At 45.7% G+C, this 533,499-nt stretch overlaps 2 protein-coding genes, 2 long non-coding RNA genes and 1 other non-coding gene across 27 annotated transcripts; 2 read left to right on the plus strand and 3 right to left on the minus strand.

The window, feature by feature from the left end:
* The first annotated feature begins 34,395 nt into the window (after positions 1-34,395).
* Positions 34,396-445,750, plus strand: Atxn1 (ataxin 1). 19 transcript variants are annotated; one of them, XM_039095353.2, is made up of 11 exons: positions 34,396-34,960; positions 43,695-43,823; positions 76,898-76,991; positions 116,572-116,784; positions 122,320-122,387; positions 147,348-147,476; positions 203,324-203,452; positions 260,285-260,348; positions 299,199-299,319; positions 424,302-426,303; positions 437,672-445,750. In XM_039095353.2, exons 10-11 carry the CDS (start codon positions 424,465-424,467, stop codon positions 438,200-438,202), a joined length of 2,370 nt encoding a protein of 789 aa, XP_038951281.1. In that variant the 5' UTR covers positions 34,396-34,960; positions 43,695-43,823; positions 76,898-76,991; positions 116,572-116,784; positions 122,320-122,387; positions 147,348-147,476; positions 203,324-203,452; positions 260,285-260,348; positions 299,199-299,319; positions 424,302-424,464; the 3' UTR covers positions 438,203-445,750. The 19 variants fall into 19 exon arrangements, with proteins under 19 accessions (XP_038951281.1, XP_038951282.1, XP_038951279.1 ...); XM_039095354.2 differs by lacking the exon at positions 122,320-122,387; XM_039095351.2 differs by lacking the exon at positions 116,572-116,784.
* Positions 240,115-247,079, minus strand: LOC120097815 (uncharacterized). Its single transcript, XR_005495599.2, has 4 exons — positions 246,655-247,079; positions 243,691-243,874; positions 242,851-242,962; positions 240,115-241,276 (listed from the first exon to the last, which is right to left on the minus strand). It is a non-coding gene; the product is annotated as an uncharacterized LOC120097815 (long non-coding RNA).
* Positions 400,021-412,898, minus strand: LOC120097816 (uncharacterized). 4 transcript variants are annotated; one of them, XR_010059116.1, is made up of 3 exons: positions 411,634-412,894; positions 407,568-407,684; positions 400,021-400,229 (listed from the first exon to the last, which is right to left on the minus strand). It is a non-coding gene; the product is annotated as an uncharacterized LOC120097816 (long non-coding RNA). The 4 variants fall into 4 exon arrangements; XR_005495601.2 differs by lacking the exon at positions 400,021-400,229 and having other exon boundaries at positions 407,120-407,684; positions 411,634-411,967; positions 412,169-412,888; XR_010059115.1 differs by lacking the exon at positions 400,021-400,229 and having other exon boundaries at positions 407,120-407,684; positions 411,634-412,898.
* Positions 445,751-448,990: 3,240 nt separating the features above from the next.
* On the minus strand, positions 448,991-486,806 carry Gmpr (guanosine monophosphate reductase). Of its 2 annotated transcripts, NM_057188.2 has the most exons (9): positions 486,483-486,646; positions 480,078-480,197; positions 477,441-477,524; positions 473,376-473,549; positions 465,957-466,038; positions 463,291-463,397; positions 455,839-455,881; positions 452,335-452,494; positions 448,991-449,489 (listed from the first exon to the last, which is right to left on the minus strand). In NM_057188.2, the coding sequence occupies exons 1-9, from the start codon at positions 486,567-486,569 to the stop codon at positions 449,309-449,311; spliced, it is 1,038 nt and encodes a 345-aa protein (NP_476536.2). In that variant the 5' UTR covers positions 486,570-486,646; the 3' UTR covers positions 448,991-449,308. The 2 variants fall into 2 exon arrangements, 1 of the variants encoding a protein (NP_476536.2); XR_010058805.1 differs by lacking the exons at positions 448,991-449,489; positions 452,335-452,494 and adding an exon at positions 459,420-459,523 and having other exon boundaries at positions 455,850-455,881; positions 486,483-486,806.
* Positions 486,807-508,674: 21,868 nt separating this feature from the next.
* LOC120098056 (U6 spliceosomal RNA) lies at positions 508,675-508,783 on the plus strand. The gene has a single exon (XR_005495983.1). It is a non-coding gene; the product is annotated as a U6 spliceosomal RNA (small nuclear RNA).
* Positions 508,784-533,499: the final 24,716 nt, after the last annotated feature.

A 533,499-nucleotide genomic window follows, 5' to 3' on the forward strand; every position in this document is an offset into this window, starting at 1 on the left:
TTCCTGTTCAACGCTGGTGAACTCTCCCTCTCTCAAGGGCTCTCCTGTGATGTCACCACATGTTAGATCTTTGCCAAAGGCTGATGTTGGACTTTCCATCTACAGAGTAATGAGACGTGGGTTTGTACACCTCTCCAACCCTCAGAAGAAGAGAAGATGTGGCTTTAGCTTGGGAAAATGAGTGGATATCCTAGTGGGATACCTAAGGCACTTGTAAGGTCAGCAAAGGGTTATCTTCAGTTTTAAGATGCACATGTTACTAGTCTGTAACCCTATCTCTTCAAGCCCTTTAATAACATGGGTACCCAAGAGAGCTCGCATCATTTGGTCTTAATGGAAACAAGGATGCCTGGTTTCAGGGAAGGAAGTGAATAAGTGGAGGGTGTAAGAGAGGTAATGACAACTGCAGGGCCAGATAACATGTGAACCATGGTTCTCTCAACTTTCCTAATGTTGAGACCCTTTCAGACAGTTCCTCATGTGATGACATTCAACCATAAAATTATTTCATTGCTACTTCATAGCTATAGTTTTGCTACTGTTCTAAACTATAACATAAATATCTGATAGGCAGGATAACAGGAAGCTAGAGCCTTTTGAAAATGTGTCATTTCACAGATAAAAACTGCAGCCACAGATTTACTCAAGCATACGTGACTAAGGAGGAGGTCGCACATGTATGTATCATGTGTTACTTGTAGAGGTCAGAGGGTAATTTCTGGGAGTTGGTTCTCTCCTTCCAGCATGTGGGTCCCAGGGTTTGACTCATGTCCTCGGACTTGGCAGTGGGCCCTTATCTAATGAACCATCCTGAGGACCCTGGTGCTTCATGGTCTACTGTGTTTTATCACACTGTGGGGATGGTAGTAATCAAGAAACTGCAATGGGAAAAGACAGTTATGCAAGTAAATCTTAATTGTCAACTTGCTGGGACTCGGAATCACCCAAGAAACAAACTTGTCGGCATATCTTTGATGGTGTTTCCATGGACCTCTGGCTGAAGTGATAAAACGTACCTGAAGGTGAGTGGCACTACCTGATGGTGGAGGTTAGAAAAGGGGGAAGCCAGATAAGTACCAGCATCCATTGCTCTCTGCCTTTTGACTATGGACACAATGTGACCAGCCACCCCATTCCCACAGGAGCTTTCCTTAGCTACCATGATATCTTGTGTAACTGTGGTCCAAATAAGCCCCTCCTTCCTTAAGTTGCTTTAATCTGGTATTTTGTGTGGGGACAGTAACTAGTTCAGCAAAGTGTCACAGCAAATGTGGTTAGGAAAGACATAGGACCGGCGAGTACTTATCCACTGAGATGTGCGGAGGAAAGATGGTGCCTTTACTCCCTTACACAAGCTTATATGTCAAAGTTTACCTCTCTTCAGTGTGGAGTGACCTAGACTCCACAGACAAACTTGAGTCATGTAGCCAGCACATCATCTTCTCAAAGCAGGGGAGAGCAAGCCTCTCTGGGCCATCAAAAGTCTTCTTCCAGAACTTGGTAAACCAAGAAGCCTATGTCTATTAGCAGCCACCAAGGTTGTACTGAATTCAACCTTGCTTTTGGGAGGGTGTATGGAGCCCATCCTTGGAGGATATGACACTGGTCACCATCTGTCCTCGGCCTTGATGATTCTCCGGTGTCATAATTGGTCATCATGCAGTACTAGGAATCTCTAGCCATAAGGGCCTCTTTGTCTCAGACTTCAGCTATGGGAACCTTAGAGATAGCTATAAACAATCACAAAGGGCCTCGGGATCAAATGTGAAATTCCTTGGGTCAGGGTGTCACGGTGACTGTTGGTATTTTTGAGAATATCATCCTCGGGATTGGCAGGCCATCTGCATTTGGAAAGTAGTGACAGCTTGCAGATGGTGACCAGAAGTGTGCCACAGATAATCTCAAGTTCTCCTGGCATCTCAGTATTCAGTAGACATTGGGATAATCTATCAAGCCTCTTTCCTTTTACTTTTGGTTCAATTTTTCTACTTTAATATATATATTTTTTATTTTCGTAGAGTACAATGAATAATGTGTTGTTTTGCCTGTGTCCATAAGTGATGATATTTTGCAAAACAATAGCATATTATCAAAACCAAGACATTCTTTACAATTAAAATAGGGACCCGGGATCTCTCATGTTAGCCTTTCTATAGAAGGCCAGCTTCTCCCCCTTCTACAAACTCTCTGTCAATATTGATTGTCAACCTAAAATGATCAAGAATCAGCTAAGAAACAAACCTTTATGAAGGTCCATGAGCGATTGTATTGATTTTATTAATTGAAGTGGGGATACCCACCCTAAATATAGATGGTTCATCCTGTGAACTAGGGTCCTGACCTGCATTTTAAAAGGTGAAAGCAGCCAAACAGTGGTATTTATTTTTCTTTGCTTCTTACTGCAGATGTCAGGTGACCTGTAGCCCCATCAAGTTCCTGTTACCAGGACTTCCCTACCAGGATAGACTGTAAGCCAAACTAAGTTACTCCCTTAAGTTACTCAAGAGAGGGAATTTTTTTTTCACAGCAACAGGAAACGTAACTAAGACTTAAAATGGGTACCAGAAATGGAGATTTTATTGTGATCAACTTGAACGTGTGGTTATTAGGTTTTTGGAAGTATTTGCAGCCAAAGTGTAGAAGAGTTTGGTATGTTGGACTAGAAAAGCCAGCACGATGGGAATTGAGATTAATGGGCCTTTCTGGATGGGAGCTGTATTGTGGAGGACTGAGTCACAAGATCTCAGAGGGGAGTAAGGACTCAATCAGGAATGGAGTGAGGGACCATTCATGTGATATTTTGCCTAAGAATCTGGTTTCATACTGCCCATGTCCTGAAATTTTGAGTGAAGTCGAATTTAAAAGTAAGTATTCCAGCTGTTCCACGTCTAACTGTATTGCAGTTTATCCAGGTCTATGTTGAAAAATAGTGAATAAGCAGATAAATTGAGCAGAAAGATTAAAAAAAAAAAAGGATGTGCAGTTATTGAGAAAGAGAACTGCCTAGGCACCCAATGCATGAGCTAAAAAGAGGCTGCAGTTGTGAAAGGGAAACATCCCACTCCATAATGGGGCAATAGGAGATATATCTCACAGCAAATCCCTCTCCATTCGAGTCTTCAGCTTGTGAGAAATGCAAACTTATTTGATGAGTCAAGAATTCAACTGAAGAGACTCTTGGCCATTTGTAATTTTCTTTATTCCAAGCTCTACGTTATCTATTATACTATTTCTCCTTTCATTTGATTAATGTTCCAATTTTTTACTTTCATTTTGAAGTGAGTTTCTTATGGGTAGCATATAGTTGAGTTATGGTTTCAATCTACTATATCAATTGGTATTTAGTCCATTTACGTTTAGTGTAATTACCGATGTGTTAGGCCCTTGTTTTACTTTGCTTTCTGATTGACCTGCCTATTAATTTTCTTTTTTGACCTTTTGTTATGTGATGTTGTTTTAGAATTATTCTTTTAGTCATTTGTAGTATTTTTGTAAATATCTGTCTATAACTTTTTTTTTTTTTTGGTTCTTTTTTTCGGAGCTGGGGACCGAACCCAGGACCTTGCGCTTCCTAGGTAAGAGCTCTACCACTGAGCTAAATCCCCAGCCCCTGTCTATAACTTTTGTAGTGATTATTGTATTTTCATAATTTTTCATAGTCCTTAGTGCAATTGTTTTGTCGGTTCAATTACAGTGGACAGCTGTATACTGCTAATTTCATGTCAACTAAACACAAACTAGAGATATTTGATAAGAGGAACCCTCAATTGATTGAGGAAATTGTCCTATTACCTTGGATTTTGGCAAAATCTGTAGTATTTCTTCTTGATTAATAATGGATGGGAAAAGACCCAGCTCAATGTACCAGTGATGGGCAATTCTGTGCTATAAGAAAGGAGGCTGAGATATCCATGAAGAGCAAGTCAGTAAACTGTGTTCCTCCACAGCATGGCCTCTCTATCAGTTCCTGCCTCCAGGTTCTTACCTTGAGTTCCTGCCCTGACTTCCCTGGATGATAGACTACGAGTTGTCAGATGAAATATCCCTTTCCTCTTTACGGTGCTTTAAGTCATGGTGTTTTATCACAGCAATTGAAACCCTGAGACAAAGCCCTTCTCTACCTCCCCATTTCAAAATATAAGTGTCTTAGTTATTTCCTCTATGTTGTCTAGAACCATATCAGGCCATGCTATGATTTTTGCTTTCATTGTCAAACATAATTTAGGAAACCCAGAAAAGAGGAAGAGTCTATTATACCTATCCAAGTTTTTATATACCATTTTTTCTTCATTTAAAGAACATTTTTTTCCCTCAGAAATTTCTGCTTTGTTGGTGACAAACTCTTAGTTGTAGTTCATCTACGAATGTCTATGGATCAAATTCAAAGAGTCAGGTTTGCAGAACAAGCACTTTTAGTGGCCCTCATTAAATATGTTTTTATTCCAATGGCCCTCATCAAAGTGTTTTTATTATACCTTGAAATTTTGGTCAAGCACTTTCTTTTCCTGACATATGTCAGTTATCTTTTGTCTTGATTGTTGTCTTTCATTCTGTTTGAGATGGGGTTGACTATGGGGTTAGTTTTCAGTTGAAAGCAATCTAGACTCACCTGTGGAGAGTGTCAGGAATGAGGAATTGCCTAGCTCCATTGGCTTGTGGGCATGTTTGTGGCAGAGTATCCCGATTACACGGATGGATGTGGGAAGACCCAGCCCGTTATGGGTGGCAGCATTTCCGACTGAGTCATAGACTAAGAGTAGGAAAGGTGAGCTGAGAAGTACATGTGGGTTCATTCATTCTCTCTGCTCTTGACCATGGGTGTGATTAGGTGCTTCAAGCTTCTGCCCCTGTCATTTTCCTTCCAGGGTACACTGTAACTTGGAACTGTGAGCTGAAATTAACTTCCCTATGTGGCTTCTCTCACAGTCTTCTGTCTGTCATAGTATTTGGAACGGAAACTGGGGCATGACTGAACAGTATCCCTGACTAATCCACTTTGATTCTCATCCAAACCATGATTCCTCTTTCAGTTGATTCCCTATCTAATAGACACTATATTTCTACTCCACTTTCACTGTTTATTAATTTATGCTTCTATAACAAAACGCCACAGTTAGCTAGTTTAAAAACTACTCACTTCCTTGTGCCAGAACACAAGGAGAAAGACCCAGAATGGTTGGTCTGTGGTGTGGGTTTTCTTCCTGGCTTGTAGCTAGATGACTTGTGGGCATACCCTCATGTGACAAAAAAAACAAAGGGATGGTTCAATTTTGTTGTTTGTTGCCCAGACAAAAGCAACTTGAGAAAGAATTCATCATGTTACAGGCCATTGTTGTGGAGAATTATAGGTTCCAGGAACCTGAAGCAACTGGTTACATCACAGCCACAGTTATGAGTAGAGAGGAATGAGTTAATGAATTCACATTAGTGTTTGTTTCACTTTCTACATACTTATACAATCCAAGATCTCCTTCCTAGGGAATGATGCCACCCACAGTTCCACAGGCCTCAGGTCTTCCCACCTCAATGGAAGATAATTCCCACAAGCATACCTGTAGGGACCTCCTACTCTACACAATTCTTCACTGGGACTTTTAGTAGGTGATTCTAGATTGTGTCAAGTTCACAAACTTTCAGAGCTTGTCTGACCCTTCTTCTTAGAACAATATTGCTATCATGAGAGAATTCACTCTCATCGAAATCTAATCATCTCCAAAGGCCTATTGGAAACATATTCAGTACCAGGACTTGAATATATGAGTCTGAAGTGTGAAATAATTCAATAGTCTATAATACACACCTCTGAAGTTCTTAGGCCCTTCTCATGCCCACTGTCATTTTTCTTACATGAATTTGATCCTTTGCCAACTGGACTCTTTACCTATAATGCCCCAAGCACAACCATTACCCAAACTGTAATGGGACTTACTGTCACTATGTTGCAGAACACACTTCAGTAGCTTCTGACCACTGAACTAAATCCCTAGTCTGTATTCTGACTGACTATATTAAGTCCAGATGCTTGAGCACACCATCAAAGCTCATGCTTGCCCCAGCATCTAGACTTCAAGAGTTCATCCTTCCATGGGATGGAGTTCTAGATAAATAAAAAAGGAACATGAGCTGAGGACCGCCGTTCACTGTTGTCTTTCCTCTGAATGTGACCTACCTCCTCAGTTGCTGCTGTGCCTTCCCACCCCATTGGGTGACAATGCTCACCCAAACCATGAGCCCAAATAAACCCATTCTTAAGGTAACTTTTGTCAGAGATTTTGTTACAGCAGCAATAAATCATGAATACAGTCTTCGTAGATAAAATTAAGGGATTGTTCAAAATCACTCCCTCAGTATCCGATTACTAAGATTTCATAGTTTGATATGAGTAGAGGGTGTGGCAGGAATAGCTCAGAAATCACAAACATGGGGTATTTCTTATTTTGGCAGAGAATGATCTGGGTACAGCCAGGTTTATAATGAGCCTCTGAAATCTGTATTTCGTTAACCGATCACTTTTTTTGCTCATTAGTTCAACAATTATTGGTCCTCGGATGGGCAGCAAGCACCAGATGGGGTTCATTTTAGATGTTTTGTAAGTGTTGTTAAACAGGAAGCGAAGGCACAAAATTCTCTATAATTTGACATGATTTTTCAGAGTTCAGACAGAAACAGTGTGTTCATAAAGAAAAATGTATAGAAGGGATGAAGAACTGCTCCCTCCAACTGCATTCAGACGTAGTTATGTAACTGCTCCATTGAAGGAGTGTGAGTCATAGGATGTAATCCATCATAAAGCAAACCATCAGATTTATTCTATGGGCTCAACATTTGCGCAGCTCTTAAAGAAAACTTAGCATAAATTTCGTTTTCCTGGTCACTTCCAGGTAATAAGATGTCATAAGCATAATGCGAGAAACTAAGGTGCAAAGCTCTGTGTAACAATGCAGCCTCAGCTTGGTTTTGAAGAGCAATGGCTTCTCTCCCCTCCCTTTCTCTTGTTCTTTAGCTCTTAGGGGTATGGGGGCTTCATACTCCCCAGGGATGGGAAAGCTGGGGGAAAGATGGGGAAGAGAGCAGGGCACTTGTCGCTTACCCGGTGTGCCTGTGAGATATTCTGGCCTTGGTTGATATTTAAAGGCACCTCCATCGTTGCTGTTGTAGGTGATCATTGGGAGCTCTTGAGGGTGGGGCATCCATCGTCTGTGTCTTCCTATGAGGGAATGAAAATCTCAACGCTGGTCATTTGCTTTTTCCTCGGCTTTCAGGAATCTCTACCACCTCCAACTTCTGCCTTTTGAGTTCTGTTCCCTCTGCCCAGGTGACCCTTGTGTGATCCAAGTGGTTCCCTCGTGTTCTCGTTGCCCCTGATTATCTTGAGAAGAGAGAGGAGAAATACCCCCCACCCCAAATATGTGCTATTTCTAGAAAACAGCCTTTCTCTCTCATCTCTAGTTCCCACATTTTACTGCATGTTCGATTTATGTAAGGGCTGTAAATGCCACGGAATCAGATTCTTGACAACCTCCTTTGCATTTGCTGGGGCGTGCGGGAGATTAAACCTGGGAACTCGCGCATGCTAAGCACACACTCTACCACTAAGCTACACTTCAAGCCCCAGCTTTCTCCTCTGTAAATCTTGTACGGTGAGGGTCTCCTGTGTCACTTTAAAATGGGATAGCTAGGACCAGGTAAGATGTTGCATGCCTACTGCCCCAGCACCTGAGATGCCTTAGACCAAAAGAGCATGAATCCAGGACAGCCTGGGTTACACAGCGAGACCCCCAACTCAGTCTAAGGAATAAAAGAAGAGCCAAATCACAGGAGAGGTGATTATTTAGTGACGCTTTCCTCTTTGTACCTGCCCTCTCAGGGTAGAGAGACCTACTTCTAGCCAGCTTTGGCACATGATTGACAGGTCATGGTGATGAGTAGGCTCTTCCTTCTTGCGTTATAAGTCTAGGGAAAGGATAAGATTGTGTTTCTGCATTGTTTTGCTTGTTACCAGTGCTGGCAGCTGAATCTAGGATCTTTCATACGTTCGGCTCCTCCACTGAGCTGGATGCCCAATATTCTTTTTACTTTTGAGTTGAGACAGGGTTCCACTGTCTTGACGTGACTCTGTAACACAGTCTGGTCTTGAGCTTGCTATCTTCCTGCCTCAGTCTTCCAAGGAGCTCTCATTCCTGGCCTGCACCACACCATCAGCCCTGCTGTATTTACTTTCATGTCTGCCTACCAGATGTTGCATTTGTTTTCAGGACTGGTATAACATACTGCAAAACAGCAAGCTGAAGATAACGGGAATACATTTCTTTTTTCAAATTCTAGGAACAGGAGTCTGGAATTAGGGCCACGCTTTTTCAGTGGGAGCCAAATTAACATCCGTTTCACACTACCCTAGTCTCGGGTAAGGATACTGCCACAGAATCCGATGGACCAGATGGCTTAAACAACAGTTTCTCAAGGTTCTGGAAGCTAGAAGCTCAGGGCCCAAAGGCTAACCAGCCGGATATCTGTTGAATGCAACTGGGTCACCTCCCTGTATCATTATATGATAAAGATAAAAAATAATCACTCTTAGATCACTTCTAACAGGGGGACTGGTTTTATTCATGAGGTCCACCCTCCCGTGATGTAAATATCTCCCAATGGCTTCACATCCTAATATCATTCCACTGGGGAGGTTAGGGTTTTTAACATAAGAATTTGAGGGAAGCACTAACAGAGGCTATGGACCTTCTCAATGATCATCCATTGAATTGCTTGCGGTTGTTATCAGTGGTGTGTGTGTGTGTGTGTGTGTGTGTGTGTGTGTGTGTGTGTAAATGTTCACATGTTCACACAAGTACAGGCACATGTATGAAGAGGCCAGAGGTCAACATCTGTAATTTCTCCAATCGCCCACCATCTTATTGTTTTGAGAGAGGGTCCCTCTTTGAACCTAGAGCTCCGTGATATGCCTAGGCTAGCGGGCCAGCAAGGTCTAACAGTCCATCTTTCATGGCCTCCCAAGTGCTGGGATTATAGGCACACACTACCACATGTCTTACAAAAAACAAAAAATAAAAAAAAAAACAACTAAATATTGGTTATCCAATCTCAGGCCCTCTTCCTACTTACATAGCCCTTAATCAATCATTTCTCAGGCATTATGCCACTCCAATTTCTGTTTGTTTGGCTTTTTGTTTTTGTTTTTTTTAAACGTGCCCATCTTCTCTCGTATGTCTCTACAGGGTCCCATTATAAACGTATTTGGCTTTAAGTCTTGCCCTAATGCAGTGTGATATTACCTTAACTACACTTGTGCAAAGGCCCTCTGTACAAATAAGGTGAGAGGTGCAGGTTCTTGGTTGTAATGGATTTGGGTGGTGTGAGGGAGGAGGGGGAACACTGTTTAATCCAGTGTAGGTGCATTGTAACAGTTTCTGTAGAGGTTTGACGTCTTTACAACTATGACAGTGCACATCATTTTACCCAAATAATGTTTAAAAGGCCTCTGTCACTTTAATTTCGTCCAGGTTTATGGCAGGCACCTGCTGGATTCCCTGGAACACGTTACACATTCATGGATGGGTGTCACGAAGGGAACACAAAGTATAGTAAGCAGAGCTATGCAGTCTGAGAAGACATCGGAGGCAGCTAACGATAGCTGCTCTTGAGATGAGCAAGCTGATGCCCCCCCCCCCCACACACACACACAAGTGAATCCTCAGAGAGGTGATGTGCTAATTGTATCACATGACTTGAGGTGGTGGTTTGAATATGCTTGGCCCACGGGAAGTGGCACTACTAGGAGGTATGGCCTTGTTGGAGGAAGTTCATTGTTCAAGGGGCGGGCTTTGAGGTCGTATGTTCAGGTTCTGCCCAGTGTGGAATGAGATCCTCTTCCTAATCTACTCCTGGCTGCCTTTGGATCAAGATGTAGAACTCTTGGCTCTCTGAGAGTCTCTTCACAGCAATAAAACCCTAGCTAAGACACTCATGAAACAAAGACACATACATCATAATTTTGAGTATTCTGACTATTCTTTTGCGTGTGGTTTTATTCCGGATTATTATAATGTTTTAAGCTTCGGTAGCATTTTTGTTTTTCTCCTGGAAGCATCTCATAGTACGAGTCCCTTTTCCTAAAAGCCCAAATAGTCAGATGCAAGTTTATTCAAGTGGAGATGTAGGGGACCACTTAGGACTGAAGAAAGCAAGGGGAGCCTCCATGATAACCCCTCAAACCAGAATTTATACACAGACTTCTCATGGGGTTTCTTTTAATGTAACAGCTACTGACTGTCCAGAATTCTGACCCCAAAAGCAGTGCAACAAGAATGATAAACAAATAAAGACAAGGTACTAGCTTTCCATTTTCTCCTTCTAGTCTGGGACTAATCACTGTATGGTTTTTGATTTTGCTGAGCCAAGGGTGTCAGATATATGCACCTGCATGCACACATGTGCGCGCGCACACACACACACACACACACACACACACACACACGTGCATACATACACACAGACACAAACACACCCACATACAAACACATGCACACACACACACTCACACACATGCATCTACACACACAGGCAGGCACACACACACACACACACACACACACACACACACACATTCACACATATACCCATCTTTGCTGCTCTACTAATTCAGCGAGGTTTTCTGCGACTTTGGCAACTGAAGTGCCATCATAACCAAGCATGTATCTCTTGTTCAGAGATTTTTTAGACATGGATAATTTAGTTACTATACCTTACCTCTGTCTTGACATCATAATCATTCTTCGGTATCACTGGGGCATTGGTTCTAAGACCTTGCCCACAGCCAAGTCTGCAGGTGTGCAATGTCCCATGTAACACTCTTTAGCACTTGTGTGGAACCATGCACTTCCTCCGAGATACGCTAAACCATCTCTTGAGTTGAGTCGCACGGCCCCCACACAATGTAAATACTACGCAAGCTGTTCTACTGTGTTGTTTAAGGAGTAACACGAAGACAAAAGTCTGAACGCGTTCAACACAGGTGCAACGTTAGCTCTGTTTGGTTGACTACAGGAATGGAACCCACAGCTCCCGAGGGCCAGCCAACTGTACTTCTTTTCCAAACGCACCAGTGCTGCCCCGTGTGACTACATCTGGACATGCAGACTGAGCCTGTGCATACTTACCCATTCTTTCTATGTAAACGATTTCTACCAGATTTACATTTCCTTGGGTAATTGTTGTCTTTGTAGCGCTCTGTGTTGTGGCATCTCTATCGGAATTTGTGTTGTGCTTCCTTTTGTAAGACATTTGGATTCTGTGAGAAGCGTTATGTATGTAAGTAATAGAAACAACACCCACACCATTGCTTTGCTACTGGGGTGCCGCCACACTTCTGTTTGCTTTCTCTTCCTCTTTTTTTTTTTCCGAATCACCAGAATAGTTCCTAGGAATGGAAATGATAAAACATTCTTAAAGACACAGTTAATTCAGACTTGGGAGATGGCTCAGTAGTAAAAGTGTTCCTTGTACAAGCAGAAGGATGGGAGTTCGGATCTCTAGAACCTGTATAAATGCCAGGTCATCACGCTGGCCCATAATTCTAGCCTTGAAAGGCAGAAGCAGAGGCTCCCTGGAGCAAGATGACCAGATCATCAAGCTCTGAGTTTGATTGAGAGACTCTGCCTCAAAGAGTAAGGAGGAAGAGCATCGAGGCTCAGGGGAGACACTCGATGCCTCTGCAGACAGTTGCACACACTATACGCATACCCACATACACGGGAACACGCATACATACATGCCCACATACAATAAAAGGAGGAAAAAAAGAAAGAGAACAACACGGTGAGTTCATTAGTAGTCATTAGGAGGGAGTAATAGTCACTTGAAAGGACCCTTCCTTAACTGTCAGCCTTGTTGAGCCTTCCATGCCGTTTTATCCTGGCTTAAACCCCAGTAGCAGATGCACTCTGTACTTGATGTAATTTACGAACTGCTATAAATTGAGCATGGCGGGAGGTAAATATCAGCAGTCAGAATGAACTAGGTGTGTAGCAACCGGAGAAATTATGAAGCTTCTGCGGGAATTGGACTGTTTTTATAAAATATATCAGACAGCAAAGTCCTCAGTAGGGAAGGCAGGGGGGACAATACAGCAGCTATGCAAAATGGTTGGGCTGGTTTTATACCCTCTTTTATTCTTAAGCTGCTTTTAACTTAAAGGGCAGAAAAGACCATCTTTGGAATTGCATGGTCTTGCAGAACAGGTACGTGGGATCCTGGACTCGCTAAGAGCGAGAAGGTGCTGTGATATGTTTCTATTGGCCTCTCCTGGCCTCTGCCCCTTTGGTAGGGGGTGCTGAGTCCAGAGCCCGCAGGGTCAAGGGAAGCACCTGTCAATGGAAAGGGGACAAACCTAATAGTCAGCGGTGTTGAATGAAATCTGGGTGACAAAAGTCAGAATCAGTCATGGCTTCCGGTTATCAATCCAGACATGGCTGTCCTTCCCCTAGAGGGGGGCGGGGTGCAGAGTCACATCCACTTTCTACCGGAAGCTCAGCAGTTTGGAGAGGCACAAGACCCAAGCCAAGATTGCAGAGGTCCATGGGCTCTCTGCGGAGATCAGAGAACAGAGAAACCCAGACAGAGTGAAACTACCGGCTTTGGTCACGGTGCTAAAGAGAATATTGAAAGTGGAAGTCATCCTGGAGCAATGGAAATGCCAGATCCCTCCATAGACAAAACAGTCCCCTCTGCTAATATGCCCAAGGCCAGTGGTACCAATCAGATCTGGTACTGGTACAACCACGTACAGAAATTCCTGGAACTCTTGTTAAAAGGCAGATTCCGATTGGGTATGCGTCCTGGTTCCGGAAGTTCTCACAGGCTTCCCCACCGATGCGGATTCTGGTTATTTTCTAAAGCAGCGGGGTTCTGAGCCTCACTCCTAATTCTCACCGCCCAGGCCCACACACCTTTGTTCTCTGCCCAGTTTTACCTGTCCGATTCCATAGGCATCACGTCCGACCACCATCGCCTTCTGTTCCTTTTCTCCTCTTCCGGTGCTTTTGTATGACGGCCTTTTGTTTTCCTTCCAGACTGAGCACCAAGAAGAAGAGCTTAGATTCAGATCGAGCAAGATGGCAAAACCCAAATGTGCGCTCCTTTGTCACGTGACTTGACCTATTAAGGGCAGAAGGACACAAGATGGTGCCATCTGGAGGCCAAGGAAAAGCCATAGAATTACATTAGGATTACACTGATTACTGGTTTTATTGTTGTTGTTGTTGTTGTTGTTGTTGTTGTTGTTGTTGTTGTTACTTTTTTCGTTGGGATAAAATACTTGACAAAAGTAACTTAAGGGAGGCAGGATTTGTATTGGCTCACAGTTTGAGAAACGCAGTTTATCATCCTGGGGAAGCCGGGGCAACAGGAATATGAGATAGCTGGCCACACTGTGTCCACAGTCGATGCGTTAAACAGTGATGGTTGGTCCTCCGCGGGCTTTGTCCTTTTTAAGTTCTTTTTTTTTTTTTTTTTTCCAGAGCTGGGGACCGAACCCAGGGCCTTGCGCTTGCTAGGCAAGTGCTCTACCACTGAGCTAAATCCCCAACCCTGGCTTTGTCCTTTTTAAACAATCCCTGATACCAGCCCATGAATCGGTACTGTCCACATTCAGGGAGAGTCTCCCCAACTCCAGTTAACCCAATCTGGAAACCCCCTCACAGCCACGCCCGGAAGTTTTTCTCCTATCAGGTTAACGATCAATATTAATCATCACTGGATTTTTTTTTAATCTCTAAATCAGTTTAGAAACCTGCTCCGTGATGTTTTGCTGGAAGCAAAATGGCTGGACCTGAGATCAACGTGGCGTGAACTGGGCAGGTGGGGACATCACTCTGAGCTCTGCCATGGGTCTCAAGCCACGTCCCCTTCCCCACCTCTGCTACCCACCCTGGCAGCCTCCCTCACTCACTCCCTGGTCTTTGATTTTGAAGCTACAGCACCTGATGAGGTGGAAAGGAACCCCCTCTCCTCCTTTTTTATCTTTAAGCAGCTGCATTATTAATGGAGAAGGAAACGTCTCCCATGAGCTATGGCAAAATCCTCCAGATTGGTTTGTGAATCAATGTAGCTTAGGCTAAAGAAACCTAATTTCCTGGAAGCTATTCTATGGCTTTGGGTTTCCAGAGAGGCATAAAGTTTGCATGGTATTTACTCTTAGTTAAAATTAAATGGAAATGGGGAAGGGAAAAAAAACTCAAAGAGGAAGTCTTTTGTGAGGAAATGTCATTAGCGGGGGGTGGGGGGGTTTGGAGGAGGGATGAAAGGCTAGAAAGAAATGTGGACGGAATCTACATACTACATTATAGGAGGCTTGGCAGTATGGATATAGCAATAGGTTACAACGACAACTGTCTTCATGCTGTTAGGTATCAAGTGAGATTTTTACATACATTTTTGTTGTGAAATGCACACAGAAAGTCCAACCTAATAAATTAATAATAATAATTAATAGATTGTATAAATACCATACATTCAGGTGATTACGGAGTAAGTGAAAGGAAACTTACCCCCATGACTTTCACCTTCTCTATTTTTAAGCTAATCTTCCTGCCTCATTCTTCTTTTTACATTATATAGTTTTACTCATTAAGTATGCATTGATGAAGAATACGTTTTCGTATTTTTTTTGATAAATTATGTGTGTATACATGTGTGTGCATGCCGGTCCTCACGTGTAGGAGTCAGAGGGCGGACCCAGCTATCACTCCTCCCTCACCTTCCTCCTTGTCTCAAACAGGCTCTCTCCCATTCCTCCACTGCACTGTGTATACTGAACCAGTTGTCTGTGAGCTTCTTGGAATTCTCTTGTTCCCTCCCCCTGCCCCGCCTCCTGTCTCTGCCCGGCTTCCTGCCCCGCCCCGCCCCGTCTGCCTTCCTTCTCCCAGCAGGAATGTGATGATAGCAGATGCATATACTAAGCATCTAGGATTTATATGCATTCTGGGGATTTGAACTCAGGTCCTCATGACTGAGTGTCGCAAGTGCTGTAACCTACTGAACTTTTTTTTCTTTCTTTTCTTTCCTTTTTCTTTCTCTTTCTCTTCCATGCACTTACAGTGCTGTGTGATATTCCTCAGCTGGATAAACGACATTTTATAGTATCTACTGCTGGGGGATGTTTTCACTTGTCTCCAGTGTTTGGCTGTTTTTATGAATGGAAGCACAATTTCCATGGTGTATTTGTGCTCTGGCGTATACATCTCGGGCACTGGATATGGGTGTCTTTCCTTTTAGTCCACGACACATAACAGTTCACCAAACACATAGTAGCAATCCCCGTGCCGCTGCTTTGTAATGGGGATGGGCGTCACCTTTCTCTTGTCTTCTTTTTTCTTTTTAATCCAAGTTTTCTATTTCCCTCTTTAATAAATATCAATTTATTTAATTAAGAAAATACTACTCCAACATCTTTTAAGAATTATATTGCCCATTGGGAGATATTCTTTTTAAACCTTTTAATTGAAACAACCCAGTCTTGTGGAAAACACATAGGAAGCACACATTCACGGCTTAATGGGCTATCATACCGTGGGCGCCCCTGGGTGACCACCTGTAGATCAAAACAGAACTTCTGAGCATTTCAAAAGCCTTCAGTCACAAATTACTTTGTAAACAAAGGAAAATGGCTATACTTCATTGTACGGCCATTCCTTTTAAACCGAAACACTCCCCTTCAAAGGAGAAGGAACAGTGGCATGTAATCCCCAGAAGACTATAGACACTTACAGAGGCTTGGGGAAAGGTCTAAGATCCACACACCCCTCCCAGTGCTCATGAGAGCCTTTGAGTGTGGGCAGCATCACTGGAGGAAGAGAGATTCTCCTGGAGGGACCCAAATGCAAATTGTACAAGGAGTTCTGGGGGTACAGGAGTTCTGGGGGTGCAGGTTTGTGAGCTGTCACTGAGGCTGGGGTGGGATTTGTAAGGTAACGTGGCTGCCTTTGAGTCACCCATGCTCCCGTAAGCAACCCAAAGAAACTTCCCAAGTTCTACAATCTAGACTTGAGGACCATTGTCTCTGGTGTGCCTTGCTGCCATTTAGGTGAACAGGTGTTGTGTTTGCTAGGTCTCCCCAGGGAAATGCACACAGCATGAGAGTTTCGGATGCTTTTGGACTTGTTACCTATGGGAGCCACACAGCCTACAGTACCTTACATCTAGTCACCCGTCTTCCAACACTGGGCGGGGCATCCGTACACTCAGGCTGAGGTAGTCTGTTTGCTTTCTTGAAGCAAAGCATGGGTGTTGGAGTAATTCTTTAATCTCGGGTTTCTACCCTGCCTTTGATCATTCAGTTCCCAGATAAAAGATGCACGACTCTCTTATTTATAATAAGCTTTAAAAACACTACAGCTGGGTAGATGTCTGCTCTCTACGCTATTAGTATCTACTTCCCTATCAGCAATCCCGAGTTATAACTTGGCATGGTCCATGTGGGCCACCTTTAATTCCAATTGACTCAGTCTTCATTGCCAGAGTTTCATGACTCACCTACCCCATAGCGTCCTCTCCTTTCTCCACCTTCTCCTTTTCCCTATTGGTCCTCCTCTAACCCCAAGCCTGGGAACTGAAACCCCATCAACCTCTCTTCTGCCCAGCTATTGGCTGCCAACCAGCAGGGTTTTTTTTTCTTTTTAATTGGATATATCTTTTTAAATTTACATTTCAAATGTTGTCCCATTTCCCAGTTTCCCCTCCAGAAACCCCCTATTCCATCCTCCTTCCCCCCACTTCTATGAGGGTGCTCCCCCACCCCCACCCACTCCCTCCTGCTTCCCTGCCCTGGTATTCCCCTACACTGGGGCATCGAGCCTCTCCTCCCACTGATGCCTGACAAGGGCATCCTCGGCTACATATGTGGCTAGAGCCATGGGTCCCTCCATGTGTACTCTTTGGTTGGTGGTTTAGTCCCTGGGAGCTCTGGGGGTTCTGGTTGGCTGATATTGTTGTTCCTATGGAATTGCAAACCCCTTCATCTCCTTTAGTCCTTTCTCTAACTCCTCCTTTGGGGACCCCGTTCTCAGTCTGATGGTTTTTAAATTAAGGAGCAATGTCAATTAGCATCACCTAGTGTATCTGAAGATTTTCTCATCTCTGAGGCAACCAGGACCAGCATTTAGCATTTCAATATACAGCAACAGACCAAACCTCAACACATGGGTGTTGGCCTCAGGAAACTCATTGACTCCTTTCTTCAACCCACAAACTGTGGTGCCCATCTTTCACACAGAGAGCCTGTGTGGGACCCCAAGGCAGAGACTACCTATCATGATGTGGGTCTGTAATAACCCCCAAGTCTCTCTCTGACAGTGAGTTAACTATGACTCCACTCAAGTTTTCTCTTCCCCTTAGCTACCCAGAATGCTTAGCAGTATCACGTCCTCAGACCATCTTCTTTTATGTAAGTTGGAGCTGTTGCAGGATTTCTGTTTTTCCGGGAGGTTGATTTGTTTCTGAGGATCATGGGAATCGAAGGATATTTATGGAATCTGGCCCATGTGACGAGCCCTTGGCCTACAGTGCAAAGCAACTTCAATACTGCATTGTCTCATAATGGAGCCTGCAATGGGAGTAAGAAGTCTAGCCTCAGGTCTTCATGAGGGAATAGTTCTAAAGCAGTCGTCCACAAGGAAAGGTGAAGCCAACAGCCTGTGCTCTTTACTCAGGTAAGAATCGTGTCACCCTTCTACAAGAAACAATAGTTTATAGCTAGCTTTTATTTTATTTGAAATGGCATCAACCGAACGGGATCTCAGGTAGTCAGGTTCTCAGACAGTAAGTCTGCCAGGCTGTATGTGAATGAATGTCCTAGACACAGTTTTCTTTTCTTCTTCAAGACCTTGAGTGTAATTATTAAAGCTTCAATTGTCCCCAGTGATACTAGCTAGATAATCAAATTTGGATCACAGACAGGGAATAATTTAAAGTGTGCCTTCATTATTGTTCAATGGAAAATAACTCAGTCAAAAATGGTTCTTACACTCCTCCAGCCTCAGGTCTCTCACGTGCTTTCGGTCCTAACCAATAAACTTAGTAGGACTACTCAAAGGATCGCATTGACTTTCTACCTGCAAAGAATACACTATGTAGACAAGACTGGTTAAAAGGTTTTTACCGGGGCTGGGGATTTAGCTCAGTGGTAGAGCGCTTACCTAGGAAGCGCAAGGCCCTGGGTTCGGTCCCCAGCTCCGAAAAAAAGAACCAAAAAAAAAAAAAGGTTTTTCCCACAAAAACCAGGAGAAAGCATTGCTGATATCATTTGCTGAAAAAGGCAAAATCGGGATTCAGGATAGAGCTGCGACATTTGGAAGAACTCCGCTGATGGTGTTGATTAACTTGCATGGAAACGGAGAGCACATTTTGAAGCATCATTGATTAAGAAGAGGCATTCCCTAGGAACTAGGAGGAAGTAAGTTGTCTGTATGATAACCTGTTTAGACGCTGGGAAACTTATACTTTGTGGACCAAGATTTCCTTTGATCGAGCAGGACTAGGATGGTCTTGCTCTGCTTTCTGTGACTAAGACAGTAAGCGTCTGTCACTCCTGCCCCTGACAGGAGTCGGCAAAAGTTCTCCCACCAACCAAATCCTGCCTTTAAATCTAGTCATATTTCTGATACTTCATGGAAAGAGGGGCCCGCGCTGTGCCCAATGGTGTAGTAGCTATATAACCCAGACACAATCCACAGGGGCCCAGGGCAGAAATTAACAAGTATATTTTAGCTTGAAACCTTACGGACGAAGAGTATCAGCCAGTTTCTCCTGAGTAGTCCCAGACTGGTCACAGACCCCGTCATCCCGATTTACAAGAACCCATCTACAAAGGTTGCTGTGACAAAGATCACTGAGCCTCAGATGTAGGGTGTCACAGCGAAACCAACCTTCCTTGAGTGCTGGAGTGGATGAAAATAGGATGGGGAGACAGAAGTGTCCTGGGTTCCACTGATGAATTCATCACTGAGTCACTAACTGCATGATCTTTCCCATCTCTTCGGTCCAGATTTATGTCTACTAAATGAAAAGACTAACCAAACTAGGTTTCCTAGGGATACAGTCCTAATTGTATAGTACTGTGTTCTGTCCCTTAGACTGTGATCAAGTTGTAAACCATGCTTCCTTGCTCCACCTCCAATGGGGTTCATCAACTCATTTTCCTTTCCACTGATAAACCCTGATCAATAACGTCAGGGTTGGGAGTCTAATGCACTCCTGGTGATGGTCTCCCAGAGCCTCTTAGAACCCAGTGTCCACAGAAAGTAGGTTGGAACACTACCATTTTAGGTTCCTTGACCGACAACTCATGACCAAATTGCTCCCTTTTCTGGAACTGAAATGTCTACCGTGTTCCATGGGAACATGCTGTCCAGCTACAATTTGGAAGAGGATGAGGTGAAGAAGTCTGGATTACCGTGGGTATTGGTGACACTCCTTTGAGGACTTAGGACCTGTCAGCCTATGGTCCTTGGTCCCTGGAACTTTTGGAACCATGAACTAAATAGTGCCAATAGGTAACGATTGCAAGCAGAGACGCCTGGAAAAGAGCTTGAAGTAGTATGTTTTGACACATCACCCATGAAACTCGACGTAGGAGAGGATGTTCCTGCACTGAGAAAGACAGCAGGCACCTTGAGGAGGAGCAGACGACTGGGAGCAAAGCCACCATGTTCTGTTAACCCTTCTGGTTTGTCAGCTCTCGTGTCTGAGTCTCCGATTGTTGTGGCATTCTTCTGCAGGTCCATGGTGGCTATTTCAGGAGCCCAACGCAGCAAGACAAATGTGCACAAGTCCACACAGTATGACAGAAGAATTAAAAATGTATTTACCATCTGCTGGTAGTTTCCTTGTGGGCTCTTTTCTTTTCCTCCCTTGCAGCTACAAATAGGGTCTTTGCATTTCCTTCCGATTTAAGAGAAATTGGAGAGCTCCCCCTCCTCTTCCTGCCCCTCCTCCTCCCCATCTCCCTTCTCTCTGTCCTCTTGCCCAATACTGTTAAACTCTGGAATGATTCCAGCATGGATGATCATTCCTCTTAAGTATAAATTGAAGAGTCTACAAAAAGTGTCTAGTGTTTTATACTCAGGTGATTTCTAGACCCTTTGCTTAGGTTCTGGTACCCAAAGACTCTGAAAAGCGTAGGACAGAGCAAGAAGAAAGGGGTAGAACAAAATCCACTTAAATGGGATTGTATATTGAAATGAAGCTTGGAAATTCACACTGGCCCCTTACCATGAACTCAGTCCTCATCACGAAGACTGCTGTGGTAAAACACCCCATTTACATTGGGAGAGAGTCCTGGAGACGAAAGTAGGGTGCCTTAAGTGTGACCCATTTCTAGCCATGCATTCCACGGGCAAAAATCAAAAGCTGAAATTTAGTTTTGTTAGTCTGGACACAATGTAGGATTTATCTGGGCAAATATTTCCATCCTCACTGGGAGCCTCTAGTTTTCTTTTCTGGGATACACGTGTTAGTAACCTAAAATGAGCCCGACTCAGTGTCCTGGAGGGCCACACCTTGGAATCTCAGCAGGAGATGAAGGCGTGAGAATCACTGTGAGCTCAAAGTCAGTTTAGGCTACAGTCTGAGTCCTGGTTTGAAAGATAAACAAAAGAAACATTGTATTAGATTCTTTTCTCATTGTTGTGGCAAATCAAGTCCGGAGGGGAGTCTTTCTTTGCCCATGAGTGTTTAGTCTGCCATGGAATAGAAGGCCAGGCACTTAGGGTGGTACTGAATGTAGTGGAGGGAACTATCTGTCTCACATCTCAGAGGATCAGGAAGCAAAGAACAGACAGGTACTAGATTGAGCTGTAAGATTTCAAGACTCACCCACCCTCAGAGACCCACTTCCTCTGTGGACGCTCCACCTCCGGAAGGTTCCACAACCTTCCAAGCAGTGTTCTCAGTTGGAGCAGATTGTTCAAACAAATGATCCTACAGGTGGGACAATCCATAGTCAAAGCAGGGAGCGAAATGATGCCTTGGCTAAAATAGCACACAGCACAGTATCTGTATCATTCTGACTACCCTGGTCCATTCAGGTACTGGTGTGTTAAAATTTCCTAAGATCTAATAATGCTTAACTTTACCCTGAAAACATTGAGTCTGGAGTGGGTCTCTTGAACTCTAGAAAATAAGGACTATGAAACCACTGAATTCTTGGGAGATTAACACAACATCTGCAAAGCCTTTTAGTATGGAGTCTGTCCCATTCAAGGGCTGGGTCAATAGAAATGTTGACAGTTCTAATTGTATATTGTCTTGGACCTTTGATTTGCTTTATTTTGAGACAGGTCTCGTGTATCCAGATCTGGCCTCAAATTCATTATGTAGCTGAGGATATCCTTGAATTCCTCATTCTCTTGTCTCCATGTTTTGATATCAGGATTGCAGGGAATTTTAACCCCTATGCTTGGCTTCCTGGGTGCTCAGGATAGAAGACAAGGATTTTGAATGTCAGATAAACACTGAGATATATACCCTTGCCCAGATCCTCAATTGGAATTTTGGTGTGTGTGTGTGTGTGTGTGTGTGTGTGTGTGTGTGTGTGTGTGTTTAGACAGGGCTTCTTTAAATTCACTCTGTACACCAGGCTGGTCTTAAACTCACAGCGATCCACCTGCTTCTCCCTCCCAAGTACTGGGATTAAAAGCATTGGATTTTGACTTTCTTTAAATGTCTTTATAAACTGGATCCTGAGGGCAGGCCAATCTCAGCATAACTCAGCTTTAATGGTCATCCTTAGTATAATTGAGTCAAAGAGCAAACAAGTGGCTTAGACAGTAGTGGATTTGTTTTTGTTTTACTTTTCAATGTTTGGGTGGAACTGGATATTGAGCACAGGATATCACACATGCCAGGAAAGAGCTCTACCATTGAGCTATACATCTAGTCCTGGATTAGCTTCTGATGACGCAATCATTAGACATTAGGTAATTGCTCACGGTAGGTCCTGGAAATATAATTTACTGATCCGTGAACTCGTTTAAGAGCTGGTGAATATTTAGTGTGAGTCCGCCATCAGAATGCTCTACTAAGAACAACCCCAGCTGATACTAAGAACCTTTGCTTCCTGAGAGTAAACAAATAGCAAACACCTCACAGTGTAGGACATCATGGGACAATACATTCATGCAATAAATGAGGAAGGCGGAAGGACACAACCAGAGCATAGCATCCTGGTTTTAGCTTCTTGGCAAAAAAAAAAAAAAAAAAAAAAAAAAAAAGATGGCAGAAGGCGGGGCCATGGCAGAAGGCGGGGCCATGGCAGAAGGCGGGGCCATGGCAGAAGGCGGGGCTGGGGCAGGTATAGCTGTCTAAGGGAAAAACATTTCCCGAGCCAGTTACAGCAGCAGAAAGCCTGGTCCCAAGGCAGAACAAGCCTGGTGTCTTTGAAGACTAGCGAGTCTGAATATATTGGGGCAATGATGGTGACAGAGGAGGTCAGAAGAGCTGAGACCATGGGGAGTCTGGTAGAAATGGAAGGACTGTGACCTAGTCTGGTTATAGAAAGCTGGGAGGTTTTCTAGCAGCACAGATTCACCAGTTTCGAGCAATGGTCCAAGACGTGGGCTGCTTGTAGCAGAGACATCAAAGATACACTCGGAGGCTACTGCAATGCTTCCAGTGACGGTTAGCTCTGATGGTGGCAATCCCAGTGCTCAGAAATGGCTAGCCTCTGGATGTATTGCGAAGATCTAGCCAGCTCGATCCAATGGATAGCAGGGATGCAAGGTACCAAATGAGAAAGCAGCTGAGATAACACCAGTAGCCTGTATGTCCTAATTCCTCTTCTCCGATGCTGTCGATGTCTGCCATTATGAAAAGGTTCCCTCACCCCTGGGGTTGATTGATTGTATGCCTAACTGATATATTGTTTGTCTGCTGTCCACTGTTAGCCACCATGATGCTTCCGTGGAGGACAGCTGCTATGTGTGTTGGTGTCCAACAGAGGGAGCTGAGAAGCTCTGTGGAGGACCTGGCCACTGACCTGGCTGGATCATACTTGTATTCCTTGAGACCCCTTGTGGTAGCCTGTGTTTCAGGACAGAGTCAACAAATACCTCTTCTGGAAAGAGGAGCAGGTGACTCCAGAGCTCTCTGGCTAATTGTTCTGTCTCCTGTGGTTGTTTACTGATGTTGTCATGGATGCCAGATCAAATACACACTCAAGATAGATTATCAATGACTATCTAAAGAGGAAAGAGATAGGGTATAAACACAAATAACAAGACAGAAGCAACAGTCCTAAAACCTCAGATCCAGAAGGATGGATTCCCTATCTAGCCTAGTCTAACAAGTGACCAGACAGGTTTGCTTAAAGCCTAAGAGGTTTTGTTTCTCTCAGCTATGGAGGTCAGAAGTCTGGAATTAGGTGTCATGGGGTCAGCCTCAGTTTGAAATCTATGAGGAAGAAGACTTTCTTCCCCTGCAGCTTCTGGTGTTTGTTGGAAAAGACATTGTACCTTTGGCATGTAACAGTGTCTTTCCCACCTCTGTCTCCATCTTCTCAGGGTTTTTGGCCTGAGCTGACACCTTGTGTTCTTATGAAGGTGACCTTTATGTTGGGTTTAGGGTTCAATCTCAAACAGGAAAACCTCCTAAGAAAATATGCAAACCCTATTTCCAAATCAGGTCACATGCTACTGGGATCCCGACTTCAATATACTTGTGTGAGCAGACTGAGTTCAACTTCCAACAGAGAGGGACAGGAAATGCCAGGGATAGCACACATGAAGGAGGGGGAGTCCCTTAACCAGACCAATGAACAAAGAGAAACACTCTCAGGCTGAATATGTTTGAATGCAATAGGAAGCTTCCTCCTCCTCCTCCTCCTCCTCCTCCTCCTCTTCCTCTTCCTCCTCCTCCTCTTCCTCCTCCTCCTCCTCCCCTCCTCCTCTTCCTCCTTCTTCATCTTCTTCTTCTCCTCCCCCTTCTCCTCTTCCTCCTTCTCCTCCTCCCCCTCCCCATCCTCCTCCTCCCGTTAGTGGTTTAAAAATATTGTATAAATAAAAAGAATAAGAAGATACCATGACTCACACGTTGGGCAAAGCTGCAGATTCTTGGGATCATCAATAAAGACTTCACTGAAGTGTTGATGCCCAAGCCAAACCTTAAAGGATGGGGAGTAAGTCTCTTGGCGAAGGAGGTGGGGCTGGGGAGAGGACCAAAAAAGGTAGGTAGGTAGGGCTTGGCTTAATAAGGAAGTGTTCACCAGAATGAAGTTAGTTTGCTTATACACTGACTACCTCCTTTAAGAGCGTGTCACATCTCAAGGTCCATATTGTCAACTTTATCTGCAGTGCTTCAATGCTGTCTTCAAATATAAAGAAAAGGGAGGAGGGGGAGGAGGAGTGGAAGGAGGAGGGGCAAGGCTGGAGGCTGGAGGTAGAGCCCAGTGGTTGAACACCTGCCTAGAGATCACAGGGCCCAGGGTTTTTTCCATTCCATCACTGCAGTGGGAGGGAAGGAAGGTCAAACATGTTTCCGGTTTTAATGAATACACAAATAAGAAACCGATAGCACTAGGAATACATATCAGGAGGAGTCAGTTATTGGATGCATTTGCCAAAGCACAAATATGGAAACCCCACTCTCAGCGAGATCTGCAGAAATCACAGAACCGAATGTGGTAGAAATTCTTCTGCCCTGACTGCAGAAAGAGATCTGCCAGCATCTCCCCCCTCTGATATGGTTCATTCTGCACAAAGGCCCTGACTGGATTCTTAGGAACCCGATTGTGAACCAAGATACGGGATTCAGAATCATCTCTACAGTGCGGTAAAATTAACTCCTTGTTCTTCGTCCCAGAGAAGCAACTTTGACTCTTGCTTCTGACCTGATTCAGGCTCTGACCAGGTTTCTGTCCCAGAACAACTCCCCGGTTTTTTTGGCTTACAGATATACAGGATGCCAGCAAAGTTCACTCTGGGTCATCATAGTCTCTTTAAAGGCAAGATGATTCATGGCTGGGTGGGGGAGAGACGGTATCTAGGGAAAGGAAGCTCAGAGCAGGAGGGGGTGGAGTCGCGCAATTATGAAATTGACTTCAGGAAAAGCTAGCCCCAGGAGTGATCGGACCCGATGCTGCTTCTACTATTGATATTTAAGTTCCAGCTTTAAAAGCAGAGAGAGAGAGTTGGGATGAGAAGCAGATCTCACAACTTGGTTGCCTATCGCAGGAAAATGGATTCCACGCCCATATTACAATCACAATGTATTAATTCCTCTTAATACCTGGGGGGGAAAAAAGAAGCGAAGCTCTCCCTACTCGCTCCCCCTCCCCCCCGCATAGCTGGCACAATACTATTTTGGCTACAGGGGGATGAGTGAGTAATTTGTCTTATTCTGCTTGACGGGCTGGCATTCTGGCGAACGGGGGTCTTCTCTTCTGCGTGTTCATTCTGTAGTTTAGAAGAGAGTGTTTGTAATTTACAGTTCTAGTCCGAGTGCCATTATCCCGGAAGGTAATCTGTGGCAGGGTGGACAAAACAGAACCAGAACTTCCAGAAGCAAGTCTCCAGAGAATAGGCTCCTCCCACTCCTGGCCCCTGCTGCCCGCCTCAATTCCAGCCCTTTGTAAAGGCCTCAAAGCACCTGACAATCCCTCTCTGAAACCCCGAGGCTGATGGTTTCTTCTATGAACTCTGGCTTTTTATGTCAAAAAAAAAAAAAAAAAAAAAAAAAAAAAGGGAAATCTTGCCAATGCACTTTTCTGCAACGCTTCCTCTTTGGGGGCAAGCTTGGTAAATTCCTCACAAAAGGATGTTCTTAAACTCTGACCTTCTTTCTGATCAGCCTGTCCTGGCCAATGTTTACTGAAGAAAAATAAAGTAGCTAAGCGAGCTTGCAGCCACGTATCCTCAGTGTCATGAAGTTCAGAAGGACAAAGAACTCTGCTGTACCTTCCCTAAGGAACGGATATTTATTTCTGCAGCCTGACGCGGTCCCCTGTTCGCTTTGGATGAGCCCTGTTTCACAAGTATAATCCATCACGCGCCACTGTCTTAAGTTCAAATGATGGTGCCTCTGGCTTGGATTTTAATTTAGAAAATGGATTTCTTTTGAGGAAAGAAAAAAAAAAAGCTAAGTTGTTAATGAAACACTAAAAATAGAGTCCCAAAAGTTCCCAGCCAATGGCAAGCAAGGTTTAATCCATGTGTTCTCCGTCTCTTTTCATATGAAAAGAGTTGTACTCATTAGATGATTATGGTCACAAGCTCTGATAGTTAACGGCCCGTTCCCTCGCATCCAATCTTGTTCCGAGTGGCACTGATGTCCTTGATCTCCAGCTTGCTGACGAAGTAATAATGGCTTAAATAAAAAAGCATCTCATTTCCTTTAGAAGGATCTCAGTGGGTTAGATTTATTATACATTAAAAAACAGATTTTCTTTTGATAGACTTGGTGCGTCTTCCAGTTAGAAAACAATTGTGTAATTTTCGTATGTGTGCATGCATGTGTGCATATGTGCATGTGTAGCTGTGTATTTGTGTAGGTCATGGGTCAATGTTTGGTATTTCCCATAGTCACTCTGCACCTTTTTAAAAATAACATTCATTCATCCTTTCTTTGCTTCTTTCTTTCTTCCTTTCTTTCTTTCTCTTTCTCTTGCTGTAGGCAAATCAGTGTCAGGTGTTTTCCTTCACATTCTCTATCATGCAACATTGTTTTAAATTGTTTTTGTTGTTGGTGGTGGTGGTGGTGGTGGTGGTCGTGGTGGTGGTGGTAGGGTGTGTGTGTATGTTCCAATGTACCATTAGCGAGTGCCTGTGTGGACAAGAAGTAATTTTGTGGTTCTTCCTTTCTACTGTGTAGGTCTCAGGAATCGAGCATGTCATCAGGTTTGGTATCAGACACCTTTATTAGCTGATCCATCCCTCTGGCCCACAACCTGATTTTTGAGACTGCATTTTTTTTTTTCAGAGCTGGGGACCGAACCCAGGGCCTGCGCTTGCTAGGCAAGCACTCTACCACTGAGCTAAATCCCCAACCCCGAGACGGCATCTTTTTACTGAACCTAGAACTCATGAGTTTGGTGACACTGGCTGACCAACAAATCCCAGGGATCCTCCTGTCTTCGCCTCCCCAACACTGGGACTACTGGTGCCCACCATCACACTCTTTTTTTTCTTTTAACTTATAATAATATAATTTTCATTATTAGTCCCCAACTCCAGGGGCCTCTAGGAGGAAGGTATTGATCCAAAACCATTTAACCACCAATAACAATAAACCCCCACCCCAGCTGTAACACAAGAGTGGTTCTGCTTCCTAGCACACAATATAAGTTTTCCACCAGGTCTGAGGACCCTTCACAAAGACTGAGTCACAGACGCACCTCATAACTTGCTTTACAGGCCCACAGTAGATCTGCCAAGGAGACAATGTATTCAGACAGATGACTCTTAGAGAACAGGAGTTAAAGTCCATGTCCCATGGAGAAGGAGGGCACTTGGATGAAGGGAGAACATCAGCTAACACCTACTGCATAATTGCAGAAAGCCACCGGGATCCTGAGTTGTCCCAGTGTGGCCTGTTTTAGACTAAGCTCATGGTTCATCAGCTCCGCTGTCTATGCTGTTGGTAGCTGGCTATGGAAAACATTCAACTGTGGGGCTGAATGAGTAGAGAATTTGCCTGGCATGCTGAAACTCTGGACTCCATTTCTTTATACAGTAAGCAACAAAGAAAAAGATATATCTATATATGCTTATGTAAATACACACATGTAAGTGTGGTTATATGTATATGACTGCTTATACATATGTATACACTCATATATATATGCATATATATTTATATATTTCTATGTATATATATTTGCATACATGTTTATATGTTATCAATACATTTCATTTATCCCAATGCAGGGTCAATATACATATTTTCATCTCAACATTTAATCAATACAATAACTATTGAAGTACTGCATATACGTACACTCACACACATCTATCATACACAGAGATATCTAACTAAGCCTTTGAATTCTGAAGTATATTTCATACTTAGAGTATTTAACCTAGGCAAGTTCCAAGAGCTCAAAGGCTGTGCTGGACAGTGTGGCTCTGTATTAAAGCATTCCGTTTGGTTGTTTATAAAATTTCTGGTTTGTTTAGTGTGTACAATTGAATGATAAACCGACAGCAGATACTGAAAGTCAATGGCTTTTGACCGACCCTTTTACTGTGTCCCTGGGGAACTGAACCCAGGGCCTTGCTGATGTTAAGCGAGGGTAACGGCATGGAGCTGTATTCCATACATTCATTCCCTTTTTCTATTAGTGTTAATTTACTTACTCAGTTTACACCCCAATTACAGACCAACCCCCTTCTTCCAGTCCCCACCCCCCCGTCACAAGCCCCTCCCCCAACCCGCACCTTCAACTCTGTGTCACTCCATTCTTGAGCATTGGTGATGTCGTTTCACCACCAGGAAGCCTGTGCTGCTGCAGTTGGGTAGACCGAGCCCGTGGTCCTGAAGCAGGTCTGTGTCTGTATGCTGTACACAGAGCCTCGGGACTTCAGCTAGGGTGTGGCCCACTGACCCCAGAGTCTATTGTGTGGACGGCTTTCACTTTTGTTTCTACGTTGCTTTATCATTCTGGTTCATTTCTCCCCAGGCTTATTGAGAAGCCCAATCTTGGCCAAGTGTATTTGTTCCGTAACCACCCCAGCTTGCTCAGCTTTTAAAAGGACATATAGGATAACACCCTTTCTGTAGGAGCGCATGGTTCACGGTCTGGCGTCAGGATTTCCATTAAAAATTCAAACTTTCCAGGATTATCGCATAGCCATAACAAATTGTTCCAAGCAGAAACTTGGCACGCACTTCCCTACCGTGGGAGGCAAGACTTTTTAACAATTCTAAAGAGACCAAAATAAATAAATGTTTACCACTCCAACTTTGATGGTCTTTGGTAGGCGGGGCACTGAGCTGAGGCATATTTTGTCTTCAGATCTGGTCTGGTTTACAAAGGTGAAAGGCTAACAGAAGCTTGCAAGACTAACCTTGCTCAAGAGTTATACAACTGCCCTCTTACCTCTCAGCCATCGCAACCAGTGTAGTCTGTGGCTCTCAGTGTCATGGCATTTCAGGGTGCGTTTCTGAGAGGTACTGGTGGGCCAGCCATGAGCATCTGGACCAAACCCTGGCGAAAATTCACATTTTCAGAAGATTAAGAATGGTAATACTCTTGGTAGACCGGTGTTTTCCTCACTGTGTATTCTTGGGGCCTAAGTATTGTATACTAGATGTTAACAGACAGCTGCTAAAGCCTGGCAAGGACGTAAACAGGAGCCCGAGAGCTAAGACACAGTTTCTAACTAGAAGGTTCTATGTGGCCTCTGACTCACTGTGTAGCTAAGGTTGGTTTCAACTCCAGGTCCCTCTGTGGTCACTTCCCAAGTACTGGGACTACAGGCTCCAGGCCTAGTGCTCTATTCGTAATCTCTTACCGAGAAGCCCACTTATCAGCTGGAGATTGATGACCTATGGCTGTCATCCCATAATTCCTCAGGCTCTGATAGGAGGATTGGAAGTTCTAGGCCAGCCCGGGCTATGTAATGAAATCTTCCCTCAACTGATAGAAACTTACTCAATATCAACCAGGCCTCACTCAGTGTGTAGCTTCCAAATTTCAGTGTTGGCTTTGACATGTGTCTGAACCCACCATAAGGAAGTATTTAAGGATATATATAGATACACACACACACACACACACACACACACATATACATATATATATATATATATATGACCAGTATGGAATACTGCATAAGTATAATCAAGACATAGATGGCTATCATGACAAGGCAATATAGTAAGACAGTTTTGAAAGTGTGACAAAATGTGTTAGCTTTTTAACCAATGTGTTTGACTGGAAACCAGTTTACTGAGTCTACTGTCGATGAACCAACTCCCTTTCTAGCTTATGCATTAGTTCCCCTCAGGCAGGGTTGTCTCATTCTGAAGTATCATCCTGATTTTTGACAAGAGAAAACTCACACCTCCCTGCCTTTTTATTAACAACGTCATATCCCGTTCATTTATTTACTGCGTGGATGTCCGTGAGAGGGGGCACTCTGGGGGTCAGAGGACAACTTGCTGGAGTTGGGTTTGTTCTTTACAATTCTGGAGTTGAGCTTGGTGCCTCGTTCTTGGTTTACAAGCTCTTTTAACTTCTGAGGGATATCACCAGGCCAGGAAGTCCTTTGATGTGGGGGTGGGGGGGATTTTTAACTAATTAAGACAACATCTCCTGTATCTTAGGCTGAACCTGAACTCCTAAGTAGTTCAGGAAAGATGCCTTGGACTTTCCCATCCTCACGGGGGATTACAGGTGTGTGCCAACATGCCCAGTGCGGTGTTGGGCATCAAAATGGCTTTTGTGCATTCCAGGCAATAAGGCGTCTTTTCCAAGCAGGACTTCTGAAGTCCACTGGAAGAATGCAAGCCTAGAACTCGAAATGACTGTATCTCTTATTTTATGTAATTTGCAATCTGTTCAATTATTTAGTTGCTGTAATCTAGTAGGCAGTGAATGTTTGTAAGCTTTTTTGTTTTGTTTTGTTTTGTTTCCTTGTGTTCTGAATGACATAACGGGCTACTTCCAGTGCAAACATATACTATAATTTAAAATCTGTCACAGTGGACCCTGTGTACACTGGTTGTATTAAGTACTCTTGTGCTCCCTCTACTGCCTCAGAGAAAACATTTATAGCCAAGACCCCAGTTCACTCACTCCTGGGACGTTTCTACAATTGGTGACACAGGGCTCTTCAAGGATGGAGTGCTATTTTCTTCATGTGTATACATGGTCACCCCTGAAATATGAGGGCGAGCTTTAGGGTCTCTCTGAGTGAGACACCCAAATCTTAGACTGCATAAGCATAGTGTTTGGATACTGTGCACTCACGTGCTCTTATGTGCTTTGCGAGCTTTACATGCTAAGTCATTTAAGTTTACAGTATAACTAAGTTATCAGCAGTCTCTAGTACAGTGGAAACACTCCTCACTCTGCTCTGTGCCTGGAACAACCATGAGGGAAAAGTCTACAGGTATTCAGTACAGATGACTTTTAAAAATATTTTCTTCTACCGGAAGCTGATTAAATTTGAGGATGTAGAGGTCCAAGTGCAATGTGAGGGTTTTTTTTTTCCCTATTGGTAAAATTAATTAGCATAAAGGTAATTCATTGGGGAATTAAGTTCTGTATGTGGGGCCAAATGTGCCCAGGCAGAGTCCTGAAGGACAGAGCAGTGTTCTTCATGCTGGGATGGGTCTGTCCTCAGCAGCTAGTTCAAAGGCAGACTTGGCCTGCCTAGTGTGCGGTAGGATCCTGGACTCTGAAAGTCTAAAATTCCCTTGGTGCTGCTGCAGCTGCTGCTACATTAACTATGTTGCTTTTAAATGCAGAAGTGTGACTTAAGAGTCTTGTGACTTAGTACACAGTTGCTAGACCATTTTAACCTTTCAAGAGCAGACAGGATAAGACCAGTAAAACAGAGAAGGTGGGGTAGAGACATGGCTTGAGACTTGAGAGCACTTGTTGTAGGACGGGGGTGGGGGGGAGTGTGGGGCATCCCACATACCTGTAGCCTCAACTTGGAGGGGGAAGAGACAGGAGGTAAAGACTAGGTTTGTTGATTTCCGGCTTAGTCTAGAAAATAGGACCCTTAAGTTCAGGTAGAGACCTTGTCTCAAAGGAATAATCAGAAAGTGATAAGAGGAAAGGAATAATCAGAAAGTGATAAGAGAGAGAGGGGTGGGAGAGATAGAGGAAGAGGGAGAGGGAGAGGGAGAGGGAGAGAGAGATAGAGAGAGAGAGAGAGAGAGAGAGAGAGAGAGATTGGTACCTTCTATGTATTTTCTATTTATTTTAAAATATATTAATATATTAATATATCTTATGTGTTAATGTATTTAAGATATATATCTTTAAAAATAAATAGAAGGTACTAAAATTTCTTTTTACATTAAAATATATGTAACACCGATTAAGAGTAAAGCACAGGGGGGCCTCTTCCTCAGTTTTACTTCACTACACAGCTTGACTGATAGTTGTACAAATATAATTTCAGATTTGGGTTTAAGAGCTGGTGCTACACACCTGCCACCTTGAAAACCCTGTTCTCTTTCCATCGAGGTTTTATTCACACAAGAACTTTTGCTTTTAAAGAACCGCTCTTGTTACTTCTGGGATGATGTATTTGACATTTTGTCTTCGGGAAACAAAACAGCTCAGTATTCAAGTAATGAAATTGCTTCATGATTATTATGTCTCTGTTGGACCTTGCAGGAAGCAATAACTGTAGGTAGTGTGTGTGTGTGTGTGTGTGTGTGTGTGTGTGTGTGTGACAGTTTATGGCTTTAATCTTAATGGCTAGGAAAGTAAACAACACATTTCTTATTAATTATTTTTACTGTGTGGATTATGTACATATTTAGCTTTCTTCAGGGAACATTTAAATTAATTGACTAAGTCTAATATGAATTATGTGTTTTAATATGTTTAAGGTTGTTAAAATAACGCAAATTAACCGCTTGCATCAACGTAATAATTACAATATTAGTTATTTCCCTTGAAAATTTTCTAAATCTAAGATGTCTAAAAATAGAGTGGAGGTGGATTGGACAGTTTGCAAATTATGAGCTGGAATAAAAACATCTCAGTTACGCCAAAAACATGGCAACCAATATTTTCTGTTATAAAAATATTTTAGATTAAATTTATTTTTTTTATGAAAGCTGTCTGCAACTGAAGCGAATTAACAGAAGCTTTGTCGATTTCACAGGCCAGCAGAAACAATACCTGTAGCACAAAGCAGACGCCTCTCTTCCACACGCAGCCAACAAGCTTCTGTTCAGTTTCAAAGACAGCTTTACCAAGAGGGAGTGAAAGATAGCAGTCAGTTAAGCTCTGAACTATTAACCTTCACCTGGAGAAAGTGCAGAAGGGAAAACAAAACTAGACAGAGCCTCCACAGGAAACTCACTTTAACCGTCCACTAGAGGCTGTAAGGAGACCAGTAATGTCACTTTAGCATATGAAGTCTAACAATCATGGATCTTTAAGTGAACAACACAGTTACGGGGGAGAGGGGCGGTGGGGGCGGGGAGGGGGAAGAGAACAGTTGTAGTTCTATTTAAACAACCGTGGATGTGTGCACGGTGTTTCAAAACCTGAGAATAGATTTGTATCCTACACACACACACACACACACACACACACACACACACACACACACACACACACACACACGGCATTTCTTTTTTAACTTCTGAAGTGCGGGCTCCACAATACAGTAGTTTAAAAGCTCACACGTTTCTCTCGGTGACTCTGTACGCTGCTTCAGATAGTGACTAACTGTTAGGTCCTACGTAAACTGAGCCAAAAGGTCTCTCAAATCCAGCTACAGTCAATAGTAGTGGCTTCCAGCGAGACCAAGGGATCAAGTTTCCAGACTCTTAGTTTTAAGCACCTGAAAGAGGTCAGATGCTGGCCTGACACCTACTGGTCTTCAAGAATTATCTGCAGCAAAGAGATCGCCACACCGAGCGACCCTCCTGGGGAGGTGCGGGCTCTTCCTTCGGATGCCACACCTGTTGGCAAGGTGCACTCCTCCGGAGAAGATTCCTTCCCACGGAGCTCACACCCGGCTGAGGTGTAGCCGGAGGGGGCGGGTGGGGACTCCGCGTCTGCGTTTAGCCACCGGGCCAAGGTGGGAAGTTCTTTCGCCTTGGATTCCCGAGAACCACCATCCACTGCTCAGTGCACGGGTTACCTCACTTGAGATGAGATGAATGGTCCACAGTTAGCTGTGAGGAGTGAGCAGCAGTTCGGTTACCAGGGCTAGAGCTGAGACGTTCGATGCTCATAGCAGATTTCTAGACCAGCAGAATTTGAAAGGAGGCCCAGGAGGTCGCCAGCTTGTCCAGGCAGGAAAGGTGAGGGTGCCGGTGCAAGCTGGGGAAGCCTGAGAACTTTCCGGAGTTGCAAGCCAAGGCAGAAGGCACCGGCCTAGCATCGGGTGGCTCAGGACTGGCGGGCTGGCTAGTTAACCGCGGGGATACAAAGAGTCCTCTTAGATGCTCACCAGGGGCACCCTGGGTGCTTCGTAATTAGAATCAGCCGACTTCCCCGCCCCCTTGGGTATTTTACCAGGTGGGAGTCAAAGCCTGACACCCGTTGCTCTGAGTCTCCCAGGTTGCCTGAGTTGCACCCTGCACTCACCCTGTCCCCCTCCAACTAGGTTGCAGGGAGCCGGGGAGGCGCGCGAGCACCGATCGGTCACCACTCCAATGACCTCATCGCCCCAACTTCCCCGCCCCTTTCTCAAACCTGGAAGGCACAGTTCCCTCCGGTCGGTGTCCGGGATCTGGAGTCGCAGTTGCGGAGAGACACCCGGCCTCCCCTGGAGCGAGCGCTGCCCCAGCCCGGGTGCATAGAAGGGTTAAGGGCGCGGGCCGGCAGCCGCGCCGTGCGCTCGCCGTGCTCTGTGCGGCTCGCCGGGCCGCCTGCCAGAGGGTGCCTCTCCCCCCCCCCCCCCCCATGAAGTCGGATCCTTGAGCTGCGGCGGCGGCAGCCAACTGCTCCATATTTGGCTTCTATTACACATTTACATACTGGAGCGAGCGAGCGAGCGCGAGAGAGAGCGCGAGGGAGGGAGGGCGGGCGGAGGGAGGAGGGAGGGGAGGGGGGAGGAGGAGGAGGAGGAGAGAGCAGAGTATACCGCAGACATCATTTCTACTACAGTGGAGGAGCCGTACAGGACCTGTTTCACTGCAGGGGGATCCAAAACAAGCCCCGTGGAGCCGCAGCTAGAGCTACAACAGCCGCAGGACACTGTGTCTCTCCCTCTGTTCCCCCTTCCCCACGCAACCCCAGATCCATTTACACTTTACAGTAAGTGGCTATTTTTTTTCCTCCTCTGATTCTTTCTCTCCCCCCTCCCCCTCCCCCCGATTTAGATTAAAATCACCTCCTCCCGCACCCCAATCCGCTCTCTCCGGAGAGGGGGCCAAAGAAACATCCAGCATAAAACCCCCCTCCCCCAGTCTCAATGGGCTGCACGGAAAACAGCTGGAAGAGGAGCGAAGGAAACCGACGCGTCGTGGTGTGTGTGTGTGTGTGTGTGTGTGTGTGTGTGTGTGTGTGTGTGTGTGTGTGTGTGTGTGGTGTGTGTGCAGGCGCGCGCGAGTGTATGTGTGACTGTGTACATACACCAGTGCCCGGCTCCTGCCTCCCGGCTCGGGACCCCCACTGGGAGCAGGAGCGGCTAGCAAGGGGAGCAGCTAGGGGCTGGGTGGGCGGCCGCCAGGAGAGGGGGCGCGCCCGGGCGGGGGGCGCGGGTGGGGAGAACGGCGGCGCCCCGCTCCGGCTGCTGCTGGTCCGGCGGCGGCGAGCGCATAGAGCCCCGTCCTCCTCCTTCCGTGTGGCGTAGGGGGAGGCGGCAGCCGCGGAGGGTCGCGCTGCCCTCTTCACTCCTCAACAGCCCCCCTCCCGAGTGGGGGCGGCGAGCGCTGCGGGGGCTCGAGGGAGGGCTGGGCTTCCCCGCCCGGGGTCGCCTAGCTTGAGAGAGGCAACCCCGAGCTTGGGGTCTCCCCGCCCAGGCCAGCGTCTCGGGGCCAGGAGGGGACCTAGAGGGGACTTGCAGGAGGCTCGGGGGCGCGGAGAGGTGGCGGCTCAGGGGGCAAGGGCACGCGGGCCATCGCAGCGCAGTGGGAGAGGCGACAGGGACCGGCCCTAGCTGCAGCCGCCACCGCCGCCCTGTTGGTGCGGCCGCTTCCTGATCCAAAGCAGCAGCAGCAGCAGCGGCAGCCGCCGCCACCGGAGCTGGAGCCGGGAGCCGGGAGCCGGGAGCCCGCGAGCGCCCCAGCTCGGCCCGGCGTCCCTGCCGGCGCCCGCGGCAGTAGCGGAGGAGCTGCGGGCGCTGCCCTGCGCCGGGACTGCTCTCCTGCGCGGCGGCAGGGAGGGTGAATGAAGACGGGAGGAGGGGAAGGAGGAGGCGGCGGCGGAGGAGGCGCTGCGGGGATTGGGATGTGCCCCGGAGCCCCGCGGCTCGTTCACTCGGGGCCCGAGACGCCGCCACTGCCCGGGCTGCCGCCGCCGCCGCCGCCTCCTACGTGGTTGCAGCCGAGCGCGCAGGCCAGTCCCGCAGGGGGTAGGGAAGGGGCCGGACGGGCGGAGCGAGAGGTGAGGCGGGGTCGGAGAGCAGGGAGTAAGTGCGTGTGAGTGTGTAGGTGCGTGTGTGTGTGTGTGTGTGTGTGTGTGTGTGTGTGTGTGTGTGTGTGTGTGTGTGCGTGCGCGTGTGTTCGCGCGCCGGGCGGGGGGCCAGGACCATCGCGATGGGGAGTGGGGTCCACAGTGGTCCCTTAGCTGACTCTGCAGCCCTTCGACCTCTCTTTAGCCACCTCCTTCAACTCTGTGGCTTGTGAGCTTTCATTTTATTTCAGACCACGTAGAGAGCTGACTGCAAGCGGTGAAACAATTCAGGTTTTCTAGAGAGATTGAGCAAGGACCTTAGTGGTGGGGGGTGGAAGTAGGGTGCTGGTCTAGACTCTACCAGGGGCGCCGGGTGGGGGTGGGGGGCGGGGTGGGAGAATCAGGGTTCTAAGACGAAAGGGTTTAGTTCGATCCCGTGGCTGTCCTGTTTTGTTTTTGCTTTCTTGCTGTATAATCCTACAGATAAGAGGGTAATATAAATACTTGGGAAGGTTGGGAAATTGTTGAAGAGTAGTAAGGGCGGAAAAAAAAAGAGCCAGTCGGAAGCTGGTTATATAATGCGCTATGTGGCTAACAAGAAAGGCAAGCTATTTTTATTTTGTTTACCGTATGTTGTGCAGTAGGAACTCCTCCAAACTGGTTCTGTCCCCGAAGAGATTTCTTAGTTTGTCAGAGAGAGAGTCACAGGATACAATTAGTAAAATTAGAAGACCCCACACCACCTACAGAAGAAAAAGTAATGCTTTAGAGCTCTCACCTCACATCCTGCCTGGCATGCAGGGGAATGTGTGTATGTCCTATGTTTCCCTGTAGCAATCTAGTGGTGTCATCTCAGTGACATTTCTGTTTTATAATGCGAGCTCTTCTTAATATTTAAACAGCATTGCTATAGATCGTAGGCAACAAGGTAGTTACAGGCTGGGTATTTTTAGGTACAGCTGGTTACTTTTTGCAAGAGTGTTTGCTAAACCATTTCTGTGTGGCTTTTTGAAGAGCCCTGTCATTCCTAGAAGCCCTCGTTAAGCCTAAACCTCTGGTTTATTGATGGTGGGTGGGTAGCTGAGACAGTTTGATAGCCGAGGGTTTTATTTTTATTTTTATTTTATTTTTGAATGAAGCTTATGCCAGCGGAAGCTAGAGGTAGCCACCAGAGAGAGGAAAAACATGCACAAGCCCTCTTGGAAAGGGATTGCACCATAACAGCTTAACTGTGGCATTTAATCTCCTCTGATTGTCCTCTAACTGGCCACGCATCAGTCAATATTTTAGCAGCTTTGCAAATAAGTGGGCTTGAATGCCACCTTCCACATAAAGCCGAGGCTGAGAAACCTCCTGCCCGCCTGCCTCTCTCATCATAGATACTGTCTGTGGTGTTAGTTTTCTGTACACTTACTCCAGCCCAGATCACTCATGTAATTAGATCAGGCTGCCATGGCAACAGACAGTGTTCCTTGGCCCATTCAGGTGGGTTTGCCTGAACTACTCCAAGTGTTTTATGCACGGTATTTGAACTGCCCGAATCCGAGGGGAGAGACTTCACTGTTTCAATTGCATCTTCTTTCAAGTCATCTGAACGGGAGACACTGAATGAGGCTCCTAGCTACTTAGCTTTTCTAAAGGAAACCAACACGCTGTTCCTACTGGGTACAATATGTAAATGCCTCTCCCCAGACAGAGAAAGGAGCCGGACAATCCTGCTGGTGTTTATTGTGAGCAGATCAACAAGTATTTGATACTTGCTAGAAACCTTTCAGAGCTGACTAAAGCAACATTTCTTTTGCAGTCTAGAGCCTTTGGCCTTGCAGGCACTTAACCCTTTCAAGTGTGAGAGAAGAGCACAACCCCTGCTTTATAGTCAAAATTGCTGACAGTGCTGGCTGGCTTTCTAGATGGTTTACGGAAAGGAGATGGTTTATTTGGAAAGCCTATCCCCACTGTTACGTTTTAAAACTTGACGGTCTCCATTATAAAAAATGGATACTGACAGTAGGCAGGCATTCTGAATATTATCTTCCTTAATTTGGATCTGTTGCTCCTGACCTTTGATGATCTTCAGAAGTAATTGAAAGTTTTTTTTGTTTTTGTTTTTGTTTTTTTTTGTTTTGTTTTTGCAGCTAAGTTAGAGAGGATACAAGCCAGCTTAATGCACAGAACTTTGCACAGTAAACAGTTTGTACAGTACCTTAGGGTATAATTTAATGAACATCTAGAGCACTGCAGTCCAGTGTTTACATTTGGGCACTACCTTAAGCCTACTGAGGCCAGAAAGATTATATTATGACCGAAGAGATAACAAAATGGCAGCTTTAGTTGCTGGAGCCCAACAGTGTTCAGACAGTCCAGATGAAGGGGAATGTTTTAGGAACTTTGAATGTGACATGATTTAGTTGTGACCCTGCCCGTCAGTTTATAGTTTTAAGGCCAAGCAGCTAAATTGGTTAAACGAGAAGAGAGGGAAAGACAACTAGAGAAACACCTCTCCCACAAACATGAATCTCTCACCTCTCTAGTGCCAAGACTGAAAAAGTTGCCCAATTTTCCTCCCAGGGGGTTTATGAGTTTCCCCTGGTTACTGAGTTTATGTGGTGGGTACGTTATTGTGGCCTGTTCCAGTAAGGTATCATTGTGGTTAAAACAAGCTATTATTTCTGAGAGGTAAGTTCATGTGAAACCAGGATCTAAACTAAGAAGACAGACGTTTTAAGTTTTATACACACCTTGGAGGGCCTCGATTCTATTCTGCAACAGATAGAGAACAGCTTTATTTGTGGCTAAAGGTGTACCTGTATTTTTTTTCAGTGTGCAAATAAGCCCTTGCCAAAATAAATACAAGAAGTGTCCGTTCTTGATGGAGAACTGGGAAAGGTACCATATCCCTCTCCCCCCATTTCGTTTTAAGAGGGTTTGGCAAGCAGTGCTATTTTGTTAGAAATAGCACAAGGAGACTTCAGGCCTCTCAGTTGCCTTTGAGAGAGAGATTAGACAAAGATTCTTGAGCCATCAGATTACATATGAAATACAAAAAAAAAAAAAAAAAAAAAAAAGTCCCAAAATTTCCAATGCCCAGAGTCCCAAGAACCAGGAACAGCCGGTATGAAGAAAACACTACAGCACCCTTGTGGCTCCCAGGTCTGGTTGTCCTTAGAGTTCAAGGATTCACATTCCTTTTGTATAATGTGACTTTGTTTTCTCTTCTGTGTTGAAATGTCAAGTGGATTTTGCTCCTGCACATACCTTGTAAGACAGCTTCTCCTGCCAAATAGACTGTAGCAGTTCTCTCTGCTTCCTATGGGGAGTCAGTCAATAAATGTACTTTACTAAAACCCTGCGCTCATGTAAGCAGCTGAGTGTAGGAGTGAATGTTAATTTCTCTGAACTGTAGTCATCTGAAGACTCCCCGAAAAGCTTAAATACTTGCATATGAGAAGAGCCTTCTCAGGAGACAGTCTGTCATTTTTTTAGGGGCTTGGGGTTGACTGACTTACAGGCTTTGTATTTCTTCAGAGAGGGCAAGTAAGTCTGAATGACTGGCTTCTGAGACAGAGACAGAGACAGAGAGAGAGAGAGAGAGAGAGAGAGAGAGAGAGAGAGAGAGAGAGAGAGAGAGAGGTTTGTGCAACTTAATTTGCTTCAAAGAACAGATTTTGATCCTGGTCCTCGTCTTTCCAACCTGAGCAGAGAAGCAGGCACTTTTCTTATTTTGTTAAATGTCTGTTAAAAACAGAAAATCGTACAAACGGCAGTGGGGGCCACGATCTCTACCTCAGGACTCCCATGCAGTTTTTCTTGGGCTTGTTGCTTAAGATCTGAATTTCTGAGTCATCCGTAATACTATGTCAGTTGCGTTCAATTTTGTTTAGTGCAATAAATCCACTCATTGCAATTCGGTGAGTAGTGACATGAGGTTGCGCACATAGAATGCTAACTTTCCATAATTGAAAAAAATATTGGCTGTAAGAATTGTAATTGGATTGAGTTCTTTTTGTAAAAACAAAAAATACTTAACATTATGGAAGAAACAGCATTTTTATTTTTTTCTCTCCTAATTTTATTTTTATGTATTTTTTTTACTCTCATCGGCATAATGGCATATTTTATAGTCCTTATTACCTTAACCCTTTAGTGTAGTTTAGTATAAATGTTTACACTTCCTGTTATTACGATCCCACGAGAACTGCAGCATGTTCCGAGCTATAATAGACAAACACAGCAACTGACGTTCTCTTTGGTTTGGGATGTTTGACGTTAGCAGGCATGTTTCATTGATTTTTCTCTAACTCTTAATGCCTACCATGTGTGGGCTAATGAAAATGCAGAGATTATCACCATTATTGTGCAAACGGAAATGGTGTTCTACTTGAAAATCCCTTTTCAGAAAACTGGAGGTGTAAGAAGACCTCAGGGTTTAGAGGATAGGTGTTCCCATGATTTCAGGGCTTCATTTGATCTGAGAAGGACTCAGCCTGCTTCCACCGAAATGCCCTTTAAGTGTGACAGGTTTAGAATGATTTATTTATCAGGTATTTTTAGTGGTGATTACAGCTGCCAACCTGTAAGCATGCGTGTGCTTCTTACAGAAAGAGAAGGCATTTCCTTGCCACCGTGGATGGCACACTTTCTCTCTTCGTGCCCTTGCCCCCCATCCTGACTCCTGGTGTTCCCTCCTGGTTTTTATACAGTTTCAGTTACTTGAGCCGTCTTGCGTGGTAGTCTTTCACTATTAATACCATTGTGTTTCTCTGCTTTGTGCTTTTGAAATATTAAAGATTCCAATTTTGGTGCGCATCGCTGTAGGCGATGTCTTATAGTTTATTGTCTTCTTATTGTTTCTGTGTTTTCACAGTGAGTTCATGTGGCCTTGCCTCCACCTCGATTCTCATGTTTCTTCTTCTTCTTCTTCTTCTTCTTCTTCTTCTTCTTCTTCTTCTTCTTCTTCTTCTTCTTCTTCTTCTTCTTCTTCTTCTTCTTCTTCTTCTTCTCCTCCTCCTCCTCCTCCTCCTCCTCCTCCTCCTCCTCCTCTTCCTCCTCCTCCTCCTCCCCCTCTTCCTCCCCCTCTTCCTCCTCTTCTTCCTCCCCCTCTTCCCCCTCCTCCTCCTGTCCCACCTTCTTTTTCTTTTGATGGGAGACAGTAAGTAAATAACTATTACTCTGGCTAGGGTAGCAGGACAAATGCTTTTTGAAAGAAGGAGGCATGCCAGTGCTAGAGTAAATTAATATTTTACAGCATTTGCACCACATATGCCTGTTCTGTGTACTTCAGCAGAATGGGAGGAGACTGTAATTTGGACTCCATCGAGCCTTATCTGCCAGGCGATGTGTAAACAGGGCCTTGTGTACACACAAATCCATATACAAGCGAACCCAAGTAAGTCCCCAGTACTCGCAGCTTCTGGGAAAGTGATTATTAAGTATTTTGAAGCTTCTTTGGAAACGTGACCAGATAAAAATCAAAACTTCCCTTGCCCTTAAAATAAATGCTGCGTTACGATGAAATAGAATTTTGTGAACTCCCATTGAACTCGGCCACTGTTTGTAAACCGACAGCCCTTTGTGGTGGAAAGACGGCGACTTATTTTCTTTTTGTAAGGGTGTGATAGTCCACTTAGCTTTTTCTCTCTGCACACGGATTACACACAGGGAAAACAAAGACTGATAAAAACCACTTCTTTCTCAGAGCAGACCCAAGCACGTAATAGACGCTTAAATACCTTGGTGGTGAATGGATTCGTTAGAAGGAAGAATACTTTGGCTACTATTCATTACTTTGCAAAGTGCTGGAAAGAAATGGAAGTGATTTTCCTTTCCAGCTGGGCTGTGCTCTTAAAAATAGCGAGTGTGTATGGTTGAAAATAATTATGACTACTGAGATGAGTTGCCATGTACCCAAGTCTAATTGGCTTCCTTACCTGTTTACAGATTATTCACGTTGGAGGTCATATTCAGATTCCAGAATAGTTTCTTTCTGACACCCAATATAATTCTGGGCCTTCTCCTTCCTACTGTTACCTGGCGAGGGCCTAGGAAACCCAAACTAAATTTAAAATCAGTCTAAACACATATGCAGCTCGGCTCCAGTGGATCTGACTGAAAACCAGTTCAGCATTCACTTAGTTGACTGATTTTTGTTTTTTGTTTTTTTTTTTAAATCCCAATAGCATGGCTGATTCTTTTGGTGTAATCCGATGGCTAATTGGGTATCACCAGCACTTAAGTGAATAATTTTAATGACGAAGGCTAGAAAAGTGTGCTAGCAGAGATCAAGCCCTCCGCTTCTCCTGCTTCTGTGCACACATCTTTAATTCACAAAAGTGTCTCCCAAGCACCAAGAGGTCATTCATTTCTTCTTTTGTTTATCCATTCATTCATTCATTCATCATGTAGTGAGTGACTTAGATTGACTATTGGGGCGAAAATGAAAGTGAAGACAATGTCTGGTCAACAATTAACTCATTTAAAATTTAGGTCTGGGGCTGGGGATTTAGCTCAGTGGTAGAGCGCTTACCTAGGAAGCGCAAGGCCCTGGGTTCGGTCCCCAGCTCAGAAAAAAAGAACCAAAAAAAAAAAATTTAGGTCTGGGCATGTACCTCAGTTGGTAAGAGCGCTTGTCTACCATGTACAAAATGTATTGCCCCGGCACTGCATAAACTGGATATGCTACCATATGCTTGTATTCCCAGCACTTGGGAGTTGGAGGCAGGAAGATCTGAAATTCAGGGTCATCCTCTGCTCCACAGCAGATTTGAGATCAGCCCGAGCTACATGAGGTCCTGACTCCGAATTGGACCTCTTCTCCTCCTTCATTTGATCTCCCACTCACCTTTGCATTAGTACGCTAAGTAGCTACGTTCTGTCATGATTGCCTTTCAAGTTGCATGGGGGATAGATCGTGTGCACACTAGATTAAAATTAGGCTTTCAGCCCAATTGCTGTCCAGTCCATATTCCCATCCCTCCTTGGTGCTCTTTGTGATGACTGGCCCGTGGTTACTCGTGGATGCCCGAGAAAAATGCCAGTAGCTATCTCAAACATGGAGACCAGGGTTTTCATTTGACTGAAAGGCTGGCCTAGATTTCATATGTTGGTCCTCCTGAGCCCTGTGGAATAAAACCAGACCTGTTCCGCTCAGCTGATTGCTGTCTGTGTAACTCTTTTTTTTTTTTTTTTTTTTTGGTTCTTTTTTTCGGAGCTGGGGACCAAACCCAGGGCCTTGTGCTTCCTAGGTAAGCGCTCTACCACTGAGCTAAATCCCCAGCCCTGTGTAACTCTTCTTACAACAAAATTCAAAACGTGATGGTTTTGAGATTTGTATTCAAGGCCAGCATCCTAAGATAGACCTTAAAGCAGTTTATTCTTTCTTTCTTTGTTTCTCTGCTTTTGATCTCTCATCTTGGATTTCTTCTGCACTTCTTGGCAGTCCGTAGACGTATCCTGCACCGTTCAACGAGTCACCAGGGTGGTCCCTTCACGCTACGAATCTGTCTGCCATCCTGATCCAACAGTCTCTTCCTCCACTCCCTCTGCAGAGAAGGGCATCACATGTCAGGTGAGAGTTTTACGATGTTTTCTGTTTTCCATCCAAGGATAAAGTCTGACTTGGGATGGTTTACTCACCAGCTGTGTACTCTGTTAACTGTGAAATATAATTTTCTTTGCAACTACGGTGTATGGGAATTTGACCAGGGGTGTGTGTGTGTGTGTGTGTGTGTGTGTGTGTGTGTGCGTGCGCGCGTGCGCGCGCGCGCACGCTTCTGTGTTGTTAAACTTGGATGAAACCACCTATAGTTGTGGTCTTTTTGGTTCAGGAAGAAATCTGCATTGAATTTGTGAGGATCGATGATGGCTGCCTGAAGCTTGTCCTTGGTCATTTTAGGTGTCTCTTTTCCTTGAGTCAGTTAAGAACACTAAGCTGCCAGCTACCCTGAGTGTCAGTTCTCACGTTTTCGGTTCTTGCTATAGTAAGCTACGTTTTCAGGGAAACAGAGAACTGTTTGTTGGGTCAGTGGCAACCAAGAGTTGTTGAGTCTTGATTTTTTTTTTTTTTTTGTCTGTTTGGATTTTACAACTTCCTGATTTCCTCACATACAGTAAATTTTTCTGGCTGAGAGAGTCTTGAAGCTGTGTGTAAGCAGGGACGGTTGACTCATGGTTCTCTGTTAAAGAGCAGACAGGAGGCCACTGCCCTTCTGTGAAATCTGGAGAGAATGGAATTCATCTAGAACATGGGACTGGAAGGTCTTGGGGACAGTGGTGTACAGAACCAAGGGAGGTTGTGTAATAGAAAACAGGGGTTCAATTTCCTCGGCCTTGCAAGCAGTTTTGCTTGAAGTAATGAAGCCAGGCAACACCAGAAGTTCTTAAGGCTGGCTGGGTAACAGACTCACTTAGAGACTTTCAGACAGAATTTGGGGCTCCACCCTAGACCTCTTGAATCTGAATGTTCCCCGCTGATCTCCTGGAATGAAGGAAGTGTTTCTGGAATGTTCCTTTCTTGGTAAGAAGCAGAAGGTCCTCTTACCAAACCACATACCCCAAATCGAGGATTTCGAAACCCATCCATCGAAAGGTAGATACTGGAGTTACCAAAAGTGTTCATTTAAAAAAATTCATCCAGTTGAGCGGGGCCTGGTAGCTCACGTCTGTAATCAGAACACGTGATGGGGAGAGCTGAGGAAGGAGGACCTCCTGGCTGGAGGCTAACTTGACTTGCTCAGTGCGTTCCAGAGTAGCTTGGGAGATAGCCTGAGACCCTGTCTCAAGAAGTCAAACAATATAAAAGTCCCAAGAAAACTCACCGGATTTCTGTGTTGACACCCCCGGGACCAGTTTATTTTAAGCCAAGTGTGAACTCCATGGCTTCTGAGAGGACAGCCGGAAGCTCTGTCACTTGTCAGTGTGTCTGGGCTTCAATGATGTCACTCCAGTCACACACATGCTTGGATCCCGGCCATGCCTCAGTTTCTCCATACAAGTTGGGGACCACAGAGGGCTACTGTGAGGACGGGATGAAAAAAAAATGCTTGGATATGCCTAATGGCCCGTTCACATAGGTTACCATTGTTAGCTTTATCTCTAGACAGGGTGATTATAATGGCCTTGCTTTTTCATGGCTGTTCCTGGATCATACATGATTAGGAACAAGTAAATATGCCCAGACCTTGGTCTTTGGACCAACCCTGTAGGTATTTGTAGCTCTCCAAAGCCAATAAGGGTTCTATTTATTTTTTCTGAAGTTTAAATCTGAACTTACATTAACTCTTCTGTGGTTTGATGCCTTTTTTTTTTTTTTTTTTTTTTTGCATTGTAGTAAGATAGGCAGATGATGGATAGCACACATTAAGTGGAGTTATTTGCAGTTTGAACATCTTTTTTAAAAAGGCCTGGCTGACAGTTATTTTTTAAGCCTTAGGAAGTATAGTTAGAAGTCTGGCGATACAGCTCAATGAAAAGACATTTGCCTAGCATGGGGGAAGCCCTTGGTTCAATTTCCAGGACAGAGAGAAAGGAAGGAAGAATCTAAGAAACTTCTGTGGGGCCAAGCAGAAAAGGAGGGAGTTAGCATGCCACAAGCTTCATATTCTTTTGAATTATGCAAACAAGTTGTTTATATTTTATTGATTGTGTATTTTAAATCAGTGGTTTTTCAACCTGGAGTTACTGTGACCCCCTTTAGGGGGTTGAATGATCTCTTCACACGGGTGGCCTAAGACCATTGGAAAACACAGATATTTGTATTACAATTCATAATAGTAGCAAATTTTCAGTTATGAAGCAGGAACAAAGATGGTTTTAGGGGTGGAGGTCACCGCACTGTGAGGAACTGTGTTAGAGGGTTGGGGACATACGGAAGACCGAGAACCACTGTTGTAAATGGAAGCAGAGTGATGTCTAGTTACTGCAAGGTGACGCCTCTTAAGATCTGCAGGTGTCTGTCTGCTCATGGGCAGGGTGGGGTGTCTTATTGTTGCTCCCCCGCCCCGCTTCAGGGGGCCCCATTTTGCCAGGCAGAAGCTCCTCACATTGCAGTCTTAGGAGACATGGTTTTAGGTGCATATGGGGTGAAGTGTTCTTCTCTTTTCAAAACCTGTGGTATTTGAAGAGAGTCATTATCTATAACAAGGCATCTCAAGAATTTTCTTGCGAACAAGACAGGCAGTCATGAGTCTTATCTTGGGCAGCGCAACCTGCTTATTGAGGTGCAGGGGTTTCTAGCCCCATAAACAAGGTAAGTGTCCTGTGGATACTCAAGGTCCTACTGACAAAATAGTGCAGTGTCACCTTGAACATTAGGCTGTCGATATTTCCTCTGATTGCATCGAAAAGAATCGTATATGCATTACCTAAACGTCTTGCATACATAATGGCCTCATTATGGTCCGCACAGTTGATGACTGTATGTGGGCAGGGAGAGAGTATCCTGTTGCATTTTGATATATTCAGGTTATTCATTTAAATGAAGGTCTGGATTATTATTTCTGGCTCTCGTTATTTATGAATATGATACAGCTAAGCCAGTTATGACCCAAGTTATTCACAGCCACTATCTATATAAAGAAGTGATTCATTCATATATTCGCTATGTGTTTTCTTTTCAACTACTTCATGGTGCTCTGGACATGAGAGTGAGCAAATGCTACCGGAGATTATCCATTCTTCGTGACCGGTCGAGGGAAAGAAGGAACGCATTGGAATAGCTAACAAAACTCGGAGGGTTGGGCTGAACTTACTCCGGGGTACATTCTGACCCGGAAGGAATTCAGAAAGGTGGTGGGAGTTCAAGAAAGACTGTGAGGAGGAGGATCACATGGTTTGGTCTCTGAAGGCTGGATTGCACTTCTGTGGGAAGAGATGGAGAGAGGCAGAGGGAAGTCTTGCAAGTGGCTGGGACAACAAACCAATGCCTGCTTGTATGTAGGATGTAGGCCGGGCAACTGTGGCTGAAGGTGGGGGTGCTCTGAGTTTCAGAAGTCAGGGAGACTGGTGGGGGCATGGGGCTAGTGGAGAGGTCAGTTGGAAAAGCAGTTTGTAAGCGTCGCTGGCATCAAAAGGGTTTTGAACTTGGCCTTTGGGGTCTTCTGCCTGGCAGAGGGGTGCTCACACATGGGGCATGACGGAATCTAAGGACTCAGGAGCTGGTGTGGAGTGAAGAGGGAGAAGGTAAGAGGCAATGAGGAAGGGAGTTGGAATGCTTGCATGGCTCAGCCTTTGTTTGCCAGTTCTTCATAAGCTGGCAAGGGGGATTGAGTCAATGCACGGGTGAATTGTGGAGGGGGGTTTCTTCTGTTAGAGCTCCAGAACCCTAGAAATTCTGTGTTTAACTCAGTGCCATGAAATCTTGTTGAAACAGTTATTCCTTTATAAAGTAGGAACGGGAGCTAATTTTAGCCAGCTCTAATATGCGTGTGTATGAAAATGAATGCCACTTTTGACGCTCGGCCCATGTGGTGTCTCTTTTCACTTGAAACAAATACTGCTTGTACTTTCCTCTAAGCGGGTTTCCTGAAGACTTTCGAGGGTGCCCCTGTACCTATTAGCAACAATTCCAGCATTTCTTTGATCTCCCCCCGCCCCCGTTGATTGATTCTTCTCATGTGACTGGCGTGAATCTCATTGTGTCAGCCACTTAACGACTTAGGCATTGTTCACTTGTGGCCATTCAGTAACTGTACTTCTGATAAATTATATTAGTGTGGGCGTGCTTCATAACTTTTGAGGATTTCCCGGAGGCTTTCTGTAGGATCTGTTAAATGTGAGTGAGTGTGTGTGTGTGTGTGTGTGTGTGTGTGTGTGTGTATTAGATAGATAGATATACATACATATACATATACATATACATATACATATACATATACATATACATATACATATATAGACAGACATGAATCCTTATGTTTGAAAAGCCAACGGTACTAGACATGGCTCTTTAACAAATTGGCTTCTCACTTAATAATCTATAGTAGATAAAGGAATATAGAATTGAGCTGAGCGTAATTGTGTATTCCTGTAACCCTAGCACTTCGGAGCTGGAAGCAGGCAGATTGGGAGTTCAGGGCCAGCCTCAGCTACACAGGAAGCTTGAGCAAGCTTGGGCTACTTAAGATACTGTTAAAGTAAATAAATATCATTGTTAAGCCTTAGTTCTAGGGGAAAAGTTAGCCTAAGAGTCCATGACACGGGGCTGGGGATTTAGCTCAGTGGTAGAGCGCTTACCTAGGAAGCGCAAGGCCCTGGGTTTGGTCCCCAGCTCCGAAAAAAAGAACCAAAAAAAAAAAAAAAAAAAGAGTCCATGACACACAGTGCAGGGGTTCACTGAAAGTTATCTTTGTGCAAATAAGCAGTCCATTTACACGAGTTTAGGGAAAGCCTGAAGATGGTTTAATGTTTTTATTTTGTCTTGCTTTTTATTTGAGTTGTTTGCACGAACTCCTTGTATTGCCTTCAAGTGGCCAAGAATGAAAATATTACATAAAAAAATAACAATATTACAAACAAGAAGACACGCATGCGTTTATATGCGTGCTGAGGTGCACATGTATGGCTGTGTTGTGTGGAGGCTAGTTGTCAACGCCAGATGTCTTTACTTGGATGCCATCATCTTGTTCCCTGAGACAGGGACTTCCACTGATCAGTGTGGCTGGTTGGTCAATGAGCCCCAGGAATCCTTCCATTGATGCCTCCACAGTGCTGGGATTACAAGGACGTGCCACAACACCCCGCTTTTCCACACTGCTTCTGGTGACTCCACGCACTGGCAGTTGACTGCGTTCCTAACTGAACTGTCTCCTCGGCCTGCCTGGGAACCTTTAACGAGCATCCAGTGTGCAAGATGAGACCTTAAAGGGAGAACAGTGAGAAGTAGTTTACCTCTGCTTCTTCAAACATGAAGTCATTTAGGCTTCATTGCACCCTTATCTGGTAGACACCGTGGTTCCAACTTTGCCGTGGTTGTAGAAACTGTGGCACAACAGAGGGGGCAGTAACTTACCCATTTGCCAGGAGTTAAGCGACCGCAGCTTGGACAGATCCCTGAGGCTCTGAATTATGCTCAAAGCCCTGAGCCCCACCTATATTAAGAAGCTTATACTTGGGTACAGAAGGCAAAGACAGCCGAGGATGATAAACAAGCTCTGTAACCCAGGCACCGCGTGTGCTCAGAAACCAAGATCCGGGATGGTTCTGAGAGCACGTGCCTGTCCCTCGGATCAGAGACTCCCATGGGCTTCTGGTTCAGGCTGCCTGTAGCTTGCTTGCTTTCTTTTCTTCCCTGGGCGGCCCTGGGCTTCCTATGCGCTTTCGATAATTATTAATTGAAGAAAATGATGACGGTGGCACCCTGCTTATCTGCTTTGGGGATTGGCTTAAGTTGGCTCCAGATGTTGTTCAATGCGGAGTCCCAGGGAGCTGCTGAACTTTTGACTGCTCGGAGAGCTTCTCTGGGTCATTGCTCAGCTTGCACGACTTGGCAGATAGAAGCCTTTATCTCTCCGGTGTGATAGGCGGTGGGGTGTCACTCGGGGCACAGTCTAAGGACAAAACGTGCAGCCAGAGGCTGCCAGCTGCAGCCAGGTGGCCACCTGAGTGCAGGTCTCATGGCCTTTCAGGCTCTCACCTTTCTGGGTCTAGCCTATGCTCTCCTTCCCTGGAGCAGCCAGAGAATCTCTGCTAGTTTGGGTCCAGGGGATGTGTAGGCACCCCGATTGTCTTTTGAATGTTGGGTGAAATTTGCTGTGAATTTCTCTTATCTCCGGTGACATTGTCCTTCTCCCAACCCCACCCCCCTTACAAGCACACAGAGCTGGAAAGGCCTTGAGATCCACTGTGGAAGAGCCTGGCTGGGAACTCCAGCCACCACCACAGCTGTCCTCCTGCACCGTGCATTTTTATTTACAGATTACTAGGCTCTGCGTCTGACATGACTAGCTGGGAAGCTCCTCCCCAGAACAGTTGTATGTCATCTGCTTCGGAGGACTAATTGCTTGGCAAATCCCCTTCGGTAATTTCCTCTTTATTTGCTGATGAGTTACTTAACAGTGACGGGCTTGTGGAGTCGACCGTGGAGTTGACTGTGCGCTCCAGAAACACCACCACCGGAAGGGCCCCGGGGGGATATGCTTTTTGAGTTCTGTTTGGCTTTCCTGAAGAGACACTGAAACCATTATATGGCCTGTTAATATTTCACTCGATACTAGGTTAAACTCCTGGGCAGTGTTCTGTTTTCCAAGAGGAATCAAAACCAGACCCCTTTCTTCAAATATGCCCCTGTGCGTTAGAAAATTATTAAAAAGAAATTTAATATTTATAGAATGTTTAATGCTGTTTTAAAAATATGACTTGAAGTGGAATAGCTTTCCAACACACGGCGCTACGAGGAGGAGGGGCTTTGGGAGTATTCTGTTAGACTGCTAGCCTGGAGACCCAGTCTCCTTTTTGCCTTATTGCTGTATCAACAGGAAGCTTTACCTTTAAACCTTGCTGTCCCTCAGTTTACCTATCTATGAGAAACTGGAAGAAATGATATCTTGGGGTTGTTTTTTTGTTTGTTTGGTTGTTTTTTTTTTTTTTTTTTTTGCTGACATTATAGAATTCTGTGATTTTGTGTGTGCGTGGAGCCCAAAGGGTCAACATTGGGTGTCTTTTTGTCTTGCTTCCCATCTTAATTTGGGTGCCAGAGTCTCTCACCTATTAGCTAGACTGGCTGGCCAACAACCTTCAGGGATCCTCCTGTGTCAGCCACCCCACCTCCCACTCAGCTCTAGACTTAACACCATAGTGTCCAGTTTTATTTCTTTGTTTGTTTGTTTGTTTGTTTTTTAATGTGGGCGATGAAGACCCAAACTCCAGTCCCCACACTTGCCCATCAGGCGTCTTACCGCCTGGGCCATCTCCCTCCCCCACCGAGTTCCGGTGATTTTATTACAATTCTTCCCCTCACCTCCCCTAAGACCTTGGCTTCTGTCAGACATCATTTGCTGTTGTTTGACTTTGTTAGGTTTGGTATTTAATTAGAGTTTATATTTTAGCAATTATTATGCCATTATTTAGAGAGAAAGTCATAAGTGGCACCGACAATCATTTATCACCACATCTATATTCGTTTCATACTGCAATAGCTTCCTGTGTGCGTGCGTCCGTGCGTGCGTGTGTGTGTGTGTGTGTGTGTGTGTGTGTGTGTGTGTGTGTGTGTGTACAACTCACAGGAGAAGGCTTTCTCTTTTCCCCTTGTGGGTTCTAGGGATCAAATGCAGATCATAAGGCTGGCCAGCAATCATCTTTACCATTCCATGTTTTCTAGGTTTTGAAAAATTAAGATATACCTCTTTCTCTTCCTCCTCCTCCTCCACCTCCTCCTCCTCCTCCACCACCTCCTCCTCCTCTTCCTCTTCTTCATCTTCCCCTTCATCTTGTTCCTTTAAGTTTGGTTTTCCCCATTTATGGTACAGTTTCATTTGCTGCCTGGACTATAACGTTGTCATCTCCTAGACTATGTACAGTCTAGCAAATACTTACATGTGAAATCGCATATCATGGGGATGCTTGGCCTGTTTCTGTTGTTTCTCAGGATGAAGCTAGGACAGCTACCTTTGCTGGCAGAGGTAGTTTTCACTCAGGGTACAGATCTGGGTGCTGATTGCTGAGCAAGAAGGGATTCGTCCTGAATCCTTTCCAGAAAGGCCTCCTCTGATGTATGTTGCTGCTGCTGATGGAGAACTATGTCTTGCTTCAACCTGATTTGGGGTGAGAGGCATCATCTTATTTCTTTGGCGAGCTCAACTGGCCCCTGGGTTTTCAGATTAGCATTGCTTTGATCCCACTCCATATAGCACATCTCTGTGTTTACTTACTAATTGTCCTTCAAACAGTTAGCAGAGAGACTCTGTGTGTGCTAGTCTGTGAAGACAAGTCCTTCCTGTGTTCTAGATAGCACTGTGTTTTGAAAAGTTCATAGCAGTTTTATTTATGATAGCCAGAAGCTGGAAACAACCCAGATGTTCTTCAACAGAGGAATGGATACAGAAAATGTGGTACATTTACACAATGGAGTACTACTCAGCTATCAAAAACAATGACTTCATGAAATTCTTAGGCAAATGAATGGGACTTGAAAATATCATCCTGAGTGAGGTAACCCAGTCACGAAAGAACACACATGGTATGCACTCACTGATACGCTGATATTAGCCCAAAATCTCAGAATACCCAAGATACAATTCACAAATCACAAGAAGCTCAAGAAGAAGGAAGACCAAAGTGTGGATGTTTCAGTCCTTCTTAGAAAGGAACAAAATACTCACAGGAGGAAATACAGAAACAAAATTTGCACACAGACTGAAGGAAAGGCCATCTAGAGACTGCCCCACTTGGGGATCCATCCCATATACATACAGCCACCAAACCCAGACACTATTGTGGATGCCAAGAAGTGCATGCTGACAGGAGCCTGACATAGCTGTCTCCTGAGAGGCTCTGCCAGAGCATGACCAATACAGAGGCAAATGCTCTCAACCAACCATTGGGCTGAGAACAGGGCCCCTGTTGGAGGAGTTAGAGAAATGACTGAAGGAGCTGAAGGGGTTTGCAACTCCATAGGAAGAACAACAATATCAGCTAACCAGACCCCCCCAGAGCTCCCAGGGACTAAACCACCAACCAAAGAGTACACATGGGGGTATCCATGGCTCCATCCCCATATGTAGCAGAGGATGGCCTTGTCTGGCATCAATGGGAGGAGAGGCCCTTGGTCCTATGAAGGCTTGATGCCCCAATGTGGGGGAATGTCAGAGTGGGGAGGTGGGACCGAGTGGGTGGGTGGGTGGGTGAAGGAGCACCCTCATAGAAGCAGGGGGAGGGGGCATGGGAGAGCGGATTTCTGGAGGGGAAACCAGGAAAGGGGATAACATTTAAAATATAAGTGGAAAATATCCAATAAAGGGAAAAATAAATAAAAGCCAAACAAAACAACAACAACAAAAAAAAGTCATATCTGCTTTATCTATCACACACCCTGATTTTTTATTTCAGGGGAGATGTTCTTCCATGTTTATTCAAAAAGTGATTATGCATGTGTCTGGGTATGGGTGTGTGAGCGTGAGTTCAGGCAGCTCTGTGAAGAGATCTTGGCAGCCTCTGGAGCTCGAGTTACCTGTAGGTGGTTCTGTTACCTGACCTGGGTGCTGGGAACTGAACTTGGGTTCTTTCTTAGAGCCCTGAACAGTCCTAACCACTGAGCCATCCCTCCAGCCCCAACCAATCGTTTCTGTTACATGGAAGGTTCAAGGTTTTAAATGTGGTGGGATGTTCATTTCGATAGTTTCTGTAGAGGACCTGCTTGGAAGGAAGACAAGACAGAAGGGGCCCCTGGGGCACTGTTCAGGCCAGTCAGCAATCTGGCTCTCCCAGGGAAGATATATATATCCTCTCTCTCTCCCTCTCTCCCTCTCTCCCTCTCTCCCTCTCTCCCTCTCTCCCTCTCTCCCTCTCTCCCTCTCTCCCTCTCTCCCTCTCTCCCTCTCTCCCTCTCTCCCTCCCTCTCTCTCTCCCTCTCTCCCTCTCTCCCTCTCTCCCTCTCTCCCTCCCTCTCTCTCTCCCTCTCTCCCTCTCTCCCTCTCTCCCTCTCTCCCTCTCTCCCTCTCTCCCTCCCCCTTCTCCCCCCCCTCTTTCTGGCTCCTTCCCATCTCCCTCTCCCCCTTTCTCTCTCTCATTACTGCTTCTCTTGGGAATGGTTTGTTTGTTAAAGCCCCAATGCCCTGTATGTCCCTTCCCCTCCCCTTACCTCTTACTTCTCCTCACACCTGCTTGTCCATCTTGCCTCTTCCTCCCCCCAGGCCACCATCCTGGCTGCCACATTTCTTCTCCTCCACACTGGGTCTCCCTGCTCTCTGTGGTTGACCTGTGAGCTTCCTGTCTTGGGAATGTGGGTGGAAGTATGTCCGGCCTCCTCCTTCACTTGGGCCTCAAGGGATGAGGTGGGAATGTTGTCTAACAGTTGTCCACAGTGTTGGTTGATTGGAGACTTGACCTGCGCACGGTTGGGTCCAGCTCCCCGTCAGGCTGAAGGAGAGACCACTTGAGTTGACTTTCATGCGTATTGGAACTGGAGACGTGGAGGAGCTCCTCTGCCTCTCTAGGGCATAGCTGTCCCTTGTAGATGGCTCTCTAGGTGAAAAGGTCGGCAGTGGTTTCCTCAGTATCAAAATCAAGGGGAAAGTAAGTTAGATGATCTGAATTTGGGCTTATGGCTCAGCCAGGCCGGGATGCCTCTACGGGTAATGTGTCTACTGGACAGGCTTTCTGTACAGACATGAGGTATTTTTCTTTCTGTTGTTTGAGAGCTTGGGTAGATCTTGAGTATGTCGGCGGATACAGAGGGTCAAATGTATATGTGGAAATAATGAATGGCCTACAGACTAGTGCTTTCCTCCTCACTTATGTGGTTGGTTTTTTTATTTTATTTTATTTGTTTTTTTAAAACAGGCTCCTTCTGTATACTCCTGGCTGCCAACCTTTAGCTGTCAGTGCCCTTCCATTTTCAACTTCTCCAATGCTCGGGTTTCAGGCTTCTGTGTGCCAACATGTCTGACCGAGTGGTGCGTGCTGTCTATCCTTCTAGTCCATCCCATTCTGCTCTCTGAAGTCTGAGAAAACACTTCTGAATATTAGAAATCTGCTTACACCTTTGTAGTGAGTGCCCTCCCCGCCTCCTGCTCTGGGTTCTCTTAGCTGCGGGATGACATTCAGCATCTCAGCTCTGGTCCCTGGCTTTGGGATGTCCCTTATCCCTCTAGCTGGGTCAGTCATGTAGGCCTGTCTCAGTCATTTGGTGCTTTTCTCTGAGTATTGTTTTGTGTGCACACTTATTGTACCCCCTTCTTTAGGACCAGCGCCTCTTTGCTCCTGCCTGGCTAATTTTCTCTTGTTCTTAATATTTCAGCTTCCTGTCCCTTCCTGTGGGAGCCCCTGGGCTGGGCTAGCTGGAGACTACGTGAACTCTCAGCCCCTCCTTCTCCCTCTGTAGCTCTTGTTTGTATGAACTGTGTGGCTCTGCCTGGCCTTGAACTCACTTTGTAGACGAGGTTGGTTTTTGAACATGTGGCAATCCTGCCTCAGCCTCACAGACACTCAGATTATGAGTGTGAGCCACCACACCCAACCCTTTTGTAGCATTTTAAAAACTCTGCCCCAGCTCAGAGGTAAGAGGGTCTTTCTTGCTGCCTGCCCCAATGCACAACATCTGGCTTCTGTTTGCCCACTGTATGCACGGGCACAGATGATGACGTCTGTGACAGTAGCATTGGGGATCATGACAGTGGTTGACAAAAATAGTTAAGAATTTTCCAAAAGACTACGCTAAAGAGAAAGGGTGGATAAAGGAGGGCTCAGTGGGGGGAATATTCTGGAATGAAAGCTCCTCCCAATAGAACGCTGGGTTCGCTCAGTTTTGAGTCAACTACGCGTTCAACCCAGAAAAGGAACCTTTTGAATGTCTGAAACTGTCTTTGTGCTGAAAAGGAATTCCTGCTTCGTTCTGCTTCCTAACGATTCGTGAAGGCACAGCTGCCCTGTTGTGGGAGTGAGCGGACGTCAGTGAGGTTCAGGTGTCTTAACATCAGTTCCCTAGTCTTGGTTAGTCTTCCTTACGAGCTCTGAGGACTCCATTTGCCAACTCAGATGAACACTGGGGCTTATGTTTATCTGGAGGGGAAGAACGTCCACAGTTCTGGGTCAGGTTGCTCAGGTTTGGACGAAACCCATTAAAGGAGAGACAACTCAGGCATTAAAGTACAGTGGTTGTAAAAGGAGACACCACTGTCTCAATTCTTGTGGAATTGTGAGCCCGGAGCCAGAGCTGGGGACAATGAAGCAGTCCTTTGTGTATATAAACAAGTCTCATCAGGAATGAGACTGAGGGGGCAGAAGAATTATGTGAAGGTGGAGTCTGGGCCTCTTCCACTGGGTGGCTCAGGCACCTTCTCTGTCTTGTGTGCCACTTTGTCTAGATGTACGTTGTGATTGATGAAGACACCTCTGCCTGGTCTATGGCATCCATTTCTGGGGTTTGGGGTGACAGGCTGTACACCAGACCCCATGTCAGAGGGAGACGGGCTCTAAGAACCAAGAACCCACTGCACAAAACCACAGGGAACCTTACTCTGCCCTATCTTCAGGTGCCTGCAGAGGTGAGAAGATGTTGAATTCCATAGACCCGGGGTTGCAGATGGCTGTGAGCTCCTTAACCTGGGTGTTGGGAATCAAACTCCAGTCTTCTGCAAGAGTAGCAAGCATTTTAAACCACTGGCTTTCTCTCCAGCCCTGGAATATTCCTTTGTTCATTTGGATGTTAGATGTGTTGGGACTGCCCAATACTCTACTCGATGGACCAAGGGGGTGGGAGGAAGAATCTCCTTTTCCAACCGCTGTTGCTTTTATGCCTGAGCTGTTTCTCCTTTAATGTCAGCAAGGTTAGAAACACCAGGAAGTCAAATTGATCTTGTATTTGGAATTCTGAAGTCTGAGAAGTCCCTTCCTCGGTAGGTGGGGAACACAGAGTCGGGTCAACTTCCTGTCTGTAGTCTCCTACTGTGTTTCTTTCGGTCCTTACAGGAGAGGTTAGCAGAAGGGTGTCCAGCTGCCCGTGGATCTATCTGGTGCTTGCTGGCGCAAGGCGACTCTTCGGGAAACACAAATTGCTTCTGTGATGATTATGTATTGACAACATTCCGTGGTTAATCGCTGCCACTATCCGTCTCAGTAACCCTGGAGCATGCGTCATACTCAAAATTCAATTATTCCTGTCTTTTTAGAGGTCATCTGGTGACAGGCTACCATGCTGCTAAGTGCAGCATTCTCCAAATTCAAATCATTTCTGTTTGCCCACCCCCCCCATTGTCTTTCTACAGTTTTCTGTCCCCTACAGAAGTCAAGGAGATCTGTCTTGGCTGGGGAGCTTCTCTTGGTGACAGAGTAGCTAAGAATGTTTCTAACAGGTTCCAGAAAATGCTGGAGGTCGTCACTTGTTGCCCCACCCCACCCCCAAGTTCTTCTTTGGGAGTCATAGGGCCTTGGTGTCTTCCTTGAACTCTCCAGGAAGCATAATGGGTCACCATCTTTATTCTGGGCCACCCTAATGGATGACATCCAGCTTCAGACACCTCCTCTTGGACATCATCCCTGTCAGCCAATGTGTTAACCATCCCATTGTCTGGGGTTGATCTCCCACTCATTTTGAGCTAGGCTTAGTCACTGATGGCCAGACACAGCTCCAGTCACATTGCTTCCCTCGGCCTCGCCTAGGGCTTTAAGTCTCTCTTGAGCTCCTGGGGACCATTTCTGCCAACACTACCCATTCCTTTGCTGGACACAGTGCGCACAACCATTCTTTTGATGTTGGCACGTGCCCAGCAGCATAACCTGGAGCCGAGGATAAATTTGTCTTGCACAGACTTGTTCGTGCTGGTTCTGGCCTGTCTCTCACCACAAGTTGAGCTTTCAAAAACACCAGTGATTGGTTTTGCATAGACATGTGTGGACTGTTGGAAGAATTCTCTCTCTGGATTTCTGTTGTTTACATAAGCATATATGTATTTTAAAACTGTCCCATTGCCGAATTAAACAGCAGGCTTTATTTCCTCTTAAAGCCATGGATGCTTAGAGGCAGAACAGAATAAAAGCAATAGGTTTCATTTCTCTTAATGACAAGTCGCAACATATCCAAAAGGTGTCTATTTTTGTCTTGGCAGGAAAGGGTCAAAACTGGAAATCTGCAGCAGCGACAGGCTAGACTGGAGAAGTACAGACAGAAGCTGACAGCCCCATGCCCCTTGTTGGGAGTTCAGCCCATGGAATGTTCTGTAGGAAAAAGGAATGGTGGAGATATTTTAGTTACATTTTGTTCTCGGTCAAAACCTTCTGAAATATAAATCTGCTGAGTGTTGAGAATGGAGACAGCGTTCATAGAGCTTGAATGGCTTTCATTTAACTAGAGGATCCCACAGAAAAGAGGCGCTTGTTCTGACAACCATGTTTTTGGCTTCCTTTGACTTAAAGAAGAAAAAAAAAATCAAATCCCTGTTTACATATCCGAGAGGATTGTTTTATGAACAAAGACACGGGTCAAATCACATCGCAGTGGCTTCTGCGACAGCAGATAGAAACATTTCCAGAGTGACACACAAATACTTCTAAGCCTCAGCCGGAGCCCACGGCAATGGTTATGGGTTGGTGCGATGAAACCATTTGCAGTTACGATTCAATTGTGAATGTGCTTTTCCCTCTGCAGTGTAGAAGTCTTTTTTTTAAAACAGAATTCCAATCTCCTGCCAGCACACATCTTTATTCGGGCTTCACCTATTTGCATAATAGGGAACGAATATGAATATATATTCATGTATGTGTGTAATCATAGAAGTCATCTTTATCTTGGTTTCGCCGCAGCAGATTACTTTTTCCCTCATCATGGCACCGGGAATTGTTTCCAATAGTGGAAGTTTCATAGTTACCCACAAATGTGACTTTTCCATGTTGACAGATCCCACAGAGGGTTTGGAGACAGTGCTTGTGGCCAACGGGGCTGCACTTGTGAAGTGAGGGCGTTCTGAAGTTCAAGTTCTGAGCGGACCTCCACTCTGCACCCTAGGAGCAGATGGTGTGTTGTTCTGCGTTGGGTTTCGAAAGCCCAGATCCTCTGGCATTGGCCTGGGACGCAATGGAAGTGTAAATGCTCTCATTACCCACTACCGCCCTGAAAGCTCTCAGCACCCTGTGGTCTGTGGATCTTGAGACTCAGGCTTCTCAGGGAGGCTGAGCATTTAAAGAAGAGTTTAAAAACATTTAGGGCTGCTGACCAAGCCCCTTAGCAATCACCTGAGCTAGGTTTTTCTCTTCATTCTAACTCCTAGACTCTTGATTGTACGTCTTAGGTTTAATTTCCATTCTTTGCCTTGTGTTACTTTACCCTTCAGTTTGTGGACTTTCATTTTGAAAATAAAATCTTCTCCTCATTAATTACTCCTCCATGACTTTGATGTTGCTTTGAGACTTGGCCTCACAAAATCCAGGCCAGCCTGGAACTGGCGATCCTCCAGCCATCGCTTCTAGGTGGGAACCACCACACCCCTGCGTACAGAAACTTTAAAAACCAAAAGGACAAATTTGCCAAGTGTGGTTGGCGGTTCATGCTTAGAGTCCCAGCACTTGGGAGGCTGAGGCAGGAAGCGAGCACAATACAGAAAGTCCTATCCAGAGCTGGCAAGATGGCTCCGTGGCTAGCGCTGCTTCTACTCAGGCCTGGCGTCCAGTTAGGTTCCTGGGATCCACGTAAAAGCGGAAGGACGGAACCGACTCCACAAGCTGTCCTCTGACCTTCACACGGACGTGGTGGCACGTGACCTCATCCTGTGCTCACACGTCTAATAAATATAAACATTATTTAAAATTAATTCCCGTTGGAATACAGAGGTTCGATTTGCTCTTTCTTTCTACCTTCGCTAGCTCTGCTGTCTTAGCGCTAGACCATGGCTTCTCTATAATTCTGCCCCAGGATTTCCTGCGGCGCGGAGTGCGAAAGTCTGCACTTCCGGTTCAGCTTCTGTCGCCTCGGAGTCCGTTTTGTAGGTGTGAGCTGTAGGCATCCTGTTCGGTGCTCCCTGTCCAAGGGAAAGCGTCACACGGGTCCTCACGACACCACCCATCTCTCCCTCGTTCCACTATCTCCACGGAGGAAAGTCCATTTGTCACTCATTAGTTCATTTTGCTGTTGCTTCCACAGGCACACTTAGAGTTCTCCGTCCTCCTGATACACTCCTGAGCTTTGAACCGCTGCTAGGAGCAGCTCCTTAAGAAATCAGTTGTCCCTACACGTGGTTTACAATATGATGCTCGCTATTTAAAAAATGATTAAGCTTCTCTGTGTGTTCTTCGCTGTGGGTCAGGAACTTGACCTGCTTAGCCATCCAACACAGGAGTTAATCACAAACGGGTCCTCTGAACCAAATAATTAAAAATAGAATGAAGTTTCTGAACTGGGCAGTTGGCAACAGCACATCTGTGCGTGGTTAGGGAAATAGCTCGTGATATTTAAATAACATCACGTTGGATCTCTGTGGTGCAGGGGTGTCTGTGTAATTCCTTTCCCTGAATGCTCTTAGACTGTCAGCTAATGGAGTATGTGTGTGCGTGCGTGCGTGCGTGCGTGCGTGCGTGCGTGCGTGCGTGAAAGGAAACAAATCAAGCATTTTGAAATAGAATCTCAACATGTAGTCCAGGCTGGCCTCAAACTGTTGGCAAGTCTTCTCCCCCTACCTCTTGAGTGCTGGAGTTATAGGCATGAGACAGATACACCTAGATTTACTGTTTTTAATTAATTAACTAATTAATTAAATTTTTATTTTTTTCTTGGTTTTGAGACAGGGCCTCAAGCTCCTTAGATTACAAGCACGCACCATAATACCCACCATTTTTTTCCTCTTTGATTTTTTTTTTTTTAACGTGGGGTTCCAGGGACCAAACTCCGGTGCTGACACTTGCATGGCCAGCATTTCACTTGGTCCAGCCCTTTCTATGGAAGGACAGTGGTCTCGTCCCTGCTTTTCTCTTTCACTGACAGTTTTGGGGACTTCGAAATCTTTATGTCTTTGGATTTTTCCACTCACAGGTTTCCTTCGCTAATGGGTGTTTTGGAGCTGTAGTGATTGGCACGAAATACTGGTGAGCTCTTTCAATTTAGACGGCGGTAGATTAGGAGTTCCTGGTCTCTGGGAATGGGATTTGTGCGTGGGATATATGTCAGACTGAAATGCAGCGCGGCCTCAGTGTAGACATCTAAGGAGCTGGTTCAGGGAGCCTAATCCTTCAACTTGGACTTTTTGGGGGGGTTTAATCTGTATTCAGCATTGCATTTGGCCAGTTCCATACTTAGAGAATTACTTTAAAATATTTAGTAGGTCATAAGCTTTAAATTAATATATGATATAAATATCATTGCCTTGTGGTATTTTTGTTTGTTAGTGTTGGAGTGATTTCTTTGTATCCCTGGAGAAGTCTTGTTTTAAGGTTGATTTCTTTTTCCCAGAACAGTTGTATTAAGCTAATAATTAATGCTCCACAAGCAAAAGGAAGGGAGATTAAGATTTATGTGTTTATTTATTTGATGGTGCTGGGGCTCAGTGATACCAGGCAAGCAGTATTTATTTGATGGTGCTGGGGCTCAGTGATACCAGGCAAGCAGTCTACCACTGGGCTAAGTCTCAAACCTAGAGATTAGCGATTAGTACAGAAAATAAAAGCCTTATGCTTGCATCTCTGGATCTGAGAAAAACAGATATGTATTTTCTCATGTTATTGGTATTACGAGTTAATAGACTAAACATTAAAAATTAAGAGCTGTGGCTTGAACTTGTTCATAGTAATTGAAATTAATCACCAAGGAATAGCTCGGATCGGTTTGTTTGCAGCTCCTTGTGGAACTGTAAGCTAAATTAAACTTTTCTTCCTTGAGTTGCTTGGTCACAGGCTTTGTGTTTGTTTGATTGACAGAGCAGGGAAATCTCGAGGCTGAAGTGTCCATGTTAACTGTGATTATTTAGGTAGTTTTTCATCCATGATATTTCAACTCAGAAGAGCTTTCAAGCATCTCTTTGTTCAACTTTATTGACATTTGACTTTATTGTATAACTCCTCGGAATTCTTCTGAGTCCCTTGTTGGGTGAGAATGGTAATGTTGAGTACGTGTGACTTGTAGTTGCAAACAAATCAATCTTTAATTTCTTTTTCTGAGCTACTTAAGGGACAGCTTTTAACAAGAACGTGTTAGTTGTTTTCTTTTTTTTCATAGCTGTGATAAAAGCAAAATAAAACAAAAATCAATCACTCATCAATCAATCAAAAAGGCCTAGGACCAAAGCAACTTAAGGAAGAGAAGTTTAATTTAGCTTACAATTCCGAAAGGATAGGATCCACAGTGGTAGGGAGGGCCTGACAGGGCGCAGGATGCTGGATGATCTCATTTCCTTTCACACACAAGAAGCAGAGAGAGGAAGCAGGAAGTGGGCGGAGCCTACGAACCCTCAAAGCCTTCCCCCTCAGTGATGCACTTTCTCAGAGAGGCTCTGCCTCCTAAATGTTCCATGTGCTGCTGCTCTCTCAAGGCAGCATCACTGATAAGGAACCAAGTGGTCTATAGGGGCACTTCTCTTTCAAACTACCACAAAAAGATAAGTGAGCATTTCAATTTATCACCCTTTGTCCAGGTGTGTGACATTAGACGTCAAGGTATTTCCGTAAACTCTGAATAGATACGACAATAGAAGGTTTTATTTTGTTTGATTTTGATTTTGAGACACAGGTTTGCTTGTTAGTCCTGGCTGGCTTCACACTCACGTTGATAGTCCTGCCTCAGTTTCCCACACGCTGGGATTGTAGCTGTGCCCCCACCGAGTCTTGTTTAGTAATTCTCTTCATACTTTAAGTTAGGCTTATATTACGTCCTATGACATAATGCTGTTCTCTTAGACAAGCCCACTGATGTAAATGCTAAGGAGACCCCCTGACCATGCAACGGGGCACTGGCTTGCTTTTCTCACCCATTTATTATGAAGTTGTGAACTCTCTTATGGTCATGTGACTTATTCTTCAGATGTATATCTAGAATTACACTTGAAAGAGCAGAACTTGATTTTGATAATTTTCACTGAAGAAACCATTGCTAATAAATATTTGCTTTATGGATCTGGAATTGAAAACACGGGGAGAAGTGTAGAAGTATGTATGTTCAAGCCAGGCCCCAGGGCAGAGAGCCTGTTGCTTTTCTTTCTTGTTGTTGTTGTTGGTGGTTTGGTTTTGTTTTTGCTTTTTTTGTTGTTTGTTTCTAATAATGTCAGCCAGCATGCCAAGGGATTTAGGAGGAGTTAGTCACCCTACTAATCACTTAATCCTCAAGGTAAACCTATACACACTCCTCATTATCACCACTTTCAGATAAGGTCACTGGGTTAGTAGATTGCCCAAGGCCATCATGGGCTTGGGAAGTAACAGGAGTTCAGCTCACACCAACCCAACCTCAGCCCCCCAGGCTGGTAGCGAATGGTGTGTCTCTTAGCATCGCTGACAGGGAAGCACTTGCAAGCTTTTTTTTCCTTTTTTTTTTTTTAGACTAAATATTGCACATACAGAAAGGCCTTTATACAAGTCCTTTCACTCAGTAAGCACTCGTTTTGACTCTCTAGCCAGAAGTCTTAAATTACCACCAAGTCGATGCTCCTGTGTGGCACTCTCTGATTGTTGACACCTTTCCTTTTAAAGCACTACAACAGGCTAGAACTGTAGCTCAAGGGAAGACTGTTTAGTGTGCACAGGGCCCAGGGATGAATTTCCAGCACTGGGGGTGGAGTGAGATGGGTACGTAGCCATTATAGAAATATATTATTTTTCTGTAATATATTGCAATATAATATATAATGTATTTTATATATTGCAAAATAAAATTTTTGTTTGATATGCGTTGTTTGATATACATTGTTTAAATTGTTAATAATAATATATAATATATATTACACAAAAGCACAGCCTTATTGGCCATTTTCACCCTTCTGTCTTCTCTGCGTTCTGCCAGACTCTCTCTGCATTTTCCTCCTCTCCTGCACAATTATCTAACACAAAAAGAACAGTGTTAACTCTGCTTTAGAAAGTCAAGGAGAATGCCCCAGTGTCATATATTCAGGCCAAGTGCAGTGACCATTGCTGGGGATTCTGGTCCAGGCCACAGATTCTTACACTTGTCTGAAAGGCTGTGTCCACATCCATGTAAGGTGTGCAGCTGAGAAGCCTGAAGCCAAAGGGGCCAAGTGAGATGTGTTATTTAAGTAGGCTGTGCTGACAGCATTCTCACAGGCTTGTCAGGTTATAATTCGCCAACATTAGCTCTATAGATGTGCTTTTTAATAGTGTGACTTAAAATAGCGATGTATTTTTCATAAGCAGTGTAAGGGCACTGCACAGCACAATCAAAAAACCCTTGAATGGGACGCGTTAAGATAACATGGCTTTGTTGTCTCTTAACATTTCAATGCAGTCATTCAGCAAGTAGCGGTGTGTGTATGTGTGTGTGTGTGTGTGTGTGTGTGTGTGTGTGTGTGTGTACACATATGTAAACTGAAATAGATTCTGACCATGGCAAGAATAACAGAGTTCTTCCATTTGCTTCAGACAATATTTGAATAATACTCTAAGCTATTATAGAAAAAGAGATCTTTTCATTTGTTTATTTCAATTTTTAAAATAACTCTTGTCTTAATAGCTTGGCATTTAGAATTTAGAACTATGTTGCTCTTCTGTTACTCACATCTCATTATAAAAATATCTAATAGATTTTATTTCTAAGATTGTGTGTGTGAGGGTGAGAGAGGGAAAGGGAGAGGAAGAGGGGGAGAATAGGCCAATGTGGATGCCACAAGTCTGGAAGTCAGGGGACACTTTCAGGAGTCAGTTTTATCCTTATACCATATGAGTCCTAGGAGTTGAACTAAAGCACTCAAGCTTGAGGGAAGTGTCTTTACTTGCTAAGCCACCACCCTGGCCCCAGAATATGTCATGGATTTGAGAGAATGACGAAGGATATCCTAGCAGAACATTCAAGTGCTTATAAGGTCTCCTGCATATAAATATGTATGTGTACAAGACATTTTATGTACACATTTACAAATGTATGTTTGCATTGGCTTACGATTTTCTGGTGCTGTCTGCATTTCTATGCATAAATATAGTGTGTCTTTTATCAGCTGCTGTCGGAGGACACATTTATGAACCAAATATATCATTTTTTAAAAGACAGGCTCTGACGATCTAGTCCTGGTTCGTTTGCTTGGATTTGCCATGTAGGCCAGGATGGCCTTGAACTCACAGACTTCTCTGCTGAGTTCTCTGCCTACCTCTGCTCCTCAGTGCTGGGGTTAATGGAGTATGCCACTGTGCTCGGCCCCAAAGTTTGAGCTTTCAAACTTGCATGTGTTTAGCGGTCATGGTTTTGGTCTGTAATAAGTTGTAGCACACTGAGAATTCGATGTGTCTATTTCCTCTTATCTTCTAGCCTAGAGAGGAAAGAAAAATGTGTTGAGACAATGTGTCTATTAAGCTTGAAATATGAAAAAAAAAAAACCCTACAGATGACACTTTGTTGCCGCCTGTCCATTGTCTCAAAAGTACGCCATAAAAATATGGAAAGTAGGAAAATCTTGGCAGAGGCAGCCTGCGAGTGCCACTGATTTCCAAGCTGTGTGAGTGTGAGTATTCCAGGGACTGCTTCCTGACAGCTATTACTGTAGGGATTGGCACCAGTGAAGAAAATGTACAGTTTAGTACTTTAGAGCAAATAATTGCTGGGGATGTTTTAAATAGCTCAGGAAATGTGTCGGGTGTTTACTTGACATTTGCTGTATTGAACACTAATACTGAAACATTCTTTGACCACAGAGAATGCCGGGGTGGGTGGGGTGGGGGCAGACACGAGCAGAGAAGAGAGAGAGCGAAACAGCCGCCATGATTCACTCGCAGCCAAATGGTAAATGAAGTTTGTCAGAATACGGAGATGCCGGGGAAATAAATGACCGTTTGTTTGATCAAGTAGCCTTTGAGGGTGGTGGCAGCAGGCAGAAAGCAAAGCCCAAACAACTCCCTCGGATTAGGTTTCCATGGCTGGAGGCTGCCTTCACCATGGCTGTCAGAGCCTTGAGCCCTTGGCTGCTTTAGTTGGGTTTATATAAAATGCTTGTTATCTGCTTTTTCTACACATGCTTGTGTTGTGTTGAAGGACTCCAGTGACTTCATTTTTGTTTTTTAAAGCATTTATTTTACATTTACGGGTGTTTTGACATCTGTGTTTTTGTACCACTTAATGCAGTACCTGGGGCGACCAGTAGAGGGCTTCAGATCCCCGGAGACTGGAGATACAAGAGGTGGTTAGTTACCATGAAGGTACTGGGAATCAAACTTGGGGCCTCTAGAAGAACAGCAGACTTAACTCCTCTTAACTGCGGAGCCATCTCTCCAACTTCCAGTGTTCTTGATTTAAATACAGCGTAGTGATTCCTATGTTGGCCCCCCACCCCGCTCCACCTTCAGTTTATCTCCCAGTGCATATATCCCCTGGCACAGTGTATGTGGGTCCTATCCAAGAATGGGGTCTGGGGCAGGAGAGGCAGCTCTGAAAAGGAGAGTTTTCTTTTTATCCTGCTTTGTGTTTCCATTTAGCAAGGGGAGAAATCTGGTCCAATTCAGGCTAAGCCCCCTTGCTTAAATTAAGAGGGCAGTTTTGAATCGATTATGCAGTGTCTTCAAGGGAATTTTAAATGCATATGTTAAAAGCTAATTGGCACACGTTAGAAGTCCGGGAATGTGAAATTGTGTAATGTTAATAAAATTTATTTAAAAGCTTCTTACGTCTAGCTTGTCAACCCAGGCTGCTTTGAAATACCCAAGGGAACACTGAAACCAACTAGCAAAACTCAGAACTTCTCCCTAGTAGGCTGGCCGAATACTAGAAACCCCAAGCAGAGGGAAGGCTGTATTTATGGCTTTTCCACTGACTTGGGAGTTGACCTTGAATGAGTCATGTTTAGCTTCTCTGAGCTTTGTGAAATTAGCTCTGGGAAGATATGTGTGGCTGTGGACTGCCTCTGGGAGGAAAAGAACTGAGGTTCACAGCAATAGGAAAACTTTCTTACTAGATTAAAGCCCTAGGTGTGCGTGCAGTCCTCAGTGCAGGGCACTGCTCTGGGTACATGCACCCTCCTGACTGAGCCATATCCCAGTCCCTAACTATGCTTTATAGAATAAAAAAAATAGTTTTTTTTACTTATATCATTTTATATTTAATAAACGTTTTGTATTGATTGGCTAATTCCTAACCTCAGAAAGTTGTGTGATCACACATCTCTACAAAGGAGTTTCTATTTACATTATTGTCCCTTAAACTGCAGCCAGGGGAGCTGGAGAGAGAGATGGCTCTGCACTTTCTGTTCTTGTTGAAGACTGGAGTTTGGCTCCTGGCACCCACACGAGGCAACTCAAAACTCCCTATAACTCCAGCTTCTCCAGTGCTTTCCTCTGGCCTTCTTGGGCACCTGGACTTATGTTTTATTTATTGCTTATTTATACACAAATAAAACAAACGAATCTCTTAAAAATCGCAGTCAAACAGTACTGAGTTTCCATTATTATTCAGACATTTCATTTTTAATTGTGCAAAGGAAATCCCAGCGAGTCGTTTGAAAGTTTCTTTTTGATCTATCTGTTGCTACCGTTTCCAGGTCACCTAGCTGTTTTGTATTATTTGGTTTTGTTTGTTTGTTTGTTTGTTTTTCTTTTTCAATTCATTTGAAGAGAAGGGGGGTTGTAACCAATGTCTGCGGAAAACCTACTATGCGCTGGGCTAATGGTGTGCTGGACACATCTCTTACGTGATTTGTGTTTAAAGAGTCTTGTGTGTTGTGTCCCCCTCCCCCTCCCCCTTCCCCTTCTCCTCCTTCCCTCTCCCCTCCCCTAGCTTCCCTATGGCTCAGCCTCAAAGGCTGGAATACAGAAGAGGAAATATGCCTAATGCTACAGATCACTGAAGGGACGAGGGCCTTTCATTTAGCAGCACCTGAAGTGCTGCCTCATAGCTGTGGGTTTTGAGACCTTCTTGGACCAAGTGCTGGCAAGATCCCTTCAGTCTGGCAGCCTCCCCAAGTGGTACTTTGATTGCAAAACATGGCTGCACTACCACTCCCTGCTTAAGGCACTTCAGTTATTGCCTCATTGAGGTTTCCTGGTTGTGGAGAGGACATAGATGCTAGGCTGTCACACTTCCAACGTGAGCAAAAAGAACATTGGCTTTTACATAGTACGGAGTCCCGGCTGCATATAATCACAAAGCTGACCTTAGAGGTGCAAGCATTTCAGAGAAAGTTGGTGTTGAATGCAATATCCTCCATGCAAGTCTCTCTGCCCCCTCAGTCTGGTCATTACCCACTCACTGTTAAGCCGGCAGGAAGGCTCTGAGAGAAGGTCCCTTTAACTGCTCTGAATGCATACATTGGGGAAATGAGGGTAAGGAGGAAAAAAGACAGAGGTGTACACGGTGAGTTAGTATTCAGGGGAGGCCTCATCCTTCTCAGACAAGAAGGGGAGGGAAAGGGAGGAAGGGGCTGTAAGAGAGGGATTGGGAGGAGGGAGCTGCGATCAGGGTGTAAGGTGAATAAATGAATTAATGGGAAAACACAAAGGCCATTACAAACTAACTGAATAAATACAAGAAAAGAAAATCGAAGCAGAGGACACAGGCTTTGAGCCTGCTGCAGCTGATAGCAGACTCTTGGGAGCAGGTACTTTGTAAGGGGGCGGGGTGGGTGGTATTAAAACTCCATCCACAGTTGTCTGGAAGGTAGATATCATTTTGTAGAAGGCTCTGTCCCAGGGTTTCTCAGGACTGTGGGGTGGTGGAATCAGTGAGATCCAAGAACCTTCCATGGGTGTTGGCTCTAACCAGCTTTGGAAGTAAACGTGGAGGTCTGAGAATCCTTAGCAATTACGATATGGAATTACCACAGGGGCACCACTAACAGGTACATTTATTATGTGCCGATTTAAAATAAATATCTGTTGTTATTATTATTGTCATCAATGTTGTCATTGTCGTCTTCTCAGGCAGGGTCTCAGGTAGCCTAGGATGGCTTTGAACTCCCCGTGTATCTAAGGATGGCATCGAACTCCTGATGTCTGCTTCTGCCTCCCAAGTGCCGGGATTAGACATGTACCATCATACTCAGCACTGTTGCCATAACAACTGTTTTGTTATTGTTATTGTTAGTATTATTATTATGCCCAGCACTATTGTTATAAGAACTGTTTTTATTGTTATTATTATTGTTGTTGTTGTCGTTGTTGAGATAGGGTCACTCTGTGTAGCCCAGGCTGTCCTTAAGCGTTCCTGTTCTCCTCCTTCAGCCTCCCAAGTGTTGGGATTACAGGTATGCACCACCACAGACCTGGATATAGTTTTAGAGTGGGATCCTTAGCCATTAGGACTGTTTTCAGAAGAACTGAAATGAATGAAAAGCCAGACGGTGGGAAAGGGTCTCCATGCTACTCCAGAGCTGGAGAGCATCCTTGTTTCGAGGTTGCGTCTGTGTGTTCATTTGTCCTTGGGCTGTTTCAAGATTATGACATCACTTGTGTCTCTGGGAAAGGCCGTATTACTCACAATCGTGACCAAGTTATTATTAATTTCTGTGCCTTGCTGACATCTGAGGAGCAAAAATGATCACCGATGCCAGTAATCAATAAAATATTATGTGTAAGAAGAGCTGCGGTTTCTTCACGGGTATTGTTAACATGTCCTGGCTTTCTGATGTACATGGGTAGCTGTGGAAGGAGATACCATTTGTGGTGCCTTGGAGGGATAAGAGTCAGGCAGAGGGTTTTAAAGAGAAGCAGTGCCTGCTTTTTACCCTCCTTCTCAGATTCTGCCTGTACATCCTGCATTTCCTTCCAGTCGCCAGGACTGGCTGATGTAATTCCCAGACACCTCCCTTAAATTTTTTAAAAAGTATGTTCCAGATATGAGTGTCTCGCTTATAAGTATGTATGTGTATGTATGTATGTATGTATGTATGTATGTATGTATGTATGCATGAGCACTATATATATGTACAATGCTCACAGAGACCAGAAGAGGGCATCGGACACCCTGGGGACCAGAGTTACAGACAGTTATGAGCCACAGTGTGGTACTGGGGGTTGAACCCAGGTCCTCTGGGCAAGTAGCCAGTGTCTTTAACCAGTGAGCCATCATTCTAGCCTCATAATCAATCCCTCTGTTTGTCCATCTTCTTTTCTACCATTGGTGCCACCAGGAGCCTCTGCTTCTCTAGGGCACAAAGGCCAAATGAGCCTCCCTCCTCCCTTCACTCAGTTCCTAAGCTCTTGTCTACACAGCTCACGTTAGCAGGACATTCAGTGTTTCGTCCGCTCATTCACATAGCCCGGGTCCCAGGCAGACACCTCGGGACTCGGGGTCTTTGCTTTCTCTGAGTTACTGGGTAGTAGGTCCAAAAGAGCAAGTAGCAAAAGAAAATCAATGGCTTCTCTAGCTCTCTTTCTTCTTGAATAAAGCTGGAGTGCTCCAGACAGTGGATCTCGGCAAGCCCCAGAGCCTTCTTAATAAAAAGGAGAGTCAAGCCCACGTGATCACCGCACTGGTTCTCTGCAACGTCCTTATATAATAGTAGATGATATAGATGATATATAAACATGAGTTTCATGAATGAATGAATGAATGAATGAATGAATGAATGAATGGGATGATGGATAGATGGATGGATGGATGGTTTCAATTCTTTTTTATGTGATAAATGGAGAGGGAATGGTCTGAGGACGCACATACTTTGTACTTTCACTGGACAGAAAACTTAACACATTCATACCCTGAATTCTTGTTCTCATCAATATTTATAACTAATCATTGTCTGAAGATTATGTGCTAAGATGCAGTACAAACACTAGCACAGGAAAAAATAAGTAAGTACACGTGTGCACACACCAATGTGCTTTTAAGAGCAGGTTGGAGTCTCTTCATGCACCATAGTCTATGTTCTAATATTATGTAAAATAATTACACGAGTTCTTTCGGTTCATTCATTACATAATTCACTGATCATGTCGAAAGCTTTCAATAAGTACTTAATACTATTTTTCTTATTGAGGGCTGGTGAGAGGGCTCAGAGGTTAAGAGAGCTTGCTGCTTTTGTAGAGGGCTCTAGTTCAGTTCCCTGCAGCCACATGAACGACTCACACCTGCCTCTCTCTCTCTCTCCGTCTCTCTCTCTCTCTCTCTCTCTCTCTCTCTCTCTCTCTCTCTCTCACACACACACACATACACACACGTGGAAAAACTAGGTTCTTAAGACTTCTTCTCTACATTAGGTGTCTTTTTCGAACCCCATTTGCTGAGGCAACATTATCGTTTTCTTTATGGTATGTAAACTTAAAAGAAATGGTGGTTGATCATTTCAGCCTGTGTCTCACCTTGGAGTTATTTATGTATTTCATTTATTATTCTTATGATATAATTATATATAAGTATCATTGAACCCCAAGTTAATTGCTCTTTTATCATGATAAATGGAAAATTTAAACAGTTATGAAGGATTCTGAACTTACTGAGTATAATTTACTTAATTTTCTGGGGCCTGGGGAGGGGCAGACCCAAGCTACGTCTGTAGCATCTTTGTACATCAGAGTGGTGACTTTGTAATTGAGGAGGAGTTTTAATAATAAGTCACTATAATAATAATAATAATAATAATAATTAATAACAATTTTAATTCTATTCTTATTTTCTGGAGATTAAGGGCAAATGTAGCATTTATCAGTCTAGACCTAGGAGGAAGGTTCTCTAATTGTACTCCACAAGGCTCGAACTCCAGGGAAACCCATCTAAAGCGGGACTCAGTTAAGAAGTGATTCTGCACCACACAGGATTGAGTGGAAGAGGTCCTGACAGTTTGCTTTTTAAAATGATGACTGAGGGCAATACCACAGTGGGTTCAGTACCCGCCATTTAACTGTAAGGACCAGACTTTGAATTCCCCAGAACCCATTTAACCGTTGAGCAGGAAGGTATGTGCCTACAGTCTTAGCATTGGAGAAGAGACCGCCAGCTCCCGGAAGCCTTTGACCGACCAGGTTAGTACCAGGTTCAGTGAGAGACCCTGGTTCATAAATTAAAGGGGAGACGATTGAGGAGGACCCCTGGCATTGACGTTCGACCTCCATACCTGTGTGAACACGAGAACAGGGCACCCCCACACATGTTAACACACACAAGCACACGTTGGATTCTGCCTCAGAGCCATTAAGCTATATACACCATAAGCTTTCAGTATCAGTGGATTTAACTGTGATTTCTACCCACCGCCATCCAACTTTTTAACAGTCAGAGTACAAGGTACTCCTTCTTCAGGCTTCAGCTTAATACGGAACTCCGTGTTGTGACCAGAAGCAAACTGTACGTCTGTATGTCTGTATTTTGAGAAGGCTGCACTGGTCAGTTTTTAGCAACATCATACACTAGTCACCTGGGAAGAGGGAAGGAACCCCAGCTGAGAAATTGCCTCCATAGATTGGCCCCCACGCGTACGTGTGGAGCATTTCCTTAATTGCTAACTGGTGTAGGATGGCCCAGCCCCCTGTGGGCAGTGCCATCCCTAGGTGGGCGGGCCTAAGCAGTGTAAGAGGTGGAGCTAACCGAGCCAGAGGAAGCAAGCCAGTAAGCAACATTCCTCTACAGCCTCTGCTTCAGTCTCTGCCTCCAGGTTCCTTCCTTGAGCTCCTGACATGGAAGTGTAAGCCAAACCAGCCTTTTCCTCCCCGTTGCTCTGGTCGGCATTTTATCACAGCAACAGAAACCTAGCAGAGGGGACCGTGTAATGGGGCATGCGGGGAGATAGGAACTTGCTTCTTTTGCCAGTCATTCCCACCAGGTGCTGTGTTCTTGAGTTCTTGGCTCCGAGGAAATTGAAAATACCCGCATTCACCGAGTTCTTCCTTATGGAAATGCTTACATTTTACGTAAATGCTCATCTACCGCCTTTTCTGTGAAACTCTGCAGGGAGGAGTTGGAACAGAAATAGTCAACCTGTGGGGAAGACGCCTTCTCCTTACTTGGGTGTTGATGCTGTTGTAGGAGAGAATGTGGCGGTAGGTTCTAGCTAAGTGCCTACACGTGCAAGTCATTACTGATCTCAGCCACCCGAGAAAGGGAGGAAACATTGAGAACTACTTATAAGAACATTTCAACCAAGGTGACCGTCGAAATCTGGCTTCTGATGTAAACGGGATTCAGCTTCTTTTGGGCTGGTTTCATCTGTACATATTTGCCCCGACTTGAACGGGGAAAGTGGTTTCCTGAACCTCCATCTCTTTAGCAGTGAGTCATTTCCCATGTTGTTGAAGCATTTTTCTAGCCTTTATTGCTGTGTGTAGTTCAAGCTTTTCTCTGGCTGTTTTGACTCCTTAAGAAACGCACAGCAACAAATTAACAATCACACTCCTCTGGGATGCAAACGCCCTGTAGTAAGTACGATCATAATCAGCAGTTCTGGAAACCTGAGTCAACAGCTCTCAGACTTGGGAAGGCTGAGGAGGAGTCTGAGCCCAACAGGTTCAAGTAAAATACACCAAGTAAAGGACAGAGAGAAGAGGGTGAGGAGAGAAGGGAGCATCACATTTCTCTCATTGCCATGTTTCAAGTGATCGCATTGTAAAACCACACCGATAGACTCTCTCTTGGCTGTCTATCTAACCCACCTGTCCTCAATCGGACCATAATTTAGGTATCAGGTATGACATTAAAATAAGGTGTCTTGTTTTTTGGGTAATCTCATGTTAGCGTGTAATTCTGGGGTGTGTGTCTGTGTGTGTGTGTTTCTCTGGGGACACAGGGACTAACAACTAGAAGAGGCCTTGATGGGGTCCCCACAGTGCTGTTACTGCCATTCCTTCAAACCCTGAAGTCCAAGCAAGACTGGTGTTTGAACTGTTGTCTCAGAAGTCTGCATATGGCCAGGGTCTGGATGGATGTCCTGTGGAAATCTGTAAGCCAGAAGGTTGTGTGCAGAGGCCCCTGTTTTTCTACTCTGTTCAAAGGGTTGCTTGTTCTGGTTGAGTGCGTTGTCTCTGGGGAATGGATTTGATGAGAGACCACTGTCACAAATGGTGTCACTCCTTCTTCGTGGGCAATCTTGGAAGTAGGCCATTGGTCCTAATGGTTCTACTGATTAAGGACATCTGCAGGGCTGGAAAAGTGGAGGTAAAGTGCCTGCCACAGGAGGATGAGGGCCTCAGTTTGGCTCCTTAAATATATTGTTTTTTTTGTTTTTTGTTTTTTTTTAAAAAAGCTGGGCAGTGTGTGCCTGTAATGCCACTTCTAAGGAAGCAGAGACAGGAGGATTCCTGGGGGTTCGGGGCTAGCCAGTCTAGCTGAGTCAGAACTTCAGGGTCAGTGAGAGACCCTGTCTTTTAAAAAGAAGTGCAAGAGTGCAGAGCAATGTAATGGGCAGACACTGTTCCCTAGTTTTTCTGTGCACCTGAGCATGTGTACATGCTCACACATTCACTCTCATGCACACACACATTCACATGCTCTCACACACACATACACACACTCACAATGTACACATGCATATACACACACATACACACACACCACACACACTAACATACACATACACATGCACACTTTCACATACATACAAACATGCACATACATGCACACACATACCACACACACTCTCACACATATATATACACACATACACATGCACACTCTCACATACATACAACATGCATACTCTCACATACATACAACATGCACACTCTCACATACATACAACATGCACACTCATACATACACACATGAACACACATGCACACACATATCACACACACATACACATATACACTCATACACATGCACAAACACACTCACACATAAATACACTCACATACACACATGCACATACACACCCATACACACATACCACACCTACTCTCACATACACACCAGACACACATATACACATGCACACTCACATATTCTCACACACACTTACACACACTCACATATGTACACATGCATACCACACACACCATACACACACACACACACTCTCTCTCTCTCTCTCTCACACACACACACACACACACACACACACACACATGACACTGGGGGGGGGTTCATGAATTTTTTTTCTTTCAGTTTATGCTGAGGAATTGGGTGTAGTCACCGTCCCCATTTCAGCTTCTCGTGAAGTCTGTCCATATTTAGACAAACTGCCTCACTGCAGTAGAAGACAGTGGAACCCTTAGCTCACCTGTCTGGAAGAGCTGATGGAGCAAAACCTCAACTGAGCCTTGTGACTCACAGACTTAAATGCTGTTACCATGAGAAGACTCTTTTGAATATGAAGTCATCGTGCTTGAGGTTCCTTTGAACTGTCCAGGGAGGCTCTTTCATGAGCTGTACTAGAACCAACATGCTTTGGTTTGATGGGGAGAAACAAAGTTTAAAAAAAAAAAAAAACGGTCAGGAACTTGAGTTTGAACTGTGGTTAGAAGCTTTCAGAGGGTAGAAACGTTATCCTGCGGTAAATATTTAGCTAAGCTATTTGGCTCATGGGCTTTTAAGAAAAATGGCTTTTGGGTTCAGGAATTTTGAAAAGTCAGAGAGTCTTTGTAATTCAAATTTCCTTCTAAGGAAGGCAGTGCACTGTTATTAATTTTAAAAATATATACATATATACTTAGAAGTTAAAATTGTGTAATTATCTTAATGCTTTGGAGGGATTCTTTTGTGACTAAACATTGGAACTTATTCTGTTGAATGCAGGGAATTTGTCCAGAAAAGCTTAAGGGAACTTAGCCTCCGTGGCGCAGTTTGCTCGACGTCTAAGTGAAAGACTCAGCTGCAGGGGTCATAAATAACACAACTCTATTTTATCTGCGAAAGACGGGGTTTGCATTTGGTCTCTTCATTCTTCTTCTTTAAGGATTAAAGAATAATTGCACCTCACTTCTTTCTCTTGATTTATAGTATTAAGTTAGATGCAAGCTGGCTGAATGAAATTGAGCTCATTTTAACTGTACAAGGAAGGTTGTTTGAAAAAAAGATGATAACAATCATTTTTTATAGCGTGTAAATGTCTGGAGATGGAGTGTACCTGGATTCTTAAAGCAAGAGCCAAGGCGATAATACCGTATGTCACTGCCTCTGGAAAGAACTCCTGCTTCCACTTAAAAAAAATATCTGGCAGGAGCTCGGGGTCTGTAGTAGATATACTTTGTAAAGCCCAACAATGGCTCACATTCCTCAGCAGAATTCTCCCTTATTTCTAAGAATTTTGCATAAATGTTGGTAATAATGTTGCCTGAAATATTTGACGTATTACATACCAATGAATAGTGTGTGTGTATGTATGTATGTATGTCTGTCTCTGTGTGTATGTATGTGAGTCTGTGTGTGTGTATGTGTGTCTGTGTATGTATATGTGCATATGTGTGCATGCACACATGTTTATGCATGTATGTGTATCTGTGTGTGCACATGTATGCATATATGTGTGTGTCTGTGTACATGTATGTGTGTCTGTGTGCATGCACACATGTGTGTATGTGTATCTCTGTGTGTGCATGTATGTGTGTGCACACATGTGTGCATATATGTCTGTGTCTATGTGTACATGTATGTGTGTCTATATGTATGCATGCACACATGTGTGTATGTATGTGTGTCTCTGTGTGTGCATGTACGTGTGTGTGTGTGTGTGTGTGTACACAAGGAGGGCTGAAGTTTATGTAAGCTGCTTTCCTTGATGTCTTTCCACTTTACATGTTGAAAAGACAGGGTTGTTTTTTACTGAACTCAGAGTTCACTATTTCAGATAGTCTGGCTAGCCACCTGCCCTGGGGATTCCCATCTCCAGAAGGTCCCATGGTCTTTGGAAACTGCATTTCACCAATCCCTCCAATATAACATGATTTCCTAGGGAGAAGGTAGTCAGTTCGATGAGATTTTCAAAGGATTTTTCTGTCTTTCAGACAGCCTGTAAGAACCACTCACTGAGAACCAAGACGCAGAAGTGCCTGAGAAAAACCACTCAGAGGGATGCCGATTCGGACCTAATTACAGGAAGTAAGCCATCAATCAGTCTCCTTTTTATTCAATTCAAAATGACCGTGGCATGACCTTGTTCTGACTACTCAGTAGGTTGATGTTGCAGACATACCTGTGCATCCGGAAAACATACTGTTTGGAAAGAACGAATGAAACAATTTGGGGGCGCCTGTTGCCCAGCCTTTGGCGTGGTGAGATGGTGTACCTGGTAGAGGCTACTGGCTTTTATTTGCACTCGAGATTGCTCAGAACAACAGTGGGGGACCTTTAGGGAAATGTGTGGCAGGATGGCTTGGAGGGGAACCGCCCGCCCTCTTGAGTTAGGCCAAGAATAAAAAGAGGTTTATGGAGCAGGACTGACGTAGAAATGAGGAGGTGGATATTCTCTTCCACCTCCAACCTGGTCAACTTCCTGGGCGTCAGCAGAGAGTGCTGGGCAGTTTCAGAACAGCTAGAGAAGGCCTTAGTATCTGGGTCTCGCTCTGGGTCTCAGGTACACTGGCTCACAGAAAGAAGGTCCTGAGAACTAATTCCTCGAATTCCTTATCTTGGCTTGTTTTCCCAGAAGCCTTTCAGGTATCTACAAAGCAAATTGTATCATTCTCTTCTGTAGCTGCAGGGGTACAATTATTTACCTAAGGTCTCATGCCAGCAGGGGAAGGAATTCCTGTCCTCTGGGTGCCTTGGTTCCACCCAAATAACAGGAGTAGAAAAGCTAGATTTTTTAAGTGCTTCTTTGGAAATCAGGGAAGAGGTATTGCAGGGGTAGAAGAAAGAGAAGACAAGGAAACTCCTAGAGACCAGAAAAATGACCTCTGAGTGAAGGCAGAGGCTAGCCGGAGGAGAGAGCTAGATGCCTTAAAACATGCTGTTCTGTCTGAGAGATTTGAAATCTGAGTGTCAGCAGGGTAGGGCCACAGTCTCCCTGCAAGCCAAAGAGCAGGGACCCTTGTGTCTTCCTGCTTCTTGATTTTCTGGCCTGTGTCACTCTAGACTCTGCCTTTGTCTTCATGGTATCTTCCTGCGTATCTTGCCCTTGCCCTTTCAGTCTCTTATAAGGACACTGGGCTCTGGGTAAGGACCTGTGATGCTCAGCGTCCTTGTCAACTTGGCTGTACTTAGAATCCCCGTGGAGACACATCTGTGTGCGAGTGTTTACACCGAGGTTTAAGTGAGGAGGAAAGACCCACCCTGACTGTGGGTGGCCTAACCTGATGAGTACTGGACTGAATAAAAACAAAACATCTCTCTCTCTCTCTCTCTCTCTCCTTCCCCTTCCCCCTCCTCCATCCCCTCCCCCTCCCCTCATCTTCCCCACCCCCTCTCCCTCTGTCCCCTTCCCTTTCCTCCCCCTCCCCTCCCCCTCCCCCTCCTCTCACTGCTTCCTGGCTGCAGACAATAGCTTCCTTAAGATCTTCCCACCTTTCCTCACCATGATGGACCCTGTCCCCTTAGACCATGTCCCACAATACACCATCCCTTCCCTGAGTTGCCTTGGTCATGATGCCAAATTAGTAACCAATAGAGGGTACACATGGATAGCCAGAATGACCTTATCGTGCAGTCATTAGTCAACTTTGCAGAGACTCTCTTTTCAATGTATGAGCACATTCATAGCTTCTGGGATGTAGGTGTGTTTTGGGGGAAGCCACTATTTGACCTGGAGGAGTGGCAAGAGTTCTGAAGCAGGGCAAACGAGAGCATCTCTTGTGTTTTTAAAAGATGGCGCGGTGCTGTATGGAAAGAGGTGGGAGGTACACAGAGCATCAAGGATCATTTGTAGGCTGTTGTGGTGACTCTGGTGATGGAATGTGAAGAGAGATGGAGAGACGGGCAGACCACAGTTCTGTGTAGGCTTGGATGGGGTATAAATAGCAGGTAAAATATAAAACAGGAAACATGGGTGTCTGCTGGGTGGGTGACCGTGTTCTTTGGTGACAAAGAGCTGGTCAGTAGTGGTGATGTCCATGTGAACATTGGGAAGTAGAGATGTCAGGCTTGGGTTAGATGTGTGGATCTGTAAGTCAATGGGTACAGACACTTGACTGTTGTCAACTTAGAGATGCCGATGTTAAAGCCAGGAGACTGACCCTTATCTTTTGGGGGCAGGGAGAGTGAGGCAAGTAGACAGTTCTGGGCCTCTAGTGAGATGAACTAAGATTCTTTTGTCATTGTCATCTTTCTCTCCTCCCTTTTCTTCTTCCTCTTCCTCTTCTTCCTCTTCCTCTTCCTCCTCCTTTTTTTTTTTAAGATTTTATTTATTGTATATGAGTACACTGTAGCTGTCTTCAGACACACCAGAAGAGGGCATCAGATCTCATTACAGATGGTTGTGAGCCACCACGTGGTTGCTGGGATTTGAACTTAGGACCTTTGGAAGAACAGTCGGTTTTCTTAACTACTGAGCCATCTCTCCAGCCCCCCTCTTCCTCCTTCTTGTATGTGGCATTTTTACTTATTAATATACATGCCTGTCTATTCCCACGAACATGTGTGGGTGTATGTAGAGACACACGGGTCAATATTCTTTATTTTTTGAGACAGGTTTTCTAATTAAAGCCAAACTCATAGATTCAGCTAGGCTAACTAGCCAATGGACTTTAAGAATTCTCTAGTCTTTTGTTTCCTTAGTGCCTATGTTACGAATGTGCCAGGAAGACTGCCTTTTCCTATAGATTCTGTAGATCGGAACTCCACTTGTTATGCCTGCGTGGCAGTCACTTTACTGACTGAGCCAGCTTTCCAACTCCAGTTCTCCATTGCTACGAAGAGCACTGCACTGGCATCAACTGTTTCCGTCTCAGTCCTGGAACTTAGTTGGCATTTATGTCATAACCTGAAGAGGCAAGTGTATGGGAGATGTGAGCCACCAGGAGGGCTGGCCTCTGTTGTCATGGGCTATCACAGAAACCCTTGTGGGTTAATTCTTATTTCAGTACCAGCACTAGTTACCTTTCCAATCTTCTATTCTCAGCCAAGAAGCCTGACGGGCAGATCCGCTGTCTGATTCTTCTCGGTTTAGATGAGATGCTGTTTCTTCAAAGCCATCCTCATTTATTAACCTACATTCATTTTTAATTTGAACGCACCAATCAATAATTCTTTCACTTGACAGTTTTTGACAGCCTGCCGCCACATTTAGCTGTTCAGCGTGAATTCAAAAGGTGATCTCTATCAATTTGTACAAACGAAAGTAAAGTTGTTCGTGCCTTCCCACCCTGGTTTGAGGTGTCTGGAAAATACACGTTTATTTTGCCCTGGGAAAATTTTAATGTAGAGGTGCTTAACGGTTTTCTGTATAAGGGGATTCAGGACTGCAGATTGTTGCATCTTTCCTATTAGGTGGGGCTGTACTTATGCTATCAATCCACCCGAAAGGTCAGATTTATTTTAACTGAGATTAAAATCATGGAAATCAGTCATAGTTAAACATATGTTCATTGAGTCCTTGTATCCACCCGAGTGCGTTGCTAAGGGGGAAATTGAAGGAGTCAATTGGCTAGCTGATAGAGCCATCCTCAAAAGTCTGGTGGGTAGAAAAACTAGAATGAAGTGACAGTTTTATCTTGCTGTCTCTCTGCCATCGAGACACACACACACACGCACGCGCGCACACGCACGCACACAAAGTACAGGATGGTCTTTGCATGCCTCTGTGAGCACATTGCAATCAAGGCTGAATCAGGCTGAAGACCAAACAGCAAGAAATTTATGTCTCTCACTGAAAATCACAGCACTCTGATTTTGGCGATTCAGATGGCCTCCGCTGTAGCCGTTGGTTTACATTTTGATAATTTACCAGAAAGCCTCGAATAGTGAATTCCTGGCTTGATTGTGCAACTAACCCGCCATCCTCGGCGAGAAGCCGTTGTTAATGTGAATGCTGCCTTTCTCCTCAGGAACCGCAGCTCCGCTGGCTCTTGTGTGGACTCGGACTTGATGGGAACAGCGGTGCTTCCCATCCTGTTCCTCTGCAGTGGGCTTTGTTGTCCTTCCTTAGTCTGGGGAGGGTAGTGGCCCTTGTGAATCCTGGCAGAATTTAGGCAAGCAAGCCCTGACTTTCTGGAATACTCTTATTTTACCCCAAGCCTATTATCAATAGGCAGCTTTCATTGGTGTGTGTGTGTGTGTGTGTGTGTGTGTGTGTGTATAAAAGTTCTCTGATTTTTATACTGAGCCTTTGTGTAGCTCAATAGGTCAAAAGATCTGGGGTTTTCTGGATAACTCTGGCCCCTTCTCCCTTTACCCTCCCCCTCCCTCTTTTCGTTTCTTCAGGTCCTTCCACTGTTTACTGCTCTTTGTTTTGGTAACTACCGGGCACCACTACTCACTACTTGCCCTGGGTATTTGGCTCTAGCTTTTTATTTTGCTTTACTCTGGTGTTTGGGTTCCAGCTGGTACCAGCTTCCCTCCCTTCTGTGTCCACAGAGACCCCTTAAACATAGCCCCCCCAGCATCCCATCCCCTGCCTATAGAAAAGCAATGTGGATTTGAATCAAAAGTCAGTAGAGCTCGAACTGGTGTGTGCTGTGGGAACTGTGACGCCGAGGGTTGGTTGAGCCAGGCATGCCTGGTATTCATTCTCCTTCGGGCCTTGCTTTGGAGCCCAGAGGTGGTTTCAGGTCCGAGTTCGGGGTTTTCCATGCTGACTCAAAGCTAAGTGACAGAGGGGCTCTCATGGAGGCCTCGATGGCGGGGTATAGTCAGCATGGGAACGTCACCAGCAGTCTCTTGGCCTGCACTGTTCTCTCTGTGCTAAGCGACAGGGGAACGGATCTGACAGCTGGAAACTACACTACTGATTTGCTTTGCGAGACAGCTGCCTGTTGGGTGTAGAGCTCGGTGATTGTCACAGTGCCCATGTTCCCTTAGAAGTGTCCCTATGGGGTCAAGTGGTTGCCTGGGGACCAGGGGATTGGCAGGAGTGAGTCACATTAGGGTGTATTGTTGTAGCCTGCTGCTCCGTTTAGGTCAAGAGAAGGATGGTTTTTCTAACCAAACTAGGAAAGCTTTGGCCATGGGCTGCCACCCCACATATGGCCTATTGAGAAACCACCCTTCCCACTGCCCCCTTGACTCAGCCTGCTTCTGTGCTGTAGAGCCAGACCGGGACAGTCTCTGCCTGCTTTTGAAGGCACAGTCTTCTATTAAATATGTTAATATAGGCCTGGAGATGCAGCTCAACTTGTATTGGCCATACATGAAACCTTGGCGTTCTCCGTGGTGGTATGTGCCTGTACAAGCAGTTAGGAAGTGGAGGCCAGGGGTTGGGGATTTAGCTCAGTGGTAGAGCGCTTGCCTAGCAAGTGCAAGGCCCTGGGTTCGGTCCTCAGCTCCGGGGTGGGGGTGAGGTGGGGTGGTGGTGGTGGAGGAAGTGGAGGCCGGAGAATCAGAACATCCTCAGCTACACCATACATTGTGGGCTACGTGAGATTCTGATTCGAAACAAATCAAAAGAAACTTGAATGTATTTAATCGTAGCTGACTGGGGCAGGGGCGTGGTATTTATCTTTTATTAGTTAGTCTGCACGTTCATTTTCTTAAGCTTCTGTGTAATTAATATCACTTTTCAGTTTCTGGTTGAGGGCCTGTCATTCTCATCAGACCCCTGATTGGTCACCTGGAGGCTTTGGGGGTACATATATCATGGCAGTCCCCCTGCATCGAGCTATGTGACCTTCACAGCAGCAAGGAGGAAGAGCAACCAACCAAATGGTGTTGACCCAGTCCATCCTGTTGCCAGATAACAAATAAAGTTTTATTAATACACAGCTGGGCCCTCTAGATACAGCCCTCTTCATATCGCATTTGGCTGTGTTAAGTTGGCTCGTTGCAGAACAGGCTGTGGTCCAGCAAAGCCCAACGCACGCATGCACTAGCTGACCCCTGTAAAGCGTAAGTCACTGAAGCACAGGGAGAAGTCCCTTACCCACTGCCTTGATATAGTAAGCAAAGAGGGCATCCCAGAAGGAATGTGACCGTCAAGGTCTCAGAGCTGGTTAGCTGGAAAGCAGGACCTGTGTGCTAGTTCCTTTTGTGCCTCTGCCCCTTCTGTTAGCAGAGGGACATTGGGAGCCTTGTGGTTTACAGATGGCTGGCCATGACATCAGACTAAAATAAGGCTTGTTTCAGTGGCAGGAATGATTTGCAAACTGACTTTCCTAGGCCGGTTCCATGCTCACAGAATTCATCGTGTGTGTGTGTGGTGTGTGTGTGTTTGTGTGTATGTGTGGTGTGTGTGTGTGTCTTGTGAGAGTTTGTGTGTATGTGTGGTGTGGGGTGTGTGTGTGTCTTGTGTGAGTTTGTGAGTATGTGTGGTATGTGGTGTGTGTGTGTGTGTGTCTTGTGTGAGTTTGTGTGTATGTGTCGTGTGGTGTGTGTGTGTGTGTGTGTGTCTTGTGTGAGTTTGTGTGTATGTGTGGTGTGTGTGTGTGTGTCTTGTGTGAGTTTGTGTGTATGTGTGGTGTGTGTGTGTGTGTGTCTTGTGTGAGTTTGTGTGTATGTGTGGTGTGTGGTGTGTGTGTGTGTGTGACTTGTGTGAGTTTGTGTGTATGTGTGGTGTGTGTGGTGTGTATGTGTGTGTGTGTGTTTGTGTGGTGTGTGTATATGGTGTGTGTGAGTTTGTGTGTATGTGTGGTGTGTGTGGTGTGTATGTGTGTGTGTGTGTGTGTGTGTCTTGTGTGCCTGTGGGGGGGGGATCACGTGTGTCACGGCATGCCTGGGGAGATCAGCGCATATCTTCAGGTGTCCGTGTTCTCTTTCCACCTTTGTTAGAGACAGAGTCGCTTGTCGCCGGGCTAATTAGGCCCAAGAACTTCTGAGGATTCTCCTGTCTTTTCCTCATGTCTCTCCTTAGGGGTTCTGGAATCACTGAGACTCTCACCACACATCCGGCTTTTCCATGTGTTCTGGGATTCAAACCCCAGCTCTTACAATTGCACAGCAAGAGATCTACTCCAGCCCTCACTTATTCACCTTATGAACATCACCTACCCAAAGCCTGGACTGAGGACCAGGCCCTTTAGCTCAGGAAAGTTGTACTAGAGGAGCTGGTAGAGAGCTAGCCTCGTGCCACTGTCTGTGGGCTGTGCTACATGCCAGCATGTGGGTCTATCCAGAATGCAGTGATCGAACTGGATATGGTGAGATTTATCTGTAGTCTCAGCACTCGGTGGGGAGCTGCATGCAGGAGGCTAGCAACACCCTACTTCAACTCTCCCATCCCTTCCAAAGTAGCAGTCATGGTAAAGGAGGCTGGGTTAGTGCAACCCTGGTGTAGGGAGGGAGTCAGTGTCTCCACAGAGTTGGAGATGAGTGGTGACCCCAAGGAGGTTGGAGCAGCTCAGGAGAAACTGCAACACAAGGGGTTGAGGCCTCCAGCTGATGCCTTGGGAAACTCCAGCAGAGGTAGGCCAAAGGGTATGTGGTAACAGGAAACATTGCTGGACAACTGGATCTGAGCCAGGGTGTGTGCTGCTAAGAAACACAGACTGAAGTTACAGTCGGGGGTTCTGGGCTGTGGATTCCAAAGGACAGAACTTACAGGAGCAAGCCCACATGTTTGTATGCATGCTAAGCATCCTGTGTGGGTGGAATCATGAATATCACATGTATGGAGCCAGGAGATTTATTGAACCAAGGGCTTTGTGTGCGCCAGATAAATGAGCTCTGACCAAGCTATATCCCTAGTTCTTGTCAGGGGATTAGGTTGGACGGACAGGGTCTCAATGTAGCCCTGGCAGACTTTGAAGTCAGTATGGAGTTCAGACTGGTCTTGAACATCTGGCCCTCCTGTCTCTGCCTGTGGAGAGCTGGGATCACAGGCATTTGCCATTGATCCATTTTGACTGAGTAAGAGCTTTCTTTCAGGTACACAGCGAAATGACGCTGTGGTTCTTCAACCAAAACCATTTAAGGATGCTAAATTAATGGCGTCTCTGTGATCATAGTTTATCTTCTTTTATTCAATACCAGAGGTAAAATATTTATTGTCCCGAGTCTGCATCAAGTTTCAATCAAAACAAAACCCGTGAAAACTATCACTATGGATGGCAGAGACACTGTTTTTTTTTTTTTTGTTTGTTTCTTTTTTGTTTGTTTGTTTTTAAGAACACAAATGAATAACTTCTGGACTTACACTGCTCCAAGTCTTACCAGCTGCGCGAATTTGAATATGTTATTTTATGTCTCTAAGCATGAACATAAAGAAGTGGCACTTCCTCCTAAGATAGCTATAAAGATATGCTAATTTATGGAACGCATGTAGCACACATGGGCCGGGTGCCCAGTGGGGGTGTGGCACTCTAAGTGAACTTTCACTTACTTTGGCCAATGCAGGGCCGAAACCCTGAGATAGATGAGTTCCGATGGGAGAATTATACAACCTGGCATCTTCTGCGTGAGGAGTAGAGTGGCCTGCATTTGGGCAAAGAGGGAGGAGACCTTTTTAGACTTCAGGCATGCCCAGAGCTGGGAGACGGGTTGAACTTACTGAAATCTGCCTCTGTGATTTGCTTTTTCCTGGCACGGAAGACCTGGATGCTGGAAAATTACACAGCTCATCATTTTTGGAGTTAATCTAGATTAGAATGCTCTCCGCTGTCTATCATGAATTGATAATATCACTTTAAAAACACATGAAAATGGGGCTAGAGAAATGGCTGGTGGCTAAGAGCACTCGTAGAGGGTCTGAATTTGGTCCTCAGAACCCACATGGCAGCTTGCAACTGTCTGCAACTCTAGTTCTAGGGGACTCCAGTGCCTCCTAGGGCGCCAAGCATGTGGTGCACGTGCATGCAGACAGACAGGTACACATAAAATTAAAACCCACGAAAACAAGCTACAGCCTGCATATGAGTTCTCTTTCCTTTCGCTATCATGGAAACTTACTGCTGAGATTGTGCCACCATGGTACTTTAAAGAGAAGTGCCCATACAGCATTGGACAGCATTTGACGTCTCTCGGAATTTAAAAAGTTACGTAATATGCACATTACTAAATATTACTGTATCTGTGCTAAGACAGTGACTGGAGGTTGGGATACTTCTGTTTTCTATTTTAATGTATTTTTCAAAATGCACATATACAAGCATATATACACACATATGTATATGTATATATATACATATATATGTATGTATGTATGTATGTATGTATGTATGTATGTATGTATGTATATGTGTCCACATGTGTGGAGCTAAAGATTAAACCTAGGGGATTAGCACGTGATTAGTAAATGCTCTGCCCCTGAGCCTCGTCTGCAGCTCTGGATACCATTTAGAAGTCTCAGCACTAAGGAAATCACCATGTGCAGGATTGTGTTGGCATGCTGGATAAAATGTGTCCTCCTCCGGGGGAACCATGATGTGGAAGCTGATAGTAGCTCTCTGTTCCACCTCTTGAGTGACACCTCAGCCAGTCCCCTGCTCAGACTCGTGAGGTAAAGACTGGCTCATGGTCACTGGGCGAAGCGAGAAATGGTAGTTCGCTCGTATGCATGATGGTTAATATGGGGTGGGTTTTCCTAAATCTTTAACTGTTAGAGCCTGGGCTAAGACTGTGAGGAGACATTCACGTAACGTATCTTCACTCCAAATTTACACATACCTTTCTGGATTCAGGACACTCATTAGAGTTCTGCCGGCCCCTCAGGGTTCCTGTGCAAGTTGCTCATGGGTAATGAAGTGGTATCCACAGTAGGGCTGTTGTTTTAATGTCAGCTAAGGTCCTGATTGTGGGCCAGTGACACCTTTCTGGACCAGAGGGCTAGAGTGAGCAGGCAGGTGAAGCTTAACTCTTTGCTCACCCCACGTCCCTGAGGGATGAGCATTATATAACTCGAACTGGGTAAAGTTGAACATTCTGGTTTCCAGTCAGGCATGTGGAGAATTACCAGAAAGTCTTGTAGAACATGGGATGGGATGTGTGTGTGTGTGTGTGTGTGTGTGTGTGTTTCTTCATTAGTTCTTTAAGAGTTTCATACAGTATGGATGTGAGAGCTTTCATTGTGATCAACTTATCACGGACTACACTCCTAGAGAAAACTGGCCCTTTCTTTCTCATCAGGTAATTGTAGTTTCACCACTAGGGGTAGAATGATGGGCCCAACTCTCTCTCCAGTTTGAAACTGGGTCTAGCTTGAGTTTGCATGGGTTTACGGTATGGTGTTACATCCACTGTGAGTTCATAGGCACAGCTGAACTAATAATGGATCAGAAGACATTTCCTTGTTTTATCCCCTACCTTAGGTTATTTATTAAATCATTGGGTCCTCTCTTCTGATCCTTGAGCCTTGGTAGGTGGTGGTGGTGGTGGTGGTGGTGGTGTGTGTGTGTGTGTGTGTGTGTGTGTGTGTGTGTGTGTGTACACCCATACCTATTACATATAGAAGTTTCTTAAATGAGGGCTGAGGGGTGTATTGATCTGCGGGTGTAATGGTATATCATGAGATATTCATTGTTAAAACCAATTATTTGTACCTGCACCCAGCATTCTGACGTCATCAATCTTTGGGTGGATCTTGAGAATCGACCTCAGTATCTCTTTCCCTCTCTCTCTCTGTCTCCCCATCTCTCCCCGCCCACCTTCTCATTCCTATGCACATGGAGGCCAGAGGTTGATAAGCAGGTATTTGTCCAGCAGGGTTTTTTCACTGAACCTGGAGCTAGAATTCCTTGCCAGCAAGTCCCAGGGAGCTGCCTGGCACTGCTTCTCTGGCACAGTAGTTGTAGATGTACCACGGTGTCTGGCTTTTCCGTGGTTTCTGGCCATCCACGCGCATGTGCTCTGGCTTGCAGGGCAAGCACTTTACCCACCACCGAATGACAGGCTGCACTATAGCCAGACTGTCACTGAAGCCCTGAGAGCACATAGGAAGGGTTGATTGAAGACGGGGGTGGGAGTGGGGGTGGTAGGGGTAGTGAGGTGGGGGTGGGAGAACTCTAAGCAGGGTGAGGACACACCTAGCTCCACTTTCTCTTTGTACATATGTCCCATACGTTGAAATCACCAGACTGGAGCTCACATTCCACCCTTCCTCCCGCCGGATGGTTTGTCTCCAGACTTTGGCCAATAAAGACAGTCCGTTACCCTCAGACCTGAGACCATCCACACTGTCAGAGGCTGACGGTGGTTTCTGGCTTTGTTTTCCTTTAAAGAAAAAAAAAAGTGGGCGAGGAAGCTGGTTTTGTAGGAATGCCTCTCAAAGCTTTCCTGTGAACCCAGAGTTTGTAAACTAAAATAGAGGAAGCAGAGCAGATGAGCCAGCCCTATCGACACTTTACTCTGGCCTGTGCCAGTTCATGATGTGGACCAGAACTCAACTCCATTTTATGCTAAAGTTGAGCTTGGCTGTCACAGTCTCTGTCACCCCCGCAACGTGTTTGAGAGGATGTGTGTCTGGGTATGTATGTCGGTAAGAATACGTGTGTGAGAGTCTGTGTATGAGAATGTGTGTGTGTGTGTGTATGCATGTGTGTATGTGTGTGTATGCATGTGTGTATGTGTGTGTGGTGTGTGTATGCATGTGTGTGTATGTGTGTATGCATGTATACATGTGTGTGTGGTGTATGTATGCATGTGTGTGTATGTGTGTATGCATGTATGCATGCGTGTGTATACATGTGTGTATGGTGTGTGTATGCATGTGTGTGTATGCATGTATGCATGTGTGTGTTGTGTGTGTTGTGTGTGTGTTGTGTGTATGCATGTGTGTGTATGCATGTATGCATGTGTGTATGCATGTATGCATGTGTGTGTATGCATGTGTGTGTATGGTGTGTGTGTATGCATGTGTGTGTATGCATGTATGCATGTGTGTGTTGTGTGTGTGTTGTGTGTGTATGCATGTGTGTGTATATGTATGTGTGTGTGTGTTGGTTATGACTTTACATTATTTGACTTGCTTTTCTAGCTGGAGGCAGTGACTAAGAGAGGGAGAGCTGGTGTTAATTGTTTCATCAAGTTCGTGTGAGTCACATCTCCCGCTTGTCTTAGCGATTCAACTGCAAAGAGAAGTGCTAGTTCCTGAGGGCAGACTGAGCCGTGTCGACTAGGATGCCTCCTCTCAGGGGCTCCGGATTGGGTATGAATGATGCGAACTTTGGTGTGTGTGCGTGCGTGTGTGTGTGTGTGTGTGTGTGGTGTGCATGCTCGTGTAAGTATGTAAATGGCAAATTATATATAGCCTCCCATGAGATGCAGTAGTCAGGCATTAACCCTAGAAGAGGTCAATCACTAAGACATAGGTGAGGGCTTTTAACCAGTAGTAATGCACTGACTCGCCTGATAAACAGGAGAGCCTCGGTTTAGTCTCCAGTGTTGAAAACGTTGCTAACCAAAGCTTTGAATGCTAGGCACGGAAGACAGGGATGGTATTTGTTTTCCTAGCACACCCAAGGCTCTGGGTTCAGTTCTCAGCAGTTAAACATCCTTCTCACCGAATGCCCTTGTCCTGCTTCCAGCTTGATTTACAGGCGTTGAGGGAGGAAGACATTCTCCACAGGAAAACACCATCGGGCCACAGCAACATGAGCATCGTAATTTCTGGTTTCTTGTTTTCTCCCTCTCAGCGTGTGGTTCCCTCACATCTTCCTGTTTGTAGGTACCTTCCTCTTCTGACTCTCATCTCTGTTTCTCCTCACACTGATCAGGGCTACCTTTCTTCCTCTGCCTGGGGCCTTGCTCCCTTGCTGTCACCTCTGTCACTGTGCCCAGTGTGTTTACACGGATTAGGGATTGCCCCTCAGTGCCCCTCCAGGAGAAAAACCTAGTTATCACTTAATGAGTTATTTCCCTTCGGGGAGAATTCAGGAGGCAAACGCATGGCTCTTAAGCATACAGCTCTGTTTGTTTTGATGGATACACAGTGTGTACCTGGAATCCTTTCTCAAGACAGAAGGCACTTCAGGACCCCAAAGAGAGGCCTGTTCTCTCTGCCTGGCACTTCCCACCTTTCCTTAGTCAACCACTGATTGAGTTTCTTTCATCCTAAATGAGTGTTATGTGGTCTTGAATCTCACACAATTGAAATACTTAGCATGCACCTTTTGTATCTACTTCCTTATTTCAACCTTTCTCCCTTCCTTCTCTACTTTCCCCCCTACCTCACCCACTTTCCTTGTCTGGAAATATAACCTTTGGGCGTTTGTTGGTTTTTTTTTTTTTCCCCAATCAATGCTTCCTGGGATTAGAACTCAGATCCTCGGGCATTCCAGCAAACAACTTTCTCCACTGAGCCCTCTTGACAACCCATTCTTTCTATTAAAACACAAAAGTCTAAGTGTTTGCAATACTGTCTGTTACCAGCAATAGGATCTGTAGTGGCCTCTCCTCTCCATGTTGTTGTTTTATTATTATTATTATTATTATTATTATTATTATTATTATTATTATTTTATTTGCAAAAGTGGGATTGGACCTAGGACCTTGGACAAGTTAGAGGAGTGCTCTACCATTGAGCCACAATCTCAGCCACGCCCCTCTAGTTACTAATATTGGTAATTTCATTTCCTTCTTCTCACACTTGATCTTGCTAGGCGATCGTTGTATCGAGCTGTACATTAAGGCTTGCTTTTCGCTTCATTGGTTCCTGCCCCTGTCTGGATCATTTCTTCCTGTGTCCTCATTGGTGGCCTTAATCTGAGCTACACAACTTTATGCATTGAAGATTGACGTATCTATAAGTGTACTCTTTAATTATAGCAGGACCGTTCTTTGCTTCTGGTAGCTGTGTAGGTGTCCACCGCAGGGAAACTGCAGCACCACACAACCGTTTGCTGTTCAAATTTTACCCAAAGACTTGCAGTGACCCCACTCTGGCTTTATCCCATCCCCTTGCCAATTCACATACACACACACACACACACACACACACACACACACACACACACACACACACACAATTGCATGCGTCATTAATGGGCATCTTCAGTTGAAACTAGACACAATTTGTATGTAGTGTTCTCTGGGCAAAGCCAAGGGCTGGCTTGATTGGAGTGGTGCTTGTATCAAGGAAACCATCTGGTGGTCCACTGCGGCAGCTCAAGAGACTTTAGGGGTCTGTCCAGGACACTGTCGGTCAGAGCGGAACAGCAGAAGGAACAGTTAGTGATCAGGAATTTGAAAGAAAGTGAGGGCGATAGAGCTGAGCACGAATGGCAAATATATAGAATTTCTACCCTTTCTCTTAAAAAGAAAAACTAAACCTTATTGTCTCTTTCTAGATCTAATGCCCTTTTTTCTTTTTGGTCTTTTTTTTTTTCCTTCAGAGTTTTGTTTGCAGGGATCCAAAATGTATAAAATACACAGTCGTGTATCACTTTTCTCCAAGCTGAATGGCCACCCTGACTTAAGTAGTTCAGGCCTACTTGCTTGAAAAGATCATCCCACCTAGGCTTGTTGACTCCTAGATGGGCAGAGAAGGTCAGGGGTCTCTCACCTGACCATCTAAGTGCTCTGAACTACCTGCTGTATACAACGCCCCCTTAGTTGCACAAGGCCTCAGGGCCGGGCTAGAGTATATAGGCTAGAGATAGAGAGGGAGCACACAAATTCCTGTCAGTAACCCCCTAGCTAGGCTCTGTAATGAAGCACAATATACTCACTGGTTCCCTAGAATAACCTTTGGTGGAAGGGCAGCTTGGTTTGTTGTTGGGACCAGGGGTAGGCATGTCTCCCCCTGGGGAGGAATTTTAGTGACTATAATATTCATAAAATATAGATATTTTATCTCTAGTCAGGTGACTGGAGGTTGGGACCTAGGAAGAATGTGTGTGTGTGTGTGTGTGTGTGTGTGTGTGTGTGTGTGTGTGTGTGTGTGTTCATTTCTCCTTGTTTTGAATTTGAGCTGCCAGTGGGATACCTGGGTAATGATTCCCAGAGTGGAAGGCAATAGATTGAGAGTTGCTAGTGGTACCATAATTAGATCCCGACAGGACTGACAAAGTTGGAAGAGATACTTGGAACAGATTCGTTTATCTTTAATTTATTAAAAAAAAAAGTCTTGAGGTGGTCTTCCTACATAGCTTTAGCTGTCCTGGAACTTGCTATGGAGACTAAGCTGGTCTCCAATGGGTGCAGACCCTTTTACCTTTGACCCTTTGACCTTAGTTCCCCAAAGGCTGGAATTACAGGCTTGTGTCACCATGTCCCCTGCAGATGGACATGGAGGAGGACGTCCAGCAGAAATGGGAAATCTGAAGCCCAGGTCTGTCCCTCATCAGTTTAAGAAACCTTGAGTAAAGCACGTCACCATTTTAGGATCCTCTCTTTCCCCTGGGAACTCTGCATTCTTCACTCAGCAGAAGCTTTTGAACGTTGTATGTCAAATTCTACTCTCGGTATTGAGGGTGGATGACTCATTAAGAGGTGGGCATTTCTAGCATCAGGCAACCTACTGGACTGTTGCTCTCTGTGATGCTAGAATTGTGTTTTAGGTCCTCAGAGAAGGAGGCAGCTCAGACTGGGAGACCAGGGGCACACAGGAAGAGACCACTTTCAGAACACATATCCTTCAAAATGAGCCTTGGTGGGGGAGAGGGTGTACTTCAGACAAGCAAAGTTATCTACCCAGCAAAGAAAGGCCAAAGAAAAATTGCTGAGTGCTCTCTGATGGGGGAATGGTGTGGTCTGTGTATGGGCTGGAAACAGTTGACAGGGGCAGATGACAAGGGACCTTTATGCCACACCAAGGGAACTAACTGCCTTATACCCAGCATTGCAGTGCAGGCCCCTGGACAGACTTGAGGCAGGGAATGGGAAAGACCAGGTGTGGGTCTCAGACATCATTCTCTAGGGCTGTGGCCAGGGAGACCAGAGAAAAGCAGTTCTAGAAATGCAGGCGGTAAAGGAACTTTTGTTTAACAGGGCTGGAGAGCATGCCCCATGCTGATCATGCCATATCCCTTACGTATGGTTCTAATGGTGGCAAGGGAGTGACAGAGTGGGCAGATGGGAGAGAGGTTCACTAGGAAGTCTTTACTTCCTGACTAATTAGACACTGAGGTAAATGAGAAGAAAGCTTTCTGCTTAAGGCTCAGAGTGGATAAAGACCACTACGATGGGGACATCAGGAACAAAGCAAGCAGGCGTCCTGGTTTTGAGATGCTTCACCAACACCACATGAAGGGGTCTAGACCTCAGGCTTCTGTGCCGTCCTTGTCCAGTGAAAGACATGGGCTACCTGGTTTTTTCCTGTTGTACGATCCACTTTAAGTCGCTTTCTGTTGAGCTGCCTGACTGGGGAAATCACACTTGGGTGAGGTCTCTCCCCAGAGGCTCATGTCTGACTGAGCAAACCAGCGGAGTTATGACTCATTGCTAGGTAGATGTGAAAGAGATTGGTTGCTGGTTTCAGTACCTACCGGCTGGTATCTGCCCTTCCTTGGTATCTCTTTCACCCGATTCCCACCATGAGCTTACTCCCCATGTTGGCCTGCTCTCTGTATTCCTATCACGTGACCACCCAGAATGCTCCAGTTGGCAAGAAATTTGGGATCATTGGGCCAGAGCTGTACTCACAAACGACAGAAACAGACTGGGGAAGTTGTGTGGCATACTGATTGATGGTCAGTTTGGTTGAGAGCCAATCAGGTCCCCTTTACGCCACACCTCCCCCACGGACACTCATCCCACCAGCTCGCTCAGCGAGCGGGGCTGAAAATGTGTCTGTTTGTGCAAACGTTTGGAAATGACAGCCCGTGTTTGCAGCTTGGAGACTTCATACAAAGGTCAAGGTTACTGAGAAGAACGTAAACACCTTCGCTTTGATGCAGGGGCACTGGATCTCTGGGTGTCGGCCTTCAGTTGGGCTAGCCACCCCCCTCTTGAAGTGCCCTCTGAAGGTTCACTGTCAGTTTTCAATCATTTTGCCCCAGGTGGAGAATCCATTGCTCTGTGACTTCAAAGACACAGTAGCAAGCACTGAAATAGGCATGCAGTGTGGGAAGTATTTCTCCCAGTAAGGGTTTTAAGCGCTGCAAAGAAATGTGTCCTAAGGACACGTGCTTTTCATCAGCTTGGAGCATCGGGTGTGTGTTCTTTCAAGGATGCAGCCACCTCAAATTATGGCAGTCTCGGGCAGGTAAACGCTTGAGGCTTTGATCTGTACAAATTCTTCTTCAAGAAGGCAGCACGGGGCTGCTTAAAGGACTGGTTTGTAGCACTTGACTGATTTCAGAGTACCATCTGGCTTGTATGGGGGAGGGGAGAGGGACGCAGAGGAGGCTGGGAGATCCCTTTCCAACAGTACTTCACCTGTTTCCTCTCTGACCTGCACAGAAGTGGAAGCTATGCTCTCAGGAGACCATAGGCACAAAGTGAAAGTAGGTGGCAGGGCTGGGGTGGTGACTCTTTGTGTAAAGCCCTTGACTTGTAGGAACGAGGATCCAAGTGTGTTCACTAGAACACATGTAAAACGGACCAGGTGTGGCGGCATGTTTGTGCTGTAATCTTAGTGCTGGGGACAAAGAGACTGTGCCTTGATGGCTGGCCAGCCTTGCCTGCTTGGTGAGTACCAAGCTATCTGGAGACCCTTGGGCGCGCTCTATCTTACTCACACATATATACATAAAGAGACTTATAGCAAATGAAAATTAACTCCCGTGTTCATATTTTTAGCCTAAGATTTAAGGAATACTCCTTTCACCGCCTTTATAGATTTGATACTTTGTGGCAGTAGATCTCTAAAGAGTAACCAGTCGCCTAGGGGAGGTTGACCCATCTCAGCCCACTACTTAGGAGTTCCATTCCAGAGTCCCGCTCTGCTGGGCTTGTCTGTTAGTGGTTCCAAAATGCATCTTAAAAAAGTGATAGTTTATCTAGGTTAATCTTTCATTTTTCTCTTTGTTTGCATGGTTTTTAGAGATGGATTTTTTTTTTTAAATCTCTAATGGGGGTGTTTTTTTTTTTTTTTTTTTTTTTTGGTTTTGACAAGAGAGTCTCAGTGCCAAAACCGTTTCTTATTACTCATGGCTCTCACACCGACGTTCCCCCAAGCCCTGCCTCTGTTCAATTTAAGAAATTCAGTACATTGCTTTCCCCCTTTGCATCCGCTTGGAAAACCAAAGTTTAGAAGTGATGCCCATTTTCCCCAAGTGAAGGCTCAGCCAGTTTCTTTTCCTTTTTCACTTAGAAGTGAGCTGAAGACTCCCATACTCTCAGAAGCAAATGCCTGTAGCCACAAACAGCCTGTCTGTTCTGGCCTCCGCCCGCCCAGCTGCCTGGCTGGGGGCTGTCCTGCATCTTCCCTCCTGTCCTCTCCTCTGCTCAGCTTGGAGATCCCTGCAACTACACAGCTTTCACTCTTGCCAGCTTTGGGAGGTCTGTAGGTGGTGGCTGAGAAGCTGCAGGGGAGGGACGATGGGGGATCTTGTTTGGGTTAGCCATGGTAACTGGAACAGCTAAAGGAGCAAGCCTAGTTTTGGCTGCTCTGTACATGGTCGGGACTCTGCCCTGTCTCAGGATTCTTGAGCTGGTAAGTGGAACTCTCCTAGCCTTTCTCCTGCATGCAAACTATCTCCCAGGACTAGAAGCTGGCCGGGTGGGGGAATCCAGAGCTCAAGGTGCCCCCCCCCCAGCAGAAAGGGAAGGTTTCCAGAAGCAGAAGTGGCAGCATGCACTCGTATTCCCAGGAACACGCCCCAGCTACATCTTGCCAGTCACCCAGGGCTTGGGCATGGTACTTCAGAAAGCCTCCAAAATTGCCATTCTCGCTAGCAGGAAGGAACTGAGGGGAGAGGCAAATCCAAGGAGCATTTGGTGTGATAATTGCATTATTTGAAAGGTCCCCCCCCCTTCTTACTTTCTGCTTTAAAAAAGCATGAGCAACCTACCACATGCATTTCATAAAATGTCATTGAAAAACGGAGCAGGATGCAGAGTGAGACTCTGTAGCTTAATAATAGTTCATTTTGCCACTTGGAATAGCTTTTCCATTCAGGCTAGGTGTCATTCTGTTTATTTTAAGCTGTTATTTTATCCCTGGCCGATTACAGATTTTATATTCTAGAGTTCCCACTAGGGAAGGTACCTCTTTTTTTTTTTTTTTTTTTTTTTTTTCCACTCAAAGTTAAAAATCTCTTTGGTGCAAAGAAAAAAAAAAAAAAACCATTATGGGTACCGAGGTTTGAAAGTTACTCTTTCTAAGGGGCAAAGTGATTCTTCCTCAAACTCATCCGAGGCTGACATTTCATTCTGGGGAAGTCTACGGAAGTTGGTAAGGTTTTCTGTTAATAAAAAAAAAAAAAAAAACAAACCAAGTGGGCCTGTTCTTATCACCTGCCGGGGATCTGCTCTGTAAGCACATGCCTTGTGGTATGGCTGTGTCTCCCCAGGAGTCACAATGGGCCTCTGAACTCTCTTACTATGACCCACAAACAGTGTTCAGCCTTCCCTCTGGTGAGTCCAAAGTAAAACCATGAATAACAGAGGACAACAGCCCCGCTTGTCCAACCGAAGCTATCCGTGTGCCCAAAACCCACTTGGAACCTGGCTGTGAATTCAGCGAACTGTGCTGGTTCCTCTTTCCGACCCAGCTTGCTGCATTCTGCTTATCTCTGCTGGCCCTCCATCCCTCCCCCCCTTCCCAACCCCCACAGACTTCACCCCACCCCACCTCGGTCCTTGAGTGTTAAGGAGACAGGGAAATTACTCAATTTGTAAAGCCTCCTTGGTGTGGTCACAGATGCTGAGATTAGCCTGACTTTTGAAACAGTTTATGGCAAGGTTTACTCGCCTCTTTTTGAGCTTTTTTTTTTTGTGTGTGTGTTAGTTTTTGGTTGATCAATGAGTCATAGCTATTTCTGTGTTAGAGCTTGAGTCCTTGAACCCAGCAGACCAGCAGACGCAGGTGGACTTTAGTGGCTCCGAGTAGGGTTTGTTTAGTGTCACGCCAAACATGGAGGGACAGAGAACAAAAATAAGACACCCCCCCCACCCCAGCCCGTGGATAAAACACTGTTCATTTCAGAATATGCTGTTTGTTATACAAGTGAGTATTTTTCATATTCTTTTCCGAATATAAAATGTTTATGTTCCTGACACGGGAACTGCTTTCTTTCTTTCTTTTTAAAATTCTCTTTCTCTTGCCCCTCTTGCCACAAGGTCTTACGCCGTAGTCTTGGCTTGGCTTGAACTTTCTACTTTCTCTGGAGCCACCGTCCCCATCTTGGCTTCTGTCTGTTTGAAGGGTTAGCTACTTGAAAAAGCTTGAGGTATTGCACACAATTTATTTTATGGACTCGGGACAGACAGACAACCCTAAACATCAGAATTTTAGAGACCAAACACATTTAAAATGTCCTAAGTGTTCCAATTTCAAATATAGTATTTACGGTAAATTTTTTTTTGAGAATTTTGCACATGTACATTATGTATTGTTTTTACTGGATTCATCTCCCATTTAAACTTCTAACTCGGTAGTTCTCAGCCGGTGGGTCCTGACCCCTTGTAGGGGGGAGGGGTAGGAACGATTCTTGCACTGGGGTCATATGTCAGATGGCCTGCATATCAAATATTTTCATTATGATTTACGACAATGGCAAAATTGCAGTTGTGAAGTAGCAGCAAAAGTAATTTTATGGCTGGGGGACACTGCGACAGGAGGAACTGTGTTGAGGGGTCTCAGTATTAAGAAGGTTTGCAAAACACTGGTCTAACTCCTCCCACATCCATTCCCCCACTGCTTGACCCCTTTTCAACTTCCTATCCTCTCTTGGTTTTAATTGATTAATTAATTTTTTTAATATTCTGCCTTATCTGATACGTGCTACCAACATACTCATGATTGTTGGGCTATCTATCTGTTGGAGCTTGATCTACCAGGGGCCACATCTGCTAAAGACAAATGAACCCTACCTCAGTGATTAAGAGTGCTCACTGCTCTTTCTGAGGACCCACGGTTGGTTCCCGGCACCCACCTCAGGGACACAGAACTATTTGTAACTCAGCTCCAGGGAATCTGAGCCTCTTATCTCCAAGAGCACATGCAGATACACATACCTACACATAGTAAAGATAATAAAACTGAATTAAAAGGAAAAAGAAAACTTGACTCTTCGCTCTCAGAAGCCATCCACTGCCAATATGTCCTCAGTCAGGGGTAGGTGCTCCAAACACGGCCCCCACTCCGTGTTGAAATGTTGTATGGCTTGATCCTGTGTTGATGCTGAAAAGGCAGGCACAGCTGCCGGGAGTTCACTGTGGCAGCTGTCCTGTATGTCCTGAAGACATTGCCTCACTCCTGTCCAGTCTAACCTCTGGCTTTCCCCCAATGGTCCTCAGGCCTTGTGGGCAGGATGGTGATAAAGACATTCCATTTGTGGCTGAGCACGCCACCCACACTTTACCCTCTACACTTTGACAAGTCATGAGTTTCTATATTAACTGATAATCAGTTGATTAAAAAATATAGTAAGAACTACCCAAAGTAACCTCTTTAGGGCCTGAGAACTGCTAATCTACGATACCATGGAGTTGCTCTAATTTTACCGACGAGAAATCTGAGGTACAGTAAGTTACAAACCCTACAGCGCACAGGCCCCTTGTTGGGTGGATAAGGATGAACACTGGCTCTCTGGGTCCCTAATTGGATGTTTCTTTATTGGACAGATCTTTTCTTTTTCTCTCCCAACACAGTATTTCTATTAATTGTTTGGGGGTTTCCTACGATACGCCCTGATTACACTTCCCTCCCTTCCCTCCCAGGTCCACCCTCTCACCCTGTGCCCCACTGCCCCAACCCAAAGAAGAAAAAGACACCGAGTCTAATTCATGTTGTCCATATACTCATTAAAGCATGCTCTGGATGGGTCTTTAGCATTAATGAAGAGCTTTGAAAATAACCGGGATTCTGTAAGAGATCTGTATGCCTTTCAACTCGAGTTTTCTTACATCTCAAAAAGCACATAGTGGGGTTGGGGATTTAGCTCAGTGGTAGAGCGCTTGCCTAGGAAGCTCAAGGCCCTGGGTTCGGTCCCCAGCTCCGAAAAAAAAAGAACCAAAAAAAAAAAAAAAAGCACATAGAATCCCTAAGCTAAACACAACTGCTGTGTGCACCTAGTGATGCCAAGTAGGTGTCCATAGCTATTTAGATGGTCTGAGCCACTTCCTAGACAGGTTTATTTGTTGATGGAAATTCTGACACCAAGTTCGGTATGAGCTGAGAACAATGAAGCATCAGAAGATGGGCATGGGGGCAGAGGATGCGAGTGGGAGGCTTGGGGGCACTTAGACAGCACCAGGACAGCTCCTGCCCATCAGCCTCTTCCCATGCTGACAGCCAAATGAAGGTGAAGCCCTTCTTCCCCAGCATCACTAATGACAGAGTGATGTGCTGGGACTTGAAGGATCTTCAGGGGCTGCTCCCAAAGCAATAGGAAGCATGGCCCCTTGGCAGCGTAGGTGAGCAGTTAACCCCCGAGATCCAGGACTGGTTGCCAAGCTTGTCCCTGCCTAGTACCCTGTTTGCTCTGTCATCTCTTGCCATGCCACTGGTAGGTGTGACTAGAACAGACACATGCAGGCTCCTGGTGCTTCCAGTGACAGGAAAGCATCGTTGATGAGAGGTGTGTGCAGAATGGCTTCTCAGTAGTCTCAGGAGGGGCCCTCGTTCAGTGCCCTGGGGCAGAGGTTCGATTCCTGTGTGTGGGTGTGTCTGCTGCTTCAGTGGGGAAGAGGGGTGGTATAGCCCTGGATTGGTAAGAACAGTCTCTACCTCCCATTGTTTGCTGAAACTTTATTACTTGTTTGTGTTCAGATTTATTATTTAATGCTGTTTAATCTACATTTGCCTGTGGGAGAAGTATTAAGTGTGTTTGGAAGGTGGACTTGTTTGATCCTTTAGGGAAGGCATGTCGGCTCTTTAGCTAGAAAGAAGAAGACCGAATAATTGAGTGTAGAACATTTGAGCACTGAGCCTTGTGAGAGCATTGTCCCTTTTATGAGAAACCATGGGCAAATAAAACATCTCAAATAAGAATTTCAGAAAAGGGAAACCGAAGCAAGCTGTCTCTCTTTTATTTATTATTATTATTATTATTATTATTATTATTATTATTATTATTATTATTTATGTTTGTACTGAAGAGAACAGTTCTGTTAGAGCAGAATTAACTCTACATTCCAGCTTATGTATTTAGCTTCACACATTCCGGGCAAGTAATCCATCCCTAACCTGTGTCCCCAGCCCCAACACCACAGTCTAAATAGCTTCCCCCAAGAAATAGGATTTAGTGGGGAAGAAAAGACCAGAGAAAGAACTTTCATGAACTCAAGGGCAACAGCATAAACAGCAGTTTAGAGACATAGAGCTTGAGATGGGCTGGTGGTGCACACCTGCTATTCCAGCCTCCCAGAAACTGACCCAGCAGGATCTAGGACATCAAACAAACAAAATGGCAGGTAAGAGGAGACGCAAGGGGGAATCAGAGGTTGGCAACGACAATCTCACTTGCTCATATATAGAATTTTTCACCTTTACTTCAACATGCTAGTTTGCTAGGGAATTGTCCCAGTTCAAAATGAGCTCAATTTTGTGCCCTTCCTCAAATGTATTTAACCCACGGCAACAGGTGTCTTAGTTCTGTTGATACAGATACTATTGTCAATGTTAAAATACAGCTTGCACCTCATGGAAATAAGAGGATATTAATTCTGGAGCCAAAGATGGGTGCCCGTGGCCAAGGAACATAGATGTAGGTTACTCCCAATTCTATGCCCCAACAAGATACAGTTTCGTATAGTAAAATAACAAGAAAAGTTATAAGTCAAGATAATTCAAATCTTCATTCTTGAGGGCTCCTCAATGATATTTCACTCTTGTTCAACTAAGAACCCTAGGAAAGTGTTCAGTATTTAATTCTGATTATATTTGGAATTAACTGCCTTCAGAGAGTATATTTACACTTTTCCCCCAGAACTAGTGACTAGACCTCGGGTTGTGTGCAAGGTAGACAAACACTCCACCAGTCAGGTATATGCCAGGTGGTTATGTCAATTTTTTAGAACACTCAGACTTATTTTATTGAACTCCTGATCTTCCCGTCATCATCTTCCAAGTTCTGAGATTGCTCCACCAGACTTCATTTGCTCTAAATATTTAAATGCAAATAATGCCGATATTATTATAAGGGGATTTTGAAAAAACCCTCAACATGTTTGGACAGAAATAGTTGTAGAATGTGGTTTCTCCTCATCGAAGCGAAATAGAGCATGGCGTATTCTCTCACGAACAGCCACTACTGTCTCTGTGACACCTCGATGCTCATGTGTCCCAGAAATTCAATCCTTTTGCTGCCGCCACACTTTGGATTCCCACTTTCTTTGCTTTCAGGGCTCAAGGGTCCCTCTGTGCCTGTCTCGTATCTGTAAACATAAAGGAAATTAAGGCAGATAACCAAAGTTACAAACCATGGTGAGGCTGAACCCTACACTTTTTTTTAATTCCTCGTCTTCCTCACCTCTTCCCGTTGTCTGTGGCATTCATGGCCGTGCTCTGGGGGTCGGGGGGGGGGGGAAGAGAGTGAGACATTTAAGGAGGAGCTTTCCAAGGTTCATTAGCATGCTAATATAGAAAGTAAGGGCTGTCAGTGTGTAGAGCGTCTTAAAAATTAGTCATAGCCCAACTAGGCAGTCGAGAAAATAATACAAATAAGGATGGTCACTTGTTGGAGCAGCCATGCCCAGCCAATAAACCATTTTATGAATGGGATGTTGGTTTCCACACAGCAAGGAAGAGAGGAAGGTTGTTAAGAGAGTTGAAATTTCTGAACTTTCTTATTCCCAGGCTGGGCCCGGGAGTCTGGAATTGCCCCTGCATGTCTTGAGGGAGGCAGAGCCCTGTGACTGGGAAGTCAGTGGCCTTTCTCGTCTGCTCTGCCTATCCCCGGAAGCATCAGACTTGCTGATGGAGCAGAATGGGTCCTGGCTTGCTACTGCTGCTTGCTTTAGCCAAGGAAGAAGAACTGGGAGTTTTTATGCATACACCAAACACTTGGCTCTAAAGACTAGGGGAAAACAGAGTGATAAATTAGAGCTCAGTGCTGATAATAAGCGCCCCTCCATACACACACACACACACACACACACACACACACACACACACACACACACACACACACACACACATGAATGAGTGACTTGTGAATTGATTCTTTTCGGAAAGATTCTAAGTCCGACCTTTGAAACTGTGACTATACATCTCACTGAAACTACATTTTATAGTTGGGGTCCAAAAAAGTCCATCATGACCTCAGGACCATGCCTGCTTTACTGTCCTTGAAGCCAGGTCACCCGTGAACCACTTCAGCAGATAGTAGGGGGTCACTATGAAGCGCGGTCATTGCGGTTTGGGGACTAACCGTGAAACACAGGAGTGGAAACGGATTGCCGTGTAAGAAAACGAGAGACACCCGTGGAATCCTTGATGGGACATGAAGTCAGTTATAAAATTGGTCCCAGTGGACCCATTTGAGAAGGAAAGAGGAAAGCTAACTATAATTAGGGTAAGATTTCATTTGAGGAAAAAAATATTCTATCAATCAGGACTGTCTCAAAGCTGAAAAAGCTAATGATCTGTTAATGGAAGTGCTGTCACTCAGGACACATAAGCAGGGTTGGAAGGAGCCTGGCACCAGGGTCTGTCAGCTGCAGAGAACTCTGCAATGATGGCGATTCTTGTTTCTCCTAACTCTGACCGGTCCTGACTAGGATTTCTCTTGTTTCACAGTTTTTAGCTGGAAGATATCATGTAGAAGATTGGGGGAGAGGGGTCCAGTAAGTAAAACACCCCATAGAACCCAAAGCCAGACACACACGGTAGCCTGCACCTGTAACGCCAGCACCCCTACAGTAAGTTAGGAGGTAGAGGGAGGAGAATCTCTGGAGTTGGATGGGCTAGCCTGGTATACAGAGTGTGAACAAGAGATCCTGTCTCAAACAGGCAGAGGGTAAGAACAGATGTCCCCCGAACTCTTATGTCCCTCCCTGGGTGGGGGGGTGGTTTTAAAAAACCAATAAAGATAATTTAACATCTCTGAAATAATCTAAACAAAAGTAAATAGTCAAATTTTCCAGCCCTAATAGAGTGTGACTTTTTATATATATTGTATTCTTTATCTGTATGTACATAATTCTTTAAAATAGGGATGAAACTTAACTAGCAAATCCAGTGTTGGTGTTTTCCACTCTAAGGAGCAAAACATTAACATCTGTTTTTAATGCTTTCAAGTATCAGTAAGAAGGTAGTCAGCGATGTATTCAGGCTATTTCTCGTTCAAAATTCCAAGTGCATTATTGGTCAGTGTAAGAGATAATTCCTACTTGAAGTGTGTGGCCGCCTTTACATATTGCTTCTGCTTTATAGATATGAGTGGCACTAAGTAATAGCCATCCTTTCATTCCTATGCATGTATATTCCATGCTTTGATTATAATCAGCCCTCGTTCTCCTCTCTAACCCACCTCTTCCACTCCGTGATTCTTGCGTTGCTCACCGGGACGCCTTCCTTTTTTAAAATACCACCATTTTGGTTTTTTAAAAGTCATACTATATATGATATATTTCCATCATGTTCACATCCATACCCCCAACCCCGCCCAGGCCCACCCTCAACTTCCTATCCTATTTTTTTTTGTTTACATTTATTTGCTGTCTGTGGTGTACACTACCCCAAGTCTGTTGAGCTCAGAACTCAACCAGTTCTCTCTTCCAGAAAGTTCTCTCTTCCAGACAGTTCTCTCTTTCCACCATGTGAGTTCTGGGGTCCCAACTCAAGACCTTGGGTTTGAGAAGCACTTCTACCAGCTGAGCAATCTTATAGCACCCCCTTTTTAATAACCCATTAGGTCAAGGCTACTGCTGCCTGTATGCGAGTAAGTGTGGGGCCAGCCACTGGGGAGAGGGCCACCCACCACACACGGGGATCCTAATGAAATCTGTCTATCCCCGCCCTTAGCAGCTGGCCACTGTCCCTAGTTCCTCAGCTAGGGATAGGGGCTGGCGAATCATGCCAGTGCTGACTGGCTTGATCTTGTGCAGGTCTTGTGTGGGCAGCCAGAGCTCCGGTGAATGTATTGGTCCTTTTATGTTTAGAGAACACCGCTTTCCCCAGGTTCTCTGTGTGACCTCTGGCTCTTCTACTCTTTCCCTCTAATCTTTCAAGATATTTCTGACCCTTGAAGGGGAGGAGGCATGACATACATGTCTCATTTATGGTTGAGCACCTGTTATCTGTGCTTTAGTGTCCCCTCCTCTCTCTAGATTCTACATTCGAGATACGACATACAGTATTGACCCTACTGCATCTGCCTTCCTTCTATAGACGTGTCGCAGTATTGGACAATTTCATGCTCTGTTTTGACTTCATTTCTTCTCCATAAGAGTGGTCTTTAAGGGATCTGCAGGGCAAACTTCTTGACTTGTGTAACTGTAAGGTTGGATTCCCACGTCTCCTGCTCTATGGTTGGCTGTATTTTTCACTTAACTCTGACAAAGGTGACTGGGGGGGGAGGACAGTGAGACGAGGCTTCAGATTTCTAGACAGCACGTGACTTCCTCTTTGTGCTTTTCCTGGGTCACGCATTCTCAAAGAATCTCAGTATAATTAAGTATACTTCTTCATAAAACTGGGCTGAACATAATTTAATATTTCCCCGAAGGTGCTTCAGAGTCTCGGAGTGCCTCAGGGTCACGGCGAACATCAATTATCTTCCTGAGGTGGGTGTTGTGCAGGAGGATGGAGTGAACGGTGCTCCATTTGCTGGAGTCCTGAGTGACTAGATGTTCGTTCTATTGTCGCAGGGAGTTCAGCCGGGACTGAGGCTCCACGTTAAGCTGTCACACGGCAGAGACTGGCACGCAGGAAATTTCTTTGGCTTAGCGAGACTGATGATAATTCATGTGTCAGCTGTACCACGTGGCTCTCTTTAGTCTAAGAAACACTTTCCCGTACAACATTTTCTATTATTTCTTTCCTGGGGAGGAAGTGAAGCAGAAAGCTTGGGTCACTTGCCTGAGTCACATGACATGAACGACAGAGGTCATTGAACTCCAAATTGGGTGGGGTTTTGTTAGTTCGGTGTTGTAAAGTTTATTAACACACACCATGTGCTTTGGGCTGTAGCGTTAGACTCCATCCTCACAGCTGCTCTCTGAGTGAGGTGTTTTCAGTTCGTATGGCTTTGTGTGTAGGGACGGGGACTGAGGCATGCCTTAGTGAGTGACAAAGCTTAGATTTGAGCTCAGGATGTCAGGACCCAAAGCCTTCACTCTTGACGGAAGAGCACGGGGCTGCTCTGTGAACGCACACACATTAAGCAAACTGAGAAAGATGTGTCTGTAGATAGTTTCCTGTCTACAAAGGCCTTTCCGTCTGTGATCATTTTGTCTGACCCGTGCAACTCAGCTGTTTTAATTTGAGATCTTAGATCCATTACTCATCCCGCAAGCCCCAGTTTCCATATCTCTAATACGACAATACAGAGACAGAGAGAAGTTAGAGATACAGACAATGGAGACGAGGACATCTAATGTTGTGGTGAACCCCATACAAGTCACTAATAGAGTGTGATGTCACAGCCTTTAGTTTTCAAAGAAGTTGCAATCACTGCTGTTTGTATTGATTTTATGCAGTCATAATGAGTAATGTGACTAGAAAACAGTCCAACAATTAGGTGTTCACATCCACTCAATGGATGTGTGGTCACTGCATAGGCCATTCATTCATGGCATTTGCTCATGGGTCCGCCTTACACGGTGAAAGGACCTGCTGCTTCAAATTGGGAAAGTCTTATAATTGCATTTTTTAAACATTCTCAATTCTCCCTATATTCACTTGCTAAGATTTTATCTCATTAAATAGTTACCAGGTTATTGGTGAACTGAGACCAGTCATCCAAACTGTTAACTGTAGAGTAAAATTTAATTTTTTTTATTTTTCATTTTTATGCGTAAGAGTGTTTTATCTTTGTGTGATTGGTGCCTGAGGGTGCTCATTCCCCCGGAACTGGAGCTACTGATGTGAGCTGTCATGTGGGTCCTGGGAACTGAACTCAGGTCCTGTATGAGAGCACCTGAAACTGAACTGCTCAGCCATTTCTTCAGTGCTCATCCTGTTAAGTCTTAACTGTGTTGTTTCTGTTAAAATAAGGGTTTACATTTAAAAGCACAAAGACTAAGGTTGATTTCCATCAGTTCCACACTACCAGGTAAACTGCATATAGTCCGTAGGTGTTATTAGGGCTACTGTAACAAGATGCCATGCACTGGACAGCTGCCAGACAGAAATGTACTGCTTCTGTTCTGAAGGCTGAGGGCCCAGCATGAAGCAGCAGAAGTTGCAGTGTCTGGTGAGGACTCATTCTCCTTTTCATAGACTGGTCTTTCTCACAGGACTTGCTGGTGCTTCTTGTCAGGTTTCTAAATTTAATACTTGAGGACTCCACCTTATTACCTGACCAGCCCTGAAAGGTTGCCACCTCCCACGCAGTCAATCACCTTGTGAGTTCAAAGTTAAAGGCACATGTTAGAGACACAGATTTTCAGACCATAGAGTTCATAATGGCCTCTGGTATTCTGAATGCATAAAGCTTCCACTTACTCTGTCTGTCTGTCCGTCCGTCCATTTGTCTGTCTGTCTGTCTGTCTCTGTGTGTGTTGGTCTGACTATGCATATATGATCACACGTGTGCAGGTGCGTTTGAGTACATGTACAGAGACCAGGGTTCAACCTTGAGTATCGCATTCTCAGGATCCATCAGCTTCCTTTTCTGAGCCTGTGTGTCTCACTAGGACACACAGTGTATCAGTTGGTTTGGCTGACTGGCTAATGAGACCCAGCAACCCACCAGTGTCTGCCTCTCCAGTTCCGCAATTACAACCACGCACGCCCACGCGTGCCCTTTCGCACGGTGCTGAGACCCACAGGCAGGTCCTGCACAAGCACCACACCCACTGCATCATCTCTTTCCCCTCTGTGAGACCTTTTGTCTTTAACCTCTTTTCTTTATGATATCTTCCCCGTGATCCTTTATCACCGTTAAAGATAGATTCTGAACTTCATGCCTCGGGCTATAAATCTTTTATAAACTAGAAGCTCTCAGCTTAGCCAATGGCTCCTATGTGGTAGATGCCATTGATAGTAACTGTTTCCTGGGTGCTTTACATACCATCTTACATGGCTTGAAGTTATCACTTGCAATTTGTCCAAATTTTAAATAGGCCTTTTTTTTTCATTTTTATCTTATAGAAAAGTATACTGTTTATGCATTTCTTTTCGTAATTTGAAAATTACATTTGGGCGTGCAGGCATGTGTAGGGTCAGAGGACAGCTTGGTAGATAGAGTTAATGCTTTCCTACCATGAGGGTCCTGTAGGCACCCTACAGGTTGCCAGGGATCCGTCGAGCCATCCTGACTAGCGGTATAAACATTTCTAAACTACAGACATTTCCTATCCCTCCTCACCTGCAGAGTGTGCCCCGAGTTACTCCAGGGTTTGGGGACTAGGGGAACAAAGAAGTTGAGGTCCCCGAAGGGAAGGGAACCTGCCAGTGTCCTAGGATGGCATTAATGAGAGGAGTGGATGACGGGTTGGGACCTTGTTGTAAGGGAGCATTTCTTGATATCTAGAGTGAAACTCTAAGGGGAAAACCCACACTTGATAGTACAGGATCTGTGGAGACCACATCGTGTTCCTTCATACATTTCAAAGCAATGTGGGTCAGCCGGAGGTGTGACTCCTGGTAAAACACTTGGCTAGCATGAGGGGCCCTGGGCTCGAGACTGCATACGATGCAACAAATAAATAAAAATAAGTAGGTAATTGAGTAAATGGGGCAAAGGCCGAGCAGCGATTGCAGACACAGAGGTGTTTGGTGACTCTTCTTATCTATCTTCTTTTATCAGCTCCTCCCGTTACAGAATTCAGCCAGTGTTTCCCAATCCTTTTCTAGAATAATCTAAGGTCAGTGGGTCAGAGAGTGTTTGACACACACACACACACACACACATACACACACACACACACACACACACACACACACACACACACAGAGTTGGGGTATTTGAAGTACACCAACATGATTTCTGAAGGGGCTCAGAGGAGAACATGTGCCCCACTGGTGGACAGGTCTCACTTTGGGGACACTGGCTTAATTGCAGTGGGTGAATAGCTATGACTCGGCAGGTCCTTCTCTGTCTCCCTCCCTCCATCCTGTCAGTATTAGTCAAAGAAGTCGAAGTGGAGAGATTATGCCAGGGTGCTGCAGGGCTAAGGGTCTCAGATTAATATGCTCCTGAACACTTGAACGTGGGCCTTTTCTTTTTAATGGATGGAAATATACATTGCCAGGAAGCCTGGAGATGTGTTTTCGATTGTCCTCTCCCTGTGGGCTGGAACTCACTGTCAGCGTGCTGGGGCTCTAACACCGCAGCCATTCTCAGCCCTGCGAGAGCTGGATTGCCTGTGACGACTGAGAGACCACTGTGTGAGAGCTGTGAGGGCTGTGAGAGCTTTAGATCTTAAAGTTAGCTTGTTTGGTGTATAAATACCTGGCTCACCTGTAGTGAGTTTCTAAATGGAGGCAGGAAAATATGGCCACTTACATAGACTAGAGAAGGTCATGCTGCTGTGGAGTCACGTGTGAAGACCCTCATTTGCCCTCCTGACGAGGTCCTGTTCCAGTTCCTCCAGTTTTAGAGCATAAACAATATTTAGAAGGTTAAACCAAAAACAAAATGGAAACCCCCTTCTCCATAATGCTCCTTGGGACTCCCGAATAATTTTACTTGGTTTGTCTATGTGTTTGAGCTCCTTTTCCTATGGTGGGTAAAACACTAGAGGAAAAACTAGAAGAAGTTTTGCGTCAAAAACAAAAATTGGAAACAGAAACAGAAAACGAGGTGTTTGCTCACAAAACCCATCTTGGTTTGAATGAAGTCTTCAGTAGGAGGAAATGCGTTTTCAAGATCTTTCAAGCTTCCTGATTATGATGCTTCTTAGTAATCATATTTATAATAACTTAAATTGCTTTAGATGTTCTCACAATAAACAACTAGCACTCGAGGGGATGGATAACCCAACTAGCTTCAAAAAATTATTTCTCAGTATATCAATATACCTATGACTAGAGAGCATTTTATTTGTCTACTAAAAACAAACATTTAAATTAAAAGGCCCACTACCATATGGACTAAGGCCCTACCTAGGACCTACACTTTCTGGCCTTATGACTCTGGAAAATCCAGACATTATAGTTCTTATATGTGGCCTGACTCATTGGCTTTGACTTAAAGAGTGTTGTCCTGGTCTAGGATCCACCAGACCAAAAATTCCAGCTGGAATGGTAATTATGCATGAGTGCACAGGACCATTACATAAATACTTGTGGTTGTGTGCTGTATTTACAAGAACCTACACACATGCACATGTACATACAACATATATGCACACAACACATACACATAAATCCTCTATAGTAGACACACACACATACACACACACGCATACACACACACAATACTTGAGTATATTCACATAATGTATCTAAATACTCATATACATAGTGCATACATGAATAATACACAAAATGAAAAATCATGCAGTCCGAGTACACGTACACCATACAAATGTAGACATAAACCTCGTTAATGGGCAGATCTAAGCAGCTTTGGTGGTTGCTAAGGAACAACGTGTTAGAACGTTGTTGCTCATTAGGTTAGGTGTACTCCTAATACTGTAAGCAGGAAGAAAGCAGAAAGCAGACTGGGTGCCACCCAGAATTCTCTGTGTGAAAGGAAGAACCCCCTAGGTCGCTGTCACCTTGTATCATTTGCAAAGTTGCGATGAGCCGTGGCTATGTGACTATATCTCACCGGTAGGATGCTACTACTTGTGGAAAGCTGTCAAACCAGGCTGAACTTCTGTGGAGAAGGCTGAGTCAGGAGCTGTATGAGCTCCTGGGCTGGAGACCCTTGGCTAGGAACTTTGAACCCTGGAGCTGAGTGTGACTGTCTCTCTCATTTTCCTCCCGTGACCTCAGAGCTGCCAGAACTATTCCTTATTTCCTGGTAGTTAGTGTGTGCCAGTCATAGCAGGAAGTCACAGAAACATTGCGTCAGTTCCTCACTGTCTGTCCAGCTAGAAAAGTAGTAAGGAAAGCCCTTGCAAGCATCTCTCAGAGTTCTGAAAGTTCACCACGGTACCTCACTGGCCATACCCACCAGCCGTTCACATTTTTACTTGGGTACCCACCGCTTACAAGTCCCCAAAGCTTGAAGATGCCCTAACTAGTCAATGCCTATAGGAAGTCCTCAGTTTTGGTAATTCAGGAATTCAGTGATGTGTAAACCTCAGGAGCTCCCTTGAACTGTTTCCAGGGGCTGGCTCCAGGCCTTGTCCTGAGACAGAAGTGTGATGATATTAAAAGTGGCCTTCTGAGAGTGTGATTTTTCGGTAGCTTGCATTCTATTTAATGAGGCTCTCTGCAGTGTGTGTGTGTGTGTGTGTGTGTGTGTGTGTGTGTGTGTGTGTGTGTGTGTGTGTGGTCTTGGTTGCCAGGATGCCAGGACAACAGTAATCATTTCACAGAGCTTTGAGGAACTTCTGTAAGGAATAGTTAGGTATGCTAAAAGATCGCAGAGGCCATTGAAGGTTTGCATACAAACACATAGATTAACTCGTATGTATCTTGTCTTCATTCGTTACGGAGCCCATGTGTGTATGTATGAGTGTGTTTGCGTCTCTCTGTGTATACGTGTGTGTGTGTGCTTTTTTTTTTCCCCTCTTTTATTTCAGGTTGCTTGTAGAAAAAATTGATGATTCACAGGGCCGCTGTCCTTTGCTTTCTCTTCCCATGCTGTTTCTGAGTTCATTGTTTATAACCACCTTGAATTTAGTGCTGCTACATAAATCTTTACAAGGTTCCTTTTCTAAATCTATGTTGCTTTGCTTCGTGCTAATGAATATCAGGCTTGTCCTGGAAGCAATGTTAGTAATGCCATAGAACTCTCAAGTACTTTCCCCCTGAGTCTTAATATATTCTAAATTTCAGCGGTAAGTTATATAGGTACCTGTACATGGGTGCTGGAAGATGTGTGGGCGTTCCGGAGACCATCCGGATCATCTCATCACTGCCGTGTCACTCGGCGTAGAGCCTTGTGAAGATTCTCTCATTATGAAAATAGGGGCTGAGGAGGTGTGAAAATTCTCTCATTATGAAAATAGGGGTTGAGGAGGTAGAGGACAGATAGTCGAATGGATACAGTGTGCTGGCTTGGTAAGCCTGAGGAGCAGTGTTCTGACACCCAGACCCAGGTACACACTTGGTGTGTGAGCAACCTGCTGGTAATTCCAAAGTTTGGAAAGCCGGGGTTGGGGTGGGGTGTCCCTGGAGCAAGCCGGCTAGGTAGACCAGAAGTACAGGAGGTTCGACTTCCACAGCGAGACCCTAGCTGGAAGAAAAAGATGGAGAACCTTCTAGCAATTCCATGATGTCAACACCTGCACATACACACTTGATCTGTACACCTTAGAGTAAAAAAAATATGAAAATAAAGTTTAATTTTGGAGGACTGAGGAAAAGGTTGCACCACAGTGAGCTGAGATGGTTTATTCACTGAACGCTTCTCATGTAGCAGAACAGCTTCAGTTCCTCCTTGTAAGTCTATGCCAATAGCTTGGTGCTTCTCTTTTCCGGAGTTGCCTCCATCATGGATCCTCCCAGCGAGCCAGGTAGCATACCCTGATTGTTCACGTTGAGCCTGCGTCCCACCCAAGTTTCAGAGTATGGTAGCAGCTAGATGGAATCGCAGCACCGTGGACATTTTGGGAGACTGCATTATTTATCGAGACACTGTATGACGTTAAATACTTTTATAAGTAGACAGAAAGTTCATGAGACTAAGAAACTTTACCCAGGCCACACAAGAGGTTCTCAGTAACTATTTCTTGTTTATTTGAGCGGCTTTATTTATATCTTTGGAAAAAAAACTCTGTTTTTAAAAATATCTGTAGTGATTGTCTTTAACTATTTGTAGGACATTTAAAAAAATCTCCCAAACAATACAACCTTTCCTTCCTGCTTGGTGGAAAAATTGGCTCCTTAACCAAGCGTATTATTTAAACTTTTTTGTCTCTAGCTAAGAGTCTAATATTTAGTGACTCTTATGTCAAGAAACCCCACATGGTATGTTCTAGGTAATCCCTTGTGTTACTGTCTTCTCTCAGGATAACCCTGGTCATGTTTCTGTCACATGCCTTTGAGGTAGACCCCTCTGAGGTGAATAATTGCACAACCAGAACCATGGGTAATTTAGACTGTTGATGGATGCCTTTCTTATTGGTCGGAATAGGGAAGCCACTGTAGGGTGGCCCAGTAACTTGTGGTGCATTGCTAGATTTGACATGGTCTCTGTTGGGCTCAGAGAAAGCTCAGATGGAAAAGTTCCTTCCATGCAAGCATGAGGGACTGAGTTTGACCTCCAGAACCGATACAGAAGAGCCAGGTGTGGTAGTGTACACTTCAAGTTGCAGCACCTGGAGAGGCAGAGAAAGAAGGAGCTCCAAGGCCAGCTATGTGGCGAGCTCCAAGTTCAGTGACAAACCCTGTCTGACCAAGGCAAGGGGGCTGGCTTTTGAGGAGAGCCATCCAAGTTTGGCCTCTGGCGTCCACATGCAAATCTATGAGAACCCACAGAGACACCAACAGAAACCGGCTGCTTTTCTTAGACTCGCAAGTTTTAGTGTGGTTGTATATTTTCTGGGACAAGGTATTTCTGGAGATGGGTTACTCCATACCACCATTCCCTGCAAGATTAGGTATAGAGGAACAGAGTCAGTACCATTTGAGTAATTATTTTGGACTTGAACGTCTTGTGTGAATTTAAATGCATGTGTGGAGGATTGTTTTAAACATGGAAAGTTCAGGAAAAGGGAGATAGATAGCTCAGTGGTTAAGAGGAATTGTTGCTCTTGCAGAAGGCAAGGGTTTGATTCCCAGCACTCGAGGAATGGCTCCCAGCTGCCTGTGACTCTAATTCTAGGGGATCCAATACCTTCTTCTGATCTCTGTGGGTACACACATGTGATACACATACACACATGCTGGTAAATAAAACATTCATACACATAAAGGAAATTACTCAGGAAGGGCCAGAGAATTGGAGGGGGCAGAGTGAGATGGTTCTATTTCAATTAAAAACATGTTAAAAGTAAGTCAAATAAAACAAAAAATATTCAAAACAAGAACAAAGGCTAACACAAAATCCTCAAGTAAGGAAGGACCATCAGTACTGATTTTAAAGTCCCTCCAATGTCAACATTGTAACCATGGTTATGGGACCCAGAGGGCCTCCATGTATGTCTTAATTCTGCCAATCATAGCTTATATTTCACATGTAATGACTGAGTTGCTATTTTTGTCCTTGAGTTCTAGGAAATTTTACGACTTTTAAGACATTAAATTACCATTCGAACAATTTCCTCTTTCAAAAAGTAACTCAAAAAGTCTTTAAAACACCCTGATTATTTTAATAAAATAAATTTATACGTCAGGATATTTTGGATGGCCTTGCACAAAAGGGAGACAGAGTATTGGCGGAGGTGGGAGGAAGACTCTTGAGAAAGGGCGGTGGGGAGTGAGACCAGTCACAATATCCTAAACACAACCGTCCAATTTATTTATTTATTTTATTAATTTAATTAATTTATTTATTAATCTTTTAAGTATATGAAACTACACACATCACTTAGATTTTGTTTTAACTCCTTTGGTCATGGGAAATGTTCTCCCTGGTGTAGCCAGGTGCAGTGGCACATGTCTTTAATCTTAGTTCTCAGGAGGCGAAGGCCAGGAGAGCTCTGAGAGTTACAGGCCAGCATGATCTATACAGTAAATTCCCATATTCAAATCCCAGGCCCGCCCAGGCAGGGTAGTGAGACTCTATCTAAAAATGAAACAAACAAGAAGTTTACAAGAAGGATAGTAAGCGAATGTATGGTAAAAAAAAAATTAATTCTTCCTGCTTTAAAAGTCATTTGTTGAGAAATGAAATGACCGCCGCCTTGTGAATCATACTTGTCCTTGATCTGATGCTTCTGTGCTTACAGTATAAAGACTGAAGATTGGCCTGTTTTTGCTCAGGTTCTGGACCTTGGTGCCGACCTCTTTCCTATGACCTGTAAACATTAAATAAACATTAAATACAAGCTCCATAAATTCAGTTTAGCAAAGCTGTCTCCTCGATAGGTCAGGAGAGAAAAATAGTAAATGGTATCCTCTACTCAGGGAACATTACCGGGTTTTTATGTAAGAAAGATGTTCAGAGTATTGCTCTTTTGTGTGTGTGTGTGTGGGGGGGGTGTGGGCGCAATGGCAATATTGTGCGTTTCTTTCAAAATGCACAAGATGCCTCATGGTCTGTGGGTGGGGGGACCACCTAGGGTGCCCTTACAAGTTACTCATTCCCTCCCTCCTCCCCAGCAAAGGAAAACCCAGCATGCTGAGGGGGGTGTGTGTGCTCGGGGAGCTGGGAAGGTCAGTGAGTTTTTAGCAGAAACCTTGATGTGAGATCCTCAATGTCATGCGGGCACATTACTTTATATCAGTATGCATGGTGAAGCAGCATGTAAGTGGCAGTCGTGGTCAAAATGGAGTAATAGTCCCACCTCCCACCCCTACCCCAAAAATTACAGTGTACCCACAAGTTTGCCTGGTTTAAGAGGGATTGCAAATTACGGTGTTTCCCCCACAAAACCTAGCAGTCTTGGGGCCAGAAGAGTTGACCTCTGCGTGCATGTGTGTGTGTGTGCGTGTGTGTGTGTGTGTGGCTGTGTGTGCGTGTGCGTGTGTGTGTGGCTGTGTGTGTGTGTGCATGTGTGTGCACATGTGTAATTTGCAAACATTGCAGACATGTGTAATTCATTGACCATTTCTTTTCTTTTCCCAAAACAAATGTTATTCATTAATGTTTCTGGTTTATTTTCTCCTTCATCTCTGTCGCTCTTAGAATGTCAGAGGAATAGATGTGATTAAAAGATTCTGTACAAATATACCCGATTTAGGGAAAGTGCTACTTCCTCTGAGATGTGCAGGTCATATAATAAATTCATAAAGATTGAATTTCCGACTCATTAAGGAGCCATTCATCTCTGTTGTCAGAGATTAAATTATGCTCCCCCCCCCCACCGCCCCCAAAATTCTCAGTAGCAAACAAGTGGAGAAGGCTACTGGGTTGCCCCAAGGCTGTGCTAAATCACAGGACTATAGGTGGCTTTGGGCAGAAGGGCTAAGGTCTCTCAGCATCAAGAAAAGAAAGCAGGCTTTTACTAGCAAGATCTTGTCAGAAACCCCTGGAATGCTCAGTATCTTCCAACAGGTCTCCCTCGAATCAACTTAGGGCTTGAGCAGAGTGGGAGTTGGCACGCAGAACTGGAAATCAGTATAAACCGAGCCTCTCTGAACTCCAGATCCTCAAGTGTGAAATACTGCACAATCTGGAACTTTATGAGCACCAACATGACACAAGTGGAAAATTCCACCGATTAATGACACGGGGTTTTATTGTGTGACCTTCAGGTTGTCTGTGTGGCAAACCAAATGAATTTTGTCATTAGACTTGTCTCCAACCTACCTCATCATACATGTGCAAAGTAACTAGAAACTGAAAAAAAGAATCCGAAACACTCCTGGCCCCAAGCATTTGGGATTAAAGGATGCACTCAGTGTTTATCGTAATAGGAAGCTCTTAGGCATGCTTATTCCTGAGACATCCTGAAAGTCATTTCTGTACCTTAAGTTTCTTACAGAAAGTCCACTTTGGTCAGCAGGAAGTGATAAGGTAAGGGGAAAGCTCTTACATAAGGAAATCAGTTTGGAAAACTTTAAAACAGGAAGCTCAGTGGGGTGACCCTCCCCATAGGCCGCTGCTTGTCCCCAGTCAGATAAATCTGGATTGTACAAAGGAATGAACCTGAAACTTGCAAAATCAATCTTCTTTTTCTCCCTCCCTCCCTCCCCCATTCCTTCTTTCCTTCTCCCCTCTCTTCTTTCCTTTCTCCCCCTCCCTCCCCCTCCCTCCCCCTCCCTCCCTCTCCCTCCCCCTCACTCCCTCTCCCTCCCTCTCCCTCCCTCTCCCTTCCTTTCCTTTATCCCTTCCCTCCTTTCCTCCTTCCCTTTTTCCCTCCCTCCCCCTCCTTCCCTCCCTTCCCCTCCCCCTCCCCCTCCCTCCCCTTCCCCCTACCTCCTTCTCCCTTCCTCTCCCTTCCTTTCTTTATCCCTTCCCTCCTTTCCTCCTTCCCTTTTTCCCTCCCTCCCCCACCCTCCCTCCCCTCTCCCCTTCCCTCCCCCTCCCTCCCTCTCCCTCCCTCTACCTTCCTCTCCTTTATCCCTTCCCTCCTTTCCTCCTTCCCTTTTTCCCTCCCTTCCCTCCTTCCCTCCCTCCCTCCCTCCCTCCCTCCCTCCCTCCCTCTCTGGAAGAAGGACCATTTGTCATAGTCCTCACTCCTTCAAGCTATGATCTGTGGCTGGACCAACTGGCTCTGTGGCTTGCCTCTGAATACCAACCAAATGAGGAAAAGAAGTGACTTATTTTTTTTTTGTCACCAGTCAAAGGAGAGGCCTGAAGCCTGACCCTTGCCTTTGGCAGCAACATTGACAGCTCCCTGGCATCCTGAAGCTCAGCCCTTACAGCTCAGGCCCAGGTCACATCTCAGTGGAAGGAGTGGAGAACAGAGCAGAGGATGATGGGGGAGTGGCGGGACTCCTGAGCTGGTAATACCCGAGGTGGCAGCGGAGCCCGCTGCCAAGCAGCGAACACGGGTGAGCCTTTGGGCACTAATTGCTGAGCATGTTTGTACTAGAATGGGGTTCAGAGGTTCAGACAGAGCACTGCCTGTGTTCAGACCTCATGTGGGAAAGGTCGATTTCTCTCAGGCCTGCATCCAGGTATCTGTGTGTCAGGAAACACTCTTAGGTGCTTCCCCAAGCCCCTTCACTGCAGTCTCCTAAATATGGAGGACAGAGGGCCCCCGGGACTTCAGCCCTTTCAAGGGGAGTCCGATAGTTTTCTTCTGAGCATCTCTGCCTTGTGAACATGAAGAAGGGCTTTGGGCCAAAAGTTCCTGCGGGGAAGTTAACAGAGGTGGAAAGTTGAAATAACCCGAAAGGCACCCAAGCAGAGAAGCTGCTCTCTTCCTCCTTGCAGTCACAATTAGCTTTGGAAGGCAGTCAATAGAGAAAGGCTCAAGGCTAGCTGCTGTGTGGGGTATTTCTGTGTGCTGGCTGGTGGGAGAGAAGGATCTTTTTCACTCCCCCGCTCTATCCACCTTTCTCCATTGCCTTCCCTTTCCCTATTCCTTTCCTTCTCTCCTGTCCCTATACCCAGACCTACTCCAAGGTGAAGAAACGCATATCATCTCTGTGGCTGGCACAGAGGCAACCAGATCCATGTGCTTAGCCTACAGTCATAAAACAATGCTCTTCAGCAAGTAACAACTCCTCCTCCTCATCCTCCTTGTCCTCCTCCTCCTCTCCCCTCTCCTCATCCTCTTACTCCTCCTTTTCTTCTCCCCTCTCCTCATCCTCTTAGTCCTCCTCCACCTCCTCCTCCTTCACCTCCTCTTCCTCCCTCCATCTCCTTCTCTTTTTTCTCCTCCTCCTCCTCTTTTTTCTCCTCCTTTTCTTTCTCCTCCTCCTCTTCTTTCTCCTTCTCCTCTTCCTTCTTCTCTGCTTCCTCTTATTCTTCTAAGAAAGCAAAAAATGTTTTCTCTCCATGTTTTCAAAAGCTGGTCTCATTGGCTTGTTTCCTTTGTTCAAGCTCTCTGTGCCAATGCTGCTGGGAGCCGAGTTTCTGAGGCTCTCTCTTCTGACCCAGGTTGGCAACCTCCTAAACATAAATGTCACTTCAAGTTCATCTAAAACATATAACTCAAAAATAAATAATATGAAGTATGTACATGGAAGTAGGAAATGAGGATCAACAGACCAGGACGTACCATCCATGCCATGAAAAACACTTGAAAATGCTCCCCAACAGGCTTTTCCCAGGTTAACACCTTACAGTGCACAAGGAGACTTTGATGTTTTCCTGGTCAGTCATTGTTTCCCATTTCCTCTCTGGTGCTCTTGACTAACTGAATCCTTGCAAATTTTCTTAAACAAAACTACCTGTGCCTCATAGGCAGTGTGTGAGTTAGCTTAAAATTCTGATGAAAGAAATGAAAATAAAGCTCTTAAGTTCTTTTAAAACTTTTTATTAAAAAGTCTGTGTGTATGTGTGTGTACATGTGTGTATGTGTATGTATGTGCGTGTGCATGTGTATGTATGTATGTGCATGTGTGTATGTGTGTGTGCATGTATGTGTGTGCATGTGTGTATGTATGTGCATGTGTGTATGTGTGTGCATGTGTGTATATTGTGTGTATGTGTGTACATGTATGTGTGCATGTGTGTGTCTGCATGTATGTGTATGTGTGTATGCACATGTGTGTATGTGTGTGTTCATGTGTGTGTGCATGTATTTGTGCATGTGTGTATGTGTATGCACATGTGTGTATGTGTATGTACATGTGTGTGTGCATGTGTGTGTATGTGTGTATGCATGTGTGTGTGCATGTGTGCGTATGCGCATGTGTGTATATGTGTGTGTGCATGTGTGTGTGTGCATGTGTGTGTGTGTGTATGCACATGTGTGCACATGTCATAGCTTGCTCCTTTGGAGGTGAGGGAACAGCATTGTGGAGTTGGTTCTTTACTTCGCTCTTTATGTGGATTCCAGGGGTTGACCATAGGTGGTCAGGCTTGAGTGGCAAATGCTTTTACCCAGCAAGCTTTCTGAATGGCTTCCATTTATCTCCCCCTCTATTAACATTCTTTATTCCCTTGAATGGGAAACCTTCAACTACATAATACATTATTTTTCTGATCTTGGAGCTGAAAAGTGAGAGTCATGCAAAGGAAAGGGGGGGGGTGTTCATGTCAGACCCAACATGAGCTGTGTTTAGATGCAGATGTTGGCGGGTGTAAGGGATGCTTAGAAGGGTTGGGATTTACTTTGCTGCTGTTACTCGGGTTTCTGCCTTCTCCCAAGGCTCCTGCAGATGTTTCAGTGCAGGGAAAGGTGATGTGAATAGCTGGTCAATGATAGTCACTGGTTGTATAGGGGACCTTTCGTTTTTCAGATCTCTGCTCTGTTCAGATCACAATTCATATTTTGTTTTTGTCTATGTAGCCCTGGCTGGCCTGGATTTGATCATGGAACTTCCCCCCAAACTTCTGCATCCATCTACCATAGACAAACATTTCATTTGTTGCCGATAACAATCTCCCTGCATGCTTTGCCAGCAGTGGACTCTCCCTGTCAATGCTCTTTGTATGTTCTTGGAAAGTTATATAATGACAATTCCTTTAGATGACCAAGCAGTCTTTTCAGAGATTAATGTCCTAATCAGGACTTCAAAGTATACAAACAATTCAAATGCAAGCAATTGATCCACGGAGCTCCTTCTATCTTGACAAGGTTGAGCCAAGGGGAAGGAGAGGGAGATGTTCAGGAGCAGCAGCTGTGATATATGAAAACAAGTGTGTTCCCCATGCCCCATGTGTACTGATAGGCCTGTCTTCCTATACATGGAGCAGGCATGCCCAATGGCTGCCCTACTTAGCTCATACTTGGCCTTCCTTAATGCGTATGTTATATATATATTAGGATACTTTCCCTCCCTCTTCTGTATGAATGCTGACTGGAACAGCTTTGGAGAGATGACTCTTCATCTTCCCACACTGCACTGCTGTGCCATAGCTCTGGTCCTGTGTCCTGGATTCTTGGGATGGAATTCTAATAGAGCTGGGCAGTAGGGCCGACTGGCTTACTTTGGGGCATTGCTGGTGGACAGACATTCCTATGATCTCATCCGTGGCAGCACTTTTCCTTCCAAATGGTCAGGCTGAGAAGCAAAGAGGGACGCTGTGACTAGAGGGAGGGAGCATCCAGAAAAGGATCCAGGAGTCCCACCACTCGCCCTGCTCCCTGGATCAGTGCCCAGACAGGACTTACTCCTTTTATGGAATTTGTTAGAAAGCCCCTCAGCCCTGCGTCTCTTCCATTCAACCTTTTTTTCTCTTCCACAGTTTTCCATCCTTTGTCTAGATCCCTACCACTTAATCCATTTTCTAGTGGCTACAACCTCTGGTTCATGATTCTAAATTTTGTTCAAAAAACAATGATGTGCGGTGGAACATGGCACCGTCCGGGTTCGTGAAATGCACCACTCGGTTGTAAAAGAAAAAACCAAAACCCTCAAAACACATTTCCTGTCCCACATTCACTCGACTCTTGGGCTTTCTGAATGGTTGCAAATCACCGTGACTAACACTTATCCCTCTCATTTGTTTGACTGGTTTTAAGCCATTGGAACAGTGGACAGTCACCAGCTCCCAGTCCTTATTGATGCCTGGTCTCCACTGTCAGGCCTGACATCTCATTCCCCAAGCCCAAGTCTGGGTAGCGCCAGGCCCTTCTCCCTTGGAAGGAACTGGGGAGTGAAGGGCTCAGAAGCCATCTTCCAAGAACCCTGCCAGTTTTGGCAGGAGAGGCTGCAAAACGAAATGGGTGGGGATTCCTTTTGGAGCCTAGAACACCATGGAGGAAGAAAGGGGGAGAGAGGAAGAAGAGCAGGAGAGTTTTGGGAAGGGAGTTCTCCCGGGCCAGCATTCCTGGAAGCTGAGGATGTTGAAGTAGTTGTCAGGTCAAACAAGCTTTGTGCAGACAACCACAGCTGCTAGCTGTGAATCCATGATGGTAGCAGTCCCGCTGGGTCTAAAAGACACTGCCACTCTGGTCCTTCCCCAACTACTGGCTTTTACCCTCGCTGTGCCCCATCTTCCAAAATGGTCCCTGAGCCTTACGGGTGTGATGTGAATGTAGGGGTACAGCTCATTTATGGCAGGACACTCCACAATCACCTATTTTCTGCAATTTGACCAGCTGTGTTTCTTAATGATCTATCATCTACCGTACAAAGAAACTTAGCTGTTGAGGTCAGAGGGCTGCGCTGATCTGTGGGTACAGAGAGACGAGTTTAGAAGGCAGTTTGATACTATGTCCATTTAATAATAGAAGTGAGTTGACCCTCAGGTTCCTGTGAACTTCCTGGCCAGATTTTCCGTACCAGGCATAATTTTCCTCCCAGAGCGTGGGCCTTAAATCTAATCAGATAATAACCATGACATTTTTGCCCTATTGGACCCACTGGCATACGGTGCTACGCCAGTCATTAAAGGTCACAGGATTCACATCTAGGTGAAAGTACTGAGTGGTCCTCCCTAGCTGCTTTCTCAGCATCTTCTGATGCTATGATAGTTATAGCTATTAGGGAGAGAGCTTTCTGGTTGGTAACAATTGATTTCTTGAAGTCTTGGGACCATTGTATGTGGTGTGTTGAGCAATAGGTTCTTGCCATCAAGTTCTGGTCTCAACCGAGGACAATGGTGATAAGCCTGTACTGTTTGGAGGGGCGGGATCTCAGGGACATCTTTGGCTAACACTTTGAGGAGAGGTATCCCACACTCTGTCTTTTGGTTTGGCAAACCATATCTTCTTAGGCATAATCCCTCTTGCAGGATAACTCCAATAGAACTAACACAATCTCTCTCTCTCTCTCTCTCTCTCTCTCTCTCTCTCTCTCTCTCTCTCTCTTTCTCTCCCCCCACACACGTCTCTCTGTGTCTCTGTCTCAGACTCTGTTTCTTTCTCTGTCTGTCTCTCTGTCTCTGTCTCTCTCTCCGTATCTCTCTGTGTCTCTGTCTCAGACTCTGTTTTTCTCTCTGTCTCTCTTTCTCTCTGTCTCTGTCTCTCTCCCCATTTCTCTCTGTGTCTCTGATTCAGACTCTGTTTCTTTCTCTGTCTCTGTCTCTGTGTGTGTGTGTGTGTGTGTGTGTGTGTGTGTGTAGAGCTTATAAAATAGTTTCCATATGGGTTTTTACATATCCATAACATTATTCCTTTCCTAAGCTCCTCCTCTGTTCTGCCTATTCTGCCTACCTATCCTCACTTGGCCCTCCCACATCCCATCCCCACCCCCATCTCCTTTAAATCACCTGTTTTCTAGTCTCCCCTGATGATTGTCTAAACTATAACAATCTAAACTTACTCTTCACTGAAGTTTGCTTTTTTTATAAAAAGCTTTGATGGCTAGGGGTAGCTTTGATAGCTCAGGAGTCAGAGTGGTTGACTGGTTTGATCCCCAGTGTTAAAGCAAATTAATTAAATAAATGAAAACCAGCCTAATGCTAGCTAGAGAATGAGTAGAACTCACTGGTTCAGGGCACTTGACCGGCCTTTACTTATTCCCCAGGTTGAGAGCAGGGGCCCCGGAACATCACTGTAACAGGGAGAAGACTTGAGCATCTGGCACCTTTACAGGTCAGTGCCCTCTCAACTCTCTGCATAGGCTAGTAGTCCTCAGACCTTATTATGTGAAAGCTGTTGTGTTCATACAGACTCATGTTTGCAATATTTATGGGGAAACCGGGGGTGTTTCAAAATGAACTTGGATGAACTTTAGACCCCTAACTGCCTTTCTTTTCCCTCCCCCTTTCCCCTCCCCCTCCCCCTTCCTTCCTTTTCCCTCCCTCTTTTCTTCTTTCCTCCATTCTCCCTTTTCTCTTCTTTCTCCCTTCCTCCCTCATTTTCTCCCTCCCTCTTTCCCTCTCCTTCTCCCTCTCCCTTCCTCTCCTTGTTCTCTTCCCTGTTTCCTTACTCTCTCCGTACATTCTTTCCTAACTGTCTATCTTGTCTTCTGCCCTGTCCTTCCATCCATCCATCTTCCTTTCCTTTCTGGTTTCTCCCTTTTCCTTTTGGTAGATTAGCTCTGAATTTTTAATTAGCATATGCAGTGATGAGTTTCCTAGAGGCATGTTCATATGTACTTTTTGGCCCCACCCCACCTTAGCTCCCCCATTTCCTTTCCCCTCCCGCTCGCACCTTCTGCCCCCAGTATTCTCCTTTTTCATTTTCATGTCATATCTATTTGGTTAACCCACGCCCCTTCCTGAAAGCATCATCTTCTCTCTCATGGGCCTCTTTCAAGTTCCATGACCTCCGACCATGCTCGTGCCTACATAATGTACATGGAAACTAGAAGCTAAGGAGCATCTACTGGAGAGAATATGTGGCCTTCGTCTTTTTAAGCCTGGGTGATCTTGTTTAATATATTTCCTACTTCCATACATTTTTCTATAAGTTTTCTTTAATGGCTGAATAAAATTTCACTGCGTGTGTGAACTCTTTTCTTACCCACTCATTTGCTGATGGACAGCTAGGCTGAATTTACTTCCTTATTCTGAATAGAGCATCAGCAAACATGAACAGTAAGTGTCTCTATAGAAAGATGTACAGCCCTCTGGGCATAGGCTCAGGGGTGGTAGAGCCTGGTCACATGGTAGGTTCTAGGTGTAGCTTTTGGAGACATGTCCACACTGATTTCCATAATGCATTTGTTTGCACTCTCACCGCCATTTGCCAGCATTTTCAATATTTTTATTTTGTGGCAGGTCTCACTTTCTAACCCTAGTGAGCCTAGAACTGGATAAATAGAACAGGCTAGCGTTGAGTTTGTGGTCTTCCTTCTTCTGCCTCTCACGCACTGAGACTACAGGCATGACACCACCTGGCTTCTTGTGGGGTGTGTGTGTGTGTGTGTGTGTGTGTGTGTGTGTGTGTGTTCTTGTAAAATAATGGGGCCTGCTTACATTCAATAAGAAAATTGCTAGTGTGCTGACTATACATCTCTCTTTATAAAAACAATTAATCAGAGTAGCCTTCGATCTGCCTGAACTTCTTTGTTTAGGCTCCTGTTTGTTTTGCATCATTGTTTTTTTCACTTTGAGCTGGGAAAGAGCCCCCACCAAAAGACAGCCAGGTTCTCTCTGAGCACAGCCCATGCAGCCATCTGTAAGGAAGACAGAAGCATGTTTGTCTCAAAAGGCAGTCTAAGATAGAACCACAATAGCGACGGTCCTAGCAGAACACTTGGCATTGGTTGTAAGTGTTTGAAACAAGATTTCTCGGTTGCTTACAACTTCTTCGTGTTGTGTGTGTGTGTGTTTGTTTGTACGTGCGTGAGCATTCAATGTGCCTGTTGGTGTGTGAGAGTGTGGGCATGTGTAGAGCTTCCTGAAGCCAGCCTACAGTGTGAGTCTTCACCTCCCACATTGTTTGAGACTGGGTCTTTCTTGTTTGCTACTGTGTGCACCAGGCTAGCTAGCCAGCCAACAAGCTTCTGAGAATTCTCCATCCTCTGCCTCCCATCTCAGTGTGGGAGTGCAGGGACTGCAAATGCAGACCACTACGGTCGTGCAGAGACTCATGCACACTGCTGCATGTGACTCATGTTCTAAGGCACGACCTCAGGCCTTCTTACCTCTGCCGACATCACCTTATCCATCCACCGAGCTATCTAATGAGATCTAAGAGTTTCACATTGATAGAGATGTGTGCATTATCCCTAGATCGAAGACACTAAACTTCATCCCCAAGAACTGGAAAAGGAATGGGACCGAGAACTGTGACTGTGGTCGTCTCTACGGCACTATGCCCTGGGTATCTCTCTTCTAAGTTATGCTACATTTTTACTTCACAGCTTCTACACCTTTACTGAAGCCGACTGGCAAATTTAGTGATTCCATTCAGTAAAGGAAACATTGTTTTCTCTACTGTTAAAGTTAAGGGGCAAGAGTAAAATGCACCCGAGACGATGGTTAGAATTTAGGGCAGTAGAGTATAGCTAGAGGAACAGATCGTCTTGGGTACCTAGCCACTGACAAAAGGGGAAAGAAAATAAGTCTCATTCTAGTGTCCCAGATGCTTTTTAAATAACCAGTACATTTAAAAAAATGTGCAGCACATCTAAAGTGCAGAAGCAGGTGTGAAGATGAACTAAACCGGACCTGATTGAGAGCAGTAAGAAGTGGTGGAGGACTCTCTCGGAACCTCATCAACTGTATCCTGCCCACTTTACCAATCATCTACTGAGAAGCGAACACCAGCAAATACTCGGTTGCTTCAAAAGAGCTAACGGCTTGAAAGGATGACTACTCAAGCTAACATTGCATGAAGGGCAGTCTTCACCGGACTGCTTCAGAAACGACACATGTTCCCGTGAGCGAGGCGAGACCCAAGCCACACGGGCAGGGTGAACGTGATCTGGCACCCCCATTTCTCAGTGCAGAGATGATGAGAAAAGCAACATAGGACCCAAGGATGAACACAGAAAAGGAAACAGGCCAAGGACTGCAAAAACACAGCATCAGTACTGCCAAGCTAACATGGCGACCATCAAGAAGGCCTAGATGATGCTCAAGAGAGCATCATCAAACCCGATGACCTGAGTTCAGTCCCTGGGACTCCGGTGATGGAAGGAGAGAGCCTGATGCCACACACTCATTCGGAGGCATGCACAGCCCCCTGGCACACAAAGTAACTGACTAATGAACAGATGTGGCAGGATAGGGTAGTCTCTCTTTTTATTTTTATTTTTTTAGTAGCACAAACTTGATATACCTCTCCCTCTTATCTAGGTAGCGTTTGAACATTGTATTCATTCTGGAGGGGGTAGAGTGAAAACAGAAAGCCCCCCCAACCCCTGCACAGAGAAGCGAAGCCTGCTTTCCATCAAAGACCTCTCTGCCTCCAAGCTAAGTCCTATCCCTTCCTTCCTCAGTGCCAGTCCACACTGTCCTTGATTCATGAGGCTTGGTTTGTTTATTGGTGTGTCCCTGACTACGTTTAGAAAGTACTGTCAAGGACAACAGCCTCCTGTTCCTTTTAACATTTCCCATGGTGCTTTGCATACTGTGGCCATAGTCGTCATTCATTAGTACAATGTATAAAGACATGTTATTAAAATACCATAAATATTGTCATGAATGGCATATTAGATAGTCCACAGCATCATATCTAACTTGAAATTTTTCATTTAAAATTACGTGGGGACTAAAAGTGTGGTTTACTTGGTAAAGTCCTTACCTACCATGTACAAAGCCATGGGCTTGGTTCCCAGCACCACACAAAACAGGCCTCCCCCGTAATCTTACCACTTGAGCTGTAGAGCCAGGAGGACCAGGAGAACAGGGGTTCCAGCTTATCCTCCAGAATGTTACTGAGTTTGAGATCAGCCTGTTGTAATGGGACCCTGTCTCAAAAATTAAAAAAATGCTAGACAGTCAAAATAAAAGTTTAAAATAGGATAAATCTACAGACATATAAATACAAAATATTACAGAGTATATTGAACATGGGAGACTATGAACACAATGCTATTCCATATCTTGTGATGGGGTGAGATCGAATCAGTTATTGATGCTTGTGTAGAACTTCCCTTGTCAGCCAAACATTTTTTGAGTAGAGACCAGTTTTGAAGAGAGACAGCTGTCGAGGGGATGTTTTTAACCTGGAACAACCCTGGTGAAATTCTTCAGTCACCACAAATGACCAGGAACAATTTGTGAATAAGGACTCAGATTCAGAACGTTTATATTCTTCTAGAAAAGGTATTCACTTCACCATGTGCACGAGTTTCCTCTTCCATAGCACCATGGTGGTTTTATTTCTATGTTATCCCCTAGACAGAAAGTGCAGGGTTGTATTTTATTCATATTCGTCCTCTGGACCTGTGTGGGCAGTCAGCCAATAATGAAAGAAAATGGAACATACTTCAGTGTCTCTAGCCCCTAAGAAGGTATGTGTTTCATGCAGACACTATCGAGAGTTGGATTTCAATTGCTGGTGTGCTACTCCACAGGCTATCCTTATGCCAGAATGTATGCATGAGCCACATCCCAATTCAAAAGGTATAGGATATTCAGTCCACCGGAGAGGGGACGTAACTCTTGCAGTCCGTGTATGGGTATTACTCTTTTCAACCAGCCACCTACATGGGGCAAGTAGAGGCTGGTTGAGCATCAGTTAGAAACCTTAGCATGCGTGTGCCTTGACAAAGGCCTGCGCTCAGCCATGCTTGTGTCCATAGTGCCTAACGCATCGCTCTGCACAGGCCGCCTGGTTGGAGTTGGGTCTGGTGATGTGAACATACCATAGGGTGTCACTTGAGAATAGGAGACTTGCATCTGGGAGGCATGGCTAAGGATGCTATGTGTTTCTTTGTGTTCATGCTCACCCCTTCTGTCATCTCCCCTAGAAGTCCCTTGCACCCCAACTTACATTATCAAATTCACCCTACCCTTCCCTGAGAAACTCGCTTAAGACAATTTCAGTATTGCATTTTATTCATTTATCTAATGTTATTTAATGTGTGTGTGTGTGTGTGTGTGTGTGTGTGTGTGTGTGTGAGAGAGAGAGAGAGAGAGAGAGAGAGAGAGAGAGAGAGAGAGAGAGCGAGTGAGAGCGAGAGCGAGCGCGTGTTTGGGGATCTATCTCATGTCTTTGGTCACTGCAGCCAGGGTCTTTATCCATTTGCTGAGTCCCAAGAGCTTTATTCTTGTTTCTTTCACGCCCATGCATGTTATAAAAGTTGACGGCCCCAAATATCATTCTTTTCATTTTAACTGTAAATTATCTGAAGGAGATGAAAGAGAGGAGGCTCTGTAATGAGTGCCTTTGATCTGTGACCTTGGCCCTCAAGTTCTTCAGAGTCCTAGACCTCCTTTTAAGACTTTGTTTCAGTAGAGGAAAAGAAAAAAAAAACCTCTGAGCAAACATGTGGTTATCATCGCTGCATTGATCAACGTGGCCACGGTTGACTGCGGGGTAATCTCCAAAGGATGAAATACAGTTGCTGTGTTGAAAGGCCATTGGTTATTTCGAGTCACCAAGGATGTGGGCAGGCATTGCTGGAAGAACATTCTGCACAGTCACCAGTCTTTGTAACTCCCGGCCATCAAGACCCATCTCAATTCTGGTCTGTGGTAGCTCTCTCCGAGATCCATCCTGTGCCTGTACACTTCACGTCCAGCCTCGGACACTACACGTTTGCTTAAGATCTCAGTTAAAAACAGGAGCTAATGTTTCTAGTAGCTTCTTTCCTGCTTTGTCATTTTTTGAAACTGAAACTGAAAGGGAGGGCAGAATTCAGAGCTACTCAAAAGAGACTTGTTATCGTCTTCAAGTCACTTTCTTGGAGAGAACTCATTGAGGGAATTATCTGTTTCTTGAGTGGCTTTGACTTCTAACTGCAGGACGGCATCATTTCCCAGGATCAGATTCTAGGACATCTGTCTGTAACCAGAGCCAGGCTTCCAGCCCAGCTGCTGCTTCTGGGTCTGCACTGCACTGAACCTTTTGACTGAAGGAGTTTTATTAATGACATCAAGGCAAAAAAAAAAAAAAAAAAAAAAAGAAGTTGTACTGATTATAACATTAACTCCCCGGAACTGTTGACCTCTGACCCTGCCCCCAGCCCATGTCAGCAGTCTAGATGGAGAGCTACCCCAATGGGTTGAGCTGAGGGTTGCTACAGAAAACTTGTGTTTCCATTGCCTGTGGCTGGGGGTAAGCTTAGTGGGGCCTTTAAAAAAAAAAAAAGAGTCTGTGGTTGAATTTTTGACTTAAAGCTGTTTTGAAATGCCAAGCAGCCTGAATTCTTGGGAAACTCATTTGAATGAGACCAGCTGTAACTCAAGAGTGTATGTATATATGCATCCCTACTGTGAAAATCTGAAATATCCCCAAATTTGAAGCTTTTAGAACAGGCAACCTGCTGCAGTAGAAAATCCCACTGAAGCCTGTTTCATGAAGAAAATTACTCAAAATGTTATATAAAATGGCATTCGGGCTAGGTGTGCAAGTTGTGTATGAAGCCCAAATGAATTTTGCTTTTACACTCTGATCTTATCCAGCAGACAATCAATTTACTTATATGCAGGTATTTTTAAATTCTAAAAAACCCAGGAACCTGGATCACTTGTAGTTCCAAGAACTTCACATTTGGAATGGTCAGCCATTACATCCCTGCTGAAACTTTCATTCAGAGCAAGAAACCACCTGAAGATTTGGCACACATCTTAGATCTATGGATCTCAACCAAGGTATTGGAAGACATTTTCGATAGTGAGAAGGGGTATTGACTCTGGCACCAAATAGAGAACCAGAGGTACTGCGGAACACCTGCCAGTTTAAAGAACAGTCTTCCACCACCAAATTGTCTGGCCCTAAATGCCACTAAGTCTGGAGTATAGAACCCTCCCTTCAACTTTCTCCTTTCCCTCATTTCCAGTTTGTTTTAGTGGAAGATGAGCTACAGGCCTAGGAGAGGGTGGAGAAGAATAGCGTTGTGGGGCATGTTTTTCTTTTGCTTCGATCTGATTGTAATTATACCCTGCTTCTTCCATCCTGGCATAAAGTATTTAACTTGTTTCTGATTTTATAGCACGCTGTGTTAGATTTTTAAAGAGAACTTGGACTTTTAAATCATGTGACCTTTTGAAAAGGACTATGAGACTTTTAAAAGTTGCACTGTGTTTTGTATTATGATCACAGCATGAGATTTTGGGGACAAATGAGAAAGGAAAGGTTATAGTTAAACAGCCATTTGTTTGTGTGTCAACTTGACAGAGGGTGAAGTTAATCTGGCTAATCTCCATCATAAACTGGACATACCTGGGAATAGGGAACCTTGACTAAGGAACTTCCTCCATCAGATTGGCGTATGAACATACCTATGGGGACATTTTTCTTTTTCTTTTTTTTTTTTTTTTGGTTCTTTTTTTTTTTTTTTTTTTTCGGAGCTGGGGACCGAACCCAGGGCCTTGCGCTTCCTAGGTAAGCGCTCTACCACTGAGCTAAATCCCCAGCCCCGGGGACATTTTTCTTAATTGTTAGTTGATACCCTTGGGCTGGTAGTCCTGGGTTACATAAGAAAACTGGCTGAGCACAAGCAGGAAGAAAGCAGTCAGTAAACAGTATTTGTTTATGGTTTTTGCAACAGTTCTAACCTCCAGATTCCTACCTTGAGCTCTTTTTCTGAGTTCTTACCCTAACTATGCTCCTTGATGTTGGGATAGAACTAGCAAACCAAATAAACGCTTTGAGTCATTTAAAAAAAAATCACAGAAACAAAAAGGCAAACTAGAACAGGCCATACACACTTCGAACCAGTTGTTTTAGATTTTGTTTTGGTGCATTTGGGAAGAGACCAAAAGGTATAAGCGTGGGCTGCTGGACCTTGGCCCATTTGTTAGACCTGAGTCGTGTGTTTATGTTCTTCAAAGCACTTGTATCAGTTTTCTGTTGCTACTGTAACAGTTTCTTACAAACCTAGTGGCGTCAAATGATACAGTGTCTTGATTTAAGGTTCTTTAAGACCACAAAGCCAAGGCGATCAGAGCACACTGCAGCCGGGAGGGTTGAATTGATAACAAAGCTTCAGAGAAAGATTCATAACCTGTTCTAGTTCCTGGAGGCCACGTATAGTGTAAGCTGTGTGGCGTCATCCTCTGTCTTCAAAGCCTGCACTTCCACTGTACCTCTAGTTACTTCTTTTTCCTTTCTTCATTTTCAAACCTTTGTGATTGCCTTAATCCCTCCTGTGCAGTCGAGGCTACCCTTCCCCTCATGATTACTAATGCGAGATCAGCTGTGCCAGGAAAGGTATTTCTGCATTCTAGAGATTTGGGTGTGGGCATCTTTGGGAGAGGGAGATATTATTTTGAAGGGAGTCCATAGAAAAAAATATTTAAAATGTGTGTGTGTGTGTGTGTGTGTGTGTGTGTGTGTGTGTGTGTGACTGTGACTGTGACTGTGACTGTGCGTGCGCTCATGTGCACGTGTGCACATGTATGTGTGCATTTTAATGCTTCTATTTAGTGTTTCGGAAGGATATTTTATATAGTTGATGTACAAACAGAAAACACTTGGGGGATGATGAAAATAAGTGGTTTCAGTGAGGGAGAGGGAAAGAGGTGGAGAAGATACACCAGGTAGTGCTTCTCAACCTTCTGAGGTCTGTGGCCCTCTTTAATCATGTGGTGGTGACCCCCAACCATGATATTATTTTCATTGATGCCCCCACAACTGTAATTTTGCTACTGTTATAAATTGTAATGTAAATTTTTTTTGAAGCTGGCAATTTGTCAAGGGGGTCACAACGGGTAGGCTGAGAACCACTGTACTTGATCACCAGCTCCAGCCCTTAGAGAGACAGTTTCATCCTCACTTGGGGGTGAGGAAGTGGCTTGTTGAAAAGTCAGATTCCTGAACCCCAAAAGCCACATGAAGTAGGTCAAGGGTGGGGCTAGTTTTGGGGACTGATAGGACTTTGGATGTTGAACGCAAACTACCACTGGGCTGTACCTCTAGCCCTAGCATTTTATATGTCATGAGTCCTCCTCTCTCATTTGTTTTGCAGGAAAGTCTTGGTATAACATTAAAGAGAAATTGCTGTAGAAACTTAAATAGAGGTTGTTGGTTTTTTTAATTTTATTGCATTTATTTGTGTGAATGTTTAATGTATTTGCATGTATGTATTTGTGTATGTGTATGTGTGCACAACTATATGTGTTTGTATACGTGTATGTGTTTATGGATGTGGCATTAGGGCTTGGATATGCCATATAGCATGTGCAGAAGTCAGAGGATCACGTGTGGCAATTGTTTTTTTTTTTTTTTTTCAGCCGTGTGGGTCCTGGGTCAAACTTAGGTCATCATACTTGGCACCTGCTAAGCCGTCTAACTGGCTCATGAATCCCTATTTTAAAGCAGAACTGCATTTTAATAACTTACAATAAAACTGGGGTGTAACGCCAACATTAGTGTCCAAATAGACACATACACATCTGTTCTTGATAATGTCTCATAAGATTTAAGTCTCGGTAGATGCAAACCCCTATCATGCTAAGGCATGTTCACATTTAGGATCCAGTGGTTTCAACTTCTTACAGCTCATTTATAACAGTGTCCTCTCTCTGCGATTAACCCTTGTTGATGCAAAGGGGACTAATGTCCGTTAATAACTAAAGACCTGTGGGCAAGTTAATAGACTCCCTGGATCTTGTTTCAATCCGTCCTAACCAGGCAATCATTACAGGTTTGTTTGGGAGTCCAGAAAGAGCACCTGTGGACATCGTAATACAGAATACTTGCTCAATAAATGTTAATTCTAGAAACAAATTGATGAGTTTCATTTGGGGGATAGAAAGAGCTCAACATTCCCCTCTTTGTGATTCTTTGGACTCACAGCTTCTCTTTTGCTTATTCTCTGAATTATAGGAAAATCATGCCACTCTGTGTGCACTTTCTGGCTGGAGTACAGACTCATTAAAGACCCTGTTCATATCACACCCCCATTTATAGCACAGCCCCATTCATAGTATACCCACATTCATAGCACCCCTATTCATAGCACTCCCATTCATATCACACCCCATTCATAGCCCATCCCCCCATTCAAGGTTCAACCCCCATTCATAGCACACACTCCCACTCATAGCATGCTCCCCTAGTCATAGCACACCCCGTTCCTGTGGACAGTTAGCTGGTAGACTGTCTCCCCAAAGCTTTGTGTGTCGGTGAGGTGACTTGGCACTTCCCCCTTCTTAGAAACTCACAGGCGGTGTCTCACTTCCAAGGAGATGTGTAAAACTTCACAAGGACGTTTGTGACGGCCTCACTGGGGGAAGAGTTATTTACTACGCTTTCGTGAGTCATCGTGATGTCATCCCCCCCCTCAAGAATCAGCTCCAGTAAATTTACTTTAATGAGGACAGTTGGGGAGGGAGATGATACGTTCCACGTGTAACCTTGGCACAGAGCAGCGTGGAGTTGCTGGCACGTGGCCATGGTGAGCCATAGCAGTTATGCGTTGCTTGATCAAATTCATATTCATATCTTGTCGGCTTCCAACGAACCGGAGATTAAAAATAACATTTGTTTCTGTTTTCATAACTGCCTAAAAATTTATCCCAAGTCACTTTATTTTATTTAGCTTGACTTTTAGTCTTGTTTTAAATATGTGGCCTTTCAAGCAGTCAGAAAATACAGCCCAGCAGCTTGGCAATGCTGGGTGGGACATTTTTTCTTTAAGTGTTTGGGATTGAACCCCCTTTCCCATTATTTGATCATTTGAACAGCCCGCCACTGCCCCAGTGCTATCTATGGTCTCAGTTTGAGGTATACAGTTGACAATATTTATCAGCAAGGGCCACATTCCGAGACCTCCAGCAGATGCCTGAGTCAACAGAGAAAATCAAGTCTTTTATGTATCCTGACTTTTCATCTTTATTATCTGTCCAGTGAAGTTTAATTTAGAAGTTATGCACTGGAAGGCATTGGCAACTGTAGCTACTGGTAACGTAGAACGCTATAATAAAACCCTTGAAAGATGTTACATGACTCACTCTCTCAGGGTCTCTTACTATTCTGTGGATCTGAACAACCTCCACATATGCTTCCCCTTCTTTATGAGTTTGAGAAGTTTCCCCGTTCGCCACTTTTTCCTCTTTGGCTTGTCCAAATCACCAGCATCAACGGAACTGTAGTCTGTGTAGAGTGGGACAGCAGGACATTCAATCACACTCCTCGAAACGGTGTGCAAATTGAAACTTAAGAACTGCTTATTTCTGGAATTTCCCCATCGATATCTGTGGATCAGAGTTGAACTCAAGTAACTGGAAGCGTAGAAAAGGTAAAAATAAAGGGGCGGGTGTGTAGGAGTACTGTTACAGAGGTCAGACTTTTCTAGAGCCAGGTTTGGTCCTGTGGAGAGTTGACCAAGGAACAGATGAGCTGTCAGACCTCTGTCGGGAAGGGTATAATGTCAGGAGAGGCAGGGAAGGGGAAATATGGAGATGGTAAAACGGGGAAATACTGAGATGATAAAACCAGGAAATAGAGTTTATAAGATTTGGGACCTGCTCACTTGGGAGACTCAAGAGGAACAGAAGGAGTGACTCTCGTGTGTCTAGATTGCACCAGTCATTGATGTCCAGCCTGACTGGACCCGTAGACACCATGCTGCCAGGGACCCTCTTAGTGGTGGCCACTGCTCTACTAATGGTCCTATAGCCCTTCCCTTCTTGAATAGGAATTATAACCAGCTCCCCAACCCCAATTTGTCTAGGGTAGTCTGGAGTATCTAGGGCTTAGGAATGAGTTCAAGGTACCTAAATACTGGTATAAAATTGGGCATCAGAGGAACAGAGTTAGAATAGTCCTGTCCCAACAGCCCACAATGTTAATATGCTTCTCTGACCTCAGATTGCTCATCTGGAATTTTGAAAACCATGGGAGAGTTTGGTATTCACTGAGAATCAGTATACCATCCCTTCTCTGTTTAAGAACAACGGCTGGGAAAACAGTCTTTTGTGGTACTGCACACGGAGGAGGTCCACTGAGATGGAAACAGAACTGGGCCTCACAAACTATAATTACCAACGTGTTGCCACCACAAGTAAATATTTGAAGTAGACTAAAATGGCAGTGTCAGGAAGTGGGACCAAGAGGTCATCTGCACCATTCCTTTCCTCTACCTTTGTGGTGGTTGAGCATCTCCACTGAGAGTGATTCATGGAAAGAAGCGTGAGAGTGGGAAGGCAGGTATCAGAGGACAGCAGTCGTCGTGGGTGAATCCATCACCCAGGTGGTGGAGTCTCAGGTAGGAAAGTCACGAGGTGGGGGCCATTGGGACACCTCTCCTAATGTACTGGCTACATAGATGGGCAATATACTCAATGGTCTGCTCTTGGCCATGTTCCTATACAAGTGCACAAGCTTTCAACTTACTTTCTGTAAGAGAAAGGAGAGTTTTGGAGGAAGGGAAAAACGCCCATGGAAGGCAGAAGTACCCAGGAAGGACTGTTACTGCTCAGGGCATATCTCGCCAGTTAAAAGGGTGTAACATCGTCTCCAAAGAGTAATTAGGAAGCCAAGAAAGGAGGGCAGATCCTGGCTGTGTATCCTGTATGCTGCAGTCCAAATGGTAATCGTCATGAAAGCAATCCATGCTTGTTGGTGGCAGTCCTATGGGAAGCAGAATTAGATATAGAACTCTTGGACAGCCATGGGACTGCTGGCGATGGAGGCAGGAGGGAATTAAGAATGCCTGGGTATTTAGAATAGGCAAGATATAAGTAGTAGATGGCTGGACACACCCCAGATTCAGGTTCTTTTTGCCAAACATTAATGCACTGCCCTACTTTCCTTTAATGTTAGCTCACACTAGGAAAGAACTAATTCTCCTTCTGAGAATGTTCCAGAAAAGCTGGCTGGCATGGGCCACCTCACAGAATACTGCTGGCTACATGGTAGAGACTGCTAGTTTCCTTAGTCATATCTAAAACATTTGGAAGAATTACATTGCTAATCTGTTTAATCTTAGGACTAAAGGCAAGGAAGTTTCAAAAGAAAATCCACATTAAAAAAAATGTCCTCGTTTTACTCTTCTTTCTTCTGATTCTTTCAAGACTGTTTTCTTCTGCCCTCTTCCAGTTAGTCTTTCCCTGGCTTCTCTTCCTCTTCTGCTTCCCTTTCCTTCTGTCTCCCCTTCCTCTGACTTCTCCCCTACCTTTTCTTCTAACTCCTCCTCCTCCTCTTCACTGGACCCTGGATCTCACACATGCTAAGCATATACTCTACAACTTAGCTCTCCTCTTGCCCGCCATGCCTGGGTTCCTAATCACCAAATGATTAGAGAAAAAAAGGGAGCTTGTTTTCATGAGTTCACACTGTCATAAACCAAGTTATCAGAAATCACGAAGATGCTGGTTACCTACCAATGGTCTTGAGAGAGAAGCCCACACAAAGGAGGGCATGTGACACCTAGTCAGAGGGAATGCAGGTGAGCCCATACTGATGGTGTCCATGCTAGAAGCACTTTGGAGGAAAGGGAGAGAGAGCACATCTAGATAGAAAGTATCTGGAACTGGGACACTGGGCAAGAATTAAGAATAGTCCACAAGGTATCCAATATATCTTTAATGGCTCTGGGTAGTGCAAGGAAAGGCAGCTGTGGGGAGAGAAAGGCAAGGGGATAGAGGAAGCTGGTGGATAGATAACACTGAGCCAAGTGGTCTGAGAGAGCAGGAGTTTGGAAAGCACTGGAAATGGTACCTTCAAGGTGACTGACATTTCCTCTGACCTTGTTTTGTAAATGTTCTGTCAGAGGGAGAGGCAGGGATGCGGGCAGTGAGGGCACTCTGGACTGCGTTTATATAACATCCTTATCAGGGTTCTGTCCTCCTGACCTTAGAAGAATCAAAAGGTTGAGCTTCACCACATCCAGGAAATGTGGCTCTTGAATGAGACTTGGGGATAGCTCAGTGGGTAAAGTTCTTGCTGTAGAGGTGTGAGGACCAGAGTTCAGATTCCCAGAATCCGCGTAAATGCAGGGTGGGCTCCGTGGGCCGCCTGTAATTCCAGTGTTCTAGAAGCCCAGATGGAACTCTTAGATATTTATACCAAGAAGCTCTGGACTCAATTGAGAGACCCTGCTTCAAAGAATAAAGTAGAAAGCGATTGAGGAAATCTCTCAACAGGAACCTCAGCTTCTATACACACACACACACACACACACACACACACACACACACACACACACACACACACACATCGCTGCACTGGTGGAGTCTGTGCACACACGTCCAAATGTGCATACGCCCAACCACATATGCCAAACACACAAGAATGGTAGAAAGGGATTTCCAAGTGTTTTAAAATTCCCTTTGAATCTCTAATGCATTGTTGTAAACATAATCTGCCCAATCAATGGTCTTTTGAGGTCCTTGACAAACATGACAAGTATTAAAAGGACTCAGGAGCTGGGGCTGTGGTACAACCATAGGATGTTGGGTACTTACTGTGCACTCACAAGCTCACAAGCTTTATCGTGTGTGTGTGTGTGTGTGCGTGCGCGCATGTGTGTGTTTTATGTACAGATGTTTGTGTGTGTCAGTGTATGTGAGAGTATGAGTGAGTGTGTGTGTGTTTTATGTGTATGTGTGCTGAGTGTGTATGTGAGAGTGTGAGTGTGTGTGTCTGTTTTATGTGTATATGTTTGTGTGTGAGTGTGTATGTGAGAGTGTGAGTGTGTGTGTGTTTTATGTACAGATGTTTGTGTGTGTCAGTGTATGTGAGAGTGTGTGTGTGTTTTATGTATATGTGTTTGTGTGTTGAGTGTGTATGTGAGAGTGTGAGTGTGTATGTCTGTTTTATGTGTATATGTTTGTGTGTGAGTGTGTGTATGTGAGAGTGTGAGAGTGCGAGTGTGTGAGTGTGTGTTTTATGTGTATATGTTTGTGTGTGAGTTTGTATGTGAGAGTGGGAGTGTGTGTGTGTGTGTGTGTGTGTGTGTGTGTGTGTGAGCGCATGCATGTGTGCGTAGATAGGATGAATGGACTAGATTTAAGTGATGGATATTTTGAGGACTACTGCCCTATATTATTTTTTGTTTTGTCTTTTATTGAGATCAGATCTCATTTATCCCAAGCCAGCCTAGAACTTCCTATAAAGCAAGGACGATCTTGGATGGTCATCCTCCTGCCTCTGCCTCCCTAGTCCTGGAATGTCAGACTTACACCACCATGCTTGGCTCACCAGATGCTGGTGATCAAAACAACAATGCTATGTATCCAGCCTTGGCCCGGGTTATGGCTTAGTAATTTAACCTCAGAGCATCTAGCGTGTGCGGTCTTATAATTTACAGTCAACACCTCCAGGGTGCTCCCTGAATTTATCCCAGCCTTTCAAATCCCTCTCATCCCTGTCTTAGCAGCCTTCCTTAATGAATATAGCCTCCCACCAAACACTGTGGCTCAGATATGGTGCATGCTTCTCCCTGTTTTGAAAAAATAAGAAGCAATATTTATCAGGCGCTTGCCTTTAAATCCATACTTTATTTACAGGAAGGCTTATGCAAGCTTACCAGCTTGATTGACTGTCTTTAAAAAAAAAAAAAATCCAACCCTTATCCTCCATCTTATTATCCTGTCTGGCTGTTCCTCTCCGAAGCTGTTTCTACTTATGTTTCCAAACTCATATGTTTTTTTCTAACTCTGTTTTAGACATTTTTTGTGTGTTAATTAGTAGCATCTGCTCCTTATGTCAGAAGACAACGTGCTTCCCTCCTACAAAGTGTCCAAATTGCAGGTTAAGTGGAAGCAGTCTTACTGCCTAAGCTGGTGCTACTGTTTGCTATTTTTAACTGGCAACAACTTACCTTCGGTCAGGCGTTGGGACTCGGGAAAGCTTAGCTGATTTCGGTTACAGCATGATTTATAAACGGCAGTGGGGTTTGTTGCTTTTTTTTTTTTTCATGATTCTCCCCTCCCCCTTTTTCTAATTCTAGTTTCTTCTGACTATGGGTGCTACCCCAATATGAGAAGTGTGAATCCGTTCCTTGGTGTCTACAGAGATAGGTCCCAGGACCTTCAGAGATACCAAAATCCCCAAGGCCTGCGTCCTATAAATAAAGCAGCAGAGGGTTTGCATAAACCCACACAGTTCCTGTTCTGTGCTTCACGTCGTCCTGAGGTGGCTCATACTGCCTAACGCTGTGCGAACGCTCTGTTATCTGTTGTGCCGTATCGCTTAGGGAGAGTGGCAGAAAAAACAGTCTGTAAATGTTCCCTATAGAGCATTTTTTTCCTGACAGTGTGTGTGTGTGTGTGTATGTGTGTGTGTGTACATGTGCGTGCGTGCGTGCGCGCACTCATGTGCGTGTAGAAGCAGGTGTGCATATGTGTGTGTGCACCTGTGCATTGAGGCCACAGGTCATCCTTGCTGTTTGACGCAGGGTCTTTTACTGGAATGGGGCTTGTTGATTTGGCTGGGTTGGGTGACTTTTGAGCCCCAGTGATTCTGCTGACGCTGCCTCCCCAGTACTGGAGTTCTGAGAGTATGATAGCATGCTTAGGTTTTTACGTGAACCTCGTCCTTGCGCTTGCATAGGGAGCTCTTTACTAGCTGAGCTATCTATGCCCTCAGTTCCTGCCTATTTTTGGTCCTCTCTTGCTCGAACCCATGGGCTCAGAGCTCCACAGATGCAGACTTCTGCTAGTGTGGATGAAAACCATGCTCTTCATTGTTTTGTGATGGACTGTACCCTATTGAGAGTAAGAAGCTTGTGCCTTTAAACAGAAATGCTTTCCTTCCGACACAAAAACCACTCTGGATTTGAATTGAGGCAGAAGTCAGACGTGATGCCTCCCCCTTTTGTATTCTGTGCGTCTGTGTCAGCGAACAATGCCGATGTCTTCATTCACTCGTTTAAATAACTAGAGGGACAATAGGCTTTGCATTTTGTAGAATCCAAAGGCTTTGAAAACAACTTGTTCTCCCTCCTTTCTACTGAAACCATGTTGTCTGAATCCTCTATTGCCAACTAAGGATTTTTTTTCCCCCTCATTATTTTGAAAAATCCAAACAAATCATGGTGGTTGCTTCCCTTAATGTTCGTACTTTTTCTCACTGAGCATGGTAGCCCGGACCCTGCCACAATTCTGCCCTCTGTAAAAAAAAACAACAACAACAAAACCAACCAAAAAAAAAACCATTAAATGGAAAATTCCAGACGTAAACGACTCAAAGGTTCCAACAAGCTTTATCACAGCAGGCTGTTCTATTTCATTATTAGTTATTGCTAATTTCGTACTGCACCTAATTCATAAATTCAAATTATCACCCCATGCTGGCTGGTTAATTGTTCACTTGACAGAAGGTAGACTTGCCGGGGAGATGGCTCCTGAGCATCCTGGTGAGGGATTATCTTGATGGTGTTAATCGATCAGGGAAGACCCATCTTAATGATGGGAAGGACGGTTCCCTGGACAGGGATCCTGGGCTGTCACACTGAGGAGAGGCAACTCAGCTGCAGTGTGCACTCCTCACATTCTTCTCTGACTGTGGGCATGACGTGACTGTCTGCTTGGAGCTTCTGCTGACTTGACTTGCCCGAGATGGTGGGCTAGTCCCTGAACCTTGGGCTGAAGGTTTCCATTTTTCCCTTTCCTCATTAAATTATTTTTGGTCATAGTAATTAAATACGAAAGGGTGTTGTTGGCAATGTACACATTTCAGGCATCCATTGGGGGTCTTGGAACGGAGCCTTTGCAGATAAATGGGACTGTGTGTGTGTGTGTGTGTGTGTGTGTTTGTGTGTGCGTGTGCCCGTGTGCCCACATGCATGCAGATACATGTGTGTGGAGTGTGTGTGTATGTATCTGTGCCTGCATGCATACACATACATGTATGTGTGTGAGTATGTCCATATGCATGCATATACATGAGAGAGAGAGAGAGAGAGAGAGAGAGAGAGAGTGTGTGTGTGTGTGTGTGTGTGTGTGTGTGTACATGTGTGTAAAGCTGAGGACAGAACAACCTCAGCTGTCTTTCTTCCCTTGGATCACTTACCAGCTTTTTGTGTCATCAAGATCCAGGAGTTTTCATTGGCGTGGCACTTGTCAAGTAAGCTACACTATGTGACAGTGTGCCCTAAGGATCTGTTTGCCTTCCTCCCCAAGTATTGGGATTACAAGTACTTTTTTTTTTCTTTTACCCGCTTTTTGTTTGATTGGTTTGTTGCTGTTGCTTTAATAGATTCTGGGAATTGGATGGAACTCAGGCTTCCTCTTTGCAAGCCAGGTACTTTACCAGCCCAGCCAGCTCTCAGGACCAGCACTGTGGTTTAAATACCAACTTCAGCATGTAAAGGAGGACACTTAGCCTGGAGGAACACATAGCGGAGTGTTTTTGAGTATCCTATATCCCGTCCGATAAAGAAAATGGAGCCTGTCGTGCCAGGTTAAGGATTTTCTTCAACAGCAAGAAATTTCCCCTTCATCCTCTCTGACAGTTACTCAGACTGTATATGGTGTTTAGGGACGTCCAAGGAGAAATGTAGAGGTCAGGGGAAGGTTGATGGAGATGCTCACGACTGGTTCATCTTTTGTGCTAAGGGTAGGTTAACAGCACCTTGTAGTGGAAAGCCGAAACTTCAGGCATGCACTTCCTAGATAGGAAATAAGGTTATCTTCTACCTGTCTGTTAGACCCTGTGTCCTGAGGTTGCACAGCCTCCTGAAACAGTGCCACGAGCTAGCAATGAACTGTGCAGAACTGTGCAAACATTTACATCTATGGAGTCTATTTTAGACACACACCATAGCGTTCCGTCTTGGAAAGGATATTCCATGACCTTTGCCCCATCCTCCTATTGGAGCAAGTCACACTTTCTAATCATCACTCAAGTGGAGAATGTCAGCAAGGCATGAATGTCAAGACACAGGGCCACTGGAGACCCCTTGGCAGAAGCCTATGACACTACCAGTGTTGTGATTTGTGTCTCCCACCCTATGCCCATGAATATGTATAATTTCCTGATCTCCCTGTAGTCTTTCCCAGCCTGCTTAGAGGCAGCTCTGATCTCAGACATGATTAGATTAGGAACTAGGAGGAAGCCTCGATTCTTCCTCTCACACAATTTGTCAACTTGACTCTGTAAATGGGTGTAGAACTCTGCCAGTTCTGGACGCAGGACTGTGCACGAAGGAGGCCAGTGCTCTCTCACTAAGCTGCGTTGCTAATTCAACCCAGACCCTTTTTAGATAGGCTCTCATTAAGAAACCCTAGCTTTCCAAATAGTCGGCATTCTAGGTCTGCACCCCGAGACCTGGCTCTCTCATGGCTCTTGGTAATAAATGGCTCTGTGTTCAGCCTTGGGCTGTGACTGTCCTTCCCGTAAGCATCGGAGTGATCTCGAATATATAAGACCAGGCATTACACACTCTCTTCCCTCTTTAAAGTAAAACTCAATATCTTTGCAGTTGCCTGTGAGGGTTTTTATGCTTATGAAGTTATTTCTGTGCTTTTTAAATTTTGTGAAATATACTTATAGATAAGAAATACCACACGTGTGACACTGTGACAGCATGGATACATGTTTTGTGGTTCATCTAAAATTCAGGTTTTTTTTTTTTTACTTTAGTTTTTATTTTTTGTGTTTTGTATGAATGTGTACTATATATGTGGGTACCAAAGAAGGGCAGAGGAGGGCATCCGATCCGATCCCTAACAACTGGAGTTAGCAGACAGTTGTGAAAGCCACCACAAATGGGTGCTGGGAATTAGGCTCAGTCCTCTTAAAGGGCAGGAGGAACTCTTAACGGCTGAGCCATCTCTCTAGCATCTTACTTTATTTTTTGAAACACAGTCTCATTATGTAGCCCACATTGGTCTCTTTGTCCTCTTGTCTCCACTTGTCAAGTACTGGATATTATAGATCTGTGCCAGCACAGCAACCTTAAGTTTAGTTTCCATTCTGGATATAATAAAGTATTTTTGTTGTTGTTGTTCTTTCTAAGTGAACAGCTACTTTCTCCGGTAGCATTATTAAATCAACTACCTTTTCACCACTGGCTAAAGATTCCACCATGGATCTCTTTTGTTTCTTCTTGTGCCGTCTATGTGTAGTTGTTGCATTGCGAAGACACACCTAAGGGCTCAAATAAGTCACAAAGGATGCAGTTGTATTTGTAGAGATGGGGTGGCACTAGAATGTTCAAATTATCTGCAAAGCAACGTGAATTATAAATCACGGTTAATTTTAGGAAATTTTACCGGATACATTAGGATTCAATTCTGCTTAGGAGGCTAAGACTTTAGTTGAAAAATTTATCCAGCCAGATCAAGGTTGGCAAGCAAGTTTCACAGTTGGCAAGGTTTATTGCATTTGGCTTATATTGACATAGCAAGGGTGCTTATGACCCTCCAGAAAAGTATCCCCCAAATGCCTATGCAATCTGAACACCCGCTAGAGGCCGGTTTCCATCCCCATGGCTTCTCATCAAATACTCAAACATGCCCACTGATAGGCTTCTCCTCCCCTCTCCCCTCCTACCTCCCCTCTCCCCTCCTACCTCCCCTCTCCCCTCCTAGCTCCCCTCTCCCCTCCCCTTCCCTCCCCTCCCCTCCCCTCTCCCCTCCTACCCCCAATTCCGGGACTCTGACCATATTTATGTCTCATTTTATTTTGTATTATTGTTGCTTTTCTTTATTTTTTTTGAAAAAGCCTCATGTATCAGACTGGCTTCAAAATCACTTTGTAGTCAAAGATGGCCTTGAACTTTTGATCCTCCTGCCTCTACCTTCTGAGTGCTGGGATTATAAGCCTGCGCCACCATATCCAGTTTATGCACCACTGGGGATAGGACTAAGAACACCAGGCAAGCAGTGGACTAACTAGGCTTCACGCCCAGCCCCTTTATTTGTATTTACAGCGACACCAACCAGCAGACAAGAGCAATTTGTCAATGAAGTTAAACTCAAGCTTGTTTCTTTTGCTGTTGGCAGTGAAGGGTGTGGTGGGGAAAGGAAGCAGGCTGGGTTTCCTTTGTCCTCGAACTGGGGATGTGGCTCCATGGCGGAGCACTTACCAGCATGTGTAGAGCCTAGGGTTTCATCCCAAGGAAAACAAAACCGTTACCTTGTTCCTGGAGGTGCAGCGCTGAGTGTGGAAGCCAGGGCCTCCTCTGTCTATGAGCATTCACTCTACCCCTGAGCTTCCCCTCAGCCCCTGCTTAGGAAGTTTCTGCTTAAAAGGACTTTCAGGGGTTTGCCGTTGCTGCTTTAGATAAAGTGTTACTATACAGCCCTGACTGGTTCGTTGCTCACTACCTAGCCCAGGTAGAACTGAGCAGAACTCACAGTAGTCCTCCTGCCTCAGCCTCTCTATTGTTTTCTGGGATTATAAGTAAGTACTACATTGTCCAGCTTGGTGGTGCTCTTTTGTGACCCATTCCAGTGTGTATAATTGAGGATCGGCAGAGAATCATAAAATGAATCCTTTTTAATTCCATCCCCAGTGGGATGTGGAAAATGGAAACTGCTGTTCCCTTGGATGGTGTCTGTCTGTCTGTCTGTCTGTCTGTCTGTCTGTCTCTCTCTCTCTCTCTCTCTCTCTCTCTCTCTCTGTCTCTGTAAATTGAATGAGCACTGCTTCTCCTGTCTCCAGATGCATGGCGTTGGTAGCCAGCGAAAGTCCCCTTCTACCTCCCCGATCCCCCACCCCCTCTCTACATACAAATGGATTTTGCTCACAGACAGGTGACAGCAATATAATCCAGAAATGAAGTTCTTTGTTAAGGACAAAAGCAAATCTGAAAATTGAGCTCTGTGCATTAATAGAAATGTTAGGATGCCGGGTGAGCTTCTTTAGTTTAAAGCCACTCTCTATTACATTAGATGATTTTAATATCCTTTAAAAGTCAAAGAGAGCCGAAGGCAGTACTCCAGGACTATAATCCCAGTGCTTGGGCGATACACTGGGCTACACTAGGAGACAGGGGCCAGCTTGGGCTCTCAGGCAAGACTGTGTCTCAAAAGAAAATAAAAGCGAAAGAACTAAATGAGTCGATTAACGTAAAAGAGTTCAACCCAAAGTCTAGTCAGGAGCCCTGACTCACTTCCTGTGTCCTTAAGATGTGGATGGCTCTCCAGAGTGGGTGGGAGATTCATTGTAGAAGTTAAACGAAGTGACAGAGAATTCGTCTAATTCTAAAAGACCCAGAGAGAAAGTTGGTGGCCGTGAGAGCGAAAGCAGGAGCTATTTTTAGTTTCAAGAAAAAAAAAAGTTTGATGGCCCCCTAATAACTTGAGAGACCAAGGCCCTCTCCCTTTTCTCCTCCAAATTCCAAGACAGTTTTTCTTTGAACTTAGAAGCTCATCTTGATTTCTGTCAGTGTTACTACTACATACTGCCTCCCCCAACAAGGGGGTAAGTTACATTCAAGAGAACTGCCCAGAAGAAGAATGGTTCTCTTATAACCCCACCTTCTGTGGTATCCATGTCCTCTAGACATTTCTGTTTCCTGTCACATGCATTTCCAGACTGGACATGCACTGTGTGGCACTGAAGCCCGATTCACTTGGTTGAGTGTTGACCGAGAGCCCCCCCCGCCCCCACCGTTTCTGTCTCTTGGCCGTTGGAATTGGGCACATGGATCTAAGCAGATGCCCCTGGAAGTCCTCTTAGAAAATGTCGACTTTTCCATAGAGCAGTAACCTGTAAAGTCTATCAAAGAGTCAGTTGTGGACTGGGGATGTTGGGAGTGTTTGCTTGGTATGCAAGATACCCTGGGTTTGATCCTTAGCACAGCATAGATTGAAGAAGGTAATGGACAGAGGGGGATTGTCCTTAGCTCAAGGTCATCCTTAGCTCAAGGAGTACTTGAGACAAAGTTTGCAGGAGAACAAAGAGTAGTGTTAGTTATCCCAATGATCTAGGTGTACACGTGAGGATGGTAGCTTTCTTGGTCATCCCGGAAGCCCTTCTGAGATTCTTAAAGTTTATTCAGACATTGCCTTAGCTCCCTTACATTCTAAAATGGAAACTGGTAATGAAGAACAGATCCGTTTACACTATGGACAACTGCAGGGGCTGGGGAGAATCGCATTTCATCCATACTGTGCCTGGGGGGAGCCATGACACAAAGACCAAAACGTGGGAGCTGAAATAGGTTGAGAGGGATGATCTGGGGCCTGGCCCTGGGTTGCTTCCATTCTGCGTTAGAGACCATGTTTTGTTCAAATTTGAGCCAAACAAAATAGGTCATTGAGACCCTCTTGGGGGCTCTTTGTTGTTATTTTGTGTTTTTGTTGTCGTTTTGAGGTCCATTCCTATTCTCTTGTTATGTGGCCCTGGCCACCTCCCAACTTGCAAGGAAGACTACCCTAGCCTCAAATCTGTGGCGACCTTTCGACTGTAAGGACTGCAGCCGAGGTTCACTGTGCTGGGCTCTTGGGGGCTCAGCTTTAGTTCTGATGTCTGCCCACATGTTGCCTGGACACACTAAGTCTTCTTATAAAAGTTGGGAGAGGGGCAGAGTGTCTGTCTTCAGGATCTCTCCTCCAACATCCAGAACTACAGCTAGAGCACGATGTAGCCACCATCCTCAGAACTGGGTGACAGCCCTCCCGCAGGCCTTCAAAATAGACAGGGGACAATGACTGCAAAGTTGAAACAATTAAAGGGGAGGGGGCGCACCAACTCCTTTGAAGTTGACCTCCAAACTCTCAAGCTGCCACAGTCAACAAAACAGTAGTGTTTAACCATGGTTCAGGAGAAACTGGAACCGTACCTGGGGACAAAAGGATTTTAATACAGCTTATGAAGGAAAAGAACTTTCCAGAATGAGCTGTATGTTAGGCGGTTCCAGTGTAGGCCCCATCAGCTGTTGCCAGACGGGGTGAGGACTCATGAATACCTTTACTGTTCATTTCATACCTACCATGTACAGTGATTAGCGTTTCCCACCCTGGGAGGAGATGGTATTTATCAAGTTTATCAAGAGGCAGGTGGGGGAAACCCATCAACTAGCTATGCACAGCGCAAAATGGAAATTTCCTTTCTCTTGCTATCATTTTCCTGTTCTATCCTAAAAGCTCTGTATTAAAAAAAAATAATATTTGCTCATCAACCACATGAATGTTCATTCAAGCATGAGTGAGCTTGAAAGCAGGAAGGTTTTGGAGTAAGTTACCCCATTGCCATTGGTATTTACATGTCTTTAATCTCATGTGGAGTGTTTATTTGGTGTGCTGGGATCTTTTTATGAATAAGATACATGGCTATCCCCCCCATCCCCATAGCTCAAGCAGTAAGATAGTCTTGAAAATATTTTCATGACAAAGAGCCAAGAAAGTAGCCAGATTAACTTATTAGGTTCATTTCTAAACTTTTCAGGATAGCGTTTTTAAACACAGAAGCCCCCTGTGTAGCCTTTGCTGGTCTTGAACTCCTGATCTTCCTGCCTCTACCTCCTGAATGCTGGAATTCTAGGCGTACAGCATCACACACAGCAGTCTCAGACTGTAACAGCCTGGAGGAGTGATTTTAAAAAAGCAACAACAGCAGAAAATGTTCTCTACTTTCTACCCTTGATACCTAGAAGGTATTATATTTCGTTATTCAAACCTGAAGACTCTTTCCTTTACTGCATTCACTTGGTAAACTTGATAGTTTGCGAGCACAGGTCTACTGGGAATACTGTCTTGCCCAGCATGGTTCGCTTTATTCATATTCATATTCATATTCTCTCTCTCTCTCTCTCTCTCTCTCTCTCTCTCTCTCTCTCTCCCCCCCTCGCTCTCCCCCTCTCCCCTCTTCCCTCCCTTCCCCTCTCCTTTTTATCCTTTCCTTTTTCTTTTCTTTCTTTTCCTCTTCTCTCTCTTTCCCCCCCCCCCCCTCTCTCTCTCTCTTCCTTCCTTCCTTTCCAGTATTTTAGGGCACCACTGTAGAGAAGATTGTGATAGCTTTGTTCAGCTGATGGACACACTTGTTTGACATATAAGGTAGACATTGAGAACGCCCAGGGATTTCCCCTGCATAATCACCAACTGCTTGAAGTGGCATTTTCCACTCTGACTTGCTGTTTGGTTTTGTTAGATTGCAGCATCCTGGAACGGAATGAAAGGATCTGTGCAGAGACGGCAAAAGTCGGGTTACAGTAGACCCTGAGCAAAACAGAGTGGACTCCAGCCTGCGTGGATGATCTTGAAACAGGAATGGTTTGGGGTAAGTCACCCCACTGGGGTTGGCGTTTACCTGTTTTAAATTCATGTGGAGTATTTATTTGGTGTTCCGGGATCGGTTAGTGAATAAGATGCATAGCTATTTTCCCCCCATAGCTCAAGCAATACGACTTCAGGGCAAGACACATGTGGTTAGGAAAAATGAAACAAAACCAACAAATGAACCAACCAAAAAAAAAAAAAAACCCAACAAATAAGAGCAAGAACGACAGCATCAGCACCCACACAACTCTCACACAGACAGTAACTAATCCGTGTGCTCCATAGGGTCCATTTTAGCCAAATTCATAAGGGATCAACCAACCCTACAGAGGAGTGTAGCTATCTGGTGATACCTTACACAATACCATAATCAATATTGGACCAGCAAGGAGGAGCTGGCATCAGTCGTTTCCAGACCACATTCAACAAGGGCTGCCTGTGTAACCTGTAAACATGGCGTACGATAGGCTCAGTTGAAAGATGTATGTGGTATGTCATTTATGATCAGGATGGCTAGTATTTCCTTCATAGCTTTTGGTCTGTTCTTCATGTTGGCGACCTTTTGGTCCTCACTCCTGTTTTTCTCTAAAATTTATAATACGTGGTTGCGAAATATAGTGACCATCTTGGCTGTAGAACGTAGACCTTGGTCCTTTTGTTTATTGGTGCTCTTGGTCCCCTGAGTGACAGTCTTGGTCTGAGTTACAGTCCAAGAATTCTAAGCTTTAAATATGTATTTTTTTTTAAAGAAAATATCCAAACGATAGACAGAAACAATATAGGTTTCTCAGGATGCCTTTTTGGCTTCTTCCCCAGAAGTAATCCTCAGATCCCAGCCTGTTCATCTCCACCTATGGTGGAGGGTATTGGGAGAGCACAGCACCTGCTATGACTGCCCCCTAAAAGTGGGTGTGTCCTACTGATCTCCCTGGCCTCCTGCAAATTGAAAACTCAATGCCTTCTAGTACAGTTGAATAACTGTGGTCTCCCATTCTCTCCGGTGGAGTTTATTGGGTGCCTGGGGCAAACTATCATTTGCAGGGAGTTAGGGAGATCATCCTAGGAGCAATTATAGAAGAAAGGGTCCAGTCCCTAAGAGGCGCATCTCTACTGTCTTTTGGTGAAGCAGTAGACTTTCAGATTCGGTGGTTAATAATTTAACTCCCTTGTGACATTAAAAAAGGGGTGTTTCATGAATTTTGTATTAAAATAAACAAGACTAGGGTCTTTTAAATTCTTGTCCTTCCTTTTTTTGTTTTTCTTTCTATTGAGGTCCCAGATTTTTATCACTGTGTGGCTGACAGAGTATAAGCTGTTTCACTCCATGGAGCCTCAACCTTTGTTTTCCATTGAGAAGAAGGTTCTGGTTTTCTTTCTTGCTAAACATCTCCTTCCTGAAAGCTGAGCTGTGAACAGCAGTCCAAATGACGGTCACACGTCATTCTTGTTAGCAGCTGGCTGTCTGCCTTGGAGTGGCACATTTTTCGGGTTTCATAACAGCGTTTTCTCTCTCTAACAAATGCCAAGTTTTGAGGATCAGGAAACCACGTGAGTTCTGAAGAGTGACACTGTTGACTGGGTGTGATCTGGAGACACCAGGTTATGACTGCCCTGGGTAGAGCGTCCTTCCTGTCTGGTGGGGCATCCTAGCCTGTATCTTTTCCCCCATATGTCTACTGTGTGCGGTGGGCCGTAGGAAATCACAAACCTGCTGAAGAAGACATTTGCTGGGGGTTATCTGTGGACAAGGCTTGCTCTCCAGAACTCAGGCTCTTATAAGTTCTTCCTGAGATCCCAGATGGCTAATGAATAATGTCTGGGACCTCCAGGCACGACCTAGAGCTGTGTGTTTGCTGGTACCCCATTTAGGTTGCAGCCAGCTGTAGGATAGGACCCATGTCACAGGCCAGGGTTTCTCAATGGTGGTCTCATCTCAAGACCTCCTATTTCTGATTCACCAGGATGTGGTTATAAAGTCAAAGACCCAGTGACACCAGGCTGAAGCAATCAGAATTTCTGGGGGTGGGGAAGCTCAAATGGCTTGCCCCGCCTAACTCTTTGCCTACTGGAGTTTCAAACAACTGTCTAGAGACTAATGGTGAATAGTTCTCCTGTCCTCCTGCCCACAGCAGAACCTGCAGGTCTGAGTACAGTGAAGGTTCCGACGAAATGCTCCCTTATTGATCTAGGCAACCTTCACCAGAGTCACATTCACCTTTTTGATTTATCAATTTTTAATGACAAAAAACTGAGGGATCCTGTCCACCATTTTGGGGAAAGGAAGTCAGTATATATAAACTCTCGGAGACCCAGTTCCAGCTAAACATCCTCTACCCCCAAGCTAGAGGCTCTTGGACAACACTCTAGTGTCTCTTTCTTCTGTCCCTTGTAACAGCAGCTCCTGCTGAGGTCTGGTATAAGGGGACATCTGCTCGCTCTGTGCTGGGCAGCTGGAGGAGAGCCACAGAAGGGCAGCCAGCTCCCAAGGCCATATCAGCTGCCCTCAGCAGTTTATTCTGAGTTGTATCTCTTTCAGCCGTTGGGACTTTCAGGTGGTCAGACTGAGTGGCGGGAGAGCCATCCTGTTAGGGAAAGAGACCCAAGTTAAGCCCCAGTGGCCATACACCAGTGGCAGTGGCAGAGTCTGGGTTTGAATCTGACGTTAACAGACTACAGTGATGACATCTGGCTCCTCTTCCTTCTGCCCTGCCACCCGTCCCGGAACCATGGGGTAATCAACCTGGCTTTGCATGACTCCAAAGAAATCTGTGGTGGCCAAGCTTCTGGCAGAACTCCTCAGTGGTTTGCCTGCTGCCCTAGTAGAAATGATAATACCCTCCTCGTTCTATGAAGGGCTGATGGGGCCCATCAGGATGGACGAATCTATTAAGATGACCATCGCTGAACGGATAATGAGAAAGGCAAACCCGGTTTCTCCTACTGTCTATTCGGAGGCAGAACACATCGTTGTGCATGTGTGCAAGCAGAACAACTCACTCTGATGGCGTCAGGTGGGGTCAGTCCTGCAGCGCTGCCAGGGTGATGAGTTGCTTCACCAGGCTTCCGGCCCACCAGACACAAGGCAGGATTCCCTGCACCTGCCTCCTGGGTTTGAATGAGTTTGCTAGATTTGACTCGCAGATTACAAGGTAATACTTTCCTTTGCTGTGATAACACGGCTGTATGCCGCTGCTGACTGTACTGGCATGTTATAAGTGGCATTGCAAAGAAGAGGGTGGGCGCTAGGATGAAGAGCGGAGGGAGGGAGGGAGGGACGGAGGAAGAGAGGGAGAGAGAGAGAGAGCGAGGGTGTAGAGCCTCAGCATTCTCTGGGTGGGCAAAACTATAGTATCCTTAAACTCGGCCCTTTGAGTTTTATGGAGGCCTCCTTGTGTAAGTATACCTATAACCTCATTGGCCACTGACATCAACGCAGTCCCCGGCTCCTCTGAGACTAGGAGATAGGCTAAATGACCTGACCTGTAAATCTAACCTTGCTGTGTCCCACACTGAAGCTGGGGAGATATCAAGTCAATTAATCAAAGGACATTGGTTACTTCTAAGAGTTTTAAGTGTTGTAAGCCAGGAAAATGGAGACCAATAGCAAAGGCCTATTTCACGATATCGTAATTTACCAAGTGCATCTCATTTGTTTTTGATGCTGGTGTCATGCTCCCTACCCATAATCCCAGTGTCTAGGAGACCAAGACAGAGATTGCCTTGGCTATCTAGCTTAAGATCAAGTTTTAAAATAAAAACAATTTACAACCCCTTCTTCACCTATTACTTAGCCACGGTTTTGCCTGTAGAAGGCAGGCTGTTCGTGACTTAAGTTTGCTTGAGAAAACACACTCAAGGGCAGTGATGGAAAAGCAGATACTCCCAGGTGTCCATTACAGCTTTCGTTTTGGTGCTGGGATGGACTCGGGGACCGAGTACATGTTAAACAGGTATTCAGCCACTGAGCTACACCTTTTTGTCCTTTCATCCAATTTAGGAGATTAGTAAGAGAAAAGTGAAACAGGGTAGATTCTCCTCACATTCTCTAAGTACAGGCAAACGGGTGTGGGCTCCCAAAGCAAGGCCAGCAGCAGAAGAGACTCTTGAGCATGAATGTCATGGAGACCAGGCTGGATCTCTCTGTGTGGCTTTTCTCATTCATGTGGGCATAGTTGTGAGAGCTGTGATGCGAAAGGGAAGTGCCCTGGATGGCATCTGCAGGGCAGAAATGTCTAGTTTGCATACATACACTTAAGCCCTTCTTAAAAGACTCTCAGGTAGAAGAATAACCAATGAAAGGAAATGTAAAACGTGGGGTTTTGTCCTACTAGCAGGCTGTGTAGCTGGCAATGGGTGGCCTAGAAGTCATTATGTAGACCTTGCTGGCCTCAAACTTCTCTGTCTGCATCTGACTCTCAAGTGATGGAATGGCAGGTATGTACCGCCATAGCTAGCTAGCATTCCTGAGTTGGGGGGGGGGTGGGTGTCCTTTAATGGTGGATAGCATGTATCCTTTTTAGAAGCCACCTTTCTTTATAAGTGGGCAAAAGAAAAGCTGATCTTGTAAGCAGAGCATCTGCCCGGTTAGAACCCATGTGGCTTGGGCCTCTTGCCACAAAGTGTCCTTGAGAGCTGTCCAATTTCCAGAGCGGCACTCATCTGAGGTACTGCTTTGGGAAAGCAGGTGTTAGTAGGAAAAGATCCACTGGTAGCCAAACACACCTATAATCCCAGCATTTGGAAGGTTAAGGCAGAAGAATTACCATCAGTTTGGAACGAGCTTGGGCTTTCACAGTGAGTTTAAGGCCAGTATAGGCTACAGTGTAAGAAACTCAAAAGACAAAACGAGAGACAATATGCTCACCACTCTTACTACAGGCGTCCTTAGAAAGTTCTAGAAGTGTTCCAGCTTAGAGGAGATCGGTGCCACACACACCTAAGCCAGTGTTCTGGAAAGCAGGACCTAGATTCTGTCAGATGTGTTAGCACTCACTCTTCTAGCCGACGACATCACGAGCTTCTGATTGCAGAAGTCCTTCTGAGAAGCTTGCGTGGGTAAGTCTAGCTTTGAGCAAAAGCATACTACATTAGGAAATGGTATGGGTTTGCTTAGAGCAGGCATCAGTGAAGCAGGTGTTGATTGATTTGATGGGTCCTCTTCTTTACTGACAATCTGAGAGCTTTGAAGGGAGGTATTTTCTGTCCATCAAAAGAAATTAGAATTTTAACTACTGCTGCTGGCGCAGATAGTGTTGAAAGAAATTGGGAAAGCCGCATCCTGTTACTTCACATGCTTTCCTTGGTGTGTGTGTGTGTGTTTGTGTGTGTGTGTGTGTGTGTGTGCGCGTGCGTGCGTGCGTGCGCGCGCGCGCGTGTGTGTGTGTGTGTGTGTGTGTGTGTACATAAACGCATGTGTGTGCACATTGTCTGTCCATGTCTCTGTATATGGTGTGCTGTGTGGCAGGGACTTCACTCTGTGCCAGTGAATTAGACCATTAACATTCCCATCTCTTCAGACCCGGAACTCACTCACTTCCAGATCCCCTTCAGATGGCTCCAATCAGAAATCCCACGGACCCCCTTGAACTTGACCTTGAGGCTAAGTATAAAGTTGAAGCTGTCACATTCGCTTTTCCCTGGCTTCTCATTTAGAGACACAGATCAGTCGGCAGCTTGAACCCTGTCTGCTGCTGGACCCCTAGTCTTCCCATCCGCTCGCAGCACTGCGGTTTCTCCTGTGGGATGATTTGCAGTTTGCTGCCTCCTCCCCTCCCCAGCCCGTGCATCAGGCTGATCGCTTGCCCTGGGCTCCTGTGGCACCTTCCAAAAGGAGCATTCTTTGCTGCTGCTGTTGGTGCATCCTGAGATAGGAGCTCACGAAGCACAGGCTGCCCTCCATCCTGATCCGTCTGAAGCCAAGGATGACATTGAACTTGTGATCCTTCTTCTGTTTCCCAGGCACTGGGATTCTGTTTGTCTGCCTGGGTCTGGACTTTATGCAGAACTGAGGACTAAGCGCAGGGCTCCCTAACACACTAGGCAAAGCCTGGACCACCGGCCAGATCTACAGCACTTACTCCTATTTCTCAAAAACTGTGAAAAGATGTTCCTGACTAAACCGTTTTATGGAAATGCTTGGATCTAATGTTAAATTATTTAAACTAAACAACCTAGGTTAAACTTAACAACAGATGCAGCCATGTCTGCTCCCTTGTAAGCATCTTTGTGAAGTTCCTAGAAATGGCCTTTCTAGCATTTCCGTGACATCCAAGATGATAGCCCCCAAGCTGGGACCCAGGTTAATGGGACTTGCTGTACCGGCAGCATCGCGGGACTGTGTGGGATTTTTAAAGCGGATTTAAAAAGTCAAGACTGGATAACATTAAAAAGGTTGACGTAACATTTTCAGTTTTGAAAGGCTACCCTGCTCCAGGAATATGCTTGATGCTTCCCCCCCCCCCCTCTATTTCTAAGAATTCTATTTGGCTAAAATACCGAGAGAGAGAGAGAGAAAAAAAAAAAAAACTTGGCTTAAGTAAATGAAAGGTCATCTCCAAAATTAATGTCTATTCTCTGAGCATTCCTTTATAAAGGAAAGCAGGATGGATTATTTTTTTAAAAATATATTACGTTGAAAATGTCCCTCAAAAACCTCACTTTTTATATCATAATCAAGACATTTAGATTTTTTTTTTTTTTTGGCAGTGAGTCTACGAGGCATGTTATATGTCTTTAGTATTATTTCTATTTATGTGTGTGTATACCTGTATGTAGATGTCCTTGAAGCTAGCTAGAGTTACAGACAATTGGGGGAACCCTTTCCCGGGATTGAACTTGTGTCCTGTGGAAGAAGAGGAAATGTTCTTAACCACCGAACCATCTCCCCGGCCTCCAGTTGCATGTCTTTTAAGCTCTATCTTCGTATTGGGGTGGGGAGGGCTGCGCTCAATTCTCCAGGATACACAACAGATTTTTTCTATTAATTCTTTAGTTGGTGTCAGTGAGTGGGGAAGATAAATTCCACCTTGCAACTTGTCAAGTGTCGTTTTTGCATGATGCTCTGATGCAGTCTTCAGTCTCTTTGTCTATAAAATCAAGACAAAAGGTGGCCTGTTCCCGGATTCACGAAGGGGTCAGTCTTCCCGTGCTGATTATAGACTGACTCGGACACATACAATATCATTCTGTAGCATGTCATAGAATCTGACACTTGCCTGTCCTGCACAGGTAATGTACTAAAACTCAGAAGTTTCAGTTTTCTTTTTCTCAATGTTTTTATTAAAGTTTATTTACTTTGTGTGGACGCACGCACGCACGCACGCACGCACGCATGCACGCACGCACGCACGCACGCAGCACAACTCCAGAGTGCAGGTCAGAGGATAACTTGCAGGGATTAATTCTCTCCTGTCACTGTATAGGTCCCGAGGCAGGGATTAATTCTCTCCTATCACTGTATAGGTCCCGAGGCTTGAACTCAGGTCACAGGCCTTGGCAGCAAGCACTTTTACCTGCTGAGCCCTCTTGCCAGCCCCAAACATCTTACTTTTCTTCCCCCAGATTGCATTCAGTTGAACTCCAGACCTTTAACTTGGTTCAAAGATGGCTCAGGAGACCCAGCCTGACTGGGTCAATGAGCTCAGACTTGCATATTACCCCTTAGTTATTCTCTGGTGCTCTGATGCACTGTCCAGTGGCTAAGGGCTTCCGTTACCGTCCATCATGTGTGAGGAGACACTGAGTCTTACACTACCCTGTTGTGATCTTGAATGCCTCATGCTGAACACATGGGAAGCCAGCAGACTCCTGCCATTGTCGTTACAGCGTCAGCTACTTCCCACTGTAGTAGGCTCTTGTCCAGAACTGCCCTCTGTGGACTGTCTAGACCAGTCTGTATGGTGACATTGGGACTGCAGGTGATCCAAGAATGCCTGGTGTCCTTAGCATAGACGAAAGCATCTCTGAGTGGGATGAGGTCCTGACTTCCATCTCTAGTTAACTCCCTCCCTAAAATTCCTGTTGTAGTAGCTTTGATTAGAGAAGGCAAGACAGAGAAGTGAGCAGGCTCTATGCATGAGGTACTGTCCTCATGGCTGTGGTAGAGTACTTAATAAAATCAGCCTAAGGGCAGAAGGGCTTAATTTAGTGCACAGTTGAAGGGCACAACCCATTATGGTGATGAGGCCTGGCAGCCAGGTCAACTCACAGCTGAGGCAATGGGGGTCGACTGCATCCAGTCAGGAAGCTGAGGAGGTGACAATTAGCATTCCTCCCACTCCCTTTTATTTTGCTGAGGACCCCAGCCCAAGGAAGGGTGCCATCAGTGTTCCCAGAGGAGGGCTGTCTTCCCACCTCATTTAAGGTTCTCTGGAAACATCCTCATAGACATATCCAGAAGTATGTTTCCTAGGTGACTCTAGCTCCTGGCAATCTGGAAAAGGCCCTTGGCACATTGTCCTACCAGTTAGGGTTTACTGCTGTGAACAGACACCATGTCCAAGGCAGCTCTTATAAGGACAACATTTCATTGGGGCTGGCTTACAGGTTCAGAGGGTCAATCCATCAACATCATCAAGGTGGGAACATGGCAGCATCCAGGCAGGCCTGGTGCAGGAGCTGAGAGTTCTACATCTTCATCTGAAGGCTGCTAACAGAAAACTGACTTCCAGGCAGCTAGGAGGAGGGTCTTAAAACCCACACCCACCGTGACACACCTACTCCAACAGAGTCACACCTATTCCAACAGGGCCACACCTTTTAAAAGTGTCACTCCCTGGGCCAAGCATATACAAATCACCCCACTATAAGTTACTCCTGTACATGTCTCATCTCCTTTCCTCCTCACGGGATGTCTTAAAGAGATATTTACTTTACATTTAAGTTACATGTTATCATAATGGCGTGCACTACTGGGACTGGAGAGTGTGACCCTGCTTATAGATGATGAAGCTAGGATTCAAACCCTGAGTCTTAGTTTGCCTGCTATAGTCTTCACACAGTAGTTTCTTCTCCTGGCTTCAGTTCTTGTTGCTAAGCAGGCAGCCTCTTGCTCTCCACTGAAGCCCCGCAAGGACACAATCGCCTTTGCTGAGGTTGCTGGGGAAGAAATTGTTTTCTACTGGCCTCAGGACCAGCGTTAGTCTTAAGTGATGCTGCTGGCAGGTGGCCATTTGCAGGAGGCAGTCAAATTAGCCACTGGTATGAGCCCAGCATCCTAGACTGAGCCTGCAAAGTGAGTTTGCCCTTCACAATAAATAGATTTGGGAGTGAGTGCCTAGCAGGGGCCCTGGATATTTAAGGCAAGCACTTTTCTTCCTCCATCTGATTGAATCCAGATTCATTATAGCACTGAGACACATAGCAACAAGCAGTGCAGCACTGGCTTCCCAAGGCTGCCTGGTTTGTACAGAGGAAGTTTAGTTCACAGTATCAAAAGCCATGGCCAGTGAAACCACAAGAAAATTATTATGTAAACTCGACCTAATTAATATTAGATTTATATTATATTTTACAAGACACAATTTGGGTTTGCCTTTGCTCTGACAGTCTGCTCTGAGACTTGCTAAAACATCAAACCTTTCGAGTGTGTCTCTTTTGGGAGTTGTGTTTTGCAACCGTGCTGGCATGGGTACACAGGCCCTTAGCTTATCCACAGCTGTACTCACTTTGCAGGAATGCCTATGGCTACCTCCTATTACTGAGTAGTCAGAGTTGTAGCATCTCCAGCCTTACCTGGAACTTGCCTGATCTCATCTCGAGGGAGAGAGAGACAGTGAGCTTAGAGCACTGTCTAGGGAGCTAGCTGACAGCCAGATGTGCTACATTTAAACTGTCCTAAATTGGATCATTTTATTCAGCGTATCTATGTATCATCTCTGTATCTATCTAACTAATCTTCTGTGTCTATCATCTATGTATGTATGCATGTATGTATGTATATATCCTATGTCTATGTGTCTATCTATCTTGTATGCGTGTATGTATGTGGGTATGCATCTGTTATGTATTTCTGTATGTATACATATACACACCTATGTACTTTTAATTAGACAGGGAATCATACAGCCCAGTCTGTGTCAGCTTGCTATCTTGCAAAGGATTTCCTTGGACTATCTATCTATCTATCTGTCTGTCTGTCTATCTATCTATCTATCTATTATCTATCTATCTATCTATCTATCTCAATTAGGGCAATTATATTTTGTATCCTTTGATTCAGGACCCCCACCAATACCAAGGTACTCGAGTCCATTATATAAAAATCACACAGAATCTGCAGATGCTACACGCATATCCCCTCAGACCCTTTACTCCCCCTCTAGATTACTTATGACACCTGGAATAATCTCAGTCTTAAGAAGATAATTGTTATTTAGTATCGTTAAGAGAATAACAACAAAACAAAATCTCTTTGCGGAAAATACAGTTGCAATTTTTCCCTAGCAGATCTTTTCTGTTTGCTGTTGGTTGAATCTATGGAAGCAGGCTGCCTGGATACAGAGAGCCAACCACACAGACAGACAGACAGACAGACAGACAGACAGACACACACCCATTCATACTGTTGTTAAGTATATAGTTCAGTGACATTGTATACATTTCCAGTGTTGGGCATTCATCATCTGCTATCCATTCCAGAGGCTTCCATCATTCCAAACACAAACTGTACCTATTGGACCATGAATTTCCTCCTCTTTCCTCTACTAGTTCCTAGAGACCTCCTGCCTCGCCTCGCCTCGCCTCGCCTCGCCTCGCCTCACCTCGCCTCTCCTCCTCCTCCCCTTCCTCTCTCTCCTTTCTATTTTTCCATCTGTTTATTTGAAACAGGATCTCACTATGTAGGCCACACTATGCTGGAACAATATGAACCAGGCTGGCCTGGAGCTCACAGAGATCTCCCTGCCTCTGCTTCCAGGGAGCTGGGATTAACAGTATAGCTAACATACCTGTCTCCTCTCTTCAGCCTTATGTCTCTATGCACTTGGTTTTTAAAGATACCAGTCCAAATCCAACATTATATTTTTTTTATTGTCTGGCTCCTGACTTTTGTTGTTATTGTTTTTCGTTCGTTTACGTTGTTTTGTTTTGTTTATAATCTAGGGTCACATTGCATACCCTACACAAGTCTAGAACTCACAGTCTATCCCAGGTTGATCTTGAACCCAGGTTCTCTTGCCTCTGCTTCATGAGTGCTGAGATTATAACCATAGGCCACTATGCCTGACTTTTAGCTCACTTGTTTAATACAGTGCTTTTAATGTGGCATTTGAAATACGGTTTTATTTTGTAGAGCGTTTGCTGTCGATACACGGTTGTATAAATAATTACTAATACATTATGAATCTCGTTCTAATTTCAGAAACCAGGCTCTATTAGAGTCTTGGAGAAGGAAGTACCTCAACCTTTCTTCTTGTTAGCTCAAGAAAACACCACCACACAGTTTCATGTTCTTCCTGTTCTTCTTTGGCTCTGATTTCCTCTCGTTTTTTAGCTCCTATTTGGCCTGAGTTCTTCGCAGCGTTCTCCAAGCTTGCATCTCTGTAGAGCCTGGTAGAAAGGGTTCCTAGCTCTTTGGATACCACCGTCTCCGTGACACGTGAACTCCTTTTCTAACTAGTCACTCTGCCGACCTGACCTGCGTCTGTCCAGCAGTGGTCAGTGACACCGATGTTACCCCTGGAAATGGGTGACTCATAGCCTTCCCCACTGGTGCTGATGTGACTCGAGGCGGGAGTATTCTTCTCCGCCAGTGCATCTGTAGTAGAGGTGAACACTGTTTTTTCTATTTACATCTTTTATGAGCCACAGTTGAAAGGAGTGTGAGTCACTGTGTCAGAATGGGTGCGTTATTTTCAGACGTCCACGAGAGCAGTTGCTGCTTGCGACTGAGCTTCCCTCACACCGAAGCTCTAAAACCCCACAGGAAAAGAACCCAGAGGGGTCTCATCTACTTCCTGAAAGTAGATGAGGTTGGGGTGTCTTTCCACAACAACAAGGCAGAGCTTCAACTGGACTTCCCTCAGCCTGTGATCCTCCAGTGTATTTGACGTGCATGTTGTTCTTCTGGTCAAAGAGTTTGGTCTGATTTGAAGTACTTAGAGGTTGTTTTCCTCTTCCTCCTCCTCTTCCTCCTCCTCCTCCTCTTCTTCCTCCTCCTCCTCTTCCTCCTCCTCCTCCTTCTCCTTCTCCTCTTCCCCCTCCTCTCCCTCCATCTCCTCACCTCCTCCCCCTCCCCCTCCCCCCTCTCTCCCCTCACCCTTCCCTCTTCTCTTCCTCTCCTCCCCCTCCCCTCTCTCTCCCCTCCCCGTCCTCCCTCTTCTCTGTAGTCACTACTGAGATGCGTTGGAAGGCTTGGAACACAGCTCAGTGGCAGAGGACCTGCTTAGATTGCACAAGGCCCCGGGTCATTCCGTTGCTACTTCATAATTTTGCTACTCCTATAAACCATACTGTAAAGTTCTGATATGTGTCCCCTAAGGGGTCGTGACCCACATGTTGAGGACTGCTGCTCTAAATGGATTGGGTTCCAGGTGTTAGACGTAGATGCAGGAACAGAGCACTGGGGTGTCATTGAGGGCTTTCTCCTCTACATTGACCAACTTCAGGGCTTCTGTGTGCCTTCCTATCACTTCTGCTTCCCATTGTAGCCACCAACCTTAGGTGTCCCACAGCGCTCATCCAACGTACTCTCCAAGGAACCCGAAGACGGGTCTCCACACATGGCGCTTCGATGTGTAACAAATGGCAGGGGAGTTTAGGCTTTTCTTGACGGCTCGCCAAGCTACACACAGTCATTCATCAACAGCTTATCTAAAACCACATGTAAGCATTTCTATTTGTCACTCCAGGTCAACAAAAAAATGTGTCCTAAATAACTTAGGCTAACTAAGTGGTGAGGAGACAATATGGATGGACATGTGTGGATCTTGGTCAGTAGTCACAGAGATCTTTACCCCTGAGGTGTGGGCAGGACACAATCTTGAACCCACAGTTCTTCTACTTCCAAATCCTTGCACAGGCCCTTCGGAAACCCTGTGGCTGATTCTTATGATAATTTTGTAAGCTGTTGCTTCCAAAGACTGTCTCTACCCAGCATTCTTCAACCCCTTCCTGGAGTTCCTAAGTTTCAGGCCTGGTTGACTGACTGAATCCTTCCCCAATGATGAATATGCATAAGCCATGCCCACGCATATGCTAATGAGATATATTCAACTTTCTTTCATACTAGTTTGTGAAACTTAGAAAAAAAATCTTTTTCTTTGCCAGTCTGCAAAAGAGGAAAATGAAAGGCTGTGTGGCACCCCCCACTTCCCCCCACTAGGTGTTTACAAGGAAGTGTGTATCTTAGGTACTCAGCAAATAACACGGTCGGGTTTAACTCACAGCTATTGCTCTCTGAATTTTCCAAGCTGGTGAATCACATTTATGACTCATATTTTCAAGGGAATTCCCCCCATCTGACTTTCCTCTCGGTTCAAGTCGGGTATAGCCTAGCCGGCTTGCTTAGGAGGGGAGCAAACTTGATAGTTCCTTAGCTTGTCCTGCCCCACCTCAAGAAGAATTAATTTAGCTGCTATTGTGTGAGACAATGTCTCTATCCTTCCACTTGGTAACTCCAACGTGCGTTTTCCTGCTAGGAAATCCCTTGTTGGTGGTGACTGATCTGTTGTTGATGTCAAGTGTGCAGAATTGGTTTCTCCCTTTTTTTATTTTTCTTCCCAGAGTTCCTTTAATGTTTCTACTCTGTTGTTTGGTAGAAAAGATAATTTCATGTACCTAATTTTTTTTAATGCACCCAATAATCAAGCAGCAACATTTCCTGCAGGAGCAACACTGGGAGAGAAAACACTTTGAAAAATATTAAACCTGTTTTTAAAAGGTGGAATCAAGTACTTGTCTATGAAAAGGTGCTAAATGAATGAGTAGTACCATGTATCAGCCAATTAAGTGTTATGTTAGCGAACTGTAGGGATTTGATGATAATTTTGTTGTTTCGGAAGACCTCCGCCGAGATCTCTTCAACGTCTTGCCTAACTTTATGAGCATCAGGCCCAGAAGATCAAATCTTTTCCTGATGGTAAATGTGCACACACCATGCCTAGGTGGTGTTGTGGTTGTGAGGAACCTTGACTGTGTGGGCAGCAGGCCCCCGTGTGTGATGGGGAACAGGGTGACTGCCAAGGGAACTGGTCACATGACTTGTCCACCCCCAGGTAGGTCTGCCCCAGTGGCCTGCTTGGCACCAAAATGCATCTCCATGACTTAGCAGCCCTACAGGGTTGGCAAATGCAAGAAGCAGGGAAGACCAGACAGCAAAGAGTGGGAAACCTGATTGCATGGGAGGAAGGAGCTGGTTCACCATGTGGCTTTCAGTTCCTGCTTCGCTTCTAACATCGTGAGCTTGGCAAAGTTACTCATTTCTCTGGAATCCATGCCCTTCCTCATAAGAGGAAGGCTGTAGTCTCTAGGCCATGCTCGGAGGATCCCTTCAAGAAAGGAAATCCTGTGTGTCTCAGGCAGATGAGAGCAGACTCAGGGTGATGGAATCAGGGTGTAAACACGGCTGCGGTGGGATCACGGTGATGTTGAGGGTGGCCTAGATCCCAAGGTAGGACTGGGGACGTGGATGAGGTGGTAACTTGTTTGCCATGCAAGCATGGAGATGTGGGTCAGATTCCCAACACCCTTTTAGAAAGCCAGGAGTGTTGACACGTGCCCTTAAAGCCAAGTGCTAGGATGATACAGCCAGGCGTATCTCAAGGGCTTAATGCCTGGCTAGCCAAGGGAACTGGTCACATGACAATCCAGCCTCGATGAATTGATGAGTTCTGGTCTCACTGAGAGACCCTGACACCACCACTCCCAGTAAGGCCGAAGGTCCACATCCAGGTACTCGCATCCTCACCAAAGATGCTCACATTCCCCTAGACACATAGATTTTTCTTATTTTAAAGAGCACACACAAGCTATGATTTCTCTCTATGATTGGTGACTTTTACAGGGGAAGACCAGTCTGAGTTCAGGTGTACTGGCTTGCATCTTGAAAACACTTCCCTTAGAGCCATTATTTCCCATCCGTAACACTGCCCCTACTCCTTCCTCAGAGCAGAAGCCTCTGCTTTGACTCTGCCCTCCGTGTGTGATTGGTTTTCCTGCTCAATCCATCCATTCTGTTGCCCTTGTCTCTCAGATGTTTCTGGAAGCCCGGGGGCACAGTCAGTTGTAGCCTTCACTCTGAAGTCCTGTTGAGTTGAATTCTCTTTTGGATCTGGGCACAGTTGTTTATCTTGTCAAGGTCCCAGCATAAAGAGTCAGCCCTGTTTGTTTTTCCCAGGAGCTCTGCAGATCTGAATGAGGGCTGTCATCAGCTGCCGGGGCTTGGGGCTTGAGGTGAAACTCCGAGTCTTAGTCAGGACTCATTTCTTGCTGGCCTCCTTTTCTGGGCAGTACGTTAGAACAGCCCCATGTCTCTAGAGTTTAATAAGTGATGGAGACTGATGGAAACTTAAACCCAAGTGACAGACCAGCATGCTAGTGGTCAAAAAAGCACCGGGCAGTTTTTGACTGCTTATCCGTGTCCACGTATTGTGCTGAGCTCTTGATAGCAGCCGTCTTCTGCAGCCTTAATTGTGTTTCTGGGCACTGTGCTGAGTCCGTAATGTGCACTTAATACATGTATCTCACACACATACCTCCCAGATGTCTAATTCTCAAGGCAGCTCTTTGACTGCCCCACCCCAGCCCCAGCCCCATTTCCCAGATGAGTATACCCAGGCTCAGAGAAAGAAGTCATTTGCTCAAGCTTATGCAGGAGGCCTGTGCAGATTATGACCACCGCATCTACTGATGACATTGGATCCAGAACGGTGTAGGGTAGGTTTGTTAGATGGAGTTAAGGGATGAAGTGATTTTTGTAAGAAGAAAGAAGCAGGGCAGGATAAGAGAGTCCTTGTCCAGCATGCAGGAAGCTTTGGGTTCTAGCCCCAGCATAGCATAAATTGGGCATAGTGGCATATTCCTATAATCCTAGCCAGCCAGAGGTGGATGCAAGGAGATCAAAGCCAGCCTGCTTCACAAATATAATGGGGAGGGGGAGGGGAGGGGGGCAGGAAGACATGAACAGCAGCTATGTTTAGGTTGTGAGGATTAAACACTAAGAACCACCCCTCAGGTCAATCAACTCCCCCCGCCCCATCCCCCATCCCAGCCTGCAGGTTTGTTCCATGGAGCTGAGGAATGTCCCTGCCTCTCGGGATGACAACCAGGTGGCATACAAATGGAAAAATGACAAATTATCCCTTTGCTCTAGTGCAGGCACTGCTGTAATTAGTAGCAAGTTGGAACCTTAGGAGAAAAAAAAAATCTCACCCGAGTGTGAAGATGATAGTCTGCAAAGTAAATAAAGTGTCACACCAGTAGCCTGCCCTGAGGCCACTTCTCCTTGGGTTCCCTTCCCTGAGTGGCAGGAGCTTCACACTCTGTCACCAGCTTCCCTCGGGTTCCTGTTAATTAGCTCAGGGACTTGGTCTGGAGTCTGTAGAAAGAGTTCAGGACATGCATGGTGCCAGCCCTCCTCCAGCTTGGGAGATGTGCCTTTTCCTGTACTCTGCCTTGCAGTGGAAGCATGTGACCAACACATGAGGCAGCTGCCTCTGTAAGGAGCAGAGGTGATGGTGACCATTGGCAGAGCGCATGTGTAATCACCGCAGGTGGCTGACAACCATTAACAGACTCCAGTGTGGGCTAGAAGGAGACCTGGGTGTGTGGGTGTGGGATGAAAACTATCACAAGGAAGAGTAATGTAGGTAGTGGCATTTTGTTTCAAGGACCTTCCCTTCCAAACCAGGAAAAGAAAAACTAAATACCAGAAGAGGTTTCTCATGGCTCCACTGGCTATCCTCATCCTTGCTAGATAGATCAGGCTAGCCCTGAACTTCCCAGCGGTCCTCCTGCCTCAGCTACAGAAGTCATGAACTTCAGTTGTATGCTACTATGCCTGGTTCTAAATTTTATTTTAGTTTTTTGTTTGTTTGTTTGTTTGTTTGTTTTCGTATTGTATGTGTATAGGGAATGTTTTGCCTGAATGTGTGATATGTATCATATCCATGCAGTACCCGAGGAGACCAGAAGAGGGCGGCAGATGCCTTGTAGCTGGAGTTGTAGACAGTTTCCAGCTGCTGTGTGGGTGCTGGGAATCAAAGAGGGTCCTCTGCAGAAGCTGAGAGTGCCGTTAATTGCTGAGTCATTCCTCTAGCCCTAACTATTTTATATATAATATTTTGTATATAAGTCTGTCAATTGAGAACCTTACAGAACGAGGATCTTGATCTCTCTTTGGAAACACGAAGGGCTATTTGCTTTGCTGGTTGGCTGTTTTCTACTCAGCCTGAGCCCGGGTCTTTCTGTGTGTGTTATAGAACTGTACTGGCTGCATCCCAGCCCTCTGCTTAGTTTTTGAGATAAGTTTTGAGTTTGCTAAGTTGACCAGGCTAGCTTTTAGCTTATTCTGTAACCCAGGCACATTCTGAGCTTGAGAACTTCAAGTGATTCCTGCAAGCCTCCTCAGTGACTGTGGCTTTAAAAAAAAAATCAGACAGTAACAGATTTCAAAAACGAGGATTAATCATCTACTTTTCCGCTCATAAGATGTGCTTGTTTGTTAAACTTCGCACCAGCAAGCAGTTCCTTGCTTTCTAGAAGTTTCCATAGAGGTTGCTATGTGGGAAACCTTAGACATGGGATGCTGGCAGAGCAAGTCTTCTGTTCTGTTGTTTACGCTCATTGTTAAGATCCCCCCTGCCTTTGGGAGTATAGTAGTGGTAGTACAGAGACTGCCTTTTCTGTCTTGGCAACCATGACACTCGCATCTTAAGGCTCCCCATGATCTAGGCTACATGTTCGCTTGGAAGATAAGAATGGGTTCTGAGTCACTGGGAAAAATCTTGTCTGTATGAATTCAAATGAAGCCTTCAGAGAGCAATGCATCTTTTTCTTTTTTTCCTGTAAACCTTAAGCCACACACACTGCCATTACCGACTTGTAACGCACTTGACCGATGCTTACACATGATTCTTAGAGGTAGCCCTTAGAACTGCCATGTAGGGCTATCTACCAGTGAACCACAGTGTGGGCAGCCCTCCCATGAGCACATTGCTTCAGTCCCTTTCCCATTGAGGTGTCCCCAAGCACATGGGACACAGGGCCGGGGTGGGGGCTTCTTTGGGTAAAGACCAGTGAATGGGGGTGGGCAGAGATAGTACTCGGAAGCCATTGTGCATGGACCGAAAAGGTTAGGGTCCAAAGCAAGAGCCTCTCACTGGGAGCAGTCACGAACTACACTGTGGATGCAGCAAAGCCTGCACCCATTTTCAAGCATGAGCCCAGTACCAGGAGACAATCTTTGCTTTCTCGTGGTCCTTCAGAGGCTTGGCGTGTAGTTTACCTGTGAAAAACCAAACATTGCTTTCAGGAGTATATGGAGTGTAGAATGTAGGAAATCTGAGCAAAAATGGTTATTGGCTCACCATTCTGGGGATGGTGTATGGCTGGGGTGAAAGCTTGAAATCACCTTGGGATTTGGGGACACTGACTTCAACCACTTAAAACTAAAGAAAGAAAGGGCCCTGAAGTCCTGAAAGAGGAGCAGTGAGGCAGGTGTCCTGGAGACTTTAGAAATGAATAGAGGGGGGCCGGGGAGATAGATAGCTCAGTAAAGTGATTGCCGTGCAAGTTCAAGTTCAGTCCTCAGGACTGAAAGGCCTCGTGTCAGTCATGAGAAGGCTTGGGCTTATAGCCCCAGTGTGGGAACGGAGAGACAGGAAGATCTCGAGGGCTCGTTGATAACCCGGAGACTGAGGTTAGCTTACTCAGAGCACTCCAGGCTGGTGAGGAAGGCTGGGGAATGGCACTTGGATTATAGTCTGGCCTCTACACACATTGCCACTCCTGGGGGCAGGGTGTGTTGTTCATGAAACTTCACATGGATCGAGTCACTCATAATCTGTCATTGGAAGGTTATAGGAGTTAGGTTCATGACACCCATGTGATTATAAATTCCTTGCAACAGATTAAGAGCTGATCAAAGTGTGACACTTAACGTTGAAGGAACAAATGCAAATATCATTTGGTATTAAGATGTGTGCCCATAGGGGAGTTGGGAATTTAGCTCAGTGATAGAGCGCTTGCCTAGCAAGCGCAAGGCCCTGGGTTCGGTCCCCAGCTCCGGAAAAAAAGAAAAAAAAAAAAAGAAAAAAAAGATGTGTGCCCATGGATGGCTCGTAAGGATCATCATCTCCTTACGTATCCGAGTGTTTGTGATTTTGTGGCTTCTTAACTTGCTCGAAGTTGTAAACCCACTCCTACTCATAACTGCCAACTGTCTGAGACATTGTGTTCAGGGTACTAGCTAGGTTAATGCTACACTGAGAAGTAGAATAGGCTGGTGTTGAACAGACACAAGTTCAAATCCAGGTTCTGCTATCTGTGCTGTCTAAGATCCTGGGCAAGTTGATGTCACCCTTTGAGATCCCAATGGTACAGTGTGGGTAACAGTCCTGCTCCAAAGCACTGCATTGGAAATAGTCAGCACTGTGCCCGGTGCACACATGTACCTATGACTTACTTTAATGATCATCTAAGAGGGAAACTTTCCTCTCACTGCATGCTAAAAGCCACGGTGCACCCTTGTGGTCCAATGTGAGGTACCTTGAAATTTCTGCTACAGAGAAAATGCCAAGTGTTATGGATACATTTTCTGGCAGACATACGAGCCATTTGCATAATGAAACCTCTCTAAGATTCTTTCTATTAATAACCAGCCTTCGAAGTATCAATCTGACCGTTTTGTATTTAGAATCGTACTCCCTACGAACAGCTCCCTTTTTATTGCCTTAATATCTGCTGACAAGTATCATCATCTCCTTACGTATCCGAGTGTTTGTGATTTTGTGGCTTCTTAACTTGCTCATTTACAGCCTGGGAACTTCATTTTTAAAGGATGTGTCTTTTTTTTTTTTAAGTTGGGGAGGACAGGCATGTCGTATTGTATTTTCTGCTGAGTGGAGACACAGGTGTGTAGGCAGTGTGGACCTTGCAGAATTGAGTTCTCGAAAGACCGCTTGCTTTACTGGTGTCTTTTGCATGGAAAGGGTCACCTCTCTTAGCTTTCCCACAGACAGACACTGAGAAGCAACCCACTGAGTGTGTCAGCACATGGCTGTCCAAAGGTGTGAACCATGTGCTCATCCACTCAAGGGGCCTTTGGATTTCCTAAGGGACATGACTGTTGTTGGGGGGGAGGTGGCAATCACTGGTGAATGGACCTCCTGGTGTTAGCACAGCATGGTTTCTATCTTCCCTTCAGAAGAGTTCGAGCTGTTTTTTCCTGCTTATCTGGGATGTCAAGGGAATCAACCCGTGTAGAGGGGCCTGAGGGCTTTTCACATGAATGAGGAGGAGGGAATCCCCTAGGGTAAGGGAATCCCCATGGGGTGGTGGATGCTTTCATGGAAGGGTATTTTAAAAGCCATTTTAGCTCTATGAACCTGTCTATGCAGATATGACCTAGATGTCTGTGATACACACACACACACACACACACACACACACACACACAGAGGGGGGGAGAGGGAGGGAGGGAGAGAGAGAGAGAGAGAGAGAGAGAGAGAGAGAGAGAGAGAGAGTTCTGTGGAAAACTCATTACATTGTAACTTTAAATTGTTTCTTTTGTTTTTGAGATTATATTGTAATTATGTTACTTCCCCTTCCCTTTCTACCTCCAAGCCCTCCCATGCACCCCTTCTTGCTCTCTTTTAAATTCGTGGTACCTTTTTTCTTAATCGTTATTGCAAGCACATATGTATGTATGCATAACAATATAAATATGAATTCCTGAATATAACCTGTTTAATCTGCATACTGTTACTTGCACATAGTTTTTCAGGACTGACCATTAAGGTGTTGGATAAACAATTGGTGGCTCTTCCCTAGGGAAAATGATCTCTCGGGCTCTCACAGTCCTTACTCCTCAGTCCTTTGTGTAGGGCTGAGGCCTGTAGTGGCTTCCCCCAACCCACACCAGCGTGTCTCCTATGTCGATCTTACTCAGCTCCTGTTTAGGTAGTCATGTTGGTGAGTCTTTACAGATGTAGCTTCTGACCTATCTAGGAGCCACAGTCTAACAAGAAACTCCCCAATCCCCAGCCTCTCACAGTCTTTCCGCCCCCTCTTCCACAATGCTTCCTGAGCTTTGCATGCAGGAGGTGTTTTGTAGGTGCGCCCGTTGCGACTGGGCTCCACAACTCTGAATTGGTCTTCGTGGGTTCTGTAATGGTCTCCCTCCGTTGCATCCGAACTTTTATAGTATTAACTTTTAAAGATGAATGAATCTTCAAAACTTGCTCTTTCCACACGGAGATTGTACAGCCTGCCCAACTTCATCGGACAAATATAAAAATAACAGGAAAGCAAAATGTTACCTAAGCTTCATTTCATCTTGCTGGCTCTACTGGGATTGAACCAAGGGCTGAGCAGGTATTCTACCAATGAGCTCTACCTACAGTTTCATATAAGGTACCTGATGTGGCTCCAAACCCACTCCAATCCAGGCTTTGCCTCGAGCTTGTGACCCACTCAGCTGCTGCTGTCCCTGGGGCTAGAGGTCTAGGCTACCAGGCCTGGTTAAAATAATACGTAAATGAAGTAAAGACAATCTTATTATATTTCTGTTTTTGAAATAGGCTTTTACCATTAAATATGCACTTCTCTGATGTCAGTCCATGAATCCTACTAGATTAACTTCTGGGAAACTTCGGTAAGTGCCCAGGGGTGGTCCATGGATTTAAGAGAAGGGAGAAGTTGGGCCTCAGGTTATGGTTAACGAAAACAAAGCGAGCAAACAACCTCACAAATCAAATCTAAAAATGCCCAGCACCTCTGATATTGGGGTCATGTGTTAATCAGTTTTCACTATAGGGAAAAAAAATTATGAGAGCATAGGCTTCTAAAGAGGAAGGGTTGGCTCACCGTTCTGGAGGTTTTGGTCTATAACCAGTGTGTCCCCATTGCTTTTGGGACTGTGTGTCGAGGCAGGGACGTGTATGGAACAAAATCTGCTCACATCATGGCTAGTAAGGACAGAAAGGAAGAAGAGGAGGCTGCAGTTCCATAGTCTCCTTCCAGGGCATGACCCGAATGGCTCGAGGAACTCCAAACATGCCTCATCTCTTCAATATTCTGTAACTTTCCCAACGTACACATGACCAAGCCAAGATGGGGACCTTTGGGGCAACATTCTAGTTCCAGGCTGCAGCAAGCACACGGACAGGCAGTGCCCAGACTAATGGCGACTGAACGTAGTCAACTATGCATCTATCTCTACAGAGGTTGGACCAAGAGTGTGAACTGTGTTATCTTCCCTTGGGCTAGTGTTGGTGATTCTGTAATCATTAGTGCTAATATTACCGGGGAAACCACTAAGCTGCCTAACGTTTGGTGGCACTCATTTCTCTTTGCTGGACTCTGGCGTGGCCCCTTTCTAGTTGGGGGATTCTCAGACCACACCGCACCTGGAATCCATTGCCTGTTTGTTCTTGTTTGCTCTTTCCTATGCTCGGCTTGCTGCTCACAAGGTGAAGTCCCTCTGAGTGTGGCAGTCTGGTGGAGCTGAGTGGCGGGGCCTATGTCCATGTGGTAAGAGATGCTAATGGAAGATCCCATCTTCGGTAGGATGTTGGAGGGTGTTCATGGGAAACCTGGGGAACCTCCTGCGATGACTCACTGTAGCCAGAGAAAAGCAGCTATTTCCGAAGGAAGCCATGAGCTCATTATGGAGAATGATATCAAGGGCCAGGTCCCCTGGCCCTGGCCGTTCTTATGATCCAAATGTGTGTGTTTAAAGGAGAACAGGCTTAACCAAGATGTCCGATTGGGACCATGAGTGGGCACTCCGACTTTCTGTCACGAGCATTTCCCGGTCCAGACCTCAGTCCTCAATAAGGCCTTGTAGGCTTTCTGTGTCAGTTTTCTAGGGCTACTGTAACAAGATGCCCCAAGGATGGGCTGGAAAGAGAGATGTTTGTTCCCCGTGACTGTGTGGGTGAGGTGTCTGAGGTAAAAGGTCAGCGGAACCAGCTTCCTCTGGGATGTTTCTTTTTGGTTTGTGGACTGAATTCTTCTTGAGTCTTCCGGTCGTCTTCTCGGGTGTTTTAATCTCTTCATACAAAGACACCAGTCATACTGGGTAAGGGGCCACCTAGACAACCTCAGTTTACCTTAACTCCCTCTTGAAAGGTCCCAGGAGACGTGATTACCACCCTCTATGTTTTGGTCTTGCATACGCTGATTCAACCACCCGAGGCCCAAAGTTAATTTCCCATTTTAAAAAAAATAGTATTTATTTTACACGTGCGTGTGGAGATGTCTGAGTTTCTGTATGTGTGCCATATGTGTACAGGAATTCACAGAGGTCAGAAGAAGTTCCAGATCCCCTGAAGTAGAGTTACAGACAGTGGTTAGCTGCCTCGTGGGTGCTGAGAACTGAACCTGAGTTCTCTGAAAGGGCAAGGAATGCTCTGAGACACTGAGCCATCTCTCCAGCCTGGGGTGTGTGTAGGTTCTATGCCAATCCTATGTCATTTTAACAGAAAAGATTTGGAATCTACGGTTTTAGCCTCCATCCATCAAAGAGCCAGAATCTGTCTTTCCCAGATACCAAAGGAAGATGGCATGGCCTGGTGTTAAGGGACCAGGAGTTGGGTTTTTATGGGCACCATTGTTTCTTCAGATGAGCCACACCAGATTCTTCAACCGTTGACTTTTACAGTAATACACAGGTGGCTAAACCACAATTCTAATGTGGAAAATGTTTTTAACCACCTGTGCTATGCCAAGCCTTGTGCTAGGCACCGGGGTAACCTCTGCAAATGAGAGTCCCCTCTTGCAGGTCTGTGGAGCTTAGCGTATGGGTAGGCCCCAGGCCTGTGGTCGTCGATCTTTCGAGGCTTACATTCGCATCGGTGTGAGTTGGTTTCTGTCTCTTAGGGGACACTGGAACGTTTATGTGTCTGGAGTCTGTGCTAACTGGAGTTCTAAAGAGGAGAGTCTCCAAAGAGGATACCGGGCTTGTTGTAAATCTGTCCTTCCAGTGTGTAATGTTTGCTCGGGAGCTGGCTGACGAATGTGTACTCGGATTTTTTTTTTTTTTTTTTAAGGGCAAAGCTGCTATTTTTGCCACCTGGTAGTGTTCCGATGACTCCCTGAGAATGCGGTTGCTATAGGCAGCCCCAGCCGTTTCTTCCCTGGGTCCACGTCTTAGGCATATTTCTGTCCCCAGTCTCTGGCATTACGCCTGCCCGGCATTTAGTAGGTCTTCGGTAAATATTTGCTGAATTACGTGTGCTGAGGGAAAGGCTTGCTGCTGCGTGTGACTCCTTCTCATGACCAACCCCTTGCCTCTCCAAGAAGCAGCTTCTCAGCAGGAACACCGTGAATCACACTTGGCCTGGCTGAGTCCTCGTGGGCACCCCCACCCCCTGAGTCCCTCTCCCATTCAGAGCAGCCAGTTATCCTGGAACCACTGAGGATTCTCAGAGTGAAGACAGGCACTGCGGGCACAGGTTAATCCAGAGATGGGCATGGGAAAACACTAGCTCATTGAGCAAGATGGAAAAAAGGGGAATGAGTAGAATAATTGGGGTGGGCATAGATGATCCCCCAAGCCTTGCTCGGGGTTGGGGGTGGGATGGAGAGTACTCTTTGTTTCCCTCACACTGCACCTCCCCTGCCTTCATTATAGAGTCACTGAGAAGTGACTTAAGGTGAATGTGCTTTCATGATAGATGTGGGAGTGGGTGTGGGAAGGTTGTTCCAGGCATTAAAAGAAAAAAAAAAAATGCCATCCAAGAGGCTTGGCTGGTTTTCCATTTCCAGTAATCTCTGACAGTTTTTATTGTTTAACGTTTTTCAAAGTGTCCTCGGCACCTCAGGATGCTCGAAACGAGAGCATTTCATGGGAGCGGTTCTGCCAGATGATAAGAGATGAGTTCTGTGATCGGCAGCGGAAGTGGAGTTGGCAGTCCCAGTGTGATGGGAATTTAAATGTGCAGGAGTCAAAAAATTCAGGAGTTCAAGTCAAATGGTGAATGTGCCTGCCCCAGTCCCCTAGGGTACACGGCAGTAGCATGCTTCTGAATTTGTGGCAGATTGTGTTAAGTTTAAGCCCTTGTTTTTGCAGTCTTTTTGTCAAGGTCAATATGTGAGCAGTAACTTTCAGCTTTCTTGACTCTTGCAGTCTTAAAGCGTTTGTGGATTAAGGGTCAACACTGTCATGGAGATGAGAACTCTGCCCCTGCTCTGGCTGTGGTGCAGAATCTATATGATGTGAAGACAAGTCACTGCTTGAGTCTGGTTTCACACTGACACAAAACAGTGGCATCTGCATTTGGATGATATGTAAATGCCATGGACTTTACGGTTGTGTCTGGTTTTAAACCGCTCAGTGATATAAATGCTTCAGGATTGCTGTGCGGCCACAACCACCACTGTCTCCAGAACCATGGTGGCCAATCCATATGTCAGCTTGATGAGACTCATGTGAGACATAGGCTTAATGTATGCCTGTGGGGTATTATATCCATTAGGCTAATCAAATAGAGAACATTCCACTGTGGGTGGCACCATTCCCTAGGCTAGGAACTTGAGATGTATACAAAGGAGACAGTACAGTTGAGTCTTCCTTACTGTGGATCTATGTGACCAGCTACTTGATGCTCTTGCTGCCAGGAATCCCCTGCTGTGGTTGATTATACCTTGAACTGTGGCCAGACTAAGGTCTCTCTCCCATAAGTTGCTTATGGCAGTCTGTTATATCAAATTGGTAGGAGAAGAAAGTAAGATAAGAACCATTTTAATTTTGTAAAATCAGACTATATTTTAGATAACAATTCTTCTATGCCCTGCTCAGTCCCTAGCTACTACTATATAACTTTCTGCCTCTGTGATATTAACCACTTAAAAGAGCAAATCAAGTGGCCTAAGAGATAGCAGAGGGTAAAGGTGCTTGGTCTCAGGATGACAACTGGAATCCACATGGTGGAAGGAGAGAGCCCACTCTCTGCAAACTGTCCTCTTACCTACACATCTGTGCATAGACACATACACAGGAAATAACTGTAAATAAGTGTTAAAAAATGAGTGTGAATCAAATAGTTTTGTCATTTCATACTGGCTTATTTTTCTTAGCTGGTGTATTTTTGGTAATAGCTTCATTAGGAGATAACTTATAAATCACTACAAGTAAATTTTTTTTTTAGTAATTTTAGTTTCTTTTCTGTAATCTCCAAAAATATACATGCCTGTTTCTTTATTTAAACTGTTTAAAATGTGTGTGCTTGGTGCATGGTGCATCTCTCTCTCTCTCTCTCTCTCTCTCTCTCTCTCTCTCTCTCTCTGTGTGTATGTATGTGTCTGTCAGTCTTTCTGTGTGTATGTCTCTCTGTGTGTTTGTGTGTGTGTGTGTATGAGTATTTGTATACATAGTGTATGTATGTGTGGCGTGTGCCCATATTATACATATGTGTGATATGAATATGGTGATATATATGTGATGTGTTGGTATAATGTAAATGTGCACATGTATGAGATGTGTGGTATATGTGTGTGTGTGTGTTTGTGTGACATGCTTATAAATGCTGTGGTGTGTGTATTTATGTGTATGGTATGTGCGTATGTAGGGTGTGTGTGTGTATGTGTGTATGTTGTGTGTGTGTGTGTGTGTGTGTGTGTGTGTGTGTGTGTGTGTAGTGATCTCAGGCACCAGAGATGGATGCCGGGTGTCTTGCTCTATCACTCTGAATCTTTTTTTTTTTTTTTTTTGAGCTGGGGACCGAACCCAGGGTATCACTCTGAATCTTATTCCCTTCAGACAGAGTTTCTCAATGAACCTGCATGTAGGATAGTGACCAACCACCCTCGGTGATTTTATGAAGTGCCACAGTTACGGGTGTGCAGAGGACCGTATCTAACTTCTTCTGTGGATGCTGAGGATTTAACTCAAGTGCTCGTGCTGGCTCAGCAAACAGATTTACCCAGCGAGCCATCTCCCATCCCCTGTATATATGATTATTATCTGTCAGGTCTAGCTAGAAAAATTCTAGGAAATAAACAAGGTTGGGGAAAGAAATGACTAGACTATGCCCACGTTATTCTAATCAGTTCAGGGAGCCCCACAATATTTGGTTTACATGTTTCTTTCTATTTAGGTGATGACGTCATCTTCCTCCCCACAGCCAGCAGTATGTAATTGTTTCTCCTTGTTCTCGTGGCACTGTTGTGGCTCACAACTTGTTCTGATATGTATGCTAGAGAATCCACAGAAATGAATTTCCTGTAGCCTGGAGTGGCTCGGTGGTACATTTGGAGCATGTGTGGTGTGTGAGTGTGTGATATGTGCATGTGTGGTGTGTTCATGTATGATATGTGCATGTGTAGCATGTGCATGTGTGATGTGTGCATATGCCGTGGAGACCTTTGTCTAATGCCAAGTGACCTCTGCCCTGTCTGGCCAGTGAGCTCTGGGGACCCATCTGCAAGGACTGAATTTGAATTTGCAGGGGTCTCTGCAAACACCAAGGCCAGCAAATTGTTGATCATTGAGGAGCAAGAAGACAGTCAGGGTCAATGTGACTCAGTAGCTGGTATTGGTTCAAACTTCAAGATGCTGAACTCCCATAGTTTATTTCAGGCATATTTAAGCACAACACAGTTTGGGAAAATGATTTTCTGGCAATAATTAACTCAATCCCATGTACACCGCAAGGCTTAAGACCGTGACTACCTTGAAAGTCATTATAAAGTACAAGTAACATCTTCTGGGGAGGTAAGCTCTAAAGGTTAAGATAAATATGCCCCAGAGAGGCACCAGATGGAGGATCCAGCATGGCCTGGCCACACAAATAGAATAAAGGCCACCAGGCTATTAACCACGTCTGCTTCCAGCCTCGTGGGCAGAAAATAGGTTGTACCTCTCTCCCTTTGAAGTGACAGTCTGTGTGTTAACATTCCTGGTTCCCCAAGAGCTTATCTGTGAGCACAAGAACCTCTGTACCTCCTACCTGATTTGACAGACCTATTGGCCAAGCCAAGCTGGTACACAAGTTATTTGAGGTCTATAATTCCCATGAAATAAACAGACCTCTATGTGAAAAATAGCCCCGGGTGTGGTATAGGCGTGGTGACCCATGCCCGTAATTCAGAAGGTCGAGGCAGGAGGCCTGGGCTGAGAGTCCCTGCCTCAAAAATTCAAAACAGACAAACGTATATAACAGTACTCTTTGAAAAGGAAGAAAAGTGGCATCCAATGCCTCCTTGCTTCTGGGAAAGGTATCTTTGGTTCAGTTACTCAGGAACATGATCCTTTTCTAGGAAAGATTAGTGTGCACACATGCATTTTAATTATACTGTTTTCCTTGTAGGTTTCCCTTCGAAGAGCCACTGTACATGTGCGCTGCAAGTCATGTAGGGTGCTCATTACGATCTTAGCTACGTTCGTGATTTCAAAATTCAGAGCCAAACTGAGTGTTCTGCACAGTAAACAAAAGTCAATTGCGTGGCCTCGGGATGGCTCCGCAAGTGAGGTTGCAAAACTGAAGACCAGCATTCAGTATCCAGGACCCACATGGGGGAAAAAGAGAACTTATTTCCACAGGTTGTCCTCTGTGCTGTGGTTGGTATGCATGTGTCCACATACCTACATGCTTACATACATATATACATACAAAATAAAGAAACACATTACAAAGCACATCACGATATACAATCGAATAATTAGATGCTCTACCCTACCAACATTGAATAATCTGTAGCTAGCAATTCAGAAAAGTCACAAGCCAGTATTCTACCACAGGGATGTAAGTTACAGAAAAAAATCTTTTACACTGCGAATGTACATGCGTGTGACTAAACCACAAACTCTTCACCCCGAGACAGGTAAGAAAAGGCTGGAAGCTTAGAGCGGCTTCCATTAAAATTCATATCCCTCTGTTTTGAGAATATCTGTGGAAATGAAAGCTACCAGCTATTTCTGCCATTTCAGTGTTCATATGTGATTTTTTTTCCAAGTGCCCTGCACAGAAAAATCTCTAAAATATCATATGTACTCTGCTGGCAGGCAGCAAACCAACAGAAAGATGGCTGGGTAAAAAGGAACTCATGCACACAGAATATTTTTATCTTTTAAAAAAAATTACATTCATTCCTGAAATAGAATATTTGGAGAGAAGCTTTTCGTGAATGATGGTAGATTGAAGGCTGTATCTAAAAATAGAGCTGCAAGCTTTAATAAATGAAAATTAGGGTCCTAATCAGCGCCTTATGGGCTCGGCAGCGATCGTGTCGCTCATTGCTTTAGTTAGTGGGGGCCACGCCTCTTCTAGTTCCATTATTTGCCTGTTGGGTTGTGATGAGTCCATCGACACATCACCACCACCTTGACCACCAGCAAAGGAAGTACCACCACCACCATCAGCACTACTACCACCATCATCATCACCACAATTACCATCAATATCACCTCAGTCAGCATCACCCACATCAGCATCATCAGCGCATGCTTTTCTGGGTTCTGAGATAATGTCTTTATAAATACCCCACTTAATGGATGCACAGGACCATTGCCTTACTCTAACGTAACACCCTCTGCCAATCTCCATTTTTGCACCCCGTGATGGTTCGCATATGCTTGGGCCAGGAAGTGACACCATTCGGAGGTGTGGCTCTGTTGGAGGAGGTGTGGCTCTGCTGGAGGAGGTGTGGCTCTGTTGGAGGAGGTGTGGCTCTGTTGGAGGAGGTGTGGCTCTGTTGGAGGAGGTGTGGCTCTGTTGGAGGAGGTGTGGCTCTGTTGGAGGAGGTGTGGCTCTGTTGGAGGAGGTGTGGCTCTGTTGGAGGAGGTGTGGCTCTGTTGGAGGAGGTGTGGCTCTGTTGGAGGAGGTGTGGCTCTGTTGGAGGAGGTGTGGCTCTGTTGGAGGAGGTGTGGCTCTGTTGGAGGAGGTGTGGCTCTGTTGGAGGAGGTGTGGCTCTGTTGGAGGAGGTGTGGCTCTGTTGGAGGAGGTGTGGCCTTGTTGGAATAGGTGTGTCACTGTGGGAGTGGGCTTTAAGACCCTAGTTCTAGCTGCCTGGTAGTCAGTCTTCCACTAGCAGCCTTCAGATGAAGATGTAGAACTCTCAGCAACTCCTGCACCATGACTGCCTGGATGCTGCTATCTCCTGCCTTGATGATAATGGACTGAACCCCTGAACCTGTAAGCCAGCCCGATGAAATGTTGTCCTTTATAAGACTTGCACTGGTCATGGTGTCTGCTCACAGCAGTAGAACCCTAACTAAGGTATAGCCTTTCAACTGGCTGCATGTTTTCTCTGCTGCATGGACAGATACTGGTTCTTCTCCATTCATCTGAGAGAAGCTGAACAGTGTGTGTAAGCAAGGATGCGCCTGTTTCTTTTGGTCCTGTATCTTCAGAGTTCGGATCTAGACCTCATCTATCTGGAGGCACTGTAGTTAAACACTGAGAGTGTGTGTGTAATTGAGTTGGCCCGGTGACTCTGTGCTAATGTTGGTTACGTTCTACGGAGTCAAACAACAGAGGCTCAGTGTGTAAATGACGTGCTCATATTTGCTCAGCTTGTGAGTAATGGGGACTATAATTCAAAGTCGCTGTGCCTGGCATCAAGGCCATTTGCCTAACAACTCCATTTTGCTTTCTGTCATTTGCTGCTGATTCTGATGTTCTCATGTGGCCTTTTTGTTTAAAAAAAATTTTTTTTTTGCATAGAGCATCTTCTTTTCATACTATCAAATCATCATTTGCTTAACTCCTTGAATTCACCTTTATAGCACCGAATCATGTTCTGCTTAGGATCATGTCTCTTCCACATGCTCAAAGGTTCTCCCTCCTCCCCATTTCAGTCTGGGTTGCTGTCAGCCCTCTGCAGCTCACTGGAGGCTGGCTCCTGGCATTGTCTAGACTCTAAGGCTCTGGTGGTATGTGAAGGCTTCGAGTAGGAAGCGTTTCCAGGTGATCCACGGGGCAGTGTTATCCGAACAATGCATGCAGCATCGTGCTGCGTCTAATGGCATCCGATGACCTTGGGTCTGAGCGGGCGCTGACCTGTGACCCATGTTCATTCATCACTCTCCACATTGTGAGACATACCAAAATAACAGAGAAGAGGAAAAAGCAGAGGGCCTCTCCTGGATGTCTGGAAACAGTTAGAAATGCACGAAGCGTTTACTTTTGTCGTTCTCTTTTGTTTGTTCTGGGTTACAAGGGCCAGCTTTGAAGTTAAAAATAAAACAACTATTGTTAGAAGCTGGGGTGGTCACCCTTTATAGTTTTGAGCCTCAGGTCCGGATGAGTCATGGCAAAAACTCCTGCTGGAATGTTTGCACGGCTGGTCGGTGGCTGGATAAACGCTGGAGTCCTTAACTGGACTGTACCAAATCCCTTCGTGGCTCCTATTGATTTGGTGCCAGACCCAGGGGCTCACAGGAGCTATACAAATTCCAGGTCACTTAGCCCCAGCCCAGACCCAGACCCAGACTCCTCGATAGAGCCCATTCTCTTTGCTTAGCTAGTCTTCCTCTACACCAGCGGTTCTCAGCCTTCCCAATGCTGTGACCCTTTAATATAGTTCCTCATGTTGTGGTGACCCCCCAATCATAAAACTGTCATGCTGCTACCTCGTGCCAGCAATTTTGCTACTGTAATTGTAATGCAAATATCAGATATGCAGGATGTCTGATAAAAAAAAAACCAAACAAACAAAAAACAAAACCCAAGTGGCCAAGGGCCAAATGTTGAGAAACACTGCTCTGACCCTTGTTCACCTAGCAGTAGAGCTGTCTGTTCCCTGCAGGCTGAAGCTAACTCTTAGGTCCTGCATTAGCAGAGTGGTTATCAGCAGCCCATGCTCCCTTGAGTTACCTGGTTTCTCTAGCAGTCACTTCTTTGGACCTGGCTTGACTTAACAATATTCAGAGTGGCTCTGTTAAAAGCTTCAGGTTGTCTGCTGCTTTTTTCTCCTCCTCCCTCTTCTCTTCCTATATTTATGTGTATACATGTATAATGTGTGTGTGTATATGTACATATTACATATATGTGTATATGTATAATATATGTATTTATGTATGTATATGTATACAACATGTACTTATATGTTGTATGTTATGTATATGTATATAATGTGTATCTGTGTATGTTTTGCCTGCGTGACTGGGTACAACCTATATACAGTGCCTATGGGATCCGGAAGAGGATATCAGAACCCTTGAAACTAGAATCACAGACGGTTATGGGGTAGCATGTGGCTGCTGTGAGTTAAAGTTGGGTCCCTTGGAGGAGCAGCCAGTGCTCTCAGCTGCCGAGCCACCTGTTTAGCCTCCTTTATTTGCTTACAAAGCACTTCTTCACCCTGTAGCCCAGGCTGCCCTCAAACTCACTAAGTATTCCAGGTTTCTATTACATCACCCTGGCTCGTGCGTGCGTGCGTGTGATTAAAAACAAAACAAAACAAACAAACCTGTGTTTACTACTTTGTATCTTTGGCCTTTGAGTTTTCTACTTTTCATCTGACAATGAAATAAGCCATGGGCTCATTCAATTGTAAAGGTTTAAAATCCAAATAATTATCTATCTATCTATCTATCTATCTATCTATCTATCTATCTATCCATCCATCCATCCATCCATCCATCCATCCATCCATCCATCCATCCATCCTTCCCATCTCTCTATTCATCTATCTATCTATCTATCTATCTATCTATCTATCTATCTATCCATCCATCCATCTTTCTATCATCTATCTGTCTGTTTGCCTATCTATATCTATGCATCTATCCATCCATCCATCTCTCTCTAGCCATCCATCCATCATCTATCTATCCATCCATCATCTATCTATCTATCTATCTATCTATCTATCTATCTATCTATCTATCTCCATCCATCCATCCATCCATCATCTATCCACCCATCCATTTTTCTTTTATCTATCATCTAACTATAGTCCTTCTCTAAGATCTACCTATAGTTAATATTTTTGCATTATCAGTTCCAGTTATCAATAAGACCTCAGTAAATAGGAAGCAGAGCCACAGCCTTTCCCTGTGGGCTCTGTGACGATGTTGATAATTTCTGCTCTCCTCTGTTCCCTTAGCTCTTCATTGATCTCCCACATGAAGAAGGGAGAATTTTCTTTTATACTGTGTACATTATTCCTCAAGAGAGGAAACTAGAAATCCCCAGGGGAGGGCTGGAGAGATGACTCTGTTGGTAAAGTGTTTGTCATGTAAGCCCGTGTACCTGAGTTCAAGTCCCAGACTCCATGTGAAAAAGTCAGGTGCGATGGAATATTCTTAGAGTCCTGGTGCTCCAGAGGTGGAGAGAGGAGGTTCCCTGGAGCTCACTGGTCAGCCAGTATAGCCAAGTTGGTGAACTCTGGACCAGTGAGAGACCCTGTCTCAAAGTGGACTGTGCCTGAGGGAACCATATGTAAGAGTGACATAAAAACATAGACACACACACACACTACCCAAAATGATTCACAGATCCTCATAGAATAGTGAAAGACAGGATCCTGTCAAAAATACATGCTTACATCTACTGAACTTTTCCCATGACCCAGGGACTGTGCTTAATGGTCTACAATGCTGTATATAAGTTCAGGTTTAGCTACACAGTGACTATATTAACATTTCTTAAAATATAAGTAATGTGAACATATAGAATAAAACATTTGACATTTGCTCTACCTTGCAGATTGATCCAGAGGTCTATTCTACCCACTGTATACGGTTTTCCTGATAATGTGTGTGTGTTTGTATTATAAATATATAAAATTATATATATTTCACTTAGGAAAAGTGGATATACAAAAATAACAAGCAAAAAGTCACACAAGGCCCTGAGGATAGAGTTCTTGTCTCTAGTTAGTTTCAAACGGGGATGTGTCACAGGAGACCTGCCTCCATCCCTGGGTGACATGTTGTGAGTGTTATACACGGTCATCTCCAAGTCCTCACAGCATCATGGCTTATGTCTCAAATAGGTCAGGGAAGACTGCATGATTTACATAAGCCTCCCAAGTACTCTACTTGTTCAACATTTGATTCTCTTATAATTTTGCTGTAGTTCTGAATGCCATGGTAAACTTCCTTGAACATACATCAACTCTGAACATTTCTGGTTATTGTCTATGGGAAAATGTCAAGAATGAGAACTGCTGGCCTAAGAAGTAAGATCTCTCTCTCTCTCTCTCTCTCTCTCTCTCTCTCTCTGTGTGTGTGTGTGTGTGTGTGTGTGTGTGTAGAACACTTCCAGGAGGCGGTTCTTTATTTCCACCTTGTTGAAGCAGGGTTTTCCCTGTTGCTCTAGCCGTGCTGTGTGCCCAAGGCTACCTGGACCATGAACTTCTGGCTGACTTGTCTTTCTCTAGCTCTGATCTCATTGTAAGGACATCAGGATTGCAGATGTACACTAGCACTGTTTTTTTAGAGATGTGTTTATTTCTTCTCTGTGTATGTGTGTGCATGAATATATGTGCACCACTTGTATTCGCTGCCCATGGAGGCCAGAAGAGCACATTGGATCCCCGGAAGCTAGTGTTACAGGCATCACATGCAGCAGGATATGGGTGCTGGCAACAGAACCCAGGTCTTCTGAAGAGCAGCTAGTGCTCTTTGCTATTGAGCCGTTTATTCAATCCTGACATCTGTGTTTTTAACATAGATGCTGGCAATCAAATTAAAATCATCATGTTCGCACCGTAGGGCTTTTGCTCACTGGACTAGCTCACTTCAGTCACAGGGTTTCGGTACATGTTATTACATGGACGTAAATGCTCACTTATCTGCGCTCTGGACTACCATTATAAAACAGAAACAAATGCCAATGAGATACATCCAAACTTACTTTGCAGCCAGCTCAGTTGGTAAAGTGCTTGCTCTGCACGGAGTCCGATTCTAGCACCCATGGGGAAAAGCCAGGTGCCTGCAACCCCAGCTTTCCAGAGAGGTAGAGACCTCTGGGTTAATGAGAGATTCCATCTCCAATAACAAGGCTGTGGACGTGCTAAGGTCAGCAGGTAAGTGTGTCTGCTGCCAAACTTGCCAATCTGAGTCTGATCTCCAGAACCTGTGTGGCAGAAGAGGAGACCTGATTCCTGCAAGTTGACCTCTGATCTCTACACACATGTCTCAGTACACAGGCAATCCTCCGTCCCCTAAATAAGGGTTAAAAAAATTAAGAAAAAAAATAAGGTGGAGGGGGATTGAAGAGGGCACTGGACCTTGACCTCTGACCTCCACATATAACTCACATAGCCCCCACTCAGAGGCATGCGTACATGCAAGCAGAATGTATGCACCGATGTACAAATTTATACATGTTTTAATTTGCTCCCTTTGATGTGACTTTGAATGAACTTCGATAACTTCCTTTTGTTTATACTTTTATAATTCTAGACGGGCATTCATCTCATCCCAGTGAACCAAGAGGTTTCTAGTGGGGCATCAGAAGCAGCATCTTCTGGTGGACTACACAAACACTCTGAGTGTTTATTATCTAAAACACCAGGCGTAAAACTCACAGAAAAGTATCAATCCCCCCCTCCCCGAATATGTGTAAGACTGTTGCAGGGTAACTATTCACAAAACAAAATAAATTTACACCATTATCAGGAAAGGGCAATACTGCCTAAAACACAGGGACAATGAATGGATAACTTACAGAAGAAATGAAAGAGAGAATGCTCCTTTCTTCTCCCATAGCGTATGCTCGGAAGGAACTTGGGTGAATGGCCTCAGATACCAGGATACTGTGTACTTGTGCCTGGTGTGGAGTCAGTTCTCATATTATTTGTTTTATATTAATTTTCCCCCGTGACTGGCAGCTGCAAGCTTTATATTTTCTTGCTTCAGATCTGGTTTGCCATTTCATTTCTGACCTACGCTTCTCACAATTCACAACACGTGTTTGTCCTCTCACAGAGCAATCTTTTGCCAAACTTTCTGAACTACCTTTAGCCTGTCTCTTTCTCCTCGTGCACTCGCGTAGCGGAAGGCAAGTTTTCTCAGATGTTGAGGCATCTCTTAAACCCAAACCATGAAGGAGAATAAGTGGTCCATCACAGGGTTACTTGGAGAGATCCCGTAGCCTTTCCTTCCAGGATGGCAGCTTTCATCCCTGCTCAGTCTTGTTCTTATACAATGTTTACTTTTGCAGGATTCAAATAGTTCTTCCTTAGAGGGTTCACAGGGTCGGCTGTCCTCGGTAACCTTTATTTTCAGCTGGGCTGTAGGAAAGTTACTTTGTGTGTGTGTGCAACTTCGTGTGTTTGCAGGTGCACTTGAGTGCAGGCTGGAGGTCAACTTTGGATATTGTTCTTTGGTCACTGTTGCATTGTTTGTTTGTTTTTTGAGACAGGCTTTCTGTGGTCTTGAGCTTAGCAAGTAGGCTAGACTGGCTATGCAGGGAATCTTGGGGTCCGGCCTGTCTGTGCTTCCTACCCATGTGCTTACAAGCATGGCTGCTAGTGATCAGAACTTATGTCCTCGAGTTTGCAGGACAGTCACTTTACCCAGCTGACTCTCTAAGCCCCCCCCCCCCATTTCCCCTCACTAGTAACCCAGCCTAGCCTTGAACTCGTGATCCACCTCTTACAGGTCACATAGGGTATAGGTGTGTATACCTAGAGTGCTTTTATGTAGTAATTTTTCTGACCCTGGATTTTTGTTTAACATAAAATACTTCTCTTTTTCTAGAAAAATCTGACATTTTAAGTTTTGTTAACATGACATCAAGCATAGGATAGGACTTTTTTTTTTTTTTTTGCCACATGCAGTTTTCTTTCTTTTTCTTTTCTTTTCTTTGTTTTTTTTTGATTTTTTATTTATATTTCAAATGTTATTCCCTTTTCTGGTTTCCCCTCCAGAAACCTGCTATCCCCTCCCCTCCTCTCCCTGCTTCTATGAGGGTGCTGTTCCACCCACCCACACACTCCCTTCCTCCTTCCCACCCTGCCATTCCCCTATCCTGGATCATTGAGCCTTGACAGGACCAAGGGCCTCTCCTCCCATTGATGCCCAACAAAGCCATCCTCTGCTACATATGCAGCTAGAGCCATGGGTCCCTCCATGTGTACTCTTTGGTTGGTGGTTTAGTCCCTGGGAGCTCTGGGGGATCTGGTTGGCTGATGTTGTTCTTCCTATGGGGTTGCAAATCCCTTCAACTCCTTCAGTCCTTTCTCTAACCCCATTGGGGACCCCGTTCTAAAGACATTTACTTAGCATGAGTGGGGTGTGGGGTAGAGGACGTGCATGGTGCTGCAGGTATATGGAGGTCAGGGGACAGCCTGTGGGAGCTCTCCCTCCACCATGTGGGTCCTGGGTCCAACCCTGGCCATTAGGCTCAGTGGTAGCTGCCTTTACCCACTAAGCCATCTTGCCAGCCCACATATTCTTAAAACTAAAGGCTATCTTGAATATTTGTGGTTTTCTCCATTCTTCGTTTTAAATTTAATTTGGATCATAAGCCTAGCTACTTATTATGTTTGTTTGTTTGTTTTTATGTGTTTAAGGCCCATCTTTCGAAGTGTTTTCTATGTGCATTTTTGTGTTTGTCATAGTTTGCACACTTGATGTTCTTGTTTTAGTTCTTGGTTCTTTCCTAACTTCTTGAGCTCATATTTTCAATGTTTATGAGTGATTTAAAAATACATGAGGGGGCTTCTCCTAAGTTTCTCTCTCTTCCCCCTCTCTTTCCTCTCTCTCTTTCCCCTCTCTCTTCTCTCTCTCCCCCTCTCTCTTTTCTCTCCTCCCCTCTCTCTCTTCTCTATCTTTCCCCCCTCTCAAGCACACCACACACACACACACACACACACACACACACACACACACAAATTGTTTTGGTTTTTCTCAGTCTGCAAATTGTAAACCCTCATGAGACCTTACATGTGTTTTGAAGACTTTTTACATTGACCATTTGATCGCAGTAACATTTCTGATTGTTCACAGGCTGTATTCTGCAGCCATTCCTATGGCACTGGGATGTGTTAAGCTTCCCAGATGTCCCCATACACAGCTTCTGATGGTCTTGCATGAGCTCCCATGCAGAAGCTGAATACTGCCGAGATCAGGTTTCTGCCAGCACATGAGCCGTGTTTATCATGTCACCTTGTCTAGAACCTCTATAAGTTTTATCTCACTACTTTCCCAATTACTAAAAGCACATGGCAGAGAGACCTCCCTTTCCCCGAATCTGGGCTTGTTTTCCTCAGCCTGTGTCATGTCTCGCCACCTTGGCAGGTCACATATTAACTTTTCTTTATAAGACACCCTTTGTCTGTAAGAAGTTCACCCCCGTGGAATGCTTTTAGCTCTTTAATTCTGATCTTAAATGAACACTGTAGCTGTCACCTTCAAGTGCAAAGCTTCCCGGTGTCCCTTTGCCCCGGTCTTTCTTCTTTTAATTTTTATGTGTTTCTCAAAGATGCTATGAGGCCATTCTTAATTTATGACTCCATCTGGGAGTCTTTTACTTCTTAAAAGAGAATTAATACCTAGCTTCTGTGTTGATAGACGTGTGTGGACAGTCTTGCATTCTTTGTGCTTTTGTGGTTCCTTTATATTCCCTGGGTTTTCAATGTAGTGAGTGTGTGTGTGTGTGTGTGTGTATGTGTGTCTGTGTGTGTGTATGTGTGTGTGAGTGTGTGTGTATGTGTGTATGTGTGAGTGTGTGTATGTGTGTATGTGTGTGTATGTGTGTGTATGTGTGTGTATGTGTGTGTGAGTGTGTATGTGTGTGAGTGTGTGTGTATATCTGTGTATGTGTGTGTATGTGTGTGAGTGTGTGTATGTGTGTATCTGTGTATGTGTGTGTATGTGTGTGTGTGTGTCTGTGTGTCTGTGTGTGTATATGTGTGTGTGAGTGTGTGTGTATGTGTGAGTGTGTGTGTGTATGTGTGTGTATGTGTGTGTATGTGTGTGTGAGTGTGTGTGAGTGTGTATGTGTGTGTATGTGTGTGTGAGTGTGTATGTGTGTGTGAGTGTGTGTATATCTGTGTATGTGTGTATGTGTGTGAGTGTGTGTGTATGTGTGTATCTGTGTATGTGTGTGTATGTGTGTGTGTATGTGTGTGTGAGTGTGTGTGTATGTGTGTATGTGTGAGTGTGTGTATGTGTGTATGTGTGTGTATGTGTGTGTGAGTGTGTGTGAGTGTGTATGTGTGTGTGTATATCTGTGTATGTGTGTGTATGTGTGTGAGTGTGTGTGTATGTGTGTATCTGTGTATGTGTGTGTATGTGTGTGTATGTGTGTGAGAGAGATTCTATAGCAATAGTCACATTGTATGTTGTTTACATTTAATCTCGTGGCTGCCTTAGCTTGTGTAAATGGGACCCACACATCTGACATTGCTCAATGTCACAGACCTTCCAGACCTTAGCCACTCCTTGTATGGATGGGGTTAGCACAGTGTTATTCCTCCTTCAGCTTTCCCCTGTGATGATAGAGGTAGACACAGAGCGTTCCCTTTAAGAACTGGCTAGATCTTGTGCAGACTCAGCGTAGGTAGATGCGGCTGCTGCTGCTGTGACTTCACGAAGGCAATGGCCGTGCCCTCTCAGCTCCTCTCCACATCCGCCATCTCTCACATTCTTTCTTCTCCCCTCTTCCAAGATGGCCCCTGAGCCTTAGCCAGAGAGGGCTGATATATTGATGTCCGTCTATGGTTGAGCATGCATGGTTGCTAATTCTCAGCACTTTGAGCAAAATCAAGCCTGTTAAAATTCCAACATGCACGGAGTTGGGACTCCTTAGGCCTCCCTCTTAGCCAAGGAGCTCTTGGCAGCTGCTGGCTGCTGGTGTAGGGAGCCATTTTTCTTTGCAGGGGTAGCAACTGGTAGGTTTTCTATTCTCCTGAGATATATTACCCCATGTATGTATGGCTACTATAGACGCAGGGGTTTCTTTGACTTTATTTTTAAAAAAAAAAAGAAAGAAAGAAAAAGAGGGCTTGAATTTGGAAGAAAGATATGTTAAGGGCATGCGGAAAACAGGGAAGAAGTAGAGACTGAAGATACTTTATATATATATATATATATATATATATATACATATATATATTTATACATACATATATATGGAGTGAGACACATATATGTCTTTATATATTCTATCATCTGTCTATCTTTCCTTCTATCTGTCATCTATGTATGTGTGAAATTATGAAAAACTAAATTTTGTAATGTTAAAAAAAAACACTGTTGAAAATTGTCCAGATAACCTGTTATTTTTTCTATTGCTCCTTTGTATATGTCTTCACTGCATATAAAAATATTTTAAAACTCTCCCCCTTTTTCTTATAAGTTCAATCTTGTTTGATTGGAAAAGTTTTTCACATTTGTGTGTGTGTGTAAAGCTCTTTGTCTTTTAGGTCCTTTAAATCACCTGGGATTTTGATTTTATTTTGGCTTTCACACCTCAGTAGAAATGTGACCACTCTCTACCCAGCTGTGTGTCCCCAGAATACGCATTTCTTTCCTTCCCCCTGCTTTTGTCTTAGTGGCCTGTGTAGCCACACTCATGGCCTTCCTCACTGAATGCTTATGGCATTTTCTCTGAGCTCAGAATTCACATTTTTCTCAGGAAATAAGCACAGGTCATTTTCCTGTTTATTGATTATCTTGCATAAGCATAGATATCCATCTTCATATTTTTCCTTATATAGATCGAAGGTTTTTATTCATTTGTTGCAATACTGGAATACACCGCTCCTTCGCTTCAGAAAAGTTTTCTTCTATTATATCTTTAACGGCTGTTTCTTTGGTATACATTTCCATGACGTTGTGAACCACAGATACCTGTGTGCTGGCTTCCTCCTTTGTATTCTCCAGCATTGCAGCCAGCCTGATTCTCCCCCTGTGCATTTTAGAACCATTTTCCCAGTGCGTTCCACACGTCATTGAACTGACTTTCCTCCTCGTGCCTGTTTCTTCCCTTCCCACTGGTCTTCATGTCAGGGACAATCACACTTCTCACAACTGACCTTTGAACAAAACTTTTTACTAAAAGGTTAATGTGTGTGCTTTTGGTCCACTTTCACTTTAATTTAGCTAATCCGCATCATTACCCAGAGTTCTTTGGTTTTTATACACTTATTTTATATATTTAAGGCCCACCTTTTGAAATTGTCTCATGCACACTTTTATATTACCCATTATTTGTGTGAACGTTCATCTTCCTGCTCTAATTCCATAATCCGGTCAGTTGGCCTTTGTTCTCTTCCTCTGCCATTCATGTCTACGTCTGAACTTCCTTCTCCTTCAGTTTCAAAACCATGGATGATGATCTCTAGTGGTAAGGCCTTTCGTGAAATGGTTTCTTTTCTTTATTTCTTGGGAGTTTTCTTCTGTCACTGGGCCCTTACGTGTCCTCATGCTGTTGTGGGTGGGTCTCTGACTGAGTGACAAGAGGGCTTTCCTGGCATGGAATTCATTCTCAAATAATCTCAGTGCCTTCAGACAACGATTAGGCTAGACTTGATCTCAGCCTGGAGTCTTGGTTCTAAGACCAATGCCGGAGCCAAAAGGCAAACAAGCCCTGGAGGAAGCTGGAGTACTGGGCCATGTCTGCCTTTCTCTGTTGTAGATGATTTCCAGTCGGTGCTGGGTGAGATCACCACACAAGGGAGTGCCTTCTGATTTCTGAATTTCGCCTGGATCCAGACTTCTCTGTTTGCTGCCTGAGTAGCTGTGAACGGATTCCTTTGACATAGGACCCTACTGTCTAAACAGACATCCTCCATCCTACCTGATAGCCCCAGCACATAGGCTTGATTCTGAGACTTGAGCTACTCAAATGCTGGTGACCCAGACTCCCTGATGACCCAGACCCCCTCTTGCTTCCCAGCTGCCGCCCCCCTACCCCCACCCGTGCATGCACTCTTGCAGACTGGGATCACTCTGTTTACTCTCCTTCTTGAGATAGAGAATCAAGTGTCACATTTCTGGCCTTGCCTTTTCTGCGATTATTTCTCTGGGCTCTGCAGCAAAATAGCTTCAGGTTAAAAAAGCCCATTCCCTACTCTTACGTTCTTGTGGTTCTGAAGTATTCATAGAAGCTGTACCCAGAGCTCAGAGCTGGGCGTTCATAAAACGCAACGGGAGAGGCTTTCGGATTCACAAAACCATCCATCCAATTCTCTTGAACTGCCCCAGAACACTTAGTATAGAAAATGGTCTGTAGAAGGTAAGCTCATGCCCAGATCACCAGACACACACTTTTACGCACGGAAGCCACACCTGTGTCTCTGTAATGGTCCCCGGGAGTGTCGTGCCACCCGGCCCAATTAGGTGCGGAAAACACGCCAGCCAGCAGCAACCCACTCTGCCCGCAATAATGTTTACGATTCAAAGCGTGGCCTGAGCTGCCCTTTGCACTTTTCCTCATGGCCTTTGCAGCTGGCTTCTGGTTGTTCAGCAGATAATTGCTTCAGCCCTGAAGTTTCAGCAAACCTCTCAGGCCCTTCTCTTACTGGGGATAGCAGGAACGCCAACAGATTTTTTTTTTTTTTAAGGAGACAAAGAACAATAGCATCACATGTCTTTGAGTAAGAGTGAACAAAACAACTCTCTTCACGGCCCAAACACAATGCAGTCAAATGACAAAACAAGACGGAGGTCAAGTGCGTGCAGGCAGTGGGAGGGTCATAGGCTTAATGAACCCGGTCACCTCGGATTCAGTGTCTTGTGCTTCCTCCTCTAGATGGTTGAGAGGCAGTTGTTGTCAATAAAAGTGACTTGGAAGGAAGGAGAAGAGATGTTTGCACACGTGGGGGAGGGGGCACTGCTGACTTGAGTGCTTACCGGAAAGTCAAGATTGTTCTAGAGCAGAGAGACAGGGCTGCCAGGGTTCTGTGGAGCAGCCCTCCGCAGATGCTCGGTTGGGAGATGATTGTTCTGCGCATAGTAGTTTCAAATATTACTCACTCGCCTTCTAATGGAGACACACCCTGGCCAGGAGGGGTGAGACCCTGTAATCCCAGCCCTTAGGAAGTGGAGAGAGGAGATCGGAAAGAGTTTATCCTCAGATATATAGCAAGATTGAGACCAGTCTAGATTATATGAGATCCCATTTCAGAGACCCAAAGTAGAAAGAAAAATAAAATAAGAAGGGCTGGGGCAAGGGACAGATGTAGATGTCAGTAGTATTGCCGTGGGTCATGGGTTGAAGGGCTGTTGTCTACACACCGGAAGGCTGTGAGCAATTCAAGCCAATGCGCAGACGATCCAGAAACAGGTGGTGTGAGCTGGGTACTTGAGACTCACCGGAAGTGTACCTGTGATCTAACATTTAGAGGCTGGGTGTGACAAATGAGAGAAACATCCTTACAGACGAAGGGCATGGTTTGTACAAACAAGAATAGTCTTGTTCGAAGGTGCCCTTGTTCCGGACAGGTACACTACTGTACTTCAAGAGTTGGCTCCTGGCAGGTGAACAAGGTTCCTGAGGCAAGAGAGCACAGTGGTCGGTGTTTGAGGTGCTGGGTGGAAAATGGAGGGGTTCCTCTGACTCCTGTTATTCTCCAGCACTGACAGCACTTTGATGTTTGGTCTTCAGTGCTGGGATCCAACCCTGGGTGTTTCCTATGCAGGTATTTAACCACTGAGCGACACCCCTAGCCTTTGGAGGGAGTCTAGGGAACAGCTTCTATCAGGTCCCCATTGCTGCTTCCCCATGCTCAGACCTGGGCAGGAAACTTTATGAGAAGCCCCCTTTACATGTCTCTGGCCTGAGAGATTGAGTTTCTACGTCCCATGCCCCCATCCCTCCTCTCTTCCAGGGGGTATTGTATTCCCAATGCCAACCTGGAAAACCCTGGCAGAGAGGTGGGGTCTGTAGAACTCAGTCCTCTGTCTCTCATGCCACTTCCTGCCGTGATCCAAAGAGACTCTTGCGGGGTGGGGGTGGGGGAGGTGTGAAAGCAATGCTCTTAAGAATCCTATTCTTAAAAACTTAGGATGTATTTATCTTGTGTGGGAGCAGGTGAGCACATGCCATGGGGGAAGTTGTGAAAATTCTCTCCTATTACGTGGGTTCCAGGGGATCAAGCTCAGGCCATTGGGGTTAATGCCCACTGAGCCATCTTTCCAGGCCTACCTTCAGTGAATCTTGTCTCTAGGTTCCCACATTTCCTTTCCCCACCAAGCTGCCTCTTTATCCCCACTTAATATTCTGGTTTCTCTAACTTGTTCTACCTCCTAGCTGGGTGTTCGTGGCTATATCCTCACCTCCATTTTTTATTCCCCCCTGCCCTCACCCCTGCCTATCTAAACGGTTAGCCATAGCATAGTGTATTTGATGTTTTAGAGGGGTGAGGCCTTTTGAGATAGGGTCGCACTCTAGCACAGGCTGACTTGAAACTCACTATGTGGCCCAGGCCGACCCTGAACTCACATTGGTCCTCTTCCTACTTGGGCTTGCAGAGTGACCGGATCACTGAGGTGAGCCACCACTCTTGGCTCATTTATACATGGATTTTAAGAAATTCAACCTCTGAACGAATCCTGGGTCAGCAGTAGGTTTTGGCAAACTACCCCTCTTACTGTGGGGACTGAGGAAACCGTATGTTTTTCTTCCTTCTTGGTCACCTGCTTTTCTTTTTTTTTTTTTTTTTTTTTGGTTCTTTTTTTTTTTTTTTTTTTCGGAGCTGGGGACCGAACCCAGGACCTTGCGCTTCCTAGGTAAGCGCTCTACCACTGAGCTAAATCCCCAGCCGTCACCTGCTTTTCTTAACACCTGCCTTTGCTTTTATAATATTCTTTCCTTACCTACCTGGCAGGGAAGATACCATGCATGATGAAGGGAATATGTTTCCCAACACTCTCTGTTAATTAAGGCTGTGTATACTCTACCTAGGGATTGTTAGCGGTTCTGCCTTGGAAATTTGTAGCTAGCTCAAACTGGGTTCTGGGATGAGTGGATGGCACTGTATCTGCACGGTTGAGCCGTCCTTAGGCAACAGGTTGCAGGGAGAGGAGAGAGGTGGCTTTTGGGTAGGATTCAGCAGGAGCACAATACTCAGAGCTGCCTGTAGGGGGCGCACGGCTACGGGGTGGATCCAAACTCTCAGGCATTCCAGACCTGCTGTAATAGGGTAGTCCCTCCTGAACTGGATTCGATCTGGAGGTGCAGACCCTTAGCAGAAGGGATCAGTCTATCCCCTCGGCTGCTGTGATGCCCTGCACCTGAGCTCCTCTGCGTCCGGAGTCTTTTAGATGATGTGGCCGGCCAAGATGTATGGTTATTTTGTAACTGGTGCATTAACTACATCATACCACATCCGGGTCTCTTCTAATTTGTAACTGAGTAACTCGCGCTCAGGCACTGTCTGGACAGTGAACCTGGTTGGTGATTTCAAAGCACTTCCGCCCTTCTGACCGGCTTTAACACGCGCTGAAACAGGACTTTTGGAAGTAGGGAGCATGACTTTCCCTGTTTACCCATTCAGAACATCCACTGAGCCCGCCCGGTGCCAGAAAGTGAAGTAAAAGGGAAGCTTTTGATGCACTGCCTTAAAAATTAAAAGGTTTAAAAGTAGCTTTCTTTTTTCCCCCTTTTTAAGGAGACAAACAATGAGTGAAGTGTATTCCTAAGGAGACAGTAGGGTGATTCAAGACTGTTAATGGCTTCGGAGGATGGGAGGGGTGGAGAGGAATTAGGAAAGAGAGACCTCAGGGGCTTTAGGGGGCCCCTTTGGGGAAAGGGAGAAGCTCTCCAAGGTAAAGTTCACTTTCCACGTTTTAGTCTGCGTAAAACAGAGGGTTCCCATCCATCCACTGGGGCCAAACTAGACCTGTGGGAGTCACATCATACTTTGCCTTACACTGAGCACATCCACAGCATTTCTCTATGGGGGTAACAAGGCCTTGATTCCCTTGGCATGGATTGGCAAAAGCTGTAAGATGTTCAAGGAGCCTGAAATGCATGAGGATTTGCTACTCACTGAATAGATTCCACCTGCAAACAAAAACAATTTTCTACTTGCATTTCCTGAGAGTTGCAAAAAGGTAGGTGTTAAGTAACTAGCCAGCTCCCTGGTTGCATCCTGTTCTAAGGTCAGAATGAAGGTTAAAAAAAAAAAAAAAGGTGGTTTTTATCAGCATTCTTGGAAGAATAGGAAGGAATAAGTTGGAAGCCCCAGGGAGTCCTGCCCTACCTCCCATCCTGTGTCCTATAGGCACATGTCTCTCTTACAGTGATATATATCAGAAGGATTCTGAATCTTTTGCTCTCTGTTCCTCTTGGGGTGAAATATTAACATTCTGCTTAAATATTAAGGCGGGGGATTTTGCCCCTTCGTGATCTCACCAACCACCCCCACTTTGTCATGATGCTCTAATCTTCTCTCGTCGTCTGCCCTAGATTTTCAGCTTTCAGCTTTCCAAATTGTATGGAGACTGCACAGAAAGGCAAATACAGGGGCTGATAGACGCCCCCCACTCCACCCCACCCCATCCCATCCCATCCCCAAGAGGAGATGAGCAGCAAAAGGTGTGCTCCAGTCTCCAGGTCTGACTTCAGCCCTCGGAAGGATGGTTGCCATTTCTCTCCGAATGGCGTGCGCATCCAGGCTGGATAGGAGCTGTGTCCTGATTCATAGCTTAGAGGTGATTAAGCTCATGAAGTACTTCAAGGCCATTACTCTCATTCATTTATCCCAGACAAACATTTGTTGTTGAATGAATAGTGACTTTGATTTAAAAACACCACCCAAGCATAAAACACTGGCAGCTCGCAGATAGCAATTTTTTGATTTGCGCTCCTAAAGGAACTTCATTAGCAAACTCTCATGAATCTTGAACCTCCAGGAGAATAATCCCTGCCTTTGTTGGAGTTTTAAATTTAGAATAATCAGACAATAGTGAGACATTCTGTTCAAAGCATTCCTTCTAGGCTACCCATTTATTATACCCACTCTTAAGAGGAGATGGATTTGATTAGCGAGGAACATTCACTCAGGGGATTTTTGCATAGCTAATACCAGGGAGACATTTTCTAAAAGTTGTGTCTGCTGCCTAATATTATTAGACAGGCAACTTTTAATTATCTGTGTTAATGTAGCGTAATCAGTGGTGTGTATACTCTTGGATCATTTCCTTTGGTGTTGGGGAGCACCGTACGATGCTGTGGACTTTTTGTGTGGCTTTGCTGAGATATTAAAACGACACTGCACTCTTTGTGGGCGCAGTTCGCACAGGCAGAACGGAGACAGGAGAAAAAGGGTCAGCCGTCTTTCTAAAATGTATTGCAGACAGCACACAGCATGTGCCGTTCAGGGCCAGGAATGCAGGTGAGGGCGTGTCGTTAGTATGTGTGCCCATGCCTGTGTGTGTGCATATGTGTGCCCATGCCTGTGTGTGTGCATATGTGTGGAGGCCAGAGGTCAATCAACTTCAAGTGGTATCCCTCAGGATACCCTCCACTTTACTTTTTGAGACAATGTCTCTATGTGGCCTGGAAACCTGCCACTTAGTCTAGGCTGGTTAACCTTTAAGCTATCCCAGGGTTGGAGTTAGAAGAGCACCACCCCAGCTGGCTCTACAAACATTTTTTTTTTAAGCATGAGCTTTGGAGAAAGGGCTTGGAACCTTATGCTTGCAAGGCAAATATTTTACAAATTGGGCTATCTCTCCAGTCCTATTAATCTTGGCTATTGGTAGAAAATAACTATGATTCATTTCTACAGTTTCATGAGAAAAAAAAATCATACTATCACATTCAAGATTTCCATGTATATCGTGATACTCATTTTGAAGATTGTTCTGCTTTTGAGACAGCATCTCCTAGTGCCCTTAAACTCTCAGTGATCCTCCTCTCTCGGGAGGAGGGGATTACAGGCATATACTATCCCACTTCACTAAAGTTTCCTAAAAGTGAATCTGTTTATTACTCCAGTGACATTTAGCAAGAAACACTGTCATCTTAGTGATACCCAAAATCTGTCCCCCTTTGAAATGTATTGGGGAAGAGAAGGGTTCATATCTGGACATACAAATATTTATAAATAATTCTGTCTTTCAGCATGACAGTTGTTTGTGGTTATTATTAGAAGACATCGGATGTCCTTTAACAATCGAACTTGTATTTTATATGTGCGTATATGTATGTGTGTGTGTGTGTGTGTGTGTGTTATGTGTGTATGTATATGTATGTGTGTGATGTGTATGGTGTGTGTGTGTGTGTGTGTGTGTGTGTGTGTGTGTGTGCGTGCGCGAGCCTCAGGTGTTGTTCCTCAGAAGCTGTACAATTTGTATTTTGAGACAGAGTCTCTCATTGATTCCTGGAGCTCACTGACTAGGCCAGCCTGGTTGGCAAAGAGCTCTCAGGATCTCTCTGCTCAGTACCTTCTCTGCTAGCCCAGCACGTGTGCCACCATGTCCAGCTTTTTACATAGGTTCTGGAGACCAGACTCGGGTTCTCACAATTGCCTAGCAAGCAGGCTACCGCCCGGGCCAGCCCTTTAGACCCTTGGCTTGTCTTTTAATGACCTTGGGAGCTTCACATAGAAGCCTTTCAGAGTTCTGAGTCTCCTAGGTATCAGAACATATTTCTGTATCAACCAACCTTGAGGGCCTCTCACTTCTCTCTTGATCCATCCTCTCTGTGGGCCCTCCTGCTGAGGGATTGGTGAGACGGACTGCTTAGCACCTTCTGGGCAATGATGACTGACTGTTGAAAGCTAGACAAGTGTGGAGTGCTAATGTGTCACACATCATTGGCTTTCAGATTGGGTTGAACAGGGAAGGTCTTGTTAGGTGGGTGGACACCTCTGGAATCTTTGGCTTCTGATTGGGCAGGGGTGCATGGCAATGCCATCATTGCCTTCTAGTCCGAGCTTTGCCTGATCCCCCTCCTCTGCAAATGTCCCTGGGGCATGGTTCTGCCATGAATGTGCTGACACACCAGTCTACCTCCCCTTCCTCATCTGGACAGCAAACAAGGGAGAGAAGGGGTTGTGGCTCCAGAGTAGAGGCCAGTTTCTCTGCAGGACAACCTTGCAGCTAAATGGCATTTAGCAGAGCTTGTCCCCACCTGGTTTGTGAACGGATACTATCATAGGGCCCCATTTGGCTGGCCTTTCAGGAAACCATTGGCTTTGCTTTCAGATTGGCTCTGAGTAGCTAGTTGAGAGCAGAGATACCCATATGTGCTTGCTTTGTTCTGTTTTATTTTATTTTGAGGCAGGATCTCTAGGCCAGGCTACGTAGCCAAAAGGTAACGTTGAACTACCCAGGTGCCGGGATTCTTGCCGTGTGCCCACTTGCAGAGTTTACATGGTACCGGGGATGGAACCCGGGCTTTCTTGCACACAAGACAAGTACTCTGGGCCATGTACTTCTATTTATATAATTAAACCCAGCTCAATGCCTTCTCCACAGGCATCGATGTCTCATTTAATGACTAATGAACCCAAGAATCAAGCCAGCAAGCAGTTATCTCCGCTAAGGAATGCATGTATTTATTTTGAATATTCGAATGTTCTATTCTGAGGAACGAGAGGGGGGATACTGAGAGAGGAAGATCAAGGGAGATAGGAGGAAAGGAGAAGCAAAGAACGGAGAGGAGAGGAAGGACAGCAAAACAAAACGAAATGACAGTGTCTAACTGTGGAGGTCCAGGTAGATGGAGTCATCGGACGGTTGTCTTGGAAATATGCCTCAGCGATCACCAGTCCCTACGACCTGTGACGACCTTCCAGGCCATGTATTACTAGTCCTTCCTAGTTCAACGTTTCTGTTCTATCCTAGGCTTCTCAATTCTACATCTAGCACAGCTCAGAACCTCGCGGCTTCTGTTTGCTGTCCCGGCCCAGAGCCAAGCCGTGCACCCTCCCCACTTAGTCAAACTTGAAGCTGCCCTGGGAGCCCACATAGTTCCCACAGAGTCTTCTCTCCCACCTTGGATTTCACAACGCTACTGATAGCATTCAGGGACATGCTTCCTCTTGTGTTGAAAACAGCTCTGTGCAGCTTGTTGGGGACCCGCAGTGGTCTCAAAGGTGGGAAGCGTTCCTTGAGCATGTGAGGTAATATTTTCCTGGATGGGCGTTGCTGCCACAAGGGTGCCTGGGGAAATGGGCGGCCTGCGCATGCGTGGCAAGTCTAAGACCAACTGTGATTCTGTACGCGAGTTTTACTCCTTGGACAACTCGCTGCTGACTATCTTCCCTTACAAAGCCTAAACAGTTTTGTTTTTCTTTCACGTGGAGGTATTTACAAACCCCCGTTTGCTCCCCTTGCCTCTGGCGGAGAAGAACAGAAGCTCTGCTTCTGTCAGGATATTGTCCCAGAATGGCGGTGCTCTTCTGCTGTGGGAGAAGGCTGATGGGGTAGGAAGTGGGATGTCATGAGAGCATCTAGTTTGCCACTCCCGCCCCTTGTAGATGAGTGAAAGCAAAGGCAGTCAATCAGGGAGCACAGGCAGTTTGATGTCACTGAGACTTGCCTGGTTGGCCCAGCTTGTCCCAACAGCTCCCTTGCAAGAGTTCATAACAAATGTTTAGGCCTTGATGAAGAATTTTTAGACCTGTATGGTCTTTACAAAGAGATCCCCTGTTACAAAGGCTGCTGACAGGTTTGATGCAGTCTCCAAAGGGTACATTGGGTGGGAAAAGGGTTCTGACCTCATTTTCCATGAGTTCAGATTTAGAGAGGGAGGAAGCTAATTAGCCACTCATTAAACACTGCAGTGAACCCCAGTAACTCTCCCCCAAAGACAGTCTAGTCACCGGATAACAAGCCAACATACTTACATATCATATGGATGACAAAGTCATTTATCAATGGGTTTTTGTACTCGTGGAATATAGGAGTATTTAAGCAGGATCTTTATGCGACACTGTTTCTAGTCCCTTTTGCAGTGCCTTGATCTTTAACGCTCTTGCTAGCTTGTCACCTGAAGTCGCAGACCCCTCCTTCCACCACATGTTCACGGGCACTAGCACTGGACACTAAATCCCACTGTAAGGTGGTTTTCACTTCTTTTAAGACAGGGTCTCGGGGTTGGGGATTTAGCTCAGTGGTAGAGCGCTTGCCTAGCAAGCACAAGGCCCTGGGTTCGGTCCTCAGCTCCGGAAAAAAAAAAAAAAAGACAGGGTCCCAGGCAGGCTAGCCTCTGACATACTGTGTAGTTATAGATGAGCTTGGTCTTCTCATCCTCCTGCCTCCGCTTCCCAGGTGCTGGGAAACCAGGTGTATGCGCCACCGCGGCTGTTAGATGTGATGCTGGAGATTAAACCCAGACTCTGCCAAACGTGTTCCACCTGCCTCAGGGTGGCTTTTAAAATCATATTTTTTTTCAATAGAAAATAAACAAGGTAAGTAAAGCTCCCCTCACCAGGAAGGAAGAGCTCACCGGGTAATCCCTGCCCGGTCCCCAGTTTACTAACTAGTCTGAGAAGTGCTAAGGAAATAAAGGCTTGTGGTCTGTTCGGTGACTCAGCAGACAAAGGTGTCTTTAACCCAGGCATGGCTTCCTACATTTGATTCCAGCAACCCATGTAGGGGTCAGAGAGAACTGACTGCTTCAAACAGTCCTCTGTACGCCACACATACATAGGCACACTGAGATAAGCAAATAAAAAAAATGAATGAATGCATAAGTAAATACATTCGAAACAACCACAACTGTAAGATCTCTCTTAATGTAACACAATGTGAGGGCCTACACAGAGGTGAATTCACTGGTAACGACCAAGAAACGCCAAACAAGCATTCAATACCGTAACTTGCTTTTCTTAGTTTCTCTTAACACCCAGTTTGCCAGAAATATCCCCCGTTCCTGCAAAATTAATTACTCATTTCTCCCCTTACCATAATACTATGATTCAGGTGTTTTCCTGCCAGATTAGGGCTCCAGTCAAAAGGAGACCAGGATGGAGAAGGGGACTCAGAACCACAAGGAAGACCACTTAGCGTTATGACAGTATAATCAGAGGGAGGGAAGGACTGTGACATGATTTATGTTGGTTAGTGCTGCCCTGATATGAGTCGAATACTCCTGTTAAGTGAGCTTTGACTATGACTCCTGACCAGCGACTATCAGTGTGTCTTGTCTGGCTAAACCTTTAACTGCTACCTCCAACTCAGACCTAGCTAGGTCCAAAGAGTACCTGGAGGAGCTCTGTTAAAGTAGCCCACCTCAGGGGTTGCTCTTTAAACCAACATCAAGGGCTTGGGAGCCTTACCTCCTGACATTGGCCTTATGCAGAGGGAAGATTTTTCCCATGAAGCCTATGCCTTGCAAAACATAATTACAAGGCCTTTAATTTAGCGTTTCTAAAATAAAACCAAATGTGTTTTTCTCATCTAAGCTGGCTCACTGCTTAGCTTCTAATAATGAAAACATAAAGAAATGCCTCAATTTTCATCGATATATATATATGTAATATATATAATATTATATATATATAGATATATATAATAATATATATATATATCTGCCCATTGGGCAGTGTTGGCCCTAGAACTTCATGTGTCTTAGAACATTCTTTTTTTTTTTATTTTGTTATTTGTTTATTTGTTTTGACTTAGTTTGGTGGTTATCGAGATAGTATCCTATATAGCCCTGGCTGCCCTGGAACCTATGTTGTGACTCAAAATGTCCTTAACCTCTGATCTCTCTGTTTCTACCATTTGTGTGCTGGGACCCCACACCTGAACTGCCTATTAGAATATCCTGTGGCACCCCCTTAAGAACCGAATGATTGAGAAATAAAGTCACATGGGACCTTCCAAATCTCCACCCTCCTTCCAATCCAAGTCACTAATTAATGTCACTTTCCAAGGTGGTAGCATAAACCTATCCTGGCAAGTCACCCCCCCTCGCCAGTGGTGAATGGCATGTGAACTCACCACTGTGAGAAAGGAGGAGTAGTATATGTTCAAAACGTCCCCTCAGCCAGCAAATCCGCCAGCTGCAGATGGGGCCCATCTTCTTGATTCTAAAGTGACTGGTCAGTTTGAAAATGCACGCGGCTTCCTGCCAAGAGGAGTGAGAATTGATATATTCATTTTGGAAACTACTCCAATGCTATCGTGGACTAGTGTGTGCTCACACACTCCCAGGCCGAACCCCAGGGAAGTGCATGCTTATGTGTGTTGCTTCCAATAGACATAGCGTGTTTCTGACAGGGGGAAAAAATGGAAACTGAAAAAAAAATGTGAAAGTCCATCAATAGAAGAAATATATATACATATATATATATATACACACACATACATACACACACACACACACACACACACACATATATATATATATATATATATATATATATATATATATATATTCACACTGTGAAACTGTTAAAGGAAAAACTGACATGAGTTAAATTTAACCAAAGTTTACTTAAGCAAGGAAAAAAGGTTCTAGAACCGGGCAGCATTCCAGAACAAGGACGGGTTGGGAGGCCCCACCCGAGCACATTTACAGGTTATATTAATAGCCTAAGAAAAGGAAGTGACAAGCAGACAGGAGGTGATTGGCTCTAGTTGCCATTGGCCTTATGTAGACATGGTCTGATCCGTTGGCAGCCTTTGATTGGCTAGATCTTGACTCTTGTGATTGGCTGAGACGTAGACGCTTGGGTAAATGCCTATACTCTACTCTTAGAATAGATTATAGCTTGTTTATATATCAAGTTAGGGATACAGTTGTACCATGTGCAGAGGCTGTGTTGGGCCAGATTTTACCACCCTAGTGCAAAGCCAAGTTTGAGCCAAACCGATTCAGTTTAACAACACAATGGAATGCTACAGTGCGGAAGTGAGCAAACTCCAGTCACTGTAAGACAAACTGGGCGAATCTCAACAAAAATATAGTGGGGATCCAGTTATAAGATGCACATAGAGTGATAGAATGTAATTTAAGAGCAGAGGGTAACCCTCAGTTGATAGGGTTCTTGCCTAATGTTCATGAAGCCCTATAATCCAGGTAGACTGATACCTGTCAGTCATCTCGGCATACAGGTTGTAGAGCCTAGAGAATGATTCAGTGTAGGGACATTTATGTAGTAGGTTAGGGATCAGCCTGGGCTACATGAGAACCTGTACAATAAAACCCTAAAAAAAAAAAATCACATCTTCTAGGAAAACAGTAAATGGGATGAGTCCATCAGCAGGGCAATAAGGTCCCTGTCAGTCCCTTATGCTGAACTTCAAAGGTGACATATTTGTTATAGACATTCTTTTGTGGGCTTCAAATTTGGTACAGGACAAGCATTTTTAGAGCTCTAGCCTAAGTCAGAGTTTTCCCTCTGTGTTTTCCGTCCCCCGTGTGTATCTGCGCATGCATGTATGTATATGCCCATGTGAACTGGTTTGAGCACACATCCATTCATGAACCTGCGGGGGGAAGAGGTCAAACTCTGGTGTTGTCCTTCGGGAGCTATCAGCCTTGCTCTTTGAGAAAGGGTCTGTCGTTCATTGAGCACCAGCCAAGGGATCTGCTGGCCTCCGCCTCCCCTGCCCTGAGATTATAATCATACCTGACTTTGTTTTTAAGTGGTTTCTGAGGGTGGGACTTAAGTCTTCCTGGGCCTCCTCATTTCCTGTCCGTAGGCAGTGTCTCGAGATCACACAGGAGTGGAGAGAAGCTTTGATCCCACCGTGAAGTCCCTGGGTTCATTGCTAGGGAGGGAGGGGTCACAGGGAGAGGCTGACATACCAGGAGTTCTATGGAGTGGGTTGTGTAGGACAGCCATGCTGCCTTTGTTCCAGCTTAAAGCCTAGGAAATCTTGCAGGGTGAATAAAAGAGAATCTGCCGGAGCAGGCTCTGTGACCTCTCAGAAAATCTATATTTATTGTCCCAGCAGGACTTCCAATGCTTCCAAGGTGGGTCATTTGCCAAGGATGTTATTGTGAAAAGCTTTTGCCCTGGCAGCCACTGTTCTTTTTTTGAGCAACATGTAGCCTTTGGGGCCAGTGAGGCAGGAGTTGGCATGTACACAGTGATGTCACAGGTACGCAGGCAGGCATGTTGTCACAGCCTCAGCATTTTAGGCTGAGGCAAATTCAGGGTGGGTGAGAACTCAGGGTGTGTAGGGAATGCCACCCTTTCTACTCAAGCAAAATCCTCAAGAAAAGATCTCCTGGGAGGGAGGTGGTTGCTTGTGGCTTTGCACTGTGATGAGGAGGTGGGGCCAGGGCAGGAGGGTGCTGCCTGCCTGAAATGCAGACCAGCATCTGACCTGCTAGGTCACAGCAAGCTATAGTTCCTGTCTGGGGGCATCCAGCACCCTCTTCTGGCTTCTGCACACACACACACACACACACACACACACACACACACACACACAAAATGCACATGCATACATGGAGGCAAAACACTCATGCATAAAACAGAAATAAACCTGTCAAAAGTTTATAACCAAAATAAAACTTTTAATCCGAAAGTTCTAGTTCAGCATGTTTCTGATAGCTCCTGAGAGTGAGCTGACAGCCTTGTGTTTGATTCCCTGAAATCTCAGAATCACAACAGGAGAGGAGGAGCTCTCTATTAATTTAATCCTTTGGATTTAAAAATTGTTTGTGTTTAAAGATTATAATGTGTGTACACGTGTGGGAGTGTGCATGCGTGTGCGTTCATACGCGTGTGGGCAGACATGTGTGAGTTCATGTGTGTGTGCGCTCATGCATGCTTGTTGAAGAGTATTTATCTTTCCGGTGACTTCTGAGTAAGTTAATTAGGCCCGCAAAGCTGCCTAACCACCAGTCTTGGTTTTTATTTTCACAGGTTCGGGCCTCTTACACTGAATTTCCCTACTGCCACCCTTTCTACTCAAGCAAAATCTTCAAGAAAAGATCGCCTGGGAGGGAGGTAGCTGCTTGTGGCTTTGCACTGTGATGAGGGCAAATGATACAGGTGAGTAGGTCCAAAGCCTGTCGCAACTGGAAGTCCTAAGTCAGTAGTAGTTGCACAGCAGTGCTCTTCAAGAAGATGCACATGTGTGTGCGTGCTCCTGTGCAAACACGTGTGAACACTCACACACATATACACACGTACACATACACAGGCACACACACATACATACAGGAACAGTATACATCTACATTTCTAAATACTATCCCCCTACTTACTTTTCTGGAGCCTTTTAATGAAAGAACTGTTGCTTCTATGCACATGTGTACACACACACACACACACACACACACACACACACACACACACGTGGTGCGCATGCTTGCATGTAGGGCATGCTCACATGTATGTGAGTTCACACGTTTCTGTGCATGGAGAGCCCAGAGCTTGACATTGGAAGTCTCCTTCGATCACCCTTCACCTTGTACACTGAGGCACCATCTCTTGACTGAACCCAGAGCTAATGTGACTGGTATAGCTGGCCAGCTTGCTCAGGTTCCTCTCTCTCTGCCTTCAGTTGGAATTACAAGTGGCTAACCCTCCCCGTCTGCTTTACAGGTTGGTTCAGGGATCTGAGCTCTGGTTCTTTCTCCTTGCACAAAAAAATGGTTTGCCCTCGGAGTCATCTAGCTACTCTGTTGGGTCCCTCTGCTTTCTCTTTCATTTAGTATAAAAATGTATACTTTCTCTTTTATTTAGTATAAAAGTAAGTGAAAAAATATTACTTCGAGGTGACTGGTAAGATGTGTGATGATAAAATGATACATAAAGGATAATTCCGATGCGGATACTCAGCTGGGGAGGCAACTGTCAGACTGCAGGGAGTACAATATAATATACAGGCACATCTAATGTTTCTTTCTCTTGACAATCAACATCATTCAATGGCAATGTAGTTTTTACAATGTAACTTCCTCTGATTACATACTTTTTCAACAAGCAGACATTTTTACTTGATCCTGTACATCTAGAATTGAACTTTGTATGTGCTCCGAAAACTCTTGAAACTATCGTAGTTCTTATTAATGGCTTCCTTGAGACAGTTGCCAATCAGTGAACTCTCCTGGATGGGAGAGTTTTCAGATTTGAAGAATTTCGATACAGCTTTCTGAATTACTTTGTAACCAAATGGTAGCCGGTTCTGTTTTCAGAAGAGACAGGGAAGCAGTTCTCTGTTCTCAAAGTCCTGGATGCTGAGAGCTCTGGAGGCTGAAAGGGTGTTTGCTTCCTTTCATTGGTGGCAAGAAGTCCATGGTGGGTGCGCGTCCATGTGTGCTGGGGGAGGGGACCTGTGTGATGTGTGCACTCAGAGGAGGGGATTTGCTTGCAGATCATGTTGCTTTTTAGAACCCGCCTTCTGTAGACAGAAGCACACTTAGAACTTGCCAGATTTGGACATTGAGAAATAATACTAAATCAAGGAAGAGTGCGAGAGCCCTGAGGAGATGTGAGATCTTTCTTTCCAGCCAAGTATTTTTAGGTAATTGTGAAATCACTGAATAGCCGGCATTTTCCAGTGAAAAGTGAAGTTTTTCACTGCTTAAAAAGAATAAGGAGGTATTTCATAAACAGCCTCCAGGAGAAGCAAGCTGAAGTTGGACTTCTCCTTATTAAGAATGTGCATGTGATGGTAGAGCGCTTGCCTAGGAAGCGCAAGGCCCTGGGTTCAGTCCCCAGCTCCGAAAAAAAGAACCCCCCCCCAAAAAAAAAGAATGTGCATGTGACTGTCTAGCCTGTGTGCCTATGCTGTGCCCAGGATGGGGACATTGGTTGCTGTATAGGACATAGAGATCCCTCGAATCACTTCAGGGGCCCAGATGACTGCCCTGCCCTTTTCTCGGGGATGGTATTCAAAGTTCATATTTTGTAAGATGCAGATAAAAATAGTGCCGATTTCCTGAGGCGATGCTTCATGTGACTGTATGTGGTAGGATTATTCTCATTAAAGTCTCATGCTGTCCATAGGACTCTACTGATGCTAGAGAATGATTGGCCGTGGGTTAGGTGTGGGAGTCCATACCTATGATCCCAGTACCCAGGAGCAAGAGGATCAGGAATTCAAGGTTGGCTTGCCTCACATGAAACCTCTCAAGAGAGCAGAGGGAAAAACAACCATGAAAGAGAACATGGGGGCAGGAGAGGTTGGCTCAGACTTGTTCTACCACCCCGAGGACCAGAGTTCAGACCCCAGCATCCATGCAATAAACCAGTCTTTCTGGGAAATACCTATAGTTTCAGCTCTGAGGGTCAGGGTTTCAGCCTAGTCAAGAAGATGCAAACCTTAGATTTAGGGAGAGACCCTGCCTCAAAGGAGTGATGGGGAGGACACCCGATGTCCTCTGCTGGCTTCTGTGGGCACACACCCACACTTAACATGTATACATGTGTGTACTCACAGCCACACACATACACATACAAGCAAATAAGTCCTTTCAAAAGAAAAGAACTGGGATAGGAGTGAACAACTATAAAGTATGGTGCTAGCAACAGTGGGACTCTGTCTTTTGCCTCTTCTACCTCTGGCTCATCCCCTGGTGTCTGAAGGGATTTCATGGCTTATTATTATTAGCATGCACTGAGTCAGAGTGAACCAGGGGAGACTGTCTACTGAACGACTTTAAGGAAGAGATCAATTTTTCCCAGAGCTTCAGACTGTTCCTCTACCGGCTGACTAGGGCACCCAAGTATCAATCCCACCAGGTTGTCTTGGACCAACCTGTGTAATAGCTTCTCACTTTTACCCAGGTTGCCTTGCCATGGTAAAGAAAATTACTCAGTCCAGGGAGGTGTTAGGTCTTTTGTGAACCCGACAGCAAGAGTCCCTCACCTTCTGGAGTCATGCATGAGCTGATTCGCTAAGCTCTTGTCCTCCTCCCCCTATCACTAAACAAGCATCATTTCATCAACCGAATGAAGGGAAAGCCATGGCAAAGAACTTCCTCCTCCTTGGCTCTTGGCAGCATGCTGCTCTTCAGAGGACCTAAGTTCAATTCCCAGCATCTGTATGGTGGCTCAAAATACGATGTATCGCCCATCCCAGGAGATCTACCGCCCTCTTCTGGCTTCTGAGGGCACTGCACACACTTGGTGTGTGGACATACACATGCAAGCAAAACACCCATACGTATAAAATATAAATACATAAAACTTCAAACAAATAAAAAATAAAGGTGGAGACAGGGTAAGTTGGGTTCTAACTCACCCCACCCTTTGGCCACATCTTAAGATCAAAAAGTGGGAGAAAGACAGTCCAAAGTAATTTTTCACCAACTACAACTGACACAGGGCCGCTTGGACGGCTTCCACTGCTGCCCTCACTGGCCCTTTCTATGACTGGTTTGTGTTTGTATTTGCTGGGGCCCTAATTCCCAGTCTCACTCACACAGCTTTGTACTTAGCAGAAGAGAAACATTTAGATTCCCAATTAAGGCATTTTAGCTGAAGGCCACCTCTCTTTAATGGTCATAAGTGAATCTCTCTTAGGCAATAGTGAGAATGCGTAAGAAAACAAAACATGTATTTTAGGCAAGTGTGTGTACTGGGCTCAGAGGAATTACGAAGTTCCTGGGAGAGAGGACAAAGCGTAGTGCGTCTGAACAACTATACGTGATACAGAGGGTGCCCTGTGCTCTGCCAGACCCAGATGAGACACTTCATACATGTAGGTAGGAAGGCTACATGGGAACATGTAATGGGAACATGTAGTGTTTGGATAGCACCCAGCCTCCTCGTTGTCACCAAACAGGAAGAAAGGAGCCTTTAGCTGTGACTCCCAGGCTGCTGTGCAGAAATGCAGGCATGGTAGTTACCCAAGGCTTACCAGAAGCTGTTCCTCCAGGGAGGCAGGAGAGCAGGCAGCATTATCTCCGTGAAGCTGAGATCCCGCAGGTTGTTTGCTGTTCTCTGTCCGTTAGGTGATGCAAACCATTTTCTCCCCATAGCCCTATAGGAGAGTGTCTTTAAAATCAGCACGGTATTGCTGGGAAGTTAATCTTCAAAGTCTCCCCGTGGAATGTAGGGCGCCCCAGTGTGTGGCCAGTGCAGAATGAAGCCTGAGGTCTTTGTACTGTGTGAAATAAAGCCCGTATCTTCCTGTTGGAGTCTCTTGCAGTTCATCACTCATTCATTTATCTGACAAACGATTTGCTCACACAGCATCGAGCATTGTAAACACGGAAGGGATCAAGGTAGACACGGGCTGGCCCTAAGGAAGCTTTCCAAACTTAGGTTGATACTATTGAAAGTGCAGAGAGTGGATGGGAAAAAACAGGGAGACCAACTGGGGACCCAAGGGGGAGCCTGGGATGAGATTGAAGAGGCACCTGTGGGTGAGGAAGGCAGGAAGCAGAAACAAACAGAGACTAGAAGGGGACTGGAGATGGATGGAGTGCTCTTGGCAACCAGTCCAAACTGGAAAAAGATGAAGATAGGCACAGGAGTTTATACAAACATTCTCTCCAGTGGACCCATCTGGGCCACGAGTGGTGCACACTTACCCATCTCTCAATGGCAGTGATTTAAGCAGAGCATCTCTCTCACAATTTTCCAGTCTCTGGGAGGCTGGGCAGTGAATCTTCTGACTCCTGTTGAGTGTATACCATGTTAAAAGTGTAGATGTCACCCCGCATCTGTGTTGATGTGTGCTAATACATTGGAATTCCTTATCACAGGAGATGCTTCAAGATATACATTTGAAAGTGTGAATAGTTCTAAAGCCAATGAAGGCGAAGTTTTTCTATTCATGCTTATACATGACTAAAGTTATCTTTAAATTATGCACAATGACCCTGGAATGTAAGTTATGACAATATGTCATAATGAACATTGGTGCTTCCAGGCTTCGATTCAGTAAAATAGGATCCTTCAACATGAGTAACTGCGAAACCATAGCAGTGGTGGTGAAAACCAAGATGGCGGCTGAGCAACTCACAAGAGGGTAGCAGATACCACGTGCATACCCAAGACCAAGGGATGACTCCTGTCCTCAAGTAGGAAAGAGGGAGATAGCATGAGATTTCAGGATGCCCTTCAGAATTTGTCAGCTGTATGTTTCTAGAATTTTCTTTTTAGGATTTTGAAATCAGTGCTAACCTGGGTAACTAAAACAATGGAAAACAAACCTGTAAATAGTTGGAGATTGCTTTAATTTCTTTCGTTAATAGTGAAGAATTTGAGGTGATTGCTTTGTGGGGATGCAGTTATCTTACTCTTTTATGAGCTATAGTTGTGTGTGTATATGCGTGTGTATACACACACGCATATGCACACACATGCACACACAGACACACACTCACAGACACACACACATACAGAGAAACACACGCACACACAGACATACATGCACACACACATACAGAGAAACACACGCACACACAGATACACACAGACACACACACAGACACACACACAGACACAGGGGGAGGGAGGGAGGGAGGGAGGGAGAGAGAGAGGGAGAGGGAGAGGGAGAGGGAAAGAATGAATATATGTAGGGGTTAGAGGTTGGCATCCATTGTCTTCCACCACTCACTATCTTACCTTTTGAGAAAGCAACTCACACTGAATGCAGAATTCAGCAGTTCAGTCAGGTGAGCTGACCAAGCCTGGCCAGGGTTCTATCTACCTGCACCTCCCCAGCGTTGGGACTGCAGATGTTCACCACCACATCTGGATTACATGTGGGTACTGGGGATCGAAGCTCGGATCTTCATGCTTGCTCAGCAGACGACTTACTGACTGTACCATTTCCCTAGCCCCTGCTCTTTTCCTATTTTATCTACTACAATCTACCTTAAAGTATATTATAATTCATATGATTCATTCCATCACACACACACACAGTTCATATATATATATATATATATATATATATATATATGACTAATTAACAAACTTTCCAGATAAAAACGAGTTACCTTATATTGCACATCCTAGCATTGATGTCCTACTCAGCGTTTATGGGTCTATAATTCTTTTTCCCTACTTCCCTACATCCCTGGATGCTTGTAACAGTCTTTTAAGCAATTACATCCACTCAAAGATTTCTCTTCTTTGGCCTCTAATGGGCGTTAAGTAAACACTGTTCTTTTTGCTTGGGATTTACTATCATTGATGGGCACTCGTTTGCTATCATTTGTCCTCAACAACTGCTCTAACGGGGGCAAGCATACAACTTGGCATATGAAGCAAGCATGAACTAGGAACTGCCATGTTGTGTTCTCTTTTTTGAGAAGCCCAATCTGGTGAGAATAGGAGTGTACATCACACACACACACACACACACACACACACACACGTAAACACACATGTAGAGACACACTCTTACACACATACAGACACACACAGAGACACATGCACACACACACAAACACACACAGAGGCACATGCATGCATATACACACACACAGTACATTCTGGAACACAGACCCATTTTCCCTTTAGATTTATATCGCACATTTCTCAGTGAAGGAACCCATTTCTGTTATCCGTTTAATATTTAAAGTTGAGATCTCCCTCAATTTTATCCTCCGTCATAAACCTGCTCTCCCCTTTTGATTCCACACCTTTCAGTTTGGAGGTAGCATTCATAATTCACAATTCATAGAAGAAATGTGTACGGTCAGAGACTCGAGAGTACACAGTACTTTGTATGCCGATATAGCTTTTTAAGGCTATTTTGGAGCCCATTAGAATTTCTAACGTGATTTCTCAGCCCTCCTTATAAAACATTTTATTCCTAATATGTTTTATAAATAACATGACTTATGGTGTTAGTGTGGAGACTTTCACATAGGGTGGAGAAAATGCAGTGGAATATTCTGGTATCTGATGGGGGGGGAAATTATAAAAGGTTTGATTCCAAAGCTCATCCTCGTGTGTGTCCACACAGGAACCTTAAAGCTCTAGAGACCTCCTCATTCCAGCCCACTTGTGATGCTTTTCATGTTGGGAAATGGCCTATCCCAAGTGGAAACCAGCACAGGGAAGTGAAGGCAAACGTGGCATTAATTTCTACTCTTCTGCTTAGAGACTGCCGAGTAAGATGAGACGTTTAAATATGTCCTCTAAGATCTGGAGGGGGTGAGAGCATAGCTTCTGATGAGGTAGTAGAGATGGCAGGGGGCACACAGATTAGATAAGCCCTCTCTCTGATTCAGGGCCCCGCCTCAGCGGTGTCATTCGCCCCTTCCATATAGTCCTGGATGAAGTGTTCATATGTTGAAACTTTTATAAGATTTAGGAAAAACGTAAAAAGCACCTTGAGGGGGCCAGTGTGGTGGCATGGCAGCATTTGGGAGGGTGAGGCATTGCGATTACCAAGGGTTTGGGGACAGCCTGGGCTACACAGTGAACCCGGACTATCCTGGGCAACACTATGAGAGTCTATCTCAATTAAAAGCAAAACCAAAAATGGAACCAGAAGTGGGTGCATTGGGTATGGTTTGGAATTAGTAAGAAACATGTCTGTACCATGTGGTGTGTCGTCGGGGCCTCAGTGATGGGGACATTGTTGGGATTTATTTGCATTTTCAGTCAATAGTTTGTCGAAACGTGGGATGTGCTTTTGTGTGTGTGACTTGAAAGTTTCATTCTGCCCCTCATCTTCTCGGAAATAATCTTTTATTCTTTTCACAATGGAGGAAAACAAGTGACTGCATACTTTGGCCCATCTAGAGCAGTAGTTTTAGCCAGCCTGGCGCATGGCTAATGCTTCTTCAATCCTGGTTGCTACCACGTGTGCTGTGCCTTTCCCCTCTTTTCCTCTCCCTTTCTGTTTCCTGGTGTTAACTGGGTTGCATATCTAATGCAAGTAGATATAACTGAATGAAGCACACTGGTCTTGCTGGCGTCCGTGCTTGTAAAGCTGGGGCTAAATTTGGCCTCACTAGCAGAGATGTGATCTTCCCCTGCATTTGTCTGTGGGAAGAACCCACATTCAAGTGGACCGCCCTTGGACTTGAGAGCCAGGAGAGCGTTTGCCAGGGTGTTCAGTGATGCTGTGCCTCTGACTTCCCATCTGGAATATGAGTGGCTTGCCCTCTGAGGCTTCCTCCACTTCTTAAGAAAAAAAAAAATGTCACCTTAAATCCTTGGTGCTTTGAGACTTTGAAGTCCCCGTAGAAAATACATATGAAAAGCCATAGCCTCCGTTTATCCAATCCTGGTAAGTTTTAGTGGCTTTTTTGGTCTGTGTCCTCCTTGGTGCTCAGATGGAGCTAATGACCTCCCCACCACCCTGGAGATGTTGGTAAAACAGCATCAAAGGAAAGGAGGCAGTCACAGAGGCAAGGCCCTTCTAGATGCTTAACCCCTTCCACTGGTCTCCAGAGCAAGCAGAGGGGACTATTGCTTTGCTTGGCTTTGAGATGGGGCTTTCTCTGGAGTGAAATCTGGCAACTGTGTCACAGTCAAACTGCAGGGCTCATACGACAGTTTGGGGAGAAGGGGGGAGACAGAAATAGCAGATTTCAAAATAATCCAATTACCACAGCAGGCAGAGCACAGTTGGGCAACAAGAAGGCAAGAAGATCGGCCCCAGAGCCTGACTCTGCTCTGTTGATGGAGTGCAGACTCGATGCATGCACTCCTCCATGCACCCACCCACTGCACATACGCACACACACAAGTGCCAACCCATGTTATGGCTAGAAAAACAGCCCAGTCCCAACACATTCTGAGTAGGAGGCTCGTGTGGTGTCATGTTCAGATGCCGCCAGGGCTTCTCTCTCTTTCCCGTGGTCTAATATCAGGCTGTGCTGATGGACACATAGACCTATTTTTCAAAATGTGTGTGTGTGTGTGTGTATATGCATGTCCATAATTACATATGTGTTCCTGAGTATGAACACATGGATGCCACTGAGTGGATTCTCCTGTTTCTGCCTCCCATGTGGCTTCAAGAGTGCTGGCATTGCAGATGTGCTCTGCACCAGGTTTTATGTGGCTTGGGGGATCTGAACTCAGGTTCCCACACTTGTGAGACCTCTCCAGTCCTAGGCCCGTTATTTTAAAGCCTCTTTCCCGACTTCATCCCTGTACAGGAGAATGTCATAGGTAGAATGTCACCCGTAGATCACTAAGCCGAAGGTAGCACATTTGGGCCGCCTCTTCGGGGGGGGGGGGGGGCAAAAACTCTTACCCAAATCTACAGATCTTGATAATAATAATGGCAGGGAGGAAAGATTCCAGAAAAATACCCCATGACTGGGGGGTGCTGCTCAGTGGTATTTTACTGTTTAATTTATATGAGGCCCTGTGTCCAGTCCCCAGTTCCCCAACACTGCAGTGTGCAACTGCAGTCAGGTGCCTGTGGTGATGTAAAACGGAACCCGTCAGTGTGCTGGTTGTAATGAATACCAGAACAGGAGCACTGTGGATTAAAGGGGGAGGTACTAGGTGCCTAGCACAGCAAGGGTGGGGGTGGGGTTGAGGAGAGAGAGGGAGAGGGGAGGGAGGGAGAAATGAGCAGACCCTCAGAGACAGGACCTGTATTTCCTCAAAGGGAGATTCCACCAAACAGCTTTTGCAAATGCTAAAGCATCCCCGTGAGTTAGCCAGGAAAGGGAACATTACAAAGGAATTTAGGAATGGGAGTGTTTATTACATTCAGAACCATACATGTCTTTAGGTAACGAGCAAGGTCTCACATAAAATTATGAATATAGTTCTGTAATAAAATGGGAAAAAACTGAATTCGAGAAAAACGGCGGCGGGAAATGCACGGGGCGGGAAACAAATGACGCTTGGCATCGAAAATTCCAGCTTCAAATTTTAGATCTAAGGAGGGAGGCTCTAGCTCGGCGGGAGAATGCTTGCCTTGGGCCCTTAGATTTAATCCAACATTACCGAAATAGCCGTAATCATAGTAAGACTTTTCAGTTCTGTAATTTGTTAGCCCTGTGACGGTGGGGCAGCCAATTAAAATCTGGGAAGTTTTTATTATTTGTTTTATTCCTTCTCTTGACCTTAAAACAGATGCAATTATAATATCTATCTCAGGGGCGTCACGATGATTAAGCAGCGTAATGTTATTCAGATATAGTTTGTGAATTGAAGGGGCCGGTGTTTATGATAGTTCCAGAAGCCTGCCTAGGTTTTATGATATGGAGTAAGGCTTGGGTATTCACAGACAGGAGTAGGGTAGAGCATCATCCACACAGAAGACCCACCCTGCAAAAATTATAAATTACGCACAAATTACTTCTCTTTCTGCTCCTTACATTCCTGGCCCAGAAGTTGTATGCTTAGAGAGTTGGTTTTGTTGTTGTTGTTTTTGTCTTGTTTTGTTTTGTTTTCTGAAGCACTCTGGCAAGCCGCAGAGATCGTGGTCCATCCTCTACCATGCTTTAGGAGACATTACCTGATCGTAAATCCCGCCTGGGAGAGGAACAGACTAAAGAGAGGTCTTCTTCATTTAGTCACTGACTCTAACTTGGGAAGGTACTGGCAGGGGAGCAAAGAACAAGAGTGTCCCCAGTGAGACTCCGAGCCATTCCGGAAAGCAACCTCCCCAAGTGTGTGCCCCTTCTGTTCCCTTCACGCCCCAGCCCAAATAGCTTCTGCCTCCCAATCACGGGCTCTACCAAGTGTCTCCTTGGGGTTTCGTTTTCCTGAGCTTTTCATCTTGATCTCTTGAAAACCCCAAGGAGACGAGGTCAACTGGAATGATCTGCTGCTTGTACAAATTTGCGTGCAAGGCTGGGTGGAACCCACTCTATTTATAAACAGGGGTCTAGTGAGAAGGTGTAACTGTGTGCTCAGGACTGTACTTGGAGATGCGGTCATGTGTGCATGTGAGTGGGCGCCCACAGACGTGTTGTAGCCTCATTAACATGGGAAAGACACCCTGACATTAATTAGGAGGGGTGATAGGAACGATGACAGCAAAGCACTTTGGGCACTGCAAGGATGATGTAACACTGTGTGGCAGGGAGAACTTGCTCTCCCGTTCTTGGGAACAGCAGTGGGAGTTAAACATGGACACATTCAAATGTCCGGATGTGATCCTACAGCCTGTACAGGAAGCCTGCAAGTTTCTGATGCGTCCCTGCTTGCTTGCAACCTGTACCGTTCTAGGTAGAGAAGGTTGCAGAGTGTAATTTGGGGCAGAAACTGTGCCCTGTTGTTTGTTTATTATTCCCAGGTTTGCTTGTAGGGCTGAGCTCTCGCACTCAGAAGAGAACAGCTGTGTTTGGAAATTACGGCAGAAACAGCACAGGAAAATTGAATTAAGGGAAGACACCCGGAGAGTCCGTCTCTGATGGATGATATTTCTTACCTGATCTCCATCGTTCCCTGTGAAGAGATAAAAACTAGGAAATTGGATTTGAAAAAATGGATTAAGACAAATGACTGGTTACTCGGGGTTTTTTGACCTTCGCTGTTTCCAGTTTTATTAGTACCATGTAAAGAATCTGCCTTCTCACATCAAATACTTCTGAAGCGTGCCCGCAGCATTCAATTTCAATACATGGTTTTCTTTTCTTTTTAAGGATTGATTTACTTTTTAGTTTTTATAAGTACACTATTGCTATCTTCAGACACGCCAGAAGAGGGCATAGGATCCAATTATAGATGGTTGTGAGCCACCATGTGGTTGCTGGGAATTGAACTCAGGACCTCTGGAAGAGCAGTCAGTGCTCTTAACCCCTGGTAGGAGGCTGGAGGGCTGACTCAGCAGTCAAGAGAACTTATAAACAGAAGACCTGAGTTCAATTCTCAGCACCCACATGGTAGTTCACAGCCAAAACTCCAGTTCCAGGTCATCTGATGCCTTCTTCTGACCGTTGTGGGCAACAAGTGTGCATGTGGTATATGTGCATCTGTGTGGACAATAACTCACCCATAGCATAAAAGTGAGTAAGTCTAAGAATGCTTAAATTGCCTGGTATAAGGGTTGGGCAACAATGGACAGGTGGAGGAGTGTTATAGAGTCTTATTTAGGGAAATGGTACAGGGGAATGGTACTGACCTAGGTCATCGCTTTACAGTGGGGTAAACCCACTATAAACCAAATAAACCCATAGTCAGGCAAATACTGTGGAGAGTCACTTAATCCCCCTAACCTCTGGAGTGTCTTAGGTTACTAACATGATGTACTGTGGCATATGGCTTGTTACTGCTCTACTGGGAGGAGCGAGGGTAGAGTTGGAATGGGTGAGTTAGGAGTTAAGATGAGCTCCTGGCAACCTGTTCACTTGGAGTGCGGACTAAGAAAGGAAGAAGAAGCAACATACCATAAAACATTTGAAAGAAATGGACACGTAGAACTTTATGACTGGCAGTTTTGAAGGGTGAAGAGAGATCAGAGATAATTTCTGGGCCTTGAAAATTGTGTTCCATGATTAGGCTAATATGGTCAGCAGATAGTGTGAGTGTCAATATCGATGAGGAATGTAGGTTGATGATGGACATTAGCAAAATGTGTGTGTGTGTCCAATAAAAAATGGATCAGAAAGCTCATGGCTTAAGTTGGAAGAACGGTGAGGTGGACCTACAGGATCTCTGCCCCACAAAAGGCAAGGGAGGAGGTTTCTGTACTCTGCTTCTAATAGCAGCCATGAACAGTATTAGACTATCTTTCAAGTTGACACTTCTTTCTCCTGATAGAGATGTCAAATCTACTCTTGGGCTCTCCACACAAGCATAAAGCAGACACGGAAACTGTGCAATCACCGTTCTACTTAAGGAAAGCTCACTTGTCTTCTCCTAACACACTGATCTCAGTCCCAGGGCCCCGGACATACCAAACGTGCATGTTAAGATGGTGTAACTCTAGCTCTAGAAAGAGAACAAGTAAAAAAATGTGCAAGCATGGATGTGCTGACGTTTGAAGCTCCCAGTCTCTAGGCACTGTGGCAACTCTTCAGCTTGCTTTCCACAATCTTCCCCTAGAGGTAAATTCCTGATTAACAGTGTTCAGGGTGGGGTTAACTGTGTCTCGTTCTGATCACTTGGACCTATCTCTTATTCTGTGTTGTTAAGGAAGTTTCGCTGTAGCTTGGACCTCTTGCTTTTGTCAGTCATAAGTTTCAGTGCTAGCACAAGGATGACAATATTATAGTTATTTTTAATCTCTGTGACAAGCTAAAGGCAGCTCCAGCAGAAGTTATTAAACATAATTAGAGTTAGTTTGAAGGACAAATGGCTGGTTGCCGCGGGTGGCATCAGATCATGGGTAGCACCAGGGCTGTGTTGACCTTGATTTTGGGGTGACAGTGACTGGGTCTACATTTTGAGGATTCCTAATGGTGACTGAGACTTTCTATTCTGTTCCCAACATCACGTTGCACCATGACAATTAAATTCCTTTGCCTTACTTGATTTTAATTATGCTAAATAAACATTTTGTTGACAACAGGCAACTGAAAGAACATTAGCTTCTATAGTTAGCTCCTCTCTAACTAGAAATTGCTTCATAATCTTAAAAGGACAAAACTGGGGAGGGGGAACTGGATAGATAGTTGAGCTCTTAGGAGTACATACTGCTCTTGCAGAAGACTGGGGTTTGGTTCTTGGCACTTATGTCAGACAGCACACACATCAGCTCCAGGGGATCTAGCACCCTCTTTTGGCCTCCTTGGGCACCTGTATTTACATCCTGCATAATCATACACATGATTTAAAAGTAAAAAAAAAATAGTTTTTTTTTTCAAAAATTCAATTGTGAGGTCTTTCCCATGCAGTTGCTAGCATGGTCTGGCTTTACTCAGCTCTCAGGATCAGGTTCACACAGGGTGTCAAGACCATAGATAGAGCTAGAGAGGTTCTACTGCTGTTCAGAATTTGATCACTGAGAACAACCTTTACAACATGCAAACATCAACATCAAAAGAATCACCCTTTTAATGATGAGACGTCCTCACGAGCTGCAGATTGTCCGGGGTGTATTTAAAACATGGCCAGGCCAGCATTGTGCCCTATGACGTCAATTGATGTTTTTGTGAGCAAGGTAAAAAGGAATCACATCTTTTGTGGAGTTGACATGGACAATTGCAAAACGAGCCTGCGAAATGGCCTCCAGGCTTCCTGTGGAAGCAGGTACATGGAAACAGGCAGAATAAAGACCCCTTTATGTGCTTTTAAACTAACGTATTGAGTTCAGTATTTTTTCATAGGGAACATATTTTCAAGCTGTAATGGCGGTCAGAGGCTCCCTGTAAAATTTCTATTGAAAAGGCTTTGTCTAAGCGTTCTTTGCACAGTTCCCCGAAGGCTGTCAGTTTCCCTCTTGTCTCAGAGCACCTTGTAAATACAGTACATTCATCACAGTGGACATCTTGTTTATTTGGGGAGTTGCCTTGGGAGGAGAGGATGAAGCCCGTATAAGACAGGCTCTAAAGATTCAGGGAAGTGGTTTGGAGTTACTGCCGTCAACTTTACTAGTGAGAGGTTGAAGAAGCCTCACCGTGTAACCCGAAAGCCTCTGAGTCCATCCTTTACAAAAAGATGGCACCCATGGGATCAGGAGTTCAAGACCACCTTAGCCACCTTAGTTTTTCGATCAAGCTGGGGACTTCGTCTCAAGACACAAGAATTAATGAGGCTTGCAGAGCTGCGGCTTAGGAATAGGTTTGCCACTCAGTCATGAGGACCCGAGTTTCAGTCCCAAGCGTCCAGTTGGTATGGCAGTATACTCTTGAATTCTAGGTCAGGGGATGCTGGGATTGAATTCTAGGCCAGGGAATGCTGGGAATGGAGGATCAGTGGACAGCTCCTCCAGTTGAATCAGTGAGCTCCAGGTTCTCTCTCTCTAGTGGGAGACCCTGTCTCAAAAACTAAAAGGAGGAGCTTTTTTTTTTTGTTTGTTTGTTTTTTTGGGTTTTTTTTTTTTTTTTCGGAGCTGGGGACCGAACCCAGGGCCTTGCACTTGCTAGGCAAGCGCTCTACCACTGAGCTAAATCCCCAACCCCAAAGGAGGAGCTTTTGAGGAAAACACGTGACATTTACCTCTAGCGTTTATATGAGTGCAAATGCATGCACCCACATATGTACTCACACACATGGACATATTCATTAGTATATGGCACATATACAATAACAAGAACAGAGGAGAATTATAAAATCGCCAGTGTGTAGGTTTAGTGTCATTCAAAGTAGCTGAGTCCAGAGGACGCTTTCCTGTGGTGATGCTGAGAAGGGCGGGGCAGCAGCAGCCAACAGCTCAGATCTTGATGATATGACTACAAGAAAGGTTTCTTTTTTTTTTTGGTCATGTTACAGTTAACTGAGGGGAGGTGTCTCTAACCACAGTGAGCTACATATATAAGGAAGCAATTTCCAGACCCAGGAGCTTTCCTCTCATGGCTCTGCTCAGCCATTCCTGAGGCATAGGGAAAACTCAAGCATCTTTTGCATCTGGAGGAAGAGAGAGGGAATGAAGGTTTGCTAATGGAATTAGCAGAGGTTAACCACATGGATGTAGCTAGCCACAGGAAGCTGGGACATGTCAGCAGTGTGTCAAAGAAACAGGGGGAGTTGGGTGGCTGGACACCTCACGGGCATCTGTCACGACCAGGTAGCCTCCTGACCCAACACCCTTCACACCCACTGGCCAGTTTTCAGAACATCACAACTCTATTCCAGATACAACTGAGCCCTCTCTATTTCTATTGTCAGGATTCTCTGACTTTCAAGGCATCTATTCTGAATTTCTCCTCCTCAGTATCATCTATTAGGAGAGATGGGCAAGCAGTCATGACATCTCTGCACACAGAGGAGTCTTCTAAATGACACTGCTGACACATGTCCCACGATGACCACCATGGGCTTGGAGGGAAATCCTGCCTGTTACCTACCTCTCCTGTTGGTCAGGAACCTCCCCGTTCCTCTTCCTCTTCTTCTTTTCTCCCTTCCTTCCTTCCTCCCTCCCTCCTTCTCTCCCTCCCTCCCTTCCTTCCTCCCTCCCTCCCTCCCTCCTTCCCTCTCCCTTCCTTCCTTCATTTCTTTCTTCTCCTCCTATCCCTTGTTCCTCCCCTTCTTCTTCTCCATCCTCTTCCTTCTCTTCCTCCTTTTTCTCCTCTTCCCATTAAGAGCGGGCTCCTTTTCCTAGTCTCGTTTACTATATTCCAATGGAAGTCCTCCCGTTGTTCCACTCCTCACCATCCGTGATGTGTCAGCATTTGCATCCTATTCTTTAGGACTGGGCTCACCTCCAGTCTACTCTTTGTACCTGCCACCAAAACTGCAGGAAGTCTTTACCGATGTCAAGTTTCGATTAGCTTTTATTTGCCAGGCAACGGGGCACAAGATACACACCCAGAGGAGAGGGGTGGAGGAGTCACTATATAAGATTATCGCCACACATGTTTTTATATATGTCTGAGGGGAAAGCCATTTGGATCCTGTAAGAAGCAGGGTGAGACTAGTGGATGTTCTGCAAAGAGCTTCATGCTCGGACCCCTTGGTCAGCACGGGAGTAGCGTGCACAGGACCAGTGTGTTTGAGAGCTCTTGGCCCAGGGCTACACCTATACATGCATTCACTGTCTCTCGATCACCTTCTTATAGAAGGAGGCACCAGTTACAGCATGGTTTCTCTGTGAAATGAGCTTGGAGCTCCAAGTAACTGATCGACGAATGAACTTTTCGTACACGACTCATTCATAAATTGAGGCCGTCCTGTCCCGGGCATGTTACTCAGAGATAGCATTTATCTGCGCTCCATCAATATGAGCTTGTCAACCTGACTTATGTGTACTTTTCTCTGCCCTCGTTTTGATGATGGCCTTGCCTTTAAGATTTAATAGTCTCTTTCTGTTTGGAGAAACATTCCCTTTTGGAGGGCCTTCAAATGCTCTCATGAATCGGAATAGCGATTTCGCTTTATCTTGCAATTTATCTTTAGTAGGACTCACAGCTAAGAGCAGCTTTTCTATGCAGGCAAGGGAGAGACTGTAGAAAAATGGCAAACTATTTTAAAAAAAAGGAAAAGAAAAAAGGGGACATTTTTCTGGGATTATAAATGGTTAAGAAACTCTGAAGTTTATAATTCTGTGTGTGTGTGTGTGTGTGTGTGTGTGTGTGTGTGTGTGTGTTGTGTGCATGAGTTTATGGGTTCCACATGGAGAAGGGAGCAGTCTAAACCATCCAAGCAAAGTAGCTAATTAACATAGAGGTTCTGAGCGTGTTATAGTGTGTTGACACGGAGACCTAACCCACAGATCTTTGTGGGAGTCAACGACCAGGTCACACACTTTGTTCACTTCTGATCTGTGTGCACGTATAAAGCCTGCTGGGACACACCCTTGCCTGCATCCATCTACAGAGTAAAAGAGCGTTGAACCTCGTTTCTGGAGACGTTGCCCTGGGGGAACTTCCTCTCCGTGTACAGATCCAACTTTCCCACTGTCAGCAGAGCGGCCGACAGGGTACGGTCACAAATGTTGCTGACATGGCTCTGGGGAAAGGTGGAAGGAGGAGGCAAGGATGATGCCATCTCATCAAGGAACAAGACTGTCAGAGGTGGCACTTCCACATTGCAAAGAGTACTTTGTTTCTCCCCTCCTCCTGCACCCCTGCAGCAGCAAGAAACATTTTTCCCCCAGCCTGTTATTCTGACTTGCACTGGCAGAGTCAGACTATAAAGCCGCTGTAGTTAACACCTAGTGAATAGAAGTCGTCTTTAATGGCCTTTCCCTTCTGTATTTAAAACAATGCTGCAAGCCTCTGCAAGAAGCGTCTAATTTGATGTTTTGTTGTGCCTTTTGATGGCTCATTGTCACTGTCAGAACGGTGAGGATAATTTCGGTGTCGACAGCTCTCTCCCATCTCCAGTCGGAGATCATCCTCCCTGGCTCTGTCTTCATAGATTGCAAGTCACCTTCGTGTTTAATGTTCACTAATTGGCAAATACCTCGGCAAAGGGTTTGGCGGGACTTGAACCTCGAAGGTGTGGCTTAAGACAAAGAAGCATTCATATGCATGAACAGAGGTCGACTTCATGAGCTGAAGAGCGTTGCTGCTTAAAGTGGGACATGATAATGAAATACTCTTACGCTATCCTGAACACCGGATGCTAAACCATGGAAAAGGCAGTGTGTGTAGTCTTGACTACACTCAGGACGCTTTGAGAGCTGCTATAAAAGTAACCCTGGCGCATTGGTGTAAAATGCCAACAGCCTCCATTAATTAAGGGAAGACCTAGGGGGTTGGGGGAGATGGCTCAGTGGGTATGGATGTTTTTCCGCACAAGTCTGTGAGGACCTGAGTTCAAATCCCATCATCTAGTTAAAAGCAGGATGACGTCACAGTTATTATAAGCCCAGTGCCGCCAGTTGGGAGGGTTGATGGAGGTTGCCTGCTACCAGCCCAGCTCCAAGCTAGCCAACATGTCTCCAGGGGAAACGATGATAGGGCTGGGTATCCGTGTCCTCTTTGGACCGTCATGCATGTACAGGCATGTCTGGTGCACATACATGCTTATTTACCATCTGCACATAATTTAAATGAAAAAAATGCCATCACATACATCCCATGAATTGTCTTCTGACTCTTTTTAAATACAAACCGTGGCATCGTATCTTATATTTGGATAAGGAGCAACCGTGAAATATGAAGAATAACCTATAAATCATTAAGCCACATAGATTAATATTTTACAACAATCTCAAGTTTACACATTTCCAAGCCATTTTCTTCCTTTAAATTTTTTTAAATTTATGCGTATGGCTGTTTTACCTACATTTATGTCTGTGCGCTGCACGTACCCCTCGTGATCACAGAGACCATATTGGGATTCAGAGCCCCTGAGACTGGAGTTAGACAGTTGTGAACCACCATGTGGATGCTAGGAGTCAAGCCCAGGCCCCCTTCAAGTGTATCAACTACCCTTAACTGCTGAGTTAGCTCTCTAGCCCGAGGCCTTTATTATTGTGTCTTTTTTTTTTAAATTTTATTACTACTGTAATTATTTTAACATCTATTGATAGGTGGAGTCCTTGATTCCCTAGGTTTTGGAGACTTGCACTTCTCCTTCCGAAGCGTCCCCCACAAAGACTGTCTAGAGTCCTGTGGCTGTCAATGTGCTGAGGCTTCTGTTCACTCGCAGGTGACACCCATCAAATAGAGCAGATACCTCTTGATGGAAATTGGGCCCAGTGGGTTCCTTTACGGCCTCCGAATGTGCTTCGCCTCTGTTGGCATTTCCGTTTTACTGCTGACACTCTGCTGACCACCAGCATAAGCGGCTGTAAAAACACAGTGCTTTATCATCTGTTTGGGGGGTCTCCTGTGCTGAGCACTTCATGAAGAGACTTTAACGCTCAAAGAACCTTTATGAGCCCCGCGTGCTAAAATGCTTGACCTGGAAGTTCTTTGAGGAATGTTTTCATATTTAATTTCTGGAGGCTTCCAACAACAAAGGCAGGTCTTTTATTGTCCTTTCTATTTCTTGTGGTCAAGAGCCACTAGTTCATATAGTTATTAATCTGGTGATGTTTATGATCGGGGTTATAATGATTTTTGCGAATGAATTGAACTAGCAGCCCTTTTAAAACAACGTCAGCATTCCCATAAAAGTCAGCGCTGCGAGTTTTAATGAAGAAGTTAGTTCTCCTGGAACTCAACTGATAGTAGGATGTTAGAGGCACTTTGTATGCAACTATTGGCATATTTCTCAGATAAACCGAACCCCTGGTGGAGCATAAGGCATGGCTTTTCAATATGTCCCTTGTAATTTGCTTCCTAGACAATGACATTACCTGTTAGGTCGGGTTTTTCCTCCAAGAACCCTGCCCTCATCGTAAGGAAAGTGAAAAACCACTGCACCAGAAACGCCCCTCCAGGGCCCGGCTTTTCCCGGGTAGGAAAGACTCCTCCACTTTGGAGTACTTGCTTACCGTTGTCCAACTGAGATTGATCTAAGTGCTAGGCTCATGTGAGGAAAGAGGAAAAAGGAGCAAGGTCGCCGGAAGCCACAGAAAGGAAAAGATAAAATCCGAGTCCGCGTGGGGATGTCCCCAGTGGAAGATCTAACATGGCTTTTGATGTTGGCAAGTGCTGGAATCCCACACTGTACACCTCCTCTCCCGGGCCAGAGGAGTGTTTCTTCCTTCAGTAGACGGAAGCGGGAGGAGCAGGAGCAGCCAGATCATTCGAAATATATAACTTAAGTGGAAAGTACAACGCAGCACAACTCCCGACGTAAATCTTAGAACCTTCCATCGCCCTTAAAGGAAGTCCTACACCCATTAGCTGTCCCTTCTCGTTTTCTCCCAGTCTCCCCTGTTCAGCTCCTGGCAACCATGAACCTGATTCTGCCGTACGGACATTTGCTTATTGTAGTCATTTCACACCAATGGACTCTGTTCTCGGGGCACTCCTGTGACTACCTTCTTTCTCCACAGCATAACGCTCTCAAGCTGAATGCATCCGCCCTGCAGCAAGCACCCCCCTTCCTTGGTTGGCATGGAGCAGCAGGTGCTGGGCGTTTAAGTTCTCTCTGCTTCTTAACTCTTTTGCAGGAGTGAGTGTTCAGGGATTAGTTCCTTTAATTTACTTTTAAATTTATTTATTATATGACTATGAGTATTCACCTGTATGCATGTATGTGTGTATGTATGTTTGTATATACGTTTATATGTTTGTATGTATGTTTGTGTGTATGTATGTTTGTAGGTATGTGTATGTAAGTTTATATGTTTATATGTATGCATGTATGTATGTGTATGTATGTTTATATGTTTATATGTGTGCATGTATGTATGTGTATGTATGTTTGTATGCATGCATGATGTATGTGTGTATGCATGTGTGTATGTTTGTATGTATGTTTGTTTGTGTGTGTATGTTTGTATGTATGTGTGTATGTATATTTGTATATGTGTATGTATGTATATTTGTATGTGTGTATGTATGTTTAGATGTAGGTATGTATGTTTGTACATACATATGTTTGTAGGTATGTTTGTATGTATGTATGTTTGTATGCATGCATGCATGTATGTATGTATGTATGTACATACAACAAATGTGTGCCCACTTCCCCCAGAGGCCAGAAGAGTGCGTTGTATCTCCTGAAATTGGGGTTACAGATGATTATGGTGGGTGCTGAGAATGGAGCTAATGTCCTCCTCTTCGTGAGCAGCAACTGCTCTTCCCATCCCTCCAATCCCCTTGGGCTAATTTCTAATCTAGACATGTTTTCATATCTCTGTGTAGCCTACTTTTAAGCAGTTATAAATTAAGATAGTAAACGTTCCCCTCGATTTTACACATTTATTTGCTTCGCAGCTGCTTCTTCTTGCCTTTCCTATCTCCCCCAAAATACTTTCCGGTGGCTGTAGAAGAGTAATAGCATCCTCTAACTTTTACTAAGCGCCAGATGCTCTGGGAAGCATCGAGGAGCCACGTTAAGATTTCGCAGCCGGCCCACACTCCGCAGAGGCTGAGAGGCTGAGAGGCTGAGAGGCTGAGAGGCTGAGAGGCTGAGAGGCTGAGAGGCTGAGGGGCTGTGGAAAGCCTGGTATCACTTTAAGAGAAAGATGGAGTGGCTTTGTCTGGGACCCAGTTCATACTCAGCAAGGCCCGAGCTCTCTGCTGCCCCTCAAGGCGTCACGTGACCCCAGGCCGTGCGCCTGTTCGTCTCTCAGGGAATCCTCTTCTACCTATGATAATGACCCGGATTCCATGGGAAGTAAAGAATGTGATTCAGAGAATCTGTACACTGCCCTCGGGCTGGGAGCTGTCATTTGTGCTTCTCCTTCCTGGTGAGGTGATGAGGAAACATTTCCCTCTGTTCGAGGAAGGAGATCACCTGGTTGGGGTGGGGCTTATCCCAATCCTCCCGTCAGACCTACCGCCCCTCAGTCATCCCCTCCTGAGCATCCATTTTGTTTTCCTTGACAGCGTGCATGGACACCACCACGCACAGGACCTATGTGTCAATACCCTCTTAGAACTTTCAAAATCTTACCGCCATAAAACCTGCAATTCCTCTTGTGAGTCACTACTTTCTCTTTTCTCAATACACTTCCGTTTGTTTTTGCAGAGGTCTGGAGTATAATGTGACCGTTTGAGGTGTACCCAGTGGTGTCTACACAGTAGATACATGGTGTCTAAAGGATCAAATGGAGGTGGTTAATATTCCCATATCCTGAAACATTTTAAGTTTTATTGACCTGTCTGGGTGTGTGTACTAGCTTGTCTCTGTGCGTAGTATGTGCATGTAGTGCCCCCGGAGGCCATCAGATCTGAAACTGAAAAGGCAGGCAGTTGTAAACTGGTGGATGTGGGTACTGGGAGTTAAACCCAGGTCCTCTGCAGGAGCAGCGAGTGATCTTAATTACTGAGCTTCCCCCTCCTCAGGACATCTTCAAAACATGTCTGATTAACAATGGAAGACCTGGAAGGTGGGGTGTATGTAACTCTAGTGGACAACGTCCTGGTTCAGATCCCAGTACCAGATAAACCAGGCTGTATTCCCAGATCTTGGGAGGTAGAGGCAGGCTAAAGGCCATTCTCGGTTATATATTGGGTTTTAAAGCCAGCATGGACTGCATGTGACAATGTCTCAAAAACAAAGCAAAAGAAATGATGAATCGTAATAACTGTAGTTATCAGGTACAAAGAAATGATCAACCGTAATAACTGTAGTTATCAGGTACATGACATTTCAATACAAGCAAACCAACAGTGCTGGCCAAAATAAGAATGACTATATGACGACTATATGTTGTATTTGGGACCTTCGAATTCCTATCTTTTGTGTATCCTATGGGTTACTCTCCTGTTCCCGAGTCATTCTGATGGCCCCTTAGTTATTCTTCCTGACCCCTTGAGCGTTAGTCTCCCTGCTGGTCTAGATGTCACGGGAGTGAAGCCTCTCTGTTCTTTTCTGGTAATCCTGAGGCACGCCATCTTTCCTATCAGCAACACTGCAGCTGTTTGGCATTCTTACCTGTTCTCAGTAGATGTCCATCACATTTGCCCTGGGTGAAGTCCAGAGACAGTTCTGGGAGACTTACTCTCATTCCCACTGTCTGCTGAGGGACATTGTTCCTCTTGCTTTCTGACCGTCCCTGAGAACTCTGACAGAAACGCTTCACCTCTCTTCTCTTCTGGTGCTGTGTCCATTGCTTCTGCAGTGCTAGAGGTCTGTTTGTCCACTGCCCGTTCACTGCTCTCAGAGGAGCAAGAGCGTCTCCCTCCACAGGGCCATTGTCTGTGTGCCTGACGATCCGGACTCTGCCTTCTCTGCACCTGTATCATTTCTGTCATCTTCCTCTTCCCTTCTTACTGTCTTCACATTAACTTCAATATTCTCTTCAAGTTTTTAGTTCACCCACCAGCCTCCTTTTGAAAACAAAACAAAACAAAAACAAACAAACAAACAAAAAAAAAACAGTGGGCAACTTCCTTTAAATTCCTTATCCCTAAACCCCATTCCTTTCTCTGTTCCCTTTTTGTTCTGAAATCAGGCTCTCTCTCTCTCTCCCTTTACTCCAACTTAGCATCACCACTGAGGTCTGGGCCACTAAAATCTCCAGACCATCTTAAACATTTCCCAAGTATGAGCGCTTTCACTGCAGAGAGCGGTCCTGGATATGTAGGTATGGAAAAGACATATGCGAATCAAAACCCTGCTGCTAGTAAATCATAACACTTTATTTTTGAACAATCTTTTGGTGTGCATGCAATTTTGCCATTTACTGCAGCTAAAACCAAGTCTGCATGCTAATGAGTCGGACACGTTTGTTCATTTTCACATAAAGAATGAAATATTGGCTGAGCGTTCGAGGCTCCGGAGTATAGTTGATTCTTGTTGTAAGTTTATAAATTGATGCTTAGAGCCCGGCTTAGCATAAATATACTAAAAGAGTCAGAAATATGGGTAGAGCATCGCAGGCATGGCGAGGCGTTCTGACCTTGTCTCGAGCAAATAATCATCAAGTAATTTTCTTGTGAAGCTCCAGTCAGCATCCAAACAGCAGTTTTTGAAACACAATCCACCCCGAAGATGAACTAATTTCAGACTTACGTGGTGAGGCATGGCAGTGGGAAGACGGTAAGGCGACTCTGTTTTCCATAATGAAGCTACTATGTTTCTATCAGAGCAGAAGGGTTTGAGTTATAATAAAAACGTGGTAGTTCATAAGGAGCAATGGTCTCCTACCTAAGCTGTGATATGTCAGCCACCGTGTGCTGGTGTTCTAGGGCCTGACAGCCTGTGCCCTACAAAACGTGCCCTCTGGTCAAGACCAAGGCTGCGGTGAAATCCCAGGATGCAACACTGAAAGAGACACCTTGGGCTCACTAAGCCTTTGCTTTTGAATTGCATGTCCTGTCGTTGTGTGTTCAGAAACCCTTTACTCCTGTCAAACTTCCCCACCCCTACATTCACATGTGCCAGCCCACATGGATCTCAACTCGCAGTTTAAGGGTTTGTTTTCTATAGCTACTAAATTCCAGGAACCCTTCTTCCTTCCATCTGCATTGGGCTCTTGACTGGACCAAACGAGGAGGCCCCTCGTCAGCACTCGCCGAGCTTTCTGAACTGTGCTGTGGTGATTCTCAGTCTCTTGAAAGCATCGTTGCCTGTCTTCATACTCATTTCTCTCTGTCTCTTCCTCCCGCCTCGGGCTCTTCTCTTGTCTCTTTCCTACTTGCCCTGGGGAAATGCACTGGGCTCCTTACACGTTCTCTCCTCTCTTCCTGGAAGTTTCTGGTACTGAGGCTGCACTGAGAATCGACTCCAGTCTCCTTCCTCAACCTTGCTCACTGTAGCCCATGTTCCATATCCGTGACCCCTCATGCTGAAGGCTCTCCCAGCCTTCCTTGGATTTTACTGTATTCATTTCCTTTGCTTCTGAGGTTCCTTCTCCTGCCCACCCCCAGCTCTGCCTGTTTGATATGCTTAGATTCTGAAACAGCATCACATTCTCCCTTGCCTACTTGGGACAGCATTTACACCGTGTCTCAGGTCCCCAGTGCTGTAATGCAAGCCAGAGATAACCAGTGCATAAAGTAAAAAGGGTTTTATTTTTTTGATTTAAAATATAATTGTCATTTCCCCCTCACTGTTCTTTCTTCAATTCCCCCCATGCCCTTTCCTCTCACCCCCCATTCCCTCCCAAATTATGTCCATCTTTTCTTTAATTTATCTCTCTCTCTAACGTATAGATAGAGATATAGAGATATGGAGTTATAGGTAGGTAGGTAGATAGATAGATAGATAGATAGATAGATAGATAGATAGATAGATAGAGATAGAGATTAGATAAAGATGGATGGATAGATAGAGATAGAGATATAGATTAGATAAAGATGGAGAGAGAGAGAGAGAGAGAGAGAGAGAGAGAGAGAGAGAGAGATGAGGATCTATTTTGCTGAGTCCACTCAGTTTTGCTCCTGTATATATGCTTGCACAGTGACTACTTCATAACTTCATATTTCCTGACATTTAGGGGTCATCCCTAGAGAGGACTAGCTCTCCCACTACCAGCAATTGTTAGCTGCTTGTAGTACTTCTGTGTTAGCATGTCTGTTAGTGTTGCTCCTTTCCAGGTCTCGTTTAGGCAGCCATGTTGTTAGGGTACCACAGGTGAAGCTTCCCTGTGATTTCTAGGAGACACAATCTCACAGCAGACTTCTTGTTCCTCTGACTCCTATACTCCTGCTCCTCCTTCCTCCGTGTTTCCTGAGCACAGGAGTTGTGTTAAATGTGCATTCGTGGAGACTGGGTCCCCACAACCAACTGTTCTCTGCATTGTGGCCAGCTGTGTTTTTCTGTCTGCTGCAAAGAGAGACACTTCTTTGATGATGAGTGAGGGCCACACTTACCCATGGGGATAAGGTAAGCATCTCAATTATAGTTAGTTAGTAATTACACTGGTTTAATACAGTGGCTGTGGTAAGTTCTACTCCAAGATCCATGACTTCACTATCCTGGAGTAGTTAGATATGTTTCCAATACCAGGCATACCCTCCTGTTGAGTAAAACTTGAGTCTAAGAAGGTTTTTTTCCTTCTGTCAGTTGTATACAGTCCATAGTCGGTGCTGGTTAGGAGTTAGGGGACGGGAACACCAACCATCCTGGGAGTCAGTGGTAAGCAGAGCTACCCCCCCCCCCACAGTCAGAATGCAAAGGCAGATGAAGAGAAGATTCTTAGAAGCCTCAGGGCTGGTAAACACCCACAATCCTAGCACTTGGGAGGTAGAGGTAGGGAGATGCGGAATTCAAAGATGACCCCATCAACTTGGATGTTCCGGCTAGCCTGGGCTACATGTAATCAATATAGAAAGATAGAGAAAGAGAAGGCAAGGAAGGCGAGGGTCCTGCTGGCTCCCTTGAGGGGCCCCCACTGACTAGAGAAATTCTTATGAGACCCCGCCTCATAGGTTCTATCATTTTCCAATAATGTCAGCCAGGGAGATGGATGGGCTTTGGGGGACATTTGCTATCCAAACTTTGCACCCTCCAGGGACATTTACTACACAAACTAAAGCACCCCAAGAGGAACTAAGCATGTCTTTGTCTACCCATAACACTTAATAAGACCTAGTTTTAGGTTTTTCAGTTTGTTAAAAAAAAAAAATTACTGTTTTTTCCTAAGGTACATATCTATGGGTCAATATATCTAGAATTGAAAAAGTACTGTCTACATTCTTAACAAATGAACTTGTGTCGCTCTTGGCTGAGCAATACAGAAAATCAAAACACAGTTTGGCTGCGCAGTCTGAACCAAAATCCACCCCCCCTAGTTGTGAAGGTACAGCCATTGCTCTTGTGTTGAGTCAGTCAGTTTGCAGAAATTGTCAGATGGTTCTCTAGTTCCAGATGTAGAGAAGAGGAGCATGGCGGTATCCATCTCAGAAGCAAGCCATGCATCTTCCGGTTTTTCTCTCAGACAGACTATACCCAGGTGCATAGGGCATCGGGAGTCAGGGGGAAGTTTTAGAAGGTCAGCTGAGCAGGAAATCTGAGTTTCGTTTATTGTTTCTTTAAGACTGTTGTGGGTGGATGTCTGGGTGTATAGCTCATCTGGGGGGGAGTGTTTATGTAGAGCACGCAAGGCCTTGAGTTCAATCCCCAGCATGAGTGTATGCTTGTCATCCCAGCACAGGGGAGGTAGAAGCAGGAGGATCAGAAGTTCAAGGCCAACCTGGGCCATACTGCAAGTTGTAAGCCACCCTTGGGTACAGGCAGTCTGGTCTCTTTAAAAAATAAAGCTCTATTCATATTTTGGTTTTATTTTTCTTGAGACTGGGTTTTACTCTATAGCCTAGGCTGGCCTGGAACTCAATATTATAATGCTAGTCCCAACTCAGGACAATGCTCCTGCCTCAGCTTCCTGAGTATCTGGGGTTAGAGGAATTTAGCATCATGCTGGATTTGTCTTTTTCTCAGTTTTGTTATTAGTCCTTTCAGAATTTTGTAAGATGTATTTTTCTCTTATTTACCCCCTCCCGAAAGTCTTCCCAGGTCTTCCTTCCCTACCAGTCCTGCTCTGTGTCCTGTTCTGTGCTGTTTTTAACCCTTGCTATGTTCCTTTCTCCTTATTCCCAGAGGAGAAAGGAATGATCAGTTAGAGAGAAACTATCAAAGACTGAGTTCAGTGTGTGTTCCCTTCATGTTCTTGGATGTGTGGCCATGCATGAGGGTTACATCATACCAGGGTCCATGCCCTTAAAGAAAACTGAGTCTCTCTCTCCCCCATCAGCCATTGGTAGCCAATAGCTCCTTAGCTAGGAATGGAGCTCCATGCCCACCCCTGCCTCTCTGCTGAGGTTCTGGCTGGCTGGGACTTGAACAGGTCCTGTGCGTGCTGTCACAAAAGCTGTGAGTCCATATGTGCAGCTGCCTTGCTGTGTCTGGAAAACATGATACCCTTGAATTTCAGAATCCCTGTTCTCTGATCTCAGAAAAGCACTGGAAAGCCAATGAAAAATAGCTGGGAAGGTCACGGAAAGGAGGCAACTCAGGCCACCCGTTTGGTGGTGGTATCATTCAGAAGTTCCTGCTAGTAGTCCCTCCTTACGGAAGAGCTGAGGGACATGGAGGCTTTCTACAGGAATCTCTGGAAGAGCTAAAGTAGGAAGAGTCAGGGATCTTTAAGCAGCAGTGACCTCCAGCCCGGGCCATTGCCCCCCTGCCTGTCTCCAAAAGTTTCCCCTCCCCCAACTCCTCCCAGATCCTCCTCTACCCCTCATCCATCTAAATATACACTATTATTGCTGGACACTGACTGATCTCAGCACATAGGAGACAGAAACGGGAAGATCACTGTGAGTTCAAACCAGTCTGACCCACATAGCAAAGTCAGCACACACATGCTCACCCAGTCAGGTAGTGCATGCCTCTAATCCCACTTACCCAAGAGACTGAGGCAGGAGGATTTCCATGACTTTAGGGCTAGCATTCTGGGTCACAACAGTGAATTTCAAGCCAGCCTAGGCTACAGAGTAAGAGACCATCTCAAAAACAGAAGTGAGGCCCTACACAGAAAAGCTATAAACGTTCTAAACTATCCCAGTGTTAAAAGCAACAGACTATCCAAAACTAGACAGCTCACTTTGTTCATACCGCCATCTTTTTTGGTTTTGGTTTTGGTTTTGGTTTTTAAACAATTTTGACTTGAATCAATAAAATAATCCAAAAGCACATGAAATTTTTGCCAAAAAAGAAATGTTCCTGTTATTCCATTCTTAGGTAGAGGCAAGCTCTATTATTTTCCTGCAGGTGTGTTGGGTGGTATTTTATAACTATATAATCAATAATTCTGAGTTTGGGTCAGGTGAGATGGCTCAGTGGATAAAGATACTGTGGCTAAGCCTTATGAGCCAAGTTCAATCCTCGGGATCCACATGTGGAGGAGAGAACAAACTCTATTAAACCACACACACACATACACACACACACACACACATACACACACACACACAGACTCTCTCTCTGTCTCACACACACACTCATGCACAGACATGTACTCACGTATACACATATGCATATACATGCACATACACACATTCACATTTACATATACATTCACACACACACAAACACACACAAACACACACACACACACACACACACACCCAAAAAAACAAAAACCTTAACAATTCTTTTTAGCTGTCACTTAAAAAAAACCAACAAACTGTAACTCTTTGTGTGCCGCACACAATGTTCTGTTCTTTACAATGTATCAAACTTGCTTAGTCAGAACATAGCGGAGGCTTTACTTTTCCAGTGCCTAAATAATATTTTCCTATAGACTTTGTCATAATGTATTCATTCGCACATTAGTGGACCTGTTTTTAATTGTTCGAAGTCATTTGATGCTATGAACAATGCTTCAAGTGAATAACTTCTTAAAAATAGCAAGTGTGTCAGCAAGCCTCTCTAGAGGGGAAATTACCCCAGGGATATTGTTGGATCAAAAGGAATATGCAGTTTTCATCCCAACGAGCCTTGCCAAATCAGCCCCCATTTTGGCAGGCCTGGGAGCCAGGTTCCTGCTAACTCTGCGTGAGTGCGTCTGTCCTCTGTACGTGATGCCGTAAAGCTCCGGAATCTTTACCATTTTGAGAGGTGGAAATGGCTCACTTCTTGTGGTTCTACTGTGGGCTCCTCTGATTGGAGCTGCCCACTTCCCGGCTAGGTGTTGGGTTCCTCCGGCCTGTGAGTCTGGAGGGGCACTTAGCAGCACACAGAAAATTACCATCTTCGTCTTAGGATTTCTTTTTTCCACTTCACTTTTCATGTCCCTTTCACGGACTTTCTTTGAAAATTATGCTGTCAGATTCTTTTTGGCTCGATGGCTTTTGACATATTTAGGCCCTCCCCACTGGATAATTATGTATTTTTAAATTGCCTCATCTTATTAGTACCTTTAAAATAATAACTTTGTTGGGATATAACTTACTCTGAAGTCAGACTTGGTGGTTTCTTTTTTTATTTGTAGTTATACAACCATGACCACAGTCTAATGGCAGAACATTTTATTATCCCTCAAAGAAACCAAGTACCTACCCAAGCCATCGCTCGCCATGTCTTCTCCTCCAGCCTGCTGCATGCATTGATCTGCTCCGGATCTCCCGCCTGTTCTCGCTCTAGATGACTTAGACACAGAGATCCACTAGGGAGTATGTAGCATCCTGTGACTGGCTTTCCCTCCTTGATATAAAATGTTCAAGGCTCTTCCTCAAATGTTTTATTTTTTTTTAATTAATTTACTATATATAAGTACACTGTAGCTGTCTTCTGACACACCAGAAGAGGGCATCAGATCTCATTACCAATGGTTGTGAGTCACCATGTGGTTGCCAGGAATTGAACTCTGGAAGAGCAGTCAGTGCTCTTAACCACTGAGCCATCTCTCCAGCCCACCTCCAATGTTTTATGTTGTCAGTTTTTCGTTTGAGTTTTTGGTCCTCTGGCTGTTACGGTGTTGGATACAAACTAGGGATCTAACTAAATTTTTTTTTTTTCCTAGATGGTAGTCCTTTGTTGTTGAAAGCCTCTCTTTCTCTGATAAAATGCAATGCCAACTTTATTATGCACTGGTTTGCCGTTTGTTTATGGATCTACTTGGGTCGTCTTGGTTCTGATAGCCCCTCTGGCTCATGGACAATGTTCTGCTTTCAGAGACGTGGTATCTTTCAAAGTCTAGTAAGCTAACCTCTCGTTGTTTCTTTTTGACGTTATCTTTATGAGTACTCTTTCCTGTTTGTCTGTTCTGAGCCTCAGGATTAGCCTCCTTATAGGTATTTAAACATTGTGTCAAGTTTATATGCTAATCAGGGAAGAACTAACTTCTTGTTCTAGGACAGGGCAGGTTTTTGACCGTTGTTTCTGTTTTCTCTGTCCATCAACAGTGTTTAATTATATGGATTCTTACTTATTCCTCCCTAGGTATTTTGTATTTTTAATGTTATTAAAAATGGGATATGCCTTCTAACTAACTACCATTTAGAAAAGGTCATTTTTCTCATTTTTTACCCTTGTTCTCTTCCCCTGAGGAGTTCTCAGGTAAAAATGGTCCATCTCACTTGCTCAGAGTTCAGTCATTTAGTGTTTACAGGTAACTGGTCACTATGCTGCCCCTTCCCTCATTTCAAACAACAACAACAACAACAACAAAAAGATCTCTTCTTTCTTTTCCTTATGTAGTTAAGTTGGCCTGCCCCATCAGAACACTGTTGAGGAACAGGGGCATGCTCGCTTGTGTTCCCCTGGCTTTAATGGAGTCTTTTCACCTTCTGCATTAACAAGAAGGCAGCCTGTGGGGGCCAGTACATCTCTATCCAAGTGGCTTTCATGGGTTTTCTAAGGACCAGAGAACATCTTAGAAATGCCAGATCTGGTGGGATTATTTGCAGACAGATAAAACATGCTGTACTGCTTCCCCTGTGGTAAGAAAATAGTCTGAGTTTTCTTAGTTTGGTGGTCAGGGGTGTATGTATGCATGGGTCATCCATGCTGTAAAAGAATAGCCCACGCCATCCTTCGGCCAATAAAGTGAGGCTAGAAAAGTACAGGGGTGGGTGGTCCCAAGGTGTTCAGTAAAGCTCTACAAGGGGAAAATAGGGGGAGGAAAGGAGGAACATTGAGGGAAAAACAGTATATTAAAAACGTACACCACGTTCCTTCCTGACCTCCAAAGTCAAGCCATGTGACAAACTTGACTAGTTCTAGAACATTCCCGAAAACATAGCACAAGCCACTCACTGTCAGTAAATGTGTTAGAGTCTCAGAAGACGGTAAGAGGAAAACAGCGCGTGCTGTGTTACCATTTGGAAGCGAAGGGAACTAATAAAGAATTCCAAATATTAAGAAATCACTGGAGAGGAAAGAATTTTTATTGAAATGTGTTTACATGTTGATTCTGTTTGATGTTGCCATTAAAAAAAATGTTTTGATCTCTTGCGAAGAAAGCTACACTGAAGAGGTATTTTATGTGCTAAGCTGAACCTGACATTAGCCTGGTAATAATTACTAGGACAGGCTGTCCCTTGTATTAGCAAAAGTGGAGAATAAAAGGAGAGACAGTATCAACAGAGGCTTTGATGCTTGTTTAAATTGTCTACCGTAAAGATCCCGTGTGTTGTAGTTAGAAACAAAAGGCGTTTAGGCTGACTCTGTAAATTAGAGACATTGATAAAAGCTGTCGGGGAACCACTAATAACCATCTAGATGACAGACTGAAATAGGGAGAAATCCCCAGAAAGCCAACAGACCTCCCAACCTGTGCCTTCACCACCTGATCTCACGTTGCAACCTTCATGCCTGCGCGTGCATGTGTGTGTGTGTGTGTGTGTGTGTGTGTGTGTGTGTGTCACTGAGTTCTAGGAGAGTACACTGGGAGAATCTTCCTGAAGTTGAGTTTGGTATGATGTCAGAAGGTGTATTGAGGACTGCGATGATTAATCTTCATTGTCAATTTGATTGGTTAGAATGGTCATGGAGGTCAGGCGAGCGTCAGTATCCATCCCTGCTTCCTTAAGGTGAATGCGGTATGATGGGCTATCGCATCCTCTGGCCGCCACGCCTCCCAAGATGGTGGGCAGTACTTTCAAACTGGGAATCATTAGAAACCTTTCTTATGTCAAGCATTTTACCCTATTAATTAGAAAGAAAACACAAGAAGAAAACATGGCTGCACTGGCACCAGAGGCAGCTGGCTATGCCTCTTGCTGGATGTGTGAACTTGAACAACCTGCGGAAGTTTCCAGAGCTCTGGTTACTCATCTACAAGTGCTGTCTGTGAGTCAAAAGGGTTACGTGCACTCATTAGAGATACCGTAGACCAAGGGCACCTGGCATGGGGCCTCCTAGAGTCCAACAAAGTGTTCATAGATGGGCCAGCAGAAGGGACGGCAGGAAGTAGGAGGAAGACTCCCATGTCTCTTGTACAGTAGTGATATGCAAAAGAGCATCTTGTCAGGGCCCGAGATGAAGGAGTGGTCATAAGAAACGGGTCAGATGCTTGACATAGGTTGTGAAGAAACAAGTGAGCGATGTGCTCTGGAGAAGTTCGTCTAAGCAGAAAAGGATGACATTTTCAAAGGCTTGAGCTTGAAGAAAATTTTCAAACCCCAGTGTATTACTTACTTACCTCAGTGCTCTGGCAAAATACATGATAGGAGAAACTTAAGGAAGGGAGGAAGGGCTTCTTAAGGTTCCCAGTTCGAGGGTACAGCCCACCATGTTGGGGAGGGCGTGGTCACAAGAACGTGAAGAAGCTTCAACAATCAGGAAGCAGGAAGAAGTAATGGCTCCTACCCAGTTCACCCTCTACTTGCAGTCTGAAATGCCAGTCTTTGGGACAGTGTTACCCACATTCAGGGTAGGTCTTCCTTCCTAGGTAAACCCTGTCAGAGATGCCCTCACAGGCTTATACAGAGGTTTGTTACAGAGGCCATTCTAAATTCTGTCAGGTTGACAATGAAGATTACCAAATGCAGGTTAGAAGTCATAAATATGGCTGACTCTGAGCTATTGAGGCTGGAGAGAGCTTTTAGCGTTTAGTACAGGATAGCTCAACCTGCCTGGGATTGAGGAAGCCTGGTCTAGCCGCTTAGGCCGTGGTTGGATGGTGGAAAGCCAGTAACGTCTGTTAGAGTGAAAGAGGATTTTGGATAAACCATGGTGCCTGTGGGGTGTGCGCTTAGAGCCTTGTGGGAGGGAATGAGCTTTAAGCCCAGGTAATGATGTCTTCCTGATTTCCTCCAAGTATCAGTGGAACACTGAACACACAGCAGGTTTTCAGGAAAAAAAAAAATCACCAAAACCTTGATGGACTTGAACAAAAGCTATTGTTCTGAAAACTGTTTATTTCGTCCCCTGTCTTTGTCATTAGCTGATCCCTCTTGGGCAGAGTTGGTCACCCCTGGTCTCTTACTAAATTATGTTAAGTGAGTGCAGGCGTACAACATAAACACATTGTAATCTGCGAATCACTAGCTGCACCAGGCCTTTTATCTTCAAAGAGCTCTTGGTGATTTGAGCCCAGCATATCTGGAAATTCCAGCTTCACAAGGCTGCCTCGGTATCCAAGGTGGCTTCTTATGGGGGGGGAAAAATCACTCTTCGAAGCCTCAATGCTTGAGCCCCACCTGCATTTCAGAATTTTCTTGGTAATGGGTCTTTCAAGTCTCCTGCCTCTGAGAGCTCTAAAAGCTTTTAGCTCTGACTGCCTCCAAGCAGAGAAGGAAGCATTAGGGATCAGGATGCATGCCTACCGATATGGGCAGAATCAGTAGCTATGGCCCTAGGCGATCAAGAGCCAAGTGACATCTCTCATATGGGGGTGGGGTGTCAGATGGGATAAGAGACCCCTGTACCTGGCCTGGGCCAGAGAGTGATGAGCAGTTTCTTGGGACCGTGAATCAACTTTCGATCTATCAGAGGTTACTTCTGAGAGCCTACTGTGTGGGAGGCGGAGTACTACATACTTAGGTAAGCAGGACAGGAAATGGTCCTAATCCACGTGTCCTGAGTATTTTTAAAAAATTACATTTATTTTCGTTTTCTTATCTTCTGCATGTATGTTTATCTATATATGTATACATGTAGGTATATATCTAAGTACGTTTATATACATACACATAGATATGTAGATATATATAAGCATTCTTAAATGTGCATCTACATATTGCATATGCATATGTGTATCTCTCTCTGTGTGCATATGCACATGAATGCACCACAGTGTATGTATGGCAGTAAGAGGACAGCTTATAGGTGTTGAACCCTCCTTCTACCATGTAGGTCCTGGGGATGGAACTGAGGTCCTCAGGCTTGGCAGCAAGTCCCTTCTATCTACTGAGCCATGTGGCCCTCATGCACTGCATTTTAGTTACTGGGGCAGAGTTAGAGCCCAGCTATCCAGTTGTAGAGCACTGAACTAGGTCATGGAGTAGAGAAGTGCAGAAGGACAGCAGCATCTGGAGAGACACCAGACCCTTCCTTTCGAGACTTGTCTGGGCTGCCATGACCCTGACGTTTCCTAAACAAGACCAGGGGCTAATATACGTTAGACGGTTTGTACGGGGGCTGTAAAATAATCCCCAAAAGAGATGGTGATGTAATCCAAAGGAAAAATGGATTGTTGTACATCTTCGCTAAGTGATCAAAATAGCCTTTGAGTCATCTATACTCTGGAATTATATATATTTGGATGCTGGTAATTTTTTAAGACCCAAACTGTTGTTGACCTGGCATCTTGGTATTACTGACTAGGAGAAAACGGAAACTCTGCAGAATCTCCAGAAATATTTGATGTCCTGATATTCACTTGTTGTCTATACTGCTGACGCTCAGCCTCCAGGGGCTTTTAGCTTTCTGGGATTTCAGTGACTTAATATTCTGTCATCCGGCATACGTGGAGCAACCACATCCGCACACAGGAGAGCCCAGGTTGTTATCCTTGACTAGAATTCAGTATGAGGACACACGGAAGTTACACACATGTGGACACTTCAGGGAACACTTGGGAGCACCTGCAGAAACCAGCATCATGCTGGTTCTGACGTAAGTGTCCCTATGAAAGAGTCACCTACTGCAGAAAGCATCAGGGTAGCAGGAAGCCAAAGACTGAGGGGGATGAGGCCTTCCACCTCTCATTACATCACACCTCTTAAAGGCCTCGCCCCCCTCCCATGCTGCCCCACTGAGGACTTTACCTCCCAACATATCAACCCTTGTGAGGCAAGATACATCCAGACCTCAGCAAGAGCTCCCTCCAGAGAAGAGAAGAGAACTTTTCTGCTTTTGGAAGGACCCAGAAGGCACACTGTAAATGGAATTTGCAGCTTCATCTCACCTCTGCTAAAGCCAGCCATTGCAAAATCTTGTTACTTGTGAAGCAGCCAGGAAGATTTCACGCCCAAACACATTTGCTCCTTTTCTGCATGTGTGTAAGTGTGTGAAATGCCTGTGTATATGTGTGGACTCACGTGGGAGGCCTTGTGCATGCACATGTGGAGGCCAGAAGTTGACATCAGTTGTCCTTCACCATACACTCAGAAGCAGGGCCTCTCACCTTTGAACTCAAAGGTCATTGACTCAGTTTATGATTGATCCAGGCATCCACACACTGTCTCTGTCTCCGTGGGGCTAGGATTAGAGGCTGCCACACCTAGCACTTATGTGACTGCTGTGGATCCGAACTCCAGTCCTCAGGTTTTCACAGCAGGTACCACAGCCTGACCCCAGAACATACTTACTCTTGGTAAGTGGACATCTCGGTGGATCTTCCACTGTTTGAGAAGCCAGAGAACTCTCCCATTAAATAACCCCAGAAGGATTAGACCAGTCTTGTTGGATGCATATTGTGCTGTTTATAAAAGAGATGCACATAGTGGGCTGACAGTGTTGCTCAATGAATAGAGAGGGTACTTGCATGTACAAGGTCCTGGCTTCAATTCCTAGCACCACACAAACCAAGTACAATGTATATGTACTTATACTGGGCATGTACTATATGTATTCCCACTAGAGAGGTGGAGGCAGGAGCATAAGTTCAAGGTTATCTTCACAGTAACTGTAGGACCATGTGTGTGTACAGTTTGTAGTTTTTTGCTACCTAGCCTTAAGCTCCAGGAATGACCACATTACCAGCCCCCACCCAGATTCCCTTAGATCCATGGATAAAAAACAGTGTGCATATGTACACACACACACACACACACACACACACACACACACACACACACACACACATACACTGATTAATTTTAAAACGTCTTTAATCGGATAGAGTGGCCATGGCCACTCCAGCAGAAAACTCACACGACTGTTGGCTTTATCTCCTGCAGCTACTGCCTCCTTCTCCTTCCCTGGTTCTCCCTGTGTCCTCTGGCACAACTCTAAGTGCCCTCTTACCCCTGTCCTCAGTCATTGGTCACTGGTATCTTTATTGATGAATCAAGAACCAATTGGGGAACAGGACCTTAGCATCAGAACCAACCCCTACATGTATGGATCGCTTTGGACCTAGTGTTATGGGATACTGAAAACAGTAAGTTATGATTCTTGTTCTGTACTTTACTTTGTCTTTTAGAGAGAAACTCCAGGTGCAAGGTGGCAGCTTTGCGTGGCAAGAAAGCCATTCTGGTTGCCAGTGAAAGCGCATGCTCTTGAAAGCTGGTTTAGCATTACCTCCCAGGTTCCCCAACATATGCACCTCCTGCATGCACACGTGCAGCATATGATACATTCACAGATGCATTTGATTCCTTAAAATTCCTGGATACAACTAGAAAGCAATGACTGGTATAGACATAGATCGGCTTTTCCTTTGCTTTTGTTGTTGTGGTTGTTTGGGTTTTTTGTTTGCTCGTTTGTTTGTTTTTCAATTCAAAGATATTGCCTCCAGAATATTTTTTCTCAGTTCCTTGTATATTTCGGGACTTATAACATTTTCTACAACCCCAGGCCAGATCTTGAAGAGATGATAGAACTTTAATTTAGCCCCATTGGAAGTGCTATAGCAGGGGCTCCATGTAGAGATGGTGAGCAGGCATCTTAAAACAAACCAACCAGAAAATCTTGGAAAGGGAATTCAGAGCTAAACATGTTTGAGTGCCAACCACTGGACATAGTATACTTCAGAGAAGTCCACTTCTCTATGTAAGCCTTCAGAAGCACTTTAGACTTTCCCGGGTCAACTTAGAAGTTGCCTGATATCCTCTGCACATGACCTCTAACCTCTACTTGCTTTCCCACTCATCTCCTGCAGTCATTGCTCTCCAAACCCTTTGGGAACAAGTATGTGTGTTACGTTGTCTCTTGAGCTGATACTCCCCCAGCAGTAAGTAGCTCAGAGCTGCTTCCTTCTGGAAACCTTTTCCTGAACTCTGATTGTAGGATACCAGGAGACAGTGTTGGGGCCTGTAATAAAGTGGAAAATATTATTAACTGCCTTCATCAGTTGCAAGTCTTGTGAGTATTTCCTAAAACAGCCTTTTTCCTGTTCTCAGGGACATTGGAGGCCATCTTGACTGAGCCCTCCACCCTACAAATACAGGGCTCTACAGCAGCCATGACAATGGATATATGTGCTACTTTCTTTCTGGTTTTATTTGTCTGCAAGGACAGGGTGTTGCAGGTTTCTCTCTGGAAAGTCATGCCAGTTCTAGATTTAAGACAAGGTGGTTCTTTCTCTAACCCCGTTGTCATAGAATATGTATGACTGTTGAAGAGTTCCTCTTCTAGTTTACCATCCAAAAAATGGGGCTGGGGAAAAAGTCACCCTATTTTTGTAAGGGTACATAAAACCTAGACTTAAGACATTTTGAAAAATATGTTTAATTGTAAAATATAAGTGTTATACTATTTTTTATTACTTCCCTGTTGATATACAGTTTTGTTTTGTTTTTTTAAAAATGCTTTCAGCCCTGCTTGTTGATCTGACAGATTGTATCCTATTTGGCAAGTGCTCCACTCCAGCATTCCTCCCCAGCCCAGTTGTATCCTGTTTGATTTTTATTCTTTCTCCAACCCTTCCTGTTGTACTTTTTTTTTTTTTACAATCAAAACCTTAAGTGTCAGCTGTGGTGGTGCATCTCCATAATCCCAAAACTCAAAAGACTGAGGCAGGAGGATCATGAATTCCAGGTTAGCCTGGGCTACATATTGATACTGCCATAAAACAATAGTGTGGGGGCTGGGGATTTAGCTCAGTGGTAGAGCACTTACCTAGGAAGCGCAAGGTCCTGGGTTCGGTCCCCAGCTCCGAAAAAAAGAACAAAAAAAAAAAAAAAAAAAACAATAGTGTGTAGAGCTGGATGTCCAAAGAGCTACTCTGTATTCTGTGTCTGGACTTAGCAGCTGCATGGCTGAGTCTGACTTAGCTAACCTTTTTGATATTCTGTATCCTCTCCAGTATGAATTCTAAAAATTTTGAACTGCAAATGTAGCTCAGTTGGTAGGGTGCTTTGCTTAGTATGCACAAAGCTTCAGGTTTGATTTCTAACACCTCACAAACTGACCGTGGTGAGCTATGCCTGTCATCTAGCACCAGGAGGTAGAGGCAGGAGGATAGAGTTCAAGTTTACTGTCAGTTGCATAAGGATTCAGGGCTAGCCTAGGCTACACGAAGTTGTAAATCTACCTACAAATTTACCTGCTTGTGATAGCCACCATGGTTTCTTCCGTGGACTAATAATTGTCCCAAACATAGCCGTAGGTCAAAATATATTTTGATTCTTCTTTCTAAAAGAGCTTTAAAATTTTTTTCTTCCCCTAAATGCATGAGATACAAAAGCAAGAGGAACGAGATAGACTGAATATGTGATGAGGGTGTACAACCAGCAGGTGACTGTGTTCAGAAGGAACCATGTTGTCATGTAGGTTACATGATATTTACATGGCCAAAAATGAGAAGGGGTCTAGGAGGGATACAATAGAAGTAAGCTCGATGTCACAATAAAGCCAGGTGATGATGTACTAAGATGTGTCCTTACCTATGATTTGCTGTTCAACCACTGAAGTCTGATGAATCTCTTGGACACTGGTAACATGTTCCATGGGACAACATTCATCCCCATGGGAGCTGGCTTTATTTGCTTTCTATTCCTGAAATAAGTTCGAATGAACTAGGGTCACTTGCTAAACTCTGCCCCTACAAAATGTTAGATCACTAACCCTTAGCACCCCCATCATCCCTAGTACCATGTATGAGATCTTTAACCTCTAGCACCCCCATCATCCCTAGTACCATGTGTGAGGTCTTTTTGGAAGTAGAGTGTTCGAATTTGAGCAAGTAAACATGAAACCCCTGTAGTATGAGGTGCGTTCTTATGAAAGGAGACAATTTGGACACAGAGAAAGCCACTCAGAGACAGTGTTCTGTGAAGGGAGACATCAGGCTGCCCTGAGTCTCAGAACATTGGAGACGGAAGAAGACCATGGAAGTTAGGAAGAGGCCTGGAATAGCCTCCCTCCCAGTCTTCCTTGCTCCCGGGAAGTACATGGTGAGCTGACTTACTGAGACCTCATTATGGACTCCCATTTCCTAAGACAACTAAGACGATACATTTCCATTGTTGAAACCACTTAGTTTGCAGCCCTTCATTATGATCTCAAGAAATCAGCCGATGCTGGCTGGCCAATTTTCTGTACCCAACTTTGTCCCCCTGTCTCCTGGCTTTATGGGTGAGCCTGCACACGGTATGCAGGAGTTGGCAGCATGCACTGTAAGAGATGACACTTCCTATGGTTTGGCTTCTGAAAGCAAATGCATTAAAGTCTAATCTTAAGCCTTGGGGGTTATTCAGAACCGGTCTCCTTCGCGTTATAATTACCTCACTCCAAAGTCCTTTCCCCGAAGACTGACTATAGCTTTGAGTGTTTGAGGAGTGGAAGGAGGACCGTTGAGCAGCGGACTTTTAAAGCTCACTTATGCAAAGCCCTTCATCTTCTGATTCTCTCTGCAGGCTTGGGCATTTCTTGTGAAGATTTGGCATCTCTGTAGGGAGTTTGGCAAGTCTGTAAGGAAAAAGGGAATGTTTCTTTTTGCCCCCCCCCCCTCTGTGTGTGTGTGTGTGTGTGTGTGTGTGTGGTTTGCATGTTGTTTCGCTGAAGGATGCTGAGACCTCCACAGCGGGAGATGATCTTGTCTCCCTTCTCTTTGGGAATTGTTAATTTATATTATGTGAAATATTTAGATTGGTTTTTTTTTTCTAATGTAACATGTTGAGATAGTTGGTTCTAATTTACATGTGAAAAATAAACTCATCATTCAAAGTTATCGGAGAGAAGTTATGTAATTATGTGTGCCCTTGACTCACTAACATATAACATCCTATCTCATAGAAAGCATCTCACTTCTTTCTTTCTTTCTTTCTTTCTTTCTTTCTTTCTTTCTTTCTTCTCTCCCTTCTTCCCCCTCCTCTTCCTCCCCCCTCCTCTTCCTCCTCCTCCTCCTCCTTCTCCTCCTTCTTTTTATGGCTCCTAAGAACATTTTTTTGTGTGTGTGAAGTTCATGAAAACACTTTGAAAATCTGCTAGAAGATGAAAGTCAACTATTATAAGTATGTCACAAGGAATTGTGTCTTGCCCTGGGAATTCCATGTCCTTGTTTAGCAGTAGAGACAGAGAGGCCTTAAAAGGGGTAGGGGAGAATGACAAAGTTAAGATCAAAACTCAGGATTTCCAACCTCTGTAATATTTCTGAACTAATACTAAGGACTAGACGAGAGGGACGGCTGAAAGGGAAAAGAGGCATGAGGGGGTGGTTGGAGAAGAACATGGTAGACTTGGATGAGAGCCCCTAACTCATTAACAAGAGGACCTGGATCTCAGCCAGGCTTCAGCCTAGAGTCCCCTGACTTAGACCTCAGGATTCTGAGTGAGTTTACAATTGTATGCTTCCTACTGAAATGCTGAGGAATTCAGTGCTGGGCCAGGAATTCACTTGGAGGCCTAAGATCAACCATGAGTCAGCACTTCATGGATGCTGGGTAAGAGCTATTTGGCATTCCATTGTGAAGCTTTGTTTGAAATCTCACATGAACAAATGTTAGGTTTCTTAAAGTGCGTCAGCCTGAGTCTTCCCTGGCTCCTCTTCCCCTTGACTCTATTGTTCCGCCTGCTCCTTTGTCCTCCAACAGCAACTGACTCATTCCTCTGAAAGGAAGCTAGCCCTTCCCTTTTGTCTGAGCCTAATAAATAGACACCGGGAGGCCTCTTGATACCTTGGCTCATTTTTATTTCTTAACAGATCATAGGATGGATGGCTGTACTTTTATAATAAATTCAAAAGCTTCCTCTAAGTCCTCACCAGTTTGAATTGCACAAAAGAGTATGAAGATAAGAGTGCTTTAAAATAAATCTCGGCTAATTATACATACCACCGCATTCACTAAATAGGAATATTTTCAGGCCTTTCTTTGCCACCCAGTGCCACCTGCTCCCAATGTAAATGGGCATAAATTTAGTTCCATTAAACAAAACACAGCGACTCCTCTCGTAGAGCACCCAGTCCTTTAGTCCTATTTTGGAGTTGGGAAACTAACTGTTGTGTTCCCTCCTCGTCGGCTCTGGGCCTGTGTTGACCACACCACAAGGCTGTTTACTTGCATAGTTTGCAATCTTGCCTTAAAACCTAGCAGGCAAATAGGTTTGTGTCTGAGAAGGGTCCTTACAGACATGATGGCATCTGATCTCTGAGTTGCAGCAATTATGAGTCCCCATGAGTTGAGGTATACACACATTGGGTTCCTCAGCTCATTAGGGTCCTTTTTTCCCTTAGACTGGCATCTTCACTTTGCTAGGAACATAATGAGGTCACTTAGAAGGGATCCATTCATCTGTTATTGATTTCTGATGTCTGTTAGTCTAGACGGGGTGTTTCTTTGAGGCTATGAAAGTTAGAGCTACATTCAAATCAATCTCCGTTGTCAAGCTCTTTCTGTGGCTGGCCTCCTTTGCTGTCTCCAGAATAGAACTTCAGACTGGGTGTGGTAGTTCACATAAGTAATCCCACACTCAAGAAGCTGAGGCTTGGGTCTGAGGCCATCTTGGGCTACATCATGAATTCAAGACTAACCTGAGCTACCCAGTCAAACCCTGTCAAAAATGGGGAAGTTCAAACATTTAGGTGTTGTACACTGGCCGTGTTTTCAGATAAAACATTTCCTTTCTCCAATTCCTTTTTCACTTGGGTGTCTGGACCAGAAGACCTAAGCATCATGCCACACAAGTCAGGAAGCCCAGCTGGTCTCATCTGTCAAGAAAGGAGGAAGCTGCCTATCTGTCCCCAACGGACGTCTGTCTGAGTTTTTCCTGATCTTCCCACCCTGTTTCCATAGCACCCCCCACCCCACTCCCACACCCTTGCCCTGCATTCCTTTCCATTTCATCCATTCAAAAAACGCCTTCCTCCCTTAGAAAAGCTAAAAATACAAGCAGTGCTTTCCAAGGAGCCTCCCTTATTAGGATCGCATAGTTCAGCTGCTGGAGAAAGGGAACCCTTCCTTATCCTGACTGCTCAGAGCCGCGTCTTACAAGTTTCTGGTTCTCTCCTCTGAGATGGTCACCCTCTCCCAAGACCCATGATCTTCTCCATGGTAACAGAAGGTAACAAAATGCTTGGGGAAACCCGCTGTCTACCTGTTATCGGGATCTCATGGCACCCCAGAGCTCTGTGCATCATCGGATCAGAGATCTTAAAAGTCCCAGGATCTTCCAGCCGTCATTAATGGGGAAGTGTCAAATGATTATGGCTAAATACTCTAGACATGAAGCCCCCAGGATCACAGACTCACTCGTGAGTTGCCAGGAGTGTGCTGACTTGAAGAAAAAGTTCCTGGGAAGGGAGAGTCTGGAGCTGAAGTTCTCTGAGCAGAGGTCCTGTTGTGTGTGACCCTGAGCCACAACTTGGCTGGCCGGCCTGGACAGCTGGCTCTGGTTACTGTGGGAACAATGTGAGGAAGGCCATTGTCAGATTCCTCAGGGCTCAAAGGCACAGCCTTCTTAACACACTAGGTCCCTGCTGGCAAGGAAAGACAAGGAACTAAGGAGCGTGAGATGGACAGTGTGGAGAAGACAAAAGGCTGGAGCAAGCCGTTGGCTCCTGGTTTCTCCTGGCTTGGAAGCAAGGCTCAAAGCTATTCTGCGACCTTCTCAGAATGGTGTACTAAGATTTAAAGCCTCTCATACCCTCCGTGCCTCTAGTCATTTTTCCCTCTGCTTAGACTTGATAATGAAAAAAAAAATTATTGATATGGTGTTTCTGTCCCCCCACCCCCATGTCCTCCCATATCTGGACAGGGCCCTTACTAATTAGTTTTCTTGCTGCTGTGATAAAAGAGCTGACAAAGGCAGCCTCCAGAAGGAGAAGTTAGGGAGGTATATAAACCATCATGCAGCAAAGGAATGGGAGGCAAAGCACAGCCGTTGGTCAAGTTGTGTCTACAACCAGGAAGTAGGGCGCAGGGAGCAGACCGGAAGTGGGACTGAGCAATGAAATCACAAGGCCTGGCCCCATGCCCCACTTCCATCAAGGATGGAAAAAAAAATACTCTAAAAGTCTCCAAAAAGTTCCATAGCATTCCAAAACAGCATCACCTGCTTCAAACGAGTGTTTACACACATGAGCCGATGAGAGGCATTCCACACTCAAACCACAGTGTTGCCTCACTCTTCATTCAGTCTGGCTTTGAACTTGCGATCCTCCTGGCCCAGCCTCCTCAGTGCCAGGATTGCAGGCGTGAGCCACCAAGCCCAGGAAAATAGAATTTCTGTATGATTCCACATGCCACAATCAAGTCCTCTGGTTCCAAAGCTTCTTGATGCTTTGAGCACAGATCCGACTCGCTCACTAAGTCTCTATGACCTTCTGAGACGTTATTGGTGCTTACCCCCAAGCCCAGAGGTCAGCAACCAGCTTTAACCCAAGGGCAAAGCTCTAAAAGCATTCAATAGGGATGGTTGAGAAGGCATACGCTCTAGAGAGCCCTGGCTATGCCAAAATTTGGGGGTTTCAAGAAAATGGTTGAGGGCCAAAGAGGTGGCTCAGCTGATACAGGCTCCTGGCGCCAAACCTGACGACCTGAGTTCAACACTGAGAACACATATGAGGAAAAGAGAGAAGTGATTCCTACGGATTGCCCTCTGACCTCCACATGCCTGTAGAAGCATGCCTACCCCCACAGAAAACTACATGTAAAAGGTAAAAGAGAAGATTTAAAATAAAATGGGGGCTGGAGAAATGGCTTCACAGTTAAGAGGACCCAGGTTTCTGTGACCCACATGGTAGCTTACAATCTTCTATAAATCCAGTTCCAGGAGATATAGTGCCCTCTTATGGCCCCCCATCAGGCACTGTACGCAAGCAGATATTCAAAATATAAGAATCTAAAAACTAATAGTTGAAATACTGACACTCAGGACACTAACAATCAATGCCCAGATAAAGCTTACCACGGGCTGTGATTCAAGGCCCATTTAGAAGATGAACACGTAGGCAGGGTAATCCTTCTTTTGCTCCTGGCTGCTGTCCCGTGGAGCTCACAGGACTGTGATTTAGGGTGTGATATGGGACCGGACTTTTGCACTTTCATTTGAACTTTCCCCTAATGTAATCAGATGCATGATGGGTTGGCTTGTCCCATTCCAAATGAAAAGAACTGAAACATGCTTCTGCGTCCGAGCTTAGGTTTCAGTGTTGCTGTTTTTCCACATGTGGGAAAAGACACCATAAATTACTGTTCCTCAGGAAATAGGCACCAAGCCATAGCTGCCTCCCTGCTTACCTCTCCTCCTCCATTCCCTATCCTGGAATGATGTGGTAGCCTGAGGACATGGGAAGAAATGAGCAGAACCGAAGCCACAGCTCTACTCCGTGTACACTGCTTGCCCCATATTTCTAATGCCCCACCTTTTCAGTCCCAAATCCTCTGCGTTTAAATGCTTCATTCCTGTGAAGAGTGTGTAGCTCCTGGTGAACTGTGCTAGCTTTATACTTCAGAAGCGGCAAGGTGTGTGGCTTGGCATTGTTGGTGTATTTCTTTGCATGAAATAAACATGTGTGTGAATGTGTGTCTTTGTGTATGTACATGTTTATGTATTACACTACCATATGTATGTATATATATGTATACATGTATGTACATATTTGTGTATGTACATGTGTGTATATATGTATGTCTGTCTATGTGTATAAATATGTGTATATGTGTTTGCATGCATATATTTGTGTATCTATGCATATGTGTGTACATGTGTATATTGTGTTTATGTGTGCATATGTATGTGTGTGTACACGTGTGCATGTGTATACATGTGTATATGTTTATGTGTGTATGTATGTGCGTGCATGTGTGTATGTATGTATACATGTGTGTGTACATGTTCATATGTATACGCACACACATGTGTCTGTCTATGTGTGTGTCTGTGTATGCATGAATGTGATCAGAGGACAGTTTCAAGACACCCTTTAGTGTTGTTTCTCAGGATACCACCCATCTTATTTTTTGAGACTATGGACTCTTATTGGCCTGAAACCCTTGAGTGGCTAGGCTGATTGCCCAGTGAGCCCTAGGGAATCCCCTGCCATGCCTCCTCAACACTGGTGTTACAAGCACATGCCACCACACCTAGAAACATGTGTTCTAGGTTGAACTCATGCCCTCATGCTTTCAGAGCATGAGGTCATTTACCAACTGAGTGGTCCTAGGGTGTATCTATCCGCTGACAGTACACAAGGGCCCCTCCCAACACATACTTACCAGTGACCCCCTAGTGGTCCAGAGCATTGAGTACTGCATGGTGTCCGCTCTGGAGAAAGCCTGTTTACCCTGGGTCCCGGGCTGAGCTCAGTGAGGTGTGTAAGTTAAGACTGTTAAGACAAGATGACAGGGTGGAAAGCAAGATGAAAATGTAGCCTGGCTCCTAGTGCCATCGCTTCTCCTTCCCTTGCTGAAGCTTAGCACTCTCTGCTATTTGAAGAGAGCAATTTAGATTTATATTAAGGAACGCATAAATATGTTTCTGTGATGGAATCTCATCTGAAGTGAATGTGGATGGTGTATGCTAATGAGCGTGCTCAGGGCCTCCCTTCCAGAAGCAGCTCCCCCCTCCCTCACCCACTAGACATCTGAGAGGAACTCAGAACTCAATCTGTGGGGGAAAGGTTAGCCCCCTTTTCCTGTCTCTCCGTATCGCACCTCTCCTTGTAGAGCCTTAAAGTACTTGACAAGCCTTCAAGTAATTCCAGGTGACGGATTTTCCCCCCAGAGACCCGTAAGAGCTGGTTTAACACAGAAGCACATACGACTTCAGTTTCCATCAGAGTGTTTGACTACCTCACATCACTTGACATCACCAGAACCTCCTTTGGTTTCCCCCTGCAATTCACACTCTCGGTTCTTCTTCTTGGAGTTTTGGGTGTTCACTGGTAAGGTGTCAGAAAGCTTTAGTCTCAGCCATGCCAATGTCCCACCTTGGCTGAAGACTCTTAGGGGTTCGTCCCCACCTCTTCTGACATTTTGTAACCTCCATGACTTTGTGCCTGCTGAGAGTCTGCGTGAGCCTCTGGTATGCATACACCTTGCAGAACCGCTCCATCTTCCCGCTCTGCTTTTCTTACCACTCCTTGAAAGGAGCTCAGATTTGGTTCGAGGTGTCCAGTCCTGGTAAACAGGCACACAAAGCCCGTGGTCATACCTTGACTTCCATACCCAACTGCTGATGAGAATTCAGGTCACCAAAGGTGGTGGGTCTCTGGAGGTCGATAGGAAAATCACTCAGGGCTGGAAAGGAACAGACACAGAATAGATCTTGGAAAGAAGCAGAAATGCTGGAGCAGAGAGACCAGAAACAGGTGTCAGGAATGCTAGAGTCAGACCGAAAGGCTCTTGCCTATCTACCTAGGGTTAGAGGTATCTGTGGGACATCAAATCAGTTAACATCTTACCCCTCTCTTCTGGTCTCAGTGGAGTTATGGTTAAGGCCATCCTGCTATTTCTCATTTCTATGGATAAGGGGTCCTAGAGGTATCTAGGATGCTGTCACAGTCCCTAGTGACTTTATATAAATCCTTTCTGTCTCCCATAAGCCTTTAGGCTTCAGACTCCCTCGGGCTCTCTGTGAGATCGGCTGCTTATTTAGCGCTGCTGATTGTCACAGTTATATAAAGGATTTTTCCAAAGAAAAATGCCGTGGGTTTGTATCTTTGAAAACCAGAGGTACGTATGTAGCGAGAGAGGCTGTGTGCATGACCTTAGATGAGTCACATGATTTCCTCAGACCTCATCTCCTTCATCCGGAAGTGAGGCTGGTCAGGGGCTCTTGGTCTGTCTTGTGGGATGACTTAAAGGATGAATTAAAAGCAGCTCCCTGTCGAGTCATCCCGTCATCTCACATATGAGTACGCGTGGATCTCTGCAGAAGCCTCCACTGGGAGGGAGATTACACACGCAGAGTGGTTATTCCAAGTTGAAATGTAAAGCACAGACAAAAATATATAGTTTTCAAAGCTTCGAATACCTTCATCAATGAGGTTGCAACAGTGGTTCACCAGACAATTTAATAACCGTGTGTCTAGACTCTTGGGTTTAAAAACAGTTACGGTCCCTCCTCCATGCATCTCCTTCCTTTGTCCCTTGGTGTTCCTTGCTGTTGAATGGGCATTGAAAATGATTCCCTAGAATGTTGGAAACGCTAAGCCAGTTCTCACTTGTTAGTAGACTAGCGTTTTCCATACAGGAAGCACTCTACAATATACATCACCGTTGTTGATGCTTTCCCTGCTTTATGTCGGAGGTCAATGCTGTGGGGCAAGTTTTAAAATGGGGGGGTCTGTTTCTTAGGGGTCAGCATGGCAGTCATTTGTGTTTTTTTTTTCTTCTGTGACAGGGTCTCATGTGTTCTCAGATTAGCCTCAAACTCCATAGGCAGTCAGAGGGTTGATTCCCTTGAACTTCTCTGATCCTCTGGTCTTCCCCTCCCAGTGCTAGGATTGCAGAAGTACCCCAGCACACCTGACTTGTGTGGTGCTGAAGATCAAACCCCCCCCAGGCACTCACCAGAGAGAGAGAAGAGAGTTCCCCCTCCCACCACACTTCCTTCGCCTGGATTCTCTGCTCTCCCTCCCTATCCTGAGTTGGATTGGCACCCTCCTCACAGAACAAAGGATTCACTTTGCAGAAAGCATCCTTCTGTCCTGCTGTGTCACCTGCCTTTAAGGGTATAATTTGCTTTTGATCTGTGCAGGAAACTCCCTGGAGAAGGCTGGGTGGATGTTGTGCAGAGCTCCTGTATCGATCAGGGACACCGCTGTGCTATAGTGGGTGGCTGAGGTCATTCTTATCAAGTTACTCTAATTGTTGACCTTGAGGCCTATCGGGTGACAGAACCATATAGACGGATCCCTGGTTACAGAATGCCCTTGTTTAGAGGTAAGTCCGTGTGAGGGTGACTAACAGTTTTAAAGAAATGACTGTAATCACTTCACATGCCCCGGAGTGGAAGGTAGCTTGTATTAATAAGCTCAGAGAACCCCTAGGTCTTGGTGGTACTATTTGGGGCTGATGCTCAGGACTCCCTTGATCTGTGTTCCTCTCTTATCTTTTCTCATTAGATTCCAATTTTCCTCTAAATTGCCATGACTGCATAATATTGTATGAAGTTCAGAGTAAAACACTTAGACCTTGGAGCTAGTAGGGCTGTTTTCCTGCTTGCCGCCTTCTCCTCCCCTCTCCTCCCCTCTCCTCCCCTCTCCTCCCCTCCCCTCATCTCCTCTCCTCTCCCATCTCCTCCCTTCCCCTCTCTCCTCCCTTCCCCTCTCTCCTCCCCTCCCCTCTCCTCCTTTTTCTTCTTCCTTTCTTCCTCCCTCCCTCCTCTCCTCTCTCCTTTCCTTCCTCCTTCCCTCTCTCCCTCCCCTCTCCTCCTTTTTCTTCTTCCTTTCTTCCTCCCTCCCTCCTCTCCTCTCTCCTTTCCTTTCCTTCCTCCTTCCCTCTCTCCCTCCCCTTTCCCTCTCTTCCTCCCTCCCTTCCCTCCCTTCCCTCCCTTCCTTCCTTCTTTATAACTGGGCAGAACTAAAAGTGAAAAGAGAAGTAAGCAGGGAGATAAAAACTGTAGTTGCACTCTGGTTCTGAAACCCTACTAATATACAACTCGGTGTGCACTGCACCCCTTCTTGAGGCCAGCTGAGTTGGCTCTCACCCTGAATGGCATCCCATTGGCAGAATGCAGCACTTGTATCCTCTGGCAGTTGGCAAGGGCAATAATTTGCTGGGCTGAATAGCAAGGGAACAGTCAAGACAGCTTTAGCGTTTGGGGGTGCTAATAAGCTTGTCTAGCATCTCAACTTGAGGAGGATAACACCTACAAAGGCCTGAAGAGGCTTGATCTTTGGTTTGAGGTAAAGGGGACTGAACCCGGCATGTCGACATAGGAACAAGTGTCCTGCCAATGAGCTGTCTCTCATGCCCCTCTCTTTGACCTTCATAAAAGATAGCAATGGCACGATAGTGGTGTCAGAAGGGGCGTGCCTTTTCTGTGTTGTCTAATTAGATCCTAGCTCAAGAGAAGCTCGAATGGAAACTGAAAGGACCCAGCCTGCTATGATGGCACACTTCTCTGATCTCAGCACTCAGCAGCAGTTGGCGGGAGAACCAGAGCCTGGTTTACACAGTTAGTTCTAGGCCAGTCATGACTGCTTAGGGAGACCCTGTCTGAAAAAAAAAAGCTGAAACAAATGCACAAGTAAATAAATATGAAAGTAGCCAGGCACGGTGGCCTAGGCTATAATCTCAGCATCCAGGAGATGGGAGCTAAAGCATTGATGAGAGGTCGGTTAGCCTAGGCTATGTAAGTTCGAGGTCAGCCTGGGCTACAGGGTGAAACACTATATCTCATGTAGAAAGCAACAAATAAAAACTATGCTTCTCTAAGCAGTACCAATGGTATCCGCCGGTCACCACAATAACAAATAAGAAAATAAAAAAAATTTAAATAACCTCAAATGAAGAAGGGTAGCCTAAGAAAAGAAAGGGGATTGGTGGGAGGAAAAGAGGCCAAGAGAGGGTAACCATGAGATAAATATGATCGAAGTATAAGTGTACGGGTATGAAAATGTCATATTGAAACCCATTGTTATGTACAATTAATATATACTCACTAAAACATTTTAAAAAGGAATTAGCCAATTAATGACAAAACCCAGAGAGGTCCCTGGATAGCTAAGACCAGATCAGAATGTAAGTGAGCAAACATGTGGGAATAACACCAGAAGTAGGCTCTTGTAAGTGTGCCTTCAGCTGAGATGTTGATTGACCAGGGAGGTAAGGGTGTGTTGTTGATCGTGGTAAGTACAAGAGCTGGAATCCATCCACACAGCAAAGACACTTGAGGGGTTGGAATGGGGTCCCAAGCTCGACAGAGCCTAATGCATGGGTCCTAATGGCTTCTGCTAATTAATAAACATTGGCCACATGCCTCTCAACAGCCTGACAGTAACCCAGTAGCAATAGTCACTCCTTTCCCTGACAGAGGGCGAAGCTATTTGCAAAAGAGGTTAAAGATGGAGATCAAGAATATCACTTAGGTTGGACATTGTGGATAAGATCACGCAACATGTACGTGTTCATGGTGGTGTTTCATACCTGCAGTCTCAGAATCAGGAGCGAGGGCAGGAGGATCAGGAGTTAAAGACCAGCCTCTGTTACTGTAGTGAGCGTGAGGCTAGCCGAGGTTACAGGATACCCTGCCCAATCTTGTCTTTCTAAAACTCGGTCGTCAGTCAGCACATCTTCAGTAGCCTTAGCCCAGCATTCACAACACCCCAACTTCACAAGACGCCAGGAGAGGTGAATCACACGCTCGACCTCAGGCGACAGCAGGACAGCTAGGATTTCTCTTCCAGATCTTGCTAGATAGATAGTGATTTTTTTAAAACTCATTTTTCTTTAAAAATGCTCCCAAAATACCGTTTCCAGCTTGAGTTTTAAATGGCAGCATTGGAAATAGAGTGATGGTGGGAAGAAATTCTTTGAAAATAGGCTTCTGTAGTCAGTACCACAGCAAGTCTTTGTGTGTGTGTGTGTGTGTGTGTGTGTGTGTGTGTGTGTGTGTGTGTGTGAGAGAGAGAGAGAGAGAGAGAGAGAGAGACAGACAGACAGACAGACAGTCAGTCAGAGTCTTTACTCATTTTAAAGTGGGTTTCCTGTGTGAATGAATCTATTAGATGAGAAACACATAAATAGTGTTTATTTACCCAGAGGAAATCAATGAAAGAATTGAATGGACTGAAACATATCCATCCTATCCAGTGCCCACCACCACCACCACCACCACCACGGCCAGTGTTCTCGAACTGTCATGGCCAGCGCTCTCGAACTGTTGTAGTTCCTGTGCATTCTTTGTGTCTGGGTTATTAGCATCGAGTTTAGGTCAGATGAAAGTGTGCTCGTCCGCCGCGATTGGATAACCGAAGTAAAAATGCTGATGGAGACCGTTTAGGACCGTCTCTCCACCGTTGATTGCATGCTTGCGGCTCGTAATCAGAGTGATGCGCAGTAATCGTTAGACTCACTTGCAGGGCTACATTTTGTATCAGTGCAACTGTCAGCACTTCAGGCCTCGTTGTTATGCCTGAAGAGCGCTTGCCTAGCACCCACTGGGCTGCTAAGGGGAGACTCTTCGCTGAGTGCTGTGGATAAGTTCGCTCGCCACTCTCCCTTGCTTACCCTCGAAAATAATTACCTGCGAAAGGGCTGTCTGCTGCAGTGGCAGCTGGTTTCTTTTTGTGTCTGACAGAATGCTAGTGTGTAGAGACTTGACTGTTAAAGAAGAAGAGGAAGAAAAAAAAATACCCAAACATATTCGGGGGGCGGGGGCACTCAGCCCTTCCCTTTGGCGTGAAGCTGACAAACTTAGTGGCCACTTTTCCTGAGCCCCGTTTTGCCTCCCCTGTGCAATGGGACTCATAGAACTTACCAGTGGAGAGACTTGGTTCGGGCCGGAAAGGACAGCTAAACCTTGTCAGCGGGCACCAGCGCTCATTAAGTGTTAGTAGCCAACAGTAAAGAATCTGATGGCTTTTTCAGACCACACGAGGTAATATGTCAACAACGTTCTATCGATATACATTGTACACATGAGATAATCAGGTTTTAAAGAGAAAAGGGTTAGGCTGGCTCACCGTTTTGGAGGCTTCAAATCCACGATCAATCACTCCCTTCTTGTTGATCCTGTGGCAGCTCAAAAACTTCGTGGTGAGAGCTGAGCTGATCTGCTCGCCTCATAGGCAAGGCGCAAAGGGAAAAGGAAGTGGAGGGTCCTGGAGTCCTCTCCTGAGGTACAGGCCAGTGACCTAAGGACTTTTTGGATTTTTTTTTGTTTTGTTTTGTTTTTCTAATCCCTGCCTCTTCAGGCTCCATCACCTCCCTTGGCCTCACTCTGGGGATTCCATGAGTACAAGGACGTAAGACGGTGCTTCCAAAAGTCAGCAGGCCCCAAACTCACTGCAGTTGTGGAGTTCATCCAACAGCAGTTTCCAGATGAAGTCAGGGACAGAGAATTGGCTGAGCATCTTGAGCTCGAATTATAGATTTACTTGTTTGGGCCTGCAGAGACAGGGTCAGTGTATAATACACCACGGGGCCTGACCATCTGCTACTCTGTCCCTGGGAAGGTAAGCTGAGCAAAGCAAAACCCCACCCCTATTAGACGTTCACTCCTAGAGACATATTATCAGCTCCTGGATTATACCCGTCTAAGATCTGTGGCAAGTAATTCAGACCATTTTCCATGATTCAGTAAGGCCTAGTGTCTGTTGTCAGAAAAGAGGGTCTTGGAGGTTATTTCCAGTGCACAGTATCTCTTATCTCGCCATTTTGGCCAAAACAGAAGAGTGAGGGTCTCTCTGAGAAAAAGATCCACTAGCCCCAACTGTTACTCAGACTGCATTAGTTGAAACAGGGATGGAAAACCATGGACAGGCGCTCGTGTGCTGCTCAGTGTTCTCGGCTGTGGTCAAATACCCGCTGAGAAGCGACTTAAGGGAGAAGGGTTCAAATATGGGCTCACAGTTTGGGAGCTCAGCCATGGGGAGGGGCTGGTGGGGGTGGAGTGGGGGAATGGATTCTTGGGTGTGGCTACAGGAGTATGAGGTTGCTCATATGGTGTGGATCTGGAAACAGAGAGAGGGGAAATTGGGTGTTTTTTAGCTTCCCCCCCCCCTTTTATTCAATCCAGGACCCAAGTTCATAGGATAGTGAGCCACCCACATTCAGGGTGTGTCTTCTCCCCCAAGTTAACCCTTCCCAGAAATGCAGTCATAGGAATACCATGACATGACTGGTTCGTTCTTAGACCTATCCTGCAGACAATATGATCAGTCATACGTCTGTTAGAGGGAATCAGGCCATTGGTTCTCACTTGTTATCTCCTGTTGATGCTGGTTTCATAGAAAAAAAAAAGTTATTTCTTGCTAGTCTTTTTCTCCAGGTTTTTCCATACCTCAGTACACCCTATTTTTTCTGCTGTTCCCTCCAAAGCCTTCACCCCCATTTGTTGCCAACTGTTAGAAATGGTGTCAGGAATACCTTGAAAGGACTGACTTCATTTGGAGAAAACTTGTCTCCACACCCTTGGACAACTGGGGGCATTCACTTGCTCCCCCAGCCTTTCTCAAAAGTGGCCTTTATCTGAATTTTGTCTGATCATTGTTGGAGTTGTGACACATTCTTGATAACCGGGGGTGACCATGTGACCTTATGACTCATGTAACCCCCACATATTTACTTTATCAAATCAACTCTTTTAGAAACGAGACCAGAAATGCTGGCATTGTTCGAATTGTCCCACGTTTGGTACCTATCTTAATGTGGAGTGTTCCAAAGTCCTTTTCTTAGATTGGAGCTCCAAATACAGGGCCACTCAGGACTCCGCAGGATTCAGTTTGCTTCTCTCTGTATCATGAAGTTACTTTGCCCTGCTGAGCAGATAAACAGGGCCATTTGCTTAATGTTAGATGTATGATTTCCTTCTTTAGTAAGCATTCCTTTCACCTATCATCTCTAGTCCCCTTTCAACATCTTCTAGCTGCTCACCGAAAATCGTGAGCTGGGATTTCATTTCCCTTGGTACATGTGCCAGTTTGTATCTTCTGAGCTCACCCACTCAAACCCAAACAATTATTTTTTGCTGTTAAAACTCACTATATTTCAGCAATCTGCCTTTCCGATCTTGAAAAACAGGGGAGAGAAAAAAGACACATGTTCTGTGGCATGCAGTCATCGCTGATGGTGGGTGGATTCTATAGGTTCAACAAGTAAATATTTATCGCCTTCTTCTTCCAAAGCAGTGTTCACGCAATCCTTGAAGACAACAAGGCCGGGGATGTAGATCACTTAGTGGAGTGCGTGCCTGGCTTTCGTGAGGTCCTGGGGTTGATCCCTCGAACTGAATAAACTGGGTGTGGTGGTCTATTGTTATGTCACTCTAGAGGCAGTGGCAGAAGAATCTTACATTGAATGTCATTCGTATCTATATACCAAGTTCAAAGCTAGCCTGGGCTACCTGATATCCTGTTGCAAAAAAAAAAAAAATGACAGAGATGAATGCATTGATGTTAAAAGGGGGTTTTAGTGTATCAGCTATAAAACGTCGGTTATCAAAACCGCTATGGATACACTAAAAATATGTTACAAAATAATTATGTACGTATGGGGTTTATTTCTATTTCAAATGCTTGGATGTATCCATGGGCATGGGAAGGAAACTGGCGGGTAAATGAAAATATTTATACTGGTTCTTAGAGGGACATTTTCTGGTTTCTGTCACTTGCGTCCCTCCCCCCCATCTCTACCATCTAATGGCTCTACTGTGAACAGTTTTTGTTCTGTCTTCATTTGTGTCATCAGATCGGGACAGTGGGGTGACGGTCAAGGCAACTCAGGTACTCGCATCCAGACAGATTCTAAAACTGTCTGTACAGCTCTCCTCTTGTTAGAGGTACATTGGTGTGTCGAGCTGAAGGGTAAGCAAGGCTGTTCTTTCTGTTGTCTCTGCTGAATGCCTGCTGCTGCAGTAGGACTCACAGAGAGGCACACAGAGGCTGGCAGGATCATTGCCAATATGCAAATGAGGAAAACAAGCCGAGGGTTCCCCTGCCCGGAATCCCTCAGTTAGGGGTGGCCAAGCGGAGAAGCACACTGGGGCAGACTCTGAACTTGGCTTTCTCAGGCCTGTCACTCTTCCAGCAGTCCTCCTGACTGTCTTGATAACAGGGTTCTCCCTGTGTGAGTGAATTATAGCGTGTTGCTTTTAAAGATCGTGTCAGAGGTGTGCCTGGGGTGTTCCAGAGTCTACGGGTTGTACTGTCTCTGGCCATCTTTTCAGTTAGGACTTGTTCTCGGCACCCAAAACCACATTTAGATGGCATGGGCTGGGACTGATTGACAGCACTACGGGGTGGGTGCCACCTGCTCAGGCACTTCTCTCAGGCACACTGAGGCCGGCCTTCCCAAATCTGAGAACACACCGTTAAGATGGTGGGGGCCCCTCAGCAAAAACTCTCCACATGGCCTCATGACCTCATGACTTCATGGCCTCATAGCCTCATGGTTTCATGGCTTCATGGCCTCATGGCCTCATGGCCCTATGGCTTCATAGCCTCATGGCCTCATGGCCTCATCTCATGACCTCATGGCTTCACAACTTCTCTCACCATCTGTTGACTCTCAAGAAATCATCAGGAAGAGGTTACAATGGACTCAAGACTCAGGGGTGAAGTGAAACCTATTGAGATAGTTTCACTTCATATCCCCTCTAGACCCACAGAGCTCCATTCAAAGTCTCTGGAGACTTAAAGCTCCCATCTTGAACTGGGATGGAGCTGCTGCTCTTTTGCTTCCCAGGTTAACAGCTTCCACCATTCAGCCTTCCTCTGGCCAAACACTCAGGCCAGCTTGGTTCTTTGCCACAGCTTGTTGGACCAGTGAGCACTTGAGACATTGTGACCACGGCATGATGTTATTCAGTGGGCTTAGAAGGAAGCCTCCATTACCTCTTGCCCAGTTTGAGTTCCCTTGTAAGCCTAGTTACCGAGGGCCTTGGGTCAAGACTTAGGGTTGTGGCACCTGGGGGAGTGAAGGAAGAAGACAGGGAACTTTCAAAAGACACACCTACAAATATTTTCCACATACCACAATGTATGTGCCTTGTCGAAAGGGCCATATAACTCATGGTAAATAATCCGTGTATGTCGTGATTTTTCTGTACATTGATGGTTGAAAGGTGTTTAAAATACATGTTGTTTGCCCTGTATCTACTAACCCCTAACGTCCTGGCCCTCCCCAGGCCTGCCTACCTACTTCTGCCAATTTGGAAAATGGACTCCAAGCTGTTTTCTAATTCTTTGTTCCCTTTTTCTTCTTCTTTCAGTTTTCCAAAGAAAATAGACCAAAACTTTCTTCTTGACAAGAAACAAACCTGCTGTCGTCAGAGGGTGAGTGAACGTTGAAGTGTACCATCTATTGTTTTGGTGTTTGATGCAGTGAGGCCTCAAGACCAAGCATTTGATAAGTGGTCTCAAGCTTGGAGTCAAGATACTTTCTCAGACCTCTACCTCATTTGCCTGGGCCGCTCCTAGAAAAGAAAGTTTTGTGCAGAGACTTTTCTCCATGCTTCTCGCAGTCCCCACATCTCTCCTCACGAGCTGCCCTTGTGGCTGCTGTCACCTTGTGCAGATCTCAGAGAGATCAACAGCGAGAGTGTCTTTCCTTCCATGACTGGGGCACAGAGATAAGCCTGTGGGTAAAGGGAAACTCTCTGTCTAGTTCACATGGCTGTGTCTTGTGAGTGCCATGAGGAATAACAGTTGGTTATGAGCGGTCTGTGGGACCTCCCTGTCTGGGAAAGTCCCTGTGTGCAGATGTGATAGCTGGGGCCCAGTAGGCTCCAAGAGACCTGTGACATCATAGACAGAAGCAGAGCCAGGGGCCTGAGAACAGCATTTGACTCTTAGCTGGGTGGTCCCGAGGAGAGATTATTGTTTTCAATCCACAGTTTATTAGCACGGGGATAGATTCATTTATGTAATCCAAAAGAAATAAAGCTCTAGTAAGGTAGTGATTGAAGCCCATTGCCCTAAGGTGAATGCTAAATTAGTGCCATTTGGCTTCATAGTTGTTATGCTACCAAGAAGGGTTGACGGGGTAGGTGTGCTTGGAAGCCAATTGGATGTAGACTTCAATGGCAGGGGCATATGTTGCATGACTCTGCCCAGGAGTGTGCAAACAAATATCTGTTAATCTCAGAGAGGGCAGCAATGGCATAACAAAGAATTGAATGCACACATATCAAGCTTTAGTGGACCAGCGAGTTTCCTGGATTAAAGAAAGGTAGGGACCGGGATACTTCCCAGAGCATGGGGAAGTCTACAAGCTCACCAAAAAGCCATTCCAGTATGGGTAACAACCCAACGGAGTCACCCACAGAGCTCCCTGTCCAGCTTGCAGGGAGCCTAGAAGTGCCTGGGAAGTCTCTCATCACCCAGCAATTACTTAATGCTGATGCCATCTCAGAAAGGGACCCACAAATTCTGTAAGTTTAGTGAGCTTCCCGAATCCCTGAGTTTCCCTCCTCTTTGGAGAGGGGGACCTTTGAGCTCAGACTGAATAACCACACAATTGTATATTTTCTTTTACTCCCTTTCCCAACCACCGCTTTGGCAGTGCCACCTTGTCACGGGCAGAGAGTAGCCGTTGACACATGTGTTTCGCAGTGAGGAGCCAACATGAGGCAGCTGGTTAGTTCCTACTTACAGTCACTAAGCAGAGAGAGGAGTAACATTCTCACTCAACTCACTCTCTCTGTTCAGGCTGGGAACCCAGGGGATTAAACAGTGCCACCTGCATTCTAGTGGGTCTTCCCTCCTCTGTTAAACCTTTCTGGAAATACCCTCCCAGATACATTCAGAGGTGTGACTCCTAGTTGATTCGAAATCTTGTTAAGTTGAAAATCAATGCATATTCCTAGAAAATGCACACACACACACACACACACACACACACACACACGATGTAGACATGAAGGCATGTTGTCCTCCACAAGGCCCAAAGATCTTTATAGAATTCTGGATTTTGACTAGACTAAACCCAAGAGACAACTAAGAGGAAGAATGGCAAACTCTATCTACACTGCATTTTTGTATTTTCCTTTGGGTAAAGAATGAAGTTGTAGACAAGGATCTAAGGCCAAAAGTCAAACAAACAACTGTAGAAAGGCAGGCAGGATCCCCCAGAGTTCACGAAGTACAGTTGTAAATGACTTGGTCCTATGCTGGTGTCAAGTCAGTAGTTAGCTCTTGACATTCAGAGGATATTAATTATGTAAAACATCATAAGCCACTTGTTCTTTACCAATTAGATGCAAAGTAAATTCAGACAGAAGCCATAGTGGTTTTGTAGGGGTTGGGGAGGTTTTTAGCCCAAGAAGAAGCATGAGGCTATGGAGTAGCTCAGTAGTATAGTGTGTACTGGGCATTTGATATAAGACCCTAGGACCCACCCAACACAAAAAATAAATGCATAAAAAATAACAGCCCAACATAGATCGGGGACTGGACCCACTTGTAAAACACAAGTGTCTGGGTTGTGTATCCTGTGGACAGGGCTGGGGCCCTGGACCAATGCTGTTCTCAATTTATAACGACTCTTATCATGGATGGTGTCTGTCCCTTTAAGGGACATCCAGTGAGTGCTCTTACCAGCCCTGAGATTTTATTTGCTAGAGGCCAAATGGCAGAAGCATGTGTTTGGTTCCATAGCAACATGTCTGTGCAGACAAGAAAAAAATTTATATATAGATATAGATTATATAGATATATAGATATATAGATATATAGATATATAGATATATAGATATATAGATATATAGATATATAGATATATATTATTTTGCAGCAGCCAATGTATCTTGGGCAGACCCAGGATAACTTTAATGCATCCTCCATTTTCCTGCCTATCTCCCTGTGCCTTTTCCTTTCCTGGGGCCTTTGATAATGCAGGGAATCTGCACTTTGTCATTCCTGCTATCTAGCTCTGCTATTAACACTCACCTTGTTCTTACCCAGCCTGCAGCTGGCTAGGGAGGAAGGCAATACCTATGATCTCATCCCTGAGCAGAGCTGGGAACCTCCCAACCTTAGCACTTGAGAGCAAGTAGGTAATGTGTGCTTCGCCTCGCCTCTGTGGCAAGAGAGTTCTGTCATGACATGGAAAGGACTGAGACTCCTGCGTATTACCGTCAGCTCCGTCTAGCTGAAAGGGAGTCGGCAACAGGGAGCTGTGTGATATCCAGGGAGGCAGAGAGCTTGTGTCACATACTGTGGGCCTGTGTGATGGGCATTGTAGAGCTCTAGAAAGAAATAATGGTACCCATTTCTCTCCTTCCAGAAGCTCTGTCCAGAGGCAAATCCTAACTGAGATTTTACCACTGCTCTGCCCTTAAAGCTTTTGCATGTCTCTGTTCTCCTCTGTCTTTCACAGCCATTGGAAACACTCTGGATTACGCTGATGCTTGGCCCTCTAAACTCTGGAAGCAACAGGGTCTTAAACTATATAGCCCAAGCTGGCCTGGGATTTACTGTGTAACCGTCACAGTTTCTTTTCCCGTTGCAGTGACAAAGTACTCGGGCATAAAGCAACCTAGAGAAGACAGGGTTTGCTTTAGCTCACAGTTCAGGAGGAGGCAATGGACTGTGGCGGTGAAACCTAGGTGTCAAGTGCATGAGGCAGCTGATCACATTACACCTGCAATGGATACATGCAGGGATGCATTATGATGCCACGATGGCTTCCTTCACTTTTACAGTGGTTCTCAACCTGTGACCCCCTTCAGGAGGTCAAAGTACCAGTTCAGTTTCACAAGGCTTGCATATCGGATATCCTGCCCATCGGATATTTACATTACAATTCATAACAGTAGAAAAATATAGTTGTAGAGTAGCAATGACAATAATTTTCTGGTTGGGAGGGATCACTACAACCGGAGGAACTCGCTGTATTAAATTGTCACAGCATTAGGAAGGTTAAGAAACACTGACTTTATACAATCCTGGATCCCCTGCCCAAAGACTAGTCCTGTTTACAGTTGGGATGGATCTTCCCACATCAATTAATATAATCAAGACAATCCCCCCCCCCATATGTATACCCAAAGGTCTGCCTACTGGGCGATTCTAGAGTCTGTCTAGCTGACAATTAATACCATTGCAGTAGCACAGGCTGACTTTAAACTTGAGATGTCCTGTGCTAGCCTCCCAAAGGCTCGGATTACAGCTAGGTGCCACCACACCTAACCTCTGGAAGCATTTCCAAAGACTCTCTGCCATTCATTTGACATCTATCCTTTGTTTCTTCTTGTGATTAATATTTGAGGGGTAGGGGAAGTCTGGGCGTCTGTCTAGGCAGAAAGGAAGCCATTAGTGTTACAATCAGGAGTCCCCACCCCCACTACTCCCACACACCTTCTTTCTGAATCTCTCTTCGTGCCCAGAAATAAGCGTGGAGGGTAATACCTATGTCATACTATTTGTTTCTGATGATGTCACAGCCTCATCCTCGCCCCCAAGGATTATGACGTATGTGTTTAAATAGGTTCAAGTATTCTTTTTACTTTTTTTTTTTAAAGAAAGGACACATTTAAGAAATTCTCGGTGTATATTTTTAAATGTGTCTATAAAGTCACAAATGAGGGGTGTCTAAAGACTCTGCTTTTCCCTTGTCCCACTGTGGATATTGACCATGCTTCACACTAGCACAGAAATAAACTTCTGGCCCACCCCTACCTCCCCGATTCACTGTCACAGCATTTGCCTTTGGGGCCGAACCTCTCAATGTAGCAGTTGTCTTTGGAGCCATTAAATCAGAGATTTGAAGGGGTTTTTCTTTAAAGTGACAGGTTTGATAGATTAGGGTAGCGATTCCTAATTTAGTTTCGAGGTCTGTTGGGGAAGAAGGAGAAGGTTTCCATATGAAAACTTTTATCTTAAAAGGGTTGAGAGTTCTCTTTCCAAGTTCTGAGCCAATGGGGGGAAAAAAAAGGCAAGAGCACAAAGCTGGTAGAAGCCAGAATTCGTATGCTACGACAAACAGAGTGAGAGCCAAAGGGACTTACCGTTTCCCCGTGCCCTGTAGTATAGACCTTGGTAGTCATAACTGGAGCCATTTTGAGTCTGCAGAGCCCTGCCTGTGGGAAGGAGAAAGAGGTCAAAGTTTACATTGATTACTCCTACCCAGAAGAATCCACATTTCGGTCCAGGTGCAGCCAGATAGCTAGCTCACTTCCCATCTGGAAAAGAAAAGGGCAGAGCAAAGGCTCAGAGACACTTAAAAGACGTGGGTAGGTGATGCTTCTGCTCGATATACGTTTCACCCTCTGCCTCCCATTCAAGGCTGACCATCCTCCTAGCTCAGTCCTACCACCTCCGTCCAGTCCCGTAGCCCTTGTGTTTGTTGTGTTTGTTCAAGGGACTGGTTAGTCTCCTCTACTCAGTGGACACGAAAGCCTTACAAGTCTCACTGTCTCACGCACCTCAGTATTTGAAACTGTGCCAAGCCAGCAACAGGTCGTTGTGTATGTGCAAAGCTCACTCCTGAATTTGGGGAGAAATTTAGGGAAAGGAGGGGAGAAAGTTGTAGGGTGAAGAGAACTCTGAAAGTTAAAGTCAAGGTCACAGCCTCCAAGACACCCTAGACTAGCTGAAGAGGCAAGGCATGATTACAGGTAATATTAAAGAAATGAAAAGGCATGAAAGGCAGTCGGTGGCAGAAGTGACACTAGGTATTCTTCACAGACTCATTGCCAAGCAGATGACAATAGAGCGATTGGAAGCTATTGTATTAGTCAGGGAGGGATGGATGCAGTTTTGTGTCAGAAACAGTCAGTCCTAGACTGGTGGCTTCACAAAATACTTATTCCTTGCTCCTGCTGTGGCATTTGATGTGGTATCTCTCCTAGATGGTTGTCTTCCAAGCACACCTCGTAGCTCCTCTGAGCATCTACAGGCCTCTTCGTGACCGCAGGAAAGGGCAGAAAACTGGCATCTTGCTTACATGGTTAAATGCCTCAAAGGTATAGCAATGGAAGGTCCGCTTGCCACCTACTGTGTTCTGAGCATTTGAGGCTTGACTTGGAGACAGTTCACTGTGTCCCAGTCCTGTCCTCTGACACACAGTAGGTACACAAGTGATATGTGAAGGGTGACAGACTGGATAGACGGAAGAGTGAGTTGACACTCATTTCTGGAAGAATCCTATCAGTTGTGGGCTTGGTAAATGTCGTGAGCACTAATATAGATTGTAAAGCTATGATTGGTTAATTAGTGTAGTGGTTTGAATAGATTTGACCCCCATAGACTCATGCATTTGAATGCTTGGCCCACAGGGAATGACACTATTAGGAGGTGTGTCCTTGTTCGAATAGGTGTGGCCTTGTTGGAGGAAAAGGGTCACTGTGGGGTGGGCTTTGAAGTCCTATGCTTAAGGTCTGCCCAGGTAGAACTCTCAGCTTCTCCAGTACCATGTCTGCCATGAGGAGAATGGACTGAACTTCTGAAAAACTGTAAGTTGGCCTTAATTAAATGTTGACTTTCATAAAAGTTGCCTTGGTCATGGTGTCTCTTCCCAGCAATGGAAACTAGAACAAATAGTCATGATGAGTAGTTGATCCTAAGGACACAGGAAAATCAAGCACAAGTTAGTAGGAAACTGAGCTCTTTTATGAAGGACTGACCCTCTATACTCCCTACTTGGTCACATCACTGTCTAACAGGTTCAAGGCTCAACTTCTTGTGCTATGTGGTTTCAGCTTCTCTTTCTAGTCTTGTGACTTCTGAGTGAGGTAGAAATCATCCTCATTTCAGAACCTTAATCCAGTGAGGTTAAGTTGTTCTCTTGATTCCATTCACCCTGCACCATCCCCTCCATTACCAGGTCACCTGACACCTGCACATGCATCCTGGGGACCTGGGGGTAGGCAGCGTTAAGCTCCAGTTCCTTAGCGAGAACCCTCTGGAAGAGCCCGTACTTACGCAGAGCAATTCTTGAATCAGCATAGAAAATGTAAAGTTTCCAAAGAGACAGGAATACACTGTACTGGATGCAATGGGCCTGGAGGTTCTGCCAACCTCCCCATAGCTGCCTCTATACAGATCTTCGTGTAGACCTTTGTGATATTCTTCATTTATAAACAAACAAAAACAAATAAGTTACTGGCTTGAGGAAATGGTTCAGTGGAAAGAAAGTACTTAATTCACAAGCGTGAGGACCAGAGCACAGATTCCCCAGAACCAATGTGGATGTCAGGTGGGTGTGGTGGTCCGTCACTAATTCTAGCACCCTGAAGGCTGGGGCTGGAGATCCTTAAAGAAAACTAGCGGGGGTACACTAGCATTATCTATGAGTTCAATCGAGAGCTCCTGCCTCGATGAATAAAGTGGCCATCAGTGGAGGGGAACCACTAATATCAACCTCCACACCCAGGCACACAAGTCTACCCGCCCACAAGTGATGAACTAGATAGCTGTTCCTTCTAATTCTGTGAGTCACTCTATCAAGTTAATCAAACACTAGGAGGGGGCGGAGGAACCCCCACTATAGCTGGTTAGTCAGTAGCACAAGTAAACTGACCCATGGCTTATGATTGGTGTGTGAAGTGAGGGTGTGATGGTAGAGGGTAGCCTTGGGACCTGAGTTTGTGGTTTGTTTGTTTTTTTTCTTTTCCCCACAACTTTGAGACTAGGAAAACTTGCTTGTCACTGTTGCTCTGTGGGAGGTGGTGATGGAAGGATGCTGCTCCTTCTCTGCCTCCTACAGTTTGAAGGGGACAGGGCAGTGGGGGAGGCCAGACTTAAAAATCACTGGTAATGGAAGATTCTTTAGCAGGTGACATAACCAACTGCACTCAGGGAGCCCATGACCTTGAGGTGTTGGCAAAATGAGAGCCAGGGCCAGTCTGAGAAGGCTGCTCTCATCCTGACAAGTTGAGGCATTGAAAACCTCTGTGGACAGTGACATGATGCTTAGAGTTGGGGAGTGACCGCACGGTGTCCCTTGACCAAAGCAGGATATCTGTTTTTGCACAAGAAATGAGGGAAAGCCAGAAATGAGAGAGAACAATACTTTTAAATCCTTCATGGCTATCAAATGCCATCGGTTTTATTTTTGAGATTACTTTAGTAACAGTGTCATCTGTACTGAGGCTTCTCTAGAAGACTCTCTGGAAATATCCTTGGACCGAGGCAGGCCTTAGTGTTTTTATTTACACCTTCCTTCCAAACTTCCCAAGGTTTAAGATCAAACCATGTATATGGGATGAATGTGTAGGTGTGCACATGAACATACATGTGTGTACATAACTGTGTATGTGTGTGTGAACATATGCATGTTAGTGTATGTGTGTGTGTGTACATACATGTGCAAGCCTATGCATGTACATCTTTGTGGAAGACCAAAGTTCTAAGTCAGTGTCTTCTCCAACTGCTCTCCACCTTATTTTGGGGGCACAAGATCTCTTCCTCAACCTGGAACTCACTGATTTGGCTAGCCTGGGATGGGCATCAAGCCCCAGTGATTCTTCTGTTTCCATTTCCTGGGAACTGGGGTTACAGGGACACCGTGAGCAAACAGTTTACCAGCTGGGCCATTCCCAGCTCCTTAGTCCCTACACTCTAGGGCCTGGAGTCAGATTCTATGCTAGCAGCAGAATTGTCTGAAGTTCCAGCTCCAAGAAGGCTTGGATATGAGTGAGGGGTTAAAACCCCAGAGGTTGCCGGGTCTGTACACTTGTGGGAGCGGCCTCTGCCCACCACTAGGAGATCTGTCCTACCCTCAAGCCTCTTGTCAGCCGTGACCTCCCTATGGCTCTGGGGAATGAGTTGGCAGTGTCTGGCTAGTTGGTAAAATCTTACAAACCAGAGAGCTTTTCCCCTTTAGCTCCAGAAGGCATTGTGCACAACAGCCTTTTGGATTTGACAAGTTGGAGCCAGGTTTGATCAGGGGGAAGGGAGACAGAATGGCGTAATTGGAGGATGAGAAGAGGAATGGATAATATAGTCTCAGTTTCCCCCCTGAAGCTGAGTAGTTGTGTCACTGTTATATAGCTCACTCTTTCTTTCTTTTTTTTTTTTTTTTTGGTTCTTTTTTTCGGAGCTGGGGACCGAACCCAGGGCCTTGCACTTCCTAGGCAAGCGCTCTACCACTGAGCTAAATCCCAGCCCCTAGCTCACTCTTTCTTGTGGCAAAGGACAATCTGATGAGAGAGGCCAAAGGTGGATATGTCATGAAAGAGTGGAGGCAAATGCCTGGATTCCTGGGAATCCTAAGTCTGTGTGTCCCAAAGTCTCTCTACCCTGAATCCAGGAGAGAGTATGAGAGAAAGGGCCAGAAAGAGCTGTCCTTACATGCCCACCTTCCCTCCTTTTCTATGCGGGGTATGAAGAAGGTGTTTTAGTGCAACTGGGAGAGACAAACACTCTGAGATCGTCATCTCTTACCCTCTAATTCCCTTGGTGCTATCGTTGGTCAGATCCCCGCACCCCACGCTTGCTCTGTCTGCTGTTATCTGTGAAGACCGTTTTTCAAGCACGGCAAAGCACGCATCCTTCTTGATGTGGAAGAAGAGCTGTATTGTTGGTCATTTCAGTCCCTCCACATACCCATAATACCAGTTGACTGGTGTGTGTGTGTGTGTGTGTGTGTGTGTGTGTGTGCGCACATGTGCACACTGTTTTTTATCCATGGATCTAAGGGAATCTGGGCGGGGGCTGGTAGTGTGGTCATTCCTGGAACTTAAGGCTAGGTAGCAAAATCTATAAACCATACACACACGTGCACGTGTGCGTGTGTGAAATCCTTTGAAACAACAAGATGTTTGGGGTCCTCTGTCTTTTCCGGAGGAATAGGTGTATATTCGAACAGACAGGCGAAACTATGTATGGATTGTTAAGTATTGTGTGGAAGGAAGAGGTGGAAGTCAGCTTTAATGTTCTCTTCCCCTCTCCCTATAGGTTCTCGCTAGTACTAGAGACATGAGACATTTCAAATCTTGTGTGACAGCGATACCCTTTTGATGTGCTTTGCCTAGAAATGAAAGCTGAAATAGGCTTTGGAGTAAACTAACCATGATCACTTCCCATTAGCATGAACATGAATCTCTGTCCTGACAGATTTTGTTTGCAGGAACATCCCCTGTTTAATAAGGATACACGTGTTACTGGGTGTTTCGTATATCTTCTCAATTCGGGAGCTGAAGGAGTCACGTGTGGAGGAATTCCCCATTCCCCAAATGTTTTTCCAGCCATTGCCCAAACTTCAGAAAAAAAAAACTGTTCTAAGAAGAAAAGAACCCAACAGATACGTCCCAACAAGATTCTCACCCACAATTTGACCTATGTAGTCCTTGGTCAAAAGGAACTTGAATGTAAGAAGTCTCTGTCACCACAGCCACTCACAGACCCCTAGGGGATGCTCTTTTCTCTGGTCCTGATCAGAGAGTGATGGGAACAGACACAGGGTTTAATGCTGCCCCCACTGCCTTTAAAGTATAGCCTGCTGCTTCTGACTCTGCCTCACCCAGGAGGCAGGAGGAAGTGAACGACTTCTTATTGCTCTCAGCACCTCAAGATGCATCCAAATCTGTGGATTGGGCTCTTTGCAAAACCAGACTAGACGGCCAGGTACCCACAGCTCGGCCCATTCTGTTCCTTTTTTGCTTTCTGATAGGTTGGAAGTATAAGTGGCTTGCATTCCAAAACCTTCAAAGAGACTCTGCTGAGTGTCTAGGACTTAGAAACACCTGTTCGGTTTATTTGTTTTTCCTTTAGTGTTTGAAAAACTGGTATGCCGACATTACCTTGGGAGTACAGATTTCCTGGCAGGGAGGGCTCAGGAAACAGAACAATGGGCTTTGCTTTCCATTTGGAATGCATTCCTCTCTTTGAGGGGTGATCTAAGAGGCGTCTGTCTTCACATTCATTTCTGTGATTACAGTTAATCCCATGGCTCCAAGTCGTGGGAGCAAATAGTGTGTCTTCTGACAGAGTCGCTTACAGACCTTAGGCATGATGTTTTATGAGGAAGTGGGGATTTGGCTTTGGAGATCCCCCATAGTGAGGCTAAAATGAGGGCATTCAAGCTTGGCCCCTGGCTGCCTAAGGATGTCCTACCTCATTATCACTCCCCCACCCCGGAAGATGGCAAAGATTATGAGGCAGGGTAAGGGGAAATATGTGGGCAGGGCGGGATCAGAGCCTTGCCATTATCTGCTTAGGTGCAGAGGAAGCCAAGGTACCTGGCAAGTTACCTGGTTGCTAAGGCAACCGCTAAAGGAGTGTTGTGACTTTGAACTGAGCATCAGTCTCTGTGTATTGATTCTCCTCAGATGTAAATCCTGTTCTTGGTTTTTTTCAACATGGAGTCTATTTCTTCTGCTTCCTGAATCCCTTTGGAAATATCAAATACAGTCTATTTGAATGTAGGGGAACACCAGCAGGCTGTTGGGAGGAGGTTGCAGTAGCTTCAATCCTGTCGTTTCTAGCTTGATGCTAAGGGAGGAAGGATTGTGACGCTGCAGACATCTGAACGGCCGGAATTATCTTATGCGGTTGCAATCATCCCGTGTGAACCCCAGGTCTGCGTGTACCATAATGTGAGGATTCTTCCCCAAATATCTATGGTGTTAAGACATAAAGGCGCTGGTTTGTGTTTCGGCGTGAGTCGCCAGCCTGTGAGAGGTGAGGAGCACGAGGTGGTTGTCCTTTCCACTCACATGCACAGTGCCTTCTACTAGAATTACGGAGGTCAAGACCATTTTATTCACAAATTAATGTCGTCTAGTGGCCAGCTGTCTAGGGTGCCCTCTGAGGACTTTTGAACTTCTCCATATTTGCACTTAATTATGCAGCCTCTTTACGGTAGAGCGTCTCGCTTGGTGCCCATGCTGCTAGCTCAGCCTGTGAAGCGCTGGTTGTGTATGGATGGGGACTTCAGACAGAGCTCTGGGGCCTATTAAGCAATGTGGGTGAGGCGGAACAAGTGTATAACCCGGGCGGTAGGGAGGCAGAGACGGGCAGATTGCTGGAGTTTGACCTGCTTGGTAGGCTCCAGGCTTGTAAGGGAGTCTCTTTCTAAAGCGCAGAGGCAGGTGGACCTCTGTGAGTTCGAAGCCAGCCTGGTCTTCCAAGCAAGTTCAGAATATCCAGGGCTCCGTTACACAGAAACCCTATCTCAAAAAACAAAACAAAGCAACCAAAAAAAAAAAAAGGTGGGTGGGGCTAAAAAGATGCCCAATCAATTAAGAGGACCTCACACCAACCTTGGGCAGTTCACAGCTACCTGTATCTCCAGGGAATCCGATGCCCTCTCTGGTCTCCACAGATGCTTGGAGTCATGTGCATATACTTACACACACACACACACACACACACACACACACACACACACACACGATTCAGTGTTAAACTACTTAATTATATATATGTGTTTGAAACCATATGTATTCATTTTAGAAAGATCTCTTCGCTTTACTTCTGTACGAAGCAATTTAATCATGGCCTTTATCTATTAAAAACAGAATCGTTCTCATCTTTTGAGCCACTCTGAGGGTCCTCCGAACCACATTCCAGAATTTGCAAGTATATTGCACTTCCGGAGTCCGCATTTGATGCTATTAGGAGAGTTTTTCTCCCAAGCCACAAGTGGCTGTTCCTTTTATTTACTTCTAAGATTTGTTATGATTGTGTAACTGGTGGGAGCATGCGTTTCAGAGATGTGGTCCACAAGGAGACCCGTCGCTCCACAGTGTTGAGCTGAGCTGTATCGTTAAGAATTATTTCGCCATGCCTACCCTGAGTACATTTTCATGTGCCATGCAACGCGGCCACTGACTTAGTTGTTTTTGAAAGCCATCTTTAAAAATACCGTTTTATTTATAGTGGCATCTAATGCTTGTGACTGTGAAAGTCATACTCTTGAAAATAATTACTAGGTAAACGTGTTTTCTTTCTTAAAATAAGCACTGACACGCTGGGTGGCTTTTTTTTTTTTTTTTAATATGTGAGACCGAATGGAGACAGTTTCAAGGTGATATACTTCCCATAAACAGTGTTATGCTGGTCAAAGCAGAATGCATGAGAGAACAAGAAATCACAGGATAATCTCTACAAGATCTTCAAACATTAAGGAGATGTAGGCTTTTATAATGGTCGCCTGCGGGAAATAAAACCGTATGTTACCTTATCTTTGATTCGGGTATATATTAGCAAGTGAACTTGTCTTGGGAGAGAAACGTAAATAACTACCTCTGGGCAGCAAAGCCCTTTTACACGGTAACAGTAATGAGCGAATTCTCCTTGGTTGTCTGAGAACCGGGTAAAAGGGAAGTATGAGAGATTCTTCTACTCTCTAACATGATGGTAAAAGCTTTGAGTCCTAATCAGACTCACGGAAACCACAGTTGTCTGAGGAGTCTCCACAGAAACAAATGGTGCTAATGCCCATTGGGCATCTCTGACCTGGAAATCCCAAAGCGATTTACCCACAGGGACTGATCAGTTCTCCTGACGCTTCTGAGACTGACATTAATGTCTTTGAACGCATCACATAAAAGGAGTCCGTGTTTTCCAGGGAATGCAAATGTCTTGACTATGATTAAAGGTGGGGGAAAGAGAGGAGTTTAACGCAAAGATAACTTTTTTTCTGACATACTGGTCTGCCCAAAGATGTCTTCTTTTCTGGGAACTGAAAAACAGGGGGTCAAGATAGCTCCTTAACTCTGCTTACACAAGCATATTAAAAAGGACCCCACTAGAGGAGAATAATTAGGTTCCCTCCCCCCACGTGAGTCTTCTTTAAAATGCCTCATTTGATTTAGTGTGCACTAAGACAATGGGCTTGAAATAATGCCACCTGCTTTGTGTCGCCAGGGTGAGGAGTCTCAGCCTGTGGCTTTGTAGAAAACCGGTTCCCACTAGCACATCCATCTCTGATGTTGTCCTAAGGGACAGTTCATTCTGGGGGACTTCCAATGAGTGATTTCCCATTCCTGTGTAGCTCAGCTTCTGGTGAACTGCATGCCAAGATTCTCTACAAGTTCCTCGCTGAAGCCAAAATGCACTCAGCCTGGGCCTCCTCCTGAACAAATGGAAGCTGGGCGGAGAGAAAGGGCTCAGTAAAGAGAACTGTGCCCTGTGGGAGGAAAGGGGACCCCGTGACATTCGTTGTCTCAGGTATGTGGACACAGACATTTTCACAGAGGGGCCGAGGAGACGGCACAGCTAATAATGGCTTGCCTTCAAACCCAAGGACCTGAGTTTGATCCCCAGGACTGATGTGAACAGAAACTAGGTGTTATGATGTACACTTAGAACCCCGGCACCAGGGGCTGGGGATTTAGCTCAGTGGTAGAGCGCTTACCTAGGAAGCGCAAGACCCTGGGTTCGGTCCCCAGCTCCGAAAAAAAGAACAAAAAAAAAAAAAAAAAAAAAAAAAAAAAAAACCAGCACCAGGGAAGAAAAGGCAGGTTGATTCCTAAAGCTCACTGGCTGGCCAGCTAGACCCACTTGGCAAGTTCTGGGCTATAGAGACCCTATCTTTGGCCCCCAAAGTTAAGAATGTGTGCACACGTGCGCGTACACACACACACACACACACACACACACACACACTTGTGCACACATACCTGAACATATATGAATACACAAACACACAGACACACACACACTTGTGCACACACATATGCACACATACCTGAACATATATGAATACACAAACACACAGATACACACAGCTGGGCACACACATGTGTGCACACATACCTGAACATATATGAATACACACATACATAGGATAGATGGAACGGGCATGAATACCACTCCATAGTAGGGTGCTTACTGAGCATTCCTAAGGTTCTGGTTCAAGCCTCAGTACTGTAAAATAATAAATAAATTAATAAACAAACAAATAAATGTGTTAATAATAACAAACCATCATGTGTATGTTCTCAATACCTTTCTCATAGCAACCCTAAATGTCTTATTTGCACGTCTTAAGCATTCTATGGAGTAGGAACCTCCTAACCGTACCCACGTGTCACTCCCAACCCAGTATTTCAGGAAATTAATACCCTAGAAATCATCAGCTGGAGTTTTTTTTTTTTTTTTTCAGGACCAAGACCACTTTTTCAGAAAGCCTGGCTTGTGTTACTAATATATTAGCCCCCCTCCCTTTATCACAAGCAGCTACCTCATGGCTGCATTTGCCATTCCCTCTTCCTTTTTTTTTTTTTTTTTTTTTTTAAATTAATTTTTATTTATATGAGTACAGTGTAGCTGTCTTCAGACACACCAGAAGAGGGAATCAGATCTCATTACAGATGGTTGTGAGCCACCATGTGGTTGCTGGGAATTGAACTCAGGACCTTTGGAAGAGCAGTCAGTGCTCTTAACCGCTGAGCCATCTCTCCAGCCCGCCATTCCCTCTTCCTAGGCTTGCTGTGCCAGGCTTGCTCACCTCCTAAATAATGCCCATGAAGTTGTCTTTCCCACACTAACTACTTCAAGTTTAGAGTAACGACCTGACCTAACAGCCAGATCTGCAAACACAGTGCTGGCGTCAAACCTCTCTGCCAGTAGCACTTACCCAAATGTACCTTTTCATCTTAAAAAGTATGGTGTGCGGGGCGGGCTGGTTAGTTCGGAATAGTCAGAAAGACTGTAGCCTTGGGGCTACAGTCACTACGCTTGAAACAGGCGAGGCCTTAAGTGATTTTATCCCGCGTGTGAGCAGCCAAGGGGGGGGGGAAGTTTACTCAGATTTATTTACTTGCCCATATGATTTGAGATGAAGTTTCATGTAGCCCAGGCTGGACTTGAATTCCCTCTGTAACAGGAGACAAAGATCTTGAATGTCTGACCATCATGGCTTTCCCTCCAAGTTTGGGGAGTCACATGCCACCATCCCTGTTTTGCTGTGTGTGTCTGTGTTGTGGTGGTGACGGCGGTGGTTGTTGTTGTTATTAATTGTTATTCTGGTGTACAATGATGGGGATCAAACCAGGGGTTTAATGCATTCTGCCAACTGAACGACATTTTCAGCATTCAAACTCTCAATGGAGTCTGGCTAAATTTGGCCCCCTTTTCAGTGGTCGAGGTTTCTGGAGGGTGTCACATGTTGGTATGAATAGGACATGGTGATTTCAGTTGGAAAATGGAAGCAGAACTAAAGTTACAGAACTTGACGCAGGACCACTGGGCACAGGAGGAAGTAGGCTCTCCTGGTCTATTGGATGCCACCAGCCATCCCCAAATAGAAGTTCATCAACTCTTGTCTCTGAGAACTCCTGGGCTTCAGGATTACAACAATTCCGTGTTGGTCCAGGAAGGGTGTCATGAATAGCCTGGTTTGATTTTTTGCTTTTTACCACTAATTTTGAACATGGATAAGTAGTTTTGTTAACATGGGTAGTGGAGAAATTTGGGGGAACAATTCCTATTACACCCAGACCTGGTGTCCAGGGCATCTGCCTCCTTCTGCCTACGCCTTCCCTTTCTCCAGAACAATGTATGGGCCCCTTCAGTTCCTTTTCCTTCCTCGCTCTATGCTTGTCTACAGTAAGATTAAAGACACAGTCATCGTGAGCAAACTTGAACACGCTATGCAGGCTTCCTTGGTTTCTGGGGCTACCAATTTTAATAAGATACACTGAGCGTTTGACGATTAGTTTTCTACCATGGGGGTGGGGTATTACTGCTTTGTTATATATGTGTCATATGTAAAATGAATCTTAGTTTCCATAGTGCTAAAATGAGCAAATCGTGTGGCCTCCTATGCAAGCGATCTGTGTAATATCTGTTATGTGCCTTTTCCTGAGGAAACATGAACAAATGATTATGTGTCTGTCCCCTCTAGATGGGGAGCAGACCAATGATACCCTCTCACTTGAGTCTAGTTTGTTGAAGCAGCAAGTCCATTGGAGTTACTCATAGGACAGGAGTGACTCCGCCCACCCCAGCATAAGTAAAGACTCCTCAGGGCCACATCACTTCAGTCTCCCTCATAATTCATAAACAGCTTCAGCGAGGAGTCTCCTCCCATTCAAGATGATTGACTGCTCATCTGACATCATGGAGGAGGCTTCTAAGTTTCCCAAAGTCCTTGTGAGCTTCCCATCTCAATCCAGGAGGGAACAGTTTGTTTGTTTGGAAGGAAGCAGCCACATTCCAGTCAGGCTATTTCACACAGGTTTTGCTATTTAAAAGGCAGTGCTTTCTGGGAAGCCCAGGAAATCCCAGGGGTCAAGGCTGACTTCTGGGGATCCACAGGACTAGGAATCAGTGAGGGTTTTAAGAAAGTAACAACAGGGGGCTGGGGATTTAGCTCAGTGGTAGAGCACTTACCTAGGAAGCTCAAGGCCCTGGGTTCGGTCCCCAGCTCCGAAAAAAAGAACCAAAAAAAAAAAAAGAAAGTAACAACAGGAAACTCACTCTAAGTAACCCAAACTAGCAGCACACCGCTAAGCAAATGGGCAAGTTTCACTGACTCCCTCATTTCCACCACAGAAGACACAATAAACATACCAGGTGGGGACATGAGGGAAGCCGTCTGGTCACCCCTCTCTCTGACTCACTAGGAACAGCTTTTTAGATGTATGGATGTTGAAGAATTCAAATGGAGAGCTCTGGAATAGATAAGGATAAATAATGCTTGTATACAATGCGGTGAGTCTACTTAGGGCCACCGAGCTGCACACTTAAAATGGTTATGACAAAACTGGGGAGACGGCTCAGTCCATAAAGTTCTTGTCACACAGGCAGAAGGACCTGAGTTTGATCCCTCAGCACCCACACAAAAATCCAGGCACAGTAACATCCACTTGTAATTCCCAGTACTGGGGAGGCAGGATTTGGGCCAGCCAGCGTAGCCAAAACAACGCACAGGTCTTGGTGAGAGACACACACGTTTGTGTGTACATATATATCCTAAAGGTTTGCTGAAAATGCCTTCTCACACCTTCTACTTATCTACAAACATCCTCTAGTTGATAAATTTTATTCATTCATTCATTTTTGTTTATTTGTTTGTTTGTTAATGCATGTAGATGAACGTGGAGGCCAAAATTAAACCTTGGCTGTCATTTTTCAGGAGTCCTCCACCTTGTTTTTCAGGCAGAGTCTCTCTCATTGCCTAGAGCTTCCCAAGTAGACTAGGCTTGGCTGGCCAAGGAGCCTCCCAGGATCCATCCACCTTGTTTTTGCCTCTCTCACAGAGGTGTTACAAGTGTGTGCCACTACATCCAGCTGACATCACACGAGTTCTGGGAATGGAACTCAGGTCCTTTTGGTTATAAGATGAGCATTTTATCCCCTGATGTTAGCTCGGATGAAAGGCACATGAACGAGAATTACCACCCAGAAAAACAGGCTCAATTTAAATCAACATCCTATGGAATTTAGTCAGTGTCCAGCCATAAAGAAAATTGGCTGGGATACTTTGGCTTTTTTTTTTTTTAGTAGATGAGAAATAGGAAGTCTCAATTGTTGAGGAAGAGCGTGTTGCAAAGTCTGACCTATGCTACGAATGGTCACTTCTCCACTGTTGCCTGAGTGTCATGACTCTGGGGGAACATTGAACTTGGTATCGTCTGAAATAAATAATCAAGTCATAGAGGAGACTGTCATCATGTGAGGGGACTGGGTACCATGTGAGAGGACTTTGCACTAGTTAAGAAATGTGGAGTCAGGGGCTGGGGATTTAGCTCAGTGGTAGAGCGCTTACCTAGGAAGCACAAGGCCCTGGGTTCGGTCCCCAGCTCCGAAAAAAAGAACCAAAAAAAAAAAAAAAAAGAAATGTGGAGTCAGGGGCTGGAGAGATGGCTCAGCGGTTAAGAGCACCGACTGCTCTTCCAGAGGACCCGAGTTCAATTCCCAGCAACCACATGGTGGCTCACAACTATCTGTAAAGAGATCTGATGCCCTCTTCTGGTGTGTCTGAAGACAGTGACACTGTACTCACATATATAAAATAAATAAATAAATCTTTTTTTAAAAAAAGAAATGTGGAGTCAGCACAGTGGCTTAGCAGGTCCAAGTGTTTGCAGGGTGCAAGCTGAGGGCCTAAGTTCCAACCCTGGAGCTCATGGTGGAAGGAGAGAGCTGACTCCCCAAACTCCTCTTCTTACCTGTGCCATGTTATGTGTGCTACAAGACTCACATACACAACGATATACTATAAAAAGAAATGTACTGTCCACACAGGTGCAAGGTAGGCCACACTCCCTAAGGGCCTAATGGTTTCTCATCGCCTCCAGCATCAGTAAAGTTGACTTCTGAAGTACCTGGGGTATTGAGTGAGGCCGTGAGGAGACAACAGTTTAGACAGAACCAACAGCCACAATTTTACTTCCCTGAGTATCAGATTTCTAAAACGGAATTTGTTTAAAGGCAGGTTCTGGATTAAAACAACGTACATTTGAAAGTCCCTTCTGTTGACGATATGATTCTGTTCGCTCTCAATGATTACAGCAGGGGACAATCAGAGGAGTGTTTTAGACATCAGCCTCCTGGAATGGGAAGCTGGCTCGGTTGGTGTGTGCTTGCCACACAGGCACGGGGGCCTGAGTTTGGGTCCCTAGCACCGAGGTAAGAAGTCAAGCATGGTGATGGGTATACCTCTACTCTTAGCCCTGGGAAGGGGGAAACAGGAGGAGCCCTAGAGCCTGCCGGCCAAATAGTCTACCTAATGGGTGAGCCCCATGTTCTGTGAGAGACTCTGTCTCAAAATGTAAGGAGGAGAGCAATAGAGGGAGACATTTGACATTGACCTCTGGCCTCTTCATATGTGCACACACATGTAAGTGTGCATGTACCCTCTCCTTCTACCCACACACATGCACACAATCAGTGGGTCTATATTCTATGTTCAAAGCAAGGGTTACCTTTTATCTTCCAATCCTTTGCATGATAGGTCTTTGAAGAAATAAGTAGATGTGTTATAGGAATAAGACTTACAGATATTCAGAAACAAATCATCAAAGGGGTTGATTTCAGTATTATATCACCTTATAGTTCAAATAAGAAGTAGTAGATATATAAACAATATAATTTCCCTCAATCTCTCTCTCTCTCTCTCTCTCTTTACTTAAAACTGGACTAATTCTTTCTGGCTTTCTTGAGGCATGGGATTTATTAGGTGCTGTCTTGGGTTTGGCTGACAATTCTCAACTCTTTGTGCAGCATTGAAACTTTGTGGAAAATAACAGTTAATTGTACTTTTTTCAGTGTTTCAGATGATATCCTGGGCAAGTTTTGTTTCTGCGTGGCCCCTAGCCAGAACCCTACTGTTTTTCAATTTGTTTAAGTGTAATAGCTTAGACAGCATATGTGCATGTTCGGCGGAAGATAAAGGATATGACTATTTTTAGCCTATTACAAAGAAAACCACATTTTCTCTTAAATGCCTTGATATAAAGTAATTTGAACATGGTTTCTGTACAAATCATGTTCTGGAGATTGGCTGTCAAGTATGTTTTTTTTAAGTAGCACTCTTGAGGAACCGGGAGACTTTGTGAAGTTAGAGACATTCTGAGAAATGGTTGGAGATGTCAGTGTTTTAAACAGCACTTTAAGAAGTAGTTAACTTAAAAGTACGGCAATTGCGAGCCCAGTGAGAATGGCTTTGAAGTGGAAAGTCTCGATACACTAGGAAAAAAAGTTGACAGATTCTCTACAGTTAGGAGACAAACAGGTACAACTCCCACAGGTGAAAACTTTCCCCCTTCAACCAACTCCTGACCACACTCCCCCGACTCCTGCCCCACCCCCACCTCAGCTCCCATCCTTGCCGGCTGCTAATGGCTGATGCACAGAAATCTATCCAATTGCCTTCTTTGGTGAGTCACAGACAACAGCCAGTCCCATCCCTCCACTCCATTGCCGCCACGCCCCTCTGCATCAGACCCCCACCCTATCACACCTCTCTACCCTATCACACCCCTCCATTCCACACTTTCAGGAAGATGGACCTCTGAGAGGATAGAGATGTGATTGTCCCTCGACTGAGGGTAGTGTCTGTCTGTCTGTCTGTCTGTCTGTCTGTCTGTCTGTCTCTCTCTCTCTCTCTCTCTCTCTCTGTGTGTATGCATTCATGTGTAAGCATGTATATCTACACATGTTATGTCTTTCACCAGTCTGAAAGAAGAGGAACAAATGACACCTTCCCAGTGTTTAATGCCACTGTTGATGTGCTCGTCAAGTTTTAACTTTAGTAATTGGATAAAGGTTCGGTAATACATCTCCTTCTTTGTAATGCAAGATGTGACGAGTTGGAAGTTGTGCCTCATTCTATTCTAGAACCTAGGACTTTAAGTAGTGGGGCTTCTGGCTTTGTATCCTTCAGTCTTGCCACTTCTCATTAATTAAGCTAGGCATTGGGGCAATTCACAAGTAAGTATAGTGATGGCTTCCTTGGTATTTGCTATTTTTCTACCATAAGATATTTCACGATCCGCTGTCCCAATACCGTATATCAGAAAGAGTTGTCCCTCCCTTGATATTTCTGAGGACCCTACTCCAGTTAGGTTATGGGGAGTAGTGCTATGTTTCCCTGAATTCTGATATTCCCTTGAAGCTCAGTGCTAGAGGTCAGTAGTGAGCCTCAAGTTCCAGTCACCCCTGTGATAATAAGAGAGAAAGGCAGATGCTCTATAGGCTACCTCCTGCTAGGCTGGGCTGTCCTCGGTTCAGGGCACTCACTGCATTTATGGTATTCATCCATTTACAATGGGTTTCTCAGGGTGTAGCATCATTCTAGGCAAGGAAATGTCTCTATTTCCCGGCCCCTTTCCACAGAGTGGATGACGTGATGTTGCTGTTCCTGTCATGGATCCTGGTGTCAAACTGTCCGAGGACACACGGAAGGATTGTGCGTGAGTCCACGCTATGCAACGTTCAGGTTGCTCCACCCTCTCTGTTTGTTTCCTCGTCTGTTATATGAAAATCATAAGCTTGCTTTCACAAGGTGTGGGGGCTTGAGTGACGACCGATACATTAACTTCAAGTTTTGTGAGTTTTCAAAAGCGAAGAAGGTGTCCCTGTCTGTAGAGAGTGTTCAACAAAGATAGTGTCTTTGTCTAGGTGGTATTCAGGGGCAAAGGGGGATTATCTTTGAGAGACATAGCAAACTCTAGCGACTGACTTCTGCGGATGGCTAGTCTCTACCTCTCCGTACACTAGAGGCCCACCCAGAGCTTTTTCAATATCCTGTAACTTGGGCTGAACCATCTTCTCAGCCCCTTTCAGCAGACTACAAGGTGCTGGCCAGGATTGTATCCTGATGCTTTGGGAGTGTGAGGGAAACCTGGAACTCTGCAGCCTAAACTTTTGTTTTCCTAAAAGTTGAGACTTAGGCATCATGCAAAATTTATTTTATTTCTCTTGTACGTCCATGATGTTGTATGAATGTGACATTGAGTTATAATGAGAGACTGTGAATGGGAGAGTACGTGGAAGTTTCGAGACTCCCAAAGGCAGGGGAGCGCGGGAATGCGGTAAAGGGCGAAGCATGGGAGGGGGAGCAAGGGAATGGAAGGGCTAGGAAACAAAGCAAGTTCAAACTGCTTGTTGGTTTTGGAAACTGGTCCTTGTAAACAGACCACCCAAATGCTGGTTGGCTTCTCTGAAAGCTCGTGACTGGAGGGTCATGGTTCTGAAAGGTGGACTAGAGCTTAAAAATGTGAGATGATAAAAATACCATTTATATATTTACCATATGCTAAAGAGAGTCCCTTTACATCCAAACATGAGTTAAAGATAATTTTCTATCCATATGTGTGTATAAACATCTCTCTCTCTCTCTCTCTCTCTCTCTCTCTCTCTCTCTTTCTCTCTCTCTCTGTGTGTGTATGTGTGTTTGTGTGTGCACGCATGAACAAGCATATATAACACATATAAAAGTTTTTCTCAAGATCCAGGACTATAGTTACTTTCTACTCAAAATCGCTCTTACATCTCCTCATCAAATAGAACTGAGGCACTTGGAAAAGACACATGGTGTACACATGCGAAAGGGGGTCAGAGCCTTTCTTTGGTCATATACGAAAAGTTTGAAGTAGACCAAAAATTTAAATGTTGGAGCTCGAATCGCAAGGGTCCCGAGAAGGAAGCATGGATAAAATTTATGAACTCGGATTTGGCATGAGATCCTTAGGATGCTTCGCACAAGAGACAAAGTAAAAATAGAAAAAAAATACATACATTCAAAGAACATAATCAGAAGATAACCCACAGACTGGAAGAAAATACATCCAAAGCATGTTCTCCGTAAAATGTCAAGTTTGTAGAATACATGGAAAGTTCCCACAGCTCCAAAATTAATCAAGAAGTAATCTGGTGTAAAAAATGGACAAAACCCTCCATTAGACAGTTTATTTTTTTTTTTTTAGTGGATACACCCTTGGTCCAGAAGTCCACAAAAGGCCACTGAGTGTCATTAACATTTGGGCAAGTGCAAATTAAAACCAGTTTCACACTCAGTAGGGTGGTGACAGTAAGAAGGAAAAAACATAAGAAGCAAGGATGTGAACCAATTGAAATCTTTAGTCTCCTCCTCCTCCTCCTCCTCCTCCTCCTCCACCTCCTCTTCTTCTTCCCCCCTCCGCCTCCCCCTCCTCCCTCCCCCTTCCCCTTCTTCCCCTTCCCATTCTTCCCCTTCCCCTCCTCCTCCTCCTCTTCCTCCTCCTCCACCTCCTCCTCTTCTTCTTCCCCCCTCCGCCTCCCCCTCCTCCCTCCCCTTCCCCTTCCCATTCTTCCCCTTCCCCTCCTCCTCCCCCTCCTCCTCCTCCTCTTCTTCCCCTCTCCCCTCCCCTCCTCCTCCCCTCTTCCTCCCCCTCCCCCTTCCCCTTCTTCCCCTTCCCCTTCCCATTCTTCCCCTTCCCCTTCTCCTCCTCCCCTCCTCTTCCTCCTCCTCCTCCCTCGTCTTTGTTTTTGTTTTGTTTTGTTTGATATGTCATATAGGACAGTTTCAGCTCTGAACTTGCAAAGTAGCTGAAGATGGCCTTGAACTTCTTAGCCTCCTTCCTCACCCTAGCAAGTATTAATTGCAGGCACGTGCCACTACATTCAGTTTCCATGCTGGTGCAGATTGGATTCAGGGCCTTGTGCATGATGGACAAGCACTCTGCTGAGCTAACATCCTTCGTATCCCCAAACCTTCAACAGTGAGGGTAAATTTGGTGCCATAGAGCCAGTGTGAGTAACACTTTTGAAGTTCCTCACACAGCTAAATACGTCATTGCCCTGCGACGCAGGAGGTTCACTCTTATGCCTTCAAAGAACTGAAAACGGGTGACAAATAAGTGCATTTGAATGTTCATAAATATCAAAAGTAGAACCAACATAATTGTCTACTACTGATGAAGGATGCCAGAGTATGGTATATGGAAACAATAGGATATTATTCAGCCAAAACTGAAGTCAAATAGTGTTACATAATGCAGGATAGATGAACCTTGAAATACTTGCTAAGACAAAGATGACAGTTATGGGGCAGTTCACACACACACACACACACACACACACACACACACACACACACTGCCAGTCACCATTGGCCACATAGTACATGCATTCGACAGGGCTTTCTAGAGAAACAGAACCAATAGAGTGTGTCTATATTCTGAATAGATTGGCTTACAGGATAGAGACTGAGTCCAACAAGGCCTATCTGCGTATTGGAGAGACTGCAAAACTGGGAGTTGTCCAATCAACACAGATGAACGTCTGATCAGTTCCCATCTGGTAATGGAGGCCTGCAGATTCCCGGGCCATCTCTGGTCTTCTGTCCATGTTGGAGGTCGGGAGAAGCAGGAGTCGGACGTCAGCAGACAGTGCTGGCAGCAGAAACAATTGACACACTTACCCAGCAATTGACACACTCACCCAGCAAGAACCAGGCAACCCCAATTTTTTTTCTTGTGCCTCTTTCAGTCTGGGTCACCCGTTAGGAGGTGCCACACCTTCTAAGGAAGCATTGCTTGTTCTTAATTTATCTTTCCTGGAAGTACTTAGCTTCCCAGACTCACCCAGTGCCACGCCTCTTCTTTGGCTCCGGATATCACAAAATTAACCAGATGAATCGCTGCTGTGCATGACTCTGTGCGTGTGTAACTGCCACAGGCTGCTCTGTAGGTGGGAGACCAGGTTCAACATTGCCAGTGTCTGAGAAGAGCGGGAACAGAGAAGGGCTGTGTCGTGAACTTGGGGGTCTCATGGGGCATAACAAAAGTCTTGGGAAGTTAGATGGTGGTGACAGTTGCAGAACATTGCAAATGCACTGAAAAAAAAAGTGACTGAATTATATACTTTAAAAATGGTTTAAATGACCAATTTTGTGTGAGTGAACTTGACCTGTTTTACCAGTTATTTGTCTTGGGGCTGTGAGAAAAATACCTTGGTGAAAGTGATTTCAGGAAAGACAGTTTATTTTGCCTTGTAGGTTCATCCTGGTGGGGACATCTTATCTTGATGTGAGGAGGTTGAGGCAGCTGGTCACATTGTGCCCATCATCAGGAAGCAGAGAGAGAGAGAGAGATGAAGGGTGGCACTCGGCTCCGTTTGTCCTTCGTGTTGAGTCTAAGCCCCCAGCCCATGGGACGGGCTGTCCAAGTTCAGCCTGCATTTCCCCGCCCACCTAATTAGCATATTACGTGTACGCCTTCACAAACTGCTCAGTGGCTTCCTGGTGTAGCTAATCCTTCCCGGCATTCCCAGAGGCTTGTTTTCTGTGGGTCCCCAATACTGTCGAGTTGACAGTCAATATTAATCACACCTCCATTAGAAAGAGAAACCTCTTTCTTACTCCTCCACTAATGCCACGAGCTAACTTAGCCGGCTGGCCTTTGTAATTCCGTCTTCCTCCTCAGCTCTTTCTCTTCTAAGGTCAGATTTGCAGATCCTTCACACTTCGTGGACCTCTGAGTTCATCACTTCACTTTCTAACAGCCACCTAGAACACCCCATGCTTGTCAACTTGGGTGCCTTGTGGTGTCTGGTTATTGAAATTAGACGTTGGGTGTCCTGCGTGATGTTTCCACCAGGCTGGCATATCAAATGGTTACTCTTAGGCACAAATAAAGGAGCTACACGCGGCTTCCCAGCAGACCCGCCAGTCTCCTGCAAACTCTATATGGTGAGAAGGTTATAAGTACCTAGTGCGTGCGGATGGGTACGAAAAGGCTTTAGGTCGCTGCTATCAGGATGTCAGTGCTTTGAACTCGAGAGAGTCTTCGTTCTGAGCATCTTGAAGGTAGATCTCTGAGCCCTCAGCCATGTCTCAGAGCAGAAGATAACAGCACTAATCATTCTCTTCGCTTTCTTTCTCTCGCTCTTTCTCTTTTTCTGCTGGGGTCAGCAGGAATGGAAATCTCTCTCTTTTTCTTTCTAGATCAGTCTTATTATGATTACGATCATGCCAAAAGACCCGCAGGAGAGAGATGCTGCAATCGGAATTAAAAATAGCATCTTCTGTCCTCCCACACACACTTGAGTGCTTGGGATGTCTTTTCTATGCGCGCACTTTCTGCTTGGCTGCATAAAAGGAGCTGTCATTTCGTTTCCATAACGAAGCCATTCCCGGGAGAATTCCATTGTTTTAGCAATAGAATTTTTGTAAAAGGCCTCTTATTTTGCCTGAAAAGGGGTAACAAAAATGAACTTTTGAGAGCTCACTCGACAAAACAATTAGGGAGAGAGAGATTGTCTCCTTTCCTGATACGGGAAGCGTTGTAAGCGAGAGAATCCCCGGAGCCTTATACTAGGATAAACTCTTAAGCATGGGAGATGAAGACAGAGGGGGAACCCACATTAGTCACTTTTGTGATACAAGCAGGGCAATGCCCCTGCTTCAGAACGAGTTCTAGAAACATCTGGTGGTAGCAGATGTCGATCGTTTAAAATCATTTTAAATCCATACATTTGTTACATTTGCTTCTTTTGCTTTTATTATTTATTTATTTATTTATTTATTTATTTATTTTTAAGACAGGGTAGCTTATAGCTTAGGCTGCTCTCAAACTGTGCACGTAGCCAACGGCCTTGAACTCCTGGCCTCATTCATGGCTGTGCCTCCTAAGAGATGCTACAGTTGAGCCCTTCACCATCACGCTCCACTTTAAAAGGGAAGGGAGAACCCCGTAGAACGCTCATTATGTTAAAAGAAAAAAAATTCCTTGGGATTTTTAATGAACTGCGATTATCAGGTGTTTTAATTGAACTTCTTGACTCTGAAGACAAATTGCAAATGCCTCTTGTCAGGGTCCTTGACTCAGAAAACAGTGGCCTTTTATTTACATCTCGAATGCTAGAGCAAGTAGAGCTTAGCATCTCACTCCCATGGTGACTCCTAATGCAGCTCAACCTGGGCTGTGAGTGTGTGTGCTTACACCTAAAGCCCCACATTCCCTCCAGCCCTCCGCACCATGAATGTCTGCTCCAGATATGCTGTCAGGTTTTCAAGCCCACATTCGTGGGAAGGATAACTGCATCTCTTAGCACTGTACCTGGCACCCAAGGACCCACATCAAAGTCTTTCTACCTTTGATGTTTCAACGGGTTCCATGCCAAGTAGCGTTCCTATTACGTGGTGCTCACGCCTGAGCCCATTGAAATCTCAGTTCTGAAGCCAGAGTCATGTTCTTGAGCCTCTCCCAAAGGGCAAGACACTTTGAATGCTCTCTTTGTCTTGCAACACTTTATAATTTATTGCATCAGAAAGTCATAATACTGTAGCAAGGAGACAGGCTGACAAGAGGTTTAAGGGGCTAGGCTTGTAACTCTGTTCGTGGAATGCTACACTAACATGGGTTTGATCCTCGGCTTTGTATAAAACCAAGTGTAGTGCTCCATGCCTGTACACCCCATAATACTCAAGAAGTAGAAGGAAGAGGATCAAGAGTTCAAAGTCGCCCTGGGCTACATGGCAAGTTCTAGGCTGACTTGAGCTATCTGAGACCCAAAAACTTGTCAATGAAAATAAATGAATAGACTTGTTCTCCAGAGCCTGGAGCGATGGCTCAGCAGTTAGGAGCACTGACTGCTCTTTCAGAGGTCTTGAGTTCAATTCCTAGCCACCACAGGGTGGCTCACAACCATCTGTAATGGGATCCAGTGCCCTCTTCTGGTGTGTCTGAAGACAGCGACAGTGTAGTCACATCCATAAAATAAAATAAATCTAAAAAACAAACAAACAAAAAGTGCTGTTCTCCAGGGAAAAGGTGTATGTGATTCATGGCAGCTAGAAAGGGGACTAGTAACCTAGGACACATGAAACTACAGGGTGATCTCCAGACTTCTAGATCAATATTCACTGTCTCCTGGGCCACAGTACCCCCTACTGTAGGACCTAAGTGTCTCCATGAGACCAGAAGTGTAGCAGATAAACCCAAGAATAAATTGTTGGCAAGAAGCACAAGCTATCTTGTTGTTAAACTAATTCCCCATAGACTCATCTAATTGCCAATCAGGTATCCTATAAGTATCCATAGAATTTTTATCTCTTTTTTTTTATTTTTATTAGATATATTTCTTTATTTACAGAATTTTTATTTCTTATCCGCATTTTATTTCTGCCACACAGACCTAATTCCCTCTGGATGTATCATTATATTTTACCCAGATACACACACACACACACACACACACATACACACACACACGGACATGCATATGCATGTGCATATACACACACATACAAATACATGCACACACATGAAGAAAGCTTCACCCTCATGTAATGAGATTCACTAACAATAGGAAACGGTGGCATGGGTCGATATGAATGAAAGGGGTCTTAAATCTTTGACCAGAGGAATTTTTAAACATTTATTTCTCTAACTTCACCTTGTTTGAATAGATTTTAGCTAATTTCAGCTCTGAGTTCCCCCCAACACCAAGCAGTTAACAGCCCACGTATATCCAGGGGTAGCCAGTCTGGAAGGTGCTTCCTAGTCATTAATCCATGATGGTTGTTAGTCGTTGGTTACATGGGGAGCATACGGTCTGGTGAATGAACCTGGTCCTTCAGTATTTCTTAGGATTCACGCCCACCAGTCCTTCTGTGCCCTGTTCCCATTGCTCCTTGCCTACCTGTGTGAACTGGTGCAGCCTCAGGCCCACCTCTCTGAGTGTTTTCACCTCAGCTTCCCCTGACAGCTCTGCTTGATTCTTCTTCCTCAGAAGTCAGCTTTAGTCCCTCATGGGAAGGAAAGGCTCTTACAAAACGTTTCATTCATTGACTGAGCAGTTTCTTTGCTGGCTTATGTAATGGTTTTTCTCCAAGGCACCGAGAGAGAGAGAGAGAGAGAGAGAGAGAGAGAGAGAGAGAGAGAGAGAGAGAGAGGAGAGAGAGAGAGAGAGAGAGAGAGAGAGAGAGAGAGAGAGAGGGAACGAACTCTCATTTGATTACCACTAGGAAAGAGGTTAGAAGGCAGGACAAAGCAAAGCAAAATACCACACACACAAGGCAGCTTAGTCAAAAGGAATTTCTGTTTTATTTGTGTGTGATTTAAAAAAAAAACAAATTTAATTTTTAAAAACAGTGTCTTGCTACATCGCTCTGGCTGTCCTAGTGCTTGCTACATAGACCAGGCTGGCCTGGAACTCCCAGTAATCCTCCTGCTTCAGTTTCCTGAGTGCTGACGTTGCAGCTGTATGCCAGCAGGTCCAGCTAGTCAGCAGGAATTTATCAAGGGGTTTTGATTTACAAAAGCCTTCCAGAGGCTTGTGAGATGGCTCAGCCACAAAGAGTATATACCCTAGAGGACGGTGGATCAGTTCCTAGTGCTCAACTCAGGTAGTTAGCAACCATCTACAACTCTACCTTTAGGAAACCTGCTTCTGGCCTCTGCAAGCAATTCCACTCATGTCCACATAACCCCACACAGACAGAAAAATACACGATTTAAAATAAAAGGTCTTTTTTGAAAAAGACACTTGGGAGCTTATGAAAAGCAAGACGGGAATAGACTCTTGTTCGTGGTGGATGTTGCTACAAACTGCACAGGAAGGCGTCAAGTCTTTCAGGAGAAGGCACGAAGCGATGACTACCTCTGAGGGTCAGGAGTAAAATCTGCCAGAGTTCATGTGCAAAATCGTAGCACCGCACTTCCGATGGAGAAGTCACAGCCAGGAGGAGGATGGGAACTATAGGAAAGGCTGGGTGTGGGCTTGGCAGGAGGTGGGTGTCTTGTGTTCTGACATATGGAACAGTGGTGGATTCCCAGAGAGGAAGTCAGTGGCTCCGTGCGGCTGACCCAGAGTGCGTGAGCTGGACTGTAGCTGTTGCTTAGCCGCAGAGCCTCGTGTAGCTTGTGCAAGCCTCTGGGCCCTGTCTCAAGCACCACCAGGAAAACAAAACAGATAAACAAGCAAACACCCTAGAGGAGAAGTAGGAAGTGAAACTGAATGAACAGCTTGGGGAAGTCCTCAACACATTGCGTAGAATGGAGCGACTCGTAAAGGACTTTTCCAACAAGCCCGTGTCCCCAGTTACGTTCCTGGGACCCACCTGGTAGAAGATCTGACACCTGAGAGCTCTCCTCTGACACCCCCGAGTTCTATGGCACCTGCGTACTCATATACACATACGAAATGAATCATTTAAAAGTCTACTGTTAGAGACTGAGGCAGGGAAGTTGCTGTGGTATGAATTTTTGAAGCCAGAATAGGGCACAGTGTGGGAATCCGTCTTAAACTGTACCCCTCTGATAAAGGGGTTTTGGAAGATTTCCAGGAGCTGTAGGGACCTGTGGATATGGCATGTGACAGGAAGAAGCCACATTACCTAATGGCTACTCCAGGCGGTTTGGAACTGTGAGGGTAACTCATTTTGGCTAGACTGCCGAAGGCACCAGAATGATGTGAACTTCTGCCAGGAGTTGGGACTAGCATGGGGCTATGGGAACAGAGTGGGCACAGTTAGGGATTGACAGCAAACAGACCATGGGAGAAAGAGAAGACAACAGTGCCATTGGCATGGGTTGGAAACTTAATAGGAATTGGTTTGGGCAGGGAGGCGGGAAGTTTTGAAGCAAGCCGATTGGCACCATACATATCCAGTAGCTTGGGAGAGATGAATTTGCCCCACCCCCCAGGTTCATATATTTAAATGCTTAGTTTTCAGGGAGTGGCACTTATTTGGAAGGATTAGGAGGTGTGGCCTTATTGGAGGAAGTGTGTCACTGAGGGTGGGCTTTGGAATTTCAAAAGTCTACACCAGTTTCAGTCTTCCTCCCTTCTAGTGTGCTCTCTCTCTCTCTCTCTCTCTCTCTCTCTCTCGCTCGCTCGCTCGCTCGCTCGCTCGCCTATGGATCAACACGTAGCTCTCAGCTCCAGTGCCTCCCTGCATGCCGCCATGCACCTTACCATGCTGCTAATGGACTAATGGAAACTATAAACAAGCCCCCAATTAAATGCCTTCTTTTGTATGAGTTGCCTTGGTCATGGTGTCTCTTCCCAGCCATGGGACAGTGACAAAGGCATACAGAGGAGAAATACAGCTCAGGATAAAAAGGAACTGCAGGAAGGGACTGCAGGAGCTGGATGGGCATGGTGGTACATCCTTCGGGCCTAACCCTCACGAGCCTGAGGCAGAAGGATTATTGTGAGTTTTAGGCCAGACTAGGCTATGAACTGAGGACCAGACCATCAGTGCTACAGAGTAACGTGCTGTCTTTAAAGACGCAAAACAAAACTCCAGAGTGATGCCGTCTCTGAGAAATGAAAAGTATTACTTTATTTAGATTGAAGTAGAACAATAAAAGCTGGTGGAGGCATGGTGGTACATTCCTGTAACCCTAGCATTTAGAAGGTAGAGGCAGGAAGGTCAGAAGTTCAAGACCAGGCTGGGCTACTTAAGACACTGTTTCATTTAACACACACACACATGCACACACAGCAAAAACACTTCAAAGAAGACTCATAGAAAATCAGAATTCATAGTGACACGTGTATTAATTTCTACTACTGTACACACAAAGGGCAGTGACTAGAACCCGTTTCTTAGGCACCAGTTTCTCTCTTTCACTCATCCATGGCTCCCTTAGCTTCCCTGTTCCTATTCTCTCCAGAATGACATCACAAGTTACCTGAGGTTCTTTCCCGCCTGAAGCCCAGGGCCTTTCTGAAGTTCACGTGGTTATTTGTATGCATTACTTCTTGTGGTTGTTAATTCTGGGCCCCTGTTCCTTTGCTGTCTATGCAGTGCTTGTTACTTTCAGCTTCCTGTGGTCTCCTTCGTTTCATATCATGTGACTTGCCCCTGCCAACATGTCCTTTCCCGTGTTGAACACTGTCCCTTTGAAAGGTCTACCCAGTCAGGTCTGACCTACCATGTGTAATCCCTGTAGTTTAAACTTAGTGGTTTGGGGTCTGAATTAGATGTCAGATACCTTCACAACATCCGGATGTGGAAAAATATTCCCTGAATTACTTAGAGGAGATGTGTAGACACACTAGGGACAGGCCAATGGTGGGGACCCGCAGAGGGTCACGTGTGTCACACTATAACTGAAAACTCCGGGAATAAATCTAACTTGAGGTGGAAGATGGGGGTAGGGTATAGGGAGAGGGAGTGGAGGGTGGGAGTGGGGGACAGAGATGCAAACCTCTCAAACGACAGAAAACTTGAGTCAAGCTCTAGTGAACTAAGCTAGGCATTAAGACAGAAACTCATTAGGATGAAGACTTGGGAAAGGTCCCTGCATCAGGGAGGCATGTGCTGTGATGACCTTTAAATGAGGAAAACAGTTTATAAAAATCATGGTGGAACTCCAACTCCCATGCTTTAGGATATTGGTGTTGAAATGCCGACCTGAGATTTGCACTCCATTTTAACCTGTTCCTTGGTCAATCAGATCAAGGCGCTAGGCTTTTGGAAACCTTCTAGGACATTGTATTCGGGAAATAGAAAGGGTAGCATGCTTATAGGCTAGGGAAAATGTTGAGAGCTAAAAGGGAAAGAAAAGGGATGAAGGATAGAGTTGACCTTAGGAAGGTGGCGAGATGTCATAATAGACTAAGAACTTAAGTGGAGGAAGATTGCAGGTTTCCCAGGTTTCATGTACACATTTAACAGTGTATGGGTTTATTTTGCTTGGGTCATTTGGCATCTCTTTGGACTATGTTAACATCATCCATTCCAGGATATCAATCTTAGAGTGATAAGGGTCACCCACCCCCATCTGGCTGAAAGGGTGCCCCTGTAGAGGGCTGGTTCTCTGAGTGTGAACCAGAACAGTAGTGTCGTTCTCTCCTGGGAACTACAGCTTCTCCGACCCACACCTAAGCTTTCCCAATGAGCAGTTCTAGGGATGGCTTCTCTCTGAGTCTGAGGCGGGTTTCAGCTGGAGATCTCCAGGTCTACTCCACACAGGGCGAGAGTCTCAACCACAGAGGTTTTTGGAAACACACTGTGAGAATCTAGGGTCTAGATGGGCTCCTGCCGGCAAGAAGGTGGAATGAGTGTGTGAATAGTCGAGAGGGAGGAAACAGCTTTCCAGAGGCCATTAATGAACAAAAAAAAAAAAGCAATGGATTCAAAGACCAGGAAGGAGGAGGCCAAGTGTAACTGTTCCCGGTTCTGTGGGAAACTTCCATTGGAATGGCAAGCCCCTGCCACACCTCCAAGTCCTTGGATGTCAGAGAAAGGTGAAGGGGTTGGGGAGCTGGGTGGGGGGCTCATTCAGTAAAGTATCTGCCTTACAAGGATGAGGGCCCACATTTCAACCCCCATAGTCTACTCTTTAGAAAAGCAGGCATATGGTATTTATTTTAATCCCAGTACTGAGGAGGGAGAAGCATGTGAAATCTCTGTGAATTCAGGGCCAGTGTTCTCTACATAGCAAGTTCCAGGTCAGCCGGGGCCACATGTGAGACCCTATTTCAAAGGGGAAAACAATCGAGCTTGGAATTCCGGCCCCGGGATCACTGAGACAGATGGTCAGATGGTCATCCAGGCTGGCCTGCTTGCTGAGTCTCAGGCCAGTGAGAAACCCCGTTAAAAATGACACCCCATAACTTGTCCTCTGGCCTCCACACACATGTTAAAGTGTACCTGCTCAGAGAGAAAGAAGGGGAGACCCTCTGCAGGGAAGAGATTGAACTATAGCTATGAAGGACTAAGCCTTTTGCAGGTAAGGGTTAAATTCTTCTAGATGGGGCTTGGGCCTCGGATCATTTCTTTTTCATTCAAAGCTCTACCCGCTAGATGCTCTTAGGAGCTTGCATAGCAAGGCCATAGCAAGGTCTCAGTCCTCAGGAAGCTTATAAAGTCTCTGAGCCTTCACGATTTCAGTAAACCCAATGGAGGGTAAAAAGACAATACTAGAGTACCGACTTGAAAATGACCTGGGGTCAAAATGTGCAGCAGAGACTGCAAGTGCTCCGGGCAGGCAAGAGAAGGAGAAGCTGGCGTGGTGTCCCTTTGTCCTGTGAACGGAGGATGAGACTGTCAGCCTGGCATATGTCCCCAGGTCTGATGGCAAAGACATTGGACAACCAGGCTGCAAGGAATCTCGGGTTTTTGCACCCTCTCTTCTTTCCGGGTTTGCTGAGGCTTGTCATAACTGTCAGGGTGGGGTATATTCCCAGACCTGTAGGTGGAACGGTATTGATATTTGTGTTTTTCTGTGAGAAGCTATAGCGGATAAAATCATATTTTATCCTGGCTATCTTAAATGGGAAGAGACTCGGCAGGGCTCGGCCGGCCACATTTGTTCCAGACTGACTCCATTCAGAGAGAGAACATGAGTGGGCCTGCCTGCGGATTACATCAGTTTGGAGGATACAAAATACTGACTTTCTTTTTCCTTAATGAAAGAATTATGTGGAACCAGATCTGGGAGGGTGGGGAACAAGAAAGTACTGGAGACGAACAGAGCTTTCTCACTGCTTGTTTCTGTATATGCTCCTCTCCTCACTGGGGCTACATAAACTGAGTCCCAATTTACAATACAGGACAAACGTGGTAGGGACTGTTGAAGTTGAACATAAAATGTTGTTTAGGTACAGGAGAGATGATTTAAAAAAAAATCAGACAAGCGTGTGTGTGTGTGTGTGTGTGTGTGTGTGTGTGTTTGTGTGTGTGTGAATGTGTGTGTTTTTGTGTTTGTGTATGTGAGTTTGTGTTTGTGTGTGTGTTTGTGTGTGAGTCTGTGTGAGTGTGTGTTTATGTGTGTGTGTGAGTGTGTGTTTGTGTGTGAATGTGTGTTTGTGTGAGTGTGTGAGTTTGTGTGTGTGAATCTGTGTGAGTTTGTGTGTGTGTTTGTGTGTGAGTCTGTGTGAGTGTGTGTGTTTGTGTGTGAGTCTGTGTGAGTGTGTGTTTATGTGTGTGTTTGTGTGTGTGTGAATGTGTGTGTTTTTGTGTTTGTGTGAGTTTGTGTGTTTGTGTGTGCGTTTGTGTGTGAGTGTGTGTGAGTGTGTGTGAGTGTGTGTTTGTGTGAATGTGTTTATGTGAGTGTGTGTTTGTGTGTGTGTGAGTCTGTGTGTGTGTGAGTCTGTGTGTGTGGGTGGGTGTGTTAGTGTGTGTAAGTGTGTGAGTGTGTGTAAGTGTGAGTCTATGTGTGAGTGTGTGTGGTTGTGTGTGTAAGTGTGTGAGTCTGTGTGTGTGAGTGTGTGTGTGTTTGTGTGTGTAAGTGTGTGTGACTGTGTGAGTCTGTGTGTGTGAGTGTGTGAGTGTAAGTGTGTGAATGTGTGTGTGAGTGAGTATGTGTGAGTGTGTGTGTGTGTGTGTGTGTGTGTGTGTGTGTGTGTGTGTGTGTGTGTGTATGAGCGCTCGAAAGCCAGAAATTTTTGGGTTTTGTCAACCCCCGCCACCACACACACCCAGAACTTCGCACGTAACAACTGGCTTATGCTCTTTGAAATGTTTTTTATTTTTGTTGTTTCCTTTAGGGTTGGTTTTGTTTCTGAGACAGGGCCTCCCTTTATAGACCCAGCCTTACCTGCAATTCTAACATTTACCACAGAGCTCAGGCTGGCCCAGAACTCATGATCCTCCTACCATCAGCCTCCCCAGTTCTGGGTTTGCAGGCATACGCCATCATGCAGGCTAGAGCCCCCTTTGAGTGGATTCTCTTCAGCTGTGACCAACCTGTGATAAGACAGCCTTTCAGTTCACTACTATGTTGGGGTAACCTCTGGTACTTCAGGGAACCAGCACCTCCTTGCCTGTCACATGGATACAATACCTCCATGGAATGGCTCTTCCTGGCAGTGCTTCTTAACTCAGAGGGAAGAATTGCTTCCTCCGAGATCTCTGAAGGTAGTTGAAGAAATAAGTAACAAAGGACTCCATCAAAACAGTGTCAGAAATGAGTCCAACTCTAGAGGAGGCTTGCCGATGCTCAGCCTGTTTCCTTTGGCTGAAACCTGAGGCCTGTTTCTGGGCCAGGGCTCTGCCACTGAGCTGCACCTCCAGCCTTGCCTGCACTAAGCTCTCTCTGCCTTTTACTTCTCTGCAAGCCCCACCTGGGCCCCACACTCCCAATCACAGTTGTCTATTGTCCCTTCCTGATGCTTGTCTGGGTCTCTAATCTTAACATATTTTAAAAACACTCTGGTACAGTTCCCTGAAGCTGTATCCCTCTGGGTGTGAGAAGAACGTGGTCCTTGCCTCTCTTGTTCACTTTTCTGGCCCTATTTGAGTGTAGTGGCATTAAGTGAAATTCTGTCCTCTGGAGGTGCTAGTTAATAAGAAAGTGCTCCATAAGATAGATCCACTAGAAAAGCCATGATTAATTCCAGGAGAATAGATACGTCCTTCCTCCTTTTTGAACTAATTTTGTCTCTCCCTTTTAAAAAATTTATTTTGACTTCTACTAATCAGTGTTACCAGTTCCAAATCTAAGATTTGATATTATGTTACTCTTATCTTCCTCCTCCTCCTCTTTGTCTTCCTCCTCTTCCTCCTCCTCCTCTTCTTCCTCCTCCTTCTCCTCTTCCTCCTTCTCCTCTTCCTCCTCTTTTTCCTCCTCTTCTTCTTCCTCCTTCTCCTCTTCCTCCTCTTTTTTCCTCTTCTTCTTCCTCCTTCTCCTCTTCCTCCTTCTCCTCTTCCTCCTCTTTTTCCTCCTCCTCTTCTTCCTCCTCCTCTTCCTCCTCTTTTTCCTCTTCTTCTTCCTCCTTCTCCTCTTCCTCCTTCTCCTCTTCCTCCTCTTTTTCCTCCTCTTCTTCTTCCTCTTCTCCTCTTCCTCCTCTTTTTCCTCTTCTTCCTCTTCTTTCTCCTTCTCTTCTTCCTCCTTTTCCCTCTTCCTCCTCCTCCTCTTCCTCTTCCTCCTCATTGTCTTCCTCTTCCTGTCATCATCATTGCTGTTTTTATTATTATTTGAGAGAGCCACTTTTTTTTCCCCTACTAGAAATCACACTTTCCACACCCACAATGCTAAAACTTCAAGCCCCAAGTATGTTCAACTTGTGCTCATGACACTGGAAGAAACAAATCCTGACTGGAGCTAGCAACCCTACATCTCCATTGTCCCCCAAAGCCACTGGTACACAGTCATTCATGCCCTCCACTGTCGCTCCTCCCAGGGCAGACCTTTGATAATACTGGCCTCCAAGTGATTGCTCCTGTGGGTTTGCCAGAAAGGAGGGGAAACAGGAAATCCAGATGTAGAGCATTCTCTACCAGGCTGTGAGCAGCAGTTTGCATTAAAGCCACCAGCCAGCTGGATCCGGTCCTATTCTCAGGAAGAGCCTCCTCGTACCACCTTTGTGTATGTGAATGTTACAGTCACTGGGGAGATGTGGCAGAGAGGCAAGTGGAAACTTACACGGTCTTGCGGACACTGGGCACAAGAAACACCGTGAATCTGCAGTTGAAGACAGCCCTTTGCTGTGGCCCAAACCACGATCCTCCTGCCTGGCTCCGTAGTGTGCCTTGGTGCTCCTTCCAGATTTCGTTTCCTGCCCTCGACCTTTCTTTACGTTCTGAAATTTCTCCTGGAGATTTCAGGAATCTCCAGCTCTGCTCTTACCTCCCGCACCACAGCAGCACGGGGCTGTGTCAGTGTTTGAGTGTGCCCGGGAGAGCTTGGTGCTCGGCCAAAGCTGGGTTTTATACCCTGGCTCAGAGAGCTCAGTAGCAGGCTGTGACCAATAATAACACCTTCTGTTGACATAGTGTCTGTCTTCTGGGGAACGTCGAGTGCTTCTCAAGAGCACTTATTGATCTTCCCAGTCTCGCTGGGAGGTATGAAAATGGCCAAAGATTGTAGTCTTTGCTTCCTTTTCCTGAGAGTTAAGTCAAGCGACTTATTTGGGGATCCTGTTTGTTTTTCCAGTGCTGGGGAGTAGGCCCAGGAACTCAACTCAGGGGTGCTACACAAGTGCTGTGCCTGTAAACTATACCTCTAGCAATTCATTCTCTCTCTCTCTCTCTCTCTCTCTCTCTCTCTCTCTCTCCCCTCCTCCTCCTCCTCCTTCTCCCCCCCTCTCTCTCCTCCTCCTTCTTCTTCCTCTCTCTCTTTCTCCCCTCCTCTTTCTTCTCCCTCTCTCTCTCCCCCCCTCCTCCTCCTTCTTCTCCCCCCTCTCTTTCTCCCCTCCTCCTTCTTCCTTTCTCTCTCTTTCTCCCCTCCTCCTTCTTCTCCCTCTCTCTCTCTCCCCTCCTCCTCCTTCTTCTTCCTCTCTCTCTTTCTTTCTCCCCTCCTCCTCCTCCTTCTTCTTCCTCTCTCTCTCTCTTTCTCCCTCTCTCTCTCTCTCTCTCTCTCTCTCTCTCTCTCTCTTCCTCTCCCCCCTCTCTCCCTCCCTGCCTCTCCCTCTCCTTTCCCCACTTCTCTCTCTCTGACTCCCCTCCTCCCTCTCCTTGCTGGTTTTGGTGTTTTCAAAACAGGGTCTCCTATAACCCTGGCTGACTTAGCTCTCCTGCTTCTGTCTCCTCAGTGCTAGGATTACAGGTGCACACCGCACACTCCAGCAAATAGCGACTTCTTTTGAGCAAGTTTGTGTCACACCCAGGGTTAGGTTTGAAGTTTCCTAGAATTGGCTTCTCATGGGAGAGGGGAAAAAATAAGGGGGAAAAAAGTTGTTTATGTCACATAGTAAATTAAACAAACAAAAAAAAACCCAAAAACGAACGAATGAATGAACGAACAAACAAACTAAATAACTAACTAACTAACTAAAGCAGGTCCTGGAAAATGGTCTTTGGTAAATTATCACTTTGGTTGACCAGATGACCAGATTGCTGAAAAAAAAAATGATTAGATGAATGTATTTACCATATCCTTTCTTTCTGGGTTGTTCTCCTGCCAGGTATTTCTAACCTCTCTGTGAAAGAAAGACAACACCAGAGCCTGGGCGGCCCAGTTGCTGAGGGAAGTTTCCATGGTGAAGTCTCAGGGAGGCTTCCTGGGAGCAGAACATAGTGAATGCTGTAAGTGAACACTGTCTGCAGACTTTCCTTGTAAAGACCGGTGAGCCCAGTGGGAGGGGCTGTCAGTGTGAACCCTGGGTGATTGCCCAGTGTGAGTCCCTGGTGTGAGGGGCTGCTAGTGTGAGCCCTGGGTGTTCGCCCAGTTCTCAGATCTCTTGTTTCCAGAAGAGGTTCTACATTACTAACTACAAACTTGCCTTTTCCCTTGCGCCGTGGAGCAGAGCTGATGGTCTGCTTGCAGAATACAGGGTTCTGTGCTCTCGCTCCTGGCATAGTCGGTGGTATCGGATGTATAGGGGACTGTCTGCCACTGTTCTTCTAGGATAGTGAATGAGATGAGGATTAAGGCCTGGATTTCCATGTGTAACTAATAGTATTACTTATCTCTGGTCTCTTTCTCTCAACCATGATGTTTGTTGCTGGTTTCTCTGTGGCTGCTATCGCTGCTGTTGATTTGCTTTTGGATTTGTGTTGTTGTTGGGTTGGGTTGGTTTTTGTTTCTGTTGTTTTGGTTTTTGGGGTTTTTTTGTTTTGTTTTGTTTTTTGTTTTTACTTTCAAAATGGCAGACCTGTGTGGAAGAACAGTTATTGAGGGTTTTTCTCTGATTCAGAAGTGGCTGATTTAATCAGGGTGATTGTCCGTGATGTGGGGATTAGTAAACTGTACTTCATGTCAGCTGAAGCCTCTTGACAAGTTTCAATGTCTGGGGGTTGATTAAGTGGCCCACTCTGAGCCTAGAGGAGCCCTATTTGCCGTGAAATTTGAAATGGATTTGCCTAGATCTGCCATTTGATTGTGAGAAATGCTGTCTCAAAAAACAAGAGGGAGAGCAATAGAGAGAGAGAGAGATCCAACATCAACCCCTGGCCTCCACTGCATGCACAACAGTGCACATATGCACTCGCAAACACACACACACACACACACACACACACACACACACACACACACACACAGAGTCCACAAAATCTAGGAGAGTGTTAACCAGGAAAGAATATAACCACAGGAAAGTCCTAGATGGCCAGTGGACTCCTCTGAGAAAAGAAGTAATAATATCTTTGTGTTTTAGAATATAATTAGCCAACTTCAATTAGAATCTGTAAGCATTCAACTGCACATCTTATAACATATATAAGTTTTGAATTTTCTAAGTCTTTTATTTTAATTATACTTACTGATTATGTGTGTTGGGGGAGAGGTTGAATGTGGGGGTCAGAGAATAGCTTCCAGGTAGGTTCTCATTCTGTGTGGGTTTCAGTGACGTTTAAATGGTCAGGCTTAGTAGCCAGTGCCCTTACCCACTGAACTGGTGACTCAGTCACAGTTACTTTTCAGTCCTCTATCACTTATTCTTTGTGACTGCCTAAAAGATTTCATAAAGTTGAGATAGACACAGCACCTAGCGGAGAGAAAGGGTATTGATGTCAAAAGAATCTTCAAAAACATCTTGTGATATATATTAAGATGTTTATCCCTAGTTCCTAGCGGTTTAATAGTATTGTCAAAATTAACTCGTTCAATTTAAAACTTCCTGGAACTAGGGAGATGGCTCAGAGGTTAGGGTCACATGCTGCTCAGAGGTTAGGGTCACATGCTGCTCAGAGGTTAGGGTCACATGCTGCTCTTCCAGAGGCCCCGAGTTCAGTTCCCAGCACCCACATCAGAGAAATACACTACTCTGTGTGACTACACCCCAAGGAGATCCAGTGCCCTCTATTGGCCTTCACGGGAAACTGCATCTATGAAACACACATACACACACACACACACACACACACACACACACACACACACACACACTTTAAAAAAAATTTAAACCTTTAAATTCAAAACTTCCCTGTGCCTCATTGTAGCTCCCAGAAGGCACTGTTGTTTGAGTGTGTTTTCACTTGTAGGTGTGATCCTATGGATTCTAGAAGTTTGTGACATGCCTTGGCACCCATGACCAAGGCTTCTAATCTTAGTTGTACTGTTAAGATCAAGCATGTTGATGACTCTAGGCTCACCAACCCCATTACCACCAAAGAGAGTGGTATTCTATAAGTCTGTGGGTTGCTGTATGCTTCTGATACGTTAAGCAACTGACACGTTGGTTTACGGTTGCATCATGGGAGGAGAATTGTCTAAGTATTTTCTCAAAAAAGGTTTGTCATGCTCATGGACTACCCTGGGACCCTGCTGGGTTTAAGTGTTAGGACGTTTCACTGCCAACACAGCTGGTCTGGTCGCTTGCTGGCAGCATTGATGTTTTTAAGGTGCTGTTTTCCTGGGAAGCATGGGTCTCACAGAAAGTCACTTTCAAGCCTAGCTTTGGTTTAAATGAGAACAGTTGCTGTGTTCCAGGCCGGCTTTGTGACTACCACCGTGGGTTTTCCTTTTTTACTGTTGCTCTGAAGGGTTCATATCAGACCTCAGGCATTATGTGACGTTCTCAAAGGTCCCGAAGTGTAAATCTGGAGATGCCACACAGGCCAACTTTAAGGCACTTGAAAATCTCTCTGTAAACAGAGTGAGCTGAGAGGAAGAAAATGTGAAATTCCAGTGACCTCCTCAGGCGAGCCGAGAAATGTCTTTTTATCGCTTGAGAGCCTTAAGGCCTGTGCCTCTGAAGGGCGTTACAAACGAGGAAAGCCAGGGAGTGTGTATTTGCACGCAGACAGGTGTGAGTGTGGGCGTTGTAAGGTGCAAGCCATGATCACCAGCAGCATTGTCAAAGCGGCCCAGCCTCATCAGCTCTTGCGGACTACGCCTCAGACTCATTACTCAGTGTGTTTTACTCCTCTGCCTGTTTCATTAACAGCTGCCCCCATCTGTCACACTCTCCTAACAGTTGGCCTTTCCCCACGAAGGTGTCTTCACCTGGCTCTCAGAAAAGTGGAGAGGCACCAAGCCTTGCAAGGGAAGGGGAAGGCACTGAGCTGAAGGAGGAGTCAGGAGACCTGTGTTTTGTGTTTGATGTGACAAGTGGCCCTGTAAGCTGGGTCTCAGCACCCCGGGTGACACATTTCAAGATGGACAACAAGAGAAATGGAGGTTTATGACCTCTGCGGTTGTAGCTTTTGTGTCGAGTGTCACCAGGGCTTTGCTCTGCTACGAAGCAGATCAGATCCTCCTTTTTCCTCATTAACTCCTTAAAAACCAGTGATTGACTACAACCTAGTTTTCAGGTGCTTCTGGTTTAATGTACCGAATGAAGTCTTAGGATGTCAAGATGGCTTAGCACAGCAGTTCTCAACCTGTGGGTTCTGACCCCTTTGGGGGTCAACCAACCCTTTCACAGGGGTCATCTAAGACCATTAGAAGACACAGATATTTACATTATGATTCACGACGGTAGCCAAGTTACAGTTATGAAGTAGCAATGAAAATAATTTTATGGTCGGGGGCGTCACCACAACCTGAGGAACTCTATTAAAAGGCTCGCCACCTTAGTCGGGTTGAGAACCACTGGCTTAGCAGATAAAGCTACTCACAACAATTCTAACAACATAGATTCAACCCCCTAAGCCCCACATGATCGAAGGAGAGAGCCAACTCCTTCAAATTGTCCCATGATCTTCCCATACTTGCCATGGTGTTGCAGTAAAAAAGAAAAGGCGAGTGTCACAACTGGTTCCCACACATACCACTCCGCGCTTTCTCTCCCACAATCCCTCTGACCCTGGGCGGTCTGTGAGCCATTCACTCACAGTTTCCTTGGCAGGTTCTTACCATGCCAGGCATACACATCCCAATTCCGTGGCGGGCTTGGTGCGTCCCACCACTGCACGTTCTCGAACTTAATTAAGTCGCCACAAGAAAGAACACACCAGGGGTTTGGGGATTTAGCTCAGCGATAGAGCGCTTGCCTAGCAAGCACAAGGCCCTGGGTTCGGTCCCCAGCTCCGAAAAAAAGAAAAAAAAAAAAAGAAAGAACACACCAGACAGTAACCTCTGATCCAATTGATAAGATAGAATTTGCCCATCTAGACAGCACAAAATTCTGTACACACCCATCCCTTAAAAATAGTCATAACAACCTGTATCTATGCACAGAGAGGAATCTTAACATCTGCCGCCATGTTCTCCCAGCTCCTTCCTCACTCTGCCCTTCTCTCCTTTCCAAAACTTTTCTCCCACCCATCCTTCCTTCTCATCCAATGACAGGCCTCATTCTATCCTGCACCTGCCTTCACTTGCATAATGACATCAACCTACACCATGGTGTGTGCGTGCCCAACTATATACATTACATATACACATAAAAGTGAATAAATCTATTAACTTTTAAGATGTCTTTATGTACAAGGTCAGAAAAGGGTATCAAATTCCCCACAGCTGGAATTAGGCTAATAGAAGCTAGACAATGTGGGCACTGCCAGCTAGCAAGTCCAAGTGATCTTCCCATCCCCATGCTCTACCATGGCTTTGAAGTTACCTGTCCCCTCATGGCCATTTTGTGTAGGTGTTGGAGAGTCCCAGTCTTATCCACTGATCCCACTGCCATGTAGGAGTAGACGCTAAATGTCTATGATGTGTGTGAAATAAATGTGGGGAGGGAAAGCACTTAAGGGCGTCATATTGGGCTGGAGAGATAGCTCAGCGGTTAAGAGCACCCGACTGCTCTTCCAGAGGTCCTGAGTTCAATTCCCAGCAACCACATGGTGGCTCACAACCATCTGTAAAGAGATCCGATGCTCTCTTCTGGTGTGTCTGAAGACAGCTACAGTGTACATATATATATAATAAATAAATACATCTTTAAGGGCGTCATATTATATATAGTGTAACTATTAGTGAGCCTGGGGGGTTTTTGGGTATTTAAAAAGCAAAATTCTACACCACGCATTTCCTCCTCTGTTCTAACTGAGTGGTTTGTGGTTTCTTGTTCATGAGCAGCCTACAGTTGGCTGTCTATGGATGGTGACAGCCGTGTCATCTCATTGACGTTTGAGTTCCATTTTATTCCTGGTGTGGAGCTGGGCTGGGAGTGCTGTGTGACACCGGAAGTTAGCGAAGTACAAGGTCACAGCAGAGCATTTCCCTCTGGCACACCGCTTAGAGGAAAGACATGGTGGGCTGCTTCGGGTGAGGCTCAGCGTCTGCTCTGTGGTGTTTTCGGTGGGGAGAAGCCACCAGAAGCCATTTAGGAAGGCAACACACTGCCCTGCTTTTGAGGATGGCAGGAATTAAGGTGTCCCGAAGCTTGGGTGTTTTTCCAACCCTTTATCAAGATAACTGCTTAGAACATCACTCAGAGTGTGCCTAGGAAGAAGCAGGCAAAACCGAACATCACTCTGCCCGTTCAAACAGCACAGAGACAAGGGGTGTGATTTCTGGGCTGGGAGTAAGAGAACTGCGTGTGCACATTCTTCTAAGAGCACTCGAGTGACTTCCCAATGTGTCTGTCAGGTCAGAGTTTTTACATCTGAGATACCAATTTCTAGATGGTCATAAAAGCATTCTGAAATAGGTAAGGGGGGGATGAGAGGGAGCATTGTATTATTGACTGAGAGTGTGTGTGTGTGTGGAGGTGGGTTCCCTCTACATGTTCTTGTTCGAAATTTGGGATTGGCCTATGGATGTCAGGTGAGGTAGTTCCATTTCCTTGCAGGAGTGTGAGGATTTGTACAAGGATTCCCTGTCTTGCTCATTTGAATCTTTCCCCACCTTCCTCACTTACTGGTAGCGTCCTCAGTTCCAGGCCACTTCCCTTGTGTATTATCCGGAAAAGGAACCTTTTGGAGACCTGAATGTGTATGGGCTATTCTTTCTGAGAGGAGACTTAACCATTGGCTGGGTCCAGCCATTGCAGGCATAGACATTCTCCTCAGCACCTTCTTCTCCCAGTGTGCAACTTCCTCCACCCCCGGCAGTCTCACAGAAGGAAAGAGCTGTGAAAAGGAAAGAGTCCATGAACTCCTGCCATATCTATGCTCTGTGGGGGAAGGGGGGTGACAGCCTAACCAACTGTGGTGATTTCTACCGGACCTTTAGAATACTATTTCTTAAAAGAAGGTTATGAGCCACGATAAGTCCTCAGTCCAGGGTGTAGGACTGAGCCATCTCTGTTCACTGCCCTCAGGAGGTTATCTCAGAAGAGCTCTGCTGGGGACAGAGATGCCAAGGCACTCAGGTGTGCCAAGAGGGGTGCTGGGCAGAGTGACCGAGAGCCAGGTTTCCAGGAGCCTCTGCCTTAGACCTCCCAGCAGGGGAAAACCCAAGAAGTGTGCCCCAAGAAGGCAAGGGATGAGTCAAACACGGGAAGATAAGTCTTGTACAGGTAGGCGCTTTTGAAATTGAGTCAGGCTACTTAAGATCTCAGAACCAGACTGTTTTCATTAGAGGTTTGTGGGACCAGGGATCTAATGCATTACTGTATAGTAGATTATCGCTATGAAGAATCTTCACTAGAAAGAACTGATTTATCTTCTTTCATCCGGGCGAATATATTACATGATTCTGTGAGAGCGGTCTGCAGAAATACAGAACCCCTTTAGATGAGGTAGCAAACTGCATTCTTTGAAGCCTATTTTGAACCAAGTTAGTCTTTCAAGGTCTTTTTTTCTTTTCTATTTGTGCTTATGTTCCCGAAACAATTGACCTCGATCCAGTCGCCAAAATTGAAATAGGAACAGGATGTCATACAAGTGGGGATTTTTGTTCACAGTCTTTAGAGGTTTTTGTCATTGTTGTTGTTTGTTTGCTTGTCTGTTGATACAGGGTCTCCCGTAGCTCAGGTTGGCCTCAAGCTGTTCTCTAGCCAATGATGATCATGAACTCCAGATCCTCCCACATCTGCCTGCCAAGTTCTAGAAGTCTGGGCGAGTGCTAACATGTTCAGCTTTTGAGAATTTGCTTTGGGTAAACTGAGGCAAATTCTTTGGGGGCACGTTTGTTAGGTCCTTGACCAACTTCCACCTGGAAATTCTACTTCTTTCTTGAGCATATAGGAACAAGTCCCCGAGGCCGTCTCCCTTCTGTTCTTGAGCGCCTGGCAGTTGAATGTATTTGTTGATGATGCTGGCACAAGTGGCCGATAGACCCCCTAGCGCCAGTCCCGGCCCTAGGCATGCAGTATTTCAGTCAGAATGTCCACCGTCTTCTCCAACCCTGGGACACCTCATATTTACTGATCTTAAATCCCCTTGCTAAAATCATTTTCTAAAGTTTCTGTTTGGTTTCTCTTCGCTTCTGATATTTTTTTCCCCCTGCTGGAACCTTTGTCGCTTGCACAGGAGCTAAATTTTAAAAATACACTTTGCGTTCTTCATGCCTGAGGCTCTATAAGCACTGTACGACTCACTCCATACATAGAACAAAGCTTCTCTTCTCCATTTTCCAAGACAGCCCTAGATTTCTAGTCTACTTTGCCTTCTCTTTCTTCTCTAAGGAATGGGACAGTAAGAATAGGATGCTGGTTTTCTTTTCTGTTTGTTTGTTTTGTTATTGTTGTTGTTGTTGTTTTTTAAGGCCACTATTACTTGTACAAGTAGATTTTCTCCTCTTCAACCACCTCAGTTTCTCTACCTGCCTCTGGCCATCCCACTTGTACTTCTGAATAAATTTCCTCCCTGGACTCTCAGGAGACTAATAAACAAAATGTATTAATGTCAGTGGATTATTGCTTAGCTGCAACTAACACACATTATTTGGAACAGAGTCACTATGTTGGGCCTGAAAGGAGTCCCCTGTCCCTTTTTTGGTGCTTCTTTTAGGGGGTCAGAGCAGCTAGCAGTGGGGATCTTAGTGCTATCCTTGGTGTCTGTGGTTCCTGTTCCCAGCTCTCCTAGTGATCTTGTTTCTGTGCCTCAGCTGTGTTGCCGGTTGTCGTAGCAACCTGTAGGCTGGTGCTTCCCTAAAGACAACCAAAGAAGTGGCAGTGGACATGGGCAGCCTTGAGGGGGTTAGAATGGAGCTGGCACTCACGTGGCACACAGAGAGAATTACATTTCCTTCATCTGGGCCAGCCTCCAGGTGTAGGACGTCACTTACTGAGGTAGACCATGGGAGTGTCATTTACTGAAGATCAAACAGTACATGGGCTGGCATAAATACCTTCCCACAGAGAGTAGCAAGCCAACTAGTAGCAAGCCAGTTAGCGGTTCATCCAGGCAGCGTGTGGGATGTTTGGGATCTCAATGCATTTGATAGCACGGTGTGTGTGTGTGTGTGTGTGTGTGTGTGTGTGTGTTACATGCGTGTGAGTGTGTGTGTGTATGTGTGCATGTGTATGTGTGTGTGCCTGCATGCATGTGTGTGTCTGTGTGTGTGTGTATGTGTGGTACATGCGTGTGAGTGTGTGTGTGTGTATGTGTGCATGTGTATGTGTGTGTGCCTGCATGCGTGTGTGTGTCCGTGTGTGTGTGTGTGTGTGTGTGTGTGTCTGTGTGTGTGAATTGGATTAATGTTCTGTTGATGATCAGCGCTGGTGCTCAGAGTTGGCGGTGTGAGCTAGGAAGAACCAGAGGTCAGGAGATGGAGGAAGAATGAAGGGAACACCAAACCACTGATCTGGCCTCCATTTCCTGTTGACAGATCTGGCCTGAAAGCTCCCAGTGTAAGGAGAGCTTTCCTACTGGGCCCCAGTAATCCATCTCGGTGCCCAGCCCTAAGTGAGAACACTGCTCACCTTGTGTTCTGCCCTCCCAGTTCTCTCCTCCTCCCATTAGACCACAATGAACTGGCATCAAATGACTCCTGCCATTTTCTGACTTGGAACCAAACTAATAGAAAAATCCTAAAAGTCTGTGGCCTTAACTGACACTGACATCACTTTTAAAATAAAAGTGGTGTGTGTGTGTGTGTGTGTGTGTGTGTGTGTGTGTGTGTGTGATGTGTCTGCCCGTCTGCCTGTCTGCCTGTCTGTCTATCTGCCTGCCTGTCTATCTGTCTGTCTGCCTGTCTGTGTGAATGCCTGGACTTAGAGGCAGTTGTGAGCCTTCTGACGTGGGTGCTGAGAACTGTACTCTGGTCCTGTGGGAGAGCAGCAAGTGTTCTTACACACTGAGTCACTACTCCAGCCCAGACTTTGCTGACCTTTACGTCTGAAACTAATTAGTCCCCTAGCTGTGGCTGGTGAGTTTAGCTGACAATTTCCCCTAGAAATATCAAGGCACTTAAACAAAAAAAAAACAGACTGAAGGGGGGCCTTTGCAAGGGGATGGAAAACCCAGGAAACTTGAAGAGAGGGCTGTCCTAGGGCAGTTGAGATGCACAAGGGATGCAGAAAGCCCATCTCACCTGTGTCTTCGTTAAGACAGTTCCTCTGCTTTCGGGATTGTTTGCTCCTCTTAACAACCACAATTGAGGCAAGTGTGTATAACTCTGTTCACTGTGGTAATGATGCTGGTGAGGATGTAACTGGGTGAGATTAGCATCCCTCATGTACTCAGTGACTAATCAGATCCTCTTCCAGAGCCAGAAGAGAGAGAAATAATTTAATAAGACCTGCAACTTGAATTAAGAGAGATGATTTGGGTGAAAAAAAGAAACTTCAAGGAAAGGTGGACACTTTCACAGTCTGTTTAACTGTCTCCTGTGAAGTAAAATCAAGGCTGGGAGGTAGCTCAGCTGGTGGGATGCTTCTTCAGCATATAAAAGCCCCAAGGTTCATTCCCAGCACTGCTTGGCTGGGTACCGTAGCACAGGCCTGTCATCCCAGGATTTAGGAAGTAGGACCAGGAAGATCCCAAGTTCAAGGTCATCCTTGGCTGGATCGTGGGTTTAAGGCCAGACCAGGTTACATGAGATCGTGTTTCAAAAGGAGCAGGGAAGAAGTTAAGGCGAGCGGATGGTGTGTCAGACAGAGTATAGGGTCCACAGCTCGCTCATTATTCTAAGTGATTAGCATAACAGAAGACACTCTGTGTACCTGGAATAAGAATATCTCCGAAAGGGCATTCTTGTATAGGAGGAGTGGTTTTTAAAGACGATTCTGTAATTCCTAATTGAATACTTTGTGTAAGTACTTATTATCATTCATGGCTCACTAGCATAAAGACAGCTCCTTCGTGTTGACATGATCTACAATGACTGTGAGTGACATTTCAGTTAGAAGACAGCAATATCCAGATTTGATGATAGCTCCTTATTTAAATCACGTACGTGTGTGTGTGTGTGTGTGTGTGTGTGTGAGAGAGAGAGAGAGAGAGAGAGAGAGAGACAGAGAGAGACAGAGAGAGACAGAGAGAGAGACAGAGAGAGAGAGAGGCAGAGAGAGAGACAGAGACAGAGAGAGAGAGACAGAGAGAGAGAGGCAGAGAGAGAGACAGAGACAGAGAGAGACAGAGAGAGAGAGACAGAGAGAGACAGAGAGAGAGAGAGGCAGAGGGAGAGAGACAGAGAGAGAGAGACAGAGAGAGACAGAGAGAGAGAGAGAATCCATCCTCTCCTTCGATAATGTAGATTTTAGGAATTGAGCATAGGTCATACTTGTTCAGGTAACTTGGCAGCAAGCGTCTTTGCCTGCTGGGTCATTTGCTGGCCCTGATGGTTGTTTTTTTTGTTTTTTGTTTGTTTGTTTTAAAGAAATTTGGTGAGATCAGTGATAACCAACCTAAGTCTCGTGAATGTCAGTCTATACATGTCACACCCTACCTACATACACGGTAGCTGGAGGCTCCTTTCGGATAAGCCTATCAACTCTTCTTTCTCAACTCCTCCTTGTAGACCACATGGGAATATGAATTAATTAACTGAGGATGGGGTGCCCTGGATTCCATCTAACAAGAGGGATATCAGGCCAAGATCAGGTAGTTAGAGTTCCCCTTCCACCTCTTCTCTTTTCAAGACCAAGAACAAACTACCTGTGTGTCGCTTTGTTTCCCTGTCTTCCAAAGACAATCACCACTGCCATTCCACGGCATCCGAGGGCTCTCGGTGGCCCAGGAGTGAGAGCATCTGTCAGAATTATCTATGTGTATAAACTGAGGACTCTTGGAATTTTAGGTGAATTTTTAGTCCTAGTCAAACAGAAAGGTAAAGTGAAGAGATATGATGGTTTCACCTATGTAAAGCATAGGGAGATTCCCAATAACTTTCGCTATGAGTGGAACTCTGAAACGGAAGCACATGACCATACATGTGACATTGTTAACAGATCTAGGTAGCGGTATAGAAAAAAACATGTCTAAAATCGATACTCTGACATTGAAGACAGGAGAAAGCCTGAAGACAAAGATTTGTATTCTTTGGTCTTATTCTAGCAAATATTGACTGAGTGTTTGCAAAAGCTGGGCCCTCCACAACAGCTAAGAAGTTTTCTGTCACTAGGGAAGGAGATGAGAAAATAAACAACTATACCATGAGCAGAGTTCTCCCAGTGGCATCTTCAGCATCCTGTGGATGCAAACTAGTGTGGCGTCCTTTGGTATCAGGCCTTTATCCTCAGACCTGAGGTCTGAATAGGTGTCAACCAAAACACTAGGGTGTATCGGTCAGCGTATACCATGTAACAAATGATTCCAACACGTAGTGGCTTACCACAGCATACTGTATCATGATTCTGCAGGCCACTTGGGCAATTCTGTTCTGTACTAGCGAGGCTGAGGTGCATTAGCCTGGAATGGTTGTTGGAAAGTTTCACAGGCTGTAGGGACAAGGGATCTTCAGTTTGGCTGGCTCGGTTTCACTCTAGCATGTCTCTTATCCTCTGGTAAGATAGTCTCCTCCCCTCTTTATCTTGTTCCTCCTGAGTGTGCTTGTACTTATTTATTTCCTGAGACAGTGTCTTACTCTGTAGTCCAGGCTGGCCCGGAACTCATAGCAATCCTTTTGCCGCAACCACTCAAGTGCTGGGATAGCAGGTGTCAAGGCACCACACTCAGCTAAGGTTCTCCATACTGTAAGTTCTAAGAGTAGCAAAAGAGAGATCTCAGTCACGTGTTCTTTCATGTATGTTCATTTCTTTTTGGCCACAAATGGCAAATTACCTAGTAGGTTCAACTCAGGGGGTCTAGGGTTTCTGGCTCTGCTCACACAGAAAACAACATGTGCAAAGCTCATTGCTGGAGGACATGGCATGTTGAAAAGCTGAAGCAGTTCATACATGTGTACGATTGTGTGTGTGGGTGTATGTGTGTGTGTGCGTGTGTGTGTGTATGTGTGTGTGTGCGTGTGTGTGTGTACGTGTGTGTGTGTGTGTGTACGCATTTAGACAAGGTCTTGCTCTGTAGCCCTGGCTTGCCTGGAGCTCACTCATCCCCCCCCCCATGTAGACCAGGCTAGCCTAAAATTTGGTGGCAATTCTTCTGCCTTTGCCTCACAAATTCTAGTGTATCAGGCCTGAACCACCACACCTGGTTTGAAGCCTATCTCAAATACAGGCAAACAGCCACTTAAAGCTTTTATACAGGATGCTGACAGGATGGGTAGGACACCTAGCAACACGAAGCCTAAAAGCACTTAGCATCGTTCCCAGAAAGACAGCCCAAAGGTGGTTAAGGGCAAACAGGACTAGCGCAACTCAGAGGTGGTACAGCACTCGTGAGCATGTTTGAAGCTGTACAACCAGAAGAGAGGTTGGGGTTCTCAAAGCACAGCAGAGAGCAGGAAGCTCTGGACCTGCCCACAGCCTGTTACCAGGGCAAGTGCTGAGCATGGGTGAGGGGCTTGACCCAGCTCTTAACGGAATCCCACAGACCCTTGTGGACTACAGATTGTCAACAGAACCCAAGGGAGTGCTAGCTCAAAGATGCTCTTTGAATATGACTACCTGTATTATTACTGTCACAGGTCAGTCCAGCTGACTACACTTCTCCTTCCAACATACTTTTCCCTCTTCTGCTCAAAATAGGCAGTGTGCCCTAGGTGGCCAGAGGAGCTCTCTCAAAAACAAAATGCTCCCCATAAACTTGGATTTGACCAATGCTCACCCACTCCTTTCCAAATATGACCTATAATATACATTTCAGTGTTAGCTCTTAAACATACTAAAATGGAAATGAGTGTTTCACTTCACTAAATTCAAATTCAAAAGTGAGAGTGAGAATAACCTGTGGTTTCTATAAGTACAGTCTGGGACTCTGAAACTTGTGTGATGCTGGGTGGGTGGGAATCGCAGGCTCTTTCTCAGCTCTCTACGTTAGAGCTCCAGTGTTTAAAATGTGATGGGGAAAAATGGGAAGGGCCCTGGCGTGTGCGTGAAATACATAATTCACCATATTTCTTGGTGGTTTTATATTTTTTTTTCTGCTTTAAAAAGAAAAACGGAGCCCTGCAAATGGCCCATGGCCTGTACTTTGAAGCGCAGTTTCTCGTGGCGAATATTGAGACTAAGTGGAAATCGAGAGAAGCCAAGGAACCTTAGTGCCTGGACGTGGTCCTCTAGGATGGGGCAGGCTACTTGATTAGCTCAGACGTTTTACCACTTAGTTGAAAAGCCTTTTAGAAAGACCGCCTGGCAAGAGGGGTCCATCTTTATTTGTGGTCAACGGGAGTACTATCCTGCATGCTCCAGGGGTCAGGGGTGGTAGGGTGAGGGGTGGCTGGAGGCTCAGCCCCTCTCCATGCTGCTTGCTGAATGGGATGCCTCAGCGACAGCAGAGTCTGAAATAGTCCCTGGGTGCAATCCCAGCCCACAGGCATCCCTAACTGCTGAGCCACATAGCAAGCATTTTAGACGGTTTTTTATCAGAGAGTTTCAGTGAAAGCCTTATGTAGAGAACCGATAAAGAAGCGCGTGATAAGGGGGTAAATCCCTCTCCTAATTTCAAGTGCCCAAATATGGAAAGCTTCATGCTCAAGCGAACTGGAAAGGAAAACAAGGAATGGCTTGGAATGCCTGATTCTGCTCATTTGCTTTAATAGCAGGCCCGCTGCGTAAACATTGACTCACTGCCCTCTATACGGAAAGGAGGAAAGGGTTCTCCATGCTCACCTCGTTCTGGCTTTCAGAGCATGTGGAACCAGTGCCAGGGGGATAAAGGAGGTTGGCATTGGACGGGACTGGACAGAGTGCCACCTTCATGTTTCCTGTCACTGTTCAGACATGCAAACTTGTGTGACATTTCACGTGTGATGTTATGACTGGATAGGCTGTTCCGGGGGACGTGGGTCTGTGCAGAAGGGACGAGGAATCCTGTTATCAGAAGACGGCTAGTGCCAGCGAATGGAGTCCATTAACTGTGCGCTGTTGACACTGAGCCACCATTCGCTAGCTGAGCCTTCTTCCTGCCTACTTCCTTCAGTACTGGGACTGAAGTGCTGGACTGAGTGCTGCTAAGTACCTCCTGGCACTCGCCTCCTTAGAAGATGACACACGTTTTAGTCTGAGAGAGTGAGACTTTGCACAGAGCCACACTTGATTGCCTCCTTGATTGGTGAATGGGTTAGTCATCGTAATCCGACAGACGGTGTTAGGCTGACGAATACCCACTAAGTATTCTGTGTGTGTCTTCTAAAAGGAAGATGGGCTGCCCCGGGGAGAGGGTGTGGCTCTCTCACTATTTCGTTGCAAATTCTCCAGCTAGGACAACAGTGAATTCTCCCTGCTCTCATGTACACACGGGTACATACGCACATGCACCAGGCCCCAGACATTCTCTGCTGAAGCCTTCTTGGCTGCACAGAGCCGAGAGAACACCAGTAAACCAGAGAGTTTGTGTAGCGTAGGCTCCCTAGTCTTGCTCTGCAGTCCAAGAAAGACGGCGCAGATATGAGCTATGATTTTCTTTAACCTTCTGCTCTATCTGGTCTGTTTGTTTATCCTATTATATCACTAGAGAATTATATTTCCTGGGTAATTTTGTTTGCTCATCTATTTTTTTTTTTTTTTTTTAGATAATCTCATATAGCCCAGGCTAATCTCTAACTCACTGGGTAGCCAAGGATGGCCCTGAACTCTTGATCTTCTTGTTCCTGCCTTCCAAATGCTGAGACTATAGGATGTCCTGCCTTGCCTGGCTGCATTTCATTTCTTTCACCTCTGAACACAGACTCTTCAGGCACCACCATTCCTTCTGGACCTTAAGCTATTCACACAGTTCTGCTTTTAAAACCGAAAACTCAGGGCTGAAGAGATAGCTTAGGGTTACGAGCTCTTGTCTCTTCCAGATCTTGAGTTCAATCCCCAGCAACCATGTGGTAGCTCATAATCATCTACAGTGTGGTCTGATGCCCTCTTCTGGCATGTAGATGTACATGCAGATAGGGCACTCATATACATTAAATAAATAAATCTCAAAAACAAACAAACAAAAACCCCTGAAAACTCAAAATTAGTTTCTGTTGTTAAGTCGTGTTTTGTGGTTGATTTACTTAGTGGAAAATGTGCTCCTTCTCTGACAAGCCCCCTTTCAAGCCTTCAGTTATTTTTGTTGTCTTGCAAGGAGATTTCAGCGAGAAGGGAATGCTTTAGAATGAGAAAACAGAAGCAGGCTTGTACCTAGAGGTCGTCTGTGAAATGCAGAAAGTCAGAGTTCGATTTCAGGGCATCCCTTGCGACCTCTCAGTAGACATCATCTTTCTTTTCTTTTCCAGGCACATTATTAAGTCTTGATCTTATAATGTAAGAGAATGCATTTAACAAGTTTCTGTCTCTGCCATTTTTAAGTCTGCAGTGGCATTGATGGTGCTTCTTCCTTTCATCCACTCATCAATCCATCTACTCACTCACCCATCATCCATTCACTCATTCATCCATCCATCCATCCATCCACCTATTCACCCTCCATCCATCCATCCATCCATCCATCCTCCCATCCATCCATCCATCCATCTATCCATCCATCATCCATCTTCCCATCCATCCTCCCATCCATCCATCCATCCATCCTCCCATCCATCCATCCATCCATCCATTCACCCATCCATCCATCCATCCATCCATCCATCCATCCTCCCATCCATCCATCCATCCATCCATCCTCCCATCCATCCATCCATCCATCCATCCATTCATCCATCTATCCTCCCATCCATCCATCCATCTATCCTCCCATCCTCTCATCCACTCTCCCATCCATCCATCAGTCTAGATCTCTTTTCTCTTTGACAATTGAATCCGAGATCATCAAGATGGCTCAGTGGGCAAACATGCTTGCCGCCAAGTCTCATGACCTGAGCTTAATCCACATGGTAGCAGGAGAGAACTGACTCCCACATGTTATCTCTAACCGTCACACAGGCATTGTGGCACATGTGTATGCGTGCACACTCTTACACTACAAACACATAAAACAATAATCAAAAACTCACAAAACATTCTTGAATCAGGACCCACAGATCAGTAACTCCCAGCTTCCCTCTCCAAGTCCCGTGTAGCCACTTTCCACCTTTATAATTCTGCTGGCTCTAAGTCCCTCCTGTGATTAGACTCCTACAGTATTTGTCCTTCTGTGACTGGCGGTTTCATTTAGCTCAGTCTTCTCGAGCTCCACCCACATTGCACATGAGGCCAGGTTTCTTTTAAAGGTTGACTATTATTCCATTGTATAGAGAACCCACATTCAATGTTACCACATATCCACAGACGGACTCGCCCTGAGTACGTCCATCATTGGGTCATCGTGAACAATGCCGTGAACAATGTTGGGTGCGCAAGGCTCCTCCTCAACTTTCTGTCTTGTGTTTTGCAAGGCACAAATGCTGAAAGGAAGCACACACTGCTTTTAGAGAGAACAGTAGACAGATTTTCTGCCTAACTAATGTTATTTGAATTTTTTTTTTCCTCTGGAGACCTCCTGCCTGCTTCCAGAAAACCTCCGGACAGCATTCAGTCCTCAAATATAGGACAAAATTTTCAACTTGTTTTCTATAAAAATGCAAATGCTTCCAGGGCACAGGGCACAGATGTCCTATGAGCACCGTGTTGCCCGTGGACTTAGTGGAGCCTGTCTGGTTCTGTTCTGTCCCAGTTCCTGGCAGCTTGCTTCCTGTTGCCGCAAATATCACACCGCCAAGGCCTTGTTTATCTTTTGCTTCTGCTGATAGAATGGAAGCTTTCTCACAGCTGGGCATGGGGAGACACAGAAGATGTGTAGATACACTCTCGTTCTTGCTGCTTCATTCGGAAGAGGCACTGCTGAATCAGCTTGTGCCCCAAAAGAAGGTGACAAATCAGAGAACGTTCGCTGTGGCCCTGAAAGTCTCAGAATTGCTCTGTGTCAGTGCCCCAGGGTCAAGCATGGCTGTTCCGAAGTGTACAGCCATGGTCAGGCATGACCATGCACATGCTATCTTAGTTCGCTGTCTCTGGATGACCTCTTAGAAAGGGAGGATGCTTAGTCCTGGCTTACAGTTGGGTACCCGATGGTCTACTGGAAGCTCATAGCCCAGGGGTAGCAGGCTTTATCACCGGATTAGTGACTGCTCAGTAATTGCACAGTGCATGGGCTGCCTCGGAAACAGCAGTCACTCAGAGAACAATTTGATGCTAAGTCCCCCTTCTGAGTAACAACTTGTCCTGAGCTAAGTTCTTACTTGATCCTCCAGCTACAATGCTGCTGTTGTCACGGCTAAAAGCAGACAGGCTTTCACTCCTCTTGCTGTGACTTTAAGTGCCGCTCCGATGATTTTTGCTACAATCCCCTGTGTGAAGGGTGAGAAGAGGTGCAGGATGTTCACTGGACAGTTGATGGGAGCAGACACAGGATGCTTTTCACCAAGAGTCCATTCATGTTTTATATAGACAGGAAAGGCAGGGATAAGTGGACCCCTTAGACAGTCTTTTATCCCTCTTTGAGGCAATAGCTCAGCCACTTCCCCGACTAACTGGGTTCTACGGGGCTCTTAACAGGTAATAGAGTTTAAAGTTTACTGCTTTAAGTTTATCCTTCTCATATCCTGGACAAGACAGTAAAACAGAGAGTGCTGGGATGAGGCAGAAACTATGGTAAACAGCTAAAGGGAATTCATGCCAATAAAACGAGAGAATTGGAAGCAAATAGTCATGGGTGGAAGGTACATCCTGAAGTAGATTGTAAGGTGAATTTGTGTCTGAGGGAAACTGGTAGACAAGTGTTTTTCCGTTCTGTCCTGCTTTCCCGTACTCTGAGGGCCGCCATACTTCTTGTGCTGCATTTACCCAATCAGGCATCAGAACCCGGCATTGACAGTTAGACCACTCTCCCATCTAGTGTACTGGTAGGTCCTGGCTGAACAGCTATTCCAGTGCTATGTCAGCCTTTGAAGTGAATGGTCGATATCATGAGATGTTTCTGTATATCTGTGTGTTAACCGGTATTTGTAGCCTGGATATTATTATTATTTATTTTTTTTAAATAACAGACCAACCGAGAAACCTCCCTAGAAGCAGGGAGGGTGGAGGCTAGCCGCGTGTTGGGGGTTGACGTCTCTACCCAAGGCGTTTTGCGCCCGGTTGTTTTGCTTTGTTTCTGTTGCGGCCGTTACTTCAGATGACGCTAGCTGTTTGGAATTTCCATGCCTTTTTCCCCTTATGCATCAGGATGTGGCTGTTGAAGTCATTTCTGTAATGAGAGGCTGCACCGTACTGAGCTGAGAGGCAGACTTTAGCTTCTGTGTCAGGCACTAGCTGGGCCCCGTACCTAACACGGAGGACGCGCTATTGGAGACTCGAGTTATGGAAATGGAAATTGTTCTCCTGGAAAGAAATTAGCCTTTCATGTGGAGGTCTTGGAGTGGCTTGATGAGGAATTAGAGAAATACAAACCAGGACTCTAAATGAACCACCAGGTTCTCGGTGCAGTAGACAGTCGCCACTATTAGCATGGGAGTGTACTCCTTCTGGAAGGTTCCTCCTGCTTTGCTTGGTCTCTCTTGTCTCTCTTTCCTCCTCTCCCACCTTTTCCCCTCCTCCTCCTCCTTCCTTTTTATTCCTTCCCTCTCATTCCCTGTCTTGTCTCCCACCGACCTCATCCTTTCTCCCACTCTTCTCCCCCCACCCTTTTCTTGTTCTCTCTTTTTCTCTTTCTCCCTTTCTTTCTTTCCTTCATTTCTCCCTTCCCTTCTTTGTTGTGCCGGCAGGATCTCACTCTGTAGCCCAGGCTAGCCTGGAACCCTGTGCAGCCCACCTTGGCCTTGTATTCCAGGAGATCTTCCTGACTCAGCTTCCTGAGTCCCGGAGGACAGGCATGGGTCACACCAATGGGTGCAGCGTATTCTCCATGGACGAGTGAACAAATGAATTCATAGGACTTTGCGGAAATGGGATTTCACTCGCTGTATTTCCCCGAGCCTCCTCTTTCCACACTAAAGGATGTCAACTACGCTGACAAACGGAGTCTTTAAAATCTGTGTGGTGGCTCATGTCCCAGGACTTTGGATATAGAAGTGAAAGTTTTTCAACTTTGCTCATGGCGTGCGTTCCCTAACACCTTACTTTTTTTTCCCAGTGCTCTGCTGGTATCCACGGTAGGATCCCTCTCAATTGCGACTCAATCAGAAACTAGAGTGGGGCAAAACCCAGACACACTCTCTGAGAACCTGACAGTTGGATTCTCTCTTCAGACTTGTGGCTTTTAAAAAAAAATGCTATCATCTGTTACTCATATCTTATTTCTTTGCTTGTGACAGGGCCTTATGTAGCCCAGGCTGACCTTGGACTCAATACGTAGCCAATGTTAGCTTTAAGAACTTTCCTTGTCCACCTCCCAGGTGCTATAGTTACTGGTCTGTGTCACAGTGCCCAGCCCCTCATCCGGTTTCCTGGAAATGTCACTTCCTTGGAGCACCCCTGTACCTGCTGTACCTTCTCTCAATGCCGATGGCTTGCAGCATCTGCAGTTGCATCTCAGGCAGCTTGGGCACTTTGGATTCCTCTACAAACGTTCCTAGCTGTCTGGAGTGACCTCACTCACTTTTCAAGAGTCCACCTTGGATTCCTGGTCACAGCTTCCTTTATGCAAACCTGTCAGTACCTTTTGAGTCCTGAAGCTTTTGTCCAGGCCCTTGTCTGTGAACCACACTCACCGCTCCATCTGTTGCATGGCCAGTAAACCCTGGTCCTCTCGTCTTTACGCCTGGCTGGGACTCATCTTTACGGTCTTTTTCTTGATTGATTCCACTTGGCTCTGTCTTGTAGCTGGAAGGACAACTCAAGACAGCTAACAGTGCAGGTTGTTTGTCCTTTTTTATTTTTTTTAATAAGCTTTTAGAATGATTTCAGACTTAGAGGAAAGTTGATTGGAAAGGACCAAGAGTCCCCCCAGTCCGGGCTTCCCTCTCCAGGGCTTGCCGCATCCCCTCTTATTAATATCTTATAGCATATTCGTGTTGTAATGGGCGGATCGATGCTGATCTACTGTTACTAACTGGAAGCCGCAGCTTGCCTCTGTGCTTGCTTATTTTGTACTGTATGCTTTGACAGGTGTCCAAAGGCATGCCTTTTTCATTGCTGCCTCATACAGAGGAGTTGGACTACCAGAAAACTCCCTTATGGTCCTCCTGTTTGTCCTTCCCGATCTCAAAACCCATGATCCTTTCGCTGTAGCCACTGATGCTTTCTCTTGGTGTGTTCTGTATCAATGCACACCCCTAATACAGCCCTTGAGTTTCAGGCACACTTGACTGCTTTATTTTTTAAGATTTGTTTATACATATAAGCACTCTATTTGCATGTATGCTGATAGAAGAGGGCATCAGGTCCCATTACAGGTGGTTGCTGGGACTTGAACTCAGGATCTCCGGAAGTGTAGCCAGTTTTCTTAACCACTGAGCCATCTCTCCAACCCACCCCCACCCCCATGCCTAGGGGTTTTTTTTTTCATGGATGCTGGGCCTTTAAACTCGGGTCCTTTTGCAGCACTCTTAGCCACTGAGCCATCTCCCTGAGCCTGACAGAAACCTTTTGACAGGAACAGATGTTTTTAAACACTCTTGTTTGGCCAGAGCCAACCGAGATGTCTCTGTGGGGAAAGATAGCTCCCAAGACAGATGAGTTCCAGAGCCCACATGGTAAAGAGAACCGACGACCACGGGTTGTCATGGGGCTTTCGTACACACACGTTTTGACATGTGTGCATGTACATGTGCACACATGCACATACACACGCTGAATAAATAAATATAAATATGGTCGTTTTTAAATTGTATTCTAGTGGGGATAGTAGGAGGGCCAGCCGTGTTTCTTCTTTTATACCCTGTCATTTGATTTCCTGTTCAGATAGATGCCACATATCTATATACTATAGTTTACTTAAAGTTTGTTTCCTTTAATGCTGGGGATAGAAGCCAGGTCTTTGTACACACTTCACAAGCGCTGCGTTGCCAGCTATCCCTGACACTCTGACCAGAGACACAGACACCATCACGGCACATGGAATCTGCCCCAATTTAGCCTGCTGAATTTATCCTTACTCTAACAAGAAGACTGAGGAAAGCTTGCTTTCCCACAAGATACAATACTTCTGGAATAGGAGCCGTTTTGTAATCTTGACACTGCAGAGTAGTCACTACATTTATTAAGACTCCAGACACTTACTCGATGCCAGTAACACACACGGTTCCTGAAGAGAACCTCACCCTTCCCTCCGCAGGCTCAGAATCTTAACTCTGATGCTGGCCTCTTCCTCTCCCACCGAAATTTCTCTGTGTGGCTGTAATCGATGAATGTTGCTTGCTTAGGGAAGCTTCTGGTTTGTTCATTAGCCACATTACAACCTCGCGAGTGAAGGGTGAAAGGAAAGGGAATCTAAGTGGCTGGATGCTGGGGGTTTTCCTTAGGGGGGTTGTCCCAGCAATGACTTCAGAAACAGAATGCTACCCACAATGTTTCTTCTTCTTTATTTTTCTCTGCCCCTCCCTGACTCCAAGTACACTGGATTGACTCCAGGCCTTATACATGCTAGGTGAATGCTCTACCACTGGCTGCTTCTAGACAGACAGACAGACAGATGGACATACAGATGCATGGCATACTAACTCCTCTTAGTTTAATTTTGAGACAGTGTCTAAGTACCCAAATTGGCCTTGAGCTCACCCTATATCCCAGGCAGAGCTTGAAATGGCAATCCTCCTGTCTCAGCCTAAGAGCCTAGGACCACAGACCTGCTCCTTCCAGGCTGAAAATCTTCTCTGCGCACAGAGGAAGCCCATCTCTGTGTCTTGAGCATCTCAGACAGAGGAAAGAGAGGCTAAAGATAGAATATGGGAGGGGGTGACAACTTTTTGACCTTTTAAGCAGCCACATTTCAGTTCAGCTCCTTCCCGTTTGCCTGGAAGAAGGGAAGAGGGTGAAGGAGGGAGTGCGATCTCTAATTACAAACCCCATGTTTCCTTCAGCTCTACTATTTCAATCCTATATAATTTGTACAGCTGAAGTGTGACAAGTGCTCACTCCGCCATGGGAGAACGAGGTGCTCCCCCTACCCCCACCCCATTCAACACTGGGGAAAGAGTGACTGTGATTTAAACGAAAGGAAACTTCGAGAGGGTCTGATGATTTGTAACTTGCCATCAACTCAAGCACCACTTTGCTTTCCCAGGTCGGGTCTGGGTCTCTTGCAGCCCTTTCTCTCACCACTTATGTTCCCTTTATCCTCTCTGGAAGGGCCTTTGACATAGGGGTACTAACCGGGAGCTCAGAAAAGACAGGCTGGGCTTCTTGTGGTACTCGGAAAGGGGATCAGCATAAAGCCCCAAGGTGGAAGCTTGGTCCTTGGTGGGGCAACAACCTGGGCAGCGTGTCTGCAGGATAGCCAAAGAAAGGGGCACTTATTGATTAGCTATTATGGGGTGCCAGGTGAGTTTTATATGTTTGGATTTTCGACGGACTATTAAGAAATCATGACAAACTTTTCCCACCTCCATGAGGCAGATGTGTTGGCTGGAAGGGAAGTGGTTTGTTTGGTAACATGTTAGTGGTAAACACACTGAGTGGGAGCCTGTCTCTCAGAGGTAACAGTCCTATATTCTCTGTGCTGGGGAACCTTCTTCCTTCAAGGTAGAACACTAGACAGCAAGGAAGTAAGGGGCCACTGTCACAGTTCAATAAAAACTGTTCCTTGGGTCCCACTGCAGCCTGGCAACCTGTTGTCTCAATGTTGGGACTAGCTTTTGCCTACCTGACCCCCAAACACATGGAGAAAGGGGTAGAAAGCCAACTGAGCCATAAACATATAGTCTGAATTCAAAACTGGGTATTATGTGGCAGATAGTTCTGAAAGGGCAGATTTGGTTGACTGACAAACTTCCTAGCTTCCTCCCTCCCTCCCTCCCTCCCTCCCTCCCTCCCTCCCTCTCTCCCTCCCTCCCTCCCTCCCTCTCTCCCTCACTTCCTTCCTTCCTCTGTCCCTCCCTTTTCTTTCTTTTTCTAAAACAGGATCTGACCAGATAGCCCAAACTGGCTTGGCACCCACTATTTCCCCCAAGCTGTCTCCAAACTCACAGCCATCCTTCTGCCTCAGCTGGCAAGTGTTAGAATGACAGTTATGAGGAGCCATGTCCCGTCTCTTTTCTCATTTATCCCGTGTTTCCACATTATGTCACTGTAGCGGTAATCACCCACGGGTTACAAACATCATCCCTTGTCTCTCGCAGTGGTTTGCAAATATTTTTAGCATCAGCTCCTCTTACAAGCACAACCTTCTGTGTCGCTTTAGCATAACCAAATTGATAAAAGAGAGTTGTGTTAGCATAATGCATGCCAGACGTCTACCTATAATGCTGATTTATTTGTCTAGGTGGGGGGAACAATGAAGGTGTGTGATGTGTGTGATAAGCCGGAGAAACTGGAAATCAGTTTTATGGAGGCATCTGTAGTCCTTTCTAACTGCAGCCCTCAATTTCTTTCCTTTTGCTGTTATTTTAATGTTGCAAAATCTTGAGGGAAAAAAAAAAAACTTGCTTTACCAAAATGGGGAATTGCAACTAAGAACAGGGGGTTTTGATTTACTAAACTAGGGACATGTTACCTTAAGAATCTTCTCTGCTTATACCTCATACTCTTAAAACACAAGGCAGAGGAGGAAAATGTTACTCTAAAGTCAAAATGTTCCTGGGTGGTGGCAGTGCACACCTTTAATCCCAGCACTTGGGAGGCAGAGGCAGACACATCTCTGGGAGTTCAAGGCCAACCTGGTCTACAGGGTGAGTTTCATGATAGCCAGAGCTACACATAGAAACCCTGTCTCGAACCCGGATCCAGAACGAGAATTTTGACTTTTTAATTGATAAGACTATACAGTTTAGGGAACATGTCATAGCTTCCTGTAGCCTAAGTCTTCTTAGAGGTAGAAAATATTTGGTTATAACATAATCAATGAGCCCCTTGTGGGTGTCCTAAGAAAAGCTTGTGGGTTTTAGGTTTCTGCTTTTGCTTTCCTGAGCCCGGTGATCATAATTCTAACCTTGCTTCTCTCAATGATGTTTGACTGCCATTAGCAGGGCACCATTGGCAGTCCAACACCAACAGTTCAATTCAGTTATCCAATTTATGCCACAGGGAATTGCTTTTAATACACAAAAATCCACAGATGGCCAGCACAGGGGCTTGCCTCTGTCTATGATGTAGTCATGGTGGTATTGTGACATTTTGTACAAATGAACGTAAGAGTTTATAAACATGGGGAAATGAGAATAGAGCTACAGTTGTTCTGACGAGAGGATATCAGCTGTGTGCAACTAAAACCATGACTTGGAGGCTTTATGATCAGAGCAAACCTGGCTAGGCGGCCATTGCCGATCACAACAGTGTCAGGGTGGAAGCGAGCATTGACTTCTTGGATGGCTATGCAGCGAAGGAAGTAAATATTCTGAAAGACTTCTTTGATACAAGTCAGCTGCTGGGTATTAGAGAACAAGAGACTTCCCATCAGAATGCAAGAAGAAACCCATTCCATCCATGAGGGCTGCTGAAGATGCCCTGAATGGGATTGGCAGACATACAGCTGGCACAGTCCTCTTGGACTATAATCTAGCCCAGTGGTCTTCAGAGTTAAATCGTAGGATCGTCACTGCATAAGAGACCTTGACTACTATCCTTGAAGGACATTTTAGGAGACTTTTTAGTTATTCAACAGATACATAGCATGCCATCTTTGAGGGTCTCCTGTGGGCAAAAACAAAAGTCTCTTGCCTGCCTTTCTTCAAGAAGTTTCATGCTAGCATAAAAGATGTGCTTAAGAAGGGCTAGACTGGCCATGTTACCTGTGTTGGGGATCTCAAGACCATGTAAAGACAGTGGGTATGAATCAAGGTGTCAAAAGGGAAAGGAGTCTCACTAGGTAGCCCTTGCTGGTCTGGAACTCACTATGTAGACCAGGCTAACCTCAAATACATAGAGATCTTCCTGCCTCTGCCTTCCAATTGCTGGGATTAAAGGTGCCTCCCACCACACTACACAGAGGGTTGGCCAGATATGGAAAATTGCAGGAGCGGAGACCTACATGACCATGTCTTGTGCATCTCCAGGGTTAAGATTTTGAGGCAGAGATCAGACTGGACCTTGAAGGCCAAGGAAAACCTAGGACTCACTGTGCCGACTGAAAAGTCACAGGTAAATGAGAGTAAGCCAGGGGTGTGACATCAGAAAGTTGGCCTCAGACTCTCTAGGGCCTTCCAAGCCTTGATAAGAACCAGCAGTGTTTGAACACAAGCTTAGTAGGAGCTGTCACAAGCATAGTGTGAGTTCTCACAAACATAGTAGGAGCTGTCACAAGCATAGTAGGTGTTGTCACATGCGTAGTAGGAGCTGCTAAAGGGTTCAAATGGACATGGATTGGCCCTGATATCGACCTTAAAATCACAAGGATGATTTTGACCCCACATTCTACATTTGGGCAAGAACTTTCACAGTGTAACTTCTACATTAAGCGATTTTCTACCATGTGACAAACAGGGGCTTTTTAAAAATGACAGTTAGTAGTGAAAATTCAATTTAAAAATAAAATGCAGATGCTCTGAGTCTTCCGGGAGTTTTAAGCTAGTATAAAAGCTGTGTGCTTTCATAAAGATGAAATCAGAAGTCTTATACGTAAAATGTCTAAGTCCGCAGCTACCACCTTGGTAAATCTTACGCTGGGCACCAATTCTATTCATTTTCTGCTGATCGCTCTTTTTACCAGTGCCTTTATTGTTGATGCTGGACTCCTGCCAATCATCCTGATGAGTTAGACTTGCTAACCAGGGGAACTGAGTCACCTGACTTCTAATGATACACACCACCATAAGGAATAAGTATGTCTCTCTCCCTCTCCCTTCTCCCCCTCCCTCCTCCCTCTCCCCCTCCTCCCTCTTTCCCTCTTCCCTCTCCCCCTCCTCCCTTCTCCCCCTCCTCCCTTCTCCCCCTCCCTCTTCCCTCTCCCCCTCCTCCCTCTCCCCCTCCTCCCTCTCCCCCTCCTCCCTCTCCCCCTCCTCCCTCTCCCCCTCCTCCCTCTCCCCCTCTTCCCTCTCCCCCTCCCCCTCCCCCCTCCCCCTCCCTACCTTACTCTCCCTCTCTCATACACATGCACACACACTTTGAGACAGACTCGCACGTAGCCAAGGCTGAACTCAAACTGATCCCGCCTCCTCCCCTCAAGTGCTTGGGTTTTCTTGATCACTATATCTGCTTTGTGTGGTACTGGAGAGGGAACGTGCTAACTAAGCATGCAGCCAATGAGCCAGACCTCCCAGCCCCAGATGACTCATTTTAAAGATTAAGGGCTTTGGGGAAGCTGGCACATGATTCTTTCACCTTTAGAAATAAGTTATCTTTTTTTTTTTTTTTTCCCAGCACTGAGGACCGAACCCAGGGCCTTGCGTTTGCCAGGCAAGCACCCTACCATTGAGCTAAATCCCCAAATAAGGTATCAAGCTAATGTTCCAGGGGAGCCCAGGATCACTTACCATGTTCTTGGATTTTTGTATATCCGGAGCCAGGCGTGACAGGGCATGCCTGTAACCTCAGGACACAGGGAGTGGAAACAGGAAGATGGGGATTCTGAAGTCCTCCTGAGCCACATAGTGAGTTCAAGGCCAACCTGTCCTGCATGAGGCCTTTTCTTAAAGACTGAAAAAAAAAACCAACGTGCCGGGATCGTGTATACCTTCTCTAACATCAGGCTTGCCTTTCATACAGGGGGCACACTTTGTAATTTCATGCCGATGTGGTGAGCCTTGAGTGTGAGCTGCTGGTACCTAGCAAGCTTTATACTGTGTGTTTGGGTTCCCTACTCCCACAATAAAATGTTGTTACAGGGTCCCTATGTAGCTCAGTCTGGGATTACAGCTCTGTCACCACAGAACTCCCTATAAGAAACTTAGGATGGCTGCTGATACGTGACCCCGTGAAGATGCATTTTATGGAAAGGAAACAGTAACAGGTGAAGAATATTTTAGGTTATTGTAAGGGAAACCCATTTGGGGCTAAATTGTTTTAAGCATTTTGAAAAGTGGAAATTATTTACTGCAGGCCAAAGAAATCAAGACAGCACATGTAAACGCCCCACCTGTGGAGTGTGTTTAAGATAAAATGGAATTTTCTAGGCTCCATTCCCAGCAATTCTGACTCAGAAGTCCAGACTGAGAAGACTTCCAGTTTTAATAAGTATCCCAAGCAGGCTGACAATGGGAATGTGGAATTTAATAGCTACCCCACTGATGGCCAGGGGAATGAATATTTGAGAAACATCACTGAATTCCCAGAAGAGTGTGAGCCTTGGGTTCATAGCAATGTGAAATAAGTCCAGACGTAGACCTGGAAAGATGCCCTCTACAGCCCCATCACCTCGACCTAGGCAAAGGTAACCTGCCTTTGCCTTCACCCCTTGCCTTCACCAAGGCTATTTTGAATTAAATTCGAGCAGCGTGCTATCCATAGATATTTTAGTACTCGAAAGACTCAGACCTCTCTTTTATATAAATCCACAATATTTTCTTTTCATGTTAAAGAACTAATAATTAAAGGAAGAATGAGGCTGGTGTGGGGGCTGTGTTAGTAAAATGCTTATATATCACGGGTACCTGAGTTCAAGACATAGACGCCACGTTAAAAAACAAACAGACAGACAAACAAACAAAACACCTAGGCATGTTGGTGTGCATCTATAATCCCAGCCCTGAAGAGATGGATCTCAGCCCATGCTCTGATAATCACTGAGGCCAGCCAGCATAACATGCTAAGGCCAGAGCATTCCCTGCACATGCATAAGCACCTATATGCATGTATGCACACACATATGACCACATACACACACGATAAGTAAGGAAAACCTCCCTCCCTCCCTCCCTCCCTCCCTCCCTCTCTCCCTCTCTCCCTCTCTCCCTCTCTTCCTCTCTTCCTCTCTCCCTCCCTTTCTCCATCCCCTTCCTCCTCCCCCCCATACACACACACACACACACACACACACACACACACACACACACACATTTTCTTTGACTAAGGATCCAAATAAATGATTATTGTCATTTCCATCCCTCAAGCCTCTTCAGCACCTCTGTTACCTCCTTCATCCTTCTATGCCTCTTGGTTTTTCTCCCTGTGTTGAGAAACAAGACCATTTGTCTGGTGAGTTCGCCTCCGTCTGGATTTCGTTGATTGCATCCACGTGGTGTCGGTAGGCCATGTTCCTGTGGTCTCTGCACACTCTGGTGTTGACTAAGAGTTCTAGAAGCTGTGAGCTGTTTCCTTCACCTCCTCAGCCTTTGTCTGAGCAGCCGATGGTCAGCATGTCGTCTTTACCACAGGAGGGATTGCTTACCGCTGCCTTCTTTTGCACAGAGACCTTGCTCCACATTCTTAGGCTTAAGAGGATATTTCACAATGGCCGTAACCTCATTCTGCTGTTTCTTCATTTATCTGTGGGATTCATTATTCATGAAGACAAATGCCCTCACGTCTTAAATTTGGGTAGTTGCTGCTTCAGGTTTTTTTTTTTTTTTTTTTTTTTTGGTTCTTTTTTTCGGAGCTGGGGACCAAACCCAGGGCCTTGCGCTTCCTAGGTAAGCGCTCTACCACTGAGCTAAATCCCCAGCCCCGCTGCTTCAGGTTTTGAACAAGTGCTTGATGCTTTCCTGCTATTTACCATCGCTGTGGTTCATAGTGTTCTCTTGAGTCACCATGACTTAAAAGTCTTCTCTCGGACTCACAGATGGATCCCTAACTGCGACTGCTCTTTGGGTCTTGAAAACATGTCAGTTCTGGCCACTGGGAGTCTTGTCAGCTAAGCAGCTGAGATCTTTGAGTCCAATCATAGCTGTGTCTGATGATATAAAACAGAGTTTTACTTCGCCCAGGCTGGCCTTGAACTCATGATATAGTAGAGGATGGCTTTGAACTTCTGATCATGTTGCCCCCCCTCCCAAGTGCTAGAATTATAGGACCGTACCAGCACTTCACTCATGGTCTTTAATAGTCAGCTTTCCGGACCCAGAGTTTATTCCAGGCTCCCTGTTTAAGGCTCTTTTGTTTTCCTCTTCCTGACTTAAACGTTCAGGGGCTTCTCTTAAAACGTTCTTTCTCTTGCCTCTTTTCTTTTTGATCATAAAACCATTCTTCCCTTCCTCTCTCTGACTCCCCTGGGGAGTAGCTTTTGCCTTGTGTTCTCTCTTGTTTAATCTTCTTTTCTATTTTATTTTTTCCTCTTCTACTTAAAATCCTGTGCCAAGGGCTCTGCTTGCCTTGATCTAAATCTTGAGTTTCTCCAGTCACTTCCAAGCCTCCCCATCCCCTTGGCCGTTCCTTTCTCTCTCCTACTTTCCCAATCCTCCGAGCTCTTTTGAAGTATTAAGGTTTCCATCTGTGTTGTGGGCATGACTTTGTGGTGAGAATGTTGTTAGTCTAAAATTTTTTTTCCCTGCTCATAATAACAGCACTGACTTTGACCACAATCCTGGTTTGTTGTTCATTCTTTAGCTAAGTGAATTTTCCTGTATTTTTTTGGAGGGGTTGGGGCAGACGAACGAGAAAACCATTTCCAGCTCCTGGGCTCCTCCAGAGCCCCTTGCTTTGTTCCTTCCAGAGCCCCTTGCTTTGTTCCTTCCAGAGCCCCGTGCTTTGCTCGCTCCGGTGTCTCCGCGTCTCTCGCTTTGACTTACCCCCTCGCTCCCCGTGACCATAGAACTACTGTCAAGTACCATTTGATTCTCCTCTCCAAAGCTTCTCTGCGAACTTGAGGAATGGCTTAGCAGGTAAAAAACACTTGCTGCACTTGCAGAGGACCCAAATCCAGTTCCCAGCATCCACGTGGCAACTCAGAAATACCAGTTATTCCAATGGCTCTATCACGCTCTTCCAATCTCCACGGCTACTGGACATTCGCACGATACACAAGCATCCATGTCGGCACTCATGAAGACACGCTAAGTAAAACTGAATACACCTCAGAAGAAAGGTTCCTCCTTAAGAGTAGCTTTATTGTGTGTGGAAGCCTAGCTTTATCGGTTTGAGGGTTATGCGCCCCACTTACTACAGGTTTCATGAATGGGTCCCCCATAGGCCAGGCCACGTAAGCACCAATGCCTCAATGTGGAGAGGTGGGATCTTCAAGAGGTAAATCGGATATGAAGGCTCCACTCTTACAAGTAGATTTGTGCTTGTATTGCTACCTTGGTGGTTCCTATGATGAAGTACTTGACCAATGCAGCAAAAGGAAGACTTTGTTTCCACTCACAGTCCATCATGGCGGGAAGTTGGGGCAGCTGAAGCGAGAGGCAGCGGATCACATGACGTCCACTCTCAGAAAGCAGGGGCGGGGCTGGGGGTGGGAATGCTGGTCCCCTGCTCACTTTCTCCTATTTTTCCAGTCTGGACTCTAGACATGGAATGGTGCTATCCACTTTCAGGGAGAGTCGTTCTTCCTCAGCTAACCTCTCTGGCAAATACCCTCACAGACATGTCTAGAGATGTGATTCTAAATCCAGTCAGGTTGATATGAACATGAACCCACCACAATGCTGTTATTCCGGGAGCAGGTTGTTAATTGTCTTCTGATAATGCCCTCACCTCTTCCCTTCCTCCCCAAATGGGAGTTCCCTTGACATTGAACTGCCCAGAAGATCCATAATCAATACATCTCTGTTCTTTAAACATTATCTAGCATCGGCTGTTATGCTTAAAACAGTGCAGGGCAGACTAAGAGTTCACCTGGACGCTCCCATGGGTGTCGGTCCCACCCCGTCAGATGAGTTACACCACACCATTTGCCACTTCACTATCGCCGGCCTTGAAGTTGCTCATCAACCTGTCCACCAACCCCTGATACCCTCTGGGGACTCTTTGGCCACAAATCTTTCAGTACCTGCTCCCTTTCCTCACCCTGGTCTCATGATCGCATGCCTTTTTCTTGGCTGTAGCCATAGTTGCACCCGTTCCGGATGCTAGGTCACGAATTGCATGCTCACGTCTTTCTGGTTCGGTGTCATCGGTGGACCCCACGCTCACGTGACCCTGGTTTCTGTGTTCTTCCACTGTCGCCATCATATTGTCTTCAGCAGGGAGGAAGAGGAGGGGAGAGAAGATTGGGGAAGATTGGTAATCCGCCCCACCTTTGGCCAGGTACACCATCACCCCATACCCTACTTGAAGCCTTTCATGGGTTTCGGGAAGCTGTTTTTTTTTTTTTTTGTTTGTTTGTTTGTTTGTTTGTTTTTGTCCCTAAATGCCAGTCATCTGAACACAAGTGAAAACACTCGCAGATGCAAAAGGTTTGGTTTCAGGCATATATTTTTAGTATTTTATTGGGGAAAACAAAACAGGAAAAGGAGAGCAGGCTTTGAAAAACAAAGCACCCAACTGCTAGTCATCACTTCTCCATTTAAACACTTCCAGCCGAGCCCAGTGCCACATGGGTTTACTTCCAGCAGTTGGGGAGGCCATTGGAGGATCAAAACCGAGTTCCAGAAGAGCCTAGGCCATCCAGTGATCCTGTCTCAAAAAGAAAAAATCATAGCTTCTCCTTTCTAGATTAATATAGTATGAAGACAGTGAAGATGGGAGAATGTAGGCTGTGAACTCTAAATGGCAGCCCTGGTCATTCTGGTACGTGTTGTGGTAGCTTGGACAAGTTGGGCTCCTAGATCCCCACACTCTTTTCATCCTAAGCCCCGAGTTCTCTGACTCTCAGGCCATCTCTAGCGTGGAGAATTGACTTTGTAACTTATGAAATAAGAGTTGTCTGGTAGTTGTCAATGGTGTCTCTCTGTATCTCTCTCTGTGTCTCTCTCTTTGTGCCTCTCTCTGTTTCTGTCCTCCATCATCATCATCTTCTTCTTTCTTCTTCTTCTTCTTCTTCTTCTTCTTCTTCTTCTTCTTCTTCTTCTTCTTCTTCTTCTTCTTCTTCTTTCTTCCTCTTCTTCTTCTTCTGTGAGACGGAAGGGGAACTCACAACTTTTTTCTGTTGTCCTTTCACAAGCCTTTCAGGTCCCTCGCACCACAGAGGGCAGGATCAGCAGATGCACAGTTTATGGTTATTTATTTATGACCCTTTTAGCACCTCTTGCCAAAGCTCCTTGTCACGGGAGGGGAGGTTTTGAGACTCCTCCTTGGGAAGCTTTTCTTGCCAAGTGATGAGAGCGACAGACCTGATTCCCAGACTACACGAGATTCCCGACTAGAACCTCGAATCATTTCTTTCTGCTTCAGAGGCACCAATCATGCCATGTTTACCAAGTGCCTTCCATGTACAAAGAGGTAGGGGTGCAGGTACTAGACCACCAGCCTCCCCCAACTCCCACTCTGTTACTGTGTGGATTACAGGATCTCCCACTGACCCAAGAAGTCCCATTATTAAATTTCCATCTATTCCATAAGTTTCTCTTGGGTATAACCCTTACTGTATTTTTAAATACTATTTACTTTATCGTTTTGTCTTGTGTATGTATTGTCATGTATGGGTAGGGGTGGGTACGGTGTTTGTGAGTTGCCCAGTGTGACCGCTGAGATTTGAAATTCAGTCTCCTCCTCGTTGGGCAATGCGCACTCTTAGCTGCTGTCCCATCTCTCCAACTTCCTCCTCGCTAGATTTCTCAGTGTGACTCACTCTTAGATGAATTATAAGCAGTAGGTCCACTAGGCATTGAGCTCTGGGTGATGAAGGAAGGCAGTTTGCTGCCCATCTGTGGGGTTACAAAGGTGAATTGTAGAACCTTACATTGCTAACTAAAGGTGACTGTCCAAATGGGTGAGAGTGGGTGTCACCGTTAGCCTCCTCCTTGCTTACAGGACATCTGGCCCAGCAGGCTATGTGCTTGGTAACAGCATCATGAATGTGTTACACCTATAATATTAGTAAAAGAGAAAACACACCAAACGTTTATTTCCCTTTTTAAGATGGTGTGTGTGTGTGTGCCCGTAGAGGCCCTTAGAGGCCTCAGATCCTTTGAGCTGCCTAATGCCTCAGAATCCATCTCTGGTCTTCCCCAGAAGTCAGTTCTCTGAGACTCTGAGTCATCTCTCGACCCCAGAATGTTTCATCATGGTTTAAGTCCCTCAACAGGATGTCTATTTTCTTTCTTTGTTATCCAGATGGCAGACATTAGGTTTCTGGTCCCTAACCAAAGGTTATATGAACTAGTGGCATGGTCATAATTACATAGCACTCCCTGTTTTGGCTCTGGTCTATGACAACGTGTTTCAATACACAGGAAGCTTCCTGTCTCATGCCACCTGCCACCCGCTTCCTGCATTATCCTGAATTACAGCTAATTCTGTGAACACGGAGACATCTCAGTCCTTCAGGGACCAATGCCTAGAATTCATGCCATCCTAGGGGTCAGGACATAGGGGAATGCAGTGTCCTATCTCTATCTGTATTTTGTTTCCCACAGTCTCACATAAGAGTGGGGATCACTGTGCCCAAAGTTGCATCAAGACTAAAATGCAAGCTCACTGAGAGCGAGGGCCAATTTGTTTCCCTCGCTCGATCTTTAACTGTCGGCAACACAGCGCCTCACCAACAAGTCCTTGATTTAGTCGAATGAAGTGGATGACGGTCTGGAACCTGGAAGAATAAAGAATAGCTGTGTGCCAGTGAGATGACTTAGAGGGAAAGGCACTTGCAGCCAAGCCTGACAACCCGAGTTCGATCCCCAAACCCCACACGGTAGGAGGGGAGTAGCCAGTATTGCAAGTTGTCCTCTGACCTCCACGTGAACACCAGGTAGGCACATAGTAGTCAGTGTTCTCACACACACACACACACACACACCCCTGAAGCAGACTGAAAACTGTACTATGTGGTAGTGAGCCCTAATGAATGCATAGTCACAGATTCTACTCACTCATCAAAAAAAAAAAAAAAAAAAAAAAGAGGCTGGAGAGATGTCTCATCAGTTAAGAGCACAGGCTGCTCTTCTAAGGGACCCAGACTTAATTCCTAGCAGCTTACAACCTGTTGCAACTCCAGTTCTCTGTTCTAGCAAATGCATATGTGTGTGTATATGTAGGTATATGTCTATATGTGTGTATATATATATATATATATATATATATATATATATATATATATATATATATTCTGTGACAGCCGAGGAAGTGTGCAGGTAAATTAAGGAAAGGGGTACATTGTACTGCTTGTCATCCCCTTTCAGGAGCTATGGAAGACTCACCAGGGCAGCTATAAAATGGGTAACAGCAGAAGTGGGAAGCAATGAGAGTCATGGGTCATCTTTACCTGGAGAATTAACACTTACCTAGGCCTGTTTGATGTGCGCATGCGCTCCTGTACATGGAAAAGGGTGAGCCCAAAATTATCCTCAATGCCAAACTCTGAGGGCTTTTGGAATCTGTAACCTGGGACATATGTTATCGAATCAATTTGGGGCTTCACTGGTCTCTGTCTGATATGTGGATATGCTAAGTCGTGAGTCTGGCATCCGTGTTTGCTGAATGCTTTTTGAAAACTTCTGGGTCCAGAGGCCTGAGGTCTAGCAATGACCTGACTTAGCAAAAGGCGAGAGAGGCGTAGGGCCCATGGAGAGTGACTTCTCAGGGTCCTGTCGGGAATCCTCGGTAGAGCCTGAGTCCTGGGTCTGCAGACGGTCTCTGGCTTTACTATTTCTGCCCTTATTTTGAGCACCTCTCGGTTTCTTGCCCCCAAACACTCCTTGATTCATGCTGCTATGCCTCGACATTAGTCAAAGGGGGAGGGGACTTTTAGTGCAAAATGGGTTGTGCAGGCAAGGGCTATGCCACTGACTGCATCGAGACATCCATGTGCCTGTAGCCCCAGTGGTCTGAAGCCTCCAAATGCCTGTTTACCGGAAGTTGCCTGTTCTCCACATGACAAGGACATGCTTAACCTGGAGAGACACCTCTCCCTGTAGGCACAGGACTCTGGCTTTTTCCATCTCCAGAAATCTCCTAAGATCATTCTGCTTTGCTTTGCCCATATATCTTGAAGCCAACCCTGTGTGAAATTTAACGCCAAACAGTTGTTTCTCCTGGGGTCCAAGGAAATCGGTGATCAATTAATTGTTCTCTTAAAGGCATATTCAGATAGAGGGGATTGCTGGATTCTGGTTGAGCAGAGCTTGATGTCCAGTAGCCATGGAGACTGTATTGGACTGTCACCCAAGAGACAAAGTTCACATTTATTCCAGAAAGTAAGTTCATAAGGCATGGCCTGCTACTTAAATAATCAATATTTCAATGCATATGGACTTTTAAAAGGTTTCTTCCAATCTGCTGTCCCCAGGAAGTGCTTGAATCTGATACCCAGTGAGAAATGTTTTGGTACAAACCCCATCAGAGGGGCTGGGGAGTTAGCTCAGTGGTTAGAGCGCTTACCTAGCAAGCGCAAGGCCCTGGGTTCGGTCCCCAGCTCCAGAAAAAAGAACCAAAAAAAAAAAAAAAAACCATCAGAAGCTCGCATTCCATTGGAGCCATAGGCTGCACTGTGAAGTGAGTTCCTTATACATCTCTCCAGCAAAATATTGTTTGCTGTGTATTTTCTCTGAACTGAGAGGTGAGGATTGAACTTTGTAGTGCCTCCGGAAGGGGAGAAAAAAAAAAAAATCCCAAGAGTTTAAAAACATTCATTTGGAGAGAGAGAAATACATTCAAAGTTGTAGGATGCTTGAATGCCAGCCCAGACACTGGCGAGCTTCCATTCAGACTCCGTTGCAAGTGTACGCTTGGTGACTAAGTTCAGGCCCTTCATCATCTGTAAGCAAAACTCTTCCTTTCTGAGGTTGTCAAGAGGGAAGTAGGGGTGGGAACACAGCAAGAAAGAAAACAGAAATAGGTTAAGCAAATTTCGTGGCGGTACTTACGTGTGCGCAGAGACATGCACGAGCCCCAGCCCCCACCCCCTGCCTCTTTCCAAACTTGGAAAGCATATTTTAACAGCCCAAGTATGTCTGCGTGACAGATCTGCATCAGCACCCCTCTTCCCTCTTCCTCTCACGCTTCTAATTGTACGGTTTAGATGTTTCTAACTATTAAGCCTGTTTTCTCTTCAAGCTGTAAACATCCCATGAAGCTAATACCCTTTCGGAAAGAAAAAGAAATTGATATTTTAGTATCGAGGTTCCACAAAGCCAAAGAAACGCCATGCAAATGAACTATGGGAGAGACTCGGATTTGCATTTCCCTGTTGGTTTCATGATGATATTCTCAGCATGGGCCTGGCACACTGGCTCTTTTCCCTCTTGGGATGATGCGTGCACTAGTGGCAGAGCCCTACAGGGTCAATTTAGCAAGTGTGCCATGGTGATTTTCTGTGCAGTTTCTCAGAACCACGGAGCAAAAAAGTAGTAATAAATAGGAACCGAGGAAAATGACTTTTGAGGTAAATACTCTCGGAGGAGGGGAGGGAACCTTTTAGCACTGCTTCGTGTAGCCCAAATCGATGAGGTATACAGAGCTGAGCATGCAGCTCCGCGCAAGAGTTCGTGGGTTCCTTTCCCAGTGAATGAATAATCATGGCAGTGGTAAAATATACGTCCACTGTGGCCGGGGAGAGGGCGCGGCGTAGAAGTGCTAGCTGTGTGAGCATGAGGACCTGATTTGGATGCCAGCATCTTCAAGTAAGGCAGAACATAGTCGGAGCAAGCACTCATAATCCCAGCTCTGGGAAAGCCAGTTCGAGAAGATCCCCTGAGCTCGCTGGCCTGCCAGTCTAGCCAACGGGTGAGCCCCAGAACCAATGAGAGATTCGGTGTCAAAAAACAGGATGAAGATGATTGAGGACAACATGCCCATGCCGTGCGGATGCCTGGCCTCTGAATACAAGCATACATACATGAATACGCACATACATACGTACATACACACATACATGCAACATGCAACATGTGAAATAGACATGTACATGCACATCCACCGATTTCACCACCACCTTGATACCCTGATGCTGCCACCACAGCTCCTGCCTTTATTTGTAAACAACCCTTGTTCGCCCTGAGATGGCTCTTCAAAAGTGCAAGCCAAGGAACCTGCTTTTCCTCACCATGATACAATAGCAACAAACAGTAGCCTAGTGGCCGAGTTGCTTAATTAACTGTTCGTTCGTGTGTCTGACCCAGTAGACACCAACAGTCGCACAGTGGCTAAGAGGGATTTTGACCTTGGCAAGACCTAGATTTGAGCCCAAGTCTGGCAGTGGTTCCCTGCCTTACGGTCTCATCCATGAAGGAGGGTGAATAAGAAGGACTCGGTTCCTGGCCTGTAAGCAAAACTCCAGTGGAGGGTTAATGGAGTGAATGTGTCGGTTACAATGCCTGGCAGTGGTCTTCGCGCTCAGAGCCTCCTGAACTTTAACCGTGCTCCTTTTCTTTGTAACATCAAGGTCACATTCCTCAGAAGGAAAAAGGAAATGAGATTCACCCCTTGAAATTCACTTGGAGACTTTGAGAAGGGGTCCCTTTCAACTTGTAAAGATTTCTGAAGTCAATTTGCCCATTCCTGCCCACACTGGTCCTATAACATCCCAGGAATAAAATCTGCACTCAGGTTTAAAAATAAAATGGGTGGAACAAACTGAATTAGAAGTCCTTGGCAGACATCCCCCCCAGCAGAATGTTCTCCCAATTGGCGAAATTGCAATAAAAAGAGATGTATATTTTTTTCCTCTTACTCTGCTGTCTCTATCCATGTCCCTCCAGCCAGCTGTTTCTGTTCTAAAAGACCAGTTTGCTTGGGGTTTGTCTCACCAGCCCTCTGGTATCTCCCCAGATACACCCCTCCAGTCCCCACTCCACGTCCCCCAAACACCCACATCATCACAGACCCAGAAACAAAGCAAGCAGAATGCCTCCCTGCCTGTACTCAGCTGCCTCGGGGAAGGTCACAGGAGAGGGCTCGGCTGTTCTCAGTTGTAAAGATTGGCAGGAAAATAAAAGGGGAAAAAAAATCTTGAATGTATCCATTTCTCCCGCCTTTTGTTTTTCCTTCTGTAAATACTCAGCCCTTTTTTTACAGAGAAGCTTCTGATAGTGTCTTATCCCAGCAACCACCATGAGCCTTGAGTGCTCTGCTCCCAAATCCCCCAGCAATGACTCAGGAAGGAGAGTTAGAGAAAATGCACTGGGCAAGATAGGGCAGGGAGTGTCTGGCTCATACACAAGCCCCTCTTATCCCTAGCATCACCCCAGAAAGGATGAAAAGACCAGACCTTCCCTTCTCCCTTCCATAGGCAGTGCATGTTTCCCGAAAGATGGAAATGGAGAAGGGGGGGCATCCTATGGCCAAGCTATATGCAAATCTATGTAAATAAGAACACACAGCAAGACAAATTATCAGAGGGAAATGCAACGCCACCTTCAGTTCCAGGACTTGGGAAGTAGAGACAGGCAGATCTTCATGAGTTCGACGCCACATTGTTCTAAAAACTGAGTCTCAGGACATCCGGGGCTACACAGAGGAACCCAGTCTGAAGAAATGGATGGATGGATGGATGGATGGATGGATGGATGGATGGATGGATACATACATACATACATGGATGGATGGATGGATAGATACATACATACATACATACATACATGGATACATACATACATACATACATACATGGATGGATAGATAGATAGATACATACATAATACATGGATGGATGGATGGATAGATACATACATACATACATACATGGATGGATAGATAGATACATACATACATGGATGGATGGATAAATGGATACATACATACATGGATGGATGGATAGATACATACATACATGGATGGATGGATGGATAGATAGATACATACATACATGGATGGATGGATAGATAGATACATAGATAGATAGATACATACATACATACATACATACATACATGGATGGATGAATGGATAGATAGATAGATAGATAGATAGATAGATAGATAGATATTCTCACAAACACACACACACACACACACACACACACACACACATCAAAAGCTTCTGATGTCACTTTGGAACCCCTCCATGACTTCATCTACTTAGAATTACTTCCCAACGATGCCAAACATTATTACCATACAAACTTAGGGATTAAGTCCCCAGCACTTGAATTTTTATGGAACAAGAGATACACTGAGACCATAGGTCACCAGGGTGTTCATCGGGGGACCTCTGCCAGCCCTCAGCCCCATTTCTCTTCTCCGTCGACAGCCCGGGCTCTGACACACCCTGCCATCAGCCTCCCCATACTCCCAGGTTCATTTTTCACAGAGTTCTTCAACTTTCCAGACGTTTGATTAGTCTCAATCATCTGTTGCCTTAGCACTTATTGCAGACCCCTGGCGGTGAGGTTAGCTGTGTGAAAGTGTAGCGGAGGACAGGAGCGCTGTACAAGATGGTTGGGTGTTACCTGGTATATGAACGGGCTGATGTATAGATCCCTCCCTTCCCCTTCTCCTCGTCCAGTTCCTCGTGTACAATCTTGGCTAATGACAAACAAAGAGGCTTGGGGGACGTAGCTTAGTTAGCAGAGTGTCTGCCCCACATGCATGAGGTCCTAGGGTCAGCTCCCAGCACTGTCAAAAATGTCAAAGAATAGTGTCGGAGCTGAGTAAAGAGATTGCTGTTCAAACCTGAACCGGAGATTGGATCCCCAGAAACCACTTAGATGTAGGTCAATGTAGTGACTTGCCTCTGGTCCCAGTGGGTTGCAAGTGGAAACAGGAGATCCCCTGAGTAAGATGGCGAGGTGGGCTAGCTAAGTAAGCAAGCTTTGGATTCATGTGGGAGACCTAGCCTCAATAAATAAAGCAGAGAGGCACCAAAGAAAGCACCTAATGTAACCTCCAGCCACAGCCAGATGTGCACGGTACACGTTTACCCAGGCGTGCCTCCCAAAAGACATACAAACATGTATAAACACAATACAAAATACACAAAAATACATGCAAAAATGTCACCAGACAGAAACTCCAGTGAAGATTCAAAAATTGTAAAACTCCTAACAGCCATGTGAGTGCTAGCTCAGATATTCCTGGTGTAACAGGAGAAATGAGATCGTGTCTTATCCTTTTATGCCTTGTGAGTATTTTATGTATAAAAAAAGCCTAGTCCAGCATGACCTGGTATCCCTGACAGGCAGGGGATAGATACAGGAAGACTGCAAGTTCAAGGCTGTTTTGGGGTAGAGTTCAAAGCTAGCCTAGACGACTTGGCGAGACCCCGCCTCAAAATAAAAAGGAGAGAACTGCAGGTGTAGCTCGGTGCCAGAGCATTTGCCCAACAGCCACAAGGCATGGGTTGGTTAACCAATACTCCTTCACCAATATAAAAGTCCAGGTCCTTAAGCATTGTATTTCCCCATCAGATAGATTTATCGATGTAAAGACCTGTTCACTTCAGCCCATTAAATAATGGAGCACACAGCAAAGCCTCACCCTCGTCCTCATTACTGAAAGACTGAGGAATTTTCCATGTGTTTCTAAATCCCAGTGTTGCAAAACCACTCCAGCCCCGTGGAATATAATTCAATAGTCTTTCTGTGTCTGCTTTCTCTTCAGGGTACAAGAAGTTAGCTAAGCCCAGTTATACAGCGTGTATCTGGGTGTGGTATTGTTTCTCGGGAGCCCTTGCCTGAGAGTTTCAGTTCAGCTTCGGGAGTCCCAAGCCCTGGAGTTAGGATAGACTACAACATTCTGCCCAAACCCAAGAAGCGTTTGTACTAAAATGCAAGACTGTAAGTGTGAAAAACAAAATCAGGAGCAAGGGTCCCCATGGCTTGAGTTTCTAAAATAGAGTTTAGGGGAGGGTGGCAGAGTGGGAACGTGCAAGCATACCCACGTGTTTCACTTCCATGCTAGACACGCGAGGGTGGGGCTGGGGAGATTGTTCAGTCAGTAAGGAAGGGCCTGAGTTTAGATCCGCAGTGGACAGGATCACCCCAGGACACCTGTAATACCAGGACTGGGGAGGCAGGGACAAGATAGACCCCGTGGCTTGCTGGCCTGCTAGGCAAATTCAAGACCAATAACAGACCCTGTCTCAAAAACCAAACCAAAAACAACAGCAAAATATGGACAGAAACTAAGGAAGGCCAACTATGGTTGGCCTCTGGCCTCCACAAAAAAAACCCCTGTCTTTAATGAACCAATCAATCAATCAATCAATCAACATACTGTCTTTCAGGGAGGAGAAATGCTGGGGTTCTAAGTTTGTCTCTGCCATTGCTCATCCATAGAATAGACTGCATAATTTGGCAGCCAAAATGGATACAGAAGTGAACTCGGTTTTCCTCTTACTTGTACAACTTCATATGGACCACAGTTATAAAAACTCTTGAACTCAGTCCTGTGATTAAACCCATTAAACAACCATTCTTGCCCACTGACACACGAAATGTGATGAGTTAAAAAAGAGACTTACTTCATGGCTAACCCACAACTTGGTAACAAAGCATTTGCAAAGCAGCAAGCCTTGTACGTAGCTCACACACAAAGGTTCACACCCACAACACTCGAGGGCAGTTTTCCATCTGGAAACAGATAACCCAAGGTAAAATTTGCCTGGTTTTATGTCATGGGTTATGACTTGTCCATCACCCACAGTGGGCTCTTGGCAGTGCCTAAAGATGTTTTTGACTTGTCATGACTCAGGAAGAAGCAAAATGCAGGTGTCTAGTAAACAGAAATCTTGTTAAGAGCTCCCTGGGCTCACAGGAGACTCCACCCCAGACAACTGCTCTGCTCAAAGGTCAGTGTCACAAAGGTTGAAAGGTTGCTTTCTCGTGATGTAAAAAGAACTTTCTTGGTGGATAGTGACTGCCACATCTATGCTAGAGAGAGCTAGAGAGTTCTACTTCTGGATCTGTACCACTCACTTATGCAAAACTCCTGCTTTACCCTGTACAACCTAGTTCATTCCTGTCGCTGTGGACACAGAAAGGGTTGACAGGAACCCAGAAGAGCTTGCTCTGACTTAGTCTTCTGCAAGTTGGTAACTTTTGGTCCTATGTAGGTTTGATATCCACTTGGAGACCATAGTTTGACATTGAGTGTCTTCCTCATTCTGCCTTTTATTTTTTGAGGCATGGTCTCAACTGAACCTGGAGCCCAGCTAGACTATCTGGGTGTCAAGGCCCAGGGATCCTCCTCTCTCCTACTCCACAGTGCTGGGATTTCAGGCGTGTACCATCCACCATGCCTGTCTCTGTATGTGAGTGCCAAGGATCTAAATTCAGATTGTCAAGCTAGCACAGCGAGTACTTTAACAACCAAGCCATCTCCAGAGCCCCTGCTTTGGGTTACTTTGATCTGTATCCTGCCTCCTGTTGGGTAAGATATCTCTAAAAGATGGGGAATGGGTCAATGCAAAGCGGGGAGGTGTTGGGTAGAAGGAGAGAAAGGCAAGAAATAGACAAGAAGCAGAGACAGGGATCAGAAATGTGACCATGAAGTCTCCAGTGATTTAGTGGCCTTGAATTTCCAATGCAACTATTTGCTACTGATGCCTCTCTAACACACACACACACATACACACACACACACACACACACACACACACACACACAGAGGGTGGTCTGCTCCAGGTGTTGACTAGTGATTCAGAATTGCAACTGTCCCCATAGTTAATTAAGGCACCATAGGACAAGCCTCTATGTGAAAGCAGTGGTTCTCAACCTTCCTAGTGCTCTGACCCTTTAATACCTGTTGTGGTGACCCACAACCATAAAATGATTTTTGTTGCTACTTCATAACTGTAATTTTACTACTGTTACGAACCATGATGTAAATACCTGTGTTTCCCGATGGTCTTAGGCGACCCCTGTGGAAGGGTCATTTGACCTCCAAAGAGGATCACCACCCCCAGGTTGAGAACTGCTGTTCTAGAGGGTCCTGTTTCTGCCATAACTCTTCCAAATGACTCTTACTAAATCTTGACTGTGAAGACATACTTTGGGTGAGCACTTTAGCTCTATGATATGAAGTGGGGATCCCATTCTTCCCATATATGAAACTAATGTTTTCAGAAGGATTTTGAATATAAAACATTCAAGGGCATTTGTTTCACTCTGTCACACAGAACCCTGAAGCCAACATTTCCTAAAATAATTTGGAGATCCCTTACAAGTTTAGAAGGGCAAGGGAGTTCAGCTAGGAAATGGCCCCGGCATTTACTGAGTGTGTGAGCAATGGGCACCTTCTAGAACAGTCTGTAGGCTTGTCTGAAACCATTGGCCATGTGAATTCCTGGCCACAAGATGTTGCAGAGTCACCAACACAGACCTAGTGCCATCAGATGGACCTAGAAGCTCCTCGAGACTCAATAAGGCTGTTTCTAGCAGTGACCAGAGTCGTTCTGAGTTCTCCTGAAGCTTCCAAGAGAACCATTCCAGAGGCGTCCTTCAGAGTCCTGGAGCACAGCACATCTCCCTTCCCCAAGCTGTTCTCCCTTCCCTTCCTCTCAGATTCTGATTCATCCAGAGGTCACGGCAGACCCTCCTTGTGAAAGGCCTTTCTAAGTGTACCTTCCAGAAGCTTCTGCAGGTGTTTATCAAGTCAACACTCTGAACGGAAGGGTGGATGCAGTTAGCTTTGTCTCTGCTTTGGATGCTTGGTCCTCAGCTGGTGGGGCACTATTTGGGGAAGCTGTGGAAACATTGGGAGGGGGAGCCTGGCAAAAAGAAGTAGGTTAGTGGGGTAGCTCCTTGGGGCTATGTCATCCGTGCCACTTCTTATCTCAGTTTCTGCTTCCTGTTGCCACAAGAACTGACCGCCCTGTGCCTTCCCTGCCATGGCAGGAAAACCCTCTAAAACCATGAGCCAAACCCAAACACCTCCTCCTTCAAGTTGTGTCTCTCAGGTATTGCGCTCACAGAGAAACAGATGCTAACACAGGCAAGGGCAAGGCTAGAATCCCATTCTGTTTCCCATGGCAACAGCCACTGTATGGTGGACAAGAGCTTCTCTGAATGATTGTGTCCAACAGGACAAGCACTGGCATGGCCTTCAAGTAAACCGAGCAAATTCCAATATGAAATACCAAGGCCGCCACAGACCTAGTGCCACCAGACAGCCTAGGACAAACTGCGAGGGTAAGGTGGGACTCTGAGAGAGGTTTCCCATAGGAAAGCCTCTTTTCCTGTAACTTTCCAAAACGAGCCACCTTGTAGTTGCGAGCCATTGAATGTTGTGTGCTGGCACCGCCCCAGATGCATGGATACACTGGCTTTGGTAAGGCTGTCCTCCTTCCGTTCGCTACGATAGCATTTGCCACATGGACACAGTTACTATGGCGAAAGAAACCGAGAGTCGCGGTTCAGGTTTTGGGCCCTGATTTTACCCAAAGGATCAGGCAATCCCAGAGATATAAATTCACTTTCAGTAGGTATTTGGTATTTGTAAAATGAGTTCTTACAATGCTCTGTTCCGTGTGCCTAGCCAGTGGCCGTGAGAATAAGCATCTTCAGAGGCTCATCTAGATAAGGAGTCTGACTTGAGTACAATTGCATCAGTCTGTTAAGAAAAGTGCCTCAGCTGGATCTGGGGTTGCAGACTCATAACCCAAGGTACCCAGGAGACTGAGACAGGAGGATCATGGGTTCACAGAGTGAGTTTAAGGCCATCCCAGGCAACTCAGTAAGACCTTGTCTCACGGTCACTCAGAGAGCGCTTGCGTCATATGTGTGAAGCCCTGGGGTTCCATCCCCGATACTTAGAGAGAAGAAAGACAAATGATTCATGAAAACACCATTGTATATCACAGCAAGCATCTGTCCTTGAGCAGGCTTGCAGGAGGACGGGTCCCATGAGTTTGCTGATTGTAGTTTAAGCCATGTGCTCGTTTGGACTCCTCTCTACATAATGTCTGTACACTCGTAAAGCAACATCTGTCTCCTGCTCTTGAGAGCCTACAGACCAGGTGAGGCCCTGCCCGCCTTAAATCAACCCCCCTTCCATCCCTCTGATGAGCAGCTCTCCAGCCAGGAATGCAAACTTTCACATGTACCTCGAGGCCTACGTGAGGGGGAACACCGAGATTTTCTCAGGTTAGAATACCTGAGAGCCCTTGGTAGCCAGTGTGCTTGGAGCTAGCAAACCCTGAATGGTATCACTGGGCTCTGTTCTTCAACAGCATGACGGGTGGGACAGAGGAGTGGCGACAGGGAAAAAGATGAGACTTAAGACTCGGCTGTACCTTCATTCATCTCATATGTGTGTTGGGAACAGCAGGAGCCGTGACTGACAGGTGATGAAAGCTCGCTCAGTAAGAGACAGATGGGATGGTGCAGGCTGAAGTAGTGAGAGATCGCCTGATGCAAGATGACAAGATTTTCAGGACCTTTCAGCTCAGACGTGGCGCTCAGGCCCAGGCCAAATGCAGCCCTTAGGTCTTCAGAGTGAGGGGATAACAAGTGCCCTGTGATTTCTAGAGCTTGGTGTGGGGTGGCAAGCATCCCCTAATTGACTTTGTATTCAAGTACATTATAGAATTTGGTGTCCACAATTTCCCGTCAGACTCAGACCAACCATCTTGGGCAAGACACTTTTTTTTAAGCATCTTATTGAAAATACTTTTCAGTAATATATCGGCAACGTTCTTGGTTGCCTTCTGACTTGTGAAAATGGAAAACTAAAATTAGACCACATTATTTCCCCAGGTCGCCATCCTGGCTGCTGTAGGTCTCTTTGGGGGTAATATTTCCCCAACCTGCGAGGCTGTCCTGGGAGAAGGACTGGCCACGGGGGTCTTCATAGTGAGAGACAGTGCCTCTCATTGGCTGATTCCTGGGCTGTGGTGAAGTTCCTGAGCCATGGGCAGGACCTCTTCCTCTGGCTGCCAATTAAACTCTTGGAGAAGAGTTCCTGCAGAAGTGGGGTAGGATTGACCATCACAAAATTGCCAGCCTCGGCAAGTCTCCAGAGGCTTGACATCTGCGCTTGTTCAAGAAAGCACAAATTGGCCAAGAGAAACAGTAGTAAGGAGCCTAAAAATCAATTAAAGTTGCCCTGGAAATGATCGTAGTCCTCAGGCAAAGACTCTGGAAGCCACGGAGGCATCAGGATGGGAAGGCAAACACACATCATGGCAGGCAGCAAGGAGAAAGTGAGATGTGGTGTGCCAGACTTCCTTTAGGTTCCGCTCCATCACCGCCCCCCAAACCTGCGTTGCCAAAAACCTTCCCATAGTCTGTTGCTCAACTATCTGAGTGTCTGATTTTTTTTTTTTTTTGAGGCAGTCTACCCAACCATCTCTGGAACTTCAAAAGAATAGCCTTCAGCAGTACACCAGGGCTGCTGTACTCTACCTCAGAAGGGGGATAAAAAACAAAGGTGTTTCAGCCACCATTGGTTCTGCACACAAAGGTAAAACGCACACCCATGCTTACATTAGAAGTTGAAAATCCTTCTCAAGACTGTCTTTTGCCATGGGTATTAGTATATTAGGTACTGAGTCTGTGTGTTAAAAAAAAAAATAGGGCTGTGAAATGAGCTTAAATGTCTAACTCCACCCACCTGCCTTGGTTTTTTGTGCTTACTCCCACGGGGGTGGGGTGGGGTGGGGGGGACATCTGTTTGGGACTTCACTGATTTTCATTTTTCAGAGCTGACATTTTATCCTGATTACTACACACACTTAGTATTCAGGGATGTGCCTGCATGCATTCAGCTACTCTGTATGAACACAGGACCCACACTGCCCATATATGCATGGTATACACATCCATGCCCATGCCCATGTATTCTCGAGCCCTGTACTTTTGCGTGCCCACACATAAGGATACATTCAGAACGGCATAGATGTACATTCGCTCGTGTGTGCATACGTGGAGACATTCACCCCTGCATGTTAGAATGTCGCACATGCACCCCGTGCATTTGAACACATGCATGCCACAAACACACACTTTCTCTAATGATACGGAGTACCCACAAACCATACACAGGTGCGTGTACTTGTGCCCACAGGTATATATACATATGTCACATGTTTCTCATGTTTACGTGCTATATACATCTCTCTGTGCTTCCATATAATATACACACTCACACACACACACATTCGTGTGTATATGTCCTAATCCTCACATCTGCATATACACTTGCCCTCTCCTCTGTACACCTGCCTGCAATTGCACTTGCTCCCACAAGTGTGAGCGTGTGTGCATGCGTGCTATCCCACAGACAAATGCGAAGCCGTGTCCCTGTGTCTTGCCCTCACCCTTGAGCCTGAGTCTAACTCTCTGGAGTAGGAGACAGCCCAGGGTTTAATTTTACATTTAAGACATTTTTGAAAATATGCCCATTCAGAGAAACAGGAAAGACTCAAGCCTAAAATGCCAGAGTACATTCATTTCTAGCTCCCAGTCACAGAGCAGAAGCAACCCGTTATCCAAAAATTACATATTTTAGTCATCAGTTGTCCAACGTAGGAGGGGACAGATGCAAATGTTAGCAGCCAGCTCCTTGGCTCCCTACAGTGACACTGGATGGTTAAAGTGACACAGGATGGTTCAGTGGGGTTGGTGTCTTAGTTTCAGTTTGACAGCCTCAGCCTGTGATGCGTGTGAACTCCTGTCTTAGAGACAAACCTCAAACAGAAAGGCCAGGGCAGCTCGATTGGAGGGACCTGATAATCCAAGGTGGCACCTACAATGTTCCAGCTGTTAACCTTAGGGGCTCACGTGTGACTCGAAAAGGAGCGTGCTAACCCGAAACCAGCGTTTCATGCCTCGAGCCAGGAAATGTGATCACGTCACATGTCACACAGGGATGTCAGATGTGAAACTGGAGGGACTTTTGGCCTCTTAGTGGCTTAAATATTTAATTAAATTATGGGTCAGGGAGGGGTGGAGAGACAGACAGACAGAGGCGAAGTGACAGAGAGACTGACACAGATTTCATGTGTTCTGTTATGAGGTAATAGTCCTCTGTGTTATTTTTATGGGTCATTCTATCTAGCGACAACTTCGATTATAAAACTGTCTCCCAGCTCCCCCAAAGTAATGTCTGCTTTCTCACTTTCTAATAATTTCCTCAGATCTTAGAGTAAAGCCCTGTCTCAGTGAATACAAATGAGAAATGGCTTGGGGATACTCGGATACGTGGATTATTTGGTTCTGACTTTTATCCATTTTAGGCAGAGAAACCTGATTGTTTCTGAAGGTTTGGTTCTAGGCAGGCTGTGTAGACAGAAGCAGAATACCAGCATCACTTCTCAACCGATCCTTCTGGTACTCTGTATTGGAGTAGCTAAGCTATTCCTAATGAAAATATGGAAATGTTTATAGAGTTGTGCCTCATCTCCATCCTCAATATCCCTTTTTTTTTATTACAATACATCTGTCTTTCTACCTGTCTGTCTACGTGTCTGTCTGTCTGTCTATATCTGTATCTGTATCTATATCTATTGTGTGTGTGTGCATACCTGCATGCACATGCTGCGATGTGCAAGTAGAAATCTAGGGACACTGAGAGGGAATTGGTTCTCTCTTTCTACAGTGTGGGTCCTAGGGATCAGACTCAGGTTGCCAGACTTGATAGTAAGCTCCTTTACCCACTGAACCACCTCTCAGGCCCCTCCATCTTCAACTTCTTAAATGAGGCAGACAGTAGATAGGTTCTAGCTTTCATTTAAAATGCTGCCCTGTGGCTGGGGCTGGAGCTCAGTCGTGAGCATGTTTGCCTTGTATGTGCTAAGCAGTGGGTCAATGAGCCCCAATACTGCATAAACCAGGCATGGTAGCCCATGTCTGTAATCATTGCATTTATGAGGTAGGGGCAGGGGGGTCAGAAGTTCTTGGTCATCCTCCGCTACAGTGTGAGTTCAAACTCAACCTGTGTCATATGAGACCCCATTCTGGGTTACTTCTCTGTTGCTGTTATAAATTACCATGGCCAAAGAAACGTGTGGGAGAAAGAATTTGTTTGAGCTCAGGGTTCCAGAGGCTGATGCTGGGGAAGCAAGATACAGAAATGGTGGCTGGAGCAGCAGGCTGAGGGCTCACATCTTAAACTGTAAGCACGAAGAAAGGAGAACAATCTGCAAGTGAGTCCTAAAGCTGACAACCCCCCTCCCCCACGGAAAGACCATAAGAGGCAGAACACTACAAAGTCCGGTGTGAAACCATCTTCCCTAGAAATGGCTGCATGAAGAAGACCAGAATTATGGTGATCTCAATAGACATGCTGACACAGAAGGAGAACTTGGTCACAGACTCCCAGCCCTACACAATGGGCTATAGGTGGCTAATGCTTGCCGGGAGAGGGAGAAATGCCCTGTCTCTGGGATGAGAGCCCCCTTCTTCGTTATCCAACACAAAGAGGTCATCCCTGAACCATATACACACAAAGAAGAAAACTGTACTCAGCAAGTTTATCTATACATTTGTGCACACACACACACACCACACACACACACACACAACCATACCATCACATGTGTATATGTGTATAACCATAATAAAGGAAAAAGAGGCTATTGATTTGGGGAGAGGGGACAGTAGGCATTGGAGGGCAGGCACCTGGCTGGGAAGGACCAGAAGGAAGGAGAAAGTGATTATTATTCCATTTTAATTAAAATATATATATATTTAAAATTTTTAACTGAAATTAAAAGAAATCCCACCCTTGATGATATACTTTCTCCATCAAGGCCACACCCCCTAAGCCTCCCCAAACAGCTTCTAAACTAGCTAGGGTCAAAGTGTTGAAATACGGGAGTCCACATAGGACATTCTAATTCAAACCACTTCATGCTATGGTGGACACCACTGCAGGCACGCCATGAGTGAAAAGGACAGATTGCATCCGCATATGACATTTCTATCATTCATGCAGCATCTTTGGGATGCCACCATGTATCTATCTGCAGGCTGTCTCCTGTGCACCAGGTGATACACTGCATGAGTGATGTTATAACTCATCCCATACCTCTGTACAGAAAGGGTTTTCCATTGTGGCCAACCAGGCTGAAGAATAAGAGCCTATCCTTTAAAAGCTGCTCTGGTTGAACAGTCCCTCCATTCTTCACAAACTCCCTGTACCCTCTGCCGGATTGGAGAAGTGATTCCAGCACTGGACAGTGGGGAATTTGATGGTGTCCTTTAGGTGAGCATAGTCCTCTGTTGTTCTTTAGTGCCAGTCTCTATACAGAGTTCCGTTTGATGGGGAGTAATTTCCCTTGAGGGTAAGACATCGAACATCTTTTTCAAAGAGTCATTTCATTGTATTTTATGTGTATGCGTGTTTGCCAGAATATATGTATGTACACTATATTTATGGTCAGTAATCATGGAAGCCAAAAGAAGGCGTCAGATCCTCAGGAACTAGAATTACAGAGAGTTGTGGACAGCCACGTAGATGCTGGGAACTAAACCCGGCTCCTTTGCAAATGCAGTAAGTGTTCTAAACCTCGGAGCTGTTTCTGCAGCCTTGACACCAATGGTTTTTGATTAGGCTACTTTGAGAAATGTCCTGAGAACATGTTTGCTTTTGAAGCCTAGAGTTGTTTGGTAGATGGTTGTAATATTCATAAATTGCAAAGCAGAGTATCCTACAAAAACTGTGATTTCCTTTCTCTGCTCATTGGGGTAGGAATGTCATAGAATGTGGTTCCCTTTTGTTGTCTACTAAGTGCTTCCGCCTAGACTAATCCTGACATCTGCCTTGCCTTTGTGACCGAGGTCTCCCCTGAATCTTCGAAATGTCTATATTCTGGGATCCGCCTACATTATACGATCTGTCTGCATGCAGCATGGATAGAACCCCAAGTTGGTCCATAGGCTTCTGTTAGGCTAGATTAATCCAGACAAACTAGACGCCTAACAGTTTGTCCTTAAAAAAGAAGTGTATTTTACAAAAGGCTTACAAAAGGAAACACATTTATTTCAAAGAAAGATGACAAAAAGTTACGTATCATAAGAGCTGGGGGTACGGCTCAGTAATTGAGTACTTGCCTGTGAGGCCCTAGCTAGCTCTGATCGCTGGCAGCATGGTTACATGTAGATGCGCATGCGCATGCGCACGCACATGCGCACTTACCAGGTAGAGCCTGCATCTGTTGTTTCACCCGGCTGTTACACTCCTAGATATATTCCGTCATATATTTGCTTATTTACAAGTATTGCTTATATTCGTGTATTTGTCCAATAAATATTTAATAAAAGCCTGCGTTGTGTGAGGTATAAGCCACATTCTACTGGATATCCAGTGAAAATGAAAATGTACAACGGAGGAATTCCAGTGCCCTCATGCATCGCCAGACTGCAGAGTGGAAGGTGTGAGCCACCCAGGCAAAGTACAGTGAACTGGGATGGAATTAGGAGCTCAGACTGTGCGTCAGGATTGTACAGGTATCCAAGCAAACCAGGTTGAAAACTGCTTTAGGTTCATGACCAGAGAGGATTGATAATCATAATTGACATTAATGTATATTGAACATATGTCAGCCACTCTACTGAGTGGTTTTTTTTTTTTTCAGATGTTCTTCTTAGATTTCCCCCCACCACAACCCTATAAAGTACATTTTGTTCTTATATTTTATAGATTTCCCTGTTGCGTGCTCCATGGTTACAGCAAACCGTTTCTTTCAAAAGGCCCCGGGGAGAGGAGAAAGGGGAAAGGAGATGTGAGATGCAGTATTCATTATTGAGCTAGCAAAATCTCTCTAATTTAGACAGTTTAGGGAGAAGTCATTTTACATGAAACTATGGGGTCCTTCTAGAAAAGAAGCGCTGTTGCTTCAAGTCCTCGCCATAATTAAATCGATATAAACTATCGACGTATTTTTTTCAAACCACCAACATCATTTTACAGAAACGGGAAAACCAATGCTGGTTGCAGGGCACACAGCAGGCAAGATGTTACTAAAGATGAGCCGACAAAACATTGTTTCTATGGATAAATGAAATTGTGTTCCTATGACCTTTGCCCCCACCTTCCCACGGTTGGCAACTCGCATTTTAAAAGGAGGAGAAGGGGAAGTTAAATATTTCCTCTCTGTGCCCCTGCCTTGAGATCCTTTTGCCTCCAACAGAATCAGGGAGCCCTCAGGACCTCTTTGCATATGGGCCCTTCATCAGTAGAGCGAATGAGGCTGCACGTTTGCTTTTGCTTTTCCTATAACAAGCTTCCTGGTAAAAAAAAGGGGGGGGAGGAGGAGTTCCTTAATTTACTCCAGCATGTGGGCATCGGGTATGTAAAGCTGTCACATGAGCGTCCACACATTTCCCCAAGGCGGGGTGAGTGGGATCCGAGACTCACTCGTGGCTCCGTGACTCCATCGCCTTCTCGCCTTCTCGCTTCCCACCAAGTTATGTCTCCCACCTGCCTGGGGGAAACCAGCAGTTGCTCCTGAGTGAAATCAAAACCAGCACTCGTTTTACAGCATAATATTAAAACTATCTTCTCATCTAATCCCTTATGTCTTAAAATTACCGCATCTACTATAGGAACCAAGGTGTCCTGGCACAGGGTTGGTCTCATTCCTAGAAACTGGATTTGTCAGGGGTGTTGTCATAGAAACCGAATGAGGTAATGTTAAGGTTTCTTGGGCAAAGCCTGGACAGGGAGAACAGCTGTCTTTTGCTATCCTCAGGGTGGGGAGGAACTATGTCCACCTATGACTACCAAATCTGAGGTTGCATAAGTCCCTTAAATAAGAGAGATATATTCACTCAATGTAACCTATGCCTGGTCTTGAATATATTTTATATAAATTACTTACAATGCCCACTGACAGTGTTTGACATCACTCCAGCCATGTGCTTTTGACACAGTGTTCAGTTTGTAGCAAATCCACATTTTGCTTTTCAAGGGACACTCTCGGTTTGGTTTCCAAAATGATTCTGACCTGCAGTTGGTTAATCTGTGGATAGGGAGCCTACAGATACAGGATCTGTGGGTCCTTGGCTGATTGTAACTGTTGTTTGCTCTAGAATGACACAACTGTGCTTTTAGCTCACTGTGACAAGACCCAAGTCCATACATCCTTAAATTATACAACCCTGGTAACTTAATTTGAAAAGGCTGGAGAGTGGAATCCACTTAGAAAAACTCCAGCCCACCAACATAGTGAATGGAAGGAAGGGCCAAGACTTTTTCCTGGGCATGCTTCAAACAGTGTGTATTTTTAGAAAGCTGATGGCAGCTTAAGGAGCCATTATTGTGTGCGTACAGATAAACTCAGAAAGACCTGGGTGAGGAGGTCCCAGAGGGCCAGCTTGTTGTTCAGTTACGGATATCCGTCTTCAAGCTAGCGTCTGCTTCTCAAGCTGAGAAAGCAGCTAGTTACAAACTGGAGCTACTCAAAGCAGGTTTGAATAAGTCTAGACATTTGGTTATCTTCTGTCTAGCATTCATGTGTGCCGTGGGCGCCACACTCTTGGGGATCAGTGTTTCATTATGCAGATGGTGTTTTATGTTTAGCTCCCTCATAATAGCTTGCAGCAAACTCTGAGTGGTGAGTGTTAGCCCCGAAGAAGGGGCTACAGGACAGAACCAAGATGAGTCTGGGTGGGTTTAATAGTGACCAGTGAACCACACGACCTGTCTCTCCCCTGATTTATTATCTGGTATCTGAGTACCTCTGTGAGTGTGCAGGATCCCAAGGAATCCACCAGAGTCCCTGAGCAGTAAGAGATGGAAAAGCGGAAGTGCATTTCGGAAACGAGTGCTAACACTTTGTATAAATGAGAACTGGGCATGCGATTATCTGCCCATGGAGCAGGAAGGGCTTACCCAATGCCTCCCAGTGCATAATCACTGCCTGCACACTTTTTTATTAGCTCCTTTAGGCTGCAGAACGGAATTCTCTCCTTACCTCTCACATTAAGCACCTCTCCTACAAACGATCAATGCTTCAGTTTCGAAACTGAACGTCCGGCAATGCTTGCTCATTTCTGACTTTGAGAGTATTTCAGTTTTGGACCTGCAGCACAGAAACGTGAAGGAACGCTCATTGACCCAGATAAAACCCCACTCTCATATCTGTTCCTCTGAGCTGGAGCTTTCCAAAGGGAACGTGGGCTTCAGACGGAGCTCGGTTCTCAGTAGAAATCGGCATTGTCTTAGGTGGGCCGCTGCCTCCAAAGAAGCTCAGACCCACCACACACCAAGCCTGTTTCCCCATCACCAAATATCATGTCACGACTCAAAACCACGTCCTCCAGATAGATAGATAGATAGATATATTATTATTATTATTATTATTATTATTATTATTATTATTGACTTGTCAGTGTCCATATAGGTGCTGTGACTTAGAGGCGTGTCTCCCAGAGCTTCGTGTATAAAAGGCTTTAGCCCTGTGGACACAGTATTAGGAAGTGATCTTCTCTCTGGGAGGGGATAGGGAGTATCTACCCCTTCCTCATTGAGAGTTCTAGTGATAAAGCAAAGTTTGATTCCCATCAAAGGTCTCCCTGAGGAACCAATACATTTATCGGGCTTTCTTACAGATCGCGAGGGAGGGACTGAGGGTGGCCCCCTTCAGCTGCACTGAGAAGTCTTCCCCCATCATGGATGAGGGCCTCCCCAAAACTGCATAGATGGAGGGTCATGGGACCCTCCTCATTTCTCCTTCCTTGAAGGGAGCATCAGCAGTCAACAAGCCCAGCCGAGATGATCTTTGGCAAGCAGCATGACTGAAATAGTACTAAAGATGGCCGCTCTTTGGCTCAGGGGGTAGCGTTCCACAGAGAGGTTCCAGGAGCATTATGGGGATGCTCTTGATACTAGGGTATGGGGGACCCTGGTCTCGTTCTCGTCTCTGCTTGCTGGCTTGTGAGGTAAGGGGTTCTGTTACATGCTACCACCACATGCCACCGTCACCAGAGCCTAGGTTATTAAGGCTACTTGATATTTAATGAGGGCCTTCAGAACAATGACAACTAAAACATTTGCTTGCATGGAAGTCCACTTTCTCAGGTACGGGATTACAGTGATGAACTAAACCAACGTTGCTGGCTGAGTCCCTGATGAGCCTGTCAGCCTCGCCTTCATTCATTCATGCATTTATTCTCTCACACACTGACTCCGGTTCATCCGCCCATCTAGTAAGCACCCATCGAATGTGACATCAGTGATGTGGGTACCAGATAGGCCTTAGGAAATGATTGCTTTCTTATTACAGGCATGACTCAGTGCCAGAGGTTCAGACTACAGTATGTGGCATAGCCCACACCTTGAGCAGAAACACTGAATCTGAAGCCTCATCTTCAAGGTGGGCCAATCCCATCATCAGGCCTAAAAACAACATTGCCTTCTAGAAGGCATTGTGATGTGCACGCGCTAAGAACATGTTAAAAACCAGGCAGGCCCAGGTTCGAGTCCTGCATCTGCAATGTATCCTGCAATGCTTACCATTTTGAGGAAGATTTTTTTTTTTTAAGCTTCAGCTTGCTCCTAAATGAAGCAATCGTTTCTGCTTGTGGGGCAGCGTGAGAGCGAAGGAGAAAACATGCAGCAGTAGGACGGCCATGTTTACACAGAACGTTCATCAAATGCTGCTTGCCTGCCCCGCTCCTCATGCCTGCGATGGCTTGGCTGGTCTACTGTTACTGTAAATAGACCTTGTCGCCCTGATGCCAGAGAGCCACAGGACTTCCCTCCTTACAGTCCCTAGGGCAGCACCTTGAAGCCAGAATGTCTGGCTTCCTGACTCTCAACACCCCGAGACAGCAGGTAGCCGGAGTGTCACCCGCTCCCCAGAGAGTGTATTCTCCTCTGCGTTCAACCACCCTCCACTTTCAGGACGCCTTTAGCTCCCAGTGGAGAAGCTGGGCCCCACAGAATGCTGAGGCACCAACTCTAGCCGGATTGTCACTCTAGGGATGCTGTGGTGGTGTTCGATTGCCAAGCGTGTGCCTTTTGGGAACTTTGGGGAATTACGACTCAGTATGTGTGGGGGTGGGGAGACAAGATGACAGTTGAAAGCTTTCCATGCCAAGGCCTTTTGTTTTGATGGGGTTGGGCTGCGTTTAGTTTTTACACAACCATTGGACTCCCTAGGGAATAAGTGAGATTTAAGTAACGCCCTGCAAGGCGCTGAAGCTGGCCCCCTTGAGGCCTGTTTACCTCAGCTGTTCATGGAGGTAGAGGAGGCTGAGAGTGAAGTTTCCCAAAGATGAAGAATGTTGCCATAGACAGACCTGTATGGACGCTGGACATTAGTTTAGCCCTTTGGGATTTTTTGCTTTGTTTTGGTTTGGTTTGGTTTAGGATATTTCTGAGGGGGGAAAAAGGATCGTGTGCCTCCTAGCTGTGCGGGCTTCTGAGACAAGACAGCAAAGGTTTCTAGCAGTTATCCCTAAGCAGCCTAAAGCCGTGGATTAATTAATCTTAATGGACTTGCCGTTGAGAGTGTACTCATTTCTAGTCCAATTTCCTACTTTGGAGTTTGGGGATTCATCGGGCACGTCTAACCTGTGGATCAGGATTTCTACAAAGGTGACCCACTAATCTACTGATCACAGCACCCTGTCACAATGTCACAAAGGCTTGACACTCCTGCTGGAGTCTCTATTAAGCGCTGTTAAGTGCTGTCAGAATATGGGGATCATAGTCTGTAGTGTACAGTCCAAGGAATCGACATTTTTAAAAGATCTTACTTTTATGTGTATGTGTATACATAGCTACATGTGTGTAGACTCATGAGCATGTGTGTGTCTGTCTGTCTGTATTTATGTGATGACTCAAGACTAACACCAGGTATCTTTCTTTCTTTTTTTTTTTTTTTGGTTCTTTTTTTTTTTTTTTTTTTTTTTTCCGGAGCTGGGGACCGAACCCAGGGCCTTGCGCGCTTCCTAGGTAAGCGCTCTACCACTGAGCTAAATCCCCAGCCCACCAGGTATCTTTCTTGATCACTCTCTCTGCCTTTCTGCCTGAAGCATTGCTCACTTGGTAGAGATCACTGGTCGGCCAGTCTGGCTACCCCTTGTTTCTGTCTCCAACTCCAGGGCACTTAGGACTGCAGGCAGACTGTTGAGCCTTATGGCTTCTACGTGGACTCTGAGGGTCTGAACTCTGGTCTTCATCCTCACACAGCAAGAACTTTACCCACGAATGCATCTCCCCAGCCCTGGGGTCAGCATTATGTCAATCTAATTACAGGTCAATCTCATTAATCTCAGGATCGTCCTATGTGATCCTATGCAGTTTGCCACCCTGGTACAGCCAACCCCCATTTCACACATTCAATCCCGTATCCAACTAACGTAACTCAGGCGCCTTCCGTGCAAGATATCTAGAGGAATAATCTAAGGTTTTCAAGTTAACCTCGAGAACTGGCAATCGTCTGAGGGACCTGTGTAAAGACAACTTCAACACAATGGGAGAAAATGACAGTGTCACCTTGAGTGATGTGCTGGCTTACGAAGGCCTTAGCTATATCCCAGCAGAGCTCTGAGTGGCTGGGAACTTGGTCCCCTCCATACACACAAAGCCAGCAGCATGTGCATTCTGTCAGCCTTCTTCTCTTTCCCAGTTAGTTAATGGCAGAATTGTATCAGCCTTGGGCTCCATCAATGAGCTTAGACTCTCTTCTCATTCTTTCCTGTCCTTGCCCCATTCTCAAATATCTTAAATCCTGCTTTATCCCACAATATTGTTCCTACCTTCAAGAAGACATGTAGAAGATTCTAGAAAAGAGTTTTCACAGTTACGTGCAAAGTCTTGCTAGGTTAGAGCAACCGCCACGTCCCCAGAGGCTTCCACTGAGTCTTCCCTGTTAATGAGGCTCCTGACTTTCCAACCGTTTTATGCAGCGCTTACGAACTTATTAAGAACCACTGGATTTACTTCAGTATTAATAGTTAAGTAACATGTGCTGATAATAACTGTGACAGCCAATCCCTGTACTTGGTAATACATGGAAATGAGTTGTTTATTATTATTATTGATGACGTAATATCATCTTGCCATCTTCAGCAAGAGCTCGGCCAATAGCTGATCTTATCCAGCATCCCTCGAGCTTCTTCTTTCTGAATACTTCCCATCTTTATAGGCGGCCCTGCTCATTTGAAAGACACACAGTTGCATAAATAAGAGACTTCGTTCAAATTATGGCCTGAATATCTAGGACTCTAATAGACTTGCAGTTCACTGAAGATTCACTATTTGAACACCGAAAAGTTAGGGGGCAAAAAAAAAAGGAACAATTCACTGAAGGGAACTACTTACACTGTTTTAAAACAGGTCTTTGGGACCTGTTAACACCACATAAAGTAAGAAATGAGTCAGAAGCTGGCCAGTGGTGTCGCATGCCTTTAATCCCAGCACTCGGGAGGCTGAGGCAGGCAGATCTCTGAGTTTGAGGCCAAGATGGTCTACGAGCGAGTCCAAGGACAGCCAGGAAAACACAGAGTAAAAAACCAAACCAAAACAAACCAACAAACAAAACAAGTAAAGCAGAGACCATCCTCACGTAAGTTTAGACAGTTCACTGGTTAAATTGTATTTTTCAAAATATAGAAACGTGAGGGAAAGCCCAGGGTAGCTGATGAGGTAAGCATTCCTCAGAACTCCCAGTGCCAGCATCATAGGAGAATGTCCCCTCCCCTGCTGCTCCTGTCTCCACAGGTCACTTCAGTTCTTCTCCATGACTGCTTTCCGCCCCTGGACTCTCTAATTGGCTTACGGAGTTCATCTCTTATCACCAAGTAGCTTATAAATCCCCTCAGGGAAGAGATGTCAATTAAGGTCATGGCAAAGTCATAGTATTTCAAACTTGGAGGTAACGCAGTGGCAATGCCGGGCCAGTCAGGGTTGCAACTTGCACAGGGTCACTGAAAACGGTGAGAGACTAGGGCGAAGGCTAGATCCTCTGACACCAGCCACCTCCATGATTCACGTCAAGGTCTTCATGTGCTTTTAGGGCTTTGGTTCCCATATTTGGAAGCCAAACAGCGCTCCCCCGTCTCATCCCAGTCTTGAGCGTTCGTTTTTTAAATGCTAAAAGCATGCTTGACAACAGTGTAAACCTGTCCTCACTTTTACTTCCACAGTCTTGGCAGCTCAGGCAGCTTCCGTGCATGGCCAGCAGGGGGAGCAGAATTCCACAAAACTTCTGCAAAACTTCATACTGGCTTAAGAAAAAAAATAAATAAAAATAGAAAAATGTTTTAAAAGACCAATAGCATATGTGAAGTAGAGCATAAAGGACCCCCTCACCTCTCTGCATCCGAGAGCCTTTAAATTTTTCTTAAAAGCATCATAAAACTAGATACCCCAGCTTTTCACATTACATGGCTTTATATAAATCTCACAGATTAATTAGAAACCACAAGCCAAATTCCTATTAAAACTGAAAAATCAGATGCCTGTGACAATGACCATGCTTTGAGAGAGAGAGAGAGAGAGAGAGAGAGAGAGAGTGTGAGAGCGGGAGAGATTTTATTACTTTTTATTACTGCTGTACTTTTCACGGGGTGGGTGGAGGTAGCGAGATCCAAGCACCATTCGATCAATAGGGAGCCTCCTCGTGCAGATACTAAATATGAGAGTAGAGCTGCATTCCTCCTGGAAAATGTCAAAGCAAGTGACAGTCATGCATTCCTAGCAGCAAATGTCGATCCTGTTGGTTACAGTGACCATGTCCATTGTATTAAATAACAAAGAAGATATATAACCAATTCAGGTTAAAGAATCAAGCTCATTGTGAGCTCATCTGGCTGACTAAATCTCACAATATATGTGTCTACTGTAGACACTTTATTTATTTGGCTGTGTGTGTGTGTGTGTGTGTGTGTGTGTGTGTGTGTTCATGTGTGTATGTATGTGGGCTTATGTGTGTGCACATATGTGTGCATGTTCTTGCCCATGTGTGTGCACATACAATCCAGAGGTCAGGTTGGTATCAAATATCTTCTTCTATCTCCTTCTCTACCATTATTGTTGAGATAGTGTCTCTGGCTGAGTCTGGCACTCAGCCTTTCAGCTAGACTGACTGGCCAGGGGGCTTCCAGGAGCTTCCTATCCTGCTTTTCCAGTGCTGGGGTTATAGGCCCGCACTGGCTTTCTTTGTGAGTGCTTGGCCTTTGAACTCAGGTCTGCATGCTTAGACAGCAAAGGCCTTACCCACTGAGTCATCTCCCTACCCTGGCTACCAGTGTTTTTATTAACCACCTACTTATTATGTACCACTCTAAGTGCCATTGGAGTAGAGCGCATGTTAGAATTTGACATCTGGATTCATGTTCTTCTTCCTCTGCCCATCAGCTGTGAGAGTCCAGACTAGCTATCTAGCCACAATGTCTTTTATTTCCTCTTCATTAAATCCATGGGATGATTAAAAGAGTAGGTGACAAAATACACGTCCTAAACTTAAGCGTCTCTCTGTAACAAGGCCAAATTTACATATTGCTTGTGTTTCCACCATAGTTGCATTCCTTTTCTGGGCTCCTCCTCTATTGCAGGAAAGTGTTTTTAAGATGGAGTCTTATGGGGTTGGGGATTTAGCTCAGTGGTAGAGCGCTTGCCTAGGAAGCGCAAGGCCCTGGGTTCGGTCCCCAGCTCCGAAAAAAAGAACCAAAAAAAAAAAAAAAAAAAAAAAGATGGAGTCTTATTTAACATTTTTTAATAATGAACTGGATTCAGAGGTCGAGCGATTGGTTGTCAATGCAGGTTTTAGGGAAGCCATTGCTCAAAGTATAGCTAATTAGAAAGAGACTCTAAGATACTTATTTCTGTAAGTCCCCTGATCCCCTTCAGAAAGGTCATATCAGCTCCTGTTTCCACTCTGTGACACCATGAGCTTTGTTGATTGGCCTACTTTTTCTCTGTTGCTGAATACAATAAGAAAATTTGCCTCCTCCATCCCTGAGTAGTAAAAATTATTATCAGATCCCAAATGTGACAGACCTCCCAGGTACTCATGCCCTCCCAGGCCTGCCACCCAGTGGCTAGGCTACTAGATGTCACTCTCTGAAGCAGTGTAGGACAGAGAAGATGCTTCCCCTGTAAGAAGCACCTGCTGACCTTTCTTATCTGTCATTGCACTCTATGTCTATTTTCATGTCCTGGTTTCATGAGCTCTATAATGGCCATTAGCTATACTTCGCACATGGTAGTCATAAATAGCAGCCAAAACCAAGTATCAAGTCTATTGCCGGCTCGCTACAAGAAGAGTAGAAGTCCAGGGCTAAGGAGATGGCTCAGTAAGACATTTGTCCTACAAGCTTAACCACCTGAATTCAGACCCCCAGAATCCATGCAAAAGGCCAAGTACAGCAGTCTGTGTAAGCATCTATAATCCCAGCAGTCCCGTGGAAGAATGAAGGGCAAAGACAGGAGACTAGAAATTCAAGGACCTGGCTAGTCTGAGGAGTATAGATTGATTAACAAAAGAGACTTTGTTTCGAGGAGGAAGCTTCCTGTATTACCAGCCTGCCTGCCAACTCGTGCAGGAAGTTTTGCTTTGTAACATTGTAACATAGACCATGACTATCATCGGGTTTTGCATTGAAACATTGTAACCTTGATCATGGCTCTCGACAGGTGCGTAGTGAACTTCAAGGAAGTTACTGAGTGGAACCGAAGCAAGTAGATTGGAAAATTAAAGGTTTTGTCATGTATTCATTACTTTTCTTATCACCGTGACCGAATACCTGCCAAGAAGCAACTTAAGAGAGGGAAGGAGGCTTTATTCTGACTCACAGCATAAGGGAATTGAGTCCCTTGTGACCGGAGAAGCCTGGTGGCCGGGTGTTCCTAGGTAGTGGCGCTGTGGAACTAAGACACCTCACCACCTCGCTTCTGAATGGAACAGGAAGCAGGGAGACAACACTCAAGCCATAATGGCTGGCTGGAGCCAGACTCCTACAGGAGAGAGGTGAGGTAAGAAAGAGGGAAGGAACCTGTGTAGAAAACTGCCTGCCCACGTGACAGCTAGGCTGGGACCTAGCTTGAATTGAGCAAGCCTTTGCTGACAGGAAGGGAGGCTGGGCTCTGCCCAGTGCCAATGAGTTTATCCTTGAAAGTGCAGCGGAAAAGTGGGCAAAATGGTCCCTAAGAAGGTTAAAATGTCCTCTGACTCAATGTGTTACAAGGTCTCCTCATTCAGAGCTTTCTCTGCCTACTTAGAGATCTGGACTCCTGATAGATGTGACTTTGGGGCAGGAAGGATAGACTGATCCTTCCCTAAGGGCAAAGCACCTTTTAGTGTGACGTGGGGAAACCAGGCATGCCTAGAGCAAAGTTCACTTGGTCTGATTCTGTATTTTTCTTTCTTTACTGCCTCTCCAATCTTCCTGCTTAAAGAGAACCACGGTGGCTCTCCAAGGAAATCGGTCTGTTTTGAAAAGGTCATGAGAGAGCCAAGAATAATCAGCTTCCTTTGTGGGTTGAGAAACACCAAGGTCAGGATGTTTTATTTGCCCCATCAACACCACCGCGCACGGAACACTCCCCTTGATCCCCTCGGCCCTGCTATTTAGAATCCAAACTGGCCAAGAAAAGAACCAGTTCATTCCGTCATCCCCAAAGCAGTGACTTCTGTATTGGATTCTTGAATGCATAGTTTGAGCACAGTTTCTATCACTAGGTGTCTAGGGCTCCCTCCAGTGTCTCTTTACTTTATTTACTTAAGATTAAAAAGTAAATCACAAGAATTTTCCATAACAATGGCAGGGGGAAAAGTAAGAGAACTTTCCTTGCCTTTGCTAGAGCAAAAGCCATAAATACCACATGCAGCTTCATGACCTGGAGAACCCCACCTCACCCCACCCTGCCTCTCGCATTGGTTCTTCTTTTAGAACAAGGACTCAGGAAATAAAAAGGGCAGAAAAAGCAATGGGAGGGTGACACGGGGATCGGGGGTGGGATGTCAGGGAAGGCAGTTCAGTGACTTAGTGTGGAAATTGCTTAGCACGAACACAGACCTGTAATCCCAACACTTTGGAGATGGAGGTAGGAAGAGCAAGAGTTCAAGGCCAGCCTGGGCTACTTGAGACTCTGTTTTAAAACATATAAATAAATAGCTGGGTGTGGTGGTGTGTGCCTTTAATCATAGTACCAGAGAGGCAAGAGGCAGATGAACCTCTTGAGTTTGAGGCCAGCCTGTGCTAGGTAGTGAGACCATGTTTGGAAAAAAAAAAAAAGATAGATGGATGGATGGATGGATGGACGGACGGACGGACGGACGGACGGACGGACAGACAGACAGACAGACAGACAGACAGACAGATAGATAGATAGATAGATAGATAGATGTTTACCTTGAAGACATTGGCACAGAAACTGGGAGAAGCTTTCTGCTGGGCAGCCCCTAGGCAGCTATCACATGAAGGAGCATCAAAGGTCTTTTGTGGTTTTGTTCCTGGTGCTAAAGCAACCATGCACACTCAAGGTCTGAGTTACTCTGCTCCAGTTGAACTCCAGCACCAGTCTGGTTCGTGATAATCTCTCAGTCTTTTGTGGTATACATGTGTATCTGTGTATGCAATATGTATACATGCATAGGTAACATGTATGTTTAGATATGTACACACATGCACACACAGCAGTCTGCTTCATGATAGTGTCTCAGTCTTTTGTGGTATACATGTGTGTCTGTGTATGCAAGGTGTATATGCATATATAATATGTACATTTAGATATGAACACACGTGCGCACAAATAGAGGAGTGTGTATAGCACTTATCCTCATGTTCCATATCTGCAGGCCCCACATCTGGAAATTCAACCAGCTACTGTTAGAACTTTATTTTTCAAAGCTTGCACTGAGCATGCATAGACTATTTTTTGTTATTCTGTAATTAATATAATGCCTATTTACATAGCTTTTACACTGTATTAAATGTTATAAGTAATCTACAGATGACTATAATTATAGGGGGGAAAGTTGCACGGTTATACATAAGCACCTCACTACCTTCTGTAAAGGATTCGAGCACCTATGGGTTTTGATATTTGCTGCAAGAGTGCGCTAGCTCCCTTTGACGCCAGGACATGTGTGTATGATCCTCAGATACTCAAACTAACAAGGGATTACTTTAGCAGTTGGCTTTGTTTGTTCATTTTGTTTGTTTGTTTTTAAATTCTAAATTTGGATTCAGACTGGACTAAAAAACCATCTCTCCCATTTGGATGACCACAGAAATAGTATTGAAGTGCGTGAAACTTCTGGGGGAGGAAAGCTAATGTCAGATAGGCACAAAGATGACACTCTTAACCTGATTTCATTCGGCTTAGGACCCCTGAGACCCCATCCACTGTTCCTCAAGGATGTCAGTCACAGGGGAAGCTAGAGCCAGAGACAGACCATTGCAGCTCCACACTGCCCCCTGTGGTTCTTTCAGAGACCTGCACTTGGATGAAACCTGGATTCTTGACTATGCCATGCAAGCAACTTGCAAGACAGGTCAGTAGATTCTACTTGGTGCTCACAGAGAGAGGTGCATAGGAAAAGAGACCTTCACAGCCTAGTATGAGCACGGGCTTCTCAAAAGAACATTGCACTCAAATATCTTAGTAACTACCACAGAATGGTGCCGTCTATTTTCTGAGACATAATGAATCCCGGGCTGACCTTGGACTCACTGTGTAGCCAAGAATGACCTTAAACTTGTCCATGTTCTCGGATTATATATGTCTACTATCATTTGCAGTTTTTAAATGCCAGTGATCCAATCGAGGGTCTCTTGCACTCTAGTCAAGACTTCTACCAATGTTTTATAAATGGTATCATAGGCTATTTACTGGAGTGTATCAGATAGGCATACCGGCTGATAAAAACCATGGGTCATAAGCATCAAAGGGATGTCTCCATGTATGGTCTGGCTTGTAGGCAGTCTTCACAGTAAATGTTCACTGTGCTGCGCTTCTGAACTCTCGGCTGGCGAGAGACTTGAGCCAGACTCCAAGGCTTCCTTTCTTTCCCACGTCCCCATAATTGCCCTCATCTTTCCATCCTGTCTCAGTGAACAAGGGCTGTGAGCCCAGCACAAGTGGGCTGGGACATCAGACCTCCCCTGTCCCTGCAGATAGTCAGTGGGAGCTGTGATTCTCACTTGAAAGGAGAGAGAGAGCTGCCCTAATCATTCCAGCCAAGCCCTGGTGCAGTACGGGTCTGATTCTGAGCCATGGGGAGGAGCTCATACATGGTGTCTGATGCACTCTCCGCCTCACCTCTCCTGTTGTTCCTTCCCTGAGGACTGTGTGTGTTGTTAACCAGGAAATGACTAGAAGCCAGTCGTCTCTCATTTTTATCAGGGGCGGTGGGGGGTGGGGGTGGGGAGCACAAAACCACACCACTGATAATGTGCTGTCTGTGGGACATGAAACTCCATCAAAGGTTGGATGAGAAGGAAAGGGGGGGGGTGACCAATGGCTACAGAGGACAGCTCCCCGCAAGCTCACAGAGGCTCTGTCACAGAGGCTTTGGGAAATGCCAGTATGGCATCCTCAAAGCAGCCTTGTAGATGATGAGGTCTGGTATGTGAAGTGTTAAGCTCTCAGCCGAGTTCAGTCAGCAGCCTTGCCAGCTGGGAGGAAGAAAGAATGACCTTCCAAAGAACATGTTGCACAGGGCTAATAAAACAAGGATCAGCGCCTGCACACGGCAGTTTGCCGTTAATGAAGTAAGCTTCCTGCGAGCAGCCGATGGGTTTTGTGATTACGCAACAGTTGTTTTCACATCCTCGTGGTACCCAAGTTTTAGGGTTCCTAGGGTCTTGCAAAGGCTGCAGAGGGAGGGAGCTTAGAAGTCCAGGTGCGGCTTAGAGTTTCAGCCAGCACCTTTCTTTTTCACACAATGGTGTTGCCTCTTCCACATGGCTTTTTAGCTGCGCCCAGGAATGAGAGGACGGTCTGTCAACATGAGACAGTCCTAGTTTGAAAGTCAGATTTCTAGAACCAAGTTAGTTGTCCAGCAGCAATCGTGACCCCAGAAATAAGCACGGGTGTTGAGCTCCTTGACCTGGAAGACATTCCTAGGTGACCCCCTTGCTTGCACGACTTCTTCTCAGGTGGGTTGTGCCCTTCAGCCTCACTGTGGGAAATGCAGCATAGGTGTGAGATTTACACAGGTTGACATGGTCTTGGAGAGCAAGCTGCTGGATTTGGGTTTGGATGTTTCAGGACTTTGGAGACCAGGTGACCAAGGGAGAGCACCAAGGTTTGGTGACTCAGGAGCCACCAGGATGGGGACTGGTAGCTGATTGCGGGGTAAAAGGATTGATAAGGGGCAAGGACAGCTTCAAGTTTGCAAATGGGGACAGAGTACAGGTCTAATGGCTGGTGAGCTAGGAGGGTTTATCGAGGCTCCTATCAAGTGAAAAAGAGACCAAGGAACAGAAATCGAGCCTTTCTTGGACCCCTCTGACCCAAGCCTTCATTAACTTCAGCCTCCCCCGCTACCTTTATACCACAGCTTGGTATCTAAGAATTGATCTCCATCTGAAGCCAACTGGCCAGAAAAATCGTTAGAAAGACACAAACAAGGAACAGAGTCCCCAGGGAAAGCTGTCTCATTGTGCAGGGACAGGAGGATCGCCAAACAAAGGACTTCTTACACAGCCAATGTCACCACACTAGAGTTTAAGAACGACTTTTTAGGAAGCGAATAGGAATCGCTAGGGGTAGCACAGCACAAGCCTTAATCCCGGTGCATGAGAGGCTGAAGCAGGAGGATTGCCAAGACTCAAGATCAACCCATTTGGGGATTCTAGGCTGTTCTTGGTTCAGTGTGAGACCCTCTCTCGGAACAAACAAGATTCCGAATGAGCATTCGCAGATGCGGGCCTTCCCTTTGCTATCACTTTCTCAGTACTTGGAGGAATGAAGAGACAGTTTACCATGCCCAAGTGAGAATAACATATACTTGGAATTGGGGGTATATGATGTGTAAAAGTAGGAGGGGCTTACTACAACGATGTTTTTATTTTCCTTTGTGTCCATGGCTCAGTCCCAGTTCTCAGACCCACACGTGCTTACCTAACAAAAATGGCAGCCTCTAGCCCATGACTTCCCTGGGACTTTCTCTGCCCTGTGTGACTGGATGCTGGTCTCCATGGTGCCACTTCTACTGCCAAAATAAAAAACTGCCACTTTTCTAGAGGTGAAGCTCTTTGAGAACAAGGAAATATATCTATTTGGAAATCTTCAGCCTAGAACCAGGTATAAAAGAGACATTCCACTAGTGTTGGACGAATGAATGCAAGTTCTGAAGTGAGGAGAAAGCGTCTCTAGGAAAGGTTGAATGCCCAGGAGTCCTTGTGTGGAATGCCCATCTGCATGTGTTTCCACAATGGTAGGACTCAGAGCTTGGACGCTGGCAACCCTAACAAGCCAGGCCCGGCTGTCCACATTCATTGGGCCAATTAAAGGCACAACCAATAGTGAAAAGCAGACTTATTCAATGTGGCACCACTGGGAAGAGGAACAAAGAGGCCCAGTGACACCTTTCCAAGTCCAGCTTGGGGTCTTGGCAAAAGGTGTGCATAAATGCAGCTCCAGTCTCTGACCCCAACAACCTTGTAGCACATACTCACTGAGGAATTCCACTCAGAGGAGAACCGAGAGGAAGGCTACCTACCCAGACCATCTGTGAAGTCAGACAGTGGCTTGGAAATAGCATTTAAAACACCAAAAGCAAGTGGCTGTGGGGTCCAGGGATGGCCATCTTATGCCAGGAAAGGAAGGATTTGTGGAGATAGAGAAGAAAATATGGAGCCACACCCACACCTGAGAGAGAGGTGGTGAGGAAGGGCCTGTTTGCCCATCAGCTACGTAGTGTAGCACCTTGCAGTTATGATAATCAAAATCGAAGTATAGCCAAATATCCATTAAAGAATAAAACAGCACAGTCGAGCCGGTAGGCACTGAAGTGACCCCTGTCACCAGCTCTACCTCGTGTCTTCCCGAACCACGAGGCAGAATGGCAACTCACGAGTGTGTGAAGCAAGCCCCAGCATTCGTTCCGTCTTTAGAATGCAGAGAAACTATTTGCTTGGCTTTTAATTTGACAGCCTGATTACTTTAAGGTGTCCCCATGGAGACAGGCAATCAGACCCATTAATGTGAAATTTTAATAGACCGTCAGGGAACATTCTTTCCAAGAACATGTTGTCCAAGGAACCCGGCATCGATCACTCTAACTGTCACCCACACACCCACCAGAATCTCGAGGTCAACCGGAAGTACTATCCTCTAATCTGAAGATTGACAGTATTAGATAGCCACTGGTCTCCTCTAAGAACCCATCTGTAGCACTTTCACTGTCAGGGGTGTGTTTCCTTCCAGGGTCTCCAATACACTTTCCAGCTACCAGGTCAGTCCCATAACAAGCCTCAAAAGGCCTGACCATCACGGGTAACAGTTATCTCTGGTTAGCATACTGAGAAAACATCTCGAGGACTCAGTTCTAGCTGGGGTCTTGGGACTGAACTAAAGTGAACCCCTGCCACAGGGCCTAAAGGCTGGTATCGATCAATCAGTGGGAACTTCTTCTCCAGCCAAAGAAAACCAACGTCTGGGCAGGCTTTCCTCTCGAGCTCCAACAAAACTGTGTCACATTGAAAAGACGTCTCCAAGTGCTATAGGTCATAAGCAGTGCCATGTTTGTACTGGGAAAGCACGTGTCCAGCAAGCATTCTTTGCATTCTTCCTGGGGTTAAATCATAAAGTCATCATAGTCCTACTGCAAGGATAAAATGGGTCCATATTTAATAAAGAGAAATGAGGGTTTTTTTAAGCTTTTTTTTTCTGTGTGAGTCCCTGAGGAGGAGAAAAGCAATCTAATCACAAACATGAAACACATGTTCCCACATGTGTGAAGCTTACTTCCCCCCTCATGGAGAATGTGTATAAAAGAAATCACATAAACATACATGTACAATGTGTGCATGTATGTATGTGTATATATGTGTGCATACATGTTCTTTTATTTGTATATAGCTTTTTCTGCCTCCACGAAGAATGTATATATTTAAAAAACACAAAATGCTTATCTTATGTGTATGCATATGTATGTATGTATACATATTCCTATATATATGTGTGTGTAACTAGTTTTTTCCATCATGGAGAATGTATACAGCACACACACACACACACACACACACACACACACACGTACACCTATCCCTACATTTATCCTTCTGTCTTCACTAGAGTTGTGTCTATGGCCCTCAAATGGGTACTAAAACCCATGAAGACTTCAACCCTTCAGAAACAAATGACATGGAATTTACATATGACTTCCACATATCCAACCGACTCTAGCTGGTCTGTATTACCTGATCCAATATATTGCTGCATGAATGGTTGTCCCGCTGTGCTGGTTAAGGAATAATGATAAGAGGAAAGCCTGTGTAGATCCCCTGAGGGAGCTGTGCTTGGCTGAATCTGTAGATGTTCAGTCTGTAGAAGTTGAAGTCCCAGAGGCAGAGGGCGGGTCCAGCTACCACCTTCATTTCTCACTATGTCAGCTAATGTTTGCTCAACAGCTTAGATGTTTCTCTTCGGATTGGAAAGACTTAAGATCCAAAGTGCACAACGTTCTCTGTATGCCCGCACACCTACAGCATTCTTAGGGGCAGAAGTGTGGAGTTTTAGGCTCTGGTTTATTTTGGGTGCTACAGCAGCACAGACCTAATTTCTGCCTGTGGTGAGGAAAGGGCAGGAATTCCTGGGTTGGTCTCTACAAGTTGTAGATGTAGCTTTATCAGAACTGGCCACATTGCTGATCAAAGGAAGGAGAAAAACCCAGACGTGGGTCTTTAAAAACAACAAAATAAATGAGCAAACGAACACTGTAAAAACGGGTTACATAAAGCAGTAATCTGGGGTAGAAGCTAAAAGCCACTGGGCTTGGCCTTCAGCTCTCAGCCTGCCTGGACGGCTTTCTGGCCATGTGGCCTTGGACAGAGCACTTCCCCCTCCTGTCCTCATCTGTTGAATAGGAATAAGGAAATGCAGCAATGGTTACCAGAACTGAATGAGCTAATCCATCAAACTCTGTGGGCCTGGAGAAGGATGAGTGCCAAGTAATTTTTTTTCCTCCAAAGATAGTATTTTTGCTAGCATCCTCTCAGGCACACACATTTCTGAGACAGACCGATTTCAGTGGCAGATAATGGACAGGATTCAGGAATAGATGAATTTGCCACATGAGTATCACAGTACAGCTTAATGATATATGTCTGAGTTATAGTCATGGTAAGTTGACTATCTTCATAAATAAATACTACTACTATATAATAAATATTATATATAATGTATTATATATATATATATATATATATATATATATATATATAGAGAGAGAGAGAGAGAGAGAGAGAGAGAGAGAGAGAATATGAGAGATAGAGCTTTCTCTGAAGTGACTTCTCTCACTGGGACAAATTTCAGCCAGCTACTATGATATCACCAACACAGGTTTGGAAAAACATGCAGGTGCTACAGCAATACTAACTCTGTGTGTGTGTGTGTGTGTGTGTGTGTGTGTGTGTGTGTACCACTATACAAATTAATCTCCATTGAATAATAATTATAAAACAGAATAAAAGTAATCAGGAACTTATATGCTAAAATATAATTTAGTTAGAAATTTATATAGCTTAGTCTTTGGTAAAAGCCGTGTTTGCCTTCAGTTGTGAATTTAACAACACAGACCAATACAAGCCTCCTTCAGTATGCCACTGTTTCACTTTGGCACCATAAAACTACAAGATCATACCATGGATCAGCAAATTCAGGACCACCCTTGAGAGCCAGCATGGGAACCGAAGTTCCGAATGGTCTTTTATTCTGCGGAGTTTGGATGAGCTACGTACTTGAGGTTCCACATTCTCCCCTATATTTCTTTGGCTAACAAAATGATTGTTGAAAAAAATGGTTCACGGAGCCAAGTACATGAAGCCTTGTTTCATCTTTGTGAAAATCGCAAAGCTGTAGATGAAGCTGAATTTCTTAGGCTCATCCATTCTCTTTACTGGTCATTAGAAAACTCTATAAAATAATTCCTAAAAGAGAAGGTTTTATTTTCTTTCTTTCTGAAAGGTCCAAGAGAAAATGGGGAATGACAGATCGCCAAAGTAGATCATTCATGATTCAGATACTAGAAAGGAACCTGCACGTGGCCTACGGCCATCATCACAAGTGATCTATGGGCTGTCTGGACTCTGATTAACAGCCCCATTTCAGTAGCAGAGAATATCAGAGAAACAGAAACCTGTTTAGGAACTTAGACCAAAACCAAGCAACAGGCAACCCTTATAATCAACATTGTCAAAGGGTCTGAAAGCCAAAGAAAACAATATTTCTAAGTTGCCTTAAGTCAAAGAAATTCCATGATATTGGGGCCAAGCAGAGGTTAAAAGTTGAGAGGGGAGACTGTGAATTATAGGAAAAGGGATAGTTCCCTGTTATGTTAGAATGCCACATTGAAAATATGTGGCACTGTGTTAAAGAGTTTTGTTTTGTTTTGTTTTGTTTTTTGAGGCCGTTTTAAAACCCTGTCATTTTTTAGCAGTGTCTTAAGCCCATTCTGGTCATACATTGTGAATTAGGTAGAAGTATTTATAGACAGATAATTGCGTGGAATCTCATCTACAAATAAAACAACACATCATGACCTGTCACTTTATTTATAAATTATGTGTTGTTTTATATTGGAGGAATAGGTGGTCTTTTAGTTATCCTAAGAAAAGAGTCTTCATCAAGAAAGTCAGTATGAGATTGGTTGTTCGTAGACTTACTCAGATAAAATGGTTAAGATTTTAAAGGTTCTTGCTGGGGAGTGGTGACTTTGTGGGACATTAGTTTAGCATCATGAGTCATTATCCTAGCATCATGAGTCATCATCCTAGCGCCATGAGTCATCATGAGTCATCATCCTAGCACCATGAGTCATCATGAGTCATCATCCTAGCACCATGAGTCATCATGAGTCATCATACTAGCACCATGAGTCATCATGAGTCATCATCCTAGCACCATGAGTCATCATGAGTCATCATCCTAGCATTACAAGTCATCACCCTAGTATCATGGGACATCATGTGTGTTGGTTAGTTTTTTTCTCAACTTGATACAAGCGAGGGTCATCAGCAAAGAGAAGAACCTTAATCAACAAGATGACTCTGAAGATTAGCCTGTGGTCAAAACTGTGGAATTTTTTTTGATTAATAATTGGTGGGGGGCAGCCCACTGAAGGCAGTGTGCCACCCTTGGACAGGTGGTTTTGAGGAATTTAAAAAGCAAAGCAAGCAAACCATAAAAGAGCAAGCCAGGATCGACAATCCTGTTGATTTTCAGTTCTTATCTCCAGGTTTTGTCTTTGAACTCCAGCTCCGGTTTCTTCAATGATGAAATTAACCTGTGAGATATGATAAACCCTTTCCTCCTCAAGTTGCTTTTGGTCATGATGTTTATCATAGCAATATAAAGTAAACCAGAGTATTGTCCCAGGACATCATAGAATAGCCTGCCAGCATCATTAGGGGAGCTGTCGAAGCAGATTACTGGGCTCCATGCCCAATTGTCTTAATCAGGTCTGGAATGAGTGCTGAGAATCTGAATTCGTGGCCAGTTTCCATGTTGGTCTGGTCCAAGGATCACACTATGCAAACCATTAACTTATGATTTTATAGATAACTAGGTTGAAAAATGGCCTATTCAACCAGGAAGCCTAAAATGATCATTAATACCATGCCAGACCCAGGATTCTAAGGAGAAGGAAAAGTTAGGCTGGTTTAAAAATAATCTATGAGTGGAAGTCACTCAGGTCCCAAGTGCTACCAAGTTCAGTCTGGAAGGACAGGAAGAATCGTCGGGTTCATTGTGAGCATTTCAGCTTTAGGCACACAGGATGGTGGAGTGTCTGCTTCAGGGTCCATGGGCCTTGGCAAGAGAGAACATACTCTGCCTTTGTTTGTGGCAGCCCTGCCCCATGCCATACTTAAATGTCCCTGACAGTGAACAGCCCATCTGGGAAGAAGGCAGCCATTTCTATTGCTATCCAAGGATCCTTTCAGCATGCTCTTGGTCTCCTCTGTGAATAAGTTTTCCTTCAGGATAGAGGGTATTCTACTCCCAGATCCATCTCTCTGCCTCCCAGACCCTCCTACTGGAAACATTACAGAGCAATCACAGATTCTTGGAACAGTGAGGACTTCAATCATCCCTGCCTGATACCCTTTTGCCAAGCCTACAGTAAGCCTGGTTCATAGAAAACATTCATTTCCCTTAACCTTTCAGTGCCCTCCAAAGCTAACTTGCTTCCTGGAAACTTTTCTCCTCCTACAAGGTTCTAGTGGAGTTTGAAAGGCTGCAACAAACAGATCCTAGCCTCACGGATCAGATTTACCCTTAGATTTCTCCTGTCACGGAGAAATATGTTCTTTTTAAAGAATGATTCCAAAATCTAATTGAACAGAATCCCCTGGGAATATGGTTAGCTGTTGATGGTTGGTTGGTTGGTTGGTTGGTTGGATTTTAAATGCCAGTTGCTATGCATTGGTCCAGAAAATACAAAATTCCATTGGAAGTTGTGGCTATGTGGGAATCTGCCTTGCCTAAAAAGTGAATCTGATGCATGGCCCTGCCCAAGAGCAGCTGACAACGTTCATAGTGCCCGACTGGAATGGAGCTTTGGACCAGATGTGCTTCACAGAGAAGCACGTCGCTTTAACGAAAAATTGTAATCTGTAACTATAATAGCTTCAATCTGCTGATATAGTTCTTGCTTGTTTCCAAACGACCTTTGTAATAATTATTTTCCTCCCAACTCTCTTTGGAAGGGAGAGCCAGGATTTATCAGAGGCAACATGTTGTCTCTTGGATATAGAACCAGCCTACCCCTCTTTGGAAATCAGTTTCTTGTGAGTGTGATAAAATGCCTGAAGCTGTTAATGTAGAAGAAGAAAGCTTTGTCTGGGTTTTTGATTTTAGTCCATGATCATCTGACCCTCTTGTTTTAAGTCCAGGGCAGTACAGAGCATGATGGTAGGAGGAGGCCATCATCTCAAGATGGTTGGGAGCTAAGAGATGGGAAAGCCCTGGAATCCCAGTTCTCCCCTCAAGTAAATACCCCAATAGTCTTGGTCATGCCTTCTCATAATAGTGAGGTCAGGGCCAAGCATTCAACACATGAGCCTTTGGGGTCATTCAAGAAATTTCCTGCCTAGTAGTTTCCAATACTCCATTGTTGGTGTTTGTGTGTGTGTGTGTGTGTGTGTGTGTGTGTGTGTGTGTGTGTGTGTGAGAGAGAGAGAGAGAGAGACAGACAGACAGACAGACAGACAGACAGACAGACAGATATAGAAGAGAGATTTTACTCCTTCACTCTGCCATCCTTTTCAATAATGAACAATCTCCCCCACTGTGGATGATGAAGGCATGAGTGGGGGCAGATAGTGAACTTGCTCGAGGGGCTGGGACCGGTCCCAGAGGTCTAACTGAGTGAGTTCTACACTAGGCAGAAAGCCTGGATACATGTGCTTCAGAGAGAGAACAGTTGGGAGTTTTATACTAATATTATATTCCTAGCTTCCCATCACATGTAAGAAAAAGCGGCTTAGTCTATAAGAGAAAATCCCTCCCTTCTTCCGTCCCTCCCTCTTTCTCCTCCTCTCTCTCCCTCCCTCCCTCCCTTCCTCTCCCCCACCTCTTTCCCTTCCTCTCTCGAACATACGACAAGACGGAATCCTGGAAACTATACTAGACAGGAAGCTGAAGACAGGTCAGGACGGAGACTTGACAACAGATACTGAAGACAGCAACAGAAATACCACCATCCAGAGGGAAGGTCTCTCACTGCCATCAGTGCTGTGGCTGTGGGTCCAGGCATTCAAGAGTCTAGATATGGGTGACTACTAATGGAATGCCTAGAAGCCCCCACCAGGCAGACATTACGTACATGCGTACTTTACGTCACCTTGAATGAGCCTTGCCATCCTTGTCTGTAAAGAGTTAACAGGCTAATCTACATGCATGCCTTGCAGCAAGGGACTCTATCTCTGACAAATGACTAGGAAAAGGGGGCTGTGCCACTGTAGTGCAGCGGGGATGGGGGAGTTTCCAGGTGAGTGTGCACGGTCTTCAGCACCAAGTCCGTGTTAGCCATGTCACTGCAAGGGGCGCCCACTTTGGGGAGGAACAGCTTGCACACTTTGCTACAGCAGTGTGAACCCACCACCAGCCCGTGAGCTTCCTGGCCGGTCTCACTTACTGCCAACACAGCTAACAGTACCCGTCATCAGGCTCCAGAATGTTCCGTTCATGGTTCCCATTGACCCTCTTCCTGGGCCCTTTTCTTTGCCTTCTCTCCCGATGGAAAATGGACAGAAAGTATGTGACACACTTGCTTGTTATCTGTGGTGTCTTTCCTGTTATGAAAGGATTTCAGATGAGCTCAGACACCCAGATCTGCCTCTGCCTCCCCTCCATTCATGCAGGAGTCTCACCAGTCTAACAGAGACAAGAAAATTAAGGGCTCTCACAGTAGAAGGAAGTCAAGTGAGGTTGGGAAGGGAGTCTATAGAAATGCAGCACACAGCGCCTGCCATTTACAGCCAGCTCCCCCATCAGTCACTGCTGAAGCTGCGTTCTGTGGAAGCTGTCTGTACGTTTACTAAGGGATGCTGTTGTCTTTGTCATGGAGATAGGAAAGGAGAAGGGTGTGTGGTGGTTTACTAAACGGACTTAGCATTGCTGGGGTGTCAAAGGAGGGTAGAAAAAAATCTCTTGTTCTAGCTGAAAACCTTGATGAGGGGGAGCTGAGTCCAATCCGACACCCAGAGCTTCCTGGAACATGCAGTGTCATTGTATTTGCATTTGCAACAGTCCTTATGAAGGGGATGCACATGCCGTCGGATGCAGATGATCTTGAGTTTGGCATTTTTAACCCAGGGGGAGATGAACAGCACAGCAGTTACAAGCACCAGCAGTTCTCCCAAAAGTCCTAAGGTTGGTTCCCAGGACCCTTGTCATGAAACTCACAGCCACCTGTCACTCCAGTTCTAGGGGTTGAGATGCCCTCTTTAAACGTCTGTGGGTATCCACACTCAACTGTGACACACACACACACACACACACACACACACACACACACACACACACACAATTTTTAACAAAAAAGATGTAACTCTCACATAGTGACATAAAATGTTAAAATGAGCTACCAACAGTCATGAGGCAAGGTACTAGCTAGACTATAACTTGAACCAACAGCCTCCCTGGGCCTCAGCTCTTTTGATTGCTATCAAATCCTGCTGCCTTTTTGTGGTATGGTCCATAAAAGGTTATGCAAAAAAAAAAATCACTTGTGAAATTCTCAACTATGATAACAAACAGTTCCTTTCAATGACATCTGTGTCAGCCACATTTAAGATCTTTAATTTTTTTTTTTTTTTTTGGTTCTTTTTTTCGGAGCTGGGGACCGAACCCAGGGCCTTGCGCTTCCTAGGTAAGTGCTCTACCACTGAGCTAAATCCCCAGCCCAAGATCTTTAATTTAAAGTAGCAGTTTGCAAAGCACACTCCCCCGTGGCCTTCCTGGATCTATATGGAAGTAGTGTGTGGACTTTAGTGCGTACTGTTCAAAGGGACCATCGCTTCTCTGTTGTTTGCAGCTATTTCGTGTGTGTGTGTGTGTGTGTGTGTGTGTGTGTGTGTGTGTGTGTGTGTGTGTGTGTGTGTGTGTGTAGGGCAACCTTGGTGTCATTTCTCAAGTCCCTTTCACCTTTTATTTGAGATATGATTACTCATTAGACTGAAACATTGCCCGGTGAGCTAGGCTAGCTAAACAGGATGCTCTAGGAATCCTCCTGACTCCTCCACCTATCCTCCCACTGATAGAATTCAAGATGTGTGTTGCCATGATTAGCTTATTGCTGGGTTCTGGGTATGCAAACCCATATCCTCATATTTGTAAGACAAGCTCTTTACTGACTGAGCTAACTCCTTAGTCCTTCATGTATTTTTAGGTGAAGAAATGTTCTCAACACTGTTCTGTATTTTGGGAGCAGAGATCCTGGCAAGAAGGTAGCCATATGCATTTTGGGAGCCATACACTGTGCCAATTGAAAGAACACTTCCCCAGCCTGCAGGAAGCGGGATCCCACCAGACCCTTATGTGTCTGACTCTCCTAGTAGGTGATGTTCAGCCCTTCTGAGTCTCCATACGCCTAGGACCTTGTAGGCTTTAGGTATTGCCTGCCATGAAAACCAGTATCAAGGCTGACTGATCACATCCATTGATTTAGGATCAGAAGATCCTAGTTCACATCCTGACTCTTCTTCCTGTGGGAACTTGTGTGGCGAGATGCTTGTGTTCCTCTTTGGCTGAGTTTACACCGCCAGTTGTCAAAAAGAAGTCTTCCTGTGCTCCTTGTGGTTGAAATCTAATCTTACGTTAGCTAGTATACTTCACATGACACAAGGGCTCAGTAAATTGTAGTTATTAATACTATTGTGAGCATACACAGACCGAAGACCTTTAAGAGAGAATTCCAGTAAGATGGGTTAGATATTGGATGCAGAGAAATGAACTAAATACAGGACCTAGAATTGTGCCATCTGGTCCAATGGATGTCTCGTTAAACTTCCTGTTTTTCGTAATGCGGCAGATAGAATGGCACCTGTCTATGTGTTATTCCCTTTGTTTTTGTTCTTGTATGTTTTGCTCCTTTGGTTTTGGACACAGGGTCTTGTGCTCCCTGTGTGGCACAGAATGATCTCGAGCTTTTTCTCCTCCTGCCTCTGCCGCCCAAATGTGCCACCTTGCCAGATTCATGCGGTGCTGGGGGTTTGAACCCAAATGCTTCTTCACACCTGCCTGCTAGGCAAACAGTCCATCAACGCTACATCCCCAGCCCTCCTTATCTCTCTTATGTAAACGTCCTGAGGTTGACAGCTCAGCCTGATCTTCGAGGAAATGTTCAAGTTCTCAACATAACTGTGCTAACAGGCTTGTGCCTTTGCAAGTACACTCCTCTTCTCGGCCCCCTCCGGTCCCGCGCTCCCATTTTTCATGGTTAACGGGCTGTCACCACTATCTAGCCATCTCCAAATAGCAGCAAGTGCAGTGTGCAGACCTCGATGTAGATAGCACTGGGAGCAGCTGACACACTGTCACCGCGGTGGGGGCAAAACGGCAATACGGAGTGACGGATGGGACCTTGTAGAGCAACCTACCCTCAATTAGTTTTGCATGAATTTTCTGAATTGTGTCTTCTTCACAGGCTGTAATGCCGCAGCTGCTTTAATGCCTGGAAGTGTGTGTACTCTGGGTGAGCACCCCTCCTTTGCATTATCGGAACCCCGGGCATTTGTCTTGCTGCTTAGTTCTTTTATCTTCTTGGGGATCCATGGCCTCGAAGGTGAAGAAAAGGACAGAGACTCCAACCCAGAGGAGCCAGAGTGATTGGTGGTGTTAATCAGATAGATGCCCCACAGCCTCGTATCGGGACAGGAAATGTGTTTGAGATTAGCACATTATCAGAAAAATGCTTCTACTTATCTTACTCCGTGAATACGTTGCAAGCTCTTTCTCCTGGCTCACAGCAGCACGCCGGTGAGCCGGACCTGGAATTGGAAAACATCGACATGTTGTCAGACGGAGAGGGTTATTTTTTTGTGTGTCTCTGTTGCCACATCAGCTAGAATGTTCTGGGTCCCTACGGGGTCTGGGCATGGTGAAATAGCTCCAGTCTCAACTGGGCAATCCTTAGCTCTATCCCGGACGTATATTAGGAAGTGAAGGCACCGAGTTAGAGAGGAGCTGCCCTGGGCCTGCGGAGAAGGCTCAGCTAGTGAAGTGTTTGCAGAGTTCAGATCCCCAGCACCTATGTAAAGACGAGACTAAAGGAAAGTCGTTCCTGGTGTTTCTTCAGCATCCCTTATGCACGTATCCCAACCGAGACAGGCGCCCACATCTTCTCCCTCCTGAGCCTGCATTCAACCTCTTTGTAACTCTAGTGTGACCAGTGTGATGTGTTCCTGCCCCTGCACCATCGTTAGTGAAGTCTCATACTAGTTGAATACATTGCAGCAAAACCTCTTGACTTCCATCCACTTTTCTCCCTGTGAACTCAACCACCTTCTAAATGAGGACACGGCCCCATTTAACCCCTGCAGGGTCTCTCTAGCCTTCAAGAGACATCTTGGGTGGAAGGGGCCTCTACCTACCCACTTCCTTCCCTCCTTGTACCATGTCTGTATTTCCTTAAATGTGGCACATCCCCTTCTGTGCCTCCACATGCCTTCACGTAACCCTCATCCTCCATCTAGAGCTATTTTCTTCCTGGTTTCATATAGCAGTTCCTGTGTGCGCTTCAAATGCAATATGGCTGTCTCTTTCAAGGAGTCGACCTTGACTTTCTCCATGTGCCTCCGCCGAGCCAGACTGTGATTCCCACCCATAAAAACTCTAGGATTTTTTTCAGTCTACTCTCTTCATGTCTTCGCACACTGGTGACTGGTTTTCAGATCCATTTGATGCCTCTAGTATAGATCAGGCAAAGCGTTGGAAGCTTATTTGTCAAATAGGTAGAATCTTGACTATAAAGGTGGGCGTGGGCATAAAGGAAGGCCACGCACTACAATCTGAGCCACTCCCTCGGGCCATGTCTCCTGGTTACAGATAGTATTTTCAGAGAATTCTGTTTTCAACTTTGTAGTCATAATTACTCCTTGTTTCCTGCCCCCCCCAGCCCCACCCCCGGCTATGGGCTCATATGTGAACAATCAAAGAGAGAGTATTTTTGGAAGTGTTGACATGGATGTATAGAGAATTCCAGAAAAGACAGATGTAGTAGAAGAAGCACAGTTGCGGCTTTCTGAAAGTGGAAGGGGTTGAATTTTGCCACTCAACCAGCAGCACGAAGGAATCTTTATGCAAATTCAACCAGATGCCTAAAAGCCTTTGACCTACCTGAGCATGCAGAACAGGACTCAAATGCCCCGTGCCTATCCAGCTTCCCGATAAACGGGAGGTCGGGAGTGTGCCTGGGCTGCTTGTGAGACAACAGAAAATGCAGATGAACAGATTGGTCCATGTGGTGATCCGTTCTAAAAGAGGGGTAGCCCAGAGCGGTAGAACATGCTCTTTCTGCTTCTTAACTTGCCTTGGGGATTGTGCAGTTTAAGAGAGCAGCCACGACAGATAAAGCGGGAACTGGGATTCCATTGCTGTCACCGTACCATAGCTATCTTCCAGGCCATCCCGTCACAGGACAGTGACATCATGTGACGCCTCAACAAAAGTGGCTTACACAGCAGAACCTATCTCACCATTCTAAGAGCCAGGAGTCAGAGGTCGCCATGTTGGCCGGGCCAAGCTCCCTCTGCAGATGTTAGGGAAAGATGCACCCCAGCCTTCTCTCCTAGCTTCTGGAAGTTTCCAGACTTGCAGCACCGTCATTCCAGCTCACGTGCTACTTGCATGACATGTGTCTAAATCTAGATTTCTCCTTTGTGTAAGGATGCAAGATGCATCGGATTAGGGGCACTTCCTTCTGCATCAGCGCCTCGTCCTAACTGATTGTCTCTGCAATAACTCCACTTCCTAATAAGGTCACACTGGGCGGCATCAGAGGGTAACATGACTGCACATACGTTTGGAGGCGTGCATGAATAATGCCTCTAAGGTGACCATTCCGGGAGGTGGCCCTGTGCCTATGAGCTGTGCATTCAGCCAGAGACCTATCTGGAGAGATGACTTCAGGTAACAAGGCCCTTAGAGGATGTGATGTAATCGCCTACTCCCCCGGGAGCTATTTATGGCCCACAAGCCTGTGAGCATTTGAATGTGTTCAAGCAGAAAAGACGATGAGCCAGACAGACTTCTCCGCTCACTTTGGAGCGGTCACGTGGCCCAGCCGCCCCTTCCCCCAGCTCCACAACTGATTTGATACGTGAGGGGGGCCTGGCGATTTCAGGTGGAAGAGCCTCTCCAAAACATCATGTGGGTGTCAGTTCCTCATTAGCTCCCTAAATGAGTCCAAACACAGAGGCCCACGGCGGTATTAGATCACAGATAACCGCTCTTCCAAGATCCTGGGAACCAAACGCATGCAGTGTCAGGATGGCTAAGGATCTTGTTACCCTGCACAACCTGGAGTAGACAGTGCAAAAACCTTGTGAACGGGAGCTGGAGAGACCGCTCAGTGGTTGAGAGCACTTGTTGCTCTTGCAGAGGACTTAATTACCAGTAATACTGTAACTCCGGTTTCAGGGGATTCAGTGTTCTCTTCTGAAAAATGGTCATACATGCAGAATACATATATTTTTTTAATTTGTGCACAAATAACAGTGTGTTCCCCAGGCGTGAATTCCAGGTCCCTCCCCTTTCTCTTGGCTTCTGTTCTAGAAGAGGGGCTTGCCTGGTTTCTGGTGTCTTATCCATACAGAGCAGATCACAGCTGCTTGGCAGGCATTGACCATACCTGTGTGGAGAAGTACCTGCCCTATTCTGTTGTAGACTGTCCTTTGAAGAAGATCCCTTAACCAACCCAGTGCTTGCTCATGCGAGGTAGAAGCCTTCTGCACTCACTTTCATGGCTGTGAAAAAAAAAAAAGAAAAGAAAAGAAAAGAAAAAAAAGAAAGACAGACAGAAATGGGCAAGCCTGGGGCAAAGGAAGCTGAGACCAGCTACCCTGCAGAATGAACTTCATTAGGAGAGAGAACCTCATTAGGTATGGAGGGGCGTAGTTAGAGCTCCAGCTGTGAGAGCATTGCATATATGAGAATATTGGGACGAGAGCTTACAGAGAAAGAGGAAGAAAGAGAGATCATTGGTGTCATATACATCAGGGAAGGGGGGGATCTGAACAGGCCCGGAAGAGTCTCCTCAGAGAAAGCCTCTAACCTTATAACATTTTCCCAAGTGTTGGGGAATCCTGGCTGTGACTCAGGCCCAGTTTGGAGGTAGATGTCAAAGTTGCTTGCTCAGTGCAGTTTGCTCTGAGGTAAGGAAGAACAGCGTCTATACATCCCTAGTGTAGCCTCAGAATGCAGAGACCAGAGAAGCAGGAGAGACACAGCCCGATTGTACGGGGGTGGGGGGGGGTATGTCAGCTGGAGTCTGTGAGAAAGTGGCCTCCGTTTCACATCTCCCACTGTCTTTTCTTGCTTCTTAAACCGTTTATTGTGCCTGTGTCAAGGATGACACATTTGGAAGCGTCCCTGCACCCTGGTGGGCAAAGTTGGGTACTGCCTTCCCTTTCCTTCAGCCAGCATCCCACTCTTGCTTGCCCTGTGTTATAACATCCTCTGTGTGCATCTGGCTGGACATGGATCTCAGTTGGGCTTCACTCGTTTCTGATTTCACAGTACCCTGTGCGGACCCTGCCTTGTACTTGACGCAGTGTTTGGTACACGGTTGTTGAATGACTGAATGAGTCCCTGCTTTCTTCTTTGTTAACACTATTCTTCAGTGTCCTAGAGGATACAAATAACTAGAATTGATGTCATTAGAGAAGAATTTATTTAGTAAGCAAAGAAGAGCCCCCCCCCATACCACCATGGTATAAAGGAAAGAACACCTTAAGAGACTCAGTAGATTGAAGCCCCAGTTGAGAGTCATAGGCTGTATGTTCTAGGACCAAGACATACGTCCCTGATCTGAGCCTCAGTTTAATAACCTGAAAGGGGGTCTTTTGCTTAAATCAGACATGATTACTGGAGGAAGTAGAAGGGGGAGACAGGTGAAGATGCTGTGAGAGAGTGTTGTATAAAGTGCAGGTGTTGCTAGAACAGAAGCTGGTATCTGAGGCAGGATCAGTTGGTGGGTGGAACAGACAGGAGGCATCATTTGTTTCTGAGCAAGTGTCCTGTGCTGGGCAAGCAAGCATTCTGAGGGCTTAGAGGCCCGAGCTTCGCAGAAGGAGGCCATCTTAGATGGGCAGAGGGAGGGAGGGCAGTCTGAATAGCTTAGCATCTAAGGGCAAGGAACAGTGTGTGGGGAAAGTCAGAGCATGCCCTATCGCTGTTGGAGGAAGCTAGAGGGACCTGCGATCATTCTGCATATCAAGGAGTAGACATAAGTCATTTCAACTCGTAAAATTGGGCTAGATTGCCGGTCATGTTCTGTGCGTATGGTGTTAGATCCAGTGATTGTTCTAATGCTGCAAGACTCGAGCTACAGGAAGCCACTTGCTATTCTCCCGACATCCTTCATGCTCGTACCCCTGTCACTGCTTTGCACACAGTCCTCACTGTTGATCACAATGCCCCCTTCAGCCATTGGTACCTGCCCATCTTTCAACAGTTAGCCTAGCTGTGGATTTCTTCATGCTGGATTGTCCCCCACTGCAGCGCCCCCCTTTGCCTGATCCTAAACACACACGCGCATGCGTGCGTGCACACACACACACACACGCACACACACACACACACACACACGCATGCATGCATGCATGCACGCGCACACACACACACACACATTCTCTCTCTCTTATGCTACTCTCAGGTTTCTGCTCTTAGATCTCTCCCCGTAGGGTGGGATGATTCCCCTGGCATCTCTGTCTCCTTGAAACTATGGGCTCCAGCCTGCTCAGCATTGCCCTGCAGATTTCACTATATTATGTATAACTTATTCTGTGTGTATGCTCAGTGACTAAGGACCAGGGGAAGAAAGGGGAAACCTCTCCTTAAACTCTGCGTTCTCGACACAGAAAAGCTAGCCCATCTCTTTGCCAGTAGGAAGAGCATTATCTGAATCACTGCCCGGAACCATACCGTGGGATGAACATCGAAGTCACATGACCCAGCAGGAGCCATTCTCCAGACCTTAGAAGGGATAACCTGTTCCGTCCAGTGGAATTGTTTCAAGCTCCTATCTCTGACTTGGTTTTAACTTCAGATGGCATCTTAGTCCATTTGTGGGGTGACGATGAAATATCGTAAGCCTAAAAATAACAGAAATGTATATCCTATGGGAGACGAGGATCGAGGCAGCAAAAGGTTTGATGTCTAACGAGCGAGGTTCATTCCTGGTTCACAGAGGCCACCTCCTCGTTCTGTTCACAGGGTAGAAGGGAAGACAGCACTCCACGGGGCCACTTTTATCTGGGAACTGATCCCATTTCTCTGCTGTCTGCTTCCAACCTTGAACCACAATAAATTGCTCCTTCCAGAAGCTGCTTTCGGGGCCATAGCTGTAGTGCTTTGTCACTCACAGCAACAGAAAAGTAACTAAATACATAGGGTTTGTCTTGACATCTTTTTTCCCCCATGGAAGCTACAGGAATCTCGTAGTATAATTCTTGAGGATACCGAAAATCCATAGAGGCTGCCGTTTTATTAGTTAATCGATTGCTTAGTTGTTTTTGTTGCTCTTACGAATTATTTATTTTGAGACAGCATTCTGCTAAGTAGCTCTGGCTAGCCCGGAACTTGCTATGTAGACCAGGCTAGCCCCATGCTTGTAGAACTCCATGTGCTAAGATGAAAGGTGTGGACCACCAGCCCAGCTCAGGGAAGGAGTCTTCAAATGAGATACCCGAGTCATCCCGAGTCGTCCTTCACAAGTAGGATCGGGTCTCCTCACACACAAGCCTGCTTGAGTTCCTGCTTGAGTGACAAGGCTTTTAAGCAGGACGGTCCCAAAAGTTCAACTGGGTATCAACATTTTTTTTATAAGGGCCCTCGCAACTTTTCAGCTCTCCAAGATTCCAGGAAGGGGTTGGGGGGGGGGATAAAAATTATGTGCTTGAGACATTTATTTTTGCGTTCTGAGTTCTTAGAAAGAGAAACTATTTTGAAATGTGATAATTTTTTTTAATTAAAAAGGTGACTCTGGGCTGACACGTTATCCTGTTGCCTTTGAGAAAATTAGTGCTAGCGTAGTCTGTCTCTGATTTATACTTTGGCCCGCACCTTCACTCCCGCACAACCATGCCGGTCTCACCAGTCATCACCATGTGCTTGTAGTCTCTGCTTGGTGTAAGCTCGAAGCCATCACAATTAATTTCAAAAAAAGAAATTAACACGGGCTTGGCAGTGCAGCATGTCATCATAACATTCACTCGGGAGGCCTAGGCAGGAAGATTACAAGTTCAAGGTCAGCCTAGGCTACCTAGTAAGTTCAGGACCAGCCAGGGATATGTAGCAAGGCTGTTTTGTTTTGTTTGTTTGTTTGTTTGTTTTTAAAGGGACAAGAAAAATCAAACGAACCAACTCCAAACCTGATTGATACCAAGAACTTTTAGGTATAAATCTGTCAGGTGCTACCGCGGTCCTAGCACACCCCTACATGCCCCAAAAGAGTGTTTCTTCTCGTTTCAGATATGCCATGGTCACAAAGAAAAAACTTAACCCAGAATACCCTGGGCTCTGGTTTGGTGCAGAGTATAATTTTCCCCTCTTTGGCCCCACAGCCATTTCCTTTTAACATTATCAAAAGGCTTTTTTTTTCTTTCCTAATGAAGCATGAAAATTGATTGTATCTTGCCAGGAGGGTTCTTCCTAAGTCCTGAGATATTAAAGATTTTATGAGAACCCCATGAAGAATATCTTCTTGAATCATTTCCATCTTCCCCTTTTGTGAGCTTATGTAACCATGCAGAAAATCTAAGAATAAGTGAGCCATTAGTGTGCCGTGCGCTCTCCTGCAGGCAACCAGGCTGTGGAGGTGGGAGACATTAGTGCTAGGGCTTGTTCACAGCGTGAAGGGGGCACAGATTTCTGAAGGAAAGCCCCAGGGAACATCTGTAGCTAATTGAACATCTAATCAATTATTATTGGGCTTCTCCCTCCCTCCTGTCTGCGTTCAACTGTCTCTTTTCTGTGGCAACAGGCTGTATAGCGGCCTTGAGCCTTGCACCTGAAATGTCTCTTCTGGTACAAATAGCTGAGACTGGATTCTCAAAGCAATTTTGGTAGATACAAACAACTAAATTGTGGGTCAGAGAGAATTCTGGTGTTAGGTTGCATAAGAGAGCAGTAGGTACCCTTATCATCAGTGAATTTGCACAGCTCCCATTTAGCAATGACAAGATTAGTCCAGAGTCCCTCCCACCCTGGCATGTGGGTTACAAGTTCAGTCCACATCCCCAGAAACTTGCATGATTGTCAAGGATAGAGAATGGTGGATGGGCGCTTCCAATTTCCCTGATCTTCATAATTAGGGGTCAAGGGTCACATAGTGAGCTTGGGCAGTGTATGAGTATCCATGGGAGATCCAGACATTGAAGAGCAGTTGAGAGCTGTTTTCTCAGAGGCATTTCTCCTGAAAATATTTACTAATCACTCTGCATACCATGGCTGTAATTATTAATGTTTAACTGTGTTTAGGGAAAGGAAGATGAGGAAGAAAGGGGGTAGGAAGGGGTGGGGGAAGACGGGGAGTTGGCGGGGGTAGAGGAAAGGAAGAAAGGAGGGAGGGACTTGCCTGTTTAAAAGGTGACTTTGTAGAGTAAAATGTCCCCCATAGGCTCCTGTGTTTGATCATGTGGTCCCCAGCAGAGGGCGCTGTTTGAAAAGCTTATGGAACACTTAGCAGGTAGAACCTTCTGAAGGAAACTGCCCCCTTGGGGAAGCCCTTAAGGCTTTATAGCCTGGCTTAGCTTGTTGTTTGCTCTCCACTTATTTATTTTATGTATTTATTATGCATTTTGTGTGTGTGTGTACATAAATATGTCCACCTATATGTGCAGGTGCATGAGTACCAAGGCATGTGTGTGAGAAATCACAGGAAGTCTTTGGCTCTGTAGGCTATTTCCTGCCACCTTGTGGGACCCAGGGAAGCAACTCACTTTGTCAGGTCTACACACAGTCTGCAGTCGAGCCATAGCTCATGCTACATAAAGATTCTTGACTGTAGAACCAACAAGCCTTGGCACAGGCTGGACTAGGTATCCCCTCAGATTATGGACTGCAACAAGTCCATCCTTGGGTTTCCATTGCCTGACACTTTGTCTTAACAGTAGTTGATGCTGCCTAGCAATGACAAAGCCCTTCTGACTCCGCCCCCCCGGCAATGCCATGGCCTCCTTCCTCTTTCTCCTGGGCGTTCTCCCTTTCATGTGCCGACTGGGGCCTGAGCTCAGCTAGGCTCTGTGTGACTGGAGAGAGGCGGGAAATGTTGAAAGTATCCACCAGCTCCCTCTCAAAGTCTCTCCTCTCAAAGTCCCAGCCTGTATAGGTGTGTGAGTGGGCGTCTTTGCTCTGTCAGCCCAAGATGAGTTCTGAAGACAAGTTAGCAGGGATCAGCTGCAGCAGCAAGGTAGGTCAGAACAAGTCTTTTTTGCTCTGCTGCAAAATTAGACATTGCCAGGGGTTCAGGTTGACCCCGAAACCCTGTGTTTATCCTTGGAAAACTACCAGAAAGCACACAGGCTACACTGTAGGTACTCTGTGTCCCTCTGAAATACTTCTGTTCTTTTAGCATTCCCTTGCCAATAGCATCCCCATCATGATTAAGTACTGGCGTTTCCTCCTTACGTCCTAGGTACCAGCTTAGCTCCAAGTCAGATAGGGCTGGGAGCTGCCGATTCTGTGAGCACACACTCACCTCTCAAAGCCCTCTGGCCCCACAGGTGTCCTCTCAGCAGTGTGGCACCAGGTGGCAACAGCATGGCGGGCACATCACCACCTCCACCTTTGGAGACATTTCCTCTCTAATTGATGCTCGCTTGGACCGGAGCTATTCCGTTAAGGTCCAGAGGTGCTCATTAACACGCGCACTGGATTGCGTGGGAGATGTGACTTATCGGTATGAATCTAAGATGGGGCTCCGAGGAACTTGTTGTGGAGGGCATCTATGGATTGTTAAATTAAAGGATTAGTGTTACACTAAACCATTTGCAGGTTAATCAGTTGTGGGAAACCAGGTCTGATGTTTAAGCAGGCTTGAGCTATGGCTTTAGAGTTAGGGGGGGAAAAGTTGCTAAGCTGCCTTTATTTCTAATAAACCATCCAGCTTGCTAATTGAGCATGTTGTACAATTTTACACTTAACTAAATATGGTCTTGTTCCCTCATTGTCTATTAATGTATGAGCCAAACTAGATATGCTTTTTACATGGGAATATATGCATATATTATTTATGTATTAAATATATTAAGTATATATTATATATTGTAAGTAAGACTATATATTAAGCATACATATGAAGAGTTTTTTTTTTCAGGGCGTATTATTTATTTATTTATTTATTTATTTAAGAAAGGTTTCACATTATAGCCCATTACGTATATATGTAGAGAACAATTCTTTTTTGCTCTGCTGCAAAATTAGACGTTGTCAGGGGTTCATAACATATTCCTATATTATGTACCGACTCATTATGTAGCCCAGACAGGCCTCCAATTCAAGGCGATCCCCCTGCCTCTGCCTCCCAAGCACTGGAATCACAGACAAGTGCCATCATGCCTGGCCTCTTTTCTGTTTGTCTGTAGGTATGTAGATGGCCGTATGTACATATGTGTGCATGTTCAGGCACATGTGCAGGTGGAGGCCAGAGGCCAACCTGGGCTGCTGTTCTTTGGGTGAATTCACCTTGTTTTTTGAGACGGGATTTCTCACTGGCCTAGAGTTTGCCAACTAACCAGACATAACTTAAACTATATGGACTGGCCAGTCTAACAATGGCTGTCTATATTCTCCAGAGAGGCTGAGAAGTCCAAATCTGCACTGTCTGTGAGCCTAGCTGCCTGAGCAGTTCCTAGAGCCTCCGGCATGGAAAAACGTGGAAGCTCCTTGAAGAGTCTCTAGCCTTCAGTTCACACTTGAAGGCCAAGAGGCCAAATTCCAGCATCGGCAAATGGTGGTAGCCACGTCTGCAGCCTCAGGGGGACAGAAGCTCTTAGCAGGAAGCGGTAAAGGCAGATAGGGAGGAAGCAGCTCCTCTCCCTGACTGCTGCATATCTGCGCAGCCCTGGAAGGTGGCATTGGGTCTGAGGGGTGGATCTCCTCTGCCTTCCCAGTGCTGGGATAATAACACAGGCACAACCCTACAGACCCACCAAGGGTATATTAGTTAATAGACCCAATTACTAGACAGCCAAGGTTAGCTGTCACAACGTCCAGCTCAGTATACCAATGTAAAGGAGTTAGCGGATTAAACACCTGAACCCTCACATTTCTGAAATGGCCATGATTACCAGCTCTTTATATACAGAGTCCACTTTATCAGGCCAAGTGTACAAAGGACCCCGTGTACTGTCCCTTCACTTCAGGGCCAGAGACCTTCATTTGGTTGACAATTTCCCCTCTAACTCATACATCTGTTGTACCTGTGAGCCTTCCTCCTCTTACCCTTGTGTGTTTCTTCCTTGTTCTACCAGTGACCTTCCCTCCATAAGCCAATTAAAAGAACTAATAGTGGAAAGCAGAAAAAGACGTATCCGATGTGACCACATCGGAGAGAAGGACAAAGAGATCCAGTGACTACTCCCCTATCATGCCATGTTCTTCAGAATCCTGGCATGATGGTAGGATTTAAATAGAAACCTAGAGTCAGTACTACTAAACAGCCAGCCCTGACATGGTCTCCTGCCCGCCATGGTCTCAGCCCCGAGACTGTCCTCCAAGGTCCATCTCTCCTGCAAGGTCATCTGACGAATTGTAATTCTTTCTCTGAGAGACAACTTTTCCTCCTTGGCTTCAGCTGTTTCTTCTCTCCTGCAGGAGATACCTGGGGTCATTCTGATCTCTTGAGGGGAGAGGGCACAAGTGTCTCTTTAGTGTTTGTTCCAGACAGACTGGTTGCAGAACAGGCACAGACTCCCACTTAGAATTCATTTATCTGCACCGCCGCTTTCCTGGTCTCCAATTCCATCTGCTTTTGTAAATGAGATGTGACTTGAACAATATGTATCGACAATACTCTACAGAGATAGCTGCGCTTATGTCCCCATGTTTGCTCTCAACTTCATCAACTAATCCCTATATGCCTGAAATTTTATAATAGCACATGGTCCAGCAGAGAAAGACCTCAAAGAGATGGCCAAATCCCTTTCTCTTTAGACACTTGGGACTCACGTAAATTAAAAACTTACTAATGTGGTTCAGATACCGTTTCATATTCCTCAAGAGGAGGCTGGCATTTTAGTCTTCAGGTCTCGTGTTCTGTTTACCCAGCCAGCTGATATGGCACTGGTGCTATTTCAAAACCTCCGAAGTGCCTAATATCCTCTGTGATGTGTAGCACATTCTCACTCACATGCAGGAGAGCTCGTGGTCTGATTACGGAAAAGCTTAGGAGGGCCAGGGATATAGCTCAGCCAGTAGACTACTTGCCTAGCATGCTTAAAGCCCTGGGTTCCATCCCCAGCAATGTACAAAACCTGACAGGGTGACAGGCACCTGCAATCCTAGCAGTCAACAGGAAGATCGGGAGCTCAAGGTCAAGAACCAGCCAGGACTACAGGAGACCCTATCTCAAATCAGAAATGAAAAAAACCACAGATGAAACGTGGCAGCTACACTGCTTATGATGTCATGCATTAGCTCATATGGGGCACCTGTAGGTTTTTGAACAGATACTCGTCTTTAATTAACAAAAATATTTGCGTGCAGTTGGGTATTTTTAAAGCAATTAGGATGTTCCTTCCTGTAAGTAAATTAAATGCTATTCTTAGAGTATGGGCTACACCATTCATTTGCCTTGCAAAGAAAACGTTCCCTCTAGGTGCTATGAAAGCAAATGGAGCCAGCTCTGCTAGAACTCATTGCACTTTCATAATTTCTGAGGTGCTCAATTTAAGTTTAAGCCCTCTGCCTAGATGATAGGGGGACGGGGGAGTCCTGTCGACTCACCACCATGCCCCAGGACCCGGCTTGTGCTTTTCTTTTTCTTTTTTTTTTTTTTTTTCAGTTGTTTAGCTCAATCAGTATTTGGCAACTCAGGGAGAGTTAGCTCTGTTCATTTATATGTCAATGTTGTTGTTATATGCCAACACTATTTTGCATTTGACAGTTGAAACTGACTTAACATTTTGTGTGGTTTCATTTTATTTATCTTTTGTCTTTTTTTTTAAGTTGAGAATTAGAGATACGACTGGCTCAGTCACCAAGCCTAACTATGACCGTTCAGGTCCCTAGCACCATAATAACATCGGTGCGTAAAAGCCAGGATAGGTGACATACATCTGTGACCCCAGCACCTCAGTGTCAGGAGTAGGGGCATGAAAATAAAGCTCTAGCTCTCATTGGACAAGCAGCTAGGAAAACCAATGAGCTCCAGGTTCTGTAAGAGAGATGGTTGGACAGACAGACAGACAAAGTTAACAGCAATCCAGAGAGACATCTGAAGTCAACTCTAGCCTCTGCACTCCTATGTGCAATAGACAGAAACACAAACACGAAGAGTACACACATAGGACCTGTCTTATCAATCAAATTGCAATGCAATGTTAGCACAAGATAGAAATGAAAATTATGCATTCAGTCAAATTCCAACATTGAATTACATAAATATATTGTGAGCCTTAAAAGAAAAAATGTTTTCTACATCAGATTCAAATGATTCATTTTATATCTATATATTTACATATAGATATTATAAAATCTATAGTGGGTATATCTGGCTTATGAGATATAAATAAAACCTGAATGTGAGATATGTATAGCTATAAGATCTAGAGATTATGATTAGTATGTTTCCAAATATGAATGTCTGGATGTATTTTTGTGTATATACAATATGTGTGTGTGAGTATATGTGTGTGTGTGTGTGTGAGAGAGAGACAGAGACAGAGACAGAGACAGAGACAGAGACAGAGTGTGTGTGTTAGGTGGGGTGCATGTGGAAGCCAAAGGTTAACCTCAGGAGCCACCCACTTCATGTTTTGAGATGGGCATCTCTCATTAGGAACTAGGTCTTTCTAATTCATTTGGCTGACCACAGAACTCCAAGGATCAACCTATCAACCTATCAAGGTGCTTGTGCGCTCTCTCTCTCTCTCTCTCCCTCTCCCTCTCTCTCTCTCTCTCTCTCTCTCTCTCTCTCTCTCTCTCTCTCTCTCTCTCTCTCTCACACACACACACACACACCCTGTGATTGCAAGCACTCACCACCTTACCCAGCTATGGGTTCTGGGGATCAAGCTCAGCTCCTCATGCTTACATGGCTAGAACTTTATCAAATGAGCCCACATGTCATCGTAGCCTTCGGTATAGCCTACATCCAAGCGCTAACAATAGGCAAAAAGGTTTACCTGTGCACTAAAATGTTGCTTTTTCAGATAATTCTGAGTCTGAGGACTCTGCCCTCCTTGTTTCACATGCGTCAGCCTCTCCATTACAGGACTCGGTCTTGACGTGTTGTGTTTCTTGTCCATCCTTGAGATTGTGTAAGGCCAATGGGGAAACAAATGTAGTTGTTTCTTTCATCCACTAATGGGCCATTAAGGTCTTGAGTGACTAATCTAGAAAAGTGCAGACCATGGTAAGATGAAATTATGAAATATCCTGGGTTCCATGTGGAAAGAGAAGCCCACTGTACCAGAAGCCAAGACTATATCTCTTCTGGGCTCTATCTGGCCACTGAACTGAAAGCAGTTCCCTCTTTTGTGTGTTATAATATGCAGTGCCTCCAACATGAGGAGTTACGAGGCAAATATCAGAGTTGACATTTGTTTTCCTCATGTAGCCCAGGCTAGCCCTGAACACACTATATAGCCGAGAATAAGCTTGGATTTCTGATCTTCCTGCCTGCCCTTCCCAATGGTGCTGAGGTTAGAGCCCAGGGCTTTGCCTGTTTGAGCCTAGAACTTTACCAACTGAACTACATCCCCACCCCAATAGCTACAGTGGCAAGAGGTGGATGTTTTGTCTTCTCTCAACAACATCCTCTGTGGGAATTGAGACAACACATATTTCAACTCAAGGTGTCCTACTGAAAGGAGCCAGAGAAGGGGGGTGTGTCTTGAAGGGAAGCTAGTATTTAAATAGGTGGTGGAGGTAATGAAAGATGTTTGGAGGCGGGGTCAGGGATTATTAAAGAGGCAGGTCTTTCTGTGTCCTACTATGGTCTTACATGAGCATTTGCTTACTAGGAGCCAAGAGGGAAGGGGTAGGTTATACAGATGCTAGAAGTCAACCATGGACAATCTCTGAATGAGGGAAATTGACCACCTAGTATGAAACTATCACTCTACAGCTCATATCTCAACCCTTTTGTTTAAAAAATTGCTTGTCTCCCAGACTTCTGAGACCTAATAGCCAGAGGGAAAGAACCCACAGTATACATTAGATTTGTTTGTTCAAGTGGGTAAAAGTGCAGTTCCTGGGGGTGGGGGGAATGGGACAGGTATCAGATGTACCTGCCCCTCCATTGTCATGATCATTATGAACAGCAAAAATGGAGGAGCTTTAGCAAACAGGGTTGGTGAGCTGGGGACACAGCCCAATTGGCAGAATACTTACCTGATGCATACAGTGTTCTGGGTTCCACCTCCAGCACCCAGGATCTGGAAGCAGGAGGATCAGGAGCTCAAGGGCATCAACACCATGAGAAGTTTAAAAAAGGCTTGGGCTATAAGAAACCCCATCTTAAACAGGGCAAAGGACAAAGGACAAGACAAGTATCTTTATGTGGCTGGGTTGGTGCGCTATCTCTGATAGAACAGACAGAAAGAATATGTCAAGAACGTCAACTTGTCTATGGTCTCTTGACCCCACTGCTTTGGGCCCATGGTGATGCTGATGTAACTGTTGAGCTTGTATTATACACCGAACCTGCTTGTGGCAGTCAGGAAGAAGAGGGATAGTCCCCTCAAGGGCATGCCTCTAAAACCTGATGTCCTCCCGTCAGGATTCCACCCTCTAAGGCTTGTAGCACTGTCTAGTTATGCTACCAGCTCAAGGGGAAAAGCTTCATTCAACACGTGAGCTAGGGGGACAGTTACTACCCCAACATTGCTGATGTAAAGGCAGGCAAAGCTTCCAGCTGCCGAATGGCTCTGGGTGATTTGTGGGAAGGAGGATGGAGAGGCACCAGGAAGAGAGAGAGCTAATTTACATGTCCCCGTTAATTAGATCTAATAAGTGTTCTGTCAGTTCCCTCATTTCCACTGGTTTCTAGGGTGTTTGGGAGCTCACAAAAGCATCTCGGGGTGTGTTTGATGGCTACAGTGTTCTGTTTATCTCATGCACATACCGAAGTAAAGACACCTTTGAACGTCGTGGGAACACCAAATCACTGCCCAAATTTGAGAGAGAAAAAAAACCTCTGTTTAGCACTTCCTAAAAACATCAGCACAAATTAATAGCACTTCATAGATTTATGTACTAAGATTGCAGACAAAGCCGTGTGAACGCTAATGAACTTCATCTATTCATTACTTTTTTTTTATTATCTAATAGCTTATTCCTTGAATATGTGTGACTTGGGATTAGAGGTGCCAATTGGAAGACCTCAGAGGTTCAGAAATTCACAGATGAGAAATAGCAAACTGCATTCATTTAGCAGGTATTGAAAGGCATGAATAGAGCCTCCGCCATCTACTGTGAAAAGGAGATTAAGCAGAAGAATAATTAATTTGCCAACACTGCTTCCTAGATTGAGACATTATCAAAATCGATCTTTATGCGTTAGTATCCTTCTCTGTAAAACTGAAGTCATTTGAGGCTTCTAAGGCAGGACAGTTATGGACATCTAGGACTCAGCTGAGTCCATGTTACAGAGAGATGGGTTAGGAAGGAGGGAGGGGGCTACATATGATTTTCAAGGCTAGCCTGAGCTACATGAGACTATCCTTCTCCATCTCCCTTTCCCTCCTCCTCCCCTTCCCCTTCTTGCTGGAGTGTGTGTGTGTGTGTGTGTGTGTGTGTGTGTGTGTGTGTGTGTGTACCTATAGAGGTCAGAAGTCAACCTTGGCAATCCACCTTTTTTTTTTTTTTAATGTTTCAGATAGCACCTCTCAGGTTATACTGGTTGACCAGCAAACCCTAGGGATCCATCTGTCTTTTGGATTACCAATGTGCGCCTGTGTTTGTTGGTTGGATGGATGGATGGATGGATGGATGGATGGATGGATGGATGACTGGAAGGATGGATGGATGGATGGATGGATGGATGGATGGATGGATGGATGACTGGAAGGATGGATGGATGGATGGATGGATGGATGGATGGATGGATGGATGGTTGGTTGGTTTACTATGGGTCCTCAGGATCAAATTCTAGTTCTTGTGTTTCCAAGGCAAGCCCATTACCCATTGACCTTCCTCCTCAGCATTTTGTGCTTCTACTGTTTGTTTAAACCTATAATTATATTTGGGGGCCTAGATTAGAGATCTCATGTTGGTCTTAGCCACGTGTGAGAAGCAGTCTTTTACTGCAAAGTGTGAAGAACATTCATCTAGTTTCTAGCTGCTAGACCCTCCTCCCCTCCCCACTGGATCAGTATAAATGGCACCTAAACCCTGCATTTCCACTGTACCATGGAGCATGTGTGCTTTTAATTTGTGTGTACCTGTTAAAGCTTCTTCGGGGTCTGTGTGTTAAACCACAGGGCTTTCTCTGTTAGGACAGACATGGGCAGGGAATATTACAAACCTTTAACCTGGGCTCTGTATAAGACTGTTTTGAATAACACAGAAGATAAAAGAATCGCATGTTTGTACATTTTTAAGGCCCCAGCTTAGTATCTAATTAAAACCAGGATTTCTCTGTTATGAGTCGACATCTCCTGTGGGATGTTTGTGAATATTGCATACACGCTCACAGGAGGTTTTCATATGTACAGCATTTTTAGTGTCTCTGAGCTTCTTGAGCAATGGACAAAGAAAAAAAGTCCCTTCTGTTTCATTTTGACTTTATACCTATTCTGTGTTATAGCTAAGAGGTCAGCTTATAGGCCAGCAAAAGTAAGGTTGAGCTGGAAGGTGGGGGTCCTGAATTAATATGGTGTTTGCGGAGTGATGCTGTCTCCTAGGAGACAGGCTGCATCCAGCTCACCCCCAGGAGTTCAAGTGGTCAGGAAGGCGCTGATGGTATTACAGCTGTCACTTTTAACAGGCGGCCATGTCCAGAAAGCTTGCCATTTCTGTCCCTTTTCCATGTATCAGAAGACCTTTTCAGTAATAAACTGTAGACATCTGAGATTGCTTCTCTAAATTTCACTGTTGGTCGGACCAAGATTGAGCTACAAATATAAATGAAGTCGCAGAGCTGAGCTGAGGTCGGAATAAGTTGAAAGACAGGAGATAAAAGAAGTAAACAGAAAAGGAAATGCCACATCGGTGTGGGGGATAAAACAGAGAGGGTCTCTCAAGAGACCCATCACATGCGGGTACATCAGTGAGGGCAATGGTATGGAGTGGTAGTCACAGATAGCTGTGTGGAAATGAGTGGTAGTGCGTCCCTGAAGCTGGGAACGGAAGGAAAAGGTCAGTATTGGAAACCAAGGCACTACAGGCTGATTCCCATTGTCTTAGTTAAACATTCTAAACAGTTTTCAGTTGACGGGAGCACTAAGTGTACCAGCAACCTGCCAGCCCTCAGAGGCTGAGCAGAGAAAATTCCCTCAAGAGCTAGTATTTGAGGTCTGCTTGGGCAACACAGCCAGATCTCCTTTCAAAAGGAAGTCCCATTACTGTTGCCTTCATCTACTACTAACAGCTCTATCTAAGGCCTAGGGTCCTGTCAGCCCCTACAATATCAGCCTTATATGTAGTACCACCCTGCTGGGAAGACAAGAGCAAACACATCGCTCTCAGCATGGTCAGCGTGCTCCTGCCCCTGCATAGACCTGATGGAGATAGACCAACTGTTGAGCCTGACACAAAAACCTTTGCTAAATAATCAGAATGAATGAAACGGATCATTTTAGTGAAATAAAATGGGGTTATATCTACTTATATTACTTTATTATATTAATTATGCTAATAGACAGCATGGCATCTATCCTTATGCCCATGCCTTTGTGATGCAATCACCCAGGTCCCTAGCTAGGCAAATACTCTAGCATTGAGCTATATCCCCTGCATCTACCTCGGTGGTTCTCAGCCTGTGGTTCAAGACCCCTTTTGGGGGTGGAGTGACCCCTTCACAGGGATTGCCCGAGACCATGGGAAAACAAAGTATTATGATTTATAACAGTAGCAAAATTACAATTATGAAGTAGCAACAAACTGTGTAGTAAGGGGTTGCAGCATTAGGAAGGTCGAGGACTGGGGCTGGGGATTTAGCTCAGTGGTAGAGCGCTTACCTAGGAAGCGCAAGGCCCTGGGTTCGGTCCCCAGCTCCGGAAAAAAAAGAACCAAAAAAAAAAAAAAAAAAAGGAAGGTTGAGGACCACTGGTCTGTTTATCCATTTGTTAGTTGGTTTGTTATTATGTACCTCTGTCTAGCCTGGAACTCAAAAATCCTCCTGCCTCAGCCTCTTGAGTTCTGGGATTGCAGACGTACACCACCCTGTCCTCTATCAAGGCCTTATTCTTCCCTGATGCCTAGAATTTTGATATGAAGTCAACTTTAGCAATGGTGCCCCACACTTAGTCAAATTAGACAGCTCAGCTTGGGGGCAGTGTAAATGAAGTGCTCTGGATGTTACAGTCTGACCTCGGTTTTAATCATTCCCCAAATGTTGATACTTAGCCTAAGTAAAGTGTAATAATCAGAGAAGCCCCAAGATGTGGCTCAGTGTAGGACACTTACCTAACACGTGTGAGGCCCTGGGGCCCCTCCCTAGAACAAGAGAGAGAGAGACAGAGAGAGACAGAGACAGAGAGAGACAGAGACAGAGAGAGACAGAGACAGACAGAGACAGACAGAGACAGACAGAGACAGAGATAGAGAGGGACAGAGAGAGACAGAGAGAGACAGAGAGACAGACAGAGACAGACAGACAGACACAGAGAGACAGACAGACAGACAGACAGAGACAGACAGACAGACAGACAGAGACAGAGAGAGACAGAGAGACAGAGATGGGGAAGGGGAGAAAGACAGATACAGAGAGATGGGAAGGCTGAATGTGGTACCACATGCCTGTAATCCCAGCACTCAAAAGGCTGAGGCAGTAGGATCCCTAGTACAAGGCTAGCACGTACTCTGTAGCAAGCTCCTATCTCAAAATAAACTATAAAATTAACAACTCCATTGTGGGGGTGGCTCCTCAAGCACCCTTCGGGGTCTACCTTTCCTGGACTTCGGCACACAGATGTATGGAACCAGACCCTTGTAAGTCCCAGCACCCCACCCCCACCCCATCCTTACTTTCAGAGCTGCTGGGTGAGGTTGTCTGAGGCACTTCCTGCTCAGACAGCAATCTCAAGTCAGGATCGCTTCCTAAGGCGCTTAAAGATTTCTCCCTGGGTCAGGTGATCATCTGATCATCACAGCAAGCTCACCAATAAAAGCTCATCACTCTCTACAGCCGGGCTCATAAACTTCTCCTGAGCCCTACCTCTCAGACCCAAGTCATTTCACAGGGCACAAGTCTAGAATGAGCAGACCATTTGAGAGGAAGAAGAGGGATAGATTTGGAGGCCGCATTAGAAACCTGCTGGTTGTAAATGGCGAAGGTGGAAGCCAGGTTGCCTCCGTAATCCTCTACTTCTAAACTCCCAGAGGGAGCTCATCAAAGTGGTTAGATCAAGCCAAAGAGATCAATTCGTGTTAAAGAGCACCAGCTCTATTTATTTAGACAGTGGCTCAAATCCCACCCCAAACTTTATTTACTTTTAGCACAACCTTGAATCAATCTCTCCTTTCACGTGCCATCGTTCCACAGAGCAGGCAGCAGAAAGCCCCAGTTAGCAAACGCTGGACACTGAGTAGTTATTGTAAGATACCATAGAACATCATGGAATTGGTTTGTAGAGCAAGTATTCTCTGGGCACCTCCCAAGGATGGTCGTAGTACAGAACCAGACCCTGGGGCTGGAGTGAAGAGAGACCTAGCTGTTGTCCAGCATATAGCGCTAACAGATTCTGCTTTCTGAGTCTTTCTGCGTGTGGTTTTGTAAACTAAGCAGCCAGCCAGCATCTCATTAGCATCCGGAAACAGAATGGCCAAGGAGGTGGAAGAAGTAGGCAGACGGGATGGAAAGCAAAGAAGTAAGGACCAAGAGTGAGAGTTTAGCCTAACATTTGTGTCTATGGGTCATCTGGTTCAATCTGGTAACATGATGGCAGCCAGCCAGAATACTTACTGAGGTGAGACTGTTGAATGTCATCTGGAAGAAGAGTAAGCCAATTATAAGCCTTTTCTCATGTTTGATGAATGATCTTGGATTGCAGAAAGCTAATTCAATGCAAATGAGATGCACACGTAAAATGCTTAGGCTGGGGGCTGGGGATTTAGCTCAGTGGTAGAGCGCTTACCTAGGAAGCGCAAAGCCCTGGGTTCGGTCCCCAGCTCAAAAAAAAAAAAACAAAAAAACAAAAAAAAAACGCTTAGGCTGTACACATTTCACGGACAGTTGCTTGTTGTGTTTCCTACTGCTGGCCTGTGATTCACAGGGGGCAGTCAGTAACGGTTTAGGGAAGAGGGGCTGGCAGACTGAATTACGCGAGTGTATCACATTAAGTATTGTCATTTAAGCCTGGGTGTGAACTAGATCTGTACGAAGGGGAGAGCCTTCTGTGGTTCAAATAAGGGGAAGATTTTTCACATTATGCTCTGACAGAAAAATGATCTGCAAATTTAGCTTTGCCCGCACGGCTTCGAAAGTGTTTCTTGGCCCAACACGACCTTCCATCTATCTACAGAACTGGCAGCCGCATCTCCATGGTGCCTCCAGCATCCAGAGCCATGGTAACATGTCTCCTTTGTTTTACTGTGGAGGGACCGCATGACAGTAGGACAGAGCATGCCATGGTGGTAGCCATGGTCACATGGGGTGAAAGGGATGCAGGGAAGAGAAGGGAATGTGTGCAAAGACTCTGGTGTCAGGCTGCTGTGCTGCCATCGGGTCACTTCCCAGTAATCTCCTGCTCTACCATGGATAGCGCAGCTCCTTTTCTCCTGCCCCAAAGTTGGAATGAGCTGTTCGCTTCAGGGGCAGGAAGCCTCTAGGTGTTTGCCACTGTTTCCATGACGCTGAGCACTTAAAACCATCTTCCTGGGAGAAGAGTCAAGGACCCCATTTCTCCTCCATCCCAGACTGGGTAAGATGAAGGGGAAGTAGGCATGGTCTCTCCGTCGCGGATTTTTGCTGTGTGGTGAGTTGAGCTTTGGCAGTAAGGCAGGCCCTCTGGTGCGCTAAGACACCATGGTGCAGTCTTGGCCAATGAGGAAACTAAGGCCATTCATGTACCAGACCAGGCAGTTCTGGCGCAAGGCCCTAGAGGGTGTCCTAGATCATGGTGGGGAGCCAACCATGCTGTGTGTCATTGCATGGCTTTGCTTCACGGTACGGCCTCAAGATGGCAAGACATTTGCGACATTTGCAGCTCACGTTGCCTGAGACTCCAGTAACACAAACATTGCAGGACTAGCGGCCCTCACTCATGGTGGCTGTCACACACACACACACACACACACACACACACACATACACACACACACACACACACACACACACACACAAGTCAATTGAACTGTGGGTCTGACAGTAAGAAACTGTGGGAGCTTGGAAGATCCTTAGGAAAAGAGATGACAGCACACAATTATGAGCCTAAGATTTATTACCAAATATTTTTAAACATATGCAAGCGAAATTAAGAGACAGTTTATTTGTACTGCAACCGCTGTACCATTCTTTCCTCTGATTTGTTTAGACAAGCTTTAGGGGCAAGTTACATGGTGAGCACATAATCTACATTCAGTTCCAGAGAGCCGGCCCTGGAGGCAATCCATCAACTACGTCCTCGGGGCTCTAGGAAGAGAGGAGAAAAGGCATAGGTTTTAAAAAGTGGATGTGTATGCACAAAACATGTTTGTTTTAAGAAAGATGGCAACTTCTGTCGAAATAATTAGCCATGTGCTGGAACCAAAATAATGACTGCCAAATGGTACGGTATCCTTTCTGAGTCCTGTTTCAAAACAGAATGTGAATGAAACATGAAGTTCACCCCGCTTCACTGTGTTCCTACTGGATTTATGACAGTCATTAATGCCTCTCAGTAGGAACGCCTATATAAAACCATCCACCTAACACAGATTCTCCTTGCCTTTCAAACACTTCATGCCTTCAAACCGTCTGGTATTCATTCTTAGAATATAGTGCGTGCACTTACAGGAGGACCCTGGGTTACATGGGGGATAATGGGGACAGGTAGGGCTGAACGTGGTTTGCACGTGCATACATGTGCATGTGTGTCCACATGCATGTGCACACATGTGCATATGTATATGATTACTAGATCTCTTCATACGTGAAATTCCTGAATCACAATTGCCTCTATCCATTGGCATCTGCAGAGAACTGTCTCTGCGCCCCATACCAGGCTATAAAAATGTAAGGACTCAAGTTCCTTGTATAAAAACACTGTGATGTTTTCATGCAACCTGACCTATGAATGTCCTTCCCACGTCCTATGACTGACAATACCCGGACATGGGAAAAGCTGTGTTAGCACTTCTTACTTGTATTGTTTAGGGACCAGTGACAAGCAACCCTGCATGTGTTCATACATGTGCATTTTTAATTGAAAACATTTGGGGATCCAAGAAGACAGCTTAGTAAAGTGCTTGCAATACAAATATTGAGGTTGATCTCTAGAGCTCACATTTTTTAAAAAGCGCTTAGCATGATGGACATGTATTTGCAATCCCAATATTGGGAAGGCAGGGACATGTGGGTCCCTGGAACTTCCAAGCCAACCAGGCTAGCCTACCTAGCCAGTGAGAGACCCGGTCTCAGAACAAACTAAAAAGCAGAGGGTACCAGAGGAATAACACCACAGATTTTCCTCTGACATCAGTGTACATGTGCATCCGTAAATTGTGGACTGCATGTGCACATACATACATGAACATAGGTATGCGCCCACCCACAGATAGTATGGTGACTGGTTACATCTAAGGATTCCGAAGAGGGGCAGCTATATTATTAACAATTTGCATGGCCTTCTGGGATTCCTTTTCTCACCAAGTGTGTCACCTTCAGAGAAGTCAATATTGGCTCAAGTGCTTTGCTCCATTGAACCCGAGGTTTAACGACCAGTGGAAAAAGGGTTTGATTGACTTAGATTGAGACATAGTCGTGTTCCCTGGCTCTTGGGGAACTTGCATAAAGCCTGTTTATTCCGGCATTTGTGTGAGGATGCAGGAGACGCAGTGATGTCCTCTCAGGCAGGGCATTTCCAAATACTGAATTTGTAATGAGAGCACATTACTTCCTGCCGACACGCGCAAATGTAAGGTTCGACATCAGTGACACACATGCACGCATTGAGTCCCGAGAATGGAACGCACATCTAAGAAACAATAAGGCCCCCTCTTTCCCAACATGGCTTGTGGAACTGTCCTCCTGCATCATCATGGCCAGACAACTCAATCCAGTGATGAGCAGTGACCGTTCTGGCCTGGAATCTCACAGAAGCCATGCAGGGGAGCTTGGGAACTGCCAGTTTAATAAGGTCCCATCTTACTTAGCGTTTTCCTCAGTTTCTTATCTTCCTGTAATATAGCTGACAGTGTTTTAGTCACTTTTCCCGTCCTAACCAAAGTTATGCAAGGGGCATGCACTGCTTTTATAGATGTTGCCTAGCCTCAGTTTCCCTTCTGGGTCCAGGACTGCTTTCTGTGTAATGAGCCCTTCACCTCTTCTTCGTCCCCCAGACAAAAGTACTGGCATTAATTTTACAGAAATCTTAGTAAAACTGAACAATTTGAGCTGGAGAGATGGCTCAGCCACACACAACAACCACGTTTAATCTCTAGGATGTGCTTGGACAGAGAGGAAACTCTGATTTGCAAAAGTTATCCTCTGATCTCCACATGTACCCATGACATGCATGCATGCTATGCATACATACATACCTGCTTACATACACACATACACACACACACACACATATGTAAGTAAATAAATATAGGTATGTTTTAAATTAACAAAAACAACATCTCTACAATCTTACCTGTATGTACATATGCATGTGGAGGCTGGAGGACAGCCCTGAGTTTTATTTTTCAGGAAATGTCTACCCTGTGGCTGACTAGGGTAGATTGGTGGGCCAGAGATCCCCAGGATCCATTTACTAGTGTTATGATTGCAAGGGAGAACTACCATCCCTGATTGGTTGGTTGGTTGGTTGGTTGGTTGGTTGGTTGGTTGGTTGGTTCATTGGTTGGTTGGTTGGTTGGTTGATTGCTTGGTTGGTTGGTTGGTTGGTTAGTTGGTTGATTGGTTGGTTGATTGGTTGGTTGGTTGGTTGGTTGGTTGGCTGGCTGGCTGGCTGGTTGATTGGTTGATTGCTTGGTTGGTTGATTGCTTGCTTGGTTGATTGCTCAGTTGGTTGGTTGATTGGTTGGTTAGTTAGTTGGTTGGTTGGTTGATTGCTTGGTTGGTTGGTTGGCTGGCTGGCTGGTTGATTGGTTGATTGCTTGGTTGGTTGATTGCTTGGTTGGTTGGTTGATTGGTTGGTTAGTTAGTTGGTTGGTTGGTTGATTGGTTGGTTGGTTGGTTGGTTGGCTGGCTGGCTGGCTGGCTGGTTGATTGGTTGATTGCTTAGTTGGTTGCTTAGTTGGTTGATTGCTTGGTTGATTGCATGGTTGGTTGGCTGGTTGGTTGATTGGTTGGTTGGTTTTTTGGTTTGTTGGTTGGCTGGTTTGTTGGTTGGTTTATTGGTTGATTGATTTATTGGTTGGTTTTTCAGTTGGTTGGTTTTTATGCAAATTCTGGAGATCTGAACTTGGTCCTCATGCTTGTGTAGCAAGCACTTGACCAACCGAGCCATCTTCCCAGACCCCTGAAGTCCTAAATGCCATCAGCATCTCTTCCTCATAAACATATTCTTTCTATTTTATTTATCTAGTATATCTGGGTCCTTGTCATTCATACAGGGATGCTCCAGAGCCTTTGGCTACCCCAACTTACTTATCCCATCCCCTTGGCCTTGCTAGTTCTCTCGACCTCTCGTCCCCATTCACTGTCAGTGCCTGAGTCTCAACTCTCCAGAAGCCAATTTAACTGTAGCCTTCCTATGCACAGAGCATATAGTGAAACTGGGGGTGAGAAAGAGTGAGTCTGGGGCTGATGATTCATTTACTAAAAACACTTCCAAGCTGAGGGCCCTTTTCAATAAACAACATCTCTTTTGACTTCAGTCTTATCTATAGGATGCTTGGTTTTATAAATGGAATAGTTATAAATAAAGCTAAGACTCTGTGGGATTTGCATAAATCCTAAAGAGATTTAGGTTTCTTCATATTGGTTTGAAATGAGTATTTCAGAATGCTGGAACAGTTACCAGCACTGGCTACCTCTTGCAGAGGACCCGGGTTCGATTCCTAGCACCTAAAGTGGTAGCTCACAACTGCATGTAACTCCAGTTCCACGGGATGAGATGCCTTCTTTTGACCTCTGTGTAGACCTGTACTGATGAGATGCACATACATGTCCTTTGTGCATACACACGCATACCATAAAATAATAAACAAATCAGTCTTCACATGATGGCGCATGCCTGTAATCTCAGCACTTTGGATGTGGAGGCAGAAGAATCGGGTGTTGAAGAACAACCTCAGATACCTCAGAGCTTTAGGACATCAGACGAGAGAGGGAAAGGGGGCTAAAAATGGCTGGTGAAAAAATCGAAAGAATGGGGTGTTCATACCAATTTCTACTTCATACTCTTTCCTACTGTCATCCAAATCCTGTGTCATCTCTCTGTGAAGTATGTACGCATACGTGCATTTACATACACGTATATAATTCTATGATCCTTGGTTTTGTCTGCAACTCCCAAGAGTTCTTTTTATTTGATATTTTTTTTAAATTACAATCAAAACTTGGTCTGCTCAAGACTTCCGTTGCCAAAAATGTCTGACAGATGTCTAATTTAAAAAATTAGCTTGCTGTCTTGAGTCACTACTAGGAGAGAAACCTAACCCAGAGGAAGTTTGTAAGCAATATTGGAGCTCAGTGGTTTAAGAACACTTGCTGCTCTTGCAGAGGGCAAGTTTCAGTTCCACAAAATGGCTCCAATTCCAGGGCATCTGACGCTCTCCTCTGACCTCAGGCACCAAGTACAAATGTGGTGTACATATGTATACTCAGGCAAAACACTGATACAGACGAAATAAAACAAAAATAAAATGTAAATTATCCAAAGAGGTCTCCAGAATAAGATGTGTCCCCTGAAGAATGTTGGGCTATCATCCTGTGTCATCTCATTCTTTAGTCTCAGGGTTATACATACTTTCCTTGGCACCTCACATGAGGAACAGAGAGACTGCCATTTAATCTCCTTTTTCCTCGAGTAAAATTGTGTTTTCAATACTGCAGGGAAAAGATACTGATAATCTAGCAATTATTTGGACCTTGACTGTAGGTTCTGAAATTTTCATTCATGAATGGGCAGAATACATTACTATTCCCAGGACATGACCAACAGCAGTGAGTTTGTGCCTAGAGTTAAGTACAACCCTGTTCATTTCTCCTGTGCTTTGAAACTCAGTGTGAGAGAGCAATGGGCTCTTTTCCCAATGGGGGCAAGTGAGGTCAGGATAAATGCTCCCTTTGAGCCTTCTAAAGCATGGAGTGGCTGGGAAGAGGCAAATACCCATGGCTGGTGCTGGTGTTGGTCACCAAGGCTTCTGTCTGAAACATGTCCATGTTTTGCATGGTGTGGGCAGGAAATAGAAATGAGGAGGGAAGAAATTGTGTGTGAAGCTGGGCCATGTGACCTCAGAGACAGTCATTCACTTACACGGGTGTCAGTAAGAGGACCATCCCAAGCAATGTGCCTATGTTGTGTATTTTTCTCTGTTGATGAATCCAGAGCCTCAGAAGAGGATTGGGAGATTGGTTGCCAGGGAGAAATGAAGGGCGGAGAAGTTGGTAAAGTGCCTGACTTGCAAACATGGAGCTCTGATTCTACCAGAAACTGCACGATGGTTCACGTTGATTACCAACTTTAAAGGATCTTTAAAGAACCACCCAGGAGACGAGGATCTATGGACACTTGTGAGGAGTTTCCTTGACTAAGTTAATTTAGGTGGGAAGAGAAACTCTAAAAATGGGTGGCATCATTCCCCATGTTTGGGTTCTAAACTATATAAAAAGCAGAGCACAGGCAGTCTTGGTTCTCTGCTTCCTGACTGGATGCAACATGGCCAGCTCCCTCAAACTCCCAGCCGGCCAGGATCTCCTTATCGAGATAGATTACAGCCTTGAATCATGAGCCAAAACAGACCCTTTCTCCCTTAAGTTGCTTTTCCTCAATGTTATCATTGCAGAAAAACTAACTCATATATGACATTAAAAACAAACAAACAAATAAACAAACAAAAAGCTAGCTGGGTATAGTGACACATGCCTTTCATCCCAGCACTGGGGAGGCAGAGGCAGGCAAATCTCTGAGTTCAAGGCCAGTCTAGTCTACAGAGTGAGTTCCAGAACAGCTAGGGCTAGCCCCCACCACTCCTCCCCCCCAAAACAAAACATTGGACACTTGTAATCTCTGCATTGTAGAGGTGGGAACAGGCAGATTGCTGGAGATCATGGGCCAGGTAGTTAAGCCCATTTGGTAAGTCCCAAAGGCAGTAAGAGGCCCTGTAACAGAACAAAACAGAACAAGGTAGATGGTGTCTGGGAAGGAAAGAACTGAGGTTGCTTTCCAACCTGCACACATGTGCGTGCATACCCACATGCATGTACACTTGCACACACACACACACACACACACACACACACACACACACACAACTAGGATTAGACCTTGTTCATGGAACAACCAGATTTGTCCTTTTTTCTCTGATGTTTTACGAGACAGATTTGTGTGGTTACAGGAAAGAGCAAGAGATGGCAGTTCAAGTAGGCAGTTCAAGGAATGGGTTAAGTATTCAGTAGTTTGTGGGAAGGAGATGCAAAAGGAAGAGAAAAACCATCTCTTTTCCCGTATGAGGCTCTCCCTCCCCCACAGAGTTCATGTTTCAGGGAGGCGCTGCCGTTTTGTTGTGTCTTAACTTAGCAGAGCATGGTAGAACAGTGACAGATGAGTCACCTGTCCCTGGGAGTAGCTGTTCTTAGCACAGAGGGACACGGGAGGTGACAGCAAATCATCACTGAAATCCCCGTGTGACTGAATTACCATTGCTTAGCACCCCAGATTACAGGTGCTTAGTGTGCATGGTCGTGGGAAAGCAAATAGGCCTCTGAGCAAACGCCACAGCTGGATTCTGCCCTCAGCAAACCGAAGTAAGTCTGGGTCAATCCAAGGGAAGGAGTAGACACCCAGAGGCCCTACAGCGGAACTGTTCCCTATACACAATAGAGATCTTTATAATTGAAGCAAGTCTCCCATCAACTTGGTGCGTTGGTCACTCTTCTTGTTGGTATGACAAAACCCCAGACAAAAGCAACTTAAAGGAGGCAGAGTTAATGATGGCTTGGCTTTGAGAGATATATTCCTCATGGCTGGGAAGTGATGGCAGCACGGTGAGGTCGCGTCCACAGCAGAGAGGGAGGAGTATTGGCGTTCCCTTCGCTTCCTCTCTTTTATTTAATGGGAGGACCCTATGCTATGCCACCCACATTCAGGATGGGTCTTCCCTCCTCTCTTAAATTTTGAAAACATATTCATAGATAAGGACATTCTATTGATGTGTTTCCATGGTGATTTTATTTTTTTTAAAGACAGAATCTCTTACCCAGGTTAACCTCAAATTCCCTATGTGGTTGAGAATGACTCTGAACTTCTGGTCTTCCAGTCTCCCCCTCCCTCGTGCTGGGCTAACAGCTGTGTAGTACCACATGCCCCCCTTTACAGTGTGGGGGGTTAAACCTGGGGCTTCACGGGTGTTACAAATTCAAGTCAAGCTTGGGCTTCAGAGTAAGACCCTGTCTCAGTCTCAAAAAAGTGTGGTAGTGAAAAAGAGAAGAAGGGAGAGAGGGAGGGAAGGAATGAGGGAACAAGAAAAGAAGACAGGAAGCGAGGAAAGGAGGGAGAGAGGGAGGGAGAAAGAAAGCAAAATTATTCTCTGTGGACACAAAGGCCTTCTCCCTTTCAGTCTAATGGGAATCCCTTGAGAGACCGTGAGTGCTCACACATGTGACGGACTGAAGTGAGTCCCCAGCTCTTTAACTGCATACAGCCTCTGTCCTGGAATCGGCAACATTGCTGGTAGAGGAGAGCAGAACCAGGAAATGTCCCTTCCCTTCACACTGTTGGAAATAATCAGGAAAAAAAATTATCAATCCCACACACTCAAGAATGAAGCAGAACTTATTTTGTCTAAATCAATCAGGGCAAATAACTTACTTTTTAATGAAAGAATACTAACAAAGCCAGAATGGAATACTTGCTACCAGATCATGGAAAGACTGGGTCGTTGCTATAGCTCCTGTGTACCAGTGACGCCATCTTGTTCCCCAACCCCTCTCCCTGGTGCCCTTCCTCCCACTAAGTGAGAGGACATACTACTTTCACCTCTTTCCTCCCCGGTGTATTCTTTCTTCTATCCCCTGCTTTTTTTTTTTTTTTTTTGGTTCTTTTTTTTTCGGAGCTGGGGACCGAACCCAGGGCCTTGCGCTTCCTAGGTAAGCGCTCTACCACTGAGCTAAATCCCCAGCCCCCTATCCCCTGCTTTTACAGCAATTCCTTCCCTCCCGTATGGCATCTTTCAGCTAGTGCTTGCTGAATGCACACTACACCAAGTGTTTCATGGTTTGTGTGCACTGAATTGTCACCTGCAGAGTGGCTACTATTGACCCATTCTAAGATGAGAAGACCGAGTTAGGAGTCAAGTATGCTGCGACTCACAGTCCTCCTCCCCCTCCCATGGGATCTAAGCAATACAGTCACATCAAAAACAGTACTCTGGCCACGCCCCTGTGAAAACAGTACATAACCATTAGCATAAATACAGTTCTTACGTGGATGTTGGTCTGAGAGAAAGGATACGGGATGTTACCCGTAACTGAGCTATGAAGCTGACGTTCAGGAAAGAAAATGTGTTTGAATTTTTGTGGTAGGTGTTATATTCTCAATTGCTGATAGAGATGATTGATAAATGATGGATGGATGGATGGATAGATAGATGACAGACAGACAGACTGACAGACTGACTCATTTTTCACATCCTAGCATTCTCAAAAATGCTCCTCTGTTTTTCAAGTACAGACGAGGCAGCTGATTGGCTGTCAGTGTGCCCCCACACTTTGCTCCCAGGGGAATCATAGGCTGCAGATTTGCTTCTCGTGGTGATGGTGTATGGAGATGGCGTGGCACTTAAAGAGGCAGGGGCTAGTCAGAGGTCCTCCTTCACTGAGGCCCCCTGGAAAGAGTACAGGAACCTGACCTGACCCCTGAATCACCCTCAAACTTCCTTTTCCTTCCACTTCTGTCCCCACGGTTGTGACATATTTTGTGGTTCAGACTTCACTAGAATCCAAACCAATGGGGCTGCCAGACCTTAGACCTCCTGTCTCCAAAACTGAGCCGAATGAACCTCTTTTCTGCAAAAGTAGCCTGCCTCAGGTACATCAGTATAATAACAGTAGGTAAACTGATATTCATGTTTTCCAAGGTCACGGAGCTAATGAAGAACATGAGCCTTGTGAACGGGGGCTGTCACCTTTTTTTTTTTTTTGGTTCTTTTTTTTTTTTCCCCCCCCCCGAAGCTGGGGACCGAACCCAGGGCCTTGCGCTTCCTAGGCAAGGGCTCTACCACTGAGCTAAATCCCCAACCCGGCTGTCCCCTTTTTACATTTCTATTTGTTGAACATTATCTTGCCTGTTCCACTTGCAGTCATTAAATCACACTGTCATCTTTTGTTATCTTCCCTTTGCTCTTAAAGCCTCGAACACAGTAGATACCTGGCCAGATTTTGTGCTTGTCTAATGCTGTGGAAATTCCAGTCAGAATGTGGGCATGCCACGGTGAGAAAGCAGAAAAGGACAAATTTAATTTATAGTGAATAATTGCATCAAGACTGTTCAAATAAGTCCAAAAGCTTCTGTTTATACCCCAGGAATAAGTAACACGACAAAGAAAAGCAGATTTAAAATATCAGACATTTGAATTTTGTGTTAAAATACAGATGCAATTGGCCATTGGTTATACAGGGTTTTATTCCAGTTTAAAGTGCACAGTATATGTATGTATATGTGTATATCTGTAGGTATATGCATGTGTATATATCTGTGAGTATATGTATATGTGTGTATATGTATGTGAGTATATATGTATGTGTGTATATCTGTGAGTATATGTATGTGTTTATATCTGTGAGTATATGTGTGTATATATCTGTGAGTATATGTATGAGTGTGTATATCTGTGAGTATATGCATGTGAATATATCTGTGAGTATACTATGTGTGCATATACATATATATCTGTGAGTATATATATGTATATATATTATATATGGCTAGTATATATATGTATATATATTATATATGGCTATACACATATGAACATGGAATGTTTTGTAGAAGATAGTTTTGAAGAGCTGGTAAGCTTCTGAACTGAGATTTGAGGTGTCTCATTAAGGGAAGGGAAGCAGGGACCTTCTAATTGGAGGATGTTCCACTGAGCATCCTCTAGAGTTGACTGGTACTTACGATGTCCCTTGTTACCTTGGGAAAAGCTCAGGTGAACAATGAGGACATTTTAACACAGATACAAATAAAAACTAGATAGCCTGTACCCTAAAAAGTATAAAAACTGCTTGTAATAGCCATTCAGGGTCACCTTCTAGTCACTCACCTGGAGAGACCGATTGAAGGTGGACCCCAACCGTGCCAGAAAATAAACCTCTTGCTTTTGCGGGGGGGGAGGGACAGACAGACAGAGAGACAGACAGACAGACTCTGAGACTAAGCAAAAGATGGAAGGTAGGAAAGCCCTTCCCAGGAGGTAAGAGCAGCTCCTGATATTCCTAGGTCTTACCATACTTCAGCCCTGACCGGTCTTTCTTCTCATGTGTGAACTTACAGCAAGCTAGCATTTGTATTGAACATAGATTAGAACTGGTATTGCTCCCACTTCAGAGATGAGAAAACTGAGGCACCAAAAACTAACTTCCACCAGTGGCACCAAGACAACCAGGGTTAACAACTCACACAACCTCAACACTTAGTGTCTTCTCTCCACAGTGGCAATGGGATGTTTGAAAATTGAAAGCAGTGTGTTACTTGGAGTGACACGGCACTATCTGTGTCCTGGGCATCACCTCGTCCCACATAATTCTTCTAAGGGCTTGGGCTTATGATCATCTCCGTGTTCATTCTCCGTGTATATGACTCTCTTGAGCATGCTCAGTGTGTAGGTACATGGGACTGATGTGTCTCACGTGCCATCCGCCTTGTTTCAGGCAGGGTTATCTCATGACCCTGGAAATCACCAAGTAGATTAGGCCTGCTGACCAGTGAGCCCCGAGGACCCACCTCCCCCTGCCTGCCTAGTGCTTGGATTACAGGCACGTGACTCCACACCAGGATTTTGGTACAAATTCTGGCAGATGAGACTCGGGAGCTCGTGCTTGTGAAGCAAGGACTTTGCTGACCAAGCTATCTCCCTGGCCCACCTCCATTTTCTTCCTTCTTATTTTTAATTGTGTACCGTGCTTGCCTGTGTGAGCACTGTATACGTGCAGGTGCTCCCAGAGGCCAGAAGAGGGCATCAGAACCTCTGAGTGAAATCACAGGCAGGTAAGCTGCCCCATGTGGATTCTAGAAACCAACCCGGGCCCCCAGTGAGAGCAGCAAATGCTCTTAAGTATTGGTCCTTCTCTCCATCTCTAGCTTCATTTGCTCAGAGAGGAAAGTAAAGCTTACAAAACCGAATCATTCTCCTAAAGGCACCAATAGACAAAGCCTGGCAGCTAGGAAGCTAGCCCAGGCCTTATGTAACACAAAAGCCCGCCATCTCTTTCAGACCATTAGTAAGCACTGTGGTTTCCAGAGTGAGTCCTAAGTGCGAGGATTCAGCAAGGCATTTCTCCCTCTGGTCTCTGACAGGCTCGTCAACAGTCTTACCACCACAGGGCTCGGGATTTCAGAGTGGAGCTTCCCCGTCTTCCACGAGACCAAGTATTGAAAAATAGGCTGAAGAATATAGAAATACACTGACATTTCCCGTGTAGTGCAGTCATTGTGACAGTGTACCTAGATCGGAGAACATCGCCATTCATCCAGGAAGAATGTAGATTTTTTTTTTTTTTGATTGTCGAATGAATACCGAACCGAGTTAATGATGCCCAGCCAAGGTGAAGACGAGCGGTTGGCAGGCGAACACTGTAGATTTCTGGGAGCTGGTTCAAACATCCTTAATGTTCCCTTGGCTTCATGTGATCCTGCATGTGAGCCCCGGGAGAGGCTGATAATGGCTCTGCTTTCTGATTGAAAACAGCTGCAGGTAGCGGGTCAGCCCATTGTAGGTTTTGCTGGTGATTGGGAACGACCCAGGCAGGCATCGCGGGCTCCACACTGCAGCCGCACTCTGAAATGAACGGAGGTAGAAAGTAGGTTTTTACACTTGCTGTGCTTTACAAAATGAACCATTCATCTTCCGAGGGTCAGAAAGCAGCCATCCATTCACAGAAGAGTGCGTCACCCGACCCCCACGCCCCACCCCACCCCGATTCTAAAACAAACGTTTATTTCGGAGAGAATTCTTATCTTGGCCGATTTTTACAGCTACCCTTTCTCCACTTGATTGAGGCTGATTTCAAGAAAACTGTTGTCTTTGTAACAGCTTGCTCCTTCCCATAAATCCAAAGGCGTCTGAAACGTTTCAGTAAGATTGGTGGTGCTGAGAGGGCGATGGTGTCAGGTCCTCCTGAATGGACCCTAGCAACAGCACCTCGGACAGTCTGTGGCACTGCCTGATCTGGGCTGGCTCAGGGTCGTCATTTCACTAGTGGGTCCGTGGTAGAAAAGGAATTTCCAAGGCAGATTCTTTAGCATCTTTTCATGTCCTCCAGGTTGTCAGCCAGCACTGCGACACATTTAGAATCCACGAATCCATCCACCCGTGAGAGAGGGTAAAACTGGGTGCCCACAAAGGCAGGAGTCATAACATCCGGTTAGGGCCCGAGGTGGGGTTTACACTGCGGTGAGCAACCAGAACCAAGGATGGCCGGGGTGAAAATAGCTCTGCCGAGATTCTCGGGAGTTATTACTGAAGGATGTGTAGTAGACAGGGACCTGCTGTGGGTGTGGGTGTGTGTGTGTGCGCGTGCGCGCGCTGCACGCACGCACGCTTGTTGGTGATATGTACGTGGGATATGAGGACACGTGCCACAGAAGGCATATGAAAGTCAGAGGTCACAAGGCAGCTTTGTGGAGTCAGCTCTCCCCTTGCACTTTCACGTGGATTTCCAGGATGAGACGTGAGCGGCCATATTGGTACAGCAAGTACTTTTACCCACTAAGCCAGCCAGCCAGCCCTGTATTGTAGTTTTTAAGGCGTTAAGACGCCCCCCAGAGTTCAGCCATGAGCTACAAACTCTACAGGTGTTCAGGGAACCTATGTGGCCACACAGATCGGAGGTAGGGGGGTAAGGTGTGATGTCATTCAAAGACAATTACCATTGGTTCACAAAGTGTCACAACCATGATGTGCCCGGTTTAGTGATTGAAAAATGAAATACGTCTGATATAAAATGTATTCTTTTTAACTATTCCAAGCATACAACCTAGGGGCATTAAGCATTGCCGTGCTAGCAGCCAACCCACCAACATTCCAGACTGCGATCCTGTACCCTGAGCCTTCATTCTCCCCAGCCCCCACTGAACGTTATCGCTATTGGGTGTTTCTTGTAAGTCAATCCAGATACTGTTCCTTTGGGGCGTGGCTCCTTTCCCTTGGCACAATGGCCTGGGGAGTGTTATCTGCCGTACAGTATGTGTCAGAATTTCAGCCCTCTGTCAGAAATGGGGGCTGGATGGTAGTATTATGAGGGAACATACCTTACTGCTTCTCAGTCCCTCTGTTGATGGACATGTGGGTTGGTACACTGATTCTGGCTATTATAAATTACACTGTTGTGGACACTGGTTTCCGGTGTCTGTCTGAACTGATTTCTTTGCATGATCTTTAGATACTATACTAGTCACTTGTCCTGTCACTGGGACAGAATGCCTGACGAAAGCACAGTCCACCTTGGAAAGGAAGGCAGAGAAGTTCTAGCTGTGGTGGCAGGAGCGTGAGGCAGCTGTCACATTGTTCATACTCAGGAAGCTGCACCAGATGAGTGCTGGTCCTTATTAGCTCATTTCCTTTTTGTTTTCCTTCTCAGTCATCTTGAGACCCTACACGATGGAATAATGCCACCCACGTTTGGTATGGGTTGTCTTTCCACTGGCCAGCTGACCAGCCTCCTTGGTGATTTCCCGGCCAGCCAAACCTCTCTGGAAGCTCGAGAGTGCACACACACACACACACACACACACACACACACACACACACAGAGAGAGAGAGAGAGAGAGAGAGAGAAAGAGAGAGAGAGAGAGAGAGAGAGAGAGAGAGAGAGAGAGAAATGTGTCTCCTAGGCAGTTCCAAATCCAGCAAGTTGACAATGAACATTAGCCATCAGAGGTGTCCTATAGAAACAGAGTTGCTCGATTATGGAACAAGTCTGTGTCTAACTCTTTACAGATTGGCAAAGCCATGTCTTGGCATTAGGAACCCATGGAATTTTTCCCCATTCTTCCCAGCAGCTGTTATTTTCCCGTTTCTGTTTTGGCTTCGCTTGTTTAATACAATCTTAACGGGTCTTTCCGGCCCCTCACTTGTGGACATGTCTGTTCATCTTTAGAGTCCAGGCGGAGAGGTGAGCACACCGTGTTCGTGTTGGAGGGGTGATGGAGGTAATTTGCAGTTGCATTGAAAGTCGCTGAGATGGACTTGTAAGGATGGTGGGGTTTAAAGGGAACTCTGGGGTGTTTTGTGTCACGGGTTCCCGCTTCTGGCTACCCATCAGGATCACCTGCTGTATGCTTTCTGCATTCCAGGAGTTGGGCTGGAGAGCAGTTAGACTCAATGAAATGCAAAGATTTGAGTTTGATCTCCAGAACCCAAGTAAAAAAGCCAAACATTGAGGTGCACACTGCCAGAACTGGGCATGGGGAAGGGGCTGGTACAGGAGAATCCCTGGGGCTCACTGGCCAGCTGACCAGCCTCCTTGGTGATTTCCCGGCCAGCCAAAGACCCAATCTTTAAAATGGAAATGAAAAAGAGGAACCCCAGAGGTTGCATTCTGACCCACATACACACATACCTGTACACACATGTGCATATGCACAAACGCAGACAAATGTAAGTAAATGAATGAGCACACGAATAAATTCCTACTGTAGGCCCCACCCCAGGCATTTGGTGGCGGCTGCCCCAGAGTGGATAGAGCATTGGTCTTGTGTTTACAAGTTCCCTTGGGAGTGCAATGTGTGGCAAGCATTAGTTCTGGGTTCTGCAGACAAGAAGTTTATGACCCATCACTAAGGTTCCAAGCCTTACGGTCTCTCAGGGCAATGTTCCATACGCTCATCATTTAGTAAGATCACAGACTCAGCGGATCTTGTATCCGGTACATATGCAGTTTCCTGTGTGCATGCATAAAAGTATATGAAAAGTACATCCTCACACTTCTAGAGAATGAAGGGTGAGAACCGTGTCCTGCTTTCGTGGTGTTGGGATGTTTACTGTCGTGTGACTGCGGAAGATTTCTAGGTGTGTTGGTGGTACTGAACAGATCGAGGATGTCACATCAGGAACAAGCTGCCTGATGCATTGCCCACATTTCTCCAACACTGTGAGCAGGCGCCTCCCTCTATGTCCCTCCCACCCAAGCCCAATCACACTGGTTAATATAAACCTCACTATACGTGTACGTATGACTCACATTTCTGTGACAAAAATCAACTTAAGCAGGAAGGTCTGTTGTAGCAGGGAAGATGCTGAAGGGGAAGCAGGAGGGAGCTGGTCTTATCCCAGGTTCCCAGTCAGGGCAGTGGAAAGCCCAGCGGAAGTGAAGCCATGGCATAAAACCTAAAGTCTAAGTACCCATGTACTCCAGTGAGGGCCTCCCTCCTCCTAAAGGTCCTATAACCTTCCCAAACATGACCACCAGCTTCAATCCAGGTGAGAGCCCAAGAGCCCATGGAACAATACTTCATGTTCAAACCTCATCAGATGCCAGCTTCATTCTCCCGCCACGACTAGCCCATACCCGCCATGACTGACCCATACCTGCCATGATTAACTCATACCTGCCATGACTGACCCATACCTGCCATGATTAACCCATACCTGCCACAACTAACCCATACGTGCCACGACTAACCCATACCTGCCACGACTAACCCATATCTGCCACGACTAACCCATACCTGCCACAACTGACCCATACCTGCCACGACTGACCCATATCTGCCACGACTGATCCATACCTGCCACGACTGACCCATACCTGCCACAACTGACCCATACCTGCCATGACTGACCCATACCTGCCACGACTGACCCATACCTGCCATGACTGACCCATCCCTGAAATAATGACAGTAGTCATTTCTTAGGGCAGAGCCCTCCCCACTGACCCTAACCTATCACCCAACAGTGTTGCTTTAGGGGTTGCATTTCTAAAATGTGAACTTTCAGGTTACACCCAAACCATACTACCCACGGACTGGAAAAGCACACAGAAGGGAAACCAGTGTATGAGCAACCTTGACTGAGAGTTGGCAAATGAACTTGAGAATTTTCTGGAAGTTTCGCATCAAGGGCAAAGAATACCTTAAATCCTTCCCAGAGTGCTTTAGTTCCTTTTTAAAAAAATAAATTCTTCTAGTTAGATAGGAAATTTCACATCCTCAACTCTGAGAAGTCTTGGTCCATCCTAACTTCAGGAAGTCCGGCCCCCTGGTGGCCCATGGCGCAGGATACAGGATGTAGCTGTCAGAGCACTTAGCTCACTGCTGTGCAGAGAAGCGGCAAGTGTGTGTGTGTGTGTGTGTGTGTGTGTGTGTGTGTGTGTGTGTGTGTGTGTCTGCTGGCAGTCCTCCCTGTGGGGGAAGGAGATTCTCCATCTCCCCACAATGCCTTTTGGGAATTACTCATCCAAAAAGTATAGAAGTACAGACAGTAAGACCAGGAACCGAGCTTAACCCTTGCCAAGAAATGCCACGCTTGAGTTTCACATCCAGCCCTTCTGAGCGTTCTCTCTGTGTGGAATCACTCTCGGATCCTTTTGATGTGAATGGAATCCTGTCTTAGGAATGGTTATGAATATGGCCCTGTCTCTTAAGCAAAGAAAGACGATGAACTTTCAAATAGCCATGCAGATGTGAGAGAAAGAAAAGCCCAGCTGTTTGACAGGAGGGGTGGTTTGAAAGGGGAAGGTTGATGTCATCACAGGACCAGGAGCTGATTGCTGGGCAGCAGTGAAGGGATAGCTGCAGAATCCTACGGATCACGGTTAGCATTGATTGAGCTATTGGACATTATACCAAGCTCTGTGCAAGTCAGTGTCTCCCCTTTTGATCAGCAGAGACATTACTGATAAAATTACACATCGGGTAAGTAATTATCTCCCTAAACAGGGCGTATGCATTATTCAAATAAAATAAAAATTGCATTAAGGAGGAAAGGGAATTTTAGAAGATGATGTAGTCAGGTAGAAGTGAAAGCTTGGATTGGAACCTGCCCTTTCCTTGACCTTACACCGTGGTTGACCATATCCTTGTCATTACACCGAAGCTTTGGGTCCTTCCTCATCGGTTGCAGCCACACAGGATGGGACACATCGGCAGTCTCAGCATTCAGGGGAATAAGGAGAACCAGGTCAGCCGGAACAGCAGGAGAACCTGTTATGGGGAGAAAAGGGTGTGTGTGTGTGTGTGTGTGTGTGTGTGTGTGTGTGTGTGTGTGTGTGTGTGCCTGCAGACAGACAGGGAGAGAAAGATCACATCAGTGTCACCTCCCTATCATTATTTAACAATAGCGTTAACATTTTGTATTGATATTTTATGGAGAAATGTTTCATGAGCGCTACAGGAAGCTGGGTTACAGGACATGGCGAAGAGCTGAACACAGCAGAATTACTTCCTCCCCTTTCTGACAATGCTGCCCTGATGAGTAGACTCCTTGCCCTAGCAGTCTTGGGGCTGTGGCCACATGGAAGGCCACCTTCCCCTGTCCTTAAAGCAGTTTGCATTAGACCAGATCAAGATCCCTGAAGGTTCCCGTGACCCTTCCCAGCCGTCCAGCCTAAGTGGTGGATCACGTGGGCACTTGGGAAGCTGGCACAAGGGACACTGGAAAGCTCGATCGTTTTTGCTTCCACACTGAAACCAGGAAAAGTCCTGACAGAAAGGCATTTCCAGCTTTTCTCAAAAAAACTCTGACCCAACCTCTTGGGACCTGTTTGGATCCAGATGGTCATTTTCCTGTCTTAAGCCTTTCCAGGAATTCCAGAGTGGGCAGGCAGCCAAAGGACACTGGCCACAACGAGCTGCAGCCGCATTCTCCCTGTGAGAGCAGCTTCTACAGATGTCTCAAGCCAGATGTTTGCCTCGTCCCCTCCATCCTGGTCCAGACTCATGCCCCTGGACTCATCACACATCTGTAATCCCAACACCCAGAAGGCAGAGGCAGGAGAATCAGAAATCCAAGGTCATCCTCAGCTACATTGCATATCTGTGAGCCAACCTAGGCTACCTGAGATCCTGTCTCAAAAAAAAAAAAAAAAAAAAAAAGTCCTAGACTTCTTCGTTTAAACCATTTGTAAGCCAGAGCTCTCCAAACTAATCTAATTGAGCTATTAAAACCAAGGCCGGGCATTTATTTTTATTCTCATTAATCTTAATTTTCTTGTTCTATGCCATCACTTCCAGCCTGAGGATATATTTGCATATTAATCACAACACACTAAATATCCCCTCCAGCCTTCTGCTACCTCTAAAGATGATAACCAAAACACTAATGAAATGGTGAGCAGTGCAGAGCCGAAGAGAGTGTGGGAAGCCCTGTCCTAGGTCCTGTGCTGACACAGCATCGAAGGCCCACTGAAGAGACGAGACGTGAAGTGGCGAATACAGACCCACTTCCTCTGAGGCAAGCCCAGTCAGTCAACCCCGAGGCTGTCTCATTATGACAGTTGCCTCATTCCTGCATACTCCAAGGATGTTGTGTTAACCAAACTGAAGGACCTCTGTCTATAGCATCCAGAATTTCTTCTGGTGATAGAGTCAAATGGGAAGGCTTGAGGTGAGGACCCCAAGAAGTCTCACCGTGTCCTCTGTCATTAACCAAGGGTCCCATCTCTTAGCGTGGTTAAGTATCACTTATCCAAAGAATTTAGGACAAGAAGTGTTCTTCATTTACTACCTTCTCAGTTTTAAATATTTTTGCACGTAAGACGAGATCTTAAGAATGGGACCCAAACGTGTATTTGAGCTTTACCGATGGAGAAAATCACCTTTGTTTTATGTAAGATTTTTAGTGAACCTACCTTGTGACTCAAATCCACCATGTGAGGCCAGGTGTGGAATTGTTCACTTGTGTCCTGGGGCTGCACACAGACTTGGGGATTTGGGGAACATTTGGTGCTTGGGATTTGCAGGTTTGCAGTGGTGAAGCCGGCCTAATTTTGATGAGCCTTCTCCATTCCTTCCTCTTGTTTGTGCAAGCCGGGTGAGGGGGGGGGGAGTCCAGCTCACTCACACTGAGAATGTCAGGATCGTGTGTGTAGAGACAGCGTCATCACGTATTCCTCACCCTTGAAATGTGTTTTTTTAAGGCCGTGTGTGTCGAATTCTAGAAGCACCTTCCATTCCAAGCAGCCAGTTGCTATTTACAGACCTTAAAACCGGCGGCCACCCATCCTCACATCACCAGCACAGAAGGATCTTGTCACTTCTCAGACAGGATAGTAGGGGAAAAAATGGAACCAAACTTGAGCAAAAGCATCATGAGTCCTAAAGGCATACCCAGCCTGCAGACCACGGGTGACCCTTACACCTTTGAATGTGACCAATACAAAATTAAAAAGTTCTTAAAACATCAGATTTATTTTGAGGAGGAAATATTGTGGGGGAAAAAAATCCCAGCAGTTCCGAAGTGTGAACTTTCTGAAGTGTGAACTTTCTAGGTTAAAAATTCTATGTCACAATGTCAAACAGTGGGACAGGCCTACAAATTTAAATCATCTTCTGTACAGATTTTGAGGTGTGTGTGTGTGTGTGTGTGTGTGTGTGTGTGGAGAGAGAGAGAGAGAGAGAGAGAGAGAGAGAGACATAAAAGAAGAAACAACTATTAGTATTTTAGTATTTTGGGGAATGGAGGAGAGCAGTATGAAAGAAGGGAGGGAGGGAGGGAGGGAGGGGGAGGGAGGGGGAGAGAGGGAGGGAGGGCGGGCAGTGTGCAAAAATAGAACAAAATATATTGACATATGTGTAATGAAAATGTCAGTGAGCCCCACTGCATGGTAGTGTGGCATGGCGCCCCCTAGTGGCTTAGTGAAAACCGCAGGATCCAGTACCACTTTGTGCCTCTGTGAAGATGTAGACATTTCAGAGAGCTAGTAGAAGAGAGAAAGAACTCATCACCTCCAGTTGACCATCTTGCGTGGTAAACACTCCCACATTTAGGAGAATGCCTAGAATGGCAGCAACAGGGGAACCGTGACCAAGAAGAGCTTGAGCCCAGACAACATAGCAAGATCCCTCTTCCGTTAAAAACTATAATTCTAGGTTGAGAGATGGCTCAGTGAGTTACAGGCATTGCCACCAAGTCTGACAACCTGAGTCAGATTCTCCAAGACCCACACGATAGACAGAGAGAACCAGCTCCACAGTGGTGGTGTTGGATGGCCTCATGCATGCTGGCAGCACATGTCAATAATAATAATAATAATAATAATAATAATAAATTATTATTAATAATAAAATTATTATAAATTAATTATAAAATTTTAAAATGTTAGCAATTATGATGAGATTTGGGTCAGTTCAGCCTGGGACACTCCTGCATCTTTATTAATTGCTACATCTATCACGTTCTGTCAAAGCTAATCTCCAGCAATGTGCTGCTATTGACGAGGGGGTACTTTTTCAGAATGAGTTTGAATTTGTCAGGGGTGATACATGATGCCGAGAGACGGAGCTGAACGGGGGAGTACTTACTTGTCTGGCATCCACGAGGTGCTGGGTCTGTTCCTTGGTACGAAAAATGAATGCATACAAGTTGATATCTCTTGTTAGCTCATTAGCAGCCAAGCTAGTGTTCAGGGCTGAAAAGCCAGCCAGTCTCTATTAGCTAAGTCGTACAAATAAATCCTTGTGCCTCTGAGAACCGTTTGGGCCTTCATGGGAGCTTGATGGTTTTGCATACTGCAGTCCTGCGCTCAGGCAGTTTTCTGTTTGCCTGTTGCTAAAGACTGAATGTGTTTGACATTTTACTTGGCTTTGAAAGGACTTTTCATGCCCCCTGCGTTTTCTTCCCCCGAGCTGCCTTGAGCTAATTAATCTATTCCCACTCCGGCTGGGACTACTACTGTATGCAAATGTTCTCATTTCCTATTCTGACATATCACTCTTGCGCGAACTTCCCTAATGGAATCCTGTGGCGGTTTTTATGGGGCGGTGCACCTGTGCCGCCAGCAGGGGGCGCGCGGAACGGTTCTCTGAGTAGACCTCTGCTGTGGTTGAGTGATCATGTCCCCTTGCCAGCTGGTAGGAGAGAGTGGAAGCTGAACTAAAAAGATAGATCAGTGGTTAAGAGTACTAGTTTGTTCTTTGTAAAGGATCCAGGTTCAAGTCCCAACAACTCCACTTCCTAGGGAACTCTTAGGACTTCTGTGGGCAACAGGCACATAGGTAATCCACATACATGTGGGCAAAACCCTCAAACAAATAAAGTAAAATAAGACTTTTTAAAGCTTAATGGTCTTCTTTCTTAAGAGTGACCCTCAAAGTCTAGAGACAAAAGATGGGCATTAATATTTTTTTCAGACAGCACAAGGAAACAATGCTTTTGATACTTTGGGGGTTTGATTTTAGTCTGTCCTTACAATGGATTTGTAAACACTGGGTATAAATGATGCTGTGTCCTCCTCATAGGAAGGAGTCCTAGAGAATAAAGTTGTTTAGAACACAATTCCTTGCTCACTTTCCGTTTTTTCTACATCTTCATGCTATTTTTAATTTCGTCAGCACGAGTAACTTAAGTCTTTTGACTTCCTTTGGTCCCCTATGTTTAATGGCTGCCCTGTCGGTGTGAGGGGTCCTTTCTTATTGAAGTAGCTCAGTGCTACACCTCCACTTTCCCGTACCCATTTGCACTCTCAGGTTCTGTCTGCTCCATCAAACTCAGGAGGGGGGGGACAGCTTCTTGTGTCATTCATCACCTCGCTCTAGTATTTCTTCATGATGTTGAAACAAAACAAGCAAAAGTTATTAAACCATCCTCACCCTGCCCCAGGTGGAAAGTGGGATTTGGAGAGGTGGCTCCTTGGGCAAAGCACTTACCACACAATGGCGAGGACGTGAGTTTGCACCTCCTATGCAAAGACTGAACAGTATACCATGTATCTGTGACTCTAGAACTCTTATAACAGGATGGAACCTGGATAAAAGAGAAACCTTGGAAGCTCGCAGGCCAGCTGGCCTGTCTTAGGCAATAGTGATGAGACACCCCCCCCTACACACACACACACACACACACACACACACACACACACACACACACTGTAAACTGGATGAGACCAGTTTGGAGTTCTGTGATACAAGGATGAGGAGCTGAGCAAAGGGTTATGCAGCACTGTGGATCTTGCTCTCGACTCACCATGGGCACAGCTTGAACTGTTAAAGACTGAGAGCTCACAGGATGCGCTCAGTTCTGCTTGGTAAGGGCTTAAAGTTTCCCTTTTGATTTGGCTTCGTGTTTGTTTGCGTCTTTGTTTGCCTGCTTGCTTACTTCTTCTCCCCCTTTTAGACAGAGCATTTCTTTGTAGCTCAAGCTGGTCTGGAACTTACTATAAAGCCCAGGCTGGTCTACAGAGTCCTAATTTTCCTGCCCCAACTCCTCCTGGGCTGAGATTACAGACACTCATGACCATATCCTACTTTGGGAGTCTGTTTACAAGTCACATCTTAGGGAAAAGAATCTGAGGAGGAAATGTATTCAGGTTCCAAGCCCAGAAATGCAGCTCCTCAAATCAGAGTCTTGGATATTGCTTCCCTCTGCAGCTTCTCCCCATGGGCAACACTCCCGTCTCCTGCTGCTAGCATGCTACACACTGCTCACCTTGGCAGCCTGCCCCATGCCAGGTAGACATTGTTCACACAGGGGTGGTGACTCAGAATTCCGTGACTCCGTGAGACCAAGACGGGGATCGCTCCATAAGAGTTCCTGGCATCACTACGTGGCTGGGCTTGGACACGTGGTTGCGGTTTGTCTGGCAAATATCTCCTCTCCTGCTCATAATGAACAGGCCCCTGCCAGAGAGAAGGGGAGGAGATGGTGGGGAGAGACTATTCAGAGACGAACAAGGAAGAGAAGGCTCATGGGTAAAGCAAGCACCTAACTTTTATTAAGGAAACTTTCAAAGCCTTGGCTCTACTTCCCTCACTCATGCATGTGCTTGTTTATGCACCGTTTTTATAGACAGCGTTTCATATCGTAGCACAAGGAAGCCTCAAGTTGGTGGTCATTCTCCTGCCCCAGCCTTCAGAGTGCTAGGCTCACATGAGCCAACATGTCAGGGCTCATCTTACGTACTGTGTTTGGTTTATTAAAAAAAAAAAAAAAACAGAGTAGTTTTTGTAACTGTCTCAAAGATGTCTCAGTGTTTCCTTATAAATGACTGTACTTGGAACTCCCTGGAGACTTTATAGTGAGAAGAATTGTTTTCCAATACGGCTGCTGAGTTGGGGTACATGGGTACATTGTGGGAGGCACCGTTAGAATAGGGGGCACTACCGTAGATGAAGTGTAGCCCTGTAGCCAGGTGAAATCTTAAGAGTATTGGTTCTGTCGTTGAAGCTGAAGAAAAAACCCAAAGACTCACTGGGCATCTCCATTCCAAACGTGCTCCTTCACAAAGCCCAGCTCTTGGGGCCTCCCTGGACGAAGATAAAGTCGTGATGGGGAATTAGGTAGCAACCTTTCTGTAAAAACGATTTACAGAAATGCATCATCTACCCAAAGATAGCCTGAGCAACAGGAGATGGTGTAAGAAAAGAAAAAGTGATCACCCACCCTCTAGGAAAAGAAGAAAGGCTGGAGGAGGACGGAAGGGGCGGAGAAATGTTTGGCTGGGCTGCCTACTCTATAGTTTATTAAGAAAGCACATCTGGGCAGGAGAGATGGCTGGTGGTCAAGACAGCTGCTTACGGCTCCTGTAGGGGACCCAAGTCAGGGTCCCAGCACCTGCACTGTGAGTCACAACTGCCTGCAACTCCAGTATCAGGAGACACAGCGCCCTCTTGTGATCTCTATAGGCACTGGCACATATACATGGTGTGCATAAACTCTCCTAGGCACGCACACAAACAAATAAATCAAATAAGCAAATGTTTAAGAAAAGGACACCCTTAAACTTCGTCACTCTCTTGATTCTTACTGGCTCTTTAGACTTGGGCCATAATCTGCTTTTGCAATTCCAACTAAGAGGGTCTCCTCTTAATCTTGTTGGTAATAGTGTTTTTGTTGGTGGGTGGGTTGATTGGTTGGTGAGGTTTCTCCCCCAGAGCTGATGTTTTGATTTTTTTTCCCCCTCTCTTCTCTCTCTCCTGTCCCTATCCCCCGACTCCTGCTCTCTTCTCCTTCTCAGAATCCGGAGCTGCTACTGCCAGCCTAGAGAACCCACGGGGAGATGATTCCTCATGAAGGGCCTGGATCCCCTACAGAAATCCAATGTGACTCTCTGTTTATCAGACTAAAACCAGAGCCAGCCAGACAGTGAAACAGCCACCGTGGAGGGGGGACGGCGAAAAATGAAATCTAACCAAGAGCGGAGCAATGAATGCCTGCCTCCCAAGAAACGTGAGATCCCCGCCACCAGTCGGCCCTCCGAGGAGAAGGCCACTGCTCTGCCCAGCGACAACCACTGCGTGGAGGGTGTGGCATGGCTCCCCAGCACCCCTGGCAGCCGCGGCCACGGGGGTGGGCGGCACGGGCCAGCAGGGACTTCCGGGGAACATGGTTTACAAGGAATGGGTTTACATAAAGCACTGTCCGCAGGGCTGGATTACTCCCCACCCAGTGCCCCCAGGTCGGTCCCCACAGCCAACACGCTGCCCACCGTGTACCCTCCTCCTCAGTCAGGGACGCCGGTGTCTCCTGTGCAGTACGCCCACCTATCACATACCTTCCAGTTCATTGGGTCCTCCCAGTATAGTGGGCCTTACGCGGGCTTTATCCCTTCCCAGCTGATCTCCCCACCAGGCAACCCAGTCACCAGTGCGGTGGCCTCGGCTGCAGGGGCCACCACTCCATCACAGCGCTCCCAGCTGGAGGCATATTCCACCCTGCTGGCCAACATGGGCAGTCTGAGCCAGGCACCAGGACACAAGGTTGAGCCCCCTCCGCAGCAGCACCTCGGCAGGGCTGCGGGATTAGTCAACCCGGGGTCCCCTCCACCTACCCAGCAGAACCAGTACATTCACATTTCCAGCTCTCCACAGAGCTCCGGGCGGGCAACATCTCCACCCATCCCGGTCCACCTCCATCCCCATCAGACGATGATCCCGCACACGCTCACCCTGGGGCCTTCATCCCAGGTGGTCGTGCAATACAGTGACGCCGGAGGCCACTTTGTTCCTCGAGAGTCCACCAAAAAAGCAGAAAGCAGCAGGTTGCAGCAGGCTATGCAGGCCAAGGAGGTCCTCAATGGGGAGATGGAGAAAAGCCGGAGGTATGGGGCGTCATCTTCTGTGGAGCTGAGCCTGGGGAAGACGAGCAGCAAGTCAGTGCCTCACCCCTATGAGTCCAGGCATGTGGTGGTCCACCCGAGCCCAGCAGACTACAGCAGTCGTGATACCTCCGGGGTCCGTGGATCTGTGATGGTCCTGCCCAACAGCAGCACACCCTCAGCCGACCTGGAGACACAGCAGGCCACACATCGAGAGGCCTCCCCATCCACCCTCAATGACAAGAGCGGTTTGCACCTAGGGAAGCCCGGCCACAGGTCCTACGCGCTGTCCCCACACACGGTCATTCAGACCACACACAGCGCATCAGAGCCTCTCCCGGTGGGCCTACCAGCCACGGCCTTCTATGCTGGCGCTCAACCTCCTGTCATCGGCTATCTGAGTAGCCAGCAGCAAGCAATCACCTATGCTGGTGGTCTGCCCCAGCACCTGGTGATCCCAGGTACCCAGCCCCTGCTCATCCCAGTGGGCAGCCCTGACATGGACACACCTGGGGCAGCCTCGGCCATAGTGACGTCATCGCCCCAGTTTGCTGCAGTACCTCACACGTTTGTCACCACCGCCCTGCCCAAGAGCGAGAACTTCAACCCAGAGGCTCTGGTCACCCAGGCAGCCTACCCAGCCATGGTGCAGGCCCAGATCCACCTGCCGGTGGTACAGTCCGTGGCATCCCCTGCCGCGGCATCACCCACGCTGCCGCCATATTTCATGAAAGGCTCCATCATCCAGCTGGCCAACGGGGAGCTGAAGAAGGTAGAGGATCTGAAGACAGAGGATTTCATCCAGAGTGCAGAGATTAGCAATGACCTCAAGATCGACTCCAGTACTGTGGAGAGGATCGAGGACAGCCACAGCCCCGGTGTGGCCGTGATACAATTTGCTGTTGGTGAACACCGAGCCCAGGTAACCCTCACCAGGGTCATACAGGTAGGGGGCCCCTACCCCCATTCTATCATCTCCTGAGAAGGTGATTGCTTTCGGCAGGTAGGGTTCCCATTGTCACCTGGGGATCTGGAATTGATGTGGAAGGTGAGAGAGAGAGAGAGAGAGAGAGAGAGAGAGAGAGAGAGAGAGAGAATGAGAATATGAATGAGAATGAGAGAGAGAACGCCTTCAGAAGAGCTCCCCTAAGAGCCACCACAGATAATATGGCAGGTCCTGAAGATGTGTCAGGGGTGGGGCTCTTGTTCTTATAAATTTGGGGTCATATGAGGAGGGGGTAGGGGTAGTTTAATACCACATGACCTAGACTAAGTGCCAAAAAAATCACAAAGTAGGAAAACACAGACACCCAGTATGTCCTCAGCTTCATAGTATCCACTGATGTCGGTGAACCTCTCGTCCTCCTGCCTCTGTCTCCAGAGTTGTGGGATAACAGGCATGTACCACCGTGCCCAGTTTATTCCATAGTGAGAATCAAGCCCAGGACCTTATGCCTGCTAGGGAAGGACTCTACTAATTGAGCCACATCTCAGCCTCCTGGCCGGAATCTTAAGTCATCGTCCAGCATTTATTCCAGGGCCCATTTATGTGGAACACCAGTTTTCCTGACCACATTGCAGAGAATCAGCCACCCCCCCCCCACCGTGGGCACATCTCCCAAAAGACCAGATGTGGATCTTGGTGGAGGTCACAGGCCCTGCTTCCCTGAAGCCTTTTAACCTAGAATGTTCTTTATGGATAAATGCCACAGTTGCTTAGAATTTGGTAAGACCAAGAAAACCTTCTGGAAAGTTCTGATTCCGAGGAAAAGGTGGTGACATTTTTATTTAGAGCATGTAAGGCTATTGCTTACTTGTCACATAAAATGATGTCAGTGCAGTGGACTCTCGTGCCCTAGGTGAACCATGGAAAACAGACCAGGATGTGTTCTTCCTCAGTTTTAGTTCTTAGAACTGAGATTCTGACCAGAGGCAATCAGGAAAAGTGTTGATTTTTTTATTTGTTTCAGTGCTGGGAATTAAAACCCAGCAATTTCTCTGTGTTTGCCCCTGCTCAGAACTCCTCAAAATGAATATGCTAACCATGAAGGATCTGGCTTCCCTGAGAGGTCAGACCCTGCTCCCCACCTCCACCCCCCCCCAAACACACATCATTGCCTGACAGCGGGGGTCCCACCATCATGATGAACAGACAGACCATCTGTGTCTCTCCTGTGATGAAAAGTGAAAAGTTAGACCAGAGGCCTGTGGTCTGCTAATGGGACTTCTTGGGTTTGGGGCCACTGAAATAAAAGTACAAGGCTCAGACCTAACCAGTGATTTGTGGCTTTAGTTTGGAAGCCTATCAGAGATGGGCTGACATCATCATAGCTGAAGTGCTCTACAGGCAGTGCTTGGAATCACAGAGCCAGAAGGAGAGAAAGGGGGAGAGTGGGAGCCTGGTAAGGGAAAGAGAACGACCGCACACTTAATTGATCTCACAATGGCTGCCTTCCCTCTCCGGTATCTCCTTAGCCTGAGCAGATGTCCAGGTCTGTGCAACTGGTTAGATGCAGTTCACAGCAGCATCCACAGGGAAATATAAAAATAAGCATATTGTTGGACTTCCAGAGCAAAATCACAAAATCAGTTAGGGAACTGATAGAAGAAAGACGGTTTCTCTCAGACAGAAATAGCTTTGTGACCCTGCATCAATCCTGCAGGAGCAGAGATCTGCAAGGTTGGTTTGTTTCAGACAACCTTCAAGGTCCTTGCCAGAGAACACTGAGGAATGGTAAGGAGAGCTAGAAGCCCAGCTAAGCATTTGTGGGGGGCAAGTGGCTTTCCCAATGCCACCATGCCCCTGCCCCAGCTGATGCTCTCCCTCCTCTAAAGCAGGCTGACCTAAGGATGCTGTGTAAAGACAGTCTTCTGGGCTTGTAGAGTTTTGTTTTGTTTTTCATTGTTGTTTTGGATTTTTCAATTTTGTGTGAGTCTGTCTGTCTGTCTATGTGTCTATATCTGTGTGTATGTATGTTGTCTGTGTGTGTAGCTCTGTGGTGTGTATATATGTGTGTCTATGGTGTATGTGTGTGTAGCTATGTGGTGTGTGTATATGTATGTGTCTATGGTGTATGCATGTGTATGTCTGCCTGTCTATGGAGTATACATATGTATATATGTCTATGGTGTACATGTGCATCTGTCTATGAGATAAATGTGTGTATGTATGTGTCTATGGTGTGTATGTGTGTCTGTCTGTCTATAGAGTTTGTGTGCATGTGTGAGTGTACCTGTGGGTGTGTGTGTGTGTGAGCATGCGTGCATGTGTGTGTATGTGTGCATATGTGTGTGTGCATTGCACGTGTTCATGTGTGTGTATGTGTGTGTGCATGTGTGTATGTGTGCATTGTGTGTATGTGTGTGTGTGCATGTGTGTGTGTATGTATGTGTGCGTGTTTCTTATTCATCTCCAGACAGTACTACTAAAGCTTTCTCCCCTTCACCTTCCTCATCTGTTTGCTTGTTTTTGTTTTAAGCTTTTGATTTCCTCTCTTACAGGACAAAGTTGGTTGGTTTTTATTTGCTTCCATAATCAAAAGTTAAAATTTTATTCAGGGGAGCTCCTAGTGACATCCAGCCAATCAGACATGGATATTGTAGGAAAAGAAGTAGGGGTCTGTGTTGGTGACTGTGAGTGTGTGTACGCATGTGTGTGTGTGTGTGTGTGTGTGTGTGTTTGTGTGTGTTGGGGGGGAGAAAGAGGTAGGGGAGAATTCTATGTATAAGAGTGTAGGTGCAAAAGCCCGTAGACTCCATGAAGAAGCCAAAGAAGGTTGTTGGTGGTCTACCTCTCTATCTCTCTACCTCCCTTCCTTACTACCTTCAGATGGGGACCCTTTCCTTTAGTCTAGCCTGGCTGGCCAGCACGCCCTGGAAATGTCTATTCTCCAATGCTGGAGTTAGAAACGTGCATAGCCACCCTGGATTTTTGCATGGGTGTTGGGGATTCAAACTCAGGTCCTCTTGTTTGCAAGGCAAATACCCTTATCCACGAAGCCATGTCCCCACACCCTCGGCCACTATTTTTTAAGGAGCTGAATCCTAACTTCTCTTGTGGAAAGATGCCTCCAATGTTGCCTGTCTGGCATTCATGATGACGTAGTAATAGCACAGTAAGAAAATGTTTTTCTGCGTTTGTCACCCACCTTCTCTGCAGCTTTGCTACACAGTGTACTACTGTTACACCCTTGTAGAACAGTGCTATGGGGGAGGCTATAAGCATCTGTCCCTATCGCTGTGTTTACTTAGGAGAGCAAGCCTCTTTCCTCTCTAGGTGGACAAGTCGCACATTCCACAAAGTCAGGGACAGTGCTCCTCCTCCTCCTCCTCCTCCTGCTTCTGCTCCTGCTCCTCCTCCTCCTCCTGCTCCTGTTCCTCTTCCTGCTCCTCCTCCTCCTCCTCCTGCTCCTGCTCCTCCTCCTGCTCCTGCTCCTCCTCCTCCTGCTCCTGCTCCTCCTCCTCCTGCTCCTGCTCCTCCTCCTGCTCCTCCTCCTCCTGCTCCTCCTCCTGCTCCTGCTCCTCCTCCTGCTCTTGCTCCTCCTCCTGCTCTTGCTCCTGCTCCTGCTCCTCCTCCTGCTCCTCCTCCTGCTCCTGCCCCTGCTCCTGCTCCTGCTCCTGTTCCTCCTGCCTCTGCTCCTGCTCCTGCTGTGCCTTGGTTCAGCCTGGGAGCCCCACAGGGCATCAGATTTCTTTCTTTGGGTTTGTTCCCAAATATAATCCACTTCCTGTTCCCCAAGTGTTAAGCCATAAACCTCAGGTATGTAGCAGCTATGGGACCCAGAGTAAAGAAGGGAAAGGGAAAGAAAAAGGAATTAGTGCATTAGTATCGTGGCATGGCTAAGTAGGAAGCACATCGTGAGCTGGGAAAATGCATTCGTAGATATTTCAAACCCAAACTCTCCCAGTCTGATTCTGCCCTCCATACCCGGGCAACCCTGGCACCTGGCGCAGTGTCCACTATTCTGAAAGGAGCTTTGACCCTGAGAAGGGAGAGGTTTGCTTCTGAAGAGAAAACCCACCTTTGCATCCTCCAAAAATAATCTTCAGAAAGAAATCTCCACACTAGTCAGAAAGATGGCATTCTCAGTGAACCCAGCAAGCCACCCTGAGCCTGCCTGACTCCTTACTTACTGTCTGCCCCTGTGCTGAGGAAGGCCACTGTTCCCATGTCTACTAGGCAGTGTAAATGGTTGCGCTAGCTTACATGTGTCTGGGTACCCAGTCAGACATGAGTGAGGACCGGAAGTCCACCCCCTTCAGAGCAGCATGAGTACCCGTGTACAAACCAAGGGTCTGTGAGAATTCAGCAGCCGTCTCACTGCCCGGAGAGCTCCTGTCCAAGAGCACACCACTGGCTGCCTTTGGCTTCTGTCCTTCAGTGTCTCAGTGGGAGCAGCCTGCCCATCTCCGTCCTGTGCTCCTCATCAGCCTTTCCGAAGAGCACTGGGGATGCTCTCAGCAGTGCCTTTGCCAAGTGTGCCATTTGTAAAGCGCTCTGGCCCACGGCTTCCCTCTGGCTGCTGCTCGCCCCTGCGCTGAGCTCTGTGTTATTAGGGCTGTCTGTCACTTCCCAGGTCCTCCTGAGGTGACTTGCTTCCCTTGCTGCCTTGGCGGCCCCTTAATATTCACCGTTGTGTCCTTCTCCCGGTGTGGGGAGGTGCACATGGTCCTGTGGTGGGCTGGGATGCTGTGCTCGCTGTGTGACTGTGTGCGGATTGATGGCTTTTCCTTTCACTCCACTATTTCTCGGTTTGACTGCTGTGGACTGTGAGTCACTGGTGGCAATGTTTTCATGGATTAGCTGCATCCTAAAAATAGTCTAGGTACTCATGCAAGCAGTAAATATGCCGGAACAGTCGCTCCCTTAGCTACCAAGAGAAGCGTGCTCAACAGTATCTATGTTCAGTCTGGTAGAAACAAAACCAAACTCATCACAACACAAATGGTCAGCGGCCTGAGCGAAGGTCACATGCTAGGTCTATGGACCAGTTACCTCCTCTCAGTTCTGATGTCAACCGTTCTTGTTTGTGTGTGTCCTTTGACCCATGAGGTGGCCCAGGACTGTAGTCCTAGCTACCTAGGCAAGAGGATCACTTGAACCTGGAAGTTTGAGAGGAACCTGGGCATCATAGCCATCAAAACAGAAGAAGTCTGGTGCTCTGCAAACTTTTGGGGACGTAAGTGTCCCCTACTTGATGGTCTTATTCCATCGACGTGTTGCTTTAGATCGTGGCCTTTGTGGCTCGGCTTTACTTCACTTTGTCTTAAGGAGTCACCCAACCTGACCTTGAACGCTTGGCAGTTCCCCTCCTTCAGTCGGACTCCTGAAGGCTAATATCATAACCAGAACCCTAAGGCTTATTAGCCAACCAGCCTGACCTACTCTAGATCCAGGTCAGTGAAAGACCCTGTCTCAAAAGTAGACAGACAGACAGACAGACAGACAGACAGACAGACAGACAGACAGATGATGAACAGCACCTGAGGAATACCCAAGGTTGTTCTCTGATTTATGTGTGCACATAGAAGTTCTCCAACCCCCTCTCTCTGTCTCTCTCTCTCTCTCTCTCTCTCTCTCTCTCTCTCTCTCTCTCTCTCTCTCTCCTGTTAAATCTTATGCTGGGGACCAGTGATGACTCAGTAGATAAAGACACGTGCCACCAAGCCTGACAAGGTGCGTTCTATCAAAGAACTCACATGGGTAAAGGGAGAAAAACAACTCCCACAAGTTGTCCTCTGACTTCACAAAGCATGCGCGCGTGCGCGCGCGCGCACACACACACACACACACGCATGATATAAAAATGAATTTTAGAAATTATTGGTGGCACAGGTCTTAAACCTCAGCATTCGAGGCAGGTAGATCTCTGAGTTCGAGTTCAGCCTGACCTACAAAGTGAGTTCTGCGACAGCCAGGACTATACAGAGAAACTGTCTTGAAAAACCGATGCATAAATTTTATTACTCAAACTACGTGTATGTGTATGTCTTAAGTGTGAGTTTGTATATGGGTACAGTGTCCACAGAAGCCAGAGGGGGTCCTGGATGTCCCTGGATCTAGAGTTATGGCTGACATAGGTGTTAGGAATCTATCTCAGGCCCTCTAGAAGAGCAATGGTACATACTCTTAACCTTAGAGCCAATTCTCCAGCCCCCAATTAAAATATAAAACCAGTCAGGCAGGGATGGCACACGCCTTTAATGCCAGCACTCGGGAGACAGAGGCAGGTGAATCTCTGAATCAGAGCCAGTCTGGTCTACAGAGTGAGTTCTAGGATAGCCAACACTACACAGAGAAACCCGCCAAACAAACAACAATCAAAAACCTTTACACCGTGAATTAAATTCATTATAACTGAGCCAGTATCGATAGGCTGTTATTGACTGCAGCCCACAGTTTGGATTAGAGTTTACTGACGTGTGCCTTTTGAGAGTCTTATAACAAATGAAGTGGCCCTGTAGCCAGCCTTACCATAGCAGCCAGAACAGTTTTACCACTCTGAAAATCCTTTATGCTTCTCATGTTACCCCTCTCCCAACGTCCCACCTCAGAGCAAGAAGATCTAGTAATCTTCACTGTTTCTAGGTTTGCCCCCTTCCAAAGTGTTCTGTAGTTGAGATCAGGGAGGATACCATTGGTCACTTGACAGCATGCATCTGAGGTTTTCCTCCGTGTGTCGATGAGGCTTTGGTCACTCTTTTTGTTTCAAGACGATGAGACTTTTTCTTTTATCGTTGTCTTTGGTGGCTTGTTTTGTTTCTTGAAATAATGGTATTATTGTGAGGCCTAGACTGTGAACCTCTTACTGTAGCTCCCAATAACCGGAAGTGTATGCGTGGGCTACCGCAACTGATTTTGCGTGTGTGTGTGTGTGTGTGTGTGTGTGTGTGTGTGTGTATGTGTATCTTTACTTGGGATTGAATCCAGGATTCCATGCATGTTCAGCAAACACTCTGTCATCAAGCTACCACTCTAACCCATAATGTTAAGTCACATGGGGATAGAAACTATGTCAGCCATCCAGTGCAGAGTGTCCCAGCAGTAGCTGTGTGGTCACTGATTGGACGGTGCCCATCATAGCCAAACATGGGCCTCCTGATGGGGTCTTCCCATTGGAGAGTTCTGGGAGCCATGAACCTGTGACTGACCTGTGACTAAGGGTTTGTGTTTGATGGCATCCCAGTGTAAGGATGTGGGTTTTCTGAGCAGCCCCGAAATGCTTTCACAAAAGGCCAAGTCACGTGACTAGATGCTTTAAATAGAGTGCTCCCAGATCCTTTCACACTTTACTGAAGAGCTGGATAGGTTTTATTAATAATGTTTAAACACCGAAATCAGTAGCTCTCTCCCGGCCCCTTCGTCCTCACTGTGGCGCTCTCTGCTTTGCTTCGAGCTGGGAACATAGTCCCGCAGATCCTTCTCAGAGCACTAAAAACAGCTTCAGAGAAGCTGATGGCTTCCTGCTCAGGGAAGAGCTACAGGAGGAGATGGTGCAAACTCGGGGTGGGAGAGGAACAAGGAACGCTTGGTAAAGCAAAGAGAAAGTCTCAGGAAGGAAGAAGAGACGCGTTTAAACAACAGACATCTTCTCTTCCTTCTGCCCTGCTTTTGGATGAAGTGTCCATATGTGTGCGCGTGTGTGTGTGTGTGTGTGTGTGCGCACACTCACGTGTGGGTGTAGTACTAATCTAAGATTGAAATATGCAATCAAATGGCAGAACTCTCTGTGCGTGCACAGTGTTTAGATACAGTCCTTGTTGACTGACTCGCCACCGGCTTTGATGGTGTTTCTCACATTGCAGAATAAGTACAGTGTCAGAAGCTAGTCCTTAGCTGTGGTATAAACGCACCGTTAGGAACCGGGAACTGAGGCCTCGCTGCCTCCATGTCTGGCTCTCTCCATCCAGGACAACTGGAAGAGTTGACTTAAGTGGAGTGAGTGTGTAGGAGGGAAGTCGCTGTGTGTGTCCTGAGTGGAGCAGTAGGGAAAGGGGAGGGGGAGGGGCAGGTGGCAGGCGATAGACCCCTAGAAATGACAGATGCTCCTTCCAAGAGACTTGCTGTCTTTAGAGGCTTAATCAAGACCATCCTGGGAAATGTTGATATCCCTGATGGAGAAAGAAGGGAGGGAGGAAAAGAAAAATTAAAACAGGATCCTGTGAAATTATGACCCCTTAGTAGCGGCAGAGGAACCTTAAAGGAGATAGCTATGGGCCAGCCAGAAAGCTGTCTATGGGGCACACATAGGCCCCGGAAGAAGGGTCACTGTGATAGAGGTGATTTAAAATTAAATATATATTTTAATATAAAATTTAATTTATATTTAATTTAATTTATATTTACATTGAATATTTAATATAAAAACATATATAATAATTAAAGTGGTTTCTCCATTGTCTTAGATAGTGCCCTCTGCTGGTCACCTCTACCATTGTAGTGTTTTCCCTTTAGAAGTCAAATGATCTCTTAGAATTTTACTGAGCATCTCTTGTATCCGAAAGCATCCTAAACTCTGGGAATAGCAGTGTAAGTTTACAGACAATGTGAGAAACAGTAGGGGTAAAGTACAAAAATAGAACATCAAAAGATAAGCTTCTGAGGAAGATACAATGTTTATAAGAAGGAAGTTAGGGATGGATGGAGGCACTGGCTGAAACAGGATGTCAGGACGGCTCTGTCTGAAGTGCACAGACTGTGCAGGAGGCAGGTGTCTTTAGAGTTAAACACACACACACACACACACACACACACACACACAAATGTTCCCTTGGCAGCTGAGTCCTGTGAAGCTTGTTCTGCTGACATTTTTCTCCAAGTGACATGCTGGCCTTGGCCAAAACTCAGGTGTTCAGCATCGTGAGAAACTATCTAGACATTCTAGAAGAGAATCCAGTCAAGTTTATCTGGGATTTGGATGTGGGTATTAGAAAGAAGGAGGGGGAAGACATTGCAATTTTCAGGGTCCGGAGCTGAACGACCCTGATGGGGAATGGGGGAGGGAACAAGGGAGCCACTGTCAGGAGGTCTGTCTGTCTCTCTCTGAGACATCTAAATGGGTGCATACTTACATAATAGGTAGCCAACATCTAACCTATAAACCCTGAGAAGACACCGGTCTCCAGAAGATGAGGACCTCTGTCTTACGCAAGTCCCTTTTCATGGTCTCTGTTGCTTAGTTGACACTGCTGTCTGTCACAGGAGTGTTGTCACCTCTTAACCATATTGTAATGTCATGTAGGTAAAATTCAGGAAGTATAGAAGAAAGGGAATGTTTGTGGGGTCTGGGATTTAGTCCTAATTCCACTGGCTAATAACTAATATTGGGAAGATGGTTTTACATATACTTTAGAAAGCTGAAATGGTACTATTTGTTACACATGCCATAAGCACTCAAAACTACCTTTGTGAGTCGGAGCAACTGACAAACAGTAGGCACTCAGGAAGAAAACATAATAGAATACCTTTTACCTGTTCCTTGATTACCTCAGACATGTAAACCATGTGTGTTAATCATTTGCACACCCAACACCCTGTCTCCTTTTTCCCAGTAACTCGCTAAGTCCAATTAGTACCTTGTGCAGGTGATCATAGCTGTGAATGTGTGGGTACAATGGCCAGGCTATGTCCCAAAGACAGCCCTTTGCAGCACTCCACCCACCTCCCAGTTCTTAAAATCTCTCTGCCCTCCCTCTTCTGCGATGGTCCCAGAGCCTTGGCAGGGGTTGACATGGATGTCCTGTTTAAGGCCAAGCACTCCATAGATACCTCTTCTCAGCATGTTAATGAGTTTAACGAGCCTCACATTAATTGCTAGCCATTGTAGAGAGCGGAGAAAATATTTAACAGCCTTAATATAATTAAAATAGCCCAGAGCAACGAGATTTCCCTCCAAATAACTTGGGCTGTGATTTTCTTTCTTTCCAAAACATCCTTCCATGCTCTATGGATCCAGCAAAGAAAGGAAGTGCAGTAATCCAAGAAGCCTACATAGTAGGATGAGCCCAGCGGTGGAGCACGAGACTTCAGCACGCACAACAACCTGGTGGCTGGACCATGTCTGTCACCGTAGTGTCTGCTTGCAAAAGTCCTCCAATACTGCCTGTCCTTCAGGGTCCCAAAAAATACCTCCCTACTGGTCCCAGCCCTTATAGATGATGCCCCCCCTTAAATTCTCTGAACACTTGAAGTTCATTAGTCCTAAGCATTATACTCACCCCCAACACACACACACACACACACACACACACACACACACACACACACACACACACACAGGGGCTAGGAATCCAATGGCAAACTTTCCTTCACAGAGCTACCTAGCATTTTTGTCTGACCAGAATCTGACCAGAATTTAGCATGACTATGGCTGGGCTTTTGAGTCACCCGCAGGGCCTTAAGTGGGCACCTTGTGGTTGCTGGCGACCAGTGGACGGTTTTCATGCTCCTCCCCCAACCTGGTATTTAGTAAAATGTTCTGAATGATGGAGGACTTTTACACTGTCTCATTAGCTTCTGCCCAGGGTCTGCATATGATAAATAGAGGGTGGCTGCAGTTAGCACCCTCTGGTCCAGAGTATTGCTCTAAGGCTGAGAGGCTGGTAAACAAACTCTCAGCTTTTTCTTCTTGTCTGGCCCATGTGTGTCTGTGTTAAATAAAACACTCACAGGGACCTAGAGAGATAGCTCGGTTGGTAAAGTACTTTCCATACAAACAGGAGGACTTGAGTTTGAGCCCCAGACCCATGTTAAAAAAAAAAAAAAAAAAAAGGCCACTCGCTTGCAATTTCCGCCCTCACTGGGGAGGCAGACATAGAATCTTCCAGGATTGCTGGCTACCGGCTTGGCCTACTTGGTGATCTCCAGGTCATTGAGGGAATCACGGTATCCTGTCTCGAAGGTAGCATTTCCCAGAGCTTCTTCTAGCCTCTGTCTCTGATGTTCCCCACCCCCATTCCATGAGGCTTCCTGAGCCTCCGAGAGGGGGCTTAATATAGATGTCCTATTTAGGACTGAGCACACAGTCCTTATTCTCTACACGTTGACCTTTATGTTGGCAGCAGTTATTGGGTGCTGCGGTGAGGAGGGTGTGGCCACTGCTAAGGGAAAAAGATGTAGCTGTCTGAAGAACTCACGCCTCAGGATGAGCTCTGGCCTCTGTGCCTACTCAATTTTACGAGTACACGCGTGTGCACACACATGCACAATGTGCATGCACATGCAGAAACCACCTATGAACTGTCTTTTCACGTTCCCTTCCCTTTTCCTCCCTCTGCTTCTGTTTCCACAGGTCAGTGTCGAAGTTTTGGTAGAGTATCCTTTTTTTGTATTTGGACAGGGCTGGTCATCCTGCTGTCCCGAGCGGACCAGCCAGCTCTTTGATCTGCCGTGTTCCAAACTCTCCGTTGGGGACGTCTGCATCTCGCTCACCCTCAAGAACCTGAAGAATGGCTCTGTTAAAAAGGGCCAGCCCGTGGACCCTGCCAGTGCCCTGCTGAAGCACGCAAAGACCGACAGCCTGGCTGGCAGCAGACACAGATACGCCGAGCAGGAAAACGGAATCAACCAGGGGAGCGCCCAGGTGCTCTCTGAGAACGGCGAACTGAAGTTTCCAGAAAAAATTGGATTGCCTGCAGCACCCTTCCTCACCAAAATAGAACCGAGCAAGCCCACAGCCACGAGGAAGAGGAGGTGGTCGGCGCCGGAGACCCGTAAACTGGAGAAGTCGGAGGACGAGCCACCTTTGACTCTTCCCAAGCCTTCGCTCATTCCTCAGGAGGTTAAGATCTGCATCGAAGGCCGATCTAACGTGGGCAAGTAGAGACCGTGCGGGCAGCCGAGGCGTGGGCCCCGTTTGCTGTCTGTATCCAGATTACTGTACTGTAGGCTAAATAACACAGTATTTACATGTTATCCTCTTTAGGTTCGTGTTCTAACCTTGTCATTAGAGTCAAACAGGTGTGTGGCAGGAAACTGGTGCGTCCGCGTTGTGATGTCTGTCGAGGAGCTGGCGGGTGGAGGGTGGTCATAACCGTGGCCATGGAGCTCCGGGGCATCCTAAGGGGCCCTGAAGGGGGGCTTCATCAGCACCTGCCTTCTCCAGCAGCACAGAGCTGAGGGGCGTCAGTTCCCACTGGTTTCAAGAGCAAACTCAGTGGGAAGTAACTTGCAAGTAACCTGCAAGGGTGTGTCTGGGTGCGTCCCTGGTGAAGAAGGGGTGCGCAGGTGCCATGGCGGTGAGGGAGGGTCTCTCTTTCTCTGCCTCTGTCTCCCTCACTTGCTCACTCTCAGCATGGGATTGGGGGACCTGGGTTTCCCACATGCAAAGTGGTCAGGAACCCAGCTTCCAGGCACTGTAGGGAAGGCATCAGACTGGCAGATGGGAAACTAGTTTCAAAGAACGTGGTTCTCTCCAACATATTTTACAATAAAAAGCAACTTTTAATCATAGATATAGATATATATATATTTCCCCCCATGGGGCCTGACTGCACTGAGTTTTTTGTTGTTGTTGTTTTATTTTGTTATTTTGGGTTTTTTGTTTTGTTTTGTTTTGTTTTGTTTTGTTTTGTTTTGTTTTTTAAGAGCAGCTGCCACTTGGCAAGGATTTCGTCCCTCCCTGCTTTACCAGTCCAGTGACATCGCCATGGTGTCGTGGTGGGCAGGGACGTCCTTGCTCAGGTCACTCCTGGTCAGGCAGGTAGCAGTGGGGCCCAGGGACAGAGGGAGCACCAACACTGGTTTCTGCGCAGTGTTAGGAAACCCAATCAGGTTATTTGCATTGCTCCCAAGAAGAAAATGCCAGCTCCCCTCCCCACTCCCGAGAGGGTCAGGGCGGCTCTCAGACCCAGCTGGCAGCATAATTGTCCACCTCTTAGGTCTAGTACTGTTCCTGATTCTGTGAGGAATTCGATCCGGAAGATGCTCAATCTGTTACTATCTCGTAAACAGTTAAAAATGCCGTGCAGTCTTCTTAACCAAGCACCTTGTTCTGTCATTCAACAAGTACTGTATCTACTTTCGACTCTTTGTGGGGGAAAAAAAAGACAAACCTAAGTTGCTTTTGATTTTCTTCTTCTTCTTCTTCTTCTTCTTCTTCTTCTTCTTCTTCTTCTTCTTCTTCTTCTTCTTCTTCTTCTTCTTCCTCTTCTTCCTCTTCTTCCTCTTCTTCCTCCTCTTCCTCCTCTTCCTCTTCTTCCTCTTCTTCCTCTTCTTCCTCTTCCTCTTCTTCCTCTTCCTCCTCCTCCTCCTCCTCCTCCTCCTCTTCTTCTTCTTCTTCTTCTTCTTCTTCTTCTTCTTCTTCTTCTTCTTCTTCTTCTTCTTCTCAACACTGTAACTACATTTCTGCTCTGCAAGGTTGCTCACAAGCCAGCAATCGACAGCTCCAATCTGGTTTTAAAGGGATGAATGTGAATTATGAACTAGCCCGTGACAATATATGACCACCGAGTACTACCTGATGGCAGGCACCTGTCACTTTGATGTTGGAGACAGAGTTAAAGGCAGAGTTGGCAGAGAAACCAAGAAAAGACGGAGGAAGAGACACTCGATTTTATCCAGTGTCCGTAGGGTGAACTTCTAAAGAACTTTGCAATTTGCACATCTTGAGTTTATAATTTGTGTGATAATTCCTGCAGTTTTTATCTAATAACATTGTGGGAAGTGTTTGGGAGGGTTGAACGAGCATAAATAAATGTAGCAAAATTACTTTCTAACCTGCCTAGACCCTAGGCCCTTCTTAGAAGGTCCTGTCCCTTTGAGACTTCATTTTGTCATCTGCCACATCTGTCACCAGAAGCCAGGTCTTAAGAGTCTTCTTCAGAGTCATTGAGAGTTTCCCATATAGACATTTTTTACATATGTGAGCGAGTATTTTCATTTCTGGAAAAAAAAAGTGTTAACGTTATTTTTTTAGAAGCTTAGGTTTCTGTTTGAAATCAAACTAAGATCTGACGTTTGGTACAAAAACCCAGAAAAGGGTATTTTCATAAAGTCACAAGCTTTCATTCCCAGAGGTCAAAATTTGTGGGTTCTGAGTGTGTCTTCAAGTACTTTAAACCAAGTTTTATAAATAGGGAGAAGTTTTAAAACACTCTTACTTGGCTGACTGCAACTAACCTAAGTAAGTTAACCTAAATAAGAACTTACTTGAATTTTCTTTATAGTCATTAAAAGAAAAAAAAAAGACTTCTTCCATTTCTCAAAACAGAAAATAAAATAAAATAAAAAAGACCCTCCCCTGGCAACCCACTTGTTGGCTACCCAGCCATTCGCAGTGGCTTTCACTGGGACTAATGATCCTTTTACAGACCATTTTCTGGGATGTACCAAAAACCTTCGAGTAGGTCCAGAATAGCTGGCCTCTCCCTAAACTTCATCACCCTCTCTGCCCACACTGCCTTCAACTTTTGGCTGGCAGAACTGGGTGAGCCCATTCTTGTAATCAGATGCTTATTTACTGCTGTGATTTTTTTTTTCATGTTTCTGTTCAGAGATCTTGCTTAATCTTCCCTATATCTGCTCAGGGCACTGGCACTTAACTAGGGTTTTGTTTTTTTGTTTTATTTTGTTTTGTTTTTTTAACCTTCAATGGTGAGAGGAATAGGAGGCTGCCACAGAGGCTTGCTGTATGCCGTTATCTACAACAGCCCCTGTGAGCTCAGAAAACACACACACACACACACACACACACACACACACACACACACACACACACACACACTGCTCTCTGGCTAACTTCGAGGATTGAACTGACCGTATCCACTAAGCCGACACTAAAGCAGGTAAACACACATGGTTCAGAGCAATAGGAATATCATAACTTTTGTGGTTCTATTTCAGGTATAGGAATTATACAAATTATCGGTTCTTCTGAAGCATCTGTCCCACCTTGTTCTCCAGCTCCCTTAGCATGTACAATACTTTGTGTGCCAATAGTGTGCTATCTAGTTAAAGTTCTTCAACTTTTGGCTTTTTCCTCGTTCCGTGGGCTGACCTTTCTTCCCCTCGCTGGCCAGAGAAAGGCTGGGAGGAGTGAGCCGGGAGAGGCGAGCCTCCTCACTTTCCCCTTAACAGAGATGCAGAATACTGGGTTAGGCAGCCCATGGGAGCCTGTGTGTGTCTGTCACCAGGACACAGCAAGAGCAAGCCAAGGAGACCTGAGAGAAGCACCTCAAAGGCCTATCCCTGCCATCTCCAAAGGCCCTCCTTTGCTCTGTAGTGAAGCTGGATCGCAGCGAAGAGGCAGACTGGTTCCTAGGGACACACTCGGGAATGATGTGGTCTTCAGTCAACCCATTTTCAATCTCTTCTATGTCCTTGAGACTTTGATCCCTGCCTTTGACACAAGCAACTTATTGCACATGGGCACATTCTGAGCATGCCCACCAATGGCTTTGGAGGAGACCACCTGGCAACCACGGTCACCATTCCCTTGGAACAGCTTTCTCTTCAAATAGGAAGAGCACCCAGAGGCAGGAGCCACCTGACTTGCAGACATTGGTGGGGCCCTCCATGCTCCGGGAGCACCTGTGGTCAACTGTGTAGGGAGCACAGGAATAGCAGTGCCCTCCTCGGACAAGGACCAGCCACGAGCCTCTGTACCTGTCCTCTTTGCAACGTGTACCAACAGCCGTCTTTCATTCTCCTCTTTCCTGCTTTCCATTTTAAAACAAAGTAACAGCAGGCCTTTTTGTGTTTACAACGGAACACAATCACCAAGAAATTAGTCAGGGCAAAAAGAAAACATAGTAATATTACTAGTAAGAAATCAGCAAACAAGAACCTCTTTCTAGGGATTTCTGAATACATAAAGTGACTGTTCCTTAGACTGTTTAACTTTAGAATTATTTCAGTTTGTCTGGGCCACCTCGGGGTCAGCGGGATGGGGTGGGGATTAGGGGAGAGAAGATCATGGATACCACTTACCTCAAATCTTTTTAAAAGTGGAAATCCAAATCGCATTTGGGGGAGGGCGGGGTGGGAGGGGACTTGCAGGATAATCGTCTACGTTGGTCACATTTTGCTTTTGCTCAATTCATCCAACTCCGTTCGGAATGGCCTGATTTTTGTGGTGGTGGCAACAGAATGTCCTTAACTCTGAACCCTGACCTTGTATGTTTTCTGTTAGGTGAGCTTGTTGGGTTCCCCCCCCCTTTACCCCATGAGGAAGTGGCAGTGTCCTTCCTTCTCTCTTGCAAGGAACCCTGCAGAACCTTCCACACCTCTTACTCAGGGATGGGGCTGGTGTGTGTGTGTAGAGCATGGGAGTGTTCGGCAGCAGCACTTTGGACTGCTCTGGAGTAGGGTTGTACAATTCCCAGGAATGTTTGGATCTCCCCGCACCGTGTGGGTTGCTTCTTAGCTACTACACAGATTGCAATATAACGCTACGCGTTCAAGAAGAACAGTAGCTCCTCGTGATCAGAAAAATCCACTCTGCACATAGTTTGATCTTTACTGAAATATGTTGCCAAAATCTGTTCTTTGTTCTAGCTTTGGACTTCTTCTGTTTCTTTCTTTCTTTCTTTCTTTTCCTCTTAAGGAAACAATTGACGATACCTTGTAACATCTGTGACTACTAAGGAAACCTATTTTGTAGATGCTTGCTAAGACACTAACACCTATTTCAGACTCGGGTGAGGAGGCAGAGCCCTTGGGCTAGAAAGGCAGACATTTTGAGTTGAGTTGGTTGGTGTGGCTACTGTTTCCTGAGCCACAAGCCCTCAACCAATGCGTCTGCTCTCTCTCCTGAAACCCTCTGTGCTCCCCGTTTCCCAGTCGCCCCCTTTGACTCCAGGGGAATTACAGGACCTCCAGTCTCCAGGGTCCAATCCAGTTTCTTTGGTGGTTGAGATGAAAGGCAAGAGAATCATTCTTCGTTGTTTTAAGAGTGGAGCAAAGGCCTTTGCTTCCACTGGTTGAGTTTTGAAGCCAGAATTTCTGAAATAGAGAATTTAAGGAAAAATCGAGTAATAACTATAGAAAATCTACTTTTTTTTTTTTTATAAAGCACATGCATATGACCTGTTGGGTTGGTTTCCTCCCTTGTCCATGAACAGTGTTGTATTTCTGTTCCCAAGGCAACGCCAAATAGTTTGCACACCTCTACTCTGGAGCTGAGATTTCTTTCACATAGATGACCTCGCTTCAAATGTTACCTTACTGATAGGCTTTTTCTTGTAGCGCTATACCTTGTGGGAAGTTTTTTGTTTTGTTTTGTTTTCTTTAAAGTACACCCAATTTGAGCAGCCGGGGTGGGGGAGGGAGGGGGTTGAGGCACTCACTTTGGGGGGGGGGTACAGATAATTTTTTTAAAAAAAATTGCACAAAAGAAAAATGAATGTTGAAATGATTCATTCAGTGTTTGAAAGAGACAGATCCGTTGAAACCACAAGTTTCATATTTTGTGTGTAAAAAAAAAAAAACAAAAAAACAAAAACAAAAAACAAAACAGAGGAGGGTTTGAAAGTTAACTGTGTGGGGGTTTTATTTTTCCTGTATATAGCAATTTGTTGTCTTGATGATCAAATTTGTATGGTTATGGCCTGGAAGAATTATGACGTCAGAGGCTCTTCAACTATACCGTACCTATGCTTACTGTTCTGTTTTTGTTACACGCGGCTCTCGTGTGAAGGATGGGAAACTCTGTGTTCCGCTATTCGAGGATACTGTCCATTCCTAGGCCGAAAGTACTTCCCTAAGTCCCCTTCTTAAGCCATTGCAACTTTACTTTGGATGATGTCTGACATTTTCAGCACCTCCTGTTCCTATAAACCCAAAGAATATGACCCCGAACATGAAGTGTGTCTAAAAGGGATCCTTCTCAGTACACAGGAAAAGAAAAAAATAAAGTTGAGCCTTTCTTCTGCCTCCCACCCCAGACCTCATTCACATGGGGGTCAGACATCCATTTTGGCTTGAATGCCTGGCTTTCATTTTGAGGTCTGTGAAGCAGAGGTCAGACGAAATGCAGAGCCGTCTTCTCAGAGTTATATTTCTGTTGAGCCGTTGAGCTGGGTGGTGTAAACCAGTCAGTGTTGGGGCAGTAAACTGACCCTAGCTTGGATACTTCAATTTGGGTTCATGTCCCGTCCTTTAGGGCGCAAGTTCTGGTAGCTTAGATCCACCTTGACAAAGGCAGAAGTGAGCCGGCGGCTTCAGCTTTTCCCATCCCGACACTTGCATACAGGAGCCTTACCTGTATCCAAATGAAGTGTGTTTGGCCAATAGATGCCGTCTATATGATACCAGTCTCTGAGAACTTCCCTAACACTTTTTAACTGAAAGGAGTTAAGTCTTCCACTACAGTCACTTGGAGACTCCATCCACTCACGTCTTCTTGTTCCTTTGCTGGCTGGATGGCTAATCTGAAGGCCTGTGTGGGAAGCACTGTTTACAGTAACCCTTACCGAGATAGCATACTGTCCCTTAGACTACCGCGCTGAGGCGACACTGGCTTAGAACTGTTGGGAGTGAAAGATCAGTCACTGAGAAGGTTGGGTGCATAGGTTTTCTCCAGTTCTTACAGGAGCCCTCCACTCTGAGGTGATTCTCTAGTCCAAGAATGGGATGAACCGCTGAGTCAATGAGGCGTAGCCACGGCAACCCACCATAGTCCCATTCTGCGACTACTGCCCCCTCCTCAACCCCACACTGCTCAAGTGTGACCCCAGGTAGTGTCAGCTGAAATGGGGTTGGGGTGGAGTCCTGTCAGTATTTGTGGTAGAGTCTGCAATCTCTAACCAGTGGGGGGGTCTTGGCCCTAAAGAACCAGAGATCGGCACCAGTTGAAGGGTTTCAACATCACGTTCCCAAACCCTCCGATTTCCATTCGTTATGCTTCCCACAGGCCAAGCGGAAACAGACACCAAAACTTGGGCTGAGGGTCCTACCATGTGGAGAACTAGGGAAAACAAAACTTTTTTTGTTTTTTTTGTTTTTGTTTTTGTTTTTGTTTTTTTGCACCTTATTGAAAAGAAACTTTTAAGCGCATACATAGCTAAGAGCTTTTTCTCGTGACAGGAGGACGTCTCCATATCGTAATACTCTCTGTAACCCCAGTGTAAAATGTACTTGCACTAGCTTTTTTAAAACAAATATTAAAAAAAATGGAAGAATTCATATTCTATTTTCTAATCGTGGTGTGTCTATTTGTAGGATACACTCGAGTCTGTTTATTGAATTTTATGGTCCCTTTCTTTGATGGTGCTTGCAGGTTTTCTAGGTAGAAATTATTTCATTATTATAATAAAACAATGTTTGATTCAAAATTTGAACAAAATTGTTTTAAATAAATTGTCTGTATACCAGTACAAGTTTATTGTATAATACTCGTACTACTAATAAAATAACAGTGCCAATTGCAAAACCTGCGTCCTTGCCGTCTGTCTGAAGAGAGGCGAGTCCCTCTTCACCACCCCATCCAGATCACCTCAGTGCACCCTGGGGAGCCCGGTGAAATGAGGTATGGATGTCCCTAACCTGCCATCTCCTATCGATCTGGTCAGCGTTCTAGGTTTTCCTTCTCGAACGATCGGCAGCTTCACACCTTCTGTGGCGTTTCGGAGAGCAGTCTTCGGGTTTCGTTCCAACTGGTAAGTGACCTGTGGTTTCCCTGCAGCGCATGCTTCTTAGAAACCTGTGGAACGGAGGTCTTCCGGCACGCGAAACCTGCTCCGCGCCTGTCTCGGAGGTGCTGTGGCACAGGTTGGTGTTGGGCTCTCGGCTTTGGAAAGGTGTGGCTTGGTGGTGGTTTAGGAAAATCACCCCGCCCCCCCACCCCCCGTAGCAGCAGCCCCAGGTATTCCGTGCTCCCCTCCACACATGCCAGTGGTGGTCTTCTCGTTGAAAGTTGAGCTCACACGGAGAAAAAAGAGAATGCTAGAAATAGTTCAGAGTCCTCACTTGGCCAGGGAAGAACTCTTTGCTGCTACTTTCTTCTTGGTCGTGTTTTTGAGCGATCCAGTTGGGACTCATCCCAGCAAAGCAGGCAGCCTAGGCTACTAGTAGCACGTGGCTCCTGAAACAAGGGTTTGCGGCTCTACACATTGTTGGTTTGGTGTGTGGGAAACTGAGTGGCATGCCAGGAAGCCTCCGTGGACCAGACTAGAACAGCTGTCCCTGGGATGTCATGGGTGAGCCCTTTGCCTGCTCACTTGATTAGATACTAGTAACAGACTGTTTACAGCTAACAGTTATCCTATGGCTAGGATGACTAGAAGGCTGGTTATGAAAAGTACACAGCTTCCTGAGGTACTCTGAGGCATGCCTTGAAGCTCTATCTAAGCAGCCTTGCTCCAGCCCAAGGACCAGAAGGTTTGTGCTCCCCTGCTTCAAGGTTGAGCTTCCCTTACCAAAGAAAATGCTCTCCTAGACCTATTATTAGCTCATAGGTCAATGGGGCCATTTATCTCTCTGCTTCCCTGTCTGCAGAGGCGTGAGCAGGCAGCCTCTCAGAACCACAGCCCCTTCTACCGCCATAGACCCCATTCCATCACAGGAAGTCCCTTGCGTGGGCAATAGGCCTTCCTTGTCCGAGTTGTTTGCCTGGACCGAAGGATACTCTCACAGTAGGTCCTCTAGACCATCATGGACGTGCTCCAGCAAAGGGAACGTGTGTTCTTTTTATGAAGCCTCTGCTTCAATCCTGATGTCTGGGGTTTTGCAAGAGCCTTGCCTTTATCTGCTTAGAACTGGATAGCAAGGGGCCCTGCCTTTGGTGACCTTAACACCAGTCTGCAAAGACCCTTATGGAGAAACAGCCCAGTGAGTGGCATTTGTTACCACAGGGAAGGGAAACAGAAGCCCAGAGCAAGGCCATCACCAGCAGCACCACGCTGACCACATACTATGGCGTCTTCGGGGCAATGTCCTCACAGTGTCACAAGCTGCAGTGTTAAGACGGGGACCAGGCCTATGCTGCTGTGTTCAGCTATCGAGGTAATGCATCGAGAATTTTTGGGAAAGGCACGGTCTGAACAGACCTGCAACCGGTCCACTTGAAAGGACTTCAGACTTCCTTTTCTCCTCATTCATTCTAGGCTCATTAAACTGACTTCGGGGCTTAAATATGAAACACAGGCTCCGTAGGGTACACCAAGGGAGACTGAGACTAGACAGATGGGGCAGACAAGGGGTGGGGTCCTCTAGACAAGGGCCACATCCCATTTGCTTGAATACCCTCTTTTTGCAATGACTTCTGCCATGGTTAATTTGCCAAGCAGACTAGGCTTAGAATCACAAAGGAGATAAAATTATAGGTGTGTCTGTTGGGTGTTTCTGAGGAGGATTAACTGAGCGGGCCTATCCCACGGGCTGGGGACCTGGACTGGATAGAGAAGGCAGGAGTCGGGGAGGCAGGAAGCCAAAGGGAACATGAGTATTCCCCTCTGATTTCACCGTTTGCAGAGACAGAAGCAAGCAGCCTCGTGTCCCCATTCACAGCTGCTAGGCATGCCCATCCTTCCCAACCATAATGGACAACATCACTTGAACTTCAACCGGAAGAAATCCTTCCTCCCTTAAATTGCTTCTTTCAGGTATTTGGCCTTGGCCATGGCGGGAAAGCCGTGAATACATCCAGCAGGCAGCCTTCCTGAGTGCAGCCCCACATGTATTTCTACAGGTATAAGGGCAATTCTTCAAGGCTGTGGGAGGGAGGTCGGAGAAGGGTTCAGAATGCAAACTTCTCAAACTTTAAGTATAGTCCTTATACCAGACTAGAAATGGACTGGCAACCCCACCCCCACCCCCGAGTACTGGTGCAGCTGGATCTTTCCTGTGGCATCAATTAATTGACTCCCCCCCCCCACTCTGCAATACCAGTCTTTTGTATTTGCCTTTTCAAAGAAAACATACTCCTGTGCCTGCTGATAAGCCTTGTTAGGAAAAACGACCGCACTGTCATGAACGCAGGGCAGCTCTCGGGAGTAAGGAGGGTCTTTCTCTAAGACAGAGTCTCTCTTAGCACCCAATAATGGCCACCCTACTACTTAGCTACTCCATCCATCCTAGGAAGTATTAATACTTTCTCTAATGTACATTCTAAGGCCCCTTAGGCTGCTGCAGAGAACTTGGTTTTCAGCAAGGCTTCTTCATAGCCTTTTCATAAAACATCTGTGGGGCTTCAAGACGGTCTGTAACCTCTTGGAGAAGAGCCGGGCCAGCCTAGCCGAGCTGAAGCAGGAGGATTGCAAGTTTGAAGTCAGCCCTGTAGAACAGCTAGACCCTGACTTTTAAAAAGGGAGAGGGGCCTGCCTGACAAGTTGAGATGAACTGTGTATCTGACATACTACACAAAAGATCCAGGACAAGCTTGCTAGCTGCAATCCGAACAGGTAGGGAGACAGGTTAACAGGGTGGGGCAATTCATGTCCGTTGACCCTTTGGACATGCTCATTTCATTTTTTTGTTTTGTTTTTTTTTTCTTCCCAGCAACAAATGCTGGGGGTGGCAGTCAGTGCGGTGTGAGCTGCTTTAGGCTCTTGCGCCCCCTCCCCAGCCGGGGGCCTTGTGCATTAACCACTGAGGGCCACTGACTGGGAAGACTTTCCCAATCCTTACGGCTCTACAGGACTGTGCTCCTGAACATGCAAACTCCAGCACTCAGTCAAGACCACAGCCTTATATTAAAAGTGAAACCATTGTCCTTTAGAAAGAAAACAAAGGGTAAGGGGTGGAAAGGAGGGTGCAAGGGCTGGTTGAAACAAGGAGACAATGAGTTCTAGGTGCTGACCCAGGGCCCCTCGAGCACCCTGTTTCTGGGCCCCACACAGGCACTAGGGCAAGCCCCGAGATCAGGATGAGGACTCAGTCTCAGCGTCTGTGATAGCAGGCAGCCTGCTAGGGCAGATAAGGAGGCGGGATGGGGTGAAGCGTGGCGAAAGGAGGCTTCCGCTTCCCCGAGGTTAACCGAACATCCCCGAGGTTAGCCGAACACCGTGTTGTGCTGTTGGGTCACGCGGATGAATGTGGCTCTCCTACTGAGCTCTTTGAGCTTGGCGGCCCCCACGTAGGTACAGGTAGACCGAAGTCCTCCAAGGATATCCAGAATTGTGTTCTCTACGTCCCCTTTGTAAGGCACTTCCACAGTCTTGCCCTCAGAGGCCCTGAGGAGGGAAAGGAGAAGGGTACGGAAGATTAATCTAGTTTTCCTCCTTTATTAAGCAAGGTAGAATTCTCCCTGCTATCGCTTTTTATTCCTTTGACAATTTTATACCTGCAAATGGAGTGTTATTTTCCATTCCCGTCACCACCTGCTCTTTCCCCGTTCTCCTGCCCTTTCTGTTGGTTTTACTGTGACCATTGAGCTGATTCACTCAGTGGGTGGGGGTTATTTCCTATAGCACCCGGCACATCACCACTGGACACACCGCTTAAGAAAGCGACTCCCCCTGCAGCCATGAATGGCTCATAGCTCCTTGGAGAAGGATGGGGTGCTGCGAGGCCTCGCCCCCATTCAGTGCCAAGTCTTACCCAGCTAACAAAGGCTTTGGTGAGTTCAGGGGAATGCATCAGCAATGTTATACCCACAGGGTGGTGTTTCGCCCACTCTCACATCCCCACCAAGTCCCTAGTCCATGATGTATCCCTCCAACCCTACAGGAACTTCCCTGCTCACCCAGGAGATAGGTCTTGGTTAGCAATATGGCGCACACTCGCGTGTGTACACACACAGTCCCCAATAGTGACATTCTCCTTAGCCATGTCCTTCCACTCTCATGGTTCCTTTTAGAACCAACTATCAAATGGCCCAATTCCTCCCTAGGGAAAACAGTGGGGTTGCCTCCCACTACCACCGCCTGCCACACTCCCTCCATCCGTCCATTTTGGCTGACAGAGTGGGGGTTGAGAGCTTATGCATGGAGAACCTCAGAAGTGCCATCTCCACATATTCAGAGCCATGCTTAGAAATTCAGGCTGGGCCTAATGCACAAACGCTAGCTGTCCCCTTGTCCTTCATCCCAAGAACGCCACAGAACACCTTGTAACATAGGTCAGACCTTGATCCTGGTCAGAGCTCATGCTCTGAGCATGCCTGCGCAGAAGCATTGCAGGGGGCGAGGCCCAGGCAAGCCCTAACAAGCACCTAAATATTCTAGAACTTTCTGTGCCTAGTCACTCAAGAAAATAGACACTCGGTCTGAAACTCATCACCTAGCATGCAGAAGGCCTTGTGAACTTGCCTTCTCCTAACGTACGCTCCCCAACACCTTGCATGAACTCCAGCACCTTAAGCCATGGGCTGGAAGATAGGCTGCTTACTGGCTAGGACAGAACACCTGACATATCTAAGTTGTCTCAGATCTCGGAACTCTGTGACCTGAGAGCCACATACCCATGTGCGCCCACGATGGCTACCTTCACAGATAGTTCATGACCTTCCCAAGTTCTTTCCTCTTTGCTGAGGTGATGCCATGTTTTATGAGTAATCCACGGTGGGACACCAAAGTCTACTCTCCTCTAACACCCAAGTAAGTGCAATGATTGACAAGTGGCTAGCACAGTGCTAATAACCAGGCAGCAGTTAAATAGGAGGTCAGGGTAGGGATCTGAACTCACGGGGCACTGTGGTAAGACTGCGAGAGGGAGAGAGACAGCAGCAGGGTAAGCAGGCAACGGTCAGGCTAACTGGGTGGAGGTCCTGCTCCCTTCAGCATCCTAAATGAAGAACTCTAAGATCTGAACCCGCTTCCCGATCTGGGAAACTCAGTGTCTCCATGACACCTCCACCCCGCTGAACGTCCCCAGATGGCCTCTCCTCCCTCAGCTCCTGTACTGTTGCAGCCTGCCCTGCTTTTCTCTGTCCACTGAGATCAGTGGGAGGAATCTCTGTAACAGCTGGGAGATGGGAAAACATAGTTGCCATTCTACCCTGTGGCCAAATGTCATCTTGGCCCAGCCCAGACTCCACATGGCCCTCGGAAGGTGGCTGTGGCTGCTGGATACACAGCGGGCTTCTTGGCCAGAGATTCTAGGAACCACGACAGCAGGAAGGGGCCCGGAAACAACCATAAGGGCTGTGCTCTACTCACTGAGGCCGACCCCTCTTGTCCACCCATCTCCTCCTGCCATGTTTCAAGGTTCCCACTTGAAGAGAAATGACTAGAGGGGACAGCAACTGCAGTCAGCTTGTCATACTTGAACACATCCCACATGACCTGCTGCCGCCGCCACTCAACAGAGGTGTGCAGTTTCTCCTTACACAATACGTCAGCGTCCCACGCCCTGGAAAGAAACTTCTGACTGTGGGGTAAGTGTCTGGGCACAGAGGGTGTGAGCCAACTAAGTAGGCTTGCCCTCCTCCTGTGAAGCACGTGAAACATTCTGCCCCATGTCCTTCATGGAGCCCATCCTCAGAGCTGGCTTCAGTGAGCTTCAGTGACAAGCTCTTGGGAGCAGGGCAGTGTACTGGGGTCTGCTCTGACCCGGGGGCTTCTCAGCACCCATGAGGCTACTCTGGAATGAATGGAAAAGACCAGGTGACCTTGGAGAGGTTGTGAGCTTTAAAACCATTCATCACCCTAGAGTCTTGATTCTGCAGTCAGGTGATACGGTTTAACCAGCTGAGAACATTGCCTGTGTCAACTGCCAGAGCCTAAGGGCAAATTACTGGTCTCAATGAAATACGCAGGCAACAGCATCCTCCATGAAAGGTTTGCTACACATGTAAGACCACGCATCATCCCCAGAGAATGAATTATCTTAGCCCAGAGATGGAGGGTGACAGAGGTTGTCCAGGGAGGGCTCTTTCGAGACAAGGGGCTGGGTCATCCCCTCCTGGTCAGACCTGTAATCTTCCCTCCACCTTCCCCATGCTTGCTTTCCTAAATGCTTGCCGAATGAAAGTCAGTGCTTCGTACAAAGATGCTCAGTCTATTTTCTAGCCCCTCCCATAAGGGACAATAATACAGAGTAACTCGAGCCAGATCGGTGGACACAGCCCAGCCATACCTGTACTCAGCGACGCCTCCCGCGTGTTTCTTCATGGCTGTGTCTGAGCTCATGCCGTAGAAAAGCTTCAGCTTCTGCCCGTTCCTCTCGATCACCTCTCCTGCACACTCGGTGTGTCCGGAAAACATGCCTCCCAGCATGACAAAATCCGCGCCAGCTCCTGCACACGGACGAGCAGACAGAAGGACAGGGCAGAGGCAGGCTCAGAGGGGACAGCATCAGGAAAGAGGGCCTTCCCCACTTCACCCTCCCTGACTCTAAACACAAGATGGTTCGGCATCCTAAGACTGGAGACTGCAGGCAGTCAGGGACACTGGTGGGTGGAGGTGGAGGGAGAGTCGGCACTGCCTCGAAGGGATCCGTGACTGGCTATGAAACCCTTCAAACAGGTCTTGTTCCTTTACATCCCGAGAGGCACGAAAAATTGCGTGCATCCTACAGAGCACGGGGTCTGACTTTGAATTCAGTTCTATGACTGCAGGCCGGGGACTAAAGTGGTCCATACCAGGGTGTAACAGTATCTTTATTTGCCTGATGTTGTCATCTCTGAGGCCCACTGCCTCAGTCTGCTAACCTAGGCCTAGTCCTGGAAGCTTTTTAGCCTCTGAACAATCTAATCTAGGCCTAGAATATCTTCAGCCTCTGAGATTTACTGCTCAATGAGCTCACCCTTTCTTGTTGTTACTGAACTCTGGATGGCTGGTTCACGCTCCAAACTCCTCTCCAAGATGACCGATTCAATCTGGCTTCTCTCTGGGCCACTGACTGATTTGCTCTGCTTGGCCTCAAACTCTGAAAACCTGTCCCAATCTTCTGGCTCATTGTGTCTCCACCTACCTGTGTGTAGCTTGCTTTCTCCACAACTCTCCAGTAAAACCGTGTCTTTCCCCTCTCCGTCTGTGCAGCTCCCTGTTATGCTGCCTCTCTTTCCTCTCTTCTCATGAGAGTTGGCATGTCCTATTCTGTCAAGTCTTTCTCTGATTCATCACATTGTCTGCCACTCGATTAGAAATCGCTTTCACACATGGGTGCTTCCTTCTACAAACTAAGTTTACCTTCACTGTTTGGGACTGAAGACATGTACTAAGAGCATGTCTATAAGGACCGAGCCACACCAAATTAGAAACAGGTTTCCTCCCCACCCCCCGGTAAATAACACAATCTCAGGGTTCACTGTGTGATCAAACATCCTGCAACAGGGTGCTGAGAAATCAGGGGGAAGGACAGACCAATAGCAGGTGAGAAGCAGCCTTGATGTCTCTGCTGGGGTCATCTGAACACTTATAAAGAGCCCCCTCCCAACCTGAGGCCCAAGGTGAGTCAGTTCCACTCTGCTCCGCCAGGTAGAAGGCAGTGATGGGTAGAGCTGGCCTTCAGTAAGCAAGGCATGGACTCCACAGTGGGCCACCAGCAGCTCCCAGACACCAAAGCTGACTTCCCCCTCCTGCTGTGATGTCTAAGGAGGCAGTGGAGTAACCAGTTTGGCCAGACTTTCAAAAGAAGGAAGTCAGCCGCAGGAACCCTGAGCACAGATCTGCTACCCACCATGGCTTAAACTGGTTCCCGGTGATTGTTTTTTCTCAACACTCAAATTGTTTCCCTATTGGCTTTTCCTGGACAAGGTCCCTCTCTCTGTCCTTGATGCATGCAGAGCTACACTTTAACAGAGCAAGGGGACTGTCTGAGGGAAGGTCAGTAGCTTGTATGTTTATCTCCCACTTAGTGCTCCGGTCCATGATTGGGGTGGGGGTGACCAGGAGGAAGCCCACACTAAGTAATGCTTAAGGATAAGGCCAAGGCCATAGTTACGAGAGAGCTGGAGTTCTCCCTGCCCCTAACTGTGGGACTGTGACCTTGCCATCCCCTGGACCACAAAGAGGCAAGATAGAAGAAGGTTTATGTTTCCTTCCACAGCTGGTTTAGGGGCATGCCCCCCCTTTTTTTTAATATACTTTGAGTTGCTAGGAAACAGTGCCAGCAGGAACACTGTCCACATCCTCCTCTATCATTACCTTGAAATCAGACCAGGGGCTGGTGAGATGGCTCATTGGTGCTTGCTCCGGAGCCTAAACAGCCGAGTCTGATCCGCCAGACCCACACGGTGGAAGGAGAGAGCTGATTACTATAGAATGACCTCTGGCTTCCACACGCATGTGCCTGCACACACACAAATAATGGAACTCCAATGTTCCATTGAAAGCTTTTGTTATCACTAAGACAAAAAGTTTCCTACCACGGTGTATATGTGTGTGTAGTGTATGTGTATATGTGTGTGCATGTGTGCATGTGTGTGTGTGCGTATATATATATATATATGTGTGTGTGTAGTGTATGTATGTGTATTGTGTGTGCGTAATGCATGTGTGTGTGTATATATATGTGTGTGTAGTGTATGTATGTGTATTGTGTGTGCATGTGTGTGTGTGCGTAATGTATGTGTATGTGTGTGTAGTGTATATGTATATGTGTGTGTATGTGTGCATGTGTGTGTGTGCGTATATATATATGTGTGTGTAGTGTATGTATGTGTATTGTGTGTGCATGTGTGTGTGTGCGTAATGTATGTGTATGTGTGTGTAGTGTATATGTATATGTGTGTGTATGTGTGCATGTGTGTGTGTGCGTATATATATATGTGTGTGTGTAGTGTATGTATGTGTATTGTGTGTGCATGTGTGTGTGTGTAGTGTATATGTATATGTGTGTGTATGTGTGCATGTGTGTGTGTGCGTATATATATATGTGTGTGTGTAGTGTATGTATGTGTATTGTGTGTGCATGTGTGTGTGTGCGTAATGTATGTGTATGTGTGTGCATGTGTGCATGTGTGTGTGTGCGTATATATATATATATGTGTGTGTGTAGTGTATGTATGTGTATTGTGTGTGCGTAATGTATGTGTATGTGTGTATAGGGTACCACTCAACAATCTGGGGCTGGGCAGCTAGTTCTGCTTTCTCTATGGTTTGTGGAAAGAAAGCCACACACTTGGCTCTGCAGCCCTCCTTTACCCCACTTTGGTGAGAAGTCACTGACCCCAGAGGCCCTACAGCAGAGACCCTGCTGGGTCCCAGTGGGCACTGCCGCCCTCTAGTGGGAAGCAGGCTCGTTAACCTTCAGCCAAGACTGGATGCAGCCAGGATGGGGTGGGGGCTGCTCCAGGTGGGGGTATGTCCACAGCAGAACAAGTGCTGTGCAACGTCACAGGAGCCCCGGGCATTCCTCCCTCTCAATGCAAACATCACAATCCGACCCATTCCTAGCACCCATGACGTCACCCCAGATCCACATTCTGAGCTCCAGGCTCGCTCAGCTACAAACCCGAACCAAACTGGGCCAGGAATTTGTTAGATGGGAACCAAACCCAGGCAAAAGAAACTCCTGATAAGCTCAGAAGCCCCTTGCAGGGGTTCCCTTCTCCGTCTGGTTCTTCCAAGCTGCCCAGAGCCCCTCCTTCCTTGTCAGCATCTCTCCCCCTACTACAGGGCTGTCCCTCGTTCTTACCAAAGGCTTTGGCGACATCTCCTGGACATGTGCAGCCTCCGTCCTTCAAAGAAAGGAAGGAGAGAATATCAGCAGGGTGGAAGCAGGCCAGACCATGCCTTGCCAAGAAACTACCAGAAACTACCTCCCACCCCTAGCCAAGCAGCCTGGAGACAAGGCTAGCATTCTCAGTTAGTAACCTTCGAACTGTGCCTTCAGTTCCCCAACTACCCTTACTCTGATGGTCAGAGGCTGTCACCTCTGCCCATCCACCCTCTGGGTTCAAGCACCTATGTCTAGGGAGGACGACAAAGTGTGTCAGACTGGCCACTGGCCTCTGCTAGGCCATTATATAACATGCCCAGCCACTCTCTGCTCCTCCCTGCTCAGAAACCACCCCTCCCCCCCTGCCCGTAGAGAGGTGAGATTTATTTAGTCTGAGTGCAAGATTATTTTAAGAGCTGAGAAAAAGGGCACGGAGCGGGCGCCTTCATCTTCTCAGCTGCCTTGCATCTCCAGTCCACCAGACGTCCTTAGAAACAAGTGCTCACTGCTGACGTCCACTCTGCCTACACAGCACAGGAGGGCCTCGCGGGCAGCCGGATAAGCTGCAACCTGAGGTGACAGTAACTGGTTCAAAGTTCCTCAGGTACAGCCTTCGTGTCTTTCCTTATTAGCGAGACCCCCCAAATGCCCAGGCTGAAATCAACTGTCCCAGCAGAGCCCGGGTGATGATGTTCTGGAGTGCCAGCAAAGCACAGAGGGACAGCACTGGAAGCAAACGGAAGAGACAAGGAGAGGTGCACAAAGTGACAGGGATGTAGCCAAGCGCAGCATGGGCTTGACAGACAGCAAGACCTCAGAAGGAACGGCCTGTTTTCAGAAAGTGGGGCCAACTCCATGGAGCTGGGCATTTAGGTTAGGAACAGAGACAATAATACATCTGTGGGGTAACGGGTGAAAACTGTCGAGGTAATCACAGCTCCTGAGTTGGGGGTGGGAACATCTAGCTACAAGAGGGGCAAGTCCCTTTGCAAAGAGCATCTCACCCCGAAAGCACTGGGCTCTGTGGCTCAATACTCTTTTGTTTCGCTGGACAGAGTCTCCATACATCAGCCTCCTGAGTGCTGGGATTATAGGCCTGCTCCCCTATCACGCTCCATGGAGGACGGGTCAAAGCCTGCTGCTTAGCTAGCCTTGCTGATATAGGTCTGTGATCCCATCACTAAGACTGTAGAGGCAGTGAGGATCCAGCTATACCTCTCTTGGGCATATACCCAAAAGATGCCCCAACATATAAAAAAGACACGTGCTCCACTATGTTCATCGCAGCCTTATTTATAATAGCCAGAAGCTGGAAAGAACCCAGATGCCCTTCAACAGAGGAATGGATACAGAAAATGTGGTACATTTACACAATGGAATATTACTCAGCTATCAAAAACAATGACTTTATGAAATTCATAGGCAAATGGTCGGAACTGGAAAATATCATCCTGAGTGAGGTTACCCAATCACAGAAAAACACACATGGTATGCACTCATTGATAAGTGGCTATTAGCCCAAATGCTTGAATTACCCTAGATGCCTAGAACAAATGAAACTCAAGACGGATAATCAAAATGTGAATGCTTCACTCCTTTAAAAGGGGAACAAGAATACCCTTGGCAGGGAATAGAGAGGCAAAGATTAAAACAGACACAGAAGGAACACCCATTCAGAGCCTGCCCCACATGTGGCCCATGCATATACAGCCATCCAATTAGACAAGATGGATGAAGCAAAGAAGTGCAGGCCGACAGGAGCCGGATGTAGATCTCTCCCGAGAGACACAGCCAGAATACAGCAAACACAGAGGCGTATGCCAGCAGCAAACCACTGAACTGAGAATAGGTCCCCCGTTGAAGGATTCAGAGAAAGGACTGGAAGAGCTTGAAGGGGCTCAAGACCCCATATGTACAACAATGCCAAGCAACCAGAGCTTCCAGGGACTAAGCCACTACCTAAAGACTATACATGGACTGACCCTGGACTCTGACCTCATAGGTAGCAATGAATATCCGAGTAAGAGCACCAGTGGAAGGGGAAGCCCTGGGTCCTGCTAAGACTGAACCCCCAGTGAACTAGATTGTTGGGGGGAGGGCGGCAAGAGGGGGAGGATGGGGAGGGGAATACCCATAAAGAAGGGGAGGGGGGAGGGGGATGTTTGCCTGGAAACCGGGAAAGGGAATAACACTCGAAATGTATATAAGAAATACTCAAGTTAATAAAAAAATAATTGGAAAAAAAAAAAGACTGTAGAGGTAGAGGCAGGAGGATTCAGAATTCAGGGACAGTTAGACATCAATACACACACACACACACACACACACACACCAAAAATGTTTTTAATCCCACTGTTGCACTTGCTTGCACCTCTGATCTGTGGGGAGGTGTTGAAGGCTCAATCTTTCTTTCCAAACATTTCTAATGGTAATCATTCATTGGCTCGGTCAAGTGCATGGTTCTTGAGTGGCTCCCGTGAGGCCTATTTGAAAGTCAGACTCTCTGGACAACTTATCTAGGCAAAGCCCTCAGTCTGACGTCACAGAAACCACCGTGAGTTTGAAACCACGAGACTGCTTCCAGGCTCCGCCATGCTTCTCTTCTCTTCGCTTCCAAATGTTTGCATTTCACTTCATATGTCCCTCACTTATCCCATTCACTTTCTAGAGGTTTATCTCGGATAAAAACCAGCTCCAGGAGCTAGACAGGTGGCTCAGCGGGTAGAAGTGGCAGCCGTGCACACCTGATGGCCCAGGTCCAGATACAATCCCCAGAACCCACACGGAAAAGCGGATGTGGTGGCATGTGCCCGTAATCCCAGCATGCACCTGTGACCCCAGCATTCCTCTGATGAGATGTGGAGACAAGAATCAGGCAGAGAAGGTTAAGAGGCAGCTAGCCTGGGGTATACAGCACAGCGACAAGGGACCCTGCTTCCACATGGTATGAGAAAACTGACTCCCAAAAGGTGTCCCTCTGGTCTCCACTCATGTGCTCAGAGTATACAGGCACACAAAAATAAATAAAAATTAAACCCAGCTCTATGCACAGGATTTCAAACCATAATCAGATTACATACACTCAAGCTTCTGTTAGTATGAGTCCCCAACAGTGTGACTTCAGAATACTCTCTGCTCTCTCTCTTAAGCAGCTTGGGGCTACGCTAGGATTTATCATGTGAGCACCTGAAAATTACAGGGTTGTGATCAGGACTAAAGCCTGTCTCAGAAGCCCTGTGAGATGGCTCAGCTGATAGGCACACTGCTATTTGAGAGGATCTGGGTTCAATTCACAGCACTCACACGGTGATTTACCACTGTCTATTCTAGGGGATCTGGTGCCTTTTTCTGACTTCCACAGGAACCTGGCACACAGATACATGTAAGCAAAAACAATTGGACACGAAAATTCTTTTTAATTAAAAAGAAAAGAATTAAAAAGAAAAGAAGCCTATTTTCCAATTGGCCCAAAGTCCTTGGCTAATGTGGCGACATAATACCATGAGATGATTATATCCATGGCATGGTCTGTTCACGATGCTGGTGTGCACACTTACAGAATTGGTGACTCTCATCCAACAGGCCAGAGGCATTACATGCAAAGCAATTTCACATGCTATGTCAAGAGGATGAAATTGGCAGCTTCCGTGGTTTCCAAGCACTGCTCAAAAAAAAAAATCCCATCATGCTCTCTAGCAAGACAGAAAATGGGGTACCCTCCTGCCATCTAAGACACACGCCCACCGTCACAGGCTGATGGTCAGCCACTAAGAAATTGTAAAATGATGGAGTCCTGGGCAAATATGCAAGGCAGGAATTGACACGCATTGCCTGTCTTCTTTTACAGCGTGGTTAGCGTGATACTTAAGGACGAAAGGCATCATGGGATAGGTGTGATTTGGCTCAGGAATTTTCAGCATGCCTCTTAAGATCAGAACTAATTGCTCAGGGGCTGAGCTGATGGCCCGGCTGGTCGAGCATTTGCCATCGTATGAATAACCTAGAACCCATGCAACAGCGGGGGTGCAGCAGCCCACGCCACCGCGTAGCCACCGCGTAGCCTCCACATAGCCACAGACGAGACCTGGAGATGGAACCTCACAGCTCACGCCAGGCAGCTAACGTGGCCTCTGCAGGAACGTTCCAGGCCAACGAAAGACTACGTCTCCAACAAAAGGTGGAGGATGCCTGAGGGCTGACACTCATGGTTATCCTCTGACCTCCCATGAATGCACGTGCTCCCACACACACATTATGGCTCAGGCCTATGAAGAGCGGATGGTGAGAGCCAGCATGGGGGAGGGGAGGGAGGGACTCAAAACCAAGTGCCTCTCCCTGGCCAAGAACTACTCTGAACTCACTTACTCCCCCGTTCACACCACAGAAACATGACATGGTTTGCCAGCAGTAGCCATTTGAGATGTGTACGTGACACAGCCACTAAGACCCCTGGTGGCAAAGATCCCTCATAAAGAGACTTAACGATCACACCTGAGGCTTTGGGGCTCTGGTGCAACCCTGTCCTCCAGATGTCACAAAATTGGAGACAGACAGACAGACAGACACTTCTGTAACTCCTCACCTCTGCTCTTGAGAAGTAAGCCCCTATAATTATTGCGTTTGGGTGGGAACATTTCTTGGTTCAGGCATCAGTGTCTAGGGTGAGCAGACATTTGTTCCTGTCCCGCTCCCCCCGCCCCCCGCCGATGTTCAAGACCCCATGTACAGTGGACTGGTATTGGGGTATAACCTCGTTCACATTCCCTTTATACTTTAAATCACCTCCAGATTACCGAATATAGTGTCAATGCTTTCCATTGTGGGGAAAGTCACACAGCAGAGCTAAGCTCAGAGGTTGTTAATTCACTGGGACACGGGCCAGGAATGTGTATGTGTAAACACAAGCTACGTGGAGAGGTCCTCAGAGCTAGATCCTGACAGGAACTTGGAGAGCCGCTGGCCAACGAGAGCCTGGTGTTCCTGGGAGGCTCCAGCTGGATTAAGTGCCCTTGCTTACAGATGCAGACTCACCGCTCTGTCAGCTTTTATACATGCTACAATAAATGTGTGTTCTTCTCAGTGGGGCAGAACCTGAAAAAGTATGCAGAGAGTGTGTGTGTGTGTGTGTGTGTGTGTGTTACAGAACTATTGTTAACCCTTTTTTCATTTATTCTAGTGTGTAGCACATAGTACAATGGTTCTCAACCTGTGGGTCGCAACCCCTTTGGGTGTTGAACGATGCTTTCACAGAGGCCTTATGTTAGACAACCTGCATATCAGATATTTATGACTAGAACAGTAGCAAAAATGACTAGAACAGTAGCAATGTCAGAACCACTGACATTGTGGACACTTTCCCAATGAACAGGTGAGCAGACGAGTCCTGAGTGAAGAAACATGAGAAGCACAGGCCATGTGATGCGCAGGGTGAGCCAACACCTGGATCCTAGCTGTGGGAGTGACACGCCATCTGTAGTACTGGTTAACACCCGGTGCCTAGGGGTTTCTAGGCTCGTGAAGCAAAGTTCTCAGGGCTAGAATGCTGCAGTGAAGAGGCTCAAATGAAACAGAAGACAGAGAATGAGATCTCCACAGGCTGCGGTTTGGAGCCAAAGCCAACAAGGCAGCGCTCCACAGTGATGATGATGGCGTAAGTTCCTACATTTGGACTTGCAGAAAGCCTATCAGTAAATTCATGTGGAATCCTGGCCTAGCAATGGCCTAAGTAAAATGATTGGAAGGCTTGATATATTCAAGTCAGATCAGCACTGTTATGAGCCGTTAAAAAATACACCATCACTCCAAATATATGTAAGACGTAATGATACATATATACAAAAGGATGGATGGATGGATGAAAAGGGGGAGGGGAGAACAGAGAAAGAAGGAGGGAGAGATGGGCAGGAGGCAGACAGCCTATCTTACGTAGCTATGATTTTCCCACCTGTTTGTGCAACCAATCGCAGATAAAATAGTTAATAAAAAAATCTATGCCTGTATTAAACGTGCACAGATTTTCTTGTTATCCCTTTAGCAAGGCAGGATGGCGACTGTTTACCTAGCATTGACACTGTATTCTGTAATTTGCAGATGATTTAAAGTATAAGGGAATATGTGTGGAGGTTATACCCCAATACCAGTCCACTGTACATGGGGACTTGAACATCTGTGGACTGTGGTTTCCCGTGGGAGTGCTGGACTCCATCACTTGAGAATACCAAGGAACAGCTGAGCTCATCATCTCTCCACCCACCCATCCATCCATCCATCCATCCATCCATCCATCCATCCATCCATCATCTCAACTAACCAAGCAGGAACCATGGCCCACCACAGCATGGGGCCCCGTGGTGAGTGGCTCAAATCACGTAACTCTTGGCAGCGGTCCACATGGTGGCTCTGTGAGTGACGTGGATGGAGTAGATGCATTTGGTGGCTGATGGTGACCATCATCCCAGGATACGGATCCTCAGAATCCTGGTGCCATGTTCAACCCCTTCCTTCCCACATCTTGACTGACACTGCCCTCAGCAACTCATAGGTGGGGTGGAAGCATCCAACCGCCTCAGCTCACTCCTTCCTATCATCAGAAGCTCCTGCTGACTCAAGGTCACAGGTTCACCTCCCACCTGTGCATCCCTCTGCTTCCTCCTCCATTCACAAGTTCCCAAAGCCACTGGGCTCTCTAGCTGCCTGGTCTCCAACCATGAATCTGCCTTGGTGCCTGCCCTGCACCTCAGAAATCAACCTACAAATCCAGAGTTCTTTTTCCTCCATAGCCATTCTTAAGAACCAGCCCATGAGGCCAAAATGGAATCTTCCTCCTTGACCAGCTCCCAAAACACCAACTCCAATGCCAAAGTTTAATTCTGTTCATCAAACACCCTTCCAATTGGTGTCCGGCCCCTTCTTAATCCTTCCTAGAAGAGTCGGCCAGTGGGTTACTGAAAGGCCATCCACCCACTTGCATATTCCTGCTTTGACATCTTCGATAACTTCCCATTGGGCTGAGAAGAAAGCCCTGGCTTTTTACATGCCCCCTCCCTGCCCCAACACACAGAATTCTTAGCCACCCTCTCCCAAGAACTCATCAGTGATCCGCTTTTCTACCCCATCCCCCTCAGCCTCCGAAGAGTGACTTCGAGTTTTTATTTCTTTAAATATCTTTTTCTCTTTTCTATCCAGTGTCCTCCATCATCTCATCTGTCACAAATACTCATGTCTCCTTAGCACGTCCCCAAGCATGTCCCAACTCCTGAATCGGAGACGTGATGACCCACAGCCTGCCTCTCCCAAATTCATTACGGACATCCAGATCCCTAGTACCCGTAAATGTGACATTTTTGGAAAGAGGGTATTTGAAGGCAGTTTGGCACCTCAGAGCCAGGGCAAAGATTCCCCCCAGGGTCCCCAGACCCTAAAACTCACAGAGATGATGTGTCCCTTGAGGCCGTGTGCTGAGTCAGCACACTCTATCACAGCGCTCAGCTGCGGGTAGCCCACGCCTGTCTTGGTTCGGGTGGTGCACACAGAGCCTGCAGGGAAAGAGGGGTGGATTCATGGACGGTTCATTCTGCATGCATAGAACATAATAGAAAATGTACCCCTTCACCATCATATGGCCCTGCCCCAGTGAAAGGGTGACTTTTCCACCATAGTGGACACAGGCTGACTGGGCAGACACACGGTCTCACTATACACGACCCCACTGGCCATATAAGCCCCTCAAGTCCTCACCATCATCATGGGCAAATGTCCTACACATCATCACCCACACAACCGTCAATACCTTTCCTGATGCCACGTTTACCACCCCACTCCCAGCCCCCGGCAGTGGTTGATCACGGAATCCTCCCCTCACTCCATTCTTCCATATACGCAGACTCAACTTCCAGGGGTCACCCAGAATCCTCTCAGCCGTCTAGATTGCTCACCCCCACCTTCTTTCAAGTTACTAACCCCTCCACACCTCACTGCCCAGCCTAGGGGACTGGAAACTCAACACCCGCCTGGTGTGGTTGCAATAGAATGAATCTGCATGAGGGTGAAGAATGGCTTGTCCCGGGGCTTGATCTTTACAGACCCTTGGAAATGAGGAGGCCGCACGACTGTATTCCTATTCCTCAACCCTGGGCCAAACATAACCCAGCTTCGATCTTCCTCAACTTCATGCTATCTACCTTCCACCCCATCTCCCTGGCCTGAGTCCCCACTCAGCCTAGAGCAGTGCTTCCCAACCTTCCTAACGCTGTGACCCTTTAATGCAATTCCTGCTGCTGTGCCGACCCCCAACCATAGAGTTACTTCATTGCTACGTCATAACTGTAATTTGTCACTGTTGGGAATCATAATGTAAATATCGGATATGCGGGATATCTGACATGTGAAAAGATCGTTCAACTTCCAAAGGGGTCGCAACCCATGGGTTGAGAACCACTGGCCTAGACCCTGAGGTCAACTTGGCTTTCAGTCAACACACCAACACACGTGGCTATCTTCCTCCCTTGCCTCTTCCTGTCTCAATGTCCCATTCAGTCCTGGTGTGTTCTTTCAGGTCCAGGGAACACTGGTATCCCCATCCTATGTCCCTTGTCCCACTTCTAATCCCACCCCAAAGCAAGTGAGAAGCCGGCTCCATGCTCCACCTGCCTCTTGACTGCTCCTCTCTCCCTTTGCAAGTGCACTCACCACCGACTTGAGCAAGTTTCTTCCCACCCTCAGGGGTTCTTTGTACTCTGGAATTTTTTCTCTCTCCCCTCCCCTTCCCTCCCTTCTCCACCTAGTACTCCCTACTGTCCTGCCAAGCCTCCATTTTCTAGGCTTCATCTTCAATGCCACTGCCTCAGAGAAGCGGTGCAGCACCTTGTCTTTTGAGAAGCCCTGTTCAGCCATTATCTGTGTAGGAGTGCTGGGGACTGCTTTCCCCGCTGGGTAGTAAGCTCTGGAGATTTCACACTCCGTCTGCCTGACACTGAGAACCGGCCTCACGCACAGGAGCACTATAAATAGCATGGGAAGAACTCGGGAACTCAAGCCATGAGTGAGTCACTGTCATTCCTGCTCTGCCAAGCGCCACCTCCTCCTGCAGGACTTGTGGGGTCTCTTAAGTGATGCTTTTGGGGCAGCCCAGGTACTGTTTCTCTTGCTCAAAAAAAAAAAAGTTATTAACTGCCTAAGTGGGTGGCATTGAGGAAAACCACAAGGAACAGCAGAGCTTGAAGGCTCCCCGTAGGTTAAAAGCCTGCCTCTTCTCTTCTATGAGCAGACGGGGCCATTTTTCAATAAATGTGCTCATACGTCTCCTCCTTGTGCTAGGTCACAGCACAAGGGGTCCTCTTCCTACAGCAGCACTCACCCCATGGTCATTACATGAGTTTCCTGTGTGCTTCCTTTCTAAAAAAGACAGCACGCACATGTGATCTGGTGTTATTTTTAGTCCCAGATCAAGTGTCTACAGTCTTTATTTCCTTCTCTCTGATGCTAGTGTCTGGATGTCCAGGGCAGAATTTTAAAACATGGCCATGAGAATGTAGGCATGGCTATGGGAAAAGGGAAGGCAAACACCAGCCAGCCCCACTAAGAAGCTACACCTCACAGGTTAAGGCCAGACTGGCGCTAGTTGGTTTCCTTTAATCAAGAGACCTATGGCCTGAGCAGTGAATTAGTATCAAGTGGAGAGCCAGTGGGTCACAGGTCATGTTCAAATGTGGCCTCTTAGTCACAAGCGTTTGGGGTCCTTCAAACATTCACACGGACGTCGTCATTCTGGCTAACTTTGCTTGTAGATTCCCCACTAACCTTTCTCTTCAAAGTGTATGGGTCATCAGTGACTTCTGCGGTCTGCTCTCCCAGTCTAAATAGAACTTCACAACCAACCACATGTCTGCTCATATAGGAGGTGCTTGGGGTCATCAGAGAGCCGTTCAGTGACATCTCAGGAGCTTCGTGAAGAAAATCAGATCTTCCAAAGGAATGTGCCTTGAACCTCTCAGTGAGTACTTTATGGTTCCTGTGTAGCCTCCCTTCCAGGAGCACCGAGCCCCAAGGCCTCTGCTCCCCACAGTCAGCCCTACTGTGATCTCCACAGGTCTCACCTGGTCCGACTCCCACTTTGATGATATCTGCTCCAGAAAGGATGAGCTCCTCCACCATCTCTCCCGTCACCACGTTCCCTGCCTGTGATAGGAAGAACATCACCAGAAATGACTCTGGGGCCCATTTGGGGAGGTCATGGAGTAGTCAGTGGGGAGTTTCACTCCTGACTCCAAGGGCATGTGTGCATTGAGGCTACCAGGGTTCCAGGAGACAAAAAGAAAACAGTACCCCCAGTTCTGAAGCTGATTTAGGTCTGAGAACTGGCGAGTGTGTTTCCCAGATTCCTCTTCTGCTAAATTCTAGCACAGAAGCTAATACCAGAGACCCCTCTTGGAAAGTCACCTGGGTGACGTAATTGCATGAGAAGCTACCGGAACGTAGAATTTTAGAAACAGAAAATCCGTGAGTGTCTAGGTTGGGGCTCGTGAAACAGCTCAACGCCAATCAGGTCAAAACAAAAGTCTTCTATGGAACCCCAACTCCACAAGCAAAGAGGCACACGCAGCTGATCGAAACCCTGAGCAATGGGCACAGGCTACTTAGGCACCTTCGAAAAGCCCTGGGCTAGCTCTATAGAACTCAGAAAGCCACGGTTAGAAAACTGACCTTCTCGTGATTGAGAAAATACCCAAGTATCTGGCCCTAGTCTGGGGTTCCCACCTTGCTAGGAAAGGGCAGGCAGGCCATCTGTGTACAGATGGAGAGGAGCTTCGCTCCTAAGAATAGACCCACAAGCCAGGAAGTGGCAGAACCCATCAACCACAAGAATGCATCGACACTGGAAATCGTACAAGCGCTCTGACGGCAGGAGCTTGAAAGAGCAAAAAATAGCCCTTCTATTACAACTCACTGCCCCATAGATGCTTCAGCGGATACTCAGGATGCTTGGCAAGATGCCCTTCACTGCGTTTTCACAACCGTGCAAAGTCACATTTTGCAAAACACATCCTTTACTCTTTCTACTCTCACTGAAGCCCAAGTGTCCTTTTGCTGAATTAATTCCCTGACGGAAATATTCTTTTTTTCTTTTAACTTTTACAAAACAACTTGAACTCCACGGAAAGGGTCGTTAGAAAGAGGTGACGAGGCCGGTGTTACAGCACCGGCTGTCAACAGAGAATGATGACAAATGTCACAGATGGGAGACCGGAGTTGGGGTAAAGGTCAAGCCGTCTCCCTCAGTAGTGCAAAGGCACAGTTAGAGCTGTCTGTACAAGAATGACATGTGTGGGAGTAGATGATACAATCAAGGGACGGCCATCGAGAGAAGAGCTTGTGTAACTATGACAAAGGATGACCAGCGGGAATATATGGAAAAATCATAAGCTCCATTAAAAAAAAAAAAAGACAATAAAAACAAAGAGAGAGGGAGACAGAGGCGTGCTAAGGTACTTTATATGCCAGTAGGAGTCTACCTTTCACCTACCAAATCATCACAGGTCATGAACACTAAGTCCAAAAAAAGAATAAAAAAAAAAAAAAGAAAAGAAAAGAAAATCCCATTAACTCTCTCTACTAGTGGGATACCTTTTCTAGCCCAAGTTTTCCTGGGAAGAAATTTAAACCTCAAAAGTGTGCTTGTCACTTGTACCACAAATTCTTAGACTCTCTTCCGACGATACCATTGCAAGCAGGGCCAAAGATTTAGACACAAAGACATGCCATTCGCAAAGTGAAAGACGTTATTTTTCCCCCCACAGGAATGGTCCTGCATGATATTAGGAAGAGCCCATTCAGATAAAAGAGGACCTAGTTGGAAACAAAGCCGACATTCAGATTTTGCTGTGAAGTTTCTGCATAGGTGGGCCCCTGGAGTTAGGTCTGTGGGTAGGGAGGGGCTGGTCAAGGATGATTAAGGGAAGAGGCTCCTGTCTGTCAACATGAAACACCTTGTGTAGGGAGTAGATACAGGCTTGAGGGTGTGACAGCCCCTGGAAGCCTGATAGGCCCCTTCACTATGGTAGTTTGTGCATGTTCACTTCCTGGACGGCCATGACCAGACAAAAAAACCATGAGCCCTAATTTCAGACACTGACGCAGGCAGGAAGCAGTTTCTGCTGGGCATCCCCACTGCCCCAGTGGCATGGTTTCTGTCTGAAATTGTCCCCAAAGCTCATAGGAAATGTTAGGTCCACAGTGCAGCAGTACTGACAGGCGGGGCTTGGGAGTGGAGGGATGGATACCTAACTTCATGAGCTCTTTGGAGGGGTGGGAACAGGTACATCAGGAGATGGGGCTCAGCTGGAGGAAGTTAGCAGCTGGGGTTGGGGGTGGGGCGTATCTTTGGAGGGTGTGTCTCATTCCTACTGTCTTCACCTCCCAGTCTCTGCTTCCAAGGAGGTGCATGCTCTTTCTCCCCAAAATACACCCTTGCCATGATATTCACCTCCACACAGAGCCAGGAACCACAGAGCTACACGACCATGAACTGCAATTTCTGAAACCAAAATGAACCTTACGCTTTCTCAGACACTGTCAGGAAGCGGACTGGTATACCCTGGGGGAGCAAGCCTCGCTCCATATTCAAGTCCCAAAGGAAAGGATCCCTGGGCAAGGGGACACACGCCCACAGTCCAAGCAGCCTGGAGAGTTGAGGCAGTTAAGATGACAAACTTAAGGCCAGTGTAGACAAACTTAGTGAGGCGCTGTCCCAAAGTTAAAAGCCAAAAAGGTGGTTGGGGGTGTGGCTTAGTAAGCATTCATCTAGTACGTTCGAAGCCCAGGGTTTGGTCCCTGGTGGGGAGGGGGAGGGGGTGAGACAGTCTCCTGTAAACATCTGAAACTATGTTCAATTCCCAGTACCGATCAAGAAAATGGGGGGGGGGGAGGGGGAAGAGACTAGCTATGCTGAATTTGTGCTGAATCTGTATTAATCTAACTTAAAAGAGTCTCTAGAATTTTCAGCAGGCAAATACTTGGGAATGGTTAGAAGCTTCTCTCAGCCAACACTTCTGCCTCCCTTCCCCAGCTGGCCATAGCTGAACAGCAAGCAGATTGTTCCGAGGAACCCTGGCCTGGTACAAAGGCCAGGGATCGCCAGCTTCTGCGAGGATTCTAGAACCACTAGGCATTCATTCACAAGGTCCCTTCAGCTCAGAGAACACCAGGGGGTAGTGGATGCTAGCGCCTCCTTACAGTGCCTCTGGAAGCCAGAGAGGAGAAATTAACATTTTCAAAACCGCCAACAGCCAAAGGCGTGAGCATCCGCTGGAGGTTTCTGAATGAAGCACAGAATTTCAGGGGTCAGCGCAGGCAAAGAATGGCTTGGGTGTAAACATCTACCTTGCCAAAGTCTTCAGTTCATTGCTGGGGAAACCAACTGGAGCGGTGAAACACCTCCTGGCCTGGCAGGCAGGCACTGCAGAGGTCCTCGCTTCTGGAGGCCGTCCAGAGGCCTGTGGGAAATCCTGCTCCCTCTTTACAAGTCCTGGCTCTACACTTGTGACACACACTTTCCCTAGGCTCCCCCTGCACCCCTTTCCTGCACTGCTCTATCTCCTCTGGTGTTTGTTCTTGAGGATGGCACACAATTCACCCCAGTTTGCAAACTGGGCCCAAGCGTGGCCCTTAGCACCAGCCATTTCAAAGCGCACATCATCTTGAGAAGTGGGGCTTGTCTTTATTTTTGTGTGTTCATGTGTGTGTATGTGAGAACACATGTATGTGCAGAAGTGTGATGGTCAGAGGTCAAGCTCGGGTGTTCTGCTCCTTAGGAAACCATCCACCTTGTTTTTTGAGATGGGATCTCTCCTTTCTACCTGAAACTCTCCAATTGAGCTAGCTTGGCTTGCCAGTGAGCTCCAAGGAATTGCCTCCTTTTCCCAAGCCAGGAACACGAGAGTCAAAAAGTCCCCACAGGGCTCTCAGGTCATGAGCTGCCATGTTGGGGTACACTGTATGAAGTTGTGTCTCTGTCCTTCCTCACCTACCTAAGGCATTCTCTGATTGGCTTTAATAAAAATCATGGCCAATTAGCTAGGCAGGAAGAGGAAGGCAGAACTTCCTGGGAGGGAGAAAGGAATTCTGGGAAGAAGAAAGAGGAAGCTCCTTTGCCAGGAGACATGAGAAAGATGTGACTCTGGGCCTGGAAGGTTTAGCTAGCCATGTGGCTGGATGGGACTAGGTAGCCAGGTTAACTTAGATGAGCTAGCTGAGAGTCTAGTATCTAAGGCCTAAGGCTTTGAAATATTAAAAAGGTCTGTGTGGTTATTTGGGGAACTAGCTGGTTAAGGGATAACCACAGCTGTGTTAATTTCTAGCATTAATTAATAGATACGTAATATTAGTAATCATTTTACACTGGCAGTCTTCAGGAGTGCTGTGGTCCGAATGTCTGTGTCCTCTTAAACTTTATGTCCTGACCCTAACCAATGGGGCAGTAAGATTAAAGATGAGCCCTTTAAGAGGTCTCTCATGAATGCGTTACTATTCCTTAGAAAAAGGCAGAGGGAGCATGAGTGGGCCTTTCTGCAATGTGAGGACATGCCCACAAGTTACCTGCAAAGGAAGAGTGTCACCAGGCATTGGCAGAACTCAGCCTTGGACTTCCAGTAAGTTTCCATTGTTTGTAAGTTACCCTGTGTATGGTATTTTGGCAGCAGCCTGGAGGGAGGCACCGAGTTGGTAGGTTTAATGGTGCTGCAACTAGCTACCAAGTGGGGGTTTGGTGGGAGAGACTGAGCAAGACACCTGGGAAACGGCAATGGCCTTCAGTCACCAACACAGCTGACAAAACAGCAGGGAGGATTCAAATGCACCTCGGGGGCAAAAGCTGGCACATTAGACTGACAGGCTGACCACTCAGGGAGAGCTGGAGCAGGCCAACTCAATCCCTGTTGTCTAGGGATGTGTAAGTGGCTGGTGACACCACACAGCTGCCAAGAGGGGAGCAGTAACCAGAGCTGGGGAAAAGACCTGAGGTGAGAAGGATAGGTTGGGGATGGGGAGGAGCTGTAGGGTTGCTGGAGTAGGACTTACAACTACCTGTTAAACGTCCCTGTTTATGCGCTTTTCATAGTTCATAACGCTACCGAAGATGTGAAGCAGAACCGCTAGGCCACCTCCTAAAGCCTATGCCGTTTCCTATTAATCCTTTATAAGCACCGGATGCCAAGAGAGCAGTAAACAAGGCTCTCCTTATGTCCAATGCAACTAAGACAGGAGAAGTAGATCCCACCCTTCTGACCTGCCCAGACCCCTCCAGACCGCTCAGGAACCCCACAGAGATATCCAGACCCCTGCAGATCCTTGTGGAACCCCCAAACCCTTACAAACCCCTATGAATCCCTACAGAGCCCTACAAGACTCCTGCAGATCTCAAGACCCCTGCAGGCCCGCACACAGATCACAGCAGCCTTGGGTCCTCCCTTCTCTCCTCACCCATCTCTCATGGAATCCATGAAGGGCTCCATATTCCCAACAAATGCATGTTGAGAAGTCTACATGCCTGACAGGAAATCAAAGAAGTTAAGTTTAAGGTCAAGTGCTATCCATGGCCACCACATCCCAGTCAGGGCCTGGGGTGTCTGTTCTTCTGGAGTTCCAGGGTTTTTCTTCCCTGTTTTAAAGTGTCTTGAAAGTTACCACAAAGGCAATTGACAGGGGCATCAGGTGGGGCTTGGAACTAGGTATGCATGAGTGGTTCTGGACATGGGAAGGGATAGCGACTCCACCATGGCCTGGTGCAGGCCTTCCAAGTAGAAACGAAGGCACTGTGCTTCTCACCGATCCTGCCCAGTGGCAGGTGAACACGGACAAACACGTCCAAATGTGTCACATGAGGGATGGTCTTTATCGTCAGGGCTGCCTTCCAAAATTGGTTTTGTTATTTTATGTTATTGTGGTGTTCTAATAAGTCCCCACACCTAAGAACAAAGCAAGAGTTTTAGATTCCTGGTCTGCAGTAAATGTGGGATAACGTTCCTAGTCTTTACCGAGATGCTGGGAAGGAGACGACACTGTTATCTCCCTGCGTGTACTTGGTTTGTGTACTTGTGGATATATGAGAAAGCTAAACCCCTACTCTCGTGTGCAACAAAAGCACATGGTTTGTAATCAAAACACATGGGCGTTTCCCCAAGCACTAAATAATTCCCCACAGAACGTCCTACAACGTAGCTCAGTTCATTGTGCCTGGACATAGTGTCAGATCCCACAGGTCTGAGCTCAGTCCTGTAAGACTGCTTCACACTTGAGAAACCAACCCTGAGCAGTAGGCTACAGAGCTCCTGCCTGGCGTGGCTTCAACTCCCAAGTCCGATGCTAGAGTGATTCACGGACTCAGACACACACGTTGGCTGGCTCTCTAACTCAGCAAAGGCTATGAAAGATATAGAGAAGTCAGATGGAGATCCGGCTCAAGGGAGGGTAAGCTCTAAGAGGAGTTGTGTTGGGAATCCAAGTCAAAGGCTCAACAGAGAGAGAATCTCCTGGCAGCTTTATCCTTAGGAAGTCTATGTCAGGGAGTACAGGCATGGGTGTGGAGGGGCTCCCTCGGAGGAAGTAGGTTGACAAGGGAATGTCTTAGAAGAGGAATACCTTGACTGTGGCCCATTTTCATTCCCATGAGGTGATTTCTTATTACTTATCTTTGTTGTTGTTGCTGGGATAAAAATACCATGACCAAGACCAAAAGCCACTTAGTAAAAAGAGGTCCCTAAAGAGACAACTGAACCATGCTTACTTCTTGACAGGGAAATGTGAGGCAAACGGGTTTCAAATCACCGAGGCATCATGGCCTGAGTCATGAACTGGTCATTCTCTACATCCCATACTAAGACCAATAAAGACGAGCATAACTACAATAGTCCTCCCCCTAAAAGCCCAACTGTGACTCTAAGGACTGCCTCTTCCTTTCAAGCAATTCACCCTTGTGAGAGCAGTCAACGTACCTTTAGCAGGTAAAGGTGTTTCCATTAGGAAAAATACCAAAAAGGAAGGAAAATTTAAAAAAAAAACCCACAAAGGTATTAGATATGACACCATCACTGGCAACTCTCTGTCATTAATTGACTCACACAAAATGATTATGTCACCGAGTCCAGCCCTAGTGGCACAACTACCTATTGATCAGCCTGGCTGGGGTGTGGGACATGTTGGACTGAAACTCTAACATGTGTTTTCAATGTTAAAATAAATAGACTCTATGGTGGGGGTGCTGAAGAGCCCCCTCCCTCTCTTTTACAGGTCACACCTGATAACAAACAATAGATGCTACTTAGCAAAAATAAGGAACCCTGATTTCCATCAGGATCGCATTCATGTCTTAGACACTGATCTTCCCTAGCGTCCTCCTGTCCCTTTCCTGGGGATTTGCAACTCCTCTTGCAACAAAAGCTATGGAAAGGGGGCAGGCCCCACCTCCCCAGCAAACCACGTCTCCCAGCTTCCTCGTCCTGAAAGCATCCTACCGTACTCACCATGATGGTGTGTTCGGGAAATTTGGATCGGACCAGTTTCACGAATTCCACAAAATGTTCCGAATACCCATTGGCCACATCCAGGCAGATGAACTTCACCTGAGGCACAGCTTCCAAGATGAGGCTCATCTTCTCAAGATCATTCTGCCCGCTGCCAGAACTCACGGCTACATGCTGTGGCAAAGCGTGGCACAGACAATGGCCATGAGCAGTGGATTCGAAGGAAGACCCACCTTCCCTCCGGCGACCCTTCAAGGTCTACCCTGAGCAAACACAGAAGCTCAAAGAGCGGCAGAGGTAAAGGAGACCTGCTCCTCCCATGATCTAAACTTCATGTTTTCTTTCCCTTGACTTACACCCATCCTTGAACCTGGGTCTTGGCAACAAAGCCTCATAGTGAATAAGATTCTGAAACAGTCGGGAGACCTTGTCCTTGGTTTCTACTCTGTTTTCTCAAGCTCAAGTGTGTGGAGCTACTGGTGCAGCTACTGGAGAAACTCACAGAAGGACGACATAGGAAGTTTCCAGAAATAACAAGCGAGGGCAACAACGATTGTTTACAGATTAAGGAGCCGTGTGGCTAGGATATGACTCAGCAGTAAGCATGCCTAAGGTCATTCTCCACTGAGCTCAAGATCATCTGACCCACACTAAACCTGTGTGATGAAGAACAGTATTATCCACTTGAGAGGATCTAGAATGACCTGGGAGACGAGTCTCATAGGCATGGCTTTGGGAGATAGCGTGGTTAAGTGAATTGAGGTAGGAGAGCTGCAGCACCGATCCTTTGCTGGGATGCTAGGATTCTGGGATGGGATGATGCTGGGATTCTGGGATGATGGGATGATGCTGGGATTCTGGGATGATGGGTTGATGCTGGGATGATACTAGGATACTAGGATGCTAGGATACTGGTATGCTGGGATGATGCTGAAATGATGCTGGGATGCTGCAATGGAGGTGAATGGAGAGAAGGAGCAGAGTAGCAGAATTCACACATCTGCTTCCTGATTGTGGCCAGATGCCTCACGCTCCTGTCACCTTGACTCTCCACCACGCCCCTCTGTACTCTTGGACTGTGAGCCAACATAAATTCTCCCTTAAGCTCCTTTGGTCCGAGTATTTCAGCACAGAATTAGAGGAGGAAAACCAAGACTTCGTATCCGAAAATGAACAAATAAATAAAACCAGGGGCTGGAGAAATGGTTCGGTGGTTGAAAGTGCTTACTGCTCTCTCGGAAGACCCAGGTGTGGTTCCCAGTGCCCACACAAATGCTCACAACCATAAGTAAACTCCAGTTCCAGAGGATCCAACGCCTTCCTCTGGCCTTTGTGGGCACTAGGCATGCATGTAATACATATGTGTACATGTGAGAAAGCACACGTAACAAATAAGTCTTTTTAAAACTACACTCATATCGACGTGGGTCTTTGCTGCTTTATTTTTATGCATATGATGTATATGTAATAATTAGCTATGTGGCGTTTGCACTGTAGGAGGCGGCATGCATCATAGAAAAATGATTTAAATCTACAAGAGGGTATGTATAGGTTACACGTAGACTTACTACAGGGCCTGAGCAACCGAGGACTTTGGCATCTGCCAGGAGTCTGAGACTCTAACAGCTAACAAGGAACGTCTATACCCTTATATTGAGGGTGAAAGAGTTTGTATCGAGCCAGAATTACTTTATCTCTTAAGCCAACTTTTTGTAGCAAAAGCCCATACCTAACTAATTTAAATCATAGCGAAAGCAACCTCGGCCAAAATCATTATCTCGTTAACCAACGACCTCCCCACAAAGAGGCAGGCCCAGACCTCATTGCTGGATTTGGCTTAGAACCAGTAGATGTACTGGGAGGAAACTCACTCATGTTATGGGAGGGCTGATGGTATCATCTTTAAACGCCCATTTACTTAGTGGAACAGGGCTACTGAGACATAGCAGCACCACACGTAAGACACCTATATCGGATAGGTTTGTGTCAGCTCGACCCAAGCCACAGTCGTTTTGGAAGGAGGGAATCTGTGGGCAAGCCTGTGGTACATTTTCTTGATTGATGTGAGAGGGCCCAGCTCACTACAGGCAGTGCCTCCCCTGGACTGGTGGTGTCGGTGATAGAAGAATTCATGCTGGGCTGGAGAGATGGCTCAGCCATTAAAGGCTAGGCTCACAACCAAATATACAAGAATGCATGCCAAGCAAACTATGAGCCCAGAAGCAGCAATCACCCCAAGGTTCAGTTTCTGCCGGTCTCAAGTTCCTTCGCTGACTTCTCTAGGTGACGGACTGCACAGTGTACACGCCATAAGATGAAACAAACCCTCTTCTCCCCGGGGTTACTTTTGGTCACAGTGTGTCACCACAGCAACAGAACCCTTAAACTAAGACGTCACCTTAGGTACACAATGATTTTAGGTTATTTAGTTACACCATTATTAAAGAACACGTTCCCGGTTCCCAGAAGGAATTTTATTTTCTTTACTTAATTTCTTTTGGTTTTTTTTTTCTTTCTTTTTTTTGTTCTTTCTTTCCCTTCCTTTCTCTTTCTCTCTCTCTCTCTCTCTCTCTCTCTCTCTCTCTCTCTCTCTCTCTCTCTCCCTCTCTTTCTTTCTTTCTTTCTTTCTTTCTTTCTGATAGCACTGGGTACCGAAGGTAGGGTACCACACACTTTTCACTCCTCACAGGTAAATCCCGGATGAGCTCCATCCCTAACTTCTTCCTTTTTTATTTGAGAGACAGGCTAAGTTGCCCAGGCTGCCCTTGACCTTGAGCCCCTCCTGCCTCAGCCTCTTATGTAGCTGAGATTATAGGCTATAGCACTGGGCCTGGCTCCAGACAAAGCTTATATATTACTCTCTAACTCCTTCCTCCTGCTACCAGGCCCAGAGAACTAAGTCTCATGTATGTGACATCTCCACATATGTGTCCAGCACGGGCAGCTAGTGTCACTGAGACCATACTGGCGGCTCTTGCGTTTGATTTTCCACTCAGCAAAAATGCTCTCAGGGTTTGCTCACACTGTAAGAAGTCAGCATTCCATTCCTCTTGTGGCTGGACAGCATTCTATCGTATTGATAGGTTGTATGTGTTTGTCTATCAGTTTAGACGTTTGAGTTGTTTAGCTTGCGTTTCCTGCTTTGGGGCTATTGTACATGTGATGAGTACCCATGACCCAGTGCACGTGTGAATTACATGGCTTCATTTCTCCTAGAAATGGAACCGTTAGTCATATGGTAACTCGCGCTTCCTCTCTCGAGTGTCTCAGTCAGGGTCACTATTGGTGGGATGAAGCATGCCGACCAAAGTAATGTGGAGATGAAGGGTTTATTTGGTTTCCGCTCCCAGGGAAATCAGGATAGAACCCCAGGGAAGGAACCTGGAGACAGGAGCTGATACAGAGGCCATGGAAGGGTGCTGCTTACTGGTTGGTTCAGCCTGGTTTCTTAAAGAACCCATCCCAGGGATGGTCCCAACCGCAATGGCCTGGGCCCTCCCCCTCAGCCATCACTAAGAAAATGCCCTAGAGGCTTACCCACATCCTGGTCTTATGGAGGAAGCATTTCTCAGGCGGTTATAGCTTGTGTTAAGTTGACATTAAGCCATGATTAGGTCATTTAAAAGGGCAGCTACATTCCTCCCAACTATCTATGGGTATTCCAATTTCTCCACATCCGCAATGACTCTCACGTCATCCCAATGATGGCTATCCCAGCAGGGGTACAACAGAGTGAAACAAAAGCCAATTTGTTGTCATTAGGATGCACTATCTGTAGCCAGGAAAAAGCGGTTCGATTGGATTCACCTGGAAATCCGTGGCAGGAGGCAAGGTGACTCTGGGTATTGATGTGTGTTCTCCAAGGTGAAGCCAACACCACAGGTAACTCCTGGCATTTTCTAACATACTGTGTGTGGGGGTGGCAGGGGGAGGAGTGGCAGGTTCCCTCAGCACAGCCCCGACAGCGACCCACTAGCATCCTGTGCACCGATTCAAAGGCTCCTGACATCGATGCAGACTTTTCATCCCCCTCAGCCCTTGTCCCGGTAAAACTTGTCATCGTACCTGCAGGCATTCGGGGTGATTTTCAGCAAAATGTTTCCAGTCATCCAGGGAGTAATGCTTGTGAATGGCTGTGAACATGGCATGCTGGGAAAACAAAACCGGATTGTCAGGAGCGAGCCGGGGGAGCCCATCTCCCCCACCTCCCTGCCTGCCGTAGACAAGCATCTGCAGCTGCCTTTCATGCCTAGTTTGCTCTGAATGTGTCCCTGGGAGCCAAAATCAAACAAAGGTGTATGCAGTGAAGCAACGAATCACAAAACAGTCTCCCGCTCGGATATGATCAGACAATGTGTGTTTAGTCTTGGGAAGCCCTTGCCAAAAGGCAAGAGAGGGAATAAAGGAGCTTTTCCACCCAGCTCGCCCACCTAGCTCTTGCCCACACCCAGGGCAGGTCAAGAGCACACACACAGAGGATTCCCTAGACCAGAAGAGTGATCACCCTAATGCAAGGCTTCTGTTCAGCCAACCAAAGAACCTTGCCTTACACCCAAACCTCCCCCCAATTCACAGCCTAAATGCTTTTTGCTGAAAGCCAAGAAGAGAGGGCGTTACGTTAAGAACCTCTCTGGCTATTGAACCAGACTTTGCCACCTATCAGGCCAATGCACTGCAAACACCATGGGATTCTCAGAACAACTTTGAATGGAATTACTGTCATTAGGAGCGGAAATGAGGGTTAAGAAATACAAGAAGACATCTACAGCAAAGCTGGGTAGGGTGGCATGGGCCTAAAACGCCAGCACTTAGTACTCTGGAGGCTGAGGCTGGAGGAATGGCGGCAGGTGAAGGCAAGCCAAAGGAGTGTGGGTCCGAGGAGGAAGAGATAACCAATGTAGCAATTGCTTATAGCGATGGCCCAGAATCAAACTTCTCTGCTCCGTGGCCTCTCCTCTAACTTCTGAGTCGCCCTACACCTCTCCTTCCTCACACTAAGGTTCCATGACTATTAACTCACACTGTCTGTGCATCCCAAGAGTAGAAACCTCACAGAAGCCACACGTGGTCATCCCTGCCAATGCAGGCTACGTGGCATTCCTGAGAAACATTCCCATGAAGGTGGGAAGGGCATAGCAAGCTCCAGGTTCTTCAGTGAATAACAAGTATGAGGAGAAGCCAGGCTGCCTCTGTGTTGCTCCTTGAGCCCCCACACCCTTGTAAGTGTTAGCTGGCTGTCACTATAACAAAGTATCCGAGGTGATTAGCTTATAACGAGGAAAGGTTGGGTTTTGGCTTGGTCTGTTGAAGGGTCCCATTGTTCTCAGGACTGTGGCATGTCAGCCCACCAGGCGGGAGTACAGAGCAGATCAAAACTATTCACCTTATACACCCAGCCAAGGAGTAAGGGAAAGAGGAAGTCATCTCTAAAGACCTAAAGACCTCCTGCCAGACACCATCTCTGAAAAGGCTCTGCTCTTATACCCTTTAACACACAGACCTTCCGGGGACTTTCTCACACCACAACGTACACTAAAAATTCATGACAAGCAGCCATTGAGGAAAAGATTAGGGAGAACATGGGGTTGGGGATTTAGCTCAGTGGTAGAGCGCTTGCCTAGCAAGCACAAGGCCCTGGGTTCGTTCCCAGCTCCGGAAAAAAAAGAAAAAAGAAAAAAAAAAAGATTAGGGAGAACAAAAAAACCCACCCCATTCCTTTGGCGATTTATTTATTTGCCTCAGACTCCCTTCCTGTGGAGGCTCAGAGCTGACAGACAAACAGCCAATCCTCAGTCAGGTGGACGACCCCCAACTCCACCTTCTGAGCAGTCAGTTGAGAATCTTTCCCTCCTCTTGACGGCTTAATGATGAACGGCTTAATGATGAACGCCAGTGCCGCCTGTGGTCAGACCGGCCACCTACAGCGAGCAGCTTTTCCGACTAATCGTGTTTAGCTTTGTACTTGGCAGACATGACCAGCAAAAACAGATACACAGTTCCTGTGCTCATCCTCCTCTGGCGGCCCTCTAGCCTCAGATGTGGAAGATTCTCACCCCCGACACACAGGTCTGCGAGGCAGCAAATGCCGACACAGCTGGGATTTCCTCCATTTTTCCTGAGCTCAAGACACGAGTCAAAAGAAACCCTGAACTTGCCTTGGAACCCATCCAATTTAGAGACGCGCCCTGCCGATTCAGGAGTCCCTTTGGGTTTGCATCCTGCCTCACTACTTGGCTGAAGGCTCCAGGGCAAGATGTCCCACCTCTTTCTCCGTCTGCCTGAGTGTCCTCATCTGCGAAAGGAGCCTACCCCATGGAGTTACGATAAAAAAAAAAAAAAATTGAGAGCTACATTATAGCAGAAACAATAAACGCTCTCCAACACATTGCATTAAAATACTACATGAAACGTGACTGCTTTCGTTTTTAAAGGGATGACCCTCTCCAATATGGCATTCATCCCGTTGCCTAATTTCTTTTTGAAAGCCTAATTTCTAAAACTACCATGGGCATTTTCACAGAAGAGCTAGAGTCAGACCGTGTCACAGAGGTTTAAACATGCTATATCTTTTGACTACAGAAGCGGGGAAGATATCCTCCTTGCAACCCTCAGACTCAGCGATGAATGAGAGAGTCCAGGCACCTGACACCTCCATTCCCCCATTCTCCCAAAGAGGATGTAGTAAAGTGGGTGAGCTCTCACCTGTGACATCACCACAGCCATCTCAAATGTCCCCACGGTGTCCATGTTGGCCACGATGACGGGAATCCCTGAGTAGGTCTGCTTTGAGTTTCGAAACGTAAAGGTTCGCTCAAGGTCCACCTGTTGGCAAAAAAACACAAGAAATGAGTCGGCTCTTACAGAATACAGGCAGAATTCCCAGTGTTCAGAGCGAACAGGGAGGACACCAAGGATAAGTGTACCCCTCAAGCTCCTAGACTCTCTTAGGACCAGCGTTCTAAGGTCAGGACAGTCCCAAGAAACCAAGTAGTAAGCTATACCCACATCCGGAAGTGTAAACAGTCCTCACACACCCAACTAAGACACTAGATAGTCTTTCAGGAAGCCCAAGATCTACGTGAGGTCTCCCCTTCCTCAGCCTCTCCAATCCCTCTGCCTCCCTCTCTCCTCATCCTGTCTCATGCTGGCCCTGAGCACACACATGCACACAATGACTCCCCCAACCCCAATTCCAAGCACTGGAGGGCCCATTCCTCTTCTAGGGAAGTCCATCCACTCTTCCCCACCAACAGTGACCCTCCTTCCTCCTCCTGTCAGGTCCTCCCCATCTCCCTGTTCACCTTGAACCACACTACAGATTTACCAGCACTGAGCTACCGTTCCTTAAACCCTTTGCCTTTCCGCACTGGCAGCTGATCTGTAATCGTGAAAGCTGGGGGAATACAATGCAACCATCTGTTTCTGCAGAGACACACTGCTTGTTCCTCTGGCTTGCAGACAGCTGCAGGGAGGGCCTGGACCTCCTGGAACTGCAACTTGAGTGCGCATGTGACTAGGAGCCGTCAGGGATACCAGTAGGATGCTCCGTCAGGACTGTGGACTTAGGAGAGTCGTGTACCCTAACTCTCATCCATTGCTGTAACCAATCTCTTAGCCATGACAAGAGGAATGTTGGGAGAGGATATGGCTCAGTCAATAAAGTACTTGTCTTGCAAGCATGAGATTGTAAATCAGACTACCGGACTACAGAAAAGCCAGGCACATGCCTTATATACACATCCTTGCCATGAGGATGCAGGAGGTGGAAACAGGTGGATTTCTTAAAGCTGTTAGGCCAGGCTAGCCTGACCAATTTGGTAAGGTTCCAGGCCAACAACAGACTTTGTGTCATACAAAAGATAGGAGGACCCTGAGGATCCATACAGAAGATTGTCCTGTGACCTCCATACGTAAACTGTGCACACACACCACACACATGCAAGTACATATGTGTGGACACAGTAGGCTAACACATTCCCTCTTTGAAAGACTCTGTATCACTCATTGCTTTCACTGGACTGTGAGGCCAAGGTGAACTGATAGGGAGAAGCTTGAACTTCAGCCCTGCATGCGCCCTGGATCCCAAGCACAGACAGTGTCTGTCTTCAACCGGCCCACTTCTCTTTCCCATTCCGTTTAACTTGCACTTCACAGTCTGAGTTAAATTGGAGCACACTGGGCTGCAGCCCAGACCCTTTAGCCTTTCTGTTCTCTCTTGCTTCTACAAGTCCAGAAGGCTAGCCGTAAACAGTGGGCAGGCAGAGGAAGTGTGGCATAGTCATTCCAGGAACCTCCTAGACAGTGTCTCACCTCTAACAGAACTTCCTCTGTTGGTAAAGCAAGTCCAACTGACATCCTGCAGAGAATGTCTGAGGGAGGCCATTCCTCTCAGCTCTGTGATACTACAGCCCTGTGTATGCATGCACGCGTGTATAGGCGTGGGCGTGTGCACAGACACACACAGACACACACACACAGACACACACACACAGACACAGACACACACACACACAGACACACACACAGACACACACACACAGACACACACACACAGACACACACACACACACACACACACACACACACACCACACTCAACCTTGGCAATGAACCCTTCCCTTCCTATCTCTGCAATGCAGATTCCTGGTCCTGGAGGTGTGTGGTTCAGCAGTGAAACCCATGTTTAGCATACAGTAGGCTCTGCCAGCAAACCTTTCCCTCCCAAATGATATAAGGCAGATTCTTCCCAATATTTAGTTCTAAGAAAAAGAACTGAAATTATCTGTCCTAACCTTATCTACCCAGACACACCACACATACCACAAAACACACACACACACACACACACACACACACACACACACACACACACACACACACAGAGTCCTCTTGTTCACGCAGAGATAAATACTTTACTCCCAGGCCTTTACTCTGCCGCAGCTGCTGTTGCCCGGATACAGCACCCCTGAATACCCACTCGGATATTAGCAAACTGCCCCCCCTCACCCCCAAAATAGTTTCTGTTCTCTTTAGTGAGAGAGTCAGTCTAGTCATTACCCAGCATTCTGCAGGTCTAAAGTACAAATTGTCACATTTATCCACAGTTCCATGTAATAAGTGAGTCAAGCTTAAGGAAACACGACAGGAAATACGCTATACTACCTTTAAAAAAAAGCAATCACTCCTGGAGAGGACAGAAAGGTACCAATATGGCACGGTACAGGGAACAGGCCCTGCCTCCCACCCACACTTCCTTCCCAAATCCTTATGATCACAGGAGGCAACACCTGTATGTTAAGCTCCACAGCCAGCCACCTGCACGGTCATAAACAACTGCCACTTGACTCTGGTGTGAGAGAGGATTCCCTAGAAGCATGGCTGGCCTTGTGGGCAAACATTCTGCTAAGGGGACCACAAAGGCCTCAGCATCAGATTACAGTCGCTTGAGAAAGGAATTCCAGTATCCTGGCTACCTGGAACGGGCCTTCTGGGTGCTGACCCGACCCCAGGAAGCTTCTCCACTGGTCCTTGTGCTTCTGAAAGGTGCTTTGCATAGCTTAGCATCTCTGTGATCCACGCAGCCTCTAAGTGCACAGGGTGTCCTGAGCCAGAGCTCACACAATGAAGGCTGCCTTTGATGATCTCCAGGAACAGGTCAAGACCTCCCCAGGCTGCGTCACTCAAAGCTTCTGTGTTGGAAGCTGTATATTTTGGAGTATCTCCCTAGGCAACTCCCTGGCACTACAAATCTGGGCAAGCCTTCCTTCTAATGCCACAAAAACAAAGTTTACGCGGCTGTTACGGGTTAAATTGTGGCTTCCCCCAAATGGCACTGAAGCCTTAACTCCAGTACCTGTGAAATGGAAACTTATTTGAAAATAGTGACCAAGTTTGGTTGAGGTCACCTAAGGTATAGAATATCCCTTATCAAGAGGGGAAACACTTGGGTCATGCACTCGCCAAAGGAGGACGGCTTATGGAGATGCAGTTAGGGACTGGATTTGGACATTTACATGGCGGAGGGTCAAAAGTAGCCAGCAAGCCAGCAGGAGCTGGAGAGATGCATAGAGGGTGCTGTCTCCCTCACAAACAGCTCTGGAAAGAGACCTACACCTTGGCCAGAGCCCTCCAGCCTGCCCAACCGGGAGACAGACAAGCCTGTTGGTAAAGCCATCTCTCCTGTGGTTCTGTTACAGGAAGCTCAGGACACAATGCCAAGGTAATAAAAACACTCAGTAACGGAGCTCAGACTCATGGAGTCCCTTCCTGCTGTCGATTCTTTCCACTCTGTCCTGTTCTCTATGTCCTGTGGGTCAGCCTGTCCCAGATGGGGACTGCTAGCCCCATCTCTCTTCGATGGTCCAACAATCATGACAGAGTTGTTCGCAGATGGAAGGACATTTGTCGTGTCCTAGGACAAGGGGGTGGTACACTACTGTGTATATTCTCTAATCTGGTGTTAATATGTTAAAAGTTAAAACATATGAACAAACAGGCAAAAGAGGTTCTTGTTGGCTGGGGAGATGGCTCAGTCGTTAAAGCGCTTGCCTTCGAACATGAGGACCTGAGTTTGATTCCCAAAACCCAAGTTAAACAGCTGGGTATAGTGACACACTTACAACCCTCGAGGCCAGGCGGAGCTCCCTGGAGAGTGCTGGCCAGCCACACTAGACTACTCCGCAAAGTTTTGGACCAGCGAAAATAAAATAATATCAAAAATAAAATAATAATCATCTTTTAAAAGGTGGACAGTGCCTGAGAAGTAACCCCAGAGGCTGACCTTTGCCCACCACTAGTGCATCTGTGCACACACATGTGTGCATGCAAACACACATGAATATGTTCATAGAAGCAAAAAAAAAAAAAAACCTTACTTAAGAAGTGGGGTAGGGTGGGGTGCTAAAGCCAATACTGGGTCCCATGGAATGATGGAAGTCCCATGTGTCTCAGATAAGTCCAAAAATTAACAAACCCCGTGGCATGTCAATCTTTGGTACCTGGAACTAGATAGACACTTGGGAGATGTCTTGTCTGCTGTCCCATAAACGCATGCCTACTTTCACCAACTCTCCGTCCCCTGCCTCTGGACCAAATTTCATTTTCTGTAAGCTGATAAATCAGGCCTGGTTCTGAGCCAACTGTTGCATTGGTAAAACCCCTCCCAGCCAGATTCTGTTCTAGGTGGCAGCCATTTTCTCCCGAGCCTCCCCCTCAAAGCTGTTGAGATGTTAATCATCTATCTACTGCCTGGCTTCCAATTTGCTCCTCGATGTTATTTCTACCTGGGCGAATTCACCTCGAGTCCCTGGTTGTACCTCTGCCAGAAATCACAAGAGACACTGAGCTGGAACATTAGAGAGGCCAAGGCATTCCTTCTGCAGTGCCAAGCAAGCAAGTCACATTATCCGAGCTCATCCACCAGGCAGGAGTGGCCAGCCCCAGGAGGCTAGATCACAAACAATTGGAACAGCTTGCTAGGTAGCTTTCTCACAAAAGCTACAATAGGAGCATCAGTCCTCGAGGGCACCAATTCCCACTGTGACAGGTATGCACAGATTTCAAGGTTCAACCCAGGCTGGGACACTAAGAGTGACCATCAGTCCCAAACCAAGTGTTTCATGACATCATACTGCTCGGTCATAAATATTAACACTGCCCGGTCTCAAGAGCTTTCCTAGTTCAGAAAATGCCTTGTATGGATAAATATGTATTTATAAATATGTATTTACTTATAAATAAGTGGCTCACGTCTAAATAAATTTTAAACAAACATTAGGGGGAAAAAAAAACAGACACTGAAAGCCACCAAATTACTAGTCAGCCCAGAATGTAAACACTTCATTCTGACCTAGGTTTAGGAACTTACTGGTTTCTATTCAACACTCCAGGTGTGTGTGGGGGGGATCGCCAAGTATTTGTTTTTGTTCCAAGGGTTTGCCCTGTTCTTTAGCACGTGACAGCACACGATGAAGGGCAGGCCCAGCAGCATCTAATCTGGGTGGATAAGGGTCCATTACTTCTCCTCCCACCCCACCTCACCCATTAAGTCTTGTTCAGTTCTGCCTCCAAGCAGCCAATGCCCCTGCTTAGGGAAAGTGACTTGGTTCTACTCTCTCATTGGCTAGCACAGGAGGCAGCCCTAATGCATACCAACCCTCAGCTGGCAGCTGCGAGCACTGCAGTCGGGCCTGGGCAGCAGAGCGAGTTGTTTGCTGAGGGGATTTATTTATGGTCTTGTTTGTTGAGCAAGCGGTATGGGGCGGGCAGGCTGGCTTAGCTTTCCCGTGTCCTTTCAGGCTCTTCCTCCTGAGTTCCCCCACAGAGCAAAGCCCCGGTACAGGAACAATTCCTCCAGGGAGCTCTGCCTTTCTTGAAAACTATTTATCCTTCAAGGTCTGACCTCGGCCCTGTCCCGTCTCCACCTGTTCCCAAGCGTTCATCACATTATGGTACAACTAACTTCCAAATGGCCCGAACGACCCTCACCCCAGCACTGTCCACTTGTCTCACTCTGGGAACTGCAGGCTGTCCCAGTACCGCAGAGTGCCACCAAGAATCAGATCCCCAAGCTTGGCCTGCAAGACCATTTAAACTCAGGGGAAAAAAACGAACTTAAGTGCCTGCCTGAGCGCCCGGCTTTTCCACCCTGTTCTCAGACACAGGAACTGATGCCACAGCAGAGGCAGGTCCCAGCGCCTGGAGACACTGCTCCAAAATCCAAGAATCTGCAGTTGCATTTCATCTTCATTTCACACTAACCTCACCGTTTCCTCTCCTCCCTGAGAGAGTCTTTCCTGAGACCATTCCTTTTAAAGTCACTGATCACTCGGTTGGTTGATCTACTCTGCCTCCAATGTGTCAGTGTGAACTTCCCCAAGCCCACCGCCGGTAAGCAGATGCATTTATAATTCCAGGCCGGAACTAGGCCCCCCTGTCACTGACCCTAACTAGAAACAGTCCAGGTGTAAGAGAAAACCTACTGGCCTTCCCCCTTTCTCAGGGGGGAGAGGGTGACACCCCTGCCTCGGGCACAGATAAGGCACCCTGTGCCTCCCTGTGCACCCACTTCCCCCTTGCCAACCCGAAGGCGGTATGCCAGCGGCCCCACCTCGGATCGGCTCTTGAGGCTGCTCCGTTTAGGTCGCAGCAGAACATCCTTGAAGTCGAGTTTCAGGTCCGCGTCTATGCGGGGCATGGTGCTAGCGGTGCGCGGTAGCTTCCTGCGGCGGAGGCGGTGCGAAGGCCGGCGTCAGTCAGGAGCTGCGGGGCGCGTGCGTACAGCGGCGCCGGGATGGCTGTGCGCAGACTGATGCTCCGTGAGCCCGGTGCGCACACCGTGTTCTTATGCCCGTGCGCCCCGAGCCCGCAGCACAGTTCCCCCTACGCTCGGCGCCCCTGGGGCGCGCCCCGCCCCGGCTCCCAGGGCCCGCCCATAGCACCGCCTACATCCCAGTCTCAGAGCTAAGCCCCGCCCCAGGCCCGGTTCCCACTGCCTAACCCACCCTCCCTCCTTCTGCTTGATCCTAGCTGTGCGCCTGGACTCCCTAGAGAGCTCAGGCCTAGGCTGAGCTGTGAGATGTGTGCGGATTAAAAGGAGACTTGCAACAAAGTCTCCCATTCCCCAGAGGGTACCCTGGTCTTACTCATAAGGGTGACACAAGGAAAAGGTTAGGAGACCAGGAGAGTGGCTGTTCTGTTCTGTTTGTTTTGTTTTGTTTTGTTTTTTTGTTTTAGGACAGGGTTTCATTAAGTAGCTCTGGCCACCTTGGAATTCACTATGCAGACCTGGCCAGTCTACATAGTCACAAAAGATCTGCCTGCCTCTGCCTCCCTAGTGCTCCCTCCTGAGAGTTCTGGGATTAAAGACATTAGCCACTAAGCCTGGCTGTAGGATGTGGCCTTCATTATCCTCTGGCAAATATGTTCCAAAAAGAATTCCCAAACCTCCTCTATCCAGGGAGGAGTGGGGAGGCCCACTGACTTGGTGGGAAATGCTAGTCAGTGCTTAGCTCCTGCTAAATGCTGGCAGGGTAAACAAAAAGATTGCCGGAGGATAAATCAAAGTTCACGTGCAGCATTCCTCCGGGATTTGTGAGAAAGGGCCACCTACTTTGGCATATACCTGGGATCACATATCACAGCCCAAAGTCAACCTCCAGGCTCTAGTAACCTTGGGTCTCCCGTAACACAGGATTGCTATAAATGCCAAGGCCCCTGTGACAGATAGCCTTCTGGTTCTCACCTACCCAACTCCTTCTCCGCTATGCTAGTTCCCAGGCTGTTCCAGATGACCTGCCCTCCTCCTCCTTGTAAAGGGCAAGAGTCTCTCATCATTTGTTGCTATTTCCCACCCCCGACCCCAATTATTTTCTCTACCCTCCCCCACAAAGAGCCTAGCCAGGATCAGTCTTCTCTCTGCTCTGGACTCTTCCAGATGCCTCTGGCTGTTTCCTCGTCTACAATAAAAAGTGGAGTGGTTTGAACAAGAATGGGCCCTATGGGTTCCTATATTTGAATGCTTGGGAATCAGGAGTGGAACTGTTTGAAGAGATTGGGTGTGCCCTGGATGGAGGATGTGTGTCACAGGGGGTGGGCTTCGAGGTTTCAAAAGCCCAGGGCAGGCCCAGGGTCATTCCATCCGCGTGGCTTGCTGTCTGGTATAATATAACAGACTAAGCCTCTGAAACTATAACCAAGCCCCAAGGAAATGCTTTCTTTTATAGGAGCTGCTTGGGTCCTGGTGTCTCTTCACAGCCATAGAACAGTGACTAAGACAAAAACCTTCTCCAGAACCATGGAGCAGTCATCATCCTGGTGGTTTCTTTATTGCACCCTTACTTACAAAAGGCTAAAAGTTTTGGCTTCCCTAATTTCACTCTCAGGGTGCCCACCAAGTGTTGAGACAGGCCTCTAGTGCGCTCAAGAAGAAAACATTGGGAGGTTATCCAAGGGGCGGGGGTGTGTGAGACTGTGTCAGGCAGTGGCGATGTGGATGCCCAGTGTCCCAACTATACAGAAGAGTGGGGGCGGGGGGCGAATGAGGGAGCAGGAAAAAAAAAAACCAAGCCTTACGTCAATGAAGTGTCTTGGGGCCCCTGCCTAGGTTGAAAACTTGGTCACATTCCAGCTGGGTGACCTCGAGGGTGTCTGACTCAAGTATTTTCATAGGTTAAAAGGAAAGGTTAGGACATGGTGGTGGCACAAGCCTTTAATCCCAACACTCAAAAGAAAGAAACAGGCAGATCACAGATCTCTGAGAGGCCAGCCTCATTACACCTCATCTGCATAGTGAGTGCAGGGATAACTAGGGCTAGATAGAAAGACCGTGGAAAGAAAGAAAGAAAGAAAGGAAGAGAAAAAGAAAGAAAGAAAAGAAAGGAAGGAAAAGAAAAGTAAATTGTTTGATAGTTAGGGTTTTTATTGCTGCAATAAAAAAGTATGACCGAAAAGCAAGTTTGGAAGGAAAGGGTTTATTCACCTTACACTTCCACATCACAATTCATCCTAGAAAGAAATTAGGACAGGAGCTCAAGCAGGGCTGGGACCTAGAGGCAAGAGCCAATGCAGACGGAGGTCATGGAAGGGGGCTACTTACTGGCTTTCTCCTCATCCTTGTTCAGCATGCTCTCTTATAGAACCCAGGATCATCTGCCCAGGATGGCCCCACCCACAATGCCTTACAGCCATATCCTATATGGAGTCATTTTCTCAATTGAGATTTCTTCCTTTCAGATAACTAGCCTGTGTCTAGTTGACATAAGATTATCCATCACAAAAGTACAATTCATGCTCTGGGTTAATTTTTTAATAACTGGTAGCTGTCTTCGTTACTTTATATTGATGTGATAAAGCACCGTGACCCAAAGCAACCTGGGGAGCAGGAAGTTTATTGTGCTTACAGATTTATCCTCAAGGAAGCTAAGGAGGGAGCTGAGGTAGAGACTGTGGAGGCTCCATGGCTCGATCAGCTGGTTTCTTACACCCAGAATTGTTTGTCCAGGATGGTACCACCCACAGTGAGCTGTCCCCTCACACATCAACTGTCAGTCAAGAAGATGCCCCACAGACTTGTCCACAAAGCAATCTGGTGGAAGCAATTTCTCAACCAAGGATGCCTCTTCCCAGATGACTCCAGATGTGCCAAGTTGACCCAAAAGAATTAGTAGTTGCCATTTGGACTCACATGTTCCTTATGTTGTAGATCGAGATTGATAACTACATCAGGCAGGAATTATTAGCCATAGCAGAACACAGCCACCGTTCCACTCTGTCCCTTCCAGAAGTCCCAGTTAAGTGTTTTAGCACTAGCCATATATACACACATTCCATCTAGGTATCTCATCAAGTTACATCTCAGAGGAGTGCTAAGAAACTCCTCCTCCCTTTCCCCCTGTTTTAAATAAGTGACCGCAATCTGATCAGACAATTCTAAAAGCTGTTCCTGGTTGTGTCCTTTTACTACAAATGTAGTTTTGGGTATTATAGAAAATTGCAGGTTCATGGCTGGAGAAGGAGAGACATTTTAAGCAAATGTCATGAATTAGTTTTCTCTTGCTGTGATAAGACACCACAGCAAAGGCAACTTCCAGAAGAATTACCTGGGGCTTACAGTTTCACGGGGTTGGAGTCCACGACCATCGTGGCAGTGAGCAGGCAGGCAGGCACCAGAGCTTATGAGCCACAAGAATAAGGGAGGGGCAGAGAAGGAGGGAGGGAAGGGGGTTGGGGGAGAGAAACTAGAAAGGGGTCATTGGAAACCTCAGAGCCCATCCCCAGTGACACCCCTCCTTCAACAAGGCCACATCTCCCAATCCTTCTTGAACATTTCCTCCATCTGACAACCAAGCGTTCAAATCTAGGAGCCTGTGGGGGGCATGTGTGTGTGGACCCTCATTCAAACCTCCACAACAGACGGTCACAATGCAAAGATTGTTGATTCTCAGCCAGTGGGAGGCTTCAGTCAGAGTGAGGGGCTCCTTTCCCTCCCCATGTTCCTATAATTTCCTGTCATTCTGTCCTGCTCAGAATCACGTCCATTCCCTTCCTGTTCTCGGCAGCCTCACCCGTTCTCTATGAGTTAGCACGTGGTTCAGATGACCAGGAAAACGCCTTGCCCAACAGCGACATTAACACAAGTGCCTGCAAACGATCGAGGTCTTAGCCTGTCCCATGTGCTCCCATTACCTTTACCCCACAGGAAGTTCACCCGTTTTCATGGAAGGAAATCAAAGGAACCAAAGAGAAAATATTACACCATCAGTCCAGCCAGTGAAATATTTATGACCCTTTACAATCTGTGGAAACTCAACACAGAATGAAACAAGAGAAACCAGTGGACTCTGTATGCCTTGTCATAGTCATCGTCCTATAGGCAAAGCCGACTTAGGCTGTCTGTCGTGTGACACTCTCTGGTACTGAAGAGACGGAAGTTTGCAGTAGGCACTGTCATGCCTTTTCTTTCTGGAACATTCTAGATAATAGCATAATATTCTATCCTCCTCAGACATAAAATCATGTTCCTTAAAAACTCAGTATGGGTTCTAATTCTTTCCCATGCATTTGTAGAGCCATTTCCTCCAGACTGAAATGTTCCCATCTGGAGAGGAGATTTAGGAGCTCAGAAAATGTACAAGACGCTTGAGGCCCCTTCTTGAGCTACATAGGCTATGCGCAATCACTGGAGAAGAGGGGACTCAAGAACCGTAGCTCTCGGCAAGTCCTACCAGAGCCATGGGCTCTTCCAGTGTTACCTGTTCCGGGCAAGGGACTTTTCCACAATATATATGATTTTGAGTCACTCCTGTATGTAAGGCCTTGACTTCATTGGTTTACCATGCTGTACTTTGACATGTACTCCCCAGGAAATCACCCTAACAGATGCCATAGTGGACTCTGCTTCTCTCTGTGCCTCAAATGCCTTATGACCACCATATGAAATAGGAATCCCTGGTTTCTTTGGAAACTCAGTCATGACATATGTCGTTTTGCTATGGCAGACAGGTGAAAGAATGTTTTGCTGAAAGGGACACATGAGAGGACATGTGATGTTTAGAAAGACTATGACCCCACAGATAGTGGGAGGAGGTTCTGGCATTGGTCCGCCTCATCCTGCCCGTCCCTCCCACTCCCAGCCCATTGGCAGAGTCTCACTGTAGGTTGATGTCATTACGCAGGTGAAGGCAGGTCCAGGATAGAACAAGGTCTGTCATTGGACGAGAAGGAAGGATGGGTGGTAGAAAAGTTTTAGAGAGGCAGAGGAGAGGGAGCAGCCCAGAGAACATGGAGGCAGATGTTAAGCTTTCTCTCAGCACATTAAGGGGTGGATGTGTACAGGATTTTGTGTGTCTAGATGAGCAAATATATCTTATCTAGGTGGGCGGTTTGTATCCTTATCAATTGGTTGTAAGTTAATTGTGTGGATGTATTGTACATTGAGCATACGACATATAAATCTGGTTGTCGGGTTACAGTTTGCTGAGTCATGACTTCACTGGGTTGTTGGGAGTGTGAGCAGAGTCCGTGACAGGAAACCGTGCTAGGCTACAGAATGCTTGGGGCGAGCGTGGCATGGGGCCATGCTAGCACGGCCTGTGGAAGGCGGTGTGTGTCAGGCATGGTAATGACGCGCTAAGGGCTGAAAGCGCTTACAGAGAAACAGCTACCGGGCTCAGATCCACACGGAGTGGGAACTCGTGGGAACCGGTCGTGAGCTTTTCTTTAATTATACCGCAATGCCTCACGGCTTCATCTGGATCAAACTGCCGCTGCTGATCCGTGTTGGTATTTCGCTAGAGGACTGGAGTAATGACGAAGATTATCATTTCTAAACAGGTTCACAAACCCTGTTTCCGGTTAACCTTTCTTTCTCACCACCTCTCGTGGGTGGCGGGCTAGAAGGGAGGTCGAAGTGTTTTGAGAGCCCTTATTAAAGTAGGTTTTGAAAAATCTAAGCCTACGTGCGTGTGTTCATTATCTGCTGCACACAGCCAGCATCTCCTCCGCCTTGCTCAAAACACAGGTTCAGAAAGCTGGACCCCACCCAGGGCTACTCAAGTAAAATTTCCCTATCATCAGATTCCCGGGAATCACCGTGCTTGATAAGACAGGAAGATCCCCAGCAAGCCGGCTGTCCCAAGCCATTTATTAACTTTTATAAACACTGGTCCAGCCGCAAGGAGTCACGTTATTAGTACATTAGGAAGAAAACCTATTTCATTGCATTTGCTTTCTCTTTCTTTGGCGTAAAAGAATTTTTAAAAATCACATTTATTTCATCTATGTGGAGGCAGCAGGGTGGGTACATGTGGAGCGCAGAGGACGGCTGGCTTTGGCAGTTGGGTCATGTGGAACCTAGGGATCGAATTCAGGTCATCAGGCGCGACGCCGAGTGTGCCCTACCAACTGAGCCATCCTGCCAGCCCTTAAATTAGATTTTTAAGCAATAACCAAAAACAAATTTTAAAACCTACATTTGTTATAATTAAATAGTGATTAAAAAACAAAAAGACTCAGAGTGCCCAGATGGCCACTGCTGTGAATGAGTCATAACTTTCCCTCTCAGACACCAAAAATTCATATTTCACACCAACTATTCTGTGTGCCAGGTTTTTTGGTTTGGTTCGATTATTTTTCTATTTTCTTGCCTCATCCTCACAAAACCCTAGGCTATCATCGCTTTCATATACCCAGACAAGAAAACCAAGGCTCGCAAAACTCACCCAGGTCAAACAGGAGCTGGGCAGGTAAGAGCTAAGTCAAGGACAGCCTTGTCCCCTCCTGTACAGCTCCTCTGACATAGCCTGTGTCACGGGACATCTGATATCTGTATAATTCCAATTTCTTAGTCTATGAGTCTTAGCTGGCTCTTGAATAAGACGCTTCAATAACTTCTCATTGAAATGGCAATTCTTGAGGTCCCTCAATTCAAATTCTAACACTAGCATCTATCGACTGAGCTAGGAGAGTTTGCTGCCCAATGCATTCATGACCCAGCACTCAAATGGCTACCTCACCCTCTGCTCACACTCTAATGCCCGTCCGTGTCTCAGTGCAGTTGGTCTCTTTTGTACTTTCCAGTTTTCTATTCTATGCCTTTAAAAGCATCACTTTTTTTTCCCCAGGTTTATAGCCACAGCCAAGCTTGTAGGAAGTTTTCTTTTGAAGTTTCTGCGGGTCTGTTGCTGTGTGTGTTTACGCAGGATTAAGAGAAGGAACCTGAGAGATGATCCAAAGATGTTCATGACGCAGGGAAAGCTGACATACCCCTGCCCTGGATGGACCAGACTCCATGTTTCCTGAGATCATAAATTTTACTTTCGGCCCTGGAGCTGAGGTCTGGCTGAAGTGGATGCTTCTTTGTAGACTGAGTCCCTGAAGGTAGGTATGTAAGAAAAAGAAGGAACAACAACAACAAAGATAGAATTCATTGGTAGCCCAGTGGTAGGTGTTATTTAATACCGGTTCAGTTTAAACGTGAACCAAGGTTTGGAGTAATGATTCCCTGCCTCACACACTAAGTTGAGGCAAGCCCTGTGTACTGGCTAATCTTATGTCAACTTGACACAAAAACTGGAGATATCTGAAAAGAGGGAACCTCCTTCATAAGATCCAGCTACAAGGTGTTCTCCTAATTAGTGATTGATAGAGGAGGGCCCAGCCCATTGTGGGTGGTCCTGGGTTCTATAAGAAATCAGGCTGAGCAAGCCATAGGGAGCAAACCAGTAAGCAGTATCCCTCCATGGCTTCTCCATCAGCTCCTGCCTCCAGGTTCCTGCCCTGTTTGAGTTCCTGTCCTGTGTTCCTTCTATGATGAGCTGTGATATCAAAGTATATGCCAAACAAACTCCGTTCCCCCTGCCCTCGAACTTGCTTTTGGTGATGGTGTCTCCTCACAGCAATAGGAACCCTGACTGCCACTCTTCTTTCCTTAATTTGCTTTTGGGTGTGGTAGTTTGAAGACGCTTGGTCCATGGAAATTGGCACTATTAGGAGGTGTGGCCTTGGTCTTATTGGAGGAAGCACGTCACTGTGTAGGTGGATTTTGAGTTCTCCTAGTGCTTGAGCTCCATCCAGTGTAGAAGAGAGCCTCCTCCTGGCTGCCTTTAGATCAAGATGTATAATTCCCAGCTCCTCCACCACCATGTCTGCCTGCAGACTGTCATGCTTCTTGCCATGATGAAAATGGACCGAACCTCTGAAACTGTAAGCCAGCCCCAGTTAAAAGTTTACCTTTACAGGAGTTGCCTTGGTCATGGCAATGGAACCCTAACTAAAACATCAGGTATTTTGTCACTGTCTAAGGGTGTCTCCTTGATCTCTTCACCACGTTTTCTAGGTGCTAGTGTGAAAACAGAGGCATGGCAAGAGGTTTGTAGAATGTTCCATCTCCTTTTTAGGGTCTAGAAAAATCATCCCCATCCTCCACCTCACAGCGTTCTCTATATAGTGACTCTCTCCTCCCCAACTCCTCACCAGGACACCCAACATAGTTCCTTCAATGCCTTCAGTCTTAACAAAGCTAGCAAGCACTATGGGTCCTTCTTTCACTCTACAGAAACCTCCTTGGCCTATGTATCCTATACATCAATAGCTCTGTGGCACACATGTGATAGGAGAGTTAGAATGTATGGGAGATGGCTGGGGAATGTGGCTTACTGAGGCGTGCAGTGCTCATCTCACACGCACCGAGAGTCCACTCTCTAGCACTAGAGACAACCACACACACTAACACGGGGATCCAGAGGTGGTGGCTAATGTCTGCAACGTCAATACGTGGGAGACTGAAGCAAGAGGGTTGCAAGCTCAAGCCCACGAGGACAGCGTTTTTGTCGTGACATTCCAAAGTAAAGGGGTAAGACGGCTATGGAAGAAAACTTTCAAAACCAAAGGCAAAACGAGATCAATCAATTTATAAGGACAGAAATGCTCCAGTGCCTGTTTTAGTGTTAGAAAGCTAACACTTACTTGTTTATAATATTGCTCATTGAGTTGTTTAACTATAAATGGCTGCTGAACAAAGGCCTGGTATTACACTCCTGAGTGGGAGCGTCAGTGATACCTATCCAGACCTCCGATGACATGAGCAGCATTTGTTCGATGGATACTATCCTCTAGACTCTGTTAAACGCTTGGACTAATGGTGTTATCCCAGCCTCCGACCCCAGCAGGCATTCCCTGGGAACCCATAAGCCACTCCATCCAGGGAAGCTTGCAGGCTAACTGCAGGCCATCAGCTATACCTCATCTCCTCCAAATCCCATCCCCTACTCTCTCCCCCATCTCTGTAGTAGACCACCTGCTGTGGCCTCTCCCTGCTTGGATCACACAGATCTTCCTTTCCACTCATCTTGTTATCAACTCTAGCAGGCATCCTCTGGGAACCCCACCAAGCAAGCCTGCCAGAGAAGAAAGTAGACCAAGAAAGCAGGTAGGGGAGCTTCAGATCTTCAGAGTCCTCCTCTCCTCCATATCCAACCCCCCAGTCTCATCCCCAGTGTAACAAACTACCTGTTGTGGCCTCTCCTTAGTCTCTTACCCCCATTCTCAGGGGGACTAATCAGATCATGGAAAAACACCTCTCTCCTGTTGACCCCCTCAGCCCACACAGCCCATCCCTATTCCCAAGTGTCTGCTCCCAATACTTAGAAACACATTTTACCTGGAAGCTTCAGTGACCATCTCTATCAGGAATGCAGAAGAATTTCCTACCAGGAAACACAGTCACCACACTCTCCTAAGAACCAGAGAGGGCAACAGAAACCAAGGAACAGAACACACCCACCCAACAAATACAAGACCAGATATCGGCACCTAGAATTACAATCTTCCCACACCCAGATATCACCTTAAAAACACAACTATTAACATCTGTGATACATGTCTCCACAAGGGCCCAGCAACTCTACCACAGCATGCCCTGAATATTATAGCTGAGGCACAAGGCCAAGACCTTAAAATAGCCATTATGACCATGACAGAGGTCCTTAAAGGGGGAATTTGTCAGCCTCTTAAAGAAACCCATGAATTCATAAACAAACTATGGGAGGGGAGTAAAACAGTTCAAGACCTGAAACTGGAAAGAGAATCAATAAAGAAAACACAAACTGAGGGAAATCTGGAAATGGAAAATTCAGGAAACAGGAATCACAGAGGCAAGCCTCACCGAGAGAGTTCAAGAAGTGGAAAAGAAGTTCTCAGGCAGTGATAGAAGAAATGGATACCACAGTGGAAGAAAAATGTTAAATCTAAAAAGATCCCAGCAGAAAACACCCAGGAAATCTTGGACATGGTGATAAGATCTAAGAATAGTATGAATAGAATAAGGAGAAGAAACGCAGGACAAAGGCACAGAAAGAAGTTTCAACAAAATCATAGAAGAAAATTTCCCTAGCCTAGAGAGATGTCTATCAAGGTACAAGAAGCATACCGAACACCAAATAGCCTGGACCAGAAAAGAAAGTCCCTTTGGCACATTATAAAACACTAAACACACAGAACGAAGAGAACAGTATAAGCTACAGAGGAAAGACGAAGTAACATATAAAGGCAGACCTATTAGAATCATACCATCTTCTCGATGGAGACTCTAATAGTCAGAAGGTCCTGGACAGATGTTCTACAGAGTCTAAGAGACCACAGATGCTATCCCAGACTGCTATCCCCAGCAAAACTTTCAATTAAAATAGATAGAAAGACATCCCATGATAAAACCAAATTTAAGCAGTATTTATCTGCAAATCCACCCCTACAGGAGGCCCTAGAAGAAAAATTCCAAACTAAAGAGGTTAACCACATCTAAGAAAACATAAAGAATAAATAATCCCAGACCAGCAAATCAAAAGAGGAAACACACACACACACACACTCACACACACACACACACTCACACACACGCACGCTCACGCACGCGCACACACATACACACAAACACACACACACACACACACCACTACCACCACCACCAACAACAACAATAACAACAAAATAACAGGATATAAGCAACAGTGCTTACTGATATTTCTCAACATCAGTGGCTCAATTCCTTAATAAAAAACACAGACTAGGGTTGGGGATTTAGCTCAGCGGTAGAGCGCTTGCCTAGCAAGCGCAAGGCCCTGGGTTCGGTCCCCAGCTCCAAAAAAAAGAAAAAAGAAAAAAAAACCCAGACTAATGAATAGATGTGAACCCAGGATTTACCCTCCTGCTGCGTCCAAGAAACACACTTGAACATCCAGGATGGACAGCACCTCAGGATAAAGGGATGGAAACAGATCTCCTACGTCGATGGATCTAAGAAGCAAGCTGGGGTAGCCATTTTAATATCTGACAAAATAGACTTCGGACCAAAACTAATCAGAGGAGATAGGGAAGGACACTTCATACTCATAAAAGGAAAAATTCCCCCAAAGGACACTGCAAGTCTTAACCTCTATGCACCACACACATGGGCACCCAAGTTCATAGAAGAAACTTCAGTACCTGCCAATGGACAGCTCACCCAGACAAAACTTAAACAGAAAATGCTAGGGTAAAATGATGTAAGAAACCCATGGACCTAACAGATATTTACAGAGCACTTCACCGGAACACGAAAGAGTACACCTTCTTCTCGGCACCTCGAGGAACTTCCTCCACAACTGACCATATACTCAGATACAGTGCAAGTCTAAACAGATAGAAGAAAAGTGAAGTAGCAGCCTGCATCCTATCTGACCACCACGGGCTAAAACTGGATATCAACAATATCAGGAAGTTTGCAAATTCATAGACACTGAACAACTCACTACTGAGTGAAAAATGGCTCAGGACATAAATTAAGAAATTAAGGACTTAAAAATTTTGGTAAAAATTAATACCCAACCACAAACCCAAACTTATGGAACACAACGAAGGTGGTTCTAAGAAGCAAGTTCATAGTACCAAGGGTCTAAATTTAAGAGGAAGAAGAAGAAGAAGAAGAAGAAGAAGAAGAAGAAGAAGAAGAAGAAGAAGAAGAAGAAGAAGAAGAAGAAGAAGAAGAAGAAGAAGAAGACGACGACGACGACGACGACGACGACGACGACGACGACGACAACAACAACAACAGGCTGGAGAGATGGCTCAGCGGTTAAGAGCACTGACTGCTCTTCCAGAGGTCCTGAGTTCAATTCTCAGCAACCACATGGTGACTTACAACCATCTGTAATGGGATCCAATGCCCTCTTCTGGTGTGTCTGAAGACAGCTACTCATACACATAAAACAAACAGATAAATCTTTAGAAAAGAAGAAGAAAATCAGAGATCTCATACTGGTAGCATCTGAAAGCTCTAGAACAAGAATATGTCACACCCAAAAGGAGTAGATGGCTTAAAAGCAAACTCAGGACTATAATCAATAAAATAGAGGCAACAACAAAAACAATACAAGGGACCAAAGAAAGGAGCTTGTGCTTTGAAAAAAATCAGTAAGATCGACAAACTCCTACCAAATTAAAAGGCAGAGAAAGAATATCCAATTTAACAAAATTAGAAATGAAAAGGCTGGAGAATTGTTAAGGACATAACTTTAAAACCTGTACTCTACTAATCAGAAAATCTAAAAGAAATGAACACTTTTCTTGGTATATATCACTCACTAAGGTTGAATCAAGATCAGTTAAGCGGTTTGATTAGCCCTATAACCCTTAGTGAAATAGAAGTTGGGAAAAAAAAGAAAAAACTAGTGCCTTTAATGCGGAATTGAACCAAACTTTCAAAGAAAATTAATGCCAATACTCATATTTCACAAAATAAAAACAGAAGGAACATTGCCTTGTCCCTCCCTTTTAATGAGGTCACAGTGAGTACAACTTTCCAGGCCAAGGCCCACCCTTTGTTATTTACTTCCCACCAAACAGGTCTCCTTCAGGTGCCACAGCCTTCTAAAAGTACCATAAGCTAAGGACCAGAAGTTCTGAACACTGGATACTATACGTTCAAGATTCATTCACATCCTAACAGAGATCAAGGCATGATGGTTAGTTTTAACTGTCAAATTGATGTAAACGAGAATCAACTCAGTGAGAGATTGTCTGTATTAGGTTTGTCTGTGGGCATGTCTGTGGGGGATTGTTTTGATTAGTGGGAAGCTCTGCCCACTGTGGGTGGCACCATTCCCCTTTCAGGGGATCTTGGCATGTAGAAGACTAGAGAGAGTGAACAGAGCACTAGCATGCATGCATTAGTCCATCCATTTTCTATTTCTTGATTGAGAATGTGATGCTGTCTCTGGCTTCTGCTGCTGTGACTTCCCACAATGATGAACTGTATTCTGGAACTGAAAATATGTTCCTTCTCTTTTCAAGTTGCTTTACTTGGGGTATTTCATCACGGTGACCATGAAAGAAGCTAACACATAAAGTCACTTGGGGGGTGTGGCTAGAGGTGTGGTTGAGAGAGAGCACTTACCACTCTTGCAAAGGACCTGTACTCTGTTCTCACAACCCGCATGCAGATTACCACTGTCTATAACTCGGGTTCCAGAGGATTCACATCTGCATGAGCCATGCACACACATCGTATGAGCCACATTCACACAAAGTGCACGTGCACACAGACAGGCAAAACAGTCATATGCATTAAGTAAAATATTTTATTAAAAATGGACTGAGTGGCGATTTCCTTGTGACTAGTACTTTACCTACTGTGGGCCAGTGACCTCTCTTCCTGTGTGTGCTGGGCATGGATCTCAGAGCCTCAAACACGCTCGGCATGCACTCTGCCAATGAACTTCACCCCAGAGCACCCCTGTGCTGCTACTGGAATTGTCAAATAGGACACTTTTCATAGACACAGAAGATCCATTTCATTGGTTTCCTTTGGCTCCATCATTAAATCCTATATCCCTGTGGATGGGAGGTTCTTCCTCTACGGAATGTATAGATACTATACATTTAAGAAAACTAGGCTGTGGAGATGGTTCAGTGCTAAAAGTGCTTCCCATACAAGCATGAAGACCTGAGTTCAGATCCCTAGAGCCAACTTAAAGCCTAATTATAATGGCTCTTCTTGGTTGTCAAGTTGACTCTACTGGAATTAACTAAAATTCAAACATGGAGGAATGTTTTGTTTTTCTTCTTAATTTGAATTAAGTAGATTCACTCCTAATCCAGATCATGGAGACATTTTCATCCAACCATACTTTCTACTGGAATCCTATATAAAGACACGGCAAAAGGAAGCTTTTGCACTTTGCCTGCTTGCTCTTCCCTTGTTAGCACGTTTACTCCTTCGCTGGCTAATATTAGAACCCATTTCTCTGGGATTCTAGAATACACTGAAGACTCGATGAGACATCGAGTCTTATAGATTAAGCAACTACTGGATTCTTAGATGTTCTATTCCTAGCCAGTCATTGCTGAATTAGCTGAACTGCAGCTAACACAATATTCTCATATTCTCTCTCTCTCTCTCTCTCTCTCTCTCTCTCTCTCTCTCTCTCTCTTTCTCTCTCTCTCTCTCTGTGTGTGTGTGTGTGTGTGTGTGTGTGTGTGTGTGTGTGCCCTAATCTTCTCATAATGAGGTAGGAAACAGAACAAGAGACTCTCTGAAAGTTCTCTATGGCTTTGAGCATCGAACAACAGAAGGTCCTGTTTCAAACAAGGTGGAAAGCAGGAAACGACAGCCAACGCCCTCTGACCTTCATACTCACACCACTGCACATGCGTGGCAACCCCCCTGCCTTATTAGGCATGTTAAGGATTGAGCTTGCTAAGTTCACATGCTATACACGTATTTTTTTTTTTTATTGAGCTACAGCTGAAGCTTTAAATTACTATCCTAAGTATTATTATCCCCTTCTTTTTAAGCTATGGAGGTTGATGGGAAGGTCGACTGCAGTGCTATTTCCAGCCAGGTTTATTCCGAGGTCATCTCGACTCTTAAGTGTCGCTCAGAATAGCACCCGTGAGGCCTCACTGCTGATTCCACAGCCTTCCTCTTTTCTGCTCCAAATTTAGGTTCGGCTTATCAAGGAACCAATTACATCCTTCTACCCTGCCTGTGTCATGTCTGTCGTGACTCCTGCTAAGAGCTGCATGGGCACCAGCCAGCCTGACTTCAAGGTGAGCTTGGCAGTCAAACCGTGCTGTCACTCAAAGCTGTTCTCTCCAATCAGAGTCGATTCTTGGTCGTGGAGGCGGGACGTTCTGTAAAGTAACTGAAAAGCGAATCGGCAAACGTGGAGCACCTGCCCTATGAGAGACATCGGATTAGACTCGTGCAAGAAGAATATTCATAGCATCCTATTAATCAATCACACACAGCCTTATTTTACATGCGCTTGTGTTTAAGGAAGATTCATGTATAGAGAAATGGTAGGTTCATTTGAATCACTGCCTGTAGCTTTAGCACTCCTGCCCCAATGGAGCTTGTATAATTCACACATATATTCTCCCTCAGGCTTATATTACAATGTCCTCAAGCCCTGGGGATGCCCTGCCAGCTTCAGCATGATCCTTAAGAACACCTTACTGTCATATTACTCACAAAAAAAAAAAAAAAGCACAAAAGTCAAGAGGAAAACAAAAATCCAAGCCAGCACTACACATCCCAAGAAGAGACTCTTGCTTATAAGACGATTGCTAAACAAGGAAGCAGAATATTGACTACTCCATCCAGGAGTGCCCACCCCAGGCAGCCCAAGTGTTCTGCTCTTCAGTACCATCTTTAAAGCACAGGGAGGTACAATGACTATGAGTTTGAGGACTGCAAAAAAAATCGTGGCACATAGGTAGTTTTTTTCCCCCATTGTAGAGGGATTGAGAAAGCAGTGTGTGGGGGGCCAGGATAGAATAAGAGAGACTGGGACCTCTGAGATGGGCTCTCTGGTAAAGACAGCATAAGCCAGACAACCTGAGTTTGTTCCCCTGGAACCACAATGGAAGAGGAAAAAAATCTCCCCAAAGTTGCCTCCTGACATCCACATATGCATGTACACACCCATCAGGCACATAAAATAAGTCATAAATAAAATAATTTAAAGATGAAGGAGAATACCTAAATCACATTTCTTTCAAACTGTCTTATTGTATCTAATTATATGACAGTTTGTAGAATTTAAAGGATAAATTAAAAAAATTTAAAGATTGGATTTGGTCACCATGTGCTATACCTTACCTAAGTATTGAAATACCACACAGAACCCCAACTGATGTGTAATGCATGTAAAATATATTTAATCAATAAATATATAATATGCTAATATGATCAAGGTGTGTTAATGAAGTCGAAAGGTAGTAGGAGAGTGTTACTTGATGATATAAGCTGTGGCCATAAGAAATTATATATATTTGCTTGGAATTCATCTATGGACTCTAAACCCTGACTCTTCAAGCCAGGGTCTCTGTGAATTGGTTTTTGGTCGTTGGCTGTTTCCTTCCTGTTCAACCCTTCTGAGGTCAGCTGAGGTCTGCAGGAGCCCAGGCAACGCCTGTCCGGTTGAGAATTTGACTCCTGTGCGGTTTGAAGAATGGGCCCCACAGGCTCCTGTATTTGGATGCTTAGTCATCAGGGAGTCCTGCTATCTCGGAAGGAATAGAAGGATTGTGGGGTGTGGCCTTGTTGGAGTGGGTGTGGCCATGTGGGTTTCAAAAGCCCACGGTAGGCCATCATCCCTCTCCTCTCTCTTCTCTCTGTCTCTGTCTGTCTCTGTCTACACACATACACACGCACGCATGCACGCCCGCACGCATGCACACGTTTCTGCTCCCTCTCTCTTTCCCTTCCTCAATTGCTCTCGCTTTTGACCTTGTTCTCACTCTGCTCTGCTTGTGGATCAGGCTGTAGCTCTCAGCTCCTGCTCTAGCACCCACATGACAGCCAAGAACCATCTGTACCACAAGTTACAGGAGATCAGATGCCCTGTTCTGACCTCCATGGGAACTGCATGCTGGTGGGACATACATACATGCACATATATGCACATACATACACACAATACATACATATATACATACATATACACATGCATACACAAATACACATATACATACATGCATACATATATACATACATACAGGCAAAATACTCATAAACAAAAAAAACATTAATTACTATGCTCCCCTTGATGTCATGAACCCTGCCCAACAATTAGACATAGGATTAAGTATGTTCTTCCTGGATTGCAAGCAAGGATCCACGTGCCCTGGTCATGACCTCTGGCTCTTAAGGAAGTTAGCAACCTAGGAAGGCAAGCACTAGGTTGCATAGGAATAGGGCAGGTAGGAGCATGGGATGTCTGCCATGTCTGAAAATCACTTCTCTGCCCTGGGAGAGAGTACCCACCCCAGAGTATTCTTTTGATTTTAAAGTGTCTATGTGAATTTGGCATATCAGATGTTTGCTATGCTTAAGAGAATTTGGCCATTTGGAGCAATAGGTTGGCCAGTCGACTCTAATTTAAAATGCAAAGTTGAACAATTGAATCAGATTTGCTATTTTAAGTTAACCTTCTTACCAGGTTGAAGTGCATAAGCTTCAACTTAATTATACTTTAATTTATTTGATTTTTATAAGAGTTATTTAAGCACATATATTTCTTAAGTCAGATAATTGAAGCACAAAAAGGAAATTTAATACTTTAATATATTACATTTAAATATATTTAACATAATTAATATACATATATTAAATTTAACATATTAAATTTAAATATCCAGGGTACCTATGTCAAGAGTAATTTAATTTACAGAGAGGGCTAACCATTTTTCACAGATTTGCTCATGTCAAAATTGTACTAAACAGAATAATATAATAGAATTATAAATTTGAAAATTCAAAAATAACTCTTGGCTGGATATGGTGGTTTATGCCTCTAATCTCAACTCTCCAGAGATTAAGTCTGGAGTTCAAGTGCCCGGAGCTATGGTAGCAAGCCTCAGGCTAGCCCCTGCTACAGTATGAAACTTTGTCTCAAGGGACAAGAGGTGGTGTTGTGTTTCGCTTTCTGTTTTGGCTTTAAAATGTTACAGATGAAGTTATCAAACTATCTAGTGGGTTGGTCTGATGCTGCTTCTAAATGCTAAATTCTGTACCCCAAGATCTTGTTGCTATAAGGCGAGCAGATCCTCGTATACCTGTTTTTATTGTATAAACCTTACTCTCCCCCACCAAGTTTTCCATGATTGGTTAATAAAGATGCCTACATTCTGTAGCTATGCAGAAGAGAGGTAGGCGGGACTTGGGTACCCAGGCTTGAGGTCCGTGGCAGAGACTTTGAGGAGGGAGAAGAGAGAGGAAGATGAAGGAAGGACTCGCCATGGGGTAAGTAGGCGGAGAGCATTGGCTATGAAGGCCAGCCTGCTGGAGTAGGAGTGGCCTGAGTGGAACATGGCAAGTGATGTCACAGGGTTAGTGACAGGGAAATGGATCATATCTGCAGAGTTCTAGTGTTTTTAAGGTTTATTGTAAATATGAAGGTTTGTCTTTTATTTGGGAACTGAGTGATCAAAGGTGGAGTAGAATGCCCCCCCCCCCCATAACATTTACCACAACAAAATTAATCATTTGCTAACATCTGGATTGGAAGTATCCCCAATGGCCCACACACCGAAGGCCTGATCTCCACTCTGGCACTATTGGGAGGTGAGAGAATGCACTTTAAGCGGCAGGACCCAGGGCAAGGTCTTTGGGTCACTGGAGTGTCATCTGACACTAACAGTGAGCAGCCAGCTGCCTTTCCTCTTTCTCTTTTCATTCTCTCATGACCTGAGATGAACAGTCATCTCTTGACACAATCCTGCCGTCACAGGCTGCTGAAAGAATCTTTCCTTCTTTTTAACTCAACTGCTTGAGGCATTTTGTTACAGTACCTCAAAGCTGACTGACGCATAATTTGAAGATTGTCACTCAGTACACAAAAGCTACTATAGTGCCCATTATACAGATGAGGACATTGAGGCTCGTTAAGGTAAGTAAAGCTGGGTGTGGTGGTTCATGCCTTTAATCCCCGAATTTTAGAGGCAAAGGTGGGCAGATCTCTGTGAGTGCAAATCTAGCCTGGTCTATGTAGTGAGCTCCAGGACAGTCAGAGCTACACAGTGAGACCCAGAGGTGGAGTGGGGTAGGGTAGGTCAGAATATGACCTCAAGTCTCTGATTGTGAAAGCTCGCATTCCTTCTAACACAGTTCTGGGTGGCAGCCATGAGATTCGGTTCACATAAAGTGATCCAAAGTAGATAAAGTTCAGAAATGGTCTGACATGGTCTTCTTTTTGTTTTCCTCGTCTCCTGACCAAAAATTACTGAATCGGTTGCCTGTCTTGTGACTGTCACCAAAACTCCTAACACAAGCGGTTTAAATGGTATCAGCCCATCTTAGTGAAGGTAACGGAGGAGTTCATGGCAGAGGGACTAGGTGGCCGGGGCTCTCCACCTCACTGACTCCAGGAGCAGGGTCTGGGTCGGGGAGCTAGCAAGGTCCAGAAGAGGGAACTGCCCTGGCCTGCTTCTGACTTTTACATAGAGCCCCTCACATCCCAAGGGTCCGAAAACCTTGCAACAGCGCCACCAGCTGGGGAGCAGTATGCAAACCCAGGAGCCCACAAAGGACATTTCAGACTCAAAGATGACTATAATTACCGATGATTATCAAGAAGGGTGAGCCTTGAACAATATGTGGGTGTCCCTCGGGGCAACTTTACTCTGACATCAGAGGCCACGGCTGCAGGAGTTTTAGGAAGCAAAAAGGCAAAGATATGCCAAATCAATGAAATATGGCACGCACGCCAAAAACTGACCACAAAGTCAAACATCAGACCTTCTGAGCCTAGTTGTATTTCTGAACAGTGTTTGGCCAGCCGAGAAAGTAACTCGTTTCATGGCGCCATCTTCATGTGTGAGTCCCGCTTCGTTCTTATTTGTCCCCACTCCACACTGCCTTCCCCACGACCCCTCCTCCCAACCTCTCTCTCTGGTCTCTTTTTTTCCAATTAGTGCCTCCTTCTGCCTTCCTACATGTACTTCAGTGCCCCCTCTATCTCTAACCTCCCTCATGACCTTTCCTTCTATCTCATAATCTTCTTTCTAGTGACACACACGCGTGCTCACACATACACACGCGCACATGCACACATGTACACACACGCACAACACACACACTTTTAAATATAGGCTCTGCATGCATTAGGGGAAAATATGCAATGATTTTCTCTTTGACCAACCTGTTTTGCTCAACCTAGTGACTTCTAGTTGCATTCATTTCCCTGTGATGCCTTGATTTCATTTTTTTTTTTTGGTTCTTTTTTTTTTTTTTCGGAGCTGGGGACCGAACGCAGGGCCTTGCGCTTCCTAGGTAAGCGCTCTACCACTGAGCTAAATCCCCAGCCCCTTGATTTCATTTTTGTTTATGGATGCATGATCGTCTGTTGTGCACACACCACATGTCCATTCATCTGTTGGTGCACATCAAGGCTGGCTATTGGGACTCGTGTGTAAGTACACGTGTACCTGAAAGTATCTGTGTAGACCACATTATACACCCAGGAGTGGTATGGCCGGGAGGTTCTACGTTTAGCTTTTTGAGGAACTCTATATTGATCCCCACATTTATGCTCCCACCAGTCACATAGAAGAATTTCTCTTTCACTATATATTTGTTTTCTCTGTGTTAGCGTTTCTGACTGGGGCAAGTCAGAATTTCAAAGCTGTTTTAAGACGCATTTACCGGTTGGTTAAGGATGTTGAACTCTTTCTTGGGTCTATATTGATCATCTGTATTTTTTTTTTTCCTTTTAAGAACTGTCTAGGACTGGAGGGATGGCTCAGTGGTTAAGAGCACTGACTGCTCTTCCAGAGGTCCTGAGTTCAATTCCCAGCCACCACACGGTGGCTCACAACCATCTGAAATGGGATCTGATGCCCTCTTCTGGTGTGTCTGAAGACAGCGACAGTGTACTTGTACGTGCGTTTACTGCAGAATCTTCTATTCTATTCCACAGGTGGGTGTGTCTGTTTCTGTGCCAGCACCATGCTATGCTTTTGTTGTGGTGGTGCTGGTGCTGGTGGCGGTGGGTTTATGGATCCGTGATACACTTTGCAGTGAGGTATGGTATTGTGGTACCATTAGTACTGCTTATTCTGAAAGACAGTTAAGCTAGTTATTTTGAGTCTTTGGTACTTCAATACAAATTTTGTGAGTTTTCCTTTTAGTTCTATGATAACCCATTTTGATTTAGAGTTTATTTCTTAATTGATTACCATTGGTAACAGAAATTATTATTATTATTATTATTATTATTATTATTATTATTATTATTTTGCCATCAAGTCACCTTGTTGAATTTCGTCTTCAAGTTGGATGACTTTCTTGCAGATATTTTAAAATTACTGTTCATCACCCTCAAAAACTTTTGTTTCAGTGTTTTATTTCATTTTGACAGTTTTATTTCTTTTGTTTCAGTTTCCTCTTTTCCCCTTCATCTTCCCTCCCTTCCTCCCTCCCTCCCTCCCTTGCTTCCTCCCTTTCTTTGCTTCTGTATGAGCACTGACTGATTCTGTTTTAATTTGAGTACACTGGGAAGCACCTCTGAGTTCAAGATCAGTCTCTAAGAGGTCTTTAAAGGGGGCTGGGGATTTAGCTCAGTGGTAGAGCACTTGCCTAGCAAGCTCAAGGCCTTGGGTTCGGTCCCCAGCTCTGAAAAAAAAGAAAAAAGAAAAAAGAAAGAGGTCTTTAAAGACTGTTCTGGCATTTGTAAGGGGAGGTGGTAAGGAAGCAAGACTGAGACGTTAAGCCAGGGCTCAACCTTAGCAAAGAGCACACCTGATGCCATGGCTCAAGCAGGGACCTTTGTCCTCCAGTCTCGACATGTCATTCGACCTCCCTGGACACGACTGACTTAGCTGTCCTCTTTGGCCATGGCAATTCCCATAGAGTCTGACTGTTCTGGGCTGTCTGCCAATAGCACTCCAAAGAGCAGGGGAACATGTCCTTCATTCCTGAGCAGAGTTCTGGGTCAAGAACTCCAAGCCCATTCTAATTTCCCTTCTTTTATTGTGATAAAGCACTATGGCCAAACACCCAGTCAAGGAACTCACTCACAGCCAAGAAAGTAGAGAAAAACCATGGAGGACCACTGCTTGCTGGCTGGTGCACACTCAGCTCACCTCCTCATAGACCCAAGAACCAGCTGCCCAGGGAATGATGCCACCCACAGTGGACACTCTTACATTAATTAAAAACCAAATCATTTCCTCACAGACCAGTAAAAACAGTCACTCAATCTAGACACCTTTTCCCGAGCAATATTAGACTGTGTCAAGTTGACTATGCTAACTGTAACAATTCCATGCTTGCTTTTATAGCATAAATACTAAAACTGTAACAGTACAGAGTAGATTGGTGTGGCCCCCTAGGCAAGGATGATAGTCAAACTTATGGAAGTGTTTCGTATTTTTATACCTTTAAACAAAGGTTATTCTCGACACTAATCAGAAAATCTGTTTGCATAGAATGATCATGAATGCAGAGGAGACTCATGGCTACCCAAGATGTTGAGAATAAATGATAGACAAGGGTTCAACTCTAAACAAGGCATTTACATCATACCGTCTAAGGCTTAGCCATCTCTGTAGCCCCAACACCCTCCTTAACAAAACAGTCCAATGTCTATGTAGTTGTTTCCTTGTGATTACACAGCTGGCTGGGAGTTGTGGTGCATGGTATGTGTGTGTGTGTGTGTGTGTATGTGTGTGTGTATGTGTGTGTGTATGTGTGTGTGTATGTGTGTGTATGTGTGTGTGTATGTGTGTGTATGTGTGTGTGTATGTGTGTGTGTGTATGTGTGTGTATGTGTGTATGTGTGTGTATGTGTGTGTATGTGTGTGTATGTGTGTGTGTATGTGTGTGTATGTGTGTGTGTATGTGTGTGTGTGTATGTGTGTGTGTGTTCATGCTTGCATACTCATGTGTGTATGTGGATGCATGCTTCAGGCAGGTGCTGAGGTCAGAAGAGGACATCAGGTATCCCTCTGCAGTTAATTCTCCGGAGACAGTCTCTCACCAAACCAGGAGTTAGGCTGGCAGCGGGCAACCCCCAGTGGCCCCCTGTCTCTTCCCCACACCTCCAGCACAGGGGTTACAGAACTCACATCAACGCCAAGCTTTTAACACGGATTCTGGTAATCTGAGCTCAGGTTGTTCATGCTTGCTGAGCTGTCTCCCCAGCCCTGGCACTCTGAATTCTAAAGCCCCAAATCAGGGGATGAAAATGAATGTCTCAGAGTTCAGTGCTCACGAGTATGAAGCAAAATTCTACCTTTTCCTGCTTCTGAGCTAAAATTTGAAAAACATTTCTACCATAGGACCAAGAGCATAGACGAATATGCAGTAGAATAAACTGTCACCATCTCAATGCATAGAACGAGGAGAATTTCACAGGACTCAGAACATCCCTCTATGGACGTAAACCCACAGCACAATTCAGGGCAAGCCATCCTGTAAGGGGGACAGACACAAGTCTACGACTCAGACAGTGATTTTTGGCTGAAATGACCAGGCTTTTCCCATCAGTGAGAAGAGTTTGCAACCTATTCTCAAGACTTCATTTAGGGACCAATTTGAGGGTAAACAGGTCCCACGAGAGAGAAAGAATGAGTGCTATTTACGAGTCGCAAAGTGGCTTTCTCTGAGCTGTCCTGTTGACGAGCATGGTAGTATGAGTTCATTGTCTGTTGCTATAACAAAATGCCGGAGGCTGGGACATTTTGGTGGTGAATAAAGAAAAGAGGCTTCTGCAGCTCACAGTCCTGGAGGTTCAAGGATGTGGTGCTGTCATCAGCCAGGTTCTGGTGAGGACGATACCATGGGGGAAAGCACAGGATACTGGAAGCTAGACAGGAAGCCATAGAGTGAGAAGGACCAATCTTTCCCTTTTATAAGAACTCCTTCATAATAACTACAGCATCCCATGCACCTTCATTCCTTCCAGGACCTCCAATGAGCCCACTGAATCCACTCTGCAAAGGCCCTGCCAGCTTTGAATATCACCATGCAAGGGTCCCAACCCTTCAACACAAACACATCCAACCCCCAGCAAGTGCTCATTTACATGGAAAGTACACGCCATTGGCCAGCTATTCAGTTCCTAGCTTAGTTTAGGTCTCGACAGTGAGCATTGGGATTACTGTGTTTTCATGTAGGTTCTGGTGATCCAAACTCTGGTCCTTGTGGTATCGTGTCAAGTGCTTATTCCTTGAATCATCTCCCAGCCCGGTACCGTCTCTTAAAGTATTTCTTTGGAGTTGCATGGTCCACAAGGCTGGGAATGCTGACACACAGCATAATCTCAGCGATTGAGAAGATCGGGCTAGCAGATCAGTGGGAGTTTGAGGCTAGTCTTTCTACCAGAGACAGTGAGTCTCTCTCGCTGCACAGCAGCAAAAGTGATCACATGCCTTCCTATAACAGTGGGTATCAACCCGTGGGTATCAGCCTCTGGGGGTCAAACGACTGTTTCATAGGGGTCACATACCAGATATCCTGCATATCAGAGTTCTACATTACAACTCCTAACGGTGGCAAAACAAAACAAAACAAAACACAGTTATGAAGTAGCAACGAAATAATTTTATGGTTGGGGTCACCACAACATGAGGAACTGTACTAAAGGGTCATGGAAATTTATTTAATTTCATATTTTCCTCTCTAAGGAGATAGAGAAATTGAGTATCCATAGAATGCTGCATGAAGCTGTTTTTTTTTAATTGGATATTTTTTATTTATTTACACTTCAAATGTTATCCCCTTTCCTGGTTTTCCATTCATAAACCCCCTATCCCATTATCCCTCCCCCTTCTTCTATGAGGGTGTTCCCCTACCCATCTACCCACCCATTCCCGTCTCCCCACCCTGACATTCCCCTATACTATGGGGTCCAGCCTTGGCAGGACCAAGGGCTTCTCCTCCCATTGGTGTCCAACAAGGCCATCCTCAACTACATATGCAGCTGGAGCCATGGGTCTGTCCATGTGTACTCTTTGGATGGTGGTTTAGTTTCTGGGATCTCTGGTTGGCTGGTATTGTTGTTCATATGGTGTTACAAACCCCTTCAGCTCCTTCAATCGTTTCTCTAACATCTTGTGTCTAGTCTTACAAGGCAGTGGTTCTCAGCCTGTGGGTCTCAAACCCTTTGGGGTTGATCAACCCTTTCACAGAGGTCTTCTAAGACCAATAGAAAAGATGGATGCTTACATTGTGATTCATAACCGTAGCAAAACTATGGTTATAAAGTAGGGACTAAAGTAATTGTATGGTTAGGGGTCACTACGATATGAGGAACTGTATGAAAGGGTCTCTGCATTAGGAAGGTTGAGAACCACCATTATAAGGGCGCTAATTCTATGAATTCAGAGTACCTCCCTCACAATCTCATTTGATTTTAATTACTTCCTGTCTCCACAAAAAGCCACAATAGGAGTTAAGACTTCAGTGTATGATTTTGGGGGCTGGGGGTGGGGGGTGGGAGCACATATATTATGCTTGTGATATCTTCCCTGGTAATAATTTTAGGATATTTTTCAGCTTGTAGATAGGTTGCTCAACAAGGAGAGAATTGGCTGAGGACCTGTCAGAATTTCGTCAGTGACCTTGGTCAGGAACTCTGAGCTTTGTCCATGGTCTGAAACAGACGTCAGGGATCTGAGGGCTTGACCTACTGCCCAGGTGCCCCAGTGTTGTGGGAATATCTGACCTACCCTTGGGAGTTTGCAGTGTCCATCCAAACAGATTCCTTGACGCAGACAGAAACTTTGCCCTCACACTCTTAGGAGCATTAGTAATTGCTTATGGCCAATTTCAAAACCCTTTGACCTCAATGGAATCTTGCAATGTTTCCATAAATCCCCATCCTCTTAAGAGCATGGTAGTTCTACAGATAGTCAGATGGTAGGTAATTGTATTCTGGAAGCGTCTGATGGCCTTCTCTTGCAAGTAAGTCCTCGAGTTGAAGGTCATGCTGGTCGCTTGGAGGACATATTGGGGACTGAAACTGAGCTTTAACGTTTTAGGCAATTTCCACATCCATTCTTAGATACCTTCCCCCAAAAGGATTTACTGAGATAATAACATAATAACACAGACAGACAGACAGACAGACAGACACACACGCGGGCGCACAACCTCAAGTTCGACTGGATTTAAAAATCACCAGAGCCACACCTCTGGGCAGATCTGTGATGTTATTTCCAGAAAGGTTTAACCAAATTGGGGAAGACTTACTCACCATGAGCTGGGGTCCTAGACTGAACTAAGAGAAAAAAACAAGGAACAAAAACTGGACACCAGCATTCACGGCTCTCTACTTCTTGATTGTGGATAAAATGTAACTCTCTCCCTGCCTTGAGGAAGCTACTGTATAAGTGTTGTTTCTTTTGTTATGATGCCAAGCCCTTTACAGAGTGGGTGGTGCCTTTCCTGAGGGGAGGAGGCGGGAGAGTGGAAGGGATGTGAACGTTCCTGCTTAACCTTTAACATGCCTGTGTGTTTTCAGGCAGCTTGCTCATCCTATAAATAATGTGCACCATCACACGTCTCCATAGCTGCGTTTGTTAAATGCTGGAGTCCTGGAACAGCAACAATGGAACAAACGACCTGTTAGTTATGCTCCCATGCTACGATGCTTTCCCCACCATAGTGGACTATATTCTCAAACCAGGAGTCAAAACAAACCCTTCCCACTAAGTGTTTCCATGAGGTATTCTGTCACACCTTACTTACACATTGACTTATCATGTATGTGTGCGTGTGCGTGCCCGAGTGTGTGTTTACATATATCATAGCATGTGTGGTGTGAGGTCAGATCAGAGGACAATTTGCAAGAGTCAGTCTTTCCTTCCACTGTAAGGTATCCAACCCAGGTTGGTACAGCCTTGGTGGTGAACACCTCCAGCCACTGAGCCAAAAGACATCCTACCGGGAAAACACCAACATTTGCTACTATGCCTGTATTTCCTTTGTTTCAAGAGAGGAAACAACTTGGCTTTTCTTCCCAGATCGCTTATTTTTTTTTCTTTTTTTCAGACCTGGGGACTGAACCCAGGGCCTTGTGCTCGCTAGGCAAGCACTCTTCTGCTGAGCTAAATCCCCAACCCCCTCAATGTATTTTTTTTTTTTTTTGGTTCTTTTTTTTCGGAGCTGGGGCCCGAACCCAGGGCCTTGCGCTTCCTAGGCAAGCGCTCTACCACTGGGCTAAATCCCCAACCCCTCAATGTATTTTTTAAAATTTACTTTTCCTGTGTGTGTATTTGGCCTGCACATATGTGCCTGAAACCCACAAAAGCCAGAAAAGGGCATCCCACCCTCTGGGAACAGTTACCGATCGATGATTGTGACCCATTACGCAGATGCCGGGAACCAAACCCTAGTCCTATGAAAAAGGAGCCAGGGTCGTTAAATCACCCAGCCTTGACTCTAGCCCTGGATGGATTCTTTTAGTCTATTTACACAGTTAAGATTCACTGTGATGTACCACATTTTCTGTATCCATTCCTCTGCTGAAGGGCATCTGGGTTCTTTCTAGCTTCTGGCTATTAAAAATAAGGCTGCTATGAACATAGTGGAGCATGTGTCTTTGTTATATGTTGGGGCATCTTTTGGATATGTGCCCAAGAGAGGTATAGCTGGATCCTCAGGCAGTACAATGTCCAATTTTCTGAGGAACCTCCAGACTGATTTCCAGAATGGTTGTACCAGTCTGCAATCCCACCAACAATGGAGGAGTGTTCCTCTTTCTCCACATCCTCACCAGCATCTGCTGTCACCGGAGTTTTTGATCTTAACCATTCTGACTGGTGTGAGGTGGAATCTCAGGGTTGTTTTGATTTGTATTTCCTTTAAGTACTACTCAGCTATCAAAAACAATGATTTCATGAAATTCATAGGCAAGTTGATGGAACTGGAAAATATCATCCTGAGTGAGGTAACCCAATCACAGAGAAACACACATGGTATACACTCATTGATAAGTGGATATTAGCCCAAATGCTCGAATTACCCAAGATGCACAGACCACATGAAACTCAAGAAGGATGACCAAAACGCGGATGCTTCACTCCTTCTTTAAAAGGGGAACAAGAATACCCTTGGGAGGGGATAGGGAGGCAAAGTTTAGAACAGAGGCAGAAGGAACACCCATTCAGAGCCTGCCCCACATGTGGCCCATGCATATACAGCCACCCAATTAGACAAGATGGATGAAGCAAAGAAGTGCAGGCCGACAGAAGCCGGATGTAGATCTCTCCCGAGAGACACAGACAGAATACAGCAAACACAGAGGCGTATGCCAGCAGCAAACCACTGATTTGAGAATAGGACCCCCGTTGAAGGAATCAGAGAAAGGACTGGAAGAGCTTGAAGGGGCTCGAGACCCCATATGTACAACAATGCCAAGCAACCAGAGCTTCCAGGGACTAAGCCACTACCTAAAGACTATACATGGACTGACACTAATCTCTAAATTCTTAGGTAGCAATGAATAGCCTAGTAGGGGCATCAGTGGAAGGGAAAACCTTGGTCCTGCCAAGGCTGGACCCCCAGTGAATGGGATGTTGTGGGGAGGGCAGTAAAGGTGAGTGGATGGGGAGGGGAACATCCATATGGAAGGGGAGGGGGAGGGGTTAGGGGGATGTTGGCCTGGAAACTGGGAAAGGGAATAACATTTGAAATGTAAATAAGAAATACCCAATTTAATAAAGATGAAAAAATGAATAAAATATCAAATAGTAAAAAATAAATAAAAAGATTCACTGTGATGGATGGATGGATGGAAGGAAGGAAGGAAGGAAGGAAGGAAGGAAAGAAGGAAAGAAGGAAATGAGTCCCTTTAATCCCAGCACTTGGGAGGCGGAGGCGGGGGCGGATCTCTGAGTTTGAGGCCAGTCTGGTGCACAGAGTGAATTCCAGGACAGCCAGGGCTACACAGAGAAACCCTGTCTCTGTAACGAAACAAAACAATTCACTGAGTCGCCTGTCCTGACTCTGGCTGCCATCTTTATGGAAATGCGGTGACTCACTTGATCACGCACACAGCCCTACCATACAAATCAGAGAATCCCTGTTTCAAGTGACTGATACTGTGCCGGGCTGGTTTCATCGGCTCCACACAAACCTAGACCCATCTGGGAAGAGGGAATCTTAATTTAGAAAAATGCCTCCATAAAATTAGCCTGCAGGCAAGATTAACCAACTAAGTGCCCCCCACTGGAAATGTGGTCCTGGGTGCTACAAGATTGTATGCTGAAGAGATTAGTTTGAAAGTCAGCAGTGGCTTTCTATTGGAAGAAAAAAAGCCTGCCCGTAATACTCTGAAATGTGATTGGTTGGTACGAATGGATGTTCAGAACTTGCACACAGAGCTCTGGCCTGTGAGCACTGGTGACGCCGTCCTACTATCCTTACTCATGGAGATGTTTCCACCTTGCTCTCCTCCGCTCTTCTGTAGTCAGCAAGAGAGGCAACCTGGGTGTTCCCCGTGCCCCACACCACATGAGGCATCCGTATATCCTGCCCTGCTCAGGAGAAACTCCAGCCATCTGTCTGGGACTGTGAACACCCAGAGAAGGAGAATTAGCAGGAGGTGGCCCTCACTGCTTGAACACAGGCTCAATGATCAAGAAGTCAAGGTCTGAGAGACCACTTGTCCATGGTCCCTACGATCCAGATGTTAGAAACTATGAGGGGAGGAAAGGGAGAGTTGCTCTTATGGTTGCCACTGCTACAGCCAGGAAATAAACAGAGGATCCAAGTCCCACTCTGGATCATAAGAGAGGTGATGCTGTAACTCACACGTGAGCTGGGACAGGGTGGAGAACAGCCCCTCCAAGGCCAAGCTCCGTGTGTCTTGTAGGCCAAGAGCATCGTCCCTCAGAAGATCCAGGACCCCCCGACAAGTGGACCAAGGTTTATCTAATCCTGGTCGGGGCCGAGACCCAACAGAAAAGTTCCTTTCTTCACCAACCAACAGCCAAACTCTGTCCGGGTCTACGAAGTCATTTTCAACCAGGAAGTCAAGCAGAAATGAAGGATCTGAAGTAATGAAGTCTTCAGGTTCACGCTGGGTGAACATGATTTTGCTCACATAGCTACAAGAGATTGGTGATGTCTGCCAACTGTAACCCAGGAGGATCATCCACCAGCAACCTGAATGCATCTGACTGCTACTTGGTGAATCACGGCCGTGAGATCGTATGTTCTTGTGGGATGTATTCACACCTTATGGTCTGAGAACAAGGGGATTATTTGACACGTTTGTTTAAATAAAATGTTTCTAACTTTTAAAAAAGAAGGCCCAGGTCAACTCTAGCTTCTGCAGGCTTTTAGGATACTAATGTAATTATACAGTCTTGTTGCTTGTCCTGGTCCCTGCTCTACTGCTGTGAAGGGACACCATTGGAGCCTACCTTGGTAGGCAACTCCTATAAAATAACGCATTTAATTGGAGGCTGGCTTAAAGTTTCAGAGGTTTACTCCATTGTCATCGTGGCCAAGAGTGTGGCAGTGGGCAGGTAGGCAGGCATGGTGCTGGAGAAGTTGAGAGCTACACCTGATCCTTGGGCAGAGGGGTGGGGGAGGAGAAGAGGAGAGGGGAGGGGGAGGGGGAGGGGGAGAGACAGAGAGAGACAATGACAGAGAGAGAGAGAGAGAGAGAGAGAGAGAGAGAGAGACTGACTGACTCATAGGGTCTGGAGCAGGCCTTGGAAACTTCAAAATCCACCCCCCAGGGACACACTTCCTCCAATGGGGCCACGCCCCCTAATCCTTTCCAAACAGTGTCACTCCCTGATGACTAAGCATTCAAACATATGAGCATGTGGGGACTATTCTTATTCAAACCACCGCATTACTTTTACCGTAAGAACTGAAACGTTCAATGAAATCTCAATATGAAGCCCTGGGTTTGATCCCCAGTACTATAGTAAGCAAACAAATAGTTAGGGCAACTGAAAAGTCAGTGGGAAAGAAAAGGAGGTGCTGAGAGACGGCTCTGTGGTTAGGAACACTTTGCTGCACATCCATGATGACCTTGGTTTTGACCTAGAACCAGCTGGGTGTGGTCTCACACAGTCCTGTAAACCCCCACACAGAGGACAGAGACAGTAGGATCACTAGGGCTTGTTGGTCACAAGCTTAGCCAGAAAATGAGAGTTCCAGGTTCATGGAGAGACGCTGTTTCAAAGGAACACAGTGGAGATTAATACAGGAGGAAAGCTGATCCCCATCTCTACCCACCCACGCACACATGCACGCACGCATGCACACATGCACGCAGGCAGGCAGGCACGCATGCACGCACAGGCTTGTGTACCTGCGCGCATGGGTATAAATGCCACACACAGACGCACAGAGGAAAAGCCTTGTATTTCTCAAGGAACTTGGAAGGAAATATATCACTCCTGATGGCTGGCTTCTTGTCACCAAATTGAAGAAGTGACTTACCAGAGGGGCTTGCTCTAGGCCGCTATGTAATAAAGCAATAAATCATTAACCAATCAGGTTCTGTCAGTGCTGACTGAGAAGCTGCTGCTAGAACCTAACATTTTTCTCGGCAAACTGGCAGGAGTCGCGAAGGATGCTATTTATCCGTAGCATGGAACGAAAACAGCTCCATCTTACGCAGCCTCTCGGCGCTTGCCGCCCTTTCCTCATCTTGGATGCTAGGAGCTTCTTTTAATTAACTTACATCTTCATATGTCACGTCCCATCTCAACATGGGGGGTTCTGGGAGAAACTGAAAATTTGATTCAAGCAAACCCTAAGCCAATCATTGTCTTAGGTCCTTTGTGCTTAAAAAAAAAAAAAAAAAAAAAAAAAAAAAAAAAAAGAGGCTGGGAGTAATGTGCCATGGCTACCACTAGAGGGCGCTCGGACACTGCCTTTTGAATTTACAGTGCTTCAGATGGCTTGAGGAAGAATTGTTTTTATCCATGGCTGTGTCCTTGTGGAATTACAGTTTTGTCATGGCTGTAGTGGAATGCTCTGCCCATACAACAACACACTACACCCTTTAACGATAGCTAGCTGGAGGTGGCAATGGGGCTTACAACAGAGTTCAATCAATCAAGGGAAAATTGAAGGTGTCACTGACCAGTGGTGGGCAGGAGTCTAAAGAATCAGAAAGTGACTCAGAAGAGCTGGGAAACTATGCTTCAGTCCCATAACTTATATGGAAAGCACTCAGAAACACTGCATGAGTTACCCAGAGAGAAGAGATGATCTTTAGCCCACAGCAGAACAAACTTTTCAGCTGTGTATGCCTGGGGGGGCCTCAGACCCTATAGACAGCAAAGACATAGGGCTCAGAATACTCACGTCTCCCACTGTAGTATTATCTAACATAAGACATATGCACATATATGTCTATGTGGATATCATGTATGGTCTAGCATGTATAGCATGTATGTCCCTGTCCCTAAGTCAGGCAGAAGAACCTGGATGACGAGATCTCTGATCATGACAGAGAGGAAAAGGACACTGTTTTATAAAGGCTCCCTGTCACCGCTGTCGTCCCTGTCCTTACATGGGATTCTGGATGCTCCGAGCCTGAGCAGGAATCAGAAGTTTACGAGGGTTGTGTTTGCTTCCTTCAGAGATGACTACCATCAGGAGAGGCGCTGACAGGGAGACATAGTCGCGCACACACTAATAATAAGAGGGAAAAGAAAAACAAAATCCTCAAGTGTCGGGCCAGTGGCCCTGACTGCAGCTCTAGTCTCTGTCTCAAGCTCTTCTTTGTGGTGATTCCTGCGCTTCTAAACAAAAACCCCATCTGGGACCCTGGGCTCCAGGGAAAAACATTAGAGTTTCATTGGAACGGCTTTGTTTGCCAGATGTCGTCCATCTTTAATCCCAGCCCTGGGGAGCAGGGGACAGGTCGGTTTCTGTGAATTAGAGAGGCCAGCCTTGTCTACATAGTGAGTTTCAGGTCAGACAGGGCTATGTAGTAAGACTGTCTCAAGAACAGTTTTGATTTTTCCGGACTGGGGATTGAACCTAAGGCCCCCTGAGCAGTAGGTAAGTGTCCCATCGTTGGTCTCTACCTCCAGCTGGGTTCCCACCTAGGCTCCCTTCACTAAAATCCCTGGGCCACTTTTCAGATCGTGGTCTGGGCCGCCCTTCCCACAGAGCGCAGTAGGGGTTACCATTTACCTTCCAAACTTGTCTAATTGGCCTGTCAGGTGGTTCAGCACAGGACCCCTTCCCTGTGCTCCTCCCCCTGAGGCTGAGCGGTTTCTTCACATAAAATGTTTGAAGCAAATCCAAGGACAGTTTGCCCAACTCTCTATTAAAGAATTTAGCTGAACAGATAGATGTTTGCCCACCGTTAGCATCGGTCAGACTTATGTCTTCTGTAAGACGCTCTGAACATCCACGTGCAGGTTTTTGCACAGACATCCATTTTCATTTCCCTGTGTGAATGTCCAAGATTGGCATTCCCGGGCCATTCGACAGTTGCACGCTTAATTCCGTAAGAAGTGGCCGAGCGGGGGCTGGGGATTTAGCTCAGTGGTAGAGCGCTTACCTAGGAAGCTCAAGGCCCTGGGTTCGGTCCCCAGCTCCGAAAAAAAGAACCAAAAAAAAAAAAAAAAAAAAAAAGAAGTGGCCGAGCTTTTCCATGGTATGGCCGTTTGTGGAGAATGCCTGTTCCCTCTTCCATTTTCCTCTCGGTGAATCCTGACTGACCAGATATCTCCACATCCTTAGCTTCTCTTGTTCCTACAGAGTCTCTAGTCAGGCTGGCCTTGAACTCCTGATCTTTCTGTCTCTGCCTCCTTTGCTCTGGAAGCACAGGTGTCACACCTGGTTTTGTAATTCCCAACCAACTCTGTTTTTGGATAAACTCTATTTTGTGCAAGACCGAGGATTCCAGAAATCACAGAGTTCTCCTGGGCAATCATCCTATGGCAACACCCCCTGCCACTCCGCCACCCACCCCCAGCAACAGCATCAGGCTACAACAGCGGGGTCAAGGTACACGGAGATAACCTAAGCGATCCCTCAGAGAATAGATAACCCGACCATCCTGTTGGTCAGGTGGTTCTGCCCTCCTGTTTGGTTCCTGCAGATTAGGCCAGAAATGCAGTTTTTAAAATATTAACTCGCTGACCCGTATGGAAATTCCCCAAGTTTTCTGTAACCACAATAAACACCCTGTACCGCTCGGCTCGGGGCTCTCACTCTGACCGGCTGCACAGTGAGAGTCTGAGAGCTCGTAATAAAGACCCTTATGTGCTCTGCGTCGGAGTTGGCGCCTGGGTTGTCTTTGGGTATCTGCAACTTGGCTAAAGCAGTTTATCTGGTGCTGGGGATCAAACCCAGAGGTGAGGTGCCTGCCAGGCGAGTCCTCCCCATGCTGAGCTACACCCCCAGCCCCAGCACTGGCTTGGTTGTTTTGGGTGGATGGTCTGTGCTTCGAATTCGCATTTCTCTGATAGTTAAATCATGTTGAACAGCTTCTCATACACTCGTTTGCCCTTCATACATCTTCTTCCTCTGTGAAATATCTGTTCAGGTCCTTTAGCCATTTGCTAATTTTTTTTTCTAAAGCATGGACGTTGTGATCTCTTAACCATTTTATATGTTCATCCTCTGTCTGATTTTCAACTTGCAAATATCTTCTCCTGGATTACCTAGCTTATCCCTGGGTTGCCCTTGCAGGAGTGGTGGTAAGGTTCTCTGTTTCTATGATAAACACTGTAACCAAAATCAAGTCGGGGTGGAGGCAGTGGGAAGGGTTTGTTTCAGGTCACTCTCCATCACTGAGGGGAGTCAGGGCAGGAACCAGAGGCAGCAGCAGAAGCAGAGGAATATTGAAAGCATGCCTCCTCTTGGCTTGCCTCTCCTTCTTTCTCAGACACACCAGGACCACCCGCTATGGCGGGCACCGCCCACCAATCACCACTCAAGAAAATTCCCTCAGGCTTGCTTACCAACCAACCAGGACAACAGGATCTCCTACTGATCTGCTCTCTGAGGCCCTGCTGACACCACCCAGGCAGGCAGGGGCTTCTCCCCATGTAGTCTCCCTCCACTGACAATAGGTACAGGATGGGTGGTGTGGCTTCCCTGCCTCTAGATCTTTGTCAAAGTCCCTCAGCTTCTTCACAAGGCCTCCCTCCATGGGAAGGGGCTTCCATTCTGCTAGGTGTGCTGTCCCATTGACTAAGGTCGTGGGGCTGAATGAATGGAAGAAGGCAAGCAGTCGCCAGCATTCCTGTCCCTGCTTCCTGACCGTGCACCTAACAGGATCGGCGGCCTCGTACTCCTGTTGCCAAGGTTTCACCATCAAACTGTGAGCCGAAATCCTCCTTGTCAGGTAGTTTTGTTACAGGAACAAGAAAATAACTAAAATATATGCATATTATATGCATATAATAAACGTACACATTGGTGAGTCAGTGTTACCAGGAGACGGTCTTGCACGCACCAGGATGAAAATCAAAATGGACTGACTCATGCTAATGTTTCATGTTGGCAAGTTAAAACTAAGTTCCTTAGCTAATCTTTCAAAAAGAGAAAAAAATCAGCGTCCAGAAATCAGAGCTAGCAACCAAATGTCCCAAGCAGGTCAGTTTCAAGTGACAATAAAATTTCCCCTGCCTAACTCCTCTATCCCAACCTGGGTTTCCAGAAGCATGTGGTGCTAGCCAACTGGTGGTTTGCTTGTTGCTCTAGAGGCCTCCCCGTGCCCCCACCCCCGTTATCACCTTATAAGGAAAATGGCTTCCCCTAGGCTAATCCAATTTAGGTTTTGTTTCTGTTCTTTGCCAACCCTTTGTTCTGCTTTCACAGACTAAAGCTTTTGCTCAATTCCTGAATGGGAAATAAAGCCAATTAAGATGGTTAAGCCCAATTGTTGTCATTTCGCCCTCTGATGATTGTGATGTGGCATTTACCAGAAACGGCATTGGTGGGGGGGGGGGGGAAGGAAGCTTGTTTTTTCTTTCTCCATCTTCCAAGAGGGATCCAGTCTTTTCCCTTCTTTGAAATGAGGAAGCTGATCTTTGGCGGACTCTCAAAAACTTTCCAGCTCAAAACAAACAAACAAAACAAACAAACAAACAAACGTGTTTTCTTTCCGCACAGTTGAGGAGACAGGAAAACAGGCTCTTGAGAGAGGATCACTGGGTCCTTCATCGAAAGGCCAGTCTGCCTTACCTGTTGGGAGGTGAGGCAGAGTCTGCTTCCTGGTGCGCGCAGGTGAGGACTCTCAAAGTACATGGCATGTGACGGTGTTTGAGGACCACTGAGAAGCAAAGGCTTTACCATTCACTCTGAAGACACTGAAACACTATTCAGATCTGGCCGTAAGCCCTGACTTCGGCATATGCTCCCAGAATTCCTCAACTTTTTTTTCCCCCAAGCTTATCTCTGAAACAAGATGTTTCCATCTTTAAAATTGGCCACGTTGGCATGCACAGCAGCACAGAAATGTGTTCAAAAGCTAATGCAAGCAATTGCTGTTAATTTCATGTGAGGCATTACTCGGTCTGCCAGCGTTTAGGACATTCTTGCCAGATAGACCTGATGTGTCCTCACGCCAAGGTTGTCACTGTGTCCCTCACCTGGTCTCACCCTCACAGAAACGCATCTCACTCTTTTCACCCCTCCCCCAATGCCCCACTACCCTCAATTATTAATGAGAGAGCAAAGTCAGCCCAGGTATGGTGCTGCCTCTCTGCAATCTACATAATCAGCAGGCTGAGGCAGGAGAATTACACTATTGGTAACTATAGTTACAGTGAGCCTTTTCATTTTTGACCACTTATGCTGATGTTCCCCTCCCCAGGCCCTGCCAAGCACATTCTATTCCTTGATTCTACACATTTGATTTTTTTAGCTGCCTCATACCTGAGTATCACACATTTGCGACTTGTTTATTTCATATACTGTAATAACCCAAGGCTTATCCAGATCACTTCATACTGGACAATTTTCTACTTCTCCCTACTTTGTAAAGGTTGAACAGTGTTCCAATATGTGTGTGTATACGTATATGCATGTGTGTATGCATGTGTTATATATGTATGTATATGTATGTGTATGCGTGTGCATGTGTCTGCCTGTGTGTATGTATGCATATGTGTTTATGTATATACATGTATGTATGTATGCATGTGTATATGCATGTATATGTATGTATGCATGTGTTATGCATGGGTATGTGTGTATATGTATGTGTATGCATGTGTGCATGTGTCTGTGTGTATGTATGCATATGTGTATATGTGTATACATATGTGTATGTGTATATGCAAGTGTGTATAAGTATGTGTATGTATGTATGCATGTGTATAGGTATGTATGCATGTGTATGCGTGCATATGCGTATGTATGTGTGAATACATGTATGTATGTGTGTATGTGTGTATGCATGTATGTGTATTCCCTGTATCTCATAATAAGTCTCTGCATGTGTCATCATATATCCTTTTGTTCAGTTTTCTCCACAGAACACTAGCTCTGAGCTAAACCATTCGGCAAAAGCTTTCCTGCTCTTTCCTTTCTCCTCTCCACATCCCCTGTCCCCCATTCTCCTCTTTCCCACAGTGTCTGAAAAGCACTTCATATGAATCAGGATTACCTGGTGGTTCCCTGAAATGCTATGAACTGTGGATTTTTATTTTCCCATTTATAAATGAAGAAACCAACGCTGGGTTTGGTGGCGAATGCCTATAATTCCAAAACCCGGAGACTGAGGCAGACGGATAGCTGTGATGTTTTAAGCCAGTATGAGCAGCATAGGAACAGCCCATCTTAATGAAGAAAACAAGGAAAGAGGAATGGGGGTGGGGGATGCAGGAAAGAGGAGGAAGAGAAAGGAGGAGGGAGAGGGAGGAGGAGGAGGATGAGGAGGGAGAGGAGGAAGAGGATCAGGAGGGAGAGGAGGAGGAAGAGGAAGAGGAGGGTGAGGAAGAGGAGGAAGAGGAGGAGGAAGAGGAGGGAGAGGAGGAGGAAGAGGAGGTAGAGGAGGAGGATCAGGAGGGAGAGGAGGAGGAAGAAGAGGAGGAAGAGGACGAGGAGGAGGAGGAGGATTTGAGGACCATAGGTGGATAACCCTTAAAGTGACAGAGTTAACAGGGTAGATTGGCACTTAAAGCCAGATGAACTGAGTTCCTCATGCTAGGTGTCACTAAAAAGTCCAAATCAGTCTCAACGCCCATATCCCTTGGCCAGCTCTCTGGAAAGTTCCATGAGCTCTGTTCAATGACTTCTGTCAGTCTTCAGTTTCATGGAGAGCAGTTACCCCAGCAGCTCCTGAACACACAGCCCTGGTGCCTGGTCCTCAATGTCTGCATCTGCAAAGCCACTTAAAAGAAACCGCTACGAGGCAAGATCCTCTGTGGCAGTCTCCGAGACAGACAGACCAGTATCTGTCCTTTTCCCACCCCGAGAGGTTCAGATGGGTACAACCCCTACGTCCTCGTTGGTTTCAGATTCAGTGCTTCCCGCAGTGGTCTCTGGGGTTGAATTTCTGTGCCAGACTCTCCAGAAAGGTTGTGTGGATGGATTAACCCTGAGGTGCTGGGCGCGTTGCCGCAGCACACTGCCGTATTTATTTTAATTAGATTCCAGCAGCTGCTGAGGGCGAGCAGGGCAGTGTGGCTGTCCTGGCACGGGTTCTGTGGATACCAGCGAGGGGCTTGCAGACAGGTTTGGGAGTTACAGGAGCCAATGGGAAAGCATGATTTATGACCACGCCCGACCAGCCAATGAAATAGTCCGGTTTGGGTAACTGGTTGACCAGCCTGGATTCCGGGTAGCAACAATCCAGGATATCTGGTGACACCATGGAGTCTCTGTGGCAGTTTATTTTGGGCGTCACGGCTGTTACCCAAAGTCAGGAGTGATGTGTTTCATTTGCAGATCTAAACCCCCCAACCACAGGCATGTTTTCTTCCAGGGCAGAGGGCAAATTCAATTACATCTGTGACCAATTTGCACAGCTGGGTGCTCAGTCTCCTGACAGAAACATTTATTTGAGATTCAGGGGAGCTGGGTCACCAGACAGGAAGCAAGGTCCAGCAAGCATTGTGTTGGCCAATCCATGAATGCTTGCTAGCCTGCAGGACAAAACAACAGAAACTGTCATGTCAACGCTGGCTTTTCGTGGCTGAGAATGAGTCTCCCACACATGAGGAGAGATTTAAAGGCACAGACGACAGTGAGAAGTTTGGAAACAAGAAGCGGTTGCCACGAGCCGGCGCAAACCCAGAACGCACATTTGCACACAGAGGCAGCGGAAGACGAGGCTGCCCCTTCGACCCATGGCATGGTGGCCAAGTCTTCCCACCCAAGCCCCTTCTGTATCCTGCAGGAGAAATTCCTGTCTCTTTGAGCTCATCAGCCTTTGAAGAAACGGAGGATGTTCTCAGAACCGGGGTCGGGTTGGGGTGGAGTGGGGGTGGGGTGGGGTAAAGAAGTACTGTCTCTCCCAAATTCAAGAGAAAAAATAAAACTAAGCTAAAAGTAAAAGGCCACTTGTCTTCGTAAAAAGTATGAGTCTGTCCAATTAAAATTTATACATACATATATCAAATGTATAATTTAAGAAGCTTATCGAGTGAGATTTTTTTCCCCCCTCAGTCCATGAGAATTCCCCAGAGGGCCTATAACTGTTAAGAACTTGTTTACTTCGAAGTATGAGTTTGGTGTGGGGAATAATTTCAAAATGGGATGAAAAGCAGATCAGAGTTTCAGAGTAAAAATTCAGCGTCAGTGAGAACGTTTTTATAGTTGTCGTTATTGCTGGTGGCTCGTATTTGAGACAGGCTTTCACTGTGTACCCAGGTTGGCCTTGGCTCCTGACCCTCTTGCTAGCTCACCACACCTGGCTTAATTCTCTGAACAGAGACACACATAGACACAGAGGTGACACTGTACCCCCATATTTACCTGTCACTCTTTAGTTAAAACTTCCACCATCTGCAGAGGTCAGAGGACCCCCGACAAGTTCAAAGGTTAAGTTCCAGGCCAGCCAAAAACAAAACAAAAAAGCAAAATTTCATCACCTTATATGGTGACTTAGGAGAAGACTAGTAATTGCTTCCATTCTTTAAAAAAAAAAAACAAAAACCACAAGACTTAATTTTATTTACCTGTACCAGTGTATCTGTGTGTGTGTGAACCAGAGGCTAGAAGAGGGCACTGCATTTCCTGGAAATGGCTTTACAGGTAGCTGGGAGGTACCCACACTCTGGTTCTCTGAGCTGCCCCACCAGCCCATCTCAGCTGGGTGCTGTGTCCACAAGACTGAGTTGATCCTTTGGAGGCCACCGTCTCCTGTCAGTGCCCCAGATGTTATCTAGGAATAAGGCATCAGCATCAGCATGAAGCTGTATTTACCAGCAGGCAAGCTTTCTGCTATGCTAAGGAAAGACTGGGGTCTTCCACAAACTGAAAGGGCCGAGCTGTGCACATTAATTGGGGGGCCCTGAGTGTGGGGCCCTGCAAACATCTCTTCCCTATCATCACTTTGCATGCTAGACTGAGCCTGGCCAACCTTTTTTATTTTTATTTTTAAAAGAGGGGGCGGAAAGAATTAGAAGGCAAAGATTCACAATTTGACAGATAAAATCAAAAGTAATTCATATGAAATTCCCATTGGACATCTTGGCAGAACTTGAGAAAATAATCCAAAATCAATATCAAAATATAACTGATCATATATATATGACAAAGGTGGGTAAATTTCACTTCCCACGTTCAACCCTTGCCTCCTAAGTAGCTGAGACAGTGGGGTGCTCTGTAAGAACATGAGAACAGGAGCCAAGGAGATAAGAAAGCTTTGCAAGGGGGTTGGGGATTTAGCTCAGTGGTAGAGTGCTTGCCTAGGAAGCGCAAGGCCCTGGGTTCGGTCCCCAGCTCCGGAAAAAAAAAAAAAAAAAGAACCAAAAAAAAAAAAAAAAAAAAAAAAAAAAAGCTTTGCAAGGAAAGCATCTGATGGGGGACTTGAATCTTGACTACACAAAGAGCTATTACAGCCCAACGTTCAAAACAACCTACAGAACGGAAATGAGCAAAAACACAAACAGTTGTTTTTCGAAGGCAGCAGACTCGTGAGTGGCTGGCACTTGGGAAAACGTCATAGTCATTAGTTATCAGAGAGGGGACATCAAAGCCTCAGTTACACACCATTCCACACCCATTCTAGTGGCTACTGAAGGTTTTTGTCTTTTTCTTTAAAGTAGAAAATAACAAATATCAAGAAGAGAACAGACACCTTGGATCTTTTTTTAATACACTGACTATTGCAGTGTCGGAACGGTACAGCTGCCATGGAGAGCGGTCTGCTAATACTAAATAATAATTTATGAACACGGAACAACTAACCTTTTTGGTCTTTGTATGTATACTTTTGATAATTTCAAAAGTAGACTGTATACTTCTTTTGTTAACTTATCCCTGAGTATTTTCTTCTCTCTCTCTCTCTTTTTTTTACTATATGTGCTGCTGAAGCGAGCACGTATTTTCTTCTCTTAAGTGCTATCATGAGAATAATTTTCCCTAATTTTGTTTTTATTTATTTATAAAATGTTTACTACATGTGTTGATGTGTTGGGGAGTGACACATCTGAGGCTAACTTGAGGGAGCCGATTCCTCCCACCGGATGAGCGCTGGAATGGACCCCACTCTTTGGCTTTTTTTCTGCTCAGCCCTCTAACGGGCCCTACTTTCATTTTAGCTTATTCATCGCTACTGCGAAGAAACACATTGATTTTTGTGGATTGATCTTTTATCCGGCAACCATGCCGAATGCCTGTTAGTTTTAATGGTTTTTAGTGGTACGTCAGAACTTATTTTTGTGATGCAAGATTATATCATCTGAAACTACAGGGTGACTTCTTCCTCTGTAATTGGACTAAGCTGATCTCACACTTGCCCGTTACCTCACTGAAGACCATTCAAATGACGGCTGCACAAAAAGCTGGGGTTTTTTTTGTTTGTTTGTTTTGTTTTTTGTTTTTCAGCCCCCACTGAATTAGATGTTGCAGCTCCTTAAACCAGACAGCTAGTACTTACATTCTGCGTGCCACCCAAATCAGGAGAAACGGACTTCCCAGGGAGGATTTCAGCAGAGCGGAGCAACTCTTAGGAACTGGGGACTAATTAAGGATGTGGCTAGCTAACTTAAAACAAGCTTGAGGCGGAACACTGAAACACCAGGAAAGATGCTTCTCCGCATATCACCAAGTGGCAGAGCGTTTATCTAACATGTCCACGGCCCTGGGTTCAGCCTCTACCTCCACAAACAAACAATGACACACCAGAACAAATCCGCTGATCGAAAGTCACACCAGTAGAGAAAGAGATGGGACAGTTTTAGATATGAGATCTCTCCTGCCCAGGCTAATTCCTTTAGGGCACTCGCCAGATAGGGGGCACAGTGTGTGTGTGTGTGTGTGTGTGTGTGTGTGTGTGTGTGTGCGCGCGCGTGCGTGTGTGTGTGTCTGTCTGTCTGTCTGTCTGTCTGTCTGTCTGTCTGTCTGAAATACTCGACATCATACACAGGCAGAACTGCAGTCAGGACTTGACAACCTCCCAGTACCATACATACTGGCCAACACCAGGTATACTGGAAGAGAAACCACTGCTTTTTTTTTTTTTTTTTTTTTTTTTGGTCTCCCAACTCAAGAAGCTGTTTTATTTTCATGCTCGGAAAGTTCTATAAACTGCTCTAATTAATGAGGACAGTCCCAGCTCGGTCGTGTTTTTCCGTTATTTTGAAGCTTTCCGTGCCTCTGGCACAACTTAATGTCTGGGCTAGGAAAGACCTCCAAAGAGATCTGTGAGTTCGCACTTGTTTGTGGTGGCTGCTGTGTGATGGAAACAAGACACCCTAGACTTCAGAAGCAAGACGAAATAAACTTCTCGGTCTATGGGTAAACGGTGCAGAGTGAGCTTTGTGTGGGAGCCCGCAAAGGTGGACGTACCATTCAAAGCTTGCCAGAGCCCAACAATAAACTTGCCTTGATGAAGATTCTGGATCGTCTCCAGTTCCTCGCCAGATCCATGCCCAGCCTCCCTGAAGTGCACCATTGAGAAAACGCCTTGAGAATAGGTTGACTGGCACGGGCGCAACACGGAGAGAATGGCTTTAATGAGCCAAAAAATGTGGTTTCAAATGCCCCTGTCTCCCAGTGTCACTGCCGGCCTTTGCCAATAGAGACAAACTTTAGTTTACTGGCGCAAACTCCGAGAGACCCAGAGCAAGCCTGTACTAACTCCAAGCCGCTTGGCTGCGTTCACATTCAAGTTGAGAACGTTAGTTCCTCCTAAGGACAGACATGTCTGAGCTGATGGGGAGCTGTTTGTCCGGCCTTGAATACCGGCTGGCATGCTGAAGAAGCCCTGAGGTCTCCAGCAGGGAGAGGTTTTGGTGGGGACTTGTTCTTGGCTCTTAGTAATGGGGTGGGGCGGGGCCGTTATTCATAGGTGGATTATCCAGCTCAAGGATTCTCTGGCTTTGGGCCTGTCCTCCTGTTTAAAGGCTTTCTGACTGGTTGTGTTAATGCTCAGTAAAGAGTAGAAAGCAAGAATTAAAACCATCTTGCCACATGCTAGGCATGTCTGAATGCTATCGGCTCCTGGTAAGAGAAGAAGGCTTGCTTAAAATCGAATCTGGATTTTGCTGCCCAGCTTCCCTTCTGTGTTGTTTGTTCCCTGACTGGGGTGTCTTGGCCCTCTTTTGGGAAGGTGGCTTCACTTGGGAAAGCCATACAGAAGGCAGTGCTGTCCCCACACCCAAAGTTTCACACATTCGTACAATGTACGTCCACCCACTACCTGATTCGACTCCCCCTAATACTCCCACCCACTTTCCTCCAAACTGCAGTGTGTGTGTGTGTGTGTGTGTGTGTGTGTGTGTGTGTGTGTGTGTGTGTGAGAGACAGGGTCTGTCTGTGTAACAGTCCTGGCTGTCTTGGAACTTACTATGTAGCCCAGGCTAGCCTCAACTCACAGAGATCAGCCTGTTTCTCTGCCTCCTGAATGTTGACATTAAAGGCGTGTGCCACCACACCTGGATACTATTAAACATATCTAATATATAATGAAAGATGACTATAAAATATGTCATATGAATATGTTATATAATTATATAATTAATATTCTTTAAATTATGTTTAATTTTATATGTTATCAATAAACTCCAACTAGTGACACCCATATGTACATGGGTGTGTGGCCAGCTTCTGGAGCATGAGCAGCCTGCAGTTGGTCATGTCACCAAACGGGAGAGACTTTTCATCCCCTGGCAGCCATCGACTGCCAATGGCTCCCCCGAGAAGGGGTGGGGGGGCCTCTGGCCTCTCCCACATCCAGGCTGGAATTTTTACTGGCTTGATCTTGTGCACACATCTGTGGGTTTTGAGGCAGGGCTCTCTCAATGAGCCAGGCTGGCTGGCCAATGAGTGTCGGGGAGCCACCAGTCTCTGCCTTCCTCCTCCTTAGTACTGGCCTTGAGTGGGACGTTGCATGTGGCTTTCTCTTTATACTGGTTCTGGGGATCTAACTCAGAGCCTCAGGCTTGCACACCAGGTCTTTTACAAATTGAACCCCACCCCAACCCTGTTAAGTTGAATTAAATGCATTCAATTATTTTATTCATCGAGACAAAGTTCCACTGTGAGGACTGGGCTGTCCTTGAACTCGAGGCAAAGTGTGTTGCCTCAGCTTCCTGAGGTCTGGGATAACAGGTTTGTACTGGATGTGTCTGGATTTTGTGATGATTTAGGCAAGGTAATGGATGACCAGAGGAAAGAAGTAACAATGAAGAGCTGTGGGGAGAGAGGGAAAAATCGTAGAAATGGTAAATCAACTCCCATTACTCAAAGGGAAAATCGAATAATCAGAGGGCGGGGTCACCTCCCAAAAATCAGTGTCAGGAGAGTCCTGTGACTTAAAAAAATTCTTTTGATAGAAGCTCTCTAAAAACTGCAATTTCTTTCGCATTACTATGCTGGTGGCCCCGTAGCTTTATCTCTTCATTAACTTCTCTTGCCTTCTGTGTTAGTGGCCTCTTGTGCTTTAATTATAAAATGGATGTCTGAAAATGACTGCAATTATTCTTTAAGCTGGGAAATACGGTGTTTAAATTACTCACACTGAGCTTTCCAAAGATATGTCTTCCCTCCTATCACCCTTTCCCTCTAAGCTGACCCCTAAATTCAGAATCCAGGCACGAATAGTAGAAAACAGAACAAACAGAACTGTACTCCTGTCTCAGCTTCTCTAGCTTGGTCCCCCTCCCCCAAACCCCATCCTATGTGCAATGATCAGAACTATTGGCTTAAATATCCAGCATTAAAAATAGAAATTGGAGACTGGAGAGATGGCCCAGCGATAAAGATTTATATTAAGAGACTGATCTTCCAGAGGATCCAGGGTTCAATTCCCAGCACCCACACGGCAGCTCAGAACTGTCTGTAACTCCAGTTCCAGGGAATCTGACATCCTCACATAGACACACACATGCAGGCAAAGCACCAAGGTTCGTGAAATAAAAATAAATTTAAAAAATAAAATAAATTACTTAAAAATTAGGAATTGGTATTATTTCTTTTTTCATCATTTCATGGAGTTCATTAGTGGAACCATTTGAGCCAGGAATTTTTGTTTTATTTAATTATTTTTATTGTTTTCACCATAGTGTGTGTGTGTGCATGTGTACATGTGTGTAAGTATGTATGTTTGTGTGTATGCGTATATGTGTGTATGTTTATGTATGTATGTATACATGTGTATATATGTGCATGCATGTGTGTACATGTGTATATGTGTGTATGTATATGTGTACATGTGTATATGTATGTATGCATGTGTGTGCACATGTGTATATATGTATGTATGTGTGTATGTGTATGCATGTATGTTTATGTGTGTATGCATGTCTGTGTATGTGCATATCTGTGTGTATAAGTGTGTACGTGTGTGTATGTGTGTGTACATGTATATATGTGTGTATGTATGTGTGTATGCATGTGTATGTATGTGTATATGTGTGTATGTGTATATATGTGTATGCATATATGTGTGCATGCATGTGTGTATATGTGTATATGTGTACATATGTGTGTGCTATAAGTGAGATGGTTCACCCTATGGGTCCTGGGGATCAAACCCAGGCTTTCAGACTGACATGATGACACTATTTTATTTTTAATTTATATTTTAAAGATATATTCACTTTATGTATATGAGTATTATTACCCAAATGCATAAATATTCACCATGTGCACACCTGGTACCAAAGGAGGCCAGAAGATGATGTTGGATCCCTTGGAACTGGGGCTACAGTTGTGACACCATGTAGATGCTAGGAACTGAGCCTGGATCTTCTGCAAGAGCAGCCAGTGCTCTTAACTGCTTAGTCACTTATATTTGTAGTAATTTTTAAGGTCTCACATATCCCAGGTGGCTTTTATCTCTGTACACCTGAAGATGACCTTGGACTCTGAACCTCCCGTGTCTGAACCCCGTGCCGGGGTTACAAATGTGTGCCACCAAGTCTGCCATTATCCTGTTCTAGAGACAAAAACCTGAGCTTTTCTGCATGCTAGGCAGGCATTCTAGCAACCGAGCTACATCCCCAGCCCTGTTATACCCACAGTTTTACTGTTTCATTTAACAGACGCAGCTGCAAAACTCAAGAGTGTCTGAGTTAAAATCGTTTCATCAAGGCCCTTCACCCCAAGTCTCACAAAGTTTCAGGAAAAGCAAGCAAACGAAACAATACAAAATGATATAACGTCAAGAAAATGAACAAATTAGCTAAATAGAGTGACCACAGTAATAGTCCTTACATGTCTCCGGTCCTATTGAACTGTGAGGTTCATATACTATATATAGGTCTGATTCTCAAAACCTGCTCGGGTTTGGCTGCAGCTCAGTGGAGACAGCGTGGTCAGTGCATTCAAAGCACTCAAGGCCCTCGGTCTGACCCTCAACACAGCCGAAAAGAAGCAAAGCAAAGAGGGCCATACAGAAACAAAAACACAATCTCCTGGAAGGCCTTGACGAGAGCTCTTGCCCTGATTAGAATTTCCTGACTTGGTGACAGACAGGAAACAAACAAACACACAAACCGACAAAGGAGAGATGTTGCAAGGAACTTTCGAG

Source organism: Rattus norvegicus, chromosome 17 (genome assembly GCF_036323735.1).
Source record: "Rattus norvegicus strain BN/NHsdMcwi chromosome 17, GRCr8, whole genome shotgun sequence".
In the NCBI taxonomy this organism is placed as follows: domain Eukaryota; kingdom Metazoa; phylum Chordata; class Mammalia; order Rodentia; family Muridae; genus Rattus; species Rattus norvegicus.

Excerpts from the sequence above, each read along its gene's own strand:
- Atxn1 (XM_039095353.2), top strand. The coding sequence starts at position 424,465 with ATGAAATCTAACCAAGAGCGGAGCAATGAATGCCTGCCTCCCAAGAAA. Across the intron at positions 426,304-437,671 it reads TTGGTGAACACCGAGCCCAG|GTCAGTGTCGAAGTTTTGGT; the intron begins GTAACCCTCACC and ends CTGTTTCCACAG.
- Gmpr (NM_057188.2), bottom strand. The coding sequence starts at position 486,569 with ATGCCCCGCATAGACGCGGACCTGAAACTCGACTTCAAGGATGTTCTG. Across the intron at positions 480,198-486,482 it reads GCCTCAAGAGCCGATCCGAG|GTGGACCTTGAGCGAACCTT; the intron begins GTGGGGCCGCTG and ends TTTTGCCAACAG. Across the intron at positions 449,490-452,334 it reads GGAGGCGTCGCTGAGTACAG|GGCCTCTGAGGGCAAGACTG; the intron begins GTATGGCTGGGC and ends TTCCCTCCTCAG.